The 576,716-nt window shown below is 38.2% G+C and overlaps 8 protein-coding genes and 2 long non-coding RNA genes across 11 annotated transcripts; 5 read left to right on the forward strand and 5 right to left on the reverse strand.

Moving 5' to 3' along the window:
• Positions 1-2,610: 2,610 nt before the first annotated feature.
• On the reverse strand, positions 2,611-31,331 carry spen (spen family transcriptional repressor). The gene is made up of 15 exons (XM_032570417.1): positions 31,039-31,331; positions 27,012-27,332; positions 20,337-20,951; positions 16,217-16,374; positions 15,900-16,100; positions 15,654-15,805; positions 15,444-15,569; positions 15,245-15,358; positions 15,051-15,164; positions 14,852-14,952; positions 6,992-14,762; positions 6,539-6,883; positions 5,600-5,794; positions 4,832-4,990; positions 2,611-4,745 (listed from the first exon to the last, which is right to left on the reverse strand). Exons 1-15 carry the CDS (start codon positions 31,119-31,121, stop codon positions 4,614-4,616), a joined length of 10,587 nt encoding a protein of 3,528 aa, XP_032426308.1. The 5' UTR covers positions 31,122-31,331; the 3' UTR covers positions 2,611-4,613.
• A 236-nt stretch (positions 31,332-31,567) lies between these two features.
• LOC116724731 (uncharacterized) lies at positions 31,568-36,494 on the forward strand. Its single transcript, XR_004340267.1, has 2 exons — positions 31,568-31,648; positions 33,061-36,494. It is a non-coding gene; the product is annotated as an uncharacterized LOC116724731 (long non-coding RNA).
• Positions 36,495-37,129: 635 nt separating this feature from the next.
• On the reverse strand, positions 37,130-44,286 carry tmem82 (transmembrane protein 82). Its single transcript, XM_032570430.1, has 6 exons — positions 42,822-44,286; positions 41,163-41,232; positions 40,862-41,060; positions 38,748-39,162; positions 38,300-38,487; positions 37,130-37,448 (listed from the first exon to the last, which is right to left on the reverse strand). The coding sequence occupies exons 1-6, from the start codon at positions 42,913-42,915 to the stop codon at positions 37,368-37,370; spliced, it is 1,047 nt and encodes a 348-aa protein (XP_032426321.1). The 5' UTR covers positions 42,916-44,286; the 3' UTR covers positions 37,130-37,367.
• Positions 44,287-47,902: 3,616 nt separating this feature from the next.
• cep104 (centrosomal protein 104) lies at positions 47,903-87,022 on the forward strand. The gene is made up of 22 exons (XM_032570452.1): positions 47,903-48,098; positions 48,493-48,659; positions 49,532-49,705; positions 50,375-50,513; positions 50,906-50,968; positions 53,080-53,156; positions 53,908-54,076; positions 58,178-58,333; positions 58,452-58,676; positions 59,398-59,613; positions 60,430-60,597; positions 65,512-65,685; positions 70,603-70,779; positions 75,761-75,961; positions 76,627-76,722; positions 76,852-76,927; positions 77,947-78,016; positions 78,223-78,331; positions 78,473-78,611; positions 80,032-80,093; positions 81,426-81,513; positions 83,751-87,022. Exons 2-22 carry the CDS (start codon positions 48,547-48,549, stop codon positions 83,885-83,887), a joined length of 2,829 nt encoding a protein of 942 aa, XP_032426343.1. The 5' UTR covers positions 47,903-48,098; positions 48,493-48,546; the 3' UTR covers positions 83,888-87,022.
• A 181-nt stretch (positions 87,023-87,203) lies between these two features.
• On the reverse strand, positions 87,204-91,809 carry b3gnt7l (UDP-GlcNAc:betaGal beta-1,3-N-acetylglucosaminyltransferase 7, like). The gene has a single exon (XM_032570465.1). The coding sequence runs from the start codon at positions 89,637-89,639 to the stop codon at positions 88,404-88,406; it is 1,236 nt and encodes a 411-aa protein (XP_032426356.1). The 5' UTR covers positions 89,640-91,809; the 3' UTR covers positions 87,204-88,403.
• Positions 91,810-91,864: 55 nt separating this feature from the next.
• c1h1orf174 (chromosome 1 C1orf174 homolog) lies at positions 91,865-96,912 on the forward strand. The gene is made up of 4 exons (XM_032570490.1): positions 91,865-92,047; positions 93,842-93,913; positions 94,044-94,403; positions 95,357-96,912. The coding sequence occupies exons 2-4, from the start codon at positions 93,842-93,844 to the stop codon at positions 95,495-95,497; spliced, it is 573 nt and encodes a 190-aa protein (XP_032426381.1). The 5' UTR covers positions 91,865-92,047; the 3' UTR covers positions 95,498-96,912.
• A 284-nt stretch (positions 96,913-97,196) lies between these two features.
• Positions 97,197-100,927, reverse strand: dffb (DNA fragmentation factor, beta polypeptide (caspase-activated DNase)). The gene is made up of 7 exons (XM_032570478.1): positions 100,763-100,927; positions 99,710-99,836; positions 99,439-99,624; positions 98,309-98,388; positions 98,056-98,229; positions 97,738-97,838; positions 97,197-97,661 (listed from the first exon to the last, which is right to left on the reverse strand). Exons 1-7 carry the CDS (start codon positions 100,883-100,885, stop codon positions 97,412-97,414), a joined length of 1,041 nt encoding a protein of 346 aa, XP_032426369.1. The 5' UTR covers positions 100,886-100,927; the 3' UTR covers positions 97,197-97,411.
• A 1,347-nt stretch (positions 100,928-102,274) lies between these two features.
• Positions 102,275-273,697, forward strand: nphp4 (nephronophthisis 4). The gene is made up of 29 exons (XM_032576022.1): positions 102,275-102,575; positions 103,440-103,574; positions 119,372-119,541; positions 121,729-121,793; positions 132,859-133,008; positions 136,412-136,548; positions 154,357-154,541; positions 159,203-159,338; positions 180,820-181,038; positions 181,561-181,693; positions 185,342-185,394; positions 198,881-199,018; positions 205,848-206,005; positions 208,600-208,791; positions 215,182-215,369; positions 225,067-225,227; positions 226,497-226,680; positions 240,830-240,964; positions 244,582-244,772; positions 245,547-245,761; positions 252,618-252,807; positions 253,429-253,512; positions 259,914-260,070; positions 260,433-260,509; positions 260,753-260,838; positions 262,609-262,780; positions 267,433-267,612; positions 268,952-269,095; positions 273,395-273,697. Exons 1-29 carry the CDS (start codon positions 102,426-102,428, stop codon positions 273,533-273,535), a joined length of 4,326 nt encoding a protein of 1,441 aa, XP_032431913.1. The 5' UTR covers positions 102,275-102,425; the 3' UTR covers positions 273,536-273,697.
• Positions 273,698-477,892: 204,195 nt separating this feature from the next.
• Positions 477,893-535,326, reverse strand: ajap1 (adherens junctions associated protein 1). Of its 2 annotated transcripts, XR_004340271.1 has the most exons (6): positions 534,412-535,325; positions 507,407-508,168; positions 486,832-486,919; positions 486,449-486,691; positions 484,660-484,788; positions 477,893-483,043 (listed from the first exon to the last, which is right to left on the reverse strand). XR_004340271.1 is itself a non-coding variant. In XM_032570502.1 (5 exons), the coding sequence occupies exons 2-5, from the start codon at positions 507,990-507,992 to the stop codon at positions 484,716-484,718; spliced, it is 990 nt and encodes a 329-aa protein (XP_032426393.1). In that variant the 5' UTR covers positions 507,993-508,168; positions 534,412-535,326; the 3' UTR covers positions 484,659-484,715. The 2 variants fall into 2 exon arrangements, 1 of the variants encoding a protein (XP_032426393.1); XM_032570502.1 differs by lacking the exon at positions 477,893-483,043 and having other exon boundaries at positions 484,659-484,788; positions 534,412-535,326.
• Positions 535,327-537,831: 2,505 nt separating this feature from the next.
• Positions 537,832-546,978, forward strand: LOC116719606 (uncharacterized). Its single transcript, XR_004339231.1, has 3 exons — positions 537,832-537,971; positions 545,814-545,816; positions 546,967-546,978. It is a non-coding gene; the product is annotated as an uncharacterized LOC116719606 (long non-coding RNA).
• The last annotated feature ends 29,738 nt before the right edge of the window (positions 546,979-576,716 follow it).

A 576,716-nucleotide genomic window follows, 5' to 3' on the forward strand; every position in this document is an offset into this window, starting at 1 on the left:
AGTGAAAAGGTTTTTCGCCCTCTTAGAGATTTTGTAAACATCAGAGTCGTTGCCAAACTTAGATGTTTTTGCATCATCAAACAAATTTGAATATCAGACAAACATAACCTGAGTAAATATAAAATGTATAAAATAATTTAATTTAATACTAAGTAGAGGTAAAAAAAAACAGGCCATGAGAAACAAACGTTGCTTCACCCTTGTTAAATCATAAATTAACTGTACTTAACCAGATTTATTGGAAATCACAAGTCAAGCCCAGGCCAGATTACTGTCTGGCCTATAAAATAAGATGAAATCACTTTAACAGAACTTGTCAGACAAGGCTAAAAGATCAGACGGGAAAGTAGGTGATTGACATCTCAGTCTGGAAAGAGTTTGACTCCAGTGCGTTTATCCAAGACCGCATCAACAACTCATCTAGAAGATCACCAAAGAACCCAGAACAACATCTAAAGCACTCTATAGAAGAGTTTCAAGATTTAAAAAAAAAAAAAAAAACATTGCTGATTTGAAGGAACCCAAATGCCAATCTATTTGCAACAAACGTCTTGATGATCCTCAAAACGTTTTTTTTTTTATATTCTGTGGACTGAAAAAAGTTGAACTTATTGGGAGGCATGCGACCTGTTACATCTGATCTAACCTAAATCTAATGGAGATTGTAGCAGCATGATGGTTTAGGCAGCAGTGTTGCTTTCCCAGAACCTTTAGATGTATCCCCTATCCAACAAATGAATGATCAGATTTTAGCCACAATCTGAGGAGATTGTGACTAAAATCTCTAAGGAATCTCTAAGGAGATTGAAGCCTCAGATGTGTTGAGGAAGCAGAAAGACTTCTGAAAGCACCATTTGGCTTGAACCCTTTAGCGTTATGGTCAACCAGAGTATAATTTGTAGAATATAATTTGTGACCTTATATTTAAGTGAGGCATGAATTAAACTTGACCTACCTTATTGAGCCTTTTCTACTGATTGGTTTACACCTGCAATACCAAACAAAGTCCACTAGATGGCACTATATCAATAAAGCTTTGACCTGTTCAAGAACCTTCCTCACAAGACGTTTGCATGAGAAAAAAATGCTAACAAAGACAGGGGATTTTGGGCAACAAATCTGACAGGTAAGCATACGTTTTCAACATAGTACAATGTCAAAGGTTTCACTAAACATTATATAGTAATATTACAATGAAAACATTTTTTTTTATGAAGGTCAAATACATTTCTAAAAACACACTAGCAAATGATTGATTTTCTAATATATCACTTACTGACTTAAGCTGACATATTTCAACCTGTTTACTGATGCATATGCCTAAATTGTCACATTGTTCTTCTTCAGTTTTATCAACAAATACTAGATGGACAGCAAAACCTTTTATGGTGACAGGACACACAAATCTCAGGCTCTGATACCAGAACAACCTGAACAATTCTGATCTGAGCGATGATGATGAGCAAATAGAAGATCCTGATCAACTGCAGCCCTGTGGAGATTGAAAATTTCCTCGCAACGCTGATTTTCATGAGCGTTTTCAGGTTCTCAGCCATGGAGGATTATTGGCATTGTGATTCCCGTTACAACCTGATAGCTGATCTAATTCCAAGGAAGAGATTCAAGCTCTTGCGCCCATTCATTCATTTTCATTTCATGACAACTTTGGACACTTGCCACTCCAGCGTCCAAACGGTGCCTGGATGCCCCGCTCTCAGTGCTTTGTGGCATATCACCAGAAATAAAAGGACTTAGATGCCTCACAAATGCAGTTGCAGTTGGTTCTATAGCGCTCCAACTATTTGGTGCCTGTTGTGTCTACTTTGTTAACTAGCCAAAAAAACAAGAATATAACTTTTATATAATTTTTTTCTTTTTTAAATCCGAGTTTTGGCAAAAAGGGTTATCTAAACCTTTTGGTAGAGGTTTGTGTTTTTAAAACTACTAAGTTGTTTGAAAAAAAAAAAGTAAAAACTTTGTTATTGATGATCTAAGGGAATAAAAAATGCACACACACACGCACAAAAATCTTTTTTTGGTGTGAACCTCAAAGGGTTAATCCAAACTTTAAATAGCAGCTTGAAGCTTATTTGAGTCATGAAGCAGGATAATAGTCCAAAGAATACCAGTAGATTCACTTCCAAATGAGACAAAAAGGAATGGTTTAAGAGTGGCCCAGTCAAAGTCTAAGATAAAATTCTGTTGTAATGGTGCGGCATTACCTTAAACCGGCTACTTATGGTTAAAACTGTACAAAATGGCCGAAATAAAACTGTTCTGCGAAGTGAGGGACAGTTCATTAACATTTATCAAAGGAGACAAAATGGCATTTTTTGCCTCAAATGGCAAAAAGGTAAAAAGCTGAGAGTGCAATTATTTTTCCACATAAGGTCGAATAGCTTTTATTTTTACTAAATGAAACCATCAATGAAAAAGTTCGTATCGTATTACTTCTTGTCATATTTGTCACGTATGCAAATTTCTGATTGTCTATAAAAATTAAAAGCAGAAGAAAAATGTAACAAGGCAAACACTTTTCAAAGCACTCTACACTAAAAGTTGCAGAAAGGAGGACTTTTGAGGATCACAAAAAAACAAAAACAAACGAAATGCAGAGTCATGGACCATTTAATGATCTTCAGAAGTAAGTTAAACAACCATTTATGTTACAGTTTAAAATGTCCTCATGGAGGAACAGCAAAAATACACTCAAAATGAAGGTTGATCAAAAGACATTTTTTTTCATATTAATCACTGTTTTAAGACTGTTGTTTTTTTTTTTCTTCTTTCATTTGTATATCAAAAATTATAAGTGCCTTCAACATAACCATGAGAGTTTTCAGCTTGCAGTCATAGAAATATTTACACCACAAAACTGACAAGCATGGTTTTACTTTCAGCATCGGTTTCACGCGCTTCATCTCCCGTCTCTTTTTAGACTGCTTTGTTTTGTTTCACAAAACAAAAATAAAGACCCTGAATAAAGACAACTGCAAAGTGAGAGGGAGGGGGGAGGGGGGGCAACTACACGGGAGCACAGGTTAGAGACGTGGGTATTTACAGCTTGGCTCTAGGAGACAGACAGGAGGAAGGATGGAGACAGATGATCAACACATCCATTAGCGGCATAACGTCAAGTTTAAGTCACATTCTTTGCCTTTATGATCCTACCTTACAATTTAAGATATGAAAATAAAGCATGCTATACAACATGTGACACAAAGTAGTGGCATGAATAAATTTAGTATGCAGACTTCCATATATTAAGGGGATGGGTTTTCAGACACCAGGGGGCAGTACAGGACAATGGGGGGAATGACGAAAGACAGAAAACACCAACCTCTACAGTACAAAAAGTTCCTTCAAATGAAAACGCAGCTTCGTTGTGTAGAAAGCGCTGCAGTATTAGAATCATGTCAATAAACAAAATATTTAAAAATGAATCAATGTGCCCTCTGAACAGCAAAATACTAATTTAAATATGAAAATAGGTTCAGATCACATTTTTTCCCCCCAAACATTTACCGTAATGATCACTGGCAAGACATTTTGGCACAAAGTTTGTTTTTTTTTTTCTCTGCAAATCCCCTTCCGACTCCCTCCGATTCACATTCTTCCCCGGCTAAAAACAATAAATGATTCAGAAATAAATAAGAAAAAATGAGACAGCATACTTAAAGAAACATCGAAAGCACGATCTGTCTTGTAAAATAATTTGCTTGGTCTCTCCATTTTTGCTTCAGTCTTTCAATATTTACAATATCTACAGCTTCACAATTCTCCACAATACCTTTAGGCATACAGAAGATGCAAATGAAAAGGAACAAATTAAATAAGTCTCTTTTTTTCTTTGTTTTTTTTACTGTCCCCTGTTGAGGCATTGCGTGTAAAATATACAACTCTACGGATCCCATCATGAGTTCCTTGGGGCAGGGAACACGTCGCGATGGAAACATGAGATCGGAAATGTCGCAGAAACTTGCAGATGGTGTCGGAGGAAAAGCTTTGTGATTGATGAAGCCGAGAAGATTCTCCATCATTCCGTAGGCAATAGCTTTCTTTGCTCTAGCACAAGCATGACTGATCACTAGAATAAATTCATAACATGTATCAATTTATGCACAAATATGTACAAAGTTCATAAAGTTTTGTCAACATAGTGCAATGGATTCTCAAGTTTAAAAAAAAAAGAAACAAAAACAATCACAATCACTTTTTTTTATGAAGGTAAAAAAACATCCTACTTGTAGGTCTCCGTCCACAGCTTTATGAATGTTATGAAATACAAAAAGGCAATGCAGAACACCTCCAAAAATGGCAGAAAGAAAAAACAGTAATCCAAAAATGATCATCAAAAATCCCCGTTCGACCCTTTGCGTCCTATTTAAAAAAAGGTCTAGCTTTTGGAATTCATCATCACAGGGTGATTTAAGGACTTGGTGAAGTGAAGGAGAAAACTTGAGTCCAAACAAAGTGAAAGATATGTTTTGTTGTTGCCGTTGTTTTGCAGTCAAACTCATAAAGATGAGGCATTTTCAGGTTCCAAACTGGTTCAATCCAAAAGGGCTGGTGTTGGCATTGTTCAGGAAAAAACAAACAAACAATGGAGGTAATTAAACAGAAGCTATAACAATCATGAGGTGAGGGGAAATGCTGGAGATGCTGTTGAGAAGGTCGGGAGCCAGGCGCGAAAGATGGCTCTCCGAGAATTCACACGGCGGGAATATTTGCACCACGTAAGCTGCCTGTAGTTGCAGAGATGGAACATAGTGTGAGTGGCAAAGAGACAACATCGACAAAAGGGACAGGAAAAGCTGAAACGAGAACAAACCTGATTAGAGCCAGGGTTGGGCACATTAATGATGCCAGCTGCCTGTTTGGCTTGCAGGTAAGTGATGAAGCCACTTTTCAAAGCTTGGGTTTGACCAAGGACGTCTTCTTGGTCTCGACCACAGGGTAGAGCCAGGAGCAAACAGTAGTCATTTTCCATCTGACATAAAAGAGACTTGAGTCAGTTAAACGTAAAAAGAAATATCACCACAGACTTATGACAGATTTATGGTCTACGACGCTATGTGATCCATGTTGTTGTGGCCATTTATGTTACATTTTGTAAACTGTTATTTCTATCCATTTAATTTGTCTTTGGACAGTTAGAATATACTTAAGTCAGGTTAGAACCAAAATCTATAATTGACTTTTACATTTGGAATTTAGATGACTTTGGCAACCTTTGGAGCAGACCCTCCCATTAATTTAAGTGATTAAGAACACACCGGGCAGTCCTTCTGCTTGGCAAATGTCTGGCGTGAAGACGAGAGGTTTTTGTAAAATTATTTTTTGACCACTTTTTGAACTTGAAGATTATGTTAAGTTGTAAGAGATTTTTAGTAATTGTTTTGTTTATATTTTTTTCAAGAAATAAAGCATATATATTTGTATTTTCAAACAATCAAGTCGGAAGTGCGTGCAAGAACCAAACCACCTGTTACCACCCCCACGGCCTTTGGTGGAAAGTTTTGGCTTTGGAACCTAGAAGGCCACGACACATTTGTTCATCCATGTTGCTGGCACTCAGCTAAAATAATAAGGTACTCACAGTCATTCTGCGTGCCACACTGTCCAACTGGGAAACCTCAAGCCTCATCCTCTGGACAATACGGAGAAGAGATCCTCCTTCTGGGGGCGGGAGGGAGCGCTGAGCCAGGATGGTGTTTCCAGACACAAAGTGTAACTGGACGGCAGCCTGGTCGTTCTTCAGCGCCAAGAGTCCTTGCCAAACTATAGGATACTTCTGCAAAAAATAAAAAACAGAAAGTTATTGTAAGCATAGCTTCTCCTTTGCTTCAGACCAAAAATAATTGTATATAATGATAACTTGAGATGGCACAGAGAAATCTGACCGGCGAGTTGCAAACTCAAATCTTATCTAAGACCTGTGAATGCATGATACACAAGTGCTGCCAGGTGGTCTATATTCTTCAGTGTGGTCTTTGTTAATGAGGGACGAAGACTCAGAGTGAGCCATTTTCAACAGCAGTGAGGTGTTTAGAAAGGACGTTAGCAGGAGCAAAGAAAAAATAAAAGGTATGCTGAAAGAGAGCAAGACTCTTAGCAGATAACAAGAAGGCTGAAAAGACTACAGCAAAGTTGCTACATTTTATCCTTTTGAGAGTTCAACCTCTGTCTGCAAAGGAACATGCTTCATTTGGAACGCTGGAAAACGTCAGAGCTAAAATAGATTGCTGTTTTAGTAATTCTAACCTCAGTAATTGAGCTATCCTCCAAAGTTAGACAATGAATTCAAAATTTCAGTTCTTTATTCATTTCCTCTTTGTTTTAAAATGATAAAATTATTTTTTATGCAGATGCTGCTCTCTCACACATGGTGTGATGTTGCCTCATGTTCCCTATGTTGAAATTGATGACAGCTAACAACAGGAAGTGTAGAAAGTCTATTTTAAGTGCTCTTCTTATTCCTTCTTGCACTATCTCTCTCATACCATCAACATACTGATGGGTCATATAATTCTCTTACTTTCAAAAGCTGCACCATGTCAATTGACCGATGTCCGGAATGTTCCAGCTTGGTATCATGTCGTGGCTGTTGTGAACTTGATGGGGGTACTGTTGGCGGAGGCGTAAGGAGGAAGGTGCGAGGGCCTTTCTGTAGAGACAGATCTGGCTTATGAGTGAGACCCATGGGCGACATCAAGGGGGACTGGTATGATGGAGAGATCGTTTCTCCTGATATTCGAGAAATGTGTGAAGGTTCAGAAGAGGTAGTGTGACGGAGATGTGGGCTTTCAGGTGTAGAATCATTTCCTCCTCCATGGGACTGAGATATTTTGCTTCGGTTTCCCAACTCATGCTCTGCGGGGATCTGATAAGAAAATTCAAATCACATTCAAAGATCGGTACACAATTCTGGTTTAACTGTAAAAATATGCACAGAAATTACCACATGATAAAATCATAGTATGTTTCTTACCTGTGTAGATGAAATGCCCTGGTTGGCCAGATTGTGTCCCGGAAACTGGGAAGGGAAGCCCCGCATGTCTCGATATACTGGAAAGGAGCTTGTTCCTCCTGGATGCATTAGTTGTACTCCGTGGGGGTGAGAAGACATTAAAACAGGGCTGGATGCATGGACTCCTCTAATTCTACTTTCATTGGGGCTCAAATGCATTAGCTTTCCTTCTGGTGATTTGAGAGGCTCTTTTGGTGAGAATTCAATGCTCTTTACCAGTATTGGACTTCTTGAAGGTCCAGAGATGTTGCTTGGAGATGTTATTGCGGTCTCTGAGTTGCGAGACTGCCGTGCTTCTACAGATGCCTGTTCTCCTAGTTGCTGGTGCAGGAGTATGCGCTGGTGAATTTCTCTGTACTGGTCCATGCGGATGCCTGGGCGGAGCCCTCTGTGGTCACTGTGAACCACCATTACATCTGACTGTAAATGGGGAGCTGAAGGTCGACTAAGAGCTTGGTTAAAGTGTCTCGGCTCTTCTTCACTTACATTGCTGCCACCACTCCCTGACATTGACCTTTGGGGACTTGAATGAGACTGCAAAACCATATCTCGAATAACAGGCTGTGATGTATTTGAGCTCTTTGTAGATCCTGGGTGCGGAGAAGGTATGCAGCCTCCTCGCCTTCCATAGTTTATCCCTGGCATTGTTGGATTGTTCATTCTGGCTTCATGAGTTAATGACTGAGTGACACTGTGAGGCTGCATTATGACAGAGGACTGTTCTGGGTGGGAGTGATGCATGCTGGAAGGGTATGTAGACAGCGTTGGCATACCATGACTTAAAACCACAGAAGTTCCAATGGGAGAGTTGCTTAGTGGACAGGTTTTGACAAAGGGTGAAGGGGAATGACCAGCTGTTCGTGGAGACTGAGGTTCTTGCTTGAGATGTAAAGCAGACCTATCATTTGTGTTGCTGGGACTAGGACTCATTCGTGTTCCAGGAATAGATGGGTGGTGTGGACTCATGACTGGGCTCAAGTTAGACTGCTGAACATTTTTCATGTTAATGTCCATTTTTTTTGTTAATGTATCCGTCACTAGCCCTCTTTTGCCATGCTGCTGCTGGATTACAGCTTGATTGTACATCAAAACTTGAGAGGAACTAACAGGCGACTGGAACATCTTCACCACACCTGGTGATGTTGTATGATAGTGAGCTTCAGACTTGTCGCATCCATGAACATCTTGCTTGATACTGGAAATGACCGGTTGAGAATTGTAAGACTGATTGGTTAAAAGGACTCCAGGATGCCCATAACCAGTAGGAGCTGAAGAAACTTTGGGGTTAGGTGACTGAGATGATGTGATGATAGGGTCTTGCTTTATCTGGGATTTGGACACAGATTGTTGAAACTCTATATCACCGACACTGGCTTCAGGGATTTGACTAATTTTGGCTCTCATCCTGTGTGGTCCCTCTGTCTTTTGACCAGAATAACTTAAAACAACAACACCCTCTGATGTATTTACCCTCAAGCCAGGGCTAGAACCTGTATGGTAAGGAGTCGGCTCAACAACAGACCGCCCTCTAGAAACATCTTCTGCTATCTCCACATTATGACAGCGGTTATTCTCATTGGAGTTTGATCTAAATTTCTGTTTCGGAATGGTCAGGCCAATGCTTCGATTGCTTAGGGAAATTCGTGGAGTTTCTTCTGTATCATAAGGCATTGGAATTCTACTAATGACTGAGGTAGTAGGAGACATAATTGTATGCGGTTTCTTTTCCCCACAGTTCTGTTGGGATTCTGTGAGGGGGCCTGGCTTATGGTGCAGTGACTTGGGAGGTAGAGGTGGTCTTTGTTCAGAATTTAAATGTCTTGAAACAAGTGTGTCTGTGGGATTTTCATTTTCTGACATCCTTGAATGATCCGACAGTGCCGATGATACCACAGTGGTAGTTATAGAATTGCTGTTTGACGCAGACACATATTTAGGTTCCATTAATATTTTTCTCAAGGTACTGGAACTTGGATCAATGTCAGAGGCCTTGGTGTCAGGGGGCATTGGGGGATTTGCTGTAGGCGTTCCAAGTGCAGTTGATGGAGGTACCGTAGGAGTTACTACTGTGACATGACGGGAAGGATTAACGTAGATTCTGCTTTCTTCAGATCGCTGAGGCCAGTCAGGAGAAAGGGGCATTTTGGCAGGTCGTAACAGGGGTACACTAAGCTGGGAAACAGGTGATGGATTAGTAGGGCCGAAGGTAGGAGTACTTGGTACTGCTGTTTGAAGAGGCTTTTTAGTCGCAGAACTGCTGCTTGTGCCTAAATGAAAGGCAGATTCTTTGGGAACAGGCTGCTCCACTTCAGGCTGTTCTGCCTCTTTGGGGTTGTCTACAGTTATAGCACTTGTAACATCACGTCTACAAGTTGCAACGGCAGTGACCACAGAAGTCACTGCAGAAACTGCAGCTGTAACAGTCACTGCTTTTGAGTCTGTTTCTGGATCTTCTGGAATTGACTCAGGTAACTTTACGGGTGAGGACTCTGACTGAGAGACTTCATCAGCAGTGTCCCCCTTTCTGCTAGCTGGACCTTTACGATTTCTTGACTTCTTTGGGGTTCTGGCTCTAGATTTAATTGTCTTCTTGGGTGTACCAAGAAGAATGGGTTCATCAGCTGTCTTCAATTCTGTCATTGATGCCTTTGGGCTTGAGGTTCGAGAGTCATCATCCAAGTCTCCAGCAAGGATATTATTGATTGCCATGTGTGTTTCCGGTTCCATGATGTCATTGGAGGAGGATGAGGAAGAAATTACAGATTCAGGTGTAGGAACAAGAGCAGAGTAAGTAGGAGCAGCAGTGAAGCCATCTGCATCCCCACAGGTTTCTTCAGCTGTGATGGAATCAATAGCAGCAGCTAGTTCTGTTTCACTTGCAGGATTTTCTCGCTTCTCCTCTTCAACTTCAACTTCTGGTTCCACTATGACAGGGGGCAATGCAGTAGGCGGACCAGGGGGTGGTTCTTTATAAGGTCTTGAAGGTTGGTCAGCTGTAAGTTTGGCAATATTTTCGACTGCCTGCTCCAGTTCCATCTGTCGTGCTAAAAGAACAGCAGCTGGATCAGCAGGAGGTTCAGATTCTGATAGTGCGTCTTCATTTTCTTGTGTAGTAATTTCTTTGGTATCTTTTGCAAAGTCTGCCATCCTTGTTTCTTCATTCTCTTTTACTACAATCTTGCCTTTTGTAATAGTAGCTGCAAACGTATCTGACTCAAGATCTTCAGAGCGAAGTAGGCTTTTTACGTCATCAACGCTTACGCGGATTTCTAGATTTTTCAGAGTGTGTGATTTGTCTTCAGTTATCTGTTTAGTATTTCGTTTTAACCTTGGTGTTTTAACTTTTAAAAATTTTTCAGGCTGTTTACCCCTTTCAGAGGCGTTAATGTCAAATTCTGTATCAACAGATATTTTTTCAACAAAATCTTTTGTATCTTTTTCTTTTCTGAGCACAGGTGAGCTTTCACTTTCTGCCCTGTCTGATGACTTGCCAGTAGGTTCTGAGCTAGCTTTGGGCTTAAGCTCTAATTCATCATTGCTTGATGGATCAGCTTGTTCTGCTGACACAAATTTGTTCCCTGATGATTTGTCTGTTCTACTTCCCTTTTTGTTTGGAGTAGAGGAAGTCAGTGAAGTTTGTTGGACTTTTTGTGTACGAGGTGAACGCCATCCCTCAGAGGCTTTCACAACTTCTGCAGTATTTGATGCCTCCCTGGCCTCTGTGTCTGCTTCCACTGTTTTCTTCTGATCCCCTTTTACTGGTGATATATCTGTGACTCGTTTTACACCTCTTTTAGGCGGGCGTCCCCGCCTAGTATTGGTAGAAATTTGAACCTCTGGTTGTATATGGTCTTTGTCGGCTGCTCGTTTGCGCATGCAACGGGGGGACTCTGTTACTTCCTTCCCAGCTTGTTCATCATCATGTAGAGTGGCATAGACTGACCTCACGTTCCTCCGTCGTGTTCTTCCAACAATTAAACTCGATTCAAGGTTTTGTTCTGAATCAGACGCATGTATTGGAGACTTGGATGTAGTTTTAGATTCATATGATAATTTAGGTGCTTCTGCTCTAGGAGACGATGCCCTTTTGAGTTTCTCTCGGTCAATCCGTTCACTTTTCCGTGTCGCAGGTTTTTCCTTGCTGATAATATTGGTTGGTTGTGTCGTACGTAATACAGAAAGGGTTTTGGCCCTTTTACCCTTAGTTTGTCTGCGAGTAGGTAATGGTTTCACTTCAGCCTCTAGCTCTGGCATACACGGCTCACTATCTGTCTCAGTTTTTTGAGAGTCCTCAAAGCTTTCCATGGCTTGGCTTTCAATTTCAGGCTCTGACTTACTCACTTCTGAGGTTTTTTCTATCTTTGAACAATCAGAATAAGAAAATTCAATTGTCTCTTTTTCACAGGCACTTGGGGAAACAACAGGTGTGTGATGCTTATCTTCTACAACATGTTCAACCACCAAACTATTATCCCCATCTGTTTTGGGTTCAATTAACTCTGTTTCAGGTCCTGGTTCGGAAACTGAAAGCGTGGGGTTTATGGGTACCTCAGGAGTAGCTAATTTGATCATATTTACAGGAGGAGAATGAGATGGGCATATCTCAAGAGATGGCTCAACCTTTTCTTCTTTGACAAATGGCACTGATTGATCTGTGGATGAATCTGAAGCTTCCTTCTCTGCTAGGCATGTTTCCTTGGGGGAAGGGAGGAATGATGACATTTTTATAGTTATTGGGGGGTTAGGTGATTTGTCACAAGCCTTTAGGGGAGCTTCTGTTTCCTTGTCAGATATCACATTATCACAGCTCAGAGTTTCATCTCTTTTCATCTCCAACAATACTGGGTCACTTTCAGAGTCAGGTAGATTGTGGTCCTTGTCTTTTTGTTGCTGAAGCTCCAAAAATCGACTATGGAAAAGCACAATAGGTTCTGTTGGAATATCAGCTCCTCCAGATTCTGAATGTGTCTCTATAGCACCAGCCTTGATAAAAGGCTTACCACTTCCAGTTTCTAAGTCTTGGTCTTTACGTTCAAGACGCTGCAGTCGGCGAGAATCCTGTTCAAAGATGGAGCTGTGCAAGAAACGAGAGGCAAATAATTCCTGACGTTCTTGGTCCTGTGGCTTGAGTTCTTCCTTTTTATCATGCAACGTTTCCACAGAATCAGTACGGATCTTCTTTTTTTTCATGTACCAAGAAGGAATAGGGCGTGGAGCTAGCACTGCTTTGTCTTTTTCAGAACAACTATGAGACACTGGAAAGCGTGAGGGGAGAAAAGACCAATTATCTTCCCTTGAGGAATACAAAGTCTTGGCTCTTTCAAGGAGTGCTTTTGTGTCAGGAGTTATTGTTTTGTCTAATGCAAATGAGTAAAACTTATTTTTCTCCAAGGAACCCGAAAGCTTGAGGTCAGTCATTCTCTCATCGCGATCCCTGAGAATATAAGACAAAGAACTGCTTGGTTTGTGAGAAATGTGTTTGTTGTCTCCATCGTCATCTGAATCAGACTGCAACTCTCCTGGTTCCAAGTCCTGACTAAGGCGTTTGCAAATATTTTCCCGTTTTAGAGTATCATTTGGGAATGTCATTTCCATTCTGAGAGAATCTGACTTTATTCTCCTCTCCCAGTGTTGCATTGTGTCATCATTAAATCCAAGTAAGGACGTTTTCAGCTTCGGGTGTGCATTGTTAGAAGACTGGAAATTTCTGGCTGTCAAGCTGAAATGATTTTTTAAGGATTCTGTGCGTGAATAGCTTTCGTCAGTTGGAGACGATTTTTGTTCCTTTTTTGTAATTAACAGACAAATGCGAGAAGTCTCATCATCTTCGTTTTCTGAAGACGGACCAGCTCCTATAGAAGACGACATGCTGTAGATGTCTTTATTGAATTCCTGGGAATTTGGAAAGTCATGCTCTCGTTTTACTTTCAGGACCTCATGTTCAAAATTCTCCAATTTCTTTCGTTTACTAGAAGAAAAGTCATCGTGGGCAATGTCCAGATTTGTTTTCCCAACATCATGCAGGATATATTCTTTTTCTGAATGACAAGCCTCATTGTTTGGCAACTTTCCAAACTTGGCCATTTTATCAGGATCCCTAAGCTTGGATTGAAGCCATCGATCTTGCTCAATTTGTTTTGCACAAACAGACTGGTTAATGTTCACACAATGTTCATCTCCATCATAGTCTCTGCACTTTGCACTTCCCTCCTCATTTTCAGACAAAACCTGCTTCTGTTCTTTTAATTCATCCATATCAAAGCTGCCGTCATCTGATATCTTTGTGAGACTGGAGCCGTTTTCCCTTTTTAGAGCCTCCAAATCCATTCTAAGGAAGGGGGAGTTCTGTTGTGATGTAGAATCTTCAAGCAGCTCCCCAAAATGCGATTGCCCCTCCAGAGGCAGACCTAGAGATTTGCCTTCGCAGTCCCGTCCATCTTTAGGGCTGCTTACTGAAACCACACAGACAGCTCTATCCTTGTGTTCTTTTTTATGCACCCCTCTTATCAAAAGGACTTTCTCCAATCCTGTCTCCTTTGTGTTGTTCCACAGTTTATAAAGTCCAGCTCTACCAGTGTCTTCTTCGTTAGATCTCCTTTGTCGATCGGTTCTCACAGATTCTTCAAATCGCCTTTTTCTTGCAGCTAAACGATCAACATCCAGAGAAACATTGTTATCAAATCCAAACTCAGACTTTCCATGTTTTTTGGATTTGATTTTACCATCCTTTTCAGCAATCTCTATTAAGCTGTGTATATTTTTTTCTCTAGGCATCTTCCCATGCTTGTCACCTTTGGACGATTCTGAGCGGAATGTAGGACTTCTCTGGTCAGCTCCAGGCGATGCCAATTTAGGACTGTCACTGCCAGCCCTCAATGTTTGCTTTTCTTGGACAGCATGACCGATCAATTTTCCTTCTTTTTCTTTGACACGCGTTAACTGCACTACACAAGGCAGAAGATCTAGCCTTGTTTTGCTGGAGCTTTCTTTTGAGATTTTACTGGTTTTACTCCGTAGTCCAGACTCAGGGCTTGTGTCTTTTTCAAGTTCTGGTTCTATCTCCAGCGTTGTAGGCGATGTGACTTTAAATTTCTTAAGCCTTTGCTTCTCGCTTTTTTCTTTATCTCCTCTCTCTTTTCGCCCCGTTCTCTTCTCCTTTTCAACCAGACTCGCTCTTTCAATTTCAAAAACACGATCCTTCTCTAGTTTATCAGTTTTATTATATCTTTCAGCGCGTGCCTTTTCCAGTTTTTCAAATCTGGGTGGGGAAACCGAACTGCAGCTGCCACTTCTGTCAGATGATCGACAACAAATTCGCCTGTCTGAGTCACTTGGTATTCTCTCGGAGAGCGAAGGCGATGCGGTGGGGCTGACAGGACGTCGAGTGGAGACGTGAGTAGGGCTTTGGCTACGCTCGATGGTTCTTCTTCCATGATCACGACCACGATCCGTTTCAAAGCGCTCCCTCTCTCTTTCTCGCTCTCGTTGCAAGTAGCTGTATTTGCGAATGTCCTGCTCATAAGGATCAGCTCTGTATTCCCGATACTCTCTTGGGTCCTCAAAGTACTGTGGATCATAATAATCTCCTTGATATGGGTCCCATTCAGTATAGAACTCTCGACTTCTGGCGGGGTATTTCCGCCGTGGATCATCCGTGTAAGTTCCAGGTGTTCGTACATTCTCGTAATACTGTCTTTCTGTTTGAAACTCATATTGGCTTCGTCTGTCATCTCTGTCAAGAGAAACAAAAAAATCTGTTTTAATTTTGAGGGTGAAACGGTACTGAAGTCAAATTGTCTCAAAGAACAAAAAGATGCAAACCTTCTTTCAGAAAGAAACTCATAAAAGTCACGAATATCTTGCCCAGATGCCTGCATTGCACGATAAAACGCCATCTGACTTTCCTGATTTGCAAAGTCCACCTGAAGATGAAAACAGAAAATCCAGATGCAAAATTAGTCAACAAATCTGGAGATTAGTCCAGGAAATTCGTTTTGAACACAACTATATTTCCACTTGCCTTAATTTTATTGCCACCTATCTTCCAACCTTTTGTGTCTTTGACTGCTGCTTGGGCGTATTCAATGTTGTTGTACAGGATAAGGGCCATTCCCTTCATTCTATCAAGTACGACCTGTAAGCCACCAGGGAAACAGATTTAGATGTACAAAAATCACAAAGGTGGTAGAAGGGTACAAAAATAAACATGCTTACCTTGACAACATGCCCATAGCGGCAAAAATGGCGAGTGAGAAACTGCTCTGTTGTATTTGAAGCCAGACCATCTAACCAAACACAAGTTGTGGGCATGCTCTTTCCAAACCCCAGCTGGAAAAAATAAAATATCAAGTTGGAATTTGGGATGAAGCAGGAACATACTAAAATTGCAAAATTAAGTCACGACAAGGCTGACCTTTAGTCTGTTGTTACCAAGATACTCGCCGTCCATCTTTTTCATTGCTTTGCAAACACTTGCAATGTCGCAGTATTGAAGAAAGGCATACTGTGGAGCTCCATTCACCTTTTTAATGTCAATATCCTTAGGGAACCGTAAAGAAACACATCTGTCAGTAAACAACTATTTCGCTGTACTTTTTACTGAAAAAAAAAAAAAAAAGCTTACCACTATTTCTCCAAAACGTTGAAAGATGTTTAGCAGATCATGGTAAGTGGTAGTCTTCTCCAAGTTTCCAATAAATAATGTCCGTGTGGCCTTTGGATGAAACTCGTCAATCCTCTCATCCAGCGGTCGAAATTCGTTTTCGCTTTCTGTCTCTGAAAGGACAGAAAGGTGTAGTGAGTTACTTTGATTTTTTAATCTTTCTGCTTTGAGAATTATTTTGCATAGCAGGTCCAACAGAAAATTCACCGGGACCATTCCAGGCTGTGACGTCAATTTGCATTCCAAAAAACAGCTTCCCCTTGGAGGCGCAAAGCGCTTTCTCTTGATCTTCTGGTTGGCGGAAAAAGACGAGTCCATAACGCTCCTCTGAAGCCCCATGGATTTGCACAGATGTAACCTTTCCATGTTTTTTGAATTCATGGAACAAACCGTCCTTGAGGCTTGTATCTGTGGCAGGCAAATTTAAATGTGGCACAAGTTAAAAATGTCTTAATTGTGGCAGATAGCTATGTTATTCTACACAAAAGAGGCTTTATTTATTGTGGCAACACAACATTACCTACCTGTAGAGCGCACAGGAAGATTTTGGACCTTGATGCCAAAGCTTTTACGTGGTTCGTCTTTGTCAAGGGAGGATAAAGGAAGAGCTGAGGGTGCAGGGACAGCAGCAGACTGCACTGAACGGGCCGGAGAGTCATCACTCGAGCTACTGCTAGAATCACTGCAGCAAAGCAAGAACATAAAGTAAAACGACTCAATCCAATCTGCCGGCTTCATTAGACAGACAAAATCTTATTTTGTATCAATTTGAAACAGACTCTACGGACATGGATTATAACACGACACACTAAAGTGAGTTTGATTAAAATCTGACTTTGCTGGATGGAACTGCAACAGAGTTGAATGGAAATTAGCAGCATTTAATTTACGTTGTTTTGTAACTGACCCTATGTTGACATTCTTTGAGAATTGGTGTGTACTTTTATTTAGTGTTACTTCAATAAATGAAGTCAAACACGTGACAGTAAGAACTTTTTCATTCCTGTTCAGCAAAAAAATAAATAAAAAAATCTATACAGTTTAGTCTATTTGTAAAACCCTGAAAGCACTGCTGTCAATTTCCATGAGTCAACTCGTGCCTTTTACACACACTGGACATTAATACTCACTGAGTATCAATGAAATTCAGCTACAGATGGTTTTATCAGGACAGATTCAAAAAGGAACACAGGGCACCATGTCTTAAACTGCTGATGTATTATAAAACATACAGGAATATTTGTTTAGGGTTTTATACTTCAAAGTCAAAATGGCATGACATAATTTTGTGAACTTGACTGAAAGACAAAAAAACTGCTTCTTCTCTCCGAATTCTAAAAATGATGTGAAAAACATAGCACACAAATTTCTGATTAAATGTATAGATGGCGGGAAAGTTCTTGAAATGCAGTAAATACTGACAATGCCCCCTCTCCAACCCCCAAAAAAACCATCCTCTATTGCACACCTTTTTCGTCTTTATTTCACTGTTATACAGAGCATCTTGTAATCCGTGAAGCGGGGGAAAAAAAATTGCACAGTTGCACATTTCTGCCTGCCTCATGCACCTACTCAGACAATTCCCATGTCTGTCTCAGCTTTCTAGGCCCTCTGCTGTTTGTGTCCTTCTCACTTTCTCCTCCTGCGCTCAGACACTCCCGGAAGTGCTGCTGACGGAGCCTGGCCTGTGGGAGTGGGCAGACAGCCAGCACTGGCCAGAAATTTCCAGTTCCAACTGGATCTCATGGAGAGGGTGGGAGGGTGGGGGGCTTGCAGTTACCCATACACAGAGGTAGGCAGTGCGAAAAATACAGCTGCCATCTCCCGATAGTCTCCCCGCAGCATTTCCTGGACGAACCACATGTGTCGCTACACGTCGTTCAAAGCCACGTCCAAAGGCGATGCAGTCAAAGAAAAAAACTGGAGAGGAGCTAAATAGAGTCATTTCCCATGAAACGGTGTTACTGTGATTTTAATCTTTATATTTATGCCCAGTAAAATATATTAGAGGTGTCATGATAGCAGTGAAAGAAGCAGAACTCAACGCAAAAGCCCAGATTAGGAATTTAAATTCACAAGATTGACAATAATTACTCAGTGATGCAAGACATTTTAATTGTAGATAACTTTAATTTATTTTTATTGCAATCTACTGCAGTGTTTGCCACATATATATAAAATTTCCTAGTTGTAATAACCTCCGTCATATTTCTTCACAAAGAAAGTGCATCAGCAATTGATGAGAAGCATTTAGTGGATTTACCACAAAGTATTAGAAAGAGGTAAATGTGTCGTCTTTTATGGTGGTTTAAAAAAGTCGTGGTCCACTGCTCTCAAACACCACCCCCACGAGGCAAGCTAAGTAAAAGCATAAATCGACGTTGGCTAATCTAAGTGGACTTTAGCAGTATGCAAATATTTATGATACAGAGAGAGTGCCATTGTAGCACTTACAAAGATCATTTTCTCTCCTTTAAAACCGACAACCACTTAACACATATGGCGACAATCTTACCAACAACAATTTAAATTGGAAGAAGGATTTAATAACTGAATTTTGAATATAAGTAACAAAAAGGCTGTGGGGGTGGGGGTGTGTGTGCGTGTTTTGTGACAGGCAGTATCTTTTCTTGGCAACATGTGCCTTCAAATAAATGTTCTAACATGCAGACAGAGCACCTGAAGTGAGGCATTAATCAAGCAGAAAAACCTCAGGGTGCCTTCACTTTTTCTTGCGTAACCCCATTTGGAATACAACTACCGGTGAAATGAGTCGGCATCACCAACTGAACACTTCTGCCGATTAATATAAAATCCATTACCTGCAGGACAATAGTATGTAATATTTTTGTGACAGCTCCTTGGAAATGATTGAATACAGGAAATAGGAATGTTGCTATGGTTGCTGTTGGACACATGAAACTCTAAAGCTTTGGCACAAGCAGTAAATCGGAGGCACATTTGGCTAAATTTGAACTTTGTTTGCAATTGCTGACCAGAAATGACCCCCATAATCTAAGTATAGCAGTAACTCTTCTGTTTTGGATTTCAGTTTTCACCATGTAACATCTGGCTGCCTAAATACATGGTAAGCAAATATTACACATTTTGATGCAAGAGTGATATAGTGACACAAGAGGTTCATAATATTGAGATGTCATTTTGGCACGATCGCTGACAAAGCTAAGAATCCCTCCTTTCCTTGGACGTTTTTCAGAAATCCCAAACTGTGTTTTAAATAATCTGTAGTCAGAGTAGAATAAACCAATCCAATCTCTACATAACGGGGATAAAACCTACAAAATGTTATTTTTTTCAGTTTTCACGGATAGAATACGTTTTTATAAAAGGCCTGTACGCACTCTGTAGAAACCAACGAATTTAATTTTTGTTACCATAGCTATTAGAAAAGAATGAACACATTATTTTGCTCACTTGTTGTAATGCAATGTCCAAAGCTCTATTGTGTGGCACGTCCAAACTTCTGAGTGGCAGTGGTTAATGCAGAGAAGGGCAATGTTATCATTCCATATGTTCTGCCCCATGGGGACTTCTATCCTTTATCACAGCTGGATCAAATGTTGACTCATTAGAAGGCTAAAGAAGAACACTGACATGCTGGGGACACTGACATACTATCAGGGAGAGAACTAAAACATGCAGGATGCCGGCCTTTGAGGACCAACTTTGGACACCACTGTCTTAAATCACTCATCGTCATATCCAGGGTACATACAAATAACATAAAGTCATATGCTTCGTAAGGCATAAGCGTTGGCATATGTCATTACTGTGTAAATGTTGTCTTCTACAGCACTTAGCTATTGTATTGCTCTTATGGCAATTTATTGCTAATTGCTGATATTACAACATGTGGCACATGGGAATTTGGGTATGGAAATGTGGAGAGAATGGGGGCCATGTATACCAGGATGGTGTGTGCACTTCATTCACTGTGACAAAACCAAACCTGTCACTAGGTGTATCGAGTCTGTAACCTCTTAATAAACCCCCAAAAAACATATGTTCTAAATCTGCCCATGTTAGTCAATACTTGCTTTCTACTTTTGGAAACCAATATACTACAGAAAATTAAAAATAAAATAAATCACTTTCCCAAAATATTACAATTTTCATTTTAAATAAAAAATTTGTTGCTACAGACTGGCAACCTGTCCAGGGTGCACCCCGCCTCTCGCCCGGAACGTAGCTGGAGATAGGCACCGGCAACCCTCCCGACCCCATTAGGGACAAGGGTGAACAGAAAATGGATGGATGTATGGATAAAAAATTTGTCAAATAAATGCTTAAGTATTAGCTTTGGATTATACAAACACCAGTTTTTAGCTAAATTAATCTTAAGCAGCATCCTGACGTAGATGAGATCTCCACCACTGGCAGGAATTAGATTTTTAGACATCTTGCACAATCTTGTTTGAAAATGTGGTATGGACTTAAAAAAAGATGTTGCACAATTTCTTGAGGTCAACATAGCTGATGAAAGGCATTTAATGAGGAAATACAACTTTCATTGAGTTCCTATAAAACACTTATTATCTTGGTTTACTTTCATGCATAGAACTTAATAATTTCACAAGGGAAATAAAAAAATAAAAACAAAATCTGACTGTGTAATTCACTCACCTGCCACTCGTGCTGCTGCTGGTGCTGCTGACTGAGTCTGAGCTGGATGAGCGACTGCGAGATCCTGACCCACTGTGGGAACGTGGAGGACGAGTAGTCTGAGTCACCAGTCTCTGAGGCGAGGGATTTCGCGAATGTGTCGAGTGTGGAGACCGGCTGCGACTGTGGCGGTATGACCTCTCCACACGCCGTCCCCGGTCATCCCGGTACAGGTCCCTGTGAACCACGCTGGCCAAAGTAAACGGTTCCCTGGAACGAGACTCATAGCGAGGCTCTGGCGCCTCAAACCGACACGGACTCCTGCTGTGGGAGCGGTAGAAGCCGACCCCGCTGGACGTAGATCCCGCGCTCCCTCCCGTCGACGCCCCAGCCGATCCGCCGGCTCCCGTGTTTCCAGAAACGGGACCAACTATAGTTCCACTGACACCTGACGGCACAGTTGTACTACTCCCACCAGTGGTGCCAGATCCACTTCCAGCATTGCTAAGAGTCCTCTCTCTTGCGTCACGGTAATAGTCTGTTTCATAGTGCCGTTGACGGTCGAAGCTGCTACCAGGTCGCTCGTGATGTCCGTAGGTGGTGTGATCGTATGTCCGTTCCCGACCTTCCGCAGTCCTAACAAACACAAAGAGAAACCAAGTTACTTTGCAGTTTTATCATTCAAGGTTGGTGGACAATCAACATGATCTGTTATATACAATAAGGGGGTTGCCATAATTAGACACAGGGAAAGACGGAGCAAAATGTTTGAGAAGAATTGAGAAAGACGTTTGCATTTCAAGGAGAAATGAGTGACTAATCTACCAACAAAACTAAAAGAAGGGTTAAATACGTGCCTGATAAGACAAGTGAGCATCAGGTTTTTTCTTTCTTTTCATCTGTGACTTGAAGACTGATTATAATCGTTTCCTTTGTCATCCACAAACAAGCCATGTTGACATGTTTTATCATTTTGCTGAGGATTTTTGTTTAGCCAATAACACATAAGCCGTTAAGTCATAACTACACAGTCTGATAGCTTTAGATCTCTAAAAACAACCTTTACAAACCAACGGTTTTTGACATCTACGTTAAAAAAATGGTTTTAATGAGGACATTTTGTTCAAACTTGAAACAATCAGCAATCAGAATTTAAAATGGTATTCCAAGTGATTTGTCATTACGGGAGTCATATTACAAAACTCACCATAATGAGCGGGATGGGACAGCAATTACTGCTGTTGGAAATCAGATCGAATTATAAGCAGCAAATTAGGCACGCTGTTCCAACTCAAGGCCGGATGTGTTTTCATCCAAAGACACTTAAGATCCTCATTTTAGCGGGACGTTGCAAAATAGATGAATGGGTTTTAGATTTGGTTAAAATAGAGAATTAGGAAAAATGTTAAAATTAAGGTTTTCATTTAAAAAAAAAAAAAAAGATGGGTAGCTGCTTATGAATGTTACGTTTTTGTAATTGTTAAAGAAGGAGCAGAAACAGTGAGTAGCTTAAAATAGTATCTGCCCACCTCACCCTAGAAAAGGACATACATTATGAAGGTATAAAAGGCAAAAAAAAATCAAGAAACTAATATATATAATAATGTAGTGGCAAACCCTCAAGATGCTACACTATGAATAAATTATGTATTACAAACAGAAATTGCATTTACTGTTTTTTTTTGTTTGTATAATTTATAATCCTAAATTTTATCCTTTACAGAAAAAATTTATTTATTCTGGTGCAGGATTATTTTCAGAATGTACCATTTTTTTAATTTTTATACGCCATTTGTCCAGCAAAGATTAGCTTTCACAAAACTAATAAGGGCACTGACTATTTAACTTCACTGTCTGGGCCTCACAATGAATACCTTTGGAGTTTTATATGAATCTGAAGTTTTCAAACCTATCACAGCAACGTCTTGAAATTACTTGTGTAAGATTTGTAGGTTACCCCAATTCAAACTACAGTAAGGAATGAAAATTACTGAACTTAATAACCAGCAGCTAGTACTAAAAAAAATGAATGGAATCGCCTAAATAGTAAGCATTATATACAGAACATTACAAATAAGAGGCTGGCTATTTTTACATTGGCAGAGTGGCTGTCTGTCACACTCGTGGTCCGCTCTCACGCCTGCTGTAGTCGGTTGTATTGATCGGAATAGAAGTGTCATGTTGTAGCAGCCACTCCACATGTTACACATTTACCGTAATTCCGGCTCATATTCAAAAAGAATTCAATTTTTTTTTTTAGATCTTTCAATATTAACAACTGGGATATCAAATATGAGAAAAGCTATCATTCTTTTCCCCTTGATGGTTAAATCCTACTATCTTCTCCACCTAATTTATCCTGTCCAAAGCTGCAGTGAGCTGGAAATGAATCCGCTGGACAGAATGTACTGTTATTTTGGTCTTTTTTTTCTCACTACAATTTTTATCTAACTGCTGTTTCTTTTCTTTCTTTTTTTTAATGCTTTTTCAGTCAGATATTTTTGAGGGAAACAACGGCAATTGTGACAAAATCTTTCAGAGATGTTTTTTGTTGTGCCGTACAATTTAAAATGCGATGTCTCTCCTTGACGTTTCAGCTAAACGAGGGAGTTCTTTCAACGCAATGAAAATATGAAAATGTTTAAGCATTTGTCCAGATGGATTCAAATCAAATTGTTATTTTATCATATAAGCACATTTATATGTAAATCTCCCTGCTGTCCTTAGGAACCTATAGGACGAGTGGTATCAAAGGCTGCTGATATATTTCTCAAATTATGTTGTTACACAAGCATCTTCCTCTGCGTCACCGGGCGTCGGACGATGTCCTGAAGGGGGATTTTGGTAAATGATTAGTGAGGGCTCAACCTGGCCTTTGCACCTGCCGCCTTCATTTTACTGCCACTGATGCGAGGACTTTGGTAGAACCCTTTGTACTAAGAACATAAATCCCTTTATGACAACTCTTTGTGCTGATATGGGCAAAATGAAAACAAAATATTTGGGATCGTAAATAGAAGCCTTGCATAAAAGAGCAGAACACTGTGTGAACTTTATACAGTGCCCTGGATGTTCAGAGTTATTTGCTTAAGGAGACAAGCACCGAGTCTTTTCATGGCACGATACATAAAAAGTACAAGAGGGTCAGGGGGCGAGCTCTGTTTCGGCCTATTTGATTTGATCGTCTGGGTTCTGGATTCATGAATAGCATGTATGGCACAAGGATGTCTGCTGTGAAATTGATGGATTAGCTTGACCCCCAGATGCTCTCCAAAATGGTAATTTGGTGGCGCGGGCCCAGGGCTCAACAGATACCCTTCATTTTCACGTCAAAAAAGAAAAAATCAGGTTTTACATTATTCATAGAGCTTAAAAATAATTCAGTTCTTTTTTTCTTTTTTTTCTTTTTCACCTTTGGACAGAATTTCCATCAGTGTGTGATTATTAGTCCACTCGGGTGCATGCTAAGCACATCAACTGTTTTGGTTCTACGTGAGCAGCATATTCATGAGGATTCATTCCTGCTGCATGACAAAAAGGAGGCTTATATATGTGGGCTCTGTCATATAGCAACAATGCATTCAGAATCTTTTGAAATGGCTATGCCTAGCTACTGTCTACACATAGTTATGACATAAAGAGACTGACAAACTCTACACTGTTGTTCTTACATACTAAATAATAATCTGCAGTAATGTGATTTTCTGATATTAGTAGTGAAGTAAAGCCAGTTATAGTATTCTCTCAGGAAACACCTGAAATTGGATTGGGAAATAAACCAGCTGAAACGAGAGCGTGTCTTTTGTGCTCATCCAGGTTACAAATCAGTGTAATCCATCAAACTGACAATTTGGTGAGCTCGATACTGAAATGGATGATGTGCTCGATGACTTGCAACATTACCGTATGCTACACCGTAAAATCTGCAACAAAGGGGAAACCAGTGGGAGGAAATGTTGAAAAATAATATGCGAGTGAAGCGCAATGAAAATAATTTCAAAAGAAGAATCTTTTTCAACATTATGTGTAGGATAACACAATTAGATAGATAGATAGATAGATAGATAGATAGATAGATAGATAGATAGATAGATAGATAGATAGATAGATAGATAGATAGATAGATAGATAGATAGATAGATAGATAGATAGATTATTTCTTGAAAAATTCTACTTTTTTTTTCAAATATTAAATGTTGTACATTTGGTTAACACATCCCTGTAATTTTAAAAAAAAATCTTACTATGCCTTTTAACAGCTTGATTTTAACATATAGATACTCAAAGGTGCTTCCAATTTAGGACTGATTCTAATCACCAGAGAGTGTTTGCTTAAAGAAGGATCTGTGACGTAAATGTTAAATAGTAAGGATAAGATCCCGGGGGAGTTTCTGGGATTGACTCGACGTTCTGCCGCACAGCTGTTTCAAGAAATAAGCAGTAATTTTTTTTAACGTTTTTTCAGGGGACATTTGCAGTTGTGAGAAGGAACATTGCTTTGAATTAATTCATTACGAATTGGAAATCTTTTAATTTATCAGTCTAATAAGTGAATTGCTTCTTGGCATTTCCTTTTAAGCGACTTTATCTGCATAAATGTGTTTATATATTTTTTGTTTGCTTGTTTGTTTATGGAGTATCGTCAAAACCTGCATTGATTAAGAATCCATCAGACAAGAGAGACGGGGGTGGGGGCCAGGAGCTGAGGGTGGGGTAAGGTAAGAAGAGGAAGAAAAAGGAGAATGATACAAGGTAAAGTAACATATTTCAAAAAGCAGTAAATCTATGCACCAGCTACTTTGGTTAGTGAGGAAATGGAGAGAGACAGGGGATCAAACTAGGGGGTTAGAGAGGACAGCTAAAATACACAGGGCAGGGCATACCAACCTTTTGAGAGAGTGGTAACTTGACCTACAATTCCAAATACAATTTAGGGAGATAGAACTTTGTGAGCAAAAACATGGCAAAAAATGTTGAGTGGAGGTGAAAAAAAAAAACAAAAAAAAAAAACTCTGAAGCACAAATGTTCACATTTCAAAGTGTAATCCTCATTTTCAGGCCAGCCGGAGTGTTCGGTTTTGTTCAAATATTCCTTCAGTGATCCGATTTAGGGTTTCCTTTTTAATGCTGGAATATGTCTGAGTTTACAAATCCACTGGGGAAAAAAAAAAAAAAAAAAATCAGTTTCACTTTGAGTCCAGTTAAATCCAGAAGTCCATCTTTAGAAAGTTGATCGATGAGTCTGCAGTGATGATCGCCTTCTGTTTTTTGAAGTCCTAACATCCACTGTGGTAGTAATGCCCACATCCATAAAGCAGTCAGACTCTTGTTGCACATCAGGGAAGGTTTACGGGGGTAGATAACAGGTAAAAATGTAATCCAGATTAAAGTACTGTCATTCCACCGGTAGGCAGCAGTAATAACGACTCAAAGTTTCCTTGATGTTTATGTCTCTTGAGTATCTTCCATTTCTTTCACAATTAAGAGTTTGTGTGCTCTCCAATCTCAAACTAAGTCCTCTGCAAATGCGGTCCAAAGGTAAAACTTAGTCCTCTACTTTTGTCCGATTCATTAATTGTATCCATGGTTTAGTTATAGTTCCACAGTTAGAAGAGGAGCTGTTAATCCACAAAGGAGAGATAGGTTTTCTCCATTAGAACCAATATTTAAACACTCCAGTCAAAGCTACTTCCAGCATGTCTCTTTATTTATACGATCCAAATGTAGTCCAAGTTGATCCTCAACTTTTGCAACATAAAAATAAACTCCACAAAAAAAATCTGGTGGGGGGGGAAGTCTTTTGCTCACTTGTTTTTGTTGTCTCTACTGTTCTGAGTCATCAGTAGAGGTCTCCCAAAGCTCAATTTGTAATGCCCTGATTAGATATAATCCCAAAATTAAACGAACAAAAAAAAAAGTACACAAATAAATGGGAAAAAAAAGGTAGAATGCAAACCATACCTTTAGTACGAAGGCACATTCTTCATGTGTCATGCCATTGTTAATCCAACAGTAGGGAATAAATATCCTGTGTAGGGTATCCGCATAACTCCAACCCACGTGAGAAGTGAGCACCTCCGTGAGGTGAGAAACCAAATCAGACTAATCCAGACAATGGGCTCTTATACATGTAATGTGTGCTGGTGTCTTGGTTGATTTGTTACATGAAGAAAAGATGGGTGAAATTAATCCACTGAACAGGGCAGGTAGCTCCACATTTACAGGAATCCCAGGGATGGCCGCTGGACCACTCTCTCTCTCTTTCTTTAACTCCCTCTCTCCCTCTTTTATTTTTCCTCTCTCCAGTAACTTCCAATAATCCTGGGAAATTTTGCGGTATCCAATCTTTGCCCGTGTTTTCCACATTTGACCATTCCAACTCACAGAGATGACCAAGACAACAAACCTGATCCCCAGCAGCTGTTTGAACTCCTATCTGCTCATAACAGCCGACAGATGCCCTCGTGTACGGACACGTTTTCATTTAGGAAAACACCGAGTGTGAATCCAGGAGCTCTAACTACTCTTTGGGGTACTTTAGAGATTATCCTCAGTAGTTTTCATTCTGAAACATGATTTCTACTCTGTACCTCTAAATAAGTAAATGAATAGATGGTGGAAAGATGCTCGGAGGAAAGGCGTTTACCACAAACCACGGTTCGCTCTGTCTTCAGAGGACGAACTTTCTCCACTTACCCGTCTAGCCTGCGTTCATAGCGTCCATCTCTGCTGTGAAGCGACGTGGGGGGCCCATACACGGCCCCCCCTGTCGCCCTTGTGAACCCTGACACATCCCGGCCACGTGAGCCTAAGGACAGACTATCGTCCAGCCCCCTCGCTGCACTAGGAATTGTTCCTGGTTCATTGTAATCTGTGCGCAGGTCTCTGTCCCCCATCTTGTTGATTGCATTGTGAGCCTTTTGAGCACTTTTAATGTCCACAAAATCCACAAATGCTGCAACTCCACCCTCTGAGCCTCGCTTGGGCAGGACCTTGACGCTCTCCACTCGTCCATATCTGAGGGAGTGGGGATGGGGGGAAGACAAAGCGATCAAAACATGTTAGTAATCGAGGTTACAAAAGAAAATGTATTATCGCTTACAGTTTAAAAATATTCAGTTATAACAGTTTATTTGTGACTCTCTAAATCCGAATAAGCGTGTGTGAGAGACGCTGTGGGAGGTACAGTGGTTTGGTTACTCTTGCTTTCCACTCAGTCCCTAGTTCTTACAAGGCAACAGTAACCCAGCAACTAGACTTGAACCTTGAAACGCCGCATGTTAATAAACACACAGGCATGAAAAAATACAAAAGAACATGCCAGGCAGACAAAAATGGGGGAAAAAATTTACATTTCTTGAATAGAAAATGTTCTAAGTTCAATCTAGATTTTTTGCAAACATTGTTTTATGAGCCTTTAAGCTATTGTCACACCAACATTGGGACGTTTATTACTAAGAAGTTGACAATTATTTATACAGCAAATGGAGGTAGAAGCAGGTGCCCCACCAATATTCTTCCTGTGTAAACTATTTGGTCTGAAAATAGAACATAAGTGTTACCAGAATATCTACCAAACAATAATATTGTATTAGTGGTACTCTAAACTACAATATTTTAGTCTTTTTTTTACACCAGTTTATTTTTATATCAGAGTGCAACTCTGAACAAAAACACTGAGTTCTAGATATGTTTCACACAGGAAGACCATTAGCAGTACACTACTTCCTATCTGCTATTATAGAGTAAATAGTCACCAACTTTTGTGTCAGTGACAATGCAAATCTATTAAAGGCTTAAAGGTTCACTTTGCATAAACCACAATAATTATTTTGAGACTGGAGTTGTTTTAAGGTGGTAGAATTTTACTTTGGTCTTTGCCTCTCTTGAACTGGCCATTAGCTTAAAAGCTGCCAGTACTAACTAATGTGTAGTTGTGCTGCTGGAAGATGCCACAAAAGATATTAACTTTATAAAAAATCAAATTGCTGTCATTCCAAGGGGTTCTTGCTGCAGTTGCAACTTGGGCCACAATAGCCCAACTACAGCTACTGGATCTAGCTGTAGTTATCGCCACTTGTGTACCAAGTCTACAATTGACTGCAGAGGCAACGCCACTCATTACTTCCTCACTCTAACTTTAAAACTGCCCTTTTTTTTTAAATTAAAGTGATAAGGGTCACTTCTTTAATTTCTACATCGGGGCTATATGTTGTTTTTTTTTGTGAGCAGAACATTTTCCAAACATCTAAATTTGGCTTTCTCATGAGAAAAAATTACACACGTCTTCTTTCAGCCAGCTGATGGCAATGTGCAGCAATAGGTGGGAGAAAGGTAGCTTTATACTCCAGAGAAAATCCTGGGGACTGTTTTTCTGACTCCTTAATAAAATGACTCTAACATTCGTAAAGGTTGCAATGTTTTTTTTGTTTTTTTTTTTTTTTTTTTTTTTTGGACTTATTTTGTAGCTTTGCAGCTATAACATTTAAAAAACCGCGGTATGACTAAACACCGGTATCCGGACCATGCCTAGAAAATATACCGGCGGAACAGCATCTAGTCCACGACTTGCCTTTAATAAAACTATGAATGATATTTGTCATTCAAATATCAAACCTATTAAATTTGCACGCCCAAGCAATTACAAAGCTTGGTGTCTCTTTCTTGGACTGGAGTAAACACAAGCGCGTTTTTTTTTTTTTTTGCTGTTTGACACAGGGTACCTCTAAATTTATTGGCATCCCGATTCCCAAACACCGAACAGCCCCCGACGCCATTTTAGAAAAGCTTTTCACACTGCTTACTCATTCTGCCGTCCCCCATCTTCAATTACTTCTATCACACACACACACTGGGCTGTCATGCACCTGCATACCCCAACTACCTCTGGGTTAACGCAGGGGCTGAGGCATAGGCTCGCTGAAAATGACTCGCCAGCACCGTTTCCCCCCCCCCCCACACACACACACTCTGCTGCTGCAGTACCAGCCTGCCAGTCAACACCATCCCCCCTCAACACACACACACACACAAAAACCCTATCATTACGCACATCATATCAAGGGATTATGTAAATAAAACGGCATATAGAGAGGAAGCCCATTACAGCGCGGTCTGCGGAGCAGCATCAATCAGACATAAAGCTTCTCCTTTTCTGTCCCCTAAACTGCATCAAACCAGTACGAAAACAAAAGCCATCGACAGCAGCAGATTATTGCATTGATTTGATAGGAATGCATTTCATGTTTTGGTACATTGTTTCTCTCTCTCTCTCTCTCTCTCTTAGTTTGTTTTTTTTTTTTTTTGTTTGTTTAGGTTAGCCCATATGTCGACGTTTTTATGGCTTTCATCCGATATGGCGGCGTCTGCGAAGTGAAAACGAAACGCGACGTTAAGTTTTTTTCTTTTTTTCTTTTTTTTTTTTTTTGAGCTGTCTGGTTTCTAACATATGCACGGAGGAGCGGGGCTGCTATTTCCTTGACAGCCCCGAAAAGAGAAGCGAATGCGCACAGACAGACCGCGATATCCCACAGACACACTCAGCCCCAAATTAACATTATTATTATTATTATTATTATTATTATTATTATTATTATTATTATTATTATTATTTTCCAGTCCAGAAAGAGACAGCAAAGAGCTAAAACGCTGATAAATGCTTGATAGGTGTTTCTCATCCGCTTTGAAGCCGAACATTGCAGCGAGAAGAAGAAGAAACGGGCTAATTTAAGAAATTATGGATCTGATGTGGTTTGAGTCGCAACACCCTGCCGGCTGTGCAAGTCAGCAGCAGCGGGGAAGAAACGCGGTTTTCATGGGAGGGGGGGAGGCGAAGGAGAAGTAGAGAGAGATGGGGGGGGGCGACCTTTTTTTTTTTTTCTGCGCACGAAAGTAAACACAAGTAGCCTGCCACAGACTGTGTGCTCCAGCGCTGCACATCAGCGGCACGGCATCACCGCTCAGCCACAGCCGGGGTGGGTGCAACAAAGCTGCGGCGTGAACGGCGCGTCACTTCTGGGGAGAGGAGGGGGTGGGGGTGGATGGGGGCGGGGGGGGGGGTGGCGCGATGGAGAGAGCAGGGAGAGGTTGTAGACGGATACTGTGGACTCCGAAAGATTTATAGTGCTAATCAAGCACACTTTGTGCAAAAAAAATACATAAATAAACAAATTAAATTTAAAAAGAAATATCTGGTTGGGAAACAATGTCTGAGATGGACAAAGTCAAGCCAAAACCTCCGAACCACCAAGATCCAGGCTGTAAAATGCATTGCTCTCTCCAGCCCCCCTCCGGGAAGGCTGGGGTTTGTTTACATTGCCTTACTCTGTGTCTTCCTTTGCGGTGATCGGGAGCAAAGGTGGGCTGCACCGAAGCCCAGCCTGTAACCCGATGGAAACGTGCACCCAGCCCGACGGGAAGGGGAGGCAAGTTATAGCAGGCAATAAGTGGAGTGGCTGTGTCCATATGTCTGCGAGCCGAGTGGATGAGTCTCCGCTGAAAACGCAGGGAGCTGACAGCACAGTTGCCAAATGGGACTTCGCTACAGGGGGAAACCTCCTGCTTCATCCCGACTTCGCTTACAAATATGCCACAGCACAGACTATGAGATGCTGGCAGTGCATAATAATAATAATAATAATAATAATAATAATAATAATAATAATAATAATAATAATAATAATGAAAACAAATGTACACATATCCTAATAATATTCGTACTCACCGTTTGAAGTGCTCAATAATTTTCTCCTCTCGTACATTTTCGGGTAAATTTCCCACCCATAAATGTCTGGTTTCCCGGACCATACTGTGTGCTCCTGCTCCCCGATCATACAGATGAGTTTGCTGTGTCAGTTTCTCCCCGTGCAAAATACAAAAGACCTGCAGAATAAAAGCCGGGCGAGAAAACGACCGTAGCCTGCTTGACTGGCCGTTGTGACCCAATGTAAACCATTAGGCTGGATCCCCCTGCACGCTGTTTGATACTCTCCTCGCTGTTAAGCGGCGCGAGCTTGCTCTCCCCGCGCGAACGCGCCCCGGTTCTGTTCCCGTGACTAGGCGCGTCCCTGACACCACGCGACCTCTGGGTGTCGAAAGAAAGCATGTAGCTTCCTAAAAAGATGCAGCAACTTCGCTTGTAAAGGAGAGGCACACCGCGCAGGCGTGGCTTTGTGTGTGAACTTCTTTTCTTTTTTCTTTTTTTTTCTTTTTCCTTCTTCCCGATGAGATAGTTCTATGCCCGTGCGCATGCGCGAGAAAACCCCTGGTTGAGCGACGGTGCTTTGACATCTGAGAAGCTCGCAGGAGGATCCCATCACTGCCTGTTAAATACAGTAAGGCGAGGCAGTTTGAATACAAAGCAAACGAGACTATGTTTGAAATTTGTAGGATGATGTTTTATTTTATTTTTATTTTTTTTAAATCGAGTTCGGTTTATGCTTATCGGTGCACAAAACATACCTCCAGAATGTTTGATTGCGCAATATCCGCACATATTGCAGACAGTCTAACTCCATGTTTAGCGCAGACATGTGTCTGTCATTTGCCATTAAAAACGAAGACAAAGCATCTCTTGTTTAAGCTGTGATTGATCCAATTTTAATGGGTGGACCTGCAGCTGATGACCACAAACCAAAGCTCTACATGTTAGTATAATCTGAATAATCACGTTTGAAATAAAGCACAAGCAATTCGCAAATGTCCATCTACAAAACACAGAGAAACCGTTGCGACACACATTCCTGGCAACTTTGAAGCAGTATCAGGGGAATCTGGTTTCCCTACATTGCTGGGGGTAAATTTGCTGTACAACAGGGGAACAATCCCATATTTCACATGAATTGGCAAGATGAGCAGAATATGGTTTAGGCAACACAGAAGACTGCACTTGACCATCCTTTCATGAGAATATTTGTAAAGCCAGTGACAGATGTTGGATGAGATGGCTGTCTCCAATCTGATTCATCCCTGAGGTGCTCTGTCAAGTTGAGTTCAGGGCTCGGAGCAGACCAGTCTAGTTCCTCAACACCAAATTCAAAACATTGACTTGTACGCTGAAGCATGAAGACTCCCTGTAACTGAGGGGCCCCCACAATCCCTTCTGTACTCAACTTTCCTGACTCTGTTGTGTCAAGTGTTGCTTTCCCGCCAGCTCCCAAACCCCGACTTTTCCAATGGATTGTCAGACAGAAAGTCATGCTTTGTCTCTCCATAAAACATGTTTCCACTTCAGTCGAAGCATTTTTTTAAAATAACTGCATCTAGTTGCATTGCACTTGTAAGGCTTGGATCTCGCTGCTCAGCCATGGAAACTCACAAATTCTACTATTCTTGCGCTGCTCTTCAGGTATAATGAGATTTTGAGGCTTGAAGGCCTTTGAACTTGTTCCTCAGTGGCCATGTGACTTAGCATGTCAGGGCTGAGTTGTCATTGTTCCCAGTGGCTTCCAGTTGTGTGTGGCATTTTTAGCTCTGAGGAAATTTTACAACCGGACTTGTTGCACTTATGGCATCCTAAAGCTGGAACTTCACTGAGCTTCTGAGAGCTTTTAGTCAGAGGTTTGTCTTAGGAAACAAAAGACTTTGATCATTAGTTACCACAGCATGTTAAAAGTTTCTAATTTTCTGACGCAAATTGACTGACGTCTGCAACAAGTTATGAATCTAATTTCGTCTCAGCAGATAAGCTTCTAAAAAGTAACTTGAGTTGATTAAAATACTTGTAAACTACGGTGTGGTTTTCAAGGTGGTGATCAGGACCTCTCCTTGGGTCTGAAGACTCCAAGCTGGGAGTCTTGAGATAATATCCAAAAATCAAGGTAAATACAATCGTTTTTTTGTTTGTTTGTTTTTGAAAATAGTAAAAAAGTGTTTCACATGGTAAATTGGTTTGTCTTTTCGTCAATTTCTACCCTCATTTTGAACCCATCTGTTTCATCGGTTCCTGCTTTTATTTGGCACTGATTAACAAATCAGTTTGTACCAGTGTAGCAGCTTGTTTATTCATTTTCAAGTATTTTTTTTTTAAATTATGAAGTTAGTCATCAGAATTCTAAAACATTCACAAGTATTTTGATGCATTACTGTTTCGATTTACTTTAGTTCTGATCCAGAGTTAAACTAGTTGACTTTGGCAAATACTATAGATTATGACTTCTTATTAAATAAAACTATTTTTTTTAACCCACCGTTAGTCAAGGATAATTACTAAGGTCATAAACACACATTTCCTTAGAGAAGACTATGAATCTAAAATACAAAAATTACTTCCTCATACCAAAGTCACTTGGCAACCAGGAATTGCTGTGCTGGTATGAGATTGATTTAAATGTTAAGCCTTGAAAAGGCATGTATGACCTACAAAGGAGAAAAATAACAAGCATCCATTGGGATTATAACCATTTTTTTTTATCTCACTGGCAGATTGTCACCCCAAGCAATGGTGGAGGTTGAAAGTCTCTGTCATTGTTATTTTGTGGGTTTCAAACAAAAAGGTTTTTGACTCTAGATTATAACTAAACTAAAAGTTGACGTGGGCAAAAACCTTTGGCATCACATGGCAAAAATGCCATAAGATATAATTTGCTTTGATTAGATGCTGTAGTCATATTTTAAGAGCTAAATCAATTTAGAATATTTCATCACTCCCACAAGGAAATGAACCAACCCCAACAGAACCACACAGTAAAATGAAAAACAGATGTAATGTAACATGTTCGGAAATGAAATAAATTTGTAGGTGAGATTTGATCATTTCTGACTCACCGTCTCCCTAATTAGTCAAAACAGTCAATTATAAGGAAAAAGAAACTGCTACTATTGCTAGGTACATGTTTTTGTTTGTGTTTTTTTTTTACACTTATATCACAGAAGTAGGCTTGCGCAAAATGGTGCTGAGGTGAACTAACCCAGAGATATACGAAATGACAGCATTCACCGTAGGACAACAAGTACAGACACCTCCAGAAGAAACTCTTGACATTGAAATATGAATCCCCCTTTTACCCAGCTCGTCTTGTTCACATATAGTATGTGTGACCTAATTAATAATATGTGTTGCGGAATAAGCGAGAAAGTAACAGGCTGGTGTTTGCTATAGCATTTCTGACGCCTTAACAGTTGAGCTATTACTGCTGTAACGTCAATGCATTGTGCAGATAAGGAGTAGTCATAGTACTGAATAATGCTTAAGCTCATCTGACCTGCAAGTGGAGGCAGTCACAGTTCGCAGTTCACAGACATTTATAGGAGAAGTGATGCAAACAGAACATGTCGTTCTAGTCCACCACATTGTTGCCGCCCGTCTGACTCCTCCTCAACAGAAGGAGGCTTTTTAAAAATGCTACCTGGGAGGCATTTTGCTGCCTGTGTTTAGTCAGCACAAACAAAGAAAAGCAGGCAACCATCTCATAACAGGCTAATCTTTTTATTCAACATTAGTACCAAAAACCTTAAAATGCCTGTGAGACTGCCTCTACTGAACATTCAGAGGGTACAACACAATTGATAAAGATAACGGTGAGGCTTTTCAAAGGTCCAACACTTAGGTCTATAATAGTATATGTAAAATCAAATGGTCACGATTATTAAGTTCTGAATATGTAATATCTAAATGTCTGATATTGGAGTTTTGGGTGGGTGGGAGGGACGGACAGATGGATGGTTTTAGGCAATGGGGCTGGTTAAAAATACGGAAATACAAAAATATTTCATCATCTCCTTTTTTTTCTCAGAACTTTTCCAGAAATGGACTATTTTCCAGGCTGCTAGGCATGCCGCAAAACTGACTTGTGGGAATGACCACAAATTGGGAGAGTTGTTTTATTTCCTTGAGACCAGTCTTCAAACCAGAATTTGTGCATAACAGAAGATAAAATGGTTTGTAACAGATCAGTCCTAAGAAGTGATGCATGCATTAAACAAAGGAGTTGATTTTCACAAAGAAATAAATTACGCAAATTTCTTATCAGCGTGGCAGAAGTTCTAATTAAAAGACACATTGGAACAGTTTGCAGGATGGGATGTTGACCAAATGTTTTGTATGTACATAAGACTTGATATGTGGAAAATGCCTCTCTTTAAAAAAGTATTACTGTATAAAATGCATGTGTACGACACAATAAATTTGACCAAATTGATTATAATCAGGCTGTTTTGTTGTGTTTATTTATTTGCCCCAGTTATACAACACAAAATGCCCTGCAAGACAAATAAAGCTTGGAGGGGGCTATTAAATAAGGAATTCTGACCAGGTCTGAGCTGTTTTTAGCTAATAAGTAACAGAATAATCTCTGTGTCCAACGGTCTACAGTAATGGAGGTCAGAAGCTATAATATAATGTAATGTATTTTCCTTTATATACAAATAATAAAGTGTTTATTCTATTTTCTCAATATTTTTTATAATTTTAATCAAAAATGCCCCCATCTGTCACGTAAGTGCATCGTGCCTAGAGCTCAGTCCAGGCCTGTATGAAACATTTTTATGCAGAGGTGTTTTGAAAAAGCTCTGTCTCCATGGCACCACATCTTTCTGCTTTTGTTACTATATTAAGCCTATGAAAGCGTTGTGCGCATGCGCCCCGCGTGCCTATCAGAGGCCTCCAGAACAGTCTGGAACTCTCGGGAGGAGGCGTCAAGAATCTCTCAGTCACTCCAGCACCCTCACTGCAGTCGGCTGCGTTCGGATACCGTCTTTCTCAAACCTCCTGAATCCGTCCTGATGTGGAACTTTATATCATTATAAATCCATTAAACCCATGGGAGTACAATTTCCTATTTTGGTGGATCGACCAGACACCAAAACGCAAATGTCGTCATCTGTGGTTCTCAGACTTGGATTACTATGGATACTGGACCGTCAGGCTCATATTGTTCCCCTTGTAAATTTTTTTGAGAAGGAACTGGAGTGATATATCAGAAACCCTCTCTTGGAATATGTCTCTATCTGTCCTCAGCTCTAAATAAAGAAGTCTTCATACCGACGACAAAATGTGGATTTCATTCGATGTGGGTGTCAGAACATAAATCACGAAAAGACGACAAGCTTTAAAACGTGTTGCAAAGACTAGAACGAAACCTTAATGTGTGTTGGGTGTTAAAACAATGTTTGGTGAAACTAGCCAAAGAAAATGTGGATTCATTACTGTGAAAATACGTACAAAGTCCACACAAAAAAAAATCAACAAAGCCTCCAGGGGCCTAGGTCTTTGTTCTACGCCATTTTGTGAGACTAACAGTAGTAATGGTTTCGTCAGCCATTTTGCCCTTACGTTTCAATAAAATAATGTGAAGTAACCGTCAAAACAACGCAGTTAGCAAGCGACGCTGACAACAGTTGTTAAATACATCAAAAAATGATAGTAATAGAGATAGTAAGTTAGATAAGCTGGTGCCTAAAACGATCAATTAAAAGGCAATCGACGTCTGTGCCCAGCTGAGGTGTCCGTTTACCTCTTTTTATTTAGTTAACTTACTGGCTAAACGAGCAGGTCATCCTGACAGCGAAGGTGAAACGAAAAATGAGTCCACGACGGGTTTTATAGGCTCTCAGTCTCATAGGAAGTGTTATTGGAGTGTGCAGTTTTAAAAGTTTTCTTTTCCTTTGTTTTACTGGATACCTTTGAATACAAATGCTTCCACTAATGAAAAATAACAGGGAAAAAACGGACAATAATGGCTTTTACATAGAAATCTGGTTTATATTTTTTATACAAGCCAAAATACAATTCAGACTAATATTTAAGCAAAAAAAAAAAAAAGTAAAAATATACAGGGCTCTTTAGTTACAAGGTCACCCATATTCCCAGAACTGAGTTTTTTTCCAATTAACCATATTTTCAGGTATTATGTCAAATTTCTGACTTCATTCATAAAAATTGTAAGTGTAGTAGGTAGGGCTAGTAGTGATCTATTGTCACTTCTGCGGAGCAACTGCATTAAATAACATGGGAGGAATTTTATGACAAATTGCAGTATAATAACAGTACAGGTCTAAGTAAACATTGCAAAAATCTGATGTTTACATATTATGACCTCTTCAGAATAGTCCATGCTATCTCGGATGCTGCTTCGCGTGTGTTTGTGATGTTTGTCGACGATCTCTTCTTGCATAGTTTATAAAATCCTCTTCGTCCTGTGTGACAGAAAAAAAAATGCATGAATAACTTCCAGAGACAGAGTATTTGCGATTGAGCCACACACTATGACTATTGACAGGTAACAGCACAAACAGCGCAATGCTTTTATTCGGAAAAATGTGTCACTGTCACCACAAATATTATGTTACTTTGAAATCCTGTGAAAAGTTGATTGCATTAAAATAAAATAAATATATTACAGCGGCAATCTAATAGAATACTAATGAGGTATTGGCCAGTATAAGATTCTGATAAATGGGAGTACAAGTACCACCGTTTCATGACAAAAGGGTTTTTATTTAAAACACAAAACACAAAGATGCTAATTACCACGCCTTTACTGGTCAAAGCATTTGCAGCTGATCATAATGTTATGGCTGGTCAGTGTTTGAATGGCCTTGCTCTTGTAGCTCTAAATTTAATATTCTAGATATTTTAATATCAATATTTAAAACACAATTTATATTTGAACTTAACTAGTTACTAAAATTCATTTGTTCTACTTTTTATAGTCAGAAGAGATTACACTTATTTTTCTAAATCAGCGCATTAAATAGTTAATTTTTCATGTGTTCTGTTAATATCATGCAGTGTTTTAAAAGCCTAGTTATTACAGCAAGATGATATCTGTGAAAAGAGAAGCAGGCTTGTTTTTTTGGGGGGGGGGGGGGGGGGGGGGGGGGTTTAAGTTAGAGACTTCTCTGACCTAAATCTGTCGTAGGGGTTCCTAAACTGTTCCCCTCCTGGGATAAAAGTTTAAGAAGTTCTTTTTCTCCCTGGGATGCAGTTTGATAAGCACATTTGGTATTCTGCCCCAGTTTAGTGGTCTCCAGAGAAACCGACTGACCTGCGAGGATGCTGCATCCAGCAGATCCATGTTTGGGATGAGACAGCTGGCCTCACCGAGGAAACATATTAGGATGTGGAAAACATCGGCCCAGCATCCCACAGTAAGCATCAGGACCATCAAACCCCCGAGACGCACGACAACTGCATTGAGGACAGCCTGGCTGCTCGGCAGACGATGCTGTTCTTCTGTAGGGTTGAGAGATTTAAAATGGGAAATGAACAGGAATGGTTGGGTGTACTCAGCTGCCAAAACATCAAATTGTTTTTATTACTAATGAATAAATGATGGCTTTTTCTCTTATTACAACTTAAACTCTAATAAGTTGAAGTCCGGGAGTGTATTTCTACACAAAAGACATGTTTGCGTCTTCTTAAACACGGACGAAGCAGTGGCTTCATCGGATACCCTCTAATGGAGAGCTTGAATCGTTTGACAGGATCCTCACCCTGCATGTACACCACCAACAATGTGTAGCAGATAGTCAGCGGTGTCCAGAACCTCAAGGCCTCGGTTGCAGAGAGAAACTGTTGGTTGATGATCGATACGGCTGCCAGCACGGCCACAAAAAAGGCAATGATCATAGTCCTGCAAAGCATGGGCTGCAGATAGCAGCCTGATGTGAGCAGGCTGATGCAAATACCGCAGTAGCGCTGGGAGCTGTGCAGCTTATACAGAGCAATGACATGATGCAGTAGGGCTGCTGCCTTTTTTGCCAGATACCAACTGAGAGCTGCTGCCAGGAGAAGGCACAGCCAGCGCTGGGATGCCCCCTCGTGGAGAAAGTGCAAACTGCAGCTGATGGCACAGCCCAAGGAGAACTGGCTTTGCACTAGCAGCTGCTGCAGAAACTTCCTGGTTTCCTAGGAGGGGAAGAGAAGATGTGACGGATCAACTATACCACACAATAGGGAGTGGTAAATAGGTGTCAAATTATGAAACACCGAAATAAACTAAGTTAAAGACATCACTGGTATATTCGTATTTGTTGGGCTATGAGAACTTAAAGCCTTATCACAAAATTTTGTGGTACAATTCTGATAACGAATGATAAAAGTCACAATAATAGCTATTCATTACCTATTTTCTAGGTCATTGTATGACTATGTCTGCATGGCAGAGCAATCAGAGCCCCACAAACACAGATGATACCCACTTGTAATGCTCTTCCTTAGGACATGAGACATATAAAAAAGTGTTGCACATATGTATTGATGCTCTCATTGACAATACAGACAGTTTTGGGGGAGTGTTTAAACATCATTAACTGGAATTTATAGTGACAAGAATAAAGCAAACTTCTTATCATGATAGAAATTTATCATCATAAATGATAAACGCTACGATAAATGCCCAAGCCTATATTGGTGTAACTATTAAGTTAAAAGATATCAAGTTAAACAATTAGGTGTCTTAGATATTGCTACAGTTTTACTTGTACTTAACAAAATGTTTAATTCCATCTTATAAATAAACATGATATTAAAGATATACAAAAATTTGGTCACCGTCTTTGAGCTCTAGTTTGCACTACATCTTTTCTGAAATGCAATCTGTGCTTGACGTAAGAGTATATTTATTGAGATTTTAAGTGAAAGACCAACACAAAATAGCGTGTTCTGACTTTTACAAAAGTCCAAACCACCGTTAAAAGAAAACCTTATGAAGTTCTAATTACACTTTCCTATAATTTTAGGAGACAAAGTATACCTACTTAGGTAAAACTGAAATTCTTGTTGAACTGAAATTCAGTCCTCTAGTAAAATGCTACGTGTTCCATGAGGTTTTGTTCAACATGGATGAGGGAGGTGGACAGATAGAGCTCTTTCAATTGATGAGAAGAGAATTGATGTTCACAGATGAACATCTGACTTGGTCAGAGCTAACCAAGTCTCCAGTCTGACTTGGTTAGAGGTATTTTGAAGAGCAAACCAACATGAGTAAATGTTCACTCTCTAGATATGCCACGCTGGTTGGGAGATACTCTAAAAGCCTCTGTCACATTGTGGTTCTGTAAAAGAGTGGCCCATTTTGTGGCTGAATATAAAATAAAATGTACAACGCACAATTCAGATTTTTATTTGTAAAAAGAACATATAACTAATTTACACTTTAGCAGTTATGAACAACTTTGTGTTGGTCTATCTCATAAAACTTTGACAAAATACATTCAATTTGTCCACAACAAAAAAGAAAGTTAAAAAGAAGTAATGTTTGTTGTTTAAGTTTCTTTAAAATGTGACAATAACTAATGAGGCATGAAACAACAGCGCATAACTGCAGAAGTCAGTCTCTGCCTACTCCAACACGTCTGATTTAAGGGAATTAAAACCTGGTTGTCATCAAAACCTGGTTTGGTTAGCAGGGAAGCGTGTATAACACGTAGCAAAGATCAGAGCTGGAAAAACTGACACGATGGTTTGGACCGTGCAAGAGGCATACCAAGGATCCCAAAACACCGTGTCAAACAAAGCTGACAAAGTGCTGCATCTTTGTGGACCAAACACAATCCAGGTTTGACAGGCATCACTTGATCCTGCCACTATACTGCTGATACCTTACCGGTCCAGCTGTAAGCAGGCCAGAGACGGCTCGCAGGCAGAATTCCAGTACCACCAGTGATGCCACACGGGACCCCACAATGGCCAGTATCCCAGTCACAAAGAGAAACTGGAGCATTCCAAAAAGTCCATGTTTAGCTCTCATTGGCTTACTGCTTGACCTCCCACTTGATGTGCCTTCATTATTTTTTTCTTTCCAGCTGCAAATGACAGGAACTATCATGTAAAGGACAGAGATAATCCATAGAAATGTCAATATAGGACTGAAAAACTCTTGCATACATGTCAGACAATTTCCTTACCTCTCCTCTATCAATAGATGTACCCTGAAGAGGGAGCACAGCACAGAAATCCCACATGCCCCCACCAGTCCTGCAAGTCAACAATGTCTTTAAACAACAAATGTTGGTAAGCAGATTTAGAGATATTTTCATAATGTGTGAGCAAAAACAAAAGTAGAACATCTTAGAATGTGCACATCTTGCTACATCAATTATGGAACTAAAAGTATTTTACATGAAGAACATCCTTCTGACAGTTAAATGTGATGGTGGTTGTGTGATGATTTAGGGATTTCTTACTTCAAAACCTGGATGGCCTGTGTCCTGATAATATATGGAAAGCCACCATTCTGTAATGTAGCAGGTCAATAGACCAAAGTGCATGATCCATTTAATTCAATTTATTTATATTGCACCACTTCGGAACAAATGTTACAAGCGAGTGTGTCTCTGAATGGCTTAAAAAAAAGGTTTTAGAGTGGTCTAGTTAAAGTCTGTACTTGCATCTTGTTAAGATGCTGTCACATTACCTCAAAGAGGCAATTATCCCTCAAATCAAAACAACTGTCTAAAGAGAAATAGACTCAATTTCCTCCACAAAGGCTAATTTTCAGTTTGCAGTTCTTGATGACAATTAATTGATCCATAACCCGTTGTTAGGTTTTAGGGAGCAACTACTTTTTCCACATAGGTCCTTGTTGTTTGGATATATTTTTCTTCCTACTAATTAATTAAACCTCCATTGTGAAAGTTGATTGTATTCACTCAGGTCTATCCATCTTTAAGGATCTGAACATTTCTGGTGTGATAAAAAACTAAATCAGAAGGAACCTGTAAAGGACAAATACAGCACTGTGCATGTAGCATGTTGCTTAGTGACACTATCTATCAATCTGTCTTAGTCCTGCTCTGTTGCCAACAGAAAAAAACATTTGTAGATCACTGGGCTCTTAAAAGTATGGAAAAATCTTTTAATAAATCCTAATAAGATGTCAATAAATTTAACATAATTCTCTAGTGGAAGCTCGTTGTATAAAAAATGTACTTCTGCTAATATCACAAAATACATTTTTGAACATCAGTGTTAAAGTAGAAAGTAGAAAAGATATCTCAAATTAAATATATCTAAAATTAAAGATATCTAAAATTACTATACAAACATTTAAGATCGTCTCAATAATGTGCGCGTTTGAAAAGAAAACTAGGCTGTTATTTCAATAAGTCTCGAAAAGTTCAACTGTCCAATTTGATATTAATGGGCCCGTCTGATATTTGTTGGACATATCAAGAATTCAATTCTTCCCAGATAAATCAACATTCTGGATATATTGAAAGCTAAATGTTTATTTATTGATTCTTTTTTTTGGTTGTTGTTTTTACTTGACAATCAGCAGATCATTTTATGACAAACTGCCTTGCCATATCATAACAGCGTGGACATATTTTTGTCTGTCACTGACAGCAACAGTCAGTCTATAATACCGTTCCCAAAGTACACATATTTATGACATTTAACACTTAATTCAAAGAATTTTGCACCCTTGTTTCTTGAGTCCCTGTTAATGGCAAAACTATAGGCAATCTGCTGCGCCGACCTTCATTTACACAGACTAGTGACACCCTGTCAAATATTCTTTTATTCCAAAAAATAAAAACAAAATCAATGAATGAGGAGCTTACCTTGAAGTAAACCAATCAGAGGGTTCGTGTCCAGTATCAGCCATCCTGGTAGGAGGTAAGAAGTCGGCAAAAAGGAGGTGAGAAAGGACAACATTTTCTAAAAGTCTTACAGAAATACATGGAGGATACACTTAATAAATCATTGCACACTCTTGAGTCATGTATTCTGGGCCTCAGATCGGATTTTTTTTTTTAAAAAAGTGTTGGAGTTGCTGCTTTTTATTTCCTGTTGCCTCGGCGTTGAGCTTTGCTCAACACAAACCCTGTTCTGTGTCTCGTACCAAAGGTCATCCGAGGGCTGCTGGAGCTGTTTGAGTCAGAACAAGATAATAGAGGTTATTGCACCAGTCCACCAGAAAGATATTTACTTCTCATTAATTTTTCAGACAAAGTTTTACAAAATATTGTATCTTAACCGAAAAGAGAGATGTAACTTCTATCATGAATATAGACTAGCAAAAAACCCTACAAATTACAAAGAAAGGCTGCTACTTCCGGCAGGTGCCGGAAGTAAGACCCATAATCGCTTCCCCAGTACGCCTCCCAGGAATAAGGTGGATAGAATGAGAGAAAACGAAAAAATGCCTGGGGTTACAGGGGATAAAAACGACAGAAAATGTAACACGAGGAGCACAGTCAGAGATAAGACAGTGTTTCAGGGGATACAGTTAAAGGATTTGAGGGCTTCAAGAGTCTGTCCAGCTTTGGGATCGGTGGAGGCCTGCATAGATACTGCATAGTGTTGTAATTCAGATAAGAACAGATTAAATAGGGGCTTTTTGCCAGAAAATTTTAATTTATGGATATTAAATTTAATTAGAATTAACAGTAGATTAGATCAAATTGATTCTCATCAGTAGGATGGACATTGTAGAAACCAAAAAGTACATCTGCATAAAACTGAAAAACTATTGAGGATATGAGACTGAATATAATAAACAAAGTCTTTTATTTTGCAGGGTAGCACCGGTGGATAAGTTTGAAGCACACATCACGAAGCTTTGTTGGTAACAAGGTATTTGGAAGATAAGAGTCCAAACCATTTTCCATGTGATATCAGAAACAAACTGTGTCCAGTAGTGGGATACATAAGGTGCAGTAGCAATGTTCTTCTGAAATAAGGATCTTATATTCTTGTTTCTAGTGGAAGGTTTAGAGGAGAAACTAATTTTACCCACAGCAGATTCAGAAACAGAACATTGTATATGTACAGCCCTGTCCTCCCCAGAATGAAGATGGCTTTTAAAGTGCAGGAGAACTTCTTTAGGAACGGCGTCCATAACAATGGCAAATTCCCTGGGGAAAACTGGGATACGGTAAAACTCAGAGTAGGACTTTAAGTACCTGTCAGAGTTAAGTAATTGTTTTACAAAAATAATAATATTGTTATTAAGCCAGTTAGGGAAAAACATTATTCTACAGAAATGAAGAATTCATCCCAGGTCTTCAGTCAAAACATCTACAGCTACATATTGTTCTAAGTAATTTAAAACTTCTTTAATTAATTTAACTGTGCATTGAGATAATTTTCCATCTGTGATATTTGGATTTTTTTAATATATAAATTTCTTTGTAGAATGTAGATCTGAATGTTAACTGGAATAGGTCTAATTGCTGGCACAGATGATGAGGTATAGCAGTCTCATATACAGAGGACATCAGAAACTACAATGGTTATTGTTACTGCTGTTTTTTTATATTTAAGTGCATAACGTTATTATAAAACACTGTAGACACGCCTATGTTAAGTGCATTTCATAGACTCTTATTTAACATATAGTCCACGGTGTTTTAGTCTCTCTTCCTTCTAAATTTATAACGCTGATAATTATCCCTGTCGCGTCTAAAAGTGCATTGATAAAACGCATAGTGAAGGAATCAGTTCATTATTGCTCAACAATTAGCGGCGTTGTGGGAGAAAGTAAGAAAATAAGTTTATTGGCGTGACGTGGCAGAAGCCATTCAAACTGACTAACAGCGCTGAGATGTTTGGACCTATTTAGAGCTGCGTGGCTCGGTACCACAGTGGGTGTCTCGACTCTCTTCCTCTCTATGGCGCTGGTTCCTCGGACTATCAAGCCTACGTCGTGGCACTGCGCATGCTCAGAGCGATACCAGAACACGCTTTGTACGCAGCTGACGGCACAGAGTTTGGAAAATCTGACGACGTAGCAATAATTGTTTGTGACGTAGAATGCTGATAGTTTACAGATCTTCACTGGATTAACTTCCAAGGCTTACTTTCAGCGTGCCAATCACTTGCAAGGAAAGGACTTTTTTAGTCAAATTTAGTTTTACGGTGAGAATGGAAGGAAATCAGGTTTGTGAAGAATTTCATCAGTTTTTTCAACAAAGGTGGTCAATATTTAAACAGGAGAACCAACGATTGAAAGAAGAGTTGTATAATCTAGAACTTCAGGCAGAAGTCAGAGAAACCGAACACCGGAATGAAATAGAACAACTTACAGACATAATAGCTGAACTGAGACACAAAGTTTCAACATTAACAGCGCTGAAAAATCATCTGATGGAGACCGAAGACGAAATACTTAACAAAGAATCCTCTATGGCAAAGGAAATTGATGGATTAAGAGAAGAGAACAGAAGACTTCAGTTAAAGACAGCAGTATTGATGGTTGAAGCTACGATTTCCAAAAAAATAAAAGAAAGTACTGAGAAAAAGATTTTGGACTTGGAGGAGAAAAACAGCAAACTAATTGCTCACAAGGCCAAAGACAAACACAAGATAGGAGAAATTTATGAGTTGACAGAATCGCTGAGAGATTCAAACAGAGACTTGAAAATGCAACTTCAATTAATGCAAGAGAAGCACGTTCTTCTAGAAGAAGTTGCAAAAAGTACCAAAGACAAATGTCATGCTGTAGGAGAACATGTAGATCTGACGATAACACCGAACTCTGAAGTTCAAACCCAACAGCAACCTAAACTCTTAACAGAAAAATCAACTCAGACTGAAAATTTGACATCTGAATGTAAACAACACACAATAGAAAAATCAACTCAAACTGAAAATTTGGCATCTGAATCTAAACAACACACAATGGAAAAATCAACTCAGACTGAAAATTTGACATCTGAGTTTAAACGACACACTATGGAAACATTTACACAGACTGAAGCTGCAACTTATAGACAAAAAAGCAAAGATAGGCAGGGAAAGAAATCAACTACTACTCGAGCTACAACTTTGGTAATTGAACCTAAGAAACCCAAATCTGTCGCTGACAAATCAACGCAGTGTGAAATATCTACTGTGAATTGTAAGAGTTGGTGGAGCACGTGTGGGGATGGGCTTTTATTTGCTGGTAAATGCACACTGATTGGTATTATTCAAGCAGCGGCAACGACAAAGGTTTTTGAAATGGCAAACGATTACTATTTTGAACAGACAGAAGTTCCTACCTAAGGAATAGTTTGTAAGATTGGCTTTCATAGAAGCCAAAGTTGGACTCGGGAGGAGCACTAGGGGGAGGAGACTAGGGGGAATTCATGACAGTGTCTGTCAATATGACACCCAGCAAATCTGCTGCATTTAAAGACTAATGATAATAATAAGGGGAGGGGGGGTATGTTATTTATTTATTTATATATATAAATAAATAAATAAATAAATATATATATATATATATATATACATACATATATATATACATATATATATATATATATATATATATATATATATATACATACATATATATATATATATATATATATATATACATATACATATATATATATATATACATATATATATATATATATATATATATATATATATATATATATATATATATGTTATCACACTTAATTGTCTTTATTAAGTGTGATAAAATATATATTTTATAAAATATATATTTTTTTTATATATATTTTATATACAGTATATGACTATGATATCATAGATATCATAAAATATCTATGATGTTGTAATTATTGTGAAGCATTTGTCTCAGTCAGGATTATTATAAATGCTATAAATAAACTTTAGTATACTTTTAGTCTGGTCAAGTCAGTTTGCATATTTTGTTTATGTTTACTTTATGTTTGTGTTTTGCATAAAATAGGTCATGTTTGTATTGTTGTCTGCCTTAGGAGAACTGACAAAAATTATCTTTGTGCCAACTCTGTCATATTAGCATAGATTTTTATTTCTGACATGTTGCTTAATATGCATTGTCCAATTTTTTAAAATTATTTCAATGTAAAAAAAAAAATATTTAATTACATTACAGATGGATGCCAGTGTTTACTTGTCAGATGTATTCCATTGTTGACATATAACATTTCAAAAATATGAATATATACAGTACAGACCAAAAGTTTGGGCACACCTTTCTAATTCAATGGGTTTTCTTTATTTTCATGACTATTTATAAGGCAAGAAATCCCACTTATTAACCTGACAGGGCACACCTATGAAGTGAAAACCATTTCAGGTGACTACCTCTTGAAGCTCATCAAGAAAATGCAGAGTGTGTGCAAAGCAGTAATCACAGCAAAAGGTTGCTACTTTGAAGAAACTAGAATATAAGGGCTATTTTCAGTTGTTTTACAATTTTTTGTTTAGTGCATATTTCCACATGTGTTATTCATAGTTTTGATGCCTTCAATGTGAATCTACAATGTCAATAGTCATGAAAATAAAGGAAACTCATTGAATTAAAAGTTGTGTCCAAACTTTTGGTCTGTACTATATATATATTTTCTCACATGCGCAGTAGGTCAGCCTCAAAGGATTCTTCTTCTTCTCCTATGGCTTGTTATGGCAGTTTACACACTTTGCGTATTACCGCCATCAACTGGACGGAGATGTAATTTCAGAAATTAATTTTTCCTCTATGTCTTCAAATAAAAAAAAAAAAAAAAAAAAAAAAAAAAAAAATATATATATATATATATATATATATATACATATTTTAATTTGAAGACATAGAGGAAAAATTAATTTCTGAAATTACATCTCCGTCCAGTTGATGGCGGTAATACGCAAAGTGTGTAAACTGCCATAACAAGCCATAGAAGAAGAAGAAGAAGAATCCTTTGAGGCTGACCTACTGCGCATGTGAGAAAAGCTTGTTGTCAGCGTTGGTATTGGAGATGAGATGGGAGTGCGATCCTTCATTAATACGGTAATGTTGCTGGTAAGATGTCTCCAAAACCCCCAACAGAAGGTCTTTATACATCTAGCTGTGCGCTTACAACGAGTTGCAAATAAAGACTCGCCTCTGTCAGTCTTATTCTCATTTTAGCCGGGTAAGTCTTCTGTACAATACAGGTAATGTGAGACTAAATGACGTTTGCTATGTTGGCAGATGAAACGATTTTAAGTCAGCGAAAACGTGTCGTTTATTGTGTTCAACAATGTTAGCTATAGCTAGTCTGTGTTGCCTTCATGAAGAGAAATTCTGCATGTAAATGTCACGTAAACTGGTTTGGGTATGCATCTGACAAGCTGGATCCACTCTCCTGTCAACCCAAAAGTTGTCTTTCTTTAATATTTTCTAATGTATTTACACAATTATGAAATTAGTTGAAATATGTTAAATGTAAAGATATATAATTTTATCAAATTATTTGAGCCCAACAGAATTGTTCAACCAACACTTACACGTGGAGCTTTACACTGTTTCTTTTGTTTATATTTTAGCAACTCCTTTGAACAACAATAGAAAAAAAAAATCTCCTAGTGTTTGTCAGAGGAATGCCAAAGAAGACAGAATTCACTGCGGTCACCTCTTCAAGTCATGAGGATAATTTCAGTGCCAAGGAGCTGATGGTGCATGCACCCACTGTCAGTGGTTGGAGATCCAGCAGGTAATTTGAACCAGGAGGTCTCTTTCCAGAAACGTAGTTAATCTCTGATGTATTTTTCATTTAAGCTACCTAGGCCTTAAAGCATAAACCTTAGATTTTGATAGCTTAGCATGGGTACAGAAACCTTGCTCATCTATTCCTCCCTATGAAATAAAATTGGTCTTGACTGGCCATATCTATCTACTTTTAAAATGATAGCTTATTCAATTTTAACAGTACCTATATGTCTTACTGGTAAATAAGAAATCTCTGTGGTCCTCCAAAGGTAACCTTGTAGTTTGAAGAAAATGTATCATTTACGTGAACAAACTAGAATCAGAGTCAGACAAATAAGATTTAAGCCAGCCTAGTCCTGTTTCTTTGACACCTACAACATGTTCAAGCTTTTCAAAGAGAATTTTGTGATCTATGTGTCAAAGGCAGCACTGAGCTCTAACAAAACCGGAACACAGACATGTCCAAGCAATGTGCTTGGATACACCACTATGTAAACCGCTGGCTTTATTTACCCCACTTGCTCATCATGTCAGTGACTGTAAGTCAGCAGTCGTCTCCATGATTAGTCCTTACAGCATTATCAAAATCTACAGAAATAAATGCTTGTAGTAAACCGCTCTATTTGTAACAAGTGCATAAATGGGTTTCACTTTCTACATTGAAATACCATTATTGCTATGAATTTCCATCTCGGTGTTAGATACTGTAAAATTCAAGATGATGATCATTAAAGCTATCACATAACTTTGTTTTCTTAAAAATATGTTGACATAAGGTTTTATTATTTACGTAATAGCATGTTGTTTTCTCAAGTTGCTCTTTAATCTACCTTTTTAAACGGAGCCTAATATTTATATGTACCCAAATTTCTACAGACTGTGCTCGTATCCTCAGCACCTCACCCTCCAACTGGCGGAGAGATGTAGAATAAGAAAGTTGCAATTGCTGGCTCACCAGTACATGATCCCAGCCAAGGTTGAATTTCATGTTGGCGACAGCCTGCCTGAAGCCAGCCCTCCAGGATTCCCTGGACAGTTTCACAGACTTGGGTAAGACCTCAGACTTTACCAGGCTTAATTCTGACAATTTTATTGAGCATGCACAGTTTGGAAGATTCCACAGTTTTCCAGATCTTCTTTTTTTTCATTCAGGCCATTTTCATGTTGAAATGCCAAAAATAAAATAAAAAAAAATAAACACACTAAAACTGGTGATTTTTGAAATTCCTGCCAACAAAATAAAGGCACTAACGTCCATAAACTATCCTTTGAAGAATCTGCATTCAGCAAGGGGTCACTTATTGTTTAAGTGTTAAATATTGTGCAATCGCACTGATCTAATTTAGTCCAGATGCAAAGAAACCTGCAAAATGGCACACTCTGAAAATCAAGAGCTAGTTTCAGCACTGCATTATTTCAGGATTTACAGAACCAAGTCCAGCAGGTCAATATGAATCATTTCTACTCAAAGTGTTATAAAAACTACATAAAATTAATTCTGGAAAAATATTAAATGAAAAACTGTGTGACCATTCAATCACAGCAAATGTGGATAATCACAGCTGATGCACACCAGCATTACATGATGGTCATTCACTGGGAAATCATAATGGATTTATTTATTGAATGATTGAGAACAAATTAATGAATTGACATTTGTATTCTCCAGCACCTGTTCAAAGTATGATCTAACATAACAAAGTTGCACTTTTCCAACAGGTATGTGTCTTTATCGGATAACGAGAAGACTGGCTTCAAAGCCCGGGAGCTGAAGTCGGTCCACGTTGATGCCGTCGGAACGTATCTGAGAATAACCCTCCACAGGAACCATGCCAACCGTTACAATCGCTACAATCAGGTAATCTGTTGGGGCATTTCTTCCAGATCAGAAACCAAACTACTGGGGTTGCTTTAGGTTGGTTTTCATTTCGGTTCTTTACCAGAGGTAAAAAAAATTTTTGCACAGTATCTTTTTCTTTTTTTAAAAAAAAAAAAGACTTATTTACTGATCTTAACTGAGGTAGTTGAGGCCTGCAGTATTTAAAATTAGCTTCTTTTTTTTTTAAAACCTCAGTAACGAGTTAATGGAGTAATTTTGGGAGGTGGATCAGTCCTGGGAAGATTCACTAGTTTTTCATGTTTCCTTCATTTGTGGAGAACGGTTCAATGTGTTTCATTTGAGGCCAGAATTCCCCAAAAAGGACTTTTTAATTCTTCTCAAACTGATGCCAATAAATCTGACTTCTTCAGGTTGCACTGGTCGCCATCAACGTTCTGGGAGACCTTTTGGACAGTATCACACATCACACAGGGGTAAGTGAACAGTCTCCTCATTTCTCTCTGTGCTGAATTTACATTTGCACAGCAGAAGGGGGGGCTGTTGAGCTGACTTTCGACTCTCAGCATTGACTTGTTGGGCAGATTAAATAGATATTTTTTTTTTATATACAACCATAGACCAAACCCGTGACACATTTCAAATTTTAATTTTGCAATGTCAAGAAATCTTTCTTTCATACTTTATTACTTAACATTAACATAATGTTGGTCAGTTTAGCACTGTTTCTTTTTTTTAACTTAACAGCAGAAGCCATTAAGTTTGAGATATTCCTTTTTTGTTTTGCAAAAAAGTAATTGCAGATAACTGACAGAATACAGCAGGATGTTGGTAAAGGGGACTCACAAAATCAAGACTCGCACAACATATTCAAATGAGTTATTAATTTAACATTTTGGCTCAATTTTCAAAGTATTTATTAGTCAAGGCTCTGGCCCAACTAAACTTCACAAGTGCCCAAACTTATTTGTACAAGTGTTTATGTATGTCATCCGTGTAGTAATGAGACACAAAGAGAGGGCACTATGTAATCAAACAGGAGACCTTCAGTTGGTGAGTGTAATCAGATAGTCCTGCAGATGGACGGCTCCTGGAGGAGCGAGACTGCCTTAAAACACACACACGCGCATGTACACGCAATAACACACAGAAACGCAAGGAAAGCGTGGACTCTTCTTGCACAGATTCCAGTGAACAAGCCGTGCATTGTTGCTTCTTTAATCCGACTGAGCACCTTCATCACAGCAATGTTCTTGCCTGTTGGCCACAGCTGGGTCTCCTGGAGTCTGCGTTATGTTTGTTCTGGATATTGAACCTGTGATGTAGATGTGTAAAACAAGGATTATTTACTTCTTGGTTAAACTAAATTTGATTAAGAGCATCTCATCTATACCTTATCTAAAGTCAGCACTCCTTTCTTAATGAGTGTGTTAAAGCGTTGTTATTTACAGAATAATGCAAAGTTGGCACTTAGAGCAACTTTGCATTAATAGTGTCATTATTTACCAAATGACATTTCATGACAACAGTCATAGACATTCATAAAGACGCCTTCATATTCCACAGGTGTTATGTCATGTTTATGACGGTGTCATGTCGGTCTCATACACACCCCGTCAAATAAAGTGTTATCAAAACGGTTTCTGACACAGCAACACGCTCCTCTACTTTACGTTAAGCGATTACAATCTCTTCCTTTATGTTCCTTCACACGAAACAGTGGCCTTCAAAAACTTGTAGGCAAGTGTCCACTTTGACTAGATCTGCTGTTGTCACTTAAGGCTTTACTGGAAAGTTCTTGTTCTAACTTTTTTTTGTACTTCAAAGTTTATTGAAGTGCAATAAACTTTGTTCCATGTCATGAGAGCAGCTTTTAAGATGAGATATCGGAAACATTTCAGCAAACGCTGCTTTGTTTGTGTAATTATTTCAAAGCATTTGAAGGACTGAGTAGGGATCTATGTGTGTGTTTATGTGTGCACAGTAGTGTGTGTTCTAACAGAGCTTTTCAAAAGTACTTTTATGCCATGAACATTTTCTTACAAAACCACAAACTTCAGCTTATTCCGTTGGGATTTTCTTTGATCAACCAAGATAAGGCAGTTCATAACTGCGCAGTGGAAGCAACAAAATGCATTGTTTTTAAAATTTGTTACAAATGCTTGTAAAGCAAGGAAAGTGTCCCACTGAGTCAGTACTTTGCAAAACGTATTTTTGATGTAGTTGGAGCATTTGAGTATGCATTGGGAATCAGATTTTCCCATATAGAGATTTATCATTTTTTTCCATTCAACATGCTCAGTCTGATTGAATGGAACATCACGGTGTAACGTGAACGCCAATTTTCAAGTAATTCAACACATTTTCAATTGCATTTAGGGCTGAACTTTAATACATAAATACACCTTATGTATTAAACCCTGAGTTTGACACGCGAAACTAATAAATAAATTGATCTTAACCTTTTGTTGTTGGTTTAAATTAGGGCTCTTTATAACAGGGAAAACACAAACCTTAGCCCTGCACATTACAGAAATAAGTGTGCAGCCAATCCACTTGTGTAATTTGTCCATCTGTTTACCCCCAGCCAAGCAGAGACCAGCTGATTGAACTGTACCTCAACAGTACCCAGCAGGAAGCTGCCCTGGACACGACTTTCATGGGGTGAGACTCGACCGTTGAACCCTGGTTTTTTTTGTCTTGTGACAATAACACAGTCCACCAAAACCATTCAGTCTGGGAGACAACCAGTAAGCCATCCAGGGTCACATACGTTTGAGGACAATGCAGGTAGTCTGTTTGTGCGAGGAAACAAAACCCATATTTAAAATATATGCAGATGTACTTACTTCTTAGCATTTTAATCTTTGTAAATGATGCAATTAGATTGTTTTTACATACTTTGATCAAGAATTGTACAGGAACCTTCTGGTGATTGTGATAAAAATAAGGTACAGAAAAAATGTTTACATCAGAGCGCTGCAACAAGCAATCCTGTCAAATAGAGAATAATTTACTATATTTATCACAGACCGTATGATAAATACATCCATCCATCCATTTTCGTACACCCTTGTCCCCAGTGGGGTCTGGAGGGGTGCTGGTGCCTATCTCCAGCGAACGTTTTGGGCGAGAGGCAGGGTACACCCTGGAAAGGCCCCAGTCTGTCGCAGTTTGATAAATACATTTTCTATGAATATTCATGGTCTTGTTGCATGTCTTTGATCATAAATTTAGTCTCTGTGGGGTCACCGATGCATTATTACCTGTGGAGATGCAACTTTTTATACAAGCGATCTCAGTCTTTATTTTTTTTAGCAATCTTTACCAAAGAGCTACCAAGAGATTAATTGATAATAACGTAAACTGAATTCCTACTCCAATCATGCATTTTCATGCTTTCTTTCACATTCAGCAAATGTTTATCAATCTCCCAATTTGATGATTTGGCCTTCGACATGTACCAGGATCCGGAGGTCGCTCACATCATTCGTCTCTTGGACCAAAAGAAGCAAGCCGTTGTCCGACAGGAGAACTTTGAGGAGGCTAAGAAGTTGAAGCAAGCCATCGCAGACCTTCAGAAGGTAGATTCAAAAATGTTTTATTCACTTTACATTAAGTAGAAGAAGTATTCGTAGTGCAGTCAGCATGCTAGACATGAAATTCACAGAGTATAAGAGCTTGGAGTGAAAATATCTTGAGAGTAAAACAAAGATGTGAAAGAAAACTGCAGGGCACTAATTTTATTTTTTTTACAGAAAAGCAACACACTTTTACACTTCTTCACAGTAACATAACATTAGAATGATACAAATCTTATTTAGAACTTTTATCCATTGATTCTGGATTGTTTTGATTGTTACAAATAGAAATTAGCAAATTAAAACAAGCTTTTTTTTAGCTAGCCAATAGACAGTTTTTGGGAATAAGTAATTCTGTATTTTTTTTCTCTCTTTTAGCTATTTGCATACTCATGTATACGCACACGTACATATATACACAGCTAAGGTTAAGGAAAAGACACAGTAGGGAACGCCCTCTTTAGGGCTCTGTAGCTTAGATAGAGGCCTGCAAAAGGAATCAGAAACTGTTGTTAGGTCCCATTTGCTGTGTTGTCCCGTAAGGAAAGCATGGTGATGGGCCAGCGCTGCATTTTGGTCTCAATAAATGGAATTGATGAATTCAACTCACTGACTCTTCAACCTCATAAATTATAAACCTACCAGGAGAAAGGATAATCTCCAACACAGTGTAGAGCAACAGGATGGGGAAGAACAGCAGTGCAATAATCTATTCTCCATTTACCTGTAGAAAATGATTCTCTGTCCAACTGCATTATTGTTATTATTGTTCTATGCCACACAGACATTAGACCTTGTTGGTGCAACTTATGTTCTTGGACCAATAACAGAGTCCTAGTATTACATTAAACAACAGGTCAGAAAATTAAAACATGTTTTAAACTAATAAATAAATCATTTATATCCACATATCACCAGCTAGACCTTTTCACATTAACTCATTATGTTTTGTCTCCTGAAAATCTCAATTATTCTGCAACTTTGTCTCTATTTGTAACAGAAGCTGTTAAACATTGTTCAGATACCTGCTACAGACCCTCTTTGTGTTCAGCGTTACCATGCAGACCATGAATTCTTAACAAGCTCGACAGCTGCTGTCAGGATACCTGGGCAGTGTGTGTCCAACTCCCAGTTGAAAGGCTTTTTGTAACCAGATAACACACAGTCTTACAAATGCCAGTCGCTTGTTAGCATGGCACGTTAGCATCGTGGGCACAAGTTAGTCATGCTGAAAATCCCCTATCGTCACACCCTCATGATGTCGGAGTTATCCATTATGTAGCATCTGAGAATATATGAATAAAACACACAACAAACTGACTTGCTCCGTTTCTTCCATCATCAAAAATTCAGTTTATCGTCACAGGAACATTTTTCAGAAATAAAACGATTACAAATAATTACCAAGTAATAAGAGTAGATGTGTGTTTTTCTGTCTCCAGGAGTGACAGAACTCCTAAAACCTCAGACATACTGAACTTTTTTCTGCAGTCGCATTTAGAACCGATCCCTCTCGTAGTGAGTGAGGCTTGAATGTAGACCTGTGAAGACCGTGTTGGCTGGCACCTCGTTAGCAGCTTTATTCACCTCGAAGGAATTTCCGTGCGCAGAAATTTCATGTCCAACTCACTGGAAGCTGTTGTCAAGTTTCCACACTGTAAGTCTCAAGGTTTTAATATCTGACACTCCTGCTTTTTTTTTTTTTTTTTTTTCTGAACCAGGGCTGGAGTATCGCCTGAGGCATTTGAACTGACCATGTTAAGATACACTTACAGTGTAAATGTTTTGTAGAAAGAAAACATTTACACTTTAGCCACTGAGGTGTACTAATAAGTATTTAAGTTAGACATTGAAAAGCGTAAGACACATCGGACAGTTGAGCACAATCTAATGACTTATTCCAATATAATGAATGGAAATTGTCTCAATACCTCCATTAAAAACTATTCCCAGACTAAGTAAGAAGTAGAGCAAAACATGCGATAAATGTTTTAGTGCCTATAAAAAATTTACTCTACATCTTTTTGTTTAGTTATTGATCAAGTCCAGAGGAAGGACGAACCAGTACAAGATTCTCTAAATGTGAGAGAAATGCCCTTCGTTAAAAATACAACAGTATTATAATACATGCAAAAAAAAAAAAGAACCTTACATTTAGGATATATTGTTTCATTTAAAACTGAGGAGAAACAATTATTGCTAGTGCAGCTAATATAGTGCAACACTGATTATTGCAGTTTTATTAGTGGTATTTAAAACAGATTTATTTTGATACAGAGTATTAGCTGGACATTTAGTCAGACTGTCTGCTCTGGTAGCTAAGCTGCAATTGGCTGCTTAACAGACAAGCCACTCTGAAATGCAGTGTGAGCGACTGTCTGCATTCCCTACATGCTCATGCAGGAGAAGTGAATGCTGCAAGTCAGCGACTTGATTTTTTGTCCTTTTTACCAGTTTGAATCATAAACTGAACTTGACTGCGTTGTTAAATAACCAGGATCAGTTGAAATAGATGCAGATTGGTTTGAATTGACTTTTTTTGGTAAAGTGTTTTGAGATTGTATGTTGTGAATTGACACAAAATATATGAATTGAGTTAAATCGACTACTGCTGTTTTAAAACTGCAAGCCCTAAAAAGAGTGATAAGTGGTTCTCCTTTAGTTTTCTTACCGTAACTTTTTTGTTTTCTTGGCGGCTATTGAGATCCACAATCATCTACATTTGTCTTTCTTATAAGCTAGGGGGAATGTGGCATTCTTATTTCTTCCAGGTCACTGACAATATGCAAGGGAAGGTGGGGGAGGGGCACCAGTGTCACTCCTGCCGCTCTAGCACTCATCCTGTCCTCTTATTAAAGGATTTTTTAAGCACTGGAACAGTATTATGACAATTTGGACACCTGTTACCAACCCACATGTGGTCCAGACCAGAAGATGTTAAGACAATAATAGAAACACAATGTAGACTAGCAAAAAAGAAAAAAAGTGTTTCAAGCTCCATTGGAAGATTAAAAGGAGTACTTAAGCCCCTAATGATTTAGACCAGGGGTCTCAAACTCCAGTCCTCGAGGGCCGCTGTGCTGCAGTTTTTAGATGTGCCACAGGTACAAAACACTGGAATGAAATGGCTTAATGACCTCCTCCTTGTGTAGATCAGTTCTCCCAGCCTTGCTAGGCAAGGCAAGGCAAGGTAACTTTATTTATATAGCACCTTTCAGCCAAAGACAATTCAAAGTGCTTGTACAAAGAAGTTAAAAACAACATACAACAGAATAAAAATAAACAAAATAAACATTACAAATTTGAATATAGTTAAAAATAAAAAAAAATAAGAATAGGCAACGTCAAATAAGAAGGTTTTTAACCTTGTTTTAAATAAACTCAAGGTAGGGGCAGTCTTACAGTGAGCAGGAAGCTTATTCCAGAGTGTTGCTAATGACCTAATTATTCTATTCAGGTGTGGTGCAGCAGAGGCACACCTAAAAGTTGCAGGACTGCGGCCCTCCAGGACTGGAGTTTGAGACCCCTGATTTAAACCCTTGTAAGAAATGGGTTTAAAGTAAGATTTTAACTTAATCCACATGTTTCTCCTGATGTTGATGGCAAGGAGCCCTTCCAACCTCAAAGACATGCGACCAAAAATACATAGTCAAAATACCTGCTAAAAGTTGGTCAATAAATAAAAAAACGGGTTTGGTTGATTCCATTGATTGTTGAGAAGGTCATTACTAAATTATTCAACATGCCCTTTTTAAATAAAATGTAAATCAAAGATCAAATATGCTTTTTTTTGATTCCCTTCTTATATTGTTTTGCATTCATTACACAGATTGCATTTCCTGTCAGAAACAAAGTTCTTGGTTGACTGAAAATAATTTTAAATCTACATCCACTGGAGGTATCAATACTTTTGGGCTAAACTGTATAGGTTTAATTATCCTTTTTATAACATCTAACAGTTCAATAAAATAGTTATGCAATAAAACCCATTAAACGTGGGAAATCTGAAACCAGTTGCATTATATAAAAAAGCAGGTCTCTTTATGAACTTTATAAACATGCTGGAAAAGATGCTGAGTCTCCCAGTGATTTGGGCTCTTCCAGGTTGGAGAGCGTTTGGCCCGATATGATGTGGAGAAGAAATGTGCGATTGAAAAGGAGAACTATGACCTGGCCAAGACGAAGAAGGAGCTCATGGACGAGTACAGGAAGAGCGTCTACCAACAGCTGGAAGTTCACAACCTGCTGGACATGACGATGGTCAGTCTTAAGCAATTAATCATGCCCCAGCTACATAGTAGACACCAGTGGATTGTGATGGGAAACAAGGTTTTTAAAGTTTCCATAAATGATTCTGTCTCTTTCATGGCGTCATCAGATCACCAAGACCTCAAACGTGTCCTCAGCCCAACGTCCTCCACCTCTTCTGCCTTCTCCTGCTGATGGTTCAACCCTCACCAAGCCCCTGTTGTCCACAGATGACATTAGGAAGGGGAAGAAACTAAACGCTCATAATCAGCAAACAGCCACACAGACTGTTGTACCCAAACCTAGCGGTCAGCCTGACAAATCTGTCACCCCTGCTTCCCTCCCTACCGTTAACGTAAGTATTTTTCCACATCGAAATTGTTGTTAGCCACATTGTTAATTAGCTTCTAAAAAAAAAAAATCCTCTATGAAACCATTTCCTAAGAGGATCAGTGTTTTCTTTAGAATAATCCAGCGGTATTTTCTTCTTTACACACACATTCCTGTAAACATACCTAAGCTCGGAAGCACCTTTGGAACACGTCTCCTGACTAAACCTGAGCAGTGCTTGAACCCAGAGCACACAGGGAGATTATGACCAGCAGGGGTCTGTATGCTCTACTCACCACCTACTAAGGCCAGACCTACTGCAGGTTTGGGTTTCACTATTTAATTAAAAGCGTGCAACAGTTGGCTGACTCTGGCGGCTGCCAACCTGGCCTCAAGGCAGTGCTTTGAGACTTTTGTTAAGCAGTAGGGTGCCAGTTGGCCCAGAGGCACAAAACGCAGAACTTTCTGGCTAGAGCTCTGGTTTGTATCGAGGGTGGCAAACGGTCATTGTTGTACGAATGTTGAATGATACTGAATCTCTCCGGTGATCAAATGCTAAAGTTGTTGTTTGCAGAGATGACATTTTTGACCTTTTAAACCCCCAGACAGACAGGCTTCTGAGAAATGCATTCGGTTTTAAAATATTTTCATTTCGTAGAAAATGAGTGACAAGAATCAAACAGTGAAATACTTTCAGGCACAACATTTCAGCTGAAATGTTTACGTTTTTTGCTTTCTGCTGACAGATCACCGGTGTGCCTTATGATGAGAGGCCCCTGCCAGCACTTCAGCGAAAAGATAGGGCAGTGGAAAGCATCCAGACGCCATCAGCGGGGAACTCCCCTAAATCTGACATGTTAAGGTCTCCACGTGGTCCTGACCTGAGCGGAGAGCCAGAGCCCCTGACTGAGAAGGCTCTGAGAGAGGCTGGCCTCCCTATTGAGGCCTTTGGAGAGAGTCTGGTAAGAATGTCATGAGTTCAGCCATGGGCAGTTAAGCTGGGCTGATTTCAGTGACCCTTTTAGTTTCAGCTGATGAGAAAAAACTTGCTTTGGTGTTTTTAAACCGTCCCCCAGAATGGCACCTTGAAAGAATATTCAGATTTTGAGCTTTTCCAACTTTTATCGTTGACAAAAGCTTAAGAAGTAGTAGTTCTTACAAGGTTCCAGCTGGTTTTTGAAATCAGAATTAAGTTTTACGGTCAAGGTTTGTACATGCCCTTGCTGATGCTGACATCAGCCCAATAATCATAAGACCTCTCCTGCCTTCTGGAATCATTCACATGAAGCTCCCATTAAAATTTTACATTGTAAAGGATGGGAAGCTTACTTATTAATGAGTCATTTTTTGACACTTCTGTTTTCGTATTTTTAGGGTTTATGGCCCTAAACGTTTGATTAGCTTGATGACCAAGCATACACTGTGTTTACAATAAAGGCAATGTGATATGTAATTTTTTTATTATTATTTATTTTTTTTCCATTTTAAGGTTTTGATCCATGGTGTATGTAGTGCATTATAATTGATTTAAGAAAGATTTTTAAAAGGTGAAACATGAGAGAAATTTCAAAACATTGGGTGCTATCATTGCTTTGTGTTCTTTCTGGAGTTTCCTTGTTACCCATTAGCTGTATTTTTAAATCATTCCTGTGAAGAAATGTATTTAATTTCAAATTTAAGGGTACCGCTATATGATGTGCTTGACGAAAAGCATATATTTTATGGATAAGGTGCAGTGTATCTACTGTACGATACCAATGAAAAACATGCTTTCTCAGGTGGCTGGTGCATATTCTAAGACCTGGTGCTACAGAGAGGACGCTCTGCTTGCTGTGCACAACAAACTGCTGGAAGTAAGCGCCACAACGCCCAAAGACGAGCTGAGAAACACTATAAGAGCGGCAGTCTTTCTGGTTAAGAAGGCCCTTCTGGATAAAGTTTCATCTGTGAGTCAATTCACTTTAAAGAATATTGCTTTGATACAAAATGCAACTCTGTTAAAAGACAGTGGATCATAGAAAAGGCAGTATCTTAACATGCAGTATATTAATCTGCAATACCTCTTATTACTGACTACAGGAGGGCTACTTATTTTCTCTGAGAATATTTTCAGTCATCATAGTACCGTAGTACCGTTTTCCCATCTCCGGCAAAACTTCGAACACGTCCCGGGGGAGGTGGGGGACATGGAGTCTGAGTGGACCGTGTTCTGTGCCTCCATTGTCGAGGCGGCCGATTGGAGCTGTGGCCGCAAGGTTGTCGGTGCCTGTCGCGGCGGCAACCCTCGAACCCGCTGGTGGACACCTTCGGTGAGGGATGCCGTCAGGCTGAAGAAGGAGTCCTATCGGGCCTTTTTGGCCTGTGGGACTCCGGAAGCAGCTGATGGGTACCGGCGGGCGAAGCGGCATGCGGCTCGGGCGGTTGCTGAGGCAAAAACTCGGGCGTGGGAGGAGTTTGGAGAGGCCATGGAGAAAGACTTCCGTACGGCTTCGAGGCGATTCTGGTCCACCATCCGGCGTCTCAGGGGGGGGAAGCGGTGCAGCACCAACACTGTTTATAGTGGGGATGGTGTGCTGCTGACCTCTACTCGGGACGTTGTGGGCCGGTGGGCAGAGTACTTCGAAGACCTCCTCAATCCCACCAACATGCCTTCCACTGAGGAAGCGGAGCCTGGGGACTCTGGGTTGGGCTCTCCAATCTCTGGGGGCGAGGTCGCCGAGGTGGTTAAAAAGCTCCTCGGTGGCAGGGCCCCGGGGGTGGATGAGATCCGCCCGGAGTTCCTTAAGGCTCTGGATGTTGTAGGGTTGTGTTGGTTGACGCGACTCTGCAATGTCGCATGGACATCGGGGGCAGTTCCCCTGGATTGGCAGACTGGGGTGGTGGTCCCCCTGTTCAAAAAGGGGGACCGGAGGGTGTGCTCCAATTATAGAGGGGTCACACTCTTAAGCCTCCCTGGCAAGGTCTATTCAGGGGTCCTGGAGAGGAGGGTCCGTCGGATAGTCGAACCTCGGATTCAGGAAGAGCAGTGTGGTTTTCGTCCTGGTCGTGGAACGCTGGACCAGCTCTACACCCTCGGCAGGGTCCTGGAGGGTGCATGGGAGTTTGCCCAACCAGTCTACATGTGTTTTGTGGACTTGGAGAAGGCGTTCGACCGTGTCCCTCTGGGAGCCCTGTGGGGGGTTCTCCGGGAGTATGGGGTACCGGGCCCTTTGATACGGGCTGTCAGGTCCCTGTATGACCGGTGTCAGAGTCTGGTCCGCATTGCCGGCAGTAAGTCGGGCTCGTTTCCGGTGAGAGTTGGACTCCGCCAGGGCTGCCCTTTGTCACCGATTCTGTTCATCACTTTCATGGACAGAATTTCTAGGCGCAGCCAAGGTGTTGAGGGGATCCGATTTGGTGGCCTTAGGATCTCATCTCTGCTTTTCGCAGACGATGTGGTCCTTTTGGCTTCATCAGATCGTGATCTGCAGCTCTCGCTGGAGCGGTTCGCAGCCGAGTGTGAAGCGGCCGGGATGGGGATCAGTGCCTCCAAATCCGAGGCCATGGTCTTGAGCCGGAAAAGGGTAGAGTGCCTTCTCCGGGTCAGGGGGGGTGTCCTGCCCCAAGTGGAGGAGTTTAAGTATCTCGGGATCTTGTTCACGAATGGGGGAAGAAGGGAGCGGGAGATCGACAGGCGGATTGGCGCAGCGTCTGCTGTCAAGCGGGCGCTGTACCGGTCCGTCGTGGTGAAGAGAGAGCTGAGCCAAAAAGCGAAGCTCTCGATTTACCGGTCGATCTACGTTCCCACCCTCATCTATGGTCATGAGCTTTGGGTCATGACCGAAAGAACGAGATCGCGGATACAAGCGGCCGAAATGGGTTTTCTCCGTAGGGTGGCTGGGCTCTCCCTTAGAGATAGGGTGAGAAGCTCAGTCATCCGGGAGGGACTCAGAGTAGAGCCGCTGCTCCTTCACATCGAGAGGAGCCAGTTGAGGTGGCTCGGGCATCTGGTCAGGATGCCTCCTGGACGCCTCCCTGGTGAGGTGTTCCGGGCACGTCCCACCGGGAGGAGGCCCCGGGGAAGACCCAGGACACGCTGGAGGGACTATGTCTCTCGGCTGGCCTGGGAACGCCTCGGGATTCCCCCGGAGGAGCTAGAAGAAGTGGCTGGGGAGAGGGAAGTCTGGGCCTCCCTTCTGAAGCTGCTACCCCCGCGACCCGACCTCGGATAAGCGGAAGAAGATGGATGGATGGATGGATGGATCATAGTACACATTATTTGAATAAATGCCACGCAAGAACAAAACAAAGTACTGATTTGTTCATTGGTCAACTAAATGCCAGTTTACGACTAAATGGATATAACGATACTGAAACCAAGAACCATAATGTTACTTATTCAGCTTTAATTATTGTTAGAAATGGGCCTGCTAGTATATTGGCCTTAGCAGCTCTAACCAGGTTCCAAAGTTCCCCAGAAACCCGGTGAGCCTGCCAGCAGTGCACACCAAAGGAAAACTGGATTCTGGAGCAGAGACCCCACCTCTGCTGCCTGCCATCTGTCTTTCCCCTCCCTCCTTTTCCTAACTCCGCGTGGCAACGATGAGAGGCGCCGGATCGGACATGCTCCACAAGCGACTGCTGGTGGATTTGTTGGGCAGCGTACAGTATTATAAGACCTCTATATGACAGGAGAGGGGGGCAAAAAGATGATATTAGATTGTGAGAGATTATGACATAAAAATAGTCTGATGACCTCTGATTAGTTTTTTTCCATTTATCAAGCACACACATAAAACAAAGAGAACAATTGTTGGCAATATTTACATAATAATGTAATATTTACATACTAGCAAAGATAAACATAGTTGCAAGTGTAACCTTCCTTGCTCGTCACAGCACCAGTGTAACCTTGCTCGCTTGGTTGTTTGTCACCTTCCTCACTAGTATGACACAGAACAAAACACTCTTCACAATGTGACTCCTAACTGTACGCAAGCATTTCCTCAGAATCCTGGTGGGGGAAGCCGTGAGAGCGCCTGAAGGACCCGTTGCATGCAGTCACTCATCACACCACTAGGTGGTTCTAAACATATGCATGGATTAAAAATCTCATTATAAATACATACTATTATTATTATTATTTTGGGTAAAATACACACACTTTTCTCTCTGTTATGCAGTATGAAGCAACTCTCAGATTTACTTTACCGTTTTTAAAGTAGCATATAGAATTTCAAAGACTAAGAAATGACAGCTACTTCACTAATTGTTCTTAACAAATCTAATCCATCGCACCATGTTTTTCTGTAAAGTTCAGATTGCAGTCTCAGCATAAATATTAACCTTTCCGTTTTGTGGGTTTCGACCATCAGAACCAACCAGTCCTTCAGCATCCGTGGATCAGGTTGAAGCCATTTTCAAGTGACGAACTAATCACTTTTAAAGTGACTTATTGCTTTGCAGAATTAGTAAAAGTTATGTCATTAAAGATATTTTTCAGTCCTTTGTAAAGCTCTAAAAAGAACAGGTTATTGTTGAGAACATACTTGTGTATTGGTTGAAGTAGCTACTTCTACCTTTATGCTAGGACTGGACAATAAATCAATAACAATACATATCGCGTCAGACGCGTGATCAATATCAATCGATAATATGTCCAATGATTTCGCTGAACTCCGATTCAGAAACGCACAGCGTTCTGGGAGATGTAGGCAGAGGACAGGCTTTAGCCACTCAACGTCTCACAGCTTATAAACGTGAGTGGCATCAAATAGCTAACTTGCTCTTTGGTGAGCTAGCAACAACCTGATGAGTAACTTGAGCAGCTGCTGCTTCAGGTTTCGCCACCATGCCTCATAACTGCTTAAAAAAAACACAAAAAAAAATCAGTTTCGTGGAGTGAAAGGAGAAAATGTGTACAGCAGCTCGAGAGGAAACTGGAAAAAACAGGAAAAGTCACATTGCCAGTTTGGCAGTATTTCAGATATTTAAGACAGAAAACTAATCAGTAATTATTGATATCATCTGATAGGAAACACTTACGTCGTGGTATATTTTTCAGTTATATCATTCAGCCCTACTTTGCACTATAAACGGTGTATTTCCCGCAAAATAGTGCCACATAGCAGGATTAATGGCAAAAGAAGAGTTGTGTGGGAAGTGTAGTTTTCATAGGAAAATATTAGAATACAGACAGTGTTTTAAGAAATGCTGTTTATATTTCTGACTAGTTAAACATTCTGTAATATTTTCTCCCAACCCAAGGCAAGTCACTGTATGCTAAATTTTTTGCAAAAAATTCCATAACTTCCTGGTGTAAGCATCACATTGATGGTTAAAGGCTTTGTGCACACTCATGCTGTCAACATACTTTCTGTGCCACATGCAAAACATTTCACACAAGCTGCTTTATTAAAGCAGGAAATTTGACAAGCTCGACTTTGTATCCATTCTGTGGAAGCTGATTCCAGCGTTTCCTGGTGACGAAAAGGGCGGTGAAATTATAATTGCACTGATTTATTTCGTACTGATCCAGAAAACGCCTTTAAAGATCATTGAAAAGTCTTTCTCTTACGCACATTGCTGTCCCCGATTCTATTTTTTTGGCTATTCCTGCATAATACCTCAGTAATTTTTTATCTCTAAAGCTACAGTGTGAATTGACATTAATAAGCAGAGAAATATTAAATTTAGTCATTATTTCAATGCTTAGTTGCCTTTTTTTCTTTGTATTTTCCTTCCTTTTAAGCTTTTATTAAATAAATAAATACCAAACACAGCTGTGAAATAGTTTACTCATTTCAAGTTAATAATTCTTTAAGATATTTTAAAAATAGCTCACAAAGTTTTAAGCCTAACCTGTCTGGTTTCTACCTCAGGTTTTTCACGCCTCGCTGAAGTTGCTCCGGTTGATGCTGAGCCAGCTGATCCCAGGTCTGGGCCTGGGCCGGGTTGAGGTGACCCACTGCCTGGAGCAGACCTTACCTAATTTGCTGGCGAGGACGGGAGACTCCCCTAACCGTCTACGGGCGGCTGCCATCGCCCTCATACAGGTAATATGACACTCCAAGTGATGTGTGTGTCTAGTTTACAGAACGGGTTGGTGTTTTGCATCTATTGAGCATGTTTTTCTGACTGTTCCGTATCTGTATTTTTCAAGCCTGAGTTGTTTTCTTATGTTTTCATCCATCTATACCAAAGTCAAATATCATATTTGTCGTTTCCCGACAAATATGGAAATGACAAACACAAGGCTTTTCCTTGTGCTTCCAGAACACAAGGAAATGCAAAAGATAACCTGTGTGACTGATTGGCAGACATTCCGCTTGCAGTTTCTAACCATAGTTGGCTAAATCCGTTTCTCTTGGAAGCAAAGGAAAACCGTGCGACCCTTATTTCAGCCAGCATACTGGCAGTGCAGAGCAGCTCGAGAAATCTTTTGTTCACTCTTCCATTTTCACTGAGCTCACATCAAAAATATTAACATGTAGGAATAGCAGGCGATTTCTTTCAGTTGTTCTTCATGACTTGTTGTTTAGAACCTCAGTCTGCTATTGCATGCATTACACCTTTGATAAAGAGAGCTAGTAATCTAGTTTTACTGGTTTTTATTCTGTAGTAACAGTCATTTCACTGGTTTCAACAATTTTGTTGAAATCAGAAAATGTGTTCTTGTTTCTATTTTCTTTTGTGTTGCTGGGAAGAGGTACGTTTTGTGCGTCCGTTGTGGTTTGTTTGAGTCGTGAATGTTTGGAATGAGTCGGTGCACTTGTTGATGTCATTTTGTGACTCAAAAGAGGCCTGAAGGCCTGTTGATCTTCCTCTTGAGAGCAACATTAAGATCTCGAGAGGAAACTCGGATCTTAATGTTGCTATGTATATGGATAAACAGGATCGGATTGCTTTAAAAGTGGCTGACGAGCTGCTTTCTAGGCCCAGTTGATGCTCGTTTTCAATTGTCCAATATCCCAGCTCCTCCAGTGGGAAAGCGAAGAAGCTGGTGGGATGTGGGCAGAACTGCTTTTAGGTATGCATGATTGGAATATCCAGAAACCACAATTAAAGTGTCAGGATAACAGTGTGAAGCTGGTTAACAGTAACAAACGGTTCCTTCAGGGCCCTCTGGGTGAAATCTCTGGAAGGAATGTAAACACCACCAGCAAAGCTGTGAATTCTCGTGGCTAATGGAAGGACTGAGATTTCACAATAGTTGTAGCTCTGTCAACAGAGACGTGTTACAAATGTCCATCATCTATGTTATTACTGGAGCTCCCGTCTCTTTTGTCTACACATAAAGACACCGGCCCATCAAGCCGGATTACAGAGTCACTGATGTTGTGGTGGAGCCAGGTTTCAGTCAAGGCAAAAACTCACAAGTAACATATTTTGTACTGTGTGTTATTACATTAGCATTATGACTTATTGTCGAAGAATAAATGTAAAGCAATACTCTAACTGGTTTGTGAGGTTTCGCTTGAAGCCGCTCTCAGATCCCTGCCGTGTTGGAACATTTCTAAATGCTGGTATAATCGTTTCTGTCCGTCCTTCTCCAATAAGCTGGACATTTCCTACATAATTTTACTGTATCCTATTTCCCACCAGTGTATAAAATTTCACAGACCAAAGTGTTTCCCAATTCCCAACAACGGTTGGTCACATAAGAACGTGTGATCAAGAGCTCTTCTCCAGACTAGTGGTAGCTGATCTGGATTCATTCGCTGCTCTTGATTGAAATGTAAGTTATGCTTGACATTGTTCAGTAGAAGATTTTGTCACTTTTTTCCTTCCTTATTTGGAGAATCAGACTTTCCGTTGTTCAATACTTTCTGAAACACTTTGTGTTTTATTGGAGTATATTTTGTTGGCATTGCATGCAAAATGTAAAAGCATGCTACAGTGCGTTCCATTTTCTACCAAAGACGAGCCGACCACAACAGAGATGAACTTGGTTTTGCTTTTGTTACTGTATTATTACTGTTGGTGAACAACATTTTTGAGCAATCGATGTATTGTTTAACAGGATTATTTGAGAGCTCATTTGAGTGTCATTGCTGAATTTCAGAAATGTTGTTATCAAACCAGGATTCCAATACTAAGGCTCTTCTTGTTCATTATGCTTGAATTTTAGGCTTGTCTAGGTTCTTATGTTGTACAACTACTAGAGTGAGCAGCTCAAATTTGTCAATCCTTATAACTTTGTTCCAACAGATAAAGATATTTCCAGTCTACTATCCACAACAATTTAAAATTTTTAACTTTCTAAAATTGTACAGTGAAGCTAAAAAGGAGCTTTGTTTTTAATGTTAAATTCTTTGAATGAAATATTGATTCATTGTGTTTTTCTACATATAGACTAAAACAAAAACAAGCAAGCAAAAACTTCTGAGTTCAGTAGTAGTGCCAACTGCCTATTGTGCAGGATATCAAACCTTTTTGCCTTAGCTGGTTAATGGCTCAGGCTATCTGCTCAGGTAGAGCCAGCAGTCAGCTGCTTAACAGACTCGCCACTCATGGCTCACCAACTATATCTGTAAAAAAGGTGCAAAATTTATAGCAATCTTTAGTTTCCAAGCAATGACTGTTCATATTTTTTCAGACTGGAAAATGCTACCAAACCGCCCAGGTTTTCCTTTCTTGTAACCGAGAATCAAGCATGGTGTTTGTCAGTGCCTTTTTTCTGCTGTGACTAGCTCTCTGGTAGCGTGCCATTCCAAGGCCGTGACTTGTCTTCCTGCAGTGAGGTATGCCAATGATCTGGTCAGGAAGAGAGCTTTACATCAATGTATGAGCCCATTCTTTTATGAGCACGAGAAAATTTGCAGAATATGCTAAACGTAAACAAGAAAGTAATGCTAACATTCAAATTTTTAAGCCAAATGATAGCTGGTAGCGTGCCATTCCAAGGCCGTGACTTGTCTTCCTGCAGTGAGGTATGCCAATGATCTGGTCAGGAAGAGAGCTTTACATCAATGTATGAGCCCATTCTTTTATGAGCACGAGAAAATTTGCAGGATATGCTAAACGTAAACAAGAAAGTAATGCTAACATTCAAATTTTTAAGCCAAATGATAAAACAGTTGCTTAGCAAAAATTTATTGCTTTCTTCAGATTTCAGTTTGTGTTCATCTAAAAAAAAAAAAAGAAGCTTACTGTAAGTATGATTCATTTCTTGCCTCAGTGTCTCCATCCTGTGCTTCGGCCTAATAAACAGTAAGAGGCAAATAAGGAGGTGTAGTCATGGTCTCTAAACAAGCTTGGGGTTGTTTTCTCCCTGACTCCCCACACTGCCTCCTTTAACTATAATTGGGATCAACTGGAACTGTGAGTTCATCAGAAAGCTGGATATAATTTTCTGTGCCAGGGTGAGACTAAAATGTTTGCAGGTTTGAGCTTGGAGAGATGGCGTGTTGTGTAGAGTATAGAGTGCTGTGAAAAAGTATTTTTGCAGATTTATCCCGTTTTAGATTCATTTGGTACTGAAATGATTCTGGTCCTCAAACAAATAACCTGAGTTAAGAGAAAAGGCTAGCCAAGCCGATCTGGCCCTATGCAAAAAAAGTGATTATCCCACTCGTTAAATCAGGATTTGTAGTTGTGATTAAGTGCAGTTTGTGGTAAGCAGAGTTGAATTTTGTCAGTTGCACACAGGCCTGATTACTGTCAGACCACTAAAATAAAGAAATTACTTCAAAAAATTTCCGATGGCCCTCTAAATTTTGGCCAATTATTCTGAGGACTGGCAAGAAAATAAATCTTGTTAAAAGTTTCATTACGTTTCTAATAATACTTATGCCGCAATTCAGAAAAGGAAAATTTTACAGGCAGTAGTAATGTGATGGGCTGAGGCTGCTTTGTTTTAATTGAGGATCATTATATTCTGCTCCAGAAGATGAATGTCTATCCATTAGTTTGTGATCAAAGGTACAAGCTCACATGGATTATGTAGAAGGAAAGCAATTTCATGTACACTACCTCTAAATGGCCAAAAAGAACAGAAAATCCTTGTTTTGGAGGGGCCTAGTTAAAGTTAGAACCTAAATTCTATCGAAATGCTATGACTTGATGTTAGACTAGGTATTCATACTGAAAAGCCCTACAATGTGGTTGACTTAAATCTGTTCATTGAAGAATAGTGGGTTGAAACTCCTCAGCAATATGAAAGATTTGTAGCCAGTCATCCCACGTTTTTGATGGCAAATGTTCCTGTCAGGAGTGATAAATCTCATTATTTGGTTTAGGAGCAGTTGCCTTTTTTCACACAGAACCAGCTATGTGCAACAAGACACACAGCCTGAAAAAAGGCACATAAAGATGACTTAAAAAATAGTTGTCTTTAATAAGAGATGATCATTTTCTCTCAATAAATGGAAAACAAAAATTTGAAAGCAACTTTTTTTTGTATTAATAATGGTAATAAAGTTTGTGTGATTATTTGAATTACTGAGGTGTGACAAAAATAAATCTCTAAGGGAAGAAATATATTTTTTATGGCACTGAATATTCTTGCCTCTTGGGGTCTGTGGCGGTGAACTCATTCAAGGGTGTGAGCGTACGAGAGGGAGTGTTTCCTTTAGCTCAGCAGCTCACAGACATTACCAAGCCTGTCTGCGTTCTGGGTTGGTTTCTAATGTCTCATTAAAACTTTGATTATTTCTTTGCTTGACAAAACACAAAATTCACTATTTGTGTCTTGGATTTCAAATACATGTGCAGTAGATCTTACTTTAGTCGTCAACAATGAGAGGGGGTTTTAGCAGAGCCTTCTTCTGCACATTACACTTGGATTATCTGCCATGACTTGTCGACTTACAGGATGCTTGTGTTGAAAGATAAATTGCTATGTGGCATCAAACAAGTATTCACCAGGAGCTTGCAGGATACATTTTACCTAATAAAACTCTGTAGGTCTACAAGCGCATCGGCTAACCTCAACAGTGTAAATCTCATTCTTCCTCTTGTCTTTTGCTTAGGAAATTGCTGTTATGAAGGATGTCAGAGCCTCACAGGTCATCCCCAGTGAACTAGTGAAGCCTTTCAAATCCAACTTCCCCCCTCGTCTGGCTCAGAGTCGGGCTGAACTGCTCGAGAAACTTCTTGTGGAACTGGGCACAGACAACTCTGGCTTCACCCTAGAAAATGTCATCACGGTAAAGAACCAAAATAATAATAATAATAGAAGTTTGTCTTGTGTTTTGAGTTTTTATGTAATCTTGAATTATTTGAAGTGACTGAAGTTTACGTTAAACGAGTGTTCAGAAGTCAGAAAACTCACATCAAGTTTAGAGTTTTAAAAAATCTCAATTGGAAATGACTTTTTTTCAGTACAGTTTGTTTTGCTTCCATATGTATACTAACAAACATCGGTTGCATGATAGTCTGTGACGAAAGCTTCACAAGAACAAGAAACGTTCTTCCCTTGTTTTGGAATAAATACTGAATGTCATTCACACATTTATGTCATGTAACGGTGGTGTGAGGTGGTGAGGCAGACGCAGCAGACCCAGGTAAAGTGAGAAATGACGGTTTTAATGATAAATAAGTCCAAAATAGTCCAAAAACAACCAGGCAGCACGACTGAGCAGAAGCCAGGGCTCAATGCCGGTAGCAACTGGTAAATTGACTGGACAACATGAAGGACTGAACGCACATAAGACGAGGACCCGACAAAGACGCAGACACACAGGTGGCATTAAATACACAGAGGGTAATCACAGAACGAGACACACCTGGGAACAATCAAGGGGGAGACAGGACAACACGGAGACTCAAAGACACAGAAAACTCTAAATAAACACAGAAAAACACAGATCCTGACAATTTATTTTAAGGACACAGTAAAGCATCGCTCTTACAGCATCAAGCCAATTCTAGTGTTTGCTTAGCATAAGTTCTTTACAGACCTCTTGCTCTGCAAAGCTGGTTCTTAATTTGTCATCAATCCATTGCAGATCCCAAGGAAAACACCACTTTGGTCAGGGACTAGAGTCAGGTTCTTGGAGACCTACAACTAATCAAAAAAATGTGACCATTATGTTTAACCATTATGTTCTGAGGTAGTTCCAATTTTAATCTCCTTAATCTGAAAAAACAAACAAACAAAAAAACAAAGCTATACAGAACAGACACAGCTGGAGTCAGAAAAACGTATCCTTTTTTTTAACTCCAGCTGTATATTTGAATATCACTGATTGCATAGCAAATGTAGGACAAAGCACCATATATTGCCTCTGACTCTTACAGCATCAAGCCAATTCTAGTGTTTGCTTAGCATAAGTTCTTTACAGACCTCTTGCTCTGCAAAGCTGGTTCTTAATTTGTCATCAATCCATTGCAGATCCCAAGGAAAACACCACTTTGGTCAGGGACTAGAGTCAGGTTCTTGGAGACCTACAACTAATCAAAAAAATGTGACCATTATGTTTAACCATTATGTTCTGAGGTAGTTCCAATTTTAATCTCCTTAATCTGAAAAAACAAACAAACAAAAAAACAAAGCTATACAGAACAGACACAGCTGGAGTCAGAAAAACGTATCCTTTTTTTTAACTCCAGCTGTATATTTGAATATCACTGATTGCATAGCAAATGTAGGACAAAGCACCATATATTGCTGCTGTAAGCTAGATTTCCAGCTGAAATAATAGGACTCAATTTGTAACTTCATAAAGATTATTGTGTTATTTACACTCACCTGCTTGCTTTTATAAATCCTGTTTGAAACAGTGCATGCAACTCCTGTTTGCAGAAGGTTTATAAATACTTATCAGTGCCGGTCTATGTTTCAAGCACAACTACACACACCGGCTGTTGTTTAACAACATTTATAGATGACAAGCTGTCATATCATACAACAGTTTAAGGTATAAGGTATATATATAATATATGTCATTTTGTAAAAAGTCAACCATCAAAAATAGACTGCAAAAGGAAGTCTGGAGGGCACCAGCTTTCAGGTGCTGCTGAATTCTAGCGGGACGTTAGTCAGCTGTGAACAACGCATATCAATCAGCTAAAGGTCTTTGAGAAAGTAGCTTCAAGATTAACAGCCCAACAGGGAATCACAACACAAGTATTTATAATCTGAATTGTCTCCAGATTTTGATGCTTTATCTCTGATAAAGCTTTGCTGAAAAACCCCAAAATGTCCCTCTTCTTCTAGTCTAATCTAATCCAGTTTACCATTTGAAAACAATTTTGCAGTTTTTGCAAAGTACATAAAATAGATAATCCCTTCAACTATGACTTTTATAAGTCATTTCTATTTTTTTTTCTAAAACCTCGCTGGCAGAGCGACTTTTTGGGACTTTTTATTTCACCCAGACATCCAGTAAACTCCACTCAGCTGAGCCCATGTTGGCACAAGTGACACTCTTTGCTTCGTTGGTTTCCAATAATGATCTAATTTTCTTTACGTAGTTGTTTTAACTCCGGCCCTTTCGGGACAGCCTAAAACGCTGCCCGGTCCTTTAGTCCACCAAAGAAAGCCTCTGTAATCCCGTTTGGCCCTCCTCTTGACTCTGCTTGACATTTGTCAGGGGAGAGCAGATTGTTAGTTTTGTCATCTCGGTTTCAAGTTTGGGCCGGCTTGGAACCAAACTCGGTTTTTAGAGGAGGGGAGATTGAGCTGTGCTGCATCCCACAGCTGGTCTCCTCCTCTGACACGAGTTAGTGTTAGAAATAAGATTTACTTATCTTTAAAATGAACAGCTTGAGTTGACAATAAGCTTTTCATTTTGATATTTTGAGATATGACGGGAGAAATGAAGTCTGTTTTTGTTGATTCTCACTGCTTTACAGCAACTAATGTCAACTTTAAGCATTTTAGTTGGTATCAGCCTTAATAATGTAAGGAGTAAAAAAAAAACAAACCTTAAAGGTTATTGAAGTACTTTATAATATAGACATTTTGTTACTGATTCCATACTAATAGAAAGGAATGACCCCATTAAATTGTTTACATAGCAAAGAAAAGTATATCTTTTTAGAATAAGATTTTTCACAACTCAAGCCTGATGAACTGCATACAAAGCACAGTTGACCATTGATCTCTTTATTCTCTGAAAAGAAACACGTTATCTGTGTAAGATATGCTAAATATACACATAAACATATTTAACAATGTCACATTTTTCTAACAACTCTATCAGGTTGTGTGATGGGTACTCTGTGCTACTCTACAGTGGTATCTCAGCGATAGTTCAAACATTTTTTTCTTTTTCCTGTACCGTTACCGCGGTGATTTGCTCTAAGGCAGGGGGCCAGAGTCAAGAAAAGGGAATTTCCTAATTAAAAATGAGAACTGGTCAGTGGAGACGGCAGAATAATGGTATGTTGTCCTTGTTGAGCAAAGGACGGTTGGCCTTTTGACTCTGTTATCTCAGAGAAGAGAATCACAGCACTGAGGTAATGCTGGCAGTGGGAACATCACCATTTGGACAGTAGCTCACTGCTGAATGAGTGTTGGTTTTTTTTAGCGTCCTGATATTTCAGCAACTTAATCAATTCTGCCCTTGTTACTGAATAAATAACTGATAATGGCAACTTGAATATGGATGAACCATTTTTTTAAGTTTTTAAGTTAGGATTCACCTGTGCACTGATTTTTTTATTTTAATTTATTTTTTTTTTTATTGATTTAGCTCTGTATTGAATTGTACTTACAGAATTAAAGGTCAAATTATTCACTATTTGACAGCAAGAACTAATGATTGGGACAACAACAACACAACAATTATCTTGATTTTATCTCCTATGAAAAAAAACAAATCCTGTCCCGTTGCTATATTCCTCAACCAGTGAATGTTTCCATCGGCCTCACAGTTGCGCGTTCACAACTATTGGCTCAGAGCATATAACACAGGCACTGGACAAACAACCATAGAGTGAAATAATTATGAGTCACAGAGAGCTTATTTGAATAAGATTTTTCAATCGATCAAACCTAGTTCACCTGTTGAGATTTCAGAACCACAAAGCAAAGCATCCCAAAGTCAACATCCAAGAACTGAAAAAACTCTAAGCCTCCTTCTCAGCTCCAAATTTAGCTCTGCTGAGGGTTATTTTTAATCCATATAGTTCAACTTTACTTTCAAAGTTTATTTTGAGAATGAAGCTTATCAGCTAAACAACCCACTTGCCTAAACTAACATCTCTATTGTCTAGCCTCTGTTTCTGGTGGACTCCACTCCACTTGGTAGACATAACTACAGTGGGTGGAACCTGCCCTAAACTTATGATTATTATTTTCACCTGCTTAAAATGATATCATTGACATATTGGCAATTGGTTGTTCAATGGTTTAATATTTCCTGAGGATATCTTGGCCTTGAGTAAAACGAAATTGTTCCTTATATCCATAGAAAATATAAAATATAGTATCACAATATTTACACAAGAGGTTCAAATTACACGTTTATTTGTATAGCAAAGCGATGTCCGTTTAGTGAAATCTCTGCAAACCATTTTTCTACAACGTTTAGGATCTGCGGCACAAAGTTGAGTTTTGAAGGAAGGTAACCGTTGTAACTTCTGAAGAGATGAGTCTATGTTTGTCTTTTTTCTGTATTGGCTTGACCAGCGAGGTTGGAAGGACATCGGGCTTTCTGTGGCCAATCAAAGCACTTCTGGCTTGTGATGTTACAGGAGTAAAGATAGACCAGATGTGAAGGCAGAGTGAGTCACTGGAATGTTGCGGAGGAAACATCACGATTCTCCGTCTCAGGGCTCCAACCTTGTGTAGTACTTCACAGGAAACAACAGGGACAATTTTAGGGTGTCAAAGAACACCCTGGGGTGTTTTTTGTTTGAAGCTATAAAACTGTCAAACTCTGCAGTACTGGCATGTTTAATCATGCCTTTAAAACACAGGATTAGATCCCCAGAGGCAGCCGATGAATTTGCCTTTGCATTTTTGTAACAAAAAGGAGGGGAAAATAACATGGACATAATTTATAGCTATTTATTTTTAGAAAACAACAAAAAAAATGTCTTATTTACTTGTGCTTTGCTCCCCCGTGTCACATCTCCACACTTCAGTTCCTTTTTTTTTTTTTTTATTTTGGACTAAAACTACAAAATGTATCTATTTATTCCACTCGCATTGATCTAATTTCTTTTGTCATTTGTCAGTTTTGTACAGCTGCTTTGGAGCATAGTGCAAAAGGGGTTCGAGAGCTGGCAGCAAGCATCATCTTATCCCTGTACGAGCAGCACAGAGGAGCCGTTCTCAGCTACCTTCCGCCTAATGATGCTTCCACACAGAAGAACTTTCTCTACAAAACCCTGTTTGACGGATTTGGGAAGATTGATGGAAAAACTGCAGAACCTCAGGCAAATATTGGATTTTTTTTTTTTTTTTTTAACATTTTGATTCATTCTTGGGTGTCTTTACTCTGGCCAACCTATTTGCATCAAACTGACAGACAAAGGCAGTATTCATCGTTGTAAACAGATAGTAGGCCAATAGAGCAGCTGGTAGATGGGCAGTGAAACTCTTAGACATGCTAGATGGGAGCATTCTTATAACCTGAACTTGCAGGACGGGTTTTAGATGAGACTTCATCAAAAAGACAGGTGAAAATTTCACGGAAGGCAAAGATCGTCTGACATAACCTTCTCCCTTTTTTGGTTAACAAATCAGCAAAAGATAAACGCATGCTAGTTTATCATGCATTACAATGTTCTTTGGAAGCTCCTATAACATCACTATAATTTTTAGCAGGAACAATAACCCTGACTTTATCTTATCTACACTAATATTGTGAATTTGTAGAGTAAGCTGTAAACTGCTAACAGTGACACAACAGGAATGCACTCTTTTAAGAGCCACAGCAGTCCAATGTCTTCCGTTTTGCATTTGCATGGTGACGCTGCTTTTGAGTTTAGTTCCAAGAATCTTTTAAAAGAGCGTCGCAAACAAAAACTCAGCAGAATGCAAGATTTGACGTGGGCACCGTTTACGCAAATAGGCTAACGATGTGCTGGTTTTCTCTCAGGCTTTGAAAAGAGCTGCCAAACAGCAGCCTGGACAAAAGGAGAAGAAAGAAATTCACTTCCTTCAAAAGCAGCTGGCCGCCTTGAAAGACATCACAGTGGGTGGAGCCGTCATCAGTCTGCACTTGCATCAGCTCTCGCAACATTTAATAATTTCTGTTTATGACTTCAGTCACTTTGAAGGTGGCCACATGCTCTGAGCTGCTTTTGTTTCCTCTGATGTGTAGGAAAGGGAGAGCGAAAGCACCACAGACGAAACATCCAATCAAGAACAAGACAAAGTTGAAAAACAGTCCCCAAAAGGTGCCAAAGCAAATATCTAGAAGATAATGTTTATTTAAAACAACAGAAAAGAATATTGCATTCATCTTGTACTATTGCTATGGAATATCATAAGTGGGGTATGAACTTTAAAGAAGTGCGAAAACATAGACCTTTTAACAGATGTCAATGGTTAATGGATGTTTTGTAAGTAGCTATTGTGCATTTTTATGCGCGAACAAAAAATGAAGCCTGCACATAAATTATTCATATTATAACTTGGCCTCTCAACTTAACTTGCAGAGAATATAAACATAATGTACTGTAAATAATGTTCAACCATCACTTTTCTGTGTCTGATATTTTAGCATGGATAGCTTAATTTCCTACTAAGTCAGATTGCCACCAATTTTTTATTTTTTTAATTTAAAAAAAAATATCTATTAACAACCTCCATAGAGTGAGCATTTTAATCAGACAGCAAATGTTTTTTATTCTGCACACATCTGCCACTAATAGAGAATTTACACAAGTGCTAGTCAAATGTCACAGCAATGACCAGGTGGCATTACTTCAACCTCATGCTTTGCTTCTCTCTGGAAATCTGTCAGATTTACTCACCTCAGCATGCTGAATGCTTGAAGTAAACAACGCAGAGGAGCGATAAAATGTGTAATAATTTTGACAGTTTTGAAAAGTTCAATTATTTCAGCAACTTAATTCAAAAAGTGAGACATGTTATATACAGACTGATGTTTTCAAGCCTTCATTTCTATCATTTATGACGAATTGCCTCTTACAACTAATGAAAACATGGCATTTAAATTTAGAAGATTATATCAGCAATAGAAAAAAAAAACATTAATAGAGAAATGCGGACATGATGAAGAGTATGTATACCTGTTTAGAGATTGTTTTATTTATATATATATATATATATATATATATATATATATATATATATACATATATTACTATTTTAGTTAAATAACTCTTTATTCTAAAAGAAAACTTGAATCATTGCAGATGTAACAGTTTTTTTGGCATGGATTAATTTACAGGTGTCACAAAAGGGCCCCAGATTCAGAGAGCCGACTGCGTAGACGTACAGGACTCCGAGTATCTGGATAAGTAAGTAACGTAAAACCCAGTGCAGGCCTGTAAAAAGCTAATTAAATAAAACTAATTTTTAAAAAAATGTTGGCGAGAGACAACGTTTGAAATCCATTCGATAACCTAAAGCTCAGTTCCTTTTGCTGCTGATTTGTTTAATGTAAATTCTCATTTTCTTGTCACTGATGTTGCACATAGTCTGATAGGATCTCTGTCTATTCTAGCATGTGCATTTTCTGTGGCAAAAAAGATGAATCGTTTACAGAAGATGGATTGGACCTTCACTACTGGAAACAGTGTCTGATGCTGCAGCGCTGCGATGAGTGTAGACAGGTACATTCATACACTGGTATTGTCTGACGTCCCATAGGTTTGGGGCTTGTTTTCTCTAGCCTTCCTCAAACTAAGTCACTTAACAATCTGTTTTAGGACTTCTACAAAGAGCCATTGTGTACGTGTGTGTCGTGTTCACAGGTAGTTGAGATAGCCAGCCTCACAGAACACCTGCTGCGGGAATGTGAAAACAGGTCCAGGTTCAGCCAGTGCCCACGCTGCTCAGAGGCTGTGCCCACTGAGGAGCTCACTGGTCATGTTCAGGGTTCAAACTGTAACCGTAAGTTGTATTTCACCTGGATGGAAAGTCTAATAATGATGTTTTGGGAATGTAAATTATTATTATTATTATTTTTGTAATATGTTGTTTATTCTGTCTTTTTTTTTTTTTTTTTTTTTTGACGTTTATTAAAATATATAGGTAAAATGACTTTAGGAGAGATGGAGGCATTCATCAAAGACCCCCCAAAAATTAAGGATGGGGCTGTGAAAATTTAATCCATATGTAATATGGATTAAGTCATGTACTGTAGTTGGGACAGAAAAACTGAAATAAGACTGAAAAAAAAATCCGTCATAACAATGACTAACAAAGTAAAGGTAAAGCTAGAAATTGCTACAAAGACGGCATGAATGATGTCCTAGTTCCATTAACATTAAGCCATCATGTCAAGCTAGATAATTAGGTGGACTATGTGCTTGTGTCCAGTGTGAAGTCAACTCCTTAGTGGACAGTCTGCTTGTAGCTCGCTAACTGTGGTTTTAAAACTGCATGAAGGTGTTCGTTTAGTTTCCACACTGTAACTATTACGGTTTTCATTTTCGCAGATTAACAAAAAGTAGAATTGGTTTCTAAGTTTCCACAATTTTGACGGTTACCTACATTTCCTCAGTACTTGGTAGAACTGGCCTTCAGACTTGAGTCAAACATCCTCAAGTCTGAAAACTAGACTTGAAAATATTTGCTTGAGGTTTGGCCCATTCCTTCTGACAGAACTGATGTAACTGTAGATTCATGTATTGATGGCTCGTTCTAGCCACAAGCTAGAACTAGTAATGTCTTGGTTGTAGCGAACATCCTTGGGACGACATGTGTGTGATGGATGCTCCAAAACTGCAATAACAACCACAAGGTTGCAATTACATCACAATTCACTTTCCTAATGTCATACATCCCTACCCTAATGGTTTGTATTTACTCCAGTCAGAGGTAAAGTAGCTCTGTTTGTGGAGAACAGAGAGGTGTTACCAACTTTATTTAAGCAAAATTACCTTTTTCTTATGCAGTTTGATTTTCTGTTTTTAACTATTTTCCAAAAAATCTATTTTCCAGTGATGATTGACTCAACACTCAATGAAGTTATTGCATGCGCTTTTTAAATTTATCCTTAGAATAACTATGTATTAGCAGCTACAACTTTGATGCAGAGTAATTCTTCTAGTTATTGTCAGGTGAAATGATGTTTCAAAAGCCAGTGTATGTTCATTACATACTGTCAACTACAATGTGTTGCATAAATAATTAATAGCAGTGAAGTCTGTCTGCTTTCTTTTGTCAGCACAAACTGATTAAATTTGTGTTAGTTAAGTTCGACTCTATTCCCAGGCTTAAGAAAATGTACTTCAGTGGGTAATTTTCTTTTAAATTGTGGGGCATTAGGCTTAAACATATGATGTTTTTGTTCTCGCAATTGTTTCAGGTACAGTCGCCGCCTCCAACCACTGTCCTTTGTGTCACAACAACTTTCCACCTGGAGAGGAGGTGAGATTTTTTTTTTTTTGAAGCAACTTAGTTATTCACCAATGAACAACAATGGCTTGAGCGTTAAATAAATGGAATGGTTGTGCCATATGGTAAGATGGGTTTCTGTTTCTTCACATCAAAAAAGGGTGAGAACAACTAGATACATGACTTAGCATATAATAGGCTTTAGGCAGCAACAGATGTTCGGGGTAAACTACTATTATCACACCCTCTGTTATTAGAGGTGTTTGTAATTCTCTCCTGGTAAAGAAAATACCATCGCACACTTTACATTCCCATTGCTTTTCAAAAATCAATTTGTGAACTGTGTGGTCACTGCTGTTTACCAGCCAATTTCCTCATGATTCTTTTGTAAATTGAAATGGGTTTGACTGCGTGTCATCTGGCCAATTGTTTTATCTAAAGCAAGATAAAATAATTAAAACTTATGCTTTTTTGTACTTAAGGCTGCAGTTTTAAAAGACACTCACCGAATCTAATAAGAGCAAGGTGAAATGTCACAGAAAAATGTCAGATTTTGGATTTTCTTGAATCCAATTTTAAAGCGCTTGTAAAAAAATCTCCACAGTTTGTTGGGTGTTGCTGTTTACACTTTCATGCTTTAGAGTCTGTGTGTATTGAGTTAAAAAAAAAGACCCTTAGGTCCACACAGTAGTGGAAGTGATGTTCTTTGTTTTTGCACCTTTGAGAGAGAGGACACATGTGGAATATGTTTGGGCCTTCAATTGTAATTGTTGTGATCATTATCGTTGACTGCTTCTGGCATTTTATGGTAAGTTTGAATTACAAGATGGACTTCTGAAGTTGTATATGCAACAGCGCAGCCAGGTTAGGAATAAGTTGATCCTAACAGGACGAAAAACTTGAGAGAATAAAATAGATGTCTTGTCTTCAAATGTATTTATTTGGGTTGATGTTTTTTTCCTTCAGTGCATCAACGTAAAATCCAGAGTATTTCTAAGATGTTGAATAAAGTTAGATAAAATTTGTCGCAAACAAATTCAAGATGAGCGAGTTTGTTTGCTCATTAGGGAATACTTCTAGTCAAAAAAAAAAACAAATACAAAAAGGTAAAATAGAGAGAAAAAAGTAGAGCTGAAAATTCCTTTTGATATCTCACCTCACACAACCTAAAAAGGGATGCAGAACTTCACAGATTCTCTTTGCTTTGTCTGCGAGTGTGAACCCAATGAAAGAGGGCACTGTTGGTCAGAGAGAGGGCAGCCAGTCAGACTTTGACTGGGCCTACAGTCACCTGTGGTGGTCCGGGTCAAGAGGGTTCCTGGTGAGGGAATAAACTCAACTGTGCCACTTTTGTCCCTGCTCCAGGCCTGGAAGACTCACCTCATGGGCCGAGAGGGCTGTAAGCAAAACTCACGCAGGACTGCGGTGTCCCAAAGAACCCAGCCAGCACAAGGTGAGGCATTCATCTGCCTCCTGCCTGCATGGTGTAGGGTGCAAGAGGTATAGAGTTCACACTTGTCGGTAAAAGTTTAATGGCGCACCTTTTCCAATACCATTTCCTCCCTCAACAACACAATAGCAAGATTAGCTAATGAACCTTTCTGTTCAGTGTTTTGTAGGAATTCTTCATTTTGTTGTCTTCATTGGCTCAGTGTTTGCTTGTTTTTTTTTTTTTTCTTTTTGGGGGATTGGGATGGAGGATTTCTTGGAACTTTTTCAACAAGTCTGATGCAGACAGACCATTAGTGTTTCCCACTAGAAAACAAGCTGCAGATGCATGTTTCAGATTGAAAATGGGGCTGTATATTAGCCAGTATTTCATCAGGTTTGTCTGTTTTGTCTTCTGTTATAACCCTACTGTTTTCATTGTTCAAGCTGCTCTAAAAATGTGTATTTACAGATAAGTTAATCAGTTTCCATATGAAAAGTGCATGTTGCAGTGAGTGCTACTACACCTTTTGCCAACATTTGCCAACACTAATAACAGCTATGGGACATAATAAAATGTCACAGAAACATGTCAGATTTTGGACTTTCTTGATCTCAATTAAAAATCTCCACACTTTTTTTTTTTTCAGGTGCTGCTCTTTACACTCGTCCTTACGGTCTGTGGTGTATTGAGAGAAAAAAGCCCTGAAAGCTTCTAATATACACGAAGCCTTGTAGTCTTGGTTCACAAAGTGCCTTTGAGCTTTTAGCCATTTTTTTTCTCCTCACGTTACTGCCTTTTATTGAGATGCTACGTGGAAGTCCAATAAAGTGGTGCATAATTGTGAATTAAAGACAAATTATTACATGGTTTACCTTTTTTACTAGAGAAAAATCTGACATTGTGTTGTGCGTTTGAAATTTTCCCCTTAGCTGACACTGTGGAACTGCCTTTCGCTCTAAAACAGCTCCATGTTTTTTTTTTTTTACCCCTCCAGGGGGTGTTTTGTGAGCTCTAGTGTCCCTTCTATGACAGTGGGCTGACAGGAAACGGGGAAGGAAAGGGGGGAAGACATGCGGCAAATATCGTCGGGTCCGGGAATCGAACCCGCAACGGCCGTGTCGAGGACTCAAGGCCTCCAAATATGGGTCGCGCTAACCACTACGCCACCACGGCACGCCCAGCTCAATGTTTAATGTCAGCTCTGCACATCAGAAGCCTGAATTTTCGTCCATTCGGATTGAGCTTCAGAATGATCTTCCCTTCAACTCTGACCAGCTCCCTTGTCCCTGAGGAAGAAAAGCATCCTCACAGCATGACACCGCCACCACTATGTTTTGGTGTTGAGATGGTGTGTTCAAGTGTTTTGCATGCAGGCCAGAGAGTTCGACTACAGCACTTTCTTAGACATGTTCATTATGTTCTTTATGTAGTTTTCACAGCTTAACTGGACTTCTGTTGACTTTTCAACAATGGCTTTCTTCTTTCCATTCTTACACAAAGGCAGGATTTATGGCGTGCGTGACTAACAGTTGTCCTGTAAACAGATCCTGGAACTCTTCTCTGCTCCTCTTATGGTAAATTCTATTTGGAGCTTTAAGGGAAAATGGCAACGCTAAAAAAACCCACAACACTGTGTTCTGATGACGAGGTGCAGACGTTTTTGTGCTTGTGGTGTTGTGTGAACAGATTTTCTCATGTTATGTTTCGGCCTCTGGGTCCGCCCCTCAGTGACGACCATAGCTATTCAATTGTAATGGAAGACAATCCGAAACGCAGAGTTGAGCCAAACTGTGTAGGTACAAGTGGAAAGGCACATAATTGTCTCTTTGGTGTGTTCTTTGGTTTTCATGGTGTTATAAGGTGTTATAAGGTTCTGCTAAGAAACCTTTGAATGCTTCACAGAACAATTGTATTTCTGTTAAAATTACAATAGCAAGACTCTACAAATTTGCTGACACTGTCATTTAGCTGCAATTGAGTTTGTTTCATTGAAAACGATACATCCATTTTCCATCCCTACCAAATTACACTCTTAAGTGTTGACCTATCAAATAAAATCTAATAAATACGTTGCTATTCGTGGCTGTAACCCAACAAAGGGTTATTGAGTCAGGCCATCACGACGCTTCACAGACGCTTCCTGTTTATAGTCACGTCATCAGGAATGCGGGCTGCATTCATTGGAGTCGGCGTTTGGTGAATTTCCCTTTTTATTGTAAATTTAAGGATGGCATTTGTGGGTGTGTTTATTTTTCCAGGTAGGGCCGCTGGTGGAATAAAGCAGTCGTTGTTGGTCAGAGCCGGAGCCAGAACCAGAACTGGGCCCGGGGGCAGAGGCAGCCGGATCCCATCCCTGACACCCATGGCGAGGAGAAACGCTGCAGGAAAGCGCTGAAGCTGGTCGGTCACAAACTCCATCATCCAAAGACAGTATATAACCAGAAGAAACAACTCCCCCTGACAAAGGGTCAATAACTCCAACTCTAAATAGGTGGACGCAAAACTGCAATTCATCAATAAGGCGATCTAGTTCAGCCTGTTGGGTTTGAAACAAAAGCTTATTTTGTGTAAGAATATCAGCTGACTCAGTGTCCTGCCCGCAGGTTAAAACTCTACCAGTAAACACCTGTGAGGCCAGTAGATATGAGCGCACTGAGTCCTTGTAAGTGATACACCCTTACAAGGTTTCTCGTCTCTTACAGTCTTATTTTTGTCAATGCTGTTTAAAGCCTTTATATGTGGCTTAAAGGGAAGTCTTACCATTCCTTACTGTGGGACTATCAAAATATTTAATCCTAAAGATTATATTGGAAAAATGAAGCCATGTTGAGGGTATGCTGATTTATATTCCCAGCTACTGGTTAAAGTTCAAAAGTATGTGATGCAGCATTTCCAGTTGTGCAGCCAGCTGCATCTTTTCAGTCCAACTCCTCTGCTCAGTCACTGCCCACGTTTTACACAATGCAGGCACTCTGCTGGAAGCAAAGTTTCGCCAAGCTGAGACAACACTGAATACGTCAGTCTGACATCACCAAGGACATGTCACGTCTGTCAACTGAATGCTCTGTGCAAAAACGTCTAGATGCCCATTACGGCAGTGCAAGCCCTTCAGTGATTTCTCTCTCCTTTAAAAAAAAAAAAAAATTAACTGGATTATGGAGCAAAATTGCTTTGATGCTGTGTATCGCATCAAGATAAAACCATAAATTTACGTGAACTATGTATAAAAGGAGACTTTTTTTCTCCCCTCGTTACTCAACAGCAAACCAGATTAAACTTTTCCTGTTTTAGGTCAATAAGATTACTTGACCTAAAACAAGCAATCTTGTTTTAGGTCAAAAGCTAAAACAAGATTAGATTTTGACCTAATCTTGTTTTATGTCTCTTTGGTTACATAGCAGAAAAATGAGAGATAGGATTGTTTTGTTTTTTTTCTATTATTTTCTTCATATTTAAAAGCTTACATACATGGAGATTGTCATGCCTTTAGACAATTTTGGAAAGCCCAGATGATGATAATGCCATATTAGCTTCTACTTGATGGCACAGCAGTGTATTTGTGTTGACAAAACAATATAAATTTAGCTGCTTTCCTTGTGCGACATCATGGAAAAATCTAAAGGAACCAGCCAAGATATCGGGATTGTAGATCAAAATACAGATGTCTGAAAGCGCCACATTCATCTGTTGTAAGCGTTATTCAGAAGTATAAGCAACAAGGAAAGGTCCAGTCATCATACAGATCTAGAAGGAGATGGCTCCTGTGTACCCAGATATTAGCAACAATCAACTCCAAGGCAAAAGACTTTTGCGAAGATTGCTTGCTGAACCCGCTGAGAGAGTCTTTGTCCAGAGAGAAATGACACCTGTACCAACACGGGCCGAAAGGTCACATAGCAAGGCACATTCCATTCCTCCAAACTCAACATAAACAACCAGATTACAGTTTGAAAATGGACTCAGAGAAAATAACGTTCGTCTCTGGTAACATCTTTGATGGTCAGACCAAAATGCAGTTGAAGCTTTTGGCTCTAGTGAAGATTCTAGGAATAAATGGGGAAGCTTACATTCCTGAAAACACTGTCCCGAATGTGAAGCATTTCCCCAAATAAATGGCATCATGAGAAATATAGAAGCGGTATTTTATTCGATCAACCAGGAAGTTCATGACTTTCCACAAAGGGGCCAACTGTTGCAACTGTGGGGAGAGTTGGAAAGGTGTGTGTGTAGGTGTGTGTGTGGGGGTGTGCGTGTGTGGGTGTGTGTGTGTGTGTGTGTGTGTGTGTGTGTGTGTGAGCGAAACGACCTGCAAACCTCGCTCAGTTAAAGCAGCTCCGTCAGGTGAAATCTCCAGAGCCTTGTTGAGAAGAGACAAAATATTTTAACTAAGTCATAGAGTTTAAAAGGGAATTTTCTAAAGACTAAAGAAATGAATATAAATGTCAGAATTTAAGAAAGTTTTAAAAATAATTATCTAAAAACTCAATTAGATAATTGAAACTTACAGAGCCATCGCATCCTAATCTGAGCTTTTGAAAATTGTTTCAAAGGTTTAATTATCTTAATGTATGTAAACTTCTGGATTTAAAGGAAACAATCAAAGATAAATGCATTTAACTAATACAAATAGTGCTGCTAATTTTGACTGAAATTGTCAAAACTTAAGTCTGATCAAATGCCAGACAATGAGGGAAAAAAAGTTGAATTTTTTTTTCATGCTGTCAGTTTGAACTTTAGCTGAGTGCTATCTTCTGCACAAATCTAAACCTCTATTTGTAAGTGTGTTGAAACAAGCAGAAGTAGCAAGCTACTGGCTGAAATCTCCATGGCAACATCTCTGACGGTCCTTTCTTCCTGAAGCCGTTACAAACCTGCCCAAGCTTTACTGCCACCATCAGTGAGCCGTCTGCCCTCGCACTCCCTAACATCGTCTTTCTAACACAGGGAATTAAGTAACACTTTGCCAAAGGAAGGTTGTTACCAGTTATTTTCCTGAAATTTCCAAATGACAGTCTTGCAAATGAGTGCTCTGAACTAAACCTTAGCTGTAGAGAATATTAAATTAAAAATAATGAAACAAAGGAAGATTATTGCGCCGTGTAGTCACACTACAAAGGTTAACAACTACCTAGAGTATTTATTCAGTTATTATTTTAATGTGCAAATGTCTTGACAGTGCTCACTGGAACACGTTAGAAAAAGTGACAGAATGTATTTGAATATGAAAAGGTCGGAAACTTATAATGTATTCTTGAGCTCTAGCTTTTCGCACTTCCTGAAGCTGTTCGTACAATGTCAAAGATTGTTAATGACAGAGCTACTGGTCAGCAGCTGTTTTATAAGATGCAGCATAATTAGTTTCTAACACGGCCTGCTTTTGTGTGGACTTTAATATGCTGTGACATTGTAACAGTTTTTATGGTGCTTTCTGTGCACTGTAGTCAGTAATTTTTATGACGTGTTTGCATAATAGCTATTTTTCTATGGAAATGTGTTTGTGTGTATAAAAATAAAGCTGAATGACAAATAACCAAATGTCTCTGTGAATGCTCTGGCCAAAAATGGTTGTTGGCCGGTCGTTAGCTGCGCCGAACTGAAGAAGAAAATAATCTTATTGTCCGTAGAGCACCAGAATATAATGAGTTTTGTCAGATTACAGCTGGGACGCTCTCCAAACATTGCCGTTAATCAAATGATGACACCAGACATGCTACATTTTACAAAGTGACTTGGGGATTCCAGTTTTATTTTCACAGAGTGCAGGAGCTATTAACATTAGTTCCTTTTTCTTTGGTCTTGGGCCTACTCTCTCTTAATCAAAAACAAAGAAATTACGTCAAACATAAACCATATTGACTTCCACAATTTTTCTCTCTTTTTTTTTTTTTTTACATTTTTACAATACATTGTAAAATAATCAAATAACTACTGTTTGTTCTTAATAGGTTTTGTTCTAAACCTATTAAGTTCCCTTTGCAGCTAAAATTAGGCATGAGCGAGGCAGTGGTATGATTTTCGACAATTATGGCTTTAAGACCGTAGCTGTTTAACATATACCTTCTTTTTTTAAACATTTTTAATCACAGTGTCCTGATAGTGTAATTTTTTTTAAAAAATAAGAATGTTCTCCAGCTGAATGGTGTGCAGACTAACAAAGCAGTGCCTTTCCCACACATGTTGCTGCAACAGGTGTTAGCTGAAAGGTGTTAGCTGTCAGCTAGCTGAAAGAAATTTGCAAAGTAAAAAATAAATAAATAAATGTATATTCTTTTTTATAAGCCAGATATATTTGCTACACATCAATGTTTCAATTATATTGGGAGTAGATGGGATAACTTGATTTCCTGTTTTAAATTAGTACCAATGGGTCTAGTTAGAGATCTTAGGTTTATATTTTGTGTCAGTATGATTCCATAATAGTTTTTCTTAAGGTCGTCTCATATCATTGGAATTTGGTGCCAGCCCATGCCTAGTTTATAAAGTCATGAAATTAGAGAATAAGATCTCAGGAAATAACCGAACAGATGAGTGATGGAAAGAGTCACGTTTTAACCTGCAAATTTAAACACTACTCCCCCAAAGTCCATAATAAAGTGTCTCTCAGGTTAGGACTTGAGGATAGTAAATGGCACAAACTGAATTTGAAAATGTTCATGTCTTATTAGTTGATGCTGTAGTGGTTTTACAAATTACAAATAAACCAAAATGAGGTCCACTTAGGGTCCACAGTGTTCGGTCAGCCAGGTTGTGAACAGTTTCATCTGGCACTCAGAGAACACCGACTGAGTTTCTCTCCACTCAATCCGCTGAAGATCGAATACAGTCGGAATAATAATAAAGAAAACCTCCGGACGATTTAATGAATGTATTGATCAACTAAAGGTTGATTTAATAGCCTGCTGGGGGTTCCTTTATATAAAGGTCCTTTGTGCGCAAACCAGATCCTTGTCGTGCACTGCGCTCCACATCCTGAGCAGCTCCTGCGCGCTCAGTTTGTGCACCACGATGAGGCTCTTGTAAAAGCACGGCTCCGTGTTTATGGAGCTCGCCTTTTGTCTGGTGATGCCGAAGGTCCTGAAGCCTGCGTGCAACTCCGGAGCCACGTTCAGCCTCTTGACACACATCCCTAAAAACACGTCGTCGATGGGGTACAGCTCCACGTCCTCCGAGGCCGCGAAGAGCCTCCTGGCCATCTGGGAGGACATCACGAACCCGCCACCCCCTAAATAGGGCGGGTACGGCTTGTCGTAGAGCTCTTTGGGTATGTAGTATTTGCTCTGGCGGTTCCGGATGGGGATCGCCTTGGCGATCGTGTCCCCCACAAATAAGTCGGCGTCTTTGCCATCGTCCACCTTGTAGCCAATGAACTCCAGCAGGTTGTGCGTGTTCACAAACACGTCGTCGTCTCCTTTGTATATGAACTGCGCCCCGGGACAGTAGATGTTGAACCATTTGAGGAAATTCACCTCCTTTAGGGTCAGGTTGAGGAAGGTGTCCATAAAGTCCCACTGCAGGATGTCTTTGTAGATCTGATCCTCGTACTCGATCAGTTTCTGGAGGTTCTTAGTGTCTTTACCTGTTGTCGGAGTTCCAAGGAGAAATATAGTTTTGATCTTCTTTCCGTTAACTGTGCCCTCCTTGCCCCAGGTTTTACGCACAGCTTCCCGCCGGTCGTGCTGCTCGATAACGGACTTGATCACCATGATGAGGTGCACCTCTCCGTCCGCGCATTTCTCCGGGTGGTTGATGAGCATGGGGAAGTACCTACAGTGTCTGTGCAGGACAAACTGGTGAAACCTCGGGTCCAGACGCTGGAACCAGCCCTGGCTCTTCACCAATTCGTCCTCGCTGCAGTTGAGAACTTGTACGTCCCAGCCGGTCGGGGTCCCGTTGGCCGCCCGCTGCGAGTTCACTCTGTTGCTTTGCGCCGCGGCATTTAGTCTCCAGAAATCGGACTTTACCGGTGCCTGTGTTGAAGGAAAACAGTCCGAGCCGCACCAGCTCGCGTCCCGCGCGTCTTTTAAGACCGCTGCGTATTTTCCCGACAGGTTCAGCTTGAGAATCATCAGAATAGACGCCAAAACCAGGGAGAGACTCAGCAAGAACTTCACCAAACCTGCCCGCTTTCTCCGAAAGAAGTGATCCATATCCGTCACCGTGGCGCCCCGGGACCCTCAGATGCTGCGCGTTTGGACTTCATGCTGTATCGCAGCCGTGCGCCCTATTGGAAGCATCCACCGCCGTCCGTCCTCATGCGCACTTGCAGCAGAGTGAAGTCGTCCCTCTGCGGGCCACTTCAGCCCACGTGGACGGTTGTCACACATCAGTGTTTATTGTGGCTGGGAGGGTGGGGAGAGAGAGATGCACATGGCTCGCAGTCGCTCTCATGTCGCTTTTAATCTCCTCGCAGACCGGAAAACTGTTGCAGGACCGCCTCACCCAAATATCCCCCACCCATCATCATCAGGTGCATGACACATCATATTGGTGCCCGTAGTGGATTTGTTTTCTAATAAACAGAAATGAGAAAATCGGAACTGTTTCGTCAAATTGCAAAAGACAAGCACGGCATCCTAAATATGCTGTAGCTCACAGTTCTGATCACCGGTGAAATGATTATGTGCGTTAAATAATATATGCATGCATTCTGACCAGTTCGGGTTCCTGAAGTTGGGATTCTGCATAAATGCAGACTGGATCACCTCGCAGCAGTTTGTGTGATCAAGTTGAGATTATTGATCTATAGATCTCTTTGATCTGCTGCAGGACTGGCCTTTTTTTCCTCCGGCTGAATGCCTGAAGTCATTGTCGTGCAATACAATGAATCTGCGACTAATCAGATGACCTCCTGACTGCGCAGAGGGATAAGAATCCATTCCTTTCAGGTTCTGTGAATAGTAAAGAGTATACATTTCTTTAAGGGAATATCTGTAAAACGTAACTGAATTTTGACAACTGTTTAAGTATTTTTACTGGAAAAAAGTAAAAGACACGACATCAGCAGGTTAATTGTATTTTTAGCTTGTAAATAGTGTGAAGCGCTTTGCGGTCCCCTGGACTTAATTGATAAAAGCGCTATACAAGCGCCATTTAACATTCTTTATAAGTGTTATTTTCCTTCTTTCTTTCTTGCAAATCGTTTTTATCTTTGTTTTGCTGTAGTTCTTAAACTGTAAAATTAAACTATGTGTCGTCTGGGGGTTTTACTATGTGCTTTCAACGCACCATTTGTCATTTTTTGGGGGGTTTGTTATTGAGTGAAGTATTGTGGGATTTTGTGGCTTTATTGGTGCTTTATATTCCTGGTGTTTAAAATGTTGCATTTTCTGGTGCTTTTAAATGACTATTTGAAAAATAGATGCTGCAAACTAACTTGAGATTGTTAATTGTGTTTTTATGATTGCCTTACTTCGGGGAAATGGTTTCTTGATCTTCCCTTCAGTCGTACTTTCCATCATGTTTTTTCTAAAACTAATTTTCTCTGCTACGTGAACTTGATCATTCCGAGTGATGACCAACCAAATATTACCTTTTATAAACTGTACGCTTACGTAAAGTTCCTACATGTATTAACTGTGGCAGACATAATCGTCTGCAACCGAACAGAAACAAGTTGTAAAGTGATTATCTTCTTGCCCCCTCTTATGGATAAATATGTGAACTACATTGATCATAAGGCGTGACTTAAAAAAAAAAAACAACCTCAACTGCCTATGCAAACCACACGGTGACTTTTCCCACACATTTAGAGCAAAAATAATAATAATAACAAAATCCTCCACATTAAGATTTCATTGCAACACATTATAATAATATAAATAGTTAGGCATAGTTATGCACTCAGTTGCAACTTGCAGATGTTTAGTTTAAAGCGAGGATCGTCGAGATTACTTTTAAATAAGATGATACAATCTCATCTCGTCGACTCAAAGTTTAAAACCAAAAGGTTGTATGGTATTCCCTTTTTTCTCTCTCTCTTTTTTAACAGGAATACTTTGGAATCAGTTAATGCGCAGTTAAAATGCGTGTTTAGGTTATACTATTGAGGGGGGGGGGGGAAAGCCCTCCCTAACAGGGATAAATGTTTGTTCAGTACTTGCAACCCAATGTAATATTTTTATGTAGGAAGAGACTGACGCCTCACAGTAAATTCTTTGGTCGATAACGTTCAAACCCATATTTACATTAGCTTTGCCCGCTACGTCCGCAGACATGCAGGCTGCGTTCCAACATTTTAAATTGACCTCTTCCTCAATTTGTGATGTAACTGGGAACACACTTATTACTTTAGGCCGAATAAAGAATCTGAGTGAAGATTAAGTTCAAATTTTATTGATACTTCTTGCAACTACCCGACTCATAGTAAAGAGGAAAGTCGCTAACCCTTCGCAGTGCACTACCTAGTGAACGAGTGAAGAGATTTGGAACGCAGCCCAGGGAGTACGCCGCAGTGCCAGTACAGGGACGCGATGACCTCAGCTTGAACCCGACTACAGGAAATACACGGAGAAGTCGGTGGTTGAGACGCAGACAGACAAGCAGCACGGCGGCTCAGGTTGTAAAATTTCCACTGCCCAATAGTTGCTTATAGCTGTCATTTTAGTCGCAAAGCTAACAAAGAGCTAGATATTTGGAACCGAAATAGCACCGGCGGCGAGGTAAGAGAGAGTGTAGCTAGTCGAGTTAACCAGTAACGTCGTGTTATGTGATTAAATAAAGTATTTTAGCTTTCAACATTAGGGCGTAAAAGCGTAAAACTGTTTTTCGACGTGTAGTATTTAACACACCGACACCTTTAGGTTATAAGCCGGTTTTGTCCTTGTAACTGGTTGGAGACGCCGCCGGATAATCCTGGCGGAGGCTAAGTTAGCAACGCTTCTGGACAAAAGGTGTCGAGATGGAGAAAATGTTCGGTATTTGCCGGAGGACTGGAGCCGTGATTGTTTTGTCATTTGAGACTTTATTTGAAATTTCTCGCTTTTTGTTCGTCAAGACGGGATGGGTGGGTGTCGTTGGGGCTCAGGATCAATTACAGTAGTTTTTTTTTAAAATAATAAATGTTGTGGAGAAAATATTCTACAGTTAAAGCAGTTAGTTTTTCCCTAGCTCTACTCCCGTCTCTTGTTACTTTAATCAGATAGTGGTGAAAATATTACAGTCAAATGAGATACTATGGAGAAACTAATATTGTTTCCAAATAAGCCAGCATAATACACTAGTTTTCTTGAGTACGTAAACATTTTGGACTTATTTTTTAGTTTAAGGAAGAACATAAAATAATATGCTAAACAAAGCCTTTTCTGCTAAAACAACCTTGTTTACAGCTGCAAATGTTACATGACCTTTGAAAAAAAAAAATGCTGTCTTATAATTTTTGATAATTATCTGCAAAGAAATGTGTTGTCTTTTTTAAAGATTAGTCTGTTTATTTCTGTTTTTTGGTTTAAAAAAACATTTTTGTAAAATGAGGAGGGATACTTTTTCTTCTATGGGATGATGCATATTTGTGGAATATATTTGGGATCACAGTGTTGTATTTTTTTGTGAGCTAGAAGATTAAAAAGACTTGGGAACTTCTGCTATGAATTTACCGGCAGATCGAAACCTTCAGCCTCACCAAGAGTTATAAAACTGAAGTGTGTGTTGCTCTTCACTTAACAACGCATCTTAAAAGACTTGCCAGTGAAGTTTTACTTTGTTTTGTTTCTATTGGACTGAGATGTTTGCTGGTCATACAGAACGCTTTAGAGATTTGTCTCCCAGGTGTGCATCTAAAAAAGTGACGTTTTGAACAATTGGAGCTTTTCAAGCTTGGTAGTAGCTGCAGTAGTGCTGCTCGATAGTCTCACGTTCTGTTTTTTTAATTTTTTTATCTCGGAGGAACCAGAGTTTTCTCAAAAATGTAAACACACTCGAAGAGAAATCTGAAGGGCTGGATTCAAGTCTCATTCTCCTTATCCGAGACATCTACTGCACAACTCATTTTTTATCCTGACTTTTACCCAGACTGTAAAAATCCATAAAGTGGTCAGTTCGTTATGCTGAACAAGCGGTTTTATAGGGTTTCTGGTGAGTCTTTGAAAAATTAGAGAAACATATTGCTTAATATTAATTTACAGGCCGAGTCAGACGTCCAATAATCTGAAGGTAATCTGAGTTGCCAGGGAGGCTTTGTGAAAACATTTAGCTGAATAGCTTCGGCTCCCTGGGATCTGCTAGTGTTACAGCAACTGCATCACCTGACTGACTGAAGCCAAATCATTTAACTAAGTAGTTGCTATAGTGATATGTGGTCACTGAGGAATAAACAACCTGTGTCTTGTTTTTATTTATGCATTTCTTTTTCCAGATGCCTAGTCAACTTGATAACATGACGTCTAGAAAGAGGAAGAGCAGCTCTGAGGTCAGAGCCTCTAGAAAGGTCGGTTTTGAGACCACAGCTTTTGATCTGATTGGTTTTTTTTTTTCTTTTAAGTCTATTTTTTTGTGCAGACCGTTAAGTGGCAATGGTTAACCACTTGATCTCTCCGCATGTGCACATTCCGCCACAGGTTTCTGCTTCGGAGAAGAAAAACCGTAAAAGCCAGAAGATGCATTTGTCACCAGAGGACAGTTCAGCGCTGAGAACGTCCAGATCCACAGATAAACTGTCTCGCATCAGCTGCGAATGCCACGAGGCTGCTGACAGGAGGAGGTGCCTGGGTTCACCCGAGCTCGAAGGCCAGGAGGGCAAAGAGAACGAGCTGAGGTCGGAGCAGGAGGTCAGCAGCTGCAAAGCTAACAGCGTCTTGGAGGAGCAGGCTCCTGAATGTGTGGAGCCTGAAAACAGTAGTAGAGTCTTATTCCCAGATGACGACAGTAATCAAATCCTTCCTGTGGAGCAGTTTTTCGGGAACTTGGATATTGTACAGGTGAGGCTTTGTGGTGTACAAGTTGTGCAAGCTGCTATTATTACAAGTTAAAAAGACCAAATGTGACTGAAAAGGTCAGGTTGAGCCTTCACCAAGTCATATCAGTTTGTTTTTGAGGTTACACACTTACAAACTTACACAGTTCAAAATTTAATAATCATTCAATAACAATAAAGAAATTTAAGTCCTTAAATATGCCTAGATTTTTCAAGCAAGTATCAAATTGCCATTATTTAGGACATTTTGGTTCTTCAGTCAGTTTTAATTTGTTGGAGGCCAGATGTGTTACATATTAAAAATGAAAAGCCACCTTTGTTTAAGATTTGAAATTAGTTCCTGTCAATAAAATGTAAAGTAGTTTGCTGTAATAAAACCTATAGTAGTTTGCTGTTCTGCTTGAACTGGCACAAGACAGTAGTTCTGTAGGAAAGAGAAGCAGGAAAATGTTTTTAGAGATGCCACCTCAAGGGCCTGGTTTTTATCAACGCCATTTTAATAGAAGAATCCTGTTGAAATAGCTTTTTTATGTACTTTTTTGAATTTAATGTTTTAAAACAGTCTGCTTATTACCATTTCTTTTCCTGTTTAGATAAAAATGTGGATGATATACATTAAAACCCAATTAGCTTGTTTTTTCTCTAAACAGCACATCTTACCTCAAAATGTTTTCCTCATTATTAGTTGACAGATATTTTATATCTTTATTGGATGGATTTTCGCACCTGATGGATTTTGCGGTTATTTTTTATGTTCTCTATTTGATACATGATTGAATTCATGACAGGGTAATTTCAGAGTAAATAACCTTTTTTAATACTTTTAAAATGTCTATAAAAGGTGAAAACATTGAAGGGGGCGTCACACAACAGATTACTGACACAAATAGTTCCTCAGCCTTGTCGTCCCTCAGCTGTGCCAAGCCAAAACTTTTGTACGAATCTCTGTTCCTGCAGGACTTTCCTCGGAGATCACCTGCTACTTCTCCCAGCGCTCGAAGGAAGGAGAGGTTTCGGCATTACTACGCACAGGAAGACAGCGATGGCGAAGAGGTGAGCCACGGCGGCCTCCGACGAGACGACGGAGCTGGCACTTAGTGAAGAGCCGGTTAAAACAGAAAAATATCCCAGCACTTTGGAAGAAGCGACAACAAAACTACCTGCTCAGATGCTGCATCCAGTCGGTCCTCTTCATCTGTCGAAGTCTCAGCGCCATCACTGACGTGAGGATAATGAAGGATGGTTAGTGGTACTGGCTGTCAAAGAAATACTTCATTGGCAGTGTTTCTAGCTGTGTTAAAGTGCGATTGTAAACACTGAAAGCATCCGGTTTGGTGCCGGATGCTTTTGTGCTGTTTTCTCACATGCCAACAATCACTAAAAAAATTGAATATGTAAGCAAACACACAAGTGCTTTTTTGAAACAGTATATACTGTAGATTCACATACACTCTCATAAATCCATGCTCGATTGTAGCCTATCTTTTTCAGAGCTCTCAGCGGCACTTCAGGAGATATTTAAAAAAGAACAAAATATGAGGACAACAGATTGACTAGAAACGCACTTGTCAGAATCTTGCTGCTAATTTCCAATGTTTGCAAAGCTCTAAGCTTAAGTTTAATGCTGATTGTAGCCTATTAAGTTTTCCCTCAGAAGATCCATTTTTTGTCCTTCCATCAGCATCTTAAAATTGAAAGCGTTGAATCTTCTTTCTTAACTTCCATGCTGAACAGTGTTATTGTAACACATGGCCTGTTTTTTGTTGCACTTACTGATGAGGTAAAAAAAAAAAAAAAAAAAAAGATTTAAGTTTGACTGGTCAGAGCCAGTCAAATTGAAAATCTGCTGCATCTCTTGCTGCTCTTTTTGAGTATTGATCAGCTGATGCAAAATATCAATGCCAAGGTGCTCTAAATGACAACATCTCTGCTCCAGGCAGCGTACTTTAATGTCTGGATTGTGGAAGTGCTGAACACAAATCTGATACGGCATTTTTTTTCCTATCATTTGAATAACTAAAATAAACTATTCACTTAAAAGTTGAATAGTTTCAACCCAGTCCTTTAACTTTCTACAGGCAGTTTGTATACATGCTGTATACTGTACTGTCATTTCAGGATTGCTGTAATGTTACATTATCCTGCTGTCATATCAGGATTCAACCACTTTAACATTCACTCTGAGATGCCAAATATTGCTGAATTAAACTTAACATTTTAAGGGTGCTTGTACAACAAATTAGTTTATGGACCGATGGAAATTTCATATTTATTACAGCAGATTGACAAATATGCAACCTTATGTCAGGCTACTTAAATGTTACGAGGAAAGAAAGATGGAGAACACCCAAAGAGCAGATCTGTTTATTACAAGATCAGAGATGAATGTCATATTCCAGCCATTTTTCACCAAGTGTCTAAAATCCATCCTTAAAGGTTTTTGGCAGCTTTGTAACATAATGTCTGTATGTAGATAAACACACATATATATATATACTGTATATATATAAATATATATATACACACACACCAGTGCAGCTAATTGTTCTTTATATTCCTACTGTTTATAGTTGCTAAAGTTATTAGATAACAAAGTTGATTTTTCTGCCTAAGAATCTGCAGTTTAACTAGATTTGAACAAACTTGATTGAAAAATATAACCTTAACAGGTTATCTGCAATTGCACTAGAACTATATCCACAGGTTTTGTATATAGCTGATAGATCTGACCACTTAACAGAAATATTGTATATTATTACTGCCTTATTTATGTAAAAATAATTAACATTTGTCTTCAGTGTGTAACTCAGACTGATTGAATGTCTCATTATTTGGGCAACATTCTTAATCCATCCATATATTTTACATTACTGTGCCACATAATACAATAAAAAGCTTTTCATGATTTACAAAACTGTTTTGTTTTGTTTCATTTTGTTCAATGAACGACAAGTTATCAATTTTACAGCAAATAAAAACTCATTTAAAAAAAAACATTAACGTAAAAATGTTTTAGGTACAACGCTTTTTCTTCCCTTTGGTATCTTCTTTTGCTTTCCTCGCATTTTTACTAGTCCTGAACATCTTATTGGTGTCACACATCAGGTTGTGCGCTCCCTTTTTGTGGCAGACGATGTGCACTAGCTTGAGGTTTTCCCTGGTGAACAGCATTTGGTAGAAGTAGTTCAAGTTTATGTCTGCGGTCTTATGAGTCTGCAGAGCCTCCAGCAGAGCAGGTATGATAGTCCTCTTCTTTTCAATCCTGCAGAAAAGGTAAAAAACAAGACATGTTTGATTCTCTGCTATTTTTACTGCGCCAGGAACAGAAAGTATCCCACCTGTGATCAAGGTTCCAAGTGCTGAAGACGATCCTGCTCTCTCTGCTGCCATACGGGTTGATTGAATGGAGCGACTGGCACAATTTCTGCTCAAAGGATCCCTGAGGAGACCACAGAGAGGAAGAGTGAGGATTGTGCAAAGCAATTCTAGGTCTTTAAAAAATGGTTAAAAAAAAAAAAAAAAAAAGCCCATTTAATTCACTGTATGTCTGCTGTGCTTCTCACAATATATTTCTGTTCCTAATAAACAAAATCACAATTGTCTGATAATTGGAGCAGATGCCATTCAGTTGCAGCAAAGCTTAACTTCTGCCGTACCTGACAGGTAAACCATCCTTCCTTAGTGCAGAGGCGCCCAGACTCCTTTTCAGTCCTATCGAAGTATTTACCGTTGTACTTGTCATTTTTCAGCATCTCAACCAGGCACTTGGATGTTTTTAAAAACTCCTCTTTCACTTTAGCTTTCTGTGTGCCGTTGGTTGCACTGTCCACCTGAAAAATCGACACAGGAAATTGAAACGTTTAATTTGCGCAGGGAAACGTGCTGGGTCTCAACGGGCCTCGGGTTCACCTCCTTCATGTAGCCCCGTATTCTGCTTTCACAGTTGTACTTCATGTAGGCAGACTTTGTTTTGAATCGCACATCGACACCTGGAATAGAACCAAAACAATTCAAAGGGTTGTTAAGTTTAATACAATTTTGGAGATGATCTTTCATTGAGAAGGTATATGTGGACATGTTGTTTAAACCGTCAAAAAGCATTAAGATTTGGCCTTTTTACAAACCACAAAATGTCAAATTCTTATTTTATCTAAAAAAAAAAAAAAACGCAGTTTAAATTGAACAGATTCTTATTGCTCTATATCTTATGTCTACAAAAGTAAGTACAACAGTTAAATAATTCTTAAAGCACACAAACATGTTGAGTCAAGTGTGCTGATCAGATAAAAAGCTGGTTTTAGGCATTTACAGCTTCCAAGCACAGTATTATGCATCTCACGCAAATTCACTAAAAATCTTTAAAGACGTTCTGTTTAAAGTTTTTGGTTAGTGCCAGTTCATCCTTGTTAGATGTTTGCATATAATCCTCGTGGCCCATAAGTTTACGTACACAAGCAGAATTTCTGATTTTCTGGGCATTTTTATGAATGATAAAGTAAAAACTTTTCTGTCTTATGGTTGATGGTTGGCTAAAGCCATCTATTAACGAACACCGTTTCTCTTTCTAGCCATCATGACAATAAACTAACCAAAGGATCCTTACAACTTGACACAACCTAGACATTTTTCCCTGAGAACATACAATACAAGTTGATGCACATGGGTTTAAGGTCACCATTTTGACCTGTGACTTCATAATCAGGGCGTGTGTAAAAAAGCTGGGAGTTTGTCGGCTCCTGACAGACCCTGGCATGTTTTGTCCAGTGCTGCACTGATGTTGCTGGATACCAACATCAAAGACAAGAGTCATTCATCATCACTACGATTTGAAAAGAAAAAACAATTGTTTAGAAAGTGGACTCACCCAACCACTAGTAAGTGTAGAAAAAGAAATCCGCATCATTATTCTTATTTTAGGCAATATATACAATGCAAACTATGGCTGCAACCCGTGTAAGTAACTGATTTATTGGTCTTAGTATAATAATACAAAAAGTGGGAGAATCAACTAGCTTAATTTATTGTTGGACACTATGTACCAGTAAACCAGTCTTCATCCTCCTCTCTGCTCTCCAGATCTGATCTGTCCTCCAGGTTCTGCAGCAGGTCAGTAAGGACTTTACGCCTCTTGAAAGATTTCTCGTCGGAGAGAAGACCCTTCGCTGCTTCAATGAGACCGTCAGCGTGGCGATCGGTGTTCAGTAACCGACCAATGTCACAAACGACTACAAGAAACAGTGAAATGCTTAAAATAATAACACAAAAAATTTATTTTAGAGATGATGTGGATGATATTTTTATCTCACGTACCTCCGCTCCATGTCTGATCCCTTGACAGAAGAACAAGTTCGCAGTTATCAGGCAGAGTGGGAAAGAAATCCTCTGTCACTATCGTTCCATCTTCATATAAACACACATGAGCACCAGAAAGTGGCAGCTGGGATGGTGAAGAACATGAAAACATCACATTATTGTAAGCTCAACCAATACACAAACACATAATTGGGTCAGATCGGCTGCGTTATTCCACTTCAAATGTTGCACATACGGACAGACTTGAGAGTTTGTCTATGACAAACTGATGCAGACAGCTTCATTGGCAAAAATCAAATTTGCTGGTAAAGATGTGTAAAAAGCCAAATAAATTCAAGACTCTCACACTGAAATGATCATCCCCTAAACAAGTTCATTAGGGGTAGGGCACAAAGGTTCCCCAGAACTGTGACATTTTAATGTAACTTAGCAAAATGATGATGTTATAAACAGCAATACACAAACATGTTCAGATGTAGACTCATCTGATGATATCACAGGCAAACACACACAAAAAGAAACTGAAAGTAAATTAATATTTTTAATGCAGTAGCACAATCCTAAACTTGAAATTTATTCAGTAGAAGAACGGGTATTTCACTCATTTAATTCATACATACCGTACTTAGGTGCACTTATAAATGTGTTTGCTCTACCTACAGTATGTGGAATAAAAATAATTGTGCCAACAACGATTATTTAAAAAATATTCACGTCTGTTCTCCAGTAAATGTTCAATATACTGAAATTAATAGGTCATCATTTTCTGTCCAATCAAGTTGTATTCTGAATACGAGTTAATTAAAATTATATTAGTTTAAAGAGAGAAACTTTATACATATCACAGCTCTGGAAAACTTTTTTTTTTTTATCGCTTCACTCAATATTCAACTTGTTCGTGGATTATTAAAATGCCTTATTTTCAATTAATAACGAAAGAAAACTGTTTAGCTGTCCCGGGTTATCAGTTCCCCCTTCATTCTCGCAGGTTCACAAAAAGCGGAACTGACAGCGACGAAAGTTATTAAACTACAAAAACATACGGCTTACCTGTAACAGCTTACAGCCCTTTTTAATCAGCTCCTTTACATCTTTAGAAGCAATGCCGTATTTTCTGTCCCCACTATAACCTCGAATTTTAACAGGTTTGTTTTTCTTGAAGAGTCCGAACATTTCACAGTTTATACGTACCGCTTCCTTTGTTCTTCTTCCTCTTGACGCTCAGTAGCGCAGCGGCAGTGATTTTGTGCTGCCCCCTAGTGGTTATCTTTATACATTACGTCTATTAGTGACGTAGAAAGACAAAGTCAAAAAACATCGCTAAAACATAGCAAATTTTGGATTTTTAAATCATCGAATTATGTTTTATTACTTTTAATAAATTGGACTGTCACCTTTAAAATAAATAGATGAAGTCATCAAATCAAATGAACTTACAATTTGCTGTTTCTTTTTCTGTATCTGCTCTATATGATTGTATTGAAATTATTATAAAGTGGCTTGAGACAATGTTTTGTGATTTGGCGATATATAAACAAACTGAACTTAATTGAACTGTAGCTCTGTAAACATAATCAATTGTACTTTTACATAACTAAACTTGCACCTTCATTTCAGCATTTTGGATCTTTTAACTTTTTTGTGCTAAAACGGTCAGATCAAATTTAACATCAGTCTCATTCTCAATAAACAAATATAAAAATATTAGGGCTATGGTCTGCATTAAAATTCAAGAATTTATAGTAGGCCCTCGTTGTTAACACAACATCGATCCAAACAATATTCAAGAAATTTCCTTAAAAGAACTTTATTCTCATACATCATTGATATTATATTATATTATATTATATTATATTATATTATATTATAAATGTGACCTATGGGACTCCAGTTCATTATCTTTGTTGTCCAATAAAAGTACAAATAATATAGGCAATAATATTTTGTCAATTTTTCTCCAAATGTCGGAAAACGGTGAAATACTGCTATATATTCATTAACTGTATGGCCGTGTGCGTCAGTAACTCTGTACGAGTGTTTGTGTCGTGATTAGAAAGCAACTTGTAGTGTTATATTTTATGTTTTATTTTATTTTTGTAAGCTGTCAGGAGACTGCAGAAACCAAAGTGTGTGTGTGTGTGTGTGTGTGGGCGTGTGGGGGTGTGTGTGTGTGTGTGTGTGTGTGTTTGTGTGAATATGTGTCAGCTCCAGTAAAATAGTTAATTTTTAGGTACTTCAATATAAAACCGTATTATCATATTTACTTACTCGGCATTCACTTGTAATATTCCGTTAAATATGAGAGCACATTATTACCATGGCAACTGACGCAGCACGGTGGGGTCTACCAAAGAACAGGTTAAGACCGGCTAAATACTCCCATTGCGAAATTGATTTTTTCGTGATAATTCACTGTTTGAAACACGTTTTGCTATATTGTAGTATTTAAACTAATTAGTATCAGTATAAAATTGTTTTCTTTACTAAGCAAGGCTTCTTTTTAAAATGCTTATATTGTACCGCACCCCTCTAAAAAAAAATAGTACAACTGGATTTCCAACATGGCGGCTGCATGTATGAAAATCTGTACTGAGAGAAATTCTATTCTAAAGTAGAACCGCAGGCAATTTACAGAATTTTTTGTTTTTATTTTATTTATTTTTTTGCTCTTTTTATTGATAATGATATGGTGAAGGCAGGAGAGTGAAACAGCATGGCTGACAGCTGGGAAGAATTGTTTCACAAGAACCGGTTGGTTCCCCCGTCCAGCCAAACAGTCCGCCTGGCTGTGGAGAACCACCTCACCGCTAACCACGGCTTTCAGCTCAGCTTCAGCCGGCTTACTGTAGCGCAACTCCCGCAGGTAATTCCAAACATTAGTTGTCTGTAAACGGCAGAAATGTTCTTGGGTTTAAACCAGTAGTCTCAAAATAGTCCTCAAAGGCCGGTGTCCTGCAACTTTTAGATGTTTCTCTGCTTCAGCACACCTGGCTCCAATATTAGCTCATTAGCAGAGCTCTGTAGAAATTGACTGCATGCTAGCAAGGCAGTTTAGCCATTTAATTCAAGTGTGTAGGAGTAAAGTTGTGAAACTCTGGCTCTCGAGGACTGCAGTTTGAGAGCACTGTTTTAAACAAACAAACAAGTTAGGTCCAGCAATATTTTGTGTGTATTTCAGTCCACTTCATATTTACTTTTATATAGAAAAATAATCATAAAGACCTGTAATGTCACCCACAATTTTACACGATTGTAAAGCACAATCGTGTAAAATTGTGGTTTACAGAGGTTTTCATACCACTTGGAACTTTTTCACGTTGTGACACATTACAACCACACGCTCGTGTGTTTTTGTATGATTTATGTAATGCACCGGTCTGAAGCAGGACATACAGTATATGTGAAGTCAAAGAAAAATAATGCGTGGTTTTGAACATTTTTTTAAAATAACAATCTTTAAAGTGTTGTTTGATTGTATTCAGCCCCCCAAGTTGGTGGTTTTAAAAGTATACTTTTGAGTTTGGCTGTGTATTTTCTTTTACTGATTTGCTTGCCTAGAGACCGACTGTTTCGCCCATATTACTTTGCAAAAATATTTTAAGCTCAGACTGGTTAGAGCTTCCTGCCTTCTAATTGCATGTTCATATGATTTATTTATAATTCACTTAACTTATTTGAGGCATCAAGAAGAGCTTTTAGTTGTCCATCTTCTTTTGTTGACCCACAGGATCTGTCAGCTGGGGAAGATGTGACCTACCAGCTGCGAGTGACTCTGTATGATGGAAAACTCCAGCACTTTTTTGGAAAAACATGGAAGAGCTCATCCCAAAAAATGAAAAACAACAAGATTTCCTTCAACGAGGTAACTTTTTGTCTTAACGCATTTCACTGAAATAACAACTGCAGCTGCAAAGTGCTAAGCATTTAGGGGCTTCAAGGCTCTGAGGATCTGTAATGAATTCTTCTCATGTTGTCTTCATAAGCATTCAGTCAATGATTATTTGTTGAAATCAATCCCTATTCAAATCTTAATTGTGTTAATTGAGCACTGCAATTATTTAATTACTACTCAAAACATTTAAAAATCAACTCTTTTTATATCAACACTTCTGATTGGATTGTGTTCTGCTGTGCTCTTGAGAGTGATATGAGCATAAACAAAACTAATCACAACAATTTGGCAATCACTTTGGTGATTACCAAAAATTGATCCAAGTTGTATTGCACAACTTCCATATTTAAAACTTTCAGAAGGAAACAAAACCCAGATCTTATCACTGAAAACTGCATTTAACTTTTATTTAACTTATATTTTTAAAGTGGCATGTCCATCTGAGTTCATCTTAAAAATAAAAAAGACAGAATGGCACAATTGTTGCAGCATAACTGACATAAATTGTGTCAAACATTCCTGCTTAGCTTCTCTGGGTTCTTGAGAACATTGGAAAGTTTAGTTTTAGAGACTTTATTGCACAAAGGAACTCCTTCCTTCCTTCCTTCCTTCCTTGTAGGAAATCTTTTCTTCCAGTTTATGTCTTGGCTGTGCTATTAGCGTTCTCTACTGGTGTTTGGGATTATTCAGACACATATTGAGTAAATCAATGTTTATAAATTGGTCCTTAATTATATGTTCATTGCTTCTTTATGATGGACTGAATCTTTTCATGGTGTACCCAGTGACAGTCAAGTGTTTTTGTGCCAATATCCAAACTCTGAATGGTAAAACGTAATTGCAACGGACCCAAAATATGGAGGCTGAGGTTTCCTTTATTGTATTTTACTGTTGTTTTACCAGGGTAAAACCCATTAGGATTTAAAACTTTTTTCCAAGAAAGTCCTGGCCAAGAGCAAACAGCAGATAATGTCCCCTTTCCTGTTCAGAGCTGCACTCAGGAGGCAGACGGACATCCTACCTCAAAATGTTGTAATTTGGTCAGTTGAGTAGACCCAAATAATACAGTGAGCCCTAAAATATCACTTTGCTTTACTGCTGCTTGTACGATACTGGACATTCTCTGTTGTTTTCAGGACATTTCTGCTGCTGAGCTCTGCAACCATAGGCTTAGAAAAACATCCTTGTAGACAGCTACTTTTAAATCACTCTGGAGCAATTTCTTATTATGAGCCTGAAGCACAACTTCTGCTCTGGTACACTGATGATTAGTTGAATTGATTCATCAAATCATTACTTTGAGCTTCTAGTTAGTGATGTGCTGATTATGCTGCTCAAAGGAGAGAATGCTTTCTTCATTATAATGACAAACACTCAGCATGGAAATGAGTTTCTGCATCTTTCAGTTTTAAATAGAACCATAGCCACATCTTCAGGTCAGCCATGGTGCACCATGGCTGACCTGAAGATGTGGCTATGGCACAGACAAGCTGACTACTTGTCTGTGCCGTGCTGGTGTTTTAAACTCTCTATCTTCAAAAACACACAGCTTTAATCTTTGAGCCACCTCTATGGTTTCCCTCTGTTCATTCTCTGTAATTTCTCCGCCATCATTCTTTTGCTCCTTTGTACTTTGTAATCATCATTAGACAAAGGAAACAGAGAAACCATTTTTATGTCACGATATCTCATGTCCTCTCTGAAAGATGTGCTTTGATGATGAAATTCCTCATAACTTATTGAAAGTGCTAAATAAGATGTTGTAAGAATCAAATATGTGAGATACAAAAACTAGTACTAAGTCTACAGAGAAATTAAACTTGTCTACAAGTCAGGCTTCTTTATGACACTCATGACTTATTTTACTTCTCCACTGAACAAAAACCTGATGGTCAGCAATGTTGTTTTTTTGTCCTCTGATGAGCATTAACAAATTGATACTATTATAAATTTCAAACAAAAAAAAACCCTTTGTATATTCTTTATAAGGGGGTAAGATAGGGAACTTGGATTGTGTTGAATATTTTATGGCGTCAAAATACCAATGTCTTTGTAGACTATACTGTTTGCTTTATAGTCCTTTTATCAAGTTATTTTTTTAAAGGCCTTATTGGCTTTAGTGTACTTTATTTAATAATGAATTGACAAGAAAGTGGGTAATGAGAGAAAGGGGAAGACATACGGCAACGATCACCAGGCCGGGAATCGAACCTGCGACGGCCATGTCGAGGACTAAGGCCTCTATATGTGGGTTGTGCTTTACCCTTCCGCCACCACAGCAAAACTACTGTGGAATAGTTTAGATCAAAACATATGCATGTCTTAGAATGGCCCAGTCACAATCCAGATGTAAGTCCAATAAAGAATAGTTTTTGTTTTTATTGTTATGTTTTATCACTTTGAAATACTTAAAGGACATGTATTATAATTATTTTTGTATCATTGCTATGCCTCCAGCACCACCATTGCTTTCAGCTTCATCTTTTTCAGTGACCACTCTGCTCTCCAACACTTCATGATGACAGCCAGCCAGTAGCAGATGCAAAATCCTTATTCAGCTAGGGTGGTCAGCACCACTTTTGTGCCTGCAATCTATTGCAGGCACAACACGCCTACTAATTACACCTGGAAATTTAATATTTTAAATGTAGTAATTTAGTTTCTTTGTATCCTTTTAAGCTCAGGCCCTTGGTCTCTTTACTCACGGTAGCTTTAGGTAACAGAAATCTTTACATTTCCATGTCCTTGGCATAGGCTAAGTTACTTTTTCTGGTTTATTGATTATTTTTTTCCTCAAGTCACATGGCCCAGGAGGGTCACAAACCACAGTTTGAAGAGCCCTGATCCAAACAGATCTGCACTGTTTCATGTAGCATAAAGAACATTGATATAGTGTGGAATGGATCGATAGTAGAACAGTGGCAGGTTTTCTAAAATGCCTGAGAAAAGCTATCTGCACACATTGCATCTATGCCATAAAAGGAGGAAGAAGAGAAAAATAAAACCCCCCTTTTTTTACACAATACAATTTTTTTAAAATCTCAACTGTCTGTTTTTCAGTGACATTCTACAAAGTAGATGTTTAGCTCTTTTGATAACATATTCTTTTTTTTCTGTGACTGTAAAAAGCCAGTCAGATGCAGAGTTGCAGTCTAACTGATGGCAGGATTTGACATCTTGAAGTCGAATAAAGTTTGACATTGCCTGCCAGAGGGGTTATTTTTTAGAGCCAACAAATATCAACAATAAAATGTAGCTCCGTGTAGTGTAGTTGAAAATTTATCCGAAGGCTCCATGTTGTTATATTTGAGCCGATATCTGGGGAGCAGCTGGGTGCCTGTGTTCTCCCTCAAACATCTGAATGTCTCTATGAATCCAGGCAGGAGGCCAGTCACCCACTGCTTTATAAATGGATCGGAGCAACGAAGAGCCTCCCCGTAGCTTCCAAATTTGAAATCTACTGAGGGCGGTACAAATTTGTCTCCTCACCTTGCAGCGTGTTTGTGTGTAAAATACACATCTTTTAGTGAAAAAGAAAGTGTTGCAAAAATCTTTTAGCAGTGACATGAATGAGTCACAGCTATGGCCCATTCTGATTTCCATTTTGCCACCATCAGTTTTCTCCATTCCCCCCCCTAACCCACCATCTGCTTGATGTTCGTTTGATCCAGCATTTTCGCTGTGCACAGCCTTACTTTGATCCACCACAATAGTCATAGCCGCCATAAAAATCCACTTGGTATCCCAATCAGCATCTAAATCCCATTATCCATCCAGGATAATAATATAAACCACATCATATCCTATAAGGACGATAAAGTAGGTCTGGCCCTTTCTCTGCCACGCGGCGAGAGCTGCAGCAGCTTTTTTCCCCCTTCTTTTTATTAGATTTGGCGCGTTGCTTTCGCGCTCATGCTCGTGTTTATGAGTGGTAAATTGCTGTTTCATATCCAAATAATGTCAGTGGGGTGGGGATTCACTCCTAAGCTGCATTAGCACGTTGAAAATTGCACCTCCCTCCCCACTCAGGCCATGATGGATTGATTTTAATATGCACAGAAAAGCAAAAATGTGCAGTGATTAAAGACAGAAAGAGAGGGAGCTCCATTTTAACTTGGTTTCATTTTTTTTGTACCTGTTTTTTGTCCCTAAACAGAACTCATCACATCATTACGATGCTGTCACAAATGCAATTTATTTTTTAAGTGAGCTGCATGGGCTTGTTAAAGTGTTTCTTTTATGGGCCAGATGCAGAAATCATAACCACTGATTGTAAAAGATCAAACCTTTGTTTAAAAAAAAAAAAAAAAAACAGGTTCATTTTTAACCTTCATTGTCTGTACTGTTTTAGGATGTTTGATATTGTAGTAAAGCAAAGTAATTTTAATGTTGCAAAATCTTCTGAATGCTTGTTTTTTTTAGGAGCAGTTGCAGATTTGATAAAATTTGCTACAGATTTTATTATATCTTGACTCAGATCTTTTGAATGGCAGTTAAAATATTGCACTTCAGATTTGTCTTCTCTGCAGATTTGTCAGCAGAGGGCAATGTTGTGCTATCCGTACGCAGAGAAGAGAAACAAGAGGAGGAAAGGGAGAAATGTGCATCTTTTTTGCATTGTCTCTTCCTGTGATCACTCCATTTGAGCTCCCTAGCCTTTACAGAGAACCAGTGGTTTCTTCTCACATGTGCAACATTATCAGACCGACAGCTGGGCTTGGGAGGAAAAGGCCAAGCTCCGTTCATGACCAACACAAACCTCTGTTTATCTAGGTCTCCAAATGCTTCAAGTTAGGACTAGTACATCTAAAGGTTTATATGAAAGTTTTCTGTTAGAATATTGAAAGAAAGGCCTAGGGTTATGCCTTTTTAAAAACAACAAAAACCTTCAGCAAGATGGAGTGCCATGTCTTAGATACAGATGGTGATTAAAAACACTTAGCTTCACTCGCTTATGCATCAACATAACCGTCAGCCATCAGATAGCCTTATTACACGACTTCAAAGAAGTGAGAAGCAGAAGACAGAATCTTACCGATGGGGAAAGTATTTGCATCAGTCCTGCAATTTCTCCAATTTTGTTTCGTAAGGATTTGGGGGTTTTTTTATTATAAAAATGAGTTGGTTTAAAGTGGGGCTTCAGTCACAGTCGTGCTGTAAAGCATGAGTTTCCACTCACTGAAAGCACGCAATATGTTGTCAAAATGAAGCTGCTGTTGCTGTAACAAAGCTCCAGTCAAAGAAGCTTTCGTTCTTTCCATTTTTTTCACCACCCTCTCTAAAAGCAAAGACATGTTCAGCTGAAGGAAAAAAGAAAATCTCTTTGAACTCAGCTGCATTTCTTTTTTTGTGTGCGATACACTGTGTTTTGCAGTCAACCATATTTTTTTTGCTCATGTGTTTCACAGCTTGTCAAGCGTGAACATTCAGCTGTTACGTAGGAAGGAACTGTGCCCTTTGCTGCTGCGTTTAGGGAACAGGTGATTACCAAGTTCTTATGTAGGACCCCTGTTTCATTCCAGTTGGAAAGAATAGTCATTAGATAATATTTAACCTTCCTTGGCTTCAATTTTGTTTCATGGGTTAAAACTTTTAATTCTAGGTTAAATCTGGTTGTCCTGTAGCTACGGGGATTTCTATCTCTGCAGTTGGACTCTGCTCTGTGATAATCTTTTGAATTTATGATTTTTGTTATGTTTAATAGTCTACTTTTAAAATCTACAGACATGGAGGCAAGAAACAAACATTTGCAGTAAGAGTTTTGAAGAAGAAACAGAATATTTTATTAGGATACATTTATGATTTGTTTTTGATGTTAGATGTATACTTTTTTAAAAATAATTTTATAACAAAAACCATGACATTTTCTTTAAGGAGTTAATGCTTACAGTGCATGGCAGAAGGTGTCATGCCTATTGAACCTTTTCACATTTGTCACCCTGAACTCCAATGTACTTTATAGCAATTATAATATGATACCCCAACAAAACATAGAACACAATTATGAAGTGGAGGGAAAATTATACATGTCTTAATAAAATAAAATAAAATCTGAAAAGTGTAGCATCTACTTGTATTCAGCCCCTTTGAGTCAGGGCTTTGTATGAAAACCATTAACTCAAAATCTTTTTGGGTGTATCTGCACAGCTTTGTAGCCTGAATTTCACATCATTTTAACACATGAACATGCTTTCTATTCCATTTTAGCGCTACCTGTATGTTTTGGCTCTTTAGCTTGCTGAAAAAGGAACCCATATTCCTCTGACAATTTTTTTTGCAGCTTTTTCTTTCAGTTTTACTGTTTTGCACCATCCAACATCCCATCAACCCCGACCAACTTCCCTCTCCATGCTAAAGAAAACCATCAGCATGATGTGGCCACCACAACATGTCAGTATGGGAATGGTGTGTTCAGGGTGATGCGTAACTACAGCTTTGTACGACGGTTAAATAATTTAGGTTTGGTCTCATCTTACCAGAGCACCCTTTTCTTCATGTTGTGAGAAATTGCAAACATGACTTCAATGGCTGTATTTCTTACCGCTCCAAGGACAGATTTGTGGAGGACATGCCTCATAGCTGCTCCTTAAACAGTTACAGGCTTCTTGGCTACTTCTCTGATGAATGGTCTCCACACGTTGGTCAGTTTAAATTTACTATGTGCTTCTTTTTTTGCAGTCAGAGGATGACAGCACATAATCCATTGGTTTGCATTGATAAATAAGGGTCAAGCTGTGTGTACAGTTCTTTTAATGTTGCAGTCACAACCTTTGGCTTAACCTTTGCTTACATTTTACACCCCATTGGTTAGTCAGCTCAGCGTTGTTCTGTAATCACTACAACAATGGAGATTTGATGAAAGATATCAGCCTATTCATTTAGTGTGGATTCTAAAATGTCATGCATTTCTATTTGTCTGTTTTTTGTTTAAATGATCAAGCACATTTGTATTATTGCTCAGTATTACTTGGAGCATTTGTGGGTGCATTACACTTGTTCTGTGAGTGTGTGTCGTATCTTTAAACTCCAGAGCTTTTTAACAATCTCTTGTGTACATTAAGCCGTGAATTGGAACCAGTTTGTTTATTGGAAGTATGTGAAAGTGTCACCAAATTTCATTTGTGCCCTGAGACACAAGTGTATTTTTTTTATTGCATTGCAGATTAACAAAAATAACTTCTCACACACTTATTGTCCACGTCATTAGGCACACCTTGTGGTACTGGTTAAGACCAGTTTTTGTCTTCAAAATTGCCTTAAAGATAAGAATGTTTTGACAATTGCTATTTAACTTATTTAGCACCTGCAGTCTAGATGATCATAACACCAACTTTGTGCACAAACTATACACTGGAATTTCCAGCAGGTGAAAGTAGATAGCACCAATTAAAACATTCAAATCATTTTTCTAAGCTCAACTTCCAGTCAAGATGTAAAAATAACTAGGTGAACAGAGTTTTCTTATTAATAGATGTCTTTTTAGTTTTGATCTTTTCATGAGGTTTACAGATATTTTTGTCATGTGTCAAAGATCACTTGCCCAAAATGCTCTAGAGGCATCTGTCGTTCTTTATTCAGAGCTGCTAAGTGCTCAGATAAATGTCTGGCTGTAAATCATCAACCTAGATCGAATCTGAGTCTGTTCTGTTCCCTTTCTCTTCCAATTCACGGCGCTTCTCCGAGTATGAAAACCGCCTGTGCAAAAGGTCGTATGATTGATGGACAAAGGAGCTTCCATAGCACAAGGACCCGTCTCCAGCCTACCTCTGTGCTTAATTCCTTCTCCCAACTGGCATTCCACACTAAAAGATATACACTTCAATTATACATGGGGACGATGGGGTTGAAGACTGCACGCCTTTCTTGAGAACTGATCAATATTTCAGTTCCGCGGGGACCAAACACATCGTGGAGCAGCTGCTGCTTAACAGCTTTACACAGTGGAGTGGCACATCCCCTAATACACAGCTATACACTGTGGGTGTGTGTGTAGGGGTGTGTATGCACAATCAAAGGACCTGAAGGGCCCACAACAGCTACTGCTGAGGTGACAGAGAGAGATGAGAGCCTCAAGGAGGTTTTAGTTGTGTGTGTGTGTTCAATTTTAGTGTGTGTTGGATATTCATACTTGCCTTGTATTTGACTGTTCTTTCTCCATGCCTGTCTACTTCTTCTCTTCCTGTCCCCTCTCCCTATCACATTAACACGCAAACACTCGGATTCTAAAACACACATACAAGAGATCCACACACAGCAAGCTCGTCCCAATATTTCTGCTATCAGCTCTCCCTGGGGTCTGCGCTGCCTGTTTGTGTGTGGGCGTGTGTTGAGACTGAGGGGAAAGAAAAAGATTCTGCCTGTCTTGTACTTTGTTGTTCCTAGCTTTGACGTGTCAATTCCATCTTTGCCTCTTTGTGTCTGAAGTCTGGCACAGAGACACTGTTTTCTTTCCTTGTTGCCATCCTGCAGCATTTTGTTGCCCCTCCACCGTTCAGGCAGCACCCAAAGACTGTGAAACATTTCACTCAGAGTTTAGCAAATGTCAGGAGACCAAAACCTCTGTTTCAAAGTAAAAAATGACCCAGCAAGCACTTCAATTTCTTGTTGGCAAAATTGTAGATGGTATAGAGTTTTGTTTGAATCAGATGGAGAACGTTTACAGATTTCTTATATCCTGTATATTGTCTTTTTCTGGAACTGAAGCCAGTTTTGATGTTAACAACTAGTAAGACTGTTAGTGTAACAAACTTGATTTAAGATAAAATAAGAAATTTTGGCAATATTGCTCAAGCTTTGTGTTTTTCTTTTTTTTGTCTATCTGTGGTAAGGTTTGACCTCCTTTAAAACATTTACATTTTAATGTCTAATAGCTACAGTCAGCCTCCTGCTGGGATATATATGGAGTGATATTTCCATATGTTAAACCATGAGAATATTATTATTTTCATATGAAACTCAGTGGAGTACAGGAAAAGACTTGTGGTGTTGACAAGGAGTCCCGATGTGCAGGAGATTTCCTGCATATCAATAATTTTCCAAGTGCTGTGTAACTACCCAGTGCATATAATGTTCACAAAAACAGTTGGTTTGAAAAATCTTGTCTTGTTGGTATACTTTTTTTTTAAAATTATTTTTATTCACCTGTCACACATACGGTATGCATACCAGTCTTATCTCTCTTGCTGCAATCCAGTGACATATTGGCCACAAGGGAGCCTGAAGCCTCAATTCTTGTCATTTTCTTAGCCTCTCTATCATCCACTCTGCCATCTCTCATCTCTGCTGTGCTTGTGACTGTCACAAAATTTCACACCAAAAGGATTTGTGATACTGATACCCACTGGTTCTGTGCCTGTAAAATGACTCGCTGAATCTCTCCTTCTTTCTCTTTCACCTCCTCTATCTCTTTTCTCATCCTCATCCTGCTGCCAGACTTGTATTAGAGAGCCTCATATATAGACTTTGATATCAAAGCATTGCAGCCAAGAAACTGCCAAAAGCATTTGCTTTATTTCTGAATCTTTGATTTTAGCTGGATGACTTGAACACTTGACAGCAAAGTCCCATAGTATAGGCTTTTGAGATGCAGTGAACGTAACAGTTGTCTAGCAAAAACTTATGTCCACAAGTAGAAGCTTTTTTTCCACATTTGTGAACAAAACGTGCAGCAATGTCAGTCTTGAACTCTGGAATCTGGATATTGTATCACTAGCTAAGCCAAGCATGCATATCATACATGTAACTTATTATCTATGTCCAAGTCTCCAAGACAATTCACAGTGTTGGTCAAATTCATGGCACTGCAAGTAAAACTGTGTGAAAAGCAATAAAATTAACCCAACTTTTTAAGCAGGAGCGTTTATAGACCCAGAAGCACAAATATTACTCTTGAAAAACAAACGCATTTGTAATATGTTTCTGTAGGTCATCCGTCACATAAAGAAGTGTTATTTGTATTACTAGACTGCACACAGTCACTGCATTTAATTATATTTTCAAATTTATTGATATTTCTTGATACTTTCTTTTTTAACAAACAGTGGAGTTGATTGTAAAGTTAACAATCCTGACAGTATGAACAATTTTTTGGAATTGGAATTTATTGTATGAATCAAAATTCTTCTTATAGAAAATTTATCACAATAAATAATAAACGATACAATAAATGCCCACTGCTACTCCAGTCCCCATCAGACCTAACAATATGCAAATAGGCTTTTAAAACACGTCATTTGTTTCTTTCCTTCTTGTTAAAATCGAATGGTTCTTATGAAGATGTGGTTTGGCTTCTCTGCTGCATTGCTCTAGAAATAATCTTCTGAAATTTATACAAACTTTTTTTTACCATCCTGCTCACAGTGTGCGGTGGTATGATGAATATGAGTCCTTTTCCAGCCCAGAGACTAGTGATGATTTTTAAGTAAGTAATTTTAACACTTTGATTTTGGAACATGTATTTCCAGGTTGAGGGGTAAATTATACTTTCATAGCTGTGTGAAAGGTTCCTAATCATTCATTTAGCACCAAAAGACAAATAGTGAAGCAAATGAAAAGCTTTGGAGGGTTAGGGCTGCATACGAAAAGCAAGCTCTAGGTCAGTGCAGGTTGTTATTCCATTTCCCTAAAATCATTTCCTTAAAACCATCTTAGTCTGATATGAAATTATAAAACAGCATTCTACCTTGAGAAAATTGATTATTTCAGTTAAGAAGAGGCAGACTGGCATCCAGTTTAATGACTCAGAACTGTAATTTCTTTCTTCGCTGTCGAAGGTACATACCCAAAGTAATTGAAAGAATTTTACTTGAGGTGTTTTGTTGTGCTTTAATTTTCCACAGTATTGCTTTCTCACACTTCCACTCACCTCTCGCTAGTCATAGATGGGTTCTATGTCACCCATAAATGAATCTTCTTAGCATAATGCTTCAAAAGCTGCTGACAGGTTGGTTGTTGACAGTGACTTCATACTACATGCCTCCATGTTGAAGTTATTTTAATATCACCATATTGCTCCTCTTCCATCTTGACTTAAGTTACAGCTCTTAGATATTTACCCCTGCGAGAATCAAGTGCCGCTTTGTTGCTGCAAAGCATAACCTCTCATTAGGCCAGACATATGTGGCGCCTGGTGTTGCTACAGATGCAAGCTATTTCTCTAAATGACTTCTCCCAGAAATTCAGTGGCATTCAAGTCACAAGAGCTCACAGCATTGTCTTATTGTACAGATCTGTTAAAATCTTGTTTGTATTGGTGGGGAAGCGTCATGAATATTGAACTTTGAAGAAACAAACTGACTTCTGTGTTTAGTACAAACCTAGAGGTGCAATTGAATGCAAAATAGAACAACCTGCATATCTTTACAATGACCCTATTGTGTTTTTTTCCCCTTTGCATAAGAGTAGTTTTAAAGAAATATGGTCAACCCTAAAACATTAATATATGCCTGAGCAGTGAACTGGTCATGAGAGTTTCTTTCTCAGCTCCTCGCTCTGCCTCTGACACTAAATTAAATTTTAAAAATGGCCATAATTCTCAGTTTTTACAAAGTAGTCTAATCAGTTCAGGTCAGTCAAAAAAAGAGGGAAAACTGCCCTTGTGGCCCAAGCATCAGACCAGCCCACTGGAAAATGTCCCGTTCCTCCTGATTACTACCTGTTTGTTAGTAAGAGATACAGTGGGACAGCGATATCTGTCCCACTGTATCTCATATGAGAATGAGGGAGCACATTCTTTATAGAGAAGAAGAGAAATCTTTAAAAATCCCTTTCATTTTAGTTTATTGCTTCTCTACAAACATTGACGTTACTACATATCTCTTCAATTGTATGCATGAATTTTCTGTATTATAAAAACCAGATTTGTGGGAATTGTCATTAATAACCGCAATGTTTCATTGTTCCCTAAATTCTGCCAGAGATTGTCTTAACTTTCAACAATGAGAAGACAAAGGAGTTGTTTCTGAGCCTTTTTCAAAGTATTCTAAATACTCTCTAAAACCTTCAAACATTTGGCTTTTGTCCTCCAACAATCTGCTTTCATTACCAAGTCAAATGTCTCTGCATTGATTGGAGCTGTTTATCAGCTGCAGCCTGCATTGATGGAAAGCTGACACTTGGCTGAACACTTCCCACCCTTTTTTATGATGACATGGTTTGATGAGAAGGCTTGATGCTTCATTTAGTGACTTATGTAACTCAGTCATATAAGATGCAAATCCCAAATCTTTCTGCTAAAACAGCATTTGAACACAGTGACTGAAATGAATGTAAGATGGAGTCGATGACAGTACCATAACAAAGTGACACTTTTCTAAGGAGTGCCAGGAATAAAAGAGAGCGATCTTGGGCATAATATTGTTGTTACCCTTTCTGCTGTATCCAAACAAGCTGGGGTCCATAATTTTATACTGAGAAAGTACAGTATATTTACTGGTGGAACCCATTCAAGGTCAGACTTTGTAGGAGTAGTCCCATCTTTCTAGATTTGAGCATGCTGTGCCCAGAGAAATTACAGAAATCCCTAAAGCGTCATTTTAGACTCTTTATTTATCTGCATGTTTAAATTCTTGTAACAGCACAGGTATATAAAGACTGAATTAATCTGGCCTCAGTATATCAATTCAGAACAACAAAATTAAGCTTCAGTTATACACAAGTCAATTTAGTCCAGTTCAACAAAGGTTTGGTAGAATATAATAATGTTTCAGTTCACACCAACAAATTTGATTACCTTCAGTAGGATTAAGAAACATAAATTAAGAAGTTCTATAATGAACACAAAGCATGGTGATAAATATTTCATTTCATTCCATATCTAGCCCTAGGGATGGAGGGGTTGGCATAGAGAAGGAAAACTATCTTGTAATAAAAAACAACAACAAAAAAACCCCACCTCTGGCAGAACCAGACTCCGAAATGGTGCTGCTGTCTGACTTGACCACCTGGGAACTGAAGTACAGTTATGGGCCAACAACAAATACAAATATACTCGCTGAAAAACAGAAAAATGATCTGTAGCCTCTATTTGATGATATTGCATTAAGATCCTTTTTTCTCTCAAACTTTGATCAAACTTTACAAAGTTTGATCTAAGCAAGTCAGAAGACTTGTGGGAAAATGCCCTTCAGACCAGATGAAACCAAAGTGTAGAAGTTTGGCCAAAATATGAACAAATGTGATGAAAACCAAACATAGCATTATGCACATGTTTGGATCAGCCTGCATGTGATCAGCCTGACAAGGTGTTAACCTTGTCGCTGAATCAGTTCTGAGTTCCTCTATAGGCTATAGTGATAAGTAGGACCAAATGTCTGACAAACAAATTATCTCAAGCAGTTGATTTGTGAACAGTAGGAGTTAAAAGGGACTCCACCAGAGCTGCCTTCTTCTGTCATGTTGTATTAATGAGAATCATGTCAAACAAAAACTAAACAATATTGTGAATTATATAAAACACGCTTCTGGAAAAAGACATGGTGGGCCTCCTGCTACATTATTTTTCATAGAACAGAACCGGCTTAGATTTTGTTGTCAATGTTGGGTTAGAACTGATAAATGATCTTGGTGAGAGCAAGATGAGGGCTATTTATCTTTTGAAAATATAGTCAAATTGCTGTAGATTGATGAGTTTAATTGTATTATCTTCACAACTTTTATGTCATATTTTGTATAAACAATCTTCTTTGCAGGAGACGTTGCTGTTAATGTAAAAAAAAAAAATGCAGACAAAATAATCTATATCACAGCGTCAGGAGAACTTTACTCTGTATGTTGTACTCCTTTTTTTTTTTGAAGTTCTTGTATTTGGAAAAATACTAGTCTTACTAGATGGTGTCTGTAAAAGGAAAAAAAAAAGAAAAAATAGAAATAAACAAGCCCCTTCTGCAGTTTGTGTTATTTTACATGTGGGTTATATGAACCTTTTTGCATCTGAAGTTACAGAGGGCTTGGAGAATTTCTTTATTTATAGGGTAGCTCAGATTAACTTATTTTCTGACAATATCATCATGGTATTGTTGGTGATTTAGAAAAATAACTTGAGTTGTTCCCCACAACCAGTGGATCAGAGAGAATTTATAGGTCTCCTTATGCTATTCAGACCTTTGTGCTGTGTGAAACAGGGTGGCTCTGGCACAGGAACGCTATTATTTCCAATTTGAGCACATCAGAGCCTGTATACAATTGCATCTACCTTGCACAGACAACAAAAAGGCTCCCAAAAGGTATTACCATCTCTGAGCTTGTACAGAAATAGCAGGTCAATGCAACTCATCCACATCCTGAAAGGAAAATTTGTTGATTTCTGTTCCTTTAGGATGATATCAACAATCGTATTGATTTGTCCCAAACATCAAAGCTCAAAAGAGTGCAACAGCTGTAATAAAATTAGCTGATACATCTTTCTAAGATAAGGATATTCTTTATTAAGTAGCAAGGTACACGACTAAAATGGAGATAAATCGATCCAGCAAGGTTGCTAATTTTTTTTGTTTTGCGCACGTCTCTACTTAAATTCCTTACAGTTTTGTCACAACAGCTTTCAGTGTATTCTAATGCATGTCTAATGTGAATCTGCAGTGTCCTTGGGATATTAGGAATTACCTTCCAAATGCTACACTGGTGTTATGTTTTTATTTTGAATGTCCCTGAACTGCTCGAATGACAGCAACAGTTGATGCTTCCAGCCAAACAAAGTACCCTGGGACAGTGCACCATCTGTCCTTGTTTATAGGTCATTTCCCTGATGTGATTTTCAACATGCTGTTTATTGGTCATTATTATTATTTTACATGTCATCTTCATCATGCTTCTTTCATCAGTGTGCTCAATCCCACTCAGGCTTAAAGAAAACAAGTCGTTTCTATGTGTGTCTGTATTCTTTTCCTTTATTCTTATTTGCCAGATCATAATTTGTTTTCTTTATTGCAAGGATGCAATATACCCTGCTCACATATAAAATCATGGGATTGTGTATCAGTGCCCTTGGCTAACACAGTCCACCCTTCTGTGATGGCAGAAATAATGTAGATAAGGACATTAATATTTTAACACAACATATGTGGCCTTGCAGACCAAACCTTTTCCATCCTATCGTACTCTGTAACTATCACAAACACATGGCTAAAGATGTATTATGATGGACAGCTAAAGGTGTTAATGAGCTGGCTCCAGTGCCGAATGTGTGAGTTTTTAAAAAGAAGAGGACCTGTGCGGTAATTAGAATATTTTTGTTGGAAAACTAGGTCATAAATATGCTTGAAATGCTTTAATGTTGATTATTCTCAGTACAATAGTGTTTTTTTAAAGTGTTGTGAACAGGAATGACAAAATAGTAAAAGCACCTAAGAGACAAGCTCTTTTGTATGTCTGCACATTTGGGCCTTTGTACAAATGAAAGAAAACATGAACTGTGCAAGGTGAAAAATAAACTGCAAAACAGAAACCTCTCAAATTATGAGATGGAAACCATGTATATGTACCTTGAATTCTTGGAAAGTCTTGGAGGATTTGTCACTTTTTGTCCCAAATCAATTTACAATCTCAGAAAAAGTGTGTTTTTACTTACTAATTTCTTACTTTACAGTCAGTGAATATTTTACCTTCAATATTGTATACTTATTGTCTTTAATTTTGAAAAACTTTAGTATTTATTGCAAATGTATGGCTTTTGTCTTTAAGATGTGGGAAATTAATCTCAAAGCATTCTGAACGACTAAACACTGTAAGTTAGATAATCTCCTTTGGTGTTCCATGTGTTTATTTCTCAGGTTTTGTACCTGCATACGTCCGTGCTGTTGCCCAGCACTCTGGTCGTTGTGGAGCTAGTGTCGCTATCAACCAAACCAGACGGCTCCTATCTGTCTCTGGGGAGAGGCTTCAGCATTCTGGAGCTTTTTACCAACAGACCAGAGGGTCCAGGTACTAATGGAGACAGAAGGTGATTATTGAACTCTTAATTACCACATACATGGATTAATGAGCCTTCTCATTAGGACACAAAGGACAGGTGTATTTATAATGCAGGAGGTTGATGCTTTCTGTCCAGCCCGGTTGTTTGGTCCTGTAATGTACATGTTTTTAGTTATTGTAAAAAATAGTTCAAATATTTGAGTTTTTCACAGCATCCACGAAAGAAATGCTATTATTCCTGTGGGGTTTAAAGCCACCTCAGTCTGCTCTGGTGTTGGACAGTTTAATTAAATGTAGCTGGCATGATAACAGACACATTTAATATTGAGAAGGTTATAGGCTCACAATATTAAAACATGACGTTAAACTGAAGCCTGTCTCCAAAAATGCCACGTTGCCGCCAAGAGGATGGAACTTCATATGGTAAGATGAAGCTATTGTTATGAGTTATTAATATAAAAGAATGCTGTAAGCTTAGGTGCCCTGTTTTGGCTGACAACATGGATTTTAAAAACATATGTAAGGTGCCCTCTGCACTTTTAAATCATTTATATGACTGCATCTTTATCTGGTAGAAAACAATGGAAAAAAGTCACCTGTTACGAGCAATTTTAAGCTCTTCAAAGAGATAGGATTATTAATGGCTGCAAAGATTGCTGCTATATAATTTTCTATTTAGCGTCTGGTTAGTGATTGATTCTGCAAGACACTGGAGAGGTTTTGAACCTCTTCCATTCAGATATCTGTGACTGAAATCCAGTATTAGTCTGTTCCGGCCAATTCACCCACATCAATTAATGAGAGGAACTGCAGCAATCCCAATGTGGGTTCCCCTTTAGATTTTTAATTGGTGCTGAACTAAAGGCATGTTTTAAGGAATCTGGGCTTCTTTTGACAATTTTTAGCTCACAATCTAAAATCCTTAGACTAAACCTAGAAGTAGATGACTCTACTTTAAATTGTTTCTCAAAAACACAGTTTTGAGATTTACGAAAGCTTTATTCTATTTATGAAAACAGAAAGAAAAAAAAAATTATGTTCTTCTTTGCCATTGGGACTAATTCAGATCGTGGAAAGTAGGGAAACAGTCATACTTTTACCAAAGGTATTCCATCACTCATTCAAATAATTTAATTCAGGTATTCTTATACCTTCCATAGCAACTGGTGAATAAAATCAAGTACTTAGGCTTGCAGACTGCTTCTACAAATCACTAAAAGAATGGGTTATACTCTCAGGAGCTCAGTGAAATCTAGTTTGGTACTTTGATAGGATGTCACCTGTGAAATTGGTCCAGTCATGAAATTTCCTCACTACAAAATATTCCACAGTCGGCTGTTGTAACAAAATGGGAGCGATTAGGAACAAGAGAGACTTAGCCATGAAGAATCACAGAGCGGGGTCAGACAGAACATGGCAACTCTTAGTTTTCCTAAAAAAAACTGTTCTTGTTCTTGTAAACCTAATATTGTGTATTGTCTTTGTTGGTGATGGTTACAACCGTTAATATTGTGAAAAATTGTGACCACAAAAATGATCAGTATCTTGTTGGAGAACCAAAATTCACTCTGATTTACTTTTCTCCTAATAGTTTTGAAGGGAAGCAATAAGCCTTATGTCCTACTTTAAGTTTTTTTACATGATTTTCATTGTCTTGCTGTCTTACTGTGTTTGCCATGTTGGTTTTTGTTTACAATAGTATTTGATAGATTTCTTCTTTTTTAGTCCTTCCTGTCATTCTGCTGCCTCTTCAGTCAGCCTCTCATTAGATGAACTGACCCCAAATCCCCCCTGTCAGACGGCAGTTGGTGAAAGCAGCTATCTTGCCACAAACTGTACTGCAAACTAAATTACCTTTGCATTACAGCATGTAAAACTGATTTCCTTCTCCATGATAGCAGGTTTTGAGGAACATCTAAATAACTGTATTTCGGTTGGATTCTAAGAAGGTGGAAGGTTGTCTTTTTAGCAAGGCTTCTTAATTATGCAGAGCACTACCTCAACAGTAACCGTTTCTGGCTGAAAGCAGGCAGACTAAGACATGAGAAGCACAACCTATCTGATTACTGGCAAATGTAATACTTTGATCCCCAGCTTTCCTAATGATGCAATCGGTGCAATGCCCTTAAAAACGGGTCAACTGCTAAATTAAGATTGTCAGATCTACTATAGCTTGCAGGCCTGCTTTTAAGATCTGTTCCACTTTATTCCATAGGCTGAATCTACACCATGGATCACCAAGAGGCCTCCTCCACCCCTCACTGAAGGACTCAGTTGACTGTAAGAATAATTTGGCAATCATTTTTCTAGATTAATACATGCAGGATTTAGGGGCATCTATTTCCAAGGTGGTAAGGCTTCTTTTGTCTTCTGAGGTGGAAAAAGACACATCCACATGATCTTTAGCCATGAGATATCATTCAAAGTCAAGATGGCAAATGTTTAGGACAGTAAATAAATGACTGCTTACTTTAAAATGACTTTTAAAATGCTTATACCTCTTGATTCACCATTTTTAGCTATATTATGCTTAGAAAAGCCAACCGCTTGTAGCCTGCCTCTTCCAGATTTGGAAAGTTATTGTCAGACCTTTGGATGAGAGATGATTTTTGTCCTTGAATATCTGATTCAGCTTAATTTAAAATTTGGGAATTTTTTTTTAACTACTTAGCTACTTATGAGGCTCATGGTTGGTTTTGATATGTCAATGGTTGGCTTAAAACCAGGGCTATGAATTACAAAACACTGCTGTGCCTTACCGTGTGAATAACATTGTGCCCAGCGAGAGCCAGACTTCCTGTCTTGGCTATCATGTCACATGAATATTAGAAAGCTTGCTCTCAAACGGACTCTTATGCTCTCTGAATTATTCAGTGTCAGCCTGTTGTTTAGTGGAATGCTGCTTCTCTGTTTTACGAGTCATGTTGCTGGTATTCTTGTTTACCTTTAGATGGTTTAAATCCCTTTTTATCACTTTAACTTTCATCCACTGTGGCAAAGGTGCATGCTTTTTATCTTTTCACTGGGAAATACTCGGGTGCGTGTCTTATGTCTAAAGACTGCATGATGTTAAAGTGAATCCGTCGTTATGGTGGTAGTTTCCTTCCCGATTGTGTGAAAGAATTCTGAAGGGAAAAAAATCCCTGAGGGTCAGACTTTTTATTTATTTAATTTGTAATAAGTTCACCATTATACAATTTGGCCTTAGAGAAGGAAAATGACATTGTTGATGTGCTGCAGATACAATTGAGGTTAAAAAATGAATTTAATAACAGGGACACAATTATAAACATAAATTGTTATACATCTCCTATCATAGTCCAATTTCAAGCATTCAACATAATCATTATGCTGCTGGTGTCTGTCACATTGTCTGTATGAAAACCTATTGGTCAAGACATTAGTTTTTACAGTGAGTATTGCAGTTCTACAGCATTCTTCATTCACTTGCATTCAGAATAACTCTCATGACCTTTACTGAGACCTACTCTCAGACTTCATTTTAAATATTTGAAGTTACAAAAACAAATCTCATTCTAAAGCCCCATCAGGACTAGTTCATAGACATTTGACAGAATGAAAAGGCAGAGTTAACATTATATACTGTAGTTTATAGTTGCATGGAATATACAAATATACACCTTTTTGAAAGGAGACTAACAAAAATGTAAATAATCCCCGCTTTGATATATAATAGTTGGCTAATGCTGTTTCTTGGTTCCTGACAGCTGTTCATAGACTTTCCTCAGTTTATTAAATTTCTGCAGCTCTCACGGGGGTTTCAACATTGAGTTGCACACTGATTAATCAGCTTTAAGTCCACTCTTAATATTTATAATTCCTGACACATGGTTGGATTTTACCATGACTTAATGGTAAACCGCAATCTGTTCATATGTGCAACTCATACGGTGAACTGATTCATAACTTTACATTTTGATTACGTAGCTTCATGGCTTACAAAACATATTTTTAGTTTTATCGCTTAAGTTTGAATTAAAATCATTTATGACTACAATACCTATTTATGAGATATGTTTTGTCGGCAGTCAGTAAATCATGACAAAACATGTTTTACTGGAAGAAAACTCCAGTGACATAAAACATGCCAGTATCTCTGCCAAAGCACCAACTGATTGAAGTTTGTGTCGCCCATATGGCACCTTTCCTTTCCTCTTCAGATGGCAGCCTCCTGTCGTCACCATATTCTGTAGCGTGACTAAGTCTGAGATGCTCATCAAGGTTAGTGCTATTGGCATAACACCTCACAGTATTCCTCCATGATTTGCATAAAGCACTGGTCCTGGTTTATCAATTGGAAAAGTCTTTTAGCTCCGTTCAAAAAATACACAGTATGACCCCTAAAAAGTCACCACCCAAATTTAACTGAACAAATGGGTAAGTTATTTAACCCCAGTTGATACAATAAGTAACTTTTCACATTTGATTAACAGCCATGTGGAAAGGCGTCCTGTGGTCATGGAAAATATGTTAATCTGTTTTAAGATTAACATCTTGCATCCCAATAATTTGGGATGCATGAGGCATAGAAAATATCTAAGAAGTTTGCAGGAACTACTAAAATTGGGTTGAGAACTGTCCAATGCATTATTATGCAGTATAATGGAAGGATAGTGAGGAACCATTGTCTTTGAGGAAAAAATGTGGCTGGAAAAAAAAATAAAACCTGAATGACCGTGATCAGTGATCACTTAAACTTTTGGTGACACCAAATCGAAGACAAACAAAAGTAGAACTGTTTAATATTGAAAGTGAAAGCATTTTTCTACACAGTGTGGAGGGAATTCAAGTGATTTGAACTGTAGCCATGAGAAAACCACTAGTCAGTGAGGCTAACTGATTAGTTTGCAAGAGAGCATAAAGCCTGGACTCTAGCACGAGACATTGTTTTCACACATGGATCGGCCACTACAGAGTTCAGATCTTAAGCCCATTAAGATTCTTTGTGATGTTCTGTAGAAGGCTTTGCTCAGTGGTTGGACTCTCCCATCATTAATACAAGATCTTGGTGAAATATTTATGCAACCCTGGATGGAAATAAATCCTTTGACATTGCATAAGCTTATCGAAACAATGCCACAGCAGATAAATGCTCTCATCAAAGTTAAAGGCGAGTGTGAAGCCTTTTTGTCTTTAGTGGCGACTTTTCTTTGTTCAGGCAGTGAACTTTAACTCGGGAATAAGAATCCTGTTTTGCCTTTTAGGGTAGAAGTCAGCCCATCTCTTATACAAAGTGTAAAAACTCTAAAATAATTTCCAATAATAAGAGTAAGAGGCTTACTCACTGTAGTAGATTATGTATGCGGCTACTTTCCTGTTTTAGTCCCAACAATACTTTTAAACATTTTCCCCTAAAAGCACCTAGAAAACACCTGTAAAAAAAAGTTTTTGTTAAAAAAAAAAAAATATATATATATACAGTATATCTTGCTTTTTCGATAAACTTCAAATTACTCTACTTGTTATACCTGCTAAATCTAAAGGATCAGCTTCGTTATGTAGAAGCCACGAAAGGTTGAGTTTGCAATTATGACTACTTTAAAAGTTTTTTCAAATGTTTAAGTTGTTTGTATAATTTAGAGAAAACCATGGTTGTTTCATCGTGTTATGTAAATAACATTAAAAACAGCCCTTTGAAGATTATGATTTGTCACAACAAGACAAACTTTCTTTTCTTTTTTTCCCCATGAGATGAACATTTTGAAAAAAACAAACAAACCCAATAGCTTTTGTGTTGCATCTAATTTCATCATTAAGTAATAAGCTATCATGACTCTTGGGCGTGCTCTATAACCTTAAGGCAACACATGCATATCTAACACTGTTGGCTTGATGTTCCTTGATGAGAAATTCTCATTTTCAGTCGGTTGACGTTGTTCCCGTTCTTGTTTCTTATAGGCATTTTTGATTTTAAAGTGAAATAAAAAAAACTAAATATTTCAATTTATCCCAAAAGACTTTTTTTTGAAGCGCTTTTTCTCAAAGGTACTTCCATAATAAAATTATCAGAGCAGTTAGCTTCATAAGTTTGCGATGACTTTTATCTGAAGATAATGAGGATAATAAATGATAATTGTTCATATCCCTTGAACAGTTTAAGGGATATGAGTACTTTTGCAAGGCGCTGTTTGTAAGAAGCCTTGTTGTTGAGAAATAGAAATGAAACCTGTGTCTTACTCTTTAAACTTTGGTGCTTGTTTCCTTTACAAGGGCAGCTGTGTTAGTCCACAGGAGATCTCTGGTAGGTCGGCATTTATCCACTGACTGCGGTAAAATGTAGCGTTTGTGTTTACAACACACAAGAAAGTGCCACAACATTCAGCAAATCAGACAGAAAGAAAAGGTCAAAAAGGAGAATGTTTTGCCTCCTGGAAGGCAGTGTTATGATTTTTGCATAAGAAAATGTGTTCATGGTTTTTTTTTCTCACTGTGAAACTAAAGGAAAATAAATAATCTCAGTGAGTGCATTGTGTGTGTGCAAAGTGACAAACTACTGTATGTAAAAAGTTTTAAGATCAGGTTGTGCTGAATGAATTCACAATGTAAAAGGAATGTGACAGAACTTGATTGGAAACCAATGGCACAAACATAGATGTCAACATTCCCCAGTCCGATTCAGAATGTTGATGAAGTAATCCAGCTTGAAATGCTGTTTACTTTGGACTCTTGTTTTCTGAAAATATTCTGTCTGGAAGCCCAAAAGGATAAAGCATAGCAATTTTTGCATTTCTTTGTTCAGCCTTTCTGTTGTCTACTGAAAGTCTTCTTCCTTGCTGCAACACTGCCTGAAAGAGTCCCAGATATTAAAAGAGAGCTATTATTTTGGGCTTCACAAGCCACCGTTGCTTGGCAGCATGTTGGTCAGGATACCCAGACCATCTCATTGTCTTTGGCTTGCAGCGTTGAATGAACTGCTCTTGACATTTAAAATGGTATTGCAGTTGTAAATACCGGAACGTGTGTTCTGTTAACATTCATGACAGAAATGACATCCAATGTTTGTTTTTTCTGTACTGTGATCTGTCCCACTCCCATCATTTTGGTTGGTCGAAGCAATGATTGTGGCTTTGTTTACTAATTGTAATTCACTTGCAACAAAGCACAATGTGAAATCAAACTGCACCAAACTAAAAAAGTAATTCTGTTTTTGGTTCAAATCAAAGAAGTGGACCAAAGAACTTTTTTTGACAGAGGAGGCCAATATACCAAGTTGTTGCTTGCTCTCCTTGTTTTCAGGCAATAATGTGGGTTTCAGTCTTTTTCAGTCTTCAATTTACTTATTTAGAGAACTTCAAAGAAACTTTTTACATACACCTCTAAGCTTCCCCTTATTCTATAAAAAAATACAGAATAATCCTTGCCCCCATTAATGAAAACAGTCATGCCAGTATTCCTGCTACTTCCTCTCGGCTTGTATGGAAGCGTAGCCAAAAAGTAGAATTTTAGATCTCAGTCTATAAATACTATCAGATCTTCCATCATATTTGCCCTTCCAGTCATGGAATGTCAATAATTGAAGTTATTTGTTGGAAAAGAAATCCAAGAAAATGCACTTATTTTATTTAGTCATAAAGAACTGTGTGTGGATTTGGATGTGCAGGAATGATATATTACTAGATTCCAGAAAAGGTCTTGGGTGGGATGCAGTGTAGGTTCTACCAAGTGGTGTTTATGCCCTGCCAGTCACTAGCTTGGTTTTATAAAAACACACGCACACACAGAAGCAAAGACACATTACATGTCTATCTATGTATCTCTCTGTCTATCTTTACAAGTACGTTGAATGAAAAATTAATGGAAGTCAATGCAGTTTTATATATTAATTTCAAAAACGGCACAACTTTTTTTGTAGCTCTCTTTGGGCCCAACAAGGAACAGCGGCTCCTCACGGCGTAGTATTTGTTTGAAAAATGGGCCTCACAATGTAAGAAACACTAACAACACACAGACTCTAAAGCACACTTCTCTCTTGAAAATATTGCCTTTCATAGACAGGTTAAGAGCAGGAACACAAAATTATGAAATGTCCAAATTCTCAATAGCGAGTCAAAATGCAATTATCATTGTTTCTTAAATGTTATTACTTTAGATAATTCCGTCTGTGCCTGAGGATTGAGCTCAAATACAGTGACTATTCTCATAAACACAGGGAGAACTGGCTGTTGGTTTTGATGCTGACAGAAAAAGAAGCTTAAGTAAAAAGATAGACTAATCCTGGCAGACAAATCAAAATTCTGTCCAGGCCTTCAGACAGAAAAGGAGGGATGACAACAGGAAAAAAGTTGCATAAAGTTTATTGCATCCAGGGATGCAAAAACAGGAGGGAGAAGAAAGTGCAAAAGGAGGCATAAACACATTGGTTTGATCTGAGCTTCTCTTCTTACCAACTGGGAGGAAAGGGGAAGGAACAGAAAAAAGACTAAATCAGAAGGAAGGGGGGAGGGCAACTCTGGAGACCTCTTAATGTGTTAAACAGATGGTAGTTTGTGTTCACATTAGCATATCTTTATCTTGTGCCATAGAATAATGCATTCACTTTGTGTGTAGGGGAAGAAAGAGTGCTGTGACATGTTTTGTTTCTGGTGAACAAAAATGCTTCCTTGTAATAAAGATGAAGAAACACTTTGGCTTGTTTAACATGGTTTTTATTCATACATTCCTCTTCATCACCTACACAAAACTTACTACTTCTTCAGTGAACTTCAAAGGAATCCTTTACTTGTACCGCCTGAACAGGTATGGTTTATGTTTTCAGTTCTGTGAACAAGTATGATCTGTTTTGCTTTATCCACACACAGCATACGTTTGTTGCTGACATGAAACATGTGATTTAAGATTTAAGTATTAACCGTTGCTGATTTTAGATTAAAAGAACTGTTTATGCGTAAGTCCAACATAAATGGTATTGAAGGAAATGTTTATCAGAAGTATTTACATCAGGATGGAAATAATTAGTTTTGTTTATCACAGTTTGAATGATTTCAGAATGGAGTTTAGTGTGATTTGAGATGAAAACTATCTTAGGTTTCAGTTTACAGTGAAGAAATGTATTTCCATCAAGAAAAGCTCTGGTATTTTTTTTTTTTCTTTAAATGCTAATTAGCTCAAATAAATGTCTGCTTAATCTTACCTGAATTGTAAAAATACAGAGACGGCTTAGAAAAGGGCATCGCTGTGACTTTCTTTTTTCTGGTGCAAATCAGCATAAGCTGTTACTTTCTTTTACAAATCTTTATTGACTTTTTACAGAGAAGCATGCTTTGATGGAGCTAAAATACTTCCCTGATAGAAAATCTTAAAACTGCGGAAGATCAGGATGGAATGAATTTTCAACTGCAGCATTTTCTCTGCAGTGCAGATGTGGATTTCTTTACGATCAGGGATTTGATTATTGATATGTTTTTTGAGCACTGTTGGACTCTCTACAGTTCCATCTAGTGTGCTGTTGTACGATTTCCTCATCCCTTCAACGTGAAGCAAGTAAAAATGTTGAATGATGTAACAGCAAAAAAGCATTGGTATGTTTTTGGACAGCTTGAGGTTCCTTAAAATTTCTGGAGAATTATAGTCTCTGCTGTGCATTTTTTTAGTAGGAGGGTAAAGTATGTCAACAGGGAGTTGCATTGTGTTCGTGTATGCAGGATAACTCCTGATACATCCTACATATGAATTTAGTTCTACATACATATTATCAAGGTAATTTTTATGCATGTGCTGCACATCCTATTACTTGAGGGTGCTTTTTTAAAAATATGTTTTGAATAGTTTTTTCCCCCAAATAAATGGAGCACAGGCCCTATATATATATATATATATATATATATATATATATATATATAAATATATAAATAAACAAACTAAATTTAGGTGCTGAAACTGGATTAAAACTCCTAAGATTAAATGAGCTGTTCAAAATAAATGGGTAGCTGTCTTTTAATCTTTAGATTAATAGTGTATGCAGCAAAATTAAAATGAGTAGACTTAGCTTCTGAGAGTAAAGGCAATAAGTCTAGACAGATAAAGAAGTGCCACATAATTACCATATGAAAATTTCTGTATGTCATTTGACCCATTGTTTTGCTGTGTTTTTAGTTTTTTTTTAATGTATGCAGTATTCATCATGTAACATATTCAAATATCTCCATTGTACTAAGGAGCAAGTTGAATGCTACAGAAACACCAGAAGCAGCATCTCTTACAAGTATACATTCGATCACTTATTCAGTCTTGGCTAAAGTACCAGAAATATGTTTTTTTTTTTTTTTCTGCTGAGCTTCATTACTTTTTAGTGAAATCTTCACCAGATGTCCAAAGCAGATTCATCTTCTCAGTGGAAAAATACAGAAAAGATCCACTCTCTTTTCCGGTCATATTTGTTGGTATATCTATGAACACTTTTTTTTAATGCAAATCTAGATGTAAGGCAATGAATAGCATGTTACAACACAAAGTCGTGTCCTGTTAACAGAGGCATTGTTTTTAATACACCCCTACTTTGTAACATGTTTATATCGCAAGTTGCTTTTACTGTAATATCACTGAAAGCATTTATTTTCTATAGTTAATGATTACCGAACCATCTTAGGCTGAAAGTTCAATGCTCTATCTGCGGATTACCCCAAGTAATCCAATATTTTATTAGCTACATTATACAGAAAATAGGTTGAGCTGCTTAATTATTGAAACCACTTGAACTTTTCGGCATGAGATGATTAAATCTGAAATGGTGCAGACAGGGCTTATGCATAGAGTAGCATGAGATTATGTTGTTAAAATTGTGTTGTTAAAATTAAATATTTGGTGTGATCTTTGAGTAATACTTGCATATATTAAGTAGTAATCATGTCTATGTGTTATTGGTATTTAATACCACAGATGGAGTAGCTTGTCAACAAATAAGCAATTTTCTCTTGGAAATCAATAAAGTATATTCTATTCTATGTCTTAGCACCTTGTGTCACTAAATTTTTCTACATGTCGAAGAAATCTATGATTCATGTAGTTCTGTTGTTTTAACAAGAGAAGTAGCTACATAAACTAAAACAATGCTGACACATTATTTACTTAAAGGTGTGTATCTTAACACTCTATTGAAACACAGACCAGATTAGCTCTGGTTAGGCAAGGTTATTGCATTCCAGCATTTAAAAAGAATTGTTCATGCCAACCAGAAATCATTACCTGCAAGACTGTAGACCAGAATACCTGGCTTCCTTTTGTGTTGTAATACCAGCAGTCGTCACATGCAGCTCTCCACCAGACCTAACAGTATGGAAATAATTTATACTGCGAACCCAATTTTTGCACAGAACATGTGAGATTATAACATATTACATAGTGAAATTAAAATCCTTCTGTCAGTGATTGTTAGTTGACACTGATGAATATAAATATTACTTCATCTCATGCTCGCATGCTTTTTCTTCCATTTTAGTGTTTTCCCAGAGTTACAATTTCTGTTCTCCTCATTCTGAGTCTTTTTTGTCCCCCAAGCCTTCCAGGTTCCCCTTTTTCACATCTCTTGCCAAGTAGCTGCTCAACCAACTCTGAGGTACCACACCACTGGTACTGCTGTAAGGATATTTTGGAATAGTTTTCTAATCTATGCACAGCATCTGACTGCAACATGAGCCTGATGCATAATAAATACCAAGACATAAATGATGAAAAAGAATCTGACACCTGGGTGCCATCTGTGTCAAGAAAGTTCTATGATTTTGCTTTTTTTTTTTCTTTTTCCTTTCTTCATTCATCTTTGCTGTGTTACGGTAAAAAATGACTTTTCAATAAAAGCTGCTTCTGTGACTCAAAGTGTTTGCAGAAGAGGTTAAACTGTCCTGCAACCATGGATGTTTCCTTTTTCATTTTTAGATTTAAGCACCTTTCTTGTTGTTAGTGAGCTGCAAGAGAGAGTCGAAGCTTTTTGACTGAGATGAGTCACTAGCAGAGGGAAGGAGAACGCAGGAATCCAGTCCATCATCATCATCCTTCTCCCTCAATCTCCTCCACAGTGACTTAAAGATCAAGGCAGTTGCAATGTCCTCTGTTGGCTCTTCCAGTGATTTCATGTTGATCACAGCTTAAATCCTGGATTTCATCCTTCTGATGTTTGACATGCTTTACTCTGAGGCAATTGAGCAGCATCGTGTGATGTTCAAATGTCTTGTTGCTTGATATGGAATGCTGGAAACTGTATATGGAGGAAAGGTTCTGTAAATCAGCAGTGCTTGTTCTTATTTGAATGTCAGACATTAATAATTTTAGTGGATGTTCATAGTGACAGTGCTGTTTGTTGTTCTTAAACAAGGGGCTGTAAAGCTGGAATTAACTGTTTGTATGGTCCCCATGTATAGGTCTTCTTCAGATGTTTTTCTCAATGTAAGCTTTTCAATTACTACAAACACTTTCTTCAAACAATCTGTTAGTCCAAGAGTGCTTTTAGACAGTAAATGTTTACCACCCTATTGATGAACTGTGTATTTAGTTTGCAGAAGAGTGCAGCTAAGGGGAGCAGGTGACTGCATATAATAGAAAGAATGGGATGTGCCAAAATTAATGGGTCTCAAAGTGTTCAGTTGAAGTGGTAGTTTTTCAGCAGTGCTGACAGGAAAATAAAGCAACAACCAAGTTTCAGAAACGATTAGAAATCAAAATGGTGAGCTCAGGTTGCAGCATCATTTCTGCTTGTACAATGACTCCCCTCCAGATTGCGCTGCACCAACTTGTTGAGCCACTCATGAGTGTGAATGAAGCTTGGTCTGTCGTAACCAGTGCTGTTCAAGGTCCAGTCATTAACCCTGCCACGGTGAAAAATTGTTATGCTGGTCAGGCTTGATCGAAGCCAACGTACGCCAGCGTATCAAACACTACTACTCCCACCTCCCAAATGATCTGTGCTTTGTGTTGATGACAGGAGTTGTGGGTTGCTACTTGTCTCTGAATGACCTCCGTGAAAGATGACAATGTCTAACTCATTGCTCATGTCTCGCGCCTCATCTATGCCGCAGCGGTTCTTTGGGTTTCGAGCTGAATGGCTGTCATTTCAGTTTTAGTCCGTGAAAATGATGCCTGCAGCGGAGTGGAACATTGCAGCTACGTCACAAACAGCCAAATGAAAGATTGAAAAATTGGGTGCACTTTGGATGCTATGTTGCCAGGTGACTTCCCTGCTTCTGGTGGGGATATTGGAACCTGACACTGAAAAGATGGATAACTTTTATTTGGATGAGGTGATGCTAATGGCCAGGTTGAAATATCATATTGAACTTGTTTGTAAGTTTTGCTTGCTTCTCATGAAATCATGCATTTTGTTGTCTTTTTGCAGATGGCAACCTACTGAAGGTAATTGATGGAGCACATTTGGACTGTGTGATGAAAACGCATCCTTCACTGAATTCTGCAGTGCATCTGCTTCCTGAGCATGCGCTTGTGTCTGGAGAGGACAACATACCTGGGCTCATTCCTTCTCCAACAGGTGAGCTTTTTACATCTGGTAAAACATGAGGCTTCAGTTTAGGAGAATAAACTCTGATGGCACGGTGATGAGTATTAGGAAATACTGTATATGGGGGAATTTTTCTGCCATAATCCAAAAGCACACATTTTCAGTCTGAAAGCAGGACTTTATGTCTTTCTTCTCAAAACTTGGAATGATTGTACTCGAAACATCTCCTCGTGCTCAGACTTGGACTCTGCTCGGACTCTCTGCTCGAATTTGGAAACGCCTTTTGGCACAGTCGCCTGGCAACCTCTTAGCCACAAGAATGAAAGTGTTGTATTGGGTGCGCCTGTTTCTTACTAGTGAGTGAGCCAGTGTGGCTACTATCGATTGTAGCAACCTGCGCCACCCACTGGATGTAGGAAGAAATGATGTTAGCTTTCTGCTCCGTAGTACACTAAACATCCGCCAGCAGTGTGCTACTGATGACTAACAGCCTTCTGATCTTAGGCAAGAGTTTGTTCACCCAACCAACTCTGTACGTTTATTTGTTGTTTTTCAACAAAATTTAAACATATCCGCACAATTTGCACGTTATTGAATCATAGTTGCCTTTGTAATGACATTGTGTGCAGTGTCATAATCATATAGTAGTGTTTGGATGCAGAGGAGGAACTTGTTTATTATTTTTTACCAGTCTTTACGGTCTGCATCAATAATATGTTATTTGAAATATTAAAACAACAATGTCTAACATATTATTATTATTTTAATTTTAAAAAGAAAATCTCCTATTATTCCTACTGCTACTGTAGCAGTGCAATACATTGTTTTTCTCTCTGGCCTTTTGAAGAAAAACAAGCATAACAAGCTGATAGATACTGGCTAATTAGTTGAGCATTCAGGCTGGGTAACCAACATGCATTCTGTTTCTCAACCTACATCTGGCTATTGGGTTGACATGTTTGGTATTAAAACAGTGTTAATGAGCCACATTGCTGGAATGCCTTCAGTTTTCACATTATGCTTGCATGTGTTTTTCACTGTTGTAAATATTCCAACCAGCTCAATTTGTTGAAAAGTGTAGTAGTTTTTGTCAGTCTTTTACCCGCATCATCTGAAATATTAAATTATCTGTGTATCATAATGAGGAAATATGACATCTGGGCATCCAGAAATACTCTAAAAATCAATTATTGTGAACCTGTAAAATATGCCAGTATTTTTTGGCCTCACCAAAAAAATTTTTGCTAATGGCTTTCATTGCTTTAGTTTCGTATGGTGTTGGACGAATCAGTAAAGCAGAGGTCTGGTGCTCATAATAAGTGCCTGCGGATACAGCTGCTGTTGGATACTCCTGTCTTGCTTTAACATTTGGATTTCCCAGTTCTGCATTACCACATGAATTCAGGAGCTGGGCAATTAAATTTAAAGAGTAATATCACAACATTCAAGAGCAACCATTATCCAAACAGCTGACATAGTATTTTATCTTTTTTTTGCTTACATGACTAACCATAAAATGAACATTTATTAAAACACTTTTTACTCTGCTCTATTAAATGGTTTTTTACTATTAATAGCCATTCATAACATAGCATTTAATTTTGTCCATATTGTTAATTTCTTGAACTATTCTTTATTTTGTTTTTAGAGATATTGAGACGATATATTTTCAAATACCATACTTTGTGCTCTGACAGGATTTGTACCACTTAATTCTACATAGTTATGATCACAAGTTGTTTTCTTAACAAAAATCTACAAAAACATATTTGTGTTTTTATGGACTTCTCATTCCAAAATTACAGAAATACAGATTTTTCTGCATTGCTCTTTGGGTCCTCAGCCAAACTGCTGAACAAAGAAGTAAACTAACTAAATAGGTTCTTTTGAATTTAATCTAGTCATATATGACTTGGCTTAACTTATTGTATTTGGTGCATCAAGCGTAATCCATTATTGCATACAAAACTGCACACTCATCTTCCTCCAGCTGTCACAATAACATACAGGACATTCATCACAGTGGTCTTTTTTTAGAAACTTGGTTCCAGCAGAAGTTGAAATGTCTGCAGTACTTAGAAAGTAAGTTTCTAAGGGGGAACGTAATGAAGTCTGACAGAGCAGAGCTATAATCATTGGGAGTCAGTGGGAGGTATGGTAGCAAGCTAATCCTCTTCATGTTCTGGGGCTGTGAGCAGCAGAGACCTAAGCTGCCTTTTAAGACCACAGCCACCAGCTTGATATTCGCACAGCATTCAGAATAACTAGACTTTGTGCTTCAGAGACGGGGGCTGCAATAAAACATTGGATAGAGGCATTACTCTTTAGCCAAATATAAACAAACTGCCCGTTTTTGTTGTGTCTGGAAGTCAGACTTTCAAACTTCATCCGTTGGCTGAAATACTTAATTTAAATCAGTTTTGATTCAATTTATATCAAGAAAATGTTCTAATATGGTCTCTTTTGGTTAAATGGTTAAATTTTTATTATTAAAAGCACGCAAAACAATCATACAGTTTGAGTAACACTCAAACTGTATGATTGACAATGTTCTTGCAGACATTGTCCATTTTTCTAGACAGGTCTCTTCTTAAACAGTTACCAAATATATTGCAGTCAACATTTTAAATCACTTGATCAGCTTTAATTCAATTCCTTATAACTGACTTTATACAAGCTGACAAAAGGACTTTGAACAGATATCAATTTATTCTCAATACTGCACTCTAAAATAACTAAAATATAATATTTTACTGATTTTGGTAGATCATAACCCAGTTCTTCATTTAGCCTTCCTGTTATCAACAACAACAATGGTGTCACCCCAATATCATACAAAAGTACAGATTTCTTTTAAATAGCACTTTAAACCTTTTATATGTCTCTTTTACATGTCTCAACACCTTACTGATACCGAAATTATTAAACTGCAACTTTTCCTCACTCAGTATCAACATCCAGACCGAAGACTGTTGTTTACAGCATCCCCTGATTAGTCACTGGTCAATAATGGACATGCTGAACATTTATCAAGTTCCAGTCAACAAAGGATTTCTTGGCACAAAAATTATACACATACCTTCAAAAAACAATTATGTAACCTATCTGTCAGAATCAGTCACATTATGTTTATGCTTCCAGTCATTTATAATGCTACAATTTATTTTTGGTAAATTACATGTAATTCCCATGAAGGTATAGATTGGCTAAAAACGTGTGAATCATTGTTTTATTTGTATTGAGTTATATTTCTGTCATGTTAGACTTCACTACTATCACACTATCAAAGATGGTGTATTACCCTCCTCATTAACCCCAAAGAGGAAACCCCTTTCCTCTCAGTGGGGGCTTTGAATGTTATTGAAAAGAGTCATGTAAATATTGTGTATATGCGTGTGCGTGTATGTTGACGCCATACTCTCTCTGTTGTCAGGAGACGCTTTGCTGAGGCCTCAGCTGCTCAAGATGACGCCCTTCACCCTGGATAAACTGACCATTTCCCTCCAGCCTTCCCTGGAGAAGTTTGAGAGCCTTCTGTTGCAACTCATCAATGCTGACTGCCAAAACACAGTAAGGCCAAGTCTTCACAACCAGCACAATCATTTCAGTTTTCATATGCCTTTGACACATTTTGTGCAGCCATAATAAAGTTTCTTGCAATAGGTATGTAATCATATTGTGGGATTTAAAAAAGTAAAATAAACTCTTGGAGGACGCTGCAGCTCTGACAGCTGACTTGCTTTTACTACTGAATAGAAATTCAGTGAGAAAAATGAGCTCCAAGTACAGACTGAGGGATGCATTCTGGTTTATCTATATTCTTAAAGCAGTGTGTCTTTTACCTTATCTTACATCCCACAGCATTTTCATGCATATTATACAGAATGTGTTTACAAGGGAGAACAAATTACCTCAACAAACAGTAAATATCCCTGTCACTCTCCTATCTAGGTACACATACAATGCCTGAATATTATCTTGCATACAATTCATCACTCTGAGGTTACTGTTTACCACACTTTTTAAAATTATAGATGGGCACAATGGCATTGACGCACCTTTGCCAATACTGCTTTCTGGAACTTGATGATTTCCTTGATCCCACTTTTCATTTCCTTGGCATACAAGCACAGGCCCACTTTACAGCTGCCACTGCAATTTAGGCCATATCCTTTGCAAAGTAGATCGAGCTTATCCGTTTTCTTCCCTTTTTCTTGTCTATAGCAACCCTGATGGTTAACCTTATTTGACAGGTGCAGCTTTGGACTACCAAATATATGTAAAGTGGCTGCACACTATCTGTTCACTTGAGCTTAAATGAGATGTGTCCTTGGGAGGGATGAGAATTGTTATGACAACGCTGTCCGTCATTGTAACCGTCTCACTGCTGTTTGCTACTCCCGGGCTCGAATCCTCAAAGTCAAACGCAGGGCACCGCAAGTTGATTATGTTAAGCATATAGTCAACACTGGACCACCACCTGATAAATTCATGCTTAGCATGTCAGAGATTGCATTTTCTCCTTGAATTTTTAAAAATAAAACTGGCCTTTGCCTTTCTATTTGCTTATTTTAATTAATGTCTCAAAATGTTAAAGCTTGACTCCATGAAGTACCTTAACTCATGAAAGCCCTCAAATTCATCCTTGCTTATTCTCATCATGCCTTTTTTTCCATCATCTTACTACTTTTCTGTGTAATAGCCTTCGCTTTTCTCTTATCACATCCTTGCATTTTTGGCAAAACAGTGATTTTTTTCTGCGAAGTCGACGTTCCTTCGCCATCCAGCCCAGCTAAATGAGCGCTATTAAGGTGAAACTTTAGGAGTGTTTATATTTCAAAACAGGACTGCATAAAGTGCATTTTCCATCCCACATTCGAATCTGTTTGGAACATTTCACTTTTCTTTTCAGCTTTATTTCACTTATAACTGGCTCAGCTTAAGGATAACCAGAGGTGCCCACACTACAACACTTAAAGATGGTCTAAGTGGACATTACTAGTTAATTGATTAGGACTACTTTTAATTTATTTGACAATTAATTGTAAGTTGGATGAATTGGGTGCTTTCCTTCTCATCAAGGCAATGTTCATGCACCAGCAAGAAATTATACTGACTAGAATGCTACCACTAGGAGAACCACTTAGCCAGACCTTCAGAAGCCAGAGCCAGCAACTCTGAAGTTCCTGATCAAGTCTGTGTTTACTTATGTTGTCTTTTGGTTTGGTTTGATGCTCTGAAGCATTGAAGTGTGACAAACATGTAAAGGATAGGAAATCAGGAAGGGGACAAACACTTTTTCACATCACCGAACATTCAAAGTCTGTAAAAGCATTAATAAAATATTATACTTAATAAAAGATGATGATTACCTTACTCTGTCTACTCTTTTGTACAAATATATAGAATGTCTTTGCCAAAATAATGTAGACGTTACTTTGGCTGAAAGTGATGTGTTCATCAGCCTTTTGAGCTGTAGAACTTATTTTCAAGCATTAAGCAATTCAACTTTTATTCTTGTGTATGCAGTCAAGTCTTTCTGTGGATATGGGTATAACACTTTCCCTACATCTAAGTGCAGACATTGAAAAGTCAAGTACAAGTTTTGCTCCGTGAGCTAAGTGACATGTTGGCGTGAATAATTTTCTCTTTTTGGTATTCACAGCTCTTTTCTTCTTTATAGCTACTGCTGTATGACGGCATTCTCACGTCTGTGAGAAGTGTTAATACATGCAGAAGTCAGCTTGATTACAGCTTTTAATTAAAGTGTGGGTGTGTGTCGGGGTGTATATGCGACAGAAATAGCTAGAGAAGGAAAAAGGGTGTGTGCTTGATATGTGTGTGACCTTTAAACGTGTGACTGCGTCTGGATTGTCATCAAGCTGTCTACGAAGTGATTGTGACACCTCACCCGTCGAATCAGTTTTCCTGTTGTTTGAGTGAATGTGCGTGCATGCAAGTGTTTGATACCAACGTATGTGCTTACTCTGGTAAGGGAGAAATGGGGGTTGTGTGGTAAAAATGACCCTGGAAAAGGAGGCAGATGACTGTACAACACAGCATATGACGAATTCTTTGTTGGCTGTAGTTTCAACAGTCTTCATGTAATGTCCCTATATATGTTGCTATTTTCAGCTCGACTGACCAATCCAGCCTCTTTTATGGTTCACCCCCTCATACATTCTACACCCGAAGCTGACATGCATGTAATTTGAACTACTCTAGCTACTTCTCACACATTTATAGCACACCTTTTTGAGCCTTAGACCGAGTTAAACTCCTGTCTTGAACCTCTCCAAACACACTGTAACCCTCTTGTTAAAAACACTGGCACTATTCACCTCCAGGGTTGCTCAAAAAAGCGTGCCCTCCTGCACTAGCTTGAGCAAAGTCAGAGGGTTTATTACCTTCAGTGACTTGTAGCACAACTGCTAACCTTCCGCCCCAATAAAATCTATTTCTCTTGATGAAAGCGCCAGAGATGTTGTCAGAATTTTTGTAACATCGCAGCTTTTGATCAAAAGACCAGAGAGAACAGAAGTGGATGAAGAGGAAGAGGGGAGCAGGCAAGGACCAATGCCATGCTGCAGGCGGAACAAAACGCCTAAGGCTGATTTAATGAAACGAGAAAGAGTTTGGTAGCAAAGCTCCAGGAAGTTTTCACTTGTACTGAAAGAGCAAAACTTGCTCCAAGTGGGACTGCCCCTGTGGATGTGCTACTATAAAAAAAAGACAAAGGAGGTTGAGCATTTCTGAAATAGGAGGCGTCTCTCGCATTGTTCTCTGAGGACGGTTTGGCCGCCGGCTGGTCACCACCATAACCAATGCAGTGTAAAGGAATGGGGCTTAATGGCATGGCTCACATCACACATCCATGGGAGGCAGCTCTTTGTAATGACCGAAGATCCAGACATTAGCTGAAACAAACTTCAAACGATTATAGTCTCTATGAGCCAGACAAGACAGAGGATGCGTTGCAGATTATTGAGGAAAGATACATTTATCCTCTTTTAACTATATTATACTGTTTCTTCGATGGAGTAAGCTATATTATCTGGAGCTTCTAAATCTTTTTAGAGACAGATGTTTTGTTAGAATTTTTTATTAGACATCTAAGAATCTACAGTTTTGATTAATGCAACATTTGGGTCTGCTGAATGTAGAGATTTGAATGCCATTACATCTATATGCATGAGCCGCTTCGAGGTTAACAGTATAATCACCTGGAGTGAATATCACAGTTTTTACTAAAAACTTTAAAACAAAGTAGTATGTTCTCTCATTTTTAAAATTGAAATCAGAACACTGATACAAGAGTATAACATCAGTAATTGGTTGTAATGATGTTATTTGGATTATCGGTTTATTGTTTTGATTTTGATTCATATAATTAAACAAAAATACATAATGAGCGTCTGCTAAATTTAGTAGTAGTTTTCAAGCCCTTACAGAATCATGTGTGTTTCTACTTTTTAAAGAGTAACACAAGTATTGTTGACATTAGCTCCAAGTCAGTCAGTCATTTACATCAAACAGATGAACATCATCCATCAACAATACCAACAAAAATCATACTTTAATCATCCTTTTTCTGAGGATTCAACTTGCATTATATTCCTATTATGACAGAGAGAAAACAAAAGGGGAATGAAACGACTATTTTTAATCTGTCATTCTAAATCATGTTGATGTCAAATTGTTAAGAGCAGATACTAACCATCGTTGTTCCAAAGGGTCGTCTGTTTTATCATGTAGAAACTGATAAAACCGGATAGATTGACTTGATGGACACTGGGTTTATTTTTAATGTTAGAGAGTCCAGTTGAATTCCTCCATAGCAAGTCAAACCTGAACTCCCCAGATTTCTCTATTTCCTGTGTTATGGTGAAATTGCAGGTGATGTTAGGAGCATTGACTTTAACTTCAGACAGGTCCCTGCAACATCAAACACATCCAAAAAAAAAAAAAGCTAGACATGAATTATGTTCAAAATTAATCTGGTGATGCAAACATAAAAATTAAACTATATTAAATAGACATAAAAAAACAACATAGTAGTTGGCTCCAGTGCCATGCTGTTCGAATATTTTCAACATGGGATTTGATTTTGCCATGATGCAATACACATAAATGACAGGGGAAACATGAACTATGGGCAACATTCTCAGATCTTAATTCATTCAGCTTTTTCTCTATGATATGAGCAAACTCACTAGATGTACAACACTGTGTATACTATGCTTATTTTTGATATTGTGTAGTAAATTGTTTTCATTACTTGGTCAAATCTAAACCTGCAGATATTCTCCTGCTTCTTCTGATGATGTCACAAACAAGTGTGCGTAAAATAACCACAGTACTTCTGAGAATATCCATTTGTATTTTTGGGTGTATTTGTATTCTGTCCATTTGCAGTACAGCCTCTGAGCTGTGTGTGAAAACATTACCTAGATTTGTAGATGACGTGGCTAAGAGAAAAGAACATATGCAAGAGGTTTGGAAAGAGGGGCAATGCAGATGTGAGTGGTCAGATTGCAACATCAGGTATCTGCGGTGAGCCAAGTTGGCATAAAAAAAATAAGGTGGTTGAAAATTTGAAATGAAAGCTGACTTTAAAATCTTGTACAGATATCCAGAACTGCTGCATTTGTCACAATTACCATCACATTACTCCTTTCAATATGGCACTTTAATAGAGTTACAACACTACTTTTAAAAATCTGTGGTTACTTTTATCTATGTAGTTTTCTGTAGTTCAGTCTAAGTATTTTAAAATTTGAACCTGAACTGCTTATCTATTTATGCTCTACCACCAAATCAAATGCTGGAAATTAAGTCATAATCCAGTTTGTTCCCGTTTTGACCTAAATTAGACAGACTGAAGCTAAAACCGTCTCTAAAGGTCTAAAACTGTAATTAACTCAGGCATTAATGATGTTTGGATCTCCATGAGTCAGCCTCAGGTCATTATGAATGTGGTTGGTGCCAAAAGTTATTTATTTCTTGACCCTGTAACTAATAAGAAAAGGAACTGACCAACCTAAGATTACTAAAAACAAAGTCTCACCAACGCCCAGTATTAGTGTTTCACTGGTGGGAATAAAGACAGCTGAAGCCACACATGCTCTCTCTCCAGCTTAGAAGTTCACCTATCCTCAGGTTTTTCTGTGGAATATAGCTTCAAATTATTTGTGGAAAATGTTATATCTGTTGAGCATATCTAACATATTTGAAGCAAAATGCAGTTTGGAAAGCTGAAATACCTAACTCGATGATACTTAACACGCTATTAGATGGCATTTAAAAAGCAGCCAATCCAGGAACAATTAATGCATGTTTAGCAATATTTGGTATTTTTAAAGAGAGTTTTGAGTTATTGCAGATTTAATTTAATAATGATTGTACCAGGCAGGTAAAAAATATCACTTGTACAAAACAAACATTTGTATTTCGAAATGGTAAACTTTCTTCCAATAATGTATTGTTTAGCCTTTTTAAAGAGATAAATGTCTTTAACACATGCAGCTTGGACCCACTGCTGGAAGTTTATTTCTGTGTGGAACCAACTTTGCTGTGATCCGTTAGTCTCGTGGTTGTGCAATTTTACATGTGCTGTGTATAGCAACACTAGTCAAGACAAATGGTCGGAAACTGAACAGGAAACAGACTGGCAGCAGCACGACTGTGTTTGACTTAATAATTTTGGGCTGGAATTATGGGTTTCAGCAGCAGGGCAACAATGATTTATCAGTGAGAGCTCAGTGCCAGTTAAAATTCGTTAAGGAGTGGGGGGCGTGGGAGGATGAGAGCAGCCTGCTAATGATGCTGCAACTGTTTCTTGCCATAGATGACTCATGCTCAATATGGGGGAACTAATATCCAATGTGTGAGGAGCAACTCACTCTGTCTCTCACCAACTCACACTCTCATTGTCATGGTGACAGTAAAGACCTTGGTCCAGATGAGCAAAAATCTTTTTTTTTTTAGATATTGTTGGCTTCACAAGTGTGGTTTGAATTGATTATCATGTGGAAGGAGATATATTCACAGTTAGGCTCTTAGCCCAGATCGTGTGAGATCTATGATTGCTAAAAAAAAAAACACCAAACAAATAAATAAAAAAAACAAGAAGCTATTGCCATTGTTTAGCATTTTTTTGTGAGAGCTACTTGCCACAGTAAGATAACTACCTTCTTAATTGGCTGATGCAAAACTCATGTGGGGTGTAATTTCACCTGCTTTGCTCACATTTATTTGCTTTCTCTCTCACTCTTACATTCTCCTGAGATGACAGTTGCCATCTGCAGAGTTATTACTTTTTACCTTAGTCTACAAGATAATTTCAAAAACTACTGACAAGAAAACGTATTGAAAAACCGACTTCAAATGTTAAATAGAACCATTTACTAAAAGCCCTTTTAGATTTTTTATTTCTTAATAAGCTTTGAAATATTTTCTGCATTTTCTGTAAATAACAACAGGCAGTGCCTACCAAACATTAACAGCCAGTTTTTGCTATGTATTTAACTAAGCATAACACAGTACAATGTTTAAGGAGACAGAAAGAAATGTTCCTATATGTACAAGTTATGCTACAATTATGCACATATTTTGAATAATTTTCTTGCTCTTTTCCATCTTAAATCTTTGAATAGTCATAAACTGGAATTTGAAATTGCATAATTTCAACATATTCTTAGATTTGAAAGCAATCTAAATACATTGTGTTTACCTCATAATTTGCCAAATGCCCGCTGTTGCTGCTAGTGTATAATTATTTATTAATACAATTTTTAGGAGAAATGTTTGAATGAGTTAGAACATTTATTTTATGTTTATTTATGCTAATGCCTTGTATTTGTTCTTTTCAGCTCTTCCTACAGCATAATAACAACCAAGAACTATCTTCTGTTTCTTGTATTTTATTTAAAGATTATCTGTTGCCCCCACCTAACCACTCTTTCTAAAAAAAAGTTTCATCGACATCAGATAATGTACAATAATTTGCAGCAAGTGAGTCTGTCCTAAATCTATCCAAGTATGAAAAATGTAATTAGTGTATTAGTCACACAACAATTTAGAATATTTTCCTAATAATAGTTCATCTGATGTGTTCTGGCAACCTTGGAGCCATAGGGGGTGAGTGAACTGGTTGAATGACAGCTAAACACCCCAACCCCACCTCGCCCAGCTCATGATGTCACGATGTTTGTTCAGATGACACTATGAACTCTCACTTTTATTCTTATTGTGACTCTCGAGGCCACAAACATTTTCGACAATAGCTATGCATAGAGGCGAGACTGTCCAGAAATGAGCACAGATGCCTTTAATTATCCTCCCTTGTGATCTCATTTGTAGCTTGTGTTATGTTTCTTGAACTTTGTTGATTCATGAATGCTAAACATTTTTAATAATCAAAGTTTTACGCTGGGTAGTTTAACATAGTTGGATTAGTTTGCTGCAGATCAAATTCTCCGGTCACATTTAATTTATTCCTCTAAGGCAGAGAGGTGTACGATCAATATGCACATTACAGGGCACACCTAAGCATGGCTTAGAATAAAAATCTCAACATATGATAGCATTGAGTAAAAATACATTTGTTTCAAGGCCTTAATAAACATTTTTTTTTAAATGTGTAAAATAATCGAGTTGCTTTTATATTGAACAAACAATTATATATTTATTATAATGCACAATGTCACAAGGCCCAAATCAGCTTTTGTGTAACTTGATGATGAGTTCACTTCACAGCAGTAGCCTGTGGAGTGACATGTGAAACCAGTTGGGCATCTTTGACTTTTGACCAGTGGATTGTTGTCTTTTACTGGGGAAAAGAGTAATTTTTTCCCCAGTAAAAATTACTGGGGAAATTACAACCTGTAGTATGTGATTCTGAAAAGCCATATGGCAGCTTATTCCTGAACAAATGTAATGGAACACATTATGTATTTATATATATAATGTGTTGCATTATATACAGTACAGACCAAAAGTTTGGACACACTTTCTCATTGAATTCAATGAGACAGTGTGTCCAAACGTTTGGTCTGAACTGAGTACAGACCAAAAGTTTGGACACACAGTTGTGTCCTAACTTTTGATCTGTACTGTATATATATATATATATATATATATATATATATATATATATATATATATACACTGTATAGTGGAACATGCCCACGTCCAACCCCACACACGCATTATATAAAAAAAAAATTCCCTTCTCACCCACCGCGGGTGGTTCTTATCCTCTGAGCTCGGGTCCTCTACCAGAGGCCTGGGAGCTTGAGGGTTCTGCGCAGTATCTTGGCTGTGCCAAGGACTGCACATTTCTGGACTGAGATGTCTGATGTTGTTCCTGGGATCTGTTGTAGCCATTGGTCCAGTTTGGGGGTGACTGCCCCGAGGGCCCCGATGACCACAGGCACCACTGTGGTCTTCACCTTCCAGGCCCTCTCCAGTTCCTCCCTGAGGCCCTGGTATTTCTCTAGTTTCTCGTGCTCCTTTTTCCTGATGTTGCAGTCGCTTGGTATTGCTACATCTATCACAACGGCTTTCCTCTGTTGTTTATCCACTACGACAATGTCTGGTTGGTTCGCCATTACCATTTTGTCTGTCTGGATCTGGAAGTCCCACAGGATCTTAGCTCTGGCGTTCTCCGCCACCTTTGGGGGTGTTTCCCACTTTGATCTCGGGGTTTCCAGTCCATATTCTGCACAGATGTTTCTGTACACTATGCCTGCAACTTGGTTATGTCGTTCCATGTACGCTTTCCCTGCCAGTATCTTGCACCCTGCTGTTATGTGCTGGACTGTCTCAGGGGCCTCCTTGCACAACCTACACCTTGGGTCTTGTCTGGTGTGGTATATCTGGGCCTCTATTGCTCTGGTGTTTAGGGCCTGTTCCTGGGCGGCCAGGATGAGGGCCTCTGTGCTGTCCTTGAGTCCAGCTTTTTCCAGCCATTGGTAGGATTTACTGATATCAGCCACTTGGGTTATTTGCTGGTGGTACATCCCATGTAGGGGCTTGTCCTGCCATGATGGTATCTCTGGCACCTCAACCTCCGTTCCCTGTTGTCTGAGATATTCACTGAGCACATTGTCTGTTGAGGCTTTGTCCCTGATGTATTTATGGATCTTAGTTGTTTCGTCCTGGACTGTGGTTCTCACACTCACTAGTCCTCTGCCTCCTTCCTTGCGGCTCGTGTACAGTCTCAGGGTGCTGGATTTGGGATGGAATCCTCCATGCATTGTTAGTAGTTTTCTAGTCTTAATATCAGTGGCTTTTATCTCCTCCTTTGGCCAGCTAATTATTCCAGCAGGGTATCTGATTACTGGCAGGGCATAGCTGTTTATTGCGCGGATTTTGTTCTTGCCATTGAGCTGGCTTCTCAGGACTTGCCTTATTCGTTGGAGGTATTTAGCTGTGGCTCCTTTCCTTGTGACCTCATCGAGGTTGCCATTTGCTTGTGGTATACCTAGGTACTTGTAACTGTCCTCTATGTCTGCTATTGTTCCTTCTGGGAGTGAGACCCCTTCTGTGCGGATGACCTAATTATATATATATATATATATATATATATATATATATATATATATATATAGGTAAGCATTTAATTTATTTTAAATCATTTGGAAACTGAAAATCAACAAACCTTTTGGAAGACATGTTTTAAATGAAATAACCAAATGCATGTTAAACATAAAATCTTCACAACAAAAACTAGCATGAGTGCTGGAAAATTAAGAGTTGTGATCATCCTACATGTCCCTCCAGGGACACCTTTCATCCACACACAGGTGTGGATAAAAGGCATGGATAATTAGGATAATGAACCTTATTCACAACCAACAGGCTGTAACAGTGCCAGTGGCCCTTGGAGATGCAGAGGGTCAAATTGCTCTTTGTGCCTTTATATGATTCACTGAAGGGTCTGATCAATTCTCCAAACCTGAAATGACATGAAATAGGCAGTGGACCACAAAACACGTTTGTCGTAAGGTGACTCGTTGGTTTGTGTATACATTATAAATAACTCATCGACAAGACTTAAATATGTTAATGTCTTACAGCCCAAAAAATTCATTTTAATTGAACTTTACTGAATGGTCAAAAATTTTGCTATCCTTGTTCTCTGTTCTGAGCATTTAGGGAAACTTTCCCACTCATTTAATTCCATTGCCATAAAGGTATTAACTTTTCTGAAATTTTCCAAGAATGTACTTTAATTTATTTCAAATCCCTTTTTTGTAAACTCTCATTTCATTTTTCAGCACTTCCATTTCATTGCTAGTGTCTCTCTCTAAATTAGTTTTGCTTACTAATCTGTCACCCTCACTTTTTTTCCCACCTGCCTCACTTAGCAGTTGGAGCAGTAAATTACATCTAAAACAAGCTTTGTTGGTAAGATGTTATCTCCTGATTCTATTATGAAAGTGCCATTTGAAACTTTAGAGGACTTCAGTTTTTAAAACAAAAGTGAAACGATGTAAGAGACACTAACCCTTATAATCCACTGTTACAGCCTGTAGTTCAGACACAATGTCTTTTTAGTGTTGTTCCAGCATATTTTCTTTCATATGTTTTTTTAATGGTTTTTGGGCACTAGTGGCCTACATTCATTAGTAGCTTGACAGAAAAAACAGCAGAGAGAGAATGGAAGTACATCTAGTAAATCCAGGGCCTGGAATCGACCCTTGAACAGCTGTGTTGTGGCCTGTAGCCCCTGTGTGGTGTACACTCTACCACTGAGAGCAGCACTGAAAACATTTTTATCTGGTCCTCCTGGTGTAAGTTGTCAAAAAATTTAACAGATTTCAAGTGGAGGCTGCATGTGTGAAAGAGCAAGTTATTATTAAAAAATAAAGACGGTGATTACAGAGTAGATTTAAAAAAAAAATTGTCCCATCTTAGGTTAGCAAGTAGCACGATTAGCATGGACTGCATTAGCAAAACATCAGTGACTGTGTATTCACAGATGAGTTGTTCCCAGCCTTTTTTCAGCGCATAGCTCTTCTTTTCCCAACAGCATTTGTGCCCTTGCCAACGTATCCCCCAGGAGCACAGTTGTAAAAACAGATGTGCGTATCTGTGCGTTCACATATCTACGTGTGGACTTTGATACGTGGAAGCGCATATGAGGAATAGCCAAAAAAGTTTTGTGAAGTTTTTCTTTCATACTTCTGGACTAAATGATCTCTATTTAGATAGCTCTTATGGAAATGAGCTCCAACATGCCTTTTTTGTTGTCTGTATCATGGAAAATATTTTCTCCTGTTAAAGCCTCAAATCTCTTCAGTTCATTATAGCAGATGATTTTTATTATCTCCTCCTAAATTATGTTGCAAGCCAGGACTTTCTTATTGCCTTGGTGTCTTGCAGCATGAAACAAGAGACATGCTTTGACATTTAGAAAATCGTTTCCTATGTCATTCTACTTCCTCTGATAATATAAACACATCACTCGCAACACTCACTCCGAAGAGTGTTGCTGTCAGATTGACCCGGTAGTGCTCATGTGAGCTGCCTTTTCTGAATGGAAAAACTGATTGGAAAAGTCTTCTGACATTTGAGCGCAGCAACCCACAAAGAGCCAAAATCGCAAATACTTGAACGCTTAGAACTACCAAATATGGCTTAAAGTTAATTAATAAGCACAGTGCAAAATGTCTGAGCCCTGCTGCAGAAGCTAATGTCTAAACGCCAGCCAATAGCTTTGTGCCAAGATATATCAGCTTCTCAAGTTTCATTTCTGTTTGAATATTTTAGATATGCGCCTTGAAGAAGCATCTGTTAATACTCAACGGCAAATAGGTCCACTGTATAGTATGTTATATCAAGTATAGACTGATGTATAAAATTAGCTTGTGCAACTTCTATCCCAAGTTGAGCAATTCGAGTTGTAGTTACTGACATATCAAACACATGAATAAAACCAAATTAGATAACAGGCTTGCGTAGATGAGAAAAAAGGTGAGGGGCACACCCATGATCCACCGGTGTATTCATCACTTTGAGAATTCCCTCTTCAGTGACTACAGAAATGGAGTATAATTTAACTTTGGGGCCATTTCATTGTTCCTGTAAGCTTCTTAGCCCTAAAATATTCATATTCCAGGCAGGGGAGGAAGAAATCTGTGACAAGAGGCAAGAAGGGGAAGAAAGAGGATAGTGTGTAAGATAGGTAGAGAGAGAAACTGACAGAGTGAGGAAAAAGGGAGCAATGAAATGAATGAAAAAGGAACTTTCAAGAAAGGAGGGACAGAAGGAGTAGAAAACAGCATTTTAACTGATGCTGTCTTCTAAACAACTTTTTTCTCTGTCTTTCTTTTATTTTTTCTCTGACACACTTCATGACAGACCTGTCCAACAAAAGACAAACCCATTTGCCTGTCATCCTTCACAGGCTGCAGTGAAGGGAAATAGTGAGCGCAGACAATCTGTGGAAATATACACCATCATTATGATGTGAATGTCACTGAAAGCAATTATTTACAGATATCCTGTCACACTTGTGCTGATAGCTGCAACTCTGTCACAGTGAGACTAAAGGCGGTATAACATCTTAACTCTATAAAGTGTAGTTACATCAGCTGCATGATGCAAAAACACCACAATCTGACATGGCAAAGGACAATATGAGCTTTACTTATTGTTCGGTACAAAAGGTGTTCCATATACATAAATACTTAACATATGCATGGTATGATGTACTTGCTATATATTAATGAGAAAAAATTAGCTACATTACACAAGCAAAAGCATGTGCTTCAAAACATTTAATACTTGAAACCAAAGGCAAAATGATGTGGAGCTGATATTTTCAACTGACTTCTGCATTTTGTATTATTGGTTAATATAATTAGCCAAATGCTCACATCAGTATATATGTGTATACCCAAGAAATGTAGACATTTCGTGTGACTGTAAAATTTCAATAGTCCTGCAAACACGTCCAAATCCAGTATAATTCGTAGCAGAAAGAGGTTGAAACCTGAAAAGTACAGTATATATATATACAGTACAGACCAAAAGTTTGGACACACCTTCTAATTCAATGGGTTTTCTTTATTTTCATGACTATTTACAAGGCAAGAAATCCCACTTATTAACCTGACAGGGCACACCTATGAAGTGAAAACCATTTCAGGTGACGACCTCTTGAAGCTCATCAAGAAAATGCAGAGTGTGTGCAAAGCAGTAATCACAGCAAAAGGTTGCTACTTTGAAGAAACTAGAATATAAGGGGTATTTTCAGTTACACTTTTTTGTTTAGTGCATATTTCCACATGTGTTATTCATAGTTTTGATGCCTTCAGTGTGAATCTACAATGTCAATAATCATGAAAATAAAGGAAACTCATTGAATTAAAAGGTGTGTCCAAACTTTTGGTCTGTACTGTATATATACTGTATGTATATATATATATATATATATATATATATATATATATATATATATATATATATATATATATACACACTCCAGTAAATCTGATTTTGAGTCAATTCACTCCTTCACTAATTCAGCAAAACAGTGGTAATGAACGGTCAACAAGATATTTACTTCCTCAAATATCTTGTGGATACTGAAAATGGCTAAATTTCACTCTTATAGTAACAACTTCCACACAAAAAATGCTGTTTGCTTATTTCTGGGTGCATCTTTATTATCTTATTTCAGTTTAGTTTATTCTGGTCATATCAGATCAGTTAGTTGTATTGCTGAAAAGTCAACCTGCACAATTAAGTCTTTGGACATGAATGGAAAGTGAAACAGATGTCTGTATGAAAACTGCTGCTTTATTGCTTTTATCAACACATCTATGCATCTGCATTAGAGCAGAAGCTCTTCAAAGTCATATGAACAATTTGAGTCTGAGATAACAGGCATGCATTATATGGAAAATATTTGCTATTAACCTTCCTAATTATACCAATATCTTTAAAATAAATGGTCATAAATTAGATTAAACAATTAAACTCAACGCATTTAAAATAATAATAATAATAATAATAATTAATAATAATAGTAATGTTGTTATGATAGCAATTAAATCACAGTGTACAGATCCTGTAGGCACGTACTAGTTTCTTTTTTCAAGTGGGCATGACGGGTCATAAATTTAATGGTAATTATTGTTGCAGTACTTTTTATGAGTTCAAATATGACAGACTGATAAATTAAGAAAATGCACTGATTAAAATTAGCTCAAATTGTTATACTAAGCATTGGACAAAAGAAAAAAAAGCTTTTACTGCTTGAGGTTAAAATCTCTACCGAAGTCGACTAAAATCCAATTCTGGGTGCACATGCGCACACCTCTAGAGATTTCAGTTATTCAAAGCAATGATGTGAATATGTAAATCAGTTTACAGAGAAATTATGATGTAGACTTTGTACACAATATTTACTTGTTTTAGGTAACTATAATGTAACAATACCATCTGCAGTTTCTGATGTATCCTAATTTGTTCTTGTAACTCTGCAATTGATTAAGGCATTAACCTGTGTAAGCAAACTAAAACAGTTATATAACCTGCCCTAAAGTCAAATTACAGCCAGCATGATTCAAAATGTATCAGGACTTCTGTTAAATTGATGAAAAACATATTGCAGTACTTGTCAAGCATAGTGACACAGAATACCTCAAACACATAATAAAGGTAAAACAGTTTATAGTTTTGAATATATATGTAACCAAAATAATCATTTATTGAAAGAAAATATCACATTTGTGGTTAGAAATTGGGGAGATTTTTTGTTGTTGTTTTTTTAAATTTTTTTCAGACAGGATAAAAGGCTAGGATTTGACAAGAACCTTAATCTCCTATAACCAAACATAAAATGTCATAAGTTGTCGAGTTTTTGTGGAGCTTGGCTTTAGAAGAAATGAAAAATACAAACGGTGGGTAGGTTGTAAAATGGATGAGATGAGGATAAAGTCAAGCGTTGCATAGATGTAACCTGAGAAGAACAGTAAGTAGTTAGGCATGTGGGCTGTTTGGTATCCAGGCAAGCTAGGCTGCTGTTCCTGCTGTTGCTGCTTTAAAAGAAAACCCCCGTCTGAATTGATATGCTAATTTGATTGAGAAGGTGTGGGTGGATATGGAGAAGGTTTTAAGCTGCTAGGGGGACCGAGAGCGAGAATGACAATGGAAACAGAGAGGAAAGAGAAAAGGCGAGTGGGAGTAGGAGACATTATAGGGAGAAGAACACTGAAATGAAACAAATAGGAAGGAGTGGGAACGAGAGGCGAGCATATGGTGTCTTTGCATTTCAGGGTTAGACAGTTTGCAGTCAGTCAGTGGACGACTGTCAGTCAGTTAACAAATAACAGCAAGTATGTAGTCCCTCGCTACAATTACTTGATACACACGCCTTTTCAGAATCAGATTGTGATTTACATGTGTTCTGTAAGCTTCAGTGATCAGCTGAAAGCATCAATGCAAGGAAAATGCATCAATGGATGTTTAACTAGGCCTTCAGCAGCAGTTAAAGAGAATGACTGTCAAGTTTCCCAGCTTAAAGGCTATCTATACAGACGAATTTAAAAAGTATATATAATTGAAAGGCTAATTTATTTTAGTAATTCAGTTCTGAAAGTAAAACACGTTATTTGAGTTCATTATGTAGTGGTAATGTTTTACATTTATCTTTGGTAATTTAAATGATTATGACCCGCAACAAATGAAATTGCATTATTCAGTTCCTTGGAAATTAACATGCGACATAATATCAGTCAAATGGACTTTTAGTACACGAATGCAAACCTATTGAAAAATATGTCCATGTACTTTACCATGATTTGCAGCATTGGTCCAACAAGGCATGGAGACAATAATATTTGTTTCTAAGCTAAGGGGTTAAGCTTCTCTACATTATTGCTTCTAGGGTCTCTCATTTTCCTCTTGAACATGCTGTGCAGTTTTTCTAAATGTTAAACTATTTAAAATCGTTTAATATTTAATATCATTTTCAGTCTCAACAAACAAATATTAAACTTTAAGCATTTATAGTGTGGTCCTGAGCCTAAATACATTTCAGTAAACATTCTTAATAGACCTTTGCATCTTTGTAAGACGTTTTACTTTATCTCTCAGCAAACCATTGCCATTATCAACTAATTCAACCTTTCAGCAAACAGATTTTGTTGTCCACAGAAAATCTGTACTTAAAAATTGCTCGCTCCTCTATAATTGCGGCTCATGGAGTTCAAAAGTTGTACAAGGCCCTTGACTGCCAGTCTGCAGGAGAAGAAAACATAATAAGCTGACAGTAGCATGAGGACATGATTGGACATGGAGTTTCTAGTTTTCTTTTGGTATGCCTTCATAAAAAATAAGAGTTCAACTTTTTTTTTTTGCTTTACTCACACCATCAGATACATACTTTTAAAAAGCTTTTTGTTTGAATGTACCAGTAAATCTGATATTACAAAAGAGGGGATTAATGACATATATTTAATCCTAGCAATTTAATTGGCTTTTTTTTTGCCAAAATAAAGGCTATAATTACAAGCTGCTGCTGTCTCTTCTCCTTTGCAGTATTTTCTAGAAAGCAAGATGGAGAGATTTGTCTGTTGCCTTAAAATCTGTGACGAGAGGCATAGTTGGCTTGATGTGTTTTTTAAAAGGGTTGTAAAAATAGGCATTTTTGAGCTTTAAGTGATGTTATAATAATCTCTCCTCATCACAAACACACCTGGTATTGCTTGTATCCTTTCATGTAAGTTTAAGGAATCCATGAATCTCCTCTGGCAGTCATTTGTGGCGCCTAAACACTTACTCTCATTTAACGCCGCCTATTACCCTAGAGCTGCAGTCTCTCCCACGCCTCAGTCACTCAGCTCCTCTAGACTAGCTGCAGCAGCAGTGAGCAAACACCTGGTGAAACTGCTCCTCCGTAGAGCTTATCATACAAACTACTTTTCAGTCCAATGCTCCTAAGAACAGTTGTAAATTACGTAATGGAGGAACGTTGTTGTGATGACGTGTTGAATGGGACGTGTCGGAAAGAGTAGGAGCTTCTTAAAGAGATATGTCAATTTCAAGGCATCAAATTGGAAAATTTAATTTCTTTTAAGTTATGTGTGCTATATGCAGCATTTATTTTAAATGACTATGTTACTGAAAGTAACAGTCATTTAATGGTGCTCTAAAATGGCACTCTGTGCCTGGAAAATACATAACATCCGCCCTTTAAATCTTTGTTAGTTGGGGTTTAGATAAAGGCTCCATCAGACTCTCCATTTTCTTTATGAGCATGACATTGGACACTAGACAATAATCTTGTTGAAATCAACAGTTCATGCGAACTGCTTTAGCGTTGTGTGTGATAACCGCAATTCGATCTTCTCTGTTTCTTAGAAACAACCTGAACCAGAGGATGCACAAAGAACGGTTGTCATTCAAGAACGGAGGCTTCATGTCGGTGTGCACAATGGCTGGTGTTTCCTTGATAAGCCTCAAGTGGTGGTCCTGGAGCCCTTTGCATCAGGAGTCAGAGGACGAACAGACAGCACCTCTAAGAAGAGCACGCTGGTCAAGGACAGGTGAGCAGAAGTTACACGTGTATATGTATAGTGGAGCTGTAACTGTAGGCTGCAGAGGATGGTGAAGCAGAACTCTGATGTCAGACAAGATCTGCAGATGTGCAGAAATAGTTTTTGGAGTTCTTATTTTTATGGTATTTCATCAGCTTCTCTAAGCACTGTTCTTTTTGCTGATCGAGAAATGATTGAAAGTTTATCTAATAAAGTCAGCAAAAAAATTTATATTTGAAGAAAGCTTGCTAGGCATTAATGTCATTTTAGTATAATATTGGCAGATATCAGGGCAAAGTACTATTCCTGGTGTCCGTTTCTGCTCTCACTTCTCTGGAACTGCAGCACACACTATATTTTTGCTTTACATGCTGATTTTTGTATTTCTAGATGGCTGGGACAATTTTTTTCTTTTTTGAATTTGAATTTCTTTCTGCGGTTGGGTTGATAGCAGGGGTTATGTAGAAATGTTGTAGATCTAAATGAAATAGTCAAAATACAGTGCACTGTAAACGTGTTCCCACACCTCAAACTTTTTCACATTTGGTAATTTTAAAGCTAGAAATTTGTGCACAATTGTATGTGGTATACCCACAAAAAGTTGTCCATAATTTAGAAATTGAAGGAAAAGTATGCATGATTTTTGCCAAATATTATGGAAAGGGTGACATTCATTTGTCTTGAACTCAACTAAATTAATACTTTGTAACTTCTTATGACTTTTTGAAATGAATTTCTCGCCACTCTTTCTTAGATGCCAGATTTGTTGATGGAATAAACAGTGAAGTTCGGTGAGATGTTCAAAGCGTGGGATCTAGTATTGCTTTAAACGTCTCCACAAATCTCTGCATAAACTTACCTGCGATGTTCCTTGGTCTTCATGATGCTGTTCTTTAATGTTTTTTAAAAAAAAACAAAAAACACGTAGACCTTCACAAAATGGCTGGATTTATACAGAGAATAAATTTTGAGAACCATGAATAATTTTCTTCCCCTTCATAATAAGTTTCAGCTTTATGCTGAATCCCAATAAAACACACTGAAGTTTCTGATTGTAACATGACAAATTGTGGAAGAGGTATAAGTACTTTAACAAAGCAATGGCTGTATTATCGTATCAAAACTGATCACATTAATACAGACCTGCTCATAGGTCACAATATTTTAATGCTTGTCTGTTTTAACCAGACTTGGACAGTTTTTAATGGTCACAAATTGAAGTGTATTATTGTCATGGTGAAAACTGTAAAGTCTTGCTCAAATAGCAGTTTTTATTTCTGCCTACCCAAAACCCTGGGATGTCCTAACAGCTTTTGTTGCAGAGTCTGATGGCCAATAAAAGCCTGCTGTTGCATCATTGCAGTCCTCCACTTCGTAATGCTATTGTTTGCTGCATCCAGAGGCGACAATGGCAAAAAAAAAAAGAAAAACAAGAAATGAATGATGAAATCCTGTCAGTAGAGTTTTGATACATCCATTGAAACCAAACTAAGAACAAAACGAAATAAAATTGTGAGAAGTATGCAAACAGATTGTGTTTCCCAGCTCAGATAAAAGGTTTGGCAAATTCTTTTAATGTCTTCTTCTGGCATTCCAAATAAATTTGCATAAATGAAGAATCCTTCTGTTTATGCACTTCCTCCTCCCGCCTGTATTGCTCATTACCTGCTCCTCCTCCACTTAGCAGCTATATCATCGGTGTCAAGGGCGTAATTTAAGATATGCTTTTTTTTCTCTGGTGAATAATGCTGCAATTAGCAGTTAACTCCCAAGCAAAGTTAGTTAATATTTGTTTGTTGGATTTATTCAAATAATTTCCTGACCAAACTGGCCATTTGGTAAGGAAACTGGAAAATCCTTATGCTGCAGAAGCAGGTGGCAGAATTCACAATGTCCACACACTTTAGCTACTTACTTTGCAGTTTAATGCATTATTAAATACTAAATAAATGTTTAATGCCACAACAGAATTTGCACAAGGCAATAGTACATCAGAGCCTTAACTTATGATTCCTGGAAGATTTAGTAAACTAACTAAGCATTGAATTTAAAATAATTTTCATGTTTCAGAAAGTCTGTCAGTGTGTGAATGTAACAGCTTTATATATATATATATATATATATATATATATATATATATATATATATATATATATACACAACACTGCATCATCTTTGACCTACATGAAACAACTTTATTTTTTACACCAATGTTTTGTTTTCTGATAATTATGTAACAGTTCAGAAGAAATGCTTTGGCCTTTGAGTCTTATTGAGACCACAAAAAAAGTCAATGTCAACCTTTCCAAAGCGGGTGTTGTGATGTAAGGTCATCAATCCACTCAGTGAAAGGAAATCTCATCTCTGACACTTAGCACAATACATTCTGAAATCTCATAAATATTTTAGGACTAGCTGTTTTTCTTTTAACTGAATTGGTTTTTAACTCCCCTGAATGCATCATGTTTCTATGGTTTTTTTTTCAATGTGGAAACGTGATTGCATGTTCCAAATGAGGTTACTAAAAGCACTTTTGAAAATAAGCACACCAAAATGTGGAGAATATGTTTTATATGTTAAAAAATGCTAAAACATGGGTAAATGTTTACCTCCAGAGATATGTTAATACACAATATACAGTAGATCTTGCATATAAAGGCCTGTTTTACTGTATTTTATGTTTCACATGGAGATCACTTGTAATCTAATGGATTTCACAGGCATATTTATATGTTCTTCACACATTCCACTTTACAGCTTTTCAAAAATCTTGTGTTTAATGTATGTAAAGCAAGTATATTCATGTTTCATATATCTCAATCTATTAAGATGTTAACATTTTCATGAGCTTTATCACATTTTCTCATTTCAATTTCCCATGATTTTGCACATGTGCAGAATTACATTCATGTGTAATGACCTGTTGACACAGGTTTTGCACGTGTGAATTTTATGCATTTTTCCTGCAGGTTCCTCTGATTTGTGGCTGGATTTCTACCAGCTGTCCAGAAACAGCACAACTCCTCTGATACGTTTTGCATTACAGCTCACTTTGTTCAGAATACACAAGCTGTCCCCAGAAACCCACAGTCGCTGCTCTGGTGACGGCACAAACCTCTTGGCTCACACAAATAGAAGTTCCAATTAATGAGTTGTGTGGGCGCATCAGCGAGCCATTAAGCAGCAGGTCTGAAATTTTTTACTAATTTTTTCTTTCAGAAATATTGGGAATATGTGTCATGGCAGTCTATTAAATATTTTTATACTGTGGGTAAGTCTTACACATTTTCCTACCTACAAATAGTAAAACATTTTTTATTACGTTTCTGCACTGCTTCTTTACAAAATAACAAAAATGAGAATATTTCTGATAAGTATTCTGCTTTGAAGCAGATTTGGAGGTAATGTGGGGATTCTGGCTTCGGTTGCAAACATAAAGTTCACGGCTGAAGGTCAAACAGTTCCTCTCCAGTTTCTATATGATGCCCTAATTCTGCTGTATTTCATTGCTCAAAGTTTGTCCTTTCTTAATTATACCTACTGTGAATGGCGTTAGGAAATGTGGTTGTGCTGACAGCACTGTCTCCAAAATACCTAATTGGTTGAAAACATAACACTGTTCGCCCACATGCTGTCACTGGACAACCTTACTAGAAACCACTGCATGCACCGAATGTGTGTTCTGACATTTTTCCACACATTCTTGTCAGTGTGAGCGCTCTTATTTAAGCTGTGCCTGTCAGGGTAATTGGCTGGGATATTTTATGCAGTTTTATAAAGTAGTAATGCACAAAACAGTAGCGTGAAGGATGAAATAATTCCATTTAAAAGGTGAGAAAACTGGAATGGCAAAATAGGCTAGGGAACTCAAAACATGACACACAAATTCTAGAAAGTGGGTATCCACATCAAAATGTATTGTTTTTTTTCTCTGCTGCATACCAGACCCTTGGAGAAACTATGATTATGTGTGATGACACGGGTCTCTTACCATAACAAAAATGTATGTACAAACATTTAACTATACAACAAACTCATCAAGATGCTTACCCACAATCTGTGCCTGGCGACTCGTGTTTTATGACCACAATAATCATCATCTTCTCCATACTAAAAAATTTTTTTGCACTTCTTTCCTTTTTTTATTTTTGAAGATGGGAATGTCTGTTGTAAATCTGGTTTGATGTACCCCTATAGTGTACGCAGTAATTATGGTGTTTGACTCTCACTGGTGCTGTCAGTGATAGCTGACAGTCTGTCTGGCTTGTGTTATGCTGGATGGTTTTAGAAATGGAGAAAAAGAGGGGGAAAACTGACTCAAGAGAGGCTGTGAAGCGAAAGGAAGAAAAGGCACTCGGCCCCACCTCATGACACGCAAGCGTTGCACAGTATGCTCCCATCTCTGGTGTATGCAAACTGTGAATGACGAATACATAGAAAGCCGTTTCATTTCTCACACAGGAGGCAAGTGCTTGCCAGGAAATATTTAGTAAGGGATTGTAAATCTTCCAGCACATTGATTTTGTTTCACTTTTAATGGAAAATATAGCTATAGGAGGAGAAATATTAAAACCTTTCACATTTTGGAAAAGCGTTGTTATTTCTTCATTACCGCCATCACATTTTTCACGCCTACATTACACATCAATATCTCTTTGCTTTCTCTTTAGCTCCGCAACATCATCACGTCCTCAGATGCTGGGCCTTCGCAGCAGCTTGGAGATCAAAATGGCCAATAATCAGGCTTTGGCAATCGTCTTTCAGCTAGAGTACGTCTTCTCCGCTCCCATAGGCCGAGAGACTATGGTAAGAGGGACACACATGTATTATAGAGTGTGTTAATCCTAAATCCAGATCCTGGCTTGGTATCAACCTCTTCTTGAAATGGACCCCAGCCAGGAAGTTATCTTTATAGAAAACATCTTTACATGAATAAAAATGAGAGGAAAAAAAGCTGTCAAACACTCAAGCATATTTTCACAGTAATATGTGCAAAAAGATCTGCTCGGAGTTGAATTATCCTTTCTTCTCGACTTGCTGTGTGAGCTTCCTGTTCGTGCAGATAAGTTTTAAGGAGTTTGAATCCAAACATTTTCAGTGTATGGTTTCAGCGATGGCCCCCAAGTCACCATTTACCTCTGAGCTGCTATGATTGGAAGAGTAGACGACATGCTGGTGTTCTGTTATCGATCATTTATTGGTTTTACAGTACAAGTTTAGATTTCTGAGTTATAAACCAGATTACAATATTTAGAGATGCAATTAACATAATTTCAGATACAACTCTTGGGAGGGGGGGGGTCATTAAGTGCAATGGTCTTATTTTTAGATGATCCAGGTAAGAGACTTTCTTCTGCTAAGAGCAGTCTGCTGGAAGCGGTGAGTGACCCTCCGGGCTTTCTGGAAGGACTACATCCCAATCACATCCATATTAAGCCAGGAGAACTCCAATTAGCCTATTATATTTATTATATCTTTTTGCACTGCAGCTGCTGTGCCAGGAGGTCCCATCTGGCTATAACCAAAAGTATCTCAACAAGCAACTGAAACAAACAGTCGTGCTTTTGAAAATATAGAAAAAGAAATGATTAACAATAACTGCTCTAAGGTCAGGTTGCTTGCACATAGTGATTAGTATTCATAGTGCTCCACTTTAAAAAGGCCTCCAGCTAGGGCAGACAGACGCACACCTCCATGTTGTGCATGAGAAACTAAAACTTTTACACTGTCAAATAGACCGACTTGACAAGAGAGGAAGAGGGGAAAAGTGTGAGCAGTGGCTCATTTTCTTGATTCCTTTTGACTACACTAACCAAGGTGGTCATACAGATTACAGTTTTTTTAAGAATCTCCATTAGTTCTTACCATAGTAGAGTATTCGTCCTGTGGTTCACAACGCAAACATTACAATAAAAAATGATATTACAGATCATATTCATGTGTACAGTGACAAAGAATAAATTCTTATTCTAATTTAAAACCAAATTATCCCAATTCTTCCCTGTATTTGTAATTTTTACTGCATAACTGTTGACTATATTAACTTAGATGAGGATATTTTATGGATTTTCACTTTTTTCTCCAGTATTAAATTAAGGTGTAGTTTGCTCATGTTTAGGTTTTTCGGTCATATAAGTTGAACAACCCAGTGATGGAGAAATCCGCGCTGGCAACATGTCCTGGTAAAATAAGTCGATACTAAACAGCTGCTCCCAGCATTACAAAATACACAAAAAGACTGCAGTAATTATGTGTGTGGGTGAGCCCTCAACACTTTGCACATTCTGAGGCTAAGCCCCTACGATGTTACTGAGTACAGCCCTGTATACAATGAAGGGTCAATAGGACAGCAATTAACAGCAGCAGAAAAACAAGCAGTCACAATGTCACCAGGATGACACGGTACATCAGTATTAATATAATAACTAATGTCTCTTCTTACCATGGCAACCTGTTGACAGTCAGTTTTCTGTGTAGGTATTTATATGGTTGTTTGTTTCATAAAGTTTAAAATATTCTGTGAGCCTGTTAACTCAGAATGGATAATAATTAGACAAAGTGACATAGTTACACCGTCTAGCTTATCCTAGTCTGAGAAACATAATACAAGTAAGGAGTAATGCTAGGGTCTGTGAATATCTAGTCTATTCCTAAGAAGATCATTGGGAATAATGATCAAGTCAGAATTAAACACTGATTCTAAGTTGGCTAAGGAGATATTGCTGGGTTTGAGGCTCAGTGACTAGCGTTGGTTAAAGTAGAGAAGGACATGGATGTCTGCTCTAAAACTTACATCAGTCTGTCAATCAATGTTGAGAGATTTCACTCAAAAATGTTGCCACTGGATATGAATGCAAAATGAGAAAATTACCAACCAACTCAAGTTATGCTGCCACAGGGTCCAAAACCTGTGACTGCACTGCTGATTTTGAAATATGCTCTTCTGTTGCCAGCAGTGGCTTTCATGATGCTCATTAGCTTTACTGTGGGTGTTCATGGTCCCCATAGTTAAACAAGCACAAACTAATATTTTAGGTTTTTACACTGACACTTCCGTTGCATCTAGCGTTTACAAAAAAATACATACAGTCACTTCATATAAAATATATTTATGCTTTTGCAGAAGCTTTTTTTTTCCACCGTTTTTTTTAAATGATCACCTAAGTTCATAAATTCTAATAAACCTGTTGGAACAATTCAGTTGCTATCTGGATCATCTCAGAATAGCAACAGATCCTCAACCACTCTCTACTCCACCACATTCACCTTCTCTACCATTAAATTCTGAATGTTTGATGAAGTGAAAAATATTTTAAAAAGTGCAGAATACTCTCTATTTGTGGCAATGTCGTGTGGATGTTTTTAGTGCATGCTGATACATCCGCATGCAAGTTATCACGTGTTTCTCCAGACAGTGGTTGTTGACTGATAAGGATTTTCTCGTGCTTCCTCTTAAAAGACAGAAACGCAGCTGCCAAACTTCATCTTGCAGTAAGACTTCCATATGATAATATCAGCTGATGGCTACAGCTTTATGCTCTGTGACTTTGGCAGCCAAGAGCAGCATGATGAGGCAGCGTACTTGTGCATGCACTGTCTCAGCTGTCAGAGATGCGACACTTCAAAAGTGTTGAAGTGGTACTGAATTAAGGTGTGCCTTCAGGGAAGTCAGCCGAGCTCTGCCAACTAGATTTCAGACCATTTGATGACAGTAAATATGGATGATCATGCTGGATAGTCGTCACAAACTTTACTAAGACTTTTTGAACATTTCCAAGACTTGGAGTTGTTCTCTCAGTTGGAAATCAAGCAGCATATAAATGTTTTTATTCCTCTTTTGACACCTCAGTTATTGACTTACTTGCTGATTTTAGTACTTAGAAAATGTCATAAAAGTCGTTAATTAAGAGCACCAAGTAAAAAAAACAAAAAAAAACACATTTGGTGTTTATGGATTTATGAGCACTTAAAAAAAGGTTTTTGCAAAGAACAGTTGAATAACCAATTATGGTTTTTATATTGCTTATAGAGATGAAATTAAATTTAAGCTTCCAAAACAAAATGTAATCCAGGAGTTTTAATTTGTTTCTCTAATTTATGACTGGTGGAAAAGAGTTTTAGGGTAATAGAAAGCACCATGCACCGTCTGTATGTTTTCACAGAATATTCTATGATTTACACTTGTCTGGGTCTAAGTTTTGTGTTTAACATAATGCCTGATAGACGAGTACTTTGCCAGACAATTTCGCCAACTTTTCCAGATTATTTGGCATCTTCTGTGGTAGAGTAGAACTACTTTGTGTCATATGTCATCTATAACTCTGAGTGAACAAAGATAATGTGGAATTCCTCTACGTTAGAAGAATAATTTAATATTTGAAATCTTCCCCTAACATGTGATTATTAAAACTTTGCTTACCAAAAATGTACTATTGATACACAATATTTTATTTCTGTCATATCAATAAGTCATTATTTTCTTAAACCTATGCAAAAAAATAATTTCTGTCATCCTTTTTACAAAACATTTTATGGTGGAACTAAAGCACCTTTCAGTTGTCTCCATGTGTTTTGTGATAACACCAACGCAGCAAGAAGGGTTGAGATCATTCTGCCTCTGTTTTCACTCCTCACTCCAAAACAGTTAGTCGTATTCCTGCATCTGCAGACTTTTATAGGGGCAAGTCGGCTCCACAATTGGAGTGAGTGATATAGTGATGATGTGTCGTCAGCCAGCAGCAGAATTTCAAGCTAAACAAGATTCAGATGTTATACTGATGAGAGAACTAAGAAGGCAGAGGTACAGTTTAAATTTGAATCTCAGCCAACAATATGATTACTACAATGAATTCTTCAGCTGTTGTTTCTATTGTTTAGAAAGGATGCAATGGTTAACACTGTTGACACAGGCTTTGTTCTGACATTGAAGCAGCACTACATCACCTGTTATTCTGCCACTGTTGGGCTTTTTTTGTAAACCCTCAGCTGTGTGGAACAACACACTATTTACTTGGGCTTTGTCTAAGGCTGATGGGAGCTCAGAAATGGCTTGTCGTTTGTAATTATTTGATGGGAATCTTTTGCAAAAGATCCTATTGTTTTTTGGTCCCGAAAACCAAGATTAGAGATCAGCACTCCAATAGACTTGGTGAAGCTTAAAGCTGGGCGATATGGCCGAAAGATAAAATCTCAGATTTTAGTTCATGTGTGGGCTGGTATCATTCCGAACTATGGAAACTCAAGCTATTGGCCCAAATATAGCAAAAACACTTCAGATTAGCTGAAAATTTTGTTATAAATATGAATATATCCATTTCATTGCACGCTAATCTTTTAAACATGTGCAGCCGTTTGGATATCGATTATGCAATCAAAAGATGCAAACGATGTCCATTAATGAACACTACTTGAATGAAAATATTCCAAACAAAGAATAAAATTCAGATCGTGTAAAACTAATATTATGTAGTTCCATTTTTTTCTGCCACAAAACTATAACTGCGACAGAATTTTTTCCGCAGCTGCAAAGTTTCTCCCTTCTTCACTGCTAAATCACGGTCATTCCACTCTAAAAGTTGACAGATGTGCTCCTGTGCTGCTCAAGATTAAACTCATGATTACCCTCCTCCTCACCGTACAGGTCTCTTATAGCAGACCCATGTCTGCCGGTCCACAGCGGTAGTTGATATGTTTTTTGGAGTTTGTAGTGACATAAATCATGGGCCAACAAATGCAGTCTGCTGTCAATCAATACATGTGCTCAATACGTGGCTTGTACTACCCCTGAAGTGAGTATGAAAAACAGAGAAAATCAATGCAGAACTTTCTAATTGGCATGAATCCGGCAGGGCAGAATTGGTTAAAGCTGTTCTAGTGGAGAAGCACATACAATGTTCCAAGGACCAAAACTAAAAAAAAAAAAAAAAGGAGCAGTATTTTGTCTTTCATGTTTTTGCTGCTGATCTCTGGAACCAACAGATATGCAGAAACTGTTGCTGTTCCTTTAAATCAAGTGTGGAAACACTGCATTTACTACAGCTTAAGATTCAAAGACTATCAGTTCACTACAGCTTAAGATTCAAAGACTATCAGTTCATTTTATTTTGCTTTTGCTGTTCATTTGTTGAAATCAATACTTTTTTCTTTTCATGTAATGCCTGATTTTTTTTTAAATATATTTTTCCTTACTTCCTCTATTTTTCTGTGAAGCACATTTAATTACCTTGTGCACAGATATTGTTATACAAATAAAAAATTGTGCTTTACCTTATGTGAAGCACAATGTGTGCATAAAGATATTTATTTAGGTCTCAGTAAACTTTTGTACTTGCTTCTCCTATGTTGCTCTGGCTTTCATTTTTAACTTCAACACTAGATGGCGCTGTTTGGTGCAATATTGACAACCGTCTTGTGTTGAACTGTAGTGGCATGACAGGTGCGGTCTGCCTTGTTTTTGCTCTTTCCTCAGATTAAATAGACTTATGTCTTTTGATGTTTTCTGAGGGGGCTAAGGTGGCTGCGAAGAGAGGAAAAGTAGTTTGCTGAAATCCCTTTTCATTCTCAAAACATTACCACTGCAATACAGAGGCAATCACCCTGTGCTCTCAGAGTGCCTGGATGCTTCGTCCGTGCTGTGTTGAAAGCCAGCCAGCCTCTCACTGTAAGGCAAAGCACAAGGATGGCCTCCTTTTTTTTTTTTTAAATACAAAATTGTATTGCCATCGTTGCCTGAGGTTATGTAGAAAGAAACTCTTGTGGTGTCGTCATTTTTCTTCTTTCCCACTTAGCAATGTACAACCAGACTTTGCTGTTTGGTTGGTCCCTCTGTCATGTCTCCAAGTGTCGCCCTTGATCTCTCAAAATCTTTAAGCTATACTTTTATTTCACATTCCTTGCAGCAATCAGAGGGATGAAGAATAACGATTTTAATGAAGTAGGCTGGAGAGAAAAAATGGAGCGGGTATATTCCTGATAGGCTGCTCTCCTACTGTGTCTGGGGCTGATGAACTTCAAGTAATCAACTTCTCTTGAGGTCAAACACGCGAGGTCCACTTCCTTCCTTTTACCTTGTCAATGTCGCTCTACTTTGTGATTTGGTATTGAACATTTTTATTTTCCTTTCATCAGTGGTCCTATTGTACTTCTTTGCGGACGGTTTGCACTCTTCTTCCTTCACTATTCACTGCAGCACATTGTTCCACATCAGTCCACTACCTGCATCAGAAGAGACCTGAATATGGGTTTACAGCAGGTTACCAACCAGATTGAACTACTGTAATGAACAGTGTCAACCTGAAATATACAAAGTGCTGCAGCATTTAGATGTTTCTTTGTCAACACATCTAAATCACACATGGTTCTTTAGCAGGACTCTGTACAACTTGAGTGCATAAGTTGGTAATTCATCCATTTATGATTCAGGTGTGGTGGACACATATCCAAACTCTACAGTACACCAGCCCTCGCGGACCGGAGTTTGACACCCCTGCCGTGGGATCTGAAGAGAGCTTGAGGGTGTGATGTATCTATTTATGACAGACGGTCAGAATGACCAGCTTGCCTCAAGATTTAAGACAAAAACACACTGGAGCTGCTGGAGTGCAGGATGTCAAATGACGCATTTTATTTTTGCTGTTAAAATGCAGTAGTGCTGAAGTGCAATGAGACAGGACACATCACTGGACTTCAGGCAGTTACTTTCTTCAATAGCAGTGACACTTGAATAGAATAAAACTAAGAAAATGCTGAACGCCTTCGAAGTTTCGTTCAAAGATGATGTTCCCACACATTTTATGCAAAGAACATTATATTGCCATTGTTGTACTTAACTTGATACCTACAGTGATTCTGAGATGCTTACCTTTTGTATGAAAGCTCACATGGTGAATAATCAGAGGTTAGATGCAGCCTAGAAAGGAGTTTTTCTGTTTGGCTACATGAGAAAACTATTTCATGTAAGACACTATATCTAGTCATTCAGAAAATGACTTAAAGTTCTTCTTTCTGAAGGGGGTTCTGCAGGTATTGAGCCATGGGGTGCTGTTAAAGAAAATTATACCTTTTAGCATGTCTTGCACTTAGTTATTTACTCAAAAGTTTTTGTAAGAACCTTCTACAGTATGACAAATTGTGAGAAGACTTGGATCACTGACAAGTGATGTTAGGAAATGGCAGCTTTCCTAATTATGTCCCGTCAGCATCAATTTATCCTCACCTTAACTTCATCTCAGGCATCTCTTCCCTGCTGTTTGCTGTCTCTCTTCAGCCTCTGTAAGCTTGGCACTGTTCACCTACTGAGCCATGCAACACAGTCACATACTGTACAATTTAATACAGCACGATGGGGCATATTGTTGCCTGTCGTCTTCTGCTGACAAGCACTAGCTCATCACTAATGGGTGGGCTGGTCCAGGGGAAATTGAGGATGAAGGTGCTGACGGCCTGCATGACTTTGTCCTTTTCCAAAGAATCAATCTGTCATGAGGGTGAAGAAAGCAGCAGTCATTCAAAACACTGACATGAGGATTGAGTGATTGTTCTTTGGTTGAAGTCTTAAAAAAAAGACACATAAAGGATAAATGGGTGAAGAGAATCAAAGTTAAGGCTTTATCGAAAGGAGATAGTTGGATTCATGTTTCCAGTGTCTTCTGCTCTTACCCCAGAGACACTGCTAGATGTGAGTCAACTTCTTGGAACGGTAATTGGCAACCCTCCCAAGCTGTTACATGATATCAAACCTAAATTACTAAAAAAAGGATGTTGACAGTTGTGATATGCGTCATGTACTGAAATAGGTTCTCCATTTGTGTAACTGGGCCAGCACAGAACGGCTAATGAAAGCGTTGCCTTCCTCACTTTTTCATGTTGTGCAACCTTTAACCCTGACTCAGCCTGGTGAGTGGCACAGTTGATTACCGAGCGTCTGAGGAGGTGTAACCATTAATGCTTGACCTTTAAACAAACTCACTGTTTTGCCCTTTACTGAGCTCTCATCTGGATATATGCAGAGGCAGAACTGAATCTGGCAGCAGGCTCTTTCTTTCCTCTTTACAAAGTATTGTACAGTATTATAAAGAAAACAATGTTGTCTGTAAGAGAAAAGGTCTGACTTGGGTGGCATTTATGATGTTGAGTAAAAAAGTGGCAAGGAAAACTTGATATCAGATTATGGTAGTATGTTTATTTCTTGATTGCATCATTTTTATACATGGTACTTTGTATGATTTTAATATTTTTTAAATGTAGCATAACTTTTATTCTAATGTGTTTTTTAACTTGGATTTGTTTGTTCTCATCACAAAACAATCCTAAATTGAAAAATCCATTATCTCTTCTGTGTAAATCACAGAATGACTTAATGACAAGGATTGATATGAGGGATTGCAACAAATACAGTGACTTGATTCATCAAATGACACATTTTATTGAAAAAAATTCATTAGATTTATTACAGGAACAGAGCAGTCAGAATGATTTGGATTTCTTCTGCTTCATAGCTGATTGTAGCTTCTTTGTCGTCCAATTTGTTTTCGGCCTCTTTTGCTTAACATTTGGTTTGACTGTATATATAATTTTATATCTAAAATATAATTAACATATCACTTCTGGATTAGCACAAGACAGGAATTTAAGACACCAATTTATTTTTCAACATTGTATATTTGCCATTTTTATGAAATATGCCTAAACAATCATGATGCTGTTCTCTACCAGTGAGGAAAATGTCAAAACATTTCATACCATATTTGAAGGATCCCGCTACTTGCTTCATAAGACGAGAAAAAGAGAAAAATGAGGACTAAAATGTAGTTTTGCCTTTGGCCAACAGCTGAGGCTGATTAACAGACGTGATATGGAGCTTATCAGACATTTTCAGTTTCCTATCTCCTTAATTATGTCTTGAGAGAGAGAGAGGCAAGGCTGGAGAGAGCATATTTCCTCAAGTGTGGACAGTAAGGTCATTTATAGCGCAATAGACAGACAGAGGAATTTTAGTTAGTAGTAACTTGATTTATAGTGCAGGTTACACCCAAAATAAAGCAACTGGTTGGTGTTTAATCAACAAAATTTTTAATAAAAATTAGACCATTTCCAAGATATTTTATAATGCAGTCTCTGTTCTCATTTTAATTTTTAGATGAGCTTTGTAGATTATTTTTCTCTGGTCTATTGAACCTATGCAACCTTTTAAAAATATTAATGGCTTCAGTTAATTCTGCTCCAGCTCCTACTAATTTTGAATGGATGAGAAGGTATTTTCCTCCCCACATATTTCAACTGATTATCATTTTGATGTCACAGACATGTTTCAAGAACTAAAAGTTCTCCCACAGAGATTATATCAGTAAACCCAAAATAATTTTTCAAAAGATGAGTACAGGTACATTAATTAGGAAAGAAAGTTATCCAAATCAACTTGGTCAGTGTGGACAAAGTAATTGCCCCCTGTCTGCTGGTTGTTCCACAACAACTGCAGTAACAACTTCCACCAACCGTTTATGATTACTAAATGGTTGAAGAAAAATAATTCTCTCCCATCACTGTGGAGGAGGTTTGGCTCACAAAGAATAGTGTTAATGCACCTTGTAGCATTTTAAGGCAATGACAGAGCACCTGAGTTATATAAATGTGGTTGACTAGACCACACCAAAACATTAATTAAATTTTCTTTGTCATTTAGCGGGGGACTTATTAGAGTGCTTTGGGTCATTGTCTTGCTTGATAACCCCATTGTGTTTAACTGTGACATATTCCTGGAGGAGGCCATTAGACAACCCTCAGTAAGTTCCTCTGAAATTCTGTATTCAACTTCGTCTCTCCTGAACAAAGTCTGTGAAGGAGTTACTGCTGCCACTAACTATATGTACTCAGTTTTTCATCTAATGGACTTTAAAACATTCTCAGGCCATATCTGTCAATAGGGTGTAAAGGTACCTGTTGCTAGATTAGGAGCAGGGATTGGCTTGACTTGTTTAAATATAAAAGTTTGTTTTTTTTACTCCTTAGGATAATAAGCTGAACTTGACTGGGTTATAATTAGGAATGAACTGAAATGTCTGCAATTTTAATTTTAATTTATTGTCTATTTTCAGAGGTGTCCAAAATCAGCCCTCAAAGGCCGGTGTCCTGCATGTTTTAGTTCCCTTTCCAGCCATAGTTGCTGCCTCGTCAGCATGTCACTGTACAGGGCTTGGTAACGAGCCATCATTTGATCCAGGTGTGTTGAACCAAGTAGGTAGCTAAAACATGCAGGACACCAGCCTTTCAGGACTTATTTTTGTTCATTTTAATAATCTATCCTTCTTGTAAAGTGCCATATTACAGTTATTGTGAAATACATTGAATTGAAACTGAATTGCACTCAAAACAGACATTTTCTGTAGAATATGAAGCATGTCGATACTACCTTTGGTTTTAATGATAATAGTGACTGTGATCACAGTTTTCTTGATAATTGTTGAGGGATTGCCTTACCTGGCTTCTCTGACCACATCTCTCTTTTGACAATATCCTGCTTGATCTGTACTGAAGATCCAAGAATTTCTTGAGGTATTCTCTTAACCTTAATCGTTAGCTTGGGACACTAGTGCTGCTCTCTTAGTGAGTGTTCAAAGAGGTGTTTCTTTTATTGCCTTGCATCTGTCAAGTTTGATGGAACTGTCACTGTCAGATCTTATCTGATTTCTTGTAAACAAGATAATTACGAGCTTCAAAAGTTTAATGATTTAAAAAAAAAAATGTTCAGACATGCTGTAGAAACTCCTCACTTTTATAAAGTGTCACCTTAAACAATAGGTAGCAAACTTTGAGTGTTTGATCAGCCGACTCCCTGACTACTCCACCTAATGTCACCGCATTATACTTCAATCACAAAAAAGACAAAAAATATATATTTTGGGCAGTAAAAATCTAATTTTAATGGGTTGTTTTGTTTAATATTTGCATAAGCTTGTATTGTAATGACAAATTAATTTTTCCTATCAGTCATTCTACAACAGGCATCGACTGATAGCAGTCCAATACTTAACTAACTCAGCTGCTTTAAAGAAAAATTACACTGCATTGTACTTAATGCACTTCATTCAATATTCTCCTTTAACATGACTAATTCAGTTCAGAGAGCTGCTCAAATGTCCTGACAGCACATTACCTAAAACATGTAGAACCTTAAATTGCATTTTTAATGAAATATCAGACTCAGACTGTTTAGTTTAGAGCATGGCTAACATTAAAAAGATTTATTCATTCTTTGGTATATCTGAAAGTTAATTTGAGTCATAACCCTTTCCTCAGGGGTTCCAGTTGTTCAAGTTAATTTGTACATTTATTTTATTTTTTTATAAATACCCAACAGTGTAAGGATTTTAACTGAAACTAGAGCTGATATTGAGTTAATTTACATTGAGGAAAAGCCTTTTCCAAGTTGAGCTCTCCACAGAAAAAAAAAATTCTCTTAATCATGTTTTTATTTCTCTGAGATGTCAGTGCAAAAGAGATGGAAGAGAAACAGTATGCGGAGCAGAAGGTAGGAACATGGCTGGCAGCAGCAGGGTTTATTAAAGGTGTCAGTGTACAGCCTCTCCTTGGTGCCACGGAGACTCTTGTTTGGGTTTTAATTGGCTCACAGGCGGTACATGTTGTATAGATTGTTGTGTGTTTTTCCCATGACTGCCCCTAAGTGGCTGTATGTGTGTCGCTTTTCTGTGTGTCTGAAGGGTTGTGCGGTGTTTGGTAAATTAATGTGAATATGCCAAAGCTTTTAGCAATCAAACGCTCATTAAAATGTTTGTGCCACAATGACACTATCCCCAGAACACACAAAAAACACCCCTCAATGTTTGGTGCTGCTAAGGTCATTGGTGCTACCTTCGTTGTTACACAGGCATGAATCCTCCCACTGGTGTGAAGCTAACTTTTTAAGAAACCAGTTAAATATTTGTTTTTGTTCTGATATGAAATGTCATACAAATGTTAATTAAATGTTAATCAAACATCCTAAGAAAAATAATGTCATGTGGACTTAGAAGTGATATATACACGGCCTGATTGGTGGCCTTTTCTGGAGTTCATTCTTCCCTGGAGACGCCTTTTCCTTTCTCTCCATGAGAAGAGACGTTGAAGATGAGGCAAGGGAAGCTATGTGCCACAGACACATTATTTTTGCCTGCCTAATTAAAATGAATGTCAGTTCTTCCCCCGCCGAGAAGTGCATCAATCTCCCCCCCGCGATAGGCCCGGGGTGAGTCTTACCCTGTCAGTGCCTGCCAGCAGTGCCATCCTTTTCCAGATGGATGTGGCGCCCTGGCAACCGGAGAGGCGATTGGTGATGATGTTTGAACATCTAATCGTTGTCTTGTGAGTTCAAACTCAAACTTAGACCCTGCTGTCTATGTAAAGCAGCTTCAGCGAGGAAAGCAAGGGTTTTGATTAAACACAGTTACCAAATGAGGTGCTAAGAGCCACTTTAAACTTGAAGCAGCTGTAGCAGGCCTATTTAAGTTATGCTTTTTTATATGCCCTCTTATATCTGGAGCAGAATAGCCAAGTCTTTGATGGTGTATGAAACCATTGAATCCATGTGTTCAATCAAATACCTTTGCAGGACTATTTTTAGAGACAGAAAATGAAGTGTCTTTGCCTGGCAACAGTATTTGCACAGTTGGTAGTTATGAATTTACATATTATCACAAACTTATAGTGATCAAAATTTTTATCCAATGGGAATGAGGAATGATTTGCCACTTTGATGAGGAATTAATAACCATCTGACCATCCCTTTATTGCTTTCATGTAACAATACCAATATTTCTGAGCAAATGTAGATGGAAATGTGTCACTCCGATTGGTCTGCTATTGTAGATTGTTATATAAAAAAGACAACAAAAAAAGAAACAGGGGCTTACATCCATGAACATGTCCACATTTTATCACATAGCAACTACAAACTTAATTTTTTTTAACTTGCAATTATAGATATTTCTAACACAGAGTAGGGCATTCTTGTGGAAAGCAAATTTAACATTGGAAACTTTTAATCATTTTTCCAAACATGAATGCTGCAATACTGCCCCAGTTATAAATTTTCCTTGGAATGAGTGGGATGTCATTAGCAGGCACACATTTTAGAGTGCGAGCCAGCCCACAGCATGCCTCTTTTGTTTCATGTTATCCTGCTTCTTCTGTGTTCTTTCTCCTGCATTGTTTTTCTGGCTTCTTCTGTACCCAGCAGGCAAAGCTGCCGATTGTAAAGTTGTTCACTTCCAGAGTTTTCTAAGAGGTATGAGCAGTTAAAAAATGTGCAGTACTTTTATGCACTGCATCACTTAACAGATCTCTCGCAAGCACTCCATTAACTCTGTGGAATTATATTCTTTATTAATATTTTTCCTAGCATTTTAAAATGCAGGCAGAAGTAAATCCCTATGAGCTTGTGTTTTTTTAATTTTAGAGAAATTAACTGGAAAGAAACTGGATTTCTACCAGCACTTCATGTTTGTTTGTTTATGAAGAACTCCAGTAATGCCAACATTCTGCATTTTTTTTTTTTTTTCCTCCGAAGAGTTTTTGCGGCGCTAGTGGCTCGTATTTTTTCTACAGTAGGCAGACAGGAAGGAGGGTGAGGAGAGGGGGGAAGACATGCGGCAAAGGTCGTCGGGACCGGGAGTCGAACCCGCGACGTCCGCGTCGAAGACTAAGGCCTCCAAACGTGGGGCGTGCTAACACCCTGCGCCACCACAGCACGCACCGACATTCTGCATTTTTGACCCAATCCGGAATCCTTTAGGTCCTTCACTTAACCCATGATAGAAGTTGTTTGACTGCAAATAAAAAAGAAACTCCCATAACCACAGTGTCCCAGAAAATTTGATTATTCATTGGTTATTTACGGTTTCATCATTCAATGCTTCTAGCTATGTTGTAACATACGTTGCATATTTTGGTCAAGATGTAGCTATTAGGTTTAAAACATATTATTTTCATTTACATTATTTTCAGTGGAGAAGTGTGTTTCCTAATACGCTAATATTTAAGATATATACAGTATGCTGAAATGAATTACATTTGTCTTTGGATGTTCAACTGTGCATTGTTTTCCAACTGGTTTTACAAAACAAAAAAATGCAAAAGTGGGATTTAATGCTCACCATTATATTGCAGCCCTGGCTGACACAGTTTATGGTCCTTGTCCTATTGGAAGCTGAAACAAAGACTCATTTAGTTGTTCTTTTTCATGTGACTGATGATTGTGGTTTATGTGATAATTATGTGATTGCAAAACATAATAGAATTTCTGAGTTTCCTAAAGTTTATCCCCTATAGAATAGACATCTATTTTAGCTTGCATGGCATTTTACTCAATACTGAAATGTCAAACTGCCAGTGGTGATGTATGGGGAAAAACACCTGAGGATCCATAAAGCGTCGCATTAAACTTTATGTCAATCCAGGCACTGGGTGGTATATCTTCCCCAATATTATACCAAGGGCAGGTGAAGCACATTAGACTAACTCAGCAGATCAGTGCTGGAAGCAGCTTTTTCATTGGTTTAAAACATGTTTAGTTTAATTATAATGAATAGTCTCCTTGTAAAATTTTATTTGAGGTTTTTCAAATTGGGGTTCTTAAGTCAAAATACTCTATTTTCTTTAGAGTCTCGGCTAACTTGACAAATTAAGAAAATGACAGGCACTTAGTGCCTGAAGCCTGTAACATTACATTGTGATGTTTGAAAGGTCTTTACTAATGGTGCCTCTGGTTAGTTGCTCTTTGTTTGAGGACTCTTCTTTAGTTGCTTTCAGCAGGAAGAGTGCATCTTAGTTGGGTAAGGAGCAAATGATTATCTCAGCAATTGTAGATTTATTTTCTTCAAGTTGTTTTCTGACTAAATCTCCCTGCAGTATGTTGAGAATCATTGTTCATCTGTACTGTTTAGTGAAACTAAGTGCTGCCAAGTCAAGTCCGCTGCATCTGATAAATGTGAACCGACAGAATGTCGCTCCAAACTTAAAAATTTACCCAGCTGCCTCTGCCTCCTGTCAAGTCAATAATAAATGCTTTTGCCTTATTGCCACTGGGCAACATAGATGCCCATGCCATCACAGATCATATTTCCAGTTTTGGACCTGGGTGCGAATTATGCAGAGACAATGGCAGGCTTGACATTTTTCCAGGATGTGAGCATAGGCGGCTTTAAAAGCACAGTCTGCAAAATAAATTTTCTTTGTTTGGGCAGATAAAAATAAAAAGTGTCAAGCATATGACTGAATTCAAATTCAAAACTAATTTATAAACCCCAAAGGGAAATTAAATTAAACAAAATAAAGGCGGATTAAAAAAATTTAAATACAAAATGTACAAAGCCGCACAAAGACCAAAAGCAATTACAAATAAATCACCTTTCAAGGTATTCTTTTGCTGTAGGCAAGTGAAACATCTGAAATGACTAAATAAAGAATCAAAAGGTTATGCAGACCAAAGACAGGATCACTTTAAAAGTTTGCTGGCTTTTTTATTTGCATTGTATATATGGTTTGAAACAGAGAAAACTGTGACAGACATATGGATTAATTAAAACTTTAACAGTATAGTGCAGTCTCATACAATTAAATGTACTATCATGCACTATTCAATCAATTTTGTTACAATATGAGGAACCACTTATCTCAGTAAACCTGTCTGAGAAGTGAACCAAACTTTTATCAAAATCTTTAATTTTCAGAATCAGTAGTTCTAAAAACTTCCATTTCCTTTGATAGAGTACACAGGATTTTGAATTCATATGGAGTATGTGTATATATAAATGTGGCTATATTAAAATATTGGCAGTCAAGACCTTTTAAATTAACGATCTTGATGCATGTTCTCTCAGTCCTGTAAGGTTTCTCCTTCTGAGGTATAAGTAGAGGAGGCTACGGGCCGGTTCCTGTCACAGGGTCTTGGCTGAAATAATGACTTGAGCAGCCCAACAGACTGCAGTAATGGTAATAACTGTCAGACTTTGTCTTCCACCAATGCCCACATCCTCTTAATTTAGGAATAATTCTTGCTGCACTCTAGAAAGCCCCAAGTCACTGAATATCTTTCCAATTTCTTTGAGTTTCTCCAAAGATATGTCTTTGCAAAGCGCTTTATCTCAGCTTATTGCAAGCTTTCTCTTTCTTACCCCACTAAATCCGGACATATTCAAGGAAGTCAGGCAAGCCGTCACATATCAGGCTGTGTGGCTGTTTCGATGATTGCTGATGTTTCGGTGGTGAATCAGGCTGGTGTAGTGCCTCTGCTTCCAGCTCTTCTCGTCGGCTGGGAAACGTTTTCCATCGCCTTTGATGTGCAGAACTTGTCCTCAGCACACAGTTAAATAATTTCCCCCTCTCCCACATCTTCTAAATGCCTTGTAGGAGTTAGATGATTACACTTCCTTCTTCAGGTCATAGTAGTGGAGTCTTTGTTTCTTCCCCGTTAAATGTTTGAAACAGACAATTTCATTATTTGTCTGGAAACAATGCAGCATTACTCTTCTAATCCATTTTGATGGATTCTCCCCTTAGAAAATGTTTTGCTACATGGAGCAATTATGTGTGAAGTGACATTGCCTGTTATTGTTTTCAGTCGAACCTTATGAAAAAGTTTCCTCCCTTCTTGTTTGCGCCTTAGGCCTACGTTTTTAATTCTTCACTTCCAAGCGCACTCATGTGCTTTCTTTCTAACTGAAACTTAATGACTTGTTTTGAATATAGCCTTTAACACTCAAATCAGCAGTGTAATCACACTTTGGGGAAATAACCCATTGATCATTCTGCCTGTTTGGACATAATGGCCAGCCTTACAACAAACTTTTAATTCAAAAGACAAAATCTCTGGTTAATTTTTTTTTTTTGTGTGTCCATAACACTCGAAGTGCAAAAAGTTATACTTCTTCTAAAATATAGACATTGATTTAATGTCACTTTGCTATCACCAGTCAGCATGCAATTGATTAAGACTCAGTGTGCTACTGTGGCGCTCAGAATAAGTCGATTTTTCCTGGCCGTTTTTCTTTTTTACATTTATGTCTTCAATAAAAATCTTCAACCTATGCATACATTGACTAACTACCTCCTGCTGTGCTCTGATTTTACCACAAAGCTATTAAAAGCCTTGTACCTGCATATACATATGACACTGCTATACTTTATTCAAGAAGTTTTGTGACATAGTTTTATTGTTAGTGGTTCTGAGATGTACAGATTAAAAGATGAATAATAGGAAGTTTTTCACACGCACTTCTGAATGGGGTTATTATAATCTTTGTTTTTATAAAACTTTGAGTCTCTGACATTCCCTCTTTCATGTTTTTTGCCAGCCCAAGCTGTCAACCCTCCATGCTGTTCCTCTGTAGATCCTGCTCTCTCAAAGCACTTTAAAACACCACCACACTGAGATCATGACAGGGATTAATGCAGTTTTTACTTTCACAAGAAGCTGTTACATAATTCTTCCAGTTTATTCTAATACAATGTTCGAGCCTTAAGAAATTGATAAAAAAAAAAAAAAAAAAATCCACTGTGGCAAGAGAAGTTGTCCTAAGAGTTTTTGCATGTTTCCATGCAAAAAATGTTGGAAACCATGTTTGTTGGAAACTATGTTTCCAACAAACATGTTTTTTGTTGGAAAAATTTGCTTTGCAAAGTGAATAATACTCACACATTCTGATATCTTTAGTTTATCTTTTGACTGAAACATTTGTGAATTAATATTTTGTTTTAGTTGGTAGTTGTCCTCATTTGTACTTACTGTGAGAACTTTTGAAGAAAAAGTCATTCATAGTTTCTCATGATGGGGAAGACTGAAAGTCTGTGATAAGAACTGAGTGTGGGGCAGATAAAAGGCTGCAAGCGTCCCAGCAGAAAAGGCCCCTCGATTGGTCTTTTGTCTCCTCTTTTCTCTCGCGGCTCAGCCGGGCGTCTCTGCTACCGAATCACTCCTGCAATAAATACAGTGAATAATATAAGAAATTAGTTTTATGTCATATGCTGAACACTCATTTTACTCTTTCAGTGGTGTTCTATTTTAATGCATACATTTTAGAGATGAAGTGTGTGCGTGTGGTGAAGGGAGGCAGGCAGGGTTTGAATGAAGAAGGAAAGCATTCAATTAAATTTCCTCGCAATTTTTACCGGCTACGTTCTGGGCCATAAAAAGACTTTTGGCTCATTGCATCATTTTATCATAACTTTGGAACTGAAATAGTTTAATTTAATGTTTCACATAAAACATTTTATTAATTTGACCTCATAAGATAGGAAAACAGCAATGTCTTAGGAGGGATCACACATTTATCTGTTTAATGGCTGCCATATATTTCTGCAGTTTCAGTTTTGAGAAAATGCTGTTAATATCTGTGCTTCTTGGGGATAAAATCATAGTTTTAAGATGGCTACATGTCCAAGGAGATGGGTGTTGATCAGCTTTAGGGACCTCTTAAAACTTTAAAGCGGTAAATGCACATCGTGAAACAAGTAGGTCCTTTTTGTATTTGGGTCAAGCAGAGCTATTGAGTACCTGTACTGTATATGACTAGTAAAGCCACTTGTTTCAGAGCCACAAATCAAATACACAATGCAGCTGCTGTAATCTGAGATTGGTATATTCAAAAAGAACTAAAGGAAGGACAACAACAGACATATGAAGTGTTAAAGGGTTTATATAAGGTGTTTGTTTACATAATAATAAAAAGCGAATATTCAGATCTCTTTAACCTTTAGATTTTGAGCGCTCCGTCCCTGCTGGAGTGCAGTATTTCTTGCACTGTTCAAAATGTCAGCTCCATTAACCTATCCGAGCACTCGACTTTGGGCTTTGTTAATTGGTCAGCAAGATTACTTTGCATAATGCAAAATAAATTGACATTTTGAATCTGCCCTCAGCAGAGATTGCACTTGTTAGTCTTTGCAACAACGAACAAAATGATTGTCGCTTTTGTTTAGCTCATAAAGACCTCTTGTGGCTAAATTAATTATAAGTGTTGTTGTCAAGCTGAAAGGATGATTTTTGAAAGGCAACAAAAATTTCTGGAAATAATAATAAAAAAAACAACTTCAGAGGACTTACAGTACAAAGTATTTGCCCCCCTGCTGATTTTTTTTATGCATACGTGTTTCAGACCATCCAACAGATTTTAATACTACATTAAGATAACCAACCTTAATACACAATACAAAAAATACCAAATGGTTATTCAAATTATTTTATCTATGAATGGCAAAGGTTACTCAGATCACCATGGGAATATGTGAAATAGTAAATTCCCCCTTAAGTCTTGAATCAACTTTGATTAACTACATTTTTGGCTTGATTTCACCAGTTTCAACCAGACCTGAGTGACTGGCTTACCTCCAGAAAAAAGAACGACATGTTCTTGGCCTGGTTACATGGTAATTTAATTCTGATCTAAGCCAGTGAGTCAGAAATGTTGTTTAGCATTGAAAACAATGGGATAGGAATGATTCTGGCCTTGTGTTAGCAAACAGCTGGTGTGAGCTTTCAGTCACCAGTAAGCTTCTTCTCAAACAACCATGTTCTTTTCACAATTTAGTCCTTCCTATAGTTTTTTTTTGTGGTGTCTTACGCAGCTCCAGCTCTCCTGCTGTGCGCTGCCAGTGAGAAACAGTACATCAGATGTGACTCTCTGGCTCAGTAAGGGGATATAGAGCTGTGTGGAAATGGCTTAAATCAATCGGTGGAGGCAATATTGTTGCTTTCATTTGGGCTTCTTCACACGAAGCTCACTGGAAATCAACCATTGGAAGACATTTTTCTGACTCTGGTTTTCAATCTCAGTATAAGCCTACATTATACTGAGATTGAGTTACTTTATCATAACCTTGAGTTAAAGTACCGTGTTTTGAATTTCAATCAAAATGTAGTGGAATTTGTATTTTCATGATTATTTCAATTTTAATAGATAAACTAAACTTCCCAGCCTGCGCTCTACTGCTTTATAACATTCTACTCATAGCTTGCTAAATTTACAACAGTATCCCATTAAAAATGATCAGTTACACACTTTTAGCTTCTTCACAATGTTATCTCTACACCAGGATATGCTTAATTGTTAAACAGTTTTACATTTTTATTTTGCTGTTAGTTTAAAGTAGTGCAGTCTCTTGTTGTTTTACAATATATGTTTTTAATTCCAAAGATCTAAGCTTTAGAAGTTGATAAATCATTTACTGTTGCAGTTTTTTTCCATGGTCACTCAGTAGAACTTGTTAAAATTGATTCTAAATTATTACCTGCAGTTCTTGTTTTTCATATTATACCTGGTTAAAGGTTCTGTATGACATTTAGATTTAATATAGCATTTATATGAGTAATGATCCGCTGCGTCGGATTTTTGTATAAGGCATTCCAGTTGTGATTAGGGGAATTGCAATCCCTCAGCGAACCATAATATGCTGCGCTTTCTTCTAAATTAACAAGGACTTGCAGGTTGTACTGTATGGGTAATATGTACTGTCCCACATTTGATTGATTGTAATAGTTTAAGGCTCAGTTTTTTAATCAATTCGGCAAAATCTCATGTTTCTGCTGTGGATGATTTAAAGCAAAAGACTTTTCCTCCATTCTTTATATGTCTGAAACAGAACAGCCCTGATTCTAAACCAGGTTTATACACAGTGAAGTGGCTGAAACCATGTGTAAAATAATACATGATAACTCTGTCTTTATTTCAAGAAGTTATATTTAAGATGGCATATTTAGTGGTTAAAACAGGGCTGCATGACTTTGGGACAAAATGGCATTCCGATGTTATTGTGAACTATTGCAATGATTACTATTTATGTACATTTTTCTCTGTAGACTTAGTCTTTTTCATCATAACAATGTCTAATCCAGGTCATTAAGATCTGTTAGCTATGAGCATAAAGGACAGCAAAACTCAGTTTTATTGACCAAATATATCACTGGAAAACAGAGGTCAGTGTGTATAACTTACAGCAGTCATTTTCAATATAGCTCTGTTCAACACATTTATTGTGTGATGATTTCAATTTATGTACATTTCAGTTTATCTGCACACTCAAAGAGTCAATTTTGTCTGAAAACAGAGCAGACAAAATATAGACAACTTTATGCCCATCCTAATATCCAAATTATAGTTTTTCCCTAATGATAGGGTGTTTATTGTAAGAATTCCTAATCCTACATAGTTAGACAAATACTATAATTCCAGGTGAAAGCTTAAGCAGAACTGGGCAAGTGTCACAATGGGAATTTTCTTCTTTTTTTTTTCTATTCTCGCAGCTGTCTACTACCTCCACATCCCGAGCTGCCTTCTTGCAGTGCCTTCGTTGGGGGATTTGGTGCCCCTTCCAGGAGCTAGCTCACTGGAAAGACAAAGAGGTCCAGCTTGTTCTGCAAGGAGGTGCAAAGCCGAATCCTCTCAGAGTGATGGTCTACAGCACAGAGGCGTCTGTCCAGACTCACAGCCCTGCTGCAGTCTCAGCTCCAAACACAGTCCAGGTAACACAAAAGCTCAAAGGGAATGTGTTTGTTGGAGGAATAAATTATATGAATGTCCGAAAACGTACAGAAAGGTGTTTAGACTAATTACTTTTCTTGCACGACTGCAAGATGGTGCTGTCTCTTTAGAAAACAAAACAAAACACTATTTTTGTTGTGAATTGTCCGTATTGCCAAGTTTCAACAAAGATGACAGCTTAAAGCTTTGCTCCAAATATTCTAATCACATTGACTAAAAATTGTCTGGAAGTTACTCCGTTTTAGAACAAGTGTTAAAGAAAAAGTATTAAGATCCTCAGATTTTCCACACCTATGCTGTCAATTATCACATAGTTGTAGTTATTACTGTTTTTTCAAAGTACTTTTTGCACTGTCTCCTTTCCTCGTCTGTTTGCTGTTTCACTGATTGCAGCCCCTAAGTTGCTCCAGAATCTCTGCTGTTGCTTTTCACCGGAGTTAAACGGTTCTCTTAACGTTTCTTTGTTTTGGGCACTGACATGGCTTAAACTTTCTCCTCCTAAGGAACGCTCGGAGGCAAAGGATGTGATAAGATTTTGGCTGTTTTCCAGTTTGGAAAAGAAGCCATCCAGCCCCAGGGTATCTCTGAGGACTAAGCAGGAGGATGTGCCACGTCAGAGATCATCACCTTCACCAAGTAAATATCTTCATTTAATTCATGAGGACTTTTTAAGGTCACATTAATTGCTCTATAAGTAACAGGATAAATGACGTGAGAAAACATTGTTTTAAAGAAAGTGAAATATTTCTTCCTCTTAAAACTTGAACTTTATTTTTCTTCTAACCATTTGGTAAAATGCACCAATAGGAATTCTAGGCACCATGTTGGATCTTTTACCAATTTGAGCCGCTTTTACCAAGTTTAGCTGATTTTTCTTCAAGAATTATAATAGAAGAAAATCATCAAAAGTATTTCTTCCTTGTCTTCCTGCTGTCATTGCTCATTAATTGAGGGTGACATTACATTTTTTTAAGAAAGACAAAATTCTAAGAAGGATCACATTTCAAGCTGTCTTCAGTATTTCTTTATTACAGGCTGAGTATTCCCAGTAGGATGTAGATTCTTACCCAAACTTTGAGATTTTCTAAACCATTCACAAATTCATTCTCAGTAATTCACATTTATTTTCTTAATGTTTTTTTATCTTGATTATAGAGCCATTTATTAGTATTTATACACAACCAGCAGCCCTATTTAGTTGGTAAATTTAGTTTACAAGTGAGTCCTTCCCTCAATGTGTCCCTCCCTGCCCCTCTTGGAAGCAGCAAGGCCACTGTGGTGACATTCCTCAAAACCACTAATCTGCCACCGAGTCCCTCATCTTATGGTTGGCCTGCAACTCCACTTCCTTGGACCAGCTGGAAGTCTTCTGGAGGCTTTCTGCTTGTAAATCCTCTGTTACAAGCTGGATGGCCGGTGCAACCAGAGCTGGCAGCAGATGGAGGAGCGGTTCATGTGCCACCGCAGCAAGTTTGCAGGGCATCAGAGTAGAGCGCTACTGCTGTCACCAGCTGCAGTCCGAGGCTGTTGACACAAAGTGCAGCCATGTGCTGAAGAGTTCACTGGAGTGGCAGCTGGACATTCTGACCTCTTATGAATTTCATTATTTTATTTTGACAATGCGACACATTTGTTTGTTTATTTTTTACACTATTCGGATCTAAATGAACCACAGTCAGTGCAAGGTAGAAAAAAGATGCTTCTGAATTTCTCCTGCCCTGCAGAGCGCCGTCATTCTGCCCCAACGAATTAAGCACGCCGGTTCCACAATATCCTCGCTAAATGAAGTTTTGAACCCCGAGCTTTAAAGAAGACTCCTGCTAAAACCGAGTTCTGATTGAATATTCTGTGGCTGCTCATACCCGCGAATAAATGATGTGCCACTGTCTGCATGTCTTGTCGAAGGCTATACTGCTGATTTGTTGTGATTCTGACGGTGAATTGATTTAAAAGTGTGGTAACGCAGCCACTCAATCCCAGCGACGCATTAGGAACTCGAGTGATCCCTGGTTGGGTAATTGATTATTTCCCTCCTAATGAGACTGTTTACTTATCTCAGGAGAGAAGAATAGCGCTGATCAGGGCTTGCGTCACAAGAGTGCAGAGAAGGCTTTTGGCTGCATCTATTGATGACATCTTAATCAGTGTTCAAGTGCTTTTACAGAGTTACAAAAGTGGACTGAAGACTTGGGCTTGTTTTCAAAGAAGAGTGATACAAATATTTCTTTTGATTTCAACATCTGATTGATGTTGGTGATCTATGATGGATTTATTCATTCCTTTCTTTGCTACACAGTCATCTTTACTTACATACAATAATACATCTCTGTGACTATAGAGGTAGAGTTACATTAGTTTGGACTTATAATGTGCTTACGTCCTTTTTGGTCCTGAAATTGTGATCTTATGGATTTGAATTAATTCTGTTTTCTTGTATGGACAGTTACATTAATTGATGTTTTAACATATACAGATCCATTCAATATTATTATTGAAAAGCCCATTTATTTCAGGAATTGTATCACTAAGTAAAAATCAATATATAGCTTATACACAGGTGGATGTTTGAAAGCCTTTGATTCCCTTGTCACTTGCTGAAGAAAATCTCCTCCACAATGTTTCACTGTGGATTTTTTGTTGAGGGTAGTGTACTGAATTATCTTCCTCCTTTACATAGTTTTTCCATGTAGGTCTTGCTTGTCCTATTATCAAATTTCCCCTGCCTGAGCTGTGGGTCCCTGCAGCTCCTCCAGATCAGAGGAATTCAGGGTCATTAAGGAGGTTTAAAGTGTTTCTTTGGTTCACCTTGGCCCTCTTTGTCAATTCTCAAAATGCTGCTGCCTTTGCCCGTTCTGTCAGATTAGGTGAAAGGCGTGTTCAGGGTCATGGATTGTGTTTGTTTTAGGCCAAACGTTTCCTCCAGATATGGGGAGTGAATAAGTCGCACTGTCCATTTGACAGATTTTTTCACTTGAGCTCTAACTCTCTGCAGCTCCCTCAAAATTCCTATCGGCCTCTTGGCAGCTTTTTTAATGAATGCTTAGTCTGTGCAGTTATGCCATTCTCTTTCCACAAAAGTTCTTTACAAGTTAATATTTCTGTTTGAAAAATAAAATAAAAGTTGAAAATCATTTATCCTTTCCTTCCAATTCAGGAAGGACAGAATTTATGTGACAGACAACTTTGTGTCTGTCACCTAATGTCCAGATGAATAAATTGAAATTTGTGATTATGACATGACAGAATGTGGATGGATTCAAGGGGTTTGTGTTTAAATGCGTTCCTTGTATGTCCCCCTTGCGTTTTGCTCTTATGCAGCCCACCTCTCGTAAAGCAAACAACTGTCCAACTCTGGGTGGAGAGCTGTTTGTTCAGCTGTCTCATTGATCCCAAACAAACGGCCAATTGCACATCAGTCCTGCTAACGAGGTGAATCAAATTCTCCACGGGCTCCAAAAGTATAACAGTGAGAAAACAGCAAGCCCCTAAAAAGAAAATGGTTGCCGGAGGGGTAGGGGTGGGGGGTTGATGCCATAGCGAATTTGTGAGAGAAAGCCAGCCAGTCTCATAACATGTCCACTCTGTATGCATGCAGTCTGAACAGATGGGCGCTACAGCAAGACACCGCAGGCAACTGAAGCAATTTCCAAAAGGCCAGTGAAGCCCAGCATAAAGAGTGAGGCAGAGTTGGAGAGGAGGACAAAGAGATGCTGGAACGCCTTTCATTTCACCATTGCCATGGCTACCTACCAAAAAAAATCTCAAGGAAGCATTGTTACTCTTTAAACTCAGCGAGCTGTCTAAATCTAACTCTGGCTCTTGATCTGTGTGAAATTGGATAGATTTGTCATGTTTGAAAATAGTGAGGAATTCCAGTGTTCTGTGGAGTTATTTACTTTGCTCGGGTTATTCGGTACATAATGTTACGGTTTATTCATATACCTCTGGATGCCAGATTGCTTCAAATCCAATCAGTAGAGAAGCAGTTTATATAAGATGACATTTTACAGTTACCCATTATTTCCTCTCACTAGCTCATATTCCATTAAATCTTTAACCAAACTATAAAATAATCTCCTTCGATGTACTCAGAGCATGCAGAAGATATTACAGGGTCATTATTTAAACTTGTTCAACTCTGAACTGAAGAAACTGGTGTGTTGTCAGATGACTTGTAAATGTAAACCTCTGCAGGAATACGATATGAAAAGCATCACTTTTCTAGGATTGAAGTTGGCAAGTTTGATTTGCTTAATTTTTTTAATTAATTTACTCGTTTTTCAGGTCGAAAACAGGTCACTCCCGCCTCTCCTCCTGAATCCCCTCGAGGCCCCGGGGTAAGACACCTTATTAGTCATTACAGTCTAGATGTTACTTGCTATGGAGTCACATGATATACAGAATCTATCTGAAATGCCAACTTCTTGCACATTTTTAAAAATAGAAATGCAGTACCTTAAAAGAGTATTCCAACTCATTAAGTTAAAACAACAAATCTTTCTATATTTCAGTGGAATTTTATTTGGTAGACATACACAAAGTAGTGTATAATTGTGAAGTGGAAGGAAAATTACTTGCGGTTTTCTTTTTCACAAATAAAAATATGCATGTTGTGCAACAAACAAAAAAACAAACTCCGGTTAGTTATATACTTTACACTTTTTTTCAGTTTAGAACATAGTAAGTTTTTAAAGCGATAATGTCTTCCTTTATGGTGTACTATACATACATTTACATTTAAATATCTGGACGCAAAAGTTTCTGAGACAGCAAAATGTCCGGCCTTGTCTTCTTGAAATAACCACAGATTTACTGGGAAAAGAGTTACCAGATGAATCTATAATCATATGCCACACTTATAATGATATGTGTATGATTTATATGATCTTAGTTGCAGTAGCACCTTGAAACAAATGCCTGTTTTCCACAAACTAAAATGTCAAGTCGTTTAACCACATGTCTATTGTTTCAGTGTTCAACTGATGTGACTTGGTGTAATAGAGCTGGAGCTTCTCTAAGTTGATATATTGGTTCTTTGTAATACACATTCAGGGTAGAGCTTTGGAGGCAGCAACAAACTTGGCTGACCTTACGTCATGTGAGCTCAAGGTACTCCAGAGCCTATGTGACTGTATTGATCACAGCAGCATCACAGTTTCTCATGAAGATGCACCTGAAGGCTTGAAGGTCACCCACAATATACAGAGGCTGTTGCATTGGCCGTTTATTACCCAGTATTTCCCCAGACTTCCTGCAGTCCTTTTCTAATATTACTTGTCACACCTGGAGGTGAACATGGTATTTAAGGTCTGGTTGAATCACACAACTCACTTTTATGTTGGGAATTATTGTATTTCTAAGAGAAAGTATTTTATTTAACATATACATATGATACCTGCTGAGCTTGTCGTACGAACTACATCTCAGTCTAATGCTCCTAAGAATGGTTTAGAAAGAGTAGGAGATGTTAAATTGCAAAGTAAAATTTCTATCAAGTTATGTTTGATATATATAGCACTTTTATAACAACTGAAGGTAAGTTATTTGACCGTCGTTGTAACTGTGCTTATAATCTAAACCTAAGCAAGGGCCTTTTCTTGCTAACCGTAACTATGTAGTTGTAGTTTTTACCTGAAATAATGCAGGAACTGATCAAATATCTTAGGAAAGCATTGAAGATATTTTTCATTAGTTGGAATATCTCTGTTTTCAGCTCAAAAAGAATATATGACAGAGTTTTAAAAAAAAAAAACCCGACCCCTAGGTCTCCTTGTTCAACAATGTACTTTATCCAAGACTTATAAAATGATTCCTGCTTGGAGCCAGAAGCTCATTGCGCAGCCTTTATGCAAGACTACAATTTTTTTATTTTTTTCCCATGCCGTGTAGACAAGGATCATAAATCTCAGCTAACACACACTTACACTGTCTTGTTTGTCCTCAAATATAGCAGGTCTAACCTATAAATTTTGTTAAATGTCAGGATAAATGACTTATCTGCCCCGGGTTTCCCAACATTGTAAGCAGGAGGTACAATTGAGAACAGGCTTGTTTACAAACATTTCTGTCTTTTTTCCTCACCTGTATGAGCACCCAGGAACATTGCAGATGTCAAAATATTCAGCAGAGTTTTTCTGAAAAACTCAGCAGCCACATAGCAGAGGGGGAAATAACAGAAGTGTGTGGGTGCATATCTGTTGGAGATGTTATTCCTGATGAACAACAACAAAAGGTCTGTTTGTGTCAGTCACAGAACACTTGAATCACCTCGGAAACCTTGCAAGGAGGGGGGAATTACTGATGATGATAATCACGCCTAGTTGCATCCAATCAGATTAAATGTCACATTAGCATCTGTGTATGTCAGAGGCTTCCCACAGGCAGCTAATATATACTGATCAATCCCTCTCTAACTTTGTAATATATTTAATTGTTCTGTGATTATCCTTCCACGACATCGAGTGCGAGTTCAAACGTCTTCTACTATAAAGTTCCAGAGCAGGAACTTTACACTAACCGTATGTGCCGAACATATGTGTTGCTGATTTGTGTATATTGTGTGTCCTGGCTGAGCTCAGCTGAGCTGCGGGGCGTAACCACCATCCTTCAGCCAGAGTGGAAGTGCCAATGGGGACTGGGAGTTGTGATAAATGGTGCTCTCTCTATGAGGATGAGGCTGAGGACACAGGCGTGCTCACAGTAACACAGTTGAGTCCAAGCGAAGAAGGGACGATATCAGCTCTGTTTCAATGCCGGCTCCCTGGGCAAGAAGTGGGTCAGTTTGTCGACTCATTTTAAATTGAACCGGCGGGGGATGCGAGCCACAGCAGCGCTGCACCCCTGAACTCTACAAATCGACCTTATTTTGATTAAGCTGCCAGGGCGGTGGGATTCCACAAGTGAGCAGCTCCCAGTAGCCAAGAACAGACGTCTGTGGTCACACTGGGCAGCTCGTAGGGGACAACATTAAGAAAAGGTGCTTAACTGAATATACTCTTCACTCTCAAGAGGATCCAACATTTTAAGCTTAATTCCCAAATGATTTATTCGAATGTACTGACTCAAATTATATTGGACAAAAAAAAGATTATTTTTACTATTTTTCTTTTTATGTCTTTCATCTCATTCCTGAACGTTCCCTTTGCAGCTAACAAGATCCTTTTCAGTACATCACATTTTCAGGGGTTAGGGTTAGAGTTCAGCTGTTATTTCCCAAAAGAAGCAATTAAGCATGCCTCAATAAAGAAATATAACATCATAAAAGAGAAAAAGTCAATTTAATACTTGTTTAATGTTTGTTAATACAAATTGCTGGAGGGGGTAAAGAAACAAAAGAAGGAAAATTAGGGACCACTTCTGACAATTTCAGGATAATCGCACGCTGAATTCAAAAACACCATCATTAGTCGCCAGTCTTACACAGAGTTAGCAAACCTTCAGTTTTAATCTGTTAAAAGTATGTTGGTGAAAAAATTGGCCTTGAGTGTTATTTAAAATGCTGCTCTCACCACTTTTAAGACAGTGCTGTTTTTCAGTTGCATTGCATTGTATTTTTAGCATAACCCTTTAATCCTTCAAACAAATTTTGTTTTTGTCTTTTTATGGGAATAAAAAAAGTAGAAAAAAAAATCTGTTAACAAAACTGCAATCTCTCAGGTAAAGATGATATTGTTGCCAAAGTAGCATATTTTTCTCAGGATAAACTGAAAGAAAAGTGAAGGCTGTTTCAGAATCATCTCTCCATACTAACAATGCCAAACAATGGCAATTGTTTTACAACACCATAAACATATATTTGAGACATTAAGCGTTTCAGCATTCAGCCTGTTTTAAATGTCAGAATGCTTTCGACATACGGTGCATTCAATTAAAGCCAACTTTAATTGAACTCTAGTTTGTTTGTCTAGAAGGTTTGGTTTGTATTGGGAGGTGTGAATGTGTAATCAAGCTTTGATGCAGACCAAAAAAGCAAACTCTGGTCCGTCTAAAAACCTAAGTCTCTGTTCGGTTGAAGTGAACTCTGGTGAGGTGTGAATGCAAGCGGACAGGAGACCGCTCCAAAAGCAGGAAGCGGGATACAGCTCAGGGCATTCTGGGTAAATACAACCAAAACAAACATTAAAGTCTAGCGCTAGGGGAGAAATAGCTCATAGTCTTTTACCAAAGAGAAAAGAGAAGTCCTATAACCTCTAAAATCTGTGGCTACTCTATTTTTTGTTTATATTTTATGAAGAAGGAAGTTGTGCTCATGTCTTCTTCTTCTTTTTGTGTCATTTCCTTAAGTCATTCTTGGTGCAGCACCACCACAGTTCAGGAGGTGAACAGATTTTTAATTGGTTTGGTTCATGTGACACAGTGCAGTGTGAAAGCAAACTGCGGCAGCTGAAAATACAACAAATGTTGCAATTTCCTTGCCCAATCAAACGTAGTCCACACCTATATATTTCTGGGTAAATCAAAATGTGACACAGCAATTATTAATTCTATCATTTCTTGGTATCCAGAGCATGGACAGTTATCTGATGGTCATCCAGGTCCTCCCAGAAATAAATGAAACAAAAAAACACTGTGTGAAGCTGAGCTGTTGATCAATGAAGTCGCACTTCTGTCTAATTCAACATGAATTGGCCGCATTTTTTTCCACTTTTTCAAAAACCCTGACGTGGGAAGAGCAGCACAAACATTTTTCCTTTTGTAACATTGCCCCCATTCTTTTCAACAGAGATCCAAAACGTTGATTAATCTGCACCATCCTCTGTTGATATGCCTCTTTAAACAAGCTGCATGCACATTGTCTTGTTTGCTGGCATTGTAGAACCTGATGACTTTCTTCTTGCTTGCATAAATTATTGATCCTTGACACTCTCCATTTGCCACGGTGCTAAAGATTTTGTGTTATTTATAGGCAGCATTTGGACCGGCAGCGGCGTTTGTTTGCCTCTGTTGATGATTATTTCTCTCATGAGTTCTCACATTGGGCAGCGGTCAGGCTTCAGGGTCGCGTTCGTGTTCTGCCGACCCAGGTGGTCTTGTAGTTGGTGGGCTGAAGGTGAAGCTGTGTTCTACTTTGTTACTTGGCATGGGCTTGTTTGGCAACTGGCACCGACTCTGTGCAGCCTAATTTGAGCTCCTTTCCTTCACAGAGACTAGTTGTGCTGCTTCATCCTTTTTTGTAAACTAAAGATGAATAGCAGGTTGTTTTTCTACGTTCAAAATAAAAATCTTTTTGCTTTCCAGCCTTTATTGTTCCATGTAAAGGAGTTAGAATCTCACAGTTTCTGATCTATTATAAATACATTTGTTCCAATCTTTTGAGTTATGTTTTTACCAGATTAGCATATGTAGACTAACAGTTTGCCCATTTATTGTAAAAGAGCTCAAAGTCTATCCATTAGGTGGAAAACATCTGCTAATATAATTTGTCTAGTTTTACCAGAGATTCTTGATCAGACCTAAATCTGGAAGAACTTTAACACTTTTGCTTCCACTAATGTCTATTCTTCCAGGTTTACTTTCTGTTTAGCCCTGTTTACTTTCCAATCAACTCTGACCAGCTTTCCTGGCCCTCCTGAAGAAAATCATCACCACAACATGATGCTGCCACCACATTGTGTTCAGTGTAATACACTGATTTTCATTAGAAAAGCAAAATAAGATCATGTATCATATTTTTTACAACTCACAATTATGCAATATTTTGTGTTAGTCCAAAATATTCTCTATTATACATATTTTCATAACATTAAAAAACATAATTTATTTTGACAACTTCACTTATAAACCATTTAAATCATTTCAAGCAAGAGGAGAATGAACTAAAATAAGCACTTGAAACACTTAAAATTTGTTGTTTAATATTATGCATTAAACAACAACAAAAAGGTTTCAAGGCATATGAATACATTTGCAAGATGCTGTATATTTCAGGACAATGTAGAACTTTTTTTAACTGTAGAGTACACTTGACGATTTGCCATTAAAATAAAATAAAAAACAACAGAAAATATAGTTGTGAGACAACACAGTTCATTTGTAGTTAAAAACTGCACATTTAGATTTTCATTTAAATATGCTTAATGTGAAACTAGTGAACTAACGAGTACACATAAATTTAAATTAAAGTTGATTCTATTTTTTCATTTTGTTTAACTCATAACGATGGGTTTTAGTAAAGAATAGCTGGCAAGAATAAACAGCGTTTTTGACTTTCATGAACTTCACCATACTCCCCATGCTGTGGATGCATACACTGTGGGTGATAGTGTAGGAAACTTCCTTTTTTACAGGAGAAGGTCTGAAGGAAAACCAGACTCGGGATGGTCGGCCATCTGCCTAGATCGGGGGGGGGGGGCTGAGAAAACAGGACGAGAACACAAACAAGAAAACAATTTGACGCCAAGAATTTCATGAAGTAGGAAAACATGTTGCTCAGTGATTAAGATGGTGTCATCTTGGTTACTGTGGTTATTTATTAAAACCTAAATTTTTTTTATAGTTTTGTCATCTTCGTTTACCCATTCTTACAAACAGCAACCCCTATGGTTCATACTCTGACTAGTCTCCATCTTACTATAACTTTTTTTTTTGTGTGTGTGCGTTTTTGTTGTTTTGTTTTGGACTCCCTCTTTGGATTGGCTTAAACCCTACTTGTTATTTGCATGTCAATCTCGAGATCTCCCGTAGAAACCTTGATTTCATGCTACAGCCTCTTTCTCTTCCTCCCATGCAGATGTTCAGGAAAGAGGCAAATGAACACTGATGTGGCTCATTAAAACACCTGACCCAGAGGAAGTCATGGTGCTAGAGCCAGAACATTTGAGGACTCAGAACAAATTGTGAAAGCGTCTCAGTTTAGGGGTTAACATTCTCTCCAAATACTGCCTCTGTGACATTCTTTCTACTTTTCCCAGAGTGAAACTCTTTCTCCAATATGTTCTGCAAGGATACCTGACAGTGGTTTGAACTTCTTATGCTTTTCAACCCGTTCTTGTTGCTCTTCCTCCGTTACGGTGTGTTGTACCTGCATTCCTCTCAAATTATTCATCATCAATAACCCAAATCCTCCTGCCTGCCAGGTCTCCCCTTGGGTCCTCTGTTCTGTCCTGTGCCAATGCTGACCAAGTAACAACTTCCCCATGTGAAAAATGAAGCCAATATGGAAATACCAAAAACTGCAGTTTATTAAATAGACACTGGAGAAGGCCTAAGAGCTCCCGTTGGTCCCCCAGCTTGAAAAATGACCAGCATTAGTGCAAAAATAAACATGTTTCTGCCCTTGTCAAATTAATCACTGTTAAGGGTTGCACCACACTGAGTGACAGGTGAGTTACCCAGTGGACGCAGCTGAGTTTTGTTTTCTCTCAACTCCAGCTGCAAAACACAAACTGGTGTAGCCTAATTCTTGTATAAATAGTTTTTAAACAGAATCTTATCAGAAGGCACTGTATTTTTATGTTCAGGTGTAAAATTAACCTTTGAAAAATCAATCTTTTACGATTCCTACATATTTCTGTAGTTGAAATTTCATTGTATTTCATAGTTCTAGTTTTCCCAGTCTATTTAAGCTAAGTATTAGTGTGCAAATACAAAACTGTATTGACACACAGATGGCTAGATAGATGGTTTTCCAGTACTTACCTTATTTAGATTGATTACTGTGTGTACACGACAAATCTAAGTGCTTTAAGCCTCAAGTACAAACAAATGTGGAGCATCCAAGCTGACAGATAGCAACACCATGACCATAATAATGACTTGTAATATAAGCTTCATTTCTATGCAGTTGCATGAATAATTTTGACATTTAAATGATCTGATGCTACTCATGTAATTTTGTGAAAGCAGTTTTGTAATGTTGTAGTTGGTTTAAAAAAGAAAAAAATTCTTTTGCCCTAAAATTTGGTTATGTTTTTTTTTAAATTTAAATGTTTTATTTTTTTTATCGACCAGTAGTGTTTCTTGTGAAAAGTATTATCACATTGTTAAAGTTCACTTCCTCTTGCTGGTTGTTCTGGTGGTTGAACACACATTTTAAAATTATTTTTTAATCTCCAAAGTATTATCAGTCAGATTAATTTCTGTAATTTGTCAAATAACTTGCTTAAGACTTGACACTTGCTTTGACTTTGGAGTTGAGTGGAAAGACTTGAGACTTACTTGTGATATGCAAAACAATGACTTGGTCTCAGCTCAAATGAAATCCTTTATCATATAGTATTTCCCTCCATTAGATTATTTTTCATATATACCTACAATAAAGAGAAATTTTACCAAGGCTTTGTGGCTCATTCTATGTCACTTTTTGGCAATCGTTTTTAACTATCAGCATTTATTTTCCTAGCACAGCATTAAATTAGCGCCTGAGAGTTGTGAATGCTGGCATATTTACACCCAACTGTGTTACGGGGCTTTCAGTTTGAGAGCTTAAAATTTGAGTAGCAATGTGTTTAACTTATTAATATTTAACAAGCTTTACATTATGACGGCTTCTGCCAGTCGTGCCATAAGTTAGCACAGTAAAAATGCCTATCTTCTCTTTTTTGGCATGACACAAATGTTATTCTCTATGAAATTGGGAGCATCAGTGCTATCTGAGAATTAGGGGGTTGTACAATTAAGCTCAAACTTATTTCTGCTCCTTATTAATTTAATTATAGAGTCAGTACAATTTTTATTCTCAGTCAGACTCAAGTCAGTATTTTGGCTGGGCCAATCTAAAATGTCAATATTTTGGTGAAATGTTAAAGGCTACTTTAAACCTAAATCTGCCAGGGGTATGAATATGTTTGGAGTTAGCTTTGTGTTTTTTGAGCGGTGCAATTTTAGAAGCTCACCCAGAGAACTGGACACTTCCGCTGGCGCCATTTAGAATTTGTTAGTAACACAAATTGGCTCAGCTTGGTAGCACTGCCTCTAAGAGAATGGGTTGAGTGGGGCATTTAGTTGTGGCATAGGTTTGACTGCCAAAGTTGTGAGCTCAGCCTTTGTGCCCTGACAGCCAAGCAGATCATCTGCTCATATTTTTGGCCTCATAGGATCTTCATGTCGCTGTGTGTGTGTGTGTGAGATCTTTTCATCCTTGGTCTGTCTTTCACACCCTCGATGTGCAGAGTGCGGTGAGTCACTTGCATGTGTGTGTAAAATGGGTTTCGGCTCAGCGGTACTTGCAGGGCCTGACTTGTGACATTCTCCTGGCCTTCACACTTTTGGCATTTTGAAATGTGTGGATGTTTTGACCATCATCTCGGTGACCAAAACAGCCCATTTTAGTCCTGTACATCTTATGCCTAAAATGATTGATTCTCCAAATAAGAAGATAATATAAACAGATCTTTATATATATATTTGTTCATTTATGAGATAAAATACAAAATGGTAAAATATAAAAACATAACTTTACATTTATGTCTTTTTTTTTCATTGTTGATTTCAAATATTTCTTAATTTCCTCAGTTTTCCCAGACGTGATTAGTCTCTTTCCCTTTTGCTTGGACTTTTCTCTACCACTTTTTCTTCAACACTTTTATAAATTCATCCTCATCTGAATTGCATATCAAATTCAAAAGAGAATTCATCATAGCCTCACACAGTAAATCCCTCTGCTGTGTAGTTACACAAGAAAACATGCTTACATCAGATCTACACACACTCACAAAGTGTGACACTTTGGACACATTTCATAAAGTTTGCTTTGCATAAAGTCTCTAACAAATTCAACTGCTGACATTCTTTCTATAAAATACGTTGTTTTGGTTCTTCCTCTAGTACCTGCATCATACTTATTTTCTGTTGTTCATTCCTTTAAATTCATATCAAGGATGGGAAGCCTCCATCTGCACAGTCATGTATCAAATTGTGGGCTGAGATTTAACAACTACCGTACTTACACATCTTCAAAACTACGAATAGTAAAAAATTGCTAAGTTAACTTGGAGGTGGAAAAATCAAGAAAGGTTGAAAATAATAAAAGCAAAAGTTATTGAGTAATAATGTTGGCAAACAATTGTGGCACAGGTTACTGTGGCTCTCCTATAATTCATTCAATGAAATGAACAGCAGTGTCCAAAAAAGAGTCACCCTGTCTCAAACTACTTTGTTTTAAAATCTCTGTATTGTTTTTCATTAAAGGGACATTTGAATATAAAAGTACTGCTTTTTAGGACCAAATTCAAATGCTCTTCTTTTTTAATTGGTTACTCATTCAATATGGTAAAATCTAAATGTCCCAAATTAAAATCCAGTGCAACCAACTGCATTAATAGTCACCTAATCAGAAAATAAAGTCCAGCTGTGAATTATTCAATTTCTACATAAACACAGCAGTTCAGAATGTTCATACTTTAGAAAGGCACAAAAAGCCCAGTAACATATCATTTGTTGTGATCTATTCTTTCCACTCAGTCTGTATCGATGCCTGTTGTGCCAGTTCTATGGCTATTTATAGCCTATGTAGTATAATCTATAGAAGGCTGTATTGTTAAACATATTTATGGGTTGGATTCCATTAATAGCGCTAACTCTACAGTCTAACTTATCCAGCTTAACAGCTGTAGTGGACACTGATGATAAATCTATGCTTCTTGTTTGGGCACATCCATGGCTCATAAAGCTTGATGGGGTCACCCATCGATACATCGATGAGTTCACCATAATTTTTCCAAATGAGCACGTCCTATTATGCTTCTAAATGTAGCCCTTCTAGTTCATGGGCCCAAGTAAAAATATTATCCCTCAAATTATAAAATGTTAAAAAGTTCAGAACTTTTTTCCTAAGCTTTAAACTGCATTTAGTTACATCCAAAGTTTCTACATCGTTTAACTTAACAATCGTAGCAATAATCTGAACAATGTGTAAAACACATTATAGTGCAAAAGCAATAGAACTAGGTCAAGCGTCTGCAACCTTCAGCTCAGGAGCCGCAAGTGGCTCTTTGGACCTTTTATTTTTATTTGTTTTTCAGCTTGTCCCTGCAATAATTGCATTTCCACAAATTCCACTAAAAATACCAGTAGTGTTTACTTCCATCTATCTATTGTTATTAGGCTGGAAAATATATGTAAATATAAACATCCCATATAAAAAAATGTAGCACACAGGAAGCATTTAAATTGATTACACTGAGAAGTTGAAAATATACAGACAATAAAGCAGCTCTGAAAGTCACACGCCGCTGTGGTTTTTCATTCTTTTCTATTTACAGCATACCTGTTCTCAGCTTCCACTATCAGCAGCTCAGGTTCTGTGCTTCCTTCAAATGTGCTGTCAGAACATTTGTCTTGTTTTGCAGACAACATATGTCTAAGTGTGGTTGCAGGTTGCAGTGATGATTTCAGTAAAAAGGTGTTGAAGTTCTTGATGTTTTATTTGCAGCAGTATTGATTATGGGTGTTAGGCAAGTGAGCTAAATGTCTGTTTAAACCTAGAGCAGTCTCCATGTGAAATGGAGAGGATGTGTGAACTCCTGTCAAACCTCATGTGGCCCATAAGAACATTCTCTGTGTTGTCAGCGATGGCCGTATTGCTAAGCAACAAGTTATAAAAATAAGTGTTCCCTTTAACTAGGCCGCTAGGGGAAGCTGTAAATGTTCTTACTGTGATGCAGCATCTTGTGTCAGCTCTGAAAGCTCTTCTTGTTAAATGGTAAATTCAGCCTTTGAAACAGTGGATTCCTTTGATACAAAAGTTATGGGTTCTGTTGTCTCCTTAACCTATTTTCTCTGTAGATAGCATATCAGTTTAGCAAAGCTTTTCAGACAGACTGATCAGTGCAATAATTCATCTTAGGAAAACATAAAAAAGTGACCTGTAAACTTGCTAAGAAGCAAATTTTAATGGAAAATCAGAGTCACAGTTTTTTTTCAGTACATATTTAAAATATACCTGTAAATGAATGCAGTGCTGCTATGGTTTAAGAGTTTTAAATGTAGAACTCATAATTTGCCTCCTATTAGCTAAGAAACATTACAGGTATACAGTGTTATTTGAAACTTAATTCAGCAAAATGTTTGTTCATTAACTTTATCTTTAACTTTTTTTTCCTTAGTCATTTTTGATTTAGTAAGAGTTACCTTATCCAAAGCTTAAGTAGTATTTTTTTCTTGCCCACTGATTAAGCATATACTGTCAAATCCATAAATATTAGGCCAGAGACAACTTTTAAATTTTGTTTTCAATCAACATTATAATGAATGTAAAATAATCAAACTAAGATGCAGTTGAAGAGCAGAGTTTATGCTTTCATTCTGTGGGTTAAACCAAAAAAATGCCTAAAAAATATGAGGTAATGAAGCATGTGTTTATTTGCAATATATATATATATATATATATAGTACAGACCAAACGTTGGGACACACCTTTCTAATTCAATGGGTTTTCTTTATTTTCATGACTATTTATAAGGCAAGAAATCCCACTTATTAACCTGACAGGGCACCTATGAAGTGAAAACCATTTCAGGTGACTACCTCTTGAAGCTCATGAAGAAAATGCAGAGTGTGTGCAAAGCAGTAATCACAGCAAAATGTTGCTACTTTGAAGAAACTAGAATATAAGGGGTATTTTCAGTTGTTTTACACTTTTTTTGTTTAGTGCATATTTCCACATGTGTTATTCATAGTTTTGATGCCTTCAGTGTGAATCTACAATGTCAATAGTCATGAAAATAAAGGAAACTCATTGAATTAAAAGGTGTGTTTTGTGTCCAAAAAGGTGTGTATTGAGTACAGACCAAAAGTTTGGACACACAGTTGTGTCCAAACTTTTGGTCTGTACTGTATATATATTTTTGTTTTCGTTTGATTTAAATCAAATAATTAAACGTAAAATGATCATTTCTAGTACTTGGTTGAAAATCCTTTGCTGGAAATGAAAGCCTTGGTCTTGGTCTTATGGAGGTCACTAGACGTCAAATTTCCTTCTGCTTAATGCCCTTGTAGGCTTTTACTGCGGTGGCTTTTAGTTGTTTGGACTAAGATCAATTCTTAAGGCTAAAGATTTGCTTGCATGTCTGTATTTACTTTCACTCAGTCTTCCCTTTTTTTGTAGATTTATGTATTGATACGTCTACCTTTTGGTTGATGACTTTGTTGACTGTGGTGAGGGGATCTTCTTTCTAGAATTATATTTCATATTAAATACTGTTTTTTCAATCAGTAGATCAAAAGGTCAACCTTTAAATACAGTCAGTAAGTTGGAAAAAAATGCATTGCAAAATAAAGTTTGGAGTGTCTTGTTTAGAAGTTTAGAAGGACTTCTCCTGCTCTTTATACATGAAGAGAGCATCTAAATAAGAAACTTAATGTAATTTGCATTTGCAGCACCATTGACCACTTTGAAGCAGAGGAGAGGAAATATGCTAATATGATATGCAAGGACAATTAAAAAGCATCTACTTAAGCAATCAATTAAGATTCATTAGTAGCAAATATGAATCATGTAGACTACAAGTGGAGAGGCAATGGTGCTCTTTCGCTTTGTATCAAGCTTGAAGTATCCCCCATTAGTAGTAATTGCTGTGTTCCCGATGCTATTTTTACATAATCTTTAAGTTGTGACTGAGAAAAAAAAGAAAAAACTGCTCTCTTTTTCACATGTCTTCAGTATCAGAAGGGAGACAAAAAACAGTTTTAACCTGGGCGTGCTGGGAAAGACAAGCTTGTGGATGTGGAGACAGGGGGGGGTCTGAGGGGATTCTAAGTGTTAAAGAGTAATGGGCTGTTGTTGTGATCTGAGGCAGCACGTGTCTCTCTGGCACAAAGTATATTTCTTACCACTGTTGTTGGTAATCATAATAACAGCAAGTCGTTTGCATTGTTTCTCTGCAGCTCTCTCTGTCTCAGCTGGCAGCTACTTCACGCTACCCGACCATCAGCCACTCCAGCTCGTCGTTACCGTGGCAACAGTCATTTCCTTCTCTGCTCCATCCTTCCCCATTGGCATCAGCCCACCAGCTGTCACATGTCGTAAGATTTCCACCCCCGTTCCCTTACACACACACACACACGCAGTCGTGGTCTCGCACTGAAGCTTCACATATATGCCAAAGGAAACGCACAAGCATTTAACAAAGACAAGCATTTACAGGTTTGACATTTCTGAACAAAACACGCTAAACGGTTTGAATATCCTCAAGACAATGGAGGGAGTGATTGAGTTCAAGCATACCGAGCCTTGCTGAAGTGTTCACACGCCTTCACATTTTTCATATTTTGTCACGTTACAACCGGAAACTCAATGTATTTTATAGGACGCTATGTGACAGACCACTATTACAGCTGCAAGTTTTTAGAGTACGTCTCTTGTGTCTTTCTGTATTGAGAGACTGAAAGTTTTGTCCATTATTCTTTGTAAAATAGCTCAAGATTAGTCAGACTGTATGAAGAGCATTTGTCATTTCACAGATTTTGACAGAGTTTTGCCACAAATCTCGTGATCTCAAGATTTACTCTCTTTTCCTGTTTTCAGCATTCGAGATAAATATTATTAATGTAATCTTTTTTTTTATCTTTATGTAAATACCTTACTATTTTGTTAGCACAGGGTCTTAAAAATCTACATGTTGTCTTGTATCTAGTCCAACTTTAATCTATAAATTCAAGCCAGTTTTGTGACATCGATAGATTTATTTCTCAATGATCTTGGACAACTTAATGATGTGCATTTAAAATGATGTTACAAACTACAAGTCCTAACAAGCTCAATGAAACGAAGGGCATCCTGTTAATGCACTCAGCTCATATACTGTTGCAAAGCTGAGGAAGTCAGCTGCACTGTGCGGATTTTAATACCTCTGGTGAATAATTTACTGGAATGATGCAGGAGTAACCTGCTCCCTGCTGTTGTGGGTGTTTGCTGCTGAGAATTGGCTAGGACTCATTTTGCCTTTGAAAACTGCCTTGTCTCTGCTAAATTAGACCATGTTCTCCCACAATGATGCACATATTTGGGAAGTGATGCAGAGCACGATGAAAACAGTGGTGCAATCTCACAAAGTGAGGATAGATGAAGTAACCACACCCCGACACACACACACACACACACACATTCTAACCTGATTAATAGAGAAAGATGTACAGCTCTTTAACTTTCCACATTTTTGTACATATACACAAAATCCACCACTGTTTTTAATGTATTCATCATTTCCCAACAGTATGCATTTTGGAATGAAACATGTTCTAATTTACAAATGTATGTAAATGTAAAATGCTCTCTCACCTACATATATAGAGACAGAGAGATTTCATCTCAGGCTTGGGTCCTTATTTTACCTGGTCCTAGGCTTGTGCTCTTCTGGATTGCGATGACGGATGTTTCTCCAGGTATTTGTTGGAGCTCCGATGACCACGGCCACTACTGTTGCCTCCACCTGCCAGGCTCTTTCTAGCTCTTCCCTGAGCCTTTGCTGTTTCTCCAGTTTCTCCTTTTTTCTGATGTTTCCATCACTTGAATGACCACATCAATCACAACGACTGTCCGCTGCTGCTTATCAGTGATCACATGGTTGGCCCATTGCCATTTTGTCCGTTTGTATCTGAAAGCCCCCAAGGATCTTAGCTCGGTCATTCTCCACCACCTTGAGAGGTGATTCCCACTTTGACCTAGGGATCTCCAGTTCATATTCCACACAGATGTTTCTGTACCTGGCACCAGCCACTTGGTTATGGTGTTTCATATTTTCCTTTTCTGCTAGTATCTTACAGCCTTCAACCTACAGCATTCTGTGAGATGTTTAAATTTTTCTGGGGCTTCTTTGCACAGCCTGCATTTGATATCTTTGCTGGTGTGGTAGATCTGTGTTGTCTTTCAGTCTCTACTCATTGGTAGAATTTGGTCATATCAGTCACTTCAGCTATCCGTCGGTGGTACATCCTAATCAGCTGTTCTTCTTCCCATGATGGTTCTTTCAGCTTCTTCTCTTCCAGTTTTTATTGTCTGACACATTCACTAAGCTCTACATCACTTGGGATCTTCCTCATGTATTCTTGGAACTTGGATATTTCATCTTGGATGATGGCTCTGACAATCACTAGACCTCTATATAAAGGGGAACATTAGTGGACTCATTGTAAACTAGGAAGGTAAGCATCTTGAGCTGTGAATGTTCAATCTATTATTCTAATATGTAGCCCAACTGCAAACCTACAAAAACATGGCTTGGCAAGTAGAGTATTAATTATAGAAGCAGAATTAAGCAGAAAAAGGCAGCTCTGGATCTTTTCACAGATCCTCTATTCACTTTGAATAAGTGGAAAACATGGTTTCGGCATAATTATTAACAGCATCTTTCACAATACTACCCTTTATGGAAGAGTAGCGAGAAGAAAACCGCTTTTCGAAGAAAGCCAGCATCATTGGATTGAAAATGTAGAAAATCTTTCAGATTTATTCCCTGATTTGACATATTTTGAGAGTCATTTCTGAGGTTTCAGAAACACTAACATGCCTCATATTAAGGCTGCAAAGCTGCATGGAGCTGAAGGCATTAAGTGTTGACATGAGTGAAGCAAATAGATGTTGATCCTTATATCCAACTGGATCAGCTGTTTGTCTTGTAAAGGAGGACAAATGTGTGCATAGATAAAGGGCTAAAACAGACAGTTTGGGACTAAACAAAGGCAAGGGAATGAACCTGCTGGTAAAAAATGTCTAACTCAACATTTTTATAAAACTTATTCTGCTATCTATCCAGCTGCAGTGTCTTAACTAATGTTAAAAAAATACTATCTTTAACAAAAAAAAACTGATATAATGCAAAATACTCTCACTTTTATCTTGGCAGATAAAAGTTGGACTAGAAATTTAAGCTAGATAAGGTATTCTGGCAGTCCTCCTCACAGCACGACTTGGTCTTTGTGAGCCAAATTCAATTGTAATTTTTTTTTTTGCAATATTGTGTTCCTGATTATTCTTTTATCTTCAGCAAGACTCATTCGCAGTTCCTGGATTATTCAGGTAATATGATTCATAGCCTAAGCTGTATGGATTTCAAGCATAATAGATGGGAGAAACATAATAAAAGAGCTGCTGTCTAGTTAGGAAACCCATTTCAAGTTGTACTGCAACACAACACCATCTTTACAGTCTAAAGTGAATAGAAAGGGGGGAAAAAACAACATTTCTCATTGCAAGAAATGTTTCGTACCTATTAGATGAATTGCTAAGATAATATTTTGCTTTTCTGTAAATTTCCTTAGACTGCTACAGTTTTACCCCACTCATACTACTACAAAATGCTAATTAAAAGAAATGGATGAATAAATGGAAGTCAACACACCCAATGCCTTTTTTCTCTGAGGCACCATACTTGCCCAAAAAAACATATTTTGTTTAATTTTACTTGTTCATTTCAAGCTGATTTTGTGTTTCCCGTGAGAATTTTGGTTTCTACATTAGAGGCAACTCAAAAGCTAGCAGTTAATAAAGTTAAGGAACGTTTGACCCTTACGTCACTGCCTGGAAATAGTTCTCATTTATAATTCCCTAGGTGGTTTCTTTTAGTAAATTACAGTTCAGAATTTACTGTTTAAACCTCCATTTGTCCTTGTAACCATAAAACCTGAGCACACCTGCCCATGAAAATCACTCATCTATGGGTTATCACATTGCAACAGCTTAATGTCAGCAAGTTCAAAGGCACCAATTCTTTGGACAATTTAACATTTTTAAAGCTACTATCTCATACCATGCTAACCTCAGAGTTTATTAAGACGCTGGCTGTTCAATCACATGTTGTACACTCGTGTACTTTATGTATATACAACAACATGGTATTGGCCAATGTTATTACTGACATGTCTGATGGAAAGTCAAATAATATTCAACTCTATGTCTTCTGATAGGCAAGCTAAAATGTGTGTGAGGAGCCAGAAAGGAAACATGTCTTCATTAGCTCTCTATAGATAATTGTTGGTTTGGTCCAACTTCCAGCTGTGTATCTGTGACAGTGAAGGAGGGATTAATGTTTGCACTATAAACCACAACATTATTTCTTGCCTGTGAGCTCCCCTCTCACGTTGAGCTAAAAATCTATACAGGCTATACATCTGCATACATAATTAATGATTTATTATTTCTTAATTTGCTACACAAACACACACATATAAGATGTATTTTGGATAGTAATCCATAAATGTTCAATACTATTAAGTCATATTAAGAACTGAAGCTGTTGTTTTCCTGTACCAACACAATAGCAACAATGCAAGAACTTCTTTCCAAATCATTAAGTGTCTTTAATATCTTATCAGCTGCTATGAATTGTATATAAAGTCAATTCAAAACCAAAGTGAACCCACAATTCTGACATCTTTATACAAAAACATTGCTTGTATAAATTACATTTAATAATATTTACTTAATTATAAAATAGTGTTCAGAAGGGAAAATACTCCCAGTAATAAGAGCTACTTATGTCTGAAAAGCTTTTTGTGACTTCTTAAGTGGAGCACACAATATACTGCCACTTATTATGTGCAAAATTATTAAAAAAAACATAAACCTTGATCATTTTAAGTCAGTCCTACATGTTACCTCAGAAGCTGTTGTGTAGACTCCCATTAAATTCATATAGTTTCAGTGTTTCTATTGTCTCCAGAAACAAGTAGGTTCGAGGTCAAAGGCTTGGAGAAATGGACATAATATAGAATAGGCTGTTTACAGCATTTGTAATCATGAATATAAAGAAAAAAATGTTCTGCTACACTACTTTGCTACAGTACTTTGGAAAAGCCTCAGTGTATTTTAGGTAAATGTTTTTGTTATAGATCAGTACAAATTCTGTATAGTGATAAAGTGAAAGGAAAATAATTCAAGTTTTTTTTTTTTTTGCAAACAAAAGTGTGGCATGTATTTGTATTCATCTGCATTAAATCTATACTGGAGTGTTTGACTATTCTTTTTTGGAGTTCACTCTAATTGGATGGTGACTGTAATGATCAATTGCCAAATCTTGCCACAGACACTCAGTTGAATCCACATATGAACTTTAACTGGGCCATTCTAAGATGGATGTCCTTTGATCTAAACTCTTCCATTGTAGCTGTGGTTGTGTGTTTAGGCTTGTTGTTTCTTGGAGACCGGTAGAGGTCTTTTCCACCTCTACTGGTGTTTTGTTTCCAGTGTATTGATCTTCACCCACCTTCACAGTAAGGATAACCAGTTTCACTGTTCCTGTTGAAGGAAAAGATGCACAAGCCATGAGGCTACCTATACTTAGTTGTTTTACATGTAGATGAAAAGCAAACCTTTAGTCTCATTGGACCATATCACTTTTTTATGTTATTTTTTTTTAGCAAACTACAATCAGGAATTATTGCGGTTTTCTTTCAATATAGTCTTCTACTGTATATCGTATTGCAAAAATGTGAAAACAAAGTATTAGTTTATTTCCACTCAACAATTCAACCCTTTGCTTATACTGTCACATACAATTTTTTAAAATATATACTAGCTTGATTTGTTAATTTGAAGAAATGTGAGAATGTTCTAAGGCTATGAATACTTCTCCACCTTGGTTTATGATATTTTAATGAGACGTCTTTGAGTTTCTGAAAAATATTTGACACAAATCCATAATCACTAAACTGGAATTTTGGCAATGTAGAAGAAACATGCAAACATTCATCTGAAGGCACACAGATCTCAGCTGTTGTAGTTCAAAGTGATGTGCTGCAAGTGAAATTGGAATCTAACCAATAACTTGTAGGTCGCAGTGAGTATGATGAAACTGCTTCCTTCACTTCTGACATCCTGTGGTTTCCTCTAAGCTTCTTTTTTAATAGAGATAAAATGTCAGACCACATTTTTTTATTGTTGCATTTTATGTGTTTCTTTCCAATGACAAAAAAAAAAAATGTATACAATTAGAGAGGCACCAAGAAATCAGCCTAACATTGAAATCAAACAATTATGCTTGATCGACTGAATTTTATGTTTTCCCTTTCATTAAATGCATAAAAACAGTCAATTAACAGATAAACTAATAGAATGTAAAATAATGTTTTTTTTATTTTTAAAATCAGATTTTGATTCATAAATAGGGATAAACTTTTAATTTATTCATGTTCTAACCTGTTGGATTTAAAATTACTACATCAAAGTAAGTGGTAGTACATCATGTGTCCTTAAGATAAGAACATCAGAGTCAGTTAAAATCAAACTTTATAGAAAACTAGGAAAACCTTATTGCTGCATCTTCATTTGTTTATTCTAGATGAGTAATTAGAATCAGAGCAAACATTGACAAGGACCAAGTAAACCCAGACCAGGGTAAGCTCCTTACCTCCTCCTGTGACAAGTGGCTGCTGTGTGTAAAAGATATATATTTCCACTGTAAGCTCAGGGAGTCAGAGCATTAGGCAATTTCTAGAATCAGTTTTGACAAATCCACTGCAAGCTTTTTACTTATTGCCTCATTCTTTTAATCCAAGCCTTCATAACCCAATTTTACTTTCCATGGATCCAGTTGTCAGCTGTGTTTAGCAAAGTCGGTCCTTGTCCTGGTTTTTATTTCTCTTTGCTTGTGATTGTACTGTACTGAGTCATTTCTTTATGATTCATGTGTCTCTGCCTACACTTTTGTGTGATTGGCTTATAATTAGATAGTAGAATTTGCTTTATGCCATTCTGAGTGATGAGTGTGAAAGTGAACTTAATTAATGGGGAATAGTCTGACTTATCAGTGTGGATAAACAGAGCTGGTTCCTGATTTTCTGCCATGCTGCTGCAGTTCTGCTGCATTAATCCTATTTATTGCATTATGTATAGATCAGTCCTTGTGTCTTTTTGTAGGCCTGCTCGGCTGTCAGCAGCATCACCCACCTGGAGATGGACCTTCAGCGGGAAGGCGGCAAAATGACCTCCAAGGACGAAGAAGGGGATCATCTTCAAGAGCTGCCCTTCACCCCCATCCATGCTCCTGTCATTACTCTGGGAGTGAATGTGCCGAGGTGAGGTGTTCACGTTGTGTATCCCTGATTGTAGCGGGATTTAATGTTACTTAAATCCTCCAGGACAGTTTGGCTGATGGTGTCATCAGCTGCTTAAAATTCATTAAGAAATAGTTAAATATTCCAAATTAGCATCATGGAATCACACTAAAATCTATGCATGATCAATACCAAATGACCAAGGACAAAAGCAATGTTCTGTCATCTTCACATATCCTGGATTTTCTGTTACTTGGTTCTTGTTTTTGTTTTGAGAGTTTTCCGTTTTTAAAGGACACATCTATTTCTTCCCAGTCGTCCATGTTTGTTTACGCTGAGCTCATGTTTGGACTCAAGAGATTTTGTGAGTTTTCCCATCTGACATCTGACTATTGGTGAGGCAAATCAGTTCGTGTGTGGTGTGTTGCTCCTGCCGTGTGGCTTGACACCACACATTGTACAACCAAACCTGTTGTAGCCAAGACTTTTTATCGCCATGTGTGGCGTCGCTAAGGTCTTGAAGGTTTGCCAACAATTTTAAAATTCTGCAGTTTGAACCAGGCATAAGGCTAAATAAGCATTTGGCCCTCAAATTCTCCAAGCTGGTCCGATGTGTAATAAAGGATTAATGTGGGAAGATTCACCTCATGCCCACTGATAGGTGACAGCAGGATCATCAATATCGGTGTGTGAACTGTGAATTTGTTGATAAACAAATTCTTAAAATTGGATATTCCCCCCCACTGGATCATTTTTATTTCAACTGAAACTTTCAGTCAACTTTTCAGTTATCTATCAATTAACTTTCAGTTGATTGATAGATAAACAAATAAATAGGATTGATTTGACATCAACTTATTAAAAATCTATTTTAATAAGTTGATGTCAAATCAATGCTACTGCAATAACAGATTATTGAATAACTCCCACATCTTTATCACAGACGCCAATAAATGTGGTCAGTGCTGTAAAATAATGTGGAGAGCCTCCACCTGTCAGGCCATAGAAAATCTAAATCTTGAATAACTTTTTTAGCGGGTACTCAAATGTAGAGCGTCACGTTCATTGTCATCTCCCAAACTCGGTGGAAATGAAACATTGTCCTCTACAATCCAAGGCCAACTGCTGGTCCAAAACTAAAAAAAAGTAGTCTCTTGATATTGTTCACCTAATTATAGCTAATGCCTTTTTTGCCTCCTAATAAATATTTGTTATGCTTGGGTTATAATACATCTTTTTTTCCTCCTGGTTTTAATGTTTGCTACAGTTTCTGGAGTTCATCCATGTGAATCTTGTAGTTTCAGCTTCATATAGAAACATGTTAGTTTTTAAAAAATATATTTCTAAATTTACCCCCCTACTTTATGTACTTTTCTCCCACCACATATACATCCGTGAATACTTACAACAATAATTTTTCTATGCTTGTTGAGTTAGTTTCCTGAAAGAGAAAGTACACTTTGCAAATAATGAGCATAGACACAGAGAAACAAAGCCTTGCATTGGTGAGCAGCATCTGTAAATAAGCAGCTGGCACTGAAACAATTTCCCAATCCCGGCATTTTGGATCCAGACACCATGTTGTTCAGTTCAGCGAGCTGAAACATCGTTGCCTCTTCACTCAGAGCCAGAACATCTTTTTGACTGTTTTCAGTCTGAAATGACCCACTTTTTGGAGAGGAACAATAAAGTCAAAAGAAGTTTAATCCAAGTTGCTCCGCATATCAGATGGAGCCCCTTTTTGAAATAAAGATGACGGCCTGAATATTAATCCAGAGTGACTAAATTAAGAGAGAAGTTTTAAGAAATGGGAAAGTGACATAATGCATGAAATTGATGCAGCTGTGGAGAAAAAAACAATTGATTCCCCTTGTCACTGCTGTCATTCTGATTAGTTTGATCAAGGCTTCTTTCTTTTGACATTTTTAATTACTGTCTCAACTATTTACCAAATGGACTCCGTCCGTGTTAGTGCTATGACATTATTGCTCATTTCTTATGCCTGCACTTTAGCCAGCCACCTGTGTGCTGCATTTATCACAGCCATGGCATTCCTAGTCAGTGTTAAAAGTATAAGTTATGAATGTTACCAGAGTTCTGCTGAAACAGGTGGCCACTATGATTAGAGATAACTGGCAATTATGCTTGAAAATCCTGAGGGAGCGCTTTGGCACCCACCCGGTCCCTCTCTACTTCCCTCCCCTATAACTATTATCCTGGAGCTGCTGTTTGATGGATATTGCTGACATCCGTATGCTGTCTAATCATCGTTTCATCACATTTATGTTTAGTGCAGACGGATATTGCAACTCAAGTTTGGTTAAACGGGATGAAGTGACAAAGCTGACGTTATCGCTCAAACGATAAACATCTTGTATTAGAAAGGGTGCGGGATAAAATGGTGAAAGGTCTGAATTGATAAACAGGTGTTGTATTTTACCCAGCTCTCGTCATTTTCCTGTCTCATTTGAAGTAAATCACCTTAATGAGGCCTGTGCAGCAGGGAATCAACACATTACCGCCTGTTGTTTGTCAAGCGTCAAGAACACATTTGAAGACGTCTGTGTGCCGTGCTCCAACAGATCTGACATTTTGCTTTGATGATTTTTCTCCAGCTCCTGCTCAGTCAGCTCCAGGAGCTCTCTGGCACACCTTTTCTCTGCCGGCTTTCCTGAAATCCTTGACTGCAGCAGGCAGGTGGCAGAAGTCCTGGACCCAACTGAACCTATGCCCTTCGATCCTCAGCGGGAGGACGCTGACCTTTTACAGGGAAACCTGCTGGTGTTTGAGTTTCTGGCATTTACCAGGTGAGGTCTGCAGTGCTGTGACACATACAGCAGCACTGATGATGCTGACTCTTAGCAGCATCCTGTGTCCTCCTGAACAGTACAATACACACACCGTATTCTCTCCATATTCAGCATACGGATCGAGATAGGTAAAAAAAACCTTCCATTTTGTCACATTAGAAAAGCAACAAACTTGCCTGTAATTTAGGATTTGTTGTAATTGACCAATACACACACACAAATAAAATATTAAGTGAAACAAAAAACGACAGATGAAATTCACTTTTAAAGTCGGGGCATAAAAGATTATCAAAGATATGCTTTTTACATATTTGTTAAAATTATTATGTCGTGACAGTAGAAGATGAGACAGATGAAAAGATTGACCTCCTCCACCTCTGCCCAGTGTTACTATTGACATCTGAAGAAATGCACCACTCCTGGTCAACCAATCAGAACCCAGAGGAGCATCTTGGTTTGATTCATGGAGATGCTAAATATGGATGGCAGACTTCATTGTTGTCAGCATATTAACAACTTAATCCTTATTATTATCTGCCGCGGTTGTTGTTTATCTTCCTGCTTCTGCATGTCAGGATGCAGAATAGTGACCTTTGTTGAGTATCGATGACTTACAGGTCGGGTGAATGCGACCTGGCCATATAGAAGCAGGTCATATTTAGAAAAATCTGATATTTACACCGTGTTCCAAATTATTATGCAAGTGATATTTTCTCAGATTTTCTTAAATGGTCAATTCAAATGATGGTCAGTATAATTTTCAAGTCCTGAATTACAGTATAAATCAAATTTTACTGAACAAAGCTCCCCATGAGAACAGTATTTTTTTCAAAAATAAAAAACTCAAAATGCACTGTTCCAAATTATTATGCACAGCAGATTTTCTAAACATTTTATGGATTATAAAGAACTGCAAACAGTCATTCTTTGAATGTGCAGCATTAAATGGTCACATGTGCTAAAATCAAAAGCTATTTCAATCAAAAACATCTTAACAGACAGAGTTACATGTTAACATGTTACCCCTTCTTTGATATCACCTGCACAATTCTTGCATCCATTGAACTTGTGAGTTTGTGGAAAGTTTCTGCTTGAATTTCTTAGCAGGTTGTCAGAAAACCTTCCTAGAGCTGCTGGTTTGATATGAACTGCATTCCACCCTCAGACCTTCTGCTTGAGGAAACTCCAAAGGTTCTCAATAGGGTTGAGGTCAGAGGTCAGAGGAGGATGGTGACCACACCATGAGTTTCTCCCCTTTTATGCCCATAGCAGCCAATGACACAGTGGTATTCCTTGCAGCATGAGATGGTGCATTGTCATGCATGACGATGATTTTGCTACTGAAGGTACGGCTCTTCTTTGTGAAGAAAGAAAGTGATCAGTCAGAAAGTCCATATACTTTGCTGAGATCATTTTCACACCTTCAGGGACTCTGAAGGGGCCGACCAATGATTCTCTCCCCATGATTTCAGCCCAAAAAATGACTCCACCACCTCCTTGCTGACATCACAGCCGTGTTGGGAAGTGGTGGCCATCCACCACCAATCCACTACTGCGTCCATCTGGACCAGTTGCACAGCAGTCATCAGTGAACAAGTCTGTTTGAAAATTAATCTTCATGTACGGCTGGGCCCACTGGACCGTTTCTGCTTGTGAGCTCTGGTTAGGGGCCCAATAGCAGGTTCATGCACCACAAGCCTCTGGAGGATCCAGAGGCACCAGTAGCTTCAACTAACTGTTTGCTGCTTTATAAGGGCATTTTAACAGCTGCTCTCTTAATTTGATGAATTTGTCTAACAGAAACCTTCCTCATTTTGCCTTTATCTGTACAAACCCATCTTTGTTCTGAATCAGCCACAAATCTCTTCACAGTATGATGATAACGCTTCAGTTTTCATTAAATATATAATTTTTCATACCTTGTCATACGGCACTACACTATCTGATGATTTTCGTCAGCAGAGATCCTTTCTCTTTCCCATATTGCTTGAAACCTGTGGCCTGCTTAATAATGTGGAACATCCTTCTTAAGTAGATTTCCTTTCATTGAGCTCACCAGACAAACTAATCAACCAGCTCTCTGAAATTAATTATAGTGATTCAAAGGGCCCTGACACACAATACCATCTATAAATTTTATAGCACAACAAAAATGATCTTTATGACACTTTAATCCAATTTGCATAATCATTTGGAAGACGGTGTAGGACCACATATCCAAGTGACTTGGATGGCATTTTTAAAAATCTGATCTGTGTTATTTAGACCGTCATGAAAAGAATGGATACAAGGTGCGTAAGGGCAAAAAATTAGGATTCAGGTCTCTTCAGGCTGCAGAGTGAACATAGTGAAAATCTCACTTCATTCCCACTTCTTAGATTATTTTATTTGGGGGAAAAAAGCAAAAACTATGTCACTCCCCTTTCATAATTTTGCACAGCTTTGTGTTGATCTGTCACATAACACAACATATCACATCCTAATTAAATACACTGGAATGTTTGGTTGTAATGTGGCAAAATATTTAAGGAGTATGAAAATCCACACAACATTGCTGCATTAATCTGTGGGCGAGTTAGAATTGATGCATTGTGACAGAATTGATTTGTCATTAATTTACAGTGTAAAATGAACATGTCACATGATATAAACGTTTAGAATGAAAAGTAGCAGGAGGGGGATCTTATTTAGTTTTCCTCTTCTCTCAAAAATCAATTTGTTATACCATAAGCATCAATCGACCGTCCATACAGATACCTCTTTAAACACAAAACAGGCAATGTATATAAAAATAACAAAAAAGTAGATACATTATTTTTGTAATGATATAACACTACTGAGTCAATATACTTCATCACATATTGATCACATTTTATATTTTATTATTTTCTTAAAAGTAAAAATTGATCTACTCTCTTTGGTTTCTTTAGACAGATTGTTCCACAGAATTGGTCCATAAACAGAAATACAATATTCCATTTGTTTTGTTCTGACGTTGGGTTTTTTAAAACCCAAACAATTAGAGCACACATTTCTTTCCGTCCTTTAAACTACTGGCCTTTTATCTGCATTGAGGAATTGATATTGTAGTTGGACATTTGTTTGATGGTTGAGGATAATCTCCCACATCCTGCCTAGACACCTTTCCACCTTATATATATTTTTTATATATTTCTTTCTTTTTGTCTTCTACAGAGAGACTTCAATTCACATAAGTCCTCCACAAAGTCCTACCTGTCAATTACATACCCATACATGGCATGTATGCTCTGTATTACAGAGACGCCATATTTCCTGTCAAATCAGGCAGAAGAGCACCTCTGTCATTGTCCCATCAGAGAAACCTATCGAGTAGTCGTCCCATCTGACAGGGGCTGACAGTGACAGGGGGCTGCTGAGGGATGTCAACAAAAGCCTTCACTTTTAGTGTCGTTCCATCAGCAGTCCTTTTCATTTGTCTTGGCTGTCACTGACTCATCTGCGCACTGCTTTGACTCATCGTACCAACCTCAATACTGTGCAACTTTTCTCTGATTAGAGGCTTGATACATGAAACTATTTGCATCGGTTATTTATGAATCTTTGGATTTATGCCTTTTCTGCTTGGAGCAATTACAATCAGAACCTCTAACTGACAGCACGTACACGTGGATCATTGACAGACGGGAAATTACACCAGACTCATATTCCCAAGTTAAATATTCAGACTGAGGGCTGAGTTTCATATGTCAAGTGCTTTCATGTTTCTGTAAACTCTTTTGAGTCTGAAAATGCATGTTTAGGTTGATAAAATGTCTCACCTTGAATGATTGATCACTCTGTCCAAAGTACTTGTGGTGCACTCCTTAATGACATGTTGCTATGCATTATTATGGAAGTTTGAACAGGAATGGGACGCAAAGATCCCAAAGACTAATTTGAGACATTTTTAGAGATTACCAACTGAAATGTTGTGCTTTTTTAAAACTTTCTCTTAATAATTTTGATATTTGTATGTATTCATAATTACATATTGATATGTAGTCATCATTAACATTGTATTGCAGAAATATATATATATTTTTACCTTCTCTTTAAATTTCAACCTCAATGTTATGCAATAGACTAACTAAATGTGTTAATCGGATTATAATAGTATCTGGAAAACACAAGATTTTAAAATTGTTCACAAGTAAAAATCTTAAAAGTGTGGAGGACATTAATATTCAGCGCCATTTAAGCATCTGTGCAATTGATTCGCTTCAGTGAAGAACTCAATAGACCTATGGTGATTCTGGAGTAGATAAATAATTATTCTTTGTGTAGAATAATTTCTCATCATAAAGCTAAATACAGAGCAATCCTGGAAGAAAACCTGTTGTTTGTTGTAAGACTTGAGACCTGGGTAGATATTCTCATTTCAGAAACAAACATCCCTAAACGTACACCAAACGCAACAATGAAGTTGCTCAGTTCAAGCGTATCCGTTGTTTAGAATTACACAGTCAAAGTCCAAACCTAATTTTAAAATATGGGGAATGACTTGGAAATTTGCTCCCCAATCCAATCTGTCTGATACTGTGTGTTGAATGAAATGAAATGTCAGTATTACAGCAGAGAGGTACATTGTAAAAGACTTGCAGTTGTAATTTCAACAAAAAGTGGTTCCACAAAATCCAGACTCAAGGTGGGCGAAGACAAATGTTTGTGAGTTTTCGTTTTTGTACAAATATGTTAAACATTCTCGCTCTCTTTTCACGTCACAAGAATATAGTGCTTTTTGTTGGTCAATCCAGTTCTTTGAAGTGGGTAAAAATGTGAATAGTTTTATAAGGTTGTGTTTTTCTGTAGCCTTTTACAAATATTGGTTTAAAGAAAAAGTCATTTCCGAGAACCAATGTGGAGTTCTGCAAATTCTTAGCCGTCCGCTGTATTACTGAGACTGTTCCAATTTGTTGGTTTTGTGCAAATTAAAACTCATGATAAAGTTTAACGTCCTGGCCTTAGTTTTACACTAGGACCAAAGCAAAATGCCTATAAAAAGTATGACTAATGCAAAAAATCTTGAAGCTTGGTACAATAAATTCCATAGATGTGTTATTTGGTATAAACCTATTATACAGCTCAAAGAAAACCCATTTCCTTGTTGTTGTGAGCGCAGTCAGGCTTGGATTCCATAAAGGCTCGCAATTTAATCACATCCTCACTGCAGGCAAGGTGAGAAATTTTGATTCTGGTATTGTTAAAGTATAACAGCAAATGTTTAAAGCCTGTGGGTAAGTTACAGTATTCTCACATAAAAAGCTGAAGACAGTGCAACAAAACACAGTATGGATTTCTATCTCAGATTTAATGACGCGCTGGTAAGAAAGCTGATTTAATTCTTCGACTTCTTTTTCAAAGCATTCTGGAGTGCTACCTGAACCCACACACTCAAGCTTACAATTAATTGCAGATCTGTGTCCTTCTCTGTTGAGTGGGGCGAGGGTGGGTTAGCTACCTCATAATTATGACAAACAGGTATGGCAGGCATTAGTTGTTACTGTGCAGCAGTATCACTGAGACAAGTTAGGACGCTGCTGCCAAGCGTTGTAATTTTCTTCCTGTCTCAGGTTTTATGATTATCAATCGCATCTTTCAACAGGATGCATCTCCACTCTGAATCTGCTTTTACAATGGAGCATAGCGACCAATTGTTAACAAGCCTGTCTTTGGATTAACTTCCACTTTAAACTGTGATGTTCTAACCACCTGTTTAGTTTCAGTGCTGCTTCCTGCTTTACTTTTTTATTTTAAAAATAATTAAATATATTAAAGCATAAATCTTTTTCTATTCATCAGCTGAAGCAGCTGAGCTTTTTTCCTGAGTGTATTTTTTTTTTTCAACAATTCACTGCTTAAAGTTGCTTTTTGCAAGCTCACTGGGAGTCTTTTTGGGTAAAACTTAATATTGAAGTGTTGCATTGAAAATTTGCAACAGTGTGTGAAATTGCACTCAGAGGGAGGCGTTTGTGTAAAAAGCAATACAAACCGCTGGGATTTTCTTAGTCTCAAAGGCCTCTTTTTCCTAAATGTGATTCTTTCAAAACAAAGGAAGGATTTCATTTGTATGAACTTGAATGGAGGTATATTTATGCACCGGCTTCTGAACACTACTTCCTCTTTTCCGTTGCACAAAAGCTTCCTGTGATACGATTTTAAAGCCATTTTTATTTAATGTTTTTTCCTTAGAACTCTCTTTTATAAACCATTTTCTGAAATACAGTTTACTCTTAGTAGTATATGCTATTTTTTTTATATAGTTTTTGTCAAAAATAACTTTTTTATAACTCGGGAATCCATCACATCTGATTACAACCTATTTTTACATGTTTTAAAATATTTCACATATTTTTGTTCTTTTCACAGAATACCAGGAGCAGGAGTTGAAAGTGACTGGCCTCGCAACATCTATGTTACCTTCCAGTTTTATCGCTTTCCCCCTGTCACCTCACAGCAACTTAAGCTGTTGACCAGCGATAAGGTTCGACCCAAAGCTAATGAGGCACTTCCTTGTGTCTTAGCCACTATCAACAAAGACGGATCTGTTAATACTGGTGAGACTAAAAGGCTGAAAACGTGATTTATTCTTCCTCACTGTTGTTTGCATGTATTTTTATGGAGGTCTTTCAGGTCAAGATTGGCGTTTTTGATTTTATAGTTTTTGTCAAAATATCTTTGACAAAAGACTATCACTTTTTTGTGATAGTGCTTTTCATGATGTAAATACTGGCTGTTTTACCTTACCATCAAAAATCTCCCCGTCCCTGCTCATAATAGGTCAAACCCTTTTGCAATCCCTGACAATGACTAAAAGATTACCATCTCCACTTTCCTTGTTACCATTGTGCATTAATATCCTCGAACCATGTTCAATGGTGCTTCGAGGTTATGCAATGCTCCAACACTTCTCCTTCAGTCAGCTGAGTGAAGTCTGAGTCTATTCATGTAGTAGCTAATGAAATGGATGAGATGTTACAGCTTCTTACAGAGTGTGATATTGAGCACACAAATGACCCTCCCCCACCCCTTTCCACATTACCCTCAAACTCATACACCTACCGATGTCTTCATTCCCAAGACACTCTCCAGTCCAGCTCTGTCAATATTTCCCTGTCTATTTATATTCACCTGATCATCTACAGACAAAAGCTCGCCTTCAGAGCCTTTTCTTCCTTGTCTTAGGAAATAACCTAAAATAACCAAAGGTTATGATTTAACAAGATCCTAATTTGTTTTTTAATTTGTTAATTTGTCCTCAGATGTCGATTTCTGATATCTTTGTTCTTAGCTGCTTTACTTTATTGGCTGCAAAAATAACTTTTTATTTAAAAACGGCTGAGCCTAACTGTAATAAACAAATGTATATAAGATTCTGGAAAATGACAGAATAAAATGAAAATATTGCAATGTTCTTTGTAGATCTGATGCCTTTGAGTAAACTACACAAGCAACTGAGAAAAGAATTCACAAAAAGACATTATAGAAAATCTTACACTCTTTCTTTTATGTTTAGTGATTTTTCCTGACTCGCTAGCCAGAGGGATTCCTGCGTAAAGCCCAGTCCATCTGGAGTCCGGAGCTTTGTGTTCAGAGATACTAGTCCCTCTGGATTTTGTTTGGAAAGCTGTCAGAATTGAATTGGACATCTAAACCAACTTTTAGTCATTTAAAGTTTTCAGAAAAAGAAACTAAAACCACAAATTGGTTACTCATTACTTAAAAATGAAAACTTTAAGCATTATTACCTGCAATTGATTGCTCAAATGCAGGTATGTTCATCCCTAAATCATTTATAAACTTGATCCCTAAATTACTTTTTGTACACTAATAGTGTATATAAATGTCCCAAATGAAGCTGCTGTACTTCACCGGTTATGATCTGCCAATTTTACACATTGGCAGTATAATTGAGATTCTTCTCTAAGACCTCTAATATTGAGTTTTTGATTTTGTATCCTTTTATGCAATGTTATCTGCTGTTGTTTCCAGGACTTTTTTTTACTGAGATCAAGTTTTTTTATTTATTTATTTTTACAAAACCTTTTTATTTTTATAAAAGCTTTTATTCAGTCAATTGCTGACAGCAAACAGACATATAGTTAGTTCTCAAAATAGCCATAAGTAATCCCCTGCTGAAATGATTCCTCCTTATTTGACAAATCACTTACTGCACACGATATCAGTCATTATTCAGTATATTAGATTATATAAAAAAATCTATATTTGAATTATCTTTAAGAAAATAACACAATAAATAACATAATTCATAACATAATTCATTTTCTCACTAATTTACCTAATTTTTTATTCATGTTGAAATTTCTGTGAAAGATTACAATTTAAAGTTAGGCTTATGGATAAGGATTTATATTCATAACCTAGACAATTCTGTTTTTTAGGTATACTACATTGCATGCACCACGGTTTGTGAACACCTGTGGAATTCAGCGTCCAAAGACTGAATGCATTTCTTTCAACTGTTATATGCGAAAGAGAAATATTTAGAGTGAGATGAGAAGAGAATTGGAAGAATACTGGATCAAAGTTTTCTTCTTTTAGTTCTATATTTAAAAGGTATTCAAGTTGAAATCACATGTCAAACTCAAAAGAAAGAACATGACAGAAGCAATCAAACTTCAAATGATTCCTAGAATTGAGCTGGTTCGACTTGGAGAAAACTGTCTGACTGTGAAAAATACAAGGATTTCAAACAAGGCAGCAAATTGCTGAGATGTTTCTGACTCCTTCACGGATTCAGATTAGAGATTAGAGTTGAGATATCAGCCTCGACATTTTGCATCATTGACCCTCTTGTCTTTAAAATAGCTCTTACCTTCTGGAGCATAGAATGAATCCTCGAATCATGTCTTGTGATATGGTACTATCAGTCGAAGGTAAAACCAAAAGCAGCTTTGAAAAAACGGTTTCATTTATTTTGAGAAAAAAAACTATTTAAGCCAATGTAACCCCTTTGTAAAAAAAGTATTCACTCCCTTTGTTATGTCATGAATGAACTATGAGGAGCCACATTTATTTGGAAACCTAAATTTAATTTCTCAATACTTCCAAACTCGTTGTGTTGGGTCTATTTTAGTTCCTAACCTGCAAGGAATCAACCAAAAACACAAATTGCTTTTCTGCAGAAGAGGGGAGCAGAGCCAGACGCAGAGAACCGCCGTTAAACACTGTCTGGGGTCAACTCTTCGTCCCCAATTGCCTTTTATTATGATTACAAGGAAGGAGGTTGGGCTTTTTCACACAGTCACACAAAGAATTGATCAAAGACCTTTACTACAGGATGTTCTGGAACCTTCTGTGGACATGCCCTTACAAGGCACGAGGCTGACCATTACCAATCAGTTTCACAGGCAGCTGATAACACAGGAATCTGTAAACGTTTCTAGCCTCCAGGCAAACATCCTAAAAACAGTTCATAGTGTACAAAAGAAAGAAGTCAAGTAAACAACACACAAAATAATAATATGAAAACATAACCTTTCAAATAAACTCATAAGTAAATGAACTTAGATAATTTTTCTAACACGTTGAATCAAGAAAGTACTTAAAAGAACCAGACAACATGAAGGAGGTTGAAAGATCTCAAAAGGCAAAACAAGATGCTTCGACTTCAGGAAATTTAAGAAGGAATGAGAAACAAATTAGCTGACAACCAATCAAAATTATTCCAAGAGCACATTGACTCACTCAGGCCACAAGAGACATAAAAGTATTGCAGGTCTCAGTGTAGTTAATGTTACTGTTCATAATTGAACAACAATAAACAGAAAGAGCAAAGACTGGATCCATGCCAAGTTTACTTCTGAATTCAAAGGCGTGTCTTAGATTTACCAATAAGTCTCCATAAACTGTTGTGAAAATATGGACTGAGAAAAATTTGACCATATCATCACATCTGGTGTAAATGTAGCAAAGCATCTCATAAAACGAGCATCAACAGTTGAACACTGTTGTGCTTGTAAGCTTAAAGCACGACAGAGTTAGACAGCAAGTCAAATAGCCAAAGCACACTGGCAAATCTAAACCTCTGAATAGCTGCAAAAAAACAACAAACATCATCGTTTTGGTGCGGTCTATTCGAAGTCTTAATTTAAATCCAATTGAGATGCTATGAAATGACCATAAAGAGGTTGTTCATCCTCAAACCCTGCAATGTGGCTGAATTTTAAATATTCTGCAAAGAATTACTCCACAGCGATGTGAAACACTCATTGGCAGTTATCATAAAAGTTTGATGGCCCGTGCTGCTGCTAAAGGTGGCACAGCCAGTGTTTAGCTTTAGGTGGCAGCTACTACTGGCCGGGTTGGTTTGGACAGCTTTTTATCTTTATTAATGAAATAATTTAAAAATGGCATTTTGTTTTTAATTTGGTTAACTTTATGTGATATAAAATTTGGTTTGATGATATAAGACACTAAAATGGCGGCTATTTTGCAGCTTATCACTTTTGCTTCCCACAGTTTCTACTGTGTTCCCTCAGAGCTGTTTAAAGTCTAAGTGTGTTAAAAAGTTTGCAGCCACTGTTGAGTAACAATCCCATTATGGTGTTTGCTTGGCCCAAAATAATATATGTCGTGTTGGTAGGTAATAAAAACATTGACCATCTAGGCTTCATAGTTCTCAAGCTGACCATTTAAATGATCAATGCTTTTTAACTTCTCATAGTGTACATGCATATTATTTTGGATTCATTTAGATCACAGGACACAATGTTAAATAAATAATTTGCAACAACTGGAAATGAAATTTTGTTACAGTAATATATTATAAACTGTACCCAGATAGACTGATGTATAAAGGGTTTTATTTCAGAGGTAGAAATAAAAGGATTCCTCAGCATGTCCCGATAGCTGATTTTGTCTGATCTTGAAGGCGTGTTTGGAGCTTTTTGCTTCTTTCTTGTTTCCCCTTGTGGGAAATTCAGATTGAAACAAAGCCAGTTTGAGCCACAGACAATGTACCAACTAAAGAGGCATTATATATAACCAGCTGGCCTTGTGTGTACATGTGCTGTACACACAAGGCCAGTTTGTGACACGAACAGATTTGTGTCACAGACGAAATGAAAATCCACAACAGTATTTGTTTTTTTCTCTTAGGATTTGTAAAACTGTGAGATGTGTGTACATATTCATTAAAAAGAACAAATTTTTACTAATTGAAACCAAACATTAGATGATCTGTTCTGTAATAGATAAGTTGGTCTTGTTGGAAAAACAAGGTTTTTTGGTCAAAGGGTAACTTAGACATCAGTAATAACTGATACCATCTAAAATGCAGTAAAATCAGAATCCTGCAGATGGTTGCTTTTATGGTTCTGCTTTCTATCTAAGCTTAAAACTGCCTCACCTTTGTAAAAGTGGAAATGTGATAAATCTTTAGTTGCAACTGCAATGGGGTGAAACAGACCCGTTTTTATGTCTTGAAGTTTTAGTGTTCTTTCTATTTTTCTGGTTTAGCTTTGTCACAACAGTTATTTAAAATGGATATTTGGTTGCAAGAACTGAAAGCTTGATTTGTTGTTTGGTATTCACTCCACTAAGTCAATGCTTTAGCTCCTTCAGCAGGAATTAGAGCGATAAGGCTCCTGTGTTATTCTTCTATAAATTTTGCAGATCTTGCCTTAGGATTTTTGGATGCTGTTTAAAGCAAACCTGCTTCATATTCTTCACACTGAAGAGTTAATGTGGAGCTAAATGTGCTTAAACTAGATGCTTTCAAGGTGTGTTCTCATAAACCTCTTGGATGTTGATTTAGTTGTGTGTTCATCAGGGTTATTATCATATTGAAAAATTTCATCTCTGCCTAATTGTTTTTTTGGAAGACTGAAGCATGTTTTTCTTTCATTCAATAACTTGTTTGGATTTAATTTCTATTTTCCTGGTGATGGCAAACATAGCTGTAAGAGATGATATCTCTTGTGTGATATTAAAAGACTGGTCTGTTTGATCTGAAATTGAAGCCAGTCTTGTCCAGTTTTAAAATATTTGCTTTAGTACTGACACCTGCTAAAAGCTAAAGGATTTTCTGTATTTCCCCCAAACTGTTCCTACATTCTTGTCTCATTTTGTTTGATCAAGTACCATGGAGACTCATCTTATACTGAATGAGTTGTTATATAAATTAAGATGCATCTGATATCCCTAAATCAAAGCCTTCTGTAGAAGTCACATATAAATCTCAAAACTTAGGAATATCATAAAAAAAACTTTTTTTTGTTACTCATTTCAGAAAATTAAGCTCATATCTTATGCAGATTAATTCTACATAGTGAAATATTTTTGGTATAATATGAAGGTTTCATAAGAAAACTTTTTTATTTGAATGCCTGAATGACATTAAAATAAAAATACCTCTAAGCCATTTTTATTTTTAATGCCTCAGATGTAGCAAAAGCCAGTATTTCAGAAAATTTGAATCTTAAATAAAATCAATAAAAATGATATTTGAGCTAAAATGTCAGACTTCTAGAAAGTGTGTTCATTTCTATGAACACAATTTGGTTGGACCTCTTTTTGCATGAATTACTGAATAATCTAAGTGATTTTGAAAAGAAAGTCTTAAGAAATCACTTGAAACAGGACAAACCTGCAAGAAAAGTTGTAAGAGGCTGCAAAAGATGGGAGACTTTACAACAGGACAAGAATCCTGAACAACTGTAACTAAGCATAATAATTTAAATCTAAGAATATTCATGTGTAAGAAACGCCCAGTTAAAATCCAGACCAAAATCCATCTTACAAAACTGTAGGAAGGCTTGGAAATGTATTAAAAGAGTCATTTCTAAACTCTTTTAATCATAGCTAATGCTTTGTGTCGGTCTATTGCATGAAACCTCTATAAAATACATCAAAATTTGTGGTTTGAATGTGAAAAACTATTAGTTTCTGAGGTATATGCTTTTGGGGTTTCTGGTTCAGAAGTTGCAGATTCTTTTTAGTGACATGTTAAATGAATTTGCTAAAACAAAAGAAAATAAATAAAAAGTTACTCTTAAGAGTTCAAAATAACCTTTTTCAAGGTTTTAACTTTTATCCAAGCCATTTTGAGGGCAATTTTCAAATATTTTCATATTTTTACAAATAAAATCCTAAAGCATATCGGTCCAAAGCAATAAGACTAAAAAAGTACCTCTTGTTAAAGCAGTGTACACTTTTCCTTGCCTCTGCATGTTTCTAGGCTTAGCCTGGGCCTTGCTTTATGCTGGGGCTTGCATCAGTCTCAAGAACTCTAAATACGCACTCTGCATCCACGCTGTTTTCTTAGCCTGGAGCCTTCACCGTCTTGTTAGGCTTGTTGATCCCCAGCAGGATTTTCAACCCAGGCGAGCGTGCTGTGCAAACACCAAACAGGCCATCCAGGTTAGGGGGACGTCTGCTGGGTGCCGCTCTTTGTCGGCAGACCTTGCTGCACACATGCAACCCCCTGGGCCAGATCTGTCAGCTCTTCCTGTTTCTGAGCAGAGACACAGCTCATCCTGTCTCACTCTCACACTCTCCCTCTGCGATCTTATTGCTACTCGTTTACACCACACAAACCAAGAGCATTCTGGGAGAATTATTACTCCAAGTGGAGAGAGAGAGGTGCCAGGTGGTTCGGTGAGAAAAATGTGGATTGGAGGAATGAAGAAAGGAAATGGTCTAAAGGAGCAAGATTTTATGTAATAATATTATCTACCTTGTAAAAAATTCATAATCCTCTTAGCAAATTTATTTTGTAAAAAAACAAGATGGCTCTTGTGCACTGTTGGGTTATTACCAGCTGTATTTAGCTGCATCTAAACCCAACGTTTATATCATCACAACCTTAATTCAACAGTTGCTGTCTCAAAACGAATTAAATCAAGTCTGAGTAGTTTCTTTCTGAGGGGACAGAACATAACTATAACTTTTGTTATTGTAGCTAAAAACCCAATGATACATGTGAATGAGATTACACAGTCATGTTCACGAGGGGCATGACATTGATATTCTTTTCTCTGACAAATTATACCATCTAAAAAGATAAAGAAACATTTGAGCTTTTTTAACTCCAGAAACTGTTATCAATTTAAATTTACATTGTTTTGTTGAGTGGTGTATCTCGATTAAAAATAACTATTTCCTTGAAGACTTACTGAGCCATCCTGTCTTGCACTTTAATGCTAAGCAATTGGTTTCAGTGTGGCAAACTCTGTAGAGGAAGCCCTTCCGTCCCTCTTCCTCATGGGTTGTTATTATTACTCCCCTCTGTAGGAGTGAAGACATTTCAAGGCTCACAGCTGAACCGTAACCCACTAAATGTGCTCTCTAACAAGGGAGACATCGCTCTGCAGAAACACATGCAGGAGGGTCCTTGCAGAGAGCTTTCTGAGGGCTCTGGAGAGAAGCACTTTCTGTTCTTTTTGTAATTTTGTGGAGGAGAAATAGAACATTCTTGTCTAGTACCTTAAATGCATACTCTATGTGCTGTAGGTAAATATAAGAAATCCAATTCAAGTATCTAGAAACTTGTAAAGGAGAGTAAATTCTATCAAATGTTTTTTTTTTTTCATGCCTGAAAAAAAAATAGAAAATGAAAATGGTTGGGATTTTGATTCTGTATCACCCAGGAAAGAAGCTGCATCTCATATTAGACTTTTTTTCCTATAGACACCTTTGCTACACTGACACTTACATTTTGTTACACAGAATCTTGCGCAACATGAGTTTCAAGCATGAAAGCTCTGTCTTTATTAAGATCACTTTAAGTCTCATTGTCATCATAAATAGAGTTGCAATTCCCATGCTGTGTTACAGAGAGAAGTTGCTCTTAAGTAGGATTTTGCTAATATTAAGCAAAGACAAGATGATTTAAAGTTTATATTAGCATACTATCAGCGATAAGCAGGATTATGAATTCCCTGGAGCAAATCTCTCCAACTTTGGTCCACTGATTCATATATAAGCACCTCATTGATACTACATAAAACTAACTTTGCTTTCTTCCCCACAGTAACAACTGAGAATCTTAATTTACAGAAATCACAAGACACTCAACCGAGTAGTACGAGACATTTTTAAGTTTTCATTGTTAGATTAGGTTAGTGGAAATCTACTGTTCTGAGATAACCAAGCAAAGCCCCTATGGAGCTCTTTCCTGGATAAGTGATTGTGAGGAGTACAAACATGATAGTAACAGGGAAAATAAGCAAAGAATGGAAAATATTCTTTTGAGTTTGTGGAGCTTTCTGGTCTCTTTAACTGAATGGGCTTCTTACCAAAGCTCCTCATTACATCACGTCTATTCAGCCGGTGGCTCCACTGTACTTTTATCCCGAGGGAGTAAAGGCAATGTCGAGGCTTTTAATCGGGGCTGGAGGGAAGCTCTGGGCAAGAATTCTGATCATCCAGTTACCTCCTAGCCTCTCGCTCAAACCTTTGATACAGTCGTGCATAATACTAACACACAGGTTAGTTTGGGGTTGTGGCAATATGCATCCTGTACCAGCTCAGCCTGTTGTACAGGTCCATTAATGCATGTTGGGTTTTTTCCCCCTGCTTTTCTGCTTAAGGTATTCACAGTTTGCATGCAGGATTTTACTCTGAAGACATTCTAAGTAAACTATTCTTTAGCTTTCTGAACGGCTACAGTCTAGATGTTTAACACTTTGTTAGACAGAAAGGAAACTTTCATTTCTGAGTCATGAATATCTACTCGCCTTTGAAACGTTCAGTTTAGATTTCTTAGATGAAGATACGGCTTAATCAAACAGTTTATAAAGTCACTCTTGAGGTTTTTCTGAAATTGTAAGCAGCTTTTGTCGTCTTGAATTGTCGTAACCTTCAGGGGTGGCTGACATTGTGGAATGGCTCTGTGCTCCCAGGTTTCTGTTCTCGGTTATGAAGCCTGGTGACTCTCAGTTACCAGCTCAGTGGCATCCATAAGGTTGACAGCTGAGTTGCCTCTTAATTTTTCTTTTCTCAAATTTAATGTCACCATTGTGGTAGGAAAGGGGTAATATAAATATTTATGATCATGCATCAAATATACACCTTCATGTTAGTGAGGGGGACTTCCAGGTTCACACATCCATGTCAACACGTTAGCCAAAAAAGTTCAGTAAACCCAGCAATACTGTGCAATTTTGATTACAAAGAAGACAATTTGGTAGTGTGTCCTACATACATACTGTATGTTGATAATTAGAAAAGAACACGTTTATCTGGGTCTTCAAATAGACTTTTTATGAAGTGTTTTTCCTTCTTGTCAAGGTTCTCCAGGCCTGCAGATTCAGTTCAGAGTTGATGACGATTTCTTGAGGCCAAGAGAAAAGCGCTGGTTCCTCCGCCACCTGGCCCTCCATACCATGCACATCGATGTTTGGGACAGTGAGTCATTGCTCCTCATTGGTTCTACCGCCATAGAGCTCAAGGTAAATAACTGAAGGTTGGATGTCAGACTAATAGCTATTAGAGACACATTTATCAATTTTTTTATGGTCCAGTTCTAATAAACAAAGAGAAATGACTAGTGGGTTGAATTTCTTTTCCTTGATCATCACATGGTTGTGAGAGAGAAGTCACTATAAGAACAAGATTTTACTATGTTAAATCAAACTAAATGATTTTGAGTTCACAGTTTAACCTCTTGACATCCTATTGTAGCAATTAGTGTGGTTTGACACGTTTTCGTTGCTAAAACACTAGTTTTAGTTTCTGTGCATATTTCTGAGACTGTACATCATAACTTTAGGTCTGAGATTTCTAAAACACTGTTATTTTATTATTATTTATTTATTAATCTCATTTTAAGGCCAAAGTGTTCTGAAACTGGCAGGTTAAAATCTCAAACAAATAAAGATAAACTTCCCTGTACTCTCTTCCTGTTATTTGCTTTAAGTGTTGCTCTCTTGATCTGTCACAACCTGAACAGACTGCAGACATAATTTACAGAATACATTTTCCTTTTAAATGGGTTCCTCTGACCTCAGTTTGAAATTTATTACATATACTTCAGATATTGTTGACCCTTATTTTTTTTAGCCAACAATAACAACATATCATAAAGCCTCGTAATACTGACATATGGCATATTCAAATAGGAAACTCAAACAAGTATATCAATTTTCAATAGTGTTTACTGTCTGGATTGCTACAAGAAAGCTCTTGCCACTTTCTTTAGTGGCAAGAACTAAACAGAAAACTACATTTCATTTTAACTCTTTGTTTATGGTCACAAGCACTACAACTATGTATTAACAAGATGGAAAGTACCAAAATATCTGCTATTCGTTGGTCAATTGTCTATGAATAAACATGCTACTTCATAATGCTGCTCCGGTTCCCTGTGATAGTGGATTAGATCAACACATTTTTTGGCCTTTAAACCCGTTCAAAAAGTAGAAGACACGTGTATCAGACAGATACGCTCTTGTGGACCTCAGTCAGGCTGAATTATGCAAAACTCTTCATCACACAGATCTATTAGAGGAGTTCAGAAGCGCGTGGGGCTGTTTCACCCTAGCTTCATCAATCTAGTTTCATCATCCAAATTGAGAAGTTTTTCTTTCTTTCATTGGTTGGTTTGTTTGTTGGTAAATTCTTTCTTTCTTTGTTTGTCTTTTTTTATTTTCTTTCTGTCTTTCTTTCACATGCTATGTACAACTTTGATTCCTGTTAATTTGTACGTTTTCCCTCCCCAGTGCTTGCTGCGTCAGGGGAAGCCCGCCGTCCAGGCTCTTCATGAGTTGGAGATCCTGACCACAGATTATGTGGAAGAGGATACTTTACTGCCTGACGCAGATCAGCATCTGCGTTCAACATCCACCGCGATGACAGTTTACACCATTGCCAGAGGACGGCTCCACATACGAACGGGCAGCATAGGCAAGTACAGAAAAACTTTTACTTCCCATTCAGAACTCAGATTGTTGGTGTAATCATTGACACCTTTACAATTAAATGTCTACATCAAATGGGACTATTTTGTAATGTAATCAGAGGTGTCTGAAATTTTTATTTGGGCCAAAGTTGTCGAGTCAAAAGTAATATAACTTTGAAAAAAATGCAAAAAAGCCTATCTTGATTCCTTTTTAGTTGTTTTTTGATTGACTAAACATTGTATATTTTAACAAAAATAATGAACTAGTCAGATTAATGGGAAAGTAATGATTAACTTTAGATTTAGGAAGGAAGTGTTGAGTTGGCCTGCTTAAATAAGGCAAGCCAAATCAACACTCTTATCTCCTTGTGAAGATGAAATTTTTTTAATCACATCTACCCACTTTTTCAAGAAAAAACTTACAAACAGGTTTTGTTACTGGTAGACTTGGGAGAGCCTGTCCAGACAGCCCAGAAGAGACTCTATAAGGAAGTCCAATAAGGAAAGCTCAATGCCTTTAGCCTCATAGTTTGGGATACACCAGAAAACTTGGGGTCTAATCTGGGCTGACATGTAATAATCCACAAAGGAAGGCAAGGCCATACCCCACCTCTGCTCCCTAGGCAGCTGCAGGGTTTAGTATTTCACTCTTGGACTTTTATTACTCCATATGAACTTTGAAAAATGTTTATCCCACTCCCTAAATTGTTTTGCTGGGACCTGCACAAGGAGTGCTGCGAAAATCTACATCAGTTTTGGGAGAACATTTATCTTTACTATTCAGATTCTGCTGCCAAGGTTGAGGGGAAGCAGGCTACAGATGTTCACTGTGGATTTTCTTATTTTTATCGTTTGTAGGTAATGTCATATGTGTACAATTTTTTATCATTAAAACATCTAAATGCTCTATTAGAGATTGGTTCCAGTTGAATCAGTGGCTACCCATGAATTGTTTTGAATGATCCAAAAAAAAAGTGATTTTTTTTTTTCTGGCTGTGTGTAAAAAGATGCATATCATTCTTCAAATGATCTCTGAATTTCTTCAAATTAGTTTCCTTAAACTTTTAACTGAAAAAAAAATCTAAATTTTACATTATTTCATAAAGCTATGTAATCAGTTTAAATTAGGTGAAAGCAGGACTGAGTCTGGTGATGCTATTTAAAAAAATGTTTTTAAAAAAAGTGTCCCACCTCACACTTTGTATTTAAAGCATGCTTTAAATACAAAGCTTCCTTGTATTTAATGTCGTCTGGATACAATTGTATCACTCAACACAGATGTTGGTGTCAGATATCGATGGGATTCAAGTGAAATTCAAAGATGTAGCATCATGACCTTAAAGACTTCATCCTCAAATGTCTTTTCTGCCAACATCTTTGTGATTATTTTTGTAAACATTGCACTTTCATAACTTTATATGAGTATAAGAACAATTTTTTCTTTCTTCTCATCTACTGCTACTGATGCAAATAATAATGAAGAATACGGTTTAGGGAGAAAAAAAACATCTAATCTCCCAGGCAGATGTTTCATTGTGGATTTCTCCAACACTGACTTCTAAAGGAGACTAAACCTCCTTCTGTCTCAAAGGAACACAGGAAAGAAGCAGTTGTGTTTGCTGGCTTTTGAGCAAACATCCTTGTTCATTGCATCCCAAATCATCCTTTTACATCCAAAATGTGTGTGGGCATTAATTATTCAGGATATATTGGTTCTTTAGAGCTTGGGATTATGAATGAATGTTGTCTACTCTCGTTATTTGAGTGTATAGTTTTGAAGTGACAGTTAGTCTCCACCACTGGGAGGACAGAGGTGTAGAAACTTGTAAAGCAAACGGTGCCAAAGCAAAAAATATCTCACTTCGATAGTCCCTCTCTGTCTGGCAACTGAACGCTTTTCCTCTTCCCTTGCACTCATCCAATTTGGGCCTGGCACGCCCCTGCGGCGCAATGGCAGCTGACGATAGCTTCCTTGCCATTAATCAACTGCTGAAACGATATTCCACCTCATAAACAAGGCGTCCTTTTTCAGGTTGAAAAAACTCTTCCTACTGGCATTGTTGAAGCTTAATATGCCAGCAAGTTCTCATTGTGCTTATCACTGAAAGCAGGTTAAGAGTGGGTCGGGTAACGGGTTATTGGTTGGGATGGGGAGAGGGGTTTTTGTCTGACATGTAAATTCACATCAATGCTTAGATATCTATCAGGGCCGCCTGGCCGACAGTCGGAATAAATTTTGTGAGGGCATCGCTAGCGAGGTCTTTTATTTGTTTTTGCTTCCGTCTGCTGCTGCCTTTTTCATATATTCACATCTGTCTTCACTCTTCATCAGTGTCTTTTCTGTTTTCTTCTGTTTCTTTTTCCCCTTCCACAATTTCTTTTTTCTTACTGGTTAATACAGCTGTGAGATGTAACAGATTGAGTGAGTTATGAATATCAAACAATTTAAAGATCCCAAAAACTCATGGCTACACATACATACATGCAGACAAACATTGCCTTGCGTACTTTCAATATTGCTGTTTTTTTATGAAGTGTAAAGGAAGAGTTATGTATTTAGCATTTTTGTGAATAAAATTCTAAGAAGGTTTTTTGTTGCTCCCCTTTTAATCTGATAAGTCTCAGCAAAATCCAGGGTAAGCAATTGCCTTCAGATATCAGTTAAGTTGTCTATAGAATATTATGCAGCTGCAAACATACGTTCCAAATATTCTCAAAATTTCCACTACACATCATCCTGAACACACCATTCCAATCTTTAGACATGATGGTGGCAGCATAATTCTGAGGATTCTCATTATTAGCAGAAACAGGAAAATGTTTAAGGAATGAGGGATGGAGCTACATACAGAGCATTTTTGGAAAAAACTCTTTTGAAGGCTACAAAAAACTTGAAACTAAGGATGAGGTTCACCTTTCATAGGACAACAAACCCAAATATACAGCCAGACCTAAAGTGAAATGGTTTATATTTAAGCATAACCATGTCATAAGAATGGTCCAATCAAAGTCCAGACCTAGATCCAAATACATATTTGAGGCAAGACTTGAAAATGTATGCTCATACAGGCTTTCCATCAAATTTGCCTGAGCTTGAAATGCTGAAATGTCAGTATTCATTTCTAAACTTTACCTTAAAAACACTTTGTTTTGATCTACCAAGTAAATCCTGATGATGTAAATTGAAATCTTCTGTCGTAGCTAAACGAAGGGGGAAAACATTTTAAAAATTATAAATTTTTTTAGAAGCACAATGAACACAAATCATCAATCTCAACTGTTTTCTTGAGTTCAGTAGAAGGTTAAACAAAATCAAAAAGTTGGGCTGACCAAGCTGTGACTGATGATGTACAGATGCACCTTTGGGATTCCAGTTTAAACTGTGAGGTAAAGTCGGCTTTAAGGGATTTATCTCTATGAATGCAACAAGGGAGGAGTTGTGTGTTTGGTAGAAAGATGTGCTAAGTCAGAATGGTGAGTTGAACAGCTTAATGGTATGTCATAAATTCCTGAATATGTCCTTGAGCCTTTCTAAGGTCCAGTTTATAGAAAATGGTCCAATGTTTCTTCTGATAAACATCCCTGACATACTGAAGCCAGTTTTGATATGAGATATTTTCCAACAAATCAGCCTGCTTGATAACCTGCAGGGTTACTCAGCTTACTGCAGGAGCGGAGACCCCATTCCTCTCTGGCGCCCAAAGCTGATGGCTCTGGGAGGCGTGATAAATGGTGTATAAGGAGACCCAGGTGTGGCCAGAGCTGATGGTCTGTCCTACAAACCAGCTAAAGCTGGCTGACTTGTCTTTCAGATGTGCTATTCTCAAATGGTCATTTGTTTGGGGCTACAGCCAGCATGATTTTCTGCCGTTTCTCTCATTGATTAGCTGTCTGTCATCATGACTGGCAGGAATTTAACTTACATGACAGTGTAAAAGATCTATTTAATTGCATACCTGCTTATTAATCTCTTGTTAAATTGACAGCAGACAGCAGGGCAGCAACCCTATCCCATGGCAAAGAGGGATTTCACTCAAGCATAACATACAACGCTGCCTGGTTTTCTTGCCAATATTAGTAGAAAAAAAGTTGTAGACCAATACGGAGACATCTTTTAGATTTACTTTATGTTTTATTAAACACAGCTTCAGGTCAAAACCGAGTTTTTAAATCTTTCATTTGAAACAAGCAAAGATGTTGCAGCAGGGGTGTGCCTTGTTACCTTGTAAACTCGGCGCAAAAATTACACTCAAAATTTTCAACACCCTGTGTTTTGTACATGACAAACCTAACAGAGTGGAGGGACAGCAATTTAAACTCTCCCACTGAGCTAAAATAAAATGAATGCACATAAATAATGCACTCAAGTGACACAAAGATCACAAAAAGGAGTGAAACTGTATTAATTTATGAACATTTGCAAAAAACTGTTAGAAGGTTTTGTATCATGTACAAAGGAACTTTAAATGCCAAGTCAAAAAATCTTAAAAATGAAATCAATGCATATTTCATTTTCCCTGATCATTGCACTGCATCTATTAAATGTTTTTTCTTCACTCACCCACCTTAAATGAAGATGATTAGTGGTATTTCAAGCAATATTTAGAGGTGGGACTGTCTTGATTGACATGGTGATGGAAAGAAAATGCAAAACACTCAACCTTCCTCACGCCACACAAAGACCATCATGTCATGCTGATGGTAAGTTAATGGAAATACTGATTTGATCTGTTTTCTTCTTCACAGTTCTACAGTGTTATAAAATTGTCCCAAAATAGGATTTGCCACAGTTGTCTTTAGCAAACATTCTTTTTTCATTCACTGTGTTTCCAAAAGTTCCCGTCATGCCGATTTAAGCTTTTTATTTATTTATTTATTTCTTAAATTTGCAGTAAACACAACAATACAGATTGCTTAACTTAAATCAGACTTGAAAGAAATATTTTCCTTTGAAAAAGGAGAACTCAGCAGGAGAGCCGAGGCAATTAAATGCCTCATCTGTTGTACGAATGAAATTAATGCAGTGCAAACATTAGCTTTTTTCAATTACTGTTGGAGGCATTGTGGCCAGGATAAAAAAAAAAAAAAGATATTTTAAAACTATACAGATTAAATTACATAATCAACTTAATTTTTTTCTAAGCTATTAAAACTCTAAAAGCAACAGAGTGCTGACTACATACTAATATCTAATTTCCTGTTTTTGATTCATGGATTCATGTTTTATCTTTTTTTTTTCTTTTTTTTTCTCCGAAGAGTTTTTTTTTTTTTTTGCGGTGCTAGTGGCTCGTATTTTTGCGACAGTAGGCAGACAGGAAGGAGGGTGAGGAGAGGGGAGCGGGGGAAGACATGCGACGACATCCCGTCGCATGTCATCGAGTCGAACAAGCGACGTCCGCGTCGAGGACTAAGGCCTCCAAACGTGGGGCGTGCTAACCCCCTGCGCCACCACAGCACGCCCCCATGTTTTATCTTTAATGAAATTCATCAGCAGCATGAATTAAAAACAAAAGGCGAATTCCTATGATTCTGAGTGAAAAACTGCACATTTTTTAATCATCACAAAGTAGGACTCGCATGTAATTAATAAAAAGAAAATGTTATAAATTGTCACATCCATTTAGTCACACTACAATGCAGTAATTTTTTTAAAGGTAAAGGACCCAAAAGTAGCCGTACTGAATAATAGAGAGATTAAGTGAGAAACGCTTTGTTTTGTTGAAACATCTGCAGTCTTGAGCAAACAAGAAGGATTGCCAGACAATTGTCTGAGCAGACACAGAATGTTTAAGCTATAACAACTGCTGGCTTGCATTTTAAAACTAATTATTGAATCTACAAAACTGATTTTTATCCACAAAACCACAATGCACTCAATAAAGGCTGAGACAAAAAGCAGACATATTTAATAACAATGTTTGATGAGCAGATTTGCATTTGGTCAAAGGAGAATTATCCTAACATATAAACAGCTTCAGGAGTGGCGAGCGAATGATGAGTAATCTTTCAATCCATGATTTCATTGTTATTTAAAGCCCAAAGCTTTTTGAGAGATAATGTTGACTCAACAGTGGCTCATTAAAAATTATTAATCTATCGTTAGTTTCTAGACACATCTCTGTGTCCGAAATGTTTTCCAGGAACAATGATGGTTATTATCTACTCCCTTTTGATTTCACTGCATACAGTACAGACCAAAAGTTTGGACACACCTTCTAATTCAATGGGTTTTCTTTCTTTTCATGACTATTTATAAGGCAAGAAATCCCACTTATTAACCTGACAGGGCAACACCTATGAAGTGAAAACCATTTCAGGTGACTACCTCTTGAAGCTCATCAAGAAAATGCAGAGTGTGTGCAAAGTAGTAATCACAGCAAAAGGTTGCTACTTTGAAGAAACTAGAATATAAGGGCTATTTTCAGTTGTTTTACACTTTTTTGTTTAGTGCATATTTCCACATGTGTTATTCATAGTTTTGATGCCTTCAGTGTGAATCTACAATGTCAATAGTCATGAAAATAAAGGAAACTCATTGAATTAAAAGGTGTGTCCAAACTTTTGGTCTGTACTGTATATCAGGATAAAGTGAAATCAACTGTTTGATCAGAAGTATACTAAAATGCATTGAATTTGTCCCATGATGTTTCCTCTTTGGCGGATCATTAACACATCCTAATCCTTTGTGATCTAACATCAGTCAAATATTCAGATCATACTTTCGCAATAAACACACAAACACAAACCACCATTACAGATCATTTTGTCTTTTCACAGCAAACATCTTAATCCTTCAACACCATGGGTCTTCCTCAGCGTGGTATCTGCATCACATTCTGTTTAACGCATATCTCAGATCAGACTGACAGAATAGAATAGAAATATCCTTTATTGTCCCACAGTGGGGAAATGTTTGGTGTGACAGCAGCAAGCTGACAGGCAATCGAAGCATGTACATTCACACAAAACTAAAGATGTAAAATCTATGAAAACAAAAGAATAACACAATGTATTGTAAGGGCTAAATTAAAGCCCTAAATAGTGCTCATGTTGTTTAAAAATTACATACTCTGATCAAAAGGTATATGCAAAGCTTTACAAAATGTACATGCTTCTTTGTGAATTAAAAACTGTTTGCAACAAGTGGTAAAAACTGTGCAACAGCACAGATGTGCAAACAAGAGCGGAAATGTTATTGGAAAAGAGATAGCTGTGCAAATACCAGCAGGGATATCAACACCTATTGAGTTTGTTGGGAGCAGTGATATTATACAGTATAATATCACTGATATAAAGTATAATATAACTGCTATATTTCCTTTCTATTCTGCTGGGAGAAAGGATCTGCAACAACCCTCTTTTATGCACTTAGGATGCAGCAGTCTGTCACTGAAGGAGCTCTCCTCTTCAACAGCTTCATGCATAGTTTGTGACACTGGAGGGTGATATGATGTCTTTGCTGTATGTTCACTAGCTGACCCGTTCTGCTGCACAAGTGGCATGTAGTTTGTTTTTTAATGTTATGTTCTTTTATGATCGGTAATAATTGTTGTTGCCCGGCTTCCCGCTTTATCCGTCCCGGACTGCATTCTCAACTTATAACAAAAAGAAAGAAATAATTGACATACTCAGTAGTTTAAAAGCATAGTAAACAACAGTTGTATTTGGTTTATACTTCTGTTGTTTATTGCAGTCAAGTTGACAAGGCAGGTAAATATGCTGATAAACTATAATCAGAGGCAATTTCTTCAGGTCATCTTCCCAATATTTGACAGATGTAGAGACTGGTAAAGCAATATTATTCTGTTCAGCCATTTTCTTCTCTGCCAAAGTGACTGGTTGTTTAAATGTAAGAATGCTGGTACAGTTGTCAATAAAGTCCACTAAGAGCCTTATGGGATTGAGGAATAAGGTTGATAGTCCTCAAAGATTGATCAAAATGACATGACAAATTCAAATCCTTGTTAGTTTGATTGTTTCTCATTAATGTTGGTAAAAAAAAAAAATTTTTATTAACAAATTTAATGCCAAATTCAACCATAGACACAATTAACGTAGTTCTATAAAACTTCTGTGGGTCTTGTGGTAAACTCAGACTTTTGCATCTTATTTAAAGTTACTAAATGTACTTTCAGAAAATAGTCTGTGATTTTTAAAAACATGTTTATTTGTATGAAATAATATTGCTGACTTAGTTGAATCTGTGTTCTTTCAAAGTCCGATTTTCTCCACAACTAACACACAAAACGCGCAGAAGGACACACAAGCAGGAAGCGTATATCTGCTTTAGCACAGTGGAAATGGGCGATTAGAGCCTTCTGCAGACCTGACAGTGCTGCTCATCTGCAGCGGCCTGATAAGCCCTGAAGAAACTGACTTTTGCAGCTGGAGAGAGTAGAATCTTTTTTCCCAAATACTGCCACAACTGGGACAAAATATCAGTGAAATTTACCTGGCCGTTAGTTTGGCTATAGATGACAGCCCACATGAAGTATCTCTCTGTCATTAAAAGCTCTCACTGCTGGCACAATTACGCCAGACTATATCAGACTAGCCTTTAGCCTTAAGGTGAGGCTGAATCTGCTTATTTCGAAAGGTCAGTGGCCTGGAACAGCGAAGCAGAAGAAATCGAATACCGCAGGCTACTTTGAAACCCCCTTGGCGCTCGCTCTCATTTGTTCTGGAGGCCAGCAAATCAGTGGCTTGTTATGGCCTTAACCTCAAGAACTGCTAGCAGGGCAAATGAGGTGGGCAGGTCGGGCTATTGTCATGCGACAGCATCGGGCAGTTGATAAATTTGATAGACTTCAACCTCCTGAGTCTTTGTTCACTAATTTTCTTCTTCACACAGAGTGTGCAACACTCTCTCTATTGAAGTTTGAATTTGTGTGTTGAATATCATCAGGGCAGTCTTTTTGATTCAGTAGTTGTGGATGGGTTATACTGTATGACTGAGAGCAAGACATCCATACTTGCATCGACATTCAAATAATTTTGGTTCATCATCGTCACATTATTTTCATTACCTACTTATAACACTATCTTATGTTTGATGGTGATGAGAATTAAGCAAAAAAAACACCATAGATGTGATATCCTCACAGAATAACTGATGGAAGAATCTGTAACGAGGCACTGGGAATAAGATATTTGCTTTTGATTGGAAGTGCTCTCTAAACTCTACAGCATAAGTGATATGTTCACAGTAATATTTGAGGAATTATAACTCAGGCAAATGCACCCGACTGAATGGTGTGGCCAGTGTAGGGTGATGGATGATGAGGAAAATGCTTTGGGATGGCAGACACCTCTCCCATTAATCTGCAGAACAGCACTGTCTGCCTCTGTTTGCATAGCAACACCGACTCCACATTATTCATTTAGCTGCTGCCTATTATCTGTTTGTTGATGAAAGGATTCTCCTTTGAAAGATTTGGAGGATGCTTTTGGCTTCCCCTCTGAAACTCCTGCAAGCTATCTGATGTGTCAGTTTTGGACAGAAGAGGCAGTTAATTGCTGCTCTCGCTACATTTCATATGAGATGAGAGTGCACCCTGAACGAGGATGCACTCTCGTGCAGCTCCTCGGAAAATGCTACATTTGTTTCAGGTATGCACCTCATTTTGGGCGTACTATGATTTAGGGCCTGAAAACATTGAGGAAAAACTGAGTTCACTTTGATCAATTTTAACTTTTATTTCTACCTTCTTTGTCCAGCAGTGTCTGTAGATTAGATCTCATTTATTTCAAATTAAGCTCTTAGGCTTAAAATTGTGCAAAAATACTGATGCTGTATTTAACAACGGCGATTCAGAGTAACTGATTGAGCCTTTGCAATCATCATTCACATTGTTAAAAATCGGAATTTAATTTACAGTCGGCAAGCTGGGAAAGGTACCTTTGTTAATCAGCCCACTGCAGCCTCGCTAACTGAGTAAGTAAATGCTGACTTCTTATACTTGCAATACTCGATGGAGTGCAAATTGCAAGTATAAGATGATGCTCTCAATAAGATCTTAATAGCAACTACTAAGTTTAACATTCCTGAAAAGTTTTGGTCTTTATTAACATGGTAGATTCATACTATAAATGTATCAGCTTCACATTCATGATGCAGAGGTGGCATTCCATCACATCCCAAATGTACATTGTGAAATTGAGATGTGGTGACATTGGAGGCTATTAGAGTACAGTGATCTAGTGGTCAGGTTCCAGAAACCAATTTGAGAATATTTCAGCTTTCGAGTGGCACAAAGCACCACTTGAGGTAGCCATCAGAAGATGGGAAGACAGGGTTATAAGAAGATGGTCATAGTCAGCAACGATACGGTGCAAAGTGTGCAGAGAAAACAATCTTTCACTCTATTACATGATCACCACCACAGTCTGAACAATTTGCAGAAGGCAGATTCTGACTCTACTATCTGAATGTTGAAACTGGGATCAGGACCTGAGACACTTCCAATGTGTTACTGTACAATTTTAGTAAACCTGTTTGAATTGTAGCCTTAGTACCCTGTTGTTTGCTAACAGGAGAGGTGCCTAGTGTGGTCTTCAGCTACTGTCACCAGCATGTTGCAAGGTTCAACAAGTTTCTATTTGCCTGTGTTGTTTTTGAACAGTCGGCCTATTCTGTGACCTCTGAGATCAACAAGGCGTTCACACAACTGCTGCTCACTGGATATTTTCTGTTTTCCAGACTATTGTCTATAAATCCATGGTGCTTTGAGCACTTGATAAACTGCTGATCTACTAGGATTTTCACAAACACATCTGTCTGGCATCAACAAGCATATCGTGTTAATTTGAATCCGTTTTCTTCTACATTTCATTTGAGCTTAAAGAAGCCTTTTTCTGCATGTTTGGATTTATGTAAATGTCTGAAGTACTGAGTTGCAAAAATTATTTTTTTGGTGGTGGGCCGCTTTAAATAAAATTAATTGGACCTTGTTTTTAATTTTAGTTGTGAATCTTGGTGTAAATACTTCAAAGCTAGTACTTTTGGCCAAGGTTGTGAGAATCTGAAATTGCCTCATGATTGAAATTATTTACTTTTGTAGCTCAAGCAAAACTTAAACCTCTGGCACTATAAAAAGAGGAGAACTTTTCAAGGTATGTTGCTCTCATGTTGTCCAGAGACCAATACCTTATCTAAGACAACATCTGGAATAATTCTTTGGACAATAATTTATACCAAAGTCTGTAGTCTATTCCTGCTGTTCTTCCAATATCTGCTCTGGAATCAAACTGGAAACCCAGTCAGACTGGCTCATGTGACATTTAACATCTTTATGTTCAACAGTCTGCATCAATCAACATGAGTCATTGTTCTGCCAGTGTCATACCCAAGCCCACTGACAATTTCAAGGTCCAAATGACAACCGCAAACTTTTGGACTCTTTGAGAAAGGTGTTACCTTCTAGCTATTTTGAATAAACAACTCCTAAACCAAGTAATTTTTTTTATACCTTGGATCCTATTTTGGCTTATGTCAAAAACTTCATGCTAAGGAATAGCTGTTGTACAGATGCTAATTTTGTGGATAATTGTATCTCTATCCCAGACTTATACTGATGGTGACCTAAGAATGCAGTGTGTGATCAAATATGAAGAGACAAGTTTGTCTTAATAAAACTGAATTTGCCTTCTGTGTTGTCTTATAAACACGAGTCTCAGTGAAAAGAAGCAAGAAAACTTGCTGGGAAAACTGGGGCAACACTTTCTTGTCAAACTAAACTATCTGAAATCAAACTGAGATAAGATCTATTTGTGGAGCCCCTGCTGGTGTCCTCAGGCAGATTCCAATGTTTATTCTCTAAAGAATCAGCAGGATTTTTTACATATAAAAGCACTAATGAAACGGTGAGCATGGATAAAAAAAACTAATGACTTTGATAACAGCTTCTTTTATATATTTTATATAAACAGTAAATTTCCCCAAATATTTATGCAAAGTTGTTGCTGTTGTTTTTTACTTTTTTGCAGCTCATATTGCTTCTCAGTTTGTGTTTTCAGGTGTTTTGCTCGTTATCCTTACATTTTTCTTATTTTTTTTATGAAGCCTCCACAGGATCTCAGCAGGATTGAGATTAGAAAATTATGCTAGTCAACATAATTTGTCAGATGAGCCTAATAGTCTTTAAGGAACACGAAGTGTTAGGTTTTTTTGTGGTACAAATGTATTTGACATAGTTAGTTTTTCTTCTTCATCAGTAGTGTTGATCATTTTTGTAAATCCCAATGTCTCTTACATCTCGGATTATTACTCTCTCACCTGCATACTGATATTACGATGTTGCCTGTAATTTATGTTATTACGTACATTTACATAAGCACAAAGATATTATTTTAAAAATGTTTTTATTTTTACTCCACTTTACATTTCCAGTCCACTATAGAGTCTGGATTATGTTGTCAGTCGGATTATGAACTCAAAATTTCAGCTAAGTGTAGAACTTGGGGGTGTCCAGTATAGTATTTGTGTTGAGATTATGTTAAAAGTTTCCACTGCTACTGTTTTTTTTTTTTCTTTACTTGACAGCCAGCAATACCAAGAAAAATATTAGCTGTTTGATACCATTTTGATTCTGTACGTGAAAAATAAAGTTTAAAAAGCTTATTACAAGAAAGTACAAGTCACATAATTCAGTAACATTTGGATAATTATTGTCTTAATTAATGCAAAGTATCATTTAATGTAACAGTAGACAGGACAGTACTCGCTATAATTCTTAATATTTATGTTGACTTTGGATTCAGTTGCTGAACAAGTTGTTGGAAATCAGGTTTCCAACATTAGGGTAGTCAGGTTTCTTTACATTAGGGTAGTCGGTCATGGTATTTGTCTAGGGCCTGGTCGACTTTTGTCAAAAACTTTACATACAATTCTTAGCCTTTTTTAAATCTATAATATTCATAAATGTTTCTACATTAATTTCTCTCTTAGCCAGTGCTGATTCCGTCTACTTTATACCTAAAAAATGTTATACTGGTGGCATTAAACTATATCACATTCCAGTATCTTCATCAATTATGAAGAAAAAAATGTTATAAAAATCTGACAAGAGTCTATATATTATGAGTTTAATTGTTCATGACTATTTGGAAACTTTTTATTACTCTCCTCCATTCCCCTTTATTTTGGTGCTGAGTTCTGTTTGGTCCGGTTGACTCCTATAAAATATGACAAATTATGATCATTGATTAAGCCAGAATAACTCATTGGACTCCTGTTGGCAGCTAAAATTTATTGGACTCACGTGAGCTAATTTTCCTGCAATATACTATACGTACAAAGTAGAAAATCACTTTAAGGTCGCACCAGGTGCATAAAGTCCTACAGGTGGGTAAGAATCTGTAGCGTTATTGTTTTGTTTTGTTTTTTTTACATTTTGGAAAATCTTACTTTATCTTCTTTATATCTCTTGACATCTCAGATTTCTCTGGTGTAATTCTTGCTGAAATTATTTATAGATAACAATATTCTTTTGTCTATCATCACTTACCCCTCATAAAAATAAAATAAAAAAATATATTATCACCATATAAGTAAAAATACATTAGTGAGAGAAATTAGCTTGCACTTTATTAGAAATATGAAAACTACAGATGAAGATATGCCTATTTTTTTTCAAATTCATGTAGAGTATGTTGCAATAAGAACTGTCTTTTATCATTTTAATGTGCACTCCGACCACACCCAAATCTCACAAATCAGTGCTTCCTCTGTCGACTTCTCAAAATATTGACTATTTAGATTTTCAAATCTTTGAAATTATTGTTTGCATTATATCCTTAAAAAAACCTTTTTAATACCCACATTTTATATCCACCTGATTAATTATGTAGAAGAAGTTCTAAATGTAAATTCTCCTTTAATTAAGATTAACTTTGAAGCCATGACAAAGCCCTGTCACATAGAATTAAGAAGTGATACAGGGAGTAAAAATTACCTTTAATGCTACGGGAATCTGTTTGATTTATCTCTCATTTCTACAAAAGTGGCCTGACATTGGATTTGCGGCACTTCAAGTGTCACCTGCTCCTTAAAGACAAACAATTTTTATGTTTCAACTTTAAAGTTGAGGTCCATCAGAGTGCTAACAGCTGGTATCACACACATACAATGATTTCTTTGCCCTTTGTTTCCTGCAGGATGTCCAGCTGACCCTAGCAGGAAGAGAGCAGCGGACGGGATATCATCTTATTCTCACATCATCACGCCTCGTGAAGTCACCACCGGCTTTAAAGGAGGAAGCCTGTCAACCCGAAACATCCTTCAACTTAATGGTCAGCACATCAAGCTTAATATGTTTTAATGCACCAACAAATTAGTTGCTGCCACTGGGGTAAAAATGTTTAAAACGTCTTAAAATATAGATGATTTGGTTGCAGTAGCGTAATCTCAAGATGTATTATTTTGAAAAATACAACCTTATAACGTGACGACAGCATAAAGGAAGAGGCATCTTTGACTATTCCACTTTGCACAATGTCTCTGGATGGTTTTAGTTCCTCTGTGTGCTTCGTTTTCCTCATGTTTTATATAAGCATTGAATCAGGATTATTTATTTGGTTCATGTCTGTGTCGATTTTTCTGCTGAAAGACCAAATCACCACTCACATTCAGTTTACTGGTAGAGGCAACTCAATATCTCTGTAAAATGACCCAATATTTTAAAGCATTCATAAAGTGATGCACTCTGACAATGTTGACAAGGTCATTTGGACGAGAAGTAGGCCCACAGCATCACATACCCTCCACCTTACTTAAGTCAACATGATCTTTCAAATATTGTGAAATGTTGCGAAAAAGCTCAGCATTAATCTGATTTGACCCCCCACCCCAAAAAAAGACTACAAACAAAGATTCAGTAGAGTTCATAAATATTTTAGTAGTGGGACAGGAATGTGTTTTGTTGTCTCTTACATGACTCCCAAATGTTGCTTATAATGTAGAAAAAAGTCCAATAGTTGTCTTTTTAAAACCATTCTGTAATGCATCATTGGTCAGTAATGAAAGATTTCTACAAATTCTGATCACCTTAAAAAAATATAAAGTACAACTGAAAACATTTTCAGTTGCATTTAGAGGCACCAATAATTCTGTCACCTATTCCTTTACATTAATTTTATTAACAATAATCAATTTGAATGTAGGACTTTTTTCAGTTTTCAATGTAAAATTATGCTGTTGCAGTAACAAGTGCATTTATTCCTAACCTTTACCATAAGTACTAACCATTTTGTTTACCTTTGAGTCTGGTTATTGCACATTGGAGTTTCTCCACTCAGCTATCGGTGTGTGTCTGAGCCCTTGTTTTAGTGGAGCCTCAGCCACAGAGGAATTGGCGTCTTTTATTTGGGCGTTGACCGCGCTGCCGCTGCCTTGATCGGCTCAGTCAGATACATTTCACATTCTTTCTATTGGCTGCACCAGCGAACCACTCAATTTCCAGGCTAATTGAGCTTGCACAGGCATCTCTAGTGGTTAGCCACAATCCTGTTTGTGGGTTGGTTTTTTTTGACGGTGTGTGCATGTGTGTCGGCGTGTGCAAGCATAGCCTTAGCAAAGGCACACAAACACACAGGGGGGAAACCAATTTTTCCCTCAATTAAGCGAGCCATCATCAGTCAACTGGCTTGCTATTGGTAAATTTGTCTCGAATTTTAACTATTTCTGAAACCCACACTCACAGAGTCAGAGGTTTCGCATAAGACATATAAAACAAGCGTATAATTGCACAGTGTGATACAAAATGCATCTGACAGGTATAGAATTGCAAACTGGCCTGCAGAAATGATGTCACTTCACAAATATTTCAGCTTTATTCACTGTGTCCAAAGCACTGATAAACAGTTATGCTGCTAAAAAGCTCGATGTAGCTCAGATTCTGTGTATAAAAACATATTTACAAATTGTTTCATGGGCAGGTTCACCTCACAATCGCTTTACACACTGTGGCAATCAGTCACTCATACCTCTTGTTGCTATGCAAACACAGGCTGTTCACTGTTTGCTCTGTTTCTTACATGTCTTCCCCACCACAGCGTTCCCACTTATTGTCTCTTTTACATTCTCTCCTTCCTTCACCTTGGTGTGCCAGTTAAGCATACAGTGTGCCTAATTGCTTTCACTGGAGTCCAGTCACACCAGCAAGACTTAGTGAGCAGAGCAGCTACACACCATAGGGTGGTATATGTGTGTGTGTTTGTGTCACTCTCCTGCCCCACTTCTTCCTGCCGGTGGCTGTGAAGGATAGCCAGACACTATCAGGTTAGCGCACTGGCTCCCAGCCTGATACGGTTTTGATAATGAGACTTGGAAAAATGTCTAAGGATAAGGAGTCGTACGAGTAGGGGGGGAAAAAAGAAAAGAATAGCAGACATCAAAGAGTTTGGCTTGGAAGCATACAACCTAGAAATATTCTTCACAGGGAAAGTTTTGTAATACCCCAAATTTATCCAGGCTTAATTAAGTCCAATAAAAAAGATTAGCAATGTTTGTTTATTGGTTTTAAAATGTTCCATCCATTGTTCCAGTTTATATCCCAACTCTGTTCTGTTTGAAATCATGTAGGTCTTGAGTACACCCTGGAAATGTAGCCATCTATCACTTGGTAAACAAACACTTTGTTCTGACTTGTGAGGGCAGTTTGGCAAAAAAAAAAAAAAAGCAACAAAAAAAAAAACATGAAAAGCGTCAGTTTGAGGTGAGGGAGAAAGCTGGGATGCCCAAAGAAAACTTATGCACAAGTAGATGGAAACCTCATATAAACAGGCTGAAACAAGCTTGAAAAACTTGAATGCTTGGGAAAAAGTTGCTGCTTAAAGAAATATAACCTTCGTAGAGTGGGGTTCTGTAAGAACACTATAAGTATTCAAAAATCCTACCTCTGTGGAACTTGCAGATCAGAAAGTGAGTCAAATATGCCACAATGAGAAATGGCTCTTATATAAATTAATCTTGCACTTCTGACAAAAAACTACATTCCCTAAAAATCTGCAAAAATGAAAACAGCTAGATTCCTTTTGTGGATGAATTACTGATATGTTCGTTTTGCTGTGACTGTTCATGTTCAAGGTGTTCCTTCAACTTAGCAAACACAAAACCTTTTCTGCTGCGAATTTTCATTTTGCCAATTCATTTGGTAAGATTTAAATACTTATAATTAATTTGGTTAAATTAATCTATGCCAAGGAAAAGGCATCATCATTATCAACATGAGGAGAACATTTTACATAGTGCAATATTGAAAGTTAACTTTAGAATTCTTTTGCAAAATGGTAGTAATGTAAAAAAAAAAGAGAAAATGCTCAAACAAAGCAGGATACAAGCAAGTGACTTCAGTTTGTTAGTTGTATGTGGTGCAGCAGAAAGCACTGGTCAGCTACAAGCATAGTATGTGGCATAGAAAAAAATCCACTCCAAATGCACAAAATACTAGCAAATGCAGAAGCATTAAAAAGTTTGTTCTACCACTTGTACAAAACAAAACAGAACTGGGTTAATGCACAAGAAATGTAGAGTCTCTGCAAGCTTAGTAATAAGGGGAGATTGTTTTTTCTAGAAATCAACGCTGCAGTTTAAGCTTTGTTTAAATACGTTCATAATTCTGTGACTGGTCCACTTGACTAAATTAAAATAATTGATAACTACATAATCACTGAGGCAAAAGAAGACATCGGAGAATCTTCTCACTTGAAAATTTGGAGATTATGGTCAAACATTTTATCTTCTCCATCTGTTTTTATTTGTATTTTTGTAATTTTTCTTCTAAAGTGTCATTTGGATGTGTTGAAAGGTGCTAACAAGGAAAAGGCATCATCATTATCAACATGAGGAGAACAGATTCCATTCTTCCCAGTGAACAAATTCATCACTTCGGCCTGTTTTTACTTGGCAGCAAGGAACACGGCACAAGAACACAGGCTGGACGGAGATGCGGCGCTGTTGAACAGAAACAGAATCAGAGCTCGGGACATCACCCCTGAAGTACAAAACCTGAACACCGACAGCAGGCGGCGAAAGCTGGACTGCATGGCTGCAGTGCATCGACTGGAGGCTAAAGAGAACACAAAAGCAGCCGATGTTACGGTAATGTCAGACTTTGCGCTAATAAGGATTTGCAAATAACTTTGTTGCTAAACATTTTTGAGAAATCAGCATTTCATTTCTTAGCAGAGTACAAGTTCCAAAACAAGTGACAAACACGTACAAACACACACACATGCACCCCCACCCACCCCCACACACGTGCACCCCCTACATGTATGTATTAATGTGTGTGGGTGTGTGTATGCTTTTAAAATTAAAAAGAAATTTTGACACGTTTAGAAAAATATTTCCAGTATTTAACGCTCCCAAATATGGATGTTCTTTGTTAAATTGGAATACCTTGTTTTTATTCCAAGCACTTGACGTAGACGGAGAGTCTGCAGCAGTAAACCTGCCTGCTAGGTTTTTCTAGACATTTATCCAAACTGTACTGTGTTGTGTAGAAAGAATGCAATCAGTGGAGAAGCAGTGAAGTGTTAAAATATGTCTTGAAATAGTCACCGAAAGGTCATGGAGAAAATTATTGATTTAGTGCAACCTGAGTTTTACTGGCTGTACATTGGCCAGTGTTTCTACCAGTAATGATGACATTTTACTCCACAAAGTCATTAACTGAACACTCTGCTCTGAGAGTGTTAGAGCTATGAGCTGTTGCACAAGAACACTGCACAGATCAAAACTGATCACAAAACTGCTCTGGAAACTGTCACAACAGTTCACAGAGAACATTTTGGGTGAAGACCATGATAGTGTGTAGTATGATGCCACTATAAAACATTTATCAGTCCTTTGGTGTTGTTTTTCTGGTGTCAGGGTCTAAATCCAGCAACTCGGTTGATCAGAGAACATCAACCCAGCGACGAGTACAGCAAGGCAGAGGGAATTGCGAACATGCTGAGCCAGGCCATCACCACACAGCACCTTCTCTATGCCAACCTGGGCTCTGCTGAATACATGGAGTTTGTCCTGAAGAATCCCTTTAACGTGCCTCAGACCGTCACCATTCACAGCGATGACTCTGAGCTCAGGTGAGACTCTCCAGACAGTTAGTAGAGTGTGGTATCTACCTTTATCTGCACCTTTATTAGTTTATTTTGAGAAACCCAATCTCCCTTCAGAAAAAAATAAAAACAAAGGTTTTCTTAAAGAAATTAAAACATTGTATGGCCACAGCGTGATACTTCTAGAGTGGCTCAAAGTTACAAGTGTGTGCTTTAAGCTGTCAACACAAAACTTTATGTGCTTAAATATTTACAGTGCTTTCGGAAAGTGCTATTTTTCCACATTTTATGTTACAGCTTTGCACACAGATACCCCACTATGACAATGTGGAACAATTGTTTGAGTGTTTTGCAAATGTATGAAAAATAAAAAATTAGTAACATTATTGGGGATCTTGACGTCTTTGTAGTTCAATGCTACCAGAAAGCTCAAGAGATCAGTTTTGTTGTACCTGGTTTCACCTTTTTTCATACATACAGACATTTTTTTCCTATGTTTTAATGTTCTCTTCTTTTTAACAAATCTGTTGAACTTATTCTCACAGATGTACTTTAGTAAACTCGTTTATGACGGATTCATCCATGCGTGCATTGTCTTTACCCACCTGCATTTCAAAGTTGTTCTTAACCTGTTTACTGTGACATGTCGAGCCACATTTTTCATCGTCGCACACAACTTTCATTTGTTGCTCCCAAGACTTCTTAATTCATTAATTTGTAAACATGGTGCTATGCTTGCTTAGTATGTGTTACCTCTTTTAAACTGGAAGGATGTTGTAAATTTATTGGTGGCTCTCCAATCTAACACGCTAGGTGTGAACATGTGTTTTTTGTGCGGTATGTGTTTTCTGTTGTTAGATCGTAACAAGCCATGCTCCTACGTTAAGCTGTGTTCACACTTTGTGAATGTGTTTCCATTTGTGATGTTAAAGCTCATGAGCCTATTTGTGCTCTGTGTTGTGGAATAATGTATCCTCACATCTCACACACTCCAGTGTAGCAGACTGAGAAGTTGGCCCTTAATTGACAACTAAACAATTCAACCATTTTAAAATTTCACTACTCTTGATATTATGCTACAAGCTAATACATAAAGTTAGCGCAGCTAAACTTTGTATAAACGAGGTAGACACTTAACAAGTCAGAGGTACAATTCATATCAAATTATATACAATCCACTTCAGTCCAGAATCAGTTTAAAACTAACCAGAAAAAGGCTCAGACGCAATGGGCCAGGTGAGCTGTCTGTAATAGAGACAGTGAAAAAATGCATAAATGGATAGGAAAACCTACGCCACTCTGGCTGTAGCTTTTACCAAAAATGAATTTTTAAACATAGTTTTGAAAACAGATTTGCGGTTTCTTCAATGTACACCTGCAGACATACTCAAATGTTACAGCGAAATTATAAACACTTTCCACTTTCTCCAGAACAAAACTTTTCTGCTGTTTGTGAGGTAATGTTTTGGAACTAACAGTGACTCACAATCAACTCTTATACGATGATCACATCTTTATTTAGGAGCCAAACATTTATTACTCAGAGTGGCATTTGGTTGTGTCGTCTGTTTTTCTCTCCTCCTCCATTTAAATTAATACATTTTCTGGCCTGTTTTGTGTTATCAGACTTGGTAATGGTGAAGATTTTGGATTTAAAATTGAACCCCTGTAGGATTCCAGTAATTTGGGACTCTCAAGAGTTTTTTTCCCCCTTAAACTTCAGGTTTACATGCTAAAGAACGTCCATCTTTGCACCAGTACACTTTCTTTTTGGTTTGTTTTTACTTTGTGCCTCTGGGCTGTACTTGTCATGAAGCTATGAACTGTGGGCAATTCCCTGAGGCAGTCTGCTGAAACGCAGACTCTGAAAATGTTACACCAGGGCTCAAAACATCTCGGAGAGAGTCCCGATGCAGCTGATGATTTGACAGTGGGTCCTCACAGTATTAGCTGGAACCAGCTTCATACTTTCTACGTGTGGACATGAACATCACAAATAAATATGCATGCATATTTATTTGGACTATTCTTGAATAGTCCATATAGAGGCTGATTATTTGGAGGTAAATTTCACATGTTTACATCAACAATGATAAAGGAGATAATTTTACAGTTTACAAGAATGTTTCTACATGGCACTATGCGTCAACTTTTTGCTCATTATTCACAGACACTTGATAGGCTCTCAGACAATGAAGATTCTTTCGCCTTCAGAAACACAAACATGTCCTTGACACAGATGCATCTGTAATCCTGGCAATATGCCAAATAACCCCTTTAATCCAAACACAGCAGCCATTATTCCTGATGTTTGCGCTTGATTCTTTCCCTGTCTCCATGCCGTGCCCGTTTCTTTTCATTTAGCATCATTGTTAATCCCCGCCTTCACAGAGTCTTTTGTTTTGGATTCCGATCATGCCTGAGCTTTGGATTAACATATATCAGGTTGATCAACAAAGGCAGCGGCACACCATGGATAAATCATTATGGCATTAGCCCGGCCACTGGGCCTCCTCTAATTGAGAGTCATCAATCCCACTATCTGTCCTCTTACTGGCTTAGCACCCTCTTTGTTTATTTATTTCTTGACAAGGCAGTGTGACAATTTGTACCAAACACTTTCACCTTTACCAAGTGCTGGAATGTGTGAATGAAGAACAAAAGTTTTGCATTATTGGACATGTGTCTTTTGCAGCATCTGGGTTTCATTAGTGAAACTTGTAGTTCCCTATGTGCACCGTATATTTTATGACCCTATGATATTTTACTGTACATAAGCAACCCTCCCACATGTTGAGCTTCAATGTGTCTTTGATTATCCTACCCTACATGGAAGAGATTAAAGACAGGAATTCAAATAATGATTTAATTTAATTCTGTCTTTTGAGACTTGATAAAACCAGGAATGTTTTAGTTATGAATTTATTGATATTTTTTTTTACCCTTTCAAATAAAAAAAAAAATGTTGGAAAGATTTTAGTTTCAGTGAGTCACTTGACTTTGAGTTGTGCAATAAACCCTAAGTTGAAGAAGTTATTCACATACTTTAAACCACCTAAAAAGTTTATATTCCACTTGTTAAAATTTTATCCAGATATGTTGAATAATTCAGACACAATCACTGACAAAAATCTCAGGTACCTTGAAATTGTGAGCAGATTAGGACACGTAACCATAGGTTACAGATAGTTATGGACTAGTTACCGTTACAGAGATTATTATAATGTTAATAAAATTGTGTAAAAATGACCCTCTCGTTGTGTTACCTGACTGCAACTTCCTGATACTGTGGTCATCATAATCAAGATTTTGATAGTACTATTAAATCTTTGTTTCTTGTCCATCTGTATGAATTCACATCAGTCAAGTCATCAGTCAGAAAATGCGTCATGAAGAAGAAAAAAATCATGTATAAATGCATCGGACTTCAAGTTGCAGGACCAACTTTTTTCCAGCCAAATGGTGGAAAAAAATGTGCAACTCATTGCCCATAAATTGCTGTAATCGCTGACAGTTCTGTAACCACAGGTTTATCTGCTGATCATTTTAAAATCTGTATCAAATTTGAAAATATTTTGGATAATCTTTGCAATATCCAAGACTAATTTAGAAAAAAAAATTCCAGACCCCAACATTTATTATACAAAAGCAATTCACTTAGCTTTTTTTTTCATAAGTACTACATGAATTAATTAAACTGCATATACAATGTTAAGATTCACAGTAATTCTGAATGTTTAACCCTCCTGTTGTCTTAGTGCAACGCTCAGGAGAAGCACAGCAAATGTCACAGTCAGACAGGGTGAAGCAGGGGGTTGTCCAGTCAGACCGTCAATTTCCAAAACCACACAAAAAAAAAACCTTGTAAAATTGCACACAGGGTCGGTGCGACACCGCCGGACTGCCCACAGTGTGAAGAGCTTGTGGGGTCTAAATGATCTCATCTCTTAAGACCATTGGAGAGTTTAAAGCTTTGAGCAGCACTGGACTTATTTAAGATATAGTGAAAGGAGAAGGTTTTTTTAGCAGATTTATTTTTCCCTTAATACCTTATGAGAGTAAAACCTAACTTTAGATTTTCTGTTGATCTTTTCCAATAATGAAAAGTTGAATTCCAAAATGTGTCAGATTTTGTTAAAAATTAATCAATAAATGCGTCTATTGCACCCACATACGAAATGATTTTTTTTTTTTTAAATGGAACAAAATTGTCCATAAAGATGCATGAAGGTTACATGTGTCAAACCTTTGCAAATAGATGTATCCTCATGCCCATTCCTGGCTTGTATCTAAAGCATTTTACATCATAATCAGATTATTCATTTTTTCCCCACTCAGTGTAAAATTGCTGATCAAGGAGAAGATGGGGTAACACCTGTGATATTTACAGGTTTATTGCGTAGTCCAAATTCAAGAACAACATGCCAAATGCATACAGCAGCATTTCTAACCTCTCCTTGATATATTTAAAATGAATATTGTGTCCTGTCAGAAATACATACATATACCGTTAGACGAGGTCACTCCAAAACAAGAAAGGTGGTCTAACAAAGCTGATAAAGTTTGAATAATAAACTAAGTCAACGATGGTCAACTCTTACCAATCTTACACAACTCCAGAAAGGTTTCAGGCAAAAAGAATTTCATTGTGATCTCCATTGTAATCATTTCATCCATATTTCATCTGTTTTCTTCTCCATCTCAGTGGGGAAGTAAAAGTGTCTATAATATCCATGTTGGACTACATGAGCAGCAGCTTGGTCAAAACACCAAAGTTGCTCTGCTGTCGCTTCCTCATCAATATTTCAGCCGATGTTTGACACGCAGGTTTCTTGAGAACCTGGGGCGAGCTTTGGGTCAGGTCTTTGTTCTACAAAAACAAACCAGAAACAAGGCTGACCCTAACTCACAATTCCAGCATCAGTCTTTGAAGACAGAGTACTTAGCGAAAGGCTAAGCTAGCTGTAGCTTTGATGTCAGCAGTTGTTTTCAAGCCCAGAAGCTTCTCTTGATGGACACGTTTGCTACCTGTTGTCATCTATTTTGTTGGGAATTTTGCACTTTGCCTGGCCGAGCCCTGTGTGCTGGAAGACTGATGGCTAGCAGATTGTGTGTTTCCTCCAAGCTGTGCTGCTTTTCTCCCATAATTTTTTTTTCCTATGGTGTTTTCAGCTCTGCATTTCAGTCATCTTATTCTTCGGTTTTTGGTTTCTCTTACTTTGCTGTTTTTACTTTTATTTAATAATTAATCGGCCAACAGTTTGCAATAAAAACTCGCAGGTGAAACAAACACCCATAAAAGCCTCTTTGTTGTCTATGCCAAGGGCAAAATGTTTTATTCAAACCGCACTGTGGGAATATCCAGATACATTTCATAGAATTGACTGTAGCATCTTTGCCTAAAGTTGGCAATGATGGAGCTCTAAAAAATTTAAAAACTCCCAGTCTCCTATTGAGAAGAAATTTCCCCCTCCACTCCCATGGCTTCAAACCTTTTGAAGTCTAAAGCAACCGTTCCCTGAATGCATTTGTGTGTGAAAATTTTTGCATATAAAGAGAAAAAGAGGAGGAGAGATAAGACATTTCGTCTGTTGGAATGGGTTATCGCGTTCTGGTCGTTATTCCCTGGAAATCCATTTATTAGGGGACCCAACTGGGGCAATTTCTGTCCTCTTTACACCTTTTCCATACACGCTGTCAATAATTTAAGGCAAGTAAGTGTGGTGGAAGTGTAGCTGCTTGGTTCAGGAGTTTAGTGAAAGTTTACTCCTGGCTGTTCAGTAGAGTGTGTGCCCGTTAGACTTCAGACTTAAGAGTTCCCTTTCTTTTTAAGATCTGGTGTCACCAGAAGTCTTTATTCATCAGTAGCTTGACAAGAAGATCGGCAGAGAGAGAAGGGGATGACATGCACCATGTTGAGGTCGAGAATCGAATCGTTGAGGACAGTACAGGTGTGCTTGCTCTACCAGTGAGGCACACAACAGCCCTCATTTAAGATTTTCTTCATGACTTTTAAAAATAGAGTTGTACATTAACAACAAGCCTCCCAACTCATAACTATGTATGAAATGGTTGGTTACCTTCATTTCAGGAGATTATGTACTATAAAAATAATGACTAATTTTATTAAATGTGCCTTTCTTACACAAAGACACATTACAAACGCAAACTTCAGTTTATTTTGTTTGGATTGTATGTGATAAAGCTACACACAATACTGTGTAATTGTGAAGTAGGAGGAGTACTAGATGTTTTTTCAGAGATAGGTTTTTTGCCAATTAGATTTTAAAAAATGTGTAGTTTATTTATAGTCAGCTCTCCTGAAACCGTACACTGTAGAAAAACATTTTTGATGCAAGTTTTGTCAAATTTGCAGAGGCTTTGATTTGCATTTTTTAGTGCAGCTAAGTAATTGATTTGAATCTCATCTTTCACAACAACGTTCTTCTTAAAAAGAAAAAGTGAAAAACAAAATGAGCCATGATTCTAAACCGCTTTTGGGCTTGTATGAAAGCAAGATGGTTCTTTAATACATAATCATGGATTTTCTTACAAATTTATATTTAATTTATGACAAGTCTTCAGATATGTTCTTTTAAATGTGTGGTGTACCCATTTTGGTACTTTTTGGAGTTCCTCTCGAACCGCAGACATATTCCAGAGTTGAAGCATATGTTGCTTTCTTCCGTACCAGCCAATTCCTCTCATCCATTTGGTCGTTCTACAGAAACAGAAATCAGATTTTTTTTTCGGTGGTGTGTCTCTTCAGCTCTACTGCACGGTTTCCATTTTGATCACATAAGTCACATTGTGATCTTGTATGGCTTAAAAATATGTAAATCTTGCTTTGATCACATTTCTGTCCTTTAATCTTTTCATCCAGTGTCATCACTGACACCGAGGAGTGGCGTTACTTCAAAGCAATAACGAAAACTCCTACCCCGCTGGAGGAGAACATGTTTCACGTGGAAGAAGCAGCTCCGGGTCCCAGGGTTTATCTCCGGCCTAAAGAAAGTGTCCACATTCCCCTGAAGTACCAGAGCTTCCTGTGCAACCACATCACATCTGTCCAGGTGAAGTTCAGATCAGAGGGTGACTTTGAATGAACTGTTATGATTTCTCTTTTTTTCCCCCCTATTTATTGTTTTACAGTATAACGTTTAAAGAGATTTTATTTCTATTTTTTTTAACCGTAAGAAACAGACTTCGTGCTACCATGTGAGAAAACTCAGAGGGACTTCTGAACACTAGTTTTTTTTTGTTTGTTTGTTTGTTTTTTAATACTGATTCAAGTACATTAACATCTTTTGAAATATATTGGTCGTGAGCTCATCAAATATGTGTCTCAGCTGCGAAGAAGCCATGCAAATAAAATGTGGAGTGAAGCTAAGACTTGAGGAAAATGTCACCGCACCTCAGTGTTTAGTAATCACAGCTGATCTATTTAACGGACACTCTGGCTTTCTCCTTTTATTTATTTTCACAAGTTTGGTTCAAAACAAGTGTCACTTATATCAGATGTTCAATCCTCAGTGGATTGCTGGTGGCCTGAAGCCCTTTGTTTGTTGTCTGTTGTTACCATTTACAGTTTTCTTGCGGGGTTTGTAAATGTTGTATTTCCTGAGAATAAATTGGTGTTTATATGTAGATGCTCAGTTTTGATAACAGTGTGTGTTTTTATCGAATCCTTACAGGGACCAAGCTTCCTGCCTACAGGCAAAGGTTCCCAGATGGCCAAGAAGACACTGTCCAACATTATTAATGCCAAAATTATCAAGGTACACAGTGTCCCATTACGCCTTGTACAATATTCTAAGGATCTAGAACTAGTTTTATCTCCAGCTGCAGATTTTTAGTTATCTCGGATGTGCTTGTGTTTTCTCCTTTGAAAAACCTTTTATCTGAAACCTTTAATGTAAAGATACATCTTAGGCTTCAAAAAGAAGCCACATACCCATCTGTTACATAATGTCTTGATGGGTTAGATATGGCAAAAGAGGATATAGACACCTAATCCCACCACTACTGAATAGATTTTTGGATCTGAAGCTTATATCAGTTAACTTTAAGCTCCATCATAAAGTTAACAGTCTTGTCTGCACAAAAACCCACAGACAACTCCCTGAGGAATGCCAGGATAGCATTTCTTACCTTCTCATTTTTTACATACGTGTCACTAAAAAAGGAAATGAAAACTATTAAGTAGCCAGACAAGACAAAAGAGTAAGACTGTGGGATTAAAATAACTTCTCTTTATTAAGCTCTAATCTAATTATTTATTAGTCGCGAGATCCTAGGACGTGGCATCCGCGTGTGTGCACATCACATTTTGGGCCGTTTAGTCCACAATGCAAAGCTTTTCTCTATATGGGGCCTGGTGTCCATATGTGAGGTCATTATACTGCCACATAGTGGTAGTGGTAGAGTAGAACACATTACAGGTTAGAGCAGGGGTGGGCAACTCCAGGTCTCGAGGGCCGGTCTCCTGCAACTTTTAGATGTATCTCTACTTCAACACACCTGAGTCAAATAATGAGGTAATTAGCAGGACACTGGAGAAATTGATTGCACTTAGGAGGTGATTCAGCTGTTGGATTCAAGTGTGTTGGAACAAGGAGACATCTAAGAGTTGCAGGACACCGGCCCTTGAGGACCAGGATTGCCCACCCCTGGTTTAGAGCCAAGATGGCTGATAACACACCTCAAAATTCACATGGCAGCTTTTGATCCAAACTTTGCTCTGGTAAAAGATTAAATCAAATTTTATGCTGATTTTTGTTCAGATATTTATAAAAGTGTTCAGCGTTTGTTGTAAAATTTTACAAAAGTTAGTATCTGCAGAGATTTACCATGCTGCTAAACATGACGTACACATATGTGGACAGACGGACTTGGTGTCATTAGTTTTGTTCATGATGTCCACAAATGTGGGCAATGGGAATTAGTTTTATAGAAAATGTTTTTGTGTTATCGTAAATACCAACAAAATGTGAGAATGAAATAATATTTTTAACAGACTTATAGGGTCTTAAAAGCCGTCAAATTTGAGTTGGTGGAACCTGGAGAAATCCTGTAAACTATTCCATTATAGTTTTGACTCCACTCTGTGTCTTTGTCCTGATCCAGGATCACGCTCCATATATCTCCATCTGTCCTAGTGTTAACACCTGCCTTCGAGTCCCTGCTGAAGAAAAGCATGATACTACCACTGCCATGTTTCATGGTGGAGATGGGTGTTAAGGGCCTTTGTTTTCATCCACACTGAGTCTTTGCATGTTTATCTTTGGTCTCATATTAACAGAGCCACAGCTGTTAACAAGATGTTGCAATGTTTCTGATGATCCAATACAAACAGAGAACTGAGCCATGTATCTGCAGAATGGAGATACATGATCTTTTACAAACAGCATCTTCACATATCCTCATCAACCTGCGTTACACCATGATCCTCCTGGTGTTCATTTGCAGTATTTTGATTTGATCACATTACACAGGGTTGATAAATATGTGCCAGTCTGCCAAGTATTTGTGCACCATTCCCCCCCCCCGTAGTCCCTTCCTCCAGTTTTTGTATTTTCTGAGTCGGTCAGCACTGCAAGTCGGAGCAAGCAAACAAACAAACAAAAAAAAAAGCATGTCAACAGGTCAAAGAGGTCAGGTCTGGATCAAATCTGTATCCCGCTAAAACTGACAAGTCCCAACAGCAGAGCTGTCAGTATGCCAGCTCTGGCCCCGCTGTCAGTCAGCATACATCGGCAGATATAGGCCACAACTGCAGGTCAGCATGTCGCCGCAAAGCTGATACTCCCACAGTTTGGACAGCTGCTCTGCGTTCAGCAAGCAAATTGTTTGAGGTTAGCTTCCAGGACTGGAAATGTTCACCTATCAGACTGCTGGGAATACCTTTGTATTGTATCAAAGTAAAGATTGAAAGCGCTGCTTTAAGTTTTTTTTTTTTAAAAACATCACTTTTCAAAATGTCAATGTTGTGAATATTGAATTAGAATACTGGATAATTTAAAAGTAATTTTTTATATCTTTCTGAGAGCTGTACACAAAAAGCATAAACATAAGGAGAGGAGGTAAGGCACAGTTTAGGAAAAAAGCTCTTGTTGACCTCTGCCAAGATCTCGCATTGTAATTAGCTTTTTACAGCTGTCTTTCTCACCAGTGATGTAACTTTCAATAAGCTGCCTAAAAGCCTCTTAAGTGGAGTCCCAATTTGGGATCCATCAGCTCCTCTAAGAAGCTCTTTAGCCTTCGGTAAATTCACCTAATTGATGTTCTGAAAGGGAGAGAAGGTTATCAAAGGATCCCCGTTTTCAGATTGTTGTCTCCGCAGTTTGTAATTTAATTAGAAACTTGAGTAAAGGGAGAGGTCAAGTCGAGGCTTCAGACACAAAGAAAAATGAGCAAGAAAACCTCCAAGTTTAACTTAAACGTTAAATTGACTGCAAAAACAAAACTCAGAAAGCTTTAACGGACTCTGGAGAGGTGTTGTACTGACCTCCGTGGATGAGTCATAAGAATCGGACACAATCCTGTTCAGGGTTGCTTTGGTATGAATTTTATTTGCCTGTTTGGAGCGCTGGGGGAAAGCGCATTGCATCCCAGTTTCTTTTTTTTCTTCTTTTTCTTGTCTCTACCCAAATTTAACTTCAAACAATGTTGTATTCGTGGTACTCATTAGAAATAATGGATTGTGGAAAAAGTATTTTCCACCTTATAGATTTCTTTTTTTTTGTTCTATAATGAAACAATTAAATGTTTTGGGCGTAAGTTTGTTTACTACTTTGTTTGAAAAAACACTTTATTTATTGAGGCAAGAAATAAAATTAAGTTGATCAAGTTAAGTTAAACTTTCTTATAAACCTATATATATGCTTTACTGTGAATAATTATAACAATTCCAAACTGAAAGTGCAATTTGTCCATATCACAAGTTGAAAACACATTTAATAGAGAGGATTTGCTGATCCCTCGTTGTTCTGGTTCTCGCTTTAGGAATACAGTATGGACCTTTGGATAAATAGTCTAAGAACCGTGTTACAAACAGTCTGTAATATAAAACAGACTGTTTATGATAATATAAGTGATTAAACTATAGGATATACACATCCTGATTAATGCATATACTGTTGCCTACTTTATGCAGCAGCCTTCAAAGCATTCTCCAATGGTCACTGGAGATTTAAATAATTAGACACAACTAATTTGTATTCTGGTGGACATCGTTCTTAATGTGTTATGTAGCACATGTGGAGAGGCAAAGATTCTCAGCTTGTTGACTTCCTTAGGGAATTGTTGTGATATCTATAGTTTTTTGTAAGCCAGTTAATAAAAATCAGGATTTAGAGGATTATTTTTTCTGAACATCTGAATAGGCCCAGTTTGGTTAAGGATCTCATAATTAAACAAGCTGGTGGACCTAAAGCTATTTGTCTTTAATTTTTGTTCGTTCACATCCTCCTATCATCTTGCAGCGTTCATCAACTATGCACATACAGTATTACTAAAAGCATCATTGCAGGATGAAAATGTTTTTCTAGGTGAATTTTTACTCATATTGATCTACCAATAAATGTACATATGTGATCTGCAAATGTAAGGAGGCAGGGATTCCTTCAGGTTGGTGAACAGCAATTTGTTTTGGAACCAATGAGGACTCAGCAGGCTTGAAGTGAAAACATTATCTTGTTTTTACTGTGTAATACACTGCCTGGCCAAAAAAAAAGTCGCCACCTGGATTTAACTAAGCAAATAGGTACAAGCCTCCTATTGGATAAGTACTGCATAGGCGATTATCTTTCAGCTGGCAACAAGTTATTTAACCCCAGCCGATGCAATGAGTAACTCCTCATTTCTTAAACAACCGTGGCAAAAGACACATCCTGTGGTCGTGGAAAAGACGTTAGTCTGTTTAAGAAGGGTCAAATCATTGGCATGCATCAAGCAGAGAAAACATCTAAGGAGATTGCAGAAACTACGAGAATTGGGTTAAGAACTGTCCAACGCATCATTAAAAACTGGAAGGATGGTGGGGAACCATCGTCTTCCAGGAAGAAATGTGGTCGGAAAAAAATCCTGAATGATCGTGATCGGCGGTTACTTAAACGTTTGGTCAAATCAAATCGAAGAAAAACTACAGCAGAACTCAGGAGTATGTTTAATTGTGAACGCAAAAGCATTTCCACACGCACAATGCGAAGGGAACTCAAGAGGTTGGGATTGAACAGCTGCGTAGCCGTTAGAAAACCTCTAATCAGTAAGGCTAACCAGAAAAAAAGGCTTCAGTTTGCTAGGGAGCATAAAGATTGGACTCTGGAGGAATGGAAGAGGGTCATGTGGTCTGATGAGTCCAGATTTACCCTGTTCCAGAGTGATGGGCGCATCAGGGTAAGAAGAGAGGCAGGTGAAGTGATGCACCCATCATGCCTAGTGCCTACTGTACAAGCCTGTGGGGGCAGTGCTATGATCTGGGGTTGCTGCAGTTGGTCAGGTCTAGGTTCAGCAACATTGTGTGCCCAAAGAATGAGGTCAGCTGACTACCTGAATATACTGAATGACCAGGTTATTCCATCAATGGATTTTGTCTTCCCAAATGGAACGGGCATATTCCAAGATGACAATGCCAGGATTCATCAGGCTCACATTGTGAAAGAGTGGTTCAGGGAGCATGAGACATCTTTTTCACACATGGATTGGCCACCACAGAGTCCAGACCTTAACCCCATTGAGAATCTTTGGGATGTGCTGGAGAAGGCTTTGCGCAGTGGTCAGACTCTCCCATCATCAATACAAGATCTTGGTGAAAGTTTAATGCAACACTGGATGGAAATAAATCTTGTGACACTGCAGAAGCTTATTGAAACAATGCCACAGCGAATGCAGGCTGTAATCAAAGCTAAAGGCGGTCCAACAAAATATTAGAGAGTGTGACCATTTTTTGGTGGCGACTTTTTTTTTGGCCTGGTAGTGTATGTTTCAAGTGAGTGAACTTTCAATCTTTCAAGTGGATTTCCTGTTTTAACTGGATAAGCTTCTCAGGGCGTCCCACCTACCTGAAATCTGTTTTTACAATGATTTTATGAATGACATCCCCCACTTCTGCATTGTTTTTCTGGAACATTGTGTGACATCCTTTTAAGTACTGCACAACCTTAATTAATGTGTGATAAGACACATAAAAAATTAAAGGTTGATGCTCTCCAACTCACGACCTGCTTAGTTTTCCCTGCTTCCACAAGAACATGTGATATTTGACCATGCAGCCGAGAGAATTGAACGTGCCAGGCTTATTTTACATCTATTTGTGTATATGTAAATGGAGGCGTATTGAGGGAGGAGTCTGATATTCCCTCATGCACCTGCTGATTCCACAATGATCAAAATATTCAAAGGAATTGTGCTTGAATCCATGTGTACGAACAGCTGCATGCATGTTTTTTTGTCCATGTGCAGTAGAGGTGGGCATTTATTGTATCGTTTATTGTGAAACAATGTCTTATAAAAATTGTAATTTATTGTTGCCACATAAGTTTATTAATGGTAAATAAAAACAAAACTGACAGTATGATTGGAAATGTAATTTTTGCTTTTTTCTCCATTGTTTGTTCTATGAGAAAATCAATAATTATATATTTATTATTTATCAATAATAATATATTTGAAAATATGAATAAATTTAGCTAATGTGTGCAGATTAGTGATATAAATCACACTTTTTAAGTAAGTGCTTTCCAGAATAAGGGTTTATTCTTCAAATGGGAATGTTTGTCAAGAACTATGTTTATGATGCTATGAATGATGTGATTTGCAGTCACAACCATACAGTAAAAAATAAATTATAGTGTTTTTGTTATTAACTTTAGTGCACTTAAAAAATTTTGTAGAAAATCCATGCAACTCTTTGTACACGATTCGCCAGGTTTGCACACATTCAAGGTGATTGAAATGCTGTAAATTTTCCTTAACATTATGCTATATTTATTACATATGCTTATTGTTATTACTGGATATAGATGTTTATTTACAGTTTACATGAAAGATTTATTTAGAATTACCTCTCATTCTCTCCTCCACAGAGAACAGCCCTTCATTAGTCATTTTATGTAGGAAATTCAATTTGACTTCAAGCCTGCAGTGCATCACACTGATATTTCACCTCTTCCGTCCACAGGTTACATTCAGAGCAGAAGACGGCAAGCCAATGGCCATCTGCCAGGTGAACGTGGAGCCAACGCCCCACGTTGTGGACCAGACTTTCCGACTTTACCACCCTGAACTTTGTTTCCTGAAAAAGGCCATCCGCCTGCCGCCGTGGGAAGGCTCAACAGGTTGTTAGGCTTCTTTCAGACAACCTCCCATCATCGATCTTTCCCTAAGCCACAACGTTCCTTTGTGCTGCACTGAATATATATATATATATATACGGTATATATATATAGATATATAATAGATCTACTGGAGATAAATGTGTTTTTTTTTATTTCAGTCACAGAGGTAATGTAATTTGCATTATAGCGGTACCTGGGGAACCAAGGCAGGGGATGGAAATGAGAAGATTGAAAAGTTCATGATGATAATCTAATTCCTGGGACGTGTTCTTATAAATGCTGATTAGATGCGCCATCTAACTGTGGCCTTTTCTTGTAAGTATTAACATTTTCTTTGTTTTCCTTGTTTGTGTGTCAACCAGCCGAAGACCCAAATTCCTGCCCTCATATTTCTGTGCACTGCAGTGACCCTAATATCATCTGCCAGACGAGGATGCTGGTGAGACGACATTACTTTCCTGCATGTTTCTGTTCTGACCACAAGTAACCCACAGTAGCCTTTGCTGATTGCTACATAGTGATAAAAGAGGTAGAAAGCATTTTCTTGCAATTCCCGAGGCATGAGTTTTTATCCATGCTTCCACCGGGACATCATGCCATACTGGAAACACATGTCATTGCTTTCTTAGTCATTTTACGTCTCCACCTTAACATGTTTTTCGTAATTGCTGTTCTTGTTTAGGTTCCTGGAGAGCCTCAGGATGTGTACTTAAAAGTACCAGGGAGTCCCAGTCCACACATAAAGATGTTCTTTGTCATGGTTTTCACGTATGTATTGTTTGCTGCCCACGCAGATTGTATACGGTGAATACAAACACAACTTAGCCTGAAGGAGTGTCCATTTTTAACTAATTGAAATGTTGATATTGGCTTGAACAAGTTGTTTCACTAACCGAGTGGTACCTTTTTGTGAGAGAATGGACCTGAATGAGGAATATTACAGAATTCATAATCTGTTCTACACTGAACCTCAATAAGACATACAATGTCTTGCAAAAGTATTGAACATTTGTTTTGCATTTTCTCACATGAAAGCCACACACCTTGATATATATTATTTTGTTTTTTTTGTTGTGGGTTTGAGAAGGAAGAAATGGTTTTAAATATATATTTCTCCTTGATCTGTTCCTTTTTGCTCACTATGCTGTTTATTTATTAATATTCCCATATAAACTTTTGAGGATTTCAGAGAACAGCTGACGTTAAGTTATGAATATATGGACCCTGTTAACACATCCAGTGTCTTCTGAAAGCAATCAATTGCACTTTCATTTAGGAGTAACTAATTAATTCTAGCATGGCCTTTTTTTTCAAAGCTTAATTAAAAAAAATATTATGTGTTCCATTTTCACCACTTCCGAATTATGTGCTATATTATGTTGGTTGCAACAGAAACATTTAAAGAAATATAAATTGTTAAAAACTGAAGGCATCTGGATGCAATTGCAAGGCATTCTAGGTGTCTTCCTGCTTTTTACCAGTTTCTATGTCTGAAGATATGTCAGACTTAGTTCTGACATTATTCATTAATCAACTGTGTATTTAATATATTAAGCCTTGGTGATATAAAGTAGCATGATTATTCAGAGATTAGATCCTTTTTTCCCCTCCAAAATGGTGTAACCAATGATACAGCCTGTAGATGCCATTTTTAAATGTACTGTAGATGCATCATTTTGTACAGAAGCTACCAGCAGTGTTCACAAACTTGCAGACAGTTTTTATTTCACTCTATAAGAGTGGCTCAGCTGGTAAAGCAAGCTAGTGGCGAAGTCCCCAGCATTTCCTTTCCATGCGCAGAAGTGTCCTTGGGTAAGACACTGAACCCCAAGTTGGTCCTAATGGCAGGTGCACACTTCTCATGCCAGCTTTCTCATCTGCCTCTGTGACTTTGTGAGAAAAAGAGGGAAAAGAGTGCCAATAAGTATAAATCCCTTGAAACACTTTAAGCCAACACTTAAACTAAGTGCTTTTCATTTTTCATCAAAGCTATACATATAGCTGAATGGAGAACGGCAGTATTTGCAATATATGCCATGTCTAAGACATCAAATATTAAACTTATTATCCACTACTTTCAGTAGTTAACATTGTGGTGTGAGTTTGGAACAATTAAAAGAAAGTGCGACTGGAAAACCCCAAATGCTCTTTTGTGTGTGCATCTGTTTACCATCTGAAGATATCACTTCATTTCATCAGCAACTCCAAATGTTACTGATGTTCCATGAGCCCTTGAAAACTCACACTGCCTTATTTCTATTGCAAATATCCCCAAAGGCTTCTCGAGTGCTGTTTTCTCAGAGCAGAACCGAGTAGGTGACTACATTGCCTCCCACTCTCACAGCCAGCTAGCACTCCTAAGACTCTGTTCCCTTCATCTCAGCTCTGATTGGCGATGATGTTTGTTCTTATTAAAATGCTCACTGAGCTGTTGATCAGCTCTTATGATTTCCAAACTCAAGCTGCACCTGCCGCATCTCCGGGGGAGCCTTAATTGTTCTCGACTGTGTGCGTTTCTTGTTTTTTCTTTGTTGACAGTGATAAGTGGAAGGCGGCGCCCTCTCAGATCTGGCAGGTTTACGTGCATTTTCTGGAGCGGGTGGACGTCAGCTGCGTGACTGGCCAGAGAACCTGTCAATCACTGGTTCTGAGGGGAAAACAGGCCGTTCGCAAGATCAAATGTTTCTTGTCACACCCCAAAGAAATTGAGGTACACTGTTTTAATTTGTAAAGAAGTAAAGTGAATTTATTGTGTCTTGATTTTAGCTGATAATTACAAAACGTGTTGTGGGTGACTTGGCTGCTATTAACTCAAACTAAGTTAAATTGACTATAAATTAATAAATTAGGTTTAGGAAAGTCGGAAATAGAGATTCCGATACTCTATTTTGTGTTATGATTTGATACATTCAATGTATATTATACAGAAAAAATGAGTTTTAATTTAATATTTAGTTTAGTTCTTATCTTAGTGTTGCAACTAATTACAAAAAATACATAATCACTGTCAGCGTTCAGTTGTATTATTATTTCCCATTTTAATATTTACATAATAGGCCCCAAAGTGGTAATTTTGTGTTTATATTAACATCATATGAAAGCTGCTAAATCTGTATAAAGACGGCTGAAACTAGGGAGGCTGGTGAAAACACAAAGGACTTCAGAGCATGACTGCAGTGTAAAACAGACTGGTGCTCTGAAACCTTTAACTTTATTGATGTGTAAATGTTTGTAAAATGGTCTGAAGAGCTTTAAAAGCTAGTAATAAACTCCCGCCACAACAAGCTTTTCTGCCATGAACAAACATTAATTATTCATGAGCAAAGGTGTATTCGTGTTTGTACATTAAAGATTGAGAAAAGTCACACAAGATGATTTCAATAAAGTAGTAGTTTCTTATTTTAGTCCAAGAAAGCCCTGAAATTTGATGGTGAAATGTTTTAAGCTATTTTTAACAGCTCTTATTGGACATTAGCATCTCTAGCATGTACATATTGTTTTGAACTGTAAATGTTTCTACCTTGTGTCAAAGTCTGTCAACATTTTCCTGACATGTCCAGACTTTATGTGCCACATGGCAGACAGAAGTTAAACATTCAAAACAATAAAATGAAGCCACTTCCTCTTTGGGGGTTTGCTTTGCTGTTGCTGTTTAACTGAGATTTCACTTGAGTTATTCTTACTGTCACACTTACAAATAACATTTGCCACTATACATTTTTTACATGGAATAAATAACAAAAATCTGTCTTGTATTTATTTTTGACTTTAAAATAACTCCAGAGAAGGAGATATTTTAAAACATATTGAGTAAAAGTCAGCCATGTCTGGATCAACGACTTCAGCCTGATATCTGGTCCAAGAATGACGATATCTGTATCTTATTTGATTACAGATATTGGAGCAGATTGTCCCCATCTCTTATCATCAGGGCTCTATTCAGTATCCAAATTTTCCGTGAGCTTTCTAACCTTGATGTGTGTTACAGTCATGTTTTGTTGCCAATTGGCGATCTGGTGCATACATAATATTTCTCTCTCTGCTCCAGTGGATGGCAACAGCTCTGTTATTGGCTGCATCAGCCTGTCTGGAGAAGGTTAGTTGCTCTGGCTTTGCCATGTGCCAATTACTTGTCGAATAGGTTTTGGTTCCCTTGGGTCTAATTTAGGAGTTATCTAATTAGCTTAGGATGTGACTTTTTGGACAAATTATCCAAAGCCATTCATTTAAAACCACTAGAAATAGAATTTTCCATTTTGGATATTTTGATATTTCTTTAAGCAAAAGAAAGCAAATGGTTTGGACTATTTGACATTAAATGACTAATGAAATGAAGTGAACTAATTTGTCAGTATTTTGTACCTCACAACACAACCTGAGCCCTAAAATAGTTAGAAAATAATATGCTCACTTGCTGAAGTTGATGTGCTCACTTCAGCATTTTTATTCTATAATTGTTGGGCAAGATAAGTAGCTGAATCAATTTCTACACTATCAGCGTAAAATTATTTCACACAATGCATGTTGAAAAAGATGACAAGGAAGGATTAGTCTGCAGTTGCAACAATTCAATACGCCATCTTAAAAGGATAGTAGATCATTTTTGAAGTGATCTGCAGTTAAAAAGTTGTAAAGTTACAGTCACACCCGCAGTAGATAATTTTCATGGCATTTTTACTTGTAAACTGAGAATAGCTGGTCACTGAGGCTAAAGCTGCAGTTTCTATAAAAACTGCAAATAATTCTTGGATATTTCACCCTTTTTATTGCATTTCCAAACTGTTCATGAGAGACAAAATGTGGATTTTTTTATATCAAAGTAAAAACTGATTTATACAAAAATAACAATTAAAAAGACATTTGACATAAAATAACTGATTGCATATATATTCACCCCCTTCAAGTCAGTATTTAGTAGAGGCACCTTTGCCTTGTTCAGTTAGGCGCGCTCATCTGGATGCTGCGTTTTACTCATTTTTCTTTGCAAAACTGTTCAAGCTGTCAGGACTTTACTTAACTGCAACCCACGTGATCTCCATTCCACTCATTGTGACTACAACCACCAGTTGACTTACATCAAAGGGTTCTTTTGTCATTTTTTCTCAAAAAGCCACATTTTGTTGATCGTGACTGATTTGTAAAAGCAATACAAGGGTAAAACATCCTAGAGGATGGGAACTTTTTATAGATACTGTACTAGCAAGTCTGAAAGGGGCAAAGACGGAAGCTGTCTTCTATGACCTAACACAACTCTAATCTTAAAAACATCACAGCAGTTTGTACAAACACTATTTTATATAGCTTTTATATTTTGCATATATATATATATATTTCCATTGGGCAGTCATTTACATAGAAGCTGGTAATTATCTACATGGAAAATACAAGTAGGAGGCTATGTGCCACCAATGGTCTTCCTTTGTGAAACGTGGTTTTCTCTGGTGGAGAAAATGCATTACAATAGTATTACAGCATTTTTTCTTTCTTCTTGATTTTCACATTGACTTACTTTTCTTTACCTTTCTGTACATCTTCCATTCTTTGTGTTGAAAACTGTTGAGATCCCTGTTTTTCGTACTGCCTTCTACCTCCATTTTGTAGCAATCATTAGGATCCGGATAATTGTGAATTCTACTGCCAGTAAGATATTAACTGTTTCTACCATTATAACAGAAGCTCAAGTCAAAAATAGTTAAGTAAATCTCTTTTTGCTACTACTCCCACAGAAAGGACTACAGCCACTGGTCGATGGGAGACCTTGGTGATAGAAAACAACTTTTAGCAAAAGTTGAGTTCAGTTCAACTTGACTTCAAGTAGATGCCTTGCAATAAACTAAATCTACTTGTGGAAGATTGGCTCAGCAGTAATTAGGAAAAGTGGAAAACACATACACAGAATACCTTTATTTCTTAGTTTGAAAAAGACCTCTTTTGGATAGTTCTTTTACATTTTTTTCAATTGGATCCACTAACTGAGTTCATACTCAGTTAGTGGATCCAAAATTATGGGACTGCATTTAATTATATAAACTGTGATTTGCGACAGTTTAACTTGGAGAACAAAGTGGTGTGTCCTTTCTGCCACCTGCTCTCATAAGCTATTCTGTCACTCTGCATGTTATCCAAAGAACATTTTGCACACAAGCACCACTGGACCAACATTTCAGTTATTATGAGTTCTTTGTGCTTAGATGCATTGCTAAAAAATCTGAAAATGTCACAGGACCTCTAATTTCTGAACATCATTCCTCTTTATGTTTGCTGTCTGTGCCTCTGTGTTGATTGGGAAAAGCCAGCTGAAACTAAACAGCTGAAACCTTACATATCAAATGGGAAGCTGTGAGCTTTTCTCCTGCCAGATTTCTTTCAGAATGAGGGATTTCTGTTTTTCCTAGTGCACATCCAAAAATGATTTTCTGCTAATTGTTCTTCGAGCAGCACAAAGCAGCACGGAGCAGAGGAATAACAACGGTTTCCTTTGCAATAACCCCTCGGTTTAGATTCAAGTCATTATCAAGAATGAAGTGTGTACTGACAGCGTGTGTCATTTCAATTTAGGTTTGTCTCCATTTTGCAATGATGTCAGATAAAAAAAAAAAAAAGACTTGGTTATTTGAAGACATAGAAATGTGCTCTGTGCACAGCATATTGCCCTTTATTTTCAATAGATGTTTTCTTCTTCATATCTGATAGCTAGAGCAGCCAGACAGCTTCTCAGTCAGAGTTATTTCATAATACTCACCCATATTCAAAGAAGGGGATGATGGACTGTCACGGTTTTCCTGCGCGCTCACTGTACGACCCAAACATGTTTACCCTGTAGAAATAGGGTACCGTCTGAGAAAGTGACAGATGTATTTTTCAAAGAGATTCACCGTATGCATCAGTGGCAGCTTTGATCTGGCTCTCAGCAGGTTTGGCTGACTGTGGAATGCACTGAAGGAGTCTTACAAAACAGGATAAAGCTCAGCTTCAGAGAATAGCTTTGCTTTTCTCCGAGCAGATTGAAAAACAGCTGCACAGTAGAGCTCAATCTCACATCCTTGTGTATGTCACTTTTTTCTCCTCTGCTTTCATTGTCTGGATTCATTGTCTGTTCTCTTCTCTTTACCTTTTTCGCCACATCTTACTTTTCTCTGGCCCACTCTCAGTAAACTGGGCACCTTCTTTATTTCTCTCTGACTTATTAACCCTGTCCCTTTCCGCCCCTTCGTCTTTGTCCTGTCACACTCTTTCTGTCACTTGTTCAATGGCTCTGCTTACCTTCATTGTGTTGTCGCCGTTCTCATAACCTAATCACCAGCATCTCATCACCTCGCTGCCAGGTCCAATCAACCTTTCCCGCCCTCACCTCCCCTGCAGGTGGACCCGGCCGGTGTGTTTGTTTTGCCTCCTGCCGCTGTGCAGGAGCTCCAGCTAAGGGTTCAGCCATGGCAGGCTGGCAGCCGCTTCCTGTATGTGAACGCTGTGGACGTGGATCAGCAAAGGCTGGTCGCCGCCTGGCTCCTGTGTCTCAGTGTCCACCGTCCTGTACTGTCAAAGGTGAGAGGATCTTTCTCTGAACTTCTCTGAAAAGAAATTCTATGTCTAGATTTTTTTCTTTTATCTAAACGTTTTGAGAAATGTTGAGGACCGAAATTGTTGGTCAAATGTGGCAGCTAATCATCAAAATTACAAGAAATAAAGGCTTGAAATGATGTACTACACTATGGTTAGGTAAGGGTAAGAGTTAGGGTACAGTGTATAACTGGTTACCCCAGTTATTATATACATTACACTTTGTAAAATGCGTGACAATTTTTTTAAAAACTTTTTCGCAATATTAACATTTCTTTTAAAGCCTGACTGCTATGCAGCAGGGGGGATGGGCTTCTCTCTCACTCTTTGCTTTCATTCCAGTGTAAGTTTTGTTTGTGTTTGGTTATCTTAATTTTATATTCCATATTTACGTTCAACATTGTCATCCATTTACTTTGACACCACTAATTACTGACTACCTACAGCACAGGTTGTCTGCACATCCTTAAAATGTCTTAAATTTGTGTCTAAAATAAAGGTCTTAAAATGTCTTAAATTCATTAAAAAATCTTAGTTGGTCTTTAACTTGTTAATCATAATTCTTACTATTTACTGTAGTTTTTTTCTCACTGTGCTTTGAGTTTCATGCAAACATCTTCATTGCATTCTGTGAGTCAAAGCAGTGGAAGGTAGCAATCTGCTAATATAGCTAATATAGCTTGCAAGCTAGGTTTTTTTTTTATGTCTATCATGAATAAGTGAAAATTTATCAGCAGTTGGCTGAATGATGTTCTTTTTTGTCAATGACTGACTTCTGCTGCCAACACAGAGGAGGCTGAGTATCGAAAAACGTTTCTGGAACTATGGCTGTGAAGAACCATATGTGACCAGAGAAGCAGAAAGCCAGATTCAGAATTTTTGCTACACTTGATTGTAATGCAGCAAGTTTCCCCAACCATCCCTTATAGTAACAGTTTTAATTTAATATGATTCAAGATAGCTTTAAAATTTTATTTAAAAAGTCTTAAGTTTTATTTGGTGAAACCTTCAGATATGCTGTCATAGTTTTCTTTCCTATTTTCTCAGATATTAAATTAATGCCAAAACGTCATTTCCAGATTTTTTGTAACCCATAAACCATGTTGGGACTTTTGATTGTTGCTCATTTTTTATAATTTCAATTTAATCTTCGTAATTTAGAAACTTCAACTATTTCTTGTGCAGTTCAAATTTTTCCAAAGGTCACTGCTGTTTCTTGTGGGGTTTTTTAACCTGTGTTTGATACTATAGCTAACCATACTTTGCAAAGCAAGTCAGTGACAAGCAAGTGCACCATAAACTGTTTGTGTGTGGGTGTGTGCAGGCATTCGAAGTGTCTGTCCCGGCTGGTAATGGGCGTGGCAGCTCCAGAAAAATTACGTACACCAACCCTTACACCAGCACACGGACATTCCTGCTCCGCTCCGACCATCCTGACCTGCTCCAGTTCAGAGAGGATCAGTTCCAGGTGAGATAAGGCAGGAGGCAATACAGTTCTCTCCACTTCATTAAGACTCAAATCAATACTTTGATTAACGCCTTGACCAAAGCTTGTCAGGTGTCCTCCACAGATAGTTTCTCTAGATTAAAGGATTAATCTTGTTAACACAGTGTGAATAATTTCTGTGTTGTTGATGATCCATGACATGTGTTCGCAGAAAGTGAAACATCAATCCTTTTTCCCCACCAGACGTCAAGCCATTAAGTTTTGTGACAAATTCTTGATTAATATAAACTGTAACAGAGGCACGTCTGAGCTGTAAAAGAGCTAAAAGTGATGGTTTATTGGAGCCTCAAGCTGGATTCACCTCTTTATTCATGACCCGGCTCTCGTTCAACACCGCTCATTATATAATATATTGTATATCTATCTGCACAAAATTAATCTAGTTAAAACCTTGAGAAGGGTTTAACCTACGTATTGATTATAAAAAAATGCTTTAAACATTCACTGCTAAATAAATAAAACAACATCCCCCACACCTATTGACACCCTGGGAAAGATGTGTAATCAGCCTTAAAATAAATGAATCTTTTGTTGGAGAAGTGGTAATATCACACTTGGTAAAATCAGGAATCCAAGCTTTGATTTGAGTATATTGATTTAGTTAGGAGGGGGAAATTCATTATAAAACCTAATAGTTTTCTCCAATTCTCCAGTGCCACACTTTTTGGAATTTTCACTATTTTATTTCTTCGAAAGGACTGCACTTAATCTCCCCCTAAAACATTTTTAGAAAGTTAAAGCCAACACATTGATGGATCTATGGCTTTTTGTATTTGCACATTATTTTCAGAAAAGTTAGTCCAATGTCCTGGGTCCTTGAGAAGATGACGTCTCTCTTTCTTTAGTTTACCACAGATTTTGTTTCAGTAGGACTTAGATCTGATAACTGAGATGGATTTGAACGAAGGTTCATTTTGTGTCAGATAAACCACTTCTGTTAATTTAGTTGGGTACTTATTTTGTTTTTATAGGCAGAATAATAATAATACTTTTTCTCGGTTTAAAGCTACAGGTGACAATACTTTTATGTGAAACATTGATAAGGTTCTCAGTTGCTTCAAAAGTGCAGAATGCTCATAGTATCGCAAGATTATTCCCCATAGCTAAGAGTATGGCAATTTTTTTATCTTTTGTTCCAGTTAAAGTAGCAAACATCATAGATCTGTGTTTGTAGTGGCAGGACATGAACAGATTTTCTGTGGTCATTCCCAAAACAACCAGTAAGGATTGTATGTTTTATCTAATGGTTGTTGTATATTCTTGGTAAATCTATTATATCATCTTCTGTTGCAGATTTTACTAGTAAGCTTTTTTTTTTACTTCACTTACCATCCTCCTTCTTTGGTCCTCTTCCAGTTTCAATTGATTCAACCTTTTAAAATATGTGCAGCCTTTTGGATGTAATTTTTCTCTACATAAAGATCATTTTACATCTGTACGACTTGAATGATGTTTCACATCAAAATATATTTTTAAATGGTCTACTTCAAATGTTAAGTATAAAACATTGTATGAATGTCAGTAGGGATGTCTAGTAGTAGACACCCTTATTAGTAGACAAATATGTTTTGTTTTATTTTGCAAAAACAAAAAAATGTTTCCCAACTTAATCAGTGTACTCAAACTAAAGATTTTTTCAGTCTGACATTTGTGTCAAAAGAGTTAATTTGTGTAATACTTGTTACACATCTTTAAAAGGAATACCATTAATTTCAAAGAGTTTTGCAGACATGTACATATGTCTTTGGCAGTGAATAAGATTGTATTGATTTCAACACATTTGTTGTTCGGGCCTCAGCTGCGACAAGTGTTGTTCTTGTTTATTTTCAGATCAGATGGAGGGGAATATTACAAAGCCTTTCTTTACTTTGCTTTGTTGTCGTGTGGTCAGCTGCAGCCTCCTGCTGATTTATTCCCTCATCAAAATAAAATAAAAAAAAAAACCTGTTAGGTTGATGCCGTCATTTCCTTATCATTTGCTTATTTGACAAAATAGCAAAACAAGCGAGACAAACACAACATGTGAGACGCAATAGGAGCCAGTTTGCACATAAACACTGAAGGAGTCTTGCTGGGTTTGGCCCGAAGACGGTGCATCGTTATAAATGAGGTGGGCAGAGTGAAAAGCAGCCTCTGTTTTTCCCACCTTCCTGGTGAATCTCCAGGTATCTCATGAAGGATCTGCTGTCCCTGTTGCCTCAAGCAAAGGAGAAGGTTGTCTTTTCTGTTTTATATAACAGCTTCAGAGAAACTGAAAATAACATAAGGTTCTAAGGAAAGTAATTGCTCTGTAAATTTCACATTTTGATTATTTTATTTATTTTCTGAGGTTATGTAAATGAAAAACGGGTAATGGCTGATAGAAATACCGTGAGAATATCAACAAAAAGATTAAATTATGACCTTGTAGGCTATGAGCCCCGACAACAAAAACATCAGCACTTTCTTCCCTTTAATTAGTGAGAACAATGAAAAATTGCAGGCTGTGTGGACAAAACTGGTAATTTATACAAAAAAAGGTAAGGACGGCAGTGTCAGGAAGTTATAACAACAGAGGAGCGATGCTACTTTGTCTCTCCTTTCAAACATTGTTCATAAAAATAAGAAAACTGTTGGAAAAAGCAGTTCAGCTGTTTTTTGTAATAGAAATGACTAATTTAACGACTGCACATAAAGCTGTGTCTGTGCAGCATCATGTCCCATTTAACAGATTTTAAACCTTATCCTGGGCTTTTGTATAAGCTGATCTTTTTTTGTGACTATTTCAGTCAAGATGGTGGTCTCAGTTCAGTATATAACATGCAGCCTGTACATTCTGGCCAGTTTTTCCTTATTGGGCTCTCTGGGTCTTATTTGCTTCACAGCGTTGGTAAATTCACAGCCACAGATTCATGGCATTGAGCTCAAAGCTTCTGTCATTATCGAACACAGATATACTGGAACAGACCCCTGTAATATAAACAGAGCAGTATGAAACCAATTGGAATGCCTCATTATGAAGAGAGAACTCACAAGCCAAAACAGTATGCTCATTTACAAGCTTTTCTTTTGTTAAGGCAAGAAACCCCAGCAAACTAAACATACACATTTCTGGTTTTAAGTTTACACACTGTACATCCAGCATTAATATTATATTGTTAGGATTTAAGAAACTAGTTTTGTTTTTTTTTGACTGATTTTTGGACTCAATAATTGGATTCACAAGTCTCAATTTATTGTGGCCTTTCTCTTTATGCCGTGTCAAGATTATACACACCGTACAAACACAACCTCCAAGTAATTTTTTGTGTAAATGTCCCATGCAGATAACCCATGTGCTTTTTGTGGACACCTTTTTTTTTTTCTCCTGATCCAAGTCATCTTGGCATTTTCAGATACGGAGTCCTAATCTGACAGTTAAACTTTAATAAAATCAATATAATATGTACGCACAAAGCCTCAGTAGCTTTAAAGTGCAGTAACATAACACTACGTTTCATCAGTGTTGCGTTCTACTCACCAGTGTTTATAAATGCTGCAGGTTCTCTGCCTGTCGTGACAGTGACAGACGTCTCAGCTGGTGTTTGTGGAGGATAACTTTAGTCCGCCGTTCCAACATGCGATTAGCTTTGTTAAGAAAGCAGCTGCAACCTTCTGAGAGCACTTTACCTAACATGGCCATCAATTTTTCATTTGTTTCTGAAGCTCTATCTGACTCAACACATACAGTTGGGTTTTTGCTGAAGAGCTTCTCTGATATGACTTGTTTATTATTTGAATTGTATCACATTTTAATTCAGTTCCAGTTAAGGGGTGAAGTACACTGAATCTGATCTGATGATTCAAATTGATTCAGGACATCTGTATTTTCTACATATACTGACCCATTCGATAAATCAGAATATTGCTGGCAAGCCCATTTACTTCAGAAACTTTATCACTAAGTGAAACATTACATACACAAATCAAACACAGATGGAGTTTTTGGAAGCCATTACTTTTCAATTATGATTTTCCACTTACAAAAACCATGACATGTAAAATTAGAATATTAAACCAATAAAAATGCATTTTATATTACAGAAATGGGAGTGGATGAAAAATACATTTAATATCTGCTTAAAGGTTGTTATCTTCAAAAGGTACTTTTAATCTGACAAACGGGCCTTATCTGCAATCATATTTTATTGAATATGATTGCAGATACAGAGCTTATATTGTTTAAAACAAAAAAGAACCAGACAATAAAGGGCATGTGTTTGCTTTGTTCACTGTGTTCAGATTGGCGGTGGAGAGAGTTACACGATCGGATTGCGATTCGCTCCCAGCCAGAGTTCGGGCTCGGCGGAGATCCTGGTTTACGTCAATAACTCGGAGGAGAAAACCGAGGAAACATTCTGCGTCAAAGTCAACTATTCTTGAGCATCGGTCTGAAAATGCTGCTTGTATTTGAGTAATATTTTATCGCTCAGTCTAGTTTTATAAAACATTTGTTGATGAATATTTTTTTTTTGTATTACTTGTGTCATTTTGTACAATTGAGTGCTGCGGCCATACTAACACCAAATGAAAAATAAAATAAAATTACAAGAATAAAATTATAATATTACGAGAGTAAACACGTACAAGTATAAAATCATAATATTATGAGAATAAAGTCAAAAATAATACAAGAATAAAGTTGTACTAATATGAAAATATTTATAATTTTTATTTGTTTATTATTTAACCTTCATTTCAACATTTTGACTTTATTCTTGTACAACTTTATTCATATAATATCATGACTTTATTCCTGTAATTTTATTTTTATTTTCTTTGCATAGCCCTAATTATTTGTTGCAGTTTTGTACTTTGTAAATTATTAATTTTAACTGCTGACTCAATTAGTTTGTTTGTAGCCCAACAAAAGATGAACCCTAGCATAAACCTAGATGGCACCCTGCTCACAATTTACTGTAGCTGCTGAGGCTGATTCCCAGTTGTGAGCCATCCACGGAAATGTCCAGCGAATGTTTGACAGTTCAAACCAGTCGAATGCAACATGGGGGTGAAAGCAGTAACATTTCATTCGCTCTAATTACCCAGTGAGCCCACTTGAATGCCACTCGATGGTTGGGTTTTCATCTAAGACAAGCCGGCGGTTCGACCTTCACGTCTCCCCACTTTTTAAACAACTTATTCTCATCACCGGTGTTATTAGAAACCCTGCCGTAATGAGGTATGATTTTATTTAGCAAGGCGCACATCTCTACACAGCGCTCTCATTAACACAAGCACCCTTTTAAGCCCTCCACGCTCTCCCGCTGCTTGCTGCGCTCCGTGTTTCCCCGGTTTGAGGAGCTGGGAGACAGAGAAAGAGAAGGCCATGCATATTGTGTTATATAACTCAAGAGTTACACAATTCCTCCTCCTCACCCGCTACCACCACCGCCGCCGCGCCCCACGCTCTCCCTCCCCTGCTCGCTTTCAGTCTCATTAGAATGCAGGCTGCAAAATAAGCCTCGGCACAGCAGCAGCAGAGACAAATAAAACAAAGATAGTCACTAAGCCGGGTTCATCGTATGGATGCCTTATTGTCTTTAGATGTTTCGCGTCAACGTGAAAATAGGCAGATAAAGTTTTATTTACTTTGTCGTTTATACTTTTGAACATTCTGTTGCAATGTTCACAATATTCTGGCCAGTTGTGCTCATCTTCATATAAAGTCTTAATGCTTTATGTGTAGGTTATTTACTGTTCACGACGTCATTTCTTGCATATATCCCATTTCAGAAAAACGTTCTTCTTAACTCAACAGCAATATGTGTAAATTAAGTCAGCTTCCATCAAGATACATGCAGAAAAGAAACACACTTTCTCTTAGTCCTATTCTTGGGCAAATGTAATAAAACTCAAGTCACAATATTCCATATATGTGACTAGAAGGTCACATATATGGAACCTTAAACATAACAGTTGTGTACTTAAATATTATTCTATCAGTGACATCAAAGCAGTTTTTATTAGTGTATCACCAAATTACGTTAATGTACAAAGACGTAAAAAAAAATTACATTTTAAGAAGTACTTATCGAATGCAGACAGCTATTTATTTATATTTTAAGTTTATTTTGGGGTTTTGTTTTACCTTCTGGCACAACCAGCCCTTTGTGAACATTAATGATCTTGATATGGCTTAACATGAAAATGAGTTTGACGCCTCATTAAATATCAGCACATGACGCATTTCAAAATGTCTTTGGCAGGTTTTGAAGTGACATACGTTTAACCTAAAGTATACAAAACCTTCAACAAATTCAACAGTCATTTATTAAACATTCATCAAATGGGGAAAAAAAAAAGTCTGAATAACTGAGTCCATCTTTGTGTACATTTTATAAGCGGAGAGCCAGATGTTTATCTCATTTTTACAGTTTAACTCTTGAGATTTTCAAAAGACTACCATCTTCTCCAAAGCCAGAATGTTCCAAAGCAAAGGTTGAAGGCTGGTGCCCAAAGTCGGTCATGGAGGGCCGGCATCCTTCATGTTTTAGTTCTCTCCCTGGTGGTAGTAACAACCTCCTTAGCAGGTCAGTGTTCTTCTTAGACCTTCTAATGAGCCATCATTTGATCCAGGTGCGTTAAACCAGGGAGAGAACTAAAACATGCAGGATGCCGGCCATTAAGGAACGACTTTGGGCACCACTGCTAAAACAGAGACTTTGCTGTAGGCCGTTCACCCTTCCTGTAATCTGCTGAAAGTCTCACTCTCGCATTCTGAATGAACCACAGACATGTAGAACACAGGTGTTTACATTTCACTACAATGAAAATGGCAACCTCTGCGTTTAATTTTACTCAACATCTGCCTCATAGAACACAGGTGTGTGCAAGTCTTCTACATGGCGAAATCACTAAGTAGAAAAGGAGTGTTTTTTTGTGTGTGTTTCTGTCAGTCTGGATACTGTTCATAACATCTGCATCACTGAAACTGAGGTTTTGTCTGACAAAGGACTGTCAAATTATCATATTGTAAGTCTTGTTCCACTGCTTCTGTGTACAGGAGATTTTCAGCTCCCCCTCTTCCCATCTCGGTTGAGTAACCCACAGTATCTCTGATGGGGAATGTGCTGTTGTTTTGTCCAGGCTGCACTCTGCCTTGTGTGAAGCTCTTGTCCTGTTGTGGTTGGAATATGTGGACTTTGCAGCAGTCCTGAGTGGGAGCCGAACTGGTTGTTCTCCCAGCGAGGGGCAGAGTTGTTCTGACACCTTATTAGGGGTGCCAGTCCGGTTGTTGTCGGTTCCTCCTGAAGAAGCGCTGACATCCACCACCACAGCTCTCATCAGTCTGCTCACCTTGTTAGGACGGTTAGACGGGACCTGTCTAGTTGTCCGTCGGAGAGGCTGCCTTGATATTTGCTTCCCCATGTCGGGGGCTTATTAGAGGAAATCCACGACTACACGTTGCAATCTGTGTTTACGATCATCTTTTTTGTATGCAGCGGTGCCCAACCGGAGCCTTGCGAGTGGGTACATGTCTCTGAAAGCACACAGCAACATCTCAGTGTATCAAAGAGCTTCACAACTGAAGGAATATGCAACCTAGCAACCAGCCCTCCTCCTCGTGTACAGTACGCCGCTGGTTTGGATTGTCAATGCGGCCGAGAGGAGATTTAATTAATGCTGCTGTGGAACACTTGAAACTTGAAGGACACATCGCAGCTTATAAGGAGTTCTGACATTTTTTGTCACTGACAAGTTTGAAGGAACATTCACAGCTCCGATGAAGTGTGAGAAGGAGCTGTTAATAAACTGCAATTCATTTACCTTGTTACCCGTCTCAGCAGGATCCTCTCTATCCGCCACCACTGATCTGGATGAGGAAGCGCCGCTGTTTCTGTCACTTTATTTAGCATCAAAATTGATCTCAGTAGATGGCAGCCTTACACACACACACGCGCACACAGAAGATTCGCATTTCTTATCTAACCATCTTTCCTCTGAGGCAGTAAAAAATTAAAAAGGGAGGAATTATTTCTATTCTGACATTATGACAACAGAGAAGTATAAGCAGTAATCTTCTTACTTCTGTTCTGTCCTTCATTTTGTTTCCTCCTTGAATACAAAGTTGCTTGTTTTTTGTGTTTTTTACCTAATTGTGGGTTATGCCTCTCGGTGATTCTTGTTCTGCATTTTGTACAAAATGTTATGTTTTTGCTTTTTTTTCTTTCTTTTGTCGCACTTAAATGTTTCAGATTGTCAAATCAACTTTTGATATCAAATAAAGATCAGCTGAGTAAATACAAAACTCAAAACGTTTCATTTTTCACTTATTAGATTAAAAAAAGCTGACCTTGATCCAGTTGAAAAACATTTTACTCCTATTAAATCATCCATTTGCCCATGATTCACAACATATTTATTTCTGCCAAAACCACAGAATCAAGAAATCACTTCAATGACAACATGAAGTACAATAAGATATACAGTACAGACCAAAAGTTTGGACACACCTTTTAATTCAATGAGTTTCCTTTATTTTCATGACTATTGACATTGTAGATTCACACTGAAGGCATCAAAACTATGAATAACACATGTGGAAATATGCACTAAACAAAAAAGTGTAAAACAACTGAAAATACCCCTTATATTCTAGTTTCTTCAAAGTAGCAACCTTTTGCTGTGATTACTGCTTTGCACACACTCTGCATTTTCTTGATGAGCTTCAAGAGGTAGTCACCTGAAATGGTTTTCACTTCATAGGTGTGCCCTGTCAGGTTAATAAGTGGGATTTCCTGCCTTATAAATAGTCATGAAAATAAAGAAAACCCATTGAATTAGAAGGTGTGTCCAAACTTTTGGTCTGTACTGTATATAAAAGCAAACACATTGTTTCCTTATCTCAACTATTTCCATAACTGAATACAAAACAAGTAATTGGCATTTACACCACAAGACCGAAATGACATTGAAATGTAGTTATTTAAACCATTAACTGTAGTTAAATACAAATGAATGCCACATTTTTCAGATGTTTAAGAAGAATATTTGAAATCCATTTATCCTTCACTGTTCCTGTGATAAAGGAAGGAGAGGTTTGAAGGATATCAAGAGTTTTTTAAGGCACTCCAATTAAAAAAGGAGTGCCTTAAAAAACTATTTAAGGCACTCCTTAAATAGTTTTTTAAGGAGTGCCTTATTATTATTAAATTCTATCACATATCCAACACAATTACCTATAAAGAAGTCTGTTTGCATGTAACTACTATAAAATAGTTTTACTTCTAACTTGGGTCTGTGAGAGTTAATTGCAGGTTTTATTTTAATGTTATGAAAATAAATTCAGCATAATGCTGCTTAGATTAGTGTTTTTTGCTCCAGTTTCTTTGCCCTGTTGATTTAAAATGAATCCTAGTTTCTTCTCCTTGATTTAACTTTTTGGCTCGTTTATAAAATGCTTAAGGTATTTGCGAATCACAAACCCTAGTGGCCCTAAATGTCCAGGTTTTACCACAAAATTACATAGCAATTTAAATATTAGATTTTTAAAATCAAATTCTTCCCTAGCAGGAAACGTGCGTGTGTAGGGACTACCAGAAACCACACCTGATATAAAATGATGTTTGGATTATTGATTCACTATGACCGCAGAGTTTGTGATGATTTGTATTGCATGTTTACTTTGTATTTTCATACTAATGAAGTGAATTTTAAAAAAACAAACAAAAACACGTCTGTTTTCACTTTCTATGCTTTGTGTGTTTGGTTTTGCTGTTGTAACATCTATAACCTTTATCATCTACAAAACAATGTCCAGCTGAGTAACAAGGCACTTTAAGGTAACCCAGTGAATTTAATTATGAGTCCCAGTGGAGGTATTTAAATCGATTTTGTCTCTACTGCAGATACATTTTCAGAGCTGATACAGTAAAATCTGATCTGTATGTCATGCTGTGGTCTGTTTTTTTGTGGTTCCACTGCATTACTTCATCCTGCTCTGATGTTTGGTCCCTCTAAGCGACCTCCTTCATTTATGTTTCATTTACGTCGAGCAAATATCTGGCTTGCTCTTGGCTTTCATGTATCAAACAAACCTCCAACATTTCATACATCAGTGAAACTGACGGCTCATTGAGCTGGTTGAGGGTTGGCTGTTGCAGCAGAGCAAACGTCACTCTGAAAATACAAACCAGTCATTCAGAGCTGAGTACTCTACAACAACTGGGAGGGATTTACATTCCAGTACAATCATGACGCCCGATACATCAGTGCCAGTCATACATATTGATGCTGGCACAGTAAGCAGCAAACTTTAAACACCATTAGATGGAAGCAGATGCTTTTGAAGCTGTACTTTTGGCTTTCTTTGGGCTGCTCCAGCGCCTCCTGCTGCGACAGTGCAGTGGGGCTCATGGAGGGCATTGGAAAATGAATTTTCTTCACACAGTGCATTCGTGGGCAGGCTGCTCACTGCCCAGTGGGTCCAGGGGTCCGTCTCTGCAGACATTAGAGGTCTCCATTACATGGAAGCCATTAAAACTGCTCCCCAGGGTGCGTCGATATCCTAGTGGAATTGTGGTAATAATTTATGTTTCTATATTTCTATTCTCACTCCACAATGAAGGAATGACCTAAAGTAGTGGATTTCATAGTTTTGTTCAGAGCAAATTGTAATGCAAGGACGTGAAAGGATTGATTGTCTTCAATTGAAGACAAGGAAATATTGTTAGGAATGTTGTAGAAGAATGCCAACCTCAAGAATGAACTAGTGGTCTGTGCAGTTACAATTTTGTGAACCTGTAAATCATCGTTATATTCGCATTGGAGAGCTGATGATTATTTACCCAGTAAACAGAGGAAGGAGGTGGTACGGCGCAAAAAGTCTTCCTAGGTTTTAACACATTTGTAACAAAACATGAAAACTATGTCCGGTCACATTAACCGCTCCACAGAGTGAAACTAAAACGTAAAAATCAATGACATTTCTAACCCTTCCTTCTTCCTCTCTTATTAACTTTGATCAAGGTTATAAAGTAAGACTAATCTGAAAGTGCAAATTAAGTCAAGTTGAAAAAGGAATGGTTGAAGGAGGTGAGTAGGACCGAAAGCTGTGGCAGGAAGATTGATTTTTCCCTCCCCTTTGCCTTTAAGGCCATAGTTCTGTTGGAGAGTAAAAACATCTATTACCAGCTGATTGCTTTGGATGCTGGAAAACATAATTCATGTGGCCATAAAATGTGGCCCATGTTATGATAAACCAATATAACTGTGGGGACCAGCATTCCTTTAAAGATTTTATGACTGACACAATTATGCAAAGTGCACAATGATGAGGTTTTAAAGACGATGCGTATTTCGGCTGCAGAGGTTTAAATATGCACATCTCCATACATGTATTCAGACACAGTTTGGTGCACTGCTGCGGCAGTAAGTCTGAAAAGGGTAGGAAGAATTAGATTCATTAGGTTCTTCTGAGATGAAAATATGCTCTTTGTAATATTACTTTTTGGGAGTTGCAATGTAAAAGATCAACAGTTACTGAGTTTTTACAATTTTAACATCAGGGAAACTGAATTGTTAGAGCTCCGACTGGACAACATATGTTCTCCCAAAGTCAATTTCCTTTAATATGGGAAAAATGTCTTGTTATAAGTGAAACACTTTTTCATCAATGTTAAAGAGTTATTTACTTAAAACAAGCTCCTACATGTTGCTGAAAAGTTGCTTGTTGTTGATAAGTTTCGTCTTATTTCAAGTGCTACCAAGACATTTTCGCTAGAAATTAGATCAATGGTTCTTTGTAAGATTTTATGGCTTCGAAATGCAATTTCCAGTTTTAGACTATGCATTCAGAATTTGATAACTATCTTATTGGCACATGATTTGAAAAATGTAAAGATTTAACAGAAATTGATTCAGTTATAAAAAATAAGTCCATTAAGTTTGTGAAAAAAAAATCTTACAGAAGATTTTTTAAAGGGCTTTTAGGCTTTGTTTGTGTATTCTGGAATTGTTTCAGCTCTTAACATACGTACCCTGAACTACAGTAAGTCAAGCTCAGTAGTCAAAGACTAACAAGGACACAGCTATTTATAAAAATTCAACAGGAGTAAAGACAAAGACTCATGTTTACTTAAAAAAATAAATGAGCTACAGTCATCAATTTACAGTCGAGTTGTGCCAATGTTTTTAACGAGCACTGTACATTTAATGATTTGCTATGAAAGTAAAGCTTTAATAAGGCAGCCAAGTCCACAAGTGACGACTTGACTGAAGCACAAACACACAGAAATTCAGATAGTGGCATAAATTTGCAGCTGAAATAAACCCCTGCCGTGACACATCCCATGTTTGCTCTTTTTGCGAAGTGTCACGAAGTAAATAAAACCCCTTGCAGACATAAAAAAAGAAGAAGCTTTCTTGTAATGGTAATGCACTGCTACTTTTTAGTTCATGAATTTTAAACATTTTAAATGTCAGACAATAATTGTTGCATGTACCAATGTGCGGCCTCCCTACTGAAGTCACCGCTTGGTAACCCCATTTCGGCAAAAGGTCTCGGAAAGTGTTCCCTCTGTTTTTTCTACATTTTCCGTCTCTCATTTTTGTGGATTTTGCTAACTTCTGAAATATGCTTTGTTGCTCATTTTCCTTTGATACTTAATGAAGTCTTCCCGAAGCCAAAAGTATTTATGTTTGTTTATTGACTTTGTGCATTTAAAATTAGCTAGGCTAAAGCTAGCAGAATGCAGGCACTTTCTCTGCAACCTTTTTTCCCTAACAATCAAGAGGAAGGATTTTTGTCCCCGTCTTATGCTTTTAAATTAAAGTTATTCATAGGTTTGAAAACTCAGTAGCTGTAACATTCAATAAAATAACAGACCATTTTTGAGAAATGTAACATGATTGTGTCTCACTTAGCTCATTTCCACATACCAAAGTATTGTTTTTTTGGAAAGAAAGAGATATTTTGTTCCGGCTGGAGTTTCTGCGAGGTAGCATTTGTTTCTGTAGATAATGGTAAAAACAGGTTTCCCAGAACCGCATAAAAATAAGCATACTTGACCTCATTGTTTGATGTTTAATATAATTTGGTCAGTAAGGTTTACCAGAATTCTTTATACTTCCTATAAGCCTCAATGATACAAAAAAAATATATATCTTGCTCTCATGACAATCAATACATTTAGCTGGGGTTTGGTACAACTGTGTAAAATGGATCAAACATTTTGGATCTCCTTCCACAAGCTTCTCACACATTGGTTTGCTCAATTTGGCCCATTCTTCCAATGAGACCTGCTATAATTGAGTCAGGTTTGCAGGCTGCCTCACTCACAGAAACAGCTCTACCTATAAATCAGGTCTTTTTGTAAAGGCCACTCCAAAGTATTGACTTTGTTGTCAATTAATCACTTTGTAACTAATTTGGCTGCTTGCTCTGGGATCACTATTCATTCAGAAAATGGAATGTGTTTTTCAAACCATTTCAAAGCCAAATGTCTTTATTTTCACCTGATAATATTTTGTTTGATAATGTGAAGCAGGTAAGGGTGAAAAATATCTAAAACGGAAGAAATTTGTTAGCTGGCTAATAGTTTTGCACAGCACTGTACAGAAAACCCACAGGGAGAAACGTGGGTGTATTTACCCAAGGGATCGACTGGAGGTGTCGAGGACGAAACGACAACATTGCAATTTCTTGAAAAACTTTCCACCCCGTTGAGTTCAGGTGTTTTGCATGCAGCAGTTGTTAATTGAATTTAAGATGAATGCTGAAATCAGTCTGCAAGCCTTCTCATCACTCGTGCAACTGAAGCAACCAGCAAATATGGATAGATTTGTAAAGTATCAATTGTGCAGATGCGTCTATTCCATTGTCGGAAACCAGAGCACACGTAAAGAAGAAAAGACATTTACAGGAAAGGCGAGGATTCTTTCAACCTTCCACTTTTCCTTGCTGGGACGTCTCCACATAACTCATCCTGTGGCATAATAATGTTTCCGCAGCTTTTACTGTGATGGCAGTTCTGAGAGCCCATAAACAATCTAAACTATAAATGTAACCGTGTTTGATGGTAGCTGTGCTGGGGAATGAGATGCCTACAATTTGTTTGCTCAAACGTAAAAGTTTATAGTGAGGGTAGTACTGTGAACAACTAGCAAAAAAAATTAAAAATCCAGCAAGCTGAGGTTTAATACATTTGAGACTCCCTTCTAGTTCTGGAACAACTATCACCACCACATTACAATTCTACTTCCTCTGTTTTGCATTTTCCCTTAAACATGTTTGGTAAACTGAAGACCCTGATTTGGGGTTTTCAAGTGCAAATTTCCTGATTTACCTAACTGTTAGATGCAACACTCTGGAGAAAGAAGTAGTGATTTTCTTACAAAAGAAAGACATTGACATCAAACCTGAGGACATTTTGACCTGTCACACCTTGCCTAGTAAATAAAAAACAGTCAAACCATCTATTATGAGGTTCATTAGTAGTAACCTAGTAGTCTACACATCACTGTGGGATGTATACCCAGAAAGTCCCTGGCTGTGCCTTTACCTTCTTGTATTTAAAGTCAAAGTTGTCTGCGTCAGAGATCCGTTTAGAGTTTCTTCACTCATATTTCTTATGATTAGCAACAACTGGAAGTTTCCCCTTAATCAAATTGCCTATAAAACAAACTAGATTACTGTTATTAACCTGCAGCTTCAATGTCAACTACAGAGGGCGCTCCTGCTGACCTAAGTGCACTGCTTGGAAATACTGTAAATATTCATGAGTTAGCAGCCGGTCTCTGAGAGATAAATTGGGTCTTCACCTGTGTGTCCACCTTATCAAGCTAAGGGTCAATGCTCAGGCAATTTCTTAGGGGAGAGAGGCAGAAGCCTAAACTCTTTCTCTATTAAAACTAACTTTCAATCAGAAGCTTTTGCCCCTTTCTGAATTTCTGGCTGTCTGTGAGGTCTGATGATAGAGAGAATTAGGATCCTTCAAGTGTCTTTGCTGAGGCGGTCCTGCAGGACCCTCGGCTGTCAATAACAATCTGCTGTTGATGTGTTTGTCGGCCAAATGGGCTGGCTGTTTCTGCTTTTGTCAGAGATAATTTGACTCTGGGGATCAATCTACATCCTGCTCTTGCAAAGAAGACCCGGAAAGCATTAATAGAAGGGGGCGAGATATGACATAATTGCAGCTTTTGAGTTTTGCATTAGTTAAACTTAAGAGAAGCTAGTCTTTTAAGTTTTTAAAAGTGATGTTCTGTCAAAGTTACCATCGGTAATCACTTCCGTGCCCGTCACAGACAGATATCATCTCAAAGGGCATTTGTAATCCAGCCCTCATTTTAGCCGACTTTGGTACTTGAAACAACTCAAACAGAAAGTGTGAAGAGATATTGGGTGCCACATGAAGCTGCAGCCCTCAGTGTAGCTTTCCCCAGTGCATTTCCCGATCCCAGACCATTCGTTCCTCTTCTTGTCTTTGCTTTTGTTTCTGTGCAGGTACTATTGAATAAAGGACACTTGAGCCACAAAACCCTTTGTATTGGTGCTGCAGTTGTTGATAGTCTCTAAAAAGTGAAATTTGGGCTGTAGTTCATGCTATGGACTTATTTACATTAATCTCACTTAATTCTTTTGATTTAGTGATGACATCTTACCTTTTTGTGTTAACTTAAAACTTACACATTTAATTAAAAGTAACTTTTTACTTAAGTTTTATTTTGGGCCATTTATAGCAAACTGCTATAAATGCACAGTGGCGCAGTTGCGTGCCTTGCAGCAAGAAGGTCCTGGGTTAGATTCCTAGCCTGGGGTCTTTCTGCTGTCTTTACTCCCACAGTCCAAAAACATGACTGTCAGGTTAATTGGTCTCTCTAAATTCTCCCTAGGTGAGTGTGTGTGTGTGCATGGTTGTTTGTCCTGTATATCTCTGTGTTGCCCTGCGACAGACTGGCGACCTGTCCAGGGTGAACCCCGCCTCTCGCCCGGAACGATAGACGATAGCTGGCGATAGACGCCAGCACCTCCTGACCCAACTAGGGACAAGGGTGTAAGAAAATGGATGGATATAAGCAAACCGCTGTGCAGGAAATTCTCCTCGTGTGAAGGGTGTTTGAGTCGAACCTGAATTGGAACTGAATTTGATTAATCTGTTTTTCTATCACAGTTTAGAACTCGGGATACCAGGGTGCACCCAAAACATTTAAAACTGAAAATTACCACTTGGCCAAGTATTATTGCTATTTTATTTATTTCATTGTGTGTAACAGGAATAAGTGTGAGTCTTGTACAAGCTTTTTGTCAATTTAATGTTTTAGTTTACTAAAGCCAGTTTGGTTGTTTAAATTCATTTTACTGCCTTTGTGTCTCATTTAAACACTCCACTGTGCTCTGATAGCCAAACCTATTGGCCCATTGATTTAATATACACTGCCTGGCCAAAAAAAAAGTTGCCACCTGGATTTAACTAAGCAAATAGGTACAAGCCTCCTATTAGATAAGTACTGCATAGGCGATTATCTTTCAGCTGGCAACAAGTTATTTAACCCCAGCTGATGCAATGAGTAACTCCTCATTTCTTAAACAACCATGGCAAAAGACACATCCTGTGGTCGTGGAAAAGACGTTAGTCTGTATAAGAAGGGTCAAATCATTGGCATGCATCAAGCAGAGAAAACATCTAAGGAGATTGCAGAAACTACTAGAATTCTGTTAAAAACTGTCCAACGCATCATTAAAACTGGAAGGATGGTGGGGAACCATCGTCTTCCAGGAAGAAATGTGGTCGGAAAAAAATCCTGAATGATCGTGATCGGCGATTACTTAAACGTTTGGTCAAATCAAATCGAAGAAAAACAACAGCAGAACTCAGGAGTATGTTTAATTGTGAACGCAAAAGCATTTCCACACGCACAATGCGAAGGGAACTCAAGAGGTTGGGATTGAACAGCTGCGTAGCCGTTAGAAAACCTCTAATCAGTAAGGCTAACCAGAAAAAAAGGCTTCAGTTTGCTAGGGAGCATAAAGATTGGACTCTGGAGGAATGGAAGAGGGTCATGTGGTCTGATGAGTCCAGATTTACCCTGTTCCAGAGTGATGGGCGCATCAGGGTAAGAAGAGAGGCAGGTGAAGTGATGCACCCATCATGCCTAGTGCCTACTGTACAAGCCTGTGGGGGCAGTGCTATGATCTGGGGTTGCTGTAGTTGGTCAGGTCTAGGTTCAGCAACATTGTGTGCCCAAAGAATGAGGTCAGCTGACTACCTGAATATACTGAATGACCAGGTTATTCCATCAATGGATTTTGTCTTCCCAAATGGAACGGGCATATTCCAAGATGACAATGCCAGGATTCATCGGGCTCACATTGTGAAAGAGTGGTTCAGGGAGCATGAGACATCTTTTTCACACATGGATTGGCCACCACAGAGTCCAGACCTTAACCCCTATTGAGAATCTTTGGGATGTGCTGGAGAAGGCTTTGCGCATGTGGTCAGACTCTCCCATCATCAATACAAGAGCTTGGTGAAAGATTAATGCAACACTGGATGGAAATAAATCTTGTGACACTGCAGAAGCTTATTGAAACAATGCCACAGCGAATGCGGGCTGTAATCAAAGCTAAAGGCGGTCCAACAAAATATTAGAGAGTGTGACCATTTTTTGGTGGCGACTTTTTTTTTGGCCAGGCAGTGTATTTAATAGTCTTAACTGCTGTGTTACACGCACAACCCACATAAGGAGACTTTAGTACTCGATGTAGCCGTTGCAGGTTCGATTCCCTGTCTGATATTTGCCGGATGTCTCTTTTGTTTCTCACTTTCCTGTCTAACTACTCTCAGTTAAAGTAAATATAGTAAATTGGTTGCTATGGAAAATCGTGATTTTTCAACAAATGGCTCAACAAAGTAATTAAGCCATTTAGTTGTGTTGGATTGGAAGTATTTTGAACACAATTGCGTTTGACATAAAAACAAAGCATGGCCATTATAAATTACTTTTCTGGCTATCAAACAAAAATGTACTTTTATACTGTTCTGTCCAGGGAGCTAGGCAGTCAGCTTAGATCTTTTGAAACTGAAGGTGTTTTACTATGGCATCCCCTGTCAATCTTTCTGATTCTCTTCTGGGATTATTCTGAGTAACTGCATCCTGCTTGAGGAAAAGCAAACCAGCCTTTTCATTTTACCTACTGTGTTTGTAGGTAAATTAGGTAGGAATTGGGTAGTGTGCTTAGGAAGACACAACCTCGACTTTCTGAATATCAATTCTTCAAACGCAGGAGCCATTTGTGAGGTCTTTTACACCATTTGCACAGCAAGTCACATGTTAAGAAATAGGGCAAGTGCGCAGGGGAGGGTGTATCCTATCCAGCAACCTTTTAAACGGCACTCACATCATTCTCGCACTTTGCTCTGTTAATGAAGATAAAAGTCAGAGTTTTATCTGTTTGTACAGTAGAGACTGCTGCTGTTCTGCTCTTGCTGCCCTGACTCCACAGAGACTGTATGTCCCACTTCCTAGACAGGAAGCCTAACATTATTATTCACCCCCCACCAGTCAGCCTCCAGTGCCTGTGGTCAATGGAGGTTTATCCACCCTTCAGAGGGAAAGTGATCAGATGTGTGTGGACAAGCTCACAGTTCATAAAACAGCAGGGTGCTCCACGGTGGAATCACACAAGCCATCTCCAGCTATCACAATGGTCTAATGCAGTTCATGTTTTTGTGTATTTGTTTATTTTTATTCCAGATTACGATGATGTAAGAACACATTCCCGTGTACCCTCTCCGCACTATAAACATCTTCATTATTTTCTAACTTGGATTTAATGGAGGGTTTTAATGCCACATGGTCTAAATGCTAATTCAGGGCCTTTTTCAGATTAATGGAAAATCTGAGAGAAAGACATAAAAGCCCACTTCCTAAAGGGTTCTCCAGTGGCCTAATGTTCCGCCTCCATAAAGCTGAAGGACTCGCAAGAGACAGATTAAAACTGGATGGTCAGAATCAAAGCGGCAATATAGCAGCCATGTTCTCTTTTAGTTTGAAGGACCAGTGGATCTTCATTTCAAACTTAGCATGTTTTAGGAAGTTTCAAGAAAATGAAAGAGCCTGAAAACATCTGCTGTTGTTTCCTATCACTTTATTCTTAGCAAGACATAATAATAATAATAATAATAAAAATCTTTATTTCTGTCTTTTTTGTGTGCACACATTTAAGGATCAAGGCTTCATACATGGGAGTCCAGCTTCTGAAGCAGACAGAAATCCCCTGTGGGCAACACAAGTGACTTTTTTTATACATCAGCTGAGTGGGTGCTTAAACACACTTCCTGTCTGTCACCTTCTTGTTCTACAGTGGAAGTGACTTCAAGGACTTTTGAAATAAGTATGTTATGATTGCTAGGTGGGAGATTGTGTGATGTGTTCAGGACTCTTGTGTTTCTCTTGGGCCCACTTGGCTGCTGCAGTGGTGCCGAAAGTCACAGAGCAGTAAAACCTCTTCAGATGCACATATTGCTCCTGCTGCTAAGTGTGTCCGGGCAGCGAAGTAACCTGAAAAAAATACATTTTTCTATAATCAAATTTTTGCTCTCTGATGGAAATTTGGCAATAATCAGTCTGTTAATTAGTTGGTGTGTTTTTGTACTTTTGATTTAGAATAATGATATCGTGGAAGTATCATAAAATAGAAACCTTTTCTACTGCGACCTTAAGATCTGATGCTCCTCTACATAGGAAATATTTGAAAGTGTTTGGATGTCTCTCACATCGTATAGTAACCTACTGTGCAAAAGATCAGAGTTCTCCGTTGCCTCCAAGGAGCCAAACTTTACTGTAAATATTAACATTGACCTAATCAATATTTTTTTTGCCCCTCCACAGTTTTTTAGTGGTGAATGTAGCTGATATGTACGGACTGTAAATATTTTTCCTGCTATTTTACTGACAAATGTCTTTTGAGTGTCAAAGGGCATATTTCACCTATAAATATGTATGAAACTATGTAAAAAAGAAACACAAGCCAGGTGAAAGTTCCCAGAGAATAATTTCTGTAGGAAATGCCAAACTCACAATGGCTACCCAGCTTAGGTGTATGTTCATACTGCAAACATGTCTATGGTGATTTACTCAGCTGAGGAGGAAGAAGTCCGGGGAAATGTTGTCTAAGATGAGGGATTTGGATTCCTAGCAAACTAGCACACTACTCTAAGATTTAAAAGTGCTCAGGCACAAACCCACACCATTTGTAATTCACTACAACACTGAATTATGTTTTTCTAATGTAAATTCTGTCAAAACTGAAACAGATTTTGAAGGTTTTGCTCTAGCTCTGATAAGTATTGTCACTCTGAAGTGGCCCGGCATTCACAAACACTTTTATTTCTTCCAACCACTAAGTCAAAAAAATACTTTCCTGGCCGTGTAGCAGAACGTAGCATTGAATGGAAAGCAGTTGAAAGTCTTACTTTTTTGCACATTTTATTCCTAAGGGTTTAACTGTACCACTGTAATGTAGCTGTCAAAATGTGATTTTAAGGACTTTGTGTTTGAGTTTATCTAAAATTGACTTTATATCATAATGATGTACTAAAACGTCCCTTTAAGCCGTTTGAGCTGTTGCATAGAAAGTTTAAACACTGATATCCCATCTGTCATTCATTTGTCTAAGACATTAAGAAAAAAAACACATACTTATTGCTAAATACTATGAATAAATAAGTAGGAGGAGCATTTGAAGAGAGTGGTTATTGATTTATTTAATAATGTGATTTCAGCAGAGCCTTTGTATACCCAGAGTGCTCATGAAAAGAAAACTTGTTTCCTTTTTCTTGCATTTGAAAGCCACCACAAATCCATTTGACATGTTCTCATTAGAAAAGTCTTTTATTTTCATGAAACGACCAGCATTCTCTCTTTGCTGGGACACGGCACGCCATTTCCCACAGAAAGTACTGCACTTTCTGCTTCATAATGGCTCACTGTCAGAGTCTCTCATTGTGTCACACAAATGTGATTAACAATTACTCAGCAGCTTTGAAAACAGTGGTACGGTAGATTGGGAGTTATAAGTACTGAACAGATGTGTGTTTTTATTACAATTAATATTTTAAAATATGAGGAACATAACTGAACTATGAACGCTCCATCCCCTGGACGATGCCGATTACCTGCTGTGCACAGGTTTTTAGGTGAGATTTTTTTGTTTGTTTTGTTGTTTTCCTCTTGTCAGATTTCCTGAAAGCAAAATGGAAATTTGAAAAATGTGATAACAGCAGGAAAAAAAACTTGACCTCAGACAGTCTGGAGAACTATTGATTATGGCCACTTCAAATGATTGAAGTGGGGGAAGTGAAAAGAAAAAAAAGAAATAAGAGATGAATCCCCACTGGGCTTCTCTGAACATTACATTTTACTCATGAATTGAAATTTTACCTTGTAAATGCAGTATAAATAATGTTAGAAATCGAGGACAGAGCCTTTTGCCAGCCACTCCTGTAATGAGCAGCATTACAAGTCATTTAAAATTTTAGTGTAATTGGTGCAGCATATGGCCAGACTCCTGCCTCTGAGACATAATGGTGTTACAGACTCCTATAAGATCTTAAACATGAAGAGTTTAATGAAGAGTCATCATTAAACATCTGCAGGAAGTCCAGATACATCAACCGGGTTCGGTTTGTCACTGCTGGAGCACCTGCTGGATGATTAGCTATTATGATTCCTCTCGTCTTTAATGTTCTCAGAGCCACAAAGGAGATGAAGTTTATTTTGTGCATTAATATATATGACACAGTGTCATTAATGAGCAGAACTGGCTTCATTGTTTTACTGACTCGTACGTTCTTGGATCCCTGCTGCTTCTGTAAGTAAGATGCATCGCTTTCTAAATCAAATGATTGAATTTCAAACAGCCAAACCCGTGAATCACATATTCAGCATTGTGACTGAAGTTTTTAAAACAGTCACAGTTTGAGTTTAAACCAAAGTACTAAATGGACCGACGCCAAGTTTAAAGCTTCCAGTTAGAGAGCACTCTCATCACGATGAAGTGCGTGGCTCTGATTCCAAAAATGCTAAAAGCAGCAATTATGAAGACAACCGGCAGTATATTGGCATGCTTATCCAACTCTGAATTAATTAATACTAATACATAAGCAGTTCTGATAAAAGAGCAGGCTGGGTGGTGGAGGGCAGCAGCGCAGCAGGACTGATGTTTGAAGTTTGAGCGGAGTGAGTGTTTGCCATGTTGTGGCTCTACGTGCCTGATGGATGAATCAGGTGGAGATTATGTCGACTGCATATCAACCACACAACTCTTTAAATAGCAGCAGAAAGTCAAGTTGATGGAATAACGTATGCAGGAAATATATTTGTTTAATACAAATTTTCAACTTCAGAAAATACAGGAGATGAGCGCTCAAGACTTTTTGTCTGGTGGTACTTATTACCCATCCCAAACTTTTGCTCTGGTGTTTGGTCAGAATTGTGACGACGGTTAGAGAAGTACAAAGCATAAATCTGCAGTTTAAGTTTTAAAGAGAATATAAATAAACAGAAAAGGAAAAATATAATGAGGATAATGAGAAAAGGCGTTCAATTGAAAATTCGTGGGGCCAAACATTTAACTCAGATGGACCAAATTGGTTGTGTAAGGCCAGTTATTTCTGATACTGCCAGTTTAAAAGCACAATATCCTTTACTAAAAGTTAAATCACCAATGAAGTAATGGCTTCATGTTTTCAAATTTCTCTAATATAACTCTGAAACTGCCCCAGTGTTTCCACCCAGGAAGTGTCTAGGAAGCATGACCCATATCTCATCACCAAGACAGGCAAAAGCGCCGTCAGGCTCCAGTCCGTCTGTTTCTTTCCTTCTCCGCTATGAACAAATACAATAGAGGTTTTGAGAATATGAAATAATGTTTAAAGAGCCTCTGTGAAGTGTACGAGACAATCATGCTTAGGTTTGAAAAATCTAAAGTAATTCAGAACTAGACGTGATTACATTTAGCCATGATTCTTTTAGTGTGAGCCAGGCTACAAATCAGACACCAGCTTCAGCACCACCATGGCTACAGCTACAGCGTTTGCATGGTGCAAAACACTGAGAGGTATGTCTGGACCAGCAGTGAGGCAGGAGAAAAGGGAAGAGACTAACATACACATATATTGCACTAATTGCACCCCACAGGCCCCACATGCTTCCTTGGGTGGAAAACCACATCACCCCTACTAAAGCCCATAGCTTCAACTACAGCTTTAATGCCACCCTAACTTTCAATTCGGTGTCGTGATAGAAAAATTTGTCAGCTTATAGATGCAAAAATGCCAGACTACCTAAAAGGGGTTGTGTTGTTCTTGACGGTCAATCATTCAGATCAGACTCTTTACTATATTTTTGTCTTTGATTAGAAACCCTGTCAGAGGTCATTTCTTTCAGGTGGAGGTGATGCAACCATTTGTCCTTACCCAGCAGGACAATCTACGGGATGTAATCCAAATCTAGCTAGTTATGGTTTGTAACTAGTTGGCCAAACTGATTCAACAGTATCTGTCATTGCTTTAAGCATCAGCTTTAATAACTGATTATTAGCAGTGAGAGTGCACTGCTATAGTGTTTGTGCTTAGTCAATCAGTGTCACAGCTTGGAATAATGCTGCTATCAAAACTGCTGTTAGATGTTGTCGAGTTTGGTGCAAGTAAAGTAATTGAACATAGCTACTGAATCAACTGTTTTCTTCAATTTCTTCCACTAAAACATGTTTTTACGGCTACTTCTCCAAATCTACCTATATGCAGGCTGATAATTTAATAATTGTTTATGCAAATGTTTTAGTTAAATTTCATATCTCTAACAGATTCTCTGTGTAGATAAAAAACAAATTCACTAGATTGGCAGTGGCTCTGTGTCTTTGATTTCCTCTAGAATACCTCATTCATTATCAATGCTCTTAGTTACTTCTCTGCCATTAGAAAAGACTTATAGTGCTTAAACACAGAAAGTGTAAGCCTGACATGAATATCGAAGCATCCCTATAAATTGTATTTGGGGCAAATCTAGGCCAAACCCACACTCTGTGCTGAGAACATTTGGGAGAGGTGCAGCTAAAAATAAATAACTGATCTTGATAAAAATAGACACAGCTCTGCCCCAAGGCTCGGATGGAAACTTAGACTAAATGATGCAGAGTTTCATATTTTATCCTCAGCTAAAGTTCACATGAGGGTATTTCATCCCTTCAGCTTTAGGCCACACAACCTCTCAATATTATTATTTGTTTATTGTCAATGTGGCCACAATTGATCATTTACAACAAAAAGAATTGCACATTTATTCTGTGGGGACACTTTGCAGTCATTGAGCTATTGTCTGCCAATTATAAAAACTAGGCCTTCAGCTCATTACATTTAAAAAAAATGAATGTCAACTTGAAGATTTGATGCTGTTTTGTTTGTTGACAACTAGACAACTAAAGTATAAAATGAGTTCAAATCAAATGGAAAGAACTGTTACAGATCTTTTTCCATAATCCAAAGAAGAAAAGAGATTTTCATCAACTTGGAAAATCTGTGGAAACACATTATTGGATGCAAGTTTGGAACAGGTGAAAGTGTCTGTGTCGACGGCACGTTGCTAAGTTGTAAAAACCGACATGCTGTCAACAAAAGAGCAACAATGAAAACAGGTTTTATTATTTTATCTACAAGTACTGAAAGCATACATAATTACACAAGGGGACACGTTTCACATTTCTTTATTAAAAGTCATTATTATTATTTATTTGGTTGAACTTTCTTAAAGAGTGTAAAGAGGCTAAATTTTCTGATCACAGCTGGACCCGGTTCAAGCGTGTCATTCTCTACTTTCCCGTCCACCAACTTTCCAATAAAAGCTGTTTGCTTGTTTCACAGAAAATCAGAAAAAGAATGAAGGACATCAATTTTTCTGACGCACCAAGACCTCGAGATTCCTGAAGCAGAGGGGGAGCTCACAGATGTGCTGTCAGGTGACGCCTGAGTAAGTCATACGTCCTTCACAATATTCAGTTCTTTTATTTTAAACGGAACAAAGACACCAGCCAGGCTGGATGGAAACAAATTTCCGCAGGTACTCTCATTTTTCAGAAGACCTTGACACATGACATATGATGCCAAGAGATCCCTCAGTCACGGGAAGAGTCAAATGTTGAGCTTTCTATTATTTTATCTAATTTAGTGTGTTTGTAATAAAATAAGAGGCTCAGCTTGTGTTATAAAATGTGTTTTAAAAGTGGAATTCATTTAATTAATATGTTGCATACATTTAAAAAATTTTTTACCAGTAACTAAGCTTGTGCTTGGGTGAAAATCTGCATCTTTGGTTGATGTTACTTTCCCCAAGCAGTAAAAATATAAGATCAGTTTAGAACTATTACAAAAAACAAAAGTACATGAGGGTCTAAAACTTGAAGGTTGGTGAAAATCTGGATTGCGCAGCAGTAGAGTTAGCAAATAATGACAGCGATTGTGGGCTTCCTGCCTCAGCACAGCTGATAATAACTTATTGGTCATTATCGGGCCTTTACTAATGCCGTAATTATTTCTATCAGGAGAGTTAGAGCAGAGAGGAGGACAGATTTAAATGCTTCATTAACAGCTCAGAATTAACATGACATTCATAAACATAAGTGCATAAACTTCTGACTGGAACTTTGGATAAGGTGGCTGCTTAACTACAAAACTTTATTTAATAAGTGAATATTCATGCATGTTATGATCTGTTAAACCCAAATGCTCAATTAAATAATTATTCTGTTTAAATTCTTTTGTTGCTTCTGAAGGTGAAGCAACACCCCTTTATTATTATTCCGAGTCTTTAAATGCAGCAGATTTGCTGGATGTCATATTTTCAGACTCACCATCCATCTTTTCCTCTGTCTTGAATATCACATGAATTCCTCAGGGAAATTTCTTTATAATTGAAATTAAGGATCAACTGTGACCTGAGAAAAATCTTTTATGGCCCTGATTTAATAATTCAAATGCTGAATATGACAGATTTCGCATATAAATATTAAAGATAATAAAGTAAAGGATCATAGGTCGCCTCATATTTTAAGTTAAGAACCGTGCCTCTGTTAATTATTTAACCGAACGTGGTACAGGACGAGTTTTACAGAGAAGCTTTATTTATCTTATATTTTCTACCTCCAATTATTGTCCCCCAACACCCTGGTGAAAACCTTTATTACAAATAAATCTTTAGTATGGAGACATTATGAACCCCCAGATGATTGGCCTTCTCGTAGCTCTGTAGCAATAAGCTTTTGACTTATTTTCTTTGCTCCCTAATTATCACATCCATTGTTACAAATAAACTTTCCTCTTTCAGTTTTGACCTTTAAATTATTGCTCTGGTAGCAAAAAGTGTCAAGTTTAGGTTCATAGTGGTTCATTTAGCCATTTCCTGAGTTATGGGATATAAAAATGTTAAATTAAAAGTGCCATTTTGCTAAAATTGTTTGTGGAGGACTATGCTACAATAATAAAAGTTAAACACTGTTGCCATGACTGCTTTCCAAAGTCCAAAAACATGGCCGAGTCCAGGAAGTATCCTGGTCTCACGCCCAATGACCGCTGGAGATCAAACCCTCTCTGGTCCGGCACGAGTACTATTTAATATTTCTTAATATTAAATTTAACATTTCTTAAGAGGTACTGAGAATACATCACAAATATGAGCATCTTTTTAAACTCCTTATTACACTTATTTTTTTTTATTATTCCTAAATTAGAAAATACATCTTTTTTTTCCTCCTGAGGTACTGAAAGACTGATGTGTTTCAAAGCAGATCATTCACATCATTGAAGTGAGGCTTCCCATTTCAATACTGAAGAGCTAGGTTTTGTAACAGAACAACAATTATGATACCAGGATTTCTTGTTAAAGAAATAATAATAATAATAATAAAAAAAACACATTTCCATTCTTTTGCAAAATATCTTTCTATTGCATCATCCAAATCTTTCATATCTGCGTTGTGGTGCATCAAACCACTGGATCAGAATGAGGGATGAATCAAATCATGTCAAATCTGTGTTTGCTGCTCATCTGTCTAAAATGTATCGGGTTGTGGGCGGTAAACCGAGTTACTGACTGGACTGATCCCAAACCAACCCTAGCCGACACTGTGAACAACAAAAAGAGCCGTCATCCTAGATTCCTGCTTCAGGGACACGGCGTCCATTTTGTCCTTCTCTGTGTGACTATCAAACATTTTATCTCCAGTAAAGCTCAGTCTGAAAGACTCTACAGAGACTGCAACTCTAATAATATAAAGTCATTACGTCTCAGAATGAGTAGCTAGGATTAAATAAAATGACCCTCCTCCAAACATCACATATTATATTTTACGTTATAGTTGGTAGAGAGGGTGATGGTTCCAAAAACTGTCAAACATAAAAGTTGCAACCTGCATCTGATGAATTCACCACTGGGAGTGCTGTAGAGAGTGACCAGCATTTCTTCCTAACACACAAACACACATGGCAGGAAGTATTTACTGTCTATAGAGAAGTTGCAAATGATATTTTGGAAACATAATCCTCAATACTGCAGCTGCTGTGACTTTAATGCTATTTGTAAAACGGAGAGGGAAACAAACTCCCATCGACAAACCCAAAGCCGGACCTGTTATCCATTATTCAGGAGGAAACTTGACTAATGCGGCGCTGAAACCAAGAAACTGCTCAGTTTCAGTATCACTCTGTCATGAGGAAAACAAGCTGGAGGGCATTTCAGTCCTCTATTATAGATCAGTTATACTGTGGTAATTCCTGTTAAAGATTACAAAGTGACTTTGAGCTGTTGGGGAGGAGAAAAAACACGCTGGCTAGATTGAATTTGCCTCTTTTTCTTGGAGTCTATCAGCACTTTTAACCGCACCATTAACGGTGAATAATATTTTATTCATGGATCTGTTGTCCGATTCATTACGACTGTCTGGGTTGAAACGATCAATATCCGTGAGATGAATTTTATCTGCCAAAGACTGGGATAACAATAAAACAGGAGCCTTGAGTTTATTGTTTATGTGCAGCTTGTTATCGTTAAACCTTTTCTTTTCATTATTGCAAAAGTGCTACTATAGCTCCTCTTGGAAGCTGTCCTAGATGTGCCGTTTGATGTCTGCGTTATGATTTATGTTGTGGACTTTGTTGAAGTTTTCGATTTGGACTCCTTAGATCAATTTTACCTTGACTTACCCAGTCATGTCATCCATTCAAGTTACCAGTTTAATCAAAAATGCACATGTCTTATGATTAGTACATGAAGGAACTAATAAAACCACCCTGTTATAAAGTAGAGAAAATATCTACATTTGGTTCACCTTCATTTATATTTAATGTATGTAAAACAATAATCTAATCATAATGAAGTTGGGAGTGTACAAACTGTAAAGTCTCTGTAGGGACATTTGTTCTCATTGTAATAAAGTTACAATGAGAACTTTATTGTAATGTAAATTTAGTTGAAGGCATATTAATACTTTTGCAAAGTACCGTAAATAACACTGTTAGTGCAGCGGGTAGCGTAGGAGAACGACATAATTATTTCACAGACTTCAACTCATTCTGTGTCAGCTGAGGTGATTCGAGAGATGAACATTTTGGATCAAAGACTGAGCCGATGAACAAGTGCCAGCAGATATTACATGCAGGTCAGGAGAGTCCCATCGCTACCGTCACAAATGTAGCATTAGTTTTGAAACTGCAGATCAGAAACCACATCTGTAGATGTCAGAGACGAGGCGGCAAAGAGAGAGAGAGAGAGAGTACACATGGCATCCATATAATGTTTCACTGAAAGCACAGCTTATTCAATAATTCAGAGCTAAAACTTTGGCAGATTTTCTGATCTTTCAATCTGTTCCTTGAGACAAACATATTCAGTTGATATACTTGGAAAAATGTCTGCGAACAGGAACAAGTGAGAAAGAAACAGCTCGTCTGTATCCTTTAAATCCTTTCGGTGTTTATGTCTTGTAAATTGTCAGAACAGTCGTGTCCAAACACCAACCTGACTTGGCTAATAATTGAACAATAAAGCACATTATGCTGTCTTAAAAATAACTTGACAGTGCAGATGAACAGTGGGAGCTGAGAGTCAGTTGTTCAGCGCTGCCCATCAGGATCCCATCTTAGCATTACAAGAGGATAATAATCGAGTCAAACAGGGACAGGCAGTGAGATGAATGTTAAATGAGAAAATTGGAGCAGCATTGTGGTGATCATCATGGACAAATAAAGTGACACTGTAATACACAGCTGCCTAAAGACTTTTTATTTAGCTAACTCTGGTTCCTCCTGCCCAGTAAAGGTTGTTCAATAGCAAAGCTCTCACTTTAGGCAACACTGGGGTATATGTGTGCTAAGCTAATGTACAGTCATATAAAAAATAGGAAACACCTTAAGTGAGTTTGCTAAAAGCAAATTTTTCTTGTCTAATCTTAAAGCGTCTTTCTGCTGAGGAAAAAGTTAGCAGGTGCAGCTGCAGCAAAACATCTCCACCCCATGACACGTCCAGCTCCATGAACATGAGCTCCTGGTTGGTTCGTTTCCTGAAAATTCTCTTGCTTTATGCCAAAAATATCTTCTTGTCATATTCACATAACTCGGGTTAGACAAATTTGTCTATGGAGTCTTTGTTTTTCTTATTGGGCAAAAGCGTTGTTGCACACCTCCTAATGAACTCGCTTAGACAGATTTTAGTGTGCTGGCAGTTGTTCTGACTGGCCTCCACTTCTAATTTATTTAATGTACAGTGGAACGGCTGGTTTCAAGTTTTTCTTAAACATCTTCAAACCCCTTAGCAGATACTAGTGGAAGCTTCCTTCCGAGTAAATCACAGAGATTTTGGATCCTAAAATAGTTTTTACTCTCACTTCAACAGCCAGGATAACACCACACTAAGTGACATTTAAAAAGGGTAAATCTCATTCTAAGTGGTATTTTCTTCCGTTTCTATTTCCTAACATTACTTGAATTTTTTTAGCATTGTTTAAATTGATGTATTGAATATCCGTAGGTTAAAAGCTCTGAGGTCTTCTACAAAGATGCCAGATGATTTGGGGAAAGTTGTGATTTTTCCTGTAATATCTTTAAAGGAAGCAGTTCACGTATTTGTATTTCTCAGGATGTGCAGATGTGAAGAAGAAGTTTCCATTTAAGCCACCGGCTGTCTATATAGTGCTTGTTCTTTATGCGGTGTTCAGCGGTACTGGGGACATAATACAGACTCATTCTGCGCTCATGTTTAATTCAGAAACACTTGGAGGAGTCCTGAAGACGGGCAGAATTATGACGTCAGTTTGTGCAGTAATGAATACCCATTTAGTTTTATGATTTCAAGTTTCCACGAGGCTCATGCCACGCTTCTGTAAGTGGATGTGTGCATGGAAATGGCACTCTGGCTAAACTGCACTGAACAACATCCCTAACTTGCTGTTGTCTTCAGGCAGGAGGTGCAGGAACATGGTGGCCTCCTGTGATGAAGTCGTAACAAGTGAAATGATTCGCCGTATTGTTTTTTTTTTTTTTTTTTCAGCTTGTAATTAAGCCTCCCACCATTACCTAGCAGGTGTGTCTGTAAAAGTATCAGACACCCGCTGGCATTAGAGCACAGCCTGAAGAAGCTGAATGTACCTCAGAGCCTAAAGGAGACTGTACAGAATACATGATAAAGCCAAAGTTCTTTATTCTCCTCACCGAGGAGGAAACAACAAAGGGCTGATGTCTCTTTCAGGTAGAGTGCAGTCTGTAGATAACCAGCTGACACCAGGAAGGACACTACCTCTAAATCCAACTTTTCATGATGAATTAAAACAACAAAGATAATAATAAGAGGTATGAAATACTTTGTATTTCTGGAATAATGTTCTTTATAGAGAGTAAAACTGAATTATTTGGACATTAAAACAGAAAACATGTTTTGAAAAATCGTCATACCTCGAACATCTCTCTGCTGAAGATGAAGTGTGGTTTGAACTTTCCTCAGACTGATGTCAGGAGCTAGTAGATGGTTGTAAGAAGCAGCTTCCTAAGACCGGACAATATGGCTGAAATACATATCACAATATAAGGGTTTGTTGATATTGATTAGTTTTTTTGTTTTAAATATCTGCAATACTTCCAAGATATTTCCAGATATTTTCTGTTTAATCCACCATTTCCTCTCGTACTCCTGTTCTCCTTTCACTCCACGCTGTTGTTGTTTTATAAAATTATTCTTAAGGATTTATGAGGCACGGAAAGCTTAAACTGCACTAAAAGGCTTATGGACTTATTAACTGTACATGTTTAGTCCTAACTAGGTTAGATTTGACCAATAAGCCGGAGAACGTATGTCTTTCCTTTCGTTTCGTCACACGTACAAACTTATTGGTATTCTGTGTGTAACAACAGCACAAATTAGCAAAGTAGAAAAGTACAACAAAGTAGCAAATAATTTTGAAATGCAAGGAAAAAATAAGATGGCTTAGTAATGTTTTCAAAAATAAAAATCTGAAATGTTTTGTCCGTTTGCATTTGGCCACCTGAGCGAATACTTTAATGAGATGTATTTTTCTGCAGTTTTCGGTTGTTACACAAACCGAAAAGAAGGCTACAAAAAAAAAACACACACACGTTTTTTCCTTCCATGTCTGTCACATGGTGTTACTTTGTGTAGGTCTGTTACATAAAATCCACCCCCCCAAAAAATATATATATCAAAGTTTGTGTGTTTAACGTATGAAAAGAAGTTTAAAATTGACACAAATCTTAACTATATATAAGACTGAAACTTGTGGTACGCAGGAGACCCTGCTGGGAAGTCACTGCAGGCCGGAATCGCCTCCCATCCAAATCCTTATTGCACAGTCATTTCTGCTGAGCGTCAGACCATTGTAGCTGTGCTTGTTCATCAGCACATTGTGCAGTGGGTTTGATTGGCCATTTATACTGAGCGGTTTGGGCGACATTCTTCTTCCTGCTATCAGCGCCGGAGCAGTCCTGCATACGCAGCACACAGCCAGCTCTCTTTTATCTATTTATTTAGTTTTGTTTTTCTTTCTTTCTTTTTGCAAAACAGTGGCTGCGACCGCTAACTCCGAGCATATCCACGCAAACCAAATCCATCTTTTCTAAAAGTCATACCCCGAAACCACCGTCAACGATGAAAACATAAAAAAAATAACCAGCCCCGTTGTTTGCTGTTTTGGACACCTAGACATCTTCCTGGCTCATCTTACACGCCATACAGTGAGATGCCGTTCCTGCTGTGATTAATATGCATCACTTGGCCTCATTTTGTGTTGGTGTCGCAAAAGTAAACCGCTGGTTCGCATCAACAATCACAGACAGAAATTATTGATCCTCGTCATGCTCACTTTCTCCGTCCCGTTTATGACAAAGCAGGCGGCTCCGAATGAATCTGCCAGTCACCAGCAGTGAGCTGTGACAGTGCTTTTAATATTCATGCATCTCCCTGTAATGAGCCAGTCAAGTCAAATGCCAGAGTTTTGCAGAGCAGGCAGAATCCCACCTGTGATAAGCATCCAAATGGGAGAACACAAAACAGACATGAATAAGGATGTTTGTTTTGCAGGATTCCTGTGCACAGCTTATATCGACACCTGCTGAACAACAGCCTCCAGTTGGAGAGAGCCTGAAAGAAGCAGCAGCAGCAGCTGAGAACTGGGTCAAGACAGACAAAACACAGGTTTGTATGATCCAAATCATATGAGTCCATTTCCAATCAGGGAGATAAGGTGTCTGCCTGTCGGAATGCTGCAGCATCTATAATCTGCTGATAAGCCACTTTATCAGGCCCAGCACACTAGCCTGCTTCTATTATCTGCACCTTTCCGTCATGTCTCCTATTGATTTACAGAAACAAATAGAGCTGGAGTGAAGTTTGTTCCCCTTCTTTGATGGTGACAGAAAGCTTAGAGGAGGGTTGGAGCAGCTCCATCACAGCTGGGTGAACAGGTGGAGGGAGGGACAGCCTGGAGAAGCTCCAGCAGAGAGGACCTGAGCGACAGGCGGCCTGAGGGACGCCGCTGCAGAACTAACCACAGCGTGCAACCACTACTCTGCTTCCTATTGATACATATCAGAGGAAAATGTCTCGTAAGGTTGTGGTTGTGCACATTCCATTCAAAAGTGAATGATATACAGATTTGGCTCACACAGAATGTAACAGGCCAAGTATTTGTTTCTGAGGAACAAAAGCTGGTGAAAATCCACAATTCAGTGTCTGAGAAATGTAAAATATTATCCAAGGCATTTTTGTTACATAAATGTTATGTTCTTCGAAGCCAACAGGAAGAAGACGGAGTATTTAATACCCCTCACGAGGAGGGAAAAGTCGTTGAAAGTTGTGTTGAAAATGTTGCATTCTCCTTGCGTTGACGGAAAATTGAGTGGAAGGAAAAAGTGTGGAAGAAAAAGGTGCACAAGCGACAGGGAAAATTGCTTAAGAGGATTGTGGATCAAATCAATTTGTGAGCGATTCACAAGATGTGAACAGCAGCTGCAGTCAGTTTTCCAAAAGCCTCCACAAACACGTTCAAGAGTTACAGACGTGAACATTTCTTGAACCGTCACAGTTCAAGAGACGACATTAGAAGCTTCTTTTCCTGGACTGAAACATAAAACATTTCAACCATCATGATAAACTTGAAAATCAAGACGTTTGCGTTCAGAATCCAAAACTCTAATAGATTGAAGTCTTTGATCCAAAGTCGATCAGAAGGTTCTGATCCATGAGGATCACTTGAAATGTTTATTTGCACGTCTGACAGTTTATGTTTATTCATAGTTCAAACATGCACCTGTACCATTTTGTACCTCAAAATACTCGCTGTGATTTTCTTTTGTTATTTAAAATGTTAGCACTTCAACAATGGCCACATACTGGTACTTTTCCAATTTGCAACACACTGTAAAAAAATATAAAGTAAAGTCTCTAATTCATGGTTAAAACACCAGCAACTGTGGTTGCCAGTATTTATACACATGCCATTATTTTACTGTAAATATGAGACTTCTTTTTGTTTTTTTACAGTGAGACCAACTCAGGTTTACCTGAGGGGACCTGAGCATGACTCATTGTCTCGAAAGTGAAGAAGGCACACACTGATGTTTGGTTGACTCTAGCCTCATTCTGCCAAACCTGTGCATTAGGCAACATAGGAGGGATTTCTGCAGTTAAAACAGAAGATCAGCACATAATGATTAAATGGAGCATTCTTCTTCAGAGACCGAACAAACAAAACAGGGCCAATGTTGCCTCAGTTGTTCAGAGATAGCACCTGCAACTAATTACGTTAATGAGCTACATAATTTTGGCATTGATGGAGTTTGAAGACTTGGTTGCATTATTTTCCCTCTGGCTAAGTAGGATAGAATTTACATTTTGGTTCGTTAAAAAGTCATCGACTGGTGCCAGCTTTAATAAGCTTAAAAAAAACATAATAATAATCTCACCATTCGTTTAGAAATGAACAGAAACAGAATCTGTGGTTGTTGTTCTCCTCTTGCTTTCGGCCAAAGCAGTCATGGTCAGACAAATTATCTAATTATCTGATGGTTATCTAATCTTGTTTATTCAGTTTCATAGTTCTGTATGTGAAGTATGAAAATGACAAAAGTGTATTCTGTCTTCAATATACTTTGATGTACTATGTAAAAATAACAACAAAGTGGAGAGCGTAACCAGCAGTCCGCAGGATAAAGGACGAACTTCGTCATCTGACGTCGAATAAATTGCAGGTATCCAAAAACTGGCACCCAGCAGACATTTATATTTTTCTTCACTTTCCAAAAGGGCACACGTTTCATATTTTCTGCTGTGTCCCTTTTTAAAAGAGGACGGTGCGTGCAAATTCACACACCACCCGTATCATGACACAAGTGAGCTTTCGAGACTTTTCTGTTACAACCTTATAAAACCGTTTTCAATGTCCTTTCATCTCCAGAAAGGCAAATTGTGAGACTCAACATTTTCATTCAACTTCTGAAATACATTTGAATATATCTAATTACTTAAAGAATTTATTGAAACATCAGCGATCCTTCTTGACATTGCAGCATTGCTTGTTGCTGTATGTTGCACATTTATTTGAACCCATGCAAAGCTACTTTTGACTCGCATTAACGTAAAACCAGCATTTCTTTTGCATGTTTGCTTTGTGAGGGCTCGTGTTTTACTGACAGCTCCCTGCCTCTCTGTTGCTACTTTCTACCCACTACGAGGAGCTAAGAACAGTTTGTATTCCAGCACTTCGTGTTGCTCTGACTGCATCCTTGACAGTAATTGTACAGTCCATGGTGAGGCTGTCAGACTCCAATGTCTCCTTGAGGTGGAAGTAATTTTAAAGTCGTTCCTATGAGGGCAAAAAGGCAAAAGAAAAATCATTGTCATGCAACAGTTGCTGCCTCAAGTCTGGTCACTATCAGATAGCCTAAATGATAGTATGTATAACCTATTATTGTCAAAAAAAACCCAAAAGAAACATTGACATTAACATTGCCCTTCAAGCCCTGAAAGTGACTCAGCTTGAAAATGTTCAAGTCAGTCTATTGTGTGCGCACACAAACCATTTTTTCTCCTATAGAGTGTAACAATAATTGTATTACCATCAAACAAAACAAACAAAACACAAATTAGGAAGAACGTTCACAGGTACCCTCTGACTCTCTGAGAAGAGCGGTCATCCCAGTCCAAAAGCAACCAAGTATCTTTTTTGATAGTGGCAATCACAAAATCCTTTTCAGCTCTCCTTTGAGTGGGGAGCTATTGTCCAAAGCCTTTCTCGCCTTATACTGTTTTCCAACTCCATCTTTTCGTAAGTCAATGGCCTTTTTTCTCAATTGCCTTCTCCAGGCCAAACCTTTCACTTTGTTAAAGAGTCGAACAGAATTTCAGTCGAAAACAGCGTTTCCTGTAAGATGTCTCGCATAGTGGTCTGTCGTCATATTTAACAAACCTTTCATGTTGCCTTTAATTATATTTATTCTACTTAAAGTATAGGCAGTGATGTAAAGTCTATTGGAGTCTCCATTTGGTATAAATGCAAATTAGTTGGTTGCAAAAGCTGACGTTAGCCACTGGTCCAACGACTGGTTACGACCAAAGAGGTATGTGCCTAAAAACCATCTTAAAATTACTTGCATAAAAATGATCATAAAAACAATGTCATGACAGTTTATGAAAACGCTGTTTAGTTAACTTTAAAATGGTTAAATTGAGGTTAGTTTGAGTGTTTATTTACACAGAAGTCAAAGATCATCTACACAGAAACTGGACCGTTGAAACAAACGTGCCACAAATCGTCCTGGGTGAAAGAAATGCTATTTAAAAATGGAACGTGAGTAACAGATTTCTATGATAGATCAAGCTTTTTGACAACAATATTGTTGTAGTGGTTAAAATAAACACTATTTTAGACATTCTTGTAGTGGAAATGCTTTACATTTTATGTTTTAAACATATGTTTTCCGACAGGAAGTTCATTGATGATGTGCCTCCTTCTGCCTCTAGTTCTCCTTGGGCTAGCCATCAGTTCAGCCTCTAGGACAAACTACTCTGGGCTCATACTGAATGCCGATGTCCAAAGAGCTGCTGCAGGTTAGATATTTAGTGCTTATAACTTTCTAAACTCTGAATTATACCTTTGAATCTAAAGTAAACTGGACCGAATTAAAGGTGTTAAACCCTACAATCTCCACAACTTTTGTATGGCTACTTAAAATAAATGTTTTCCAGAGTAAGATCTTTTTCTTTTGGTGGTGCAGTTACTTATAAAACAGTTTTTGAGGGATCACTTCATCCCTACTGTTACATACTATAGAGGAACTATCATGCTGTGGGCCTTTTCACATATAGCCCTGGGAATCATGCATGGAATAATGGTCTCTTTGAAATACCAGCACATATTATACATTCCACATAAAAAATAAAAACAAACAACAGAGGATGATTTTCTAAACATGTTGCCAAATTAACACAGGAATGGTTCACTGGAGTCAAATCCACCACACTCCCCAGGGGTCCACACGCAGGATGAGACAAACTATAAAAGAACAGTTACTGCATCTCTCCAAGTGGAATGGAAAATACACTTGCAAGAAGAAATTTTAATTTTGTTAAATATCTCTGCTAATTTACTTGAACTTGTCTCTCTGCAGATTTGAGAACAGAATTCATCATAATTTTCAGCCGATTGCAGTAGCGCCATAAAACCTCGTAAATGAGGTACCGTTCTGTATAAGTGAGTTTGTAATATTGCATTTTTCTTCTTTTTCAGCTTAATATTCTAAGACAAAACGATTATAAAACTTTATGGCTGTGATTTGGAAAATCACAAGCCTGCATTCTCTTTCCCTGGCGGCCCCAAATGACCCGTCGTCTTAGATACACTCCCTACATGCTTCAAATTATTCTCAGACTTCCTATTGTAAATTTGATTTTGCAGATCTTGAATCCTAATTACTATCTTTGTGTGATTTAGTTTTTTTCAGGAGCACAGTGATCCTCCCAACTCAGGTTGTGGGAACCAAATATTAAAAAAGGAATTTGCCTTGGAAATATTCTGCTTTTTCATCAAGGATATTATGTTTTATTTCCCAAGGGCACCAATTCACACACATGTACTATTGTTAAATGGCACAGACAGGAGAGCAGAAATGGGTATTATTGAAAATACCTCAGTGCAGAAAATCCTTGTCCATTGAAAGCACAGAAAAATAGCTGCATTATGTCTCATTTACAAATGTTAATTTCCTGAATGACATGAGTGGCTTTTGTCTATTTTGGTACTGTTTGAGAATAATAATAGAATTATAGCTGATCTTAAAAAGAACAAAAGTGCTGGAATGTATAGCTGTGGTCAAAATTTTACATACACTAATAATAAGCATGAAAGCCGTTATTCACTTTACTTGTTGACTTTGTACTACACACTTAAAGTGCTCTTTTTTAACAGGTTGACTCATGATACAACATGCAGTGATTTTTAAAAACAAGGCTTTGGTGGGACAGGTTTAAAGTTATTTTTGCAGTTTCTCTAATTGAACAAATGCCAAACTTCAACATGCAGTCTGAAATGTTATTCATTTATTAGAATATTATTAAATAGTTCATTTATTTTAGCAACTCAAATCCCTAAGTGAAAGACATTATGTTGATTAACTACACAGACTGATGTTTTCAAGCCCCCTTTCTGTTAATTATAATGATTTTTCACTTACAGCTAATGGAAAAATTACATTTAAGATTTGAATATTACATCAGAAAAAAAAGTAAAAATCTTTTTCAATACAGAAATGTGGACTTAATTAACAGTATGTTTAATTTCTCTGCGACAGACTGGCGACCTGTCCAGGGTGTAGCCCCGCCTCTCGCCCGGAACGTAGCTGGAGATAGGCACCGGCAACCCTCCCGACCCCATTAGGGACAAAGGGCGAACAGAAAATGGATGGATGGATGGATGTTTAATTTCTACTTGGAGATTAGTTTTGAAAGGTATTTTTAATTTGACATATGAGCCTCGTCGCTATGCATACTCTGGTTGAGTCTGACTGTTTACATACACACCCTCTAATATTTGGATTAATGTCCCGAAAAACCGAAGAGAATGACATGAATGTATTTTATCGCCATATGTATTTGTTAGGGTGTGTTCGGGTTGCTTTGTATCACAGAGTTGTCTGTTTGGTGCTTACATGTTGAGAAATATTAAGCTAACTAGTTCAACAATCGTGTCTTGCTATGGCGTCTGGTAGTTTAATTTGTGTAAATAAGAATGAATACCCGTACATATTCACTCCATAGTTGGTACACTGGACATGTCCAGACAAAGGTCAGTTTTTACGACCACATATGCATACCCAGTGTTGCACAGAATCATTGATCAACGGGAAACAGTTTTCAATCATAAACTATTTCGTATGTTCAATTTTATCAGCCTTACCGAGCTGATAATGTTGAGTCTGCAAAGCCACTCATAGGTCCACTGTTATATATTGCATTTTCTTTTCATTTTACTTTCATTATTTCATTGATATGAAATTTATAGTTACCAGCTTTGTAACTGGTAAGTTGGTGGTTTGAGCCTTCTGCTTTGTTCAGTTGTGTCGTTGACCAATGTACCGCCATCAGCATATGAATGTGTGAATGAATGGGTGAATGACTGAATGTAGTGTAAAGTGTAGAGTAAATCCTCTGGACTAGATAAAGCACTATAGCTACAAGTACAGGTCATTTACCGTTTACAAACCATTTTGTCAAAAGTAGACCACTGATCACTATTTCTCCGTTTTCTTTTCATACATTTGTCTAAATAAGTTAATATAGCAAAGATCACCATCTGAAAGGGAAAGTCGCAACAAAAGCTTAAGATTTATGCTGAGTGAGTTCGAAAATTGTTACGTAATTGACCCACTTTAATAGAATAAAAACTAATTTTCTGCTACACCCACATTCCCATAGTTATCAACAAAGCGTCATCTTGAAATTGGAAAAAGGAATCTTGAAATGATATCCGTTTTCATAATCAGGGCAATACAGTGTATCTCCGACTGTGAACTTAGGATGTTATTTGAGGTTAGCATTAGAGACACGCGATTAAACTTGTCATACTGCTGGGATCTTGTATATGCTCATTTTCGCTCCTGCTGATGTTTTCATTTTACAGTGGCACTACTATTACTGGCATAATTGCATCCTCGGACCACCTAGGGATGTGCCCTTGTTGCAAAATCCATTAGCACACCACAACACTGCGCCGGAGACAAAGATGGAGGATTCCAGCGAGGCTAGGTACAACACTTGATGAGCGGAAAAAAGCATGGACACATCGCTCTTCTTACTTTGCCCTCCAAGGACACTGTTGCCTGGCTGTGATGGGGGAAAAGAAACACTAACATGCTCAGATGAGATTTTGAAGGGAGCAAAAATGCTCATCACCCATCGAGACACTTAAAGTTTCAAACGTGTCACTCTAAGTGAGTTGGTCAATAACTCTGACATATTTGACATTTATGTCCTAGAGGTGCAAACAGAAAATAAATAGGACTATCAAAAGGAGTTTCATTTGACGTCCATCCATTCAAGAGAGAGCAACACTCATCTCTTTCTGGAGGATCCGTTGTGTTTTCTGGTCAGAAGGGATATAAAGTCTCACCTGCAAGCTTTGAGTCTGCCACACCAGTGTCCTCAATTGTGCCTGGAAAACCTCTCAAAGGCGGCACCCTGGAGACGTCCTGTCTGAGTAACAGAACTTGCAGAAGGTTTAAAACTGTTCCCTTCATTGTATTTTTTAAGGGTTACTTCAGAAATATAAGATTTACTTGTACTGTGCAAACTGAATCTAAGCTTGGCTGGCATTGTCAGACTCTTTTTGAGAATTTGTTGGACTTACGACAAGTGAGGCAGGTTTTAGGCCAGGGTCCAAAAAAAAAACCAAACTGGATTGACAGCATTATAGTGGAACTGAAATACTGATCCCTGTGGTGGAGGTCTAATATCTCAAAAATCTTGTTCACAAATGGTGAGAGAAAAGAGCAGGAGACAGATAGAAGAATCACGGCTGTATATGCAGTGATTTTGATGCGTTGCTGTCCTTCTGTGGGGGGAGTTGGAATCAAAAGGTAAACCTGTCTACTTCCCTGTCAGTGTCACCTAATTTATACACGTCACTCATGTGTGAAAAGAGAGTTAGATGAGAAGGAAAAGGTCTGAGCAACTCTACTTCGGCTGTTTCCTGTGTGACACACTGGACATAAACAACTGTCAATATCATTTCACATGAGATTCAATGGTGATATATGTAGTCTCAAACACCAGACACAATTGAAAATTTTATCAAAATTATATCAGCTATACAATATGACTTTCACATTATGGAACTGCAATTCATAATGCCCTCCTAACACTGCAGTTCTTCCAATTATAAAACTTCAATGATGTGAAACTGTGCATCCCCCAAATTACAAAGTAAACACTGCATTCGGGAACCTAAAGGAGAACAGCAGCAGTGGCTTATCAGTTTGGGTGGAGATATGAGTAAACAATGTGCCACTCTGTAATAGCAACAGTTTCACTTCTAGACAACCTACCTGCAATTATGAGGCAAATGATAGGCTGGTTGTGCAAAATCTTTTTCAAACTCATTCTCAGTTGCTATACCAGCCATAAAGTATCATGTTTTGCAGAAGCAGTACTTATTATTTGGGAATGTTTGCTCCAGGAACAATAACCAAGTCTATTCAGGCATTCCACTATTTGTTTTAGTGCCTCATGAATATTAATACATATTTCAACAACACAAGATTGTGGCGAAATTAGGATTTGCAACATTTTGTTCAGTGTTTTGCTCTTTAAGCTTCTGTTCCACTGTATTTAGGGCATCTAAATGTTGCCAACAACCCAAGCTTGGGAATTTCAAGAAAGGAAATACATAACAGTACCAGTACAGTATCAGTAAGGTGAACTGATACTTCACCTTAGTCAGGTGAACAAGGTTCATTCTACCAATTTTAAGGTAGTTCAACATTTTGAAACATAGTTTTTAACACATTTGTAAAAAATCAATTTCTTCTTCTAAATTTTAACAGTGATTTAAAATTTTTTAAAATGATCTTGTTCTGTAGAACCATGCAGTCCGTATTGCCTTTCTATGAGGGGATGAAATTGTTCATACAGTGATCTGTTTTGGACAGTGGAAGAATTAAATGTGAAACTAGAAAGTTCGGTTAATTGTTTGCCAATTGTTTAGCTGATCTGTACCTGACCCCTTGCCAGGAGTCAAGTATCTGCCGGCTCTTTGGCCATTACACGCGTATTTTAACCATCAGACTGGGGAATTTAATTAGTCTTGCTTCCTTTTGCTCAGGAACCATGGATCCGTGAGGGAGCCATTTCCTCTCCCTGGGACTCCGCCTGTGTGCATCACTGCACATTATTTACAATCACAAATGTGCACAATGAATTGGAAATGTCAGTGTAAAACGCTGAGGCACATTTCCCCTTCTGATTTAAATATACATTCACTTACACATGCTGAAGCGGTTTCTCTTGTCTTCATAAAAAGGTTCAATCAAGGACAGAGAGGTGAACTACAAGAGTCAAGGAGCACCTTCATTCATTCAGATGATCAAAAATAATGCACTGACGACAGCCAACGCTGCTAACAAAAACTATTGTAGAATCTGCAGAGATATAGAGGTCGCTTATTTCTGGGAAAAAAAATAAATAAATCTGTGTCCATATGGCCTTTTGGCTGATAAGTGACTGAGTGGACATAAACACTGACACACAAACAAGCACACATTGTAACTCTGGTGGCTCTGTCTGCATTTCTGGGAACACCCACTGCGTCAGTAACAGATGCTTGCTGCTGTCCCTCATGGTCCTCTGCCAAGAGGAACTTGCAGCTCCTGGCCACGGAAGCCCACCCGGCATACCGAGGCGTTTTTGGCACGAATCAGACGATACAGTAAATGAAGAAGGTGCCTTAATCACTCTAATTGTGTCCCAAAATAGCAACAACTTTGTGAAAGATTTATCTAAAGAATGTTAGGGGATAATACGGAGGCGTAGATAATTGAACTGAACTTTTTGTTCAGCAAGAGGCGGAGTCTAGCTGTAACCACAGTTAATAAAAACAACAAAGCATTATGAGGAAATGAGCAGCTTGCATGACACCATAAATCAGTGGGAGGCATTTTCCTCTAATGGAAAGCCGGGGTCTGCGCAGAGGGCCGTATCAATCACACAGATAGAGCTGCCACCATATTGACTATGCACCAAACAAACAATATCTAGGATGAGGTCTAAGTGCTATTCCCAGTATGGGCCACATTGTAGATCATTCCTCTGCTCCTAGGAGCACATTGAATTATTAAGAATGAATATATGTGAGAGTGGAAAGCTTTGTCGCTTTGAAAGAAAGTGGAACATTCCTTTTCAACTGAATTACATCAGCGGCAAGTTTTATTTATTGCTGTTATCGCAAAGCAGAAATCCTAGAGGAAAGCTTTGCAAAAGACGGCTCGGACTACACATCAATAATGTTTGTATCAAGCGAGTTGTCCTTAAAACGACCAGCAGAGCAAACCCGAACATCAACATTGTCGATGTTGATGTTTGGGTGTCAGGTGTCAATACATCTGTATTGTCAGATGTCACGGAAGACAAATATTTTAAGAAATGGTAAGCTGCCATTAGACCATTAGGTTTATACTAATATCTCGTGTTCTCGTCAGCTCACTCAGAATTATATAAAATAATTATTTAATCTTCAACATTTTTCTTTTTTTTCCCCCATGTTCTTATTCACAATAGTATTGTGAAAGAATTCTAGTAAATAAGAAATGGTCAAACTATCAGTCAAAGAACTGATGTGTTTAAAATGGTCTGTTTGGATCATGATCGAGATGTTGCGGTTCTGATTCAGATCTGGGTTCTAAGTAACACTTGCAGATACCAAGTCTCAATGCAATAGCACCATTTTTGCAAAGCAGACATGTTCACCGTGTACTATTAGCAGTCGTGTGCATTCCCCAGTCGCTGCGTTGGGTACACCTAATTTATTGCTTGTTATCATAAACAGGAAGCTCGATCCGCGTTGTTACAGCTGAGTGCGGTTAAGAATCTAAACGGGGTTAAGATGACTCAAAGAAAATAAAAATGAGCAGCAGAGTGGGGAAAGAAAGGAGATGTAAGTGACTTTAAAATGTGACAGGCTTGTTGACCTGAATGTGTCACGATCCACGGCTGCTTGGGCTTCATTTGTGTTTGTGCTCTGATCATTTCTGGATGTGGGGGGTGAGTGTTTGGTTTTTCAGCTTGCAAAAAATGTTTGAAAAACCTCGCATCACTTTCATCCCCTTTACAATTACCTTATTTCAGTCTGGCTTTATCACACTAAACTGAATAAAACATACAGAAGTCATTCTGCGAAATGGGAAAGGTTCAAAGGTTATGGTTAATTCTGGACAGCGCTGTTTATGTGCGTGGCTTATTTAAAATATTTTTGAAGGATGTTGGGATTTGTTGACATAAATGTTTCTTCAGATTACTAGTCTCTGTTCTACATCATCACTTTCTGTTTTCCAACTTGTCAACCAGTAGTGTAGGTGTTATAATTTACATTTATTGTGTACCTATTTCCTCCCTGCTTGCTTCCCCCCCCCCCAGCTTTTGCATCACTTTGCAATTTTCTGCATTTCCCAGAGCAGGTTTTTAACAGCCTTTAGCAAAAAGGGGTTATCTGTCTGTAAACATGTAGGTGGAGAAAGAGCGACAGCAGCTATGTGGAAAATACTTTAAAAAAAAACAACCCCCCCCCCCAAAAAAACAAAGAGGGAGCAGAACTGTGAAGCATTAAGAGGCATAGATCATTCAGTGTGTAAGTGTGTAGTCTGTTTACGTCACGGCTACTTGCAAAAGTATTCCTCCCTCTATAACTACTCCACAATTTGTCATTACAAATACAAACCTAAGTGATTTTTTTATTTTTATTTTTTGTAATTTTAAACTATAGCTCATCACAAACTTTAGCATAATTGTAAACTGGAAGAATATTGTTTTGAAACTTTTTTTACCCAAGAAGTTTGGAAATCTTTTTCTTTTTTGAGTTTGTATTCAAACTCCCAGGACTCTGATATTCTGAGAAAAGCAGGACAGTCTATTGACAAGACAACTATTAGTTGTGTACTCCACAAATATAAGGTGGTAGGAGAAAGTTTTTATTTAAAAAACACCAGAGAAACTATTATTTCTGTGTTACCACATGCTGTATAGGTTAACACAGAAATCACAATGTATGACACTCTGACCAGTAAATATCAAAATTTTACTTTTGGCGTATGTGCAAAATATCATATCAGAAGAAAAACAAAAACTGCTCAACTGTACATAACCTTGAACAGATCTTCCTTTGTTCCTTTGTTAGCTTAAGATTTTTAAAGCTAACATTTTAAATATAGGCAACAAAAACATGATAAGAAAATGGCTGACATTAGAAGTGAAAGTATTTTGTTTCAAATACAGGCAGGAAGAGTCGCCGTCCTAACATCTGTCACCAGTCACTGCATCTCACACTCTGCTGGACACGGTGGGTCAGAAGGTTAATGATTTCGTGCTTTGTCAAATCAGATTTATTATCTAGGGATGGATTAATTTGTCAGTATTGTGCGGTCCATTAAGACACTACCGAGCAAAGCCTTAATTAGAAGAGCATAATTGCAGTGATTACCACCCTCCTCTTGAGGCATTATGAACCAGTGGAGGAGCAGGAATCGCCAACAACTTTTGTGAGTGACGCAAATTAAGTGTGCAGCTTTGAGAAGTCACACACTGCGACGATATCCAGAGTCCCACTTTTTCCCCTCCCCACCGCCCCCCTCTTTTTTCATTTTTCGACTGAGAAGTGATTTACTTAATCTCTTTGGATAGCCTAAACAAAATTACTAAGTGATTGCTCAAGTGTTTGTTTCTGTAGATAATGTGTGTGGAAAAATCTCAGCAAATTAAATTATTCCTACCAAGTGGGTATTGTGTTAGAGGGCTGGGAGAAAGTGCAGCTACAATCTCATAAAAGGCCCACAAAATCATCCCGAAAACACAGCGAGTTCTATCGGCAGCGCGAGCGTCTGGTTGTCTGTGACACAGATATGCAAACGCAATCAGATGAAGGACCGGAAGGCTGCTTTAGGCTGGAGGAGAAAGCGGAGATGCAGCAGCCAAATGCTGCTGTATTTCCGCAGCATTTGGCTGATGAGAGCTGTATCTGCTGCACCTCATCTCTGCCTCTGCTCCACGTCGTCTTCTCTGGGCTCTTCCCATATGGTAATGCTTCACCGCTCCAGCTCTTCCAGGTAATGGTGAAAATACAAGTCATTGACCTGCGCAGGCTTTTCCTCCTTTTATTTACTGCTTTTTATTATGAGTGCATCACTTCATATAAACAATTCCAAACAATCCCAAATCTGACTGGCTTAGTAGTGAAATTTGACTAGGTACAACACATTTTTGGGCTGATAGTCTTTTTTTTTCACTTTCAGGATGATGGATCAAAAACTTTTCAACTTAAATTAATAAATTACCTAGAAAGACTCGCAAAAGGAAAGAAGATGTATTAAATATTCAAATTAAACAGACAAAACAAGCATCATAAATGCCACCAGTCCATCACAACGGTCTCTGAGATGGACTGAGCATTAAATCTTAGTCATTAAATCTTATTTATGGGCATCGTCCTCAGCCTCTTGGACAGAAATCAAGCATTTTGCAAAACAAAAATAGTTTACAAATAGTTTATGCAAACAAAAGATGTTTAAGACAAAGTAATTAAATGTAAAATAATTCAGTCTGGATATGATCAGTTTCAAAACTGCAAATTAGCTTGTTGCCACCTGGGAATGTTTATGCTTGTTGTCACCTACTTTGTGCTAAAGTCAAAAAAGTATGAAAATGCTTTTGACCTTTTTTTTTTTTTTACAAAGAATACATTAGTTTTATAAATCAAGTTCTGTTTTAAATGTATGTTGAGCGTAGGATAATGTAGTTCAAATCAATTACCATGTTTTCTTATAGGGCTCCTGGGATTCGCCTCCATATTTATTTTTCTGTAAAATTAACAGAAAAACACAAGTTCTAGAAATCTTGGTTTATGGCTGACAAAAACCTTTTTCTTTGCGTTTGCTTCTGTGCCGGTGCCACCCCATGTTAAAGGGACCCCTGAAATGCTTTGGTCACTATGCTAACATAATCTAATTTATCTGAAAAATGCTCAATTAAAGACCTGATTAGAGCAGTGAATTGTTCTTTTCCATTTTGTAAGAGGTGCAGCTTTGAAGCAAAAAAAAAAAAAAGTCAGGAAACTCCCTTAGAAAACTTTTTGGAACTGTTCATTTAGATACATGTTGTATTGCCCTATGAAGTAGACAGGAGCTGAGTAGTTTGGTGGAGAATTCAGAAGAGATGTGATTGCATTTTGGTAATTCATGATGCATGATCGACCACTAAACCACAAAAATACAGTATTGACTTCCTGAAATAAATGTACAAAGTTTTAACTTGTAATGCAACTAGGCTGCTCTGTTTTTTAACTATCCCATTTGAAAAGTACCTCATCCCTGAAATGTTTAATAGCAAAGAAGTCTCTGATTTAACTTTGCTTGATATTTGCTCATATTTTTAAACACCAGTTTCCTGAAAGGTCTACTGTGTTTAAATAGGGGATTTGATCTGTCTAGCAACCCTGCTGGCTTTTCTCTGAAAGAATCTTAGATTATTAAAGCTCATATTTGAACTAAACTGTTTGTAATGACCTGTTATCATGGCGATCATTTTGACTGAAACTGGTAGACGAAGCACGAATTAACAAGGGCAACATTTCACTTAATCATCAGTGCTTGTTGGTTGTTAGCTAGGATCTGCGCAGAACCAGAACTTTAAATGAAATGCAGCCCTTCACAACATCAAAATGTCTGCAGTGCATAAATAAAATGACTTAGACTGAGCAAACGTGACTAACTTGAACTGAGATGATATAAAACACATTTCGAGGACTGTGAGTCCCTTATTCTACTTGTGAAAACACATTAAAAAAGAGCATTTTGGTTTTTTTTGTTTATAACTTAGAGTGAAAAAAACATAGCGACTTTGCACAGAATATGGAAAAAATATGAGTGGAAACATGCAAAAACATTGCTAGCACTTTAAAACCCCTTAACCCTCACCCCTGGAAAATACAATGGAAAAATGGCACACAGGCGTTCTGCTGCTTATTAAAGATTTGGATTTTTGTCAATAGAAGAGCAAAGAAAATTGACCATAGAGAAGTGATCTAAATGATTTTCAACATATCATTTCTTGTCAAAATTTAAAACAAACAAAAAAAACAAAACAATGACTTTTAGAGAAGCTTCCCGCTTCTCAGAATCAAACATGTTCAGCCTTTAATTAGATTCTAATGTGCATAATTTTATGCCTTGATCAGACTTTGATGTGTCACAGATAAAGCTGTGCTCCAGCATGTTTGTGTAAAGATCAGTATCTTTAGGGCAGGACAGCGGAGGCAGTCGCACTACCTTAGATTTCAGAATCTTTCTTCTTCATCTTGAATAGTAGCAGAACCGCTGGTGTTTAGCCTCATATCTCGCTTGTGTTGAATACAAATCGATTCTGGCCTTTTCCAGCCATCCATCTTCCACATGTGGGCACAGGTGACCACGGCCTCCGAGCTCGTTGCTTGTACTTAAGCAGGTGACAGCTTTCACCTGAGCCACAACTTGATCAATTGTGGAGAGTGTTATGGAATTGAATTTATGGATCTGAGCACAGCCAATATTTAGCTGTAATTAAGCAGGGATATAGAGGTAGAAGGTGCGCTTGCCATCCTCTGGAGGTGGATGGAGGCGGATGTTTTCCGGCTGGGAAAACAAAAGATGGAACATAGTGAGCTTAGGACTATTTCTCAGTGATTACGTGTCAACTGATTTTGTTGCATAGGTTAGACATGGCAAGAAAACTCGTTGTGCTTCAGAAGTACCAGACTCTAAGCAATTTAGGAAATCCCAAACAAATATGTGAAGACTTTGTAAGCTTTTGATTCAAAGCACTAATTCGCAGCATTTAACTTAAACAGACCTGAGAATGTTTTAAACTCATGGCTGAATAAAAAACAAAAAAATAAGTAATGATGTCAGGGAGTGAATTGTTGACCTCCTCTGGTCTGGTTAATCACTGGGCACAACTTCTAGATGCCTGAAGGGGCCACATTTATCTGGTCAAACAATTACGCGCAAGTATAAACACCATTGCATGGTTCAAGAAGAAAACAGGTTATGTGTCCCTGCGATGAATGCATTTTGGTGTTAAATAATTGTATTAGGCCTAGGGCAACAGACAAAGAGCTTTTGAAGAGACTAGCTGGTAGGACGGTGTTATTACCCACAGTGAAGCGAGTCCTTTATCAACCTGGACTGAAATACAACTCAGAGAGGAAGAAGCCATTTCTCCAAAGCAACAAAAAAGCCAGATTACTCTTTGTAAATGCACTCTGGGAGTGCATTGAAGGTTAGAGACATGCCTAGTGGTCTGCTGAAAGTAAAGTGAAAGTACATGGCCATGATTACCATCATTATATTTAGAGGAAAATAGAGAAGCTTGCAAGCCGGAGAACACCAACCTGAGGTGGCTGCATTAGGCTTTGTCAGTGCTCTGCTGCATGAGGGACTGGTGCACTTCACAAAGTAAATGTCATCATGAGAAAAGAACATCATACTGGCCATATTAAGGAAACTTTTTACAATATCGCAAGTCTAGAAATTTGACTGAGGTTTGGGGGAAAATACCCACAACGTTTTGCAGAATTCATGTTGTAACATGTATTTATTAAATTATTTTGGCTTCTAGCTTACATAGATAGCTCATTTGGCAGATCTTAACTAAGAGTCTAGATCTGTATAGTCTGTAAACATAGATCACCTGAAAAAAGCCAGTCAGATAAAAGCCTCAATCTGGAGCATGCCCATCCCCAGCGGCATGGAAACCATTTTTCAGGCTTTTGCGTCTTGTTTTATCGACATAGCATGGTTTACGATATGCGTTATGTTACCTTTCTGCTTTTTGTGTGGCGTTCTTCTGGGAAAAACCAAGGAGTAATCTACAAATGCACACGGTGGCAAACTGTCAGAGCTGAATCTTATCCTCCTGTCCTCCTGAAGAAAACCTAACCAACCGCCAATACTTGTATGCTGCTCGGTAGGATGGCCCGAGATGTTCTTTGCATTCATCCCGTCAGTCCACCTGAAGCAAGACAGAAGTCGGAACCAGCAGATGCTTTCCAACCTGTATGTAATGGAGATAAAGACGTTCTTATCATATGCAACAACATATCTTTATGTCGGCAAATACTCAAATAGGCATATAAAACTCTGTATCATTAAGATTTATTTGATGCAAAAACTACTGTAAGAGTCAAATATCTCTGTCACTGTGAGCTCCTTTGTTATTGTAAGAGGTAATCCTTCTCTGACCCACTGATTGGGCAGTAATAAATAAATTCAAAATAAAACTATACAATCTGAGAGAGAAGAAAGTTTCATAGATGTAAGAAAAAAATAATTCTATAAGCAAACTTGGTCTGTTTCTTTTCTGTCATATTTTTAGAGACAAGACAGGTCAAGATGATGGTTTAACTGTTCTGTGAATATGTCACTTCAGACCAAATAGTCTTACCGGATATGAATTAAATGCCTCCATTCATGCAGTTCACCTTGAGTTATCACCCAGAGGACCTCTAGTCTGATAAGAGCAAAGTTTCAAGACATGGCTAAATGGTGCCTTTTGTCCTTTGCTTGATTAGGCCCTCAAAGTCAAAAGGGTTTGTCTGAAAAGGCAACTTTGCAAACCAGAAGAACAACTGTGTTTCACAGAGGGGTAAAAAACTTGACATTTATTTACGAAGCAATTCCAGCCCCGGAAGATGAATTAGCAAATTATCGCCTTATTAGTGAAATTAGTGTAATCTCTTCTTTTACACCCACTGACAGCTGTGTTTTCAGTACCCAGCCAGAAAGGTCAATTCTATGTTTACATAGAAGCTGAAGGAAATGGCCCCCCATGAATCTACATCAGTTATTAGCCTAGCTGCCCATCTAATTAAGTGGTGAACGCAGTAATCAATCACCGGCCAAATTGGATTTGGATTGGATTTCTGTGGTCTCTGCATTGAACCGTGGATTGTCCAGAGCTGGAGGGTTGACTTTGAAGATGACATTCCAAGTAGGCTTTGGAAGAGATTTGTCACACGCTGTAGGAGAATGAAATGAAATATCTATGGTAGATAGAAAGCACACCAGAGAAAGTTTTCCAGTAAGAGAAACTCAAGCTGCGACTGACACGTTATTAGACAAAGCTACACCACCAACAAAAGAAAATAAACAAAACAAAAACTTTAAAAAAAGGCCTCATTTCTTCTCAACACTAGAGATACAAAGAACAGAATAATTACTCCAAAAACAATAAATAGCTCCACGAAAGAAGTCTCTGTTAATACGCTTTCTGTGCGACTCCTCAGCCAAGCAGAGGAAAAGCAATAATATTTTCCCAGTGCATTGATTTTATAAAATCTGCTTCCTAAAAGGTTTGGTTGTTTCTCTAACTAATCAAAGGAAAGGGAGTTGGCAAAAATTCAGGTTGAAGCATAAAAAGACATAATTTTAAGACAATAAAAATACCACAAACCAGCCATGCACCCTCTTCTAAAATTCTGTTACATATAATCCACAATACACTATATAAGCAGGTAGGGGGGAATAAGATCTTGTGGTGTGGGATCTCACAATATGAAAATCCAACAATCTGTCTCATCAAAGTGTAGCCTGACTCAGAAAGTCCTGCTCAATTAACGGTTTCATGTCACTTTGTCAGGTGTTGGTATTTTGCATCTTTCCCAAACGGCATCGTCTACCGAGAAATTTCTAGGTTTCATTTGATATAAAATGTTTAAAGGTTGGCATTATAAGCTAAATGTGAATGTATTGTTTTATTCAGTTAAAATACCTGAATTGTTATTTTCAGTTATAACTGAAAATAACAATTCAGTTATTGTTATTACTGAATTGTTAGTTACATATTTTCAGTTATTGCTGAAAATAACAAGTTAAAACGGTTTTTTTTTGTTTTTTTTATCTACCAACAAAATGTCATAGTCTTTCATATCCTGTAAGAGTCAACTGACCCAAGTCAGTCAATGTAGATAGTTGTTAAAAAATGTCAAAAATATATACATATATAATTGAATTAGATTCAACATTAGATTAAAACAGTTCTATCGCTACTTATCTACATATTTCATGAAAACATTTCACTGCAATAAAATTTACATACATCAAGACTTAAGTGTACATGAATTGGAAGGGGTCATTTTACAAGAACAAAAGGCTGGATGGAAGGAACAAAATTGCAATGATCCAGGTGAATAGACCTTTGTCTTGTGTATTAAGTACTGGGCATTGTTATGGACCCGGGATATGAAGGAGAATGCTTTATGCTTGACACCTGTAGTTTAAATGCAAACTTATCAAACTGTTTTTTTTTTTTTTTAGATTAGAACCACCTTACAAATTGATTAGCATGAATAAAATAAACTAGTTGACCCTTGCATATTATCAAAATATTCAACACCAGGAATTTCTGACTCCAGTCCTGGTGGGCTACTCTCCTGCAATTTTTAGATGTTTCCCTGCTCTGACACAATCATATGGTGTAATTATCTGAGCCATTACGTTTACAGATGTCTGGTAATTAAGAACTCATTTGATTCAAGTGTGTCAGACCAGAGATGTATCTACAAGTTGGAGGACATGGACTATTGAGGAAGATTACGGAAACGCTGCTTTCCGTAATCTTCCTCAATATTCAATAGATCAGTTTGTGATATGTGCAACTTTCATTATGTTTGTGAAAACAGAAAATATCCACCGTCTTGTTCAAATTGTTGACAAAGTCTTGTCTCTTCACCAGGAGCCAAATGTCAAGAAAAGTTTAATCTTTGTCAGCTAGACAACCATAGTGATTTGAGATTCAATCTTACTCTTTTGGCTCGCAAAGAAAATTATCTGTTGCCTCAAAGAAGACAGTGAGGAAGACTAGTTCTTCAGAGGCGCACTAGAATTAGATTCCCATATCTATCAGTACTTCCCATCACGCATCCTTTCAGATAATAATGGTCCTTTTTTAAAAAATTTGTGGTGGTTGAACAAGTGATTTATGCGGCCATTTTCCTGAAGCAGTGACTTGTGACACCACTTACACTTCTCTTGTCTCTGACAAGTAAACGCTGCTTAAACCCAGCTCATAAATTCATGATGTAAATCATAAAGTGAGCATTATTGAAAAGCCGTTTTATACGTAGAGGGTGACTGTTCTGTGCTGCAAATTGTAGCTTGTGCAGTTACAGAAGCAATCTCTGCTGTTTGTTTAGTGTAAAATTAGACAGTGAAGGTGTATTAAACAACCAACCGAGATTGCCGATGACTTTTTTTTCCCCATCCCCTCTGTTTTGAAAACGATGCAGGTGATGATCAGAAGAATTTAGGACGAGAAACGCAGACTGAACCAACAAAGTCTACGCCGGCATCTTTTATTTATGTCCGCACTGAAACGACACCCTGCCAGCACAGACGCTCAAACACAAAGAGCTATTTTCCATACTTTTAAATAAACACAAAGAAAAACAGTGTGAAAAGCTAAAATGCTGCTGTGATCTGTCAGCTTGCAGCAGGCACCTGGCTTCTGCTGAGGTGTCGGTTGTCACTCAGCTGGAACCTCCATCTCTTTGGATTTGATCCATATCTGTGAAGGTGTCAGTCAGTATTCCTCCCAGAGCTTCCCCATTGTTTTCATCTTTTTCTTTCAAACATTCTCACTCCCCTCCAGTAGTGGAGGAAACAGAAGCTTCTGTTGTGATGAATGGGGCCAATATAGCAATAACAGGAACAAAATCCCAAAAAATATCTACTGTCCTGTGTGCAGTACAAGTCTCCTATTTTGTTAGCAGCAAAGATGGATGATGTTAACGTTGCACAATATTTGTTGCCACATTCACCTGCATGTTATTTAGAGATAGTGAAATAAAAAAATGTTCCGATATGCAGGTTCTTCTCAAATACTAGTGAGGTGTATTACATTAGGGTTTTGATCAATTACTTCTGTGTTATGTTATATAGTTTAGTTGTTTTTGTAAGGTAGGTCATTCTGTTTTATTTATTCATAAAATTGATGGTGGATCCCGGGCATGTATGATTACTCCTGCATGGGTAGAAAGAGACAGAATCCAGGGCTCAGGGCATATTTCTGGGCTGTTACTGTATTGGCATGTCAATGCACTTCAACTAAAACTTTCAAGTGAAGTTTGACGCTTCATAAGGCCATCGTTGATATGGGCCACACCACAGCAACTTATGTGAGTCTCAAACTTTTTTTATATAACAAATTCTCCGTAAAGTTTTCCAAATACCACCATCTTGAAAGGCAGGGTAAAACAGTCCTTCAAAAAGAACACAACAGGTTTATTGTCCTAATAAGAAAGTGTAATCATGCACTTAGGGATTCACATTTCTCTTTGAACTTGAATTTGAGATGTTGTTCATTTAGATTGTATGTAATTCCAAGAACCAAGCTCCAAACAAGCAGCCACCAGTTTATTGTTGTTTATGTCATTAAATGTGTCTGTATTGACACTAATCTGAAACTCTCTAAGCAGCACTAAAGGTGGTCCAATTACCACGAACAGTACTTGCACTATAGTTTGAGAACCATGAGCTTTACTTCTAACTTCTAGATCTGGATCTTCAACCATCAATTTAAAATGACAAGAGGAGAAAAACAGCGGCGTGAATTGTAGAAATCTTTTAAGTCTCTTCTGTCACTTCTTGCTTATAAGTAGATAATAGGAAATATATTACAGAGCATGTTTCTGTTAGTGAGCTTTAGAGATGCTGTAGGAAAATGATGTTGTTTTTTTGGGGGTTCTTTTTAACCCCTCCAGGGGGTCTTTTCGTGGGCTCTAGTGTCCCTTATATGAAAGTAGGCTGAAAGTAGGCATCAAACCCGTGACGGCCGCGTCGAGGACTCAAGGCCTCCAAAGCGTGGGTCGCGCTATCCCCTATGCCACCACAGCACGCCCAGGAAAATTATTTTTATTTTGGATCAGTCGAATTTTTTATTATTTGTGTTGACAATTTAATAACAGTAAAATCATTTATTGATAGGACTACTACTAGTCATGTAAAATCAGTTGAAAATCTCTGGCAAGACTTTAAATTTGCTGTCCAAAGACGCACTCCTTCCAATGAGCTCAAGTATTTAGCAAAGAATGCAAAATCTCAATAGAGCAGCAGGAAGTTGGTGTTGGTTTATCCCAATAAAATACGCTGAACTTTAATATGACAAAATGTTTAATGGGCGTGAACATTTTTGCACAGCACTGTGAATTACCCTCTTTGGGACTGCATAAAAATGGATGGTCAAGGGACCAAACCAGCAAGCATGCTGATCTAAAGCTGACACATTTTCCAGTCAAAGCTGGGATAGTAGCACTTCCTGCCTTTTCCCACTATTTCAGCTAAAGAAGCTTAACAAGCTGCCAATCATAAATCATCTTGACTAATTTCTGGATGCATAAACTTAATTTACAAATAACCTGAAATGCTATTTTTCACTGATAACAAACCACAGCATCTGCTTACTGAATTGCTATGAAAAGGTCTCAAGCTTCTTGCAAGTTTACATTTCTATCATCCACACAGCGCCATCAGGAATCTGATTAGTTGCTCATTTATTCTGCACCATGACTTCAAACAAATGCCTACACAATTAAGGAACTCATCAGTCATAAAAAGTAAAGTTCTGAAACAGATGGTAACCTTGCCAAGTCTTGATATAATTTGTTTTAATATAATATTGAAATGCAGATAATACATTTAATCTGTATAAAATGTGCTTTTTGTGGAAATAACTAAGCACAATGTGAACTATTATACTAATTCATGTTGTAAGTAAATACAGACTTTCTTTAAATTTCTCTGTGATACTTTTTCAGTTTTAAAGAAAACAGTTTGACTTTATTGTACAGAAATTTAGGAGGTGAAAACAGTGGTGCTAGTTTCAAGACTGAGTTCAGCTTCGATGATCCTGAGCGCACATTAGTGTGGAAGTCATTACATTTGCAGACATTCATTGTTTTTGTAATCGAAATGATTTAGCTAAGACTGGTCCATTGTTTCCTCTAACAACCGACAAACTACTGTACATCAAACTACTCCACTAAATTGGCCTTGTGATGACATTGATATTGGACTGTAGATAAAACTGTGGTCATTGGTGCCTCTGTGTTCTTATAAATCTTTATTATTTCAACTCAAAATGGAACATTACAACTGATGCAAGCAGGAAAAATCCTCTACGTTCACTGGATCTTAATCATTTCAGCTAAAGGAGATATAAAAGCTGCTGAGAATTAAATTCTTGGATAATAGCTTTGGTTTTTTCTGCAACATTCAGTGGTTAATGGAACATAGAACAGTTTAGCAACTCATGTATTCATTCATAAATTCGAATACTGCTTGAGTTGGTGTGTCATCACCCTTTAAACATGATTTTGTAAATTGTACAATACATGTTGTATATGTTTGATTTGACACAAAGGAATACAGTTAGCATTGCAACAACTGCAATAATTGATTGGCTGATAGCTCAAAGTCAATCATGCATTTACAAAAGCTTGTTTAAGTGTTTATATGTATGTTTTGTATGTATGTTTCTTTTCCTGTCCTGTTTTGAAAAAAAAGTTTATAAAAAGTTTGTGGTGGATGAACAATCTAAAGCAAATAAATGATTTCTTGAAGCAGCTGGTTTCCTAATGATACACCAAATGATTGTTGAGTCATTATTATAATAATGTTATTAATCACTCTTTGCCTTAAAAAAATATTAATTAATAAGACCAATGCTTGCTAGGACAGAGCTTCTTATGATGTGTATCAAACCTTTTAGTATTTTAACTAAAAATATATATATATATTTTTTAAAATGCAAGCATCTAACTACAGGAGAGAGTCGCTGCACTCCATTATATTCAGCCTGGAACCTTGTGACTGGCAAATGTGATTTAAAAACAGTTATTGATGAAATCTTCCTTTGCACTGTGGCATTTGGACTCAAAGGACAAAATGTTCTATTTTATCTTATACAATTTCCTGGTGGACTGAGGTGCTATTTGACCACATACCGTTGTTATCCAACCCGCTAAAACACAAAATTAATAGAATCTGCCAGAATGATTACTGTATAACTCCTCTCACTCACTTCAATTCCCGAACAGAAGATAACAAGATAATGGATAGCAGTGTGCTTTGTGCACAGTCTATGGGATGATTTGGCTTATTTCTTTTTGTTCCAGTCACAGAGCAGAGATGCAGCCACATTCAGAGACGCTTTACTCCTACTGTTGGATGTGAATGACGATGCAAAGAAACGAAAAAGGCCAATTCACAGCAGGAGAAGCCAAGATGGAAATATTCTCACCCGTACGGGCACAGTAAAGAGATCATTCATTGAAGCATGTTTTCCTTCTCACATTTTATCTTTCTGATAAAAACAAAAGTAATGTCAATGTTTTTCTTTTCTCTTCTATCTTTATTTCTTCCCTGGAGGAGATGTGGCCACTTTGCCTCTGGTGAGTGACAGTGAGGCTTTTGGCAGAACGAAGGTTCTGTGAAAAAGACACACAGCTTGTGTCGTGTCAGGCTGCTTCTTTCCTCAATATGCACAGGCAACCGGGTTAATTAGGAAACTGACTTTTCGCGATGTGTTTCAACGGATGAAATTAAAAATTAACTGACAGTCTTTTTTACACCAATGGGAACCGTGGTGGGTAAACAAGGAGAACACTGTGTCCTGGTTTGAAGGTTTGAGAGAAAGCAGCTGGTTGTTTCCAAGGAATAATAAAGAACAGAGTTACTGTAGCACTGATGATGTGATCAAAGTACAACGTGTTCCTTTGATGTGCATTCCTTAAAAATGGCAGCTGAAGCTTTATTAGCAATTTGGTGTCCATGATTACTATATCATGGACATATAGTAATATATATATATATATATATATATATATATATATATATATATCAGAACAAAATTGGAAGGATATGGGATCAGGTGGATGGAACCTAGTTAATTTAGATGTTATTTATGTTTGTGAAATTGTTAGAGTTCAATCCTACAAGTTCAGTCATTCTTCATGGTGTCTCCCAGGGGCCAGCATTAAGCCCGGAACATTGCATTATACAGTCAGGAATCAAGATTACTTTATTGATCCCTGCAAGGAATTAATTTTGTCCATATGTCACACATACTGTACATGCTACATACAAGTATGTAGTATATGTGTGGGAACACATGTTCTCAATGTGCAGATGTGATTGGTCAGGATTAACATGGAGGTATTATTTTGGAAAATAGTTCAGTACTCATAAAAGGTTCTTTGCTTAGCAAAATACCTCATTTCACTGTTGAAGCCCTACGTATCTTCAGTCAATGATGCATCTATTCGTAGCTGCAACCTCTAACAAGCTTGTCTTCAATCATCCTGTGAAAGAGTTCACGTTCTTGAACTCTTTCCTTCATTTCCTGTGGTCCACGTCCAGTGTGTTCAGTACACACCTTGTCACCAATCAGCGCTGTGACTCTTTTAAATAGGCTGACTGACTGATTACAAGCAGTGGAGACACCTGTGCACCGTTTCTAGGTTTGAGTTGGTTTAGATGTCGAAAAGCTCATAAATGAACTCTGTTTCACTTTCAGTCGGACAACTCAATGAAATTTCCGCCCTCATTCTCTAGACTGATATAACTCCCACAGCTGTCTGCTCCAGATGAGATACTTACCAGTGAGATGTTGTTACAGATGTCAAAAAAACGGTAAAGAGGAGCCGGAAAAGCATTGAAAGAGACAAGCACATCCCTTGACTGACGGAGAGGAACTGCTTGATTTTATTGAGGCATATTACTGCAGTGTTAATCCAATATACTCGGCATGATAGAAGTTAATTGAACAGTAATGGCATTATTGATTATGTTGACATCATCTAGATGGCCCTATAATGGAATGTGTGCTTGTGAATTCTAATCGCAGAGCTAGATTGGCATTTGGGAATCTTCTGCTAAATGTGAGTTTGGAAAAAAAAAAAGACAATCAGACAAATGGAATAAAAGTCATACTTAAATACCAAAGCGCCTCAAGAAATGAAAACAGATTCAAACATAACTGCCAAGGTAAAAAACAAAACAGTAAATATGCTGTGTGCACTAGTAAACAATCTAATATTTAAAATGGATACTGTTTGACTGGAGGTAATGGGGTAGTTAGGTAGTGACTAAACAGCTGGACCAAGCAAAGACAGGAAAACAGCACCGGCTACAAAAAAGCAAGGGCTCTATATTTGAACCACATCATTCCCTGTCTAGGTTATTATTAACCTAGACAGGGTTAAGAAAGGAGATAATTGTTAAAAGGTTGCAGGAGAAGAAATTATTTGCGACAGAAACAGATATCCAAAAAGCTAAGAAAAATTCTACATCCCCCTGAAGAAAAGAGATGCATGTTTTGAACTCAGAATTAAGTGGGTATAGAGAATGGATTGATGGATGGGGCAGTGATGGGCAGTTTTTGTTGAGGGAATAGTATTATAACATGATGTAAAGCTCAAAAAAGTCAAGTTTACAAAACACTGCATCTTTAGTAGGTTCCTGTTGCAGACGATGTAGTGGTGTTATCAGCTGCGCCTTGTGCTTCGTAGAGTCTACACCAACTCACTCAATTTACCATTGCATGACTATGTTTACCATTATCTTTTTTTTATTGCAGTAAAAGACAGAAAGGTGTCTTTATTGACACAAGGTCTAAAAATTCCCCAACCCAAATTTATCAAAACATGATTATGCATTCAAAACTCTTGCAAACTAAGTGAAGCAGAGTCAGAGGCTGAGAGGACGTCAGCCTCCTAATTTACAAACAGATGACAAACAAGAAGAAGAACTAAAGGCAATGCTGGCTGCAGGTTGGGATCAGAGCTTCTTAGAGCATATCTTTAGCTAGATTAAACCTGTTTTCATTTAGGAGAATGCTGACTATACTTAACCCTGGCAGGAAAATGTTTCAGTACTAAACTCATTAACAATAAAACCTAAATATATAAATAAATGCTGAACTTGGTGCAGTTTCCTCTCCCCCATTAGGCAGCTGGACAAAATGTAGGGGAAAAAGGAAGCAAAGAAAAAACTGCAACTCCAAATCAGGATAATCATGGCATAAAGTGACTTTCTGCAGCATTATGTTTGCCATCTTGGTCTGAGATGTGTCGTAGGAATTCATTGCATTACTCCCCGTTGTGTAGGTGAATAGCTCTGGGAGTGAGAACCTTACTGATTACAGTGGAGTAATAAAAATAAACACTGGATGTGGGAAACACAGGAAGAAAGATAAAGGTAACGGTAATTTTATTTATATAGCACATTTTCAGCAACAAGGCAATACAAAGTGCTTTACAGAAATTAAAAGGAAATAAAAACAAAATAATAAACCAAAGGAAAGAGCAAAAGAAGAAAAAGCTAATAATGTTGATCCAAAGTAAATAAACTAGATAGATAGAGGGTACCTGGATACCAGATAGATTCAATGAATCATAGAGATTTAAGAACTAGAACACAACTATAAAAATATATCGTTGGATTTCTGGCTTTTGAGAAAGTTAATACAATGGTCAGCTGATTTCTAAGAAACCAACCAAACATTTGAGCGCTCATCTCTTCATTCGCCGCATATTTTGCTTCGCACGTACTTCCAAGTTTAGCATTCAGTGAGTGATTTTGAACCTCTTTAATGTGATATTTTTGTAGGAAAGCTTGAAAGTATCAAAACATGGATACAACCCAACCCAACCCAAATGTATAATTTTTTTCGTCGTGCAAACTGCACAGAACAGTGATAAATGCCCCATGATAAAACATCTGTTCACAAGGTGGCACCAAAGACTTAGTAGAGATGGCTGCAAGCAATGCATGGACGCCAGGAAGAGGTAACATCTGCTGTTATCCCAAATTTGCTCACTGGATGCGTGTAATAGCCAATCACCTCCCAACAAATTCATTCTGCATGGTGAGCCACTTAATTATTGACAAAAACTCCAGAGTGTTGTGGTTGAGAAACGGTGTTTATGACATTACAGTAAACGGTAGCTACACTCAAGTATTCAATCCCTGATGTAGCTTTTTGACCTGGTCTTGTGTTGTAAGGTTTCAGAGTTTCTAACCTAATTCTTTTCAAGGGAGTCATTCCATAAAAGAGTCAGCAGGTCACTGGAACGGTTAGCTTCCTTTTTCTTTGAGAGGTAAATGTAGTCAGCTGAATAATTAATCACTGACGCCCGCTTAGCTCTAGGTTCAGTTCACTTGAGACTTGTCCCCTCAATAATTCAGCTTGTTAAGCCTTTTTATTTAAATCTCCATCAAACATTTATCCAATGCTGGGGCCTCTTGTAACCTCCTTGCTATTATGATCACCATTTAGGTCACTTTAGCTAGCGTGACAGTTATTATCCTCATGGAGCACCATGCCAGCTACTTGTATTTAACACTTTAACACAAGAATAGCTGCCTGGGCCAGATCAAAGATGTAGCGAGGGTACTACCCATTAAAACGCTTACTAGCTTAAAAATAGTCGGAGTTATAACACAAAGTGAAATTGATAACAGTCTTTAGGTCCTTTGAAAATAAGTCTTTTCAGAAAATTTAAAACATAAGAAGGGGAGATCAGTTGGTTGAAGATGTTCCTGGTATTGAAACATAGAGCTCAAAATAGATTTGGATTTAAGATTTCTTTTTAGAGTTGTGTTTAGTTACTCATCAAGTTACTCATCTCTCATGCTCAGTTTTTGCACATGAAGATGAGCGCCGAGCAGAGATTGACATGAGGACTCACATGGAGAAACATATGCCAATACAATTATCTCTGTAGGGTTTCCAAAGTAAACTTACTGATTGCTCTCACTTCCATCTGCACACAAACGAAATCCTCCAAGATCAGAGCCCTCCTACACCTTACATAAAATGCACTTTCTTGGAGATTTAGGTTTAGTTTTATAACACTTCTGCTCAGTGGGTATGAAGCTGGAAAAAAAACCAAACAACTTTCCATCCGGCATCCCCGTCACTGTCGAACTTTATCAAATACTCAGTTTTGTCATGTCACTGCAGACAGCGGTGACAGGCTGTTACTCTGGTAATCGCTATTCAACACTTGTCTATCACACTTTTCAGTGACTGATAATTCAGTTTTACCTAATCTGAAATTTATGACCCCTTCTGGGTTAAAAGGGCAATCTGTGCTGAGAGCTGACTGTCAGGTGTTATACTTACACATCTACTGAACCTCGTCCAAACTGCGCAGCCTTACGAAGCACAGCAGCATCCCACCTGGGAGCAGCTATGAGGTGGGTGGCGGTGGTGTGAAAGAAACCTTTGCCAGAACGAGCCTGGAAAATGACCTGTGGTATATCTTTAGACTGCTGGAGGAAAAAAGGACTATTTCCATGAATGAGCAATGACCTGGTTGTTTCAGTTACGCGGAAGCCCCCTTCTATTTAAGAGTATTCAAAAATGTCTCCTGCAAATCTGTTAACTTCTCAAAATCTCCCTCCTCCACCCTCAGGGTTCCTCTCCCCTGTGCCCTTTCTAAGTAAATGGCACTGAGAGATTGATTTGTTTGCTGGTTAACAATTCTCCATGTTTAACTTATAAGCCACCTGCCATAAATCAGAGCAACTACTTCAGTGAATTGAATGATTAATGCCGTTTTTATGTCTTTATGGAAATGTTGTTCCATAATGCAACATGCACGTATGCATTTAGGAGGCGAGGCATGTAGTGCCTCAGCAAGAGTAATTGCATCGCTAAATATTTTCTAGGTTTTATCCTGTTTACAACCTCAAATTTTAAAGTATTTCATTATTATTTTAAATGTTAGACAACAAAAGTAAATCATACATTGTTTTCTTTACTTCCTTTACATTCAGTGTCCAGAGCAGAACCACCTTTCCCTATAAGGAAAGCTGAAAATCTTTTGAGGCATGGCTTAGCTAGCTTTATACATCTATCCATGTGTCCACTATCATACACGGTTATCCCTTGTGGTGTTGCTAGGGGTGCTGGTGTCTATCTCCAGTGGTCAACGTGCAAGAGGCAGGGTACACCCTGGACAGGCCGCCAGTCCATCGCAGGGCAGCTTTATACATCTACAAATTCAATTCTTTTGTTTTTGCTAGTTCCTCTCAAAATACCACAAGCTTTGTCAAATTAAATGGATGTCAGTTTTCAAGTCCCAGAGCTTCTCAATAAGGTTTGACTCTGGTCTTTGACTGGGTCATTCAAAATTATCCAACTCATTTTGTTGTAGTTCTGGAAGTGTGTCAAGGGTCTGCTAATTTTTTTAGTTATTGCCTTGTTTCCACTGAGTTGCATGATACGGTTTGGTGCTGTTTGGTGTGCTGTATTATGGTCTGGCGAATTCAGGTAAAGGTTTCTGTTACCAGTTGTACTGTCACTGGGCAGGTGAGGTTAATCTAACGGCAGTCATGTGAGGCAAGCCTAACTAACACCAACACGTAAAAGTTACATTAATCCTGTTGGAATGAAATAAAAGCATGGATCACCTGTTCAAAGACTTTAAAACCAAAAAATATTTAACTGTTACAGAAACGCCTCAATTTACAAAAGGATCATTGTACCACTGAATGAGTCTGTTTTTCAGAGGTAAATTGTTAGACTGCAATGACATCTTTGTCAAGCATAAATATAATTAGTCTTGTCCTCAGGGAAATTGAAGAAATTTGAGCAGGCTTCAGTGAAACACTGAAACTATGCGTTTAGTGAAGCAAAGTAGTTCTCCTTTAGCTGGATGTTGATCCGAGGGTCATCAGGATATGGTTGAAAATAGATATATTTAATAAAAATTAAACCTAATGATGTCATATAAATAGGGGGAAAAAAATAACCCCAGATTAGATCCCTGTGGAACTCCACAAGTAAGATTTTCAGTTTTGCCATACTCAACTTATTATTATTATTGGCTGATGGACTGAACAGTTTTCTTCAAGATATTTTGAGCTGAGTGTATTGTTCTATTATTACACAACTTTAAAATTCTCTATAAAAGATATTTTACTGTAAAATTAATATTAAAAAAATGATAAGTGTCTGTCTTGGTGTTCCATACGTACAACCTGGTGTGAAATCAACCTTTTGATTTGTTGAAAAGTAGCCTATCTTGCTGTGATGTCTTTGTCAACCAGGTCACACATTGTTCAGTTATGACTGTTTAATTTCCTTTTCGATGAATACATAAAATGTTCCTGACTCCACTGTATTTGCCTGACATTTAAAGATAAGCACCTTTTTATGAATGTCAAGCGAGTTCTTAGTGGGAGCAATACACAAACAAACAGACTAATCTATCAGTCTTTGCACAGGAGAATAAACTTTACTCTTTGCTTTTCTCTGCATGTCAATACTGAGCTCCACTAGAACAGATGCATACGGTGAAACCTTTGGTTTCGCTCTTTTATATTAATGGCCGAACCATTTCCAACCATAAACACGTAGCATGACAGCTGTCATTCTTTAGCAACACTGTTACAAGACAGAACATTTCACGTCTCCTGATATGTGACATGGGCTTTCGCACATTTACACTCCTCCATCAACACAGCTGCAAATAGATTTCTTCCCCCCCCCCAGGGCTCATCCACTCCTGCAGTCCTGCCAAACCGTTGCTCAGATTACTGACATTAGACACTCTCACCATGACAGATAAGGCTGAGATAGGTATTTTTTTAAGCATATACAGTGCTACATGGTGAAACCTAATTGCCAATTGTCAAGTTTGGAGCATGTTCTCCATCACTGTTGTAGGATGTTGTGGGATGTGGAGGACACCAGGTGAACAGAGATTTTTTTTTTTTTTTTACCATCTAATATATGCATGATATTTTCATTAAAAGTTTTAATCACACGATTAATATTTTATGACATATAAGAGTTTTGATAAAGACTAGACCCAAATGCAGGGAGGAGGCAGGCTGGTGAAAGTGAGCATTTTTACTCAAAACAGGAAATTAGAAAAAAAAAAAAAACAGTACAATAACTAAAGTCTGGGGAAGTCCGAACTAGTACACCACAAGAGTAACGCACGGAATCTGGCTGGTGGGATGCCAGCATATGTCACCCATGACTCCATCATGTCTGATGGAGTCTTAATAGAAGTATTTACATCTAAACTGTACTGCTTTTGTCGTAAGTTTGTCAATTCCCACCTCTGGCAATTTGTGACTACGCAATCACTGCCAGAAGTGATTAGTCATGAATAATGCATTTCATGTTTAAAATTCAGCACTCAGGCTTTGATTTGCGCAGTTATATTTTTTCCTCATCCCCCCCGTCACTTATTTCCCTTACTCCGCCCCCATCAGCAATTTCTTTGTTAAATAATTCACACGGAGCAATAATCAAATGGAATGGATCCAACCGTATATGTACTCCCTCCACTTTAACGCCTGTCCTGTTTTCCCTCTGAATGATATCTGAGAGTCGACCTCCCAGCAGCTCTTCTGTAGCTGCCAGTTAGGATGTGAGGCTGGCAGGCCAACAAGAGCCGTGGAACAAACCCATTCCTCCCGGCAAACACTGGCACGGCAACGCAAGCAGAACTTTTTAGCTTGTTATCAATCCACATATGCTGAAGGAGACGGAGGAGTGTGGTGGGTGGGGAGCCGTTGGGCGGGGGTTTCTGATGGGATTTTCCCTTCCATAACACCTCTTTTGCTCAGTGCTTGCGTAAATAAAGCCAGCTTAAAATGCTTAATTATATTATGTAAGCTCTAAGATCAGGGAACATATGAAAGGCTCCCTAAAAGTGTGTGTGTGCGTATGTGTGTGGGTCTCATTCATCATTAAAAATCCTCCGTTCTGCTTTCACATGCTCATATTCCATCTTGCAGGGAAGCTCAATATATCCTCGTGACGTCTAGGATTAGAAGATTGTCTTTTGTCTGAATTCCACGTTTCTTAGCGGTGAAGCACATCAAAATAAATAAATAAAAGTGCTGTCCTCATAAAATGTCATATAAATTAACCGTAAGTCAGTGCTAATTTTTGTTTGCCATTGGGTAAGCATGTTTGTTGGCAGTATTTAGATTTTTATTTTTCATTTTACATTTGAAGAGATTAAATTTTGCCACTTTCAAGTATTACAACTGAAATTTATTTACATAAAGAGACATTCTGGATGTTTCAAAAGTGTTTTCTAGCAAAGAAAGAAACCAAAACTGTAGATTTCCTTACTTCCTTTCAGTAGTGACAGATATGACAATTCATTAATTTTCAGAATTTGATGAAATTTGTTGTCTGACCCATAGGACAACACTTTGCACAGAGCTCTGTTGAAATTGTTTGAGCCACGTCTGGTGCTGAGTTCAGCCTTTCTACTAACAAAATGAAACAGTTTTTGTCATGAAATTGGCTCAATAAGCACCAGTTTTGGCACCTCGCATGAAGTGTGTCAGACCTTTAAGGAGTTTTTCCACTGGCAATTTGTGCACTAACCATTTAATATCTGGTTCAGTTCTAAACCAAGTAGTGAGCTTTTCCACTATCTGCTCTGTTCCTCTTCCTCACTGGGCGGGACGTGAGCAGCAGCAGCCGTGGCGAACTCTCTACTGATCTGCAGTGAACAGTTGACCACAGCTGCAAGGCACACTCAACAATGAGAACATTGAAGTTCTGGTTCTGATGAACCAAAATAGACCAAAATATTTAATTTTGTCTAACAGAAAGTTAAGTAATTTGACTCCACTGCGCCCCCTAAGTTATTCCATCAGCTATATCTCCTTACTGCATCAGTTGATCTCCACCAGATTGTTGGTGCGTTGTCAGATAGCGCTGCCGAACGTATCGGCGCGTATCGCGAGAGCGTCTGCAATGGCTAGTGGGCCGGCGTCGCCGGAGCTGCGAGGGCCGTTCGAGGCTGCTTGCAGCTTTAATTGTTTTTCCAACTATTCAATACCACTCAGCGGTTTGGTACACTGTTTTGTCTGTTTCTACTGTAAAAGCTGCCGTGCAGTACCCTTCAGCTCCCTCCATAAAACAATGGTAGGGTCCAGTTAGAGTGGGGCTACTGGCATCACACAACACAGTCCAGTCCCTGCTTGTGACAAGCATGACACATAGGCGTGTTGTTGCTCTGCTATGTTGCCATGTTAGGCATTTAGGTGTGAGCCCTACCTTCCAAGTAAGAGTCCAGCTGGTGGTGGAAACGCTCCCCTGAATACACTAGACCATAAAACAGCATACCGAACCGTGCAATACTCTGGAAATGAGGCTTTACTGAACATAACCAAAGAACTTGAGACTGGTTTTATCTGTGATGATTTTGGTTTCATGCGTCGATGTCCCTGTTGGGTTTTCCATCAGTCTCGCTCTCAATTTTTTTCTCTCATGCCATTTTATATGCTCCACAGTTTCCGTCCTGGAAATGGAATAATTAATTTCTGACTAGCTACAAGCCTAAACACAGTTAAAAAGAAAAAGCTATAGAGATATTGATATATAACCTTTAAAGACTTATCTTTATTGCATGCCAAGTAAAGAAGTACCTTGTGCGAGTGACTAGGAAAATTGCTAGGTGAACATGGCAGCTTGTCAAAAGCATTTCCCATAGAAACTACTGTGATGTTCAGCTAAATGTGTGGACAATTTGGTCCAAATTTATTCAATAGCTCACACAGATACTTCTCAGTTGGAGATTGTCTGCTGGAGGTGAGCTCCCAGCTGGAAATCTGAAAGAGGGAGAATGCAGTGGTGAACGGCTCTGAAAGCAGGACGTAGAGCAAAACATAACACACTGGAGATGTTGATGTAGTTGTTAACAACATGTCAAAATGACAAATAGAGTTCCACAATGATTGTTTTGTGTTGATATGATTGCTGAATATATCAGAGAACGCTCACAGGAGCATTATGCAGTACTGCATGTTCTGCTGACATCTCTCATAATGTCAGCAGAACCTACACATTCACAGTAAACGCGACAACAATTTGAAACGCTATCCACACAGTCTTACCTTCTCAACTAATGAACATTTTATTAGACGCTTGAAAAACTGCAAGAGGTTTGGAGCGACTGCTTACATTTGCATTTTCACATGTGCTGGATGTGTGAAAATGGCTGTAGTTACTCTGCAGAGGCCAGAACAATCAGTTTCAACAGTAGCAGTATGACTCGCAGAATTATAAAGCTCAATATGAAACCAATGAGCAGTAGAAAAGGCGCAAAGCACCATAGGAGCCGTGTCTCTGTGGTTGGCAATATCATTAAAGAGATTGTCTCAGTTCCCAGCTCAGAACTGGGGAAAATAAAACCTGAGAAAGTAAATATGCATGCTGTATGATCACTCACTGATCAGTAGTACCATCCTTACATATCATTGTTTGCTATAATGTAAGATGTCACAGCCTACACTAGAATAAAAGCTCAGTTTTCATCACATTTCTCACAATATTTTGTCTCCCCTTTTAATTGAAAGATTGCAGTTAGCACTTTAGCAAAAATAAATAAATACAAATAAAAACCTGCATGAAGTAATCTTCTGATGTGAGCTGTTAAAAATAACAACTAGAAACGGTCGATAAGGGAGATTCATTGCCTGAGACTATGGGTCCTTACAAGTCGACTGCACAGTAATTACATCTCCCGAGGATCCAGGAGAGAGAAAAGTTTTCAAAACTGGGAGGGGAGAGGAAGGAAGGCTGGTGAGGCAGGAGCAGAAGAGCTTCATGCTCTGCAGGCGTCGCCATGCTTTCCTCCCTTTTGAAACAAAGTGTGAATTCTAATATCTCATCAGGAGACAGACAGGAAACTCTGGAGAGACTTTGTTCCTTCATTCCTTGTTCTGCAGGTTCCTTATGTTATCATATTATTGTCAAAAAATTAATTATACTGTTGACTAGATTCATCATGTTCAACAACCTTGTTTTAAGAGCATTTTTTCCCCTGTAAAGCACTGCTGAACTTTAAATATAATGAAAAGTATTGAGCCGTGTAACATCTAAGTTTTAAGGTATCGCCTGGTAATTGAAGTGGTTATAATGATAGTTCAGTTTCAGTGGCAAGACCATCAAGGCAGCATTCTTGTGAGATATTCTTGCTAAGTTTCTTAGCATGTAGCAAATAGAAATAGTTTTGTCTTTTAGGTTCTTCAGCTACCCTAAAAGAAGAAACGTTTGGTCTGATTTAACTTCAGACAGTGAGAAAAATGTGTGTGTTTTTATTCTGTGTAAATATCTGATTGCAACTGTAAATATAAAGTAGTTTTCTTGAGAAATTAAAACCTCCAGCAAATCCTTTGACCAGAAAGTTTTTATTTTTTATTTTTTACATAATACATTTTATTGCTACACATTAATGAAACATGATAAAGTGAAATACTGTTTACTGAGAGTTGAGGTTTCAGCGTGGACAGGGCTGTTTACCATTTTGCGTTGCCATGGGCCCCCTCCCAGTTCCAGGCTTAATCACATTTTCATACTTAAGAGTTTCTGGTTAGAGCAGGTGAACAATATCTCTGGGCAAAACATGGCTACAGTTTTGGAAAGCAAGATGTGAAAATAACCCCACAGAGACTATTTCTACTCAATCCAGAAGACCATGGCGCCCACTGAAAGAAGGCTGACCAGAGGCGCAACAAAACATAGAAGAGCTGTTTAGGAAGAATTTCAATACATATGCAGAGCTGGAGTTTCTTTTGGACAGGAAACGGCCGACAGATTTCCAACCCAGCGATGACATGAGGACAGAGTTCTGTACATGGAGGATGTGGGATTGTGTGTAGATGGAGAATCCGATCTGTACTGATATTGCTTCCATCTTGTTTTTCCCAGCGAGGTAGGTTAAATTTCAAGTTTAATATTTTGTTCATTTGTAAGCACTTACAGAAAGGCCTTACTTGTTAATGGGAAGAGAAAGAAAATGAAAAGAGCAGCAGAAATGACAAAAGTAGAACTGAAACACAACTCTAATAGGAATGTTTAATTAGTACTTTATTACTACGCTAACTGGTACATTTATCAAACTGTTGTGTGAAGTCAACTGTTTTGTGGCCCATAGACTTTTCAATTTCAAGCTTATACAAAAGGTCACAGGAAACTAACTGTGTCATGTATTGTGACAGATGATGAAACAAGTGGCTTTGCACAGCAGCAGTTTAGAGTTGAAGACAGCCCATGCCATCTGCTAAAATGAAATACTTATCTTAAAATAATTTAATATGAAATAGACTGTAGTACCCCTCACTGCACAGGACTAAGTGGGTTTTCAAAAATGGAGACATGAAAAGATGGATAATTTAACTTAGAACAATAATATACTGTATATATATACTGTATATATACTGTATACAGTACAGACCAAAGGTTTGGATACATCTTCTCATTGAATTCAATTAGAAAGTGTGTCCAAACGTTTGGTCTGTACTGTTATATAATACTAATTTATTGCTGTTAGAAATTAAAATGTATATTTCACAATAAATCATAAACTTAAACTGTATATATTTTTAACATTTTAATTTGAGGACACAATCACCCCAAAATTGTAACAATAATATCTGTATTTAAGGAAACCTATGCCACAAGGTTGGTGCTCAGTGCAAACTCGCTGCCGTTTCCCCTCAGTCCCCAGAACCTGCTTGGTACCCGAAACATTCCTCCCGCTATCTAAGCTGTTTAATTAACCTAATCGCCTTGGACAGGGGATTTTTGCCTGTGAGAATCATGTTGCCTAATTTGCATTTAAATTGTGAAATACTGACAGGAATATTCGGGCATTGTGGGGAATGACTTCCCATCAGCATGGGTTATTAGCTATGATTTAGTTTGTTTTTTATAAATTGTTTAAATTATCGGCGTAATGATCGCTGCCCCTCTTGTTATGATTGATTATTTGAGTCCATGTTCAGTCCTTCTCCTTTTCTACTTGAAAGGTGGCCTGCACTGATGCCGGAAATTTTCCTTCAATTCAAGAAGTTGAATTTTTTATGCTTCCTGCCTGCTGGAGCAGAACATTTATTTCGTCGGATGACTTGACAGTCATTGTGGGAACTGGTAATTAGGGCATCTTGATAAATATTTACAGATGCGGGTGAAATGATATGAACACAGTCATTACATCTGGGGCAGCATCATTTAACTAGCCCGGGAGTTGCAGTGACAGACGCATGTCTCTTAGCTAATTTGAAGTGTGATGCTTTTCTTTGTGAGAGAAGGAGGGCTTCCTTCAGAAATCATGTTATGTTTTTATTGAACCATGGAAGATAAGAATACTGGAAATTAAGATTTTTATTACATCTCAAACATGTTGACAATTTTTTCCAAAGTTGGTTTGATGTATCAGAAAAAGACTTTACTTTGTTTTCTTACTCAAACTCATGCAAAAATGCTCATACAACCCAAACCCTGTAAGTGTTTAGTTTATTTTTTTTCTTTTGCAGTCCTTAAACCTGGCTTAAATCCACTACAGAAATGTGTAAGCTGTTTAGGTTTATGCAATAATGTCCATTTGTGATTTTCTTGTTTCCCATAGACATAAATGTCACCTAATTACCCAAAGACAATTAGGTGAGATTGTCTTTGCTTATTGAAATTGTTTGAAACTGTTGATAAATTTTATACAAAATAGCATTCTTTCTATTTTTTTATCATTAGGCGAAACATTTTTTGTCACCAATAAAGAACGATAGTTAAGAAACCTTTCAGTTATAACTCTTAATTCAAACCACATCCATTATTTTAAGGCCACACAAAATAGATTTAACCAAATGTCTTCTAATGTGTTGTATTCTTAGTTCCTTGCATCTAGGTATTCAGTCTCTGAAGTCTAGATCTTATTATTTTTGTCAAACCACTTTCTATGGCTCAGCCTGAGCAGAAACAGTGTTTCAGTTAGACTTTCATGAAAACAAACATCTGGAGACAAACCGTTGTTGCACTTTAAGTGTAAACACACAGACAGTGGAAATAAGACTTGAACTGATGGATTTTTTTCCACCAGCACTGAGAAAACCTCTGTGAAAATGTCTTCGAACATTTACACCAACACTAACAACCAAGCCTTCCCCAGCTCCAGTAAAGCCAGTATTTTAGATTTGACCAGCCTGTTAAAAAAAAACAAAAAAAAACTAGTTCCCCTTAGGTGGCTGACACCTTTTAATATTCTCAATCTAAGTGCACAATACATCTGCAGTGACATGAGAGCATATTTATAACCTACTCCAGTGGACCAGTCTTCAGGGTGAATCATTACCAGCAGCTGTCACATTTATGTACTTTCTTCACAGTAGTCTTGCTTCTCCTGGAGGGGAAAAGGAACATTTTAATCCTGCTGGTAGCTTCATTCTTATTACCTAAAAGCAGGTAGGCTGCTAAACAAGCATGCGTTTCTTCGCCCTCGAGCTCTTCACTATCGTAGCAGTAAAAGGATTTGATTCGTCATCATTTCCTCACATATACGGAAAGGTAAATACAATTGGGACTTGAGCTCACAGATGAAGGTATGAAGTAACCTTTAACTCGTTTATATGACCACTTTTCTTGTCTAAAAACTTTTGGTTAATTCAAGAGTTCTTTTAGAATTATTACACTTCTACATGCCTCCCTTCTCCAGTGCGCCAGAATCGAAAGGCTCATCAACATTTCCTTTAGCTCTTCAAAGGCATGGGAACGAGCCATTCATTTGATTCAGTTGTGTACAAGCAAGGATGCATTATAAAGGCTGCAGAACAGTAGACCTTGAGGGCTCTGTTCTAACCAAGACCTTCCAACTGTATAAGCTAAATTTAGCAAAACAATAAATGTAGCTGAATTACAAAGATTATGTTAATTTTGATGGTTTATTTCAGAAGTATGCTGCACATCCAAGTGAGGAATATTTTCAACGACTTCATGACTCATTTCATACTTGCCTGACCTGAACCTGTTAGAACGCAGTGTCAAATTCAAGGCCTGTGGGCCAAATCAGGCCCGCTATAGCTATCTATGTGGCCCTCAAGACTCCAGAGAGTCACATGAATAGATGTTCAAAATAACAGTTGTATGCTTAAATAATATTTTATCAGTCAAATCAAATCAAAGTTTTGTTTGTATTGTGCCACATTACATTAATGTGAAAAGATGTTCAAAAATATTTAAACTTAAGACATACTCATCGAATGCAGAGAAGGCTGTAATTGCTATTTTGATAGTTTAATGGGTAATTTCATCAATGCATTCTGCCACAACTGGCCCTTTGATGTGGCTCTGAAATAAAAATGAGTTTACCACTCCAAACCAGCCTTCGAGATCTACCATCCTGCAACTTTTACTTCTCCAGGAAGAAGGGAAGCACACCATCTATGGGGTATAGTGAAGAGGAAGACGAGAGACACCAGACTAGACAATGGACAAGACCTGATGGCCACTATTCGTTCTAAAATGTCTTCATTCAAAAATCTTCAAAGAAGAAAAAAGAAAGGAAAAGCACATCTGAATACTACTGTTGGATTATGGAGGCTAATGCACCAAAAATGGCTGTCACATAACTCTTTCCAATTCTATATCCAGGAATCTGACCTGAAAATGTGACAACTGAGTCAGTGTCAAGTGTGTGCACAAACCTTGCCAAATTTTCTCAGGATAAGCCTCTCTTAAGAATGCAGTGCACTCTTGTTTCTCATATCTTGCGCTAGAATGGGTGCCAAAAAGTTAAAAGACCGTCCATTCAAATTATATACCATAAAGAGTATAATTAAGTTATCCAGGATGCAGTGGCATAAAGCAGAAACTTGGAGGAATAGATGCTGCCATCAAGGTGACGTGTTTTCCTGGGAGGTCAGACGTCGTTCTGCATGACTTCCAGCGGCGTGGCTTCGTAGAGACGGAGTGTGTGTGCTTGACTTGTGGGGATGCTTGAAATCTAGACCCGTCTCTTACTGAAAACAGATGCAAATCATGAAGACGATGGTGAGGCAAAGACCACAAATTATTAAGCAGCTGAACAACTAATCTACATCTAATTGAGGGTCTGTGAAAAAAAATGTAAATTTATGTTCACAGATGCTATGCATTTAATCTTATTGAACTTAAACTATTTTGCAGGGAAAACTGGGGGGGAAAAATTGTCTATAGATGCGCAAAGCTGGGAAATGATGATCCAATCACAAAGAAAACACTGACAATTGCACTGAAAAATGGTTGTAAGGTGACAAAATATAAAATATATTCAAGAGATGTAAATAATTTTGCTAAATCACTTTGTTAAACATGGGGAGAGGAGCTTTGTTACGCGTCTCTCCAAGGTGGAAACATTCTTCAAGAGCAGTTTATCTGTTGATGGGATTATCCTCCCCAGTGGTGTTTTTCTGCCTTTCCTCTTCCTTCCTTTGTTAATCTGTTTGTTTTTGTTTGTTATTAGTGTGTTAATCTTCTTTTTTAACTTCCATTGTTAATCAAGGTTGATGACGTGTTATCTCATTTCACATGGACAAGACGTGGAACAAGAAGCCAGAAGAGCCTCCAGAGAGTTTTGTGAGCGCACAAATAGAGCGCTACTAAGCTAAGCTTGAAGTTTATTCTCTTTTTGTGCTACTTGTGTTTGATAAGGCTTTTTTTTTATTAAAGAAAAGGTGTTACTTTCACAGAAATATAACAGTGGTGTGGAAAGGGTCTTTTTAGGAATATTTTCTTTTGAGGAAATATTCTGTGGACTGGTGAGACAAAAGTAGAACATTTCTAAAGGATGCATTTCTTGCTACATCAGGAATACAACTAACACTTCAGAAAAAGTAACTTAATGAGAACAATCAACCATCTTGGTGGTGGTGTGACAGGATAAGACTTATTTACTTCTTTCGGGACAATTTACACAATGGAATCATGAATTCTGCTCTCCAATTGAGAATCCTAACGAAAAATGCTAATTGATTAATTTTACTTTTTTCCCCCACATAGGACCAGTGTTGGTTTGGATGGCTTTTTTCCCATTGAATTAAATTAAATTCAACTTTGTGTATTTATTCAGATCACCTTGCTTATGACAATTTGTTTGCTGATCTGGAACATATATTAGTGGCACATAGGCAAAAACAGAAAAAAATCATTTATGAAGGGAAATGCTTTTCAACACTACTGTGTAATCTAACTAGAAAACTACATATTATATTGTTATGTATTGTGTTGTACACAGGCTATTTAGTAGAACATGTATATCTGTACTGTAGTTGTTCTTAATTAGCTGTGTTGCTCCTGTCCTGTCATAACAGATATCCAGCTTGATCCTGACAGCAGTTGAGGATGCAAAAAAAAAAGGTTAAACATGAAAAAAAGTTAGCTTCTTTTGTGAGTAATTATAATGACGTAAAAGGAAAGTGATGTGAGAGCACAAGCCGTCTCTGAATTACTTTGTCAGTCAAACTGAGATGTCTTGGCATGGATTAGGTGGCCTGGAGATGGCTGTGCCATGTGTACTACACCAGCCTGTAATGGAAAGTAGAGTCATTATTATCTAATTAGGCAGACTAATGACGTGTCACAGAGAGCCATAAGGCCGGGACAGACTCCGATGTGCCGTCTGTTCTTCACTAAAAGCCTTTCTCACAGAGACAGACGCATCCTTAAACTTAAACTGATGAGCCATAACATTATGACCACATACATGCGTGTGACTGCACAGATCCAGGTTTTCTTACCAAACCTGATCTCAAAAGTAAAGAAATGCACAAAAAAGAGATATTAGCAGCAGATCCTTTGTGCACGTACATAATGTTTGTCATAGACATATTGGGACTCATCAGATTAGCATCTATGGAATATGAAGTCTGGCTTTGACTCTGTGTTCTTTGAGTTTGTTTCAGTTTTTTACGGGACTCCCCCGCTGACTTGCGAACTGTGGCTTCTATCGTTTGTTAGCACGGATGCAAAGTTGAAGTGCATTTGAGAAGTTTACCCAAAGTACACTCATTATTGGCATTAATATTTTATTAATTTTAGGCTTTTAAATAAGCCATTTGATCCATTCCTGTTTTGGCAGGATTTGAGTATTACAGAACAAAAGTCTCAATTATTTCTAAGTACAAGAGTTGAGTGCACAAGTTTCAATTTATTGCAGAGTCCTTCAGCATAACGCTGCCACCCTGCTTGGTTTCTTCCATATTTCTCAGTCATGTGCCAATCACTGAGAATGTTTAGTTTTACTGAGAAAACAGTTTCAGTAAAACTGTTTTCCATTGCCACCCTAGTTTTGGAGCTGGGTCTTGGTTGGTATTATTAACTAGATTTAACAAAAAAAATGTTTTTTTTTTTTATTAATATAACTTGTTTTTTGTTTCAGTATTCTCAAAACTGATAATAAACATCTGCCTGTCATAGGATGCACATTTGTTTTACCTGATAGCATGAAAAGCAGCTGGTCACACTTTGAATGTAAGAGAACAACAAATTGACTAAGCAGCTGCAAGTTGTTGCTATTGCTGTTGCAACACAGTGTTTACAGGTGATTGACAAACAATGAACAACTGAGTTTTCATCCACACTTAACTCCCAATTCACATGTTAACCTTTCTTATTTTACTGACCATTGCTTTTTTCTGTCTCTACTCCATCCTTCTGCTTTGAATATTAAAGAGCCCTTAAATCTCCTCCAGACTTAAGGTGCTTCATTTTCGCTGGAATCTGACCTCTGATCTCCAGAAAAATGAAAATTTCCTTGATGAATGAATATTAGCATAATTTCCGTATTACTGGCAGAGGGCATACTAATTGACAGAGTGAACTCTATTTAAATGGGTGTTAGTGACAAGGAAAACGAAAGTGCAGAAAAATATTGGAACAAATGAAACTGAGGTAGGACCTTCTGTTGAAAATACACTGATATATGATAATACAATTAATTGACATTTTGATATGCTTGTTCTCCAGTTACCACAGAGACGGCGTAGGAGCACGCAAGTATTCCTCAATATTTAAATAAAATTTCAAATTTTGCATAGTTACTGCCTCTTTAGAAGGTGGGAAGGTTGTAATCATGTTGTAAGCAGAGCGTGGGAAAGAGCTAGAGCTTTTTAAAGAGACAGAGGTCAACACAATGCAACATAGAATCAACAATCAAAACACAGCATTAAGTCAAGTTCCATCAATAAATTTGTAATTGATTACATTTCAAATACAATCCTAAACAGGAGGGTTTTTAGTCGAGATTTAAAGGAAGTCAGTGTTTCAGCTGGTTTACAGTTTTCTGGAAGTTTGTTCCAAATTTGTGGTGCATAGATGCTGAATGCTGCTTCTCCTTGTTTGGTTCTGGTTCTGGGGATGCAGAGCAGAACCAGAACCGGAAGACCTGAGAGGTCTGGAAGGTTGATACAACAACAGCAGATCTTTAATGTATTGTGGTGCTAAACCGTTCAGTGATTTATAAACTAACAACAGTATTTTAAAGTCTATTCTTAGTCTATTTAGCTATGAAAACACACATACACCTGCCAAACAGGAGTGGAGTTGACTAATTGAAACAGCATTTCGACTTTTGAAAGCCTCTTCCATTTACTATTTCCGACGAATTTTAACAGATGAATAAATCCATATTTGAGAATGTTGACCATTTTTTGTTCACTGCCAAAAAAATCCTTGCGACTGTTTCTAAAATTTCAGCCTTCCAGACAAACAATCCCATTTCTGCCTGCCAGACCTGCGCTGTGCCACCATCCTTCACTGCTCATATGTTTGTTTTGAAGATCACTATAAAGCTCAAGTTTGTCTCTGCCTGACATGTATTTAATCCTTTCACCATCTGCTGCCGGTATTTACAGATATCATGCTCTCCCAAATAGCATAAAAGCAGTCTGGCGTATTTTGTTTCAAGATGTCACTTCAAATCAGCTAAAGCAAGTATTATTTTCTAAAACAATCTTTAGGGGTGATTATCATAATGCCATAGAATAAATATGCTTGTCTTAACCTCACACAAACGCAAAACCATTACTTTAAGAGGCTGATTACCATGTGTTGAAAGTTTTTGAATGTTTTCGCCACAAAAAAATAAAATAACATAAATAAATAAAATAGAAATGGTCCATAATCAGTCTTGACAGATTACTTTACTTTGCTCTCTCTAAAAGCTTCCTGTATGCTGATGTTCACTGGAGTAAAATGGGCAACAGCTCAATTTTGTACTGAAGGGTCTATTAGAGAAACGTCGCCTTTAATTTATTTTTACATTTGGACCATTACAATCACAAACTCTAATGTATTTAATTAGGATTTTTTGTGATCGACCAAAACAAAGGATGATGATTCTTTGCTTCTTTTACCATTTATCAGTGACTAACAGCTAAAATATTCTAAGATCCCAAGTGTCCAACTTTTACTAAGAGTAGTTTTACTTACTAGGTTCCCTTTGCAAGTGTATAAAGTGAAAAAGTTATGCCCTTAAGCAGGCAAAAAGAAACCACAATACAATCAAACTGCAGTTAAGAAAATGTTATGAGAACCATTGTGGCAAACCAAAAGTTTAGCATAGTTGAGAAATTTCTTTAGAAATTACATTATAATTACTGGTGTCTTCTGTTGTACATACATCTGTTATTAATAACCTGTTTTCAGTGATATATTTTCGGCACTGATTTATTAATACTACAAATGGATTTAGTTTACATGTTGACAAGAATCTAAAAACCGCTCACACATCCAAGTAATGCTTGAATCCATCAAAAGATATCAGCCGTTAAAAATAACAGAGTATAGCAACACAAATGAACATTGAAATAAAATCACTTGATCCCAGAAGGAAAGCTGTCAAAGCGCTTCCTGAACAGCAATTATTTAAACTATCTCATCTTGGATTTTGCCCTCTGACAGTTTAAGTCAGGAAATGAGCCCATTTTAAGCCCCTTATGTAGCTCACAAGCTGAGAGAAAAACATTTCCACAGCTTTCAAGTCGTTCAAATGTAAACAGACAAGGAAATGACCATTTATGGTCTGAATCTGCAATATGGTAAGATTATTTGGGATTGTTTGTGGTAACACAAGTAACTCAACTCATAAATAAATATTTTAAGTTGTACCACATTAAGAGAAAGAACAGAATTACAAAGGGCTGATTAGGATCAAATGAGGATTAACTGAGAGCTTTTCTCCAATAAAAAAATATGTAATGCAGTTTAGTAAGTGAAAGAGAATATTGTATTTCTGGATGAACTTGAAGTGCCTTTTTTATGGATGTAACTTTGTAACTAACTTTGCACTGAGAGAATTTGAAAGGTAGGTTAAAATTATTTTGTGTTTATGTTCAATTGCAAAGAAATCTGTGTGGTAGTTTTTATGAAACTTTAGCTAATGTAAACAGAAAAACCATTAGCGTCCCACAGTCCAGGAATATCCCTGGCGAATGGGTGTGAACAACATTTTAGAGGAAAATATGCTTCTTGGATGGAAAAGCATCAGCACCACCCGTCTCAAAATCTGATCTGAAATGTGCGTCCTTGTGTTGGAGCCATTGCTTATTATCCTTTGTCAATTCTTCTGACCTCCTGTAACATCATCAGCAAAGTAGTTTTTTATGCAGAAGTTTCTTTTTAAACTTTTTGTTTTTATTGAATCCTGGCTTGTAAATTACTTTTTGCACCTTGCTGGTGTTTTTGTTTTATAGCTGTGTAGCTGTTGGCAACGTAATGCATCCCGAGCTATTTGCTTTACTTCACTTCAACTGACTTTCTTAACTTCCAAACCCAAATTGAAATCCATTGTATGCCCTCCGAGAGCAATATCGTAGACTTTATTCTTTTTACCTTCCTCAAGTTTGTTCAAAAACTTTTTCAGTTTAAAGCATTTTTGTTTTTTATTCTCCCCAAAAACAATAGTTTGATGTGAAACAAACAACAGTTTGGGTTGCAAACAGCAGCCTCATTAGGTTTATATTTCACAAAAAAATTTACTATGGCCATTCACTGGGACTATTATTCAACTAAACACAACCTACAAACAACGTTAAGAAGTAGAAGAGCAACTCTCACAGAGGAACTCTCTCCCATCACTCATCTAAATGAGCCAACTCAGTGGCCATCTTTTTAAAGATGCATCACTGCAGCAGCAGCAGCAGGACCAATGTCAAGAAGCAGGAACAGTTCAGCCTTGAAGATGTTTTGTATGTGTATATTTTTGTTTAGTTTGAAATATTTTTCATGACACCAATGAAAAATGTTTTCTGACTAAAAAACAATAATGTCTTTTAGTCAGAAAACATTATTGTTTTCTGACTAAAAATAATATTTCAAATAGTTGTGTTATTTTTTTGAGTTTTGTATTTTTACCACATGAGTACTTTCTCAGCAACGGTAGTCTAAGCTGCTGATGGGATTCTCATTTTTAAAGTTAAACTTTTCACATCATTAGAGCGGGCTATGCAAGGTTATCTATAGCTATATGGCAATATGTTCCCCTGTCTCACATAGAGAACAAGATTAGTTGCTTCCTGACAAAAAGAAAACCTCCAACAAGTTTTCGGGAGGAAAAGAAAAAATGTAATTGGATCGCCATCGTCTTTTTAACATGCAGTAGGCATGGAAACCCTCAAGTCGGCTTTCCCTTGTGAGAGACAAAGTTACAATAGCCCATATCAGAAGTGTTCCCTAACACGAACTGGTGAACTGCAACCACTGCCCTGTTCCATCACTTTACCTTACCTTGGGAATCTGCAAAGGAAGGATTAGCGGATGAGATGAAAGGGGCGAGCAGGGAGGACCACTGAGAGAATGAATATGCCACTCTGAGCCTCACCGGGCCTCATTACAACAGAGTCTGCTCACAGGCCAACAGTGCCCAAAAACTGCTACTTTGAATCTATACCAGGACTTATTTTGGGTTCTGAGACCCCTAATAGAATCTTTTATTTCATGAACCAGCTTGGACTTAACATTAAGTTCAGTCATTAAGTTCAATTTAGTTGAACTTTAGTTGAACACTAGCTGTGTTAGTGATCAAATTACTTTTAGCCAAAACTATATTTTTTGGCAGGCTTTTAAATAGTTTCAAATGATGTCTTTTTGATTTGTGAGTACTTAAAACTGCATAACTTGTATTTAATTTACAATGGATAAAAAATAAATGAATACATGTCATAATTTTCCTGCAGCGGAGTTTTCTAGAACAATTTCTAGTTATAAGTTATGAGGATTTGAGGTTTTCTTTGTGTTTATTTTAGGTTTATGTGTCTATTGAGTCTCCGTGTTGTCCTGTCTACCCCATGATTGTTCCCAGGTGTGTCTCGTTCCCTGATTACCCTCTGTGTATTTATACCTTACCTGTGTTTCTTGTTCTTTGTCTGGTCCTTGTCGTAGCTGTCCTGCCTTACTTGCCGTCCATTTAGTTTCCAGTTTGCTACCAGTTATTGAGCCTTAGCCTTCTGCTCTCGCTGTGCTGCCTGGATCGTTGGACTTCGTATTTTTTGGTATCAACATTAAAATCATCATTTCATTTCCTAAACCTGGATCCGCTGCGTCTGCCTCACCACCTTCACCGAATTTCATGACATAAGTACTCTCAAACAGTTGTTTTTGTTTGACTTTATCGCTCTTTTTTGGCCACATTAGCTTTGTACATTGTGGTTTGAGATTTATTTCTTTATGCACAGTTCTCTTCCATTTCCTCCATAGCATTTCAATCAGGTGGAAGTCTGGACTATGACACGGCCATTATATTACACCGTAGTTATTTGGTTTCTATTGTAGATTTGCTGCTGTTTTGAGAATCATCATCTCCTGTTGATGTGTAACTTTTGACCACCCTTACCTCCCGATTGACTCTATAGTACTTTGGCATACAGGAAATAGCAAGACTAACATTTTGTTTGCATTTTTTTCTAAAAAACAGTTGTTTGTTTTCTGGTAACCCTTCCAGACAAGCCATACTTTATTCATCCATTGTCTATGCCTGCTAATCTCTTTTTCTAATTATAGTGTCATGGTTTTGTCTCTTTGGCTAATTTGTCTTTCTTTGTTATTAAGGATTATGGAGCTCTTGGGCATTTTGCAAATTCTTGCATGGCATGATCGGACAACTTCACACTTGGTTGATTGTGAGTCAGCTCCTCCAAATCTGGTTCTCAACAGGAAAATGGTGGACAGCTCCCTTTCAGGTGGTGGTCGGTCCCTGCAGAGGAGTTTAAAAATCTTGGTGTATTGCTCAGGCATGATGGTAAAATCCTACAATTTCCCTGCGGGAAAATCCCAAAGAGGTTAATAAAGTTTTTATCTATCTCTTTTTATATACATTTATCTAGAATGGAGCTTGAGATAGACAGGTAAATCTGGGTTACATCTGTTGTGTGCCTGACGTGACGAAAGAGTACAGCCAAAAACCCTTCTCTTCATTTCCTTTTCTGTTTATATTGACAACACTTATCTATAGGCATGAGATGTGGATCATGACCAAAAGAGTAAGATTGTGGCTGAAAAAGGCATCCTGTGTCGGGTGACAGCACTTAGCAGCAGAGATAAAGTAGATGGAACCTGAAGTAGAACAGGTGCTGCTCTGCATAGAAAAGAGGCGACCAAGGTACTTTAATCTCCCATCACGATATCTTCTGGCCGGCTCCCTTTGTAAGTTTTAAGGCATGCCCCACTGATTGGGAGACTCCGGGCCAAAGCCATGGCTTGCTATGGAATATTGCAAAAGTGTTTTATTTCACTTTTATCACATTAGTTGTTGAAGTATTCCTAAAAAAGAAGGAAAAACTATGTTCATAGATGAGAAAGCAGATGCTCTCTGTACATCATGATGTCTAGACTTGTCTATCAAAGGCACTATTCTGTACCTGCCACATAATGACAAGTCGGCCTGACTATAACACACTCCTCCAACAGTCTGCAGTGACCCCAACAAAGTTGATGACGCTCCGTCATTGACTCTGGTGATCAGCAGGTAAGATTGTTGCTTTGTGACAAAAGTGTTTTCCCTCTGCAAAGATGTAGAAGAAAGACAAAGACAGAAGATTACAAAGTTTTGGCCGTCTAGTTAGAGGACCAGTTTGGGATGGGTAATCTGATCAGGGATCAGTTGTTAATGGTTTTGAAAATTTCACCAGCTGGAGTGACTGGCTACTCCTTCTGGTTTTGAAATGCCTGTGGCATGTGTCTGTGATGAGATAAGTTTGGGATTCACTCCGCGATCTCATCTTTGATAAAGGATAGATGGACGAACTGCACTGATGATTTCTTGAGATGTCCAGAGCTGAAAAGACTGGCTATTGTCTTAAATGTTTTCCTCTTGTGAGCCATCTTCTTATTTGGACAATGATAGACCTCAAATTGTTTGGAAATGTTTTTAACCTTTTTTAGATTGTTGGGCACCAAAAAAAAATTTTTTTTCACTCCAATGTTGATGTCATTTCTTTCTCACTTTCTGTTAAAAAAAGTGAGGATCTATATTTCAGACCATAAGCATAGACCATTTTCAAAAAATATACTTTTATACAAGTGGTCAGACTGAAGATCGTTTATCAGAGGTTTTGCTTGGCAGCACAGTGCTACTGCTTGCCCTGTAAAACATCTGGAAGCAGTGAAGGTGTACAGAGTTTTCCACATGACTGTAATGACAGCCACTAAAACATTCTAACTCTCCGTGTTTGTTTTCCAACAACTATAGTCAGAGAAATATTAAGTGTCACAGAAAGTGTTAGTCTCATTATCTTCATCACTTTCAAAAGGAAATCGAGTAGGAACAAATCTGACAAATTCCTTCTTTAATGTAACACAGCATTTTTATATTCGTGCAGAATGTGTCAAACCATAACAATCTATAATTTATAACTTTCTAAATAGAAGAGTGTGTGAGAACACACTTAAATCAAAGCTAGAAGCAAAATAAATTTTTAGCTTAACATGCAGCCCTGTAAGTTATGTCATATATCTTTTGAACTGGCACTCATACTGAGTTCAACTAATTGCTTGGTAATAAGCATGTAATGAGTTTCTGATGTACAGTTTGTGCGTCATGGGCTTTTGCCGAATCTCTCTACAGAAAAGAGGAAAGCTTGTAGTGTTCTTATTTTACAGAGCATTGCTAACCATGATGAGTCTACCTGTCAGTCCACCTTTGGTTTCAAGGCCAGATAAATAGAAAGACTTGCTAAAGTATTTCAGACACAAGTTTTTGATGGCAAAACAAAATGTAAGCAGGGTTTGTCCTAAACAGGCCGCCAGTCCATCACAGGTCCTATTTTTTTTCTTCTTTTTCATTTCAGTTATGCCAATCAAATAAATATTATGTACAGCACATAACTTTACAAAAATAATTGTTCTGCGATGGTGTCCAGTCTTAGGAAACTTGGCAACTGTCTTCAATAATTTTCCTTTCTGCATATCTTCTCACTGTAGCTTGGTACGCTTCAATTCATTAGAAACCGATGTAGCCATCTTAAACTGATGGAGAGACACAAATGCTTCACTGAGATCATTACTGACATTTTCCGTCTTGGCATTGTGATAGTGTAAGTCTCACTGCTCCGCACAAACAAACCGACACAAATCTCTGCTTTTACAGAAGTACTTACACTAATGGTGGTCATTTATCAAGTGCATTGTATCATCAGTATTAGGCTACCATTTCTATTCCTACGGCAGCACTGGCCAAACACTCGATTAGTTTTTCCCTAATAAATAATCATACAACTTAATTTTGCATTTTGTGGTTAATCTGAGCCAGTCATTTACCTAATTTAGACTTAATAAGGACAAACACAAACCCTTTATATCATGTCTGGGGAAACAAGAACTCCAAAACTGAGAATAAAAAATATTCAAAAATTGAATTTAATCCATGCCTCAGTAATTACACTTGAGCTATTGTACCAAATTAATTCCGTTTAAGGTCCACGTTGTGAAGAATGAATGGCCATGTTCAGCAAGATCAATAAAAAGACTTACAGAAATAAATCTCTTTAACACTGGTGATTGCTTTAATTTGATTAAGAAATTACATTTGCAAGCTATCAGTTGACAGGGATTTCTATCAGGATCCAATCAGCAGCTTGATGAGACTCAATTATGGCCACAACGAAAGGAAAATCGGCTTACGCTATCAGACTCTTTATGCATTCTTTGCTTAGAACCTGATGAGCATCTAATTGAAAAGGTGGAAACAAAGTAATTGACCATGACTGGACATGTCAAAGTGTGAACCATATTTCTTTATTCTAGCAAATATGAAATCTGTCCTTAATTATATTTGCCAGCAGAAAGTAATTTACAGGGTACAAAAGGATTTTTCTGGAAATATGTTAAATCAACTATGGCTTTGCCCAGTTTATTAGGGACACCTGCTCAATGTCTTGTTGACACAAATGATGAATGAAAGGTTTTGGTTCAAACCAAAACCTTAGCTTTAGAACATAGCTGTCATTGAATATAGCATATTTGCTGCTGGTAGGTCACTGGTCACAGCGTTTCAGAAACCAGTTGGGATTTTTATTAACTTCAACCATCCTCTTGGTTTCCTGGTCAGTGGAGTATGGATAGACAGGTCCAAAATGCTAGAAGGCAACAAAATCTCAGATAGCCACTTGGTAAATCAAAGGTGTGAACAATACTATATCTGAACACACAACATGTTGAACATTGAAGCAGACGGGGAACAGCAGTAGAAGACCAAACTAATTGTCACTGACATCATCTTAAAAGTGCCTGAAAGAAAATAAAACTGTTTTACAAATATTTTTTTCCCTTAGCAGTAAACATTAAAATGGCAATTTGACGTTTTATATGAATCGGAGGCCACAAGGTTCTGCATGGCAACATTTCTCTCGGTGGCTCTGCAACTTTCACATAATCATTTTAATCAAGATAGCTATTTTTTGTGTGTGTGTGTGAAATTAGTTTGCTCTGATTCAAAGTTTGAAATGTTACATTTTAAATCACCTCACAGAGATGGCAGTTAAATCAGTGTTGGTTAATGATTCAGTTTTCACCCTTGACCTTCGATCCCCTTCCTGCCTTTTGCCAGTTGACAGTGGGACTCCCCTTGTGTCTGTCATGTTGGATTTTAATTTCCTTGCCCACATGCAGGTGCGCACAGAAGAACAGACTTTACGGTTAAGAGGGTTTGTTTTTAATCAGTCAAACGATTGTTCGAGAATTGAGACTGGAGGACGTCAGGAGGAAACGAGAGTCCAGGTAGGTTCGGGGGTCCTGGACCGCAGCGGATCGGAACGGCTTGGAGGTGCCAACCAGCGAGACGCGCCTGACCGGTGAAGTTCCAGGCTTGGCTCCGGGAAGCGGGATCAAGGCCTGAGAGGTAACAGAGAGAAAAAGGACAAAATGACTGGACAATACTTAACATGGACTATGCGAGATCTTAGGGCTGAGTCTGACCAACAAGTGGTAACCATCGAGCGGTGACTGGTGGTTCCACCGCTTCTTAAGAAGCCTGCCACTGGTTACCGGAATCCGATGCAGGTGCGTCAGGCTGTCAAACTCCTCCGCGTAGCTTGTCTCTGGAAAGAACCCTCACTCCAACCTGAATCCTGACAGTGTCAGCTGATTAAAAAGACAGTTTTGTCCTCTCTTAAAATCAAATCATGTGGTGGCCTTTGAGACAGCGGGGATTTTGGGGAAGGTCCAGTGTGTTCATTTAAACAACATGCCATCTTTCTGATTTGGTAGCTTATCCATCAGAGAGACCATGGGGTGTTACAAAAATCCACCCTGAGGTTATTATCATTCGAAAGGTGTTTTCTCTTTGAATTTCTGCCAAGCTGTTGTCTGCTTGGTAGAAGCAGTTTTAGTTGAAAAGAAAAGTACTTGGGGCATCCAGGGATGTATCAGGGAGCCATTTTTCATTGAAAAGAAGAAGGGAAAGGAAAGAAAAGGCCACCGAGAGGGCAGTGAATAAGTTTTAGAGTGCTGTGAAATATACTGATACAGTCAAACTTACCGTCGTGTTTCCTTTTGAGGGAATGGAGAAAAATAATCGTATTTGACAAAAATAACAAACAAATTTATGTTCAACACCCACCGACTTGCAATTTTTCAATGAACTCACTCAACTTTGACGGAAATTTGGTGAAAGACTAAGGTTTTTTTGGCAAAATTAGGAAAATAAGCATTTGATCAACCTCCACAATAACCTTGAAAGTTGAAAATAGTGAGCATGAGTCGTTGAGCAGTTTCTCATCCCATTCAGGTGTTTCTGAGTTCATGTCTGAGAGTGAAATAGTTTCTTATCTAGGTCAATTATGCTTTTGTCTTCACATATGTATACTATAACATAAAATATGACTAAAGAGACAATGTAGCCTCCACTCCTATAGATGACCTGTTCAGGATATTGCTTCTTTAAAACGTAACATTGGGGCCAAAAAATTTAAAATTGGTGTCATCTCCCACGTTTGCAAAGTCCCCTGCATGGTAAACTAAAAATGGGATTTCTTATGGCTCTCTTTTTGCAGTGCACCACATTTATCTGAATCTTTACTAATGCAAGAACCAGGGGGTTGTGGAGGGGGTGAATGATGAGCTACAGTTCAGATCTGAGCTTTCTGCAGCTGATAACTCTGCTGCATTTAAGCAGAGTCAGGGAAGAATGCAGTTAGTGAAAAAGACGGCCTTGGCAAATTGACCCGTTTTAAAGTTTAAAAAGTTGTAAAAAATAGTTGGAAGTATTTTTTTTGCATGAAACTTTTTCTATTTGTCTTAATAGGTGCACTCTACATAGAAATTGAAAATGTATTCATTTTAGACATTTGTACCAACCCCTAGGTCTACTTTTTACATAGATACTGTTCAAAAAAAGATTAAAAGAATGTCCATTTCTATATGTTTCCTTGCAGCTATGAACCATATTTCACCACACACACAAACACAACACACCCCTACATCCACACCCCGACACACACAAGTCCACTTTCTCACTACTCTCTTTACTTCACTAGGAAACTGCGAGAAAGCAGCTGTTCACAGACCTTTTTATGGGAATCTTTTCTGTTCCTGTTGACAAACTCCACCCACACTCAGTGACACTCAGCAGAAGTGGAGGAAAACATAAATACTCTCTGCATGACTCATTTATATTGATTTTAATCAGCGGGTCAATTCGACCCAGAACAGTATGTGTGTCTCTAATTCAATTATAAAGATAACCCATTGAAAAAAAGAAAAGGAAAGTGTAATATAAATTTTTTTTACCAAAGATCAGTTTCAAAGAAATAGTTTTTTGTGTCTAGTTTTTTTTCAGTGGACATTAAAAATGTAAATTCCATTTTTTATGTTCAAATGAGTAAATGAGCAGGTTGTCGTCATTGATCCTTAATTTCTGAGAAATAATAAAACATCATTGCACAAATATTGATTGAAATGGTTAGTATAGGAGTTAATAATCAGATACAAAAATATTTTGGAGGAATGTTTTGGTTTCTGACACTATTGCATGATTAAACACTCCCCGGGTCAAATTGACCCACGAACATTTTTGCTGTACCCTAGAAACGAACATTAAAGGAGGGTTAAAGTGCGTCCTTACTACTACGATGTCTTTGTGTCACATTTTGATGTACCCGTATGTCTGAGTCTGGTTTCATATGAATGCTGTTTCAAAGCTAGCGGGGGCTGCCTATATTTCATGGAATATAACTTTTCAAAAAATAGTCTACCCATCCTTTGTCTTATATATCATTATCTGAAGTTCAATTCTCACACAGGCAATATTTTACCTCTGCTGAAAGAAAAACAACACTCAATTTAGTCCTTCATGTATACTTAAATGGAGCCACTACACAGATAAATCATCCCTCTCAGCAAGTGCATTCTAAAGCTGCAGTAAAATTTCTATGAAGCATCTTTTAAGAATCAGACTTTCAAAATGGAGCATACTTAACTTTCGAGTTTGAGATTGTAAGGAATATTTTTAACACTTATTTGAAATGTAAAACAATGCCTTCTTTCTGACTTGCCAAAGAGCAAACATTGAAGAAAAAACTTGCAAAGAAAACACTGTGTGGATCACATGCAGTTTTCAATCTACAAACGTTTATATTTCTATAGAAACTTAACTCAAGAATGAGTTCAAAAGGAACAAAAGAACTGTTCAAATAAACACATAAAATGTCACTGAGCACAGATTTGCATAAAATGGGAGTAGATGTTTGTCTAACACTTAGCAATATCATTAGGATGTCCATTTCACCAAAAATATATTCTGTCTTTCAAAAGGATTCATACCTTTTGCAGTCTTAAGAGTTTTAAATGAAGGCAACTGCTCTTCTCTTGTTATCTGGAAGACTTTTTTCCTTCAAGAAATTTCTTGAGTTCTGAAACTTGTGTGGAAGTATAAGACTTATGAGTTTTAATTTGAAACATTAGACCCCAACTGGGTATCCATAGGTGCTGCAGAAAAGATCATGGGCTGCTATAAGATTTCCTGACAAAGACAAATAGACTGAAAAACTGTTTTCTTCTCCATAGACTGTTAGAACTGCCAATTCAGCCACACATTAAGTAGCATGTCTCCTCTTCTGTGTAATGTTATGTGTCTTGATTAGTTGTTTATAAAAGCCCTATGCAGAGTTGCAATAATAGTCCCGTAACAATGCTAAAGGTCTAATCAAAAATGTCTAGGAATGAGAGAAAACAGTTTTCAGTGTTAATGACAGTAACAGGGAATCAAAGAACTGAAGAAGGCTGTTGGATCTCCCACTTGCCTCCATTTAAGACTGAAGGTGATTTTTAACAGCTTTTGAAAATAACATTCTAAACAGTGTGCATTGCATTTGTATTCAACCCCCTTTACTCTGATACTTATAAATAAATCAATTTCAACCAGTGGTCTTAGGATAACATTCCACCTAAGCCTAGTCCACTTGTGTGTAATGTAATCTCAACATAAGTCCAGCTCTTCATTAAAGGCTTCAGAAGTTTATTAGAGAACGTTAGTGACAGCATTATGAAGATCAAGGAACACATGAAGGAAAGTTTAAAACAGGATTGATTAGTTAATGAAAAGATAGACTTAAAGTATTGACTCAGAGGGTTGACTGCAAACTAACGCCATGTGTTTTAAAAAATTTGAAGCCCATGTACTCTACAGGCTTATCTGATGTGGTGTTGGTTTATCACATGAAATCCTGGTTAAATACAGTGAAGTGGGTTGTTGCAACCTGACGAAATGTGGAAATGTTTTAGGGGAATTAGTATTTTGGCAGCATTTCCCAGACTATCGCACTTTGGTCACTGCTCGTAAAAAACTAGATCGCCGAGATCTAAAATTTAGAAAGAAGCTGAACTGGGTTACCTCAATCACTGTAAATGAATCTAGCACAATGACCGGTGGGATTCCCAGTCTGAACACATTCAAAGATGCTGCAGGAAAGAACACGGGAACCAAAGAAAATTCATTATGTAGCGCCGTGGCCATGTCACGGCCATTCCCTCAGGGACAACAAATCAGGACAGGAGGAAGAGAAACCAGACAGGAGAGGACGGGGGCAGCAGTAGAGAAGTGTGATCTGAAGACACAAGACAGCAGTGGGTGGGAGGGGTTGTGGCCAGATTGGGGCAGTTTGTAGATAAGCTACTTAGAGCGTCTACAATTCATCCAGAGAGCACAAATAAACAGCAAAACGCCTTTGAGCTACTTATCACAGCCCTGTACTTTTTCCTGAATTGTAGAAGTGAAGGATGGGCCATGTGGGACGCCATGTGGCCTCAAAACAGCCTAAAGTAGATCACTCTCTTTAGATGTTGCACACAGTACTTATCCTGGAGCATCAAGTTGCAATTTCAGTTTTTTTTTTTTTTTTTTTGTAAGCAAAGGATTAGAAGCTTTATCTTTGCTGCTGGGAAACGTTCTCCATCCTTACTGCAAGTTATAGGCCGTCTCATACTGGAGGTGTTTTGGGATGGATGTAAGCAGGAGGTTAATCTTTAATCATCAAGTAGTTGAATAAACCTTTTACTGAGTGGTGCAGGTGTGGGGATTATACTAACAACATCTTACTCTTCCAGAGGAGAAACTTGCCACAGACTTTTTGTTATTTTTTGAGCTCTAAATTTGATGAGCTTTAAAAAAAAAAAGAGAAGGGCTTGCATGTCCCAGTATCTGCAGCCATGATCAAGAAATTTGCCTTCATTGTTGTCAATTTCCTCTTTGCAGTTTGACCAAATAAAAATCCTTCACATTAGTATTTTCAGAATATTCTCTTCGATGACAGGGTTCTCAAAGATGCAAGGAGTTGTTTACATGTGGAAATAAATCAAGTTGTTCTTAGATGAATTGTAGGCTTTGACCTGCAATTGATTGCATAAAAAGTCTTGCATCAAGTGCAGAAAGTGTGCTTTTGATTTAGATGGTCATTGGTTGGAGAAGGCCGTCATGAAGGATTGTTTTTCAATGGTGTGCTGCCTTTGGGTTTTATTTGTCATCCTCTGGTTAAGACAGATTTATTTTTACAAAGTTGTTCTCACGCCAATCAATAAATAAATCTCAGTGTTTGTTTTGACAATAAATTTAGATTTAGTCATAAGCCCCTTTCAGAAAACACCTCATTCCAGTCTTAAGACGCCTTTTTAAGGGTTAGAAGTCAATCAAAACCTCTTATGTCGTTCCTAGCAAAGTAAAGTAAGGCCGTCACAACTCCTTGTTACTTACCAATATTTATTTACAGTGACTTTCTAATCTCCATGAAGCTTACGTCACTGGACTTCAGCTAAGAAAGTTTCTTTGGTAAATGTTATGCCTAGAAAGTATAAAACAAAACAAAAATAATAAAAGAAACAAAACAAACAAACAAAAAAGCATTTATAAGCAGCAATGTGTCTCACCATTAGTGTTTTCTAAAACGTATTTGAAGTGTAATGCTCTATATCCAACCTGGTGAGCGCCATGCCAAGCTGTTTTTCCTTCTAAAATACCTTATTGACTTTTGAAAATTTACATGTGTGCATAATATCACAAGCTTCCTTTGTGATTTATGATTACAAAGGAAGCTGCTTAACGTTTCAGGTTTTAGTGAAATAAGCTGCTTTTCGTTATGCTAATCTCAAACTGTTATTGGAATCTTAGCCTAGTTTTGATTGAGTAAATTTGCTACATTTTTGACAACTATATTTACAGATTTTGTAGACATATTTATCATAGGATGGAACTGAATTAAACCAATAGCAAACAAAGGTAAACAACCTTAACATAAGCAAACTCTGAGGTAATCAAAATGCCAAAACCTAAAAATAAACAGAAAAACAATAATAACAACAAAAATAAATAATAATAACCAAACTAAACCTAAAGTTTTCAGGATAATGACATGATTATTCTTTAAATGAGTTCGTCAGAGCTCTTAGCCTAAGACCAGCATTCATGAACTGGCAGGGCAAATCCAGTTTGGCTCATTCAGTCTAAGTCCTTCCGTATTCAATTATTAATGAATCAAAATCAGCAAGATACAAAAATTAAATGTAGCATCTTAAAAAGGTTCAGTGAAGCACAAAGAGCATGCCCTCAGCAGGGGGTGAGGCCTGAGTCAGACTCTGAAAAACAGCAGCCAAAAGGGAAGTGGCTGGACACCCTCAAGCGCTGTGGCTGGTTGATGCAGTAAGAGTTGAAATGGAAGGGATCAGACTTTAGAGGAATTTTTCTCTTGGTTACAGATGTTTTTGATAACACTGTTACAATTACAGGAATGCAGTGGAGATGCTTTGCTGAATTAATCACTCAGTCTCCTGAGAAAACTGAGAGCTGGCTCTTGAACCAACCCTGAACCAACTCTGACACGACTTTAATCAAAGAAGAGGGTTTTTATTTAATTAAATTTAATTTAATTCAGTTTGGTGTATTTTCATAATTCCAGCTGAAGAAACGTTGCAAGGCAAACAAGTCAAAATTAAAGTTCTGTTGATTCTATAATGACAATTGGAAAAAGTCATCGCTTTAATACTCCCGTCACATTTGTTCATTTTTACCTTTTGGTAAAAAGTACAAGTACACTTGTGCACTTGACATTAGAAGTTCAGCTGGGGTTGAACTTCAGATGGGAAGCTTGGTTTGGAGAAGTCTTTTATCCAATTGCACAATGGACGAAAAGTGGTTATAATTTTTAAACAAAAGAACATTATATGTGCTATAAAGACACTCTGTGTTTTCACCAATCTAAGCCATGTAGGCACTGCTAACCTGTTGGCCTCTCCTCCACGGAAAATATCTGTTAATTTGAGGAATTTGGTTGCATCATGTACTAACTTTTTCTTGTTTTCAATTATAGGTCTGGCTGTTATAGCTGGCGCTGCTATCTTGTCTTTCAAGGCAAGATAGGATGTGTGACGACAACGTACAGGAAATCAGTCAGCTGCACAGAGTTTTTTGACAAGTTTCATCTGAAAAGTCTCAAAAAGTTAACAGAATCTGAGAATATGGGACCTTTCATCATGTGTATACTGCAGTTTCAGTCGTTTTATTTTGTATTTTCTCCTCTATTATGGCAATCCTGTTAAACCACTAAATCTTGTTTTTATCTTTATGTTTTATCTTTTTTTTTGCTCATAATTGCCACATTCTCTCATTTTAAGTCAAGCCTTTTTGTCAAACTGTAACATCATCTGTGATGTACTGAATTGAATTTGATGATACAGTAGGTTGGCTTTTTGGTGTCCTGATCACTAACCACTAAATTGAAAGAATGTTGGTGGTTGGCCTGATATTGGGAAGGCGATGTTCACAGTGTCAACACAATATATTCCCTATGTGTACCAATTATTTTTATTTATCTTTTTTCTAATTAACATTTTGGATTTGCTCTCATTACCTCCTGCTATTTATTATTGATGAATGATGAAGTGGTTCTGATATAACAGTAACGGGTCGATATAGGGATTGTCCCAACTTGTCAGACATACAACTGCATGAGTGTCCTGCCAACTACACAATCCTGCTGTTTATACGAGAAAGCTGCGACACCGCTGCTCTTCATACACCTTCTTTCCACCATTTTGTTCACTCTCATCAAAAATGCATTTAAGCACTTCTGCAATGCTGGATGCACTGTTGCCCTAGCAACCATATTCTCCCACCAGAATTATAGGTCTGGCTGTTATAGCTGGCGCTGCTATAACATTGCTTTACTTGTTCTCTTTTAAAGTCCTTTTTATTTACAGATATTGTTCTCAGTACCTTTAACAACAGGTAAATTCAATGGACTTGCAATGGTAACAATTATTTCCACAGCAATGGTTCCATATATATATATGTATATATATATATATATATATTGTAGATGTGCATCCTTGGATGAAGTTTTAGCTGTTTCTGTAATGCCACAGATTCCATTTCCGAGCCCTGCTGTGAAAAATGTCAAAGGCGCCCTGTAGCCTCCTACCTTCCACCTCCAGATCTCTGTGAGGTGTTTTGAAGCACTTAACTCACCTGCTAATGTACACAACTCTCATGCCAGGAAGTCTGTAGGTGTGGGAAAAATTGCATTGATGTGAAAAAGCTTTCTAATATAAAAAAGGAGACACAAAAAAGGGGGGGTAAAAAAGACGCCCTCGCAGAAAAAAGCTTCTTGTCTTTTCTTGTTGATTTTCTTGCTACCAACACCTGCCGACTGTGCTGTTTTGCTCTAATTAGGCACATGCATGTTAGTCCTTGGGGATGGCTCAAAGAAAAACCAAGTAGCATGACTTGCTGGGTGTGTTGACCCTGCTTATTGCACCGTAACGCTCAGTTGTCAACAGCATGGCATTCTCCAAAAAACAAGACGTTTTTTAACCCAACTGTGTGCCCTCACAATGGCTTAAAATGCTAACAAAATAAGGGGCAAAGGTGTTACATCACATTAAAGGCTGTGCATGTTATAGGCACAGCGCCTGAAATGTCCAGTAGTTGCAATGAGAGCATGTTTAGTGCAGAAAAACATGTTTCTTCTGACACAAAGCCTTACATGTAGGTAGTGTAAGTCAATTTGAACCATTGAAACAGAAAAGTAATTAATCAAAGTTAATTTGCTACATGCATAAAAAAAGTTTTTTTTTTCTTTGTAAATTGATGAACTCATCAATTTACCTTCAATGACAGCAGACTACTGTGAAAAATGAGTCTTTAAACACTTTTACAGCTAAAACCTGGAAACAGACCAATTAAAACCCATTCGGGGAGTTTTATCATCTTGAATAGCTGTCAGTTCCATCTCCCGTTATGCCTTCTTCACAGACAACTTGCACAGGAAAGTTCAGAAAAAGAATGGTTTTGTTTGAGAGTGAGATGCATCCCCACCATTATCAATTCATGACACCGAATCAATAATTTCCCCCCATGCCGTGTTTGCTGCTCCTGGGCCTGAGGGATTATTTTCCTGTGCTGCTTTGTCAGCTTAGACACAGAGCTACAGACTCAAGAGGAGAAGGAAGGATAAGAGACAAGTCTCAGAAACAGGCTGACTTTGTTCTCAATCAAATGACAGACAACAGAGGATGGAGGGATTGTATTTATTCATAAAGTGTTATGTTTTTCAGTTTTACCCTCGTGTTAAGTGCTTAAAAATACAGCAAGTGAAACAATACACATGACAATTGTGAAGTTGGATAGTATAATTTTCTTCTTCTAGTATCTGTAGTTTTTTAAGAATATCACCTTCTTTTGATTAAGACAAATCTGTTTCACACATGACTTGTGTTAGTGAATTTCACTAACACAAGTCATTAGTAAAGCTACATAAAAAAAACACTGCTGAACTACTGGAATCGTTTCAAGATATTTTTTTTTTCTGTGACTAAAACATAGATAGCCTGCTTCAAAAATGGACTTCATGGCTTTTAAACTCGCCAAAACCGCAGCAATGATCAAAATGATCAGAAAATGAGTTTTGCACCTTAAACCGCACAGCAAAGCCAACATCACATTAGTCTTTTCTGTGGCTGTAAGCTTCTTCAAGAAGTCAGTTCAACATGCGCTTCGGCTTAATTTGTGATCGTTCACACACTCTGCAGAATATATTCAGCATACCTTAATGATTTAGGCCTCTAGCTGCAATTTGCATTTCCCATGCTGTTTCTGCCTACAGCTCGGTTCTCTTCAGCCCTCTCCTCGGGCTGAGAGGTCAGAGACCTTCTCCTCACGTGTGGAGGACATGTTCAGCAGATCATTAGTGATGTGCTCGTCTTTTCGTGAAATGTTGAATAGCATCGTATGGAATAGTGATATTAAAACCTAGACACAAACTCACACTACAGCATCGTTGTTGGAGAAAATGAGGAGCATCAGTTTTAGGATTGTTGTTATTATCTGGAATGACATGACAGATTTTTTCATTAAAATTAAAATGACTGTAACTAAATGACTGAATGGCAACAAGAGACACAAACTAGTTCTTGAATGATTGAAACCTGCTCTTCTCAATGTAAGGAAGGTTTTGTGATAACTTGGGTAAGTGTACTGGACTGAAGGTAGACGCTAAAGTTACGTAGTAAAGCCACCCGCACACACACAGGCAATCAAGAGCTTAGAGAATAGTAGGCAGGTGTCACATAATACAATACTTTCAATCTGCATATTAGAAATTAAAAAACTGTTTAGGGTTTCCTGTAAATGCATATTCATTACCATGTTTAACAGGATTTAGTCACTGCTTTGTTATTGCAACCGTTACAAAAAGTCACAGCGGATTAGTGGCTTAAGCTTCCTTAGTAAGCTTAGCAATTTGGATTGCATTGATAAATATATAAAACGGGGAACTCATGTGGTAGAAAATCAATAGTAACAAAGCACAGGCTAAAGTTTATCTGTAAGCAGCAGTTTGCATTAAATAGGAAACAGTTTGCAGCATAATGATGAAGGTAATCACCTGTGACTGGGACGAAGTGCCTGAATCTTTTGGTATCTGTAGGTAGGGCAGCAACAAGCAATGCATTTGTTAGGTTTAAAATGAAGTTACAGAATTATGCAAAGCAATGAAAACGGTTTTGAAAGTTTTTCAGCCAGAGCATGTTCATAGAAACGGTAAGCTGAAAACTGATTTGTAGGAATAAGTGATAGTAGCTTGAGTCAAAAAGCTTTGAATAATTAGTAAAACCTAGAAATTAAGTAATTTTTGTTGTTTCATTATTCATTATTCAGTACAATGAGAACAATAATAATTATAAAAAGTTAGGACAGTGTTTCTTGTTCTGTTAGTGACTCGCTTTTTTCTGTGAGTCCGGGTTGTTTAAAATGTAATAACAAGCACATGCAGTGACTGATATTGATATTTTTCTGGTTTAAATGAACTACTCAAAGGGCTTCCCGATAATATTTTTAGGCCTAAACAAAACACAGCAGTCAAAAAAAAGTTCTACATAAATTTAAGAAAATGTAATAACCATTTGAGAAGTGGGTTATTGGCAATGATATGTTCAAAAGAACTTTAAGTACAATTGCTTTTCGTTACACTTTGCAGCATTAAACAATCCGCTTTGGATCATTTCGCTAACCCTGTTAATTTATAGGATATAGATCATTTAATTCCTGTTGATTTACCGCAACTTGAATTCCTAAGTGTTGCCAGCAGGGAAGTCTAGTTTCTCTAGAGTGTTTTTAAGCACGGTTTAAACCCACTCAAGTTCAGGGTTCACAGTCCAGTTCATGACAAAACCTCACAAGACAGAAGCTTGTGAAAATGGAACAAAACCTGAAAACCGTGGAAAAAAAAAAATCTATATTTCTAACTAAGTAAGTCAGATACTTTTGTCTGCTCACCTTCCCAGTCATGCCTGTTGACAGTAAGCCTCATTTTAAAAAGCTTGTTTCTGTACAACTTCCTTGAGCATCTAGAAAGGCACCTAGAAATAAAATGAATTATTGGTATTAAATCCTGTGGGGTGAGTTTATTGTAAATTAATGTAGATAAACAGAATTTGTTGACACCCGCAGGTAACTGATCAGGTTTGACGACAATTCTTATGAAATTTGGAGAGCTGATTTCTCATAATTTTGGATTCCACAGTGCCAACATTCAAATGGCAATCTTCTTCACTTTTTAATTTTTTTTTTATGTGTTCGACAGCAGTACAAAAATTCACACTTTCAGAATCTGTAAATAACTCAAAGCGCCCCCTGGGAGACTTGTTTCTGGTTTTGTTGGAATTGGTTTGGAAAATTGCTTTTTTGTGTGTGCAAATGAACAAATCTCGTTTGCAATCAATTGCCCACATTGTAGGACTATTTTCTATTATAATACTCCATAGGAAATGTTGATTCTGGAAGGAAACTAAAGGTTCTCTTTTTGACAGCTCTAGTAAAGTGTGCTTCATATGTAAAGTTTTCACTTTAAGGAAAGTAATAAAAATGAATAACACTTATTCTGGCATTTAGAAAATAGACAGTTTTCTGCGTCTGTATAAAAATATGGTTACTCAGTTTCATCAGGTAAGTAACAGTAAGAAAGTTCTGCATGAAAGGAAAATTTAAAACATCAGATAATTGTTGATTTTGTACTTTTCTGCTTTTTGTAAGTCAAATTTAGTTTCTAAACCACACACGTCAACACAAACAGCTTTTTTTTTTTTTTTACCCCACTGTTGAAACTTTTCTTGGTAAGCCTCAAGAGCTGTGCTTATTGATGCTGCCAAATTATTATAAATCCCTCTCAGCATGAACAGTCACGGACCTTCCTTCCTTCAGATGTGGAATAAACTTGGTAATGCTCCATTTCATAAAATTATTTTTCGATAATATTTTGCTCGTCATCCAACCTCAGACAATATGACATTTTCTTAGTGTTTGCGAAAGTTATTAAAGAAACAACAGTGTGGTTTAATCTAAATAAATTAGCCCCAGTTGGAGGCAGTAATACTGGAACACAATAAGCAATAAGCTGCTGTCTCAAAATCAAAATGAAGGCGGTAAATATCCTTTCTGTGCTGAGCTCCCCTCCGCTGGCATTTGGAGAAACAGGGTTGTCTTTTACGCATGCTGAAACATTTAACCCAATTTAAAGATAATACGGGTTTTAAATGAAAACTCCACCAGAGGACGTCTAGTTTTTAATGATGATACCTTTGCTTTTTTATTCTTTTCTTGAAACCTAACTTTACGCGCCTCATTTTTTCAGAACAGATGATATGCTTGATGGCATCCTCTTTGTCCCGGGTGGCATGAAAACATGTCAGCCACTACAAGAGTTGACATCTTGTTATCTCTGAACAATTTAAAGTCCCTTGCTTTCGTCTGTAATTATGCGTGCTGCAGAAAAACAACAGAGACTCGCCTTCCAACATCTCTGTGCCTTCTCCTGCTGTGCAACATTGAAGCTGGAATTTACTGGGAATGCTTCATAAACAATGATATTACACAAACAGAAATTTGCTTCTGGTTTAGCTATCCTTTAATTATACTAAAGTAACATGGTAATGCTTAACTGTAATTTGTGTGTCCTCCTTTGCAGCACTGTAAAATCATGTCTCTGTCATTTGCCTCCAAACTTTGTTGAGTTCAAGCATGGATTTGTATGATATTCTTGCCATTAATATAAATGAATTCGATTCAATTTATTTATATTGCGGAAAGTCACAGCAAATGTCTCAAGGCGCTTTGCAAAGCACAGAGATCTATTTTACATGGAGAAAAAGTCAATTTTATTCAGTCGTATAGACTAATTCAAAGTATATTACATTCTGGGTTATATAACACTGCAGACATGTTCAGTTTATTATTCCCTTTAGTACAAAAGATTTTCTATCTAAAAAACCCGATCAATTGCATTAAGTCACATACTTTGCAACAATAAATCCTTCTGAGCCAGCACTAGCAACAGCAACAGACTGCATGATGTTAACTTTTCAGCAATCCCTTATAATGAGCATGCATGTGGCAAGAGTGGACTGAAAAAGTCTCTTTTGCCAGTAACAGTCCTCTAGCAGAACCTGTCTGAGCAGCCATCTGCTGAAACTGACTTGGGTTTTTAATCGACAGAATAGACAAAAAGAGAGCGACTCATAACGTCGAGCAAAAATGCCACAAGCCAGCTCGACCATTGCCTTCGACTCCACTCGATTCTCATCTCCCTTCAGCGATCCGCCTGGGATTTCTCCCATTGAACTCCATTTCTCAGGGTGAATTTACAACCTGAACAGTCAGGAGAAGTTGTGAGTGATGAAGACCGTTTTTCTGCACTGTTTTACATTTGTCATTTTAGCAATGGCAGCGGAGAAAGTGAACAAAGCCATTCAGTCCATGTTGGCCACGCTTCCAAATATTGAATCACGTTCGACGGAGGATGGTTGTTTACGGCGCAGACAATATTGCGGTAAACAATTGTCTTGTTTCAAGCAAAGCATAGAATAAGGGGTTGGTTTTTACCCGTCAATAATAAAATGAACAGAAATCTAAAACATAACACAGCTTCTTTTATGGAAGAACAGTAAAGCAACAGCAATTATTACGGCTACTAAAGGTAAATCACACAGAACTATAGCATTTGTTTATAGTTATTAACACTTTGATACATGTAGCCACATACCAAGAGTGAGTAAACAATGTTGCTCACCTGTTTGCAACATTTTAGTAGTTTAGTAGCAAACTACTAAAAGAAGGTGCACCCTGCATCAACTCCAGGATTTTAAGAAATAGATGTAAGAAAGTACTAATTATTAAAGCTACTGTAGTAGTTAATCATTTTAAAGAATCTTTTCATCTATGACTGTTTTTTTTGCCCCCATTCATTTTTATTTCACTTCATTTAGCCTTAGCTGCCCTGCTTTTCAACCTTTCTCTGAGCTCTAAGGAGAAACAGTTTGGACAGTAGTTCAACCAAAGAGAAGTTAATGTTGTTACATTTATTAATGGAAAACCGATCTAGTGTCTCTGCAAATTATTCCTCTGCTTATTGTTACCCACAATCAAGGCATTTTTGTTGATCACTGGACACTTCAGAATCCACGAAAAGCCTAATGCAAGGTTTATTTGACTAAAAAACAGACTGGAAAAGAGATTTTACTAGATTCCACTTGTTCACCACAAGGGGCCTCTCCTTGCAAAGAGCCCCTAAGCACATGCTCAGGTAGCCCTAATGATAGGTCGGGTCTACATCGCTCAGATATCTACCTTCCCAATTTGAGACGTTTTAAGGCCTTATCTCACCAGATGCACCCGATAAAGCTGAACATCCCTGTTTAGTTGCTCAGCAGTGACAAAGAAGCAATAGCTTTCTTCAACTCACAGCTCTGATTGTAGCTCTGCTTGATTTATTATAAATGTCTTTTTTCTCTCTCTCCTGGCAGGCTTCATGCAGGCCAAATGCAATTATTCAGCAGTGCTCAGCGAAGGGTTATTTAGCTTGGATGAGTACAGCGTGAGAAATGTTTGGACACTGCTGTTCTGCAGGGTTTGTTGATTCTCTGTGTCCTCGGGGTGGGCGCATGCTCCTGTTAAAACAGCGATTTGGAAGGTGTTCTCTCACCTAGCCACATATCACCAGTTGATACACACCGTGCCTTGTAGGTTTTTTCTAATCCCCTTCACGCTCCTACACACTCAAGCAAACAGAGATTTGCATTTGTATGCCACACATAAACAGATAAACTGACATTTGATGTGGTTTAAGGGTCAACTTTGGGTAAAGAATATACAGTATGTAATATACTGCATAACTAAGCTTTTAGACGGGTTGTTAAAGTCTAAATGGGCTGTGGGTATCACATGATTTTCTCGTCCTGGGCTTTTTCTTACTTATTCATACCAGTGATGTTCTTAACATTGTGCTTCTCTATGAAAGCGACCTCCTTCACAGCAGTAACTGTGTTCAAATGACTTTTTCAAGCAGAAGGAATCAGGAGATCATTAACCTTTTGAATAACCTTTTGATTGTGGCAGCTGCTGCAGCGTTCGTCACGCAGGCTATAGAGTTTAACTAACACTTAAAGTTTGGGCTGAGCGTTCCCAACTTTGTGGACAGAAGACAAAACAGAAGGGCAGCAAAACATTAAAAACATTAAAACATGTCATAGTGATATTTTTATAGTTTCAGACCTTAACTCTGAAAGTAGAGAGAATAACTTAGAGTTAATTTACTTTAATACTTCAAGTTTTTAAAGGTAAACTGCATTCATTTCACACAGAGTGATGTACTGTAGTTTAGGCAATTATTAGGTAGGAATAAATGTACCTACATCAATATCCAATAATTACATTGTTATAGCCAACAACCAATGTTTAATATATTTCATGACCCTTTTGACACCTTGCAAAAAATAAAATAAAAATACCACACTGTTCTTCACCACTGCTAGACTGGAATAAATTTTGGTTATTAATATCAGCTTGGTTTTATTTATCGGATCAATTATCGACCAGGTACCAATGTTAGTTCCAATATGTCATGCATCCCTGTAGCGATTAAATATGTTATCAAATAAGATCAGTAAAAAGGGGAAGTTTGACACCGAAAGGTCAGCCTACTGAGAATTATCTAAGTATATATACTCAATAATTGCTTGACTCTGCTTTTGCACTCATTTAACTGCATCAAAGATGTTGCTTTGCTCTTTTGCATTTTCTACCTGTATTCAGCAAAGTTCTAATTGAGTAAATTTGAGTAAATTTAGCTAGCAGCACTGATGCTAAACCTTTTTCATATTTATTTGCTCTTTGCTAAGTAAACAACTCTTGCCCAGCTCCAAAGTTGTTTAATTAATCCAATTTACTCATTCAGTGTAAGAGTCATGTGCTTCGCCAGTATGGGACAACCAAATGGTTTGCTGCAGTGATAATTTTTCCTGATAAAATTATCAACTTTTTGACTTGCAAATATGTTAATAAATCCTTTCATTATGTCTACTGAAGCAAATCTGTTCATATCACTTCAGTTATACATCTGCTGTTGACAAAACAGAGGATTGCTGGATTGTGAAGAGTGGCTATTCGTGGAACAACCATTGGGTAATTATGCAATATGAGCCACTTTGTTATGAATGTGTTACTTTTCTAAATGGTAGAACACAATGGCTGAGCAGATAAGCTCTGTGTTTGCATTAAGCAGTCAATCATTATCATTTTTGACCTTCAGACATGTTTAATTAAATCAAACCCTACACACAATGGTAGCATCCTGGATTCTGTAACTGAATTTGAACATAGCATAAGTTGTTTTCCATGAGTTTAGCCCTTAAGTGTGTCTTAATTAGTGTGGCATATTCAAAATATCTGAAGGTATCAATTCTTTAATATTAATGTTTCTATTAAATGCCTCTGCCTGTCACTTTGAGAGGTGCTGCCCAGCTGCATGCCATGTGGCTTCGGCCAGGACGCCAGGCTGAGAGTTAGATTTCATATGTCACCCATGTGTTCAGTCAGTCCAGGGCCATATTTTTACATTATTTCTGGCTTGTTGAGGTAGATGTCAAATATTTTTGAATGTTTATTGTAAGTTTGCACTACTTTGCTAATTCATTTGGGACAGTATTTAATTTAGTTACATTAAACTTATAAGTACATGTTTATAAAAAGACCTGTGAAAGTGATGTATCCCCCTTTGTGTGCTTTAGTTTCACACTTCCTTGGAATCAATAAAACCTGTGGACAAGAGATCAACTTTCCTCAGTCTTGGTATTAAGGGAAGAGTTTAGCTGTACTGTCTAGTCGCATTTCATATGGCGAAGGCAGTATATATATTTTCATTTTTACGTTTTTGTTCATTAAACAAATTATCCACATTAGATGAATGAGGTGAATTATTCTTCTTCTCTGAGCAGAGTGACTTCCAAAACTCAGAAATGTTTTGTATTTTGCAAAAAATAAGCACAATGATGTGTTTTTTTTAAATTACTGAACAGATTATAGTAGCAATACTTACAATTAAGCATGACTTCAATCCACTTTAAATGAAGACTTAGATTACAGTACAAACTGGAGGAAGTTCCTGTAAAACTTTAGTCAAAAGAGAGACTAAAATCAGAAGTACTGTAGCCCTCATCAAAGTTTTCACACTCATCATCATCAGAATCACTACTGTGAGGCATACCAGTAGCTGCATTTCCATTTATAATGGAATATAATGGAAATGCAAAATACTGCTAATGTAAAAAAAAACAAACAACAAAACCCAAAAACTTTGTAATTGCAGTGTTTTCATTAAATACGAAGTGCAATTAAAATCACACATGAATAAGTTTGTTCAAGCAATAAATCATTAAAAAAACATGCCACGCCATTATCCTCCAACTGCTTCCTGTTGCCTTCTTTGTGGTTTGCAGCAGTGGCAACATCCAGTTGTGATTTGTGTGATGAGAAAAAAAGGGTTTCCATTGCAATTTTGTGAAATAAGCCAAATTTGATATGGCCAAAATAATGTCCTAGCATCATGAAAAAATAGCTGCTTGATGTTGACGGTTATGTAAATAAATGGTAACACTTCATTTGACAGGTTGTGAATAAGACTGTCATGACACCATCATAAACATGACATAACACCTGTCAATGAACATGAGTAAGTCTTCATGAATATTTATGACTGTTGTCATAAAGTGTCATTCGGTAAATCATGACACTTTTAAAACAAAGTTGACATTATTCAAAATGACTTTGTTATGACAACTTGACACTAACCAAGAAATCATGATCTGACATGAATTTGTTATAAAAGTATTACTGATTAAACTTTAAAAATTATGTAGCTTTATGTTATTAAAGCTAAAGTTTAATCAGTCATATTTTTATAACAAATTTATGTCAAATCATAATTTCTTGGCGTTGATGTTGATGGTTATGTAAATAAATTAAGCACATTTATTTGACGAAATATCAAATTGCTCAATTATGTGATCGATGGAAACACAACTTCTTTGGAAGCTGTAACCACGACAGCAGCAGTTGTAGCTTGGTGTATGCATAAACTTCTTTTCCCTATTTTTAAAGTACAGTGTAAAATATACAAATGTTGGAGGTCACCTCAGTACCCACTATTAAATATTAATCTGCAGCACACATGTACATCGTCCTACATGTTTTAAAAATGTCCTGCCTGAGACAGACGCCCATGTCTGTCAGACTTACCTCAAAAGTTTTAATGAACACTGCTTGAGCTGTCAGATGAAATCCCAATAAAGCACAATAAAGTTTGACGTTAAATAAGTTCAAAGGGTATGAATACTTCAGCAAGTCGCGGCGTAGTTATTTTTATGTGACGACTTTGTTGAGATCCATCTGAAACAAATATGAGGAAAAAACTCAGAACCTGAGGAGGTGACTGCAGAAAAAAAAACTGGTCCCAGTCGTTTCTGGCACTGTCACAGTGTGATGCAGCGGATGTCAGCAGCATTTGTCTTTGTGTTCAGTCCATCCTTTTGAAGCAAACTTTATTGTAGTGCTCACTTTGTGTGTAGAGGAGACTATTTTTATTTAAGGACTCGTCAAACACTAAATGAAAAATGAGGATATCAGTAGGAAATAATAAAAAATAATCATCCGTACTGACTGAGCTGTTTTCAAGTAGTCTGAAGCGTATTTAAGTAGCCGAGTCGTTTTGAAGGATATGTGGATAAAAAAATCATTTACTCACATTTGCTCTTGGCAGGATCTTGGCAAAGATCACCAAAACGTTGTAGCATTATGTCATCTTATTGTACTTCAATTGAACGGTATTCCACTGCTGCATGTTTTAACATCACCCTCAGTAACCCAGCACATCAGTGGAGATTTTGCAGAGCATTGGCAGAATCTTAATGCCCCAATTTGAGTGCTTGCTGCCTCACTGTTGTCGCTCTGCCAATTTTGCACATCTGCCAAGGAAGTTAGTAATTCCAAAGCTGCTTTTCACTGAAAAGGCTGTTAAGTTATTTTCCTCAATACAGAGCAGATCATGTTCCCTTTAACAACACTATTCACTGTAAAAAGGGGGCTGAAAATCGTTCTGAAGAAGGATATTAGCTTTTTTTTTTCTTCTTTTTTCTCACGATTCTGGTTTCAAACTGCAGTCAATGAGGCTGGAAATGCTCTGAAATCTCAGGTCTGTAAGTGTGATGCCAATGTTTCGGCAGGGAGGTGAGGTGGTAGCTGCTATTGATCGGCTAGCATTGTGGGACAAAAATCAGGGAGGCTGATGTCAGGCACACAGTGTATCTACCTCAAAGGAATTGATTGCCCAGAGCTGTTAGCCATTGGTATTCTTGTGCTGAAAGACAACTGCAGACAGACATAACAGGGCATTCTGTCGAAGGAGGAGGTTTGTGGTAATGGCGGAGAATATTGGGAAAGAGAGAGCAGAAGGGAAAAATGCAAAGGCAATGATGAAAAAAAGTAAGGAGGGGAAAGTGCCTGGCAGTGCTGTCATCTTTTTATATGATTTCTGACAGCATTCCCCAAAAGACTAAATATTTCATTGCATGAGTGGACGTATTCTGTTATGTTCACAGAATATTCAAGTTGTTGGGGTTTCTTCGTACATTTGAAATAAGGTGGAGTTAAAAAATGGTCTAGTTGTGGTTAGGCTAACTAGATTTCTTTTCTTTGAACCAACGGCAAGCTCCCAGGCAGCTACACAGTTAGAGGGATCACTTAATACGTAGGATTTTCAAGGGGGCTTTCAAAAAATGCTGTACTTCTGAATTTCTATTGAGTTGGTTTTGAAATGCCCCACAGATGCATTTCTGTAAAGACATATTTGCCCCCTAAAGATTTCTTATCTTCTTGCTTGTCATGAAGTGGTGTGGTGAAGTGGTGAGGCAGAGGCAGCGGACCCAGGAATGATGAATTATGATGTTTTTTAATGAAAATAACTAAGTCCAAACAACGAGCAGGAGTAACACAAACTGAACACGAGGAGACTAAACATTGACGAGGACCCGACGAGGAACAAGGAACACAGGTGGATTTAAATACACGGGAGGGTAATCACAGAAACGAGACACACCTGGGAACAATCAAGGGGAGGACAGGACAACGAAGAGACTAAGGACACAGAAAACTCTAAATAAACACAGAAAAAACACAGATCCTGACAGTACCCCCCCCTCAAGGGCGGCTACCAGACGCCCAAAAAACAAAAACACAACAAGGGTGGGCGGAGGGGCGCTGGACGGGGGGCCAGAGTCCAGAAAAAACAAAAAACAACCCACCATTGCGGGCGGAAACACAGGGAGGGCCAAGAGTCCAAAAACAACAAAAAACTACCCACAGGGTGGGCGGAGGCAAAGGAGGCGGGAACCACGGAGGTGGTCTGGCGGTCGTCCGCGGCGGCGGGAACCACGGAGGCGGTCCGGCGGCCGTCCGCAGCGCTGGAGGCGGGAACCACGGAGGCGGTCCGGCGGCCGTCCGCGGCGCTGGAGGCGGGAACCACGGAGGCGGTCCGGCGGCCGTCCGCGGCGCTGGAGGCGGGAACCACGGAGGCGGTCCGGCGGCCGTCCGCGGCGCAGGAGGTGGCAATGGGGAGTCCCGGGGGCCGCCCTCAGACGGCGATGACGAGCCCCCCGAGGCAGGGTCTCTGGTGGAGCACAGGGGGTCTCAGTGGGAACGCCGGGAGTCTGAGTCGGAACACTGGGAGTCTTATGAGGAACGCAGGGGGTCTTGGTCGTCGGGGTCTCGGAAGGAACGTAGAGGGTCTCGGGAGTCGGTGTCTCGGAGGGAACGCAGAGGGTCAGGGTCTCAGGAGGAACGCTGGGGGTCTCGGTCTCAGGAGGAACACTGGGGGTCTCGGTCTCAGGAGGAACACTGGGGGTCTCGGTCTCAGGAGGAACACAGAAGGTCAGGGTCGGAACGCAGGGAGTCTCTGGAGGAACGCAGGGAGTCAGAGTCGGAACACAGGGAGTCAGAGTCGGAACACAGGGAGTCAGAGTCGGAACACAGGGAGTCAGAGTCGGAACGCAGGGAGTCTCTGGAGGAACGCAGGGAGTCTCTGGAGGAACGCAGGGAGTCTGAGTCGGAACGCAGGGAGTCTGAGTCGGAACGCAGGGAGTCTGAGTCGGAACGCAGGGAGTCTCGGAAGGAACGCTGGGGGTCTGGGTCTCGGAAGGAACACTGGGAGTCTCGGAAGGAACACTGGGAGTCTCGGAAGGTGCGCCGGCTGGAACGCCGGCTGATTCGGCCTCGGGTGCGCCGGCTGGAACGCCGGCTGATTCGGCCTCGGGTGCGCCGGCTGGAACGCCGGCTGATTCGGCCTCGGGTGCGCCGGCTGGAGGTGAGCCGGAGCGGAGCCTCGGGGCCGGTTGCGGGGGCGAGCCGGAGCGGAGCCTTGGAAACGGCTGCGGGGGCGAGCCGCGGCGAAGCCTTGGAAACGGCTGCGGGGGCGAGCCGCAGCGAAGCCTTGGAAACGGCTGCGGGGGCGAGCCGCAGCGAAGCCTGGGAACCGGCTGTGGAGGTGAGCCGGAGCGAAGCCTGGGAAACGGCTGCGGAGGTGAGCCGGAGCGAAGCCTGGGAAACGGCTGCGGGTCCGGAAAGCGACGAGGGGCCGGGTGCACCGGCGGCTCACGTCGTTGTCTCCGAGCGGGCAGCGGAGGTGGCGGCTCCGGAAAGCGACGAGGGGCCGGGTGCACCGGCGGCTCACGTCGCTGTCTCCGATATGGCAGCGGAGGTGACGGATCCGGAAGGCGACGAGGGGCCGGGTCCACCGGCGGCTCACGTCGCTGTCTCCGGGCTGACCGTGTAGGTGGCGGCTCCGGAAAGCGACGAGGGACCGGGTCTGCCGGCGGCTCACGTCGCTGTCTCCGAGCGGGCAGCGGAGGTGGCGGCTCCGGAAAGCGACGAGGGGCCGGCTCCACCGGCGGCTCAGGTCGCTGGCTTCCCGGACGGAGGTATCGACGGGGGCCATATCCGGGGGGTGCCAACACCAGTCTTGTCCCCCGGAATAGCTCCCGCTGCAGGTCGGCGAGGGCTTCAGCCAGCTCCCTGTCCTCCCTGCCGGACCTCCGCCTCGGGCCGCTCTGCCCTTTAGGAGGTAACCTCCTGAATGCTGGGTCCATGTTAGCAGCCTCACCGATCGGTTGGTCGGGTCCTTCTGTCATGAAGTGGTGTGGTGAAGTGGTGAGGCAGAGGCAGCGGACCCAGGAATGATGAATTATGATGTTTTTTAATGAAAATAACTAAGTCCAAACAACGAGCAGGAGTAACACAAACTGAACACGAGGAGACTAAACATTGACGAGGACCCGACGAGGAACAAGGAACACAGGTGGATTTAAATACACGGGAGGGTAATCACAGAAACGAGACACACCTGGGAACAATCAAGGGGAGGACAGGACAACGAAGAGACTAAGGACACAGAAAACTCTAAATAAACACAGAAAAAACACAGATCCTGACATTGCTTTTTGGCACATCTAAAGGATTCAGATAACCAAATACATTTTCATATCTAGCAAAGACGAAGTGATACAGCAAAAATCGCAAAGTAAGAGTTTCAACAATGGGGCTATTGTTGACCAAAGACAACATAAAATGTCACCTATACCCCCCCCCTCCCAAAAAAAAAAAAAATTATATGATCCCCAAAACTTTCAGGAAAATATTCTGACTGATGAAATCAAGGTGGCCATCTGACATAAAACAAACTCAGGGTTTCAGAAATGGAGCATCATGCCAACAGTGAGACGTGGTAGTGAGCAGGTCTGGGACAGCTTTGACGCTTCAGGACTTGCTGTAATCGATAGAACCATAAATTCTGCTCTCTAGCAGAAAGTCTTGAGGGAGAATATCTGACTCTCAGTTTGTGACCTTAAGCATACCAGCAAGTCAAGCTCTGAAAGGCTAAAAAAAAATAGTAAATAAAGGTTTTTGAGGGGCCTACTAAAAGTCAGAACTTAAATCCGATTGAGATGACCTTGACCAAGTCATTCATAGTTTGAAAACCCACCAGAGTGACTAAATTAAAATAACCTGGACAGAGCTGATGCTCTATTCGAGTGGTTTATAAGTTCCTGTTGTATTCTCTTTTTATGCATTAATTGATCTGTGTTTTTCAATCTTCAACTCAATCATTGTATTTAAAACTTTGCCTCATCTGTCAACATTTACTGTTTTTAAAAAGTGCTACATAAACAAAATTGACATTGGCAGTTCTGAATGGGCCAGCAAAACTTACAGTCTGTGTTGCCAAAGGTGGTTTTCCTTTTATTATAAATCTGATTACAGCAAATAAAATAGTGATTAAAAAAACCAGCTACTGTTGGTTTAATGCACGTGACGAAAAAAGAGAAAAACTGAAAAGAAATCTATAACAGAAGCAAGGACTTTCTCCAAGTTTCACTTTTTTGATTTGTGTTTCTAATATAAAGTAACTTTTGAAATGTACCCATAAGCGTAAGTGTTTTGTTGCCCTCGAAGAAGCACATGGTTCTATGAAACATAGTTTTTATTTCAGAACACATTTCATGCAATATAACCTGTACAAAACTAAAAAGCCGTTTCTCCACTGAAATACACATCAGAAGAAAGACTCTTAAAGGCCGCAGCGCAGTGGAGCTGTGGTTCGACTGAATACTCAATATGAAGAATCTTAAATGTGTCCACCTTGATTGTTACATCACTATAAATTTGCTCTGGAACAGCTTCTTTTGTCGAGGGATTGTACGTACTTCAGTCAGACATGAAGAGATGGAGCATGGGCAGTTTAGTATAATTTCCTCCCTTTCCTGCTTAATAAGAGCTATTGTATTCTCAACAGTAAAATGCATGTGCTGTGGAGGTGATGTGAATGATGATCACATTATGACATAACGCTTTTGTGACAGAGAAGCAGACTTAACACTGCTGGTTCCTTCCACCTTCAAGTTTTTTTTTGTGTTATTTTCTCAGAATCCCAACACAAAGCCTGGACCCTGGAGGCTACAGACCAGGCTCATTTGCTTATGAAAAGAAGGTGACTTGCTGCAGATCTGTCGTTCCTGCGATCAAAGACGCAGCAGGCGAATGCTGAGGAATGAGGGCTTCTCAAATGCTGACAGAACCGCTGGTGCCACAGCTGCTGTTTGGCTCCACTGATCACATGACGAGGCTGTCATCAAACATGACAAAATAAGGATCACTTGAAAATTCTAATGAGAACTGCATACATATATATGATCAAGCGTCTTTACCTGACAAAGAGTTATGGATTTCACAGCAATATAATTAATGCTGTTTTTCTTATCAAAAATGGATCCTACAGTAAGCTTGCTTTCTGTTCCTTGACTGGGCTAAGCCTAGTTTCAGTACACATATGCCCGATTTACTTTAAGGGGAAAAGACTCTTTGGTAAAAATTTTAGCTGCCCGTGAGCTTGTTGTCTACCTCAAGAGACATGTCGTTTGAGTATCCCTGATGAATAGTGCAAGCAGCAGCAGGAGAGAGGATTTTGCAGTCTTGAATAAGTGATATCAAGAAAATCCTCAGTTGACTCCAATGAATTAAGCTGAACTTGAAAATCTTGAATTGGCAAAATATGCTGATCCTTGAGATCAAAATCAAAAGTCCTCTTGGCGTATGAATACCTCACATTATGTTTTAAGGTTGAAAATAGTCAAAAAGTGCTCCAAGTATGTTGCAACTCAATGTTGATCTTTGTCCCATATAAATACTATGACAAAGTTATGTGTGTATACCAATGCTACTGCAGACTGCCACTGCCACCTGCGGTACAAACGTCCAAAATGGCAGTTTAAATCTAAATCTGTAAAGTTTAAATCTGATATTATTACACCTGGTCTCTGACAAGACAGGGGAGTTTAATTTGTACAACTCTTTTCAGTAACAGAGCAATTAAAAGTGCTTCAAGGAGAATGTCTTGCTTGAGTTTCTCGCTCAATATTTAATTCAGAAATCTATGAAACTGGCATTTCCTATGTTAGTTCAGCATTCTAATGCCATATCGGGAAATTCAAGGTGATATATTTACTTTTTATGCAATATTTATTTGTCTCCTACAAGTTCAAATAATAAAGTTGAATGTCTGTGGACTTCAGAGGCCTGTTCTTCTTCTTTGCTTGGGGCTTTTAGCTCCAGGCTACATTTGTTATTTTCACCCCCTCACATCTTGCTAAAAAAACAAGATACAAGATACCAAGCTCTGAAATGAAAAATGACTTGATAATTTCTTTATCAAATATAGTAGAGATTCAATATTAAAAAATTTCTGAAAAACAATCTGTAAATCTAAAAATCCTATCAGCGGATTAGAAACTTAAAAAACTTTTTTGTCCAATTGTGCCAATGTCCTTACCAAGCTCGTTAGAGGTGCAGTTTTCACTTTAATGCTGGAAAAAGATATAGATTTTTGGCTGTTGCTTGACTGTCGTAATTGGGCTTCAGAAATAAAAGCTATGTCATAAACAATCTGCCATAAGTCATATTCAGTTACGTTTAGCTCTGGTACACAGCAAATGTTGTCTCAAGACTCTATACACAAACAAATACAGTTAATATTAATTTGTGCAGTCAATTCAGTCCAATAATATAGACTGCTTTTAAGCTAATAAAATACATTCCATTTCAATCATAGTGATAAAACAATGCAATACAATCAAGATTGGTTATTATTGGTGTCAAAGATGTTATTACAATGGAATAACACATAATAAAAATAGAGATCCATCAAGATTTTAACTGAAGTTGGACATTTTTCTTTTCAGCTTAAACAGCCCCAAACAGTGACTGGTGAAAAACTTTAAAATCTATTGTTTTTATTACCATTTAAAGTTGCATAAACTGAATTTATTAAGACTACAACATAGTCATGCAAAATTGTCAGCAGCAGTGGTGTGGTACTGTGATGTTGTATTATTATTTTTTGGTAAAGTCTTCTGTGGGGGACCTGCCTCTGCCCCAATGGCTGCTGGAAATAGGCACAAGATCTCCATAATTCTGCAAGGATAAGCAGATCTAAAAGATGAATGGATGGATGGGATTTTTTGTTTGTACTTGATCAATTAAAAATACATAACTGATTAGATTAGATTGAATAAACTGTAACAGAAACATCTTTCTATCAACAGGATGTGGACAGGCCATTTATTATTACATGGTGCCACAGTTTAGCTTTACTAATTTTCTTCACCTATTAAAATCATAAAACTGTTTTACAATATTACAAAAATTTTTAAAGGGGCAGTATTATGTAAAATCAACTGTTTTAGATTTCCATTCGTGTTATGTTGTTACTCCCTCTTAAAACTTGCTACCTGAGGCTTTTGCCTCACAGAGCATTACTGCCCCATGACTCCCTCTCTCAGCTCCTTCAGACTAGCCAGCAGCAATTAGCAAACACCTGGTAAAACTACACAAATGCTCAGCACAATATGTGAACTACTTCTGAGTGCAAAATTGGCAAAAACCTTCTTCAAGGGTCGGTAGAGGAGCAATATTGTGATGACTTCATGAAGAGCAGGGTTTTTTAAAGAGACAGAGGCCAAATTTAAAGGCCAAGTCAAATTTCTTTTAAGTCATATATATAAGGTTACAGAGCAACTTGATTGGGTTATAAAATGGCACTATGTGCCTGAAAAATACAAATACACTTTAAAAGTGCTGCAAAATAAAGGTCTTATTCTTGAAACTAATTAATCAATGGAACTTGCAATAAAATTGAATTGTCTTATATTAAGTGACATTAAGCACATGCAATTACAAACATCTTACTCTCTTTAATTATTAATGAAGAGCTAATGAAATGCGCAGTGAGATATGTTTATGGTGTTTCAGGGAGCTGATTTGAGCTCATTTCCTGTGGAGAAACTACCACTGTTGACAGTAACAACTGCAACTCTTTACTGAATGAAGACTGATCACTGCAGGTCAACAAGAAAAGGTCAGAGTAAAGTGAGTCGTGACTTTTCAGGACATAAACACTCTACAACCGTGTCCCCTGCACTTCAAGAAGACAGGCATGTTCCTGGGAAAATGATAAACAGTGATTTGCTTTTTAAAAGTTTGAACGGGGAAACTTCCTGGAGCAGGTTTGACATCAAAAGGCTGCCAGATGGATCTTTCATCTCAATGTTCCTGTGCGACAAAAATAAACAAGCATATAATGCCCATTTCAGGCTGCACAAGCACAACCTGCTCGGCACTCTATGTGCCGTATGCATCCGGGAAAGGTCGAACTGTAGGAGGAAAGAGAACATCATCTATATGTGCATGCTAATCAGACATAAGATCCTGGATCCTGGCCACTTGGCCCGTCAGTCTCGATCAGCAGAAAGCTAATAAAAATGGGAAGTGATGGGAAGATTAACTTAGCGACTCTCAAGAACCAAAGAAGTTAAAACGAATAATTGGAATATCATCCACAAGCATGTGCTGATATCTGCCAGTTGGCAAACTGGTCACTTAGGCTCCTGCTGGGATGTCTAACAGAGAAGATGGGTCTGCACAGGCCAGAAACAAGAGTCTTGAGTAGAAATGAAGCATTGTAATCTGATATAGGGATATATTGCTATGAATCCCTGACAAAGCTCTTAAGACCTCGCCCCCCCAGCACATATTTTAACAATGAGTATGTTACTGGAGTGTGACCACTGCTGAAAGGGGGCTGGTAAATACGAAAACAGGATGGTGAATTTTTGCAGCTTTGTCTCCGGTTCTTGCCTTGTGATCATTTTTTTCCCCCTTTGGGCATCAATGTCTAGCATTGAATTAAAGTGGCCTGCAGCTCTGTGTTCAGTGTAGTTCTATCAGGCTCCATTATAGACATGAATATTACAAGATTACCACTAAATGCTGAGATATGGATGTAACTGTCATGGCCTTTATTCGCATTAAGGCTGCATGGTGTTAGAAAATAATACAATGACCAAATGTTCATTAAACATAGTGATGCTGACATTATTATTGTTTAATCATTGCTTTTCACTTCCACAATTCTTGTAAATACTACTAATAGAAATAATAATCATAAAGTCTGATGATCCTGATTATCAGATCATTTTTTGTTGTATCTTGAGTCACAAACCATATAAGGTAGGGGTCAGATTGTTCAACTACCTGCTGACCATGGGGTGAAAAACAAATCAAATTAAATTGTGACAAAAATGAAATAGAACATTATCTCCTACATGCAGGTTCCTCGTTGATTCTATTGTAGTTACCAGGAAAATATTTAGAACAGAGTATTTTTTTAACAGTTCACTTACTTTGAGTGATGTCAAGAAACAACATGCAATGTAATCTAAGATTGCCACACATGTAAGCAACATAATTTGTTAACGCTAAAATAATGGCATTTTTCTCCCCTTACTGCTACCTATAGGTATTAGGAAGCAAGGGCTCAGTAAACCCTTGAGCTGTCTTGGCTGCTTAATGTAGTCAAAATGTGATGAAAAAAAGTTACTCAGAGTCCTTGGTACTTATAGTAAATGCCCCAGCTCTGGCTCAGTGATGTGTCAGGCAGTGAAGCTGTATAAAGTGCCCAATGCATTGTGAGGCTCTCTGAACTGTATGTAATCTTAACATTTAGGGAAGTAGTATAGTTGAGGTCATAAACTTTTTTTGCTTGATATCCCTCAGACTTGCATGACTTCACAAAAACAAGGATTTCCACAGTAAAGCCAGAAGTTGTATCTGGTTAGACAATGACAATAAAATCATCTCGCTTTACCAGACATTATTGCTTGTTCTTTGAAAACTGTCCTAAAAGGTAATAATCAGAATCACTCTGCATGAAGCTCATAATTCTCAAGGAGTCTAGCTCGGCTATTAGAGTCGTTTCTTCAACCTGTTTAGAATAATATTTGTCTGATACACAAACATTTTATTTGTTATTGATGGCACCTTGTAATACATGGAAAGAGAAAGTACCGCTTTAGGCACAAGTGCATACTTGGAAATGAACACATCAATCAAGGTGTTGGAATTGGCTGCAGATCCCACAGGAAAAATGAAATGCACAACGGGAAACTCTGTAGGAAGCAATACAACGACGCAATGACAGAGTGACTTGCAAACAAACAATCAGGTACATTAGATAAAAATGGAAATCACCTGGTTCTCTTCTGGCCGTGACTAAACAACCCTGTTCACCAGAAGAGAGCCAAGTCGAGGAACGCGTTAGCCCGATAAACGTTGTTGGCAAAGAGAACGGCAAAGTAATGAAGCAGAATTGGTGAAATAAAAAGTAAATGATTTGATATGCACTGCAGCAAAGCATAAAGGACTTCTATGTAGATTTAGATTTTTAAAAAAATCTACATTAAACATTTTTTTAGTGATATACTTGTGCCAATGAATGCACAGCATTTCTTAGATGTAGTCATACTATAATCACGCCACCAGAGTAATTATTGAGGATTACTGCTGTCTTTATGAAACAGGATGTGTTGTTCTAAACTTTTACGCTTTATGCAGTTTTAAAAATTATGGGGAGTCATTCATCAAGTTACACAATTAACATCGAAACCATATTTTTGTCAAGGTTTCAGATTAGATAAATATTTTTACTATGTGACTGACTATTTGCTGATAGTGTTTACAAATAATTCTGCAGTTTTACATTAAAAAAAGTATTCACCTTCTTGTTTGTTTGGTAGTTTGAGTCTAAATATATTTCTTTTTAGGTTTTTTGAGGAATAATGATTAATGTTTCATATATACAATTTTTAAATTTTTTTTAAAGGGGCAGTGTAATAGAAAATCAATGTTTTTAAGCTTTACAAAGTACATGGAGTGTTGCCTTTCATGCAAATTTGACAAATCCTTTAATCTCTCATGGCAACCATTCAGGTGTGCAAACCTCCTGGATGGACCTAGCACTGCCTACGAGGCGCAGCTCCTCCTTGGAGCTGAAGCTTTCAAGCTTCTGAGCTTGCGCCTCACAGAGCATCGCTACCTGGCGACTCCCCGACTCAGCTCCTTCCGACTAGCGGCAGCAAATAGCCTATGCATCTAGTAAGCTCATTGCAGGAGCTTCATCTCAGTGCAACGCTGGTAAAAAAGTCTTGTTAAAGGGTTAATGGAGGAGCGATGTTGTGATGTCTTCCTGAAGGTGGAGAAAGAGCAGGAGTTTCCTAGAGAGACAGGAAAAACGTCTCTCTAGGAACGTCATAAGTTTCAAGGCGTTAACTTATGAAGTGGATTTTATTTTAAGTCATATTTGATATATACAACATTATTATAAGAACTGAAGGTTGTTATTGTGTCTGAGTTGCTTGATTGTAATATAAAATGGCACGATGAGGCTGGAAAACACATAATACTGCCCCTTTAAGAAAGGTTACATGTCACAAAATAGAGTGATAAATAGACAGTAACCCATTATATGTTCACTGATGCACCAACACAAGTCTCAGTGACTTTATTTTGCTTTTAGGTTCAAGAATGTTTCTATAAACTCTTGTAATTCATCTGTGCTATTCATTCTGGAAGATCTTAAAAGGTTCATCAGGTGATATTTTTACTTCCATCTCTCACACATGCACGGACGCTGGCACACTGAGGCACTAGAGGACATCATACATTGTCTTTGACTTTTCTATTTCTTGCTGGCAGTTGTAGGAGAAAGGGAGAAAGGGGTGACAGGTTCTCTGACCAGCCAAGCTTTGCAGGCTATAATTGGAGTTCAGGAGGTAGCAGAGGCTTCTGGGTATAATTGGACAGTAGCCAGGAACTTGTGTGAATGGTTGTCTAAGCCTCGCTCCCCTTTTCCACCAGCCATCTCAATTACTTCCCCGGCGCAAGGCTTCACCCCGACGGGCCTCTAATGCGCCATCCTCAACTTCCTCAGCCAAATCTGTGTTTGTTCATACTGGGGTGTTTCTTTTAGGAGACGAGGGTTAATAAGCCACAGTCATCATTGTGACTGCAGGAGGAACCATATATGAGGACATGTAGTCAAACGTGGAAGACAGTTCCAGATTTATTGAAGTACATTAAGCTATGATGCAAGGTTAACACTCCTCAGAGACTAAGACACATCTTGCCTCTAGCAGAGGCACACGGTACAGCTGTGGTTTCTCAGTGAGTGAATGAGGATGACAAAAGCAGGCATTTACTCAGGAGAATAGAGAAAGACAGTAATTATCAATCCATGTCTTGGCTTTCTGTTTCTCAGCCTGTAGAACCTTATGTTCTGTCAAAAGTTATAACACTCCACCCCTCCCAATCTGTCCCAAATGAGCATAATTAAAGCTATTTTCAATTACAATGGCCAGAACTGACAAGGACTGAATGAAGAGCAATGTGCAGCCTCAGCCGCTGACTAACAAATAAGTGGGGAGGATTCTCATAAGTTGTTAAAGTCCTTCCAGTAATTTGTCATGAATTACTTAAGATCTCTGTGTGTGTGTGTGTGTGTGTGTGTGGGTGTGGGTGTGTGTGTGCGTGTGTGTGTGTGTTTTAAATGAGGAACAAAGACCGCACTATAAAAGGGCGGACTTGTATCCCAATGCCATTGGAATTAATTTCACTCCAGCCTTAATTAGTATGAATTTTGTATGTGGCGTTACACACTTTTTAAAGTTGCTGTCAAAGCAGCTCAAATATGCCCTTTAAAGAGTAGTGCACCCTATAATACACTTTGAATATTAGTCAACTAGGTCACTTATCAGCCTAGAGTTTTAGTGCGCTTACATCACCTTATAAAAGTGTTTTAGTCCTTGTGGTTTCCAATATTTTGTTCCTTTAAATTTCCATGTATTATACTGGGATTTTGTACAACAACTCAAAGTAGTGTGCAATTGTAAAGAGAAAAATTAGTAGTTCTATAATATAACTGAAAAGTGTGAGGTATATTTGCATTCGCCTTCCCAAGTCAAATCCTCTCCCTGCAAATACAGGCGGAAATCTGTAAGGATATGTCTCTAACAGCTTTAGCTGCTACATTTTGAATCAATTTGAATTTGCAAAATTCTTCAATCTCAGCCAAATTAAATGGAGACCGTCTGTGAAAATCAGGTCTTGCTGCGGCTTCTTGATTAATTGTAAATCTGGACTTTCCATTCTTGCTCATGAATATGATTGAATTTAAATAACATGAAATTAGATGACATGTTATACGTCACAGTGAAAGCCTTTAGAAAGTTTTACTTTTAACAGGTTTCCTGTTTAGAAATAATTTGGATGCAGCAGGTGAGCAAATATGCTGTTCATTTTAAATTTTTAAAGGAAGAATTTCATAATCATTCATTCTGTGATTACTAAACCCATATTAAATGGACACTTAAATATTTGAACTCTATAATAAATTTTTGACACTGTAGATCATCAGATTCTCTTACATAGATTAAAACATTGTGTTGGCCTGAGAGGCCCAGTATTTGAATGGTTTAAAATCTTATTTAGAAAACAGAACTTTCTCAGTTCATCTGGACCGATGCTGTTCTGGGGCCAAACCTTTAAAGTACAGTGTTCCCCAAGGCTCAATTTTAGGTCCCATTTTGTTTATCTTATTTTTATTGCCTCTTGGTCAGATTTTCCATAAATTTAATGTTTCCTTTCATTGCTTTGCGGATGACAGTCCAGATTTATATGCCCCTCAAACTACAAAATGGTAAAAATGAATCTCTTCAGCTATTGATCGATTGTTTAGCTGAAGTCAAATCTTGGATGGAACAAAAGTTTCTTCACCTCAATCAAAGTAAAACTCAAGTTATATTATTTGGTCAAAGTCTTCACACTACAAATCCAGATCTGATTCTTGGTTCTTTAGTTCGGTTTTGTCAGACCTCTGCTAGGAATCTTGGTTTTACTTTGGATAGCTGTTTAAAGCTAGATAATCAAGTTAGCTCTGTTGTTAAATCAAGTTTTTATCACCTGCGGATTTTAGCAAAAGTTAAATCTTATTTTTGTTTTAAGGACTTTGAAGGACTTATCCATGTCTTCATTACATCTTGTTTGGATTATTGCAATTCATTATATAGAGGCATGGATAAATCGCAGATGCACCAACTTCAAATGATCCAGAACGCAGCAGTACAGCTTCTTACAGGAACCAGGAAGCGTGACCATATAAGGCCCATACTGGCCTCTTTAGACTGGCATGCCCGTCTTTTATCGAATAGATTTTAAGATTCTTTTATTAACTTATACAGTTTTAAATGGATTAGCTCCCCCTTATCTTCGGGACCTTTTAAAATTTCAGTCTGTGTCCAGAACCCTACGATCAAATAATCAGCTATTACTGACAGTTCCTCGGACCCGACTTAAGAGGAAAGGAGATCGGGCTTTTTCTGTCTGTTGCTCCTCTTCTATGGAACAATTTACCTTTCCAAATTAGATCTGCCCACAGCCTGGATCATTTTATATCGCTTCTCAAAACTCATTTTTATTCTTCAGCATTTATTTGAAGTAGTTTTGATACTCTGTTTTCATCAATTTGGGTTATTGTTGTTTTTGTACAGCACTTTGGTGCAGTTTTACACCCTGTTTTTAAAGTGCTATAAAAATAAATTTGACATTGACATATCTTTAAATATAAAGTTGTAAAACAGTCATTGTGAAATATTTCTCAGTAATTAGTTTTTGGCACTGCTGATGAGGTCGATATGCTCATTTGTCAATATCTGTCAGGGTGATAATGTCAGTGCACCTGGGCTCGATAAAAGTGCTCACAACAGGGTGGTTTAAAAATTGACACAGTTCACAGAAATTACACATGCTGAGATGCTGCCTTGCTGGTCCATCTGGGCGATGAAAGGAAAGCTCAGACTCTAAAACCCGTCTCATGATTGGAGAAATAAAAAAAGTATGTTTGACCTAAGAATCAAAACTGATGTCAGAATCAAAGATTTCTTGCAGTTTTTGAGTAGCTTGAGTAAAAGTATTTGATAAACTAGCAAGATAGAAAACATCTGAAGGCGTTTTGAAGGCTTTTTTGAGATGGAGCATTTCGGTCTCATCAGTGTGGGCTGAGGGGTCTTTAGTGGGTCATTGCTGTGTGTCTCACCTCCTATTTCTCTCAACTTTGTTGAAGTCCGTCATATTGACTGGTGGTGTCAAAAAAATCCCGTCATGATCAATTTTTACCAGTCAATTTTTAAATGATAGCAACATACTCATTTGCATTTAATTTTCATTAGGTTAAATTATTATTCAACAGAGAATCCACATCTTGCCATCATACATCAAGCAGACGGACAGTGTAACTTTTTTCCTGCAGTAACAAGAACCACTGATTGTTGACCTACATGCAACTACAGTACATATTAACAATAAAATTAAATGTCTGCACTGAAACCATTCGCCTTCCGCTTGTGCTTAACCGAATGTCTCGGGGTTTTGATGTTGCTCTAGAGGCTGAATCTTTGCTTTCTGCTGCATTGGAGACCTAACTTTTTACAGGCGACACATCAGCCAGATTTTTTTTGATGTGACGATCCCTGTCCACTTTCGAGGCGGCTTTCTGCTCAATGCTAACACAACCAGGTCCGGAGCACAAACCGGATCAGCTTGGAATGGTCCCTGCAGTGCAAAAAGACCTTTGGTCAGCAGTTGATGGCCTACACACTTTAATCCAGGAGGAGGATACTTTAAGAGACTTTAAGATACTAAAGACACCCTACACACAGTGACTACATGTGCATCCAGCATAGCTCAAAGGACGAATAGGTTGCATTGCATCTCATATGAACTGTTAAGTGGAGGATATGTGGTGATGTGAGGCCTGTTTCCTTTTTCAAAGGCACCAGGTACCTTGAGATTGTGTGGCAAATTATTATTTTAAATACCAGCAGAGTTTAAATAAAAGTCTAATCCCTTTGTCAAAAATCTTAAAATGTGTTATCTTCAGATCTTTCAACATACTAACTTTCCAAAACACATGACCAAATCAACAAAAATCAGCTTTTCCCATGTCTATCTCAGTCCTCAGATTTAGATTCTCCAGAAAGATGTGGGATGTTCTAAAAAGACGAAAGCAAATGTGATGACTTAGTAATCTAGGTTGCACACATAGAAATAGTCAAAGATGCCACTTTCTGTATACTCCAACATTTCTCCAACATTTACTCCAACTCCAACATTGGCAGTATACAGATAGAAACATTTTTAGGCAGAACTTAGGGCAAGACTAAGTTCTGTCCTGTTGTCAAGTTGGGGGTCTACAAAGTATTCACAGCGTGGGTGCCAAAAAGTGATTTAGTTAAAAAAAAGTTTGATTTCCAGAGGGAGTTGTGCTAATTCAATGAAAGATTAACATGCTTTAAAGCTCTTCCACACATCTGCTCTAGGGATGCCAGTAAGTGTGGAGATATGGTGTAAAAACAGACATGTACCTCCTCTAAATATGAGAAATACCCCACCAGCTGTTTAATAAGGAAAAGCCTCCTTAAATATGTGGGGAAAGGTCTGATGTGTGCAAGTGTCAGGAGCAGACATCTCCTCCTGCTCCTCCTGGCTTACAAAACAGATTTTTTGTTTATCACTGACATCCTGGTGGCACATCCCTGATGAATAAACTTAAGAAAGGGTTGCTCGCAAAAGACTGAGCGAGAAAGGATGGATTTTAAGCACAGACGAGCTGCATTGTTGTCAGCAGGCTTTGGCCTTTTTTCTGTTTGGCATCAACCCCACCGGGGATCTGGTCATTTGGCCTTTTTCATTCACATAGCACATGTCTTTGTGCAGCTTGGCTGTCTCCACTTTCTTTTCCAAGTAAATTTAGAACTTGAGTTCAGACTCGTACTGCCAGCCAAGGCTTGTTGCCTTGGGGGAAACAAATTGAGGGCTTATCTATTGCTGCCATCAAGCAAAGCCTACCACAAGGCTGGCAAGTGGCATCTGACCAACATAAAGACTCTTGACTTTGGTGGACATGCATATGCACATTATTTTTTTAGACTCATCTTAAATGCCAGGATTAGATAACTAGATAGGCTTTAGAAGGCAAAATTGGTTTGATGAATAATTTGCTTTAAAATGTATCTCATCTCTACTTTCTAAGGGAAAGTTTCCTCTCATTAATCCCTTAGCAGGCATAACATTTTTACAACTGGCATGTAAAGTGGATAGCGTATCATCATTATATGATGTCTGAATCGTTTGCACTTGTTAAATACAGACCCATTTAATACAGAGTATTGTTGAATAGTTAATTGATGATCACTGAAACACATATAGATTAATGACACACCGACTGATGTTTTCAAGCCTCGTTTCTATTATTATGATTTTCTGCACACAGAGAAAAGATTTAGAATATTCCAACAGACCAATATAAAGAAATATATTTTAAATGCAGAAATGTGGGCTTATTGAAAGGTATGTTTAATACGTTAATATTTCCTAAAGGTACTTTTAATCTGACAATTATCAAACAATAACGTAGACAGATTGTGGTTGCTTTGGCAGCACAAAGGAGAACCAACAAACACGTTGGATGGGGTAGCTGACAAATTTAATTGTAAACTTGTTGGCTAGTTTTTAACATAATCCAGGTTTATATGAATTTTCACCAACCCCTGTGCTAGTAAGGAGTAGATCTGCACGTGATTATAAGATCAGACTGGTCTCCTAAGATTCTCTCATGACCTCAAAGGTTACACCAGTGGGAGTCACGATCATTCTCATGAAAAGTTTGCTTTCAAAACCAGCATTTGTTACACTTTTACTAACCTTTCTCCATGTGTTTCATTATGACTGCGAGTACCATCCCAAAAGCAATGCTTCTGCAGTAAAGCTGGAATGGTGCCGTCATGCTGCCGTCCGTGAAAGCAATAATCCTGCCATGAATCTCAAACAGCCAAATGAAAAAGAAGAAAAATAACTTCTTTTTTTCATCTGCTAAGGAAAGGGTCCTCTGCTGCAGTCTGTTATCTTTTCAGTGGAAACCACAGTTCAATGTATGAACAATATACTATGCCCACAGTGTGAAAATCTCTTATTTTTAAGCGGACATACTCTCAGACTCATAAACAAGCACACTTATGGCTACCATGTTTTCAAGCTTGGAGCTGATATAACAGAGAAATCCAATCCCACAAAGACCAATGGCCATGTTAAATGCTAAATCATAACTGAGGACCAAGGCTGCAGAGGTCAAGCATACCCAACCACCCAATTTGAAACCCTGCCACCTTGAATTTTTCTTTTGTTTTTGTGGTGATTTTTACCAATTCGTCTCCCTGAAGTCACACTTTCCTCTGCTGTTTCTCCCCTTTCATCTTGTAAGAGCTGGAAGAGGCGACTACACCGGGCTTATTCCTGCCAGGTAACACTCGTATTTTTACACATGGAGCACAACACAGGCTTACTTTTACAGTTGCAACAGGTCAAATGAAGAATTAATTGAAACTGAGAGGGAAAAAAAAGAAGTTGGGAATTGTATTAAATCCTTTGGTATGTGTTTGAATAATTTAACTTTTTTTTTCTTTTCTGAGACTTTAATGAATAGTACCAGCATCTTGATGAAGCCAGAACTTTTGGAGGCAAATCTCCTGGAAAAGGAATATGCACTTATTTTGGAAAATGAAAATGTGGAAATATTTGATACAACCTCACCTTGAATATCGTTCAATAACAAATGTCACAGGATCAGTTTCCTCACTTATGTAGTCAAATGTCGAGTTTTTAGTGCCAATGTTTGCATTATTTTTACAATTTAAGAGGTGTTTTGTTTTTCCCTGAAAAAAAAGAGACTCCTGAAATCCCCATAGAAAGTAAGTGAAGAATGAAGATTCTGAGTTCAAATTTGAAAGGCAGCTTTGAAGAGGTTTGTTCAGGGCGTAAAGCAGAACGAGAAAAAAAACAATATTTCCCCACAGTAATTTTTGACACTATCTTCCTTTACCTCTCAGTCATTAAATTTAACAGCCTATGTTTGAAGTTTAATGGAAGCAGTCAGGACAAAGACAGATGTGGAGAAACCCATAAAAATTACTCCACTACTATTGTGGTTTACAGCAAATGAAGTGACAGTGGGCATAGATAAAGTAGGTAGGAAGATGAAGTCATCATGTCTAATAATGTCAGGATATCAAGTCCTGTGGGTTGCAAAGGGACCTTTAAAATGTGAATTTGGAAAGCATTTTAAAATATATTTTCTTCTCCAAAAACTATTTGCATGCTGATGGTGCAAATGCAAAAGACATAAAGTTCTGTTTTGAAAAATATCTGCGTAAGTGTGGCCTGAATAGCTAGTTGGTTTGTTACTACTGATTTAATTTCAACTCATTTGACTGAAAATTAGATGCATCATGTGCTGTTAACCTTAAAGAGTGTAACTCTGTATTAAGTTTGTGGCCTGCCATAATTGGTTGCTGTATTATGTTTAAGTGGTGTAAGGTACTTTTGAACTTTGTTGTTGCTGAAATGTGCTACACAAATACATTTGACTGGACTTCATAAAAAAAAACTTCAGCTGGGTCTCACTGTGACGAGAGTAGGTTAAGTTTTCCAAAAGGCTCATAAGGTCCTTATGTAAAAATAATATATTACCACCTAATACTGACATGTTCAAAAGTTTCCCCAAAAACAAATGAATAAAAAAAAAAACATTCAAAACCTCAAGATAAACTTTAATACAGTCCGTGTATTATCTATGTTGAATCGGTAAGAGAGAAAGTAACTTTGAACATACCATTTTTGCTCCCTCTGAAACTTGCTCATTAACCAGTGGGTAACCCTGGTCCCACTTTAAAAGTTACTTTTCTAAAATCATAAAAACAATCTTCCTCGGTCATGGCTCTGAGTCAAAATGCTGTTCTTTATGTTTAAAACATGGAAGGAACTTAATTATTTACTCTATATAAATTAAGGTCAGATAAAATTGATTAGTCCCTACTTAGCTCACTGAGTTGCCTTTTAGATGTGTATCTGCTTGGGACTAAGAGGTATCGACAAAGGGAGTCTCTCCTCTCTGACAAGCATGCAGCAGAAGGCAAAGTGGCTGCCAATCAGTCCAGGTAGAAAAAAAAAAGTATCCTGACAGGAATGGGAGAGGACCGAGTTGAATATTGAGCTCTTTGTCAGCCAGAAGTCATCAAATATATCCAAACCTGGACCAAAAAGGTTCTACCAAGACCAGGTTATCTTATAGAAAGGAAAATGGTAATGAGAGCATAGGCAGCAAATGATAAACAACATAGCGACAAAAATACACCAAACACAAATACAACACACCAGTGGTCAAAAAAAGGTAAAAAGTATTTCCAACCTCTTTATGCTTCAGTCTCTCCATTTTCTAAAAAACCACAAAACAAACATATTCTGCAGTGCAGCTTTCACAACAATATAGAAATTTCTGCAATTCACCACAAGAGTCCACTTACTGACTGTGCAGTCTAAGAAGCTGACCTTTAAAAGGTTTAGGAACCCAAGTCTCGTGGTTCGTTTGTCATTAGACTTCCTCCTGGCTCTGATTGGCTGTTTCTGAGTGAGTGGCATATTTCCGCAGATGTCTGTAGGACCCCCAGGGAGAAGACAGATGAGCTTGATATCTTTTCACAGATTAAAACATATTGTTCATAGAAATCACATTCTGCAGGTTTAAAAATTAATTATGTGTTTTATTTGCTACTCTGTTGTGTCAGAATCACTCAGAAACAAAAACAAATATGTTTTAAGTTATTCAGATTTCACAAGAATAATCATTATTATCTTCTTTCCATAACTGAGCAGGCCTTCCCTCACAGTACAAGAGTTGTTCGAATGCTCTTCATGACAGACATCTGGCACCAGTGAGACCTTAACTTTCCACAAATGTTCCATTTCCTCTTTGAGTCTTTGGGAAGTTTTGAACCTATTTTGTGGTGCTCCTGATGTATGAAATCGCTTTGTCAATCACAATTGTGAGAACTGGAATCACAAAAATAAATGTGCTTAATGGAAACATGGCAATTAAAAAGAAAAAAAAAAGTGTTTGACAAAAGGTGTTTGTGCTGGGTTGCGGTAGATTTTCAGTTGTATTGAAATGAGTTTATTGCACAAACCTGAAAAGGGAAAATTTTTTGTCGCATCACACGAGTCATGTGATCGTCATACAGCAGATCTTGGTTTTGATTGCTCCATTTTAAATCCTTATTTTTGTGCTGCCTCCACGCTTTCCTGTCTACACCATCCTTCACTAGCCACTGTAGAACTTCACAACCGATTCCTCAGTCTGCCAGTTTTCTTTAGTTTCTTCTCAGCTACCACTTCCACCTTGGGATCCATCAGCCTGAGACATTTAATTAGCAGTTTAACCTCAGGGGGCATATTCCTGAGGTATTCCAGGGGTTTTGCTTTTTAATTGAGGAAGCTGACTCTGTTGATCACTAGTTCTTGATCTTAAAACTTGGTTCTTACCATTCAGCTGGTTCTGTTAAAAGAATGTTGTGGGAATTTTATTTCACATTAAGGGAAACAATTTGGACAAAGATACTTGAAGCTGATCATTACTGGACCCCACTTTTTACTCACTGACTACAAACATCGGCAGCAGTTCCCAAGTCTAGCGAAGTTTATTTTTATTGCATATTTCAGCAATAAGACATGAGTCAATGAAAGGCTGGAAATGTTCTTCAGGTGAAAGGCGGCAGACTTTGTAACTGTCTTTAGGTTCAGGTCAGAGTCCATCGCTACTCCCTAACCTAACTTGTTCTGCGAAGCACAAAATGGTAAGAGTCCTAAAGGACTACTAGAGTTTCCTAGAAAATAAAAAAGTCCTGTCAATATGGTTCTCCTACAAGTTCAGTGGACAATGTTTCAAATATTAGCATCTTGATTCAGTAAAGAGTCAAGTGATCATCTTTGAGATCTCTTAAGACAGCAGCTGAGCAAATAAAAGAACATATTGACACTTGGTAAAGGAACCATTAATGCTTACATAATGACAAAGCAATACATAATGTTCAAGGTTCACTGATGAATGGCTAGAGGATGTTTTTAAAACAAAACCAGAGACCACAGTTTTTGGTGAAGACAAAGTAAAGCAAGAGAACCTCGTCTGTGTTGGTCTCACACATCTCAAAGGTCATTTAACTGTGGTGAGCTTATACAGCGGAGGCCTCCACTTAGAAATAAAGTGTCCAGTAGAAGGAAGGTTGTTATTAGAAATGTGGTAACTTGAGTTTCGAGGGATATGAAATCTGGGGCTTTTTCCCTGGTCACAGTTTAAAATCCCCATTAATGGACAGTCAGAGACCGAGACCACCGATTCAGAGGGGTAGAGATTCATTGCCTCAATTACCAGAGATCAGGAGGGGTTCAGCGCTGAGGCAGAAGCATAATGTTTGGACTGCTGCAACTCACACAGGCATGCTGGGATGCTTTGACTGAAAGTGCAGAAGCATTATAAACTGAAGAGATATTATCATTGCTCTCTTGTGAAGGATAAAATGATGCAATGTTTTTTTTTCTGTCGATGCATTTATTTTATAGTAGGCAAGGAATTGGAAACACTTGGTGCTCTCAAAGTAATTGCACACTTTAAAAAAAAAAAAGAACCCACCACAGTCTTCCAGTTTTTATTTCACAGCAAGACTTGCTCATTTTTTTATTGTTCTCTTTTTTGTGTGTTCTTTCTTTGTTCCTTGTACTTTCACGGGAAATACAGAAATATAGTCTGTCTTATAACTTTCCACTTGCTTTAACCTGTGCAAGTACCGCAAGCCTTGTTGAGAAATAAGGCGAGACGAACAAAGATTACAGCTTTTTCCAGAAGACATTTGGAACAATGGGTTAGTTCCAAATATCTAACTTGTAGTTCTTAACCTGGGAGAACTTAAAGGTGTGAGGATTTGAGTTTTCTTTGTGTTTATTTTAGGTTTCTGTGTTTATTGAGTCTCCGTGTTGTCCTGTCTACCCCTTGATTGTTCCCAGCTGCGTCTCGTTTCTCTGATTACTCTCTGTATCTAATCCCACCTGTGTTCCTTGTTCCTCATCGGGTCCTTGTCTAGACTGTCTAGTGTTCGTATCAAGTCTGTCGTTAGATGTCCTTTGTTTCCAGTTGCTACCAGTTTTGAGCCTTAGCCTTCTGTTCATTCTGTGCTGCCTGGATTTTGGACTTTGTGTTTCTGGATTATCATTAAATCATAATTTTCTTCATTCCAACTATACACATTTATTAAAGACTCAAGCAGGCCATAATGATAAGTTAAAGTTTTAGTAATAGTTGACTAAAGGTATCTATGTTTATATTCCATGCCATACAACCACTGTCTCTTACCCAAATAACTCTCTTCATGACTCACCAGCTAAACACAGGAAATGCTAAGAAGTTTCATGTACCGAAGAAACACAAAGTTCCTTCAGTGGGTTCAAAGTTTCCTGCCCATGAAACCTATAAATGAATGTGTCAAGAAGTAACTTAGCAGACTTCTGTCAGTGTGAAGGAGAAGGAATTTGTGTTTTGTTTTTGCGTATGCAGCACCAAGTAATTATCCTAGCCAGATTTGGTTTCAGGTCTTCATCTTGTTTTGAAGTCACATTCATGCCCCAGTCTGTTCACCCTGTGCCACCAGCAGACTTCAGGACACAAACTCTCACCTCATGCCCTCGCTGAGGCAGCTGTTGACCATCGCTACTAATGCTGTCTGCTCTACATGACAGATGAGACGAGATGCACATGTGATGATTAAAATTTCTGTTTGTTAGAGCTACTCACTCTCACTCTGCAATTGTATTTCAAAGCAGAGACATGTTGTTTTTGTCTGTTCCCTTTGAAGCCAGTCATAATGATGTCCCCTACCTGGCAGCCTTATGGTGGCAAAATGAGAAGAATGTGCTGTCGTGTTCATAACCCATGGCAGAGAAATTGTTCTGCCTGTAAGAAACACATTAAGACACGCTGATGTATTTTGAAAAAACTCAGGCTTCTGACCTCTGTGGATGACAAACCACTTAATGGTGGAAAAGACTGATGTTCAGTGGGCTTGGTTGTGAATGCACCCAAAAGTCCAATGTGACATTATGCCAAAATAAAACTCAGTTGTTTCTTTTCAGAACCATGCTGTTCCTTCAGTTCGATAATGACCCAGACAATAGCTAATTTCCTTTAATATATTCTAAATGTTTCACTCAACGTAACTTTTGTACTTTGGCTGCTCTTAAATCAACAGGGCTGGAGGCCAGTCTCAACCAGGTTTTTCTGGTCTTGGGCTAAGGCTTGAATTGTTAGGCCTCAGTCTCGGTCTCGTTCAACAAATTGGAACTCATTTCCAAAACCTTAACTCCCTTTTATCCTTTCTCACAGACACACAAACTTTGAATTAAAAGCAACTTAAGTGATCAGACCTCAAGTACAATTGCTAATGACCGCAAAATCTTGATGCATGTTAAGGTTTACAACACGCAGGGCATTTGGTACTTTAATTAAAAGGGCATGTCTGTGTATTCACATGCTATGCAGTCTAACTTTTGCTGAGCAAACACCTGCAATCTGACTGCGGAAAATGACTACATTTCCTTTTTTTTAAATATGAGGAAAAAAGGGGAAAGAAAGAAATTTTGTCCACTTCTCATTAAGCATAATGAGAAGTAAGCGTTTTAAAATGTGTAAAACTCATCTAAGGAGGACACAAGGAAAAGTAAGTAGCGATGCCAAAAATATGCACAACACCCAGTTTTAACTCTGAGAAACTAAATAATCAAAAAACATAAATACACCCAACAATTACAGCTATTGGGTACAGTGAAATTGCCTAAATCATCGGTGTCACAGAGTGGGTCCAAACTCCTTTTCAATAGTCAAACATATTTTTGCGCAAATGAAATTTAAAGAAATGGTACCAAAATGTAAACAAAATAGCACTTTATTTTCTCTGTTCTTTATACCATCCTTGGCATAAAGAGCTGTGCTTTTCAGACAACCGCCATCCTGATGTTGAGAAGTTGAAGGTATATGGATACTTTTGTAAAGCACAGTAGTTCACTAGCAAAACAAATAAACTAAAAAATACAAACTGATCTCCAAGCTTGGGAAGTGTAAGAAGAAACAAGGCACCTTGTACAATGTGATGCTAATAATTTTTTTTTATTTACCCACAGGAATTTATGACATCAAATAGAAAGGCAGCAGAAAAACAGAGGCATGCTAGCTTAGAAATAACTGACGTTATGCTTAGCAAACAACGTAATACTGTACATAATGAGAGTAGCCTGATATAACCAGATAAAAAATACTTTTGTATACTAACAAACATAAAAATGATAAACTGTAAAAAAAAAAAAAACTGTGAAAAGTACTTACCCTGTTCTCTAGGACTGTGAACATTCACCTCCTGCCAGAAGTATCCCACAATGCAACTGTACATTTAAAATTTACATTTTGACAATCAAGCTGTCAAATTGCAGAATAATTTTTGCCTTGCGAACCAACAGTAAAGGCAAAAGCAACAGGCAAAAAAGTTCTCCAAAGAGTCATGCATAAAGTCAGCAGAGTTATTTGCCAGTCTAAAACGAGAAATCAACATTAAAGCTGAAGTGTTTAGCAGCCAGCGGAAGAATGATGAGGGTCACGACGTCTCGTTAGATGTGAATGCAAAAGCTGTGTCTGATGAATTTTCCACGTGCAAAAGCGGGTGAGTAACAATACAATGTTGTGAAAATCTGAACTATGTTTTAATTTTGTATGTACGACATACATACCCTGACATACATACCTTCAGCAGCACTCCCAAACTGTTTGAGGGTATACTTTCAGGTTCTGTCACTTTTGCTCACATTAAACTGAGACTCTTTTTGCATATTGGAGGCACATGAAATTACACAGAAAAGGAGCGTCTGCTCAAGCCGCCATCTTGGCCGAACCCGGCTGAAAGTTCGAACAGAGGTTTCAACATCTCTGTAGTTCTAACATGTAGTACTGAGAAGGGCAGAGCTGAACGTAAGTCAGGCGTTGCACTAACGTTAGCCTTTCCCCTAAAATAAGTATTTTAGATATGCTTTTTATTTATTATCTATGTTTATCAAACTGATTGGAGTGAGTCAGTGTAAGACAACATGGTGGTGGTACCACACATTCTACTGACCGCATTTAGGCTAACGTTAGCATTTAGGCTAAAATTAGCTTATACGCTAATGTTTGCATACAACCTATCAAAGCAGATGGCTACCCTCCTTGAATCTGGAGGGGGAAAGGGATTTCCCCCCCCTTTGGATACAAGTGAAGGAGAGCGCAAACTGAACAAAATGGGACACAATGTTTAAATCCATTTTTCCTGTCAAAAACAGCGTCAAATCTCTTTAAATGTCCAAGGCGATGGCTATTGTGTTGTATCATCCAGCAAGTTGCTTTAAAAGAGAAGATAGATGAGATAAGGTTAAGCCACAATAGTACAGTAAGTGGACCAAAGGACCAAGTGATAGATGTAGAATTAGTGCAATCCATCATTCTGGTCAGTTAGCTACACTGGTGATGGATGGAAATACACAGGAAGTTCAATGATCAAATGCAGCCTATACCCTGTGCAAACACTACATGCACAATGGCAGAACTATAATGCTTTGTAGGCTGCACTTTCTGCTTTACAAATGCCAGGAAATGTACATGACTGTACTTACAACGTCAGTCCGGCTGCACATCTTAATTAGTTATCCAGTGGGGGTATGTAAACTGGGACAAATCTTCATTGCAATGGGAAATGCTCTTTGATCCAACGCATAGCTCCCTGCAACTTAACGGATGCCTTGCATAATAACGCTTCTTCCCATGGCACGCGAGACAGGGAGTTTTAAGTTTCTTTGTGTATCTGACACTCATAAACACTCATCCTCCTCTACAAGCATCCTCCAACTCTGAACTACTTTGGAGCAAGACGGAAAAAGAGACAAATAAGTTTCTAAAGGCTCACCCTGAGGGGCCATGAGGCAGATGGGGCTCAGAGGAGTGAAAATGAGTAGAATGTGATAGAGCGGAAAAAGTCTAAAAAGACACTTAGAAGAGTCAGGGATGCGACAGCGGTATCAAGGGGGTGGGATGCGAGATAAAAACACCATGAAAACGCTACATTAGTTTCCTCTAGTACTGGTGGAGGCAGTAGCCATAATCATTTGCTAGTCTAATGGCAGCAAGGCAGTGATGAGAGTTAATGCATACTGTCACAGGAAATTAAAGCGAGGGGAGCCATTTTGAAGCATAATTCGTGCAGTCTCCACCCACTTTTTTATGGCTCCATTTGATTGATAGTCCTCTAAATGTTGCTCTACATTTAGATGTAATCAGGGCAGTCTTATCAGAAAAGATGAAAGACCTCTCTATTCTGGGGTTCATTCCATTTATACTCAGCCACTTAATTTATCAGGGCCGTATCTGAGCACTGCCACAACGAGGAAACTGGTATAATCCAGAGTGCCAAAACCAGCGCTTAGAACGGCGTTCATATGGGTGAGCAAGGTAACATTTATGAATAATGCAGCCGGGGTATGAATGTGCCAGTGATCCTCACATGGTGCAGCGGTATTAATTAGATTCTGGCTGATTTTGACATATGTTCCTCAGATGGACTGTGTCGCTTCCATGGCCTGGCTTGACCAAATGTTTTATTTTGCAGCCGTTACATCAAATCCAGTCTCAAACCAGCGATTCAGTGGTGGGATTGATGTTAAGAAAAGCTGTTCTTTGAACGTTTTTAATGTGGATCACGTCATTCTTTATGTACACAGTCTCATCTTGCGCGGAGCCTTTAAGAACAAAATTCAACACTTATCCGATTAAAGCTAGTTTTTATGCTATTGTATTTCCCTGCTTCACTGTCATGAAGAAAAAGTTAAGGTATCTACTGCTGACTTTCAAAAACTATTGAATTTTAAACAATTCTTCTGTGTTTTTGACAATTTGGTAATGGAAAGGTAATTTACAGAAATAATTTTGTTGGATATTCCTCTGAAATATGTTCTCTGATAAAAGCTGTTTGACTTAGAGCATGTATACTTTATTATGCCTCTAAATGTCTGTTATGACACATTTATATGCATGTAAATATACATTTTTGAGTTGCTTTATCACGAACGTATTTAATTAATCCCCTAGTTCAATTAAAGAACTAGTTTGCAGTTTGTTCTGCAAGATTTTAGGGTTTCATGACTATACACATTAGGTAATTTGTACCTTACTAATTCTAAACCCTATTATTTGACATACAACACATGCATTTATATCAGAGATGTTCAAAGTGCAGCCAGCAATTCAAGAATGATGGAAGAATGGTTCTCCAACGCCGGTGGTTGATACTGATAGAGACTTTTTACTTTTGTAACTTATATACAACACAACATATTATTCTTTTACCTGCCACTCTGTTTACATTCATCTATCAAGTGATTTTTACTCAACAGCAAACTGTAGTGCACCAAAAGCAGTCTTACTTTTTCCTCCACTGCTTGTTCAAGAGCTTATCAATAAATATCAATGGATTTGAAAATATGATTAAATGAAGTTACTGCATGCAGTTTAGTGATATAAATCACTCTTTTGTATGTGTCCTAAAGAAAAAAAAATCTTTAGACTATTGGGAGATGGAAGGGCCGTCACTCCTCCTTTCCCACAATCATGTAGCGTTAACATAGCACAAGCAAATCGTATAACATCTATATTTTTTTAAATATTTAAAGGCCATGCAGCATGCTGCAGGTCTGTGTTGAACAAACATGAATCAAATCAATTAAAACCATGGCAGAACAAGTGAAATTCCAATGCACAAAATATCTAATCTTCCTAAATGGCATCAACTGCCTCAATAACTAAATAATTTTTTTAACTCAAAGCTTTGAATAAACCTTGTGCGTACACAGTGACAAAACTAGAGATGACAAGGAAATAAAGGAGCTATATAGGGAAGCTGCAGTATTGTGGCATGTGTCTTTGAAACAAAAGGAAATCCTCAAATTATTACCAAAATCCTCTTTATTTTTTTATAAAGAGACACATTTCCTTTAATCCCACAGTAAAATAGATTTTCTTGCCAAATGCTTCCGCTTGCATATCAGGACAAAAAAAAAAAAAGACCAACAGCACTCAACATTTTAATTACTCTTCTCTATCAACGTAATAAACATTTCTATGCTGACACTGAAAATATTCTACACGGTGAAAATGTGAAAACGTCTGCCTCCGCCAGTGAAGCAGTCCAGAAAGTTAAATTAACATCAAAGCTGTTCAAATTTAAATACTGATATCTGATAAACAGAAAAAAAAAGTGATTTATTTTTATTAATGCTGTTCCTCTCACACTGTGCCCTGCAGGGTGGAGAAAAAGCAAACATCAGCATAGAGGTGACTGGAATCGAAGAGGAAGACCTCTAATTATCTAAAGGATCAAATACTCTGCCCATCCCTCTGGGTGAACCATTGCTTAGAAACTCCTATCCCCAACAAAAGAAACACTGTGCATGTTTGAGCTGAGATATCAGGGGCTTACTTGTCCTTAGTGTTTGACTTAAACATTCAGTGCAAATGCTCTCGGAATGAGATGTGTGGTAATTTTGTACAACCAGTTAAGTTAAACCCCTCAATCAATAATCGGTCTATAGTGTCATTGACTGTGCCTGAAACCACAACACAGATTAAAAACAATCATCTCTGTGGGCAGCAGCAGGCTGAATGTAAAGCAAAAAGAGTGCTTTGCATTGTAAATGTTTGATATACTGACACACAGATGTGAAGATATTTGATTGTACTAAAACTTTCAAAACTATCTACTTATGTAGAAGTATTTATACTCCTGAATCTTCTCCATGTCTTTTTTACAGTTATGATGTGTTTGGAGTGGACCCAACTGCAGCAGGCAGTTGATGTAGTATGTTGCAGATATTTTAATGTAGAAAACCAACAACAAAAAATCCAGGAGTACAAGGAGATCCAGAACACAAGCAAACTGAAGACTCGCATAATGACGAGCAGGGTGACAAGACAGACTGGCAAGTTGTGACCGAGATAGAGGAGCTTAAATACTGGGAGGCAGCAAATGGAACAAAGGGCCTAGCTAGATGAGATGACTGATTGCAGGGGTGAGTAGTTGCCACAGGAAGTAGCTGAGGGGTGGGGAGAAGGTGGCACAGGGAAACTAAGAAGATCTGCTGGGGAATACAAAAGGGAGGAAACGGAGCTGAAAGTACTTCTAATACAGACGACACACTAAGAGTAAAGAGAACCTGATAAACGAGAAGAGAGAAAGACATGAGGGAAACCATAACCGAACCTAAACAAAAACGAGGCTGATCTAACAACAATAAGAACTAAGGGACATAGAGCTAGAATAACTAGAATATCTAAACAAAGAAATAACCTAACTAGAATCACTAAAGAACAATGGACATAGATTCAGACAAAAAGACTGACTAAACCTAAAGTGACAAAATAAGAAAACTAGAAACACTGCAGGAGGAACTAGAAGGACTTAACACTAGGATAGCTCAGTTTTCGAGTCCTTCCCATATCGGCTCACCAGGGCCAAAAGGCCGGAGTCCACCCTGACGACTCTGATGGCTCAAATTAGCATCCCTTCTTCAATTGTAAATGTGGTCGTTGACCGTCAGGCCAGAAGGTAGGAATGTGAATAGTCCATGTTGGGGGTGGGTGCAATCTATGATGGAGGCAGCTCTACAGTAGACTCTCCTGTAGGTAGTGCTCTTCAGTTTAGTTTTGAAGCATACATGAAGTGTTTTTGGAGAGATGTGACCTTTTGCAGCTGATCCATGATGTTGTGCTGCATTATCCAGGTCATTTTGCCAAATGTACATAGAGTTTGCAAAACATACAATCTGTTTCAAGAAATGTGCAAAGGTTTTTCTAAAAGAAATTAGTAATGTTTCTCTTTGAAATAAAGCTAAGAGGGTATAAAATGACAGTTTAGAAAGAGCAGCATGCACAGCGTGGTTGAGACTGAGGATACCACCAAAAGGAAGCCAAACACGGTCACAGATTACAACAAAACAAAGTGTGGTGTGGATGTGATGGACCAAATGGTGCGGGAGTACAGCGTGCGTGCAGGAACACGGAGATGGCCAGTTGCGGTGTTCTACAACCTGATTGACATGGCAGCACTGAATGCACATGTGCTTTATCAGGCATGCACTGGGGTGAAGGAGAGATGGGTAGACTTCCTTGTTGAACTTGCTAAAGAGTTCGGTAACTCTCATGTGAATGAGAAGAAGGCACACAAGGAGAAACTGCTTCGGGAACAACCTTCCACACCCAGCCCAGGCAAAAGGGCGAAGTGTCAGGTCAACCAGCGAACATTTTTCTCCTCAAACATTGTCCTGAGCCGTATGCAACGAAATTTCGTTCTTTATACACCCTGTGCATTGAAAATGACAACAAAGTCAGTCTAAGTCGAAGTCGAAGTCTAAGTCTATTGTGCAACTGTGAGATGCGTTGAGGCCATTACCAGGGTACTGATAAGGTAATGGCCCTATTTACTGAACAAAAGCACCTGCTAGATAAAATCCTTCAGGCCAGTTGGACTATCGAAGCCGAAATAGGTATACGTCAAAGTGGACTAACTTGAGCTATTCTAGTTAACTGGAACTACTAAATAAAGGTATACCTAGACTCAAACATTTAAGAATAACTGAACCTAGGTTGATGAAATAGCTAAGAAATAAACATTAATAGAAACACTACAGGGAGGCTGAAATAAAGAATAACTAGAAGGATTAAATAAAAATAATCTAACTATACTCACTAAAGAAATGGACTCAGGCATACAAGAATAACAGAACTTAAGGTAACTAAAGAATAAACCTAACTAGAAACACTATGAAGGACTGAAAATAAGGAACGCAATAAGAATACAATTCTAATCACACTAAATAACCTTAAATAATAAAACTGAAACAACCATGTAGGGCTAAACTAAAACATAATGCAAAATAAGATGAAAAGCAAACCCAAAAACACAGAGTTCTGACAGTAACACTGCTACCTTAAATGCCAATGCATTTTATTGGGATCAAAAAATACTTGTGAAGCGGAAGAAAAAGGAAACATGGTTTTTAAGTTTTTGAAAATCTAAAACATTTTACAATCATTATTGGAATATGCATTTCAATTGCTGGTCAAGTAGCTATTGAAAATCTCAGGGTTTTTTTGGACAGAAGGTTCTGCTTTGGATTAGGAGAGTGTTAGTTGGGGATAAGGAAGCCTGGCCATTGCCCTCCTCTGCAATTCTACTCAATCTTAATCTCCCTTCAGTGAATTTCAACCGGGCCAATAAGCAAACAAAAGGAGGAGTTGTGAATTGTAGTCTGCCTACATATTATAGGGTTGGCTATGACAGCTGAAGAAGTGAATGAAGCCATTCGGTTTGCCTCACTTCCAAATGTTGATGAATTAAAGTCGGACCAAGAGGAACATTTAAGACAAGATGTCATGGCTCTTCTCCCCAGAGGCTTGTTTACAGCACACACAATTTCAGGTGAGCGTCATTGAGCTGGTGCATTACAGACATCACGGCCAGACATTAGTACTTGGGTAAAAATCAGATCCAATCATTTCAACAACATTTCAACCAATCATTTTAACTTCAACAGAAGCCTCCAGCTTCTCATTAGCGGAGATTCCAAACTGTATGTATGAAGCAAAAGGTAGAACAAGTAACTGGTTTTTACCAGGCTATGGATGAGGATGAGGAAGTACGAAGGCTTACTGCCTTTGAGGTGATGGAGAGGAGCTGGAGGAGGTTGTGGTTGCAGTGACAAGTGAGGGTGGGAAAAAAACCGGGACGGGAATACTTTTGCAATTTAATGTACACATTTTGAGATGCCTCTGAACATTCAAGGGACGTCAAGAAAGAAGCGAAACCTAATTAGACGGGAGTGACACCCTGAACTGGAACAAATGCATTATACGTAATATTTTGTGTGAAATTGAATTGTTCTACTTGGAATCGAAATTGCCCATCTTAGCTGCAATCACATGCTGTGGATGATCAAACGCAGCACTGCACTAAATTAGGTAGGTGGCAAGAAATCACGCTTAATCTTAGATTTTAGATCAGCTCTAATGGAACGATATCTACATCACACAGATTGCCTGAAGTCAAATAATATTAAAGTTAAACTTAAACGGTTCAGACCGATGCTTGACTAAATGCTGCAGAGACTCTTCATCACATCAATTCTGTGCTGTTGGTCTTTAAGAGCTTGAGAATAATTGATAGCACCAAAGTGTCTGTAAATAAATATAATTTACTGGTTTGTTATAAATTCTCCAGTGGCTATCTTTCTTTTCAGGCCACTCTGTCCCTTAATAGCTCCAAACCTTGAGTCAATGGATTCATTCTAATAACCCCGAAAAACAGACAAACAGTGAGACTCAGATATTCGCTTTCTGCAAATAGCTTGAATGGACCATTTTTTTAAAGCTTCAGACGGCAGCGAGCCCATGAACTGCATGAGGAAATAATTGACTTGCTTTATGGGATGTCTTTTTTTTCCCCCCACTTCTGTAACAAATACACTCATTAAACTAAAGCCTACAGTTTCCACAGAAAACTAAGGGTGGCGTGCATGGATCAATGTTCTGCTGAGGTCGAGGTATAAGCAAAGGAAATCGTTGTGCCCAGATATACAGTTTTATTAAGCAACCAAAGTAAAGTCTGTGACTGTAATTGAACACTCTGCTCCTCACTCTGATGAAATGTCCTGAATGGAGGGAAGGGGGGCCCCGATGATCCTTTCTGCTGTCCGCACCACTCTCCTCACGTTCTTCCAGTCGGAGGCGCTGCAGCCTCCACACCACACAGAGAGGCAGCTGGTCAGAATGCTCTCTATGGTGCTTCTGTAGAACGTCTTGAGGATGGGCGGGGGCAGGTGTGCTCTTCTCATCCTCCGCAGGAAATACAAACGTTTCTGTGCCCTCTTGACCAGAGACGTGGTGTTCACAGTCCAGGTGAAGTCGTTAGTGATGTGCACCCCCAGGAATTTGGTGCTGCTGACCACCTCCACAGCCGAGCTGTTGATGAGCAGTGGAGCGTGGCTGGGCCGGTTCTTCCTGAAGTCGACGATCATCTCCTTCGTCTTGTCAACGTTCAGGATCAGGCTGTTGTCTCTGCACCAGTCCACCAGCTGCTCCACCTCCTCTCTGTAGTCCAGGTCGTTGTCGTCTCTGATGAGGCCCACCACCGTAGTGTCGCTGTTACATGACATCAGGCGCTACTGCCAACCAAGCACATAAACAATAATGCTGTTTACTCTTAAATATGAACGCATCACATTAATGCACCCTGTTGACTTCTCGCATGAAGCGGTTGCTGTGGTGTACGTGCCAGTAGTTTGAAGCTATCCAATAATTCAGTTCACAGTTCTATTAAAGCACTCAGCCACAAAATGAAGTAAGATTTATTATGCAACTATTTTATTTGAAATGAAAATAAAAATGCAAAGTAAATCATTTTTATTGCGCTAATGAAAACTGCTGATTGTGAAACTAACTGGTTTACAATGCAGAAAATAAGAACTTGAGCTGAATTTACAGACGCTCTTGGTCTACCAACTGTTCCTTCCTGTTATCCAGAGTTTCTCTGCTGTCCTCAAAGAATTGTGGGCTACTTAATTGCATTGCCGGTTGTCAATATGGGCCGCATGGACTGGAGGCTACGGCAGCTTTGGAAAGGGGACCACACAAGCACAAGAGAAAGACCAAAAAAAAAAAAAAAAAATGCTATTTATAACTTTTACCCATGTGCAGATTTTCTGTTGCTCTTAACCAGGTGTAGTCAGTGGGGAGTTGGTGCTCCTCGCTCGCTGCTTAGAAATATTTTCTATGCTTTCATTGATGGTACACTGCATTGTATCCTGTCCCAGAATTAAGATAATCTTCTGCATTTTGACTGTTAGGTTGATATAAATGTGCAACCTGGAGAATAATACTATTTGTTAAATAAATGAAAATAGAGGATGACGAAAAAGTAAAAAGTGGCAAGTTAACTAGTCAGAGAGGCTTCAGATACAAAGCAGAATTTATTGATTTTTATGCTGTTTTTAGCTAGTTAGACCTTCAAGTTACTTTTAGAAAGGCATGAACATTTGTTGGCATCTGCAGAGGATGAACACACAGTTATTTGTCTGAATGGCTTACTCACACTTGTTCTTTTGTTTGAGGTGCTGCAAACCCAGACCAGCTGGAGGAGGAAGCTTGGAGCATACCATTTCTTTTCCTAAAAGACTGAAGGGGGGACTTTTTTTGTTAAAAGTCAACTTTAGTTATTTAATTTTGTTACTTTAATATTCACTTATTTGAGCTAAGTTAAAGTTAGTTTTGCTTTACTTGTTTCATATATTGCTTTAGCCAATTTTGTATTTGTTTGTTCCTTTGTTACGTTGTGTCTCCCTCATGTGGTAGATTTAGGTACTCCACCCCTATCTAAGCAGCCTTTTGTTCTTTGTTTGCAGGTCAGTTTTGTTTGTGTTTTGTTAGTGTTCAATTGAGTTGGGCCCAAATCTGTTATTTGTCCTTTGATGTATTCTTTTTATTGAAACTTTATGCTTTGTTAACTTTTTTTTTTTTTCTAATTTTTGAACACCTTTAGTCCTTGTTTTAGCCTGGTCCCTTACAGTCACACTAGATCTTTTGAAATTCTTTTAAGAACCTTCAAATACTCTTTTCAGCTTCACTTGACTCTTGAATTCTGTTTTTAAAATTCGAAGTGTCATGTTATTCACTTTAAATTTCCTTAAATATTAATGTTATTTATAGATGTAAAGTTCTCTGGTCAAAGAATTTTTGCAGTCTTCTGAGTGATGTATATTTTATGGGCTATTTCCTATTGGATTCTGTTATTTAACTTTTCTTTAATACTGAAACTTATTTCCAGATCTTCTTGCTTCTTTGCTATAAGGGCTATGGCAAAAAATTAATCCATATAAGATGTTTAAAGGTATTGTGCAGTTCAGGTCAGCGGTTTGTATCGGGCTACTCATCACAATTGGATCAATTTTTGGATTTTACAGATTTATTTAAATCCTAAACCGGGATTCCACATTTTCACTAATTTTGAAGTCGGGACTTTCAGAGAGGACATTCTGCGGTCAAAGATATCCCATTTTATTGATTCTAAATCATGTTTTTATGTGTGGTCACTGTCCTGAACACCCAGTATTTTCCAGTCTCCAATCATCTCACTAACTGTCTCAGTTAGATGAAAGGAAATTGTTAAGGATTTTTAGGAACAACTAACAATTATGGCTCAAGCCTGGCATAAACCGGAACACGCTGTACAGCAGTGCCAGTGTTCAGAGAGTAAAATAGTCTTACATTTCAATGCACTGAGAGACTGGCAGTCAATAAAGAGGGTCCTTCCTGAAAGTTTCAGAAGAGCCAAACACCCTCATCATCAGACAAGGCAAAGATTGAGATGAAATGTTTGGAGGGATCAAGAAAAAGCTTTTAAACCTGAAATCCCTTGACAAACCATCAAACACTGTGGTGGTACAGCTTGGTATTGGTTACCAAACCTGTCAGTAGTAATGGTTAGTTACAAAAAGTGGTTGGTTGGAATAAAGAAAATAGAGGACTAGATTCAAATTCTTCAACTTTACCCCAAATCAAGAGTTGAACGGCAGAAACTCTGGAACAGGTGGATGTCCTAACAAACACACATCACAACTGGTATGGGAGTGAATAAAACATGCTAATAGTAATCTTCTCAAAAACATGCTAACAGTAATCTTCTCAGCACAGGACAGCATTCCAAATGAGTTCTTCTATTGTTTATAAGTAGATTGGCAAAAGATGCATCTGGAGTTTTTCCAGAAGCTTTATGTCTACAATGAGCCTGTAGTGTCTTAGTAACTGGCAAAGGGACTAAAATATTAACCGAGGGCTATGTAGAGTCATATTCAATTAGCAACATAATTTAAAACTTATTTCAGCAATTCAATGACTGAAGCTAATGAAAACATGGCATTTCAGAAAAAGTATTACTTCATCATTTCGGTTGACACATTATACCAGGTATCTGTCAGATACTTTCATTATAACAAGAACTTTTAATCCTCTGTATATTGTAGTCTTTCAATGTTAACATTTCATTCATCTCCACTGCCAGCTGTGGTCAGGAAAAGATCAAATTTACAGTTTTTTCTTGGCATTGTAATTATTTGAACATGCATATTTAGTCAGACAATGCAAGCAACTTTGACACAATAAGTAACATTTTGTAACCTGGATTATCATCCATTATCATCCATAAAGTTGAGATTGGGGAGAATCGGAGCAATAATCAAGCATTAGATGTCTTGATCACTATTTTCATTTGATGGATGACTCGTCCTTGAATGTGCAAAAAGTTTTTCTTTTAAAAGTTTGACTCGACCCAAAGGATGATGAACTGTGAGAAAGGTCTCGGGCTATCAGTAGAGCAAGAGATCAACAAAGTCATTCAAATGTTCAATCTTAAGTGATAAACATGAAGACATGTCACTCATCAAACTGTTATTAATTAATTTCCAGCCATAATCATCCACGTTTAAAGCTGTCGTTAAATTGTAATTAGTTCTACATGAAGTAACAAAAGACCTGGTTATTTCAGTCATACATATTTATAATGCTTAGGTTGGAGAAACGTTGAGATAAATAAACCACTGTGGAGAGACAATTACCTGGAAAAGAAAAAAAAAAATTCACCCACACTTGAAGATGAACCCACAAAAAAAAACTAAAGCAGGATAATTAAAGGGAACACATCAGTTCTGTAGCACTGAACATTCCTAATACGGTATATTCAAATAAAATGTAATTATAGGGATCCATTTTGAGCTTATAGTGGGGTCTCTCTCAGGAGAAGAGTATTTATAAAGTTGAAACTCTTATCAAAGTAGAATGCAGGATTTTTAGCTCATCAAACCAATTTAGCAGGATTCAGCGGCTGACAGCACTTGCTCGATGATCTCTCACTGATTGGACTCCAGCATGAAGATTTAGTGGCTTTGTTCAAGGTCTTTAGACGAAGGAAAGTGGCTTCAAAGCAGCTCTGATATGATCTATTGTCTGTTGGTTTATGAACCCCAGAGGGCTGACAATCATAAACATTCAAGGAAGGCCTGAATCAGCCGGGCTCAGAAAATGCTAACCTCCTGTGACTCGTTGATTTCCAAAGAAGATTGATGGAGTTATGTAGGTTGGTGCTGGATCTGGGGAGTCAAAAATAGTTCCCAAGGAAATGACTTCCTTTTGAGTTTGGGGTAGTCTTTGCAATTTATAAGCTTAAGCAAAATTAAAGTTCACTTGTTTGTAATTTATTATTAGTATAAATTCAACTGTTTAGAAAGGCTTCAGAGGTTTGTTAGAGATCATCTGTGACCAAACAGCATCATGAAGACCAAAGAACAAAACAGGCAGGTTAAAGTTACTATTACAGTTCTGAAATGTTCTGGAATGATTTTGGGTCAGGGGTGCCCAAAGTCGGTCCTGAAGGGCCGGCATCCTACATGTTTTAGTTCTCTCCCTGGCTTAACACACCTGGATCAAATGGTGGCTCATTAGAAGGCCTAAGAAGAACATTGACATGCTAAGGAGGTTGTTACTACCACCAGGGAGAGAACTAAAACATGAAGGATGCCCTTGAGGACTGACTTTGGGCACCACTGATCTAGGCTTTGAACATGAAGTAAGGGAAAGTTTATTTTGGTTATAAGACAGTATCTCGAGTTGTGTGCATGTCTAATAAATCATCCCAAAATGGACAGAGAATAGAACAAATGTGAATGTACCAAGATGTTGACTTCCACCTGTACATACATTTAAATCTATTGAACCTTGTTCATTCATTGAAAATATAACTATTGGACTGCAACATCAATATTTAGAGGACTTGTTCAAAGTCCCCAGAGGTCTGACAAACATCTAATCACAGCAGAACCAGAGGTAAGGGGGGAATAGATTACTCCTTTTAGGAAAAGTGCTTTTAGCAAAACTGCCTTTTCTGCTAGATCATCTGAAATTGAAACAACTATAACACATTTTAAATATATGTCTTATTAATAATCTGAATTGTCAACACTAGCTCATAATTAGACCTATTCTTCATCCCCTCTGCTATCATCTTGCCTCATGTATGTGTTTATGATTTTCTCTTTATGTTTATGTGCATTTCAGCTTCAAAGTATTTTTCTAAAGTCTATTGTAATTGTTAGTTTGTTCATGTAATTGTGGCGTTTTACTCATATTCCTTTAGGGGGAGGGGGACGTTTACCATCTGTCCATGGACTGCAGGTGAAAAATAGCCTTATGGCTAACTCTGGCATATTGACAGAAATGTTATTAATATGTGCAGTCCGTGCAATAAACAAATACATTCTAAAAAAACAACTAAACCCAGAAAAGGGTTTAGCAGAAAGAACAGAAAGATAGTTTTCACATAAATGTAATGTTGAATAGGTATTGTAGAAATGCATGATTTGTATCAAAACTGCATGGGATTTCTTAATACAATGTGTCTCTTGATATGAAAACTTGGTTTTCTTTGCAGAGGTTACTTATCCATTTCAATGGAGGCAAGTTAAAGAAATATTTAGTCCCATTAATTATAGTTTCTCTACACAGTGTCGCCAGTCCTTGACTCGAAGCAATATTATGCAATTTGTTTTCCGTGTTGGCTATGATATCTAAGCATTTAAAAGTTATAGAACACATTTGTTGCCTGTTTCATTGTTTTATTCCCCCAAACGCTCATGACATTTGCCCAAAAAGGGCAATCTGGACGTATGAAATTATGAGGAGACAGTTTAATGATAGCTGCTGCTCTGCACAGTTCACAACAGGACAGTTTGGAACATTTTCTTTGTTCTTGGCTATTTATAGCACAACCATTACTGGAGGTAAAATGATTGTAGACCTTTGAGGGTAAATCACAAGCTGTGAAGGGACATAAACCTGACTTTCACCCACCCCCCCTGAAGTCAACCCTCACATGCCTTTGTTCCTTCTTAAATTTATGTGGAGAGATTAACAGAATGGAGAGGTCAAAGTTGGACTTTTTTTGTGCTGATAAGCCTCAGCTGATGTGAGGAGGTTAAGGGAAGGGGCGTCTAATGTGAGATCTGGCTGTGGATCTAAGTGAGCTGCAAATCTGAGTGGCTCACTGAATGACACAGACTCGGTTCAGACCTGCGCGGCCTCAAAGTTTAGAGGTTGTATTATATTTCTGAGATCGCAGACACTCCAGATATCTAAATGTTAACTCAAGCAGAAACACCGCCGCTTTTAACAAAATGTCCTCTTCGAAGAATACACTAAGCAGCTTTAGGCCCGACACAGCTTAAATGAAATGGGTTGCTCTTGAAACAGAATGTCAGCAGTTTGCTGTTTATAGTAATTCCACTGCTTTTTCATGGATAACTTTGATTCATAGTAAATTTGTCCAGCTTAATTTAGAGACAATTATTATTATTCTTTTACAAATATATGAGCTTTATTTTGGAAGATGGCCTAATGTAGTTAGGCACTGAAGTGCTTGTCATACGGAGAAGAATCTTTTGGAGAACTTGGCCTGAAATAACTACAGCAGAACTTCTAAATTATTTAAAAATGGATGCATTACACAAACACATTTGAAGTACAAATGTGGGGAAAAAAATGGCAACATGTAAATAAAAAGAAAAAAAATCTGCAGAGAAATGTATAATTCTGATCAATTTTTTAATTTACCTTTATTAATAAAGGTTATGGTGCTACGCAGAATGTTCACGTGTTTAAACGGCCCAGTCAAAGCCTAGAGCTATATCAAACTGAAAATCCTTGATAACACTTTCAACTTGATGTTCACAAATGGTCTCCATCCATTCTGACCTAGCTTGGGCTAATCTGCAAGGAAGACTGGAAAATAAATGCAGATGTGAAATGCTGGTAGACATAAGTCAAACGTCTTGGAGCTTTAATTTCAATAAAACGTGCATCACTGTCGTATTGATTCAGGCCTGATTCAATAAACTTTCTGAAAACTCTACAAAATGTAGAAGGATGTATGGTTTCCCTTCCATTTTACATTATGTTCTACCTGCTCTTGGTTTATCACATAATAAGCTAAAAAAAATACTTTGAACTTTGTTGTTGTATGACAAAATGTGTTATAGGTAAAGAATGCCATGCTTTGTTGATGACTTGTGCGTCGCTTTTGCTTTTTTTCATTGACTGCTTCGCATACTACTTGAGTCAGTGTTAATATATTACCAGAACTTAGGATCTCAACCACTGCTTTAAGCTCTTATGCTTCCTGACAATAGTATGTTTTTTGTTTGCTGTGTACTTTATGCCATATTTTTCCATGTCGGAGTAGCTATCTTTTTGCGTGGCCGTAGGTTGAACTTTAAGACTGTGCAGGCACAGCCATTCACATAAAAGTCCCTTATGTTCATCTACAGCAGTGTCCACCAAACAGAATAAGTAAAACATTGACAAACTTTGGTGGAGACGACCTCCAGCTGGGGAATGAGTGCAGCCGTGTGCCATTTGGGAGTTCCTTGAAGCTATGTTTAAAAATTAACTCACCTCAAATCCCAGTGTCATTGAGGTTTTACGTTTAGCATGAAAGAAAATGCCTCTGAAAAAAATTAAAAGATTTATGAGTAAATATGAGGGCTTCAGCTCAGAAGGAAAAGGTGTAAGAATCTAACCTTTAAAAAAAGTCAATGAATAACAATAAAAGAGTCGTCAATAAATGTAAAAAGGGGCTATGATATTTGATGAATAAACAACAAAATGTGTCTGGATTGATCATTATACAGGTTGTACAAAAACCACAGGGAGTTCTAAACTTTAAGTTTGACGTTTGGTTTTGTTGCAAGAAAGGTCAGCAGATAAGCCAGGCCAATAAAAAGTTATAAACTGTGCTATGATACATTCAAAAGCATGAGATTTCAAAGGAATTATTAGACTTCTGTGATTATGCCCACCTTTCTATTGGACACTGAGCATCGAGAAAGTCATGCAATCATTTGTTAATATAAAAAACTTATTGTCTGGGCCATATGGGGCTGTACTGATTTTCTTCTCCCCAGCCCCCCCGGTTACTTCTACGGGTTATTGATCGGAGCAACAGACAACGTGCAGTCAATGTGTGAGAGCATTACAGCCGTTGCAGTTTCATTGATCCTCTTTTGCGTTCCTCAGAAAGGTTACAGGAATGGAGTCAAAGCCAAAAACCAGGGCTGCTGCTTTCATGTAATTCTAGTGAGCACGAGAGCATGATTATTTGCTTCTTTCACACATTATTTTAAGCCTTTGTAGAAAACATCAAACACTGTTGTGCAGATTCTCTGTCTGTGGTGAAAGATTGTCAAATTTTAAAAGCCAGGTTATAAATTGATGTTGAAATTGCGTATGCTGGTTTATATTGAACCAAGAATCAAATGGTTTTTTTGTGTGTGTGTGTGGAGAGCTCCACTTGGACTTGAGGAACAACTAGAGTGTAGATTAAACGATGGTGGGATGCAAATGAAGCTTGAACAATGTTTAACCCATAGATCAAGTGCACTACATTGCCTTCTTTGTTCGTGTCACAGCAAACATTGTGTTCCTCGACAGCATGTGCTTGTACAGCTGGAAACCTGCCTGAGATGTTCACCGCGGTATCTGTCGGTAAGGATCGGAGACTGCCCACTCACTGTGAAACAAAACAGGCAAAGATGCTAAAACCACACACCCTCCTCCCTTAATGCATGTTCTGTACATGCAGACAGTGCAGAAGGCTCAATGTAGTGTGGTAAACTGGTTCAGAAATAAAGGTAACAAGCACTTACTGCAGTGTCACAGTTTAAAAGCCTTTTGATGTACCTGAGAAGCAAGATGTGTGTTTATGCAATGTGTCATAATGGCTGCTGCTTTTTTGGTAACCATCATTACTGACAGCAATTTGATGGCCACTCTACAGACCATGCAAGAATTATGAGCTTTACTTGAGAGCTGGAGTGCCTCTGAAGGAAGTGGGTAATTTTGCAACATTTCAGTTCAAAGTATTTAACAAGCTAAATTCACACAGGACAAAGTTCTTTTGAGGTGAATTAAAATTACTTATATATTAGGGGAGTAATACTTTAATTTATTTATTTTTTTAAATCTGCTGACTACATATCCTCTTTCAGGATTTTCCGTTTAGTGACTGTTCATGGGATGACCCCTTATGACAAGTCATTCAGTTTCCTGTAAGCGCAAAGGAGCCAGAGACAACAGCACTACCACCCCCACGTTGCACTGAGTAATAGTAGCTAACTGTTAGCCACCAAAGACATTAAAGTTGTATCTAAGCATGGAATCCCTCCTATCAGTGTCATTGAAACTGGAAAATTTTACTTTTAGTTGTTAAAAATAGACAGTATCAGGGTTTCTCCCAGTGTATTGTAAGCCTGGCGGGCCACCAGGCTTTACTTGTGCCCCCACCAAGCTAAGCATTGCTTATTTAATTTTTTGAAATGTTTGCATTTTTTTTTAAAGATTTTATAGTTGGAATTCAGGTGTTAATCTTCCAATCTTTAAATAACACATGATTATCAAGTGATATTTTAAAATTTTCTGCCAACTTTAAACATTTTTTAACTCAAAAACACGACAAGCCACTGGATGAATGGCTGCCCAACCACCGGGCTTAGCAAATTTTCTGGGGGAAACCTTGAGTATAATTTGAGACATGTAATCTGTGAAAAAAAAGTATTCTTCTACCTCCTCCTAGTGCTACTATTGCAGTCTGAAAAGACACGTCAGTCCCAGCTAAACCAATCTGAGTAAAGGGGAGAGTCTTAGCGCTGTCAATCATTGTCACGTATGCGCTGCCTAATGTGCTAATGGTGGAGTAACAACTTACCGTTCCAGGAAAACTGATTATCCTCTGTAATTGGTGTCCAGGCTACTTAGCCTGAGCATTCATGACAGGCTCTGCTGATGGAGAAAAGCTGCAGTGTAGCAGAGAGTAAGGGGGAGGCTATGAGCAGTGGGCATGCAAGTTTTCTTAACAACACTAAGGATATGTGGAAGAAACCATTAACTAAGTAAACTATATTATGTCAGACTTTATTATGCACACAAACATGTCATAAAATTAAGTTAGTGGTTCATTTTGCCATGTTATAACAAAAATATCTCTTGTTTTGAAGAGAAATGTAGCACATTTTTCAGAATATCTGAAAACTTTGCTACATTCTTTGGCCAAATGCAGCAGAATTACTATAAAAAAGCCAAGCCTCTACATAGAACACCATTTAACCCCCAACTTAAGAAGACATTGACACTCTTATCCTCATCGTTATGCACAGCTTTGTTCTTGTGTTTAGTTTAAGATTTTGCACAAATGAATTTCAACCAACAACCACTAAGGCAAATTGTCACCACCTAAGCAAGCTTAAAACAGGACACAGCAAAATGAGCTTACACGTGCAATCAGATCCTCGAAATCTTATTCTCAAATACATGCACATGCGAACTCAGCTCTGATCCGCAGTTGACAACAGACAGGATGAGACACGTCCGCTGGATGTGCTGTGGACTCAGGTGTTTAAGGCCCAAAGAGCTGTCCCGTCGCTAGTTTCACACACACAGCTGCATGACACACATCAGCTGCTTTCCAGCTGAGACGAGAACTGTTGCCACTGACATATTTGATATCTCAGTGCAGAGGTGTGACCAAGTCACTGTGTTGCAAGTCTCAAGTAAGTCTCAAGTCTCTGTCCTCAAGTCCGAGTCAAGTCTCAAGTAAAGACAGGCAAAAGTCGAGTCAAGTCTCAAGTCAGGAACCTTTAATTTCAAGTCATTTCGAGTCGTTTTTATTTTATTTTTTTTAATAATTTGCAATTATACATAAAATTCAAATAATAGACCATTTGTTCTTTTTAAAATATGTATTTATCTCAAATGATAGAAATCTGGAAATGGGTTCTGTGCCACATGTGACAGTCACGCCGGTCAGTGCATTAAGTCAAAAACAGTTGACTTAATGCACTGACTGCAGTAAACAATATATTGTCAATATAATTTCCCAACGTAGATGTCTTCAAATACACCAACCATCCTTAGATGATACTAGACCCGGCTCATCATCATGATGGGACAGAGAGACTCTGTTCCCTGTGTTCAGGTCCAGAATCTGCTTTCTGTTCCGGAGCCCCGCTCACTATCCACCGGCTTCCTGAGCTAACACGGTGCACATTATTTGTGGAGGCATTTGAAGGACCGGATTTATGGTAAATCATCACCAATTTAACCCGGAGTACACATGCTAACACGAAGTTAGCTAAAGTCAACTATCTTACAGCAAAAGAAAAGTGCCACCTACCGATCTTTGTGAAGCTTCAAATGCCGGACAAAGTTGGACGTCGTGGCATCTCCATCCGATATTCTCTTCTTGCATGTTTTACAAGTTGCAGTTCGTTTTTTAGTCGAAAGTTCATAACCTACGTAGCCAAAAGAAATTACTCGCGGAAGCATATTGAGCGGTTATTTCGTATTTCGTTCCCTGAGCTCTGTAGCTTTGCCGCGTTTTTTTAAACGTCCAAATCCTGTTAATTTGATTGGTTGTGCTGCAGCTACGTACACATACATACATAAGGAGAGAGGAAAAACATAGTGACGGTCTGCGCATATTGATACGGAATGAGTGAAATTAATTAATGACGCCACTTTATAAATAATGTGTTTTAAATTTTAAGACTTTGAGTAAAAAATATCAAGTCTTTTCAAGTAAACAGCTTCAAGTCGAGTCAAGTCAGTCCCAAGTCAATGGCATGAAAGTCAAAGTCAAGTCCGAGTTAAATGTTACTTAAATTGAAAAATCATGTTATTTGCCATTATTACTGACCACATGGTCTTCACAATTCAATCCCTTCTTGACTAGCATTTTCAGTACTTAGTAAGGCACCTTTACTCTCATGACCTACTTCAAATGTGATGCATAACATCTGCATTCATAAAGGGGTATTATGCAAAAATTACTCTTTTCAGCTTCACATCACATTACAATGCTATTCCCTCATCAAAAACATAACTGAAGTTTTGTCTTTATTCTTTCATTCGTGTTTGAGAATTCCTTTTATATCCACTAAGCATTTCAGCCGCGCAAAATGCTTAATGGGACAGAGCACCACCTTTGAGACGCAGCTCCTCCTCCTAGGAAAACACATAATACTGCCCCCTTAAGGAATCTTAGCTCACTCCACTGTTCAGTCATATTTCTAGACTTACTGTGCTGCAACTGGCTTTTTCACATCCCAGCAGACAGAGTTGAACTCAAGCACCGAGAGGCACTTAAGTACATAGTAGATTTTTATTCTGTCCTGACACAGAATAAAAATATCACCATCAAATAAAAACATTGTGTTGACTGTTTGCATCAACCCAGTGAAATGTGAAGACAGTTGATATTAAATGACAAGCTATGGACAAACAATGTTGTCCAACACTGTTTGTGAGATGCTACACAAACATTGTTGTGAGATGCTACATAAAAATGTAGCAGCTTACATTTCTATGTTTTTGTCTATTTTATCTCTTGTGCATCATTTACATCAGCCTGCTCTCCCTGACCTCGGCATAAGCGGTAAATGTCAACGCTCTGATCCAGGTGACTTGCTGCACTTGGTCTTTAGTGACCCGTTAAGGAGCCCTGGAGACTGAAAGGGAGTCAATTTTTAACTGAGCGAGCATGACTGAGCCATGAGAATCTCTGACGTCATTTCGAAGACGTCAGGTTGCAGAGTGAATCATGATGTGACTTTACCCCGACGCCCCAAAAGATTCCAGCCAAAAACAACAATCTAATTGACACGATTGAAACCTCACACTGCGTCTAAAACCAAAACAAAAGATCGGTATCTTGCAAAAAGAAGCCACTATTTCAACGCTTAGTACGTTTAGTGTGTGTGGGAGGCGATCATAGGATTTAAATGCCATTGACAGCAGCCATGTGTTGCTCAGAGCGTTTTCGAAAAGGGAATTGAAAGAATAGAGTGTGGGCAGAGAGAGCTACAGAGAGGTGATGCAGCAATGACAGTTATTTCTGCCCGAGCGGTGACTAGCTACCCACTGTATTGGCATTGTAATGCCAAATCACCCAGTCAGCTAGCCTCAGGGCATGCTGCACTGTTGTTGCCATGGTGAGCAGATAATCTCCAAAATAAAAAAGCCTTGTATTGTTGCAGCTTGGATGGACAGCTGTTTCACCAGGTAACCTTTGAGTGCATCACTCTTTCGAATGTGTGAAACTTTTGAATAGTCACTCAAGTTTCTTTAGAAGTCAGTATGGAAAACAGAGAGAAAACAGAAATATGTGCGCGCTATCATTTGTAAAGCTTTAAAGATATAAATTATCTCAGTGACCCAGTGAAGGGCATTAAGCCGTGGAAGTGAAAAGCAGTCGTCTTCAGCCCTGCAAGGATTAACTGAGGTTTTCATGTCAGTTTGAAAATGTTATATTTAGCTTAATAAAGTTGTTGTCACCTCATGTAATTAAGAATCTGACTGTGGACAATTTAACTTCAGCATAAATGCAGCTGTTTTGTGGAGGCCCGCCGACAGACTGCTAACCATAAAATCCACAAATCCGCTCTTGTAAAAAGAAAGAACGCTTTTGAACAACACTCCCACTTTCTGTTTGCCACAAACTTTTTAATATAACATAATGTTATTTATACCTAATGTAAAAGTCTATGTTGACTCCAATAGTGGTTAATGAAGTTACACCATCTCGGGCTTCTGAATGTTTTGTTTAGTAGTGTACAAAAAATGGAATTAAATTATTCAAAGTCAAAGAAAATCTTGCTAGATTAAGATAATTATTCGTTAGCTGTCAGTATGTACTCCTAAAGAAAACTCTAGTGGCTATGTTTCCTCGGCCTCCTGTTTGTCTGATTTAATGAGTGTCTCAGCTAAACAGCAAAGCAAAGACAACTAGAAGGTTTTTTTTTTCTGCTCTCAAATCAACATAAAACACATATTGTGTCAAACACAGCCTGACAATTAGTAAATAAGACATTGGAAAAGAAAACATGAAGAAGTGAAAAGCAAAAACAATTGAGTAGAACTTTTCCAGTAAGTAAAAGCTGATGAGAACACTAATAGAGTTTGCCAAAGAAAACCAGAATTAAAATATTATCCTGCACAAATCAAATCTCCCTCGATTATTAAGAACAGTAAGAAGCTACACGGTATTTCGTTATTGCTTGGTGTAAGAACTATCAAACAGCTGTCCATTCTTTATATCCTAACAGATTTAGGTTTTAATTTGACACCCAACATTAAAAACACAAATATCGAGGAAGTGTGAGTTGAGTGGGTTAATCTTTCCTCAACTGACCAGAGAAATCACCTGCAGTGTCCGCACTGCAGGGCTGTTAGGTTTGTGTAGGAATCTGTGAATTCTTGATGTTTGTTATCTGACTTCGTTACGATCCACTGGGACAAACACACTTGGCTAATTCCAGCTGGGATGGGGGAGGAAAGGAAGTGACAATTAGGTGCTGATGAATAAAAGCTCACCCCTCATTTTTCATAGATGTCAAACACAGGCGAGACGGAGTGTTTTAGATAAAACAGCTCTTGTTTAGAACATCTGGAGAGAGAAAGGGAACATTTCTTCTCCACTGGTGTAGCGTGCCTTTAAAAAAAATTATTCGCCCCCTCCAACGTTTTCTCTTTTTCATTGCTTTTAAAAATCTACAAGCAACAAAATGCAGCTTTTTTGAGAAAAGACCCCTCTAATGTCAAAGTGAAACCTGATTTAATAAAATTAATGACAATTAAGCCAAAATATGTTGCATAACAAGTGATTGCAATATATGTTCATGATAAAATTTCACTAATGCTGATATATTATCATACAATTACTGAAAGGGTAAATTTGTATTACTGTTAAGCTGTTTAGTACTTTTTTCATACTCATTGAATTTATTTTATTAGGTGTTTTAACTCCGTGCAGGCACCTTTCTGATGTGAAGAAAATGGTTTTATTCATTAAATTGAGAATTTAAGCAATAATTATTAAACATCACAATTTTTTATATTTTACCCAAATCTTCCAGGAGACCCATTTTGGGTTCTATATTGTCTTATTTCACTTTATGCAAACTAATTACTGTTTAGGAACACACAAATGAAGTTGAGCTGAGTCAGAAGACATAATTTAGAAGCTTTCTATGGGAAAATATCCTTAAAATATTAACAAACAACAAGCACACCAATCTAAAATATAAAAGTAAAACAACTGGAATGGAATCTCACCTTCTGCCTCCAACTTTCTGCACAGTTTCTGAGATATCACTTAGCAGCAAGCAGCGCTCGGCTTCAGATTCATTACAATGAAGATGTGCATCAGAGTATTTACCTCATAAACATCTGCAGAGCACAGTCCCTCTTGTAGATGTGACAGCAAAACATCATAATTGATTATGCATTTGGATCTTGATTTAAAGATCCCCACATAATTCTGAATGGCAACTTCATCATAATCACCGATCTCTCCTTCAAAGTCTGCTTTTTGTCTGCTCATTAGGGACGCCTGATGAAGTTCCCAATCAATATGCAGATGAAGAGCGCATCAATTTGTTTTGATGCCTCTGCCATATTTTTTTTTTCTTTCTTTTTGCTGAACAGGGAAGCAGACCTGCTGAAATGCTACAGGGAAGATGTCGGCAGCACAGACGGATCTGTTTCACGGTGGTTTTACTGAGTGACGGATGTCTGTGGTCTGATCAAAGCTTATGCTCTGAGAAACTCAAGTGCATCTTTTCCTCTTTGAGGAAGATTTTGTTTTCTATAAAATGTTTTGAGCTTAGGATTATCGATGCCTATGGGTGGCTGTAAAATAAAAACGGCAATTTAAGAAGACTTCTTTAAAAAAAAAATACAGACTGGCAACAGCCAAAGCGCTGACATTTTGAACAATCAGAGAGCATTTTTAGCTGTGCAGCAGTAGTCCTTCTAAGTCCTCCTAGGTTAGGTTGACCTGAAAAAATGGCCTGGTTCAGAACACACACACACACTTAAAATGTTCACATCTTGACATTTATTTGAAGCGTGAAATACTGAAACACTTTAAATCAGTCAGTCTTAGGGTTAAAGCCATCTAAGTATCATCTTTTGGATATATTTTGTCTTCTTAAGATGCTGTATCTAATTGCATAAATAGCTGTCTTTATGGAGGTTCTTAATAAAATAAATACCACGGAACTCGTCCATTCTGACTCTGGTTCGTTTCTATGGCAACTAAAGAGTGCTACACTTTTTAAGATTTTTATTTTTAATTTAAAAATATAGAATAATAACTCCACTTTGAACGAAAAGAATGCACTACTTTCTGTCATATAACATTCCAGGAAGGAGGTTTGAATGAGATAAAAATGTGACAAGAGGTTTTAAAGTGTTGAAAGATGCTGTAAATTAGACATGTTTACACAATTTTGATAAATGACTCAACAGCAGACACAACTTATAAAAAAATACTGATCGTTTAAAACAAGATGCTGGAAACTGTAAATATAAATCCTCGCAGAATGGGTGATGGAGGAAGAGTAAGTAGATGGGTAGGTAAGTGGGGCGAGATACACAGAAAGTGAGGTTAGTGGGCTGGCTTAGCTTCACAAGAATAATTTAACTCAATCAAGACACCGGATCTCACAGCTCAGGCACAGATGTTACCCCACTGGTGGAAACAAGGATCTGGCAAAAGCTTGTGAAAGGACCGTGGATGATAAACAGCTTTGTGAAGATCTGATGGATGACTGCAGCGGCAGAAAAGGACCAAGTATCCTGGTTGCCAATACACACATGTACACGCACGCACAGAAGAAAGACCGAATACACAATAGTTAAATGATAAATAGAAAAGGAAGGAGAGGGAGGTGTGCAGCTTGCGGCAGCAGACATAAGCAAGCATCATCAACCGGAAGTGCATACAACTGGCAATAAGAGCTGAAGAAAAGGTACAAGAGGAAATAATGGACAAAAAGCATGAATGAAAGAGGTAAAAAAAAAAGGTTCACATCAGTTATTTTAAATTACAATAACATCAGGTATAGAGGTTATATAAAAACATATTGCCTTTATGTTGGTAATTACACAAGTAAAGTATTTTAAAAACTTTGTGCATGTTTTTAAATAATTTTTTGTACAGTGTCACATTGTAGTGAAGGTTAAATGTGTACCTCAAATTAAGTGGAGTCAACAATATTTGCCATAGCACATATTCCATCTGTTTATGCACTTTATCACTTTTACATGTTTTAGATCATAAAAAACAAACTTACTTCCATATAGTTAAATATATAAATGGCATCTATAAAAAAATGGCATCTATGATTGAGGTTTTTTTTCTTTTTTTACCCCTCCAGGGGGTCTTTTGTGGGCTCTAGTGTCCCTTATATGCAAGTAGGCTGACAGGAAAGAGGGAAGGAGAGGGAGGAAGACATGCGACAAATATTGTCGGGTCCGGGAGTCGAACCTGCGTCAGCCGTGTCAAGGACCCAAGGCCTCCAAATATGGGTCGCGCTATCCCCTACGCCACCACGCCCTATGATTGAATTTTAAGGTCAAAATCACACTGAGAACATAAAGGTTTATTTAAAACAGTAATTTATCTTGCTTATCCATAAAAGGGCAGACGTGGAACATTTCGGAAGGTATGCATCCTGCTGTGTGAAAAAGACGTTATATCAACAGTCAAACATGGTTGTTGTAAAGTGATGGCCTTGGAACCATGAAACTTTCTCAATACCCAAAATATCCAGCCATCAGTTCAAAGACAAACAAAGAATATGAAGTCCAGCTAGAAACAAACACACAAAAAAATTGTGGTTTGGTATGAAAACCACCAAAGTGGCAAAATTTAAATGGAGAGTAAAACAACAACAACAACAAAATACCTTTGTGGTGTAAAAGATTTAATGCCAGTTACCAAAAAATGCTTCATGGCGGTTGCAGTTATTGCAGCCAAGGGTGACACAACAAATTAATACGTTTAAGGTGCAGTTACTAGTTAGGAGCAGATATATTTTCACAGCTAATGCTAAAGAAACCAACAGGACACCTGCATGATAGTTTTGAAAGGATTGAGCCAACAAAGAATAAACCTCCCTGAACACCCGCTGAACTTGTTCTTTGTCATGTCAATACTTTTTCAATCATCACTCACAGATTAAATAATGTTAGCTGGCCTTAGATTTCTAGTAAAACTCTGCTAGCAGGTGAATTGGGATGGTGGGAAACATGACATCTGAACTATGCAAAAAAAAAAAAATCGGTCAAATTAATATTATAAGCAAAGAGAGGGGTTTTCTCGGCATCAATCATGGGTGGACGTGACTTTTCTAAAAGGGCAGTGCATGGAGCTCTAAATCACTTTGTGGACAATCCATCAGTTGTGTATCTAAAGTATGATCAGGCACACTGAGAGTGAAGAGAATCCAGCTTTGCTCAGTGAGTTATGGAAAATGAAATTCATCACAGATACAGAACTTGCTGAGCTCTAATCTGCAAAAGTACTGTCAAAAGACGCCTGTCTCAGAGGATGAGTAATAGGTTCAAAACCAGAGGATGTGAAATCTGGAGTTCTGACCCAGAAACACCAGCATTTCATGCTAAATAACTTCAATACTTACTGATGGTGCCTTGTGTTAGAGCTGTGACAGTGACAGAATGATGTAAGAAATCTGATAGAATAATACTGTAGGGGATGAAATTCACAGTACGAAAGAAATGCTGGTGGGAATTTGCAACCCCTTCACTGAAGTGACTCCACTCTGTAAGAGGAGAAACAGCAGTCTGTTCCTCAGGGACATTCTTCACCTTCTGAGATTCGTCTTTATGCAGAAGGAGCCTTCCTGCAAAAGGATGAAAAGAATTTCTTCAATTCCAAGGGATTCTATGAATGTACTGCATGTCTTGTCACGCTTGAATAAAATTCAGATACCACAGCATCTTGACCTTATTTTAATTATGGATACGAAAAAAGGGAGCAAATACTAAAATGTATTGAAGAATTACTAAACCCAGTGCTACTTAAAGTAATACAAACATAAAATGGCATTGGCTTATTCAGTGTTTGCCATTATATCCACCATGCCTTGCAGACGTTTTTGCAACTTTAAATATTTGTAACATTTTATCACATTACAAGTTACCATCAAAACATGTAAAACTGGAAAACCCTACATATCCCTCAGTTCATTTACAAGTAGAAATCTGAAGAATATAGAGTCCATTTGTAACATGGACTCCACATAACCTTGACTGGGTAGTTTGTTGAGCCACTTTCTGGGTTGTGCCTCCACAAGATTTACAAATTCAAAGACAGACACTTTTCTTTCTTTCTTTGAAATTGTCTCAAGTCCAGTCAAATTGGAATATCAGCGTCTGAAAACGTCAACTTTCAAATCTTGCCAGATTCTCAACTGGATTTAGGTCTGGACTTTAACTGTGCCATTTTTCTATGACCATTCCACTGTTGTTCTGTCATCCTGCTGAAAAGATGAGCTTCTGCTCAGGTTTCATGTGCATTGCAACCTGCAACAGGTTTTCTACCGGATTGTCCTGTTTTTTAACGACACCCATCTTCCCACACACTCTCGGCTTTCCTGTCCAAATGAAAAAGGATCATTCCCGTAACACTGGCCAATGCTGACCCACCATGTGGATGATACGTTTCAGGTGATGTGCAGTGTTAGTTTTCCTATCCCACACATTATTTTGTACCTATGCCAGAAAGTTAAAGTTTTGCACTTGATTTTTTATTTATTTTTTTAGATAAGTCTGTATTGTTGAGAATAAATAATTCTGTGTTTTCTTTCTATCTCTGTTAGCTAGTTGCTAAGCTAAAGCTAATAGAAATGACGTTAGGAAACGCCCTCAAAGCTAAGATTACAGGATACTAGGAGCTAGGTAACGCCCTCTTTGGGGCGTACCTTAGAGAGAGGCTAACAAAGGAGTTCACAACCTCTTCTGGGATACCATTTTGACTTGCTACTAAAGTTCCAGCTGTATTTTGGTATTAATAAATGGAATTCATGAATTCAACTGACTTTTCTGTAACCTCATACATCAAGAACTCAGCATGGAGAACGGTTAATTCTCCACAGTATCTAACTTTTCTCAAAAGTTATACACAGTTGCATCATACTCTTCCCATTTCCAGTGACAAAAGGCCTTCCACAGCTTTTCAGATATTTATTTGTATCCTTTCCCCTCCACTTTACGACAAGACGTTGCTTTGTGTTTGTCTTCACATAAAATGTTGTTGAACAACACGGATCTTTGTGGCTGAACTGTGACAAAATGGAAAAAAGTTTGAGGGATGTGAATACTTTTCAAAGGCACTCTATGTTGTACATTTATGTTCCCAAGGCTCCCAAAAGAGCCCTTTTGTTCTAACACCCTTTCCTGTTTCGAGACATGTCAGGAAAAACTTCCCATCCATTATTAATCACGTCTGTCTGTGCAGCCATGGTGGCTGAAGGGTTTTTAATATTGTCATGCTAATGCGTTGTTCATGTTTTACATTGTTAAATATCACCTGCAGCTGGCTCGATTGGTACGGGTCGTTTTGCACGACCCACAGTCAGCCGGGTGTAATTTGGCGCTCTCACACTGCCTTCATGAGCGTAACCGGTTTTCCTCACCTTAGCTGCCGACTCTACAATGTGCCCCAGCTATGAAAAAAGCCAATTCACGGGACAAGTAGCCTCTCCACTTAAGTGATTCTGCGGTTTTTACCACTTCATGATTTCTTTCATCTGTGTTTCCCCGCCTTGCTCTGTGCCCCGCTCGGCTCTCGGTGGCACGGAGGGAGCTGATCCCTGTCATGAAGGGTTGATTCTCTGAACAAGGGGGAAGACTTATTGAGGTGGAAACCACCAGCTCAGCAAACATGACTGGAGAGACGGATGAAGCCTCTCTCTCACCGCAGCTCGTCTCACCGCCCCTTAAACCTTCCAGGATTCTCTTTCTGTCAGGCACCCTTTCCTGTGTCGAAGGAGCGGGGCTTATAACATCCGAGCCAAGTAAGCGCTTCACTCACAGCTCAGGTTTCATTATGCAACTAATGAAGAGTGCTTTGGATCCTACCATATTTACTCCTTTACAAATTCCAAACTGAGCTAACCGAATGTGGAAACAATTCAGCAAGGTTTCACTGCTTGCTTGTTTGCTTGCACGCACTTTCCTCTTCCCTTCCAGTAGTTTCATCTTCTGTTTGGACGACGGCGCAGTAATCATGCCTGCTGATGCAAAGAAACTCTTTGAAGGGGCAGGAAGTTTGCATAAAAGCTGAGTCATGTAAACTGTTTTTTTTCTACGTGGGAGCAAAACCTTCCTGTTACTGGTCAGGCCCGCTTGACATTAGCAGAAAAAAAATAAATCATAACTGCTCTGCAATAAATAGCATCCTCAGGGTGTGAAATGTACTCAGTTAAAAGATGCACAACTTAATTAGGGAACAGAGGTGAGAAACAAATCCTGCATGGACAAAAGAAAGGACATGCTAATGATTTTCTTCAATTTGTGTATTTATTCACTGAGAGCTTAACTTATCAAGTACATACAGTGACCTCCTTGATTATTCCCTCACTGGGAAAGATGAGCAAAAAGCCATAAATAAATTCCTCTTTTACTGCACAGCATAATTTAATGCTGGAAACATTTGCTCTCGTACTCTGATAATAATCTTTGGGGATTTTTACTACCTGAACTATCATCCTTAAGTCCTCATCAGAAATTTTGTTTGACTAAGCTCCAGTTGTTTTTAATTTTTAACATTGTTTTCTCTGACTGAAGCAAGATCACACCCATCAGATATTTTTGTGTCCATGCCCTCACTAATGAAGACCAACACATGCCCGACTTGCTTAAATTAAAAATTCTTATTAAAGTGGTTTCCTTTTGGCACCATATTTCAACCCCAAAAGGTAGGAAGTTAAATTACTAAGCATACGTTTTGTGACACTTTAATCAAGTCAAAAGGCTTTTTTTTCCTGTTTGTTTTTTTTTTCAATGTGATTCTTTGGTTTTTCTTGTTTAATGAGGCTTGTTAGAATTTTTACTGTGACATTATGATATTGCAATAATTGAATCATTACTTCACTTTTTCATGCCACCCTCATAAGGTGCAACAATAATTATGCTGGGTGCTGTATGAAATGAAGAACATCAGTTCTGAAGAGACAACATGAAGCCTAAGTTGGCAAATTTGGCATTTTGGAAGCTTATTTCTGGTAGCCTGACTTGAATGACATGTTCTCTTGTCTTTCTTAATTTGAAGAGTGTGTCAGAGTTTCTGCCCTGTTACATTTATTCCTCAGGGAAACAAAATGTCATATATGAAAGGAAAAATTTCAGTCAATAGAAAAACTAAACTATGTATGATTAGTTACATATTTACGGTATTAATAGTCCTTGTTTTTCTAACAGAAAGTATTGAATGTAGCAGTTTTTCTAAAAATAAGATAAGTTAGATTTAGAGTTTATGTGAAAGATCAGTTTATTTTTATGCTTTTGTCATCTTCACCTGTAAATGTGATGGCTCCTAACAGAAGGTAAGGATTTGTTACCTGGTTGCTTTAGAAATGTCTTCATGTGCAAAGCCTGTCAGGCCTGTCAACAAACACTATACCAACTAAGTTGCACTTTTTTGCACAAGTACTTTAAAATTTTCAAAACTGAACTCGTGTTTAGCTGATGCAAAAGTTAAAACCAACTTAATTTTCCAAAATTCTTTGCAAATTTGGATTAAATAATATGTTCATTTAAAGAAATACATATATCTTTTTACAAGGTGCAATACAGTACTTGCCAAGTTCACCTGGTAATATGTTTTCAATATGAACTGCAAGTTGGAATATATGAGTCTGTGGTTGTTTTGAGATCCTGTGATTCTTTGTCTGATCACTGCCTACCTAAACCCAAAACCTACAATAGAGAGTGAAGCTGACATAGTCACTTAGTACCTGAGTATTTTGTATAATAATTTCTTGAGGGCACTAACAACTCATTATTTACCCCTAGATGGTCTGTTGGTGTTTGAATAAGAAATAAAAATTAATAAATTAAATGAGTTGGTGATTTCTCCGAAAAACTGACACACCCACAACAAAAACATGAATTCCACGTCACTGATCCTTGTATACACACGCTATTCATAGAATGAGCTCTTTAAAATCAACTGCATTTACTTTAAAGAAATAACAGGCGTTCATTCACAAAAAGTAACAAAATCCCTGCACAGTTCTCAGTACAAGACATAATGTGGCAACAACTTTAGAAAGGCTAAAGCATTTGTTGCAGAGATGAAAAGTGTGAAATTAGATCAACATTTGCACGATCACAATGATTATTTTGTGAACAACAAATCGGCCTGTTTTCATCAGAATAACGGCACTGTATTCTTTTTACACAGAAAGCGTCCATATCATCCTCCTATATATGCAATCTAGTAATTTAAGTTAGTGTCTGATCTGGAGTATTTTCCAACAAAACACTGTCTTTCTCTAAAATAATTGCAGTTATTATTAACTTAATAAAAAAGTCTCTACTGACTTCTTATCTAAAACCTTTGCATGACCTGCTTTTACTGCATGTCAGTGGATACTGTTGTACGTGTCGTCATCTGTCAGGATTTGACGTCCAGGGTTTTGTCTAGTGTTAGTGGTACTTTTCTGTTTGGTCATCGGTTTTGTTATCCTGCGAGGTGCAAAGACCTGCTTGCAGAACTTTGTTGATCTGACTGACATTTCATGATTACTTTGTATTTTTTAATCCTGTAGTCAGGAGCTGCTGATTTCATTCCATGCAGCCTGAGCTTCAACGGTTTCTGCAAAAATGTTTGCAGACAGTTAGGCATAACAAACCATCTGCAGAATGTATTTAAAGTTAAAGAAAAAGAAGTACGGCACAAAATGGAACCACGTTTTTCAGGACTGGAAATGGCGAAAGTGTTCTGTGGATTTGTTTGTCTACCAGTGACTTTGTAACCTCCTGAATGAAAAGAAAGGGCGCTACATATCAACTTTATTCAATGTCTCTCATTCCATCCTGCAGCCTTGGTGGATTTAGTGTGAAATGAGAGGGCATGGCTCATTGATGCACAATACTGTTGAAATAACCTGCAACAAAAGGTAAAAAAGAAAACCGAGGGCACATTTTTCATTTACGGGCCACTGGAAAGTTTGTGCATTTGTTTGATGTTTGTAGGCATTGATCAACCAAGTCCCAGCCTGTCAATATTCCCCGCTTCTCTCTAAATCCTCATTTGTCTTCTCCCTGTGGACAATAAGAGCCCCATTTTTCCTGTCTGTGTTGCCAGCAACGGCGGCAGCCATAAAACATGAAGACAGCTTCAGAGCCCTAATAACTTCAATAAGGTGTGGCTGTCGTTTCCACAGACCCGTCGTCTCTTTTGTGAGAGGAGATTGTCTTAAGAGTATGAAGTGTTGCAAAAACAGATTTGACACAGTGATTAGAGACTTAAACTCAGAGTATCTCTCATCTTATCCAGTTCCTTCGATAACAGGCTCCTAATTGGTAGGAGCTTTCATTTACTTTGGCATTAATTGCACACTTGCTTGATGCTTCTCCCACTGCTATGAAGAACTCTGCCATCCCAAGAGTAGTTTTTCACTTGAACAAATTAAGATGTTGAGTAAATTCGAAATATAAGAAAACAAAAACATAAAATAGTGAAGTTCTCTAGTGGTGTAGGGTATGATTAGCTTAAAATCAACAGAGCACTTTTCTTTATTTACAAGAAAATCTTCATTAGTAATAAGGAAAAATTCTTTACCTCATGAAGAATGGTGTTCAACATGAATGTGTGAAAAGTAAAATGTCCTGAATAATTTAAATATGATATAACAACAAACACATTTTCTAACATAAATCATGAGATATGATGTATTGTTCCCTAATGGACCCATACATAATAGATATTCTGTCTGCTTTTAACACCAGACATAAAACGTAAATTTTTGACAAAGCTGACAGAGTGGCTTAGGTGATCCTAAAACAAGATCAGTCCGACATCCTGATCCATTTATTAGTGTCTTATAATTCAAATATTTATCTTAATGTTGCATAAATTAAAGAGGCCATAATTTCTTTCTAACATATATTCAGAACTTTTCTTTTAATTAAATACCCAAAATAGAAAATTAAAATGTATGTATGCAAAAACTAATCTCAAGAAAGAATTAAAACTGTGTCGTTCAAAATGCATACTTTTACTATTAAACAAATGGTGGGTGAGTAAAAAACAAAAAACAATCAAAACAAAAAAAAAACAGGTGATAAACAAATACAAAAGTGATGTTGATAATTATCATCTGCCAGACATGACTTGTTCCAATTTAATGGAAATATCAAATATATCTCGTTCTAATAAAAGTAAGTTCTGGCAGGAATATCACGGCTGTTTGTGAGAACATGTAGACGCATTAATAATTTTATTAATATTTCATCTTCTTGCTATTTAATATTTTCTTATTTACACTGCTTTTGCAAATTATATTACTGACTGAAAAATTCCATATTCATATAATTTCTATTGTATGTTTTCCTTGTCTCTAGGAAGAATGGAAACATTTGTACAGCAAAATAATTTTATTAAGTCAAATCAGCTCTCAAGCATCTCAAGCATGCGTCATGTCCAGGAAAAACAGAAAGAGATGTGTGGAAAATAAAACACAAGGAATTACATCCCTGTTTGGTGAGAGATTTTACTGGAGCATTTCTTACAGCATTTCTACACTAAAATAGGGTTCAACAGAATCATTTATTTAGCCATTTGGGACATTTCATAGAATCAGTTGTTTTTAATCTTGATCAGATAAACCTTCATCTTGCTTAATCAAAATAAAAATCATTATGTTCCAGTTAGACAGTGAGGTCTAGAACTGCATTATAAGTATTACATGCTCTCCAACTATAAGATATGTCATTCGCTGCAGCTGTTTAAGCTGCTTTGAGAATACTAACAAAATAGTTAACACTGATGATGTGCAGGTAGCACGGCTCAGAGGGGACAAACAGAGCTGATGGAGGGAGATTCAGCTCCAAGAGCCGTTTGACTGACGAAAGATATGGGGAAACCTGCTACACTTTTGCTGTACAAAACTGTTTTTTGAAATATTTTATCTGTGCTTTCATTTTCAGTGGAAGTATAGTGAAAAAATCCCAACACAATGTGCAAACTAGCAGCTGTTCCTTGTCACATTGTCTCATTTCTTTAGCTTTTGTAAAACATATTTATTTATAAAACCAGCTGTAACTACAGCTGGTGGCCTGTAGGAGTATGTCTGCTAGTTTTGTATGTCTAAAGACTAAAATGTTTGAGACGGGGAAACACACTCATCTCAAGTCTTTTGCAGCCAATGACAGGTATTTGCTAAGGACATTTAGTCCCACTGAATGCACTGCAATCCCCATCAATTTCTACCCTCTCCCTGCAAAAGAAAAGCATCCCCACAGTATGATGCTGCCACCATTTTATGGCCTGCTTTAAAGAGTGGCTTTATTCTTGCCTCTCTTAAATTAAGGCCAGATTGTAAAACTAAAGTTTTGTCTGTCAAAGGATTTCTCAAATGAGCTTTGAAGTTACCATGGGTCATTGATGGCCTCTAGAGTCATTCTTTGTCGATTAAGAATAATTTAAATGTTTAAAGCTTGTGATATTCTTTTATAATCTAACCCTCGTCTGTCTTGGTCTCTATGATGACTTTTTCCCCCTCCAATGTCCGCTCATAAACCCTGAAGCCTTCAAGGAACAGCCGTAAGATTTTCACACATATAGACTTTATTTACTAGACAGATTACTTCGGAAGATGATTGATGGCGTCTGATTTGAATTTGGATTCATTAAAGAAAGGGGGCTGGATGCAAATGTACACTGCACTGTTTGAACTTTCACTGAAAATATTTTAAAATGTATGTTTCTCTTACACTGTAACATTTTCTGTACATGATGCTTGTCAATCAAATAAGTTATACTTGTTGTGACATGACAAAATGAACACAAGTCAAAGGATTAAGAAACATTTTACAGTGCACAGCTGTTGATCTGATGCTCCCATTTGGATTCTCACACGTCAACACTAAAGTCAGACAACAACTTTATAGCTTCTCTGCAATGAATGGAACTGAAGATTATGTTGGAAAATCTCTTCTCCTGATCTTTCCACTTTTATAATAACTCACTGTTTTTGCCTCGAGGTAGAGATTTTCTCCAAATCTTTCGATAAAGTTGATAAAGAAGTGAGGCTAATTAAACAAGCAGAACCAGAAATGTCAACATGAGATAGGTTATGTAATTAATATTTATTAAATTACTCATTAAGCCTTGCATAAGGTACAGTCGTACTGCAGCTAAACCGCTGCCCTGCTCAAACTTCATTTGGAGCTGAACAAAACTTCATGACAAAGTTGTTTGTTTAATTTTCGAAATAAATTCGCATACTCTATCTGCCATCTAGTCAGCACACCATGTCAGCTCTGACACACAGACGTAGTGTTTGGTATTTCTCAGAGTGCGCTCGGCTTTGCAGCCCACTCAGCTACAAGTGTGACTCATAATTTTCATAGTAAACTATGACAAAGACTGTATATCCATCCGGCATGAGACCAACATGCATCAGAAAATGGATCATCTCTGAGCACATATTGTCCACTTTCAGCTAGCGAATGTAAATATGCACTTATGATGATGTAAGAGTGAGTGTTTGCCTAACATTGTATTTTGCCTTGTGGGCATAGATTGTGTTATTAGCTGAGAAAATGACAACAGCATGAAGGGAATTAGTGATTCAAATTAGTTTCTATACTAGATTGTTGCTTTTCTAGTGTCTTGCTTTATATACCACTACCAACATCTTCACATCTTGTATTATATGTTAATTGCAGCATTTGTAACTAATTGATTACATTCAAATAAAATTACATATAAAATATATCAACAAAACAAGCAATATTTTCAATTCAAAATCCCTTTTTGCTGTGACATTGTTGAATAAATAGTCATATAAGCTCAACAACAAAGAGAGTTGTTGTTTTTAATCTGTTCTTTAGGTTCATCAACCACCAGATTGATGAAACGTGCTATTAACAAAGGCCCATTATACTGATTCAGCTTCAGGAACCCTCGATTAGTCTTGTAACTTCTTTGAAAAAGGCTGTTTTAAAAATGTGTACTGTGCACTGACATTAGTGTTGGGATGGCATGTGTTTCCTGCAACATGTTTTCCATTGAGGGTTTTTTAGGATTGGATACTTTAGGTAACAAGCTCACTCCTTTTTGCACAACAAAAGGCGTCCCATTAAAACATTTTCTGAAGCAAAAATCAAACCCCCAGAGGGCCAATAGAAGATGGGATTAGATTTTTTTTGACAGACATTTACTTGGTTGTTGTTGTTTTTTTTTTTCATTTTCAGTTTTTTTCAATGCTTTTGCGACATGGTGACCTCTTCCTGACGTCTTGCCTCAAAACTATAATTTTATATATAAAGACTCTTCACATTGGTTTCCATCCATAATTACTGCTTTGTTTCTTTTCTCACCTTGCTGTGTACTGAGGTTCTGCCAGAATGGCTCCGCTGTGCAGAATCCCACATGTGATATTCTATGAATATGTTACATCACAAACATGGACCAATTAAGCATTTACTGCATTGCACCTGGCGAGTAATTACTGCATTATGCGTGGCTTGCATGTTTCAGACTCTCAGAGTAAAGGCTCCAGGAGACAAGACAGTGGTTTTTCCCCACTCTGGGATCAATTAGGTAACTTATTGTGCCTAATGAGTGTCACAGTTATGTGTACGTTTTGCTGTATGCTAAAAATGCCAACATTTGTATGTTCAATAAGGAGACATTCGGACCTGCACAAGAGACGCCTTAACCCCTGAAGGCCTGGTAAATCATTTGTTGATCGCTGAGTCATGTGTTGATTTAAAAAAAAAAAGCAAAAGGTTTATTCTGAAATTAATAAGTGGATATTGAGTGTATTACGTGCCTTTGGATGGGAAAAAGACATTTAATCACACCATGGCATGATGCATTGAAATAAGGTTTTCTATAAATTTACAAAGTACGTAAGAATGAAAACTCCCTCCTTTGATGGATGTCTTGTTCTGAAGCAACTCACAAATACCGTGTGCCACTTAATCACCTCGATGCAGTTCCTGAAATTTATGAATGATTCTATTACACCTTTCACTTTTTCTTGTTATGTACTTGGTATGCAGTTCACCGTTAAGTAATTGAACATTTTTTTCCAGCAATAGGTGTGTTTTGAGCATTACAAAGCCAGCCACCTGAAATGAAAACATCTGCTTAGCATTGCACCTGCTGACATATTTAACATTGGGATCTACACCGGCTGTACGGCGCTTACATTGCAGCACATTCAAGGGGCCATTAAGTACAACTGGAAAGCATAAACCCTGGGATCCAGACTAATTGTCCAATTTACTTTGCATATCACTCTGTTGTGTTTCATAACAGGTTATGGTACAAGACACGGTGTACACTGCCGAGTATGCAGTTGACACATTTTCAGTTATGAAAATGAAATACATTTCTAAGATAATTGACTACATAGAAATAAAATGGTTCTTTGAAAATGACAATAAATTATATATGTACAATAAGTTGTATATATTTGTCAAAAATTATAAGTTAATGTTTCTTAAAAAGTCATGGAACAGTTATGGTTCTAAAGTTTTAATGAACTAGACAGAGGGTAAAAAATTACTCTTTGGATTGAACTGGTTGCAAACAGGAATGAATGTTAGTAATAAATAATGATGAAAGTGTAAAAAACAAAGATGTTAAAACAATTTCAGTGAATCCAATTTTATTGCTTTTACCATCTTGATTTTTGCTTTACACAGGGAATTAGATATTAGACAAACAACATGTGTTTTTAACAGTCATTTTTGACTGTTTACTGTCTACAGTATACTGCATTTTTGACAGAAATTCAAATATGTATAAGAAAGAACTTAAATAAAAAGGTAAAGTTTGCTACTCATGTGTTATAAGCATGATTTTATGTTACCTGAAGCCATTCTTAGACTATGACTTGAGGTAAAAAGGCATGGTTTCCTAGGGAAATGCAAAGAGGGCTACCTGTTGCATATATACACACTTAAAACTGCTGAATCAAAAACAGTGTAATTTGGGTAATTTTGCTAAAATTTCCAGGGTTGAAATATAGAACCATGTAGCCCTTGGTCACTTTGACACAACAGAGTAGAGTTCTGACGAGTCCAATAATTTTACATGTCCAAATATAATCCCTGATTATTCTGCAGTTTCAAATGGATAGGAAGGCGATGCTGGAACCCGATTTATCTACAGCAGCATGTCTTTCTCTGCTGCTTCTGTGTTCTGTCTTCACCTCGCAGGATACACTGAGGAATCTTTCTGTAAGAAAAAGAAAAGAAATAGTTTTAAAATTCCTCATGAATGCAACAATTACTTTGATACATAGTTTGTTTCTTTCAAGAAAGAGATTGAAGTTCAGTAATGGCACAGGTCAATGTAAAACTGACTGTCAAACCTCCTAGGCAAAGTACTATTGCTAATCTTTGAAACACTTTGCTTTGACTTCCAAAAGGTTTCTCTGTCATTTTCTATGGACAGCGTTGTTTTGCATTTTGAATACACACAATTCTACCTCTGTACATTTTGTTCTCTTGTGCCAGAAGAGAGATGAATCTGCATCACTTAAATGACTTAAAGTTAATGTTTGAGTCAGTTCGAGGTCCCAGCATGCCCCCACTCGACAAAAAACTCCCTGTTCATGGCCTGAAAATGTACTACCTGCACGGGTGGCCCAGATAAAAAAAAAAAAAAGACAGCGTTTTTTTGTAGCACATGTATCTAAGGAGAAAATCAATAAGCTTAGCAGATGCAAAGTGTAGGGTCAAAACATCGCCACCTGCCTTCTTGTTCATTCAGATTCTCCCTTAACAGCAACAACAAGCATGCAGGTGACCTTTGCGCCACACCTCACATTCCATTTTACAACGCCATCAACAAAAGTGGTGTAATGAATTTGCTTGTCACTTGCCCCTCATCTCCTCCCATGGGCGGCCCGCTTCCTGCCTCGTGACGGATCTGCCTCTGTGACTGCACTTTAATAAGGCAATGGAGTCTCTGGCAGGATCAGTGCATTTAGGAAAAGCCACAGAGGTTCTGGTGATTGACTACCAGTGCCAACACTAAAAACCCCTGCACTGAAATGATGGCTGATGAGTAACTGATTTGACAGAGGGCAATGTCGCTCTCTTGTTTGATAAAAGATCATTGGGAATCACTGTGGGTGGGAGGAGAAGCTTTTGTTGTCGAAAACGCCAACTCAGGGGAAGTTTTCAAAGCTTCCCGCTGGGCTAAAGGGCAACTCCGCAAAATTGGCTTTTCCTTGTATTGTTTATCCATTAAGGTCTTAAATTTGAAACATGCTGAGGATGACAAGAGGAGACACCGTAAAGTCAATATTCATTATTGCTTCAGAGCATAAGTGCATGGGTCATCTAATAATTAGCAAATTGCTCCATCAAAGCCTTTTTTCCCCTAAAACAGCACTGGCAATGAAGATTAATGCCAAATGGACTGCCATCCATTTTAATGGTGGGAAAATAAGTGCTAAATGAATGAGGAATAATTTACAATGAGCCATCAACACACGGTAAATGAACAGTCTGTTACTAGTGGTAACTAGACTCAGAGCATACACACAGCAGCAACAAAAGTACCACCAAAACACTGATTGTCTCTGTGAGGTTTTGAGAATGTCTACTGGTGTCCATCAACAACAGAGTGCGCTTTTTGAGTTGTGTGGTTCTAAATGTGAGAAAATGAAGGAAGGTTTGCAGTAACGTTGTCATGCTGTCATGTCTTTTAAGTATGTGTGTTGCTTTTGAAGCCCTCCTGCTCTAAACAGTGAGTGTGTAGTGAATGGGTTCTAGTATCTGGAATCGAACTGTTCAGCTACCTGATGACTGACTACCTTTACTGGGATTTCAGTGTTTAATGTTTGAAAAAAATGGATACATTTTTTGACTAAAAATGATCAACTAACCAATTTAAAGTTGTACAAGAGACCCTACATTGTGCATTTTGAACATCTATGGTGCAGTTACTTGGCATGTTGCATCGAGCCACTGAGTAGACATAAACATAAAAAGATGGTCCTAGTCTGGCATAAAGGGGGCCTAACTTAGTTTGTCTAATAAAATTACATATATTAGGTAGTTACTGGCTAATCACCGACCAATAATTTATTTACTAGATATTTAGAAACTGGTACAAAGACAAGAATTACTTAGATGATTAGTTCCTCAGCTGTATCTAAGCAAATATTTGGGCCTTTGTTAAGAACTTTTACCATGATATTTCTGGTGTTTTTCCAAAATGACTAGACCAAGGGTCTAGTCATCAGTGTTTACATTAATGACTAAGGACAGCAAAAATTTTTGAAATCCTGGTGCTGCAGATTGTGTAAGTGTGAAAAGATTGATATACATTTTCTGACTTTTCCATGCAGAGAATTTTAACACAAAGTTTATTGGGATGTGATGCAGTTCAGAATGTGTAACTGAGACAGAGACAGAAAGAAAAGTACTGAAGTCCAAACTGAAAACATCTTGCATTACAGATAAAAAAGATAATCAAATCTGGAACTTCTTGTTCAGTCAATCGTATTATATCTTTTAAATACTTAAACACTCTATTCTTAATGACCATGAAAATTAAACAAGAATTAAGCACATCATTAATTTAAGATTATGTTCAAGGTATTCAGAGGTTTCTTTAATGGCTGATGTCCACCTATTTGTCTTTTTCTGGTGTCAGTTATTAGTTTGTGACTTCCTGACCCTGAGGACCATGGGTCTAGTCATCAGTGTTTACATAAATGACTAAGGACAGCAAAAATGTTGAGGTCAATAGACACCAGGGAAATTCAAAAGGGCCTCTAATTATGTTGTGAACAAAATGCAGAGGTGAGACTAAGCAAAACAGAATAAGCAAAACATTGAAGCTTTAGACCAATGTTAAGTGTAAAATCGGGATGAAAGATGATAAAGGAAGAAACAATTCAACATCCTGTAAATTTTAACCTTTTATTATTCAAATTACCAATGTTACGCAATGTTATTAAGCAATCTAATGGGTTACTGATTCTGAGCATCCAATAATTTCCAGCTAACTGACTGTGCTCAGTTCATTGTATCATGCACACTAAATGTTTAGAGAAGCAAATGTAAAAGCTTTCATAAGCTGAAAATAGGTTGGATCTCTGTTGCATAGCAATAGGTGCTGGTTGCATAACAGTTTAGTTTTGAGAAAAAAAAAGAAAATTGTACCACTTTTAAAGAGCTAATCCTCATTTCAGGGTTTATAACGGCCAAGGCGTCAAGCTAGAACAGTGACAATGACAAGCTGGGCTGACTCATTTTTCTGTCCTCGCAGCTCACTGACTTAATTCTGCAGCAACTCCGCTGAACGCTGCAGTGTCAGACACCTTCGCCTGTCCTGTTTTTCTGTTTTGTTTTGTTTTTTTGCTCGTTTCTGTATCTTGGCTGAGTTGAAGTTAACATGCAGCCTCTCTCAACGTGTTGTTCTGATGGTGTGTGTTTACAAGGGTACATAGGGGGATTCACACGCCTGATTGAAACGGAGGATTGTAACCCCTCCCCGGAGGTCTTTGTGAGCCGGTCTCATCTGACGGGTGAGAAGCCACAAATGGAGGGATGTAGATCATAACAGAGATGATAGTGCCTTTCCTAAGATAACACAGGGGGGTAGAGGGGCTGAACAGGAGCCACATTGAAAGCCAGCATATAAAGCCTTCATTCAAGCTTCTGGTTAAAAAAAAAAAAAAAAAATCCTTCATAGCCCCACAAGTGCACCTGCCACTGCAGATGGGGACCCGTGTACCAGCAGAGAGGAAGGCGTGCAGAGAGACACAGGACAAAGTGACTGAAAAGACCTGAGGAGAGATGGACAGGGTCTTTCTGCAGGCCTGACACTGGCCAGCAGAAGGAGCTGTCTTTTTGGATTTCCCTACTGAAAAGTAAAGCCAAAAAAAGGGAAGTGAACAGTACCATGTGAGTAAGTAACTGTGTCGTCGAATGTGTTCTCTCACATATTGAGAGAAACCAGGAAACGGTCCATCTCTCAGGAGCCAAGAACAATATGCAGAAATTCTAAAAGACATACAGTACATGGTATCGCCGCGTGTTTGATGTGCTCCCCACAATCTGCTGTGTCACTTCACTGTTCCAGCTGGTTTTCAGCAAGGCTTTACAGCAGGTATGCCTCTTCCTGCAATGAAAAGAAGTGCACAGAATGGAGAGGAATTTATATGGAGATAAAAATACCCACATTTTCCTGAAGGGAAGCTTGCAGCTGAGGGTCTCTGCAGTGCAACCAAATGATAAGGCATTCATGCTTGGTTGAATTTTAAAATCTCAAAGGAGTAATTTAAACTGAAGTATTGGATTGATGTTGAATATAACAGATGCGTTATTTGTTTCTGTTTAGAAATAGCTAACAAAATGTAGCTATTTTAATTAAAAATAAGAATATGCAGGGACAAACACTGCCATATAATGTCAAGAGAAATAATAGGAAGTTACTCAGAATGGTGTTCACAAGCCTCTACAAACTCACTACTGAATGTGAGATTTGAAATTATATATAGTTTTTATTTCTGCTGACATTTTGGGTAGGTTGTTGTTCATTTTATAAAAAAACATTAGATTTTTTTTTTTTAAAAATTAATGTAGGAAACAAATTTATAATATATTTATAATATATATTTAATATTTTTTTTGTTGCTACAATTGGGCTTCGTGCATTCATCTGTTGACTATAAAATATTACAATGAATCTCCAACTATTCTCGTTTCAGTATTTGCAGATTCAACTGTCAGCAGATTCTTCTGTGGAATGTAACCCCAAAGTATTGTCAAAATATTTTCCTATTCATGATTTTTTTTTGTTATTAATATTGGTTTACATCCAAGATATTCAAAAGAAAATGTAGCTTTTGAAGCTGAGATACATATGTCCAATTCTACTTTACCCAGTATTGGCTGGTGCTTGCAAATCAGCCAATCTAGAATCGCCATTCATTTTCCTTGACGCTGATTGGCTGTACCCTCAAGGGTGGAAATAAGTAAGACTGCAAATGTTTGCATCTGCTGTAGTGCCAACATGGTTTCCTCTGTGCATATAAATGCCTACTGAGGTATATTTGTTGTTGGTACCATCATCATGTGAGCGTGTGCATGAAGGGGTGAATGACTGTAGTGTGAAACGCTTTGAGTTCCTCTGCACTTGATAAGGTGCTATACAAGTACAAAGCCATTTACCATTTACCAAGTAAACGTGTTTGTGAGCTGAGCTGTGGTTTGTATAAAAAAAAAAAGAACTTGCCAAATTTTTCCAAACAACTTACTCTGCTATTGACTCTTTGCAGGTTATTTATTGGACTGGATAGTTGAAATTCAAATAAAGGCGGCATATGTGCAATATAAAAATGATTGATTTAATAATCACAGGCCCCTGGAGCCATACATGGAGCCTTATGCAACCACAGCAGATTGTCACCGCCTCCTTATGGTGGTCACCAGTTTGGTCACACACTATTGTGGGAAATGATATACCATTCTTTAACTTGCATTCGTTGCACGCCAGCCAATGTGGTAACTTCAGCATGAACAGCAGGTCAGGCTGATCCCAGAAGTGCCTAATTTGATTGAGAACTGCAGTTGGGCCTTTATCCACTCCCAATCTCTGAAAGTAGTCTCTGATAAGCCTTCCTCTGTGGTCAGTTAGTATTCATATCTTGAAGAATGGAGTCAATTATTCACTAATGCAAAAAACAAAAATAATGTTTTTTGCAGTATTGCCATTCCCAGGGGCGGAGCCAGTCATTAGCCATCCCTGCAATTCCCCTCCAAAACAGTTGGCGGCAGCAGTGAAATATGCTTGAACAACATAAATGCATAATATGTGTATATTGACTCACTTCAAGAAAATATTTTTCTGTCTTAGTGAATTATTTTTGAAAATACCAATGCCACTTGCTCAATGAGCAACGGTCCAAACCTGGCTTATGGTCATTTTTCTGGCTATGGACATTTCCTGTTTTAGTAAATACTTTGGTGAGTAAAACAGGCAGCCTGATTTCTGTCTACATAGATTTTGGACAATTAGGTTGCCAGTTAACATTTTCCTGTTTACCATCCAATTGTCTATGGAGTCTGATTTTGTTATTACATTGATATTATACAAAGCTGTAAATGTAGATCACAATACTGTGGAAAACTGCTGGAACCTGTATCCTTTGGATTTGATACGTGCTTTCTTATCTAACAACAATACTACAAACCTCTGGTAGTTGGTCAGCTAAAGATAACAGGAGCAAACAGAAGGCAATCAGATAAGGCTGAACAGGTGTTGTGTTTTCCATCGCAGTTGTACTTGGGAGGCAAGGTGGCAGGAGGTTCTTCAACTCTGTTGTTGCAAAGTCAAAGAACCGTTTTGCTGAAAATTTAAAAAAAAAGAAGATCCATTTGTGCATCATTTTACAGTGTGCGAAATAAAAAAACATGACAAAACCCTGCCGATTCTACATTTGAGACAGGTTGTTGGTCTTCAGAGGTTTTCTGGGCTCTGACGGATGACCGATATTCAAACTGCAGGACTAAAGGATTGAAGTCAGGTTGTTGGAAGTCAACGGAAAACTTCAAAGTCTAGCTAGGTATAGCTAACCAGCAGCACCATTCCTAAAACAACATCGCAAGAGGTCAAAAAGCAGAAGTTTGCACAAAATCTTAAGTTGTGGAGAAGCTGGAACTTTGTTCCACCAGCAGCTGCCAGAATCAACCTGGATGAAATGCATCATTGTGACAAGTCGTATCGAAGTGGGAAAAGGTGACTCCTGCTTTTTCAGCTGGAAGCATTCCAGTCGCACAGTTCCATGCACCTGCATTTCAAATCATCCATTCAGGCACAATCGCTGGTGTTTGCCATGGGGCATTCTGTGGAAATGGAGGCAAGTGTAAGCTGTAGTTGAGATTAACTGAACAGAAAGACCATTGGTATTCAGAGAACTCAACAACAACTGACTGATTACTAAATGGGAAGTAATAAAAGTGCTATGAGCCTCTGTAAGAGGTAAAAGGTGCTCGGGTCAAATTGGGATGCAAATGAAAACTCACCTTAGTTCAGTAAATTGAGTCAGCAAACAGCAGCACATCAAGATGGCTCTGATGGGGTGTGTGCATGTGTGCTTGTGTTTTCCAGTAGGGCTTGTGTTTGTGTGTCTTTGCACAGTTAATAAAAGGGCATTTTGCCTGATTGGCTTGACCTTTTAAATTATTCAGATGTCAGTGCAACTAGACGAACATTGTCTTGGGCAAGAGTTCAATGTTTAACTTATTTCTTCCTAAAAGAAGGTATTCACTGGTTTTACTTGATTTATTGTGTAAAATATGCAGTGCCTCAAACAGATTTTCACATTTTGACTTAATGTAAAACACAAACTTCAACTGATTCTATTATTACTTTGTGTCAGAGATCAATGCAACAAAGTATTATATGGTGAGGAGAAAGTAAAGTAATAATCTTTTATTGATAAAACCTCAAGTTCAACAAGAACTCTTTTGTGCGTCTTTCCTGACTTTGTACATCTAGAGACAAGAATTTTAGCTAATCTTATTTTGCAATATACCAAAGTCAGCCTGTTGGATGTCGAGAGCCTGTTGACATTAATTTTTAAGTTTCCCCACTGATACTTAGAACTGGAAATAGATTTGGCCATTCAGCTTTCTCTGTGTGTTTAGTATCATCCTGCTGGAAGATGAACCTCCATCCCAGTTCTATTTCTTTTGAATGTTCGAGTAGGTTTTCTTCCTCAAGTGTTAAGCCAAAGTTTCATATTACTCTTATCTGACCAGATGAGCTTCTTCTATATTCACTTCACCATTTACCCTAGAGGGCCATAAGCCCTCTAGGGTAAATGCATACAAGGATTCTCGATGGTTTCCTGTGCAAATGTGCGCATGACTTTGTCAATATTCTGCTACTGTCGGGAAAAAAAAAACAATAAGTCATTAAAAAAACATGCTGCATCCTGGTCATCCAGCTACTTCTACTGACTTCTTCATGGTTTCCGATAATGGCAACATCCAGTTGTTGACCATGTGACTCGTGTGATACAACAAATGTGTTTCAAAGGTTTTACAAAATAAATCAATTTCCATATGGCCAACCACCTCACCCTAGTGCCTAAATTTTTATTGAAAAACAAGACATTTTTTGTGTTTGCATTAAGCAAATTTATTTTCAAAATGTCAAATTGTGCAGTTATATGGTCGATGGATATGCAGCTGTATGGCTTTCTTTCGCTCAGTAATTGATACAAGACTTTTGTGGAGTGTCTAACTTATGCTTGTTTTGTCAAGAATCTCCTAACTACCTTTTTTTTTCTGTCCAATACATATATCATTTTCAGGTGACGGATTGAACAATAATCTGCAAGACCTTTAAAAATTGGGATATTGTTGTAATGCCCCTTGAATGTTCACCACAAAATCTCTACCTGACCTGTCGTACAGTGTTCCACAGCATTCGTTGTGGTGTATGTTCGTTTTACATCGTGTAAATCTCAATAAATATAGATCTGTTTTCTGAAGTAACTTGCAACGCTGGATTTTGTTTAGGAATATGAGTTTAAACAGGGCAATTTTCCTTCCACTTCATAGTTAGGGAATACTTTATTTTCACATGAAAAACCCAATATAATACCTTTGTGTTGTGACGGTAGGGCAAAAAACATGGAAAATAGCAAATCATCCATCATAATGTTTGCCTAACCGCCCCTAGACAGCTTTTGATTTTATCCTAATAGGATGCATCCCGTTCTTACCAGAGAAACATTTCCAAAAGACTTTGAAAAATGGCTGCAGAAATTTGAGCTCTGCTGTCATCTGAGGTGGAACTGATCAGGACCTGATAGTGACAGTTTCATCCAGAAGTGTTTGTGAAGGGGTTACTTCTCAGCTCTGAGTAGAAAAGTCAGCTTTTTCGACTGTAAGCTAAGCAACAAAGAAAAGATAAAGGAAGGCCTTTCCCAAAGTCTAGGTATATTGTTGATAGGATGCCATTATTAGAAAGAATAATTTGTTTATACTGTATAGGAAAAAAAAGGCATATTTTTCTTTCTAAGGGAAATCTATTTACCTCCCACTAGACAGTGGAAGAGATCATCCAACACAGATTGCTTTAGTGCAATTTGGGAAGTCTTTTCAGGCTGAGCTAGGACAATGAATTAGTCCCTGATTACTGATGAGCCTATTAGTTTTCTTCAATGGTCACCCCATGATTAACGGATTATTGTCAGCCTGTATTTAAGTGCAATAACCCTCAATTTTGGTGGGGTATTAAAGTGTCCCGGCCTCTACAGGCCCCACATGCACTTCATTTACTTCCATCATTGTGAAACAGAAAAAGCTGGAGGGCACAGCTTTGCTTCAGGCAGATCAGGATATATCAGATTATCAAGGGACAAGGCAAAAGGTTTTTTTCCACATGTGGTTGTAAGTTGATCTGGATGAATTTCTTGCATGAATCAGTTAAGGACCTTTAAACTATTGCTGATATTGTGTTTACTTTTCCCCCCAGCAAATTCTTAATTGAATTCAGGCTTGAATTTCGATTGGGTAATTTGAACATTGGCTTGATTTAAACTATTGCAACTTTGACTGTATACTGATATGGTGATTCTTTTGATTATTTCAGCCCCACTTCCAGGTCTTTTACAACCTCTTATCGTGTGTTGAGATCGAACGCATTTTGAGCATCAGGGGCTTCTGGCTTACATGCAAAGTCTAAAGTGGACGAGCTTTAAGTCTGAAATCTGCTCGTTTTCAGATTTTAAGGTTTTGACAAGCATGTAGTGCATTCAGAGCAACAGATGCTAGAGTTGCAAATTCTAAACTTTTGCAGCTGGATGGAGGGCGTCAGCCCATCAGAGAGACTCTGCTATGGGACGTAACAGCCTGTGGTTGGTGTCCTGGAAGGAGATGTGGGCATGCGAGTCAAGTCATTATGACCCTCATCATCAAGTTGATAAACTGGACTGGGGTGAAATGAAAATAACGCCGACACCGACCCTCGTAAATGTGCGGCTTGTGGAGCATGTGGTGGGACTCAAAGTCAGAACGCCTCTGAATTGTCTGGTCATCAGGTAGAGGCGCCCGATGACGATGTTGTCTTGCTTTCAGTAAATACATCCAAGCCACTCTCTCAATTTCATTCAATATTGTACAAAAAGACCGGCAGAGGAAACCAGCAATGAGTCAAGAAGCTCTTCCCAATGCGGGTCTTAGACGCTTGATATCAAGCATATTGTGTATTTAGCATGAAGTGTATTGCTAGCTTTCTACCACATTCAGCATTTTTCATAGCAGCCAAAAATTTTGATTTTGGTGTTATCTGGTCAGCACACCTACTTGCACGTGTTGGATACATTCTTTACATGGCTTGTTAAGAAAATAACATCTAACATATTTGTTTTTGTCATTCATCCAAACTTGAGGGGACAACCTGACTTGTGGATTGTCAATTTACTTGGAACACCAAAAATCCTAAATGACATGTACATCACACAGGGCTGGGTGTCAGGCTCCCGTTCTCAAGGGCCAATGTGCTGCCAGTTTTAGATCAGGCTCTGCTCCTAAATAGCTGGGTCAAACCTCCAACTGACCCCTCAGCATGCCACAGCGTTCTTCTGAAGCTTGAAAATAAACCATCATTTGAGTCAGGTGTGCTAAACCAGGGAAAGAAGGAAAACATGGACACCAAGCCCTCGAGGACTCACGTTGGACACTACTAACATGAATTATAGTCCATTAAAAGTGTCAACTTTGCATTAAGTGTCTTGACACTTCAGGACAGCAGTGAAACATTCATGAAGACCTCCTCATGTTCATAACCTGGTGTTATGTCATTATGACATAAAGATATGTCTCATGTCAGTCTTATGCACACCCCTTAAAATAAAGGGTGTGCATAAGAGGGAAGCTAGGAAAGCTTCTTGGGTAATACTAACCCTAACACTTGAGATATTTTGTATTGCGTTGATATTTTGTACTGATAAATGTCAGTCCTACAAGGACTAATATTTATCTTACTGTTACCTCCCTTATTTATCTTGCCAATGACTCCACTACCTGCAAGAATAATGCAGTAGATTTAACTCGACCCCAAACTTGGTCGAGTTAAGTCAGAAAATGGGAAAGACAGAGTGTAGCGATAGCTTTTTTGTGGCTGAGCGACACAAGGTTCAGTAAAGACAAGCATTGATCCTGGGCACATGGACGGGAATACGAAACAAACGCCTGGGTGAAGATGCAGCATTATCAGAGATGGTGTGAATGCAGGCTGAATCTCTCTATTCTGTTTTTGCTTGTCTATCCCCTCTGTGTGATTTCAATCCAACAGTCTCACATAGCCACAGTCCTTAGATGCCTTTTTTTTTTGTTCGTTTTGCAGACATCAGCTGACTCGTTTGCAAAATACTCGACAGTGATAAAAGAAAGTTGTTAATCACAGGCCTCGATAAAGTTTTCTATCACCGGGGGCATTGAGGATAAAACGAGCACATTGTACTTCTTTTTTGCTAAAAGTTAAACTTTTAAGAACACAAGTAGCCCCAAATAAGTTTTAGAGTTTATGAGCAAGAAGCCTAAGACAAAGTGCAAATACTGTAAGGAGTGTAACTTTTCCAACTTTTAATAGTTTCAAAACCAGAAGCATATTGTCTGTTTTTTGTCATCTTCCTTTCTGTCATATTGGTTAAACGACTGAATCAGAATAATATTTTAACATTTTAGAGACATGGAAAAACCAATTGTGTATCTTATGCCAGCAACAGAGGCACACAAATAAAAAAGCAGTATACAAAAATGACCTGAAAAAATATAAGAATAGATTATAATCTGTGTAAAAACAAAAACAAAGTCAAAGGAGTGATTTTGGTGGCCACGTTCATGGGAACCACAGCCTGAGGAACGAACCTACTCCTCTACCTCGATGTATAGACTTTGAGGAATAAAAAGTCACTGGACTGGATGGGATTCTTCAGGATGTTCTCTGTGCTGTGTCTGAATCTCCTGTTGTAAATCACTTTTAGCGAAAGGAGGCTGTTGTTGGTCATTCTTTAAGCTGATCTGATATCTCTTTGTAGCTTCTTCTTGTCAGACTCAAAGTACTTTCCATAACAGACTATCGTGGAAAAGGTCAAGATGCTCTCCACTGCACACCGGCGAATTGTAAGTCAGCACTGCATCAGCCTTCACATGAAGCAGAGGGGTTGGTGAGAATGCCTAATGATGCTGGGATTTGTTTGGTGTCTATCGGACATTACAGGACACGTCCAGTTCCAGGTATTTGGCAGTTTTCACCTACTCCATTTGTTAGAGTGGAGTAGAGTACAAATGCCTATTTATATTTCTATTGTGATAAAACGTTACACTGTATCATTTTTCAAAATTATACAGAACTGCCTTGGGCAGTTTTTTGCATGCTCAATTAAATGCTACAAAATTAATAGAAAAATTTAAATGTTCATATGGAAATTTTGCTAAAGAACAAGCAATGCAGGTTTGGCATCTCGGTCTATGGCAATGCAGGGTTAGAGTTGTCATGGATTTGATGAGAGAAAATGTTTATTTCAAATAGTCAGAGATTTCAGACATGACTGACTGGTGGAAAAACACATGAGAAGAAATTACTTGTTAACATCTGGATCAAATCGAACAAAATTTGTACCAATGAAAAACCTCCCAATTTGATCCCTTGGATGCCTTGTAAAGCAGTTATTTGTGAGCAGTGGTCCCTCAAGACACATCCCTGCCAGTGATACATTGCTACCAGTGCCAGAGACGCTGCCTGAACCGAAATCTGATTGGTGCAGTCTGACTTATGAATCGTCTGGTTCCTGCTGGATACATCTTGGTTTGGATCTACTTTGTTGTCAATAGTGTCCTTGATGTGAATTAAGACATTCTAAGCAATGCATGACTACTAAATGAGAGACACTGGCTGAGAGTACTTCATTTATATCGAGGCTTAAAATTTTAGGAATCAAGCAATACATAATCCAGTGGACAGGTGCCACATTTTGAAACAGAACAATGGCAAAGATTTTTAACAGCTTTGTTTTTGTTGCTTGAACTGTAAATAGACTTCTACATCGCATCCGAGCCCAGAGATTTTAATAGACCAACTATGTGGTCGGTGCTCACGGAGCATCCGGGTCGACCTAAATAATCCGGATGATTAATTTGTTGGAAACAAAGGCTAAGTGTAATCACAGAGCACACCTGACTCTGGCTACCTGAGTATGCTCACGTGTTCACATGGTTTACCCTTGCCTGCACCACTCTGGCTCAGGGCCCGCATATCCTTCCTCCTTCTCTTTGCTGCCTGCATTCCCTGGCACTTGCCCCTAAAAGTAAAGGGCTATTTTAGGCGTAAGGTAACAATCAGCCTGGCCAAGATCATTAGCTTGTGCATTCCCCGTGGGCCAGAGACAGAAAATAACGTTCCCTTCTCCCTGGCATCTGCAGATTCTGGTGAAAATGAAGACATACAGCCCCCAGGTCCAGCAGGCCTGCTCAAGGTAACCTCTGCTGTCAGCACACATTTACAAATGCTGCCTGCGGAGAGGAGGGTGTGCTGAGAGAAAGCAAAATAAAATGCTTGATGTATTAATAAATAAATACTTCTGCCCGTTCCCATTTTGTTTCTGTGCATAAACGTGGAGAGGAGGATCCCGCCTCGGGTGCTTCAGAGCAATATATTTTCCTCCAACAGGAAGTCTATTGAGTATTTAAGCAATTCCTGCTTTTTGACTGGTCTCAGGTGTGAAAGTAATACCATATATTCACAAACGAGATAACAGAAAACAACTCAATTAGTCTAGCTTTGTGGCCCAATAATGATCTATATTTTATCATTTTTGAATAGATGGTCCAACATTCTGTGCACAGTACTGATATCTTTATTACTCAACATGTAGTAGGATGAGCAGGGCTAGTAACACCCCGACTGAGGAGAATTGATTATTTTTTTACTGCTTATAGCCACAGTCCTTTGCTGGCCTTTGTCTGTTTGTGTAAAATATGGTGGGGCTCAGGTGTAAGATGAATACCGAGCCCATTTTCCCAATCAAAACTAAACATATTCAGATTTCAACATGCTGTGGAAACATTTGAACCAAATAATTGATTTATTTCCTATTTTTATTTTGCTAAGGTGTTACTTGATGAAGTAAACCACTGTGTTTAATATTACCCAATAGCCACAGGACTGGCGTTGAGTCAGAGCATAGAGCTCTCAGACTGCAGGTAGACTAGAGTTTGTTAGAGAAAAATGATGGGGAGATTTTTCATGTATCTGTCTTCTCTCCTGCTGAACCAGCTCTTAGTTTTTAGACAATAAACTGCTTTTAATACTCCACATTTACGTTCCATTATTTCTGCAGTTCAGTCTGTTTTATTCCTGCTGTTTGTCTTTTTGTTAAAAAACATACCTTTGGTTGTTCTTTTCCTTTCCTGGAAGGGCTGAGCTACTGTTGCCCTTAATCTTGTTGAATTGCGATGTTTTTTCTTCTCAATGGAAAGTATTTTTGTGTTCCTCCTTAGACAGAACTATTGCCGCCATTAACTCTGTGTACGTTTTTTTTCTTTTCTTAAAAAAATACACTCAGGCTTTTTTTTCCCCTCCCGTCAGCTCAGTAGAAGTGGTTTCACCTGGTCCTTTCTGGAGGCTTCATCTTGTCAAAAGAAAGAGTTTTATCTCCACTCCCCGCCACACGGTTGCTCAGGATGATGGATGTTGTCAATGACTGACTCAGTTCAATTTTCCTGGAGAGATCACGTTTTAACTATTCGTATTAAATGACTTTGACTGTGTTGAATTGTACTAAAGGCTGAACTAGATTGCACATAATCAGTTCCTGAATCTGACTGTAGATTTTCTTTTTTTTTAAATGGACAGAAAGTGGATTTTCTGGTAAAATGTGTAACTACTCTATGTATATTTTTTATTTGTTGGGAATTTATTTAAAAGATGAAATAAATTAAACCTTGCCGAGTTATTCAGCTACGATTCAGTCTAATTGTCATTTGAATTGTGAGCAATGTTCTAAAATGTTGCAAAAATGAAATGTGGGTTAGACATTTTTCAGTCTGCTGGTTTGGAGGGAATCAAGCAGGCTGCGCAAAGTGTAATTTTGTCAGATTTTATTGCTACACATGGCGACAATTTAAAAAAAAAATGATGTTGAAGTTGAAAACGAGCATGGACCAACCTTTGGAAAAGCCAAAAACCACCTCAAGTGAGAATGAAAACATTTTTGCAACACTACATTACTTCAAATCTTTCAATTTCCATTTGCCTTTTCTAACATGATGCTTCAAAATCCGGATTAAAACATGGAAACACGACTTATCTGTTTGCACATGCAAATTGAGCAACGCTATTTTCATGTTTTCAATTTAATTTGATCCGACACTCTCCTAACTAACTGTGCTGAGAAAAAAAAAGAGTGACTGAGACCCTCTTGAGACAACCTGAAGGATGAGGACTATAATCAGTAAATCAGGCGATAACTGCTAATCAAATCAGCAACTGAAGAGCCAAAGACGGGTCTTTTAGAGGGCAATTTCTGCAAAGAAGAATCTTTAAAAGTATTAACAGAACCCAAGTTCTGTCATGACAAAGTAACACACATCGAAAGTACTCAGAGACACATGGAGATGCTGGCCATTTCGCTTTAGCGCCTGTCTAGAATAATAATCATTATATGAAAGTGAGCTGACACCATCTTGATTCAGTTAATCAGTCACTATGTTACTTATTAAAAAGAGCTAAATGGACAGTTACGACTGGATTATGCACGTTATGTATTCGACATAAAAGAGCAGACTGAAAACCTTCTACTGCAGGCTGTTTTCAGAATGTAAAAAGTGTAATAATTAGGCAGCTGCTCCCAGTGTTACATTTGTTACATCTGGATGGCTTTCTACACATGTAGACTGTGCATTTTTAGCACCATGGAAAGCGTCACCCAGACAGCCCGCTGCAGGCATGCTTTTGGCAAAATTTATCTGCTATATTGAAAAAGCACACTTTCGCTGTTTCAGTACCGAATATCACAGCTGTTTTAATTCAGTGAAAGAATTTGCTAACAATATTTACCGATTCAAGTAAAGAAATGTCCCCGTTCTCTGTGAAATTAAGATTTTGTAATATTTCACTTTCACTGCCCTCATATGATCACACTGGGAATACATTTTATTGAAACCTGCTCAGGCTTTGTGCTGCTCATGCAGGACTGTGACCTGAAAAAAGCACCGACCTATAATAGCAGAAAGAGGCGTTTGGATTTGAACCCTTTATAATGCATGCTGCCGTTTTTATTGGCTGGAAATAGGAGGGGTTATCTATGCAACATTCCAGCAGTTAAAGTGTCATGAGAACATGGAGGATTTATTAAAATGTAAATCTGGTCCTGTGCACAAAGGAAAAATGTTATGTCTTCACATGACCATAACCTGACAATAGTGTTTATATTTCACCAAATGGTGAAATATGAACCATTTGGTGAAATGGTGGAATATGTAAGAACTCTCCATATGTAAATGGAGTTGACAAAATATACATAAAAAACACTTAAAATCTATTCTTTCAGGAGCTGTTTTTCCATTACAAAATCCTTGCAGCACTTCCTGTTGTCTTCTTCGTCTTTTCCACCAGTAGTGACATCTGCCTGTTGATCACGTAACTCATGTGATGTGAAAAAAGTGTTTCCACTGTAGTTAAGCGAAATACATCTATTTTGATATGGCTGAAAAACCAACTCATCCCAACGCAAAAATGTGCTGAAAACCGTGAGGATTCTTTGAAATTGCAATGTTTCTATTGAGCAAATTTAGTTTCATAATTCCAATTTTCTCAAATTTATGGTCAATGGAAACACAGCTACAATCCCCTCTAACAGAGGCTATTCTTTAGGTATTGTTTTTTGTCTCATCTGGCAAGATGAAAAAAAAAAATCTTGCTTTATTTAACCTTCTGGAAAATGCCTGCTCTCCTCATTTCATCAAGCTTTTCCCAGAACCTCATTTTGAGTGCGTTCGATAGTTTATTTTGTATTTCTGGAACTTGATGCATCGGGTTTGCTCATAAGATCTAAGATCTACATGAAACTGACCTTGTTTTGTGAGATTTCTGTCATCGGGGCCTCATTGAAAAATGTTTTGAATGACTTTTAAAAGCAACATTTCAGCTAGAGCTTCTGTAGAATTATCTTTTTGAATAGCCTGTTTACATTGTAAAGTTATGACTGTGAATCAACATGCTCTTAAGTTACACTAAAATCTAAGTCCAAAAAAATAAATCATGCAGCTCAGTTTCCCTTGTCTGCATAAATTTTATGCCAATTGCCGATAACACACTGTGAAAAGGCCATATCACCTGCCAGTTCAGAAAATAAAACTGTATTATGGAAATCAAGGAATCAATCTGTGAAGTGAAGTGCAGTTGCTTAGCATGTGCATCAGCATCCATCTTGTTTTGTGAGGGCTAAAGTGTCAGCGTGGCAGCAAACGTGCAAATGAAAGATCACTTGCAAACTCCATCTTTTTGCTCCTTCCTTTGTTTTCCCTTCTCCACTCTTCTTTTCATTGCTGTCTCGTTTCCATTGATATTCTGTCTTTCTTCCCATCCGTTTCTCTGTGTCGTCTCCCTTCTTCAATCTTCCCTTTGCCCCCGTCCTTTTCTATCTGACAGCCGTAAAGCTCCTTTGGGAGGTAATTAGGGAAAACTCAACAGAAACACACACACACACACATCTGCTGAAAACAAGGTTTCCAATACTTCCCTCTTTTTCTTCTTGCATGACAATGGCAAGAGACTAGGAGTCAAGTTAGGAGGATGATGAAAGAGGGCGCACGGGTACAACCAGAACTTCTTTAGGTAATGATGTTGGGAAGGGATGCTGCTTTGGTAATCCCACATTTTTATGCAGCGAGGCATCTGATGCCAGCTTCAAATTATGTGCACCTTTGCTTGTGTCACTCAGAGGCTAAAGGTTGTGTGTGATCTTGTCTGGTCAACCTGTCGATGTTGGCAGCAAAAGTGAAGAACAAAGTGAAATCCTGTGAGGGACAGAGACAAAGTTTCCTTTCTATCCTCAAGCTATGTGTTATTTTCCAAAAACTGCATGCTACCGGCTCTGTGTTTTCTGAACACTGTAGAAAGCACAACCGGGGGATACCTCCAGAGTAAACGCACCAAATGGTTCCTTTTGTTTGAACAAACCTGCTGCCTCCCGGGCTTGATTTCAAGTGTTTTTCATCACGTTGGTCATTTGGTGTCTGCTTGGCACACCATGACTGACCTACTTCAAACAATTCCCTACAGACATAAGTCGGAGGCTTTCTACTCAACAAGAATGACCACAGACCAAGTGAAAGTTCAGAATAAACAAGAGTTGTATGTCTGGAGAATGACATTTTAGCCCCTAATAAAGGCACCATTTGTAATTTTCCAATCAATATATTATGCTAATTTGCTGCCAATCTGATGTTTCCTCTTATTTGTCAGTGCCGGGATCTATTTTCAATCACAGATAATGTATAAACCGGAAAATAACAGTGAGTTAGAAATAGAAATCTAATCAAACTTATGCAGCTGAAACCATACATCCACTGAATAAGAAGACAGTCTGAATTTAAGTTATACAAAATGTCTCTTGTTTTGGGTCAGACAGAATTTCCAAAATTATTTGCTCTGTGAGGTGGAAGCTTGGCTTTAGACTGCGACTCCAAGGAGGAGCTTTGTGGAAATAGGCGGCACTTTGGATGAGAAACTGTTTAGACATCCTGTAATGGTTGCCATGGGAGATTGAAGGATTGTGCAAACATGCACTGAAGAGTCAAAGCAACACTGCAGGTCTGTTTTTGATGAGGGAATAACATAACATGCTATAAGGTTCAAAAAGTTAATTTTACTTTAAATATAAGTTATATAAGATACTTGTATATTTTGAACTGTGATTTAAAGTAACAATTACAAGCAAGTCTTGAAATGATCTTCATGAAGATCAGTTGTTTAGGCATTAATCATTTCACTAAATGGGTCTCAAATTTTCCTTAAGCATGTTGTCCTCTAAAAATTAAAATGTATTTCGCTTTTCAAGATATTTCCACGCAATTTAAAACTTCAGCCAGTGATGTTTAGGTTATTGTGTCTAACTTCCCAGAAAGAAGCAGAGTGGTGCTGTAATACCTTTGTGCATCTGCCGACACACCTCAGTAAGATTTATGAATGATTTTTGAAGAAATGTCCGTGTGTTTGGGCTGAATGACAGCTGGTACTAATGCAGGCAGGCAGGCAGGGCAGGCAGCGAGCTATATACTGTGCACTGTGAACTCTCCGAGATCCGGTACGATAAGCACTAAAAGAGTCTTTACAGAGATGAAAGCTCCCTTTTGGCCACTGTGTAGATTGGGCTGACATCGTTCCGTGGAGGCCGATTCACCGCTGCCTTGTAGTCGCCCTTAATAACCTACAACTTTCAGTTTCCCCATTAAAGCTGTTTGAGAGAGAAGGTAGCAACGCTTTGGAAACGCCAAGCTGCGGTATCTGATGTTTAAATGTTGACCGGGCTTGACAGTAGCTGTTATAATAAAGTCCCAGACGTTGTGGTTAAGTGTGGGGATAAAGCACATCTGGACTGGGGATGAAGGTGTTATTGCATTATAAGCTTAGTAGACGGAGTCACTGCTTAGATAAACGTCTGTTAAAAATATTGTATTTGCTTTAAAAGTCTCTTGAAAAGCCAATCTTAGACAAGAGCTTTCCATAGTGTTTGTGATCTTTGGCAAACTGAATGCACTCTACAGTTCATTACAGTGTTTGGAGGGATTATAATGGTACAAAGCTGACACACCTCTGCCAGCAGTCATTTGTAAAATATGCAGGGAAGCGCTTCACTGGATGCTGGCTCCTTGGTGGAAGGTGCCAAAATCATTAAGTTATTTAATAGTTCATTGAGTCTTTACAGTTGACTGGTAATTAAACAACACTCGATGAGTGCAACGAGGGAGCTGCAGCGGATGCCATTAAGCGGATAAGATGGTCATAACATCTGCAAACTGCTTGGATCAACTGATTGGAAAATAATGCTCTCACCAGATGCCTCTGATGAAGCCTTTAGAAACACCTTTAAAACCTGATGTCTTTGCAACAACACCTACACTGGAGGTTAGAGTATTTCTTGGACCACACACAAATTAAATTTCGCTCCTTTTATTTATCTAAGTTTTTTTTTTTTTTGCTCTCTCAGCCTTTATTTGATAGTAAAACAACAGGAAAGTGGGTTGTAAGAGAAGGGGAAGAAATGTGTCAAAGGTCAACGGTCAGGACTTGAACCATTGATGAGGTCACCATAAATGGTTTGAGCACTTTACGCCCTCCCCTGGAGTTTAATTTCTTTAAAACACCATAAACCTTGCTGTAAGAGTGTTTGCCCGCTTGCAGATTTCTTCCTTTTGTTTGCTTTTCGTTTTACCTAAATGTTTCAGATCGTGTAAACAAATTTCATTGTCCGCCTAAGATGAAAAGAGTAAATGCAACAAACAATTTAAGTAATTATTTCATTTATGAAGAATCTACAACTGCCAGAATAACTTTCAACAAACTATTCACATCACTGTGGGGAGTTTCTTCATCTTATCATTTCAGTTCTGCAGCATGAGGGTTTTTGAACATGAGCGGATAATGTCATGACACAGTATCTCAATTACATTTCAGTCCACATTTTCACTACAGCATAAAAAAAAGCTTCTAGTTACTGCATAGCCCATGTGTGCTTCAGCTTAAGGTGGAAAAAATGATGACCAGGGGCCTCATGCATAAAGCGTGCGTGCGCACAAAAAGCGCCATATTTTACGCACAAGTCGGCATGTATAAAAATTAACTTTGCATCAAAGTTTGCGTAATATACGCACAGTTTTTCGCTGGAGTGAAAATGAGCAAACTTTTTCTGTGGACAATATCAAAGTACAAAGCATCAAAACTCACCTACATACACTGAAATCTCACTCCATACAGTGGTATTGACCTAAAGGAGCATTGAGTACAATGTTTTGTCATGATTGTATTGATTTATTGATTAAAATGCAAACTATAAAACCAAACCTAAATTTCTCCTCAGAAAATAATCTACCACACACAAAAAATAAACAAATTGAAGATGAGAGGACTGGGAAAACCTCACTCGAATGTAAATAGTAAATATCTTCAGGTTTTGTCACATAAAGATTTAACTGCGCAACGGTCTGTGCGCCAAAGCACAGAAAATGCATATTGTGTTCTGTTGTTCTCACAGAGGAAGAAAATAAGGTTGGATCAGCCGTCCTTTACTCCAAACAGGTCAGGCTTGATTATTCTTGAAGTGGACAAGGTGCTGGCAATCACACATGTACATAAACATCTGCGCAAAGGTGGGCGTAGTTGTGGAAGATGGCAGCTTTGGCACTTCTGGAGGACATCGCCAATAGAAGGATTCGGAGGGAGTGTGTGTTCAGATCGCCTGACCTGTTGGCACATGAAGATGAGTGGCTTATCAATCTGTTTAGATTACCCAGGGCAATTTTATTGGAGCTGTGCTTGGAACTGACCCCAGCATTACAGAGGGAAACTAGAAGGAACTGCGCATTAGTGATGGCCAAATGAAGCCTCGTGAAGCAATGAAGCTTCCCAGCCCATTGCTTTGCCCAAAGGTTCGTTATTAGGTGGTTCATTCATTTCTCACTAGTGACATCTGCTGTTGAAACTGTGACACCCTGTCACTCAGATAGACATACTTAACAAAAATAGTAAATGCAGTATTGTCACAAAGTTTTTGTCAAACTCACGTTTAGTAACAGTAGAGTCAATTAAATCCTATTTAACTTTAATCTTTTTTAGTTATTAAAATTATTTGTAGCCAATCCTGGTATATGTTGACTGTCAGTGGCTGTTTTCTTTTATCATAGACTGATTTGACAATAGACATTTGTTTTAGTCTATTCGGAGTGCAGTGCTTGTAGGGGCAGACAGTATTCTTGAGATTTGATTTGCCTCCTGAAAAACTAAAATTCTTCAAAAATTCTCTTTTTCTTGGATTTCTATTGGCTCTCTGATCTGATCCCTTATATTTTTACTCATGAGGCCAGAATTTTACTCTAATTTTGATAGGTTGGCCACTCTCGGGATGGTTCAAAGGAGTTCTAGGTTTTCCACATTTGTGTACCCCCTAAAGCTTTACCTCTGCAACCATTTCTAGACTGGTGAATGTAATTATTTTGTCTTTTTTTTTTAACCAATGGCTAGGTTGGTTTTATTTGTTCTCAAAATAAATTTCTTTACTTAAAAACTGATTTTTGCATTTACTCTTCTTCAGTCACACAACTTGTTTAAATACGTTTCTTTTGACCGATGTACAACAGGTCGGTGTCCAGGCCCTGACATCATCACTCCCTGCTGTCATACTGCTCGACATGTTCAAGGAGTGATGAGCACATCTGTACACCCTGAACATGTCTTCGGCATGTCAGGAAGTGAGGAGAGGGTCTCTGAGGTCAGAGTCCCAGAGGGATTGTGGGGTGTTGAAAGGGCTGAAGAGAATAAAGCAGAAGGCAGACAAGCAGCCGTGGTAGGAAGACAGGAGAGGGTTGAAATGCAGAAGGCAGCTGTAGGTTGTTTTAGTTCAGATACACTGTCCAAATCATAAGGGTCGATGTTTGATATATGCTGCTGACTGTGAGGAAGACACACAGTGACTCAGCTCAAGCTAATGGCCAGAATTAGCTCGCAATGGATTTATGTTTTTTTCTGAAACGTCTGTGCAATGTCTTTTCCCATTAAAAGTATGTCGAAAGTGGGTTATTGTCAGTAAAGGCTCTAAACATATTGCGTATACATAGGTTTTATGTATAGATATTAATAAACTCATACCCTGCAGTTTGATTGATTTTTGAAGTTGTTTGTAAAGTCACATGTCCATGCAAAACTATTCAGATCCCTTGAACTTTTACACTTTTTGTCATTAAACAAAGTCTTGCTTAATTTGATTTTATATAACCGATATTTTACGTAGTAAACAGAATTAGTTCTCAACTGTGATTGAAAGAAAATAAATCAGTTGTTTTTTTTTTACTTCTTTCAAAACAAAATCTATTGTGTGTCTGACACAACGCACACCTGAGGCAAACATCTGCTGCGATTAAAGCAATTCAAGTGTTCTGGGTTTATGTCACATTTACTGAGATTGTTTCCTGTTCTCTTGTACAAAACAGCACAAGGTCAAGCAGATTGGATGGAAAGCCTGAATGAATCTACATTATGTCATCGACTCTCAAATACATTCAGGTCTGGATATTAGCTCTAATCCATGAATAAGGTTTGAACTTAAGTTTATCACACCTCTGACTTTATTTTTGGGGTCATTATCCTGCATCCTTATTAGTTTTTGCTAAGTCTCCTCTCCTTTTCTGTCGACTTTGACCAGCTTGACCCTGCCTGAAAGTAAATGTCATGTTGCCAAAACCAAGCTTTACTGGTGGGAATGGTTCAGGGGGATGCATAGACTTATTTCTATGCTATAAAAAAATGTATTTGGCCAAGAACACCTTGGACATATTGGCTGCACTGGACCTTATTTTTTGAATACGTCATGAATTGGTGGTGAGGAGAGACACAATAGAACCCAGGCTGGAGTGATAACAGTTGATTTAATGATGATAAACAAGGTGTACAGAAGTTCAGGCAGCACAGGTGAGCAATGAGACTAGAAACTCAGACACTGGTGACAATGGTAGCACCACTGTAATACGTCTAGCATCCCGCAGGACACAGGTGAGGTTAAATACGGGAGGGGCTAATCAGGGAAACAAGAGACAGCTGGAGACAACCAGTGGGAAGACGAGACGACACAGGAAGTAAAACGAGAAACGGACGCAAAAATCCACATCCTCGCAGAATATTGGATTAAAGAAGGTGGATCACATGTGTACTATTGACTTTTCAGTGGTAGTTTTTTAAATAGTTAACCATATACACTTGCTGTTCCAGTTTCACAATCGTCACATAAAACCCCAATGAAAATCTGAAAAATACAAAGGCTTGCACTTTAAATGTGACAAAAGCTTCAAAAGGTTGAACACTTTTGCAAGCCAAAATAACTACAGAGCAGGAGGTTTTGGATTTAAATAAGTAAATTCATGCCAACAGTTTGCAGGATATTTCAAAATTAAAACACACAGCCTGTTTTTGGTATCTTCTCAGCTGTGAAGGAGAAACAAAACCCCTCGCTTTTCACACAATAAATCAAACGGTTAGCTTCAGTCTCTCATCTCTGACGACGGTGGCTCAGTGATAGCAGAACTAGCTGTGACACAAATAAAGGATTCTGAGCGCTGAGCCCGATCCCCAGCAGGGCAGCAGTTGTATTGATCAGAAGCTGGGAATTCCCATGAAAACGTCCAAAAGGTCGAGCCGGCGGGACTCTGTCTGCAAAATATGAAAATAACCAGTGTTTCTGTGACTCTGATCACAGTGTGGAACTTCACTGTGTCGCCTTCAACCAGTTAGCATCTGGACATTGACACAATAGTCAAATGAACCATGAATGAGCCTGGTTGGAGGAAGGTATAAGCACAGGATGACTGACATGTAATGAATGAGTGGCAGATCCTACGCAATGGACATTGGAGAACCTTTTGAATCAAATGAAGAAACAAGATAAAGAATCACGCCCAAAACTCATAGGAAGGGACGGGTCAACAAAGCCAGTCTTTATGCTGTTGAACATCATAGAAGAGATCAACGAGAGAAATAGTTTGAATGATGTCTGGGATTCTGCTGTGGGGTTTTTATAAAGAACCAATAAATCCTTTGAAAGACTTGCAGATTTGAAAGGAATCGTCTTTGTCTTTCGTTGTGCAGGAGAGGACAAAGGAAAAATGCACGACTGCCGACCTGCAATCCCGCATCAGAATGTCAGGTGCTCTGCTCATGGATTGTGGGATTTCATGAAAACGTGTCTTTGAGAGAGCTGGATTAGGTGAAAACATGAGGATGGATGAATCACACAGATAAATAGAAATGGAAATCATGACTGAAGGAGCAAATCTAATGGAAATGCTGCAATGAGCTAACTAATAGTTAATAAAGACAATGAAATGGTGAATGATGAGAATAACCAGCCTGAAATAGTTGGAGTTTGTCTGGACTGAGGCAGCTGATGGTGAACAGAGGGAACACCGAATGTTGTGAAACATTAAGGACATGATGTGGCAACCTCATTTTAGCTAAGCTTTTAAAACAGAAATGTTTGACAAAAATTACCTGTAATTTCTCTCCCTCCCTAGGGAAACAAGAGCAAATATTACTTACTTTTATGTTTGGAAATGATCCCCTGTTTTGTGCAGCGTACACACTGTCAGCTGTACTATTTTACACTTTGACTGGCTAGCGACACACAAGTTGGTAATATTCTTGGCGTCTGATTGGGTTAATTTTTGCCTTTTCTAAGAATGTGGTTTCATTTGATGATCTCTATTTCAAAAGACTTAGACTGTGTAATTTTTAAAAGAACAATTCTTCACTGATCAGAGATTCTTTAAACTACTGTATCAGATTTGTGAAACCTTTATTTTATTTATGGAAACATAAAAAGGAAATACAAAATGAAAGACAACTAATTTCCACAGATGTTTCCATCATCTACTCCTCTCTTGTTTTCATTTGCACTTCTGATCCTAATAATTCTGTCTATAATCTTAAAACAAACAGACTCATATGAACAGAATATGAGCAAGATGGGAAGACTTTAAGCCAGAACTATATATATATATTTTTTTTTTATAGATGTTTTTTACTTAATAAAATCCGAACCGGCTTTGATCACCTTTGATCTCCTTCAATTTAAAGCAGGGGCTTTTAGCAAAAATATTTTGTCTGGATAGACTGTTGTTCAGAAGAAATAGAATACAATATTCCTTTCAGCTGATACATATGATGCACAGAGCAAATTTGTAGTCCTCAAACGCCTTGTTAAATGTCAAAAGACAACACAGAATGTAGAACGTGTTCCCTGGGCGTGCTGGTTTCATTCTCTTTGCCACCTCTGTCTCTTTGATCGTCTCCTGCCAGGTTGGAATAAAGCTGCAGAAGAAGAAGTAAGCTTTTATCAGCTGAAGGAAAACAAGTCACATGTGGCAGACAAAGAACCTGGAAGGAGCTCTCTTAGTCGATCCATTTCCTCCCTGCTGTTTCCGTTGTTAGCTGGACCCCTGACCCGATGCTTGCCAATTCGGAGCCACTGGACTGAGGGAAGGTAATCAAAAGTTCTGCGTGAGCAAGAGATGAGGGAGACTGGTGCGGTGGGAAAAGCGGGCCGTGCCCTGGAGATAGCGAGAGATGGAAAGAGGCGGATCTGGACAGTCCTGAAGTCCATCTCTGTTCATTCAAAGAGGAAAATAAGGTGACGGTATTGGGGACCGAATAGTTTGGTTTAGTAAAAAAAGAAAAAAGAAAATACAGCTGAATTAATCTTTTCTCGGTGGAGTTTGGCCTTTGGGCTGTTTTACTTATTTGGTGGGCTGAACACCTTCTTGTTATTTAAACCTCTACTTGAGCCACAACGATGTTCATTTCTTTTAACTTTATTCTGATCTCTCATAATAATGAAGATAAAAAGTCAAGAAAATTAAATTATTTCCTTTACCGGAATTTCTCATCAAGGTGTTAATGCGGGTTGATTATGGTAAAAGTCTTAATGTGATATTGCTTTCATGGGGTGAGCAGAAATTATCCATGAGTGGCCGTGGCAAACATCTAACCAAAACCATGTTCTGGGCATTGTGTAGGCTAAGTTAAATTATCCAGTCATTTAGCTAAAGGGAGACTGAGATTAGCCAATTAAAGTCATAGAGGTGATTCTGTTTTCTTTAAAACATTGTCTGCTGTGAGTTGCTTTGCTAATCAAATGTAGTCTAACAGATGTAACCATGATTAACATTCTGCACTGAGCCTGAGATGAGTAAGTATTATAGGAATGAATTAATTTCAAAGGAAACCTAGAGGGTACTTTTATGATTTGCTCCATTGTCTTGTAAGAGAGTCCAACGCCGCTGCTGCTGGCTTTACATAAACAAAACGAAAACAGCTTAAAGTGTCACAGACCAAGCGCAGCGAGAGGCTTTAAGAAAGAGGCTCTGTTTTGTCTAGACAACGGATTTCATCTGTCTACAGAATAAAACCAGGCAGACCCTTTAAAAATGGACAAGAGAGCAAAGTCTGTGTGAAGCTCAACAGGTAAATGTTGAATGGTTAGCTCACAGTGACACCTGCTACAAAGCAACAGAGAGCTTAAGGTGCTGACTTGGCCTTCAAATTTTCCAGATATAATCCAGTGGAGCATCTGTGGTATGGACTGGACAGGCAAGTGGAGGCCCCACCTTGAAACTTGAAGGACTTAAAGGATCTGCTGCCAACATCCCAGTGCCAGATACTATTGCTATTATTCAGGGACCAGCACTGTTTTGGAAGAAAAAGACAGTGGCAACAACACAAAGTTAAAGTTAAGCAATGTTATATTTTGTGGAAAAATGAAACCCTCTACTACTCCACAGAAAATCAATCACACACTCACTTTACCAAATGCCCATTATGAAAAAAAACATCTATCTATCTATCTATCTATCTATCTATCTATCTATCTATCTATCTATCTATCTATCTATCTATCTATCTATCTATCTATCTATCTATCTATCTATCTATCTATCTATCTATCTATCGTTATTTACCAGATCTATAAACTGATTAGTTCAGTCTTAGTCTTGTACTTTACATATATACAGAGAGATCAGATGTGTGACTTCCAGCAATACTTTTGAGAACAAAAATAGATAAATAAAAAATTAGATTGGCCAAAAACTTTTTACTAATCACAAACAGGGTTTTGAATAAGCCAAATAATTCTGTCCAGGTTTGGTCTATAAAAGTTAGGTTTATCGAATCTCACCTTGTGTTTTTTTATATTTATTTTTTAAACATCTCTTAAATGAAAAAGCCTCTTTAATTCTGTAGCGAATCTGGAATCCGGCTGCCACATTTGGCAGCGATGTTATCCAGTAAATCCAGTCATTTTAAGAAGAGGCAGTGGTTATTTTCTCTGTCGGCCAGAGAGGCTCTGTTTGATTGGACCAACAGGAGGATGGAACAGCTGCTGAGGCATGTTCTGGGTCTGCCGCTACAACTGGTCACACAACACACTGACACACACAGCTTTATTTGGGGCTAATTAAAAGTGAGTCAACACATTTCCACTGACTACGGCGGGTGCCACAAAACTAAGGATGATTTCCCTATTATCTACGTTATTGCCTCTTATTTGAAGTCGCATTTTACTGTGTGTGCAAATACCAGGATGACAAAGCACCCCAGCTCAACTGTGCAACCGGCGTGTGATAAAGCCATCCTATCGGAGGGTGCTGCATCCGTTCCACGTCTCTAAGCTCTTCCCTTAAGCTCAGCAAAGAAACTCTCGGTGAAGTCCATTTTCAAGGAATTGAATCAGCCTTTTGGAACAGAGAGTGTGGTGTTCCCCCAACGAGGGATAGCAAAACGGAAGCACAGTTGAGTCATCAGAGTTTTAGAAGTTGCAGATATATTGTCTGGCTGCATCACACACAGGTAGGGTTTAAGAGGCTGCTGCAGAGACAGAGCAGGAGCGAGCTCATGAATGTTTAATTAGCATTTTCAACGTGCAGTCAAAACAAGCATTTATATTCCTCGAGTCGATATCCAGTGCGGATGTGAGGAGGCTGATCTATGTTTAGCCATGCAAATGTGGGGATTAAAACTTCAGGCTAGGCTGCAGAGCGGGGACACATTTGCTGCTAAATTAGTCATTCTCAGAGAAATGCATTTGCAGGCAAACACTTAAAAATGCAAAGACAGAGACCAGATCAGTTGTTTTTTTCATTCCTCCCCAGTTTTTAGTCCGATAGAAAATAACTGGAAAAAAAAAAAAAAAAAAACATTTCAGGAGAGTGTTTGATGTCAACAATAAACTGTGAATTTACTGCGTTGCCAGGTTTCGCGTGACAAGCCACCCTGCATTTTGAGTGATGGCTTCAGGATCTGACAAACACACACTGTCCTGGAGACATGGCCCATCCATTTCAGCTTCAGTCAGCCCCAGGCACAAAACCTGCCCCTAAAAAAGTCCATTCAGACCTTCTCACTGATGTGTTTTTTTCTCAAAGTTGAGTCATTTGTTCCTCCCCCAGACATCCTCTAATTGGATTCCAAATCTTTGGGTGATGATTAATCATATGACCTGCTTCAGAGGTGCTAATGAAGAGCTATTTTAGTTGAATGACATCACCACAAATCACATCTGGCAACACTAGGCTGCAGCTCTGAACCTGCGCCTCTTCCAGGAGCAAAAGGAAGGAAAATGCCATTTTGATGCTGTCTGATGGCAAACCATTGATTGATTGAAAGGCTTGATGCTTAAAAGCACAAACTTTTCCGTTTAAGTCTGGACCTGTGTGTTTTGATAATCGGTTAGCTTACCCCTCAGCAGTTCATATAATTGACAGGCACTGAGTCAGTTTGTCACTTGAAAATGCTTTGGCATTTGTGCTGTTGACAATTCACTAGCAACGTCGCTAAGCGTCATCATGTTTTCTTACAGTCAGCCATTTGAGTACTCTGCTGTGTCTTTCTTATCCAATATATTTTTGGTATTTTCTGTTGCATGATACTGCTATCCTTTGAAAAACCAATGTCGCCTTCAACGCCTATTTACAGTAAAAATATGTAGAAGCCATATCTATATTATAAAGCTTTAAGAAACATGCTGTCAAAACATCTATACATGTAAGCTGTATAAAAACAGACACTGTATATAAACATATGAAAAAGACAGTGAAAGACGTGTAATCTTCTGTGTAGACAACATTAACATCATGTGGGGTGATCAGATAAATAGACATTTGAATATTTAATACTGCCTGCAATGACTTACTGTTATTTGATGGTTTCATGTCTTTGTTTCAGAGCATAAACAGTTAATCACAAAAAAATAATAATAATTTTGTGAAATTAAGAAAAATGATTCTGAATGAAGCAATGTCTCTCCAGTTATTTTTTCAAATAACTAATTGCTATCGGTCACTTGTTACTACATTGTGTTTTGTTAATTGCGATTGGCAGAGGAGCAGAACAGATGATCCTGCTCACACAACAGAAAGCCACAGGCTAACCGCATGCATTAATTGCAGAAGTGGTCAGCTTACCAGAAGGACACAGTGTGTGACTGTGTTCTGTCAAAGAAGGACAGTCAGACCAGTTTGTCGGCCTGAGACATATATAGGAATACTCATGTCCACTCTTGGCTCTGAAACACAACTCTATAATAATTAAATGCAGATCAAGTTTTCCCTTCAAACATTTGACAAACATTTTTTAAATAAGCATCTTGACAGAAGCCAAATGTGTTAAAATAATTCTGGAGTTTGTGCGTGTGTGCGGGGGTGTGCGCCGCGCGTGTGCCCCAGAAACATGGAGCTTATTCTGAAGGAAAAGAGCCTCAAAACTAAAAGCTCAATCCTCCATTCTGGTCCTAAAAGTTCTCGTAACAGCAAAGAGGTCTGCTGAGAGGGAGGTGTTCCTGTAGGGTGATAGGGAACAATGTACTCTTTCAAAAAAGATGGAGCTAGGACATTGAGAGCTTTCTATATAATGAAAATTTGAGTTATATCTTAAAGGGGCAAATTCAGGGATAGTAACAATGGTGAAGCATAGTCTCTCCTGGCAGTGAGGGACAGTATGTTTTACAGGTTTTTAAAAGTAATCTAGTCAAGACCTGCAAAAGCTCACAGCCAGTTTCATTCAGCTCTGTTTGCTTCATTTCTCTAGCGTCAGTTAATAACAAAAGCTGTCTGAGGAAACCTTCCAAAAAATCCCAGGTACACATTTACTAAATGAGCTTCTTGATGTATTTTATATTTCATCATAATAAAAAGTTGAGCTTGAGTGTGTTCAAAGTCAAACTCGCTTCCATTTAAGACAAAGGAAATCCGCCTGCGTATTTGGATTCAGCCAAAACATTTTATAGCAGTTTTATTGATACTCTCTCACAGCAACAACAACAGCAAAAGAATAATAAAATGCTTGTGCTGCTGTTTTTTCCAGCATATATTTATGGATTAGGAAGGGATGGAGCAGGATTTATGAAAAATACTAAGTGAGGGCTTTTTTTCTCCTGACATTGAAAGAAAAAAAAAATCTTTCAGTGTTTCTTCCAAATATAGTCACAGTGACTCTACAGTGACTTTTGTAAGTCACTGTATCCACAGAACAGTTTCATGTATCATGGTACAACACCAAACTTTAATGCATTTTGTTGGGATGTTTTGTGAACACTAAGTAGTGCACAGCAAGCCTGCAAAGCTACAGTGGCTGCTGCAGTTTTCCGTGTAAAACGAAGTGAACAACAACAGTTGAAGATGAACATTTTAACTAGTCCTTCTGAGGTCACAGTGTGGCGCTTACAGGTTGTGGTTAACTCCTCACTTCAAACCGAGTGAGGGCCTGTGTCAGGACATACTAAAAAATGGATGCAAACCAGCGAAGATGCGGAGCACATTTAGAGAGGCCATCACCAAGGACTTGATAATGAATGTTTTAAAAGAGGGCCGTCTGTAGTTCACAGAGTAACTCAGTCCCAAACTTCTCCACTCTACAAACAGAAGCCTCCTTGGGCGATACAATGAACCTCACTTTGCCTGCGATGCATTCATCTGTATGTGTTGGTGACCAAAAAGAAATGGCTCCACTGTTTGCCCTCAGAGGAGTTGTGTAGATGAATAGCATGTAGAGTAAAAGCATCTAAGTGGCCATTAAGTCTTGAAAAACCCAGTCCATTTACTTGTAACCAGCTCATAAAGAAATTGCACAACAAACGCATCTGCCATCACTTTCTCTACTTGAGCCTCTATGACAAGAAACGAGAAGTCTGAAAACTCCACTTGTTATTTTTTCAGGTGTGATAAAAGCCTTTGAAGTAGTGAAGATGAACAAAGTCTAAATCTTGAAGGGCTTACAGAGAGACAGATATTACCTCTTCATGGTAATAATGTCATGAAAAAACTATGAAAGGAGGAGTTTGATAGTCCTCTCACCTGCACTCCTACCTGTCCAGCTGCCACTCTGAGGCGGTTTAGGGGCTCCGACGCCAAATTAACTTTGAGTGGCCTGCCCAAGTTTGGAGGCAGCACACTCTTTGAAGACCACAGCTTTTGCGGCAGAGATTAATCTCACTGTACTAAAGTGTCTCCTTGGCAGCTGTCGGCATGTGCTGTCCACCCCATTGATTGGGTCCTTCTGTGGAGGCACGGATGCATAATTCTATTTAATGTATAAGGAGCAAAGGGGGCTCCAGGCTTGTCACAGACAGTGCAGACCGATCCAAGTGGCCTCATACTAATGTGGCCTGGCAGGCCTCCCTCAGGGCAGAGTGTGGCTTTAGGGCGCACAGAGGCGTGCTCAACCTGCCCGCGCTGATTCGTCAAACTGGAGCAAAGAACTGTGTCTCCAGGTGATCCAAAAAAGTAGCTGACAGCGTGAGAGAAAAGAGAGGATGAAGGCCGAGAGAACGCGACTCTCCGTAAACAAAGAGAAAGAAGACACGAGGGATCCCTGTTAACTGTTAAAAGGAAAACTAACATGCTGCTTTGAGGCTTTAATCTGTCTTTTTATTGAAGAAATTCGTTTAGAAATGGGGTTGTTTGGGAAATAAGCCATGAAACAGCATTACATATTTCATTTCTTTGAACTGACGTCAGACACTTGTTGGCAGTGGAACTTCTTTACTGTAAGAAATAAAAAAAAAAAAAGAAGTAGCTGAAAAGAACTTCATTTAAAAGCCAACAATTGAGCCAAGTTAAACAAAGTGTTAGGAAAATCTAAAAACTTAAAGTTGTTGTTAATCATTTCAATCAGTTTTTTCATTAATTTACTCTAATTAAATCAACACAATCTCATAGCAGTGATTTTATATTTGGTCAGGAGAAGCAATTGTGTCACTTTTGAGTACATTTGGGACTAGTTGGGATTTAACTTTCAGGTTACTGGTGTACGGTCTTAACTTCATACGAGGAAATGACCTAAAACACACAGTCAAGTAGGAATATCTTTCTTCAGGTTTTTGTTGATTCTCTGACACCAATCCAAGTCATTTATGAATAAGACTTCATGCTATTCTGAGTATCAATTCAATGTTGCATTGAAGGTAAAGAAATCAACAGCACTTACAGAACAGATGTAGACGCAACCAGCACTTGACAGAAATTGTGTTGTCTTCAGTGTTGTGGATCATCTTTGGATAGCTTACCCCTTGTCTTAATGTAGATAATTGAAATGTTTTTTTTGGTCATTTCTCTTTTGTCCCATATTTGATGTGCTTAATAATGACTGGTATGCATATTTGATCTTGTGGAATTTTTGGTGCTCTTCTCCTGACCGATACCTTTGAACAATGAGATATTGGGTCAAAACAAAATTGTGGCTGGACAGCTACAAATGAAGGTGCAGCAGACATGTTAACTCACAGGCATTGCACCTAATAACATGGGTTTTATTCAAATGTTTCAATCATTAAAAAAAAAAAAAAAAAGCCTTTACTGTAGCCCAGATTCAACCCCAAAGTTGGAGGTTGGTGGCATATTGGAGGTCTGAATCACAGTATTATTGCTAGATAGATGGACACGACGAATACAGTTCATTAAACACTAGTTATATCTGCATATAAAACATGTCAGCAGAAGCTGTTGTGCAGGTTTCTTCCAGCCGGAATGATGAATCTTCGGTCTATTCTAAAACACAGAGAGATGCACCTGTTTCTGCGACACCGTCTCTGACCCACCAATGTCTCATGCTGGGGATGTCTGGTATTGTGGAGGATGGTATGCATCAGTCACCTCTTGCCCCTTTTCCACCAACTGCCCCAACAGAGTAAGCACAGAGTGGAGTGCGGTGTCAGACCTTGTCAGGTTGAAAAATGTGGTTAATTTTGTTTTCATTCATTCTTTAACTAGGCAAGTTGGACGAATTAAAAGAGATTTGTTCAGTCAGTTACAGAAAATATCACAATTAGGTTGCCATACATGCGTTCATAAGACTGAGCACATACAGGATCTCCTTCTCTTCAACTACAATATTTCAAGACCCAATAACAAGTTCTATCATGTTAATTCTACCTTCAAACAATATTGGACTGCAGTTTCAGAGTGGAATGCAGGGTTGGTACAGATGGCAACATGACCAGGTCATTCAAAAACTGGCAGAAATCCTGGAGAGGTTGGAAGCCAACAGGCCCATCACTAAACCTAGGGTTTATCGTTTTAATCAGTCAGGAAGAGCTAGGTCAGCTCTCCATTAGCAGAACATGATTATTCAACAGAGACCAAGTGAAATATTGTAGCAGCTTTGGAACAGACGTTCAAGGAAAATCACAATAAAGTCTTTACAGACCAGTATTATCATTTGGTTTTCTTACAAAAACTGAGCTTATAGAAAATAACTCTCTCTGCCCTGCATATTTTAGATGTTTCTGTTCCAGAACACGTGATTCAAATGACTGCATGACCTCCTCTGCAGCCACCAAGTGCTGCAGGAGCCTGTTAATTGCCCACTTATTCAAATAAATTATGTGGTATAAGGGAAACATCTATAACCTGCAGAGCAGTGGTCCCTGAAGACCAGAATTGAGAAACATTGCCTTAAACCAAGATTGTCATCACAGTCAAGCTGAACTTTCCATGGATGACGCCTTTAAGAGAAAAGGGAAAGGATGCAGAGTAGAGTATGTTTAGAAGCTGGATGGAGAGGAGTGACATTCATACACTGGAGCAGTCATGCAGCCCCTGTTGAAGATCCAAGGAGGTAGAGGCAGACACATGAAAAAAGTCATTAAAGAGGTGGCGGAGAAAGGAAGCTCATGACTCTGCCTTCGAAGGAAGGATAAACTGTGGGAAGGAAATGTGGATCCGAGTGCTGGCTGCAGGGGGCGGAAGGGAGACGTCCCCTGCAGCCTTACTCCTACTTCATCTCCCTGAAAGATGTTCTGAGATCTATGGAGTGAAACAACAAGCAGGCTGATGACCCTGCAGCCAACAGACATGGCACAGACAGAGATGCCAATCGCCAAGCTGTAACAAGAATAAGAATTAATTTCACACTTAATACCTGCAAACAATATGTCGTTTAGATTTCGATGCATCTTTTTAAAATATTAAGGCCCTTTCACTCTGCCAAGGTCTACATGACAGCTTGTTCATGAATCATTTAACAGCCTTCAGTGCTATGGCTTGTGCTGTTTAGTAGACAAATTCGATTATTTTCATTCTTTATTGTTTTCATAGTTTTTTTTGGGGGGGGGGGGGGTTTCAGTTGCATTACTCAAATCGTTTTTGACATTTGTGCATTTCTCCCCAAAAAACTGTACAAACAGCAGAACATCTTGGATTATCTGCAAAAGCCAGTTTCTTTCTCGAAATTCTTAGTTCATGTCAGTGAGCATGTCAATGCTTCAGAATGACAAGTCTTTGTTTCATTGTGTAAGGATAAGACAGTCAAATTAATTAGTCATGTTGTCAATATAACTCTGTACTCTGAAGGGATGATCTGCTATAAACTGTGGATAAAGCTTGGATGACAAGTTTTGTAAATTGCAATTTTGGGAAATCTATGGCAAGATTCACATATATGCTTTTACTGTCATTTGTTGACGGCCCATGTCGTTGTACAGAAAGAAAAAAGACAGAACTGCAGAGCACACAAAAAAAGTAGAAATGGGAACATAAGATAATCTGTACATTCAGTGCATGGGGATAAAAGTGCAGTTATGCTATGCTATTCCAAAATAATTTGGTAATGCGTTTTGCATGCAAAGATCTACATGACAATCTTTTGCTTAAATGTTGTGTAGGTTGAGACAGAAGACAATATGATCCATATTGAACTTGACACAAGCAATTGAAAACGTAGGAGAAAGCAGAGAATTGTACATAAGCATTTGCAACTTGTTCAAATAAATGAGAAACTGCTTTGCTTTGGTGTACACACGTGGCCGAATGATCTCAAGACTGAACTGGTAGTTTTGAGAATTTCAATTCTGTTCTGAGAAAAGCACCAAAGCGACAGAGAAAAACTGTAACGAGAAACCAGCTTCTTCACCATTACTTTATTTTCCCCTGTTAGCATGAGAAGTTATGGGCTACAATAAACTGTGTCTTGAGAAAACCCTATGTAGGAAAAACACTGAACCCCAGATGTATTATTAAAGGTCTGTTATGAAAGTCTAAAAAAAAAAATTAAAAGTGCTCACATCATACTGTGAAGTGAAGCTACATGAGAGAAAACCCACTGGTAAATCCTTTCAAAGCAGGCTCATTTCCTGCTGTATTAAAGTTAAACTGAGTGACATTCACAAGACAAATGGTAAATAGCAAACTTAAGTCAAAGTAAAGCATGTTTTTGTGTTTATCTGCTAGTGTCATATTGTGCAGGCATGCAGCTAAAGTGGACTTTAAAGACCCGTTATAGGAGGGATAATCAGCCCCTGTACTCACAAAACCTTTTTCTGAGCTGTTATTAATCGTCGAGTTCCTCCAGACAAAAAGAAAAGCCGGCTGTAGAGATGTTTCACACCTTAATCAGGTTGAAAAATAGCTATTGGAGAAGTAACAACCTTGTCTACAAATATTCCACAGTTCATTTTAAAGCTTTTTACCCAGGCCGACGATGGTGCCACAGTTATTTTTGTCAAGTTACTGAACCACCAACGCATGATATGGATCCACCGACTACATCCCATTGACCAAAACAAAGACAATATACAGTGGTTTCTTTTTTTTTTATTTCTATAATCATTCCAGTGTACAGTAATCTCAAATAGACATTTTTTTATTATTATTTACAATCTGCATTCTGCAAATGGCAATTACTATCAACCACCAATCATTTAATAATTATAGAAGTATTGCACCATATGATTCAATTAAACCTCGGGCAAAGAAGCACAGCATTATGATAATTACCGAACAGTGAAATTATAAATAATATTGTGGCATGCATAATACTTTTTTGGATTTGAGAAATCTACCAGCAGCACAGGCACAGAAAAGTGAAAAAAAAAAAACAACAGATGGATAAGCAACACATGCTGTGTTCTCTTGTTTGACTAATGCCAATGACAGAAATTTTGCTGCCATTAACTTTGTGTAGTCAATGTAATAGTCAATTTTGAAATTGTTTCAAAACATCTTTAAATCCCCGACCAGACTCACAAGCCGCTACAATCTCCTTCTGAAGTCCTCAGACAGCTTCTTTGATCTTCCTGTGCTGTTCACTCCAAGTGTAAGGAACACACCAAACAAAACGCCTGAGTTGAGACAGGGCAAACCTCCACCATAATGCTGAGTAATGGTCTTCTAAGCATGTACCTATTTGTAATTCAAGGCATCTTTAGGCGAGGGTGTCCTAATTTATTTCAACCAATAATTTTTTTTAAAACACAGAATTCTAACCGACAGCATTGTTAAAACTGCTCGTCTTGTTTCAAGCAATTTTATTTAAACATCACAACTACATGTTCACTAATAGCGCTACATATCTGACTGGGTTTTTTTTTTGTAATGGAGATTGACAAACCAGAATTTGAACACTTTCGTTTCTGCAGTAACAGCCACTTTCACCTAAAAGCCAGTCGTATTAAATTTTCAGCTCAGGGTTTATGGGAAGCCTCAGACTGTCCAAGGCAGCACTCCAGTTGCTTTGTTCAACTTGCACCAAAACAAGTAGAGGACGGCATTACCACACATCAAGGCGCATGCGGTGGCACGGTGGCATCTGGTCTGTATCTCTGCAGCACAGAGCTTCCTTTGTGGAGTTCATATTTCCGTACCGTGTCTGCACATATTTCATCCAGTTGTGGTCGTAAACAGAAGTGATGACACTTGAAGATTACATGCAGAATTATATATTTGATCACACAGAGGTAATGCTAGCAAGAAATTGAGCTCACCTCATCTTTGCATATTTTTTTTTAAACATGAATTTATCCATACTTGCTAACCGCTGCAGGGCGGCGCTCATCTCTGGCAGTCATTGGGATACACACTACAAAGGCCACTGGCTCATCACAGAGCAACACAGAACAAATTTATAGAGAGTACGTAACCTAACAATCATGTGTTTGGACTGTAGGAAAAAGTCAGAGCACCTGAAGAGAATGTCCATAAATGCACAAGGAAAACATGCAGACAGTTTGCAGGGATTCAAACCCAGGAGCTACTTGTTGCAGGGCACCGGTGCTGCCTACTGTTCCACCATGCAGCCGTCAACATGAATATTCTTTAAAACAAAACAAATCATCTTCCTGATGATTTGTTTCATCAGGAAGATGAAACAAATCATCAAAAATGAAAGTCTATGTAAGATAATAATAAACATGAATTTCTCTGATCTATTCACTTATGTCTTGCTAGCAGTAATTGTGTCTTATGAATAAATTAAATCTAGACAAAGAGAAATTGCGACTGTTAAAGCAGCATTATCTGTCGTTTATTGAAAAAACTCCTTTACATATTTGCTAAAACTGCCACTTAGTCGTGACAGCATAGTTTGAGACTGATAATATGTGAACAAAAAAATCCAGCTACTCTGCCTTCTCCCAGTGCTCCCAGTACTAACTGCAGAGATACACCTCTCAGTCTGAAACTGAGAGGGTAAATGACGGCGGATAAGCGGTTTACCTGGAACGGTATGTTGTTTCCATCATTAGCACATTGAGCAGCGCATACACAAGGATGATTAACAGTACTAAAACCTTCCTCCTGGCTCTGATTGGTTGTTTTTGACCAGGAGCAGTGTATTCCTGCAGATGGCGATAGTAACTCAGGGAGGAGCTGGAGGATTTGTGTTCACAAATTCTGTCACATAACATACTATCACGACATAGTGACATTTTTATCAAATTTGTAAAAAAAACTATTTTTTATAAAGTTCCACTCTCCGGCTTAAATAGATTCACATTGTATATCCAGTAATGTTATTCTCAGCTGTTTAGTGAAGTTACTTCTCTGCTCTTACCACAAGACGAAACAAAAAAAAAAAAACAACTCAAAAAAACATTACAGCACGAGCTCATGTTGTTTTATGTTTTATTAATAGCAACATCAGAGTACTAAATGTACAGAGGACGAATCCAGTGAGAATCGCATTTACAGTGCTTGCAAATACAGAGCTTAGTAGTACAAGAATAACCAAATCATAGTCACCTGGAAATTGAAACGTTTACCAATTACTACAAAAGGAAGAGATGTAGTTCATAAGACACAAAACAAAAGTTATACAACGTTTAGCCGTCACAGAGACAGACTGGAGTCCCTTTTTTTGGAGGTGTATAACGTGTGTGGCGTGTGCAGGTGTGTGTGTGTGTGCATTTATATACTATAGTCATATGTCTAATAGAAAAGTTAACAGAGGTACTCATTGATATATTAAACACGAATATAAAAAGTTTAAGAGTCACAAAGTACAAATTCTTCATTTTTATGGCGACAACACAACTGGAGTCGTTTTCCTTCATCGTAAGTATGAATGAGTTTTTATCGAGTGTGAATGATCAAAGCACGTGTTCCCGTTATGAGCAGCCCCGTTCCCCCGTAAAAGAAAAACCAGAGATCTTCTTCGTTTACTTCCCCCCTCCCACCTGTAAACACAACGTATGATAATAAATGACACTTTTTATTTTTCTCTCCCATATTAGCTGAACTTCAGCCTCCGATTTTGTCGTCACTAAACGCTCCCCACCAGTCTGCAGTAGCTCTCTTCCTGTTCCTTCCTGCTTCTCAGATTCCCTTTACATGCCACTCAGTTCGGATCTGCACTCTGCTGCAAAAGGCATCTTACAGTGCTAGAGGCCTTCTGTGTGAATCAACGGCAGATTTGGGTCACGTTACTACTGCCCCCCTCTCGCCGATGCGTAATGAGAAAATCTGGGGTGCTGCAAACAAAAAATGTTTTTTCTTCTATGTTCCCAAGTCTTTCACTGTATAGATAAGCGCCAGCAGTGCTTTAGCTCTTGTGGATAATAGTAATAAAAAGTAAAAAATAAAAAACATGACCCAAGAGCAGAGTCAGAGCCCTCTGCTGCGATTACAGTAAGCGCACAGTACGAGATTTTCCTGAAACAAGGAGAAGCGGAGTGAGGAGCTACAGTTTCCTCACAGCTAAGGAATTGATTCGGTAAGATTTATTGTCACATCAAATATTTCTCTCCTCCTGCAGAGTCTCGCCTCATTGAGCACCCTATTGACTTTGATCAAATTCAAACCGCCACCTTGTCGCTGTCAACGCCACGTTTCTGGGCTCGTCGGACACCAAAAGCCTGATAACGAAGCCGACTCGATTCATCGACTCTCTTCCTCTTATGGTAATGCTCTTTAACGATATGGCTGGGAAATAAAAAAAAAAACCAAAACAAACAAACCTTGGAAATGTTCAGTCAACATTTAGATGTTTAAACAATACATATGTCGATAAGTTCCACTCCATATGTCTTGACACATGCAAACACAAATCACAGGACCTGTAAATTTGTCTTATCCTTCGTCTTGACAGAGCAAAGCTCTGCTGGTCGATAGCGTCTTTGTGCTGAGGGGAAGTATTCGTAGGCGAGTGAGGTGACGGAAACAGAAGCTGCAAAATATTCATCCGCTGCGCAAAATAAATGCACCCGCTTAGAAAATCAGATCCGACTTGGGGAAGAATTTATTTCATTCCCTCAGTATTTGCAACTGAAAATTGTAGGGAAGTAAACTGTGTAGCCAGATAAGAAAAGAAATGAGTTCATATGTTGCATTTATGGTGTTATGCTGCAACTGGTCTACACAGGTTGCCTTGCTAAAGCGTCTGTATTTCCATGCTAATCAGACATCCCAGTTATACCACTATCAGGACTGCCATTGAAGCAATACAGGTTAAAATGTGCAGGTGATTTTACAAACCAGGAAATAACTTTGAGAAAAAGAACTTGTTTTCAGACTATGTGTTTTCATTCATTCAGTTAACACTTTTATTTTTACATCACCGGCATCATGTACTTCATTAGTAGATGGATTCAGTACCTCCAGAGAAGCTTGTGCCAAATTCTAAAATTTCTGGGGCAAGCGTAGCAAAAAATAAATAAATAAATAAAGTTAAAAAAAAGAATGACAGATGGAAGGAACTCAACATAGATCAAGTTTAGTTGGTTTCTTGGCATCGGTTGTTTTGTTTTGTTTTTAAATTAATATTCATGTGATGGTGCTCTTTATATTAAATTCCACTTAAAAGTGTTTGAGAAGAGCAAGTCATTGGTTTTCCAGCCAATCCATAAATGCACCAGAACCTGATGAAGCCTCCCAATATTCTTACTTTCAGACCTTCCACTTTTCAGCCAGTGAACTATTGCAGCATCTACTGAAGTTTTATACTGGTTAGCTAAAGATATCATACAAGTACTGCTCGAAAGTGCAGAGAAGAAGCTTGGCACAAGGTTAGTTTTTGTGTTTTTGAAAGAAATACTGTAGATACACATGTAAACAAAGACACTATCCCCGACCTAGCTCGAAGCCTTCCCAACAACAGGAAAGACCTTGAAAAATAGAACACACCTGTACACAAGTAGAAGCAAATATATAGAAAATACATTTACACGTGTGTAATATACAGTAGGTTTCACAACCCCTCTGATAGAGAAGGTAAGAGTCTTCATTCAAAAAATATATGTTATGTCAAAGACGCAACACAGCCTGACGCGTTTGAGGCTGAACCAGTTATGCGTTATTCATTAGAGCCATTTTTTAATTTAATTTTTTTTTTAATGTTTTTTGGGCCGAAAAGCAGGAGTTTTGCACCACAGTGTTGATCCCAACTCAATTTTTTACACCTCAACAAGGGCTCGCGTTTACACGTAAGGCGTTTTCACACATGCACCACAGTCCTGGAATGTTCTAGAAACTACGTGGCAGCATTTCCCCTGAAATTCTTTCAGAGATTTTTCAGGCTGCCTTGAAAACAAAGAAATGAAAATCCGGAAGAACAGCTAGCGAGAAAATGTGCAAACGTAGCAGCGAATATCTCTATTTTACTGGTAACCTGTTTTTGTTTTGTTTTTTTACCATTTGCTCCTTTGCCTCTTGGGAAGTGTTAAGACACAAGCAGTTCTTATTTCTTCATAATTCTTTCTTTACAACAGTGATTGTAGAAAGGTTCATCATTTTTGAAAACATCAATTTCTCTGCATTTTGTCCTGCTTACAGTTTCTTCATCCCAAACACTTCCAACTATGAGACCAAATCTTCAGAAGAAACTTTTCTATAATGAAATGCTTAATTGAACAGCCACTTAAAAAAAACCCATTAAGAATAATATTAAAAAAAGAAAAATCGCACCAAACTATGTAGAATCCCCAAACGATCTCCAGCCAGTCATGTGTGAAACTGCCTCCTTGAAATTATTTGCCATGTTTTCTTGGTACATTTTAGGAATTGTGTACAAGTCTTAAAAAAAAAAAAAGGACCCATGTGAATTACTGGAAATGAATTTTCCCAACACCCAGTGAAACCGATTAAATCTGTACATATTGCTGTTTGCAGCAAAAGAAAAAAAAATGTTTACAATTACAGAATTGTGTTTGTGCTTTGTACAAACCTACAGCACAATTACAGGTAGATTATTAGACAGTTTCCACAAGAGCTTCGTAGCACAAAGGTAATCAGAGGTTTAAGTTTTAATAATAATAAAGTCATTGGTGCTAGGAGGCTCTTGGGAGAGCGCTGCTATTCTTCTCACCATGCAGTTCACTCCACTTGACTTCAGAGACTGTTTCAACCAATTTGGTGGTGGGTAATTGGGTTGTCTTAATCTTTGACTTTAACAAAACAATCAGGGAGTGTCAACTTTTATTAATTGAATTATTTCAGATACGGCTGGATAATTTATTTCAACAGTCTGTTTGGATTGAAACTGGTTAAATTTTATTCTCCTTGAACTGCTTTCCTTTTGGTAGAGGACCAGGTGGGTCTATAGAGAGGTGGCCTTTGCAATACATCTGGTCAAGGAAACTTGCTGAGGATCATTTTGAGCCATAGGATTATTCCTCTGTTGCTTCCCATTCTTCACCCAGAAAACTGATTCATATATTTTCGAGGATGTTTGAGCCTCATTTTTTCCACTTTCCATTTGAATTATACCAAGTATCAGAATTTAGTTTGACTAATTGCTTAGTAAGAGACTCATTTGTACTTTGCATGAAACCTGGACAGTCCTGAGGTGCTATGAATATCCCGTGGAGTTCCCTGCAGTGTCTCGTGACTCTCTGCATTCAAGCTATATGAATCCGGTGCTGTTGCATACACCTTCACCACAAATACCTTCCATATCTGTTTTGATTAACCTCCATGATTAAGAAGCAGTGACGTGAGCATTGGGTTGGCGTGAGCCAGATGCAGATGGGGTCCTTTGTAATAGTTTCAGCTAAGAGTGGGGGGCGTGTGACAGCAGCGGTCCTCCGTTCTCCAGACTTCCACTGTCGGTGCTGCGGCAGACTCTCTTTTTTTTTTTTTTTTTTTTTTTTTTAATTCCTAGGTGTACAAAAATAGACATAACTATTCTGGTTTTAAAATGGGACTTAATACAAATTATGTCTTTATAGTCAATTGTTCAATAAAGCATAAACCATCTATATATTTTTTTTCTAACTCTCTTTTTTGTGATTCGTAGAAATATGTTTTGGACTCCTTTGCAACACATTTCTCAAAATTACTTCGAAACATTTTCAAATACATTTGAAGTATTTTTTTTTTTTTTACATTTCTTTAAAAAAAGGACAAAAAAAGAAAATAAATAAAGCAATAAGAACTGATACAGGTTTAATACAACACACTTTGTTTAGTCCTTCAGTTATTGTTAAAACTTCCATTTATCCAAGTTGTGGCACATAGTGGCATTATTGGCACATTGTTCAGAAATATATAGTTTGACTTCCACCTAAAGCAGCTCCTTGGGCTCCTTTGTCTTCCACAGTCTTGTCCCATACGTCCTGTAAATATATCTATATATACTTAGATATATATATATGTACTCTCTACCTAAATGAATGCTGTTTTTCGGGAAAGATGGAAGAGCAGCTCCACGGCTGCTCAGCTTGTTATCTCTAGAAAAATAAATATCTTCACAAGTGTCCGAGGAGAGATTACACTATTTTACAAAATAAGCTGTTTTTGTGTGTTTCTTGTTTCCAACTGGATCCTGTGGAAATGCAGAGAAAGACAAAAACAATCCAGTTACTCCTCATTACGAGGCTAAGCAACACAGACATGATTTTTCTTTTTTTTTCTAAATTAGCCTACTTTCTACTTGCTTTAGAGGGGAGGGTGGCATTCCAATTTGGCCTGAAAAACATGCTGCTCATTTCGCAGTGTGCAAAAAAACTATACAACTACGGCTAATTGTTAGACAAATAATCCTAATAAATACACGAGGTTCCACAAATGGCGAGCAGTCTTTTTTCATTCAAAGCCATGCGATCTGGAGTACTCTGTGAAAAGCTGAACTTTATAACGTGTGTCCAGGCAACAACAAATGTCATGACACCCTGTCCTCTCCCTACTTTACCTGCAGGCAATCCGTTTAATTGAAAATCTGGCTCAATAGTTACACCACCCCCACCAATACTGCAGCGCTAAAGCATGTGTTCAAGGTTTATACACTGAATTTCAAATTCTTGGAAGTCCTAGCATGTACTGGCCAAGCAAAAGTTTTTGAGGAAGGTATAAACCTACTCTTTTTGTGAACAAACTCTAGGAATGCAAGTGGAAATGAAAGGACAAAGAGTTTTTTGATCCTTAGGTCAAAAGAAATAGGTGTGATCACATGGTGCTGATGTATGCTGCAAAAGTATTTAAAATGCTTGAACTTTTTTCACATTTTATGAAGCCACCACCACAAACTTCAATGCATTCTGTTTCTAAATCAAGACAATAACATTTATGCCCAGTGTACTCTGCAAAGGAGCTCAAGGTCAGTCAGAATGAATGAATAGCAACACGAATGAATAGCAACTCCTCAATTTTCAAGACATGCCACAGATGCGTAACTGGATTTAGAGTTGTACCTTAATTGTACTTTAAAACAAGAATATGTTTCAATCTAAAGCATTCTGCTGCATCTCTAGATATTTGTTGTTAGTTACTGTCCTGCCGGAACGAAACCTTCAATCTCAGTCTCAAATCTTTTTATGGCCGCTAACAGATTGTCATCCTTTTACAATGTCTTTTACAATGATCCATCCCCTTGGAAATTTTGCCAGTTGTACTGTTACATTTACACATCAATTGTGATTAGCACAATTAGGCTTTTTTTTTTTTGACAAAGAAATTGCAAAATTCCTTCCACTTCTTGATGGAAATTTTCACTTTGACATAAATCTTTTTTGTCCTGTCAAAGTAGCCAAACTATGTTTATCATGATTTCTATAAGTAATAAAACAGTAAATAGGGGTGAGTAATCTTTTTTTGGGGGGGCACTGTAAGTGTTACTTTGTGATGTTCCAACACATCAAATTCAGATAAAATACATGAAGGTTTGTGGCTATGAATAAACAAAATGTGAACAAATTCAAGGGTTGTGGCATTCACAAGAATTGCAGTAAGGCCCAAGCGACTACCTCATTTCTGAGATGCTGCTATGAACTGATTTTCCTTCCACACAGGATATGGGAAAAATCCACAATTATGTCACAAATAACAAACATATGCCAAGTTCCTCTCAATTCCCAAAGTGGGGCAGCGTTACCACAGGGGGATTGAGGCGGCTGAAGCTCACTCGACAGTTTGTAAGAGGAGGTAACATGGAAAAGTACCCACCAGAGCGTGGATTCATGAAGTCTTTCCCGGTAAATGAGTGAAAGCCTACAAGCTCATCAACAAGAGATCTCGAACCATTTCTCCGACACAAAGGCCACAGGAATCAGTTGTCTTTCGGTGGGGGAGGGCCTGTTGGGTAAAACGAAGGCAGTTAGATCATTAACCAAATTGACTTTGAAGTGAATGAAACACCGAGCTAAGGCATGTCTTTTAACCCCAGAGATTTTATTAGCGTGTGTCCGCTAAGGTCTAATCATGCCCCTAGTTAGCCTTCAACGTCTCTGTCAGCAGCATAATGTTGTCGCAGTCAGATACTGAAAAAAAGCTGCATGACTCATCAGAAGTGTTTTTGCTACATCTGTAAAATAAAGCGGTAAAAACGCTTTCAGTGACCCGTGATTGTTAAATATAGACACTAAATTAATCATTTTCATCGTCACTGCCGATGTACAGCTGTTAATTTGTCATCATTGTTGGTCTTTTACCCCAGCAACGTCACCCGGACAATAAAAACTGTCAGCATAAGACCAATTTAATGTTGCACTGTCCACATAATGGGAGAATCATCAATACAGACACAAAAATGTAAATTGTTTTATCAGTTTCTTGGGTATAAAGTGATACAAGTGCATTTAACATGGTTGTAAAGAATTTGCACGTTTATTATTTGGAAAACAGACAGAAAAATGGAAGCTTATGTTTGCCCTAAATCTATAAACCAAATCAATATTTTCCTTCCCATCATCCTGACTAAGATGTGGTTGAGTCATTTTCTGATTCATGAAGATCAATGCACATCTACTTTATTTGAATAGAATGCACTGTAATATTTGCCATTTAGAAACTAGGGTAAGAGAAATGAGCTGGTGTTACAGCATTTCTCTACTCAATGAATACAGGAAGTCATGCATTAATAATAAATAGTTCCTGTCAAAAACAATCTGCTCCACCCAACTTGAAGAATTGATTTATTCACTTTTATTTTGTAGGAATTAGGTAAAAATTCCAATAGTAATTCCAATAATTTCCCTTGGATTTTGTAAGGTTTATCCTTAAAGATTTCCTTCAGCGAAAAAACAGATGTTTAGATTGAGATCATACTGATTTATTAAAAAGACTGATTTATTTACCATATTAGACGGGTAACTGTATTCTCATCACATTTTAGAAATCACACGCCAACTGTTGTGATGTGTTGTGGTAATGGAGGACCCTACATGGAGCAAGGTAGGTACGGCAAGTAGTGTTGAAGTTTTAATAAAAATGGAGAGCAAAGAACTTACAAAAAAAAAGAATCACAGGGGGCCAGAGCAGAACAAAAGACACAAAAACCAGGAAGAACAACTAGTAGGGTAAATCAGAAAAAAAAGGGATTCAACAGGAGGAACCAGCAATAAGTTGAATATAAACTGTGTAGCTTGATTACTGAACAGGGAACAGATGGCTAGTCAGAAATGGGTTGCAGGTATGAGGAGAAAGAGAGAGAAAAATGCACAGGGGCGAGGGAGAGTACACAAACTGGGTAACTAGGGAAACGAACACAAATAACTAGACATAGCAAACTAAAATAACTTAAGGACTGAACTAGTGTAAAACTGAAACAAGGGCGGTCTAATCAAAAAAAAAGAAACGATATAATGAGACTAGAATCAAAAACTCAAAACAACACAGGTCCTGACACCAACAACACAAGTGATTCTATATTTTCAAGTGCATTCAACATTATTTCTGGCAAGCAAGCAGAAAAGTTATTTCCCTCTTTCATTTAGTCATATTTCCACCATCGTACCTGTTTCCATTGTAAGCCGTCTTGTACACAGGTGTCTGCTGGATCATCTCATCGGTGTAGATGGGGACGGCAGTCCGTACGCACTCATGTGAGCACTGCAGGCTGTCGTTGTAGGCAGTGAAGATGTCCACCTTGCTGGGCACGCGGGCCGGCGTGAAGTCTGTCAGGTTCTGGCAGCTTTCCTCCTGCTGGTGGATCTTTCTCTGATGGCTATTGTGGCGGCCATTTCCAGACTGCGCACAGCTACAAAAACACGCACCAAAGACAAGAAACAAACATAAAATCATACCTCGCACCTCTGACTAAGCTAGTAAGACTCTCTAAAACAGAAGCGGATCTGCTGACAAGGTGCTGTGAGTGAAAAGTAAAGGAATCTTTCCTACCAGTTTTTAAGGACGAGTGTTGTGATCAAGGCTGCGATCACCATGATGAGAGACACAGTGATTGTGATAATCTGGTGAACTGCCAAACCTGCAAGAAAAAACATAAATCACAGTGATTTTCAGAGAAAATGTTTAGTTTAAAGTTGTGTACACTATACCTTAGAGTTTACAGGCTGTTTACAGGTATTTCAGATAGCTGTAGAAACAGTATAATATCCTAAAAAAAATCTAACTCAAAAATCAGTTTTCCAACAAGTGTTCCACTTCCTGAGCACCGTCATGCTGTAACATCTGCGCACCTCAAAGTAAGCAGCTTTTGCCCGAAGGCTTTCATTTAAGCTTTGAGTAGAAGCAAATTTTTTTTCATCCAATGTATCACATAAAATATCTGATGAAAAGCAGAGCCTGAAAGGTAATCTGAGTTCTTTGAAAAGGGTGACAGATTGAGGAGGCAGCAAAGAAACAAAAATAATTGAACTTTTGGGAGTTTGAGGAAGACAACATTGGATTCTTACCTAAAGAACAAGGCAAAACATTATGGAAAATATGGTTTCACATTCAGCAACAAAACTTAATTTTGATCAGATCATATGGATTAAGGTTCTGTATTCATCCTATACATGAGGTTCATGTCATACAGTTATTTGCTTGGTTTCCCCAGAGCTGTTTGGGTCACATTTAGTTTCTTCTTAAGAGTCATCTTTCTACAAAATGTACTACTATAAATGTTATAATATGAAAAGACTGATCCTTTATAGAATTGAAATAAAGGGGATGTGTTTGTGAAGTAAAACATAAAGTCCCTAATTTTTATAGCCTCCAAGTAAACATATAAAAAACTGAATTAAAATCACTAGTACCCTTCTCATTAGCCAATGGAGAGATCATTAATAAACAGTCCAACTCCAAATGACAAGGATTTAGGTCTAATTCCCATCACCAAAATCTTTAGCTTCCTTCAGATTAAAATTTGGGTTCTGGCTGGGTCATTCCAAAGCAATATTAGTTACTCTAGTAAGACAGAAATAGCTTGGTAATAAATAAATATTTTTAAATCTACATATGGCAGGGGTGTTAATAGAGATCTCAATGATTTAGAAGGACATTGAGGGTGCATTCACACTAGATATTTTTAGTCTGCTTTAATCAAGCTCTAGTAGTTCCTTTGCCTAGAATCGTTTGTTTGGGGAGGAGGGAAAGCACAAGTGAACTCTGACACATATCAGAGTTCAGAAGTGATCAGACCTAGGTTTTTATGCACAAAAACCTAGATCTGCCTAAAAACCTACTGTAGGTCTGCCTAAAAACCTACTGTAGGTCTGCCTAAAAAACCTAGGTCTGCCTAAAAAACCTAGGTCTGCCTAAAAAACCTAGGTCGCGGTTTGCGTGACGTGAATTCTGTCATGGTTCGAATGCATATGTGATCACCAAGCGGACCATATACTGCTTCAAAAGCACAATACACAGGGCATTCTGGGTAAATATAACCAAAATATTTACCCAGAATATAGAAGAAGAAGCTTGTGATTTTTTACCAAACACAAAATAGAAATCCTACAACTGCTAAAATATGATGCCATTTTTGTTTACATTCCGTAAAGAAACTGTGCTCATGTCTTCTTTGGAGGTTTCTTGTGTCTTGATGCAGCGCAACCACAGGCGAGGGGGGTAAACAGTTTTTTAAAAGGGTTTGTTTGTTCCCTGGACTTTAACAATTGCGTCAGTCAAAAAGTCCTGTCAGTTTTTACGGAGGGGCTGAAGCACTCCTAAAGGTCAGACCAAGAATCACCCCTACAATAAACTAATCCAGAACTAATCAACAGTGCAAGTTCCAGAGGCCACACCTGTGACTTTGCAACTGGTGCAATAAGAGAGACAGTTCAGTTATCTTGATTCATATGCACCAGTCAATGGCACTTTAAATTATGTTTATCATAAAGGTTCCTTATTTTACTATCTGAAGGTCAGCAGATACAGAGGTTGAACTTTCTCTACTACTGAAGTAGAGAAAGAAACCAAGAAAATGCTTATTGTTTACGCTGTCGATGATCAACTCAAAAGGATTACACAACCCAGATTATAAATCTGTTCCAAGCAGCAAAAGGCCATAAAATTAGTTCTAGAAATGTTCTAAAAATGACTGTTCCCATGCTGTTTCTTATTCTAAACAGCATGGGAACATCTAAAAAAGCAACATCCTTTTTCTTTTCTATTTTCAGACTCTCAAGTGAGATCTCTCTCCTTTTTATTATCAAAGGCAGTTAGCGACAAACACAACTGTGTAGGACGTGTTTAAACGGAGGATTAGTTCAGGACCACTGCACTGTACTTTAAGGTGTATTTGTGTGGGTGAGTGATAGAGCATGAGAGCAAATAGGGCAGAATGACACACTGCAGCAGGTGACATACTGCAGGGGGACAAAATATATAAATAAAAAGAAAAGCCGTTATGATGAAAATGCCCATGTGGGCCATATACATCTCACCTCTCCATCAGCCAGCTGCCTAGCTGTTGATCCAAGCCAATTTGTCTTCTGAAAATGCTCAAAAGGAAGTGCTGCTCTTTGGTTTGGCAAAGAACTCAACCTCTCCCCAGCTTCCCTGCTGCCTGGACAGCCCCCCTCTCAGATAGCAACCTTCTGTGAGCACGAGTTAAAGAAAAAAAAAAAATCAGACCAGGTCAAGCTTGGATTAATATCTCTGGCTGGGCCCAGGAAGCCTCACCTTCCCAGCGCGATCAAATCCCTCGTCATGACAAAAGCACATTTAGTTCTCTGGCGCTGGCATTTGCATTTTCAACGACCCACTCATCTCTGCCCTCCGCCTCCCTCTCTCTTTCTGTGTCCGTGTGATGATGGAGCTGGAGGAATCTGGCTACAAATGAGCATCTGTTTCTCTGAACTCAATCAAAAGTCGAGGTGTCCACTGATGGGAATCCTGTTTGCGTTCCACTGATGTAAAATTGAAAAGGGAAACCTTCCAGATGGTGGATTTTAAATCAAAAGCTGCACTTAGTAGATTTTTCCCTGTAAAACAGTAACTGATTAAAACACATTATAAGGGTAAATTAGTTTCTGCTCCCAGCTTCCAGTGGAAGCTGCTCTATTAATTTTGATAAGAGGAAGCTGACTGACACAGCTGGTAAACAAGAACATTTTGTGTGCAGTTTAGTCAGGGTACTTAAGTCAGAGTAGCTCATTAAGAGTTGCATCAGGATGCCATTTGGGGCCAAAATATGTATACAATCTCTGCATACTCCCTTAATGAAACAAATGAAGCTGAAAATACGAGTCTAAGCCACACAAACCTCTCATAACCCAATTTGCTAAGCAGCAATATTTAAAAGTTCTCAGAGAGCACAGCAGTCACACATCTAAGAGGCCAGTCCTGTTTTCACCCATGGCTGCCAGTTGGAAGGAGCCAAATTTGGCCTGTGGATATAAAATAATTTTGTCCTAGTAAGGATTTGGAGAAATAACCTTTGGCATCCACCTTACTTTAAAATACCTGGTAAGGTGTTTTAAAATACCTGGTAAGGTGTTTTGGGGTCAAATTACTGTCAAAAACATAGAGATTCAGTGGTGGTTGTCACGATTCTGGGGTGTTTGAATTTTGAGATACGTCTCTGTATTTAGATTGATTACTTGTTCCTCATGTTCCCTGTGTATCCTAACAGCCATTTTGTTCCCACTTACTCTTATCAACTTTAGTTACTTGCCTTCCCTCACAGCTGCACCTAGTTTCTAATCAACCACCTGCTCCTGCATCAGGAATCAACCTCACAATGTCTCTCAGCCAAAATTAATAATCTTTAGGTTTTTCAACCACACCCCCACACTGAGATAGGAATTTCGGCGGACACCTCGCTCAGAGTCCCTCTCAGCAGCTGATTGAATCACTCCTAAGCTACAGTAAGACAGGAAGGAGCTCACTGAGAGGACTCTGAGAAGACGGGGCCCAGATCAACAAAAAAGCTATTTCTAAAAAGCTTAATTTCTACCAGATTTTCCACTTAAATATCTTTAAATGCATCTTACATACACATTTGTTTCATGATTTTCATCATACTACTGGCTGAGGACCATGGGGATGTTGTTGTAATAAAAAAAATACAAATTAAAACCCTCTGATTCGAGACGTACAGATCAATGAACCACATCTGAGAACCAGACATTTTTCCTGTAGAAATCTGTGATCAGCAAATCAAATCCTGAAAAGGAATCAGTTTTATTTTCTGTTCAATAAAAGCTACACAGGTATAACTTTCCATTATTCTCTAGCCTGCAAATGCCTTAAACAACAGTGTGTACGCTTAGGCACTTTTTTCTACTTTATGTGTTAGAAAAAAACAATCTAAATCAGTTGAAACAGGAATGAGCAGGTCAGGCCGTGGTTGCATGTCTATGGCAAAGTCAGGCAACAGCACTATTGAAAGAGACTAAACTCGAGGCGCTAAATCTCCCCTGCAACCATGGAAATGAATTCTGCTTGCATAAATAGAGTACTGTTTAGACAACTTAAACTTTTCTACCAATTAAGTAGGACTCCTCTTCATATCTGGTCATTTTCAAAGGAAAACAATTCAAGCATGAGAATAATCCTCCCTTAAAAAGATGAAACACATGTTGCAACTCGTAGGAGGCTAATAATAAAGACAAAATAGAAAAAGTAAAAGATTTTTAAACAATGTGGCCTGAAACTACAAGCCAGCCAGGTCCACTATGTTGTTCAGGTGAAATAAGTAAGTTAATAGCTGCCTTTCAGCTGCTTATTGCTGTCGGCTTGCTGTAAAGAGAAATACGTTTAATTTCTATTGTTGTATTTCCTAAACATTGCAAACAAAATCCTGCTTCAGAAGGAAAACACTTCATTTTTACTCCTCAGCAACAACATTTTTAAATGCCAAAACCAAAACTTTCTAAATTTTTCCTCGCAACTGCTGCTTGTTTGGAGTGCTATCACAAGAAAGCTGCCCAGTATGAGCACGAGGCTCATACTGGGCATGCTGGTCTGTACACATGAGACGGATGGAGCAGTACAGAAGGAAACCAGCAGAGAGCGAGAGAGTATGACTAGTTTGGTCAGAAGCTGAGTGAGGATTTAAAAGTTTTCAGATTACGTATGTCTGTAAATCATCGTTAGAGGGGATGTTATTTCCTCCCTTTTGGCTCAACTGATATTTCGTTTGCATTCCCGCTGTACGTAAGCATTCATTGAGACTGAGACCACTGAGACCAGCGTTACCAGAATTTGCCTGTTTAGTCCAAATTTCACATTTGCCCAAATAAATTGCACTACAAAGCACAGCTGTTTTATTTCTGAAGGTTCTGCCAAAACTAAAAATGTAAGCCATTCATATATTTTTTATAATATGGCGCAATACTCTCAAAAAGGAATTAAGTTTGAAAAAGTAACGCTCATATATTAAGTGATGAAAGCATGCATCTTGTTGAGGTAAAAAGGAGAAATTATATGAAACCTGAGTTTGTTTTTTAGTACCTGGTTTGTGCCCATAGGAAAACTTCCAAATCCTCTCTCTATTTTAAGCTGAAGAAGCTAGACAAATTGGGAATTGGAAGATGTATCCATTCAACAAACAGTGGCCTCAGTGATGCGTGACAGTCAACCACAACAGCTGGTTGTGCTTGGTCACACAGTGATGTGGGACGTCACCCCATTCCTCAAACAGCATCTGTTGCAAGTCAGCCAATGTGACTGTGTTTGTCGCATCCAAATTCATCCATAATTGTTAAATGGGACTCAGGTGAAAACAGCCGGCATGCTGAGCCACGAACGTCACATGGTACCTGATTCAGAAAACTAAGGTACTGAGGAAAACTATGAGATAACATCTGAACAAAAACTAAAACAGAACACAATAAGCAAATCAAAAATGACACAGAACTGGCTAAGTCTCAAAAGAGCATATGTGTTCAGCTCGCCATAATGGTGGCAATCTATTAATGAGAAGACTTCATAACTCCAGTTCCTCTAAAAACCCCATTGGTATTAAACATGCCAAGCTACGGCTTTTATATAACATGAATAGATTAATGTTAGAAAATAAATGTTAGGATTTTTGTTAAAATGGTAATGTTAACAAATCATAAGTTGAAACTATTATTTTCTGTAAACAAAGGCAACATTTTGCCGATTCAGTGTGATGCCACTGTTTAAAACATTAAGTATCAATCTATACTGTTGTTAAAATTACTTTTGGTTTTCATTGTTTTTATTTACAGTATCCAGCTCTACGTGTGGAATAACGCTGGTGTGGAGCAGTTTCTTAAATGTCGTACTCAGATGTTATCCTTGAACAGGAAGTCGTTCGTGTGGTGATTCTTGTGGCTTGAGAGAAAAATAACATGATTTCACATAAAGATTTAAAAGTAAAATGTAAATTAATCTAATTGCTTTTATTTACACAGACTGTTGCTATTGAAATAACATATTGACTACTACTGGCTATTACATTGTCAATAATGCTCTTTATGCCAGTATTTTATAGGTGTATTTTGATTTTGAATCCAAGCAAAAATACAAAATTAACAAACGCTTCTTACACCTTCCAAACTCTAGTCTTAAAAGCATTAAGAGTAATGGGTAGGTGGTATTTCCCCGCATTAATGCTGTGCTTATTTTGATTTTGGTTTCCACACCATGACTGTCTCTTTTGTTCCAGCAGTAATTATTTGTTCCAACAGTAATTATTTGTAAACATATACAATTTTATTTTTGTGTAAACAATGGAAAAGTCTAGAATCTCATTTTCAGCCAGATTGATGCCTTTGCGCAGCAGAAGGTGAGGGTCAGAGAGGCTGCGCTGGAAAAGCGCTAATTAAAGCACTTTCTGTCGCTTCGCTTCGAAAGGTCTTTAAACTGCAGGTCTGGTTTGACAAACAAACAATAGTTTGTTTGTTTGTGGTAGTTCGAAACCACAACCTTTATAACCCTGGACACATACATGTCGGCGCGTGCCTACTATTAATTAAATCGAGAGTAACATTTCTTGGAAATGAGAAATAATGTTCTCATTAAATTTATATTGAATCACTGGCATGCATGTATGAGTTACAGCTGCCTGTGCTTACTGAACTGTCTCAGTATCAATCATTCTCTGCATGACTGCCAACAGTACTGACTCCCACTTTAAATCACACAAACTGGATTTATGAAAATAAATTCATTTAATGGAAACATTCAATTAAGAAACAATTAAACAAACAAGAAGAAATTTTGAAAAAACAACAATTTTTTGAAAACAAAAAATGTAAGATTTTTAGGTGTTTCAAAATTAATGTATTTTGCAAAGCTGCAATGGAAAAAAAAAACTTTTTCACATCCTGTGATCAACCACCGGATGTTACTACTCATGGAAAAGATGAAGAAGACAATGGGAAGTGGTAGGAGGATGATGGCGCAGCATGTTTTTAAAACGTGTTATTGCGAGAACAATCTTAATGACATGCAATTTTAAATACTTTTCCTATTCAATGGAAACGCCGCAAAATTGCGAAATTGTGTTTTTTCGACTTGAGCGGAATATCAACAAAGTATTGCGCACATTTGTGATGAACACGCGACTACTGTTTGCTTAAAAAAGCTCCTGAAAGATATAAGAATTTAATTTCACTATAAAGAGTTGCAGCTCAAAGAGCCTGAACCTCTTCACTCCCTCAAACCAGGGAGCACATTTGCAAAAGAATATTCAGTCCATGCTAATGTGCTGCGCGACCTCACCGTGATTGCCTCAACGCCCTCCTTCCTGCAACCTGGCACCTTTTCGGGACGGTGGAGGAAGACTTCCGTCAAAGGTTGCTCGCTGATAACCCAGAATTTCCAATTAACATTAATGTCAAAGTGTCAATCTAGGCTGATTTCCACTGAGTAACCAAGCAATCTAAAACACTCATTGCCAAAAGCAGCAGCAGCGAGAGAGAGGCACAGGGCAGAACGAGAAGGAGAGATCAGATACAATTACTCTAAATGCCTTTTCATTCAGTGTCAAAGGCATTGCTGTATAATTCAGGCAGCCTGCATTGCAAAATGGTAAAATGGTAGAAAACGGGACAGCCATGGTATATTGCCTCAATGATAGTCCCCATAAAGGGAGATACACTCATCTTGAGTCTGCATTAGAAACAGCGGGAGAACACTCAAGAGCTCATCACACAGCAGACAAATGAGAATAACAGCAATTTTAAGAGGGCTGAGAAGTGCCACTGCTTCAAACAGCCACCCTGTGCTGTCAGGATTTCGAAAGGAATTATTTTTTTTAAATCAGAAAAAAACCCCAACTTGAAACAGCAGGAGGAACAAATTGAGAGTTCCTGATTTTATCTCCTTCCAAAACCCTGTTTTATAAATATAAAGAAAACCCTTTTAACATAACATATTCTGCTGCAACTTATCAGAGTGACATAAACAAAATCTCCAGAGGTTCTCATTCGACATCTGTAGTTTTTGTGTCTATGAGGCAGATGCTGCCAGAAAGAAGGAGTCAAAGACTGAAAGTGAGGTGACATCTGCTCGTTGCGGCCCGTCCGTCTCCTCTCGGCGGAGTCGTCTGTAAATAAGGGACAGAGGGTTTGACTTTGCTCGGCTGTCACCGGGCATCAGCATTTAAGTCCAGATTTAATGCTTGAGAAAAAGATTCATTTTACCCACGTTATCGTGAGTCAATCCCGAGAGCTATGGCAATTTTATTGGATTGCCATGGTAACTGTTGGGAAAAGTGGTTTCTCTCCGTCTCTGTGTCTTTGGCTGTTGAAGAGGCTGTACTGTACGCCTCTACGGGTCTACCTGAGGTCAAAATGCTGCTTTACAATGTTCACACAGCCAGCTTTCTTAGAAATTGATTTATGAAACACTTAACATAGTTTACATGCACAAACCCCCCGCCCCAAAAAAACAAAACCTGCCGGGTTACTTCATTATTTGAAATACCCGGTTTATGCTGCAGGGCTAAAAGTTGGGCGGTTTTAACATTTAGTCATAAACTGTGACCCACTTCGATGAGTGAGAAAACAGAAGAAAAAGCCTCCTCATCCTTCACAGACCGCCTTTTTCTGTCGAACTTCTCTGAGCCACGTTTACAACACGAACTAAGAAATGGAATGTCTTATTTACATTATTTCAACTAACAGAACAAGTATGTTGACCTCAGACAGCATTAATGTTTTATCTAAAGCTAATGCTAGCTATGTTCACTTGTCTCATTTTGACCAAATAATGAGAAAATTAATATAAACAGGCTCAGATGATAATCTAAGTTTTCATTGAAGTTAGTTACATTAGCTTTTTCTTTCAGCTGTGTTAAATTAATAGTTTGATTTTTAACTTTTAATGAAAAACCTTTATTTTAATTTTAGGGTTTCACAGTCAGTGTCCACTGTATGAAGGATGTTTTCACACCTGTTAGCCGATAGACTCGGCCTGATCGGGGACCAGCATTGCAACATGTGTTACATTTTCAGCTGGTGCTGTCAAATGAGCGAAATCCTTAAAGAATGTTTACCCCTTTACCTGTGTATTGTATCAATAAACAATTTAACAAACAAGAAGAAAACAAATGACAAAGACATGAATGAAATTCTTTTCTTTACAAAATGTAAACAAAACTGGAGAAGCATCAGATTTAACCAGTTATAGGATTTCTCTTCAGCAAAAGACCAAAAGCCATTAGAACTAGACTCACACGTTTGTTGTGGTTTTACCCGGAATCACCTGCACTATGGTCCGTTTCCTGGTTTTGGAGCGGTCTCCGGTCCGCATACCAGAGTTCACTTCAACCAAGCCAATGTTTTCAGGTGGACCAGAGTTCACTTTTTTTTGGTTTGCATCAGAGTTTTATTGTACATTCTCACCTCCCCAAAAGAACTGAACCTTCCAGGCAAACAAACCAGAGTTTGATTAAAGCGGACCAAAGAGGGCTGGTGTGAATCTACCCTTAAACTTTACCAGTGAATCTATTCTGTCATTTATCAACATTACAGGCTGGTGATCAATTTGGTCCACCATTTTAAAATATAACCAGGTGTCCTGGGTGGTATTGGAAGATATATACTTAGCGCAATATGAGATCCTCACTATTAACCAAGCATTATTCAAAGGCCATTGCCTACCTGAGTACTGTGACCATGTTCATAGCTTTTTTCTTTTCTTTTTTTACCAAAGTGTGCTTTGCTTCTAATGACATTCAGGCTTTATAGACTCCCAGGAACAATATCAAGGTTTTACTTACTCTGATAAAAGCTGCAATATTTAATCTCTCATTCCACAGACCATCTAACAAGACCTAAGTTATCAGCAGTGGTTTGCTGACTGGAGGTTTAATCATTTCATATCCATAATGGAGCTGACAGCTCCATCTGCGTGGAGTAGAGGGGAGCCGGAGTTACAAGCAGCTCAAACGGAGAACAATCAGCGAGCATCTGGAACCACCGCACTAAACGCCTCCACCCTCCCCCGCCTCCCCCCCCTCCTTCCTCACCACCTGTATAATGACCTGAGCACCAGGGAAGCAGGATCAACAGGAGCCATCCACTCAGAGCTGCAGCATCCCTAACCCCCCTCCCTCCCCTCTCCTGCCTCATCCTACCTAATTGAGACATTCAAAATGCTTATTATGCACACTAGTGGCAAGTAATTATTATAAGACAACACACATTATCACCAACACTGTATTCTGTGTGTTTCTTTCTCAGTTTGGGCTTGGCCTGTGGCAAGAAATCAGCTAATTGAAGAATTACACCCACTGAAGGCAGCAAGTCATTAAACTTCAATGCATGTACTGACTGATGATGTGCAAGGGAATAGCTCAAACTAGTTAAATGAGGCAGAAATCTCGCGAAAGGCTGCTTTCTGAAGGACACCGATCTGATTAAAGGACTTTTCATTATTTTTGAAATAGTTTGAATGATCATAAAAGAGTTGATTATGTTGTCCAGCATTCTCTGTGAAAACAGTTTTTATAGAGAAAAGTCACTGTTGTTCTTGAAAAGACAGACTGAAGCTCCTTCAGTCAATTAAAACAATAATTAATGGCATTGTCTAAGTATGGGTTCTGACCCCAAATTGCATTAATCCAATATGACAATGAAATACATCTTTATACTGAGGAGTGTAAGTATTTAGCTAATAGGTAACACTTCAAACACTTCAATAGCTAACATAAAAACAGATGTCCAGTTTATGTTATTCTATTATCTACTGTGAAACTGTACAAATATTTACGTTCTGCCACCAACATAACATGCAAACACCTATAAAAACGTCTCGACCCTCTTACCGGAAACAACAAAATGTCCAACTTTTCAATTTTTCCACTTAGATTAGTGGTGTTGACTTGTGTAAGAAACTTTTTAAACTCAACTCTGGAATTAATTCAGTCATACTCAATAAATTAGAATACATGTTGTGATTTGTCAGATAAGTATCTAAAAAAATAACCTGGTATCATATATTAAGCACACTTTTATCATTAAGCTGAGATTTTTGTGCCAAAAATGTTTCTCTTTTATTAAATGCTTCAATGTGATATTCTACTTTTAGTTGTTGAGTTTGCATTCGCTTCAGAAGAACTCTGAAGGTAACGCAGCAATTTCCAATCTTGATGCAAGTGATTCTGGCCAATCAGTTTAAGGCCTTGACAAAAAGATAGATTCTGCCAAAATGTCCAACAGTTTTGTGGTTTCATCTTGTCACACATGCAGATTTTACACATTAATTCCTGTTTCTCTCTGTAATCCGAGTTTCACTAACTGAATCACTTATCACAAATCTCTTCAACAGGCACACGTGTTTGAGTGTGCAGAAACCTCAATTGCAAAAACATTTTTACAGATGCATTTTACTTGACAAAGTCTCAAAACTTGAATCAAAAGCAGAAATTAGATGTCATTTTATTGTGCAGGACTCGGTGAAAGCATCTCATTATAGTAAAGGCAAACACAACCAAGAAAAAAGAAAACAGAAAACAGACTTCTGTCTCTTCCTTCAACTAAATTAAGTGTAAAAATGCCTGGAGGTTGTTCTGATACACTCACAAATAGATCATTTATTTCCTAGTGCACTTTCTTCTTCTCCAAGCAAAACTTTTCCCAACTCCTTTTCCAGAAACTCTCGATCAATTTTAGCAAAAATGTTGTGGCTTGCTTTTTTAGTGGTAGTCATTCAGCTGATAGCGTAACAAAATCTTATGCATGTTTGAATTATTAACTTTGATCTACTTATTTTTAAAGAAAACCCCTTCTGAATATATAATCCAACAGGTCTGGGCATGGAGACAAACAGCTTCGACGTTAACAGGTGCTGAGTCAGGCCGGCTCTTTAGTGATGTTGCCCTAGCCTACAGACAGCATCCATGACTCACACATGGAGCGTGGTGAGAGGGACTATTTCTGTGTCACCACATGGCCGGTTTTTAAACCAAAACAAACCAGTTCCTGAACTGTCGAAATCCCAAGCAATAAAAAAGAAAAAAAAAAAACAAAAACAAATCATAAAATTCATCTGATCTGATGGCCGAGATAATGTTTTAAATTCATTCCTTCACCCTGAAACACTCTCGATTATGAGGTCAAATGAACTTCCCATCTGAATTAAGATGAGGCTTTGTCTGTTACTGTATCAGACGGCATATAATCTGCATCAAAACACTGCCTGCTACCTGCTATTTCACCAGAATGAGGTTATACGTCTAATTTTAAAAATCAAGACAATTTATTTAGTAAGACGAGGAAACATTAACATCTTTTTCATATTTAACAGGAGCCTGAACCTTTTGCTTATTCCAAATCCTTATAGGAACAAAGGTGCAGCACAAAATCCGACTACAAAAACTGAAATGCACTGATGCATAACAGTGTAGCATTCAAATGCTACTACCATTCTTTTCAATGTGCAGCTTGAAACCAGATGCTTGTCTAAAAGATAAAACATCTATTTTCAATGCCTGACATATTTATACAGCTCTCTTGAACATCTGGTTTTAACTGCATTTCATATATTGAACTACTGCTTTAATAAAGAACCCCACAGGAGCTTAAGTGAAAGAGCTTTTTTTAAGGTTGCCACACCAACTTAATGATCTTTCTGCAGTCAACAATCTAACAGCTACAAGCCTATTATTCTCCTCTCTTCTGCTATTTGTCTACACTGCCGTTCTGCTATAAATCCTGAATCTTTCTCCTTTTCCCCAGATGGTTTAGGAAACATTTACACCTTGTATTATGTGACCTCTTGACTGTGATAATAAACTGCTCATAAGTAACACCAACCCCACTGACCAACAGGAGTGTGTCAGTGGAATATGTGCTGAAAAGCAGAAAGGACAATGAAACATTTTAAAGACTGCCGTTTTACACTTTTATTTCAATGTAAAACGTACAGCACTCTCCACTATTACTGCTCCCCCGGTAAAGATGTTCATAAAAGCCCTACAATAAGTAGTTGTTATGGAAACCCCAAAATGCTGGTATTCTCGAGTGGCGTGGGTTGGGCTTGTGATACCTCCCTTACCATCATGTTCAGTGTGTGTGATGGAAAGATTAATATTGGACCTGGTTCAGTTTTGTTCGTCTCAATTAAACGTAGTAAGAATTGCTCTTAATATAAACACTGACTAGATTTGGTGAGCAGCTATTTTGTGATTTCTCTATTTTATGTAAATAGCATGTTGTCTACTCTTTCCCATTTTGATGTAAAAGACATCATATTTTATATATGTATATAAACGTAGAACAGTAATGTATAAACAGAAAATCACTGAGTTGCATCTATTTTTATAGAAATTATTAGAGGTAAGTGTAGCGCTATTTAATTCGTAATAATTATGTCATAACAGACGATTCACTTTGCCACTGAATAAAACTGTGAAAATAATAAGTAGGATTTTTCTACTATTTCCTGTGTTAGATTATGCTGCTTCTACGAGAGATACATTTGTTTTAATGCTTTTTACTCAACTTAGTAAACATGATATTACCTAGTGCCATAAAGGTTCTTCATAAAAATGACAGCCACAATAAAAACACTACAAGCTATAATGTCTTTCGTCTTACTTTAAATGTGCAAAGAATAAAATCTGGCACAATGTTAAATTCCTGCTGTCAGTTGTTTAGGCCCTCTCTCCACATCTGACTTCTGTATGACTTCTTCTACATTTAAATATACAGACAGATCAGAAATATGATATTTTTGTACATTTTTAACTGTTAATATATTCCATTTTTCAATGATTTTCACTCTTTTTATGAGTCATAGTGAATTAGTGTATGCAGGCTATTTATTGCACAGATATATGCCTCTTAGTGTTCATCCTTTTGACACAGGGTCTAAGCTCTTATACATTTTTTAAGTCAAAGCTTTTATGCAAAATATATGCATATGTAAAAAGTACATGTTTGTCCGCTTGTAAAAATGAAAAATAGTTTTATCAAATGTATGCTGCTGGTAGCCTTAAAATAAAACTTGCATAACACCAAGTGAAACAGTAATTTTTTTTTTGTAAAGCAGGAGTAGGAGGCAGAAAAAAAATCCTGAGGTGGGATGAAGTAAACAACCAGCAGAATATGATTAGCAGGATAAATATTTATGCAGATGAACAAAACTGAAACACTGAACAACTGCAAACACCTTTCATATTTATTACTGAAGTCTCAAGTTAGTTAAAGAAATTTCAGACTGCAGCTGTTAATGCTACAGATGTTGGGATTTTGGGTTTTTTGTCCTTCATGGCGGTGACAAATCAATCTAAGCATCTTCAGCTTCTACTTCACCTCAGACAATTAAAAGGTGTTGAATTACTACATCATTCAATACACAGTGTATAGAATTATTACATTGTTAGTCTTAATATGAAAGGTGATTAAAGTTTTACATAAGAATGTAACTGATACCTGCAGCACACTGATCTCAGATCAGCAGGGGTTTGTGAAGACGTGAATGGAAAATCTCAGTTTGGATAAAGCTAATATAATGCAGTCAAATGCAGTCTCTTTGAACAGGTTTTTCTAAATATTTAATCACTAAATATGACACTGTAGTTTTGTAAATGAGCTTCGGCAGAGCTCTAAACTAACTTTTTGTGCTGGTTATACTGGTGTGGTAGACTTTATTCTTTGGCGCACCAGCACAAAAGTTAGGTGCACCCAAGTTTTTAACCACACCGCATTCAGCGTTGCAGTCTTACTGGATTTGCTTTTTTTTTTTTTTAAATCACAGAATATTTAGGTAATACTGGGTGCAGCACACAAACATAGACAAATACAGAAATATGTGGCCATTTACAGGATTGGTGGTGTCTATCAGAATTACTGTGAATCATTTCTGAACAATATCAGTACCTACTGACGTTTCACATATACTATTCAACAAATGCATATGTCCGATTTTTCAGAGAGGTTGTTGTGGAAGACCAGAAAAACCATTGGACAATCTGCTGGTCAGAATTACTTTATTATGAAATGAGCATTCAGTGAAGAGAGAATAAAAACAGTTATTTCTGATGTTCTTTGGGTAAATATTCAGAGTATTGGGAAAAAGAAATCTAAAGAGCTGATCCCTGAATACTGAGTCTTATAGAGAGAAGAGACAGGGAGCATCAGCTGTCAACAGGAAGGCTAACTGGACCACAAGTTGATTTATTTAGTCAAGTTAAGCCTTCTAAGCACTATTTGTCATGAAACAAGCAGGATTTAGAGATACTTCCTATTGGAAGACTTAAAGGCAATGTAGGAATCTGGAGCTAGCAATGCTAACTGCACTAAGTAAGCAATTACTAATAAAAGTTGTGAAAACAAATATGTCAGTTTCATTTGTTTAAGACTTAATTTACCTAAAACTCTCTCCTAATTTATTGAGCCACTTAATCAAACAAGTTCAGTGTAATGTTGCCTCTTCAAATGAATAATTAATGACCGTTCACTGCAGAAAAGCTGCTGAAGTTATAACAGTTACCAGGAAATTGTGATGCTGCTTGGCAGCAGGTAAGCAGATTTTACTATATCTTTTCTCCTCAAGAAGTTTTAGAAAAACCAGATGTTGGCATGTATCATTCTGACAACAATCACACATTTGTTGACCTTGAAGATATAAATATGACTACACAAAAGACTATACGGTAGACCCTGGAGTGTACTGATTTTAGCTTACATGAAACAAGACCAAAAAGAAAATTAAATGCTTAAGGATAAAAGTTTTCGATTAGAAAATATTGGTATCAGCAGGTATTTCAATATCAGGATAAATCAACCCCACCTTAGCTCCACTCCAAAATAAATAAAAAGAACTGGAACAAAGTACATGTATGTAAACAACAACTAGATTTTAGTGTCAAAGAATGAAATGATATAAAGTCAAAGTAACTCAGGTAATGGAAACAGTAAATGAACGGGCAGGTCTTACAATAATATCTATTGCACTTTTACCTCATACACAATGAAAGAGTTGCTAAAAGTGGCTACATACATATCTTTTTATTTCACACATTTTTGCTGGAAAACCTCCTACTACTCACCCACCTCACCTCAAAGTTCCCTTCACGAGGTGAAAAAACAAAGACTATGAATAAAATTATTTAAGTGTTAAAATGTTCATTGTGGGAGTTTTCCAAATTAAAATTGCAAGTATTCTCATTAAAATGCAAGTCAACGAATCAGATTTTCAACAAATCAAAAATATGTTTTCAAAAAGTGGTCAAATGAGATAAAAAAAATTAGGTGAAAGGCTTTCTTTAGCAAGTGTCTCCACAACAATTCAAAGCCGTGCTGCTGGTTTGGTAATTATATATTTTATTTTTTTATTTATTTTTTGCTTTTGGGGATAATCTGACACAAACATGAGATAATATGCTGTGAAGACAAAGTCCTCTGCAGACAATCGTTCATTTTTGAAACAAGCCCTGAAGAGAAACTGCGATCTTACAGGAACAATGATGTGCACCCACTTGGAAAGAGAAAAACGACTTTCTTCCTCTGTTAGCTTTCAGGAAGCCGTGTTAACTAATTTCCTCCTGGAAACAATATCAAGCCATCATTTGAATCACAGGTGGCCTCACACTAACCTCCCAATCAGGGGAAAATCAAGGGATCACAACAGAGCTGACAAGACCATTAACTACTGCCATTTTGCATTCATTATGCACAGCTCAATCACAGTCATGGAATACATATTTATGCCTCTAGCATTAAAGCTGTTTTTAAAAGTTAGATTTTATAACAAATCATATATTCTTCTTGCTGATTCTTTACATGTTCACAAGCAGCAATGCAATAGCAACAGAAAAAAAAGAAGACTTGATCTACCATTGCTGCTCAGTGGCCAGTTTTACGACACGTCTGCTATTGCGCCGCGTTGGAAATGTTCAATTAGCCCAGTTTGTGTGATAAGATGTTGAACATAACTTATGTATCATTACATCTATGAAGAAGTCATGTACCTCATAAATGTAATGAAACGTTAATTCAGAAACGTCAGGCTGAGAGGCTGTCTGTTGAGGGTTGCCTCTGCTCAGAGGGCTGCCCATAAATGTCGCCCGTGGCCATATGCAGTATTTCAAGCATTCACTGTAGTCAAGGGCGTTGTATGTAAGGGAGCTCCTACAGCAAGCTTCCATATGAAATGCAGCAAGTGTTGCACATTCATGCTTCACAATAAATTAACTTAAAAAACTTGTTTTTAAAAAAAATTGCATTTATAATTTAAAGTCAACAACAGTTTAACAGTTTTGTGCATCTTTTATATTAACATGTAGTAACTGGAGATAAACCGTGGAAAACATTAATGTCCATGTTCATTGCAAAATCTTGTGGGTTTGAATTCTGCTCTTCTGTTTGATTTTCCTTTACTCCCCATGCACAGACAGACTAGGTCATGTGCTTAAAAGCTGCACTGAAGATTATTTTTGATGATTTTTATGACGGCATTTGGCAAAATTTAACGTTTGTTGGATGTTTTGTGGCTGTGCAGATAGACACATCTAGATGGACTCTGTGGCTGAACACTCTTTTTTTAATTTATTTTTAACACAAATATTCTACTTACATTGTTAAACAGATCAAATGCGAAATAAGCCATAGCAAAGAAAGTTTGAATAGTATGCATTATGACAGAAACATGTTTTATACTTTCTTATTGGCTTCAAGACATCCAGTGTCAAGCAAGTGCCAAGATGGCCTCCTACTAAGTAGTGGGCAATAGAGTCAAGTTGACACCAGTGCAAAGCCTAGGTGGCATTGGCACAATGTGGGTGTGAGTATATCTACCCACACAGTGAGATGAAGACTTCTGGACAACAGCCTTGTGACAGGAAGGGCAACAAAGAAGCGGCAAGGCCAGAAACTCAGCAGGCAGCACAGAAGATGGGCAGCAGAATACTTTTCTTCTCTTTTGCTTGTGTACAGCTCTGGTTACCAAACTTTCAGCCTCTGAAGCCATGAAGGAAGACTGGACCAGACTGTTGGTGTTGAATCCTGGCTGGGTAATTATGCAATTTTTGTAAAACCATTTAATATTACTTGCACATACAGTACTTTACCATAAGTGCCTACACATATTGGTTTGTGGACCCGAGCAATGGTGCATAAATAATGGGGCGCATGGGACATCCACTCTTCATTCGACAGTAATCTGACAGGAGGAGAGTAGAGAGAAGTGGAGGGACGTGTGGCAAAGGAACCGAGGACAGGACTCATACTTGGGACGGCCGCATTGAGATTTGTAGCCTCTGTATAAAGGATGCCTGCATCATGTGACGCCCACACTCTTCCATTTTGAAAAGTGGGCATACAAACTTTTTCCTTCTGCTTCTCTATCCAAAGGAATATAATTTTTCCCTCTAGCTCGACAGGTTCGACACAGTCTCTGTTAATTATCACTGCATATTTTCTATGGCAAGGAAAGATTAGCATTAGTCCAACCCTCTTTCACCTGGTGAGTTTGATCCGATTCACTGCTTAATGGTCACTTTGACTAACCAGGACACCCTCAGTCAGACAGCAAACAGCAAGGAGAGGAATATTAAAATCAACAAAATTGCAACGAAATTAAGACTTATAGGTTGCTGTATCTCACCTATCTCACCAACTCACCACAATTTTAATAAAATATACTAAAATAATATACACTGGTGGCTTCAATTACATTTAGACTACAGGTGTGATGCAAACAGCTACGGGCATCTTTTGCTCACAGAAACAGCATCCTAGTGACTGTCAATGTAAATGTAGGTAGCTTGAAACTCTTAAAATTAGCATTTACTCAAAATATTATGGACATATTTGAACTAAGAAAAGGACAGTGTCCTCTATGCCACCAGTCCCATTCTTCCCACTTATCTATAGGGTTTTGTTAATATTGTTGCCACTGCCATTTCATGAGCTTTTTGGATTTATGTTCAACATATTAGGTGTTGTACATTTACATGAGGCAGACTAGTGTATTCCTGTTATTTGATGGGATTCTTTTGGATGCCATTGTATAGAAGTCCAGTGTCCTGGAATTTACAGAACATAATCTCAAAAATCATTCGTCACAAGAATAAAACGGGTGAATGTGAACATACCACTGTGCTGGTCATGTTCACACATTATTTAAGCGTCCTAATGTGTTTTTCATTCAGAGGACTAGCCTTACACACAATTTTGCACAATGATTGTACCAGGAATAAAGAGTATGATAAAAACGTTGTCTAAGAGTGACTTCTTTCCAGCATTTGGTGCTTATCTGAGTATAATCTAACTCCACACCAAAAGGCAAAAATAAGAAGGAAGCATCTCAAAGAATTCACCATTGAATCCTTATCTGATGCCCAGGAAACCCCACAAGTCATAGCCACATTAAAAACCTGTGGTCCCTTCTCAAAATGGAGGTAGATACGCAGAAACCAACAAATTGTGATAACCCCCAGGTGTTTATAAAATTGGAATGGGTCACCACTCAGTACATTTTGGTCCAGATCCAACAAGCCAAAGGAAATTGAATTAGGTATACAAACAGTGATCTGGACCACTGCAGTTGATAATTCTTCATATAAATGAGTTGTAATTGCTAATCAATGAGGTTGAAACTTATACAAGGTTTAAACAGTTATTTTATGCTTAACATTAAAGGCACAAAATACATTTTTGTCCTCAGCCATGCTCAGGTCAGCCATGCTCAACTGTCAATAAACCCTTTTATATTGAAAAGACAACTTTATTTACTTTAATAAATACATTTATTGAATGTATTTTTCTGCACTGAAGTCATGTGTTGAATTTGTTGAAGTACAGCTAGATGAAATGTTCATATTTTAATCCAGGCGTCTTCAACTCTAGTCCTCGAGTGCCGGTGTCCTGCCAACAATTAGAGGTATCACTGGTCCAACACACCTGAACCAAATAATTTAATTACTTCCTCACTATGTAAAGTTCAACAGAGTCTTGCTAATGGTCTGACCTTATTTGAGACAGGTTTGTTAAAGCAGTGACACATCTACAGTAAAAGTTGCAAGGAACTGTCCCTCGAGGACTGAAGTTAAAACCCACCATAAAATCCACACTAAACCATTTGTTTTATAGTCATTTTGTCTTACCTGGTGTGTCCCCGTATGGCTTTGGTGGTTTGGCAGTCTCTGATTTGCTGATAGAGGACTTAGTGGTACTCTTGGACTGTGTTGAGGTCACCACAGTGAACGTCCTTTCGGAGACCCTTGAAGTAGTGCCAGTAGTTGTTGCCACTGTCGTGAGTGAGGCCCTGGTGGATAGCCTTTCATTGATTTCTCCTTTGCTGTCATCATCATTGCTATCTGTCCCTGTGGGTCCCCAGTCTATGAAACTAGGCACCGTAGTAGTCCCCTTAGTATTCACCGTAGCATTCGGGCCCTCCTGAAGCTTGTTGTAGCTGTTCCCTTTGAGTTGCCTCCTGGCTCTAATTAACAACTTTCCTCTTGACGCCACTGGAGTTTCTACTATCCCAGCCAAAGGATCACTTGGCTCTGTTTGAGAGTATTTGGACCAGCAATCCTTACATGCCGCTTGTCCTCTATGTGCTAGCTTCCGGTGCATTTGACCTTTGCATTTTAGCCCCATCCCTGCCCTGTTCTCTTGAGGTGGAGGAACGGGGTGGAGGAGTCGACGCGCCAATGGGCCCACTGTCCTCCAGTGAAGCTTGTTGGGCATATCCCAGAGAGGTTGCAACCGAGGCCAGGAGCGAGCAACCAATTTAGGTGTGAGCTTGATCCCCAGGCCCTGGGCTGAGGGGGCTGCACACAGAGAAGTCCAAGGTGAGGTGAGTCATGGCCAGCAGGATCCAGACCCAGTGCCCCACACAGCTGCCTGGCCTCAGAGCAGACGAACTGCAGAGAAAACACAAAATATAAATGAGACATGTCATTTTACTGATAAGGAAAATCTAATTAAAACATCCTGTACAGACTTGCTCAATCTTCTACCATCTAGTTAAAAGTGTAAATATTTGCATTTGGAGTTATTATCCATTTGCACACCAATCAAGGTTTAGACTGCTACAACTTCTGCAACAGCTGCTCCATTAGGCCTTGGCAATAATTACTTTTACAAAGGGGCTCTTGAATTACAGCATAAAGGTCAGTTGTATAGTAAATGTTGCAGAACATGAGAAAGGCGCTGGATTTGTACCTCTTTGCTCCGAACTATTAACGGCAAGACAGAGTTATCCTTGACATTCCAGATTCGTATCAAGTAGACCAATACGCAAGGTCGGTGTGCTTTAGCTGATCATCATCTCTCCCAGACACAAAGTCATCTGACTCCTAAGGAGCAAGCTGATTATGCAGAGCAATGCTTAAGGCTGTTCTGCACTATGCCAGCAGATTACACAGCATGACAAATACATAACTGATTTCTTTTTCTTTTTTCTTTTATTTGTCATTTAGACTGAGATAATTTACTGAATACTATTGGAAAGTCTTGGCTTCGGTATAAACTTCGCTTTCTGATCACAAGGTGATAGATGGGCTGTGTATTCAGGCTGCGATCCGGTAGTGGGTTGCTTTTAAACTCAACCTTCAGAGGCCCCTGGGACAAAGCTACACATTGATTCCTGAGGGAGAAACCTCATTAAAGGCTATCTTTAATCTCTGCTGTCCTTGCCCAATTTGAGCCCACAAGGAAAGCTCCTTTTGGAGGCATCACAGAGTTTGATGACAAATGAAAACAGGCTGGTCGGCTTTCATCAATGCTTAGAGGCATCCAAAAGACATCGGATAATTATAGAGGCTTGTTTATGCAACTCTGGCACTCTACTATACTCTCTAGTTGTACTAGGAAACTATGTATGTTACAAGAGTTTAGTTAGTCATCTGACAACTATAATGGAGTTAATGTGATTATTTAAGAATAAAATGACTCTTGATTGTCAGAATTAGGTTTTTTTTTTAGTCAGTGCATAAAGACAGTGGGGCTGAGACTGATAAAAGAAACCATATTTTCATTCTTCCCTACTTCTCAACTGAGGTGTGAGGAACCAACAAGCCCCTGATAAAGGGATAATTTAAAACGCCATTTTAATTGAGCCATAAAAGGTGACTGATGTGATCATGAAAGAGCTGCGACAAGGTCAGTGTACTATCGACAGCTAAAAATATGGGTGATAATTTGTCTTGTACGAGCCCTGGCCCTGACCTCAGACTTTCTGGCACTGATCCTGGCTCCCACCCAACCTGGAGACTCGAGACGATTCACTTCTGACTCTGCAGGCCAGACTAATTCAATATCCGATAGGGGAAGCGGATGTTACTTGTCATTAATAAAATGACTTTGCGACAGGAAAAGTAGAGTTGTGCAATATTAATAGGCGTGATTGTAAAACATTTAGCATTTAAATCTGAGTCAATATAGGCAAATGAAAAGAAAAAAAAACTTTTCCTACTTTTTGTGATGGATTTTTATTGCTTAAGAACAAGAGAAAGTATTAAAGTATATCCAAACTTTAATCCAGGAGATAAATGGATGTTATCTCCTGGACAGAATGTAATTATTCAAGTAATTCAGTGCTACCTAAGCTAAACATTCCTTATATAATTTGCTATTTTTAATCCTCTTTGTGCTTTTTTGTGCTTTGGAGTTACAAATTAAAAATCAATTAATTACCATTAGTTTAGAATCTATCTTTACTTTTTAATAAATTGGAAGAGAACAGAATTAAATACTGCATAAATCATTATAAATTGTAAGGCACGCAGTACGTCTACTCATTCTTTACACACACAATTCTGCATGCTGGTGTGCTTCCTCAATCCTAATTTGGATTGCGTACTACTTGCATAACTCCAATCGCAACAGGACTTGCTAGAGATATAATATCCTAGCTGCAAGTAATATTTTCTAGGAACTGCACATTGATAATTTAAGAGACACTAACACACTCTGACATCTTGCATAATGAAAATATAATTTGGAAGTACACTGCACAGATGGCGGAAGAAGTAGTGCAACATTCTCGGCGTGAACAAACCAGATTGCTTTCTGATGGGACTGTGTGCATGGCGTCCTATTTCATGAGCACATGCTATATCATACTGCCATGGCTGACTTCAAAGTTTAGGTAAGCCCCAGGAATGTGGCAGGAAATCCGTTTAGTGGAGCTTGTGACATGGCCTTATCCAGAGCTTCTACTGCCCCAGTCTCACAATTTTATCTTCAGAGCGTGATAACACATGCAGCCCTTCTGGTCTAGATATAAAGAGCCTGGCAAAAAGTATTCATATCCCTGAAACTTTGCTTTTTATGCGACAGACCAACAGAAAATTGTGTATTTTTGTGGAATCAAAAAAATATGATACATGGATTTAAATTATTTTATGAAAAGTGTGGCGTCTGAAAAGTTTGGTTTTGCATTTGCATTCAACTCCCACCAGTCATTGCTTAGCAAAACCACATTTCTTCCCAATGACAGCTGCACGTCTTTTGATGTTTGTCTCTACCAGTGTAAATTTTAAGTCTTGCCAAGGACTTCCAATTGAATTTAGGTCTAACCTTTGACTGATCTTTGATCTTATCTTTGATTCTGCAGAAGCTCCCGCTGTATTTTTATGGTTGTTGTACAACTATAGTAGACTTTTGCAAAAATACATTTCATGGCATTCTTCCATCAATGTCTTTCTTTGAACAAACACTTTCTCCTTGCTACACTTACATAAATACCATTTTTGTGGGATGCATGGCCGACAGTTTTCTTGTTGCCAGGTTACCCAACATGAACTGTGGACCTCTGCATCTCCTCCAAAGTTACCATGAGCCTCTTGGCTCTATCTCTGATTAATGCATCCCATTGCCCACTCTACCAGTTTGGAACTTTTCTAAGTTTAGTAGCATCTGTCATTCTTCTTACATTTCGGTGGTTTGACAGCTTATAGTTTGGGGTACTGTAACAACACAACTCTACTTTTCTCCTCTCTAACCCATTTGGGTTTCTTGGTCTTCATGATGCCGCTTGTTCACTAGTGTTCTCTAACACATATCTGAGATCTTTACAGGACTGGATTTAATCTGCTACACTGGGGTTGATTAAGCAGCAGTTGGTTGAAACAGTTGCATAAGAATAGAGGCAGAAAAACACCAGTGAATGTCTAAATGCTTTGGTTTTTAGTTGTAAAAAAACATGCATAGCTTTTCTTCTGATTCACAGACATGCTCTACTAGTTTGTGGTTACAACCCGAAAAATGTAAATGAGACACTTTTTGCCAGAAGCTGTGAATCTTTTGGACAAAACAAAAATGTAGTAAAATAATATTTGTTCTTTCAGTCTACAAGGCTATGACATCTAGACATCTAGAGAGAAGATGATGCCAATTTTCATCAGCTGACGTGTGAAAGGTATAACTAGAAGCAAAGCAGAAAATATGTTATGGCATTATTTATCATCTCCCCAAGTTCTATCTCAGCATATCAAGCTTATACTTGAGCCAGACGTTTTGGGAGCTGCATTACCAAGTAAAGATTTGGAGCAAACCTTTAATTAGCGTGTCTGTTGCCCCGAGGACTCTGGTTTGAAGGTCACCAACAGACTTGCTGGATTGATGATTTTACCCAAGACTTGACAGACAGCAGATGAAAGAGGCACCTTGGGCTTCTTTCAACCCTGCATCAGGCAAAATCTCTGAGCATGGCACGTAAAAGCTCACAATGTTCAAGCATCAAAAAACAGACACAGCATGTTCACATGTACCATATTAGGCGATCTCTCTTTGTGGTTTTTCGACTCAGAGTTAATGATATTTGCCATATGCTCAATCTTGCTGGAGTCTGAGCTCTCCCTCTGCAGTCCTTCATCAAACTCAGTGAGGAGTTTCTACAGGAAGCTTGTGATGTAAGAGTAGATGTGACATGTAAAATTTTAGAGCAGTGAATTGGGATTATGCTTTTCAAGCCCAATTATGAAAGAGCGCTACAGCAGGCTTCGCTGACCAAGATTTTTTTTTTCCTTCTTTTTTTATTTAGCTTAAGCTGTGCTATATTCAGTAAATCTACTGGCAACTTATTCTGCCGCTTCTTACAGATGCTACAGTCAGTGGGGGCTTTGCATAAGTCACTGAAAGTCACGGCAAATCCAACACATGATGTCCATAGTGCAGAAATGTCAGTCTGAAAAGCACAACCAGGGTTTTCTATTCACACCAAAACATTACTGGAATATGATTTAAGGTTTGATTTATACGTAGTTTATTTGATAAATAATTTGTGTTTTGGATATCTTTAATTAGCAACAACAACAACAAGAAAAACCAGCAAAATCTCAATCTGGAATAAGAAAGCTCACTTTTTTTGTTTATTCTCTGAAAACATTCTCATCAAATCCCACCATGATCTGCTGAAAACAATCCAAATATATTACAGTTACCAAGCTTTGAAAGTGGAAACTTAACTGCTGCCACTACAAAAGAATCAAAAGGACTATAATGAATAAAAACAAGCATTTGAAGTGTGTGAGTAAGATCCTCAGTATAATCCTGTTTGAACTGCTTGAGCGAAGAGCGACAGCGTTTATTAACAAAAAGCCTTCCTTGCGGCGTGTTCTGCCCTGAAGATACGGGTCACTCTGCATAAGGAAATGTCTGCCCAGATGACAGATTTTTGACATGCGGAGTGGCCCTCTGTGGTTTGCGCTCTTCCACAAATAGCAGGGTCACTAGCCTGTTGTTTTTCACACCCTCGGTGTGGGTGAATCCGGCCTGAGTAGCACTTGAGGGCTTCTTACTCCACCAGAGAGACCAAAGCTCTGTCTGGGTGGAGTAATTACATTTTCCACCTAGTTATACTAATATTACTGCAGTTTCAGGGAGGTGGGGTCAAAAGGGGACCCTAATTATTATTTTTTTTTGACAGTAAAAATTCTGGGTCTGTCCAAAGTGTTGTTGTTTAGCTACTAAGATTTATCGTGGCGTATCAAACCCCTCTGCGCTCCCAGCACTGACACCATGAGTGCTGTGAATGCTTAGAAGAGCATAAACTGGTCGTAAGAAAGACAAGCATGCTGCGATGGAAATCCTGTGATGACCTAAATCTGACTAATAGTGGGAAGTCACAACTGCATTCTGTGAATTTACAGCAGTAATTATTTGGTCAACAAAAGTATATGCTAAAACATATACTTTTGTTAAAGAAATAATAAATAAGCACTAGTTATAATTTATTGTCCAATCTTATCAATATATTCCAGTTAGCCAATCTAACCTTTTGGCTGATGTAAATCGCTCCTCTCCAAAACACATTGCTTCAGTAGCTGTGTTTGTCTCAAAATGTGTTTATTAGCTCCTTAAACTCTTTAAATATTTTGTGAAAATATTTTTCACAAAATTAAATGGTAAATGTTAATATTTGACTGAGACAAAAAGCTTATTATTAATGCATATTCTAATTTAAAAGGCAGCGTCTTAGTAGCCTCAAGTGGCATTTATTACTTCAAATTTGAAGGGATGAATTTTGTTCCCACGTGATGCAACTTCTATTTTGTTCCTGAAAACGCAGCATCTCATAGCCTTCGATCGAAACATTGTATATCAGTGAATCTCTCTTAGAAATATTATCTCAATAAATAACTACAAAAACATCCTTGAAACGCATAAAAGAGTAGTGCAGTGTATGCATAAATGAATTTAACTACATATTGTTCCCAAAAATATTTACATGATACCCTATTTCCACTGACTGTGGTTTCCATCCCCATTTAGGATAACGTAATATTTATCATGATGTAAGAAAGTCTGACCCCTTGTGAAACTAAAATAATAATGGGTGACATGATTTTATTTACTTTGCAACGTTTTACATAGCCAAATTTCATAACTAAAGACTTATAAAGTCATACTCAGTACATTGGAACATGCATTCACATGAGCCCTGTCTGTCAAATTAAAAGTACCTTTCAAAAATAATAGCCTTTAAGCAGGATATTAAACTTATTTTTTATTAAGCCGACATTTCAATATAATTTTTTTTTTTAATGACCTGCTGTAATTTTCTAATTTTAAATCTCATGTTTTCTTTACGTGTACATGGAAAATCATCCACATCTACCTGTGTGTAGTTAATCTATAAATTGTGGTTGACTTAATGATAAATTTTCTGAAATAAATGTGCTTTTTAGTAATGTAATTTACTGAATCGGTCTGCACATACAACATAGAAAGTCTTTACAACAGAACGTCCTTATTAACGGGTATGAAGCATTATTCAGTTCTGCTCTACACACCACTGACATATTACAAAACTTGAAAAGTAGGTGGAGTTGAATAAGAAGCAACTTATATTTTTCCTTTAAGTGTTCATATGAGAGAGCCACACTCAGCTAATCACACTCAGACAGATCAGTGGGCAAAATCAGATTGAGTGCCTTGCCCAGGGGCACGTCAGGATGCAATAAGTGGAAACTGGGATCAAACTCACTGACTTTTGGATACCAAGACAACTGCTCTTCCCACTGAATCAGTCGTCTCTTGTAGTGTATGTCATTTTTATGACAGTACAAGAGCTTGAAAACTAAAGGCTTTTCTGATTCATGAACTCATTTTTTGCACCACATTGGTGACCTGTTGAAGAAAAACTGTTATATCTGCAATCTAATCAACCAATGAGTGCACCTAATTATTGTTTCTGCACTGTATGCCTGGCCCACTTCCTGTGTCATCATCACTATTGCAATCTCCTGTGCAAAGTAGGTCTTAATTAGAAGTAGTTGAGCGTTTTGCAGGAGCAAGGTCTCAGTAGATGGGTTCCTCACCTCAGGGAGGTGAAAAAGGCAACTTGTGTCTCTCGGCTGAAGTGAGGAGAAATTTATCAACGTATCAACCGCTCAGCCACAGAGTACGCTTAGTTTTCTAGTCGATACAACCATTACAAAATGCTCCACTCCTGCTGAAAATGACGTGATCGGGCAGGATTTAAACTGATTTAGTGGAAGACATTTTCTTTGACCTCCCATCGGGGATGAAGGAGGGGTTTCCTGCTCCTGACAAAAGTGGTTATATTCAGGTCTGTGTGTTCGCAATATCAGAGTTCAAAACGTAACCATGTATTCAGGGTAGCACTTGCAATTGTTGGGAGTATTTACAGGCTGATCCACGGTATCCATTTCTCTCCCACTCGCTTCCAAAGGAAGTACTTGCTAGAAATACTGTAAAGAAGAGCCACTGGGGGAAAGGTATACCAGCAACAGGTCACGAAGTTTCAGCCTGGAGTGGGCGTTTTTCTCTCGTGGGTCCAAACGGGTACAGCAGAGGTTAAAGTGAGACTTTGTGAGTACAGAGTGGAGGACTGCATCTCAAAAACACTTGTTTCAGTTGACTTGCCTTTTTCTTCCAGCTCTAACATTTCATCTGTCGGGATGTGAACTTAAACAAGGCATGCAAATGCATTTCGCTTATGGAGTCTAAACATAGCATACATAGTTAAGTGTGTGCAAATTTGTACTTTCAATTTACTTACATTCTTAAAGTTACATTAGTATCTGAAGTTACCAATTTTACCTTCCTTTATGAATGCTTGACGGTTTTGTGCTCTTTAATGTTTTGTGACATTTCATTTTCTGCAATTAGAGTCAGTCAACGAGCTCTAATGACAATATGAAAGCATGTTTATCGAGTCTGGCTGGGAGATTTTGAAATCTATCCTGGACCTCGACTGAGGGCCGGTGTGGCTGGCACATGAGAACAGAGAACTGTGGAATCATACAAGCACACCTGTGAATGAACAAACTATCAACATTCGCTATGTTTACCATTTTAAAATGATCTTACCATTAAACCCATATTTATTGACTTCAGTTTCAAAAATGGAGGATTTTGTCAGATACTACACAGCAGACACAGGTAGGGATCCTCTGTATTTAAGAACAAACAACATTAATTTGTACATTTTGGTGTATTTTGGACTTAAAATGGCACAAAAAAGAAAAAATGTTTTGAACTTTGTTCTTAGCCCATGCAGAGGAGCACAACTTATGTTTTCCAACTTTTCATTAGGAAACATAATCAAAAGTTGATTAGAAACTTTTTCTAATCAAAGTTTATAATCAATCTTTGATTAGGAAACATACCTGGTAAGGTTTTAAGGTTTTATATATACAGTATATACAGTATATACAAAAATAACTAAATGTTTTTCTATACATTTTTCCCCACACCTGTTAAGACTTGGATCTAATTAAACTGATTTCCAGACTCTTTTTTTCTGTGAATAAGTTCATTTTTATATGCCTGTAAAGTTGCTATGAATCTCTTAGCATTATAAGCAAAGGTCTGCAAACAATTGTCAGGACTGCCAAATTAATAACATGAGACTTTTTGACAGAGGTGGTATGACAAGCAGTCATTCAGCAGGTGAATTAAGATTTGACCTTTAAAATAAAATGATTAGAGAAAGTTTGCTGTTCTCTGGACTTCAAAGAACATTCTCTTCATTCATATAAAAGAATATTACCAGTTCACAGTCTGAATGCAGGATACACTGTGTGTCAGGCTGCAGATTGCAATTCCTCAGTGATATCATTCAATAAAAGGCAGTTGCCAAAAAGCTCCAGCAACGAGAACATCAATGAGCTTAACTGTGACTAAAATAAATTAAAAAAAGTTACTATTACTTCTAATAAAATTATTGATGCTACAGAAAATCTTAACAGTGCTTAAGTCTGAGTAAAACATCAGGTTGCAAAAATAGTTTTTGATAATTGTCTATGTATTTTAACAAAGCCATGATAATACTTACAAATGTGACTGATTAAGCCATAAAAAAATAAAAAATAAACATTTCATGGCGTTACATATCCATCACCAACCCACATCTTAGTACCATCGGTAGAGGTACTAACATTCATCCCTTTAAAATGTGGATGAAAACTGGAGTTGAAAATGCTTGAATGTACATAAAGATCATGCAACTTTAAACTGATTACACAATCTTGCAACAACCTATTAAAGAATCTATGATGGGTCTTTACAAACTACGCTGAATTTCCCCGTCACATTTTTCCAGTCAGATCCTTCCTGGGTATGAAGGGAGGCAGCGAACCAATTCATTCACGCTTTATAAATGTTGACATTCTGCATCAAGAGTTGACTCCTTTAGTTTGCCACAGGTGAACTGAAATAAGTGTAAATTGAAGGGATTCCTATAGCAGATTGTGTACAGTGCCTTCAATTTACATCTACAGCAATGCCCGCACTTTTATTAAGATTTGTCAAAACATATTTGTGAAAAGAAAGCCTCACTCTGATTATCACTCATGTGAGGCATGACACTAAATCAAAACAAAGGATGAGGAAGTCTGCTTTAAACAGAAACTCTAACATCCTAAATGTTGGATCACGTATTTAACACTGACATGCGCTCTAAATTACTATTACCAGTACAGCTGAAGAAAGGTGTATATGCAGATACACAGACCTGTGTGTTTCCAGTGGAAGTGCTAATATCCACGTTGAGGGCAGAGGATGTCTCCTTATGTTCATCCTTGTTATAACAAACGTTTAAGGATCAATTGCCTGTAAGGAAACCTCTTATGCTGCCATTGTAGTTTTGCATCCCAGCCACTTATAAACACTTAAGCATCATCACTGAACCGTGCACTTGAACTAAGCAAAACTGCCTCTACTGCATAAAAACTTTGCTTTGAAAGTACGGAATGTTGTCCCACCTCGAAAATAAACTGTTAAAAATGTATATCATTTTACAAGCAAAATTTCACAATAAAAAATAATGGATTTTTATTTTTAAATAGACGTGGTGACAGGTCAAAAATCAAAGTTGGTGGTTACTTTTTACGGTGGCTGTCAGTCACTTGTTTGTGCTCTCACAGAGGCAAAAGCCATTGTGATATCCAACCAGGGGCTGGTGGTCAAACTAAAAGAAAATAAATTCCCATGATTGTCAAGACACATCAAGTACACTAAATACATTTGCATGTTGAAATAAAAAAGACTGGAGAACATGTTCATTTCTATGCACAAAATGTACAATATCATATTACATTAAGTGCGCGCATTACTTTCTCCACCTTGTACTTTAAACAATTTCATACTGTACATACTGTATTGAAGAAAAATATAGTAATTATACCTTTTTTTGTATTGCACAGCTGATATGTCAGACCTTTCGATAAGCAATGTTTGAATGAAAGCGACATATATAACATGAAAGTGTACATTATTCCACGTTGTTACATGTTTTCTAATTATGATACATGTTTTGAAATAAATGCATCTCAGAAAATCATTGCGTCTTTATCAAATGTTTATTTTCCAAAGAATTTTTAAAAGTTCAATATAATAAAATGTATTTCTATTTGATATTAATTACAAATCATTCTTATGAAGTAAAAAAAAAATATTCTGGAAGAGTTAATATTTAAGATCTAACACCGAGTTAGTGTTAGTAAGTCTTAAATGATTAACTCCAGACATATTTGATACTTGACACTTAGAATTAAGGTGCCAACTCTTCAAAAAGAGTTAAATTGACACTTTCTGGTGTGGACCCATGTAGACACTTTAAAAGTGTTGAAATCGAATCTGACAGAGTTAATTTGGGCCTGTTGGATTTGCGGTGTATCTTGTTGGGATTCCTTTGGCATAAATTACTGCAACAATGCATTGATCAGCCTGTGGTTCTACAGGTTTGTAATGAAAGCAGGTTGCTTTGATAGCGGCCTTCAGGTCATCTGCATTGTCGGTTCTGATGTTTCATCTATACTTTATAGGATTCTACTGGCCTTTTTACTGGCCAGTCAAGCACAGTAACACCACTGAAGCAGCTTTTGGTCTCTTTGGCAGTGTGGGGAGATCCCAAGTCCAGTTCTGGAAAATAAAACCAACAAAAGGAAGTATGAATTGCTCTGAAATGTTCAGAAAACACAGCGGACCAACACCGGCGTATCACATGGCATCCCAAATCATCACAGACTGTGGAAACCTCCCACCAGACTTCAAGCAGCATAAATTCTATGCCTCTCCACTCTGCCGCCAGACTCTGCGACCTTGATTTCCAAATTAAATGCAAACTTTACTTTCATCTGCAAGCAGGACTTTTAGACCAGTTACCCAACGTCCAGTTTTTCTTCTCCTTAGCCCAGTTAAGACGCTTCTGACATCTTCTATGTTTGAGGAGAGGCTTGACACCAGGAATGCGATATTTGCAACACTCATCAGTGTGGAGCAGATCACTAAATGGGGCCTCTTGCCGTCCGGCCAGAACACAGAGCCATAAAATTAGCATTCCTGCAGGCAGTTGGGGGGAGACCTGCCGGAGGCCAGCATTTGCGATGGTGTAAAATTAATGCAAAATAGAAGATTGAAACCCCTAACATTTAATTTCTAAGTATTAATACCATGTTTTCACTGAAGATTGTAGTATCTCATTTTAAAACTACTAAATGATGAATGTATTTGAAAACTGTATTATCTGTGACGATATTAGAAGCAAATGGAAATTGTTTGAATGAAAATGTTTTGTTTACTATTAGAAAATGGCTCAGGAATTATACTTTATTTTGTCCTGTGGATTTTATGTATTATTTTGGCAGAACTCAATCTTTTGGGGGGGGCTGACTGTGGAAAAGCAAAAACTGGGGTTTGCAAAGATAACATTTCCTTGAAAATTACCAGATGCAAGTCTCTTTGAGAACTTTAGGAGAGATAATGGAAGAGACGTCAGATTCCGAGGGTGTCTGCGAAATCTTATCTCAGGACTTTCGGCGCCGGGGACATCCGTACCTGGCACGGCCCAAAATTAAGTGGTCCGCCCTTGTGTCTCGACAGAAACCAGACGCCCTTGGAGCTTCGCTGTAAATTAGGAGACTTCTCAAGTTTTTCTGAATGTCGAAGGGGTTTCTAATTGGTCGAAGAACGGAACGCCTTGATTGAATATATTATATAGAAGAAACACCCACTCAGTATAAAATTTCATGTCAGCGCTAAAATTCAGAAAGCTACCACTGTTTTGTTTTTTGGCATAAGCTCTCTCCAAAGACGCGTCTTTGCCTTTTTCTTTGTGTTTCTTTCTCTATTTTTTCCTGTTACAGGTAATGAAAATATATCTCTGTACCTCTGCAGCTTTGTTAATTGATTCATGCGTTGCTTTGTATGGGATTAAACTCTGTGATCTGTGACGTCAACGCGCAGTGTTGTTGTTTCACTTTCTCCAGCTGCAGCACCGCCTCTTGGTGCGCTGACTCCAGCCCCAGTCTGCTGATTGTGGAGCTCCACAAAATGAATGGATTTTGCTTGACAATAATCTACAAGCTGTGGTTATTTCGATTGCTTGTGTACCTTTTCCTGACACTCAGTTTTCTACAAATGTGTTGGAATATGTCACTCTATGTCCAACCAGCTTCTATAGCAACAACCTAACAACAACCCAATAACTCAGTTAATGACTGAAGTTTCACTTTCAGAAATGAGTTTTCTCCACGTATGTCAATGATACAACCAACACTGTCTGGACTCAATTCTACCAGTTCTTTCTTTGCATTTCTCTTTATTGTATAGAAAAAGGAGGTTGGGCTTCTCTTCACACAGTCACACAGAGAATTGACCAACCGTCTTTACATTCTGGAACCTCTCATGGACATGCCCTTATAAGGGCATGTGGCTGACCACAACTAATCAGTTACATATGGAACTAATAACACATGAATGTTTAACGTTTTTAGCTTCTAAGCAAACATCCTAAACAAAGTTAATAACATACTACAAAAGAAAGAGAAGTTAAGTCAATATAAAAAGAAGAATAATATGAGAGTAATAATATAAAAGAATAATATGAAAAGAATAATATGAAAACATAACTTGTAAAATAAACTCATGAGTAAATGAACAGGAGGATAACTTTCCTAACACCAACCCTGAGAGGAACTGTGCGCCTTCAAACAAACCTGGTCAATTTAAACATGTTAAATAATCATCAACAGGCCATGATGAAGCCCATTCAGGGCAGCATAAAGCAGAGCTGTTCTGTGAGGTGACTTGCAAACCAACGTTCTGCCTGCCTCTAACATTTGAAACCCCATACCCATAAGCTATGCAGTTATTCATGGAAACTGTGTGCAAAAGTTCAATTTAGTGACTAAGAGTTTGTGTGTGTGTTTTTCTGCGCTGCCCTCAATCATATGCTGCCTCCATAAAGTGGTAGTCATCCATCAAAACTTTGAAACCCCCCCTCTAAACTTAGCTCTGCTCTGTCTCGGTGATATATGGACTTTTCTGGTTTTATAAAATCTTGCATCGTGATGCACAAACGGCAAATGAGAAGTTTTGATACAGCAATTTAACAATCCAGCGGCTTCGCATCCTTCTCCCTGACAAGTCTGAGGGAACTTTCATGAAAAGCTGACCTACTGTATGTGGCAACATCTATAGGAGTAACACCTTGTCTGGTTATTCAGAAATGTCTTCGAGATGAAAAAGCCCTTTCTGGTATCCAGCGCCTTGTGGTGTTAAGAGGTTATTTATAGCTAAGTTGTTTAAAAAGCTCAGTGCTGTCATGGCTTCCCTCAAAACCCTCCGGGGGTTTTGAGGATGGATTACATCTTCTTCTCAAGTCAAACACATTCAGACCACTATGAAGGAGCTCCAGCTATTTTGTTCACCTTTTCAAGGATTGTGTGTAGAGAATACGCCCAAGACAGTAGGGTGCGTGTGAGAGCTCTTACATTTTGTTTCCATTCACTCCACCTTCCCTGATCCTGCCAGCCTCCAGCGTAGCAAGTCAATGCAAGTGAGGAGAGTCCTAAAATAGAGATGGAAGGACATGGAGTATGCATTTGCATTACCCTTAGAGAGTGACAGAGATGGAGAAAGAAACGAGTGAACAGTGAAGGAGCTGTGCGGTAGTCTCGCCCCTCTGGGCCGTAAAAACTCTCTGATAACATTCAGGCCGAGGAGCAAGGACACTTCTCCTTACAGATGACTCACTGTGAGTACAGTGCAAACAGCAGTGCAGATTGGACCCCAGCGGCAAGGCAAAGATGCTTTTTGACTGCTACAGCTGAATTTAATAGGAGGAACGAGACGGTATTTTACATACATCAATATTTACAGACAAACTCCATAAGCAAGAAGAAGCTGAAATGACCAAAATGGATAGAACATCTGAGTGGTACAATTTTCGAATGATTCAGCACGAAACAGCCAGACATGTTAGGGCCGTTCACTGATCATAAAGCTGGACATTTTTAGAGTAAATTAGAAATGTCATCATCGGTAAGTTTGTTGACCAGCTGCAACCCAAGCACTGCATGTGAAAAAGAAGGGGGGAAGAATTGCTTCACCCACTTATTTCTCCTTCTCCATTTAACTCATATGTATGTCACATGCCTGGAAAAAATATCCAGCAAGATTCGAAAATTTGCAGATTTTTCCTATAAATCCTCTTGTTGGTTTAATTCTAGCCTTTACCGCCACATGCAAATGAAAACGGAAAGAAGTAGAGAAAAGCCCTACATTCTCCGAAGACTGGGTACCAAGAACAGGCTTTAAAAGTAAAATAATATATATTATATATGTAAAGAGAGAAAAAAATATATAGATGTATATTGTTACAAATGTTTTATAATGTTTAAAGAACTTATGAAAAGTCTGATGAAGATGCACCTTTAAAATTATACCACAAAAACAAAGATTTGGATTTCTGAGTCATGTCCGCCTGCAGTTCTAATCATTAAAAACATTTCTTATATGATTCCACAACATGATAAATTTAAAAGACCACAGATAATGGCAGTATTACAAATGACAGTTTAAATATTAAAGTCTAAAATAAGAAAATAAGTGGAAACTACCAATACAAAAAGGTCAAAGTCCCTGAATTTATCTAGCTCAAACTATTTCTGAAACATTGAGAAATAATAATTAATCATTTTAACCTAAAACAATGCTATTGCTGAGGCCTGAAAATATTTTTCATTCTTTTACAGTATCTTCCATACCAAATCATTTTTAAAAACTCTATTTGGTCAGTTAGCTAAGACTGATGATTTACCAGTCTGTAACTGCACTGTTAGATTAAGACAGCAAATCAAGGCTCTCTGTAATAGAATGTGGTCATGGTATATTAGAATCATTTTAAAATCACAAGTACTGTATATGGAGCTTTATGGGGCTTAAAATCTCTCATCTCCTTAAAAAAAGCAAACACTGCTCATGCACATTCAATCCTAATTCACACAGTATAAAAAAAAATATTCAAACATTTTATTTATTTTTTTGTAATTACATTCCTATCTCACAGAAAACATGAATTAGTATTTAATGACCCCACTGGGTTTAACGAGAAGTGACACTTTTTCTCCTTCTTACAACTGCAGCAGACTGAGAAAACCAGGACATGACACCAGCCCCGTTTTCTGCCCTTCTCGCTCCCATTAATTCCAGCATGTGGCTTCAAAAGAGTCTGACCCAGAATAATCACTGTTTTCAAGTCAGGGTCAGCAGACATGTCCTGTAAAGAAAATCAAGACTCTAGTTCGGTAGCACAACACCACTGAATATAACAAGAGCTTTCTGTAACACTGAGCCAGACCATTGCATTATCAACATAAACTCAGGACTATATTAAGAACGGAATTAATTTCACAATTGGACAAAAAAAAAATTTTGATACTGTATATACAGTATATATACAGTATATACTGTATATATATAAATATAGATAGATAGATATAGATAGATAGATAGATAGATAGATAGATAGATAGATAGATAGATAGATAGATAGATAGATAGATAGATAGATAGATAGATAGATAATATAGTCATCAAGCTTATACTATAATGCCAGTTAACATATATAGACATGCCATATATTTCTTAGTCACTTTAATTGTATTTTACATATTTTAGCAAAGAATGTTTCCTCTTCAGCATTTTACCAATTCATGTAGTTTGGCGAGCAGGTTAAAGTTCTTCCAGCTCGCGCTCTTCTTGTTCAGCAGGTATTCGATAAATTGTTCATGATGTCTTTTAGTGGTAGATATGAGCAGGACCGCAGCCAGATCCAAGCTTTAGATTTGTGTGTGCCCATCTGATAAAAAGAACAGGCGAATGGAGACAGAAAGAGTGAGCCAAAATGAAAACCCGCAGCCAACTGAGCTGGGCTGTAACAACTGGTGCGGATTTTATTTTCAGTTACGTTTTTTCTTCTTTTTTTTTTACTTCCCTCCCTCAACTGCTACAGGTTGCAGCTCTGGGTAAAGGTTAACAACTCTGATAAAGTATATTAACCTTGCTAAATCTGAAATATCTTTCAGGCATTACTATTAGGAAAACTACAAGTAAACTTGCAATGGGAACGGCAGGAGAAACAGTGTCGTTCTAGGTTTCACGGTACATGAGGCATTTCAAAGGATGAAGGAAAAACAGTTGATTTCCTATGAATTCTTTGTGTTATTTTATTGAAAACTTTTCCTCACTTTACATAGACCAGGCTATCATTTTATAAAGCCTAGCCTAGGCTATCTTGTTACTATGTCTTCGTATCTGTCACAGCTGGCCCCACCCAGCCTTGCTTTTCTACTTAAATAAAACCTTCTTTTTTTAAGTACTTTTCTGACTGTAGACATGGGCAGGTTTAGGTGAGTAGCTATTGTCTTGTAGCGATTTCCTGTCTTAAGAAAACTGGTACATACCTGCTTTACTTTAAAGACTGACTGTGTGTTGCATCATCCTCCAGCTGTGGATATATCAGCATGCCAGAATTCAGTAGAGAGTATCCCTTTGACTTTCAAACCACCATTTCAGGTGCATGGCATTTACTGTAGTCAATATTTTAAAAAGTGAACCCAATAACTGTTAGCATTAGAAGAATCTGGATGGGATGGAACTGCGTTCCCAATGCAATTGGGTGATGCCTGTCCATTTATAAACAAACATGATGGTTGAACTGAAATAAATTTAAGTCTAAATCTCCAATGGTATAAATAGCTTTGGGCTCAACTGCAAGACTATAATTTATGGAATAAATACAGGAATAATGCAGGATGATACCAGGAACTGACTCTGGATTTGAAGCCCCCTATTGTAAGGCAGGGCATTTGGACAATGTAACATTGTGAAAAGCTTTGAGTAAAAGTTAAGAACTGTAAGAGTGATATATTGGCTGTTGTGGTGTGATGCTGTTTGTAGCCTGGAGTAACTTTGTAAACAGAACATTTCCAAATATATTGGCAAAACCCCCCCCAAAAAAACAAAAACAAACTGCACTCCAGATAGCAGAGATCCACAATGAGTTTTGAAAATGACTATAACAGATTTACCATCTGTCAACCACCATCTGCATTCTAACAGAGAGTGGAGCGATGGTTATGTTTTGTGTTATTATAAGGGAAGCCATTGTCTCTCTCCACTCAAAGCATCAATAAGTGGCATTGTACACCTTTGGGACATTCAGATTAGACCATGATAGCATTTTGTAAAGTGCTTGCACGGCTCAGATCTCTTATAGAGAGTGGCAAATCATATACAATCTTCAACTTAATTAACCCAAGATGGCTCAAGTACACGGCAGCTATCTTGTTCTTTTTATTTATCAGTTGTCTGGTGTCACTCCGCTTAGATTTTTCTGCATTCACTGAGGACAAAGCAATCAGTACTGCACTGATTCTATATGATGTTACCACATAAATTAGGTTGTACTTTCATAACATGAAAAAAATATGATCATTGGGGAAAATCCATATGATAAAAGATGGAAGTATGAATTTCAAAAGATTTCACAATGGATTTTTTTGAACCAAACGTCTTAAATGTATAATATGACCTTCCTTTATCTAGCATCAAAAAGCAGGGAGAAGTCAAAACTGATTGAACTCTTTTGCTCTTCAACAAGAAAGCAAAAATCCGCAACATGAATTAAAGTATTTTTCCCCCAAATATCATTCTGATATTATGTCTCTTTGGAAAGCTGCACTTCTAATTGACATTTTGTTAAATCAATTTAACAGACTGCTTGATAAAGTAAATAGAAAATGTTAGAGCATGCGTAATGCCAGAAAGCAATTCTCCGCTTTGATGAACGCTGCATACTGGATATTTATGAATTACGAGGCTACATGACTTATTCAGCTGTTCCGTTTAAAACTCGGTTCAACTGGCACCTTACCCACAGAGCTGGATGAAAATATACTCCCTTTGGTGTCACTGAAGGAACGCTTAAGTACATTCCTGAAGTGGCGCTTTAGATTGAATCAGTCTCTAAAATCCAAAGTTTTGTTTTTTTCTGAATAGCAATTAGATCTCTATTCAGAATAAATATCTGTTGTGCTACAACCATCGCAACCTCGCCATTCAACCCATTTAGCTTTCTGATGAGACAGGAAATGTTGAGAAACCCCTGGAATCATTGTGTCGTGTGCTGATGTTCTGGGTGAGAGTTTATGCGATATTTTTCTTTAAGCTTCTTTGCAATCTTTTTAGTCATCCAGCAGTTTTTAATCAGACAGAATCACGACATCAATGTATAGCTGCAAATCCTGAATGGGTAATTAAATTGTCTCAAAACAAAAACAAACCGTTATAACATTTGCTTGTCCAATATTAAACACACACACACCACACCCACACACCCACACACATATATATATATATATATAGTATATATATATATATATATATATAAACCCTGTTACTCTGAAGATCTACTTACAAACCTTGAAAAGTGCATGGTTTCCCTTTTATCAAAATAAACAAGCAGAAATAACTTACATAACCAGTGAGAGACCTTGACAATTCTAGCAGACATCGCTGTGTGCTCCATAAAGCCATTACAAGATTTTAAATGCCAGGAAGGGTAACATTCCAACAATTTAAAATCCTGAAACTGCGGTCTGCATTTTTACTGATAGCTGACTTATGCCTGGAATGCACAAATGCACCATGCTGAACTCATAAGACCTTCTCGAGAAAATAAAAGATTTGACTCAGAAGTCTGAAACAAAGTTTTGATGCTCCTCCAATTCTGAGCTGAACATTTCCAAATGTCTGTGAGACAAATTACAACTGTCCAAGTGTTCAGAGTCTTTTCTGACTTTTCCCAATGAAAAGAGTTTAAAAATCCAGCTCCTCATTGACGTATTCTGTCTCAGGTTTTTATCAAGTGATCACCACCTTATCAAAGAGATGGATTTAAACTATCTTTTTGCCCCTGCGAAAGAATACATTTTACTTCTGCCCCTTTACTATGCATGCATCATATTATGTTGTGGCATCCAGATCAATGATTCTGCAGGTGTGATATCTTCAAGGGTATTTTACCTCTGAAGGTAAAACACCATCAGAGAGTTTTACAAAAGGTCAGGGAGATTTGCAGGATTTGTTGTGAACTGGAATAATCTTTGCTAAACATACGTTATGTCTGCATGCTTTGAAGGAAACGGCTGTACGTCACTCATTCAAAAGACAAATTTCATCCCTTTACACAGATAAATATCGTCTGCATGTCTCTTAGGGGTGCAGGAGCTGATCTGGTCTAGGTGGATATCCCGTATCACCCAGATAAACATCACGGCTGGCTTTCTGTGGACTTCCAGAGATTTATGGATTGCCTCTGTGGAGCAGGCCACTGGGAGGTAAATACTGTATGAAACCTTCCAAATGTCCCAGCAGTGTTCATCACACACACATTTACACATATAACTAGACCCACATTTCATGGGCCTTTAGGTTTAAGCTGGGACAGCTGCTACTATGGCTGCACCAGAAAACAGTTTAAAGGGGGAAAAAAAAGTGAAAACAGCAGAAAAATATTGTTGCATTTGGTTAACTACTGGGTCCAAGATGTAACAGCCAAGGCTCTTGCATCATCCCACTAATTTCTCCCACTGCACAATGTCCTCCAGCGCTGTGTATATGACCCACATGCTCAGAGTGATGAGGCTTGGGAGAAACTGGGTAAGAAAGAAAACAGAAAAACTGGAAAATTGCTCCAATTATAAAAGCCCTTTGATGTAATAATTCTTACTGTGCCCTGTGCCACAGTCCACATAAATTACCACGTAGATGCTAAAAACAAAATAAAGCTTTTATTAAGAAGCATTTCAGCCGAGCTGTGAGATTCCGGGTCAGTTAATGGAAATGGGCTATGACGGATAAATCTGGTCCTTCATAGAAGAACTATTGACCCAGCAAAAGCTCACTACATTAATCAGGTACAGTATAAGATCTGTGTTGGTAATTCTGTTACTCTGCAGGATGGATGTGCGTCAGTGAAACACCAACAAGACACACCTTCTCATTCTGCACAAACTAGAGAAGATGGTAATTACAGTTTTCACCAAAAGTGGCTGGAGCAATTGGCAGGGTTGTTTTGTGCTCGGGTCAAGTGATAAATTGTGGAAAATGTTCATTTGTATCAGAGCCAAACTTCCTTTAATCAAAAGTCACAGGATGATATTTTACTGCAGAGACAGCGAGTGCATGCTGTTTAGGTGTAACATCTCTGCCAAACTGAAACTTAAAGAGGAGTTGTCTTTGACAGATGTGAAAGTCAAAACTACCCCATGACCAGGTTTCAAGTCTGTAGCACACCAAAGGATCTGATCCCCACAACCTGCAGGCTGGGAACTGTCAGGGCTGCCAATCAGACACAAGGTTTATCTAACATCAGCAGAACATTGTTGGCTGTTTGCTGATGCAGTCAAGCTGCAGATTCGGGTCGTTGAGCAAATTTTAAATAAATGGAGGGGTACGCTGAAGATGAGGCAAACACTTACAGAAGCACAAATAAGCTGTTTCAAATAAGAAATATAAACCTTCCAACAACCCAGACTGATCGAGTTACCATTTGTTAGTACTCATCTAGAAGCACGCCATGGAGCTGATACTTATACAATTATATATAAATGTAAATTAATTCATTAATTACTGACAATACGGTGTTATATTTGAGCTCTACTATGTTCAGCCTTCTTGTTAGCTGCTGAAAGTTTTGTGCTTTCTTATATGCAGAATGAAACGGTTTCCTTTTCAAGGGGAAGTAATATGTATTTTCAAGGCGCATAGTGCCATTTTATAGCACTATCAACTGAAGGAAGTATGTTACCTTCAGTTGTTATAAAAATGCTGCATATATCGAACATGACTTAAAAGAAATTTGACTTTGCAATTTAACACCTTTATATTTACACCTTTACATGCTCTGTCTCTTTAAGAAACTCTTGCTCCTTCTGAAAATCCATCTTCAGAAAGGTGGAAGATGATCTCAGGAAGTCATCACAACATCGCTCCTGCTGGCAAGCGTTTTGCACACCTGAATGGTTGCCATGGGAGATTAGATGATTTCTCAAACCTGATTCAAGGCAACACTCCAGGTATATTGTTAATGAGGGAATAACATGATGTAAAAGCTCACAAAAGTCACTTTCACTTTATCTTGCCCCTTCTTTTATCTTTGTGCTCCTTCTGACTTCACCTTAAACGCCTCCCTGATTATTAAAGCAACCATCACTTTCTTGTAACAGAGACCAAATGGCAGAGTGATGGTCTGTGAAAAACCACAGAATTTTTACTTTTCAAACCATCCGGTAACCAGTGGCTGATCCGATTTCCATCACCTATCAATTTCTGTACTAAAGACCTGCTTGTTGAACCTTTAGCTTGCTGTATCTATGCACTACTTTAAATTTAAACGGGTGAAAGTTGTTAGATTGGAAAGTAGCTCTGCCCCAAAAGATCATCGGTAGTTTTCAGATCAGATCACCATTTCAAACTTTACAGCTCAGCTCCTTGCTCTAAGAAACTTTAGAGATTCAAGTCATAAAACAAAGCAGAATAACTATAATTTATGATACTGTGGTCACAGTGCCCGACTTTAACAGCTAGTGTTATTATTTTTCCCAAGGCTATAAAATCAAACCCCAGCCCTCTCATCTCAAGCATTCAATATACATTTATGTGTTGCAGGGGGTAAAGGAAATCAAAACAGTAGCCGTGATCCAAATCTGGTAATCTATCTTTACTTACAGCTGCAATCCAAGTTAGTGTTGTGTAATTTATGCTTTCCTCCTGCTGCCATCAAAACCTTCAACAACAAATCTTGTTTTCATTCTTCTCTAAACAAATTCTTAAGTTTGGTCAAATGGACCACAGATGGACGCTTCGTATTTTTTGCCGTTAGACAGGGACAACCTGTCTTGGTCCGCCTGGATTTGACAGACTACTGAGCACATGGTGTTAGCAACACGCTCTTACACACACATACACACACACGCCCCCCCCCAACACACGCCTCCAGAGGATAGGATCTCAGAGAAGCAACACAGCCTATTTCACTGCAAATTAGGTTAATCACACTCCAGAGAGGCCCAGTTAATAACCCTCATAGAGGCTATTAAGATGGCACCTAAATCATAGGACTATCTGGATATCTGATGCCCCCTCATACAGAAATGCCACGTTTGGCACTGGAGTTGTGGTGAAAGCCTAAGAACGAAGAGGCGGGTCACATAAAGTCCATCATCTGCAGGCCGCTGATGCTGCGCAGTTGCTTTGTGTATTAGGGGCCCTTGTTCATTAAGCCACTTATATTATTCAAAATTAGACCATCAGTCAGATACAGACCACAATTTAGTGTAGCGGTAACACAGCGCATACAGCACATGCTCCCCATGAATACTGATATGAGGACATAATGCCTGAGCTTTCTTAGCTCACAAAGATCAGCTGAACAACTTCCTCCTTTTATCAACGTTTGAGCAAATTTAATATTTATCCAGACTGAAAATAATTATACACCCCAAGAAACGGTGGCCTCCTGGAGACGACTCGACAGGAAGAAAAGTCCTTGGGAAAGATAACTGGTGTCTCTGCCCGTTACTGTTGTGCAGCCACAGTAATCTGAAGCCTGATAGCATCTCCTGTGTGCTGGTGGGATGAGGGCTCTCTGTGGGGAAGCAAAAACTGTGTGACGTCCATGAAAGATTCAGTACCGAGGTGTAGAGCCTGGCATAGATGAATGGTGGCCAGTAGACTCAAATTATACACAATTACAGCTGCTTTTGTCTATGGATCGCACCTAAATTTGTCTTCCATTGGGAAAATCTATCATGTATCTAGGATTTCATTTACAATGAGAGACATTCTATATAGCTATATTTTAACATAGCTGTTCATTAAAAAATACACACAAAGAGATCTAAAACATATTTTCTCACCAATAACCAATTCTGCAGCCATATTTCTACACAAATAACTTAAAGCAAGCAGAAGAGTGCTGAAAAAAAATACTTAACTATCAGTTAGTGTGCTACAGAACCAGTTCTTCTGTCAAACTAGTTGCAAGCTTCCCTTTTGGCCAAATGGAGCTACAGTTCCACACACACACACATTACAAGAATATATTTTGATTATAAGCATGTTTTTTTCAATTAGAGGTTCACATCTAGCAAAAATGTACAGAAAGCCTTTAATAATATTAACATAATTCTTCCTGTTGTATAATCTCAGGTGTAAATTTTGAGACAAACCTTTTCAATGATAAAAATTACGATTTTAATATATTTGTTTTAATCACTGATATCACAGATGCTGGTACTGATGCTGTTAATCAATTTGCTTTTTGTGCTGCCTCCCTTTACCAGTAGGTCAAGTCTTAGGTTTCTATAATATTTTACGGATTTAGAGAAAAAAAAACGAGTGAGGGATCTTTGACCATTTTAACTCGATCACCCAGAGTTCTGGCTGATCCAGAGTCTGGGATAAAATTGATTTTGCGTATGATTGACAATTAGTGTGCTATTCTTTTGGATCACTATCTGGCAGTAATACACCATATTAATCAATTTTCAGTAAGTAAATGGAAGCTGACATTAAATGTAGAATTATCTGGTAATTCAATTAAAGATGTCAAAGGGCCTATGAAGAAGGTTCATAGGCCCTTTGGGGGAGAAAACGACGCCGCAGCATCACAGATGACTACCATGCTTGACAGTGGGCACAGAGTAATTGTTGCCCTTTTCATTCTTAGTTTTACATCAACGCCACCCAGAAAATCCATATTTTTTGAATGTGTAATGGTGGGCCGAAAAAAAAATGCTTGGTTGGATTGCCTTACAACCAACTGATGGGCATATGGATGGCATCTAATTGCTGGTATGCAGGATTGATAACCCCAGGATGCCTCACTTTACTGCATTTCTCTAACAATAAGCTGGATTCTTGTTTTTACATCCCTTTTCCGCCTCTGCATGACAGCAGTAAGAGTTTGCAGTTGATTTTTATGATAGATTCCTCCTCTCCCCACTGAATAAATGCACTCAAACTGAGGGGTGAATTTTTCAGAAGTCAGTGTAAGATAATGAAAATAATTTTCTTCATAGGATTTTTACAGCTCTTTAACAGTGGAATCCACTGTAGATGTAAGACAGATTTAAACTTTAAAAGTATTTATACAACCTAATCCTTTCGCAAAGTCTTGTACCTAATATTAAATGGCAAGAAAGATTATGTTCATTACAATAATAATAGAATCAACCCTAGCCAGGGCATTTACAGGTTGAAATTTTGACAAAGAATAATCATAAAGCCTTTATAACAGAGATTCCTAATGAGATTAGTTGCCTAGAATCCATAATGAATAATAGAATGAATGAACAAATAACAATGCAAACGCTGTGGTGTGGAGATTTTTTTTTATTTTCCAAAATTTCCTTTTTTAAAATTTTGCTAAAGCAGTGTTAATTTACGCCCACACATCTCCACTCTGAGCTCAGATTGTTCTTTATCTGTTCAAACAGGTACAGTAGCTCTTCCTGCACAACTTCCGCTTTTTATTCCGCACAAACACACACAGGATCCACTCGCCATCACTGACCGAAGAAACACCCAACAAGAACAGACGACTCAAGCTTTCCGCTGCCGTTTGAAACAAAGTGGCTTACAACTCATAACACGCTGCTGCGGCCCATGACACCAGTTGCCGTTTCTCCAGGCATTTGGACGTTCCACATCCCCACCCAACAAGCAGCAAGAAAATTCCTCAACAGGGAGAAGCAGATCTGTTCCAGCTTTGGACCACGGCAGATCTGAAACCAATTCACTTCTTCATCTTGTGCATCTGCTGCTCTACTGACGCCGTGCACTGCCATCACCCTGTGAGGTCAGCCTAGGATGTGGAGAGTGTGTCATGCATAATAAATGTGCGCCTGCAAACGGGAAGGAATTAGATATGCCAGGCAGGAATGAGATTCAGCGGGTGTCCAAAGAATCTGAATAACATTAGACTGTTGCTCACCTAGGAGGGCGTCCTTACGTTTATTTATTGGCTGCCTTGCTGAGGAATGAGTGTGGCAAATTTTGGCTTTCGGTCGGAAACTTCTTAGGAAGCTTGAGCTAAATAGCCTGTTTTCCATCTTGTTCAAAGTAACATGAAACTGAAACATTGAAAAGAATGACAGTTCTGCCAGGTTAGCCTCAGAGCCTCTCTCCCAATAGCTTCCATGGAATATTGTTTCCTACCCTTGATAAGCTCAGATCAGTAAACTACAAAAGAAACTTTCAGAGCACAAAACTATGAAACATGTCACGGACATTTACCCTTAAATCAATGGCTTTACTATCATTGGAACGTATAGCTACCTTTAATTTAACCTCCATAAAGTTGCCTTCTAATTACTTTATGATTGCATCTTTCCATATGTTTGCTCTCAGAAGTGGGGCGGAGCTGCCAAGGCTAACCTTGAGGCTGTGCGCGCGTGCGTCTGTGACCGCGTGAGTCGTTTGAGCTGTGCTGTTGGTGACCCCTAGCGTTCCTGATGTGAACATTTTGAATGTTTCCTCTGAAAAAAAAAAAAAAAATGTTTTTGCCTAAATATTTCACTGTTGATAGCACTTTATTGCAAAAACTGTGCAGTGTGTGAAATATGCTCTTCCCTTTTGCAATTTTATTTCCTAAGAGTCTTAGCGTGCATATTTAATTCCGATGAACTCATAAGTTGCCGTGGCGTAGCTTTAAAAACTGAGACGTGTTGTGGAAGAGGGGTGTCCGATTTTCGAAAGGATGGGTTATTCGGGTTGTTCGAGCGTTAAAGTGACAGATTTAATCCCAAACACGCTATTTTAATCAGCAGCAAACGTGTCTCACCTGCGCGCAGCGCTCCTTTTTATCCACATCTTATCTCGGCTGCCGAATCCGCCTCAGTCCTCCAGGTATCCTCCCATTTGGACGGCTTTTCACCTAAGTCTGGGGCAATTTCTAGTTTGAAGTGAGAAAAGCACTCAAGTCACGGACCTTACTCCAGCTGTCAACGCCAGCATCTTTGTTCTAAGTCATATCCTTCAGCGTGGCGCACCTCGAATTCCTCCAGGAAGGTGACCAAATCCCACTCAAGCGAAAAATAAATGAATAAATAAAGACGCCAGAACAATAGTCAGCTCGCTCAGAAGTTCTTCAGTCTGTTGTTTTTGCTCTCTTCCTGGTAATCAGTTAAAGGCAGAGGCGGGCAGGTGAGGAGGTGCCCTCAAACTTTGCCTCCGCGCAAAATCCTTCATTCCTTCCCTCCGGCTGAAAGAGCGAGCACATAAGATGCGGGGAAAACGGGCCAAGTAGTGTGCTTCTTCATCACTGAACTGACAGTACGTCGCTTACATTGTTGAGAGGCAGATGAACCTCCGAGAAAAAGGAGAGAGAGAGAGAGAGAGAGAGAGGGAGGAAAAAACAGAGCAAAAGATGAGGATGCACGGATCTTCCAAGTCAGCAGCGCTGGCAGGGGGTCCTCATTATCTCCTCACATCTCTGGAGGTGTTGAGGGTTGAGGATGGGTTTCAGAGAAAGTAAAAAGAAAAGGATGGGGAGAAAAATGATGGAAAATAGGCGAAAGTGAAGGAAGGAAGAAGGAGCGCGATGAGGAAGAGTCCTGGAGGATGAGGGTTGTTTCTGAGGAGTTGAAGAGAGAGAGAAAGACAGACAGAGAGAGAGAGAGGGGGGGGATGAGAGCTTGTCATTACAGAGGAGAGGAGGATGGTCCGTCTCCTCCTGCTGCTCCTCTTCTCTCAGACTGACGAACGACCTGCCTGCAGAGCCCCACGTTGCCGTGACGTCACTTTAAAGCCAAATATGTCATGTGCCGGAGCGCCTCGCGTCATGTGGGAGTGCGCGCACACGCATGGTCGTCTGGGCTTGGCTACATGGTGATGGAGAGCACAGAACTGCACAGGTAGCAGCAGTGTGACCGAGGAGTCATCTGTTTGGTACATAAAATCATGATGTTGTCATTTGGGGGAGAAAAAAAAAAAGTGTTCACATTTTAGTTTTCAAGTAGTTTATGTGACAGACCAAACAAAAGCAGCGGGAATTAATGGCGTGGATAAGGAGGAAAAAAAAGACATACACTTGCAAGATTTCTCAGTCAGATTGGGTGGACTGCATCTGTCAATATCGCTGTACTTTGACTGGGCCAATCTTGCACATTGTTTCATGCTGGGGTTGTGTCCTGTGTTAAGGACGGCTGCCATGTTACTTTGTCTTCTCTGCCCACACAGGTGCACTTCTGAGACTTCTAAAGACACTTCAGAGTATCTGAGTAAATGAGGCTGAGGACGAAATGACAGTTTTCAGACTTTTTTTGTGCAAACTGTGAAACTCGTGTAGCATTCTACGTCACAATCAAACACTAATTTGTGCTGGTATTTCACATAAAATCCAAAGAAAATACTTTAAGGTATGTGACTGTAACAGGACCAAATGGGGAAAATGTGTTCAAAAAATGTGAATGCTTTTGCAAGGCACTGTGACTTTCATCCATCTATCCATTTTCTGTACACCCTTGTCCCTAGCGGGGTCGGCAGAGGTGCAGTCCGTCGCAGGGCAGCACTGTGAGTTTGAAACATCAAATAAATGAGAAATAGCTCTCAGGTTTGACCCAAACGAAGCATTTTTTTTTTTTTTTTGCTTTTTTTTTTTTTAAGAAATGAACCTATATAGTCCTATATATCTAAAAATCGTGTGATCCGGCACAGCAGAATGACCGCTGACAGAAATCAGCCTGAAACGTCCGTTCAATGTCACAGCTGACCGAACCTCAGAGGAACAGAGTCATCGCTCTGCTTGTGGCTGGCCTGACTAATAAAAGAAAAGAAAAACTTTGTCAGAGGACTGAATGTCAGTCATCCAATGACTGTGCATCCGAGGTGAAGGTATACTGTGATGTTACTTGGCTGGGGCTGCAGCCGGGACTCTGGCCAGGTCAGCAGTGTGGGACTATTGCTCATCAGGATTGATACATCAACCTGTCCACCTGTACAGCAAACTTCAATTGATGAAGAAAATAAAAAAAAAAGAACTCTGTTTTGGACAGGGGGCTGTAAACCATCTTGCTGAATCACCTTTTACTTTAGCTCTTCTATGCAATAATATTTACCCACTGTGACGTCCAAAAGTTGTCCAAATCTTTCGGATTGTGAGAACGTCTCTAGTTCTCAGATCTTGCCAGGCAATCCCACAGATTTTCTGTCAGATTTAGTTCTGAAATCTTGTTTGGCCACTCCAAAACTCTTTCTTTTTTCTCAGTCTTTTGATTCTAAGTGTTTGGACCGAAAACTAAAATGACTCATCATCTTGAGCTTTCTATCAGACACCTAAAGGTTTTTGGGGGTGGTTATGACTTTATCCACCTTGACAAAACCCAAGTTCCATCAAAAATCAAAGAAACCAGTGAGCATGTTTCATAATGGATATGGTGATGTCCAATGCTGGTTTTGTGGCAAGCGTACATTTTTGCAAGTTTTGGCCCATGTTCTTCAGATCATCACTCATAACATGGTTCTGGGAGATCTTGGGCAGGTCTGGATGATTCTTTGTGAAGTAATGTACCTCACGTTTTGAATTTTTCCTTCCACTCAACTTTCCACAAGCTTGCCTGGACACAGTGATGGACAGGACAAATTAATTAATTTAGTTCTTGTGATGGGACCGAGTTAAAAACAGGAGGACTCACAGGACATATTAGAAAAATAGGGTTTTTTATTTTAACCCAAAGATTATAAATGACAAAGATAAACTGAGCTCATAAAAGAGGTCAAAGAAACAAAACTGAACTCAGGCAAAAAATGTAAACAAACTGGCTGCACAAACAAACATAACTGACCTAACAAAGGAATGACACACAGGGGTTTATATACTGGCTGATCAGACCGATTAAGACACAATAGGGGTAACTAAACAGAATACAATTACAAATAACACAAAACAAATAACAGTACAGCTAAGTTTGGCTAAACTAAAGACCTAAAACTGAAAATCAAAAATATTAAACTTTAAATACTATTATTTACTTAAATAGAAAACTTATCTAAACAAAGAAACTACAATTCCCCCTGCTAGCAGGAACTAGTGGTGCAGTCCAATCAGCATTTAAGCCTGCTGAGCTCTGGCCCCCATCCTTTGTCTGGCAACTCCAAGGCAGGTAAGTACCGGTGGGAAAACAAACAGAATTAATCTTAAGCAAACAAAATTAACTTTAAGTTGATATACTGTAAATACATATGCTAACTAAATGTGCGCGCTAACAAATAGAACAAATGGATTCAAATCAACTAATAAATGTTTTTATTGAAACTAAAGTGTTGTGTTTATATGAAAAAATAAACTGTGTATAAAAAAAGAGTTACCGACATCAGAGTGTGGCCATGGATTTGGCCATCACAGTTCTAAATAAGTGACCGTGATCCCATAAAGACACAACAGTCCAGCTACTTCAACAAGCAGGAAGGAAGAGAAAGAAATAGAAAATCATCACTTGACCTCTAGATGACTCTTGGAAACGTGACAAGCTGTTAAGTATAGTTGATGTTAGATCAATAAAATGTTTTTGAATACTTCTACTAAGAACCATGCATTATCTATTTCACGAGCTCATTTTTAAAATATGGTGTCCTTCCATACCCTTGTCTTATATGACAGATTTCTCTTTATTCCGCCCTGCTTCTGTCAGCTTCTATAAAACCGCCATTTTATTTTATTTTATTTTTTCCAAAACCAAGTAATTTTTTTTCCACCTTCTGCATAGTGTGCGAGTCTGCTACTTTGAGCAAAAACCAAATATAGAATACTGTACAGTACAATAGAGGCATGATGTAAGAACTCAGAACATCAGAATCAATCACATCACTCCGATTTCAGGGTTCAGCTCAGATGAGGCGAAACGTATTTTCTGGGAGAATGTGCAGCCTTAATGCTGAATCCAAAGTGAAAGCAGCTTTCTATTCCGCAGCGTATTTCTACCGTCTCTCCCGTTTGACATGAATGCGGCATTAAACTGTCACCCTGGAGGCTTTTTACACACCTGTACCACAAGAACTTAGCGGTAGGCAAAATTCTCTTCTCATTAGAATCGGTGTGCTGATGTGACCGCACAGCAGGGATAGCTGGAAATATTATCCATGACAAGATCAGGTCTTGCGTGAGAAAAAGAGAGGAAAAGGCAGCCTTCCTTGTTCTCCTCAGGGTCAGAGTGTCTAACCAATGAACACATCACACCTGTTCCAGCCTTTTGCAACCACTGTGGCCTTTCCTGGAAAATAAAATCTCCAGTGGTGTGTTTTGAGTTCACGCCTCCTCTATGTTACAAAAAGAATAAAATAAAATAAAGTTCAATTCATTGTAGAAGTGGTAAGATGTGCCAAACGTACAGAAGTAGTGAACCTCAATCAGTGCAGGATGAATTATTTATTTCTCAGTGAACAATACTTATCACAAATTTACAGACAATTTATTTTTATTACTATTCACAGAATTTGGATTAATTTAACAGCTTTGAAATAATTACACCTAAATTAAGAGTTATACAAAAAAAATTTCACCAAAAGCTATTTTCTTACGATGAAATACTATATTATTTATCAAACTGATGCCTATTTTCTAATAATCCCATTTAGCAAAAAAGGAAACAAAAGTCAAAACAAATATACAGATGAATTTAACCTTCGCAATATTCCATAACTTGAGTGAATGTCTACCTTCGATGAAAACCTTGGCAATCAGACGTCTGAAGAAACTTCTTAGAATACTGACTTCTAATGGTAATCTGAAGGGAGAGAGAGATTTAGTAAAAAAAAAGAAAAACGTTAAAAGAAAAGAAAATGTTTAGGACTGAAGTCATCGGTTTTACCAGCATCAGAAAACTGGCTTAGCAAAAGAATCCGAAAGCCTTTTTGTGGTCCAGAAATACCGTGTTCGCCTCTAAGTTAATGGGATTGAGTCTGTGGATCCCATGTTTTCCCATTTGGCTAAAAAGAAAAATAAATATCAGCACAACTCACATTTCAAACTAAACTGGAGGCCATTTTGTGTCAGGAAAGAGCAGGCCCACGTCACTGGATGTTTGAATTGTTTTTAATTAGGACCAACTCAGAAATGAATTGGAAATGAAGAAAAAAAAAAAAACACTCTTGAAGAAACTTTTTGAGGAAAAAGTAAAACAATACAACTTAATCAAGCTTGGTCTGACTTGGCAGGAATTTCTCCTAAAGTGCTGATCAGCCAATTAGAAGAAGTCTGGGGCAAAGTTCAAGCCATTTTATAGAAAGCAACATGAGAAAGTTTAATAGATGCTGAATGTTGCTTTTCACATTCATCTTATCTATGTAGCAATGAAAACTCAGCTCAGATTCAGAATAATTCATTTGGAATTACTGTATTTAAAAATGCTTTTTGTGAATTTCCAAATTGCCGAAATAGATTATACATTTTCAGCACAGAAATATTAACACTCAACAAAACAAATAGCTGGTCATTATTTTTGTATGAAAGCCCAAACTCAGTCAGGTTTATTCAAAGAATAATTAACTTTACTAACCTCTTACTAATAATCTTTCTCACCTCTTGGTATTGAATCATGATGAAGATGGGCTACATTTAGCTTTTCTTTGTACGTATAATTTTCTAGGTTATGTAGTTTTTGTTTAGCCATAGTTCTTTTTCCTTTAATTACTCTGCTAGTATTTACTGGGCCTCCTTTCTTCGCACTAATGGATAGAAACAAAAGCTCTGTCGTCGTCAGCGTGTCGTCAGCCTTCTCCGTGTTCCAGAAATAGGTGCAACGGTTTTTGCCACACGTTTTGTGACTTGCTATTTTTAATGTGTTCGGTTCGTGTGCAAGTTTTTGTTTTCTGCTGCACATAGTGATGTACATGTGGACCAAAACAGTCCAAGTTTGACCTCATCAGAGCAGAGCACCTTTTCCTGCATATGTTTGCTTTCCCCTGGGGCTTTAAAAATGAGGAAATTATTTGAATGCCAATATGCTTTTCTTCTCTGCTGTTTACCAAATATTAAAGATTTTTTGTTACATTAAAACAAACATATATTACAAATAAATAAATAAATAACAATAATGATGGCTTTATCCATAAAGGTCAGATTTGTGCTTCCAGATTTGTCGGGACTTTTTCGACCGCGTCTCAGATTAATGCTCTCCTTGTTCAACCCGTCAGTCTAGATGGACGGCCATATCAGGGTAGGTTTTGGAGGCGTGCCATACTCCTTCCGTTTGATGATGGATGGAACCGTACTTGCTGAGATGTTGGGATTTACTTCTAATGACTTACCCTTGCTTTAAACTTCTCCACATCTTTGTTCTCCACTTGTCTGTAGTGCTCCTTGGTCTTTCATGACGCTGTTTGTTTAACCTCTGACTGCTGAGGGCGACAGCTTTCACTGGACTTTATCACAATAAAAGTAGGCTGACCGAAACTGTTGATTTTCAGATTTTTATCTGTAAAATGTCTTGAAAGGATATTGCTATTTTCATTTCACTTTGCTATTACACTTTACTTTGTGTTGTTCTATTACTTAAAATCCTAATAAAATACACCAAAGATGAAAAAGCCATGAGTGTTTTCTTTTTTTTTTCTTTTTTGCAAGGCACTGAGGTTATGAAAGGAGTTACTATTCTCCCAGTGAGATGAATTGCAGCTGTTCATAAAACTGACTGCTCCATACATGATGAGGCAACATTCCTCCCCCGCTAATTGTTGCTATAAAACACACTTCTGTTAAACACCCTCATTACTTCATTACTGCGTACGCATACATCCTGATCCAAGTGGACGCGACTGTCTGAGGAAACCATCAGCAGCTCTCCAGCAGATGGAAGCTGTCATCGCTCCGCTTCTCCATTTCACTTCCTCCATCTCTCTCCTCCTCTCTCGTTCACACTCCATCTCCCACACTCGCTGCTTTGCATGTTGTCTTCCCCTGGCTTCGTGTTTGTGTGCCTCCTCGTACGTTCGCCTTTGCTCGTGAAATGGAAAGAAAGGGGCGTATGTGTGGACAGCCTTGTTTTGCCTCTGAGAGGAGGGGCGCGCGGGTCGCAGGTTGCCATGTATGTTTCCTTAGGCTGCAGGTGGTTTTCGTCTCACATGGATCGAAACGCGGCATAATAAACATCTGTTGTGTAAGCCATTAACACCCCGCCATGAGAGTGCGCATTAAAAGGAAGAGGGATCAGAGTGCTGCTGTGTATGTGCTAAACTGGACTGAGTCATTCTGAGCAGCAGCAGTTGTGGGCTGAGTTTTGAGTGCAGGATGAATCGTTTTCTGGTTTGTGGTTGTGGTTGAAGTCACTGTACAAGCCTTTCGTTCTGAAAGAATCTGTCTACTTTTGTGATTTTTTTTTTTCTAAGTTGTTGGGATCTGTTTTGGCCAAAACGCAAAATTTGAGACTTCTGAAAGATAGAAATGACCAGCGATAGACTGAATTAAAAGAGAAAATGGTTTTGCAGAGTCAGACAACCAAAAGATATCTTAAAAGTATGAAAAATAAAATACAATTTGGCTTGCGTTCGGTTAGTTCATATCATTAGGCATGAAAGAGAGCACGAACCGTTCATTGCTGCAACACAAAAAGAGATCAGTGTGCAGTATCTCAACTGCAATTGAGAATTTCAAAGTGTTTCATTATTAACTGTTTATTTATTCATACGTGGACGCTTTATGTAGTTTTTAAATGCGTGTCGCAAGTGCAGCTGCCTGTAATAAACAGAAGAGAAAATGCTTTCCTTATTAAAGGAACGTTTTTAAATAGGATGCACTGAACAGACCTGTGGCTGCTAAATTACAACACCGAAAATGATGGAGTGAACCCTCTGAGTCTCCCCAGAGATCCTCTATGCACAAAAAATGGGTATACTTTGTAAAAATAAACAGGCCAAGAAGATGGATTTCTCATTAAACTCCTAAAATAGTTTTTTTTCTACCTGCAAAACAATCGTTTAATTTCAGTTTTAGTCTTGGCTTCGACTGAAGGAGCAGTTCAAGGCTGTGGGATGAGGACGCGACACATTTTGGACCACAGCTCAGACAGACAGCTTTAGCTGGAGGCTCCTGTGGATGCTAGGAAACAACTGCCTGTTAAATTCTGTTGTCTGACTTGGTTTTTGATATTTCATGTGTGCTGTCAGCAAAAAAAAAATTCTACTGATGTTTACACATCTGGTTTAATAAATAAGCTTTGACCACTCTCTCCAAGTCTGGCTTCTAAATGTTTAACAATGGTAAATAATTGCAGCCTTGACCATTTCTTTTTCTCTGTCTGAGCAAAACCAACTGCAGATTGTGTGTCGGTATTCTGACTTCCAACATGCATAGCAACAGATGGAGGGGCGTTTTTGATATTATGAAAGCCATGTTACTGTGGTGCAGGTAAATCTTCACAGGCGAAACTCAAACTGATCGTGTACAAAATGGTGAGACTTCTAGCTGCATTCCCAGCTAAAAAGTTTCACGCTGCCTTCTGCTTGATTTCTGTTTTCACACTGTTGTACACATTTATTTGGACATTGAGTAAAAAGGTTTGGGCATTGCGACAACACTGTCATATTTGTTTGTTTTTTCCCCTCCAAATACACTTAACTCACAGTTTTGGTACTTACCTTTTGTTGCCAGTGCTGCTCCTCTTTCTCCCAGAGACACATCAATGGCTTTGTCACTCTGTTGAAGCAAACACGGATCACTTTTACATTGATCTTCCTCTTACAGACATTAAATTGGAAACTCTAATCAACAGTCAGAGTCAGAAAAAAAAGAAAAAAAAAAAAAAAAAACATTTGCTGGTTTTGTGGGATTAGACAGCTGTGAGAGAAAGCATAAGGTCCAAATAGACAGTTTTCTTGCAACTTAAAAAGATTTAGTTAGCGAGTCAAGTGCCGTGGGCGTAGAACTAGAATGTTCTCTTTTTAACCTCTAAGCTTACTAAGCAGAATTCTGACTGGATGTTTATTCTTTAGGTTTTTTTCTCAGCCAGTCAAGGGTAGATTTGTTAAACGTTGTGTTCAACCTGGGAAGGTTGTCTCTGTGCTGTCGGCTAAGAGCCAGAAAGGCAGGAGGAGAAGCGGCTGAACTTGTTTGAGTTTCTTGAAGACGTCTGAGCTTTCATTTGAAATGCCCGAGGAAACTTTTGAGTTGTGAGGAGGACTGAAGAGGATTTTTCACAAAACTTGAAGAAATTCAAGCACTGCTTTTTTTTTTTCCAAGCGACTTACTGTATGACAAACAGAAAGGGACAAGGAAAATGAATCTGCTGAATCAAGTTTTTTAATTGTTGTCATTTATTTCTAGTAATTTCTCCTTAGAAATAGTTATACAGTTGATTATTATCAATAGATTGTCTTAATATGCATTTTTTAAAGAGTAGGTTCCATTGCTTTTAATCTGCAGAGATGATCAGATGTCCATTTGTGTTTGTTTTTCTCTGTTTTCTGCTATTCACACTGATTTGCACAAGAAAGCAACTTCTTTTGTTATTTTCCTTGGTTTTATTGCTTCAATATGAAGAATAAAAACCCGAAGTAAATACAATGGAAATTCTTCTGCTGACTAATAAAAAATATATAACAGAACATCCACAACAGAGGAAGTCTCTACCGGTATAGATAGGCATCTGTTCACAGCAGGCAGGACTTGTTTTTCTTTTTTAATAAATGAAAATCATTTCACTGTATTGTACTGAGGTCCTCATATACTTTCCAGCACATGTTTGTGCCACTGTTATTCATTCTGACAGTGCCGACCAATGTGGCGCCGAGTCTTTTGTTGCTGCTGTGTTCACTCAGACGTCATAAACTCGAAACATATTTGGAAGGAGAATGACAGGCTGAACATCTTGTCACTGTTATTAGACTTTGGCCAAACAAACAGAAAATAAGCAGACACAAAACATATATTCATAACTCTGAAATGAAATAAATCTAATTCACATTCTACCTTATTCATGAAGCTACATTAACATTAAGGAAGTATGTACAATTAGAGATTAGACCTGAACAATGCATCAGGGAGATTTAAGAACAGTGTTGAGAATTTTGTGGCAGACCAGGTTCTTCCACTGAATTCATCTTCGGCAGATAAAAGTGCCTGACATTTAGATATCCTATCAGTGGATGGAAAAAGCAGGTCTGAGGAGAAGAACAAAGGCTCTGATTTCTCCCCCAAGCACACCCTAACCTACAGAGAGGAGCCTTGGTCTCTCTATACAGACAGGAGCCAACGTTTAAAGTCGGCGTTAAAAATCTTGAAGTTTTAATTTCTACCTGTCAAAACATTGGTGAAAAGAATCTACGGTACTCTTAAGCAGATTTTTGTTTATAAAGAGATAAATGTAGCAGCCTCTATAAAACATGAATTTCCAGAACTTTGCTAGTTAGGATCCTTTAAGTGTGTGGTGACACAATGATCATGAGATTTTTCAAAGGCTGCAATGAGATATTTACTACCAGACAGAACGCGCTGACAGATTACTTGCCTAAAACTGAAAAGAATATGAGGAACCAGCTCTCATCTTTTGGGAGTCTCCATTGCTGCAAGCAACTTCTTCAACATCAAATAAAAATGGCACCACTCTCTTTCATCAGGAAATGTAAAGTCCAGGGGCTGACAGAGAAAAATATTCTGTCTAAGTTGAGTTATATTTTCTAGCTTCAATCAAAACTACATCCTTTTGTGTAAGCTAACCATCTAAAGAGGCAGTTGTATGTATTTCGGGCACCTATAGCACTGCTATATTATCCAGTTGTCATAAAACTGCTGTATGTATCAAACATGTTTATTCATGTTTCTCTATTGATTTCAGCGCCATGCACTCTTCCTTCCTATTGCATCAGATATGAAAGGAAAGGGTATAGGACCGGTCTCACACAGAGTACCGGTACAACACAGCCAGAGGCTCGCTGGACCTTCACAAAGTGACCGCAGCACCACTTCCTGGTCCAACTTCAGATGTCCAGCTTGTCACAGCATGTGCAGTCATGCTACATGAACAAGTGTCAGGCTCACTAACAAACATGAGTGACTCAGTAATGCCACTTGCTTTAATTTAAAGCTGCACATAAAAGTAGAAAGCATCAAAAACCATACCATGTAGTGAATGGGAGCAACTCAGTACACTGTGATGTTTTTAATTGTGCTGTACTTGTGTCTCAGTTTTTTGCGCGTTATGTTTTTTTTACATTCTGTTGCAGTCATCTGATGTCAATTTGCGCATGCGCAACCAGTGCGTCTGTTTACTAGGAGCAATACCGCAACGTTGTGAAATATGCAGTTATACATGCCAGTTATAGAACTGTGTAAATAGTCGCATTTATGTTTTATGTAAGAATGTGTTGGTTGTGAAAGCAGGATTAAGCTACAAACATATAGCTTGATATAGTTCTGTAAAAATACTTTTAATGCATTCAATTCAATTTGTTTGTGTCAAAACAAACATGAAACACTGTCAGTCTGACACAAAGAAAACGCAATACCATTTGAAAGAGCACAAAGTATGAAATGTAACTATAAATGTAACTACATGCATTCATGCATGTACACATTTTTCTTCATTCAGTCAAAAGTACTTGTGTACCAAAAAATAAATAAAAAAAATCAAGTACATAAAGTGGTCTGCTTTTTTGGTTTGTTTTTCTGTAGATCCAAAACTTGTTTGATGTGTTAAAAGAAAAGCATCTAATTTTCAAACGTTTTCAGGCTTGGTTCATCAAATTTATTCGCAGATATGAAAACAAGATTTGAGTCACTTTCTTTCAAATCCTATATTTAGCTGAGTTTAATCAATTAAATAAAGGTTGATTGGGGTGCAGCAAAGTTGGCTTTTCAGTTAAAGTCTCTAGATAGACATAGTTCTATAAAGGTTTGGTTGTAAAAACACAAGCACTTTGTGTTGTTCTTAACATTTTCCATTGCCAGACATTGACATAATCTTGTCAGAAGGTTATGTCTGGTCTAACATGACCACAAAATGAATATGAATTGCAAAAGAGGGGAAATAAATCTGAACAACTGCCAAACAAACATTTCTAGAGTAAACTTGTGTAGTTAAGAGTTGTACTAGCTTGTATATAAATTCCAATAGTTTATAATGTGTCTCACATAGCAGACAGTAGAGAAGGACTAGGCATAACAGATGATACTCAGGCCTTCATATTGTTATCAATGCTTCTTTTGTCATTTCTGGAACTTACACTTACAACTTTCACAATATGAAGAGCATTTTTTTGACACGGGTCAACTTTATGGTTTTAAAACAAAACCACACATACGGGCAATTCTCATCGTCACAGTCGTTCACATCATCCTCCTTCTTATTTTGTGGTTGTCAGCAAACACAAGCAACTTGTTGACTATTTCCATAAAACGTGCCACTGCTAGACACTGAACTTGTTCTCTCAAAGAGCAAAAAGCATTAATTCATTAATTCATTAATTGCTAACAGCAAATGTAAATCTGAGCTACTAGATTTCAAAGTGTGGATCAACCTCGATCAGTAGCTTTAATTCACCTCAAATGCCGACCCTCTCCACCATCCATGTGTATATGGATCTGAGCCTTAAGGAGAATTTCAGCTATATGGCCTTGAGGTGCTGTTATTGTTATCCTTTTTCTGCTTCATTACATAGACTAATGAACAGTTAGCTGCAGCAGTGCCGTTCAGGGCTTATTTCATGCCAGTAGATCATGTTTGAACCAGAGGCAGGCTCTGCTGACTGAGTTTCCTGTTACGTAAAAGCCTCTTTTACACACTGGGCTTATTTAAGTTATAATGGGGAGTCAATATTAGGACAAAGTGTGGGACGATCGGCAAGCAGCAACACTGATATGATAAATCGAAATAGCTCAAACCCTGTACAGGTTACACAACGTTCACCATCAACCCAGAAGCAGAGCTATTTGCTCACTGAGCTTATGCTTCTTCGCACATGCGGCACACGAGATTGGTTTTTACAGCTGGGTCCCCCTTGCACTCGACGAGCACGGAAATGCTGTGTTGAACTATTGGATCAAAGCAGGATTATTCAAAGAGCAATTTTAGATTGTTTGTACGTGTGTAATACAAACCAACTGCCAGTATTACCTCAAAATTTCCCCACGGACTTTAATCCAATCGGTTCACGGCTCATGGAGGAAGGGATGCGATCCGCAAATCGGAAAGCATTCACAGTAGGAAGCTGGACCTATATTTTACCTTAATTTCAAATATAATTTTTAAGACCTTCGAAAACTTTTCCTCCAGCTTTCTGTGTCTAAGCTGATTAAATTTTGCCTGACATTATAGGAGGGACTTCTTGTGAGCAGGGTCTGAAAGTGAGGAGATATAGGCATGAGTAAGCGCGGGCAGGGTGGCTGTCTGAGTGTGCAGAAGAGCCATCTCCACTGATATCCTGCCACCCAGGGCTGTAATACTCAACACTCCTTGCCAAGACTCTAGTGTCAAACTGGACATTGAATCTTCTTCTTTCTTATTAAATACAGACCCCTACATACACACACACACGCCTGCACACGCAAGAAGAAACACCACTGAAGTGAGCCAATGCCTCAGGGCCGCTCGACTATTTTCGGGGAAATGTCATATCTTCTCAATTCAAAGACAAAACCACAGATTTTCTTTCGTTGACATTGCAGCTCACCCTCTATACTCGGAGTGGAAAGAAACTCTCCACGTGTTCACACTGTGCAGCTGGTAATTCACTAGAAGTTGTGAAAATTGAGATGGATACATACTGTATGTAAAATGTAGTGAATGCAGAGAATACAACGGGATCCTTTTGTCTGGAGCAACTGGTCCCCACTTCATCAAGACAACAGATTGTGGTAGATCTTGTTGTTCCCGTCTGTTTTCACACGGCTGCAGCAGCCATGTCACAAAGATTTCTCACGTCTCCACCTGAGAGAAAAAAGCTGATGCTGGTTCTGCAAGCAAAATTCAACCCGTGTAGTTTCTGAGAATGAAGCCCGTTTTAACGGGAGCATGCAATTCATTGTCATTTCTTATTCAGGAGAGAAAATTAGTTCTGCTCACGTACATCTTTTTTTTCTATTAACACGACTTCTGTCAGCCTTTAACATGAAACTCACCAATGCATGCTACTGGGATAGCATAACATGTTTAAGCTAATTAATTTCAAGACATAAAATTGAACAACTTCCAAAATTAAACATTTATAAAGCAGACCTCTGTAGATTCAGCTATATATGAGGTATGTTCTTCCTCTATTGCATGTTGCTGCACACAGGCAATGTCTTATTGATTGTGAAGCAGCAGTGTGAAAGGTGAAAAGATCCCAAAACAGTCTTACAAAACCAACAAACATCAGCACAGAAAAGTCTCGAGTAATAACAAGCACACATTATTAAAATAACGTGTTCAGAATCAGGTGTTTGTCAGATACATTCTCAGCTGGGCTTGTATTACGATGTATGGTAAAATTTCCAATTATTTTTATAACTGTTGTTATTTTATAAGCTTGTGTTACTTGTTGTGGTTTCTCGGTTTGGTTTTTCTCTTTCTGTAGGTTTGGAGTCAGAATTCAAGGCGGCTGACTCTCTATGCTTCATTTTGTATCTCTTTTTCTTTTAAACATTTTCCCCACCTTTCTCCCTTTCTTTTTTTCACTTTTTGTCTCTGTGTCCATTTCTGCTGCTATGTCATCTTGATGGAGGGAATGGTAAATTCCAGAGTTTTGTTCTAGTTACCATATGCTTCCAAAATTTAATTTGGCATTCTTTTAATATCGTTTTATTTTATTTTTGTTTTTTAATCTTCTTCTACTGAGAATACTGTTTTTGAGTCAATGTTTTTTTTAGTTTTTTTTTTTTAATGTTTTTATATACGTATTTTAAAGTATTGAGCACCGGGCCATGTTATATTTATATTTACTGTGTGTCTATGTAAAGTTTCTCTACTGGCAAGAAAGCTGACTCAACATCACTGTAGTCCAAACCACCTGACGGTATAAATAAAATCAGTCGATTGATTGACTGATTCTGTTGCATCAATGGAGATGATTAAAAAAAAAGATTTTTCTAAAGGAAGAGCATTCCTAGTAGAAAGTAGCTCTATGAATTGTTTCCTGGTCATAATCACCTTCAAGAACTAATAATTCTCCACCATAATCTACAAAGCCAACGTAAACAGGCTTCTTAAAAAAAACCAAAGGCCACTGCTAATGCGCATGCCGCCATTCTTGAATAACAGAAAGAGTACATGCACAAAAAATCAGAAAAGAGAAGCATTCAAAGATACAACACGAGTGGCAAGTGTTAATTTATTAGGAATCCAGGAATACCCACATATTTCATCTCTGAAATAACTGACAAAATGAAACAATTAAATATCAGTTTCCTTTGCCTGTGCAGTTCTGGCTAAAGGTGAAAAAGATTGGCACATGATAAATCACCACAGAGCTCATGTGCACTGCATGATTAGATTGTGGATAAAGCGTTAAATCGCGCTCAATTTGCCTATTTGACTGGCTTTAAGACCCTTATCTCTGTGCATTCTGGCTTAAAACTGTTTCCAAACAAATAAAAATGTCCACTTAAAAAAAAAAAAAAAAATTATCCAATTAAGAAGCCTGCTGCTAGACACAGATGATATCAAAGGTAGGATTTTATCCACTATACGACTGGAGAGACCGCTACAAGTTGCAAAACGGCAGTTCTTCGCCTTGTGCTGCTATGTCACTGTTGCAATTTTGTTGAATCATAGAAAAAGAGCAGGATAAACTAGAGGTTGAGCAGCATCAGCAGAACAGGTTGACAAAGGGGGAGTGGAGGTGCAGTCATGTGAAATGAAAGGAGCTGACATTGAACAATTGCTCATTTTGTGTTAGGGGTGGCGGCTAAATTCTGGCTAAGCACTACATGTTGCCCTGCGCCAGCGGATGACAGAATACCCACTCATTCAGTGTAATGTAATATTTTCTTTAGAAATAATTACATTAAAAAATCGAGAAACAATACACCAGGACACAATACACCATTTCAATCAGACATTGGTTTTATATAGATGGGAAAGAAAGGTAATCTAGCTTTTTTTTTTTTTGACCTTTCATAATCAATTTGACAAGCAGGGGTAAAAGTATGAACCACGCTGGTTTGAAGATGTTAATGCATGAGACTTTGCTGACATGCTGCATCAATGGAAATTTATTGGAGCACATTCAAGGACAATTGACTCTGCTTGAATCTCTCTCTTTAGTCTAGCAGAGGAGCGGTAATGATGAGAAATTCCTCAGTGAAGCACCGTCGCCCCGTCAGTGCCTACCTGGAAGTGCAGTGTGTGGGAACACTGGAGTCATCTCTATGGAAACAAGCACAACACTGTCAGAGAAGAGGCATACACTGGGCATAACTTAAAGCAGAAAATGTACCACAGAGGAAAGTGGGCTATAATTGATCGGTCAGTAGCTCTGAGAGAAGCAAAACTAAAAAAAAGAAAAACAAAAAAAAAAAAGGAATATCATGTTCCATTTTCCCAGGTCATCCATTTGATGCCCACGTTTTTCCTACATGTAAGCAGAAAATAGCTGTTGCAAGAAATGGCAACAGCGATGTTTGGGAGGAAACATGAAAGTGGGGGTGGGATGCACATAGGTTTTGCGCTGAAGTCTGAAGTCTCATAGCAAATTCGGCAGACGGGTCTCTTAATAGACTGATCCAGTTATGTTGGTTTGACAGATATGAACCCTTCTAACAATGTAACATCAGCTCCACTGGACACTTGTTATTGCAACTTGGAAACAAAATAAAACTTACATGAAGCACAGCTGTATCCCTGGACAAACGTGATTTATTTTGCGGACATTGTTGAGCATTAAACAGGGAGTGTGATGCATCTCACTTTCACTTGAGAAATCGAGCATGATGATCACCGTGAACCTGAGTGTCTTTTGATATATTTCTAGTAATTTTTTCTGCCACTCTGGCCAATAACAATACTCTCTCCCCTTTGTAGGACAGCACCCATGGACCACCAGTGAAGCAAAACACAGCCTGACCAGAGTTGGTGGACTGCGGCCATTAAAAGGTCAGGGCAGCCAATTTTACACAGGTCTGACTCAAGGATGGGGATGAAATGGGTAACGGTGAATGATGTCATCTCTTGTCTGTTGCTAAGAAGACCAGAAGGCATCTGGTGAAGAAAACATTCTGAAAGAAGTCACAAGCATTAAGATTCAAATAATACAGATAAGCAAAATGTACAACAAAAATAATTTTCTTTTGTTAGCAGTATAGTACTTCAGAACTAAACACTTGATTAAGCAGTCAACCCAAATGAAACATATTACACACCAACTCATCGTGAAAGTTGTTAATCACAAAAGTCAAAGCAATATTCCGAGTGACACCAATACTAAAAACCTTTGAACACATCAACTTTCCCACTGAGCAATGGACCTGATTTCAGTGTCAGGATGACATGGACCTGCAATAGACATGAGCAGGGGCTCCGCCAGAAATCTTAGGCCCCCCACGCAGCTGCTGTTACAATTTTTTTGAGTCTATCTGACCCATCAAAAGCGTCACAATTTTAAAAGCTTGCAACTGCCTTGCTTTCTTTGGTCTTATACTAATTACTAGCACAATATTTACTGCTCGTGAAATTTTACATGAAACAGTTTGCAAGTAGGTTGCTTAAATTTTTTCTATTAGTTTTAGCTTACTGAAATATCTCTCCCCACTGAGCAACAGTCATAGGCAATATGCAAAATATACATGAAGCAATCCGGACTTCTCAAAAAATGCTATGTGCCGGTAGTTGCTATTTTATTCAAGCTGCAGTATATAACTTTAATAAAAAATATGTTTTCTCCATATTTTTTAAAGCTGTCACCATGTTGTGACAGTTTATTATGAGACAGATAATCTGTGAAAAGATCAATCTCCTCCACCTCCTCCCTGAACTACTATTACTGACTAAAGTAATGCAACGTTCCGACCAAAACAACCAATCAGAACCAGGAGGAGGGTCTTAGTGCTGTCAATCATCCCTCATTCACTCACTGCTAAATGTGCTAATGGTGGAGAAACAACATATCATTACAGGAAAATCGTTTATCTGCCGTCACCGGTAGCTATGCTAACTACACTAAGCATTTACAACAGGCTATGCTAGCTACAGCATAGCACAGAGAGAGGGGGAGGAAGGATGAGCAGCAACATGAGATTGTGATTCAATCAATCAATCAATCAAATTTTATTTGTATAGCACATTTCAGCAGCAAGGCATTTCAAAGTGCTTTACATCATATCAAACACAGAAACACAATGCAACATAGAATCAACAATTGATTGACAGCACGAAAACTCTCCTGCCACTGACTGGCACTTGTTCTAGCACTTTGAGAAAGCAGAGGAAATAGATTTTTCACAGATTATCTCTCATACCATACTGTCACAATATAACGACAGTTTTAACAAATATGTGAAAAAATATATATATTTATAAAAGTTACATACTGCAGCTTTAATTTCACTGGGAGAGGGCGGGTCAGGAGAGATGTGGGTTAGAGCTGCTGCTGACACATCTGTTGTTAAGTGGTAAAAGGTACAGGGACAAGTTAAATATATGAATATCTTGGTAATTTTTTTCCCTTAATTCATTAAATGCTAGTGAAATGGAGGCAAACAGTAGTCTGTAGCTAAGCTAACTATGCTAAATGGTTGATAATCTCACAGTCTACTCAAGAGGCCTGCATCCTTTTACTGACTATAGACTGTCATCAGAATTATGCGCTCAATTCCTTCAGAGCGATGATAGAAGTTGTTAGCTTTTGCAGAAATTCAGAATTTAACACAATTTTTTTTTCTTCATCAAAATGTCTACAGTACGTATGTAGGTTATTAAAGCTGACTTTACTCATTTCAGCAGCTTAACAGTTTGTTATTTCTTGACGCTTGGCCCAAGAAGCACTGGACCATGAACTTAGTGCAACAAACTTTTTAAAGACTTCCACTCTAAGGTGATCAGAGGGAATCAGTTTACACACTGTGAGAGGTTTGTCATAGAAACTAAATCACAGCAAAACAATGGCATTATTCCTCAGGCTGCTCTACTGGGATGGTATAAATCATTTTGCTGCTGAGCAATAAAAAAAAAAAAAAAGCCTGGCAATGGATTAAAGACATTGTGGCGGTGAACCCTTCTTCCCTGGTCTCAGTCTAACAAAATATGACATTTGAAAATAACAGGACCCTTAGAGCAAAAGTAGCAATCATCTTTGTAACATAGCCGACTACAATATACTATGCCTATTAGTTCCCAGAGGCTGGATAATTGTGTATTTTGTTGAAAGCGTATATGCCACCAGGATATCATGAGGCGTTTAACAGGTTTTACTTGCTTTCATGTAAAATTTAAAGGATTTTGCAGAACATACAACAAAAAAATCTCAATTTTATCCCCCCCATTCCACATTTTGTCTTGTGGTTATTTGCAGGCTTAGCTTCCATTTCGGTGAAAGTGCAATCCAAGAGAGCCATTTAAGGCAGTGTTATTTGTCTGATATCATCATGTTCCAGCTAGTTTTCCTTTTTGGTACATCTCCACTTTTCTCTCTTAAAGCTTTGCTGGAGAAAAGCAGAGGGGGGGGGGGGGGGGGGTCACAGATCCAATGAGATTTGTCAAAAGCTCAAATCAGATTAGTTTAATCTGGTGCTAGGCAAGTGCCAAATGCACTTTCTCTCAATATGGATCATCAGACCCAAAACAGAACAAAAGCAAAGTGTGTCGTGTTCTGTTTAAAGGCTGGATCAGTATGCATTTTATTGTTTGTCAAAGCCACTGGAGGACTGAGCTCTGCAACAGCACATTCTGAGAGACCCTTAAAGTTGCAGATTTGATGACACAACAGTCCTCCGGTGTGGTTTGATGATATGCTTTAATGTATAAAATCTGAAATACGAGCTATGGAGAATAGAGTGTGCCCATCGCCTACACAAGTCTGTATAAGATATAGCCCTATCTTTTCTTTCTATCTTTTGCTTATCTTGGGTTCAGACCTCCCAGCGTGACAATGCACAGTGATACTCTTCTAATCACCTTATAATATGGCTTCACTCCATTATCTTCTGTTTAAGCTCATTGCTTCTGTTCTCTGAGGCCTTTCGCTTATCCCCAAATCGCTGGGTTAGGATCAACAAAGCAGACCACTTCTGATAATAACGTCAAAGTTATCCATATGTACATTTAAAGAATATTAAAGCTTACTGCCTCACTTGGGATGGGTCACTCACTGCTCCAATCTCAGCAATAAGGTGATATGAAAGATGTAGAACGTTGCTGTCTCACACACCGCTGAGGTTTTCTTGTGAGGCAGAAACATTGTGCTGTTCTACGATAGTGTGATAGATAACTGAATATGTCATTTGCAAAAAATACAGAAGGAAAATAGACTTGTTCTTATTTGGTAAGCCTAGCGTGTTACTGTTAGGTTTGGTAGGAGAGTCTCATGGCATAATAACCTTAAGAAAAATCATATTTGTAGATTTATGCAAATGTTTTTACACAAAAAACAGTGCTGTTAATTAAAATAATCAATTAGCAAATTTAATAAACTTAATCACACTCTAGCGCTGTGATTAATCGTGATTAGTCACTATGCTCAACTTTGTAAGCTTGAAATATTTTCTAAAACATGTATATCATAATTGTGCAAGCACGCATTTAGAAATGTCTGTTTTCCAGATTTTGACATTCAGGACGTTCTAAAAGAAGAAATTTTGTTTCAAATGTTAACTTAGAAATGTTAACTATAAACTGCTTGTGCTTCCGTGGCAGGATAATTCACTGTTGCAATAAGTAGGCGACATACTTATTACAAGCATAGATAAGACTTGAAGGAAGTTTGGGTTTTGTTTTTTGCTTTTTTTAAACAAAATTTGTCACTGAGCACACCAATGTGACTTTCCTTGCTCATCTTCTCGCGTTTGCATTTGATCGCAGTACAAGACCGTGTGATGTGCTGCTTTGAACGAGGTAAACCTCCACTGGATATATGTTGTTAGGACACAAAAGGTCATGTGACGTATCGACACCATATAAGATCAATGTGTTAAACCTTTATGATTAATTCCATGGGATTAAGGGCTATGTATTACAGTTGCCAACCTAATATATATTATATATACGTACGGTATTAACTGTTCATCTCTTACACTGTTATAGTGGTTATATATGTTGTTAGACTGATGCTACTAGAGGAAACCAGCAGGCTTGCATGACCTGTCACAGTGCAGTGGCAGAAACAGTCATTTTGTCCTTTTCCTCCCTGCCCTTGTCAGTCCAGAATAACCTTAGGACCTTATTTGTCTCACACGGACTCCATGATGGCAAAGATGGCAAACATAAGGTAATGATGCCCAGACAGGGTTTGGTAAGTGGTCAGATAGCTGCGAAGTGCAAAGCAGATGGAATGATGTACCCTTTACAGGAGCTGAATGTCATTGGCTGGCATTTCCCACCATGTTCGTGGAGAAGACTGCTAAGAAAGAGCCCACCTCTGCCTGACAATGAGCAGGAGGAAAAAAAAATGCCCGAGGCTGTGAACTCATACTTGAAATTTGTATTAATTATAGCTGACAATGACGCATAAAACAGCTTCTAATGGACAGATCATTTTGCCAGTCCAGCATAATGACAGAAGGCTAAATTAACGTTGGCAAGACAATATGAAGGCATCAAAAAGGCAAGCAGTAAGTCCAATTACAAACACAAGAGAAAAAGGCTTCCTATTCAGTTTCATTGGAAGAATTTATAGTACCTCACAGGCGTCTCTGATTCTGACAGTTGATATTAGTTTGTCTACATTAAGACTTCTGATAAATTAAATCCCATTAACAAAATCTGTTTTCAGCCCATACTGTAAGTATCACATCATTCAAATCCCAAGTATTGGGTCTTCATCAGGGCATTTGTAAAATATCAGCATCAAAGCATATAACTGCACTCAACCAGGTAAGTTTTATATTGGCAACGACATAAAACCACAAGTTGTCGTAAAAGGATTTCGATAAGACGTGGGAACTCGAGTTGATGTGGTTTGGAACTGTTTTAAAATGGAAAACAAAAATCACCCTCTGAAAACGTTGCAGCTCTGGTAATTGCTGACGTGGTACTGAAAGAGCTATGACAGAAAGCAACAAGTTGAGTAGGCTAAAAGAGTATGAAAGAGAGTAAAGAGAAGAACAGTATTTTAAAGGAAATCCTAAGTGGATTACATTATTTCAAAAGGAACAACACTCAGGCACAAATGATTACAGAACTGGCAACTGAGTTTGTCGTTTTTGAGGCTCTTCAAAATGTGGAGAAGAATGAGTTTTTGTCACCTTTTCCAGCTGTTGTAGAAAAGGCACATCAACCTCTCTCCACAGTACTTGGCTGACAAAGTATCACCTGAGCTGGACATAGTTTTCCGTCGTCCTAGATATGTCGCCCAATGTCACTGTTTTCTGTCTTCAGCAGAGACACTTGCTGTTTGCTGAACGGATGAGAAATCAATAATAGTTTGTCCCCCCATTTTACACGATAGTGCAATAAATACATATAATGTCACAATGGACTTTTTCAGCACTGCAGCATTACAAAAGGAAGATAACTGGCATTTCAAACAATTCAAATTTCTGCACAGCCACTCAGGTGGACAGACATTACTTCCCTTCTGGCTTTGGAGAATACTGGAATCCCCTCGAATGTGCTGCTGGAGAAGAGGAAGTTTAGGTTTCCATACCGGATCTGTTTCAGTGACAATGGCTGAGTGTCAATTTCCCATGTGTTGTTCTTTGACCATTGGTTCTTTTCACTTTCAGACTTTTGTCCTAACAGCAGGTCAGACTCCAAAGGGGCTGCAACCTACACAAACACAGTAATGTGTAAAATATGGAAAACAGAAAGTCCAGCTGACTAAATTGCAACTAATAAAACCCACAATTGCATATTCAGCAATGAATGCAGATGTAAAGACACTCTCAGACTTACAGGACATACTCCTGAAAATGGCAACCCGTTTTCTCTAAATCTCACAGATACCACTTCCATTAAATTGATGAATACGTTTTCAGTCACACTTTTGAAATTTGCAAATAAATTCCTCCTAGAGTTTGAGTTTGATTGCCTTCGACTTTTTCATTGAAGCCACTGTCCACAACACCAATTGTTCTTTCTATTCACAATCTTTCGCGAGTATTAATGTAATCGTTACCGCTGTTGGCAACCCGCAAAGACTGCGGTTTGTAAAAACGAGTTGTAAACAGATGATAAGGTCTAAATGTTTTTATTCCCCTCCCTTCTTTAATTTGGAGACTGCCGTTGGCAATAGCAATAACTGTAGATTAGCAGTAGGGGGATTTCTCTTGGGAGAGCGGCTACGGAGGAAAGCGTTCCAGGCCGTTCCTCATGCAAATGTTGTTCTTTCTAAAGGCCAGATCTCTCTGTTTCATTGTCTTCGCAGCCCCCGTATTCTCCCCATTTTTACTGCTCTTCTGAGGGACAATTTGTGCGCTGGGCCCAGGTTTTATTTGTTGGTGCTCTGCGAAGGGTAAGAGAGGATGTCAAATGAAACCCATTAATCACCTCACAGGCTATAAGAGATAATTGTGAAGGGAGAATGAGAAAGACGTCGAGAGAGGGCGAACGAGTGAGCAGGAAAGAAGAGGCAAGTGAGAGGTGGGGAGAGTTGGGGCAGAGCAAATAAAATAAATCAGGAAGTGGTGAGGGGATTCTAACATCTTACAGCCTTTACCTTCAATTTCTTCACTCATTGGTCCTCCCACCGTGAGCAGACTGACTGAGTGGAGCGGAAAAGAGAAATATTGGAGTGAAAACATGACTTTTCAAGCCTCCGTGATGCTCAATTGACGGCAGCTTTGACCATTTGTTTAAATTACCCGGCTGCACTGGGCCTAAATTTAGAGGCGAGTGACAAGACACAGGACACATGCTTTATGAATGAATTGTGAATCTGAAGCCGAAGCCTAAAACAAAGCAACAATAACCATGTCAGCTGCTGTGACTGATACCGTTTGTGTTTGAGATGGTCAATCAGGAAAAACTGGAAACCAATAACTTCCTGCAACATGTGGCACCGATAACCCAGTAAATGGGTCTGCTTCCATTGTGTTTCTTGTTATTGTTTTAGTCTGGATTAAAACACTTGTAAGACACAAATGTGTTATTAAGAAGAAATAAACTATGCCAGACATCTTATGTTAAACACAGAAAGCTAATGAATAAAGTAAGTAATAAGTTAATTCTGTATTCAGCTTGTATGTGCAATCTCACAAAACTTTTGATAAGGTAAAAATACAATTTGCATAATTACTCAATAAAGAAGCAGCCCAGTTAATTCAATCACAGACTTTTTATTTACTTTCATACCACAAAATCCTCACAGAAGTGGAGTGGTTCATGAAATCAGGTTGTATCACTTGCAAATACAGCAGTGATATAAGATTGGTAGCCTGGTAAAAACCACCTCCGTGATTTATGCTTCGCTTTGTACACGGGGTCTGGACTTTGTTCACTTCCTCTGCTGCCTTTTCCAAACTATGTTGGCCACAGTTGCAATTCAACTGGAGAAATTGAGCTCAGTGGGGGGAAACTCAGGCAGAACACACAACGTCGACGTGAACTGAGGGGAAAGAAGGCAATGGCTAGGCTATACGAATAGTATCACTTAACAGACAAAAACAAACTTTGTAATTTCTAACTTGTATTCAAACATCTTAAGAATTTATGGCTTTCAAAACTCCAGGTGTCCTATTTGAACAAGAGTTGTCTTTGAAAGACATTTGGAAGAAAACTAATATGTGACAATTTTCACAAAGAGATCAGATGAACTGTCTGGATCTAACTTTACTTCTTTCAGCCATTAGAAGGGATATCAAGTCATTCCGCCTGGATCTGGGTCTACCACTGGGTTCTGGGTCCAGTGGGACAAGGACATGCCCTGAAATCTAGGAGGTATCCTCATCAGACGTCCGAGCCACTTGAGCTGATTCCTTTGGTTACAGAGGACTCCCCTCACTCTGTCTCTAAGCTTGAGTCAGACCTGCCATCAGAGGAAGCCCGTTTCGGCCCCTTGTGTCCTGGAATCTTGTTCTTTCGATCGCGATCCATATCTGGTGACCATAGGCAAGTGTCAGAATGTATATAGACACAGAGGGCTAACATTACTGAAAATAAGACCCCTATCCAGCTATTATAACCCTTCCAACTTTACTCACACTGACGATCAATGAGCCTTTTTCTGATAAGTAAAATGGAGGCAATTTGGAGTGAGAGACTCTGTGCGATTGGCTTAGTTTTTTTAGTTCTTTAATTTGAATCTGTCTACATGATTAGATTGAACCAATTACATTTCTACACATGAATCAGATCACTTTGTTTTTCTGAAGGGTCTGGAGACAACATCTCGTCCAGCGCTGTGAATCAGTGCTGTGTAAACAAACTAAATCGAATTCTAATAAATGACTTTTAAATGCATTTTATCAGCTTTAATTAAAGCTGTGAATCTCTGTAGACATGATACTCTACTGTAAGATAAGGCTACATCTACCTGCGTGCAGAGACCGACTCTTCAGATGTTTCTCTATAAACATTCAAGTCTTGCAGGACTGTAAACTCGTGCATTTGCAAACAAATGTGCATGTTTGCGGAGGACATGAGAGATGCTGACACTGTGGCATCTCTGAATGCAATTTTTAGATTACAGTTCATAACTACCTTTTTGACTTGCTAAAGGCACTGTTTAAATAAAAAAAAAAATCAAACAGTACCTTGAATGAAAAAAAAAAACAAACAGAAAAGGACAGATAAAGTTGTGTCTAGTATAGCAAAAGCCATGCAGCAGATAATGCTTGTATAAAAGCTGGCCCTCACACGAAGGTGTGAACCAAAGCATCCCGCTGAGATCATTTCACCAGGGAGCTCAGTTTGGTTCATTTGTCTGTGAGAGAAAAGCAGACCATCCCTTGGTTCGTGTGGGAGTATGTTTTTGATTTCTGCATAAACACAAAACTGTAAGTGAATCTGTGAATGCAGAGCATGAAGATGTGATGAAAGCACAGGCCTGATAAATGATGTATAGCGAGCGTTTAGAAGGCAACCTTTTGTAACCATGGTAACGCACATTCACATCAGCGTGTCAAGGCAGTTATTGTTCCTGATAAAGCAGGGAGTGAGAAGCAGTTCAGCCAGAGCTGTGTTGACACTCTGTATTAGTTTCTTGTCAAAAAGTGAGGGAAATTACACTGTTATCATCTTTTTGTGGGTCCTAAAAAAAAAAAAATGCACATTTTTGTCCCACTCGTGTTTTCTTCAGTAGCAACACAAACACACTACTTATCTGCACTACGTCTATCGATGCATGTGCTTTTAATTATACCGGCGAACATGCAAGCTTTGAAATATCTAAAACGCACCACAGTGTTGTTTAAGTTGCTGTAAATTGTATCCTAGCAAAAGACATATATCTATAAATAATTAATTTCGTATTCATTTGTTTTCTCATCAAAAGAATATTTATTTCAGTCACAAGTGGTGACACCGACTTTAACTCTGCAGTAGGCAACTTATAAAAAAGCATTTTGACATATTTGTCTATGTCCCGACACTAGAATATGTATGGATTTCCATAGGCTATATGGGTGGGTGATTTTTTTTTTCTTTTGTGTTACCTCAGAAAAATATTGCAAACCCTCGCAGTAGTTTTGTGTTCCCTGGCAATAAATTTGCAGATATATACCCCTGACTGTTTTTATACAGTCACAGCGATAACAAACGTCAATTTCAAATTGCACCAGTAAAAAAACCCAGTGAAAACATGTTTATACATTCTTATCTCTTTGGTGCAGAAAACTGGTTGAAAGTCGATCTGTTAATGTTCATGTTTGCGTAAGGTGGAGATGGGACGTCACATGGAAGCAGCCTTTAATTAATCATTCACACAACCAACATGAAGAAGACACGACTGAAACTGTCCGATGGCGATATTACCATGTGAAAATAACTCGAAAAGTCCAAAAAGTTTGAATGTATTTGTTTTTTCCGTTACAAAAAATGTATGTTGTGTAAATATCAGATAAACTGAAAAAGATCAAATAAAATCAAGCAACTCTGGCTCCTCCCTGTGGTCCTACTGCCATTTGCAGAAATGCACCGCTGCTGGTCAGAAACAACCAATCAGAGCCAGGAAGGATGGCTTAGCAGTGTCCATCATGCTCGTGAAACCCCCTCTCACACCCTTCACCCCATTCAGCATGTGTTGTCTTTGAACCTTAAAATTGCTGGTGTGCTGCAGCTGTGCTAATGGCAGAGAAACAAGCTACCGTTTCAGAAAAACTGCCAATTTTCTGAGTTCTCGACAGGCTCCACCGTTGCAAAGAGACTTTTACGGTTAGCTTATGAAAATGTTTAGGCTAGGTCCACCTACTTAAGTGTTAGCTGAAACAGTGGGTGGTTTGAACCCCACTAAACATCGGGGTCATTGCATCACATTTTCCCTATTAGAGTGTACAACGAAGAGTCTTCAAACGACAGTTCCTTTTCATATCAATACACTGCAGAAGATCAACGTATTAATTACTTATTGCATATTATGACTGTTTTTCATAAAAATAGGTCATTTTGTAAATTTAGCAGGTTGCACAATGACATTCTTTCAAAAGACTCAACAAAAAAAACCCAAATTCAGAACTTTTTTTTATTATCAATATAAATGTAGTGCAGTGTTCGGCACACACAGACGGTTCTGGGTGGGAACCTGCTGGCTGGACAGGCTCTTTCTGTGTGGAGTTGGCATGTTCAGTGTGTGTTCGTGGGTGGCTTTGGTTTCATTCCACATGAAGGGAAAAGTCCAAAAACATGCTAAAGTGATTCACAACTGACCGTAACAACTCTTCCTCCTCACTTAGTTTCTGCTGGGAGGTATCAGCCCATAAGGCTGTATCCTACTTTTCTAACAAACAACAGCACATGTGAACTTCAGCCCTCTGCGACTCTGAGCAGGAGGAAGCAGGTATAAAAGTGCTGGGCGGATGGAATTGCTCGACGTTATTCTTTTTCAAGAGACGTAGTTTATTAAAAGTCAGTACAGCAACAACTAAAATGTGGGGCAAGTTGTTTTACAATGTAAGAACATCATCAATCTCTGTGAGATCATTAGGATACAAGTGTTGTGTGATCCATGACACATAATGTCTGAAATGTAAAAAAAAAATAATAATAATACATGGAAAATTGTCAAACAGTACTGTTGAAAGTTCAAGGTTCACAGTCGACTCCATGAACCAAGACTTCACAAGACAGAAGGTTTTAGCCTCGTTGGCATAAGGGACAGAAGCTGGAAACAAGCAAACAAAAAAAATTCCACAAACAAAACAAAGCTGGCTTTTGTCTGCACACCTCTGCACACATACAGTTAGGATCATACTTTAGCATGGACTGAAAGCTGCCTGATCATTTTGAAACAAAGTGTTGACGGCCAGCTTGACCACTGTTAATAATTCCTCAGAAACCAAAGTTGCTACTGGCCATCCAACTAATTGCTAGAAGCTGCTGAATGATGTCACCACTTAATTAGCATAAATGGCCATCTGCAGTGTACTGATAATGGTCACTGTAGGATGATTAATAGAGATCTTTTATTATCTCTATCGTAACATAAACAACAGATTTAAAATGCAAGAATTTGCTGTAGTGCAGTGGCTTACAGATTAAATAAAATATGTACATAATGTATTTCAGAGGATGATTTAGGCCAATTGGGAATATAAAAATAATTTGTGTTTTTACAGCATCAAAATTTTGAGGTTTTTTTTTTTTTTTTTACTTTTTCAAAACTTAGAAGCTTATATTAGTAGACTTGCCTTTAGTCCACATGACTTATGTTGATGTCACAAACATTTTGGACATGAATCAATATCTATTTATATCTATGTGGACTTAAATAGAATTAATAGCCTCTTTTTCTAGAGCTCCACTGAGCTGCAAAGACAAGAATCTCCCTGAGTTTTTCAAATTCTCAGAAATTTTGGCCCACTGTCTGAACCGTATGAGTATGCAAGTATGAAGAGTCTTAAGCAGCTAGCAATGGCCCAGCTTGTTCCAGACAAAAACAGATTTTTAGGAAAAAGAGAGGCTCTATTTAGTAGCTGCAGTTCCAGTGACCAAATAGCTGCGCAATTTGACATTCCAAAAATAAATCTGCTTAATGGAAACTCCCCTTTTTCGAAAAATATTCTTGTTTTTCAATAAAAGGTTTTGGCGATACGGGGAGGTGGTTTTTAGGCCGGATTGTTTTTTAAACCCAAAATTGCAATGGAAACACTTTTTACGAATTACTTGAGTCACATGATCAACAGCAAGACTTTGTCACTGGTGCAAACCACAAAGAAAACCACAGGAAGTGGTAGGAGGTTGAAGACGCAGCATGCTTTTTAGTGATTTCTTGCGTGAATTGTGCTTCTTAGTTAATGGAAACACTATAATCGCGAAGTTGTGTTTTGTTGGGTTTTTTTTTGTCGTAAGGGAATATTGAAAAAGTTTTGCGCATATTTGTAATGATAATGCAGCTACTGATTTGAGGTCTCCTTACACCTCTATGACAAAAACTTCATCAATCAACCATTTGAATTGTAAACAAAGCAGAACTTATTTGATCACATTTACTTTTTATTCTTAGAAAGGCTTGACTGGTACCAATCGTGCTGTGCTAACATCAGTTGTATTTAGTGATATAAGAGTGAAGTCTCACAGTGTGCTGTGCCAGATTCAGCATGCATTTAACACACACATACACCCACACGCCCACATGCTTATTAAATCAGACAGAGATGTGTCACAACAGAATTTATTGGATGTCAGTGGCTGCCAAATTTCTGCAAATGATATGCAAATATGTTAATATGGTGAAGAAAGAGGGATGAAAATCATCTTGAAATACAACTCTCTGCAGTAAAATAAGTGTGAACTGTGACAGCTCGCTCCTAGAGTTCCTGTTCTCATGTTACTCCCATCATTCAAATTGGCTTTAGCCTTGCTGTTCCCTGCTGCTTTTTATAGAGTCTATATATTGTCGACTGTGGGTTCGTTTTACTTATCCAGCCCTCAAGAAAGGTAGCTTTTATTCACCGCATTGCCTTTGATTTAAGGCTCAATTAACAAAAAGGCACCGCTGCCTGTCTATAATTCAGAGATGTGTTGACTGAAGTGGCCTCAGTGTTTTTTACGGTATATTTGTAACAAAGCTCCTACAGTGAAGCAGCGCACACTAACTAAAACTAACACCAAACGTGAAAGCACATCTCCCGATTGCAAGCTTTACTGTAACACATAAGGACTAAATTCAAAATCGTGAAGTTAATGACACGGGCTGTTAATAATTCTCTGCTTGCGATTATGAAAAAATAAATTTACTCATAATTACAAGATTCCTATCATGCAGTCACGATGATTAGATGGGCAACTGATTTTGCAATTAGTGTATCTTCTGTGCTGATCACTCGTCTATGGTGTTTGATAAGGGGTCTACTTCTTTTTTTTTCTCTTGATCTCACTACCAAAGGCAAAGCAAGAGGGTTTCTTTCAACAGTGATTGAAAGACACACAGAGATATGATATGACATTTACTATAGTACACGCAGTCCAATATTCTACAGTAAAATTATTTTTTAATAACTTTTTATTAAAAGAATCAAGTCTAGTGCTGTCATTAAATAAAGATTGTTTGAATTAATTAGAAAGTATGTCAGGTGATTGCCCATTGGAGCTACTCTAAGCATTAAGCATGCAGAGGTAAGTAGATCTTCGTGTGCAAACTGAACACCTACAAGCTTTGCATGGGAATAAATATGACTATTACTGATTCATTGCAAAAACACTTCAGTTGCTTAAAATTGTTAACCTGGTTGACTTGTTCAAATTGCGCAATTACAGTATGTGGTCAATGGAAGCGCAGCCACTGACTGGACAGCTGGAGGAATCTTACACATCATTGTCATTAGAAAGAACAAGTCTATCTGATGACGATTAAGTTTGTCTCATGAGGTGATGTTATTTGCATGCAACTACATAAATTGGTATTTTCCACCAAGAAACAATATTAAAATGTGATAAAGATGCAAATCCTATCTATTTTTCAAAGGAAATTGTGAACTTTTCGCAAGACCCGTCTCTCATGCATGTTCAAATTTTGGGAACCTAAACGTTAAGACAGGTAGAAATGTTGTGCAGTAATGCTTATCAATATCACTGAGACATAAGGAGGGAAGAAGGACATAATTTCTACTTGCATTGCTTTAGCGCCATCACACCACAGAACTCATGCCTCCTCAGGGGCTCTGGCTCATTTTTAGATGTCTGTCACATGTTTTGAGAAAGAGGCCGAAAGCTGTGATTAAATTTGCTCATTATACGCTCGCCCTGTGACTGAGCGCCACAACATCACTTTGCGCAGGTCAAGCAGCCTTGGAGCAATATTCAAACGAGAATAATATCCGCTGCGCACTCATTCAGAGGAAGGACGGACATTGCACTTGGCCCACTTTTAGGAACGTAAAGACTTACTTGAAGGATCAAAAGCATATTAGAAGAACACTTTGGCATGGCCAACCTTTTTAAGTAGTGGACGTGATTTCCAATGAAGACAGTGGAAAGACTTAACAAGGATGACCCTGAAGGGCTGCCGATCATACTAGCTGGTTTAAACATGCTTTCTGTGCTCGGCGTCGCAGAGTCATCAGAGTATGTCTGTAAATGACAGGAGTCGGACTTGTGCTGGAGGTCTGAAGTGTACGGAGTGAAAAGGAATGGTGAGCAGATGAAGGATTTGACATAAAATTAAGAAAACTATGGACAACCTTGACCATCCTCTTAATTCAATTCAACTCGATTCAATTCAAGTTTATTTCATCAAGGACAGGGACATTAAATGGTGTTACATGTTAAAAAATAAAGCAACAGTTGTTTCGTAAGCAGTTTTCAAGCGACGGGCTATTTTGCAAACCCAGTATTTGGTTGGGCCTTTTGTAAAAGACATTAAACTTAACATCAAAGATTCCAGTCACACACACCCGCATACGCCCATGCACACGCCTGAATTACTGTAGCAATTAACAAGAAATACATAAAAATGCATATTAGTGAAAACTAATTCTCCACACATTCTTCACATATTTGTTTTTGTTTTAGCCATTGTTTCAACTGGGAATTAAGACCTCAAAGACCTGTTAAAAAAAAAATTCTGACAAACTAGCTTGCAGACCTCAAGAAATTACAATCATTATAGTTCACATGAATGTACCAGATTTGACCTTTAAAATATTTCAAGTGTGTCTTCTCCAAAAACTGATTGTTTTAAAAAAACATTAAAATTGTCTGACATAGATTAATCACACTCCATTATATTAAATTTGTTTTAGGTACCTTTAAATGGCTTTTAGTCTGAATGTTATGTTACATTTTGCACTTTTAACATTAAGTCCTTTCCCTAATCAAACATACAAAACAAATCCCTGGATTTCTACCAGTTCTATAAATATGATCTATGATCTTTTTACTGAGGACTCCTTTCTACTGCATGTATTACGATTTTAAAAACTGAGATGACAAAACTTAGTTGTGTGATTCGTGCCACAGTCAGAAAATGAGCTGGATGAGATTACATATCTTCAGTGAACATCCATTCACTTTGAAATTAATCCTTTAATAATACGTTCATCTGAGAGCCTGATTCTGATTAGTTTTATTCTATTTTCATGTCTCCTGACTTTCATTTTATTGCTTGATTTCATTCTTTTACCTACCTGTGTTTTTGTCGTTTTTTGAGATTTATCACAAACTGGTGATTGTGTTTTTCTTCCTGCTACTTTATCGCTGTAACAACACCTTATATTGTCGCAATATAAAGGTTTATAAATATATAGGTTTTTCAAAATCTATAAAATTCAAGTATGCAATTTTGCATTGGAGCAAGTTTTATGCAGCATTAAAGTTAATTTTATCATGAACTAACATAGCAGTGACAGATCCGTCTGACCACAAAAAAGCCCTTTTTCTTTCTGCTCATCTGAGATGAGCCTAATGCTAAAACATAGTGGGCTGAGACTGCTGCAGCCGAAGCCGCTCTGCTTGCATAATTTAGTTTTAGGAGATATTTCTGTAGTTGTCACAATCGTTGACAGCAAGGGAAAGATCCAAATGCAGACGCATGTACAGTTGAAACCAGACACATTTTTTCCCTCAGTGTCTGAGGTAACATCAGACCAACCGTCTCCTCTTTTAAGTCAGATAGAATCGGCAAAATTACTTCTATTTGCCAATCCACACAATAAGGAGCTGAAGAATTTCTCAGGGACATCTTCAAAACAGAAGTGTACATATATTTCCTCAGTAATTGGTAGCATTGCCTTTGAACTGCTTGTCTTGTCGCTAATGTTTTGGGTTTCCTTTCACAAATAGTTTCTCACAATATAGTTGATGAAGGTTTGGTCCATTCCTCCAGACTGAGGAAACTGATGGAACTGAGTCAAATGTTAGACCGCCTCACTCACACACACCTTCTCAGATCTACCCACAAATTCTCTATAGGACTGATATCACGGCTTTGTGATGACCTCACCAAAAGATTGTGCATTTGGGTGACTCATTTGCACCCGATGAGTGTGCAAATGACTTAGGAGAGAACTGGTGGATTGCTTCGTGGCATATTTATTCAATTTTGAATGTGAACAAAACAAAGGAGATGCTTGTGGGTTTAGAAAGGGTCTGCATATGTCAAACAATGAGATAAAATGGGGGTTGTGAAAGAGTACAAATACCTTGTCTTTAGGTAGCATTTGTTGTGAATTGGCGCTATATAAATACAGTAGATTGAATTGGATTTAATTGAATTACGCCTGAATTACCAGGGGTCTTCAAATTAAGTCCTGTAATGGCTGGTGTCCTGCAACTTCTAGATGTGTCCCTGAATCCAATGGCTGAATCACCTCCTCAGTTCAGTCAAGTTCTCCAGAGCTCCTCTATTGACCCGATTATTTGACTCAGGTGTGTTGATACAGAGACGCATCTAAAAGTGACAGGACAGCGACCCTCAAAGACTAGAGTTGAAAACCCCTTGCCCTGGGCAATAATATGGACTGGAGACACACAAGGGCTGGGTAGACTGTACGTGTCAAGGGAAACTTGCATTCCTCATTGTTTTCAGCAATACTTTACATTATAATGTAACCTTAGTATGGTGAGCAGAGTGTAATCTCATCTACACTCATCAATTAGTATCTCAGCATCAAAACATTGGTTAAAAAAAGCCTAGCGGATACAGAAGGATGGCTCTGTTGTGGGTACTGATCTGAATTAAGTGAACATTGTTGTGGGACATTGTTGCATTCAAATCGTGTGTTGGGAGTAACCGTGGCAGCTGTAAAGAGGAGTTCATGTTATTAGGCTTGAAGTGGAACTGTCTTCTGAAAGGCCCCTAAATCAGCTTCTGTAGTCTGACCCACTTCTGCTTCATCTGGTGATTTTAGATTGTTCTAGTTTGTCCTTTGAGGTATGTTTCATTTTTGTCCTTTTGAGCCATTCCTAGTTTTGCCACATTCCCCAAAAAATCATGTCTTTTAGATTAATGAAGCAACCCAATTTCCTTCCTTTTCTTTCATTGGTTCAGTCTTATGATTTTGGCTGTAAACCCTGCAGCAAAATAGCAATGTGGCCAACTGTTCAGCTTTAGTAGTAAACCCCCAAACAACACCTGTAAGCTCTAATGTGATTTGTATGGTTTGACTTTCATCTTGTGCTGATGGTATTATTACTAGGCTGTCCTCCAGGAGAGTAGAGTTGAAAGAGACGTAATTATTGTGACAAAACAAGGAATCTCCATTTGTTGTTTTCACAAATAGAATGAGAGTTTCATTAACGTCAAACTTTGTTTTAAAGGTAAAAGGTAATTTTATTTATATAGCACATTTTCAGCAACAAGGCAATACAAAGTGCTTTACAGGAACTGAAAGGAAACACAAAGCAAAATAACAAACCAAAGGAAAGAGCAAAAGAAGAAAAAGTGTCAGAATGTGTTTTTCGTTGTGTTTTTTGTGTTAGTTGTTTTTCCTCATTCCCACCTCTTGGAGGTTAATGAGCGCAGCTGGGTTGAATTTTGCTAATTGTGTCCCGCCCAGCCTTTTTAAGTTCACCTGTGTTCCTGAAAAGTTGTTGGATTCTCTGCGCTCTTCCAGCTAGTTGAGTAGAGTACTTCGTGGCCTAAAGTTCTGAAAATAAAGTGTTATTTTCTACCTACTGGGTCGACCTGCCTGCTTCCAGATGACACATCATGACAAAAAGAATCTAATGTACCAAGTACAAAAACTACTGTCACACGAAACACTTGAAAGCGATGATGCTTCTTTAACATCTGTATGTAGATCATTTTTACACCAGCCCTTATTTATTTCAAAATAAATGCCAACCATAGCGCTGCCAGTGGAACCAAACACGTGTTGGCTTTCCTAAAACAACGCAAAACGCTCTTCCAAAATCTGCTGAGAGGGGAGGCATAAGGTGGCTCCTCAAATATGGGACTCCTCTTCGTGAAATGGAAAGACACTAAAGGCGTAACGTTATGCAGTTCATTCCACAAGGCTCAGAGTGGAGACACTGAGCGGAGGACAGTGAAAGTGGCAGGCGATGGGCTGTGAAGGACATTTGTGTTCCACACTCTGAGGGACTACAACAAATTCTTGGGGGGAGTGGATTTATTGGATGCCCTCATCTATTACTACTCAGTCAGAGGGAAAACGATAAAGTGGTACAAGACTATTTTTTTTGTTACCATTTTATTAACATTTCAGTCACTTCCTGTTCAAAAGGCTGGACAGTGGAAGAGGGGAGACAAAGAACAAACTACTGTAAAGAGTGTGATGTTCCTCTGCGCCTTCAGTCAGACAGTGATTGATTTTGAGACTGCCACTGCAAGGTCTATGGTATGCTTTTTATGTACTTTGAACCTGTTTATTTTTCTCTAGTAGGTGTTTTTGCAAATTTGTTTTGTTTTCTGTAAAAAAAAAAATAAAAAAATTGCGTGTTATTTTATTCATAATTATGTTTTGTGCAAGCAATTTATTTGAGAACCGTTACAGAAAATGTTTTATGCACTGTTGTGCATACCTTCTTTCAATAAAAAATATTCCAATTGGAAGCAAAAGAATATAATTGAGTTTAGTGTTATTGATATTATATGTTTTTTAACTCATTCGGATGTCTTGGTTGGCCAACTCTGTCAACTCAAAACAGCAACTCAAGAACTACTTCCTATCTTACTTTAAAGTTCTCAAGCTCATATTCAGGCTACTTTGAAAAAGTCTTTCCAGATACAATCAAAAACAGACAGCAACTTGATCGCATTTTGCAAGACAGACGGGGTTTTTTTTTGCGATTACCAGAGCTCATGTACCTCTATCTCCGCCGAACACGGAAAGAGAGATTGTCCTAGTGCCGCTCCAAAGGCTGGAGACGGGTATAAAATAGTAGAAGCATGAACAAAATTCTGGTGAAAGATATAAACAAGTGCAGATCTTATTTAGAAATTCTGGCCTGCACATTCATCACTGTTGTGACCTTGTGGTGCTACAAATCATGAGCACAAATCATGTGCACCAGTTGTAGGGGTGAAAGCGCATAATTTATTGTGACAAGAAGCCATTAGATTTATTATGGTGGTGTCCTATTCCCACCTAACGTAGCTATTGGAGGGCAGCCCCAGTTTCCCTTTCAGTGCCGCGACACATCTAACTAGACTCCGTCTAAATACAATAATCATTTTTGCCACCGTGCCCCATTCATCTATATCTTCTTTCTCATTTCTCCATTAACACAGAGGTTAAAGCCATTCCCTTGAAGAGTTTGACCTGTAGAGAGAGGTACGCACTATGCCTTTGGCAGGAAAATCTCGTTGCTATGTTAAGAGTTGCCTCATCTGAAACAATTAGCACAAATAGGTTATTTAAAGCTTAAAGTCTATTACTGTGGTCAGCTGCTTGAAGCAGAATTTTAAGTCTTGCAGGTTTCTGATCGGGGAATTATGATATTCCTACATCTATAAGAAGCTTCTTCAATCCTGCTCTGTTTCTCTCAATGGGGGGCATAAAGGAGATCTGCCAGAGTCTTCCCCAAATTGGCCTAAACCTGTGATGCATCTTTGCACTTACTCACAATTTAAATGCCAGTACAATTAAAATATCTATATTAAGCTCTACATGAAGCCAGGTATCTTGTCTAAGACCTTTAAGTCAACATGGTGTTGAATAAAACAAGCTAAAATAACGAGACAAGTCAGGGTCACCAACACGAATTGTGCTATTATTGGACACATTGCACTATAGAACAGAAGAAGTGACACTTTCTTTTGTTCCTCCAACTCACATTTAGTTGAATGCTGAAATTCTCACGGGGTAAATTAAAGTGACGATCAGTTTCTTGACAACAACGCTCCCACTGTTTGTAGACTTCATGTTTGTTGTTCAGTGTTGCCACATCCACAACAGACCTTGTATTTTCTCTAATTGCACCAATTATTTTGGACAATACTTGGTTCCCAATTAACAGAATATGCAGCTAAACACCGCTCTGAAATCAAATTAAATCCATATGAAATCCTGGTTTAAAGGGGGTATATTATGCAAAAATGAATTGTTTTTAGCTTTATATGATGTCATTCCGTCATCAAAACATACCTGAGCTGTGTCCAAATTGAGGGTCTGCATCCCTCGAAGGACCCGGTCTATGGTCAGTTTTGAATGTTGGTGGTGCTTTCACACTCGTGGTAGCATGAGACGGACTCCACAACCCACACAAGTGGCTCAGGTAGTGCAGCTCATCCAGGATGGCACATCAATGCGAGCTGTGGCAAGAAGGTTTGCTGTGTCTGTCAGCGTAGTGTCCAGAGGCTGGAGGCGCTACCAGGAGACAGGCCAGTACACCAGGAGACGTGGAGGAGGCCGTAGGAGGGCAACAACCCAGCAGCAGGACCGCTACCTCCGCCTTTGTGCAAGAAGGAACAGGAGGAGCACTGCCAGAGCCCTGCAAAATGACCTCCAGCAGGCCACAAATGTGCATGTGTCTGCACAAACGGTTAGAAACCGACTCCATGAGGATGGTATGAGGGCCCGACGTCCACAGATGGGGGTTGTGCTCACAGCCCAACACCGTGCAGGACGCTTGGCATTTGCCAGAGAACACCAGGATTGGCAAATTCGCCACTGGTGCCTTGTGCTCTTCACAGATGAAAGCAGGTTCACACTGAGCACATGTGACAGACGTGACAGAGTCTGGAGACGCCGTGGAGAGCGGTCTGCTGCCTGCAACATCCTTCAGCATGACTGGTTTGGCAGTGGGTCAGTAATGGTGTGGGGTGGCATTTCTTTGGAGGGCCGCACAGCCCTCCATGTGCTCACCAGAGGTAGCCTGACTGCCATTAGGTACCGAGATGAGATCCTCAGACCCCTTGTGAGACCATATGCTGGTGCGGTTGGCCCTGGGTTCCTCCTAATGCAGGACAATGCTAGACCTCATGTGGCTGGAGTGTGTCAGCAGTTCCTGCAAGATGAAGGCATTGAAGCTATGGACTGGCCAGCCCGTTCCCCAGACCTGAATCCGATTGAGCACATCTGGGACATCATGTCTCGCTCCATCCACCAACGTCACGTTGCACCACAGACTGTCCAGGAGTTGGCGGATGCTTTAGTCCAGGTCTGGGAGGAGATCCCTCAGGAGACCATCCGCCACCTCATCAGGAGCATGCCCAGGCGTTGTAGGGAGGTCATACAGGCACGTGGAGGCCACACACAATACTGAGCCTCATTTTGACTTGTTTTAAGGACATTACATTAAAGTTGGATCAGCGTGTAGTGTTATTTCACTTTAATTTTGTGTGTGGCTCCAAATCCAGGCCTCCATTGGTTAATAAATTTGATTTCCATTGATGATTTTTGTGTGATTTTGTTGTCAGCACATTCAACTTTGTACAGAACAAAGTATTCAATGAGAATATTTCTTTCATTCAGATCTAGGATGTGTTATTTGAGTGTTCCCTTTATTTTTTTGAGCAGCGTATTAGCCATGCTAGTGCTGATAGATCGTGTTTTAGACAGATTCTTTTAACATATGTTTTAGTGCACATGCTGCCCTGTAATGTTTTATTCATTTGGCCAGGATATATCTCCCAGCTCTTGCTTGAAATGTGTGTGGTAAGAATATGTGAAAAACCATTGTTAAGTTTTATAATGACTGAAATGTAAGTAGGCTATGTCATATGAAAGCTTTAATTATAACCTAACTAGTTATATTAATTAATTTAATTAATCTATATTTAATTTAGTATTATTTTAGCTAGCTACAGAAAACTAAAAACTATAGTTTAAATAATAGTTAAAATAGTGTTGTCTCTGCCAAACAGTCATGGCGTCTAAATACCAGGCTGTCTTATTTTGTGTAGAGCCCAAATGAAGAGAAAAGGGAATATCTCCCAGCTCTTCTTAAAGAGGCAAAAACCAGGGCCAGACCAGGACCAGACAGAACCCTGCAGCAGTGACCAACCTGGAGAAGCCAGCCAGGAGACACCAGGCCCAAGTGTATCACCAGCAGGTTAGAGGCTGTGACAGAGAGTTATTAAGTAGTAAAATCCAATAAGCCTAATTCTAAAGGTTAGCATGATGCTTTTTGCATTTTTTATTGTGTCTGTTTATGCATTTCACAATTAAGTTCCAGAGAGAGATGAGGGTGATATAGATTCTGAGTCAGACTCTGGGGAGGAAGACAGTGAAGCAGAAGGAAATGGCACTGAACTCCCCCCACCCACCACAACCTATTGCACACCAAAAGGACCAGTTGATAGGCACACACTACCCATGTTATGCTACAGAAACTTAACTAATTACAACTTAACTTATTGAGATGTCTGCCCAAAAATACTCTTAAAATACTTAATATAATTACCTAATATTTATTCCAGACATCTCAAGAACTAAAGCGGAAGGTCCAGCTCAGCCATATCTGTCAAAGTTCCCAAGAACTCAGCATGGAACAAGAACAAGGGCTTTCAACAGCTACAGCAACAGCCATGGTACAAAGACAATCCATGGCTTGAGTACTCTGTATCTCAAAATGCCAGTTACTGTTTTGCATGCAGGCATTTCTCCCTCCCTAGTTATACAGAATCAGAGTTTTTCAACTGGAAAAAAGCCTTGTTTAAGGATGCTAGGTTTAAAGTTCATTCAAAATCAGAGCAGCACATAAATGCAATGTATGCCTGGACTGAGTACAAAAGGGTCAATGAGTGTAACAGATCTATTCTTGATGCCTTAAATGAGGGTAGTGTTAAGAAAAGTGATTGATTTTAATGTTTAATACAGCTAATCTACGACATGTGTAACAGTTATATACAATACTCTTATTTGGAACAGGTCTCGTCTGAGATGCGGTAAGCAGACAAAGCAGGGCCCTTTTTTCCTCCCCCGCTGACAGATACAGCAATAAAATTTACAGTCCGAAGGGGCAAGAGACTTTTTGGCGTCAGGGATCTGCCCGTATCAGGCGGAGATGAGCGCGAAGTGGTCCGCCCTCTTACTTTGATAAAAACCAGACATCTGAGCTGTAATGAGGGGAGTTTCCAAGTTTCTTTGGGGGCCGAACAGGTCTCTGAGTGGTCAAACAACAGAACGCCTTCTTTGCATATATTAAAGTGAGGAAACACCCACTCAGTATAAAGTTACATGTAGCGCTAAAATAGAGTGAGTTTTTTCCATCTTTTCTCCACGTGGGCGCCTTTGTCTGTCTCTGTGTTTTGTGTTTGTCTGTCTCTCCTTGTCTGTTATTTTGTGATAAAATGCATATTTCTGTACCTCTGCAGCTTTGTTAACTGATTCATGCGTTGCTTTTGTATGAATTAAACTCTGTGATCTGTGACGTCAACACGCCTTGTTGTAGTTTCGCTTTACAGCTGCCCTGCTGCTCGCCGAGATGACCCGGCTTTTAAGGAAGATACGAGCCAAACGTTTTGTTCAAAGTTTTAATAAATATTTCTTCCTTTACAGTAGGAAACAGAAAGTTGAAGAAAATAAAAAATACATTAAAACAGTTGCTGAGGTGTTACTATTAACAGCAACTCAAAATATTACACAAAGGGGTCACAGGGAGTCTGATGACTCTGACAATAAAGGCAATTTTTTAGCCATTTTGAATGAAATTGCAAAGCATGACCCCTTTGTGCAGAGAAGGTTAGATGCACATGCAAAGTATACTAGCCACCAAATCCAAAATGAGATTCTGCAGGGATTGGCTGAAATGGTTCAAAAAGAAATCATAGCTGAAGTTAAACAAAGCGAGGTGTTCAGTGTGTTGGCAGATGAGACTAGAGATTTACAAAAGAAAGAACAAATATCTTTAGTAGTTCGTTACTATTACAGTGGTGCCATACATGAAAGCTTCCTTCACTTTCAGTCGGCAGAAAGCTTGGATGCTGAGGGTCTGACCAAAATGATAGTGGGGTGTCTGGAGAAGCATGGTCTGGACTACAGAAACAACCTTGTAGGACAGGGTTATGACGGTGCCCCTGTGATGAGTGGGAAGCATTCAGGTGTTGCTGCACGCATTAAAAACGATGCCAAGTTTGCATTTTATGTACACTGTAATGCACACTGTTTGAATCTCGTTCTTGTTGATGTGGTAAAGTCAGTGCCTGAAGCTGAAGACTTTTTTTCTCTTCTTCAGAATATTTATAAATTTGTAACTGGTTCTGCTGTTCACACCAAGTGGCTTGTTGTCCAAAAAGAGCTGTATCCACAAGAGAAGCCTAGGGAGCTCCAGAGACTAATAGATGTTAGGTGGGTGTGAGGGACCAGACTCAAACGAGAACAAAAAAATGTTCAAAGTAGCAAAAATTCAATTTAATTATTCCAAAATAGCAAACAAAACATAAAGATTTAATGCAAATATAAGTCAAAGAATAAATAACAATTTTGGGCCCAATTTAACTGAGGTCAATTGAATTCTAACTGAACACAAACAAAACTGACCTCCCAACAAAGAACAAAAGGCTGCTTAAATAGGGGTGGAGTAACCTAAATCTACCACA

This window comes from Xiphophorus hellerii, chromosome 1 (assembly GCF_003331165.1).
Source record: "Xiphophorus hellerii strain 12219 chromosome 1, Xiphophorus_hellerii-4.1, whole genome shotgun sequence".
Taxonomy (NCBI): domain Eukaryota; kingdom Metazoa; phylum Chordata; class Actinopteri; order Cyprinodontiformes; family Poeciliidae; genus Xiphophorus; species Xiphophorus hellerii.

Bases quoted from the DNA above. Each gene is read 5' to 3' on its own strand.
- tmem82 (XM_032570430.1), bottom strand. From the start codon at position 42,915: ATGTTGTCCTTTCTCACCTCCTTTTTGCCGACTTCTTACCTCCTACCA. The intron at 41,061-41,162 runs GTAAGGAAATTG...TGTCATTTGCAG, and splicing joins CATCTATTGATAGAGGAGAG to CTGGAAAGAAAAAAATAATG. The intron at 38,488-38,747 runs GTGAGGATCCTG...TCAACCCTACAG, and splicing joins GTTGGTGGTGTACATGCAGG to AAGAACAGCATCGTCTGCCG.
- spen (XM_032570417.1), bottom strand. From the start codon at position 31,121: ATGGTCCGGGAAACCAGACATTTATGGGTGGGAAATTTACCCGAAAAT. The intron at 27,333-31,038 runs GTGAGTACGAAT...CCACTCCCTCAG, and splicing joins ATTATTGAGCACTTCAAACG to ATATGGACGAGTGGAGAGCG. The intron at 4,991-5,599 runs GTGAGTACCTTA...CTTTTATGTCAG, and splicing joins GTGTGGCACGCAGAATGACT to ATGGAAAATGACTACTGTTT.
- ajap1 (XM_032570502.1), bottom strand. From the start codon at position 507,992: ATGCCCAACAAGCTTCACTGGAGGACAGTGGGCCCATTGGCGCGTCGA. The intron at 486,920-507,406 runs GTAAGACAAAAT...TTTTTCTTGCAG, and splicing joins GCCATACGGGGACACACCAG to GTTTGGCAGTTCACCAGATT. The intron at 486,692-486,831 runs GTAGGAAAGATT...GTGTTTTTGTAG, and splicing joins ACACTCGTCCTTAAAAACTG to CTGTGCGCAGTCTGGAAATG.
- dffb (XM_032570478.1), bottom strand. From the start codon at position 100,885: ATGTTCGGACTCTTCAAGAAAAACAAACCTGTTAAAATTCGAGGTTAT. The intron at 99,625-99,709 runs GTACGTGAGATA...TGTTTCTTGTAG, and splicing joins GGATCAGACATGGAGCGGAG to TCGTTTGTGACATTGGTCGG. The intron at 97,839-98,055 runs GTACGGCAGAAG...TGGTCTCCTCAG, and splicing joins AAGGATGGTTTACCTGTCAG to GGATCCTTTGAGCAGAAATT.
- b3gnt7l (XM_032570465.1), bottom strand. From the start codon at position 89,639: ATGGATCACTTCTTTCGGAGAAAGCGGGCAGGTTTGGTGAAGTTCTTG.
- cep104 (XM_032570452.1), top strand. From the start codon at position 48,547: ATGCCAAAGAAGACAGAATTCACTGCGGTCACCTCTTCAAGTCATGAG. The intron at 65,686-70,602 runs GTAATATGACAC...TCTTTTGCTTAG, and splicing joins CTGCCATCGCCCTCATACAG to GAAATTGCTGTTATGAAGGA. The intron at 78,332-78,472 runs GTACATTCATAC...TCGTGTTCACAG, and splicing joins GCTGCGATGAGTGTAGACAG to GTAGTTGAGATAGCCAGCCT.
- c1h1orf174 (XM_032570490.1), top strand. From the start codon at position 93,842: ATGCCTAGTCAACTTGATAACATGACGTCTAGAAAGAGGAAGAGCAGC. The intron at 93,914-94,043 runs GTCGGTTTTGAG...ATTCCGCCACAG, and splicing joins AGGTCAGAGCCTCTAGAAAG to GTTTCTGCTTCGGAGAAGAA. The intron at 94,404-95,356 runs GTGAGGCTTTGT...CTGTTCCTGCAG, and splicing joins GGAACTTGGATATTGTACAG to GACTTTCCTCGGAGATCACC.
- nphp4 (XM_032576022.1), top strand. From the start codon at position 102,426: ATGGCTGACAGCTGGGAAGAATTGTTTCACAAGAACCGGTTGGTTCCC. The intron at 119,542-121,728 runs GTGATTATTGAA...TTTATTCCATAG, and splicing joins GGTACTAATGGAGACAGAAG to GCTGAATCTACACCATGGAT. The intron at 133,009-136,411 runs GTGAGCTTTTTA...CTCTGTTGTCAG, and splicing joins GCTCATTCCTTCTCCAACAG to GAGACGCTTTGCTGAGGCCT.